The sequence below is a fragment of the Diplodia seriata genome (genome assembly GCF_021436955.1).
Source record: "Diplodia seriata strain FDS-637 chromosome Unknown scaffold_2, whole genome shotgun sequence".
Classification (NCBI taxonomy): domain Eukaryota; kingdom Fungi; phylum Ascomycota; class Dothideomycetes; order Botryosphaeriales; family Botryosphaeriaceae; genus Diplodia; species Diplodia seriata.
Window position 1 is genome coordinate 1502974 of NW_027117309.1, and position 527729 is coordinate 2030702.

A 527729-nucleotide genomic window follows, 5' to 3' on the forward strand; every position below is an offset into this window, starting at 1 on the left:
TTCTGTGCATGCACCATCGCAACGCGCCAGCTGCCGGACTGTTGCTTGACCGGCCGCACTACTGCACAATGGCGAGTCCGAAGCGTCGCTCTGCCACACGAGGCGGCTCACCATGATTGCGCTTTGTCCCTTGCGCGGCTCGGTACTTGGGGTAAACCCCAGACACAGGCCGGGGCCCCGGTGCCTGTGACTGATTCACCCTCACTACCTCACCACTGACGTCGCCCCGCCCGTGCCGCATTGCCAGAGTGTCTTCCGATGCTTCCCCGTCTGCATACTGCTGCTTTCGGCGAACAATGCACAAGCAGCCTTCCATGTGCGCAGCTTGCGGGGTTGTCTCTGCCCCATGTTTCTGCACGCTGGGCAGGCACCATACATTCCCGACGGAAATGAAACCGATAATAGGGCTGTAACATAAATCGCGCACTTGTCTAGTTCTCAGCCTAGCCGCACTAACCTACAAGCGTTTCTATCTTGAGCATGAAGTCGACCATTGAGGTAAGACTTCCTTTCCTAGCGCGCGACGCAAGCACATCGTGGGAAGGGTAATCAGAAAAGCAGTGCCTCGGAACGAAGTCTATATACGTGCGAACAGCTGCTTGACTAGATTAAAAATCAGAGCACGCACCTCGGCTTTATACTTCCTGCAACCCTCTCGGCCCACGGTGATGAGATTACTCATACTTGGCGTCTTTGCGCGATGAGGATTTCGACTTGTCTGCAAACGAGGTAGAAGTCCTCAGACATTGGAGATGAGTAAACTGGAGCAGGCATACTGCTATAAGAGCATGGGTGGTCGGCAGCATCTGTTTCTCGACAGCGCCTTCAGGGTGAGTGAGAAAAATGTCTGGAGAGCTTGTTTTCGTAAGTGAATTGTCTCTCCATTGTCCGTTACCTACAGAGCTAACGTGTTCTAGGTCACCGGTGCTGCCGGATTCCTCGGTGCCAATGTCGTTCTTGAGGCCCTGAAAGCTGGCTATCGCGTGCGTGGCAGCGTCCGCAAGGAATCACAAGTCAAGCAGCTGGAGTCCTACTTCGGCCCTGAATTTGGCTCCCAGGCGGAGTTTGTCATCGTTCCGGACATTACCAAGTCAAGTGCATACGATGGTCTTCTTAGCGGTGTCTCATATGTCTTCCATGTTGCCTCTCCTCTTGCCCCTCCGGTGAGTGTTGTGCTTCCATTGGAGTGAAGACCTACTCATTGATTACAGAGTACGAATTGGAAGGAGGGCCACATCAACCCCGCCGTAAACGGTACAGTCGTCATTTTGGAAGCAGCCAACGAAACCAAGAGCGTCAAGAAGTGTATCCTCACCGGTTCCATTGCTGACCTGATCCCATGGCCTGACTGGCCTGCGCCTGAGGAAGCCGTGACCGGTTTGTGCGATCCAATACCCACATACACTGGCATTCGCTGAAAGTACAATCATAGAGGATCACAACTACGACTTGGATGTTTCTCCGGACCTCGACTTCAAAGTTAGCTTTGCCGCCTATCGCGCATCCAAGCTCTTGGCCGCCAAGGCAGCCCGGCATTTTTTCGCTCAGCAGAAGCCGCACTACGGAATTGTGAGCCTTCATCCTACCTTCATATTCGGCCACCACCTCCTGCAGACCTCCCCGGAAGACATTTCCGGGTCACGGGCGATGCTGTGGGCCTCGTTAAAGGGCCCAGACCAGCGGGTTCCGATGCTCAACCATGTCCATGTTACGGATGTTGCGCAGGCCCATATCAAAGCTCTGGACCCGAGCATTACCGGCTATCAGAAGTTCATTCTCTCGGCGGAGCCCGGTTTCTCGGACTGGGATGAGGCGCTGCGGTTCGTGAAGCAGGAATATCCGAACGAGCAGTGGAGCAATGCGCCTTCCCCAGGCAAAAGGAACATCGACGTCAGTAAGGCGGAGAGGATGCTGGGCATGGACTGGATTGGCTGGAAGCAACAAATTATGGATACAGTTGGGCCTCAGCTGAAGCTGATTGAACAAGGCTCTTCACTTTGAGGATTATTCTAATGTCATGGTCCAAACATTGCAATATAGATCGGCACTCGTGAACAATTAATCAGGAATGTTGATAGTGCTTGTGATTTGCGGGGTTTGGAAGCCTTGCAATTCAGAAATCCTTTCTCTACAAACATACGAAAGCGAGCGCAATCATAACACGTAATCGGCGAGCCCTGAAATTTTTCGTTTCCGGCGTGCGCGAAACCATCTGCTTAGATCTTTTGGGTGCCAGTGGACCCTCCTTCGTCACGTGCTTAGTAATACGTCACCGGTCGCGCTTGCCCTACTAGGCAGCCACGCAGCAAGTAGATCATCTCACTCCTACGTAAACAACCAACTTAAACCGCAACCTACCCCTTCGAACAGATCTTCCTGTAACATCCTCGACAGCCATCTCTGCAATACCGCCGCTATGGCATCGGATTCCGACCCGCCGACCTCGCTGGCCGAGCTGCCACTCGATGTCTTGACGAACTGCATCATTCCTCACCTGGACGCCACGAGCTTCATGGCGCTCTGTCGCACTTGCAAAGCCTTCTACGATCCCTCATTCCGCCAGGACCCATCCTTCTGGAGGATCGCGGCGCAATCGACCTTCAGGATCGCTGAACGTCCCGCCAAGGTTGCCGATGGCGCCCACTGGCAGAAGCTCTACAGGAATCTCATGCACAACACCCGCGCTTACACCTGGGGCGAAAATTCACGTGGTGCCTTGGGACAAGAGGATCCCGACGAAGACCCGCCCGCGCCACCTCGCCGGGGCATGCTGAGGGGCATGAGGGGCCCCATTATGAGGCGCGGTCGCCCCCCGGCTGCCAGGCAGATTGACCAACGCCCGTACCCTTTTGAGATGTTCGAGTCAAAGGATCTTGGTATCATTGCCGACCTTCAATGTGGCGGCTGGTCGACCACCCTGCTTACCTCCAAGGGAGTTCTCTACTCGGTTGGCGCCATTGATGGCCTTACTTTCACCGCGGATCAGGCACGCGTTCTTGCTCCGCTCAAATACCCGGCGGGTTTCCCGCGCTCAATTGATCGCTATGATCCATCGACCGCCATCAAGCAGTTTTCCTCCGGCAGGTCTCATATCCTCGGTCTCTCGGACAGCGGCAAGATCTGGTCGTGGCATTCGATGAACGAGCCTGCCTGGAATATTGCGTTTGCTGAACGTGACATTTCAGAGAAGACCCAAGTATATGGAGAAACGTCCCACCTTCATCGCAACCAGTCCATCTCATTGGGAAGCGGATCCGTGCGCCGGGTCGTTGGTGGATGGAGTGTAAGCTCCGCTTACATCAACGGCACAGGAATTGTACTCTGGAGCCCCGCCAACCGCAAGCACTATGGTTCAGACATCGGCAAAGATACTTTAATCGTTCAGCACACTGTCCCTGTGCCCAAGACGAACTATGTTCGACCTGCTAGAAGCGCTCGCGATGCCGATGACGCTGCACGTGAGCTTGGCCAGACCATCGGCGAAGTTATTAACCACGTCATTCTCGAGCATTTCGTTCTCTTCGTCACAGACCTGGGCAAGTTCTTCACCGCACGTATGAGTTGGAACGAGGGCGATACCACTGGCCATGTCGAAGACATCGTTGAACTTGTAGCTCTACGAGCTGACCAAGACACCGTCCAAAGACGTGCGCAAAAGCTTGATGTTCAGGGAGCGTTCAGATCCTTTGCTGCATTCAAGAATGATGGCGAAGTCATCACTGGCACGCAGGATTACTTGGCGGCCTGCTGGGACCTCCGCCTGTCAAACGAGATTCCCGATGCGGCCAATCTAAAGAGGATTCCAGCGCTCCAGAACTCTGGTGTAATTTCAATTGCCTTTGGAGATTACCACTACCATGCGCTTCACTCTAACGGTACCATTACCTCGTATGGCAGAGAGCCCAAACGTTGCGGAGCACTTGGTCTTGGTGGCCACGGCGAAGCTGAGAGTCGTTTGAGAGGCCTTGTACAAATCGGAGATACCAGAGCACTATGCCAGCATGGCTACACTACCGGCCGTAAGATTTTGTTCAATGATGTCAATCGGCAATGGATTAAGTTCTTGTCATCTGGAGGAGTGGATGTTGCGGAAGCTCAGGAGCGTATCAGGATGACGATACAGAACGCGACTGCTCTCGGGGAACTCAGTGAATGGATTGAGCAGCAAGGCTCTGACTGGGACAAGGAACCTGGGATTGCAGCCGCTGATGAAGACGGACTTGGGACTCACTACGCTTTGAGCGTTGCCGCAGCTGGATGGTACGTTGAAGTTTCTCTATGTGAAAGGGCGCTAACTGGGGAGTTGCGGATAGGCATAGTGGAGCCCTCGTACTTGTCAACGACGAGCTGTCAAAGAAACTGGAGGAATCGTGCCTCTTGAAGGAGGGAGAGAGTGACTTCAGCAAGGTCAGTCGAATACTACCTAACCTCCTAAGATGGGCGCGTGACGCCATTCTTGGTGCAGACTGCACTAACTCGCTCAAGACCTTCGGTCCCAATCCGTCCGAGTTCAATGCCCCCTGGAACCATGGCGCCGCAGCCGAAGAAGGCGTGTGGTACAAGTGGGCACGCGACCGTTTCCCGAGGTTGGAATTGTCCAACGGCGAGCAGATGCCTGGCAGCGACGATGTCCCGTTCGACCAATGGAAGTACCCGAGGCCGAACTTTGTGTTGGACCAGGACTTTGAATAAGGTTCGGTGTGAATCACAAGATGGTCGATTTGAAGAGCTGGTATTCATTTGAAGCTGTCCACGATACCCATGGCATTGAAAGGGAGTTTACGACGAGTGAAAGCTAACGACATGACTCACGGGTTCCGTCGTACTCAAGGCAGTCACGACTGGATCCACTACAATCTTGTACGGCTACATCTGCAACTTGGAGCGAGTGTTTCGTTCCACACTTGATCAGTAAGAAGTGGGCCGTTCTATCCTTCTCGATGGGCACTCGAAGGAGCACTAGCGACGGAATGCAGATTTGGGTAAGATGCAGTAATGCTCTTTGAGCAGTTACTGATTTCCTGAAAGAGCAGGCCGGAGGTTTTGAATACTGAACTGGCGGGTTGATAGAGCGATTGACTAGGATCACTCCAGAAGTTCTATAGTTCATTCAAATCTCATTATTCAACCAGACTCCTAGTAACGGATATATAACACACTCTAACTGCCCAGAGCTTTTCCAAACCAGCCATGAACCCCGATTCATTTATTTGCCGATCGTCAAGAACAACCTATCGCCGACGTCGCCCAAGCCCGGCTTGATCATGCCCTTGTCGTCCATCTCCTTGTCGCAGCCACCGGCAAAGACCTCGACGCCCTCGGGCCAGGTCTCGGCCGCCTTGCGCAAGCCGTCCTCGCTGGCGATGACGGCGCACACGATGACCTTCTTGACGCCCCAATCCCGGAGGGTGTCGATGGCGGCGCAGGCGGTGGCGCCCGTGGCGATGACGGGGTCCACGATGATGGCGAGGTCCGAGGGGCCGGCGGAGACGGACGGGTTGGAGGCGGTCGGCTTGTGGTAGGGCAGGTTGTTGTAGTACTCGACGGGCTGCAGCGTCGTCTTCTCGCGGTACAGGCCCAGGTGGTGGACGGGCACGGCGGCGGGCAGGACGGAGAGGAGGGCGTCGGTCATGCCGAGCCCGGAGCGCAGGATGGGGACGAGCGAGATGCGCGAGGGCGAGATGGTGGTGACGGGGAAGCTGTAGCCGAGGGGGTTTTGGTCCTATATGATGGATGCGTGGGGTAACCTGTCAGTGGGCTTTGCGGCAATCTGCGAGAGGGTGGCCGGGGGGTTGGTTGTGAGAGGGAGCTGAGTGGCTGGCCCGGAGGCTCGCGGAGAGCTGGTCGGGATGTCGTTGTTGCGATGGAGCATGGGGGAAAGGGAAGCTTACGGTTCCTGCGGAGGTGGTGGTCAGGCCTTTTGCGAGCGCCTCGACGCCGACTATGGTCGAAATCTCATGGATCAGCGACTTGACTTCCCGCGTGCTGGCGCTGGCGGAGCGCAGCTGCGAGAGCTTGGCCTGGACACACGGGTGTGTGGAGACGTGGACGTTGGATGGTAATGAAGCCATGGCGGATGGGGGTGTGGACGGAAGAGCTGAGGGCGAGGGCGGAAACGGCGGTGGGCACGGCGGGTATAAGGGACAAGGCGCGGGAGGACAGAGGTCGCTGTTTCTTATGTACTTCTATCAAGGGGAGGAGCGTGCAGCGAGCGCGTGGATTGTGTAGATAGCGGTGCCGCCCGCCGAGCAGCGCGGTCGGTGGCCGACGGCCAGTTGTGGAGGGGCACAGCTTGCTCTCTGGGGATTAGGCCGGGCGACGGCCGAATCCCTGCCGCGGATCCTCGCTGGAAGGCAGGACACACGCACGTTGTCACCAGCCGCCTGACCTGTGGTTGACCCGCCATCCAGGCCTCCCGTACAGCGCAGCAGAGTCGGCACAGGGCCTTCATTCGACAATGGCTGGCCATTGACTGGACGTTCCGCGACTCACTCGGGTCCCTTCTTCTCTCGCACTCCGGAGAATTGCCCTTCGCAGCGCTGATCCACACGCTCGCGCTCGCGCCCGCACCCGCGCCCGCCCGACGGAAGCTTGGCTCCACCGCGCTTGCGCCAGCGTTTCGGAGCCCACGACAAACCGATAAGATTTCTGTCCATGGCAGAGTCGAGCGCGGCTGCCATCGCGCGCGGTGCGCACAAGAGCAGGAGCAGCTGCTTCGACGACCAGCGCGCGTCGCTGCGCTCGTCCAGGCAGTCGTCGCGATCGCGCCCCAATTCGCCCTTGGGAGCCGACAGTCGGGACCGGTTCGCGGAGCGTAACCAACTGTCGGCTGCTGACGCTGCGGTGGCTGGTACGGCTACGGGTCACAGCAGCTCGACGCCGCTGCAGGCAGCCGCTGCACGCCATGACGGCGCCTCCAATGCCGACGCTCGCCGAGCGAAGCACCGCACCGGCACCACCCAGCCGAGCAAGCACCTTCGTGACACCAGCCATGCCGCCCAACTCGGCAAAGAGAGCAAGCAGAGCAGACATCGCAGCAATGTTGGCGGGAAATCCCCCCGCAGCAAGACTTCGTATCAGTCTCGCCAGACGACTCCGGAGAAGCCCCCCAGGACACCAAAACACCAGATCGTGCACAAGTATACGCCTCCAACTAGACACGATGACATGGACGATGCAGCCGCGCCATCGCCAGTAATCGGTAGAGGCGGTCGGCGGAAGCTATGGCAGTCACCATCCTTTGAAGATAAATTCGGACACAACACTCCCCACGGAGTCTTCGAACATGAGGGGAATTTGGCTGAGCTGAGCGCCCTGCCTCCAGTCATACCGCAAAGTCGAGACAGGACACCCAAATCGCGGTCCAGCGGGCCGAGTAGACGCAGACAGGACAGCCAAGGAGGTTCGTACGGCTCAAGCTCGAGTGGAAAGATTGCAAGGCCGACGACCAAGTCAGCGGCGGCACAGCAGCCGATCAGGCGCACGTCGAGGTTTGCGACGCAGCTGTATACTGTGTCGTATCTCATATTGTTCGCTATCCTAGGGACTCTGGCTCGTCTAGGTGTTCAATGGCTTACTTTCTATCCCGGAGCCCCAGTCATCTTCAGCGAGCTCTGGGCTAACGTAGGAGGCTCGTTGATCTTGGGGTTTCTGGCTGAGGACCGCAACCTGTTCCGCGCAGAATGGGGGACACCCGCATTCTTTCCCGCTACGAAATCTCACGGAGGAGATGAAGAAATGGCGAAGCTGTTGAGCGAAGCGAAGGCTGCGCACGGAATGGTGAAGAAAACCATCCCACTGTATATCGGCCTAGCGACGGGATTCTGTGGCTCTTTCACCTCTTACTCATCGTTCATGCGTGACGTTTTCCTTGCTCTTTCCAACGATCTCCCTGCGCCGTTCAACCACCCTTTCCCTTCTGGAGCCACGCGTCCTGGCTACAGCACGACTGTATCCCGCAACGGCGGCTACAGCTTCATGGCCATCATCGCCGTCATCGCGACCACCATCGGCCTCTGCCTCTCCGCCTACACCTTCGGCGCACACCTGGCCCTGGCGCTCGAACCGATCACACCCACCCTCCCCTTCCGCTTCACCCGCCGCTTCCTCGACCGCGCAGTCGTCCCAATTGCCTGGCTCGCGTGGCTAGGCGCCATCTTCATGACCATCTGGCCGCCCGATCGCCCCGGCGGTCCCTCGAGCAGCAGCAACAGCAGCTCATGGGCCAACGAAACGTGGCGCGGCCAGGCGCTGTTCGCGTGCGTCCTCGCGCCGCCGGGCTGCCTGCTGCGCTTCTACGCCAGCCTCAAGCTCAACGGCCTCATCCCGTCCTTCCCGCTCGGCACCTTCGCCGTCAACGTCTTCGGCACCGCCGCGCTGGGCATGGCGTTCGACCTGCAGCACGTGCCGCTCGACGACGGCGGCGGCGGCAACGACGTCGCGAGCGTGCAGAGCATCATGGTCGGCGGCGGCAGGCTGGGCTGCCAGGTGCTGGAGGGCGTCATGGACGGCTTCTGCGGCTGCCTGACGACCGTGTCGACGTGGGTCGCGGAGCTGAGCGGGTTGTCGTCGCGGTTGAGGCACGCGTACGCGTACGGTTTCGCGAGCGTGGCGGTGGGGCTGGCCGTGTTGGTTGTGGTCATGGGGAGCGTGAGGTGGACGATTGGGTTTGACGCGGTGGCGTGCGCGACGACGAGGTGGTCGTGAGGGGTGGTGGCGGTGGAGGTTTGGCGGGGAGCTGGCGTGCCATGGCTGTGGGTAGGAATACGGTCCGAAAGCGGAGGAGGAGGATGAGAGGAGGGATGGCGATCGAGACTTAGCTTTTTCTTCTTTGTGGATATTGCTGGTGTTTAAGGAACGAGATGGAAGTGGGCCTTCGAATGAGTATGTACGATGCGATGCAGGGCAACCGGGCGTTCTGGTAGATGGGCTTTGATATATTCCCTGGGTGGCGTTTTCTATGCAAATGCATATTTGCAGTTCTACTTCTGCTGCTCTTGCAACTCCGCGTTTATACAAGGCCAGAAATTAAGTGGGAGTAACACTGGCACCTAGATGTCCATAGGGTCAGTGCAGGCGGCTGAAATGTTCAATGCGATGTCCTTTGAATACTTAGATGGCCAATTGGCGGATTGGGACGTAAAATGAGCCCTCGGCATAGATACAACCCCAATGACGGAGACTGTTTGAAAGCTCAACCACTCAAGTGCAGTAGTCCAATCTCCAGAACCCTTGCCAGAATCCTACCACAAGCGCTATCTGGAGCGGTGTGAAGAAAGATGTGGCTGATGAACATGATACGATTATCTGGGATGGGGAGGCTTGCGCTCATGACGTAGGTGGAGTGCGGACACAGCCGTTAGGAAACAGGCATATTGCCCGCAGTCGTCGTTGCGCCCGGACCGTGCTTTCCGTTCTAGACGATGGTCGGCGGACGGTGTGGCTTTAGGGGCGCGGATCATCACAATAATGCAGATTGGCAAGATCTGGCCAATCCTGCTTTGGAATGCCATGGCTGGGGATCCACTGCTGCGTCTTCGACAGCTGAACTTCAGAGAATGGTGTGGAGCGTTGTGGCGCGGGAAAACTCCATTGATCGGTTGGCTGTGGAGCTACATTTGCCTTGTGAGGTTTGGTGGTGAAGAGTGTGGTGATTGTGGTTGGGTTATCAAGCTACAATATACGTGCAAAACATGCGGACTAAATAACGATGATTGGAGATAGGGAGGACAATGCACAAAGTAGCCCTCAGCGCGATGCTGCGATTGGACAATCGCGATCATGCGCTGCCCAAGACTCTCCATGGGCATCATCGCCTCGTCATCCTGCTGGGGAAGCGGCTCTTTCCCCATCGACGCAGATCTGAGTATGATGTTGACCTGCATCCTGCTAATCCCTAAGCAGAGAAGGAAAACCAGAGCACGTGGCAGACCATTTATTGCAGGCCGTGGGTCTACGTAGTACGATGGGCCTCGTGAGCCCCATCTAGATTGACGGCTGTATGGGGGGAAACGATAGAACCCGCCGGCACCGGCGAAAACATGTGGCGTCAAGATTGCGTCGGGTACCTGTTATCCTTGAAATGTGCGTCACCTCTAGTTATGACACGCGTGGCACGGAGCGAAACGGAAAATCGGGCGGCTGCGAGGGCGCGTTGTTAGTAAATAATGGCCCAGGGTCCTGTTTACGGAAGCGCGTTTCGTTTTGTTGTTGCTGTCGCGTTCGCCGCCCGTGCGGAGGTGGTGAGCTTTGTTCTGCGGGCCCTGCAGGCATGGTGGCAGGTTTGGCGCCCGCCACCGCCGCCGTGTCAACGCACCCAGAACCCAGACCGTGGCGCGCGCAGCGGCTGTGCACCGCAGTGTGGCCCCTGACTATCGTACGAGCGGCGAGTCTCGTTGCGTCGTCGCAATTTGCGAGCAGAAGCAGCGTAGCAGCAGTGCAGAGAAAATTCGGCGTGGTTCGTGCCAGGTGCCGAATGCCGGGGGAACACGCGTACTGCTGGTTTGGGAAGCTCGCCCAGAGCACCTGTTGGCGTCATCCTGGGCAGGTTGGCGGGAGAATCTTGGATGACGGCAGCGCGGTCCCCCGTCGATGACCAGTGCACGTAGTGCATCGATTCGCCGGCAGACGGCACCGCTGGACATGGGTGTGCGCGAGATCGCCGCCGGGGTAGTGTGGGTCGTGCGCGTCTCCAGTGCGCACCGTACTCTATCATGACGGCCGGCAGAGTCGCAATAATAATGCGCACGAGGGGCGGTGTTTGCTGGCGCCGGGACACAGGCGGACGAGGCACGGCTGCACGCGCGGAAGCGTAGCCGTAGTGGTCGCGGTTGGGACCACAGGCGCGGACCCATGAGAAGCTGAAGCTGGGCTGATAGTGCAGCGCAACCATGACGTTAGCGAGCAGTGGGCCCGTCTGGGGAAAGCGTGCCAGGGATCGCCGTCTAGACAGCGTGCGCAGCGCGTTGATCCGGAAAGCTCGATGGCCAGCCGCGGGCCCCAATGCGGCAGCACCAGCTGTTTCGGCCATAGGCTCACGCCAGCCTTTGCCCAGGTGGCCGAGGGAAGGGGCGCCATCGCGCTGCGATCGCACCAGGGCAGGCGGGAGATTGCGAACCTATGACGTCGCGGTCAGCCACATCAAAGCAGGTCGCACGAGGCGGGAGCTTGTAAATTAATACCCCTTCACCCGCCCGGTGCTTGTCCCCTACCATCTGCTTTCCTTTGCATTTTAAGATACCCCAACACGATACCCACCCGCCCACCTCGCCCCGATACCCCACACAGCCCGCTACGACTCGATAATACACCATGGCGTCCAAGGCTGTCAACCGCCCCGTTGACACGCAGGTCAAGGAGAGGGATGTCAACAACAAGCTCCAGCTGTACGGAATCTACTCCGGTGAGTCCTTCTGTCAACACGCGTCACTCCGCGCGCCCAAATGCGCCAACGCTAACATGCGCCCAGCCTTCACCAACGGCAAGGTGCCCTCCGTATGTTTTCCTGGTTGCGCCAATGTTGCATTCCTGGCCTTTCTGACCTTTCCCACAGAACAAGCAGATCGATGTCGCGCTCAACAGCGCATTGGCATCAAAGCCGCTCTCCTCTGCCTCCAAGAAGCTCTCTTCCGACGGTCAAAAGCTGGTCGGCGACGTAAAAGACGTCATTGAGGCGGCCAAGCTCCTCATCCTCACCAAGAACGACGGCAACCTGCTCCAGGACTTCGTCTGGCAGACCCAGCAGATCCATGGTGGCGATGCGAAGAGCCCCAACGCTCCCGTCGACAAAGACACTGCGCGGCAACACGCCAACGAGGCTCTGGAGGGTCTGAGAACTCTTGGAACCCTCATCATCTCCAACGGCCAGTTCAGGAAGCTCCGTACGTGACCAATTCAACACTCAAAAGTCCACCTGCTGACGTTCTCCCCAGTCAACGATGCCCAGATCATCCTGAGGGACATGGTCGGCGATGCCGCAACCAGGACTGCCAACAGGGTGAACCCTACCGAAGAGCAGCTTTCGCAGCTTGATGAGCCCGCTGCCGACAACACCTGGCATGAGACCCCCGACTTCAAGGGCATGAAGTCTGAGTACCAGGAGAAGCTTAGCAAGAACAAGCTCTTCGCCAAGAAGGAGGCCCAGAGGGCCGCTGACAACAGCGCTCAGGTCGCCCAGAACGAGGGTGGCGAGGTCGGCGCTGATTACGCAGTCGGCGATGCGAAGCAGAGGCTTGACGAGAACATTCCCGACGAGCGTCAGGATCAGGCCAGGCAGTACCGCGAGCGTACTCAAAACTATCTCAAGGACAAGTTGCCCAAGGAACGCCGTGAGCAGACCATCTGGCGCCTCAAGAAGATGGTCGTCGAGGTCCAAGGTCACCAGGATTGTGAGTTCAAATCACCGGGCTCATGTACGGGCTAGACTAACGCGATTTAGACATGCGCGCTGTTGAGACTCTTCTCCGCCTCGCGGAAGAATACACTGGCCATTCAAGGAACCTTGCTGGGCAGGGTTCCGGGGCCGTGAAAGGTGCCCACAAAGACGACGCTTTGCAAGGAGCTGAGACTGACCTTAAGGTGCGTCCATAGGACTACTTAAAAATCAACATGTCGAAACAGCGCTGACCAATCTTAAGACCCTCCTCGAGCGCTTCGCCAACAGCACCTCCCTGGACGATCTCTTCGACTCGATCAACCAGATCTACAAGGATGCCGACCGCGACCCTGATCTCAAGAACTGGTTCAAGAACTTGGACACTTACATCCGCAAGTGCCTCAAGGAGCAGGGCTACATTATGCAGCCGGTCGCCAACGAGGACTGGAACCGCCTCTATGACCAGGGTCGTTTCCTCCTCCGTGAGCGTTACAGGTCTCACACTGATCGCATCGTGGACGAGTTCAAGTTCCTCGGTCACCAGTTTGACTCTGACCCTCAGAACAAGGCCTTCGCCAACGCGTTGAACAAGCTCTTCCTTGACCTTGGTCAGGACGAGTCTGGCGCGGCTGCCTTCAAGCCTCATCTCCTCAAGGACTTCTCCGAGGTTATCATCCCCGCATTCTTCGAGAATGTGCGCTACGTCCCCATCCCTCGCATTGAGTACTCCGACCCGGAGATGGATGCTATTGTTGAGAACCTCGTCATTGAGGGCGACAACTTGGCGCCCAACGTCCTCGAGTTTGCCAGCGACAACCACTGGCGCTGGGGCCGCAAGAAGATCACCAACAAGAACAAGAACAAGGTCATGATCTCCGTGTCTGGCGTCCAGATGGATCTTCGCGATGTCAGCTACTACGTCAACAGGAAGAAGGGCTTCCCCTCTATCAAGGATAAGGGTGTTGCTGATATCTTCCTGGGTGGCGATGGTCTGAGCTTCAAGATTTCTGCCGAGACCGCCGACAAGTCGGATGGTCAACACTTCTTCAAGGTGTCGAAGGTCGACGTTGATGTCAAGAACTTCACTGTCAAGCTCAAGAAGTCCAACCACAAGCTGCTGTTCGGTCTCGTCAAGCCTCTCCTTATCAAGGTCATCCGTCCTGTTCTTCAGAAGGTCCTGGAGAAGCAGATCAGGGACAACTTTGTCATGGCTGATGCCTTCTTGTATGACATTCACCAGGAGGCTGAGAGGGCCAAGGCCGAGCTGAAGAAGAACCCCGACCCGGAGAACGTTCAGAACCTCTACCAGCGCTACGCCTCTGCGGCGCAGAAGAAGCTCATGGAGATGAACCAGAAGAAGGAGAAGGCCAAGGAGGCCGTTGCCGACAAGAAGGTCAACGTGGCCGTCACTCAGCACGACAGCATGTTCAAAGATATCAGCCTCACTGGTGGCATCAGCTCCAAGGCTACCGAATTCAAGGATCTCGCCAGGCAGGGTGAGAAGTGGGAGAGCCCTGTCTTCTCGATCGGTTCGGCCAAGGAGACGTCGAACCTCCCCAAGATCTCGGCTGTCACCCGCAAGCCCCACCGTACGTCGGTCGACAACGCCGGCCCTAAGGGATATGGGTCGGGTGAGTACGCCAATGGCAACCCGAACTTCCAGACGCAGCACTTCCAGAAGGAGGTCAACCAGGCCTTCGACGGTACGACCGAGGGTGCTGACGGGCTGAGGACGGGAATTCCTGCGGCCAACGGCCACCACACGACGCTTGGCACTGCCAACCCTGTTCTCCAGGGTTCTGTGTAAGAAGCTTCGGTCACGACCTAGACGGATGATACCCCAAGCGGTTACGTTCTTTGCTTGAAGAATTTCCTAGCCCGTCACAGCTTAGCAGCTACTCTCCTCAGTGATACCAAAACAAGCGTGCGACATGCAGTTTGGAACCGGAACCGTAATGCGGAGGATTGAAAGGGTTCGGTATTTGGGGCGCGGGGTGACTTTTCATTTGTAATACCCCTTCAATTGCCTTTCTTCTGCCTCTTCTCTCCTAGTTAGCGACGAAAACATGCATTCATCATTAGTTGGTAGATGCACTTCTTGCTTGTGCTCTCGCAGATTTTCTCTGTCAATTATGAATAACAACGGAATGCATGCATTTGAGTATTTTGATTGTTGGCTATGCGAACAAGTGAAGGAGATTGTCGAGGCCGGAGCAGTGGCGACTCCACCTGAAAGCCGGGTAGGAGGCTTGGGACGGGATGGTTAGCACTATTGTTAGGCCTTTGTGCATGCGCCTCGTTCTGCAGCCGTGGAGCAAAAGCATGTATTGTATGGTGTTGTAGGGGGCTAACCTCATGCGGCGCAACCGCCGGGTACCTACTTTCGGCAGCCGAGACACATCGACCCCGCACACACTACTCTTTCTCATCAAGCATCGACAACAGCCGTCCCGTGCAAGCCCATCTCAATGCCGTGATATTTCTGGATGCTGCAACCATGTCGTGTCCCTCGCACGGTTGGGGACACGGCGCACGTGGTCGGGGAGAGGCACATATGCAACAGCGCTGACTGGTCAGCTTCAGTGTCGGTCGACGCCAGCGTCATCCCGCTATCCACATCCATCGTTGGGGCTTGCGCCTGTATTGGAAGCCGGGCTGAGCTTCAGCCGCACAAGGCCTGAGCTGCGCCATAAGCCTCGTACCGCCATCCGCCAAGCCTGCCGTCTCGGGATCCAGACCTCACCCACCCGAATCTTCTTCTCGAGTGTGCGGAGGCGCCAAGAAGACCCACTTCCCGCACGTCACGCTGTTCGCCATGAGCTTGGACGCATGCCGAACCAGATCTCCTCGGGAGATGCTAGGTACGCTAGCTAGGTTAGCCCCGTACATGTGAGTCGGCTAGGTGTAGTAGGAACGACTTCGTCCCTGGCCCGGCCGTGAGGCTCAGCGATCGTCACTTCTCCGCGGTAGTGTACACTGGTTTACCACCGATTGGCGGCCTCGATTAAGGTTCCTGCATCCTGATATGGTTGGACAATCTTGGCTCGCTAGGCCAGCCAGCGTCCACTTTCCCTTTCTGGTCAAGGCCGGCTGGCTAGACACCGGAGCACGCAAGGCTCTCCAGGAACAGGGTCCATGGCATGAGCCGGGAACGAGCCCAACGTCCAGCATAGCTACGGCTTCGCCGCTGTCTTCGCTAAATGTCTTGGCTCTTCCTATGGTCCAGCCACCGTGGCTACGGCTGAAGCCACCGACCTTCAGCTGCACCCCGGGTCTAACTCGCCACGAGTCTAAGGTCCTGATCGTGCGGAGAAAATGGCTCGTAGCGTTCTATTTCGATGGTACAGATCGCTCAGCCTCGCTCATCGAATCAGGCTGTTGATCGGAGACTCCTCCATTCCGTAGGACAATGCATTATGAAATCATTCCTTCACTCCATATGAGAGTTGTATAACACTGAATCAGTACTGTCCATGTGGCACGTTTAAACTTTCAAGCCGAAGCCCTATGAGCATCAGGAAGGGCCACTTCTTACAGGGCGTGGAAGATGCCGGTAAGCTAGTGACCACTCCCGCAGTCGTGAACATCCCGCTCATGCGTACCAGGGATTGGCGTGGCGTCTCGAACACGTCTGGATTACCACAGCCCTGTCACCCCAGGGAACCAGCATGGATTCGCTGCCGGCGAGCAGATGTATAAAAATTCCGGCATGGAAGCTCGAAATGGCTATTGCCCAACAAGCCTCTCCACCACACTCTCGTTTCCAAGTCTCCTTTGCGAAGGCCGTATCAGCCACCATGCGCCTTCTCGTTGCTTCTCTCGCTGCCCTCTCTTGGGCCAGTGTGGCTTATGCCGCCGTCGAGTCTTTTGCACTGGATGGTCTTATGGACTCGTAAGTAACTTCGCATACCGCGGAAATCCTATGCTAATCAAATATCAGAGCGTCGGCTAGTGGAACAGACACAAACTCGGGTGGCTCCATCAGCGTCAATGGCTATGCTGTTACAGTCCCGAAGAACATGATTGTCCAGTTCCCTGCCGCATGGATTCCGTGGAAAGACGTTGCCGGAAATGGCAAGCTGAGTGGTTATGAGGTCGCCGTCACTGGCAACATTGTGAACGGTGTTCCGATTGCGGCCCAAATTCAGATTTCACAGAGTCTGTTGAATGCAGGCACTGGAATCATTGAATCAGTCAATATTGGAAGCAACTCGTTCAAGCTCGTCGGTGGCCCCACTGTCGTCATCAACGACCCCAACGCCGTCTACTCAAACGGATACACCGACAACCCTGCCTTCACAGCCGACGACGAGAACCCAAGCATCACTGCTTTCTCCGGCTTCCCCATGTGCATTCCCAGGTCCAACACCGATAGTCTGTGCCCACTCACCAACCGTCCTGGCTCTACCAATCCTGGTGCATCTACTTTGTAAGTCTACGTCTGATTACAGAGAAGCGCGCGGCTAACATACTTCAGTGCCGCTATTGACCCGCTGGTTATGGCACCTTTCATTCCTGGCGATTACGTGCAATGGTCCGGTATCACTGTCGGCGGTACCGTCTACGCTTATGCCATCGTTGCTGCCAACGTGCAGATCACTACGGATGGCAGCAAGGGCCAGCCTGTCTACATCCGGATGGAGGACGCCATTATTGGTGTAGTCGATCCCACCACCGGCGTTGCCGCGAACAACGAGTTCGGAGACACGAGATTCATCGGGTACACGTCTGATTCCAACAACGCGAACGCAGCGGTGACGATCAATGCCATCGATGTTGATCCCTGTACCGGTGATGAGACCAACCGCCTCGTCGGCAGTGCCAGCCTGAAGGCCGGTGACGTGCGCAACAAGTTCACCTGGCGTGCGGATTCGACTGTCGCCACCACGTACACCAGGGAATACCGCATCATCACCGCAGCAGGCATCAAAAACACTACCAACGGCATCCTCGCCGGCCAATACGTCCAGCCGGTGACGGAGTGGATCTTCCCCGAGCCCCTCGTGCCCGGCATCAAGCCCCCGGCGTACAACTACGCTGTCTTCAACAACCTGGCCAACGGCATCTCCCAAGACAACTTCAAGTTCGGTCAGCTCGACCCTTGGCCGGGCGCAACCGCCCCCAGCCCGGCAGCCTGCGCCGCCCCCAAGCCTTCAACCACCGCCGCGGGCGGCACGGCCCTGACGCCTAAGGTGAACGTCGGCACCGCCGTCACCACCATCCCCGGCGCCCTCGCCACGCTGGCCGCCAAAGACGACTCGGGTAACGCCGCGTCCAACATTGCCTTCAGCTGGACCCAAGTCGAAGGGCCCAGCGTCTCTCTCGCACCTTCCCAGGTCACCGCCGCTTCCCTCAGCTTCACAGCGCCAGCTCAAGCCACGGCCACGCCGCAGGTCAAGCGCGTCTTCCAGTGCACTATCACTACCACCAACAACGGCGGCGGCACCAAGGAGCTTAGCAGCAGCGCCAACGCCACCATCACCACCGACGGCTCGCTCGCCGACACGGTCGTCATCGACGCGTTCACGTGGACGACACAGCAGGGCGGTACCCTCAACGTCGCCGCCCACACCAATGTCCTGTGGGACCAGACCACCACCCCGGCCGGCCCCAAGCTCACTCTGCAGTTTGGCACCGCAGCGGGCACGGGCTTCACGGCAAGCGGCATCACTGGAGTGTATGCTGGTGGTGGTAAGTGGACTTTTGGTGCGCGCAGCACCAAGAAGCCTGCGTCCATCAAGGTCATATCCGATCGGAAGGGCACGGCGCAGTTGACGGCGACAACGGCGAGGAAGAGGAGTTTGGGGGGCAGTGCGATGTTCAGGAGTGGTGAGGTCGAGGAATAAAATAAGTACATGTACATGAAGTTACGTTTCTCTTTTCTCCTGTAAATATTGAGGCGGTTCGAGGCTTGAACCACTCTTTTTCCTTATACCTTTTTGGAGTTTGGGGTTTCTAACGACACTATCACTAAAACGTTCTTATGAAATAGATGGAGAGATCAATGTATATCTTTCACTCGTTAATTTTGTTCAGTTGACCGTCTTACCATCAGTTCGCTTAAACATGCTTATTGTATGTAAAATCGGCTGTTCCCATGGGAAAACAAGCGGTAACAAAGAGTTCGACGAAAAAAGTCGTAAGGCATTGGTCAGGCAAGTTGAATGCCATAGAAGGGAAATGATCTGCAAAGTGGGTCCTTAAGGAGCTCAGTGCAGGTGAAGTTGGCTATTACTTCATCGTCGTCACCACTGTTCGAACCGGGCCTGGTCCACTCATCGTTGTTTTTTCTTCGAAAATGGACATGCAGTTCGAACATGGACAGAAAAACTACGCAGCCTGTCCCCGACCCCATTTGTCATGGGGGAGCGGCTTCACGTAGAAAAAAACCCAAGACTGACCCTGTCCATAAGGAGCTGGCAAGGTTTTTCCCGGTGGAGTGTCTCTTTGAATCTCTTTTGTTTTCGCCTAGATCTTGTGAAGTTAGCCTGTTCTTTTGGGATCAATATTCTTAAGCTTTTTACCACTCTGCCACGAAGACCGTGGTAGTGCCCGTGGGCAAGAGCGAAAATCAACTTGCTGCTTTGTAATCACTTGGCAACAACCGTCACGCTCCTAGTTTTTCATGCCGCTCTCCGCCTGCCACACTGTGTCCACCAAGTCAAGTTTATGGATATCTGCTTCCCGGTGAGCTTTTCATGCTGCATTGGGACGTGCATGTGCATCTGGAAGTTTGAGCATTCCAGGGATGTGTCAAAAAGGGTCAGGGGCATATCCTTTCTCCTTCAGATTCGGAGCCACGGGACCTATGATGATAGAGCGTGGAGACGCCAAGGTTCTCACGCCGGTGATCACCGAGCATGTCGTATCTGGTCTGAACGTGGGGGCCAAATATAAAGGGCCGATACTGGATGATGTTTCTATTAAGTATTCTTCAGGTCTATATTACTGCTGCCTTGGAGGACGGTTACAGAGATACGGGTCCCGGGACAACCGGAAAGTAGGAGGTGGAGCTAGGGAGATGAGCTTGCTGTGCCACAGATGGGGCCTGGGGGCCGTTTGGAGCTTTGACGATGCCCCAAACTCAAAGGAGAAATGTGTTTTGTGTCATGGTGAAACGGGGCAGACGCGACTGCCCGATGCATCGCGGCAACCTTGTTCCTGCCAACGGTCACTAGCCGCTTCCTGCCCTGCATCCGGGGCCCACAATTGGCCGATACATAAAAACCCATTCAGTCTCTCGTCTCCCATCCTCCAATTGCCGGCCTCTCTCTTCACGGCGCTACTTCCCGCCCGAGCCGCCAACCCGGCCGATCCCCCCAGGCAACGACGGCGTGCTCTCGGCTAGCGCTGCTCCGTGCGATCGTCACCAACCTGATATCAGGCCGTTCAAAAGGCCGAGGACAACTTCAACCTCACCCCACTCGTCGCCATGCCTTTCGCCCCTCTCCTGCTTGCCCACGGCGCATTGGCCTTTGGCACCACCGAGATCGCGTTCCTGGCCGTCTACGCAGCCACCGTCTTGCTTGCTCCGAGCCATGCCACCCTCATCCGCCTCGCCGCTGTCATTGCCTTATTCGCCTTGACGTGCCTGCTTCAGGATGCTTTCTTTCAATGGTGCAGCAACCCCCACTGGAGGGGATTCGTTGCTGCTTCCGTTCCCGTCCAACTCATGAGCGCCTCGGACATCATCTTCATCACTCGACTGAGCTCAGCCGCTATTCCGGGAAAGAACATCATCCACCGAGCCTACAAGGCCATCGTGCTTCTTCTCAATCTGCGCCGCATCGGGACAGTGTGGCAGGTGAAGAACGTTCCGGCCACCACGTCACTGACCCGGTCTCAGTTTCTTCAGGAGAGGATATGCACAACATTTGTCGCCTACCTCGCCCTGGATGCCATGATCTCCGGCCCCGCCCCGCCCACATCCATGATAACCGCCCGGAAGCAGACCCTCTTTGACCTCCACACCCTATCGCGGGACGACATCATCTTCCGCGTCGCCGGAAGCCTCTTCTACTGGTTCAGCGGCTTCCTCCTGATCATCATCGTCTCCAACACCGTCGCCATCGCCCTCGTTGCCACCGGCCTCAGCTCGCCACAAGACCGACTGCCGCTCTTCGGCTCCATCAAGGACGCCTACACCATCCGTCGCTGCTGGGGAAATGTCTGGCATCAGTGCCTCCGCCGCGGCCTCACCACCCACGCCGACTTCGTGTCCGACAAAATCTTGCGCATCCCACGCGGCACGCTGCTTTCGCGGTATACGCGCATCTTCATCGTCTTCATCATATCCGGCATCATCCACCACGTCTGCGTCCGCGGCATGGGCGTGCCGAGCGAAGAGTCGGGCGGCCTCGTCTTCTTCCCGCTGCAGGCGCTGGGAATCATGGTCGAGGACGCAGTCCAGGCGGCGCTGGTGGGGAAGACGGGCTTCAGAAATGCGGGGGTGAGGCGGCTCTTCGGGTACGTGTGGGTCGTTGCGTACTTGGGCTGGTCGACGCCGACGTGGTTTTACCCGCAGTCAAGGGTAGGTACGGATGCGGAGATTTTGTTGCCGGTCAGGGTGGCGAGGCCGTTGATTGGGAAGCTCAGAGGATTCGTGAAGGCATGAATCACCGCAAATGGACGTAGGGGGAGCGGTGATAGCTGGCCTCATTAGGTTCTATAGCGTCAGCATATAGATAACAGATGAGTGAGTTTTTGCAAAGGCGTGTACACATAACATCGATTGCCCCAATTGAGTCAAGGCTCACATGGAAAAATAAATATCTGAGATGTTCCGCTAGAAGCCAATGAACACCTATTGTGGCAGCCATGATGCTGGTGTCGGTGCGATGGAGCGCGAAGTCGGGCGGGGTTTGGTTTGGTCGGCGGCGTGCAGGGTTGCCTTATAAAATAATTCTACTATGTAGAATTATTTTATAAGGCAGCTCCGCTCCACCGATATCGTCGACCGAGCTCTCAACCTCTTTGTCCTCGTGAGATTGATGTGAGCAGTATAATGGCTTAGCTAAAATGACCAGAAAGAAACTGGGAAAACACTCCCGGGAACAATGTCGAATCTTCCATGCTTTTCATTTAAAAGCACTTGTATGTATCAAGAACTCCCGATACCTTAACGCATTTGGCATCTCGGTATTTCTCTTGGCGTATTGATCCGCAAAGTCTGTGTCCACTGGGTCTGCACGGAAGGGCGGCGGGCTGCCGTCTGCCGCAGCCATGCAGTCTTTGTATGCGTTGGATATCAATCTACAATTGATACGTCAGCATTGAAGGGAAAAAAAATTGTTAACTAAATCGGCCGCATATCCGCCTCCTGACCGACGGTAGTGATTCGTAAAGATCATGGAACCAGAGTGCAACTTCAGGAGCCTTCCTGACCCAATTTGAGACCAAAGGACCTCAGTAGAGGCTCGATACTAAAGCACTTTCCTTTTTGCACCGAGATCTTGTCCAAAGCGCCAAAATCAATCTGTGAGGCCACAAGAGAAGCCAGGTCGTTGATATAAAGCTAGGGCTTCGACACTGGGACGTCGATAGCTTGCGTGGCGTTCTCATCAGATGGTCCAACCGTGGAGCTGCCTTCCTTGGGAGAGGGTCCAGATGTGCAGCTGCTATCAGCTAACGGGCCGGCATGGCTTGAGCTTGGTGGACCCTCGGGCGACACATGCCGCCTGCTCAGTATTTGAGACTCGCCGGAGCATCCTTCATCCCTAGCCATCTGAATGACTTTATCAGCAATCCACTTCCCGCCCATGTACGGTTTGTCAAAGGGATTATCGAGCTCTGCAGTACAATTTCCCTACCGAGACATCACCACCGGTCGCGGAGAGTGGTACGGGCAGGTTCGGCTAACGCCACGCTTGTAAGAAAGGCCCTGTTACAGGCTTTTCTACCTACGACGTGTTCGCTCTCTTAGATCAGCCGTTAAGTGGCCTGCATACCATTGCGAAAACTCAAAGAACGGCACCCAGTCCCAGACTTTCAGGATCCGATGTGTCGTATTATATGTCGTCGAACCCAATATAGAGCCGCAAAACTCGATCCATATGAACCGACATCACACTATACCGCAGAATCATCGCCAGAGGTTGGGATGTCCTGGTCCGACGACTGCATCCTTTTGAAGAAAGGCATGCGCAAAGATGACGAGCCAAGGGATCTTCGCTTCCTGGTATCCGCCAAAGCGCCGTCTGAGTCCTCTACCGGGGTCGACGAGGCTTTCCTCTTCCGATTCATCCTCACTCCCTGCATCAGGATGCCGGTGACCCTCGGGAACATCTTCGGCCGCTCAAAGTCCAGCCAGCGGATGTTGCGCAGGCGGACCTTGTTGTCTTTGAAGACGTCCGGCAGCTGGCGCGTGAGGTTTCTGATCGTATCCTTGGCCAGCTCCTTCTCGCCGAGGATGAACTGCAAGGACAGCAGCCCGCCCGGTGGGTCGAAAGTCCAAGGCTGCTCCTGAGGCCCTTGCTTCTCCTGTTCCTCCCTCGCCTTGAGCGGCGTGAGCCGGATGTGGCGTCGATTTCCTTTCAGGACCCCCCAAAGCTGACAGGGGGTGGCCGTGCGAACCTGGTTGATGGTCTGGGACAGCTCATGCGTATCGAACGAGCCGTCTCCGTCCGACGGCCGTTCGGCCAGCTCGGTGAGGCAACGGATCAGGGCGCGGGTGAAGGATTTGGCGCCGGGGCTCTCGGTGATCTTGTCGATGGTGCTGGCGGCGAACATCTCGAAGGCTCGGCTGTTGACCTTGCGGCTGCCCCGCGACATGAGGTTGCTCGCGAAGCAGCAGTCCATGATTGCGAGGACATCGCCGACTGTGTGCTCGATGAAGAGGTTCTGCACTTCATTCCAGAACACCTTGGATAGGACGCCCCCCTCGAGGCTGTCGGAACTAATCTCAGGCGGCCAATTAGCGTATCGTACATGGATCAAGAGCTTGTTGCTGAAGGCTCCTTACCCAGCAATCTCCAGCCTCTTACCGTCCTCGTGAAAGATACCATGTCCGGCGTAATAAACGATCAATAGGTTTTGTGGATCGTCGTTTTCGACGATGAAGCCGGAAATGGCATTCATCAACTGCATCTGCGGATTTCGGTGCTGCCTCAGTTCGAAAGTTTTAGTAACAAAGCCGTACTTGTCTTCAAAACAATGTTTGAGGTCAGAGAGCTGCATTATGCGGTCAGTAGGGAGTTTGTGGCTCAAGGCGGTGGTTGGACGAACTTCCGAATCCACTCTGAGCTGGTCGAATTTCTTCTCCCACTTCACCATCAGAACATAGACGTTCTTGTATCCATTCTGCACTCCCATGACTTTCGTGATCGACTCTTGCCACCACCTCTGCATCTGCAATTCTTTGGATTCCTCATCGTTGGATGACACCTTTGTCAGCTCGATCGTCTCTTGCTCTCCGTTTGTTGCGGGTGGATCGGACACCTCGCTCAGACTTGGAGGAGTTGGTGGCATCATCTGTTGCTCAGAAGTCAATGGTGACTCGGAATCCATTTTGGCAGTGTGGTCTCATTGGCGTTGGAGTGCACTAGCTGCGCCATCGTCATATAGACGTCGTGCTGTGCGGCATTGCGCACACTGACCCCTCGCTTGGGGGCCGATCCAGCCTTTCGAGGCGCAGTGCAGGAGCAGTTGATCAGCCATTGGCAAACGTAAGCAGCCCCCAAGGCTGTGAGAATGTGAAGGTGGACTGATTGTTGAGCGGATGTTCGCGCCACCGGATGCGTGGGCTATCGGTGCTTCTGTGAAAGCTATACTGCTTATGATAATGCCATGGCGCCGCAGTGAAGTTAACGGCCAGTGGTTTCCTGCGAGCGTGCGCCCCAACCGACATTGGTTGGTGGGTGATGGAGTCCCGGATCCCTTGCAAACACCGTGACACCTTCCAGATCAGGGATAGCATTTCGGCCCCCCACCTCCCCTCCAAATGCTGCCTTACTCTCGAATTTTTCAGCCGCAGAGCCTCAAAAACCAGCCGCGCTGGTGCGCCACGTAGCGGGTGATGGTGTGCAGGAGCCTTCTTCCGGATTGCCGAGCGGCAGCCGGACCCCGCCCTGCTTACTCTTTCCCACCAGAACAACATTCCAAAGCAGTCAGCTGTTTCACGTGCTTGGAGATGTGGGAGCCTTGTGGTCTGCACAAGGCAAACCTGCAGAGGGGCTGGAGTGTTGCCTTCCGGTGGCTGAGCCGGTGTACCCCATTCGGCGGGTATATATGGCGCCCGGATAGCCTCGCCATACAGGCAGACTTAAGCAGCACTGCAATCATGTCGACAATGGTATGGGCGAGGCTGTCATTGAACCTTGTGGGCATTGAGCTGATACGCGGCGTCTTTTTTGTAGGAAAACGAACAGCCTCATGCCAATGTTCCGCCAGCGGATGCAGACCGGTCGGAAGACGATTATCCTGAGGGAGAGATTCCCGAGTATAGAGGCGATGTTCAGCCAAACGAGAATCCAGGGCAGGTAAGTAATGCGGCATGGCTTCTCGAACGAAAGGACTATGGCTGGACTTACCGGTATTATAGTACCAGCGCGAATACCGGAACGGCCAAACCGTCAGAGTGAGAGAGCGTGCCGGTGGAACCTTGCGAATGATTACGGTCTCGGTGCACGACGGGCGGCTGCGCAGGTATGGCTGGGTGTACCAGTTGAAGACAGCCAAGGGAGCACTTTACGGGGACGGGGCTTGGGTGAAGGAGGACGAACTCCGATCATGAGTGGGGCGGTGGTATTGCCTGTCAGCAAGCTTGCCCAGCTGCATATGCACGACGCCCCCGCACGGTAGTGTTACCGGTCAGCCTGACAGCTTCAAATACTTGACAATGCCGCATTGATTTTGACATCCCATCTTCCTTGTTTGACACAATCGCATCATGGCAGAAGAGATCAAGATGGTCCAAGATGGTCGAAGGCGTTCTTCCGATCTGACGACAGCGTGTGGATCAGAAGGCGAGCTGGAAGGAGAGAAAGAGCGACGCTTATCAGCTTTCAGCTCCAGCGAAAGCGAAGCCGAAAGCCAAGGCTCCGCACACATGAAGCGTACGGTCGCCGTGCAAGGCTATGATAATCGAGAGCTAAGCGATTTTAGGATCCTGGCTGGCACGCATGTTTCGCTCGACTCCATCCAAAGCACCGGTTGAGGATATCACTGATACGGATGTCCGAAAGCGTGAGTCAAGCTCAACTCCTCACAGACCGATACTCTTTACTCACTCGGCTCTGTTAGTGGATGATTGCCGAGAAGGATACCCTCAACTGGCAGCATTTCAAGCCTGCGAGCAAAGCTTCATGCTATATCGAGGATTCAGCTACGTCCACACACGCTTGATTTTGAACTTACAAGCCAAGATTGCTGCACTGGAAAGAGAGCTGGACGACATTGATGATATCGAATTTGGAAACGAAGATACCAGAGTGAGACTGAAGTCGGTGGCTACTGATATTGAAGACGGAAAACGTGCCCAAGACAACGAACGACATAGACAAGAGATTTTGGAGGAGCTTCGGGTGAATGTCATGCATTACGGTAAGAGTAAGCAGTGTCTCTATGGCTTGCAAATGCTAATACACATCAGACGAAATGCTCATCAAGGCAAAGCAGATAGCTGCTTTTCAGCGCCCTACTGACCGGGATTACCGCAGCGTGCGTACCTACTTCCGGAACTCCAGGCCGCTTGTCAAAAAGGAGGAGCAGTACATCAGATGTCGCGAAGACTTAATCAGTCTGAGAAGCGGACGGGAGTGGGCAGGTTTCGACCAATGGGTGGAAACGAGGTTACTGAACCTGTCAAGGAAGCGATCATTTGTGAAAGTAAGTAAAGATGGGTTGCCGACAGACCGTAACTAATTCTTGCAAACGCTCTAGAAGTGGTTTAGCACGCCTGATCTTTTACGCAAGACGAATGATGAGAGCATTCGATACCTGGATCCGTCGCGTATAGAGAGGTTTGTGGGCTTGATCATCACAGCTGTGATTTTCGTCCTTCTCATTATACCGGTGGTTGGGATGTACCGGCTCGCAAGCCTTGGAGATACGAGAGATATCTTCGGGGCGATTGGGGTGATGATTGTCTTCACACTTCTGTTCGCAGCAGCCATGTCACTGCTGACGAAGGCAAGGAGGCACGAGCTGTTTGCTGCGAGTGCGGCTTATTGCGCCATCCTCGTGGTTTTCATAACCAACGTATAACTCAAGGCCTGGTTTGCGGCGAGTCCGTGGATCCGAAAGAATGGCACGGTTGCTAAAATGTCTCCAATGTCAAAATCGAAGCTTTATTGTATGTGGAGATGTATCGGCCGTGCTGAGAAAGCATTGCGAGCGCTTGTTCGTAGTTGCAGCTTACTGTTTTTCGGAAGACTGGTGCTCATCTGGAAGGGACGTCCCCGCCCATCTCCGCCGCTTTCCATGTGAGCAAGATGCTCGTTGGTACAGTGCCGGTGCAGAGGAGTTGTGCATCGATGCTGAAGACGCAAAGCTTCGTTGCGTAGACCACACACAATTTGGAGCTGTTCTGTTGAGGTTTGCACGTGGGATGGCTCGGCCGCGACGGATTTCGGTTGGGTGGTGCCTGACTTGTTTGTTCGGGGCAGCTTCCCTGGAGCACTGATCGGCAAGGGCGACCCACCTATTCCGTACCTACCTCAGCCAACACTTGCTATCCATTCTTCTCCAGCCTTCATCTTCGGGCTCACACGACATTCGAGTGACTGGCAGCATGGCGACAGACGAATTCGGAGAGCCCATCCGCCGGCTTTTTGTGCCCGCGCTCGACTGGTGCACGGCGGCCATCCCGATGTCCGAGCTCATTGTGTACAACGACGAGAAGCAAGTTTCTCAACTGCAGATGACAAACATGCGGCAGCCGCAGCCTTACCGCGACGAAAATACCGTCGTCATCCGCATCGACGGCGCTTGTCGTGGCAACGGCACACCTGCCGCCAAAGCATCGTATGGCATCTACGTCGGACCCAACTCTCGTTACAACACGCATGGACTGCTCCCGGCGTCACTCCCGCAGACCAGCACCCGTGCCGAGGTCGAGGCCCTTCACCACTCCCTGGACGTCATCGACAACATCACCAAGCAAGACTTCAAGCTCTCCCGCATCAAAGTCGCCAGTGACTCCGACTTCCTGGTCAAGGCAATGTCGCAGTGGATTGAGGGCTGGATCGAGAACGGTGGCTACGGATCGAGCGGAAGACGGGTTGCGCACTTCGACAGACTTGAACAATTGCACAAGCGTATCGATGAGATGGAGTACGGCGACGATGGAGGAATCGAGCTTCAGTTTTGGCATATTCCGCGTGAGCTGAATCGTGCTGCGGATTCCCTGGCGAATGCTGCTTTGGACTCGGCGTAGCCATCACTTCCATCAGAACAAAGTCCAAAAGGCCCTAGCTGTGGGTCGATGTTGTTGACGGACCTCCTTATTTGCTCTACAGACACATAGCTCCAACGGACTGTTCTAGACAGATATATTGTCAAAGAGAAATACAGAATCTTCTGATTTATGTGTGATTGCATCACGATTCCTTGTATTGAAAAGGCCGAAAAACCACTCTTCCAGGCAGCAACAAGTTGCAGCGCGTGTGGCGTGGAAAAACAAGGTCTGAACAGTGGTGCACGAAGAAAGTGAGGGGAGCGTCTCAGACCATTTGCGCAACAAAGGACGGGGAAAGGGCGACTTTAGGGGCCGAAATGGCAAGCCGAGCCCAGATCCTTCCGGGGATAACGGACTCGGCCATGGAAATCCCGCGCAGCGTGTCGGTCTTCTTCGCCAGCTCTCGCAACCCTCAGCTACGAAGCTCAGTCCACTGTCACCGACCAGTGTCACCCGATCCTAGTGCTTCCCGTGCGCCATGGACAAAGAGGGCTCCGCGCCGAAGTCCCCCGCCCGAGAGCGCCCAGGCCCAACCCGGCGACGGAGACCGGCCCTCGCTTGCGAAGCCTGCCGCGCCCGCAAGATCAAGTGTGACCGCAACGCTCCTTGCAACAAGTGCATCCGCGGCAAGAGGGCCCGCAATTGCACCTACGTGCCAGAAGACGGCTCGCCCGTCCCCCGGCCCCGCCCGGCCAAGGCCAAAACCTCGGAGCAATTGGTGGCTTCTCAAGCTCGGGTTGAGCCAACTAGAGACGAACACTCCACTTCCGCCCTGCATTCGCCTGCACTTACAGAACCGGCTTCGGTGAGGGCTCTTCCTGTAGAGCTCCAGCCCACGTCGCAGCCCGCCGAACAGTCCCACTTGCCCACCAAGGCCACCCGCGACAAAGGCAAGCTGTTTGGCGCTTCCCATTGGACCAACACCGTTGAGAGTGTGAGCACCCCAACCCAGCTTCGACATTACACCCTAACGTGTCCAGCTGCCCAAACTGCTTCGATTCGACGAGCTGGATCCCACGCGTCACCCGCAGATCAAGTCTCTCCTACAGGTGTGCAAGCAGCATGCCCGTAAGGCCAAGAGGCACCCTACTACTGGCGAGCCCACCATTGCCGATCTGCGAGAAAAGGTCCCTCCACGGCCTGTTGCCGATCAGCTTTTGCAGCAATACCTCGAGACGTTCGAGACGGTCTATCGAATTCACCACGTTCCCTCGTTCAGGCAGGAGTATGAGCAGTACTGGTCGTCGCCGGATTCCGTTCCCGAAGCGTCCGTTGTCAAACTCTTGCTTGTGCTTGCTCTCGGCACTTGTTTCGACGAGGATGACGGCAACACCGAGTCGTGGTACTTTGCCTCGCTGCAATGGGTTCTTGCTGCCCACACGTGGGCCTCGTCGCCGTTTGCCAAAAACAGACGCATCACCCTGATCGGAGTCCAGATCCACTGCCTGCTCATGCTTGCTCGGCAAACCCATGCTGTTGGCGGAGAATTTGTCTGGATATCGGCGGGGCCTCTCCTGCGTACAGCCATGCAGATTGGGCTCCACCGAGACCCCGTCCAACTTCAGCTATCCTCCCCCGTTGAGATTGAGGTCCGGAGGAGGGTGTGGGCCACCACGACCGAGCTTCTTGTCCAGGCGAGCATCGATGCGGGCCAGCCGCCTCTGTTGTCCACCGACGACTTTGACTGCGAGCCCCCATCCGACACGTACGGATTCGACATGCATTCTCGCGACCACATCCCGGCCGTTGGGGAAGGAGACTCTGCGGAAGCACCAATCTCTGCCCAGAACATCCTTTTCGAGAGCTTGCCGGTCCGCTTGCAAATCGCAAAGTATCTGAATCATTTCCGTTCCGACCTGTCCTATTCCACCGCTCTTGAGCTCAGCGCTCAGCTTACCAAGCACATGCGTAGACGGCTCACCTCCTTCAATCCTTCATCACAGCGCGAGCTCTTCCAGTGCAAGTTGGTCGAGTTCTTGACGTACCGCTTTCTAATTGCACTGCACCAGGCATTTGCAGCGAAGGCCAAGGAGTCACCCTCGTACTATTTCTCTCGCAAAATGTGCTTGGATGCTTCTCTGCTCATCCTCAATATCAACCACCCCGTGCTTGGGTCAAGGTTCTATAAAAAGCTTGTGGCTCTAGGCAATGGCATGCTGCATAATACGTTCTTTCAAGCCTCAAGCTTTGTTATCCTCGAGCTCACGTGGCAACAAGACGAATCGTCTGATTTCTCATCTCTCGTTACTGAGTCAAGCATGACCGCACGCAGAGAGCAGCTCGCGGCCATTCGCTTCTACGCCACGCTAGTACGCGAGCGGTTAAGCAGAGGACAGAGTAACTTCAAAGCATATGTATTCCTTGCATCTGCCATTGCGCAGCTTGAGGATGCGGACGGAAAGAAGCCTGATGAGAAAATGTTGATCTCACGCTTGGAGAAACTGCTTCGAGACTGCTCGGAAATCCTGGCTCAGGCGGCAACATGGAGATCAGATCTTGCGAACGGACATAATGACACGCCAAGCGCACATACGAGTGAGCTTGGGGACTTGGGTTTCGATATTGTAAGCGGACAGACTTCCGTTCTTTATACTTGGACAAGTACACTAACGGAGACGTAGGGAAATTATCCATTTGACTGGGAGTTTTCGAATGTGATGCCGCTATCGGACACTATGTTCCCCGAACCAATCTATTGGCCAGTTCAAGAATAAGCCGTCTTCCGACCAAGCTCGGCACACGCTAGGTACAGCGACTTTGTCCAACACCGAGAAATGATGGCCGAGGCCGAAGCTCGGTGTTTCAGTGCTGATCGCCGAACTTACTATACGATATGGTCGACTCTAGCTTGCCTTACTCGGAGATCAGCGTACCAATCACTACTCTCTACGATTACTGTCTTACCTCAGGCACTCCCTCTACCAACTATTCTGTCGTAACCAACACGACTATCGGCACCGGCACAGTCATTCAGGGTCTCCACAATGCAAGCACTCTGATGCTGAGGAGTTTCAGCGCATAAATACTGCAGCGAACCCTGTGGAAAATGAGCCAAGAGCCCATCATTCTCCCCTTTCACCCACGTCCTTCCCGTCAACAAGAGGACCTCTTTCACTATCGTCTACCCCCATTTGATCAACCAAAGAATTTCTACGACCATGCCCTCGTCCACTCCTCGCATAGCTATCATCGGCGCCGGCCCTGCCGGTCTTTGTCTTGCCCGCCTCCTCCAACTGCACTCCATCAGCAGCACCATCTTCGAGAAAGACACGTCGGCCGCACACCGCGCCACTGCTGGTGGATGCCTCGACCTCCATGAGAGCTCGGGACAAGCCGCCCTACGCGAGGCCGGCCTCTGGGACGAGTTCCAACGCCTCGCCCGCTACGATGGCCAGGCGTACATCATCAGTGACGAGACGGGCCAACGCTACGTCGACATGGACGCGGGCGAAGATCTCGGGCGCCCGGAAATCGACCGTCCGCACCTGCGTCGCATGCTGCTCGACTCACTCCAGCCAGGCACGGTGCGCTGGGGACACAAGCTGTCGCGGGCAGAGCTGGATGGCACTCTTTATTTCGACGTCACCACCATCTCTGAAGACAACAGCACCACCAGCACAAGCAGCAGCGTCATCGAACGCAACTTCGACCTGGTCGTCGGCGCCGACGGCGCCTGGTCCAAGATCCGCGCCCTCCTCACCACGGTCCCTCCCTTCTACTCCGGCCTCACCGGCTACGAGCTCTGGCTCCCCAACAACATCGACCAAACCCACCCGGCGGTGTCGCGGCTCGCCGGCAACGGCTCGCACTTCGCCTTCGGCGCGGACGAGCGGTGTCTGGCGCTGCAGCGGCAGACGGACCGCGGCGTGCAGATTTACGCCTTCTTGCGCAAGCACGAGGGGTGGCACGACCGCAACGGGGTCGTCGATCATGCGGATTTGGAGCAGGTCAGGGCGTGTTTGCTGGAGGAGTACGCAGGATGGGCAGAGGAGTTCAAGGATGTTTTGAAGGTGGCGGGCCGGCCGGTCATCCCGCGGAATCTGTACATGGTGCATGTGGGCACGAGGTGGCTGCATCGGAAGGGCATCACGGCGATTGGTGACGCGGCGCATCTCATGACGCCGTTTGCGGGCGAGGGTGTCAACCAGGCGTTGCACGATGCGTTGATGTTGGCGAGGGAGATTGGCAAGGCGGTTGGTGGTGGTGATGGGGTGGATGGGACGGTGGCTGCGGTGGATAAGGCGGCGGAGAGGTATGAGAGGGATATGTTCCCGCGTGCCAGCGCCTTCATGCAGGCGACGTGGGATAGCGTGATGGAGAGGTTCGAGCCGGGAGGCAATGAGAAGTTTGCTGAGGGTTTCCGATCGCTGGCGGAGGAGAGGAAGAAGGGTGGGAATGATGCAGATGGGGGTATGGCGCCAGATGTGTTGTTCAGGAGAAAGTAGGATGTTGGCCGCTGTACATGCTGAGGTCAAGCAGAAGGCTTACTCACTTCATCTCACGAATGGTATCTCGTTGATTTGACGAGCCATACACTCCATTATGCACTCATTTTCCAATTTCATCTACCTGACAGACTTCCAGCTCGAGACACATTAGCTATGGTTTTTACTCCGCGGCCTGCTCCCAAAGCTCGCCGGCCAGATCGTACGCCTCAAACGGGATCTCCTCCTCGCGATCCCAAAACCTCACCGCCACCTTCCCCGACCGCTCAACGCCCTCGACCGTCTCGTACAGTCGCAATATCTCGTGAAAGAAGGGCGGCTCCCTGTCGAAATTCCCCCCTCCTCTCATACCCACACTGCGCGCCCTCGCAGCCATCTCGTCCTTCCACACAAACACCCTCTCCGTAATCGCATCGACCAGATACCCCGGCTTCGTCAGAATGATGACCTCCCTGATCTCCTCCTCCCCCCGCTCCCTGTCCACCTCCTCCGCCAACAGCCCCTCCCCAACCACCTCCAACGCCCGCCGCGCGCCCGCGATCTGCGCCGCCGCCTTCAACGCCCTCTTCCTGTCCCGCCGACCCGCGCACTCGTCGAGGAACCGCGGCCCATCGCCATCCCGCAGCACCTCCCTGACGTTCCGCCGCGACCCCCTCCCGAAGTATATCCCGTACCCCGCCCTGACCCGCTGATCCGTCTTCTCGTCGTTTTCCTTGTCCTCGTCGTCGCCGTCGCCGTCGCCGTCGTCGTCATCGTCGTCGTCGACTTCGCACGTCGTCCCGACGACGCAGACGACGACGCTTTCCTCGTCGTACAGCCAGCGCGGGCGCGACGGCCAGTACGGCTTCTGGGCGACGTATTTGATTTGGGTTAGCTCCCGGCGCGGGTCGTAGTGCAGGGCGCAGTCGAGGCGCGGGCGGGCCGGGTTGTAGCGGTGGGTGGGGACGGGGAGGGGCCCGCAGCGGGGGCAGGCGGGGTTGGTGGTGAGGTGGGGCGGTTGTTTGGGGGGTGGTGGTGAGCGGGGCATTTTGGTTTTGGTTTTTTTTTTCTTTCCTTTCTTTTGGTGGTGGGTGGTGGGTGGTGAGTGGCGGGATGGGATGGAGGAAAGGTTGGTGGTTTTCGGATGGAGAGGGGGTGGAGGAAATGAGACGGCCGGCGGCGGTTTTATATGGGTTGTCAGTGGTTTGTCTGGTTGTTGTCATTTGGTTCGGTGGAAACTGTTTGGATTCTTGCAGCGGGGGTGGATGATTGCCCGGGGAGGTCATGAGAGCAATGGCTGCTTGGTCTTTGCTGGTGACGCTCCTGATTTCACTGACGATGGAGCCAGGTTGCTACCCAATATATGAATGTCGACAGCAAACCCATTCACTATCAATTACGGACGGTTAGTGTGATGGGCAGGCTCCGGCTCTATACATCACCACCGGAACCTTGAAGTGTGAAACCCACAGGTTTGTGATCCGTTGGGTAACCTAATATGGAAGAGGTCACATGGTAACAGCTTACAAGTTCGATACTGGCTTGGCGTCATACTACGGTTCCTGCGCCATTTCGGAAGTTGGGCTTGTTTGTAAAGACTGGTGGTACCTGTGAGGCTCGACCTGAGTTGCTTTTTTGCCCATTTTCTCAACGCCAGTCCGGGAGAAGCTTTTTTTTGGCCTCGCCGTCTTTCAAAGCTCATTACTCTCCGACACTACTTTTGGCACATGCGGCCCAACCAACCTTCCTCTTTCGGCTACTCACCCGCTGCAGGGACACAAGCCACAGCAGTGAACCAACAGCCCCACCACGTCACCCCGCCCACGCCAACTTCACCAACATCACTCCATCACCACTGCCATCATCACCACCACCACCACCACCATCCAAACAAACAGACCGAAAGAGAAAAACAAAAAAAAGGACATACAAACAAAGCATGTCCAAACTCCTCGTCATCATCGGCATCACCGGCAACCAAGGCGGCAGCGTCGCCGCCCGCTTCCTGCGCGATCCCACCGGCACGTACCGCATCCGCGGCGTGACGCGCGACCCGTCGTCGCCGCGCTCGCTCGCGCTCGCCGCGCGGGGCGTGGAGATGGTGCGCGCGGACCTCGACGACGCGGCGTCGCTCGCGGCCGCGCTCGCCGGCGCCGCCCTCGTCTTCAGCGTCACCGACTACTGGGAGCCGTTCTTCCGGCCGGACGACCGCGCGACGGCGGCCGCGCTGGGCATCTCGCGCCGCGAGCACGCGGGAAGGGTCGAGGAAAGGCGCGGCCGGAACGTGGCGGACGCGGCGGCCGCGACGGTGGCGTCGTTGGATGCGAACGGGTTCGTGGCGAGCACGCTGAGCGACGCGGAGGGCTGCAGCGGAGGGGAGATGCGGGAGTTGTATCATTTCGATGCGAAGGCGAGGGTTTTCCCGCGCTACGTGGCCGAGAGGTGGCCGGCGCTGGCGGCCAAGATTAGTTGTGTGCAGACGGGCTTTTTCGTGTCGAGCTACAGGCTCGCGCCGCAGGCGTACTTTTCGAAGGTGAGAGGGGGCTCTAGCGTGAGTGATGGGATGGGGAGTTTGCTGATGTCCGGTGGTCGTTTTAGGCGGCCGATGGGACGTTCGAGATGAGGTTTCCGATGGCGCCGGAGAAGCCTGTGCCGCACTTGGATGTCAATGCGGACATGGGGAGCTTTGTCTATGCCGTGGCGCAGCTGCCGCCGGGCGGGAGCTACATGGCCGAAGGGACCACGTGCAGCTGGAGCGAGTATATGCGGCTGTGGAGTGAGGTCACTGGGAAACCGGCCCGGTATCGACAGGTCTCACTTCAGCAGATGATCGACGAATCGCCGGACAAGGAGTTCGGGAGGGAAGTTGGAGACATGTTCCTCTATTCCTCAGCGCCGGGCTATGATGGTGGCGATCACAGTCTGTTGCGGGCTGAGGATATACGAAAGGTATGGGTCCATTGGCCCCCTCCGAAGACTGTACTCATTCAAATCTGACCAGCTCGGTGTGGACTGCCCTATGACTTCCCTGGAAGATTGGATGAGGAAGGAGGATTGGTCTACTGTTCTGTCAAACTAATGCTTCAGCAAAGATCCCCTGCCAAGGAAAACACCCCACAGACTCATTGGGCTTATGCTCGCAACCAGTCCATATGATAGCAAGTGAAGTCAGTATCAACACGAAAGGCCAACCGTAGGACTCTTCATCTTCGACGTGAGAATATATAGCATTAAAAGAGATTTCTAGAAAGCTGGCCCCCTTTTCTCTAATCCTTTCCCTACTCCCTCTTCACAAACTGGCTCTGCGTCCTCAACCAAGTCTCCAAATCCATCATCCCGGGGTGCTCCTTCCTCAGCGCCGGAATATCTGCCTTATAGCCCTCATCCTTGAAGAAGTCCAGCATAGTGCCAACTTCCTTGACGCCATGCTTCAGCGCCTTCCCCAGCAGTCCAAACGTCGTCCCGACCGGCTTCCCCGTCACGCGCTGAAATAAGCCGTCCAGCTGGTCAAAAGTGACCATATCGCCCGCCAGCCCCACAGCCCTGCCATTCCATTTCTCCGGCTCCTCAAACGCCATGGCCGCAAACACGCCAATGTCCCTCGTCGCGACCCACTGCAGCGGCCTGCTCCCCATGACATCCCTTAGCGACGTCATGAACAGCTTCCCCGCGAACCCGGGCGCCAGGTTGTCCATGAAGATGGCGGGCCGCAGCACCGTCCAGCCCATCTTGCTTTCTTTCCCTTCGCCCGCGCGGTCGCGCAGGTGCCGCTCGATCTCCCACTTGGTGCGGAAGTGCGGCACGTCGGTCGGGTTGTCCCAGCTGCGCGCCTCGCCGCCGCGCTCGACGCTGCTGTACACGAAGTGCGACACGCCCGCCTTGAGCGCCTCGTCGACCAGCCCCTTGCCCTGCCGCACCTCGCCGTCCAGCGTCACCCCCTTGCCCATCGACACCTGCACGCTGTAGACGCCCCAGATCGGCGCGCTGTTGCCGAGCTGGCGCTTGGCGGCGGCGAAGACGGCGGACGGGTCGTCGAGGTCGCCTTCGAGGAGTTTGATCGAGGGCGACTTCGCGGCGAGGCGTTGTGCCGAGGGGGAGCGCGGGTCGCGGGTCAGGGCGAGGATGGTTGTGTTGGGCGGGAGGCGGTTGCGGGAGAGGAGGGCGTCGATGACGGACGCGCCTTGTTTTCCCGTGGCGCCGGTGATGAGGAGGGCGCGGGACATTGTTGCTGGCGTGGTTGGGGTGATGGGTGTCGGTCGCGGTCGCAGTGATGAGGGAGGATCGGGTGTCGTTCGATCGGGGTTGGAAGGTGGAGTTGAGAGACAAAGGGTATTCGTCTCTTGGTAAGGGGGAGGCAATCGGACTGCTGCTCTGACGGATTGCTGTGCGTAGTCTTCAGCGTGAGTTCGATGAAACTTTGCTCTCTGTTGGCCTGCAAGGAAAGTATTTAATCGGGACACGGTCAGCCCTGGGCTTCGACACTTGGCGTATGCCTTCAGCTTGATAATCAAACATTGTCGGCTCATAGCAGATCAGATTACGAGGTTTTTCTTGGCAGTAGGGGCGACTGCAAAGGTGTTGATTTTGCCGTCGGCATGCAGAGCCCCCGTTTGTCAGCATGCGGCTCTCGGGGCTCACTTAGCGCGAAAAGACAGCTGCAACACCATTTCACTGCTTCGCCCTCGTTCTAGCGTCCCAATTTGGCCTCGTAATTCTCAGTCTAGAGAATGAGATTTTCATGGTCTTGAACTTGAAGATTCACAGCGCCGACGGTGGCGAAGTGATTGTAGATCGATGGACAGCTAGGCGCGACCATCGTTCACGAAAGCATAAATGCACAATTCATCTGTGGACGAAGCCACCGCTCTTGCAATTGACTGAAACACCTTCGCTTCTTTCTTACTGCTTCATTATAGCAGTTTAGTGTGTGCGTGCGAGTCGACGAAATGAGAAACGATGGACCCGAGGGTGCTCGGATTGCTATCCGAACCACTACCTCCATGAGAACAGACCACCCAGCGAAAGGCCGAAAGCGGGAGCTTAGTAAATAAGAGCTACTGGCTACTCGTCAAGGCCGAGGGCGACTATAGACAACTAGTGTATTACGACAACTCTCAGAGTAAAGCACATAAAAGGATAGAGTTCACGCAGTAACACTCGACAAACAGCTGAACCAGCACATTCAATCAACACTTCTTCTCCAAGCAACCAATCGACCATCATCACAATGTCGAAGCTCATCACTGTCTTCGGTGCCACTGGCAACCAGGGTGGCTCCGTCATTCAGGCCATCCTCGCCGACCCCGCTCTCTCAAACGAGTTCAAAATCCGCGGCATCACCCGTGACGCGTCCAAGCCCGCAGCCCAGGCTCTGCAAGCCAAGGGCATCGAGATGGTCTCGGTAGGTCCACACACCACCCCACTGCCCAATCAAACACTGTGACACAAGCCTGACAACGGGAACGATGTGCACCAGGCGAGCATGAGCGACCCCTCCACCCTCTCCGCAGCCGTCCAGGGCTCGCACACCGTCTTCCTCGTCACCACGCCCGCCTGGGGCGCGGGCGCCCCCGACGCCGAGCTCACCGACGGCAAGAACGTCGCCGACGCGTGCAAGGCCGCCGGCGTGCAGCACCTCGTCTTCTCGTCGCTGCTGCACGTCACCAAGGAGACGGGCGGCCGCCTCAAGCACGTCCCGCACTTCGACCACAAGGCCGACGTCGAGGCGTACATCCGCGCCAGCGGCGTGCCCGCCACCTTCGTCCTGCCTGGCTACTTCATGTCCAACTACGTCACGCTCGGCATGCTGAGGAAGGGCGAGGACGGCGTGTTCACGCTGGCGTACCCGGTTGGGGCCGACGCGCGGTTCCCGTTGATTGAGATCGGCGAGGATATGGGTGAGTTTTTCTCTTCGTTCTGTTGTGTGTGGCTGAGGACTTGATTGCTGATGGATTTTCTCGCTATCTCCCAGGCAAGTACGTCGTCGCTTCCATCAAGCAGCGCACCAAGGTCCTGGGCGCTCAGGTGCTCGCGGCCGCCGACTACTACACCCCGACCCGCATACTCAAGGAGTTCGAGGAGGTGACGGGCCAGAAGACACGGTTCGTTCAGGTTGACCCGCAGGCCTACAAGGCTGCCCTTCCGATGCCCGACGCGATTGCGCAGGAGCTCCTCGAGAACCATCTGTTCATCGGAGAGCCGGGATACTTTGCTGGGAAGGACTTGAAGGGCAGCTTGGACCTGTTGGCTGAGGTTGGCTTGAAGCCGATTTCGTTCAAGGAGTACTTGGAGAAGAACAAGAGTGCGTTCGCATAGGGCGCAGTGCATAGTTCCTCGCGGACTTGAGTTGCAGTGAGTGGGGCAGAGGCTGCCACGCTTTCTCGAAGTCATGTAACCGCATTTCAAGTAGCTTTGTCAACAAATAAAGAATTGAGAATTGAAATTCTACAAATAACTCCTGAGTGGTATCACATCAACGGCAGCGTCTTGTGAGACCACAGCAAAAAACGTCAGTGGTCGGGCTGCTCTGAAACTCATTGATTTTAACGAGACCCACAAGGAGCTTGCTACCTTGATGACCGCTTACAGAGTCTATCGGAGTCCACTCGATAGCGAGTCCATTGCTAAACGATGCAAAGGTAAGACTCTAATGGCACTTTTATATTCTTCGTATTGTGTCTGCACATTAACGACTCAAGCTGCAAGCGAATAAAAGTAAACTTTATGGTTTTTGCAAAATACTCTCCGATATTTTCTCATCACGGTGTCGCTTTCTCGTATGTTCCTGCAAGATCTTTCGCAGCTAGGATCCAAGTCGTAGCCTCTTCTTCTTTCTTTTTTGTGGTGCAGAAAAAGCCCTCGCCCGGATGTTGGAGCCGAAAATACAGCCTCAAAAGGCAAGGGAACAGTCTGCACTGATTCATCATTGCATCAATTGACCTCATTCCGATATTTGTTCTAATTGGCCAAAATACATAGACAACATGCATCTTCACGACTACGTGCAGCAGCCGGTGTCCAGCGAGAGCGAATCGCACGGGTTACTAAGATCGGCATCTCGGTGTTGACGAAACGCGACGCCGCCGCTTTGGCTGAATGTGGCTACTTTCGGCCTTCGGAACGGACTAGGGTCAATTGTCGTCAAAGAATCAATTTGATTGGTCGGTCACTATTAAAATGGAGCCGGAAGGTGTCAACAACGGATCCGGCTTCAGTTAATGTCCGTAGTTGAACTTCAGAACCACGCGTTCGCCTAAAGTAGAAATACAGACAAGCTATGAGCGCGCATGCCAAGTGGCAAGGTCGCGACTATATATTGAGAGCATGTCCTTCTCACGGAGCTCATCATCAAACTCAGCTCGACGCCGCTTTTCCGATTTTTCAAAAGAGAGAAAGAACATCGACTTCGACATGTCTCGCCCCGTGCAGAAAGTTGCTCTTCTCGGAGTAAGTTACTTCGCTATGCAATACCGTCCTCGATGAAGGAGAGACGTTAACGAAGAACAGGCTACCGGAAAACTTGGCTCTTATATCCTCAAAGCCCTCAAAAGTGAAGGCTTCACCGTGACAGCCGTGCAGCGGAATGGATCCAAGAACAACGCTCCTCCGGAGGCGGATGGTAGCATCAAGATCGATACTAGCAGCAAAGCCGAACTCACCTCCGCTTTCAAAGGCCAGGACGCCGTCGTGAAGTAAGCGCAACTCACTCATGACACTCCCACAAGCACCTCCTGACCCCCCTACAGCGCCATCGGCGACCCGCTCAACGTCGAAGACAACAAGGCCATGATCGACGCCGCCATCGCCGCCGGCGTCAAACGCATCGTGCCCTCGGAATACAGCACCAACCTCGAGAACCCGCTCTCGCGGCAGCTCCCCAACGTGCGCGCCAAGGTCGCCATCCGCGACTACATCACGTCCCTCCTCCCCCCGCGCAGCAGTACGTCCACCGCCACCACGACCTGGACGTCCATCAACAACGGGCCCTTCCTCGAGCTCGTCTACGGCTTCGGCGGCCTCGGGCCCGACCTCGCCGCGCGCAGGGCCGTCTACCACAACGGCGGCGCCCGCACCGTCGGCGCGTCGCGCATGGCCGACATCGGCAAGGCCGTCGCCCGCGTGCTGGCGCCCGAGCACTTCGACGCCGCGGCCAACACGCCCGTCTACATTTACTCGGCCGCCGTGTCGGAGCGCTACCTGACCCGGCTGTCGGCCGAGGTCACGGGCATCGACTTCGGCACCGTCGAGGATGGCCGCATCGCCGACGTCGATACCGAGGACATGTGCCGGAAGGCGGACGAGATGTTGGCCAAGGGGGATGCGTCGGCGATGCGGATGTACTATTTCCAGATGATGTATGGAAAGGGGCATGAGGGCGATACTACCCACATGGCTTGGAATGAGCGGTTGGGCTTGAAGACTATGAGCGAGGGAGAGATCAAGGACTTCATCAGGCAGACTGCGCGGGAGCTGAAGGTGTTGGAGTAAGAGGGCTGTGAGGGCGAGGCATTTGGGACCCGTGCCGCTGCTCTGTACCTATAGCCACGTCAGTTACTACTACGGCACATTTTGAGGTTGGAACCTGTTGTGGTAGTTCAATTGCATTTTCCACTGTGGAACTCGAATACTGGGGGAGAAATTTCACTGGGACGAGTCGGGACGTCATGGAGGATGGAAGATAGCAAACAACAGCCATAATGATATTGGAATAATGGCGAAAAATACGTATTGCACTGCGGATTTACGGTTCGGCTAGTCGCTAAAAGGGCCCCAAAGACGTAGCGTACCCCAATTTTCTTCCTCCTTCCTCCCCAAACGTCTAAAGCAAAAACCCCCATTTTCTGACTAGGTGGAAGAAAGAGGCTTCTGTTGCATCGTCTGCTTGAAGACCTGGAGGGCAAGCTCAGGCTGGTAGTACGGGACCTCGTGTCCGGCCTCGAAAACGCGCAGGAACGAGAAGTTGTCGACCGTCTTGAAGGTGCCGCCCTCGGTGCCGCCGACAGTGTAGGGCTCGAGCGAGGCAGCACGGAACTCGGACTGGCCATCGAATTCGACCACCTGGGCAACGTCGTAGTTGCCCATCCAGTTACAGATCCAGTCGGCGTCGCCGGCCCAGACGACGGTTGTCAGGCCGGACTGGACGACGGAGCTGAGCTCGGGCAGGAAGGAGCGCGGGTTGTCACCGGTGGAAGAGAACTTGTAGTAAGCATCATTCGGGCACTCGGCGTAGGTGGACCGCGCACCGATGGCCTTGACGACGTCATCGCGGGCAAGGTAGTCGGCATATGTCTCCGGCGGGTCGGTGACGCTGGCTCCAATGCGGACGTCATAAACGTTGAAGTCGGCCTCCTCGGTCAGAGGGCCCTCGATGCCGTTGTAGCACTTGTTGTCCGCGTTGACACAGGCCGTGTTGGTGCCCGTGCTCTCGCAGGTCTGGATGGCAGGCAGGCAGGTCTTCTCGTAAGTGTTGTAATAGGAAGTGGCCTCGCTCTGGCTGATGATTTGCTTGTAGCTGTTGTTGACGCTGAAGTCGATGTAGGCTTTCTCCTGCAGCTCGGCGTCGATCCAGCCGTTGTTGACGCCAAGTGCGATCAGGTTGATGTTTTGGCCGTCGACACTGCCATTGGCGACGCCCTTGTTCTGATCCTGGATATAGTGAGCGAATTCAGGGCCGTAGTGACCGCCATACTGGAGAGAGAGTCAGTTGTTGGCCCTGAAACAAGCGGAAATGGACTCACGGATTCAGTGAAGATGCCGAAATCCCTGCTTTCATACTGAGGGAAAGCATCATAGAAGGCCTGGATGAGCTTCCACACGTAAGGAGCAGCAGTCACGGTGGAAGTGACGTCGTCTGTCCCGTAAGAGAAGCCAACGCCGATCGGCTGATCGATGTAGATCACTTTGATAAAATCAGCACCGGGGATATCTATCACGTGAGGGTGTGCATACTGTTGGCGTACGAGTTCCAGCTGTATTCATTCAACGACGGCTCAGTGGCACCGTCGACGAAATGGCAGGGACCGTTCTCCTGGAAGAGACCAATCATGCTGGAGCATCCAGGGCCACCGTTGAACCTGTTGCCGTTTCATTAGCAAATCCTGCGTTTCGAAATACGGAAAACGTTGGTAGTTACCATGCGGCAAGCGGCGCAGTGGTCGGGTTCTCTCTCGCCTCAAACAGCCAGAACCTGCGTGTTTCGTCAGTGTTTCGAGTTTCTTCCAGCGCGGGGGTAGCAGTTACGTACCACATGTTCATGTTGGTGCCAACCGAGAGGTAGCCGGAGTACTGGTTGACGCCAGGAGTAGTCTCACAGATTCCGCTGTTGTTGACAAACTCCAGCTTCGCGCCAGTGGCGGCGTGCTCGAAGACGTTGTAGCGCACTCCATCCTTCTCAACCATGGACCGCTTGTCGACCTTTTCGGCGAAGGGAGCAGCCAGGGCCAGGTTGGCCACCGAGAGAAGCGAAGCCACGAAGGCGAACGAGGACCGCATCTTGCTGAATGGAGAACGAGGACGGACTTGCGGGCTGGGGAAGGAAACTCCTGGGAAACACGGCGTTATTTATGGCGGGACCACGGCCCAGCGGCTAAGTGGGAAACGAGGCATGATCTGCTGTATAGCGACCTAGACCTGACCAAGCAGGTGTCCGGGATGCGACAGGGAAACAGCTTCTAGAAGACAATGTGCCTCGTGATCGCAGCAGTGTTTACATTGAAGCGTTGGCCAAGGAGCGAATGAGAGGCTTTGTTGTGTCAAGCATTGCCAGGAGCGTAGGCGCCGAGACGGAGGTGTCGACCGAGTGCACCAATGGCCGAAGCGTACCGGCCGACGAAGAGTCGATGGCACAGACAGTTCAGGAGACACCAAGGCTCTTGGGCGTTGGCGATAAGCATTGCCACTAACGCGCACACCTTCCCGCTGCGGACTAGCGTGCCTTCCGCCGGACCTACACCTGATCCGCGCTCGTTCTTCCCCTCTCCATCTCTCCCCACCACCAACTTTCTTCACTTGTACCTGCCATTTGCGGGGCACGCGCCTTCCATGCTCGCTTGAGCTCGTAACGGCCGCCTCCGATCTCTTTCTTTCTCTCTGAAATTCTCAGCTCCTCGCTTGCTTCATTTCCAAAGCCCAATTTTGCTGGTTGCACTTGACCTTCAGCCCCACAAAATTCACTGGATCCTCCATCCTCTACGCGCACTTGGAGCCACCATCGAACAGTGCCTTGAAACAGAGGTTGCCTCTCTCTAGCTCCTGATCGAGCATGATGATGCCTCCCTGCAGCTGTTCAACACTTGCCTAGACGCTTGACGAAGCACCATCATTGGCTTTGCCATTCCAACGGTGGGGGTTACGTCAGCCGTCTTTCCACGAGAGTCGCTCACTAACCGGCGCGCAAAGCGATCCGACGGCCGTTGACAATATACCGTATTCATGGCACTCATATTTTGACGATTGCCGTAACACTCTACGCGACTGCACCCGGGCTGCGTCACGTCGAGTTGCCATCATCTGATGCCATGGTCATACTTGACCGATGTGCTGCCTGTACGAGGACACGATGCCCATTTGCGTATGAAGAGCAATGACAGGACTCGGTGTAATGAGCGTCCCGGTGGGAAGTTCGCCGTTGTCATTGTCGATGAGCTACATCACAGTGTCTTGAACGGCGCCGTGATCTGGTTGGAATCGACTTGAAAAATCCAGACCCAAGCGACACGCGAAGGAGGCCGTCGACAGGTCTGGAAGCAGCCTTGCTGCGTCTTGAATGAGATCGAGTCCCGGATGAAACCGGCAGGAAGGACGAGAAGCAAGGCTATTCCAGCGAGGTTCCGGACATAAGCCATTCGCCGGGTGTTCAGGCTTCACGGACACGGAGTCGGATCAGTTCAGCCAAGAAATGAGGGAGTAAGCGCCAATGCGTTGAAGTGAGGAAGTGCTCCATGAGGTGGTCTCTCGTCATCGTCAAAATACCGCACGAGAGGAGCGAGACTTCCTCTAAGTACTTTCGCGCCTGATCCGCTTGTCCGCGGCGTTCCTGAATTCAACTGCCGACGTGGCTCACTGGCATTTGTGGCTGGTCGACCCGAGCGGAAGGAGCCGTTGTCTTAACTTCTGCTCAGCAACTGGCCCTGGATATTCTACAACTTCCCTTTTGCGACATCTGGATATTGACTCTAGGATCGACTGATGGAAGGTCGTCCATGCTCCCTTTCTCAAGAAGGATACACGGCATGCCTCGCTTCGTTGACCGTGTGGAGATTGGCCCACTCTTTCTTCTATTCTTGTTCAGACGTCCATGGCTGCGCCATCTGTGTCGGAAGTCGGAGCCATTTGCGCTTGGCATAAGCACGTGGCGCAGTCATCTTTGTCACCACGTTCCTGCTTGGCCCAACAAACTCTGTGTCAGCGGATACAGAGACCTGTCGGTTCTTCTGGAGACAGCCAAGCGTCAGCACTGCGGCCTGGATTCGGCAGACCTGTTAATGTTTCATGTCGGCTGTCTGACGGGCTGCATGGGTATTCGCGCGTTGAGCAAAAGGTAGGGCGACGGCGACACATGACTGAATGGCTAATCCAGCCGTGTGTAGAGCATCGGGTCAAACGGATTAATTCGCATTCGCTTTTCGTCCGAGTCCCTTCTTAGAGTTACGCTTCATTTCGACACAATTTGCAGACCGTCGGATCGCGCCGATGAGGATAAGGGTCGGCATGCCGAACTGTCACGCTACGGGTGCGGCTTCCCGTGACTGGTTGCACAGCCAGATAACCTTCTCGGGACCGTGACCTGCGCCATCGTTGGATGGGATGACTTGCGTCCTCGAGGCTACACAGAATTTAAGCATGTCGCGTGGGGTGCTTACTGCTGTGCTACAGAATTACTGCTTCGGGCTACCTTTAGCGAACAGCGCACGTAATCGACATTGCTTTCTCTGCCACGCTTCGTGCCTTGAGCTGTCCCGCAGCGGAATCAAAAGCAAAACCTGGTCGTCGGTGTTACCTACCGACGCGGACTTGTCTAATCAGACAGCTGGGCAGGGATGGCCCGAAATAGAAGTGGTATCTGAGTGGATCGCTCGGCATCTCCGGCCGCAACCGGGATGGCTCGGCCTGTGCTCTGACAGCAGGGCTTCACGAGAAGGGCCTGACAGGTGGAGTGATCATAGGCTCTGCAAAGTCAGCCCCAAGTCGAAGAGATCGGCACAGCAGCTAGATCCTTCGGGGCAATGCCGCTCAGCGACAGGCAGCAGACAGCGCTCGGCAATCCCAGCAGTATCGGGAATCCGGTCTGCCGGCTCCTCCCAGGCCGACAGACAAGAGATCTGACGCCGTCTTGGCTCGGCCGAGGTCGTACACACACGTTGTCGGCGTCAGCGCAGAGCCGAATCTGGCGAAGCTGCCGGCCGCCGACGGCTCGTCGTCAAGCCACGGCGCCGCTCACTCAGCTTTCCCCGCGCTGCTTGCCGTTTCGCGTGCTCCCACGCGAGCTGGCTGCACCGATCGTTGCAACAACTGCCGCTTTCACTGGACAGCCTTACCGGGACTTGCAATGCTCGGCGCCGCCAAGTTTGCAAAGAGGATCGCCTCGCCGCTTGACAAATGTGGGTGCCCAGCTCCTCCGGAGAATTCATGAGGGGCGCCGCGCCCTCCTCCCTGCGCCTGTCTCCCCTGTCCTTCTACATGCGCCACACGCTCGACTCGTGCCGCTGAGTGTGATCGCGACCGACTTCAAGTGTAGCACCGCATCGTCGGGCAGCGGCCCTTCCCTGATGCAGATGTCACACGCCGCCCAGCAGTGCTGATCCCCGCTGCCCTGTGCAAATATGCAGGCCAAGCCCGCCACACTGCATCGACAGGGGTACTGCCCACCGACTATGACAGCACTTTCAGGGCTTTTCCAACTGCTTGGCCACTCGTATGCCACCGTGAGGCCACCAAGTATCTACGTACTATCTTCCTTCCGCGAGGCAATGAAGCCTTCCATCGTCGCACTGTGCGGAGCCGAATGCTGTGTCGCCGACTCGCCGACTCGCCGACTCGAGAGGCTCCTAAGCTCGACGATGGTGTTGGATATAAAGTTGACGGGACTCTTGCCTATGGCTTGAATTGTCCTCACTACTCCAGCAAGCCCCTCGCTGCTTTCACCTTCTTTTGCAGTTCCAGGAGTGTCTCTATGTGCTAGGTGTGCTCATCTATCTTGTTCATCTGGTCCTCCCCCGACGCTGTATTCCAAACCCGTCTCTTGTCCTCTTTTTGGCACAATCCCGCCTCTATTAAGCCTAATTGAAGCGCCTACCTTGTAATACCGCAACGACATAATGCACCTTACACAACTGCTCCCGACGTTTGGGCTACTGGCTGTCGCCGCCAACGCTGCTCCCACCGGTCCAGACTATGGCCCACCAACAGGCTTTGACGGTTCTACCGCCGGGCTAGGAGACTGGGCTAAGAATGCCTTCGACGTAGCTAAAGGTGGTCTACTGACTGAGGGGTCTTGTACTCCCGACAAGTTGGTCGTCCGTAAAGAATGGTGAGCATTCATCCATTCTTAAACTTTCTCCACTCTCAAGCCTTGCACATAAATCTTCTTACATGATATCCGCCTCCACCTCATCGAGCTTTGGCTAACGCACACCACAGGGGCGCCCTCAGTGCTGAAGAGCGCATCTCCTACACGAACGCTGTGCAATGCCTACAAAGCAAGCCGGCGCGCACGCCCTCCAGCCTTGCACCCGGAGCCAAATCGCACTTCGACGACTGGGTTGTAGCACACATCAACCAAACCTTCATCCAGCACTATACCGTAAGTCGTATCTCCCCCTCCTTTCAACTTCACCAATCTTCCGTGTGCCTCTATCTCTCTCCATTCTCTCGCTAACAGAAACGCATAGGCCACTTTCCTCAGCTGGCACCGCTGGTACATTTGGGAGTACGAACAAGCCCTTCGCAATGAATGCGGCTACATCGGCCGACAGCCCTACTGGGATTGGACCAAGACCGCCGAGACGGGCCTCGAGAACTCGCCCATCTTCGATGGCTCGGCCACTTCTCTCGGCGGCAACGGCGAGTACGTCCACCAAACCGGCGAAGTCGTGATCGGCAACGTCGGCGAGCACCCGGTGCTCCTCGCGCCCGGCAGCGGCGGCGGCTGCGTCAAGAAAGGGCCGTTTTCCAACTACACGGTCAACCTGGGCCCGCTGAGCCTGTCGCTGGTCAACGGCAGCGCCGTCGGCAGCTCGCTGACCGAGGACAAGAGCGACGACTTTTCGTGGAACCCGCGCTGCCTCAAGCGCGACCTGAGCGACGCCGTCAACAAGCGCCACGCCAACGCGACGGGCGTGCTGAGCCTGCTGCGCAACACCAAGGACGTGTACGACTTCCAGATGACGATGCAGTCCTACCCGGGCCAGGGCGAGCTTGGCGTGCACGGCGGCGGGCATTACAGCATCGGTGGTGACCCGGGTAGGGACTTCTACGTCTCGCCGGGAGAGCCTGCGTAAGTTTTCCCTCTACCGTCTCGAATGGAAACGCGGTTGCTAACAATCGAAACAGGTTCTACTTGCACCACACCATGGTCGACCGCACCTGGTGGCTGTGGCAGATGCAGAACCCGGCGGAGCGCACACAAGGACCCAAGGCTCTCATGGGCACCGGCACCTTCCTGAACAGCCCGGCCAGCCCCAACGTCACCTACGACGACTGGACGGATCTGGGCTTCGTGACCGACAAGAAGCTCCAGATCAAGGACCTGATGAAGACGACTGCGGGGCCGTTCTGTTACGTGTACGAGTAGAGGCGTGGCCGGTTCTGGTCTGATCCTTTCCCCTTTCCTTTGTCTTGGGGGGTTTGGTCTCTTCTAATTCATCGTTCGCTTTGGATGTTCGTTCCTAGCATGACCGTAATGATATCAAGGACACGAGAAATTGCATGGCAATATGCCAACGGAGTGGGCTGTAAAGAAATAGATGGCGAAAAGGAAAGGCAGCACCATTCGTTAAAATCATACTCACTGCATTAATGTCAATAAAACGCAATGTTGTCACGCAGTCTCGATTCAGCTTACGCCCTGGGTATTTTTACACGCAAGGAACGCGCCTGTGATTCGCCCCAGAAACCTACCACTCAACCCACCTTCTCCTTCCTCAGATCGTTCATGACCATATACCTTCCGATCCCGATCCACCCCCACCGGAACCACACCATCTGGCTCTTGTGCGCCTCGACCATGGCCGCCTGCGCCGTCCTCACCTGCCGCACGCCGCTGACAAACATCAGCGGCGACGGGAAGCTCCCCGCCTCCTTCTTGCGCCACTGCAGCAGCACGCTCAGCACCGTCAGCGGCGCGTCCAGCACACTAACATACTTGCGCGCGATGTTGACCGACGTCAGCGTGTACAGCTTGACGGGGCAGTCCCAGCCGGCGTGGCGCCGCATGAGCTCCCTGAGGAAGGCGTGGGCGCCGTGGTAGAGCGAGCGGTGGTTGGGGTGGTTCGACACGCCGCCCGCGTCGAAGGTGACGATGGCGTCGACGGTCGCCTCCGGGGCGCGCGTCGCGGGCGTGGTGCTGATGTTGGGCGCGAAGGCTTTGGCGAGGAGGGCCGAGAGGTGCTTGGGGGACCAGGTTGCGGTCATGGAGTCCGGGAAGTTGCTGTTTGTTGTAGTGGTGGAGATTAGCATGTGTGTGTATGTGTGTGTATACAGGTCATAGGTGGGTGGGTGGGTGAGAAAACACGCACCTGTCTTCAATGACGAGCATGTCGTCTTCGCTCCGCAGACCCAGCAGCATCCCGCTCTTCAGCAGCTCCTGCTTGCGCGTCTCGCCCAGGCCGTCGGCGTCGCCTGCATTGTTTCCCCCCCGTCAGCATTGCCAATGGTTGCTGCCATGTGCGTATAGCTCCACTCACCGCTCGACAGGCACAGTATCTTGAGATGGTTCCCCAGTTCCGGACGCGTCAGGGCCTGGATCGTGGGCGCGAAGAACATGGCCTCGTCGTCCGGGTGCGCGATCAGCAGCGCGATGCGCTTGCCCTCGAGGGTCGGCAGCGAGCGGCTCATCTGCACCGTGTAGATCCACAGCGCGGCGGCGAGGATGGGGAAGGCGGCCCAGGTAAGCCACGACATTCTGGAGAGAGGCTGTTTCTTGCGCGGAAAAGACGGGTGAGCTCAGCGCTCAATGGCTGGAAGGGGAAGGGCGGAGGAGGAGGAGGATGGCGGTGGTGATGACCTTCATGATTATATGTTTTAGCGAGGGGAAGCGGCGCGGAGAATTGGTGTGGACTAGGTCTGGGGAGCTTGTCGTAGCTCCGGCTGAATGGGAACGCTGGTCGTCTGGTTGGACCCTGGAGACGGCATCAGTCGGCGTCCCGATCGTCGGGCGCGTTTCTGGCGGTGGTCTGCACTGGCACTAGTGGCCGCGGGGGAGAGCTCGTGTGAAGCTGCTATTCATAGCTCCAGCTTGGAGAAAAAGCTCACCACCCCATCAATCCCCCTTTAAATCGCCGCCGGTGCCTACGTAACCTTCCACGCCACGCCTCCGAAGCCACCCACCATGGCAGACGACCAACCGCAACCCCGCAACCGCAAGGAACGCCGCGCTGCCGCCAAAGCCTCGGGCACGCCTCTGTCCTCCGCCAAAGCACCCAAGTCCACCACCACCGCCCCGGCCGCATCCAAACTCGACTTCTCCCAATCCTCCCCAGCGCACGACGATGCCGTCACCGAAAACGACCTCGGAATTCCCATGGCGATGCCCGACTTCTCCGGGCCGAAGGGCAAGACGCTCTACGACCTGGCCGAGGAGCGCATGCGCGAGCTGGCCCGGACCGGCCGGGACGTGTCGAGCCTGGAGGGCGAACAGGTCGACTTCCCCGTCGACGGCAAGGGGCAGGCCGTGCGGGTGTCGGGGTCGCCCGACGAGGAGGACTTCGGCCCCGTCGCCGAGGCGCTGCTGTACGCCTTCACGCTGACGTCGCTGCACTTCACGCTCGACGTGCTCGTCCACAACCAGTACCGCGAGCAGACCGACTGGCGCGAGATCTGGGGCCGCGCCGCGCAGGTCATGCCCATCTTGTGGCTGGTCGTGTACATGTCCAAGACGCCGACGGCGATGCGCTTTCCCATGCTGAGGCAGTGGGTCTTCTTCGCGACGGCGGTGGCGGCCGGCTGCTACTGTGTGTATGTGGGGAACATGTTTGGGTATTATGCCGTCATGAAACAGGCGCCACCGGTCGGCGTGCTGTGGATATGGACGGTGGTGGAGCTGCAGTTGGCTTACGCTGCCTCCAGCGTGCTTGCTGTGCTTGGCTATACATGGTGGAACAAATTTGGGCTGTTCTGATTAGGGAATGGTTGAATACTGCATTGCGAAGGCGTTGGATGGGATATGGCATAACTACGGTAGTGGGCCTGAGGCGGCGACCTCGGGAAAATTCACGTCACACCATGACAGAAGTGAGGAAATCCAACTTGTTTTCAGATCTGCTGTCTAGCCTACGACTTGTTCTTCATCTCGCGGAGCACTGCCATAACCTCGACAGGATCGGTCTTGCCGACAGCCTTCTGGACCTCGGGATCCTGCGGAGACATTAGCGTGTGAACTAGGCATCGATTTAACGACGACTTACCGTGACTCTCATGAAAACGTTGTGCTCCTTCTCGTCCCCAATTGTGAACTTGCCCTGGGTCTGCTTGTTCTGTTGCGAAAAGGTGTCTAGCTTCTGGATGGCGGCATTTTGAATGACCTTCTTTCCGAAACCAACATTGCCCTTCGTGTACTCGTGTCCGGGGAACACCTTCGTATCATCGGGCAACGCAGCAAGGGTCTCGTTCAGAGCCTTGTGCATTTCCTCGGCGGTGCCCTCGAAAAAGCGTCCGCATCCGCCAATGAAAAGGGTGTCACCCGTAAAGACGGCTTTGTCACTGCCATCCTCGAAGAAGTAGCAAATGCTGTCCTGAGTGTGGCACGGAGTGTGCAGCGCCGTCACCTTTATGCCATCGCCGATGGTAAAGGTTTCCTTGTGGCCGGGAGTCGTCGTCTTGTGGGCGCAGTCCTTACCGCCGACGATGGGCAGCTTGTAGTGCTTCAGGATCTCGCCGTTGCCGCCAGCATGGTCGTGGTGGTGGTGTGTATTGATGATCTTCGAGAGCTTGATAGCTCCGCTCTCGGTCTGCTGCTGGAGCACGGGAAGCACCCTGGAGGAAAGCCCAATCAGCGACTGCTTATTCGAAGCGTGGGTGGGACCTACTCGGGCGGGTTTGCGGGGTCAATGATCACAGCATCCTTGGTCTTGTCGTCGGAAACGAGGTAGGCGTAGTTGTTGCCAGAGCCCTCCCCTAGCGCGCCGACGGTTAGAAGACCGAGCACCTTGGTGGTGGCGTGGACTTACACATCGGAATCGATTGGATATGCATGGCGCGTGCGGTCGACAGCTATTCCACCGTCAGTAAGAGCTCGAGCGACTGATGTACGGAGCAGCCTACTCTCGAGGTCAATCGGAGGGAAGATTGGTACGGTGCGCGCTTCAGGACAGTTGCGAGAAGACTCATGAGGAGCAGAACAGCAGCAATTGCGTACGAGCGTGCGGAGAGCATCGTCGAGCGCGAAGCTTCCGCCCCGCTTTGGCCATTACTGTGCAAGCTCCATCCGACGTCATCCGGCAATTGCCTTGACTCCGCCTCTCCTCCGCAACACGTGATCCAAAATTTCACCCGTCGCGACACCTTCCCATCCCATTGTTCAACACCAGCTACATCAGCAACCACCGCACAAACAATTCGCCTTCCCCCGCCCTCCGGCTACCGCAATGTCGCTCCTCCCGAACCTCGCCCTCCCCGGCCAACCGCTCGGCGCCGCCAACAAGTACGCGCCAGGCCCCGGCATCCACCTCCAAGACGCGCAGCTGTGCGCGTCGCTGCTCGGGCCCGTCAACGAGACGAAGCCACTGAAGCGTTCCGCCGCCGGAGCCTCCACGACGACCTCGTCCATGCCCGCGCTCTCGGTCGCGCGTCCCCAGACACACGGCGCCTCGGCGGCGGCGGCCGTGTACGCGAGCGTCGGCGCCTCAAACGTCCTGCCCGAGGTCGACTCGGTCGTGCTGGCGCGCGTGACGCGCCTGACGCCGCGCCAGGCGACGGTCGAGATACTGGTCGTCGGCGAGACGGTGTGCAGGGAGGGCTTCCAGGGTGTCATCAGGCGGGAGGACGTGCGGGCGACGGAGAAGGACCGGGTTAAGATTGGGGACATGTTCAGGGTGGGGGACATCGTGAGGGGCGTTGTGGTGAGTTGATACTGTCTCGATGGCAAATTGGGTGGTTTGCGAATGGGAGAAGACTGATTCGGATGGCAGATTTCCCTGGGAGATCAGCAGAATTACTACCTCTCCACGGCGACGAACGAGCTCGGCGTCGTCATGGCGAGAAGTGAGGCTGAAAACCAGATGTACCCGATCAGCTGGAAGGAGTTTAGGGATCCGAAGACGGGCATGACGGAGAGCAGGAAGGTTGCGAAGCCTTTCTGAGCTCATGGGCCGAGTCTACCAACGAGTGATCAGGCATTCTCTACTCGCCTCGGGGCAGGCCAGTTGACATCCCACTTACCCCGTGGATATCCGAGTCTATGATGTGTTCGATGTATCAGGCCTCATGTAACCATGGACGGCAAGCAGTCCAGGATGATGGCTGCCATCTTTGAAGACCTCAGCTACAGGTGGTCATGAGGACAGCGAAGGCGGGCTACAACCTCGAACTATATCCACGCGGCAACAAAACACCAAGCACCTATCGCTCATGCCGACGTGCTGATTGGGGGAAAAGCGCGATGGAACTCGGAGAAGCGTAAACAGCATACCGAAGTTTTATGGTCACAAGATAACTTGCAATGTTACACCATGGAACACAATTCTTAGTCCCAGGTTTTCGAAGTTGAGCTTTGACTTGTGACCTGTTCACCGTACCAAAAAAGGAGGCTCGGGTCACAACGCAGCCGTTTAGCTGACACCTGCGCTGCCACGACCAGAATCATGGCTACCTTCAGCCTTGCCTCAGTCCGTACAACGGTAGCTAGGTCGGGTTACGTGGACACTGTTCAAAAAGACTCAGCTTGCCTCGATTCGACTACTCATTTTCTCTAAATCAGCTACACTAAAACACTTTGGACAGCCTTAGCTCCCCTACGTACATTAAAGTTATCCACAATTGGACCGCGTTTATAAGAATGCATTCCTAACAATCATCGCCGCTGCAGGGGAAGACGCAGATTCGGGTCTTGCTGGGGTAACGACTCGAAATGGTCCCTTGAGTAACGTAACTGCGAGCACCGATTCGGACACTTCGCTATATGAACGGGGTGGTACTTTGTTGTGTAGAGAGCAACACGGGACTTGTATGACACGAACGGGCGTAGGACAATTTGTGCTGGATGGACGGAAGGGAGGTAACTGCCCTTGGGGTTTCTTACTACCTGACTATGGAATGGTATGGGTGGAAATTCATCAACCTCCGCTAAGCTTATCCTACACATCGCTTCCATTTTGCCCGCACCTAAACAATTATTAGTGTATCCCGCCGTTTATCTCCATCACAACCAATCCCCTCGGCCACTTTCTTTCCCTTCACCCATTCCCACAAGCCAAAGATCCAACCCCACCTCGACTACTCCCCACGCATCAACTCCGTCCGTCCGCGCAAACGTTTACCCAAACGGGAAGTGCAAGACGATCGTCCTCCGCGCTCCCATCCGCCCAGCCCCACTACCAGCCAAGGCCAGCCCACCGCCCACATCAACGCTCTTCTTGCGCAAACATTGGCAGCAACAAGCGCCGGGCGGAGCCGGGGCGATTAGGGAAATCGATCTCAAACGCGTGACTCGAAAATGGTCGCACTTAAATAACGCGCGCGCGAAGGATGGGGAAAGGCAAGCGTTCGTCGGGCAGCAACAAGACGGTAAGCGGCTTCCCGTTATCTAGTTCCTAGGTCCGCGTACATGCACGCGTTTCTCCGACATGATAACGCCGACTGTGCGCGCATCGAGGAGCATGGTTAGAAGAGCCGCACTGCCCTGCGATCAACCAAGCACGGCTACAGCCGCCTTCCCGCGCATCACTCACCAAACGTCCCGCGTGCCGTCGGCATGCCTACAAATATAGTTGCATGCCGACGGCCCCAGTAGTAAAAAGTAGTGGCGGGCACAAACGGCCCTTTTTGCCGTCCCGCCAAGAGGCTCGGCGCGGAAGCGGAAGCGGGAGAGGCTCGTGAGACGACAGCCCCCGGCCATCGGATCTTGGCGAAAAGGCAAGACGAGCAACGCGAAACCAAGGAAGCCGAGCGGGCAGGTGGTCGGCATGCTGGCAAGCCCACTTTTGCCGAGCGGCGGCGTGTGATGAGCCAGTCGGGTTGATCTTTGCTCCTGTGATGTGCGCTGCCATTTTTCTTCATGCGTGGATTCGGGACTCTCTTCTCTAGCAGATTCAATGGCTCCGTCGGTCCCCTCTTCGTTCTGTCCCACGTGTCGAGAGCAGCAATGCATGACAAATGCGCCTCGTGAGAGAGGTCGACACTTGTGGCTCGTGGCGGCGCTGGCGTTTGGGCTGGATTCATTTCTGACAAGCGGCGGCGGCGTCGGCATGATCGGCAAACGCTCGGAGCTGAGGGCGCAATTGGGCCCAAAAAGCGGGCTCCCAACAACGAAATGCCCAGTTGATGACTCAGGCATGCGGCTTTCGTCGTCGTCCTTGGAAGGAAGGGGAAAAGGTGCAGGATCCGAATGGAAACGGCGGCGGGGCGGGGGCGGCCGGAGAAGTGCGCGCGCGGCCAGTCTTCCCTTCTAGAAGAGATGACATGTATGCCCGTGTTCTGGCGATGAGTCTTGGGGTTCCTGCCGCGCAAAGCGGGTCTGTGTTGGCTGTTCCAGAGGCCAGATAAATTTTTCCCCCTTCCAATCTTTCGACTCATACCCCGTTGTCAGCTCTTCCCTTCTGACCGTCAGACGATTTTCAACAAAACCGTCTGCCCATTCGAAGTTCAACCTTCCCGAATACGTCACTAGCCGCTCCCGCTCGCCCCTCCCGCCTTCGTCGTCATTCTTGTCTTGGCCCGCCACTACCCCGCCGAGTGTTGAATGCATCCCACAGCTGCGTCGTGCGATCCCTTGCGGATGGGGCCCCCATGGCTGCATCCCGTGCAGGCGTCTACCAAGGAGACCAATGACTCCCAAGCAACGCTATGTCCCAGACCTCCATGGATGAACTCGCCTGGATCCAGCAATCCCAGTATCCATCCCCAGATCGACAGGATCCCCGTGGAGTTGTGCCCACACGGCAACGGCAGCCAAGCCGTGGGACTATTGCAACCTTTCAATGCCATCACGCCCGAGATTTCTGAGAAGCCCTCGGCGGCGTCGTCCGAGTCTGGGGATTCGGTGCTGGAGCAGCCGCACGAGAGCGACGGTCCTTGGTGGATGAGTATGGTGCACAACTTCACTCCTTCATGGGTACGTTCATTCCCCAGCAATTTCTTCCATGCTCTTTCTTCATCACGCCGTGCCTGAAGCTCTTGGATCCTCTGTGAACGCAAAAGTGACTTACGAACTCCGCAGTATTCCATGACCATGGCCACCGGTATGGCCGCCTTAATTTTGCACGCTCTCCCCTATCAGAACCAGACCGTTACTGTGTTGTACACGATAATCTTTGTCCTTGATGTTTTCATGTTCGTTGTCATATCCCTTCTCGCAATTTTGCGGTATACACTGTACCCGCAAACATGGGGAATGATGATACGGCATCCCGTCCAATCGCTTTTCCTGGGCTGCTGTCCCATGGGCTTGACTACAGTCATCAACATGTTTGTCTTCGTGTGTATCGAAAATGCCGGATGGGGCAAATGGGCTTCGGATCTTGCGTGGGCCCTGTGGTGGATTGACGTGGTGATGGCCGTAGCCTGCTCTTGTGGACTGCCTTTCTTGCTGTAAGTTGAACATGACTGTTTTGGGAAGTATCGTGCTGACGCGAAAATCAGTATGCACGTGCATCAGGTGGACCTGCCCTCGATGACGGCGGTGTGGCTGCTTCCCGCGGCTACTCCAATCGTAACAGCATCCAACGGAGCAACCATAGCGTCCATGTTGGCGAGCACCAACCAACAGCATGCCCTGTGGACCCTGATGGTCAGCTACGTGCTGTGGGGTATCGGCCTTCCTATGGCCGTCGTGACGCTGGGCATCTACTTCCATCGCCTGACGATGCACAAACTGCCTCCGCGGGACGTCATCATTACTGTCTTCATGCCCGTCGGTCCGCTCGGCCAGGCCAGCTTTACCATAATGAACTTGGGTAAAATGGCGCTGAAGTTATTTCCGGAGGTAAGAATGCAAAACATGATAAACCGTCCACAGGCAGAAGCTGACGACGGACTAGACCGGATCCATCCACCCGCTGGCAGGTGGCGTCTTCTACATTGTCGGTTTTGGCACAGCGATCATCCTTTGGGGATTCGGACTCGTCTGGTTGATATTCGCTGTTGCTTCAGTGACTCGCTCCAGGTTCCCCTTCAACATGGGGTGGTGGGGATTCACCTTCCCGACTGGTGTTTATGTCCTGGCAACTCTGCAATTGGGAGTCGAGTTTCCATCCGCCTTCTTTGACATCCTCGGGACCGTAAGTACAGGCTCGGTCTGTTGAAATCCGTTGCGCTAACACACAGTGCCAGGTTATGGCGGTGATTGTCGTCCTGATTTGGTTTCTCGTCGCGGTCATAACTTTGCAGAGAAACCTGATCGGAGATATCAACTTTGCACCTTGTTTTCTGAGCTCCAGGAGAGTACGGCGGAATAGAGAGGTATCTGATAGAGTTTAGGGGATATTCCAAATGAGACCAGTTCTTTCACGCGACATGTTCGGTTGGCTGGTGCTTTTCCAGGTCGAATGGCACCCACTCGGAGCCATCAGTCTTGGCCCAGCCATGATCTTTCAGGGCGCCTAAATGCTCATTGTCGTCCAGGGTTTCAATCAGGGCGTCCCACCTGTAGTCCCGACTCTTTACGGACGGACGCAGCTTGTGTCGGCGGTTATGCACGAGGAAGCCGGCCAAGACCCTGTAGGTGCGGTCCAGCTCGACCCAGAGATCGGCGGGCTGGGCTCGCTTCATTCGATGGGGTTCGTGCAGAATGGTGCTGGTCGGCTCTGGAGCCAGCTGGAAGGTAATACAACACTGGGTTGGTAGGAGAGCCAAGTGGCGGGCGAAGCGGAGGACATTTTCGCTTGTGGGAAAGATTGCAACGTAGGTGAGCGAAGTGGCAGCGTTGGAATCCCAGCTCGCTCGCTCGAGAAGGTGCCTCAGGACGCAGGGGGAAATGTAATGCTGATACTCGTACAAGTTGTAAGCGGACAGCGAGGAGCCTTCGTTGTAGCCGATGTGACACCAACGGCGCCTGGCCATGAGATTTTCGGCGGTAGCACAGGACTCGGCACAGGCGTGGTCGGGATTCTGACGTAGCTCGAGGACGTGGTAGCGCTGCTCGAAGGCCCAGCTGTGCTGGAAGTAGCCACCGGAGCCGGCGAGACGGGCCAAGGCGGCAGGAGGGGCGACGATCTTGATCGAGGCAGGCTCGATGCGATGGAAGACGACAGACCAGAAATCAGTGGAGACGGAGGCGATATCGGCCCTTAACGAGCCGTAGATTTCCCCATGGGCGCAGACGACCAAGCTCTTCACATGATGGCGGCGGTCGAACTTGGCCAGAAAGTCGCGGATGCGGGGCAGCTCGGCGGCGAGGCTGGGGACCCATTCGTTGTGCTCGTCGTCAAGGATGTGCAGGTTGAAGACGAGGTAATGGAAGAGCAGGGGCCGGATGATACGGCGCCAGCGGGGCGACACCAGAGACAGGGCCTTGAGGGAGCGGTCCCGGAACGAGGTGAGAGCATGGGGATCGGGCTCGTCGAAGAAGTGGGCGTCGGACGGCGGAGCACGGTCGAGGTAGGAGATGACGTGCAGCTTCAGCTCGTCGGGGAGGGCGTCCATTTTGATGAGGAGAGGAAGAGCCGATGGACCTCGGAGGTGGAGGTGTCGGGAGTGGACCGGCCCGCGCATGACGTCGGGTGTTTGCAACGGCGGCCCCCAGTTGGGTAGCCGCCCCCGCTGCACCTGCCTGCCCTCTGGCTGATTCTGGCTGGCTTCGTCGCTGAAACGCTGAAACGCTCGCCACGCGCCCTTTGCATCGAACATTCCTCGGGGCTTCGCGCGTCAGCCCCCGCCGACTGTGTCACCCTGTAGCCGTCGGCCTGACGCATCATGATCCGTCATGGCCACCATTGTGACCGCCACCCGTCGACCGGCAGCCATCCATCGATTTCAATAGAGACTGGCCATTATTGCAGCCTCGTATCTGGTCGATGGACAGGCGCATGACTGACTGCAACCTCAACGTCTGCTCGGCCCATGCCGGATTGGGCACCCTCGAGAGCTGGCAGCGCAGCGTCTTGCTAATATTAGCAGCAGATCGCTGGGAGCTAAGGGTTTGCGGCAACAGCTTGTCCCGATCATCTTTTCAAGACAGTGGCGTGTGCCACAACCCTGTCGGTTTTTTCGTGGCCGCTGACCCGCCGTGCCACCGCACCGGGAGCTAATGCACCTCCCCTCGTCGTATCCTTCATGATTCTTGCCTCTCAAAGCAACTGCAACCCTCTCACGTTGTCTCTCCCCCGGACGGGCGTTCCGCACCTGGCAGCCTCCTCTGCTACATAAAGACAGCGCGCGATCCCTTGCATCCCTCTGTAGCTTCATCAAGCCGCATTCCAATCGTTACTTCTGCGTCAACTTCGACCACCATGCCTTTCGCTTCGCACATCCTCTTCGCCGCCCTCGGCCTCCTCTCTCCCGCTCTTGCTTTCCCAGCCAAGTCCACCGTCTTGGAAGCTCGCCAGTCTCAGACAAACTACCGCTACACGCTCACCGCGTATGCTCCCAACAACACCACCTTAAACGGTGCCAAATCCCAAAACGGTGGAACCCTCTTCGCCGAGAAAGTCGGTCAATATTGCCCTACCATTGTCGGCTCCTCCTGTCCCAATGGCACTGACACGGTTTACGTGGGTGGCTTGACCCCCGTAAGTCTTGCCCCTTTGAGCTGCGTGTCTCGAGCTAACCAGACTAGTCCTCCATGGTACCCGGCGGCCAGGAGCTTTACGTCGCTGCCGATGGTGCGATCCAGATCACTGTCCAGCACTCGCACGAAATTCCTTCAGGCGCCTATCCCAGCTACAAAGGCTGGTCCTACAACGCTCTGCCGACCGCCAACGATTCTGACGTTACTTCCATGGCCAACTGCCCCCTCGACAGTCCCCGCTACAACTGCGAGACACCCTTAGGTTACTGGACTTTCCAAGCGCCTGACGCCGCAAAGGATGTTGGAGGCGTGGTGGCCTGCCCCAGTCCGTACTCTCCGGACAAAGCGGTTGCTTATGCCGTGACCCCAAAGTTCAATCGCACCGACTGCACTCCCATGCTGGGCTTGGGCACCCATAACTACACGGGTGTGTTCCCGCCCGTGTGGTCGTACTGATTGCAGTCGAAGAATGCTCGATGCGTTACCTACTCTTTTATTCCTGTACTGTAAATAATGCCTTGCTTAACTCCTTGAAAGAAACGTTGGCATAGTTAATGCATAATATCATCATCCTATCAGCCATTGTCCATCTCACGCAGGACTCATCCCATGAAGATTCCGTTGATCCGCTGATAACATATGGCTTGGCACCTTTTATTGATACTAAACTTTCAGAAAGTCTAAAAAGAAAATAAACGGAATGATGGGTGAAATGCACACGAGAACCGACTCTACGAAAACTCGCTCACTTGGCAGGCGAAATTCGCTACCTCATACCCCGGAATCCTCCTCCTCAACCCCATTCGCAGTCGCATACGTATCCCAAGCAGTGCAAGTATCTGTCATAGCCGCAGCGCTGATGACCTCCTCCATCTCGCTTGCGCGCTCGAGGAACTGCATCGCTAGGCCTTCGGACGTGTGCCAGCCGATGTGGCAATGCATGAGCCTGATGAATCAAGACAAGTCAGCAAGAATTAGTCGGGGGAAACTGAAGCAGGAGAAAGAGGGGAGATAAATAGGAAGAAAGAAAAGAAGGGCTACTAACCAAGCACCGGGATTGTCGGTGTAGAATGCGATGACCACATAGCCACTGGCCGGCAAGGTCGCAACGTCCCTACGCGGAGGGTTGGCCGTGTTGAGCGTCACCGCGTCTGAGTACGTGCCCGTGCCCGACGCCAGGATCCAGAAGTCGTGACCTGCGCAAACAGAAGAATATCAGTCAAACCGCTTCGTCAGAGCCCCCCGGATCAATGCCCAAGTGAGAGTTTTTGATTCTTACCGTGCAGGTGGAACGGATGCGGCACGCCCTGCGCCGTCTCGATGACAAAGTACACCCACTCATCCGCCGACGCCAGCTCGACGACATGGTCGTCGTCGGTCCAATCCGTCTTGCCGTTGTAGACGCTCATGGTCGTCGGGCTGCCCCACTCGACGGCCATGGTCTTGGCGCTGATGTACCACTTGAACAGGTTGCCCAGCACGCCGATGGTGACGGGCATGTCGGTGCTGTCGGACGCGACCATGGCCGACGTGGGGTTCTGCACCAGCGCCGGCACGAGCGACGCGTACGGCTCGTCGACGCACTCGTTGTCGAAGTCGGTGTAGGCCGCGGTCGTGGGGTCTGCTGCGCTGCTGCCGTCGTAGCGGAGGATGGCCCGGATGTTGTCGACGTTCTCGTTGGACGAGCAGGCCGTCTGCGGGACCGCGCGGATCCAGTAGTCCCGCTCCTCCTGGTCGGCCGTGATGACGACGTCGTAGCGCTGGCCCATGTTGATGTCGAGGTACTCGGTCTGGTACGGCTCGATGGGGACGAAGTCCATGGCGATGACGGTGAGTGTGTGGTTGTCGATCATGAACTTGAAGTGCGTGTCGATGGCCGTGTTGACGAGCCGCAGACGGTAGGAGCTTCCAGATGCCACGGTTGTTTCCCACCGGGAGCCGGTGATGCTTCCGGAATCATTGTAGACATTGAGTCCGTTGATCAGAGCGTTATTGAGGTCTGGAGGGCCTTGGGTTTGTGCGTAGTTGTACAGCTGGTCGGCAGTCTGGTGAGACCAGTCACTGAGCATGACCGGGCCGATGTCCTCGTCATAGTTGCCGGAAGCCGGCCCATGAATGACAATGGGACCAAAGACGCCGTTCCATGCTTGCAGTGAAAAGTGAGAGTGGTACCCTGGAACAGTCAGCTGTTGTCTCGGTAGTGCTCATGACCGGTGCGGCTTACAGCTAGAACCATACTGCGTTGCGCGCCAAGTATAAGTCATAGACTCTCCCGGCTAAGGACATGGTCAGCATTGGCCTCTTCATCTGGTTCGGGTGGACATACCGCAATCGGGCACTGAGTGATACTTGGAACGCCGTCCATCCAGTTGGTCCAGTTTTGGCGAATACCGTGCCAATGGATACCCGTTCCATTGTTCTGCATGCTGTTCATGACATGCACAACTGGGTAGCGTCAGAGACCATTCATTTGGCTCCCTCTCCATCAAGCGATCAACCACTGGGCTAAAGAAATGATTGAGGCTTACCAACTGTGTCTCCCCAATTTGCCTCAATGGTAGGGCCAGGAACAGACCCATTGACCGCCAAAGCCATGCGCTCAATGCCATCGGGTGACACAGTCGTGTTGGTGACATCAAACCAGTACTGCGGATTTTAGCTCGTGGAATGGAACTTCACAGCTGGTAGAAGTTCTTACCTCGACAGTGACCCCCGTGTCCGGGATTTCAGAGTACCAGTCGGTTTGAAGATCATACTCACACCAGGTAGATCTGTCACTGGCAGTATTGCCAGTGCATACAGATGCCGCTGCAGAGGAAGTTGACGAGGCAGCTTGCGGCGCCGCGAGCGCTCCGGCGAAGAGAAGGCTCCAAAGGGAGAGTGATCGCATCTTCGCGGTATGGCGTGGGAGCAGGGAAGACGTCAAGTGAGGGACGAATGAATCCTAACGAAAGACTTCGATCTCCGGGGCTCTCCTTGCGCGATGGGTAAAGGGGGGAGAAGGGAGGAAAGCCTTGATCGGGTACGTTCTTCAGCAGACTGCGGATGAAGTTAAATACCAGCGTTGCAAGCGGCGGAGGGAAGCGTCAAGGCAAGCTGATGGTACAGAAATGGAGAAGCGATGCTACACCACCATCGTCAAACTCCAAGGCTTCTCGACGCGTACTTTGCTGCCTGACGGGGCGCCTGCAGTACTTAGCCGAGAAAGGATGTGTCTCCACTGTACTAGAGTCCTCGTGCAGGCTCAAACAGACGAGCGTAGGCTGGTGAAGCAGACCAAGCGGACAGGCTATTGCTTGACCATGTGCCTCGGCGTCTGGATAACAGAAAGCTTACGGCCCACAGCTGTGCCGGGGATCCATGGGGAAGGTCGGAGCATCGCCAATGCATGTAAGAACAGTGGCCCCGTGGGATTCCCCCCACGCAAATATTTCCAGTACGATAATAGCACATGAGAAGGCGAGGAACTAACCTCTCGCGATGTTGGAGCTGTCTGAGGCTCGGCTAGAGCCCATGGGGGCCACGACTCATCGAAGACATTTGGCCGCGAGTCAGCCGGTTCAGGGCTTAGTTTCATCGGGATCCGCCTGTCGCCATGTTTCAATAACCTTCTGCATATTTGCCTCAGGGCGCAAGAGGCTGGCAGGAGCAGCCACGATGGCGCATGGCCGTGTAAGCCACAAATTAATTTCCGGCTCGGGAACAAGGTAAACAGGCCACCTGCGAGGGTTGCTGACAGCATATATGGCCGGGATGAAGTGTGCCGCACAGAAACAATACTCTTTGAAGCATGCTACCGATCATTTGACTCGGACAGGAGGACTGAGCTGACGAGTCCATTTCCTGATGCAGCGAGTTGAGCCTTCAATACGAACTCCAAGTGCCAGAATCGCGTCCCATTGGCCGAAAGTCCAGAATACGTATAACCAAGTTGATCTGATGGCGCATCTAAGCGCTGTCTCGAGCATGTAGCCAAGTAAGCTGCTGCCTCTAGATAGGACTGCAAGTGCCCATGCGGTTGCTTAGTCGGGCCATTGTGCATCCAGCCGACTGGAACGACACCACCTCCAGATAACCCTCCAGAAATCCGGAGCTCGCACCGGGACCGCTAGAGGTCTCAATAGGTCTGCGTCCAGACTTGATCAGCCGCTGCATTTACCCAAATGACCGACCGTTGACTGAAGCTTTCCAGCGAGCAGTCACACCCGGCAACCCTTTGCATAGCACATATTAAAAGAGCTCGTGCAAACAGTTTGAGTACGTGGACTCGACCCAAAGGGAGCAGTCGAGCAGAAAGCGGGAACGGGACAAAATCATTGTGATGGTAGCAGGGTATAGTGCCTCGTTGGGCGCCTCACCCGCTCATCATCCATATGAAACGGCCAATCAACCTTGAAGGCATGTTCGCTTCCAAAGATAAACAAACGGTTGTCGGTATGGGTGCGAACACATCCGGTCTCGGGTGCATGTGGCTGATCTCGCGGGATCCACGGCGGAGGGTCCTGCTGACGTGGGAGGCAAAGTTGGGTTGCTGGGAGAGGCGAGAAAGCGCTTTTCTCTCCTGATTCGGCCTGGCTGAGAGGCGGAGACGCGTCCCCAGCCCAGACTTGAGGAAGCGAACACCACCTGTTGGGGCGCATATTCACCTTAAGCCACCCTCGGGCTTAAGGTCGGCCTTTTGTCATAGGGTGCTCAATACCACCACACCGCTCGCATCTAAGCGGTCGAACGGCGAGATAGCCGAGTCAACGCTCCCGCGCGGGTGCGGATGCTGCAAGGCTGACCTTGCCTATATTGTGGTCAGACCAAAAGCTATATTTCTCCGATGCTGTCCAAGGTACGGCCCGGCTGCAGTGACTGTCCCGGCCTCTGCTCCGCATGGAGCCTCAGCGGCGGAGAGAAATGCCCCTGTGAGACGGGAGACATGCGTCTTGGCACATGGCGGCGGCTTGTTCGTTGGATGCGGAACCTTAACAGCTCGAGCTTGTTGGCCGAAAGTTGCCGTTTTGGGAATCGTGTACGGTGTACGCGCGTCATCTTCATTAACGCCGGTTGGCTCACCGCGGGAACCTCAGCTGAATCCACCCACCGCCACTTGCTCGCCTAACGGTTTCGATTCCCTGCATGCGACTATAACTCTTGGTCCGGCGGTTGTGGCGATCAAGATAGTGTTGATTCGAACAGCAAAGCTGTGCAACCGCCGTGCAACCCGTTTTTGGCCCGCGAAATGAAACGAAGGCCACGTCGGCCCTGTCATGAGACCACCCTCGCGTAGCTCGTGCTATCGAGACCATGCCGGCGAAGCTGCTGCGCCGTAGATTGTGCCCTTCTGCCTGATGATCCTAGCCGACTTGACCGGGGCGTCAGTCTGTGGCATATGGATAAAGGCACCTCAGGAAAAGCTCGCAAAAGGGCCATTACAAATATTCGATGCCACCGCGAGGTAGTTGAAGCTGCGAATCCGCCTGGTCTCTCCTGGAAGCCCAACGTGGTAACCGTCATTCACCCACCTGGGACCGACGATCATGTTTTCCCTCTTTTTGGCAGCCACGGTGCTGTTCCTTGTCCGCTTTTCGACCGCCGCCGCCATCAAGCCGAGAGCCGATTCCTTCAAGCTCTATGCGTATGGTTCTGACATTCCCGATGGCCTGGGTGTCTTCATTGCAGACGGTCCGCATCCTGAAACCGGGCTTGGAAGACTCACTGACAGTATGCACAGGCATAGCCTATGCGGGCGTAGAAGTTCCTGCGGACGTCTCAGGCATCACGAACATCACTTGTAAGTCCAGTGCTGCTACCCGACGTAGACAGATCTCTGACTGCTCAGTGTCGACGGAGGACAGCCAAAGCGGAACCTGGACTGTGACTACTGACAGTGGCCAATCCTACGCCTGGGGCATCACCAACTCCGGCGACGATCTGGAGACGGTCGGTATTGCGAACTCGACCACGACCATGACTACAACGGGATTTGGCCTATACGGAGCATGGGCATATCATCTCTCGGATGCCGGCGAGATCCAAATGAACTATCGGGCTGTTCCTACCGAAACCGAAGATGTTTATGTCATCAAATGGGCGGCAGCTTCTACCACGGTCGATGATGGTGCTCTGTTGATCAACCTAAGAACTGCGTCGCCGGTGCCCATCACCGACAAGAATTAGGCCCGGATGAGAAGCTGGCCTTGAGACTTGTTGCAGTGGCTGGATGATGGATTTGCAGTTTTTTAGTTGGTATCTTGGCTTGTGATATGCCAGACTGTTGCTATTCAGATTGCGTTAGTGCAATACTCCCTTTGTCGAAAAATGGATGATTGGTGGTTTGCTTAAGTAATCCAAGTGCTTTCCACAAGCCTGTCGTCCCAGGTAGCCTGAAGAAAGATTACAGAGGCGTACCCAATCCGTATAGCTCCAGCCAAGGTTAACCTCGTCGCCACTTCTTTCCGCAAATTTTCAATTGGTGCAACTTGCTGCCGTCAGGGTCATGTCAAATTCTGATCTGTGCCAAGTTGAGTTTGGAAATATCGGAACAAGAGATATTACGTTCACAGCGCGGCGGTCAGGGAAAATGTGAGGGGCAACAAGGATGACTTTTCCAGCTATCTTTTACAGACGAAATCCCGGGTATCAATCCTAATTTACTCCTCGTCCTCGTCGGCCTCGTCGTTGACGACGTTGAAGAAGCGGAGCTCGTAGACACCCTTGGAGGTGGAGACGACGCGGAGCCAGTCACGGAGCTGCTGCTTCTTGAGGAACTTCTTGGTCCTGCGACGCGATCCCGTCAGCCATTGTTCCTGCGCGCACCTCTCCGGCATGACTTACAGGTACTTGAGGTAGCGACCAGAGAACTCCTGGTGGGCAATGACCTCGATCTTGCCGTCACCCTGCTGGGAGATCTGGACGGTGTCGCCGAGGTTGCCGGTGCGGCCATCGACCTTGATGCGGTCGTGGAGGAACTTCTCGAAGGCGGCGATGTCGAAGATCTTGTCGCTCACGGGCTGCGAGGCGTTGATGATGAACTGCGGCGGGCGTTAGACTGCGCGCTGGGAAAGGAGCGGGTGAGGGCGGTCGTACCTTCTTGGTGACCTTGGCCTTCTTGGGGCCGGCACGCTTCTGTAATGCACACTTAGCCTACTGCTCTCAAAAGCCGAGCCTCGCTCAGGAGATCGGCGGGCAGCAAAGCAGTGAACGTACGACGGGGGCCATTTTTGACGAGGTGTGTGGGGTGGTTGCGAAGTGCGCAAAGAAATGGGTATCCTGCGCTACGGCGGTGGTTGAAGATGTCGCGAGGTGAAGAAGAAACTTCGCGCTTGCCGTTTGGTGGAGGGAATTCGCGAAGTGCCGGAGCTCGGTTGGCGCGACTGTTTGGGACTAGCGCTCCCTTGATTCAACAAATGCGCATCATCTTCGCTCGGCGAGTCATTCAGCCTCAAAACACTTCCCTTTGAATGACGCAACGTAAGCCCGCTCGTCTCGTCGCTCGCGGCGGCATTTGCTGCACAATGCATTCGTGCGAAGTCACGCATTGCCACCGACTACGCCCAAACTCCCGGCGTCCACATCAGAGCGAAGTGCCATTTTGGGGGCCTTGAATTGGCTCAATTTACACTGAAAGATCGGTTTAGGGAGTGATGGGAACATCCCAGGCCTCGGAGAGAGCCTTGATTGCCTTCGCGTTGAACTGCTGTGCGCCTTCAAGGATACCATCCAAGTGGACAACAGTATGGGGAACACCCGGTATCCGCCAAATGTCGGCCTTGGAGCCAGCCTCGTTCATTTTCCTACCATACGCTTCGCCTTCGTCTCTCAGCGGGTCCATTTCCGCAGTAACAATCAGTGCTGGAGCAAGATTGGACAGATCTGGGTTCTTGATGGGCGAGACTTCCCAGTCCTACGTTTCGTCAGCTTTCTACTCCCCAGGTTTTCTCGTGAACCACTTACATGGTCATACTTGGCTGGCCGAGGATTCCCTAGCCAAGCTTTCTGGAAGTAGCTCATGCGCTCTCCCGGAAGAACCACAACATCCCACATCTCTCTGTAACTCTCGTACGGACACGTCGGATCAAGCTCGGCTGTCGGCGTGAATGCAGCGACCAGGTCGGTGACGGGCACTTGCAGCAGCTGGAATGCCAAAGGAACGCCTCCATCGCGGCACCTGAATGCTACGACAGCGGCAAGGTGGCCGCCCGCAGACGCCCCGCCCACAGCAAGCTTTTCCAGATCCAGCCCGAACTCATCGGCCTTCGCCCTCATCCACCGGAACGCGTCCCAGCAGTCCTCCAACTGGGTCGGATGCGGATACTCGGGTGCCAGCCTGTAGTCGACGTCGAAAGCGACGCAACCCAGGTTGTGCACAAGCCGCTTGCAAAACTCGTGGTCCTTCGCAAGCCCGCCGCCAAAAACCCAGCCGCCGCCATGGAAGTTCATGTAAGCCGGCTTCTTGGGTTTGCCGTCCACGGGCTCGAAGATGCGGATGGTGATCTCGCCGTCCTTTACTGGGCATTTCTGCTCGGAGATCTTGACACGCGTTGTGGGGAAGTGCGCGCGGCCGTAGGAAATGGCGTATTTGGCCGGGTTCGCCCGGACCCACTCGATCGGAATCTGGTGCGTGTGCAGCCTCCCGAGTTGGTATTTATTGTGCTGTTGAACAAAGGCCGGGTCGAAACGGTCCACCAGATGGGCCGGGATGGCGTTCAACATTGGAAGCTCGACATCTTGCGGTGGCGGGTAAGTATCGACGCTGGCCATGATGACGGACAAACGAGTAAATGCCTTTCACTTGCAGCTGAAGTTGCGGAAGCAGAAGTTCACCCGCGTATTTATGCCTGGAGCCGATAGGCACGTCGGAGGGTGGGGGTGAAGCTCCGATATCGTTACCCCAGCTAGTTGCGCATCTCCCTCTGCCCCACCATCGTCATTCCGCATCTACGAGTGCTAACTTAAGCACGAGAGGAGCGATTTGTGCCAGGCAACTTCTATCCTTGATTGCAACCCCCGAGTCTTTATTGTCGCTGCCGCACGCTCTTATGGATCTCCGCATGCCGAGAACCGTGCATCGGCTCAGTACGGTAACCTTGGCTTCGGGAAAACAAGCGCTCGACCCGAGAAGGCTGTCCTCTATCAGTACCACGGCACATTCTCAAACCCACCGAGGTCGTACCACAGTGCACCTACAGCTGGAGTCGATCTTGCGTAATTGCGAGACCTTTCCGTTCCCCCACGTTAACGTCTTCATGCGGCGGATCATCTTAGCTTTGAGAAGTTGCGGCAGAGAGATATTCGCATCTTGTAGCCTTTTCCGGACCTTATCCTTGGATTGGCGCGACGATTCGGCGTCATATGCAACCTTCTGGAACTCCATGAGTGCTTGAGTGTGGTTTAAAGCCGCAGTCTCAATTTTTTCTAAATCTTTTCTCGTCCTCTTCCTACGCTTTGCGGCCCAAATGTCCCGAATTCGTCTGCAGCAACTGAGGGAACACCATTTGACATTGCCCCTCTCGTTTCCGTAGGGCGTTCCGGAGAGTAGAAGTAGTGCTCTAAGATCCAAATGAGTAGGTTGGCTGGGATAGTTGTGTCAGGCGGGTGGGGATGTCGGCGAAGCTGGAGTACTTCTGCGCTGAAGGACTGCGAAAACTGACTATGATATACCTTAAACAGCCACCAACTGATCAGTGCCACAACCCCAGCACAGCGCGCCTTCTTAAACGTCGCTGCGCGAACCTGACAAGGTTAGTGCGCGCCTTCTTAAATATTTTGTGAATTGTATTTTTGGGTAGTTGAATCCAAGATCCGGACGTCAATGTAAGCTTTAAATGCGCACATTTACGTCCGGATTTTGGATTCAACTACTACCCATAGAAAAGTAGTGGAACATTTAACATTTCTACTAGGCAGATGCGGGACGGCCAATTTCTTTTGTCATCCGCAGTGCAAGCAATAAGTGGTGATCAAGGATGTTTTGAGCAGTCCAAAAGTAATATTTCACTACAGAAAAGAAGTTGAAAAGGTTTTTACAGGTTTCAAGTCAAAAAAGCTCTGCTCGAACAACCATGGGGTTTTCAGAAACCAATCCCCCTCGCGTTCAAGAGGGCTCGCGGGCTGTGTTTTGCAAGAAGCAATGCCGGAAATGTTTCCACACTCCGAGCTCTACCTCGAGCGAAGCGCTTAGCAGGAAGCGCCGTCGGGGATACCCGAGCACTCGGTCGAGGCCTCGCCACCGGTGATGTCGGCGGACCAGGACCAGTCGCTGCAAGCACCGTCGGCGCAGAGGATGTAGATGGGGGTGGCGTCGTCCTCAACGGAGCCGGTGACGCCGTCGATGGTGAGGCCGGTGATCGGGACGCCGTCGGTGGGCTCGCCGGTGGGGGAGCCGTTCTCGTAGTCCTGCTCGATGACGATACCGTACTTGGTGATGCCGGAGAGGGTGATGTCCGAGTAAGTGATGTCCGAGACGGAACCCGTGGCGTCGTAGACGGTCTTGATGCGGACACCGTTCTGCGAGTTCTTGACGGTCATGCCGGAGACGGTGACGTTCTTGACGTCGTTGTCGGAGCGGCCGCCGACGGAGCCGATGGAGAGACCGTGACCGCCGGAGCAGGTGCCGTCCATCATGGAGATGTTCTCGCTGTAGAGCAGTCAGTATCTTTCAGTGGTGGAGGAGGTTCAATATTCAAACTCACCCAGAGTTGATGGCCATGCAGTCATCCTGGTTCTGGACGTTGGCTCCAGAGATGTACACGCCAGTGCTGCTGCCGATGTCGAAAGCATCAGTGTTGTGGCCAAGAGCGTCGCCATCGTCGTTGGTGGCGTCACCATCGGTGTTGTCAATGGTAATGTCCTGGACGTAGAGCTCCTCAGCGCCGTTGATGGACATGCACTGGACGGGAGTGTTCTTGATGTTCAGGCCCTTGATGGTGGACGACTTGAGCGAGTGGGCGTAGAAGAACTTGGGCTTGGTGACACCACCGTTGGAGCCCTCGCCATCCCACCACTTGGCACCGTTGCCGTCGAGGACGTGGCCCGAGGCACCGGTGATGGTGATGCCAGTGCCCGAGAAGGAGACGAGCGGGCCCTCCCACTCGTCGTACTCGAAGGTGGTGGTGCCCTGGAACTCGACGTAGGTGTTGTCCTCGAGGTCGGTCATGTCGAGCGTCTCACCGGCAGGGACGGTGATGTCGCTGAGGATGATGGTGGAGCAGGAGGCCTTGGACGCGCTGGCGGCCGAGGCGTCGGTGAAGGTGCAGGCATCGGCACGCTTGCCAATCTGAGCGTCCTTGAGGTTGGGAGCAGCAGTGGGAGCGGGGGCGGGAGCCGCAGCAACAAGGGCGCCAGCGCCGACAATCATGCCCGCGAGGGCGTTGTTGATTTGAACCATTTTGGCGGAAAAGAGGGAGTTGGTAGTTTGAAGTTTGTTGTTTCGAGGGCGAGCAAAGAACGAAGGACTCGGCAGTCAATGCCTGAAGAGAGCGGTAGTGAAGAATGAGAGGAGCTGATGGTTGCTGGCTAAGAAAACCAAGCTTTGTTGGCGTCTTGGGACTTATATACGTCTTGGGCATGCCTGCGTCGTCATGGCTGGGCGGACAAGCAGCTGGATGTTTCCGACCATCGGGCAGGGTGAAACGAGCAGCGGAAGAACGGGCGGTGGTGCGGCGGCATTGCTCGCCGGTCGAAGCCTGAGTCGCAGCGATGCAACAGCGGAGGAGGGGCGACTATACTGGGGGACGCGGCTGGTGATTGGTGCTTGGGGACGCACTGGCCGGAGCTTGTCTGTCTTGGCCAGGTGCCGAGATGAGAGGGCGTTTCGAATACAGCAGGCGAGCCCCCGCCGCCTATACGCACCGACTTTGCCGCGTATGTAAAATGGCCGCTGCTCCCATGCGGTAGCTGACGCGTCTATCATCCTCCACCAACCTCGACCCCATGTAAGACACACCATGCGCCCATCCTTGCCGCCTGCATGGCGCGCCTGAACGGGACAAGACGTGCCCAGAAGTCTTGTGTCGGCCTCAGGCTGCTTCATTCGCGCAGCCATGGCTGTGACAGCTTGGCTGCGGCAAGAACGGCACCGGGATGCTTGCGTCAATCGAGGCCTCTCTGGAAAAAACGGCAACAGACAGTCTGCTCCTCGAGAACCGCAGCACGACGCGGCCGACCACACCGCTCCACGCCCGCCGCCCGCCGCCCCCTTTGATCCGTCTCGAGGCACCATCCATGCTTGACACCGCAATCAATACTCAACCCATGCCGGCGTCGGAGAGCGGCTGTTCAACGGGAGGATCTATTTCCGTCCAATCGGCGCGGTGCGTTTCCCAGATGGAGCGGGAGAGAGCGGGGCCGGTTTCTGGAACATGTTTCTCTTGCGCCATCCCTGGTCCAATATCCAGGCAGGGGAAGCACCACTGACCAGCTGGGAATGCAAGACGTACAGTTTCTCCCCACCACCGGCGGCCCCTTTGCCTATTTTCCTCGCAAGTGTTGGCATCAAGGGAAAAGGCCGGCCTCTCCTGAGCTGTTGTCGCCGAGCTTGTGTCCGATCGTCGGAGAAGCCGCGGCCTTTGTCTGACGGCTGCAACGATAAGAACCGCACCTCCCTCTCTGGGACCATTCCAACCGCATCCGCTCCTTTTCTTTTCCTGCCGTCAACCATTTTTGTGCGGCCCGGGGGCCCTCTTGATAACGCCGGAACACGTTCGGAACGGCCATTGGCGGAATTACTCCGTCTTCTCTTTTTCCCACGCAAAGGCGCCAATCAACACACTGTAGAGGTGAGGTGACGGTATAAAGTTAGCTTCTGGCAATACGAACCCCGGACGCCACAGCCTCGTGTCGCCAAGACCATGCAACACCACTGATCGTCGCACCGCAAAGCTTGGGGCTCTCTGCAGAAAGCTTGGTGTCAATGCGCCAATTCGTATCACCTTCCCCAACTAGACCACATGGCGAGCGCTTCCTGATGTACGATCGAACCATTGTACAACCCCCAAAAGTAGCCCTTTGGTATTCACCTGGCCTTTGCTTTTACTTGAATGAGTTTGGACATGTTTCGCACGTGCTCACCGATTGGCCCCCACGTAAACGTTACACCAATCGTGGCTTGCGTCGTGTCGCGTCAGCGCTTACCAGCCTGCCACGACTGCCTTGACATGTAACTGTTCTTTCTGCTTTGCCTCGTCGTCTGCACACCAACTCGATGGAAAATCCACTCACACTTGTCGAGTATCCAAAAGAGGATCTATGCCCGGCATGCAGAGACCTACCGCCCGTCAATCATCTCCAATCCTACGAACACGTGCTTCATGACAACTTCGAGTCGTTTCTCTCATGCCCTTGCCCTTTCTGCGTCTGGCTCCACGACGCCCAAAAGGCCGATCTGACCCCTAGCGACCGCGACCTTCTGATCAAGAACAATGAGGCTGTGGGCTTGCTCGGAAACCTCCGCACCACTCCGCAGACGATCAACTTGGGCGATCAGATGTCTCACCTGTCCAGCGTATACTTTCGCCTCTTTGCCGATCCGCGTAGGTTATCCGGGGAAGACGAGCGCCATTGGTCCACCATGTACAAGTCCAGCTGACAAACGGCCCAGGCGATCCATGCGCAAAGTCCATCCAAGGCAGGGATCCTTTCCCCAATCCCCGCTCGGATCAAGCATTCGAGAAAATCAACAGCTGGCTCCAAGACTGTGTCTGTAAGCATGAATCGTGCAAAACACCCGATGATGCATTTCTGCCCTCGTACATCGTTGATGTCGGTGTGTCTGGACAAGGCTGCCGCCTCCTTCTGACAGACGGCCAACAGAGAGGACGGTATGCAGCTCTGAGCTACGTCTGGGGCGTGTCGCTCCAGGAGCAGCCTGTCCACCTGAGTAAAGAGAGCCAGGAAAGGCTCACGCACGGAATCCCTGAGGACAAGTTGCCGCCGACCATCAAGGACGCCGTTTTCGTCACGCGGAAGCTCGAGATCCGATATCTCTGGGTAGATGCGCTTTGCATTGTCCAGGACGACGACGCTGTCAAGACGGCCGAGATCGCCAAGATGCATCATATCTTTGGCGATGCCTTTGTGACCATACAAGCGGCTCGTGCCAAATCCATCAAGGAAGGCTTCTTGCACGAAAGACCACCGTCAGGCCTCGCTCACCAAAAACTTCGCTACAACGATGTCGATGACCAGGATCCAGGGTTTGTGTACATGAGAGCAGAGCCGGTTTCAACCCAGGAGGGACCAGTCGGGACGCGAGCCTGGTGCTTCGAAGAAGGCGTGCTGTCGAGACGCGTCTTACAGTACGCTAAAGGAAGGATCACCTACGAATGCCTCGCGGGGAGAAGGTCGGATGATGGCAGTTGGAACCAGAAAGGGACCTACAACACTTCTGGCCCTGGCTTCTTCAACCCGGCATCTTGGCATCGTGGATCTCCCATTTCCAACGACAAAAAGATCAAAGACCCTAGATTGGATGTTCTCAGGACGTGGTACATGTCGCTAGACAACTGGTACACGCCCAGGTTTCTCACCAAGAAACGTGACCGTCTGCTTGCCATCGCTGGCGTCGCTCGCCGTATCCAAGACCGCGTCGGTGGTGAGTTCCTTGCGGGATTGTGGAAATCGGACATGATCTGGGGTCTCCTGTGGTCTTCGCGCCGCCTGATCGGGGTGAAGTTCCTGAACAAGGATATCGAGAAGGAGTGGAAGGAGAAATGGGGCCCTCAAACTCTCATGGTGCGGCCGGAAGGCGATGCTCGCGCACCGTCGTGGTCGTGGGCTTCTTTGGACGGGCCAACGTTCCATCCGACCCCTAGACGATGGACTGGGAAGCACTGGCCTGTTGCAGAGATATTGCAGTATCCAATCGCAACGGTTGGAAACACCCTCGGCAAATTGCAGGACGACAGGCTTCTACTATCTGCACCTGTCCGCCAGGGACGTCTTGTGTTGGATGAACAGCGGAACAGAGAGCTGTACCTTCAAGTCAAGTCATCTCTGGAGCATGGAAACAGGGCGGTGCTGGATGAAAAGGGGGAATCAACCATCGCTCTTGGGAAATTCGACATTGAAAAGAGTTTGCCGAAGACCGTCTGGTGCATCCTCATCCTCAACTCCATGGGTCTCCTCCTCGTGCCAAATGAGGGCGATGAAGAAGAATTTCGGCGGGTTGGCACTTTCTATCCGATAACCTCTTGGGAATCGGAAGACAAGATTAAAATATGCGTTCGATGAGCATACTCGCTAGGTTCGTCTAGCCCCTTAAGTCGTCTCTTCCATCTGCGGCAAGTTCACAAAGTAAAGTTGACAAACACCAAAGATATATTTTGTCAAACTTGAGAGTCGAGTACTCATATTGTTCGTCCGGTTCATGTCTTGCCTTCAGCTGGAAGACTGCTGAAATTCAGGATGGTCGATTGCACTCTACCGGGGGCGGCTGTCTGGGGATACGCACTCTTATTCTTTTTGTTGTGCCCTTCCTCTTACGATGGAGTCGAATAGACCTCGTTGTCGCCACTGAAGTCTAATTGAGCAGAGCCGACGGACTTCTTGCCATCGCCTTCGTAGCTGTCCTTCTCATTGTCCACGTCACATCCTCTGGTGGATTCTTCAAGCGTCCGTGCAGAGAGTGTAGTGTCTTCTGCGGGACATGATGGGACAGCAAAATCCTGACACTATAGCCCACTGTGCACGCGGCACCGATCTGTCACCAAAAGAGCGGGTCTGCAACCAGGAAAGGAGACAGCCTGGGTATGCGTTGAATGCTTTGTTGGGAAAGCAAAAGGTCCGGGAGAAGTTCTTTGAGGAAGATATGCCTGCCGGTTAGCCACATATACCACTTTGTCTCTGTCGTGCACCTGTCAACAGCCTTGGAGAACGAAATAAAGTTCGGGCGTGCTCAGGGTCGGCTCTCGCGTCGTCCAAATCGCGCAGAGGCATGTGTCCGGGCGCTCGGCCGCCCGCCGGGAGAGATCCGGGCGGCTCGACCACGCTCTTTGCGGCCGGTGAATCGACGGAAGCATCAGGTGATCGCCATCCGTGCGTCGCGAGCCTTGTTCGCTGCCCGGCCACGGCACTCGGGGCGTGAGTTGTGCGATGGTCGGTGGCCAGCAGTGCTCGGCCGATCGGACCCTGGGCGTGAGCGAATTAACATGGTGGATTCACGCTATGCACGCTCGGTCCGTACATTGAGCTGCAGGGTAATAAGCGCTTGAGGTAGCACCTGACCAGGCCAGTCGTGGGCAGCTGTAGATTATCGTGAAGAGCTACTAGGCAATAACCACTAACCGTATCCGGTATGTGCAACTAGTCATTCGCAACAACAACTCTCTTCAAATACGTAAAAGACCGTTGCCGTGATATGAAGACGTGCTGCATCTTATGAACACGGACAAATCATCCCCAACACGGTCAGATCGCCGTCCAGGCTGAACAATGGCAAGGTATTTGCCTCTACCTTAGCAAGGACGTGATCTCTGCAATGTCGCCTACCTCGTGCAGCTTCCACAAGGCCTGCGAAGCTTCTTTGGCCTTTGTATCCCCCAGGACCGGGGTACATTGGTCCAGAAACTTGTCTTCGAGCTGGGCGTCTGTCATTTTCACCTCGACACTTCCGACAGCATGCTCAACATGCTTCTCCTGCACAGAGCCGTCCTTAAACTCAACCCTCACGTGAGCCTCGTCGGGACGGAGGCCCTCATCGATTGTTGCGTTTACCTTGTCCCGCAGCTCTACCACAATCGGATCCTGCACGACAGCATCTTCGTACTGAGCTGGAGTCGCTTTCCCATAGAGCAGTCCCACAGAAGCGCCATGGAAGACGCTGAACTTGCCTTCGAGACCAGTCCTTGGCGATTTCTTTCCAGTAAGCTCCAACACGAGGGGATGGACTGAAACGTCGACGCTAACAATGTCGGAGGCATCCTTTGCAGCGGTGGAAAATGCCTGCTTCACTTGAATGCAGCCATCAATGATGGGATGGATAACAATGCCTGATCAGCAGTCAGTGGCTGCAACCGGCAAGGCTTGGCGCACCATCATCATGCAAATAGATGAAGTAAAACGAGGACTCACCACAGGGAAAGGGCTTGAACGAGTTCTTCTCGATCTCCCACGTCTTGCCCAAGCCCTGCATCAGTGCGCCAACATCGTTGGAGGCGCTCACTACATTGGCCCAGCCGCGCTTGGCCTCCAGGGACTGCAGCGAGCTGTCGTATCCATTAGACGCAAGAACAGCGGCGAGGAGGCCGTTCTGAGCAGCGCGTCCGGGATGGAAGGATTTGGTCATGCTGCCAAACTGCTCCCGCAGGCCAGTGACCTGGGTGGCAGCAATGCCTATCGCCCACTGCATCTGCTCGATGCTGAGGTCCAGCAGCTTCCCGACGGCCACGGCGGCGCCAATCGAACCCGCCGTGCTCGTGATGTGCCAGCCGATGTTGTAGTGGTCCGGCCACACGGCGAGCCCGGCTTTGCATTCAGCCTCGATGCCGGCCACCAGGGCCAGGATGAAGTCGCTGCCCGCCACGGGCCTCCTCCACTCGGCGGCAGCTAGCAGAGCGGACGCCACGGGCCCGGACGGATGTATGATGGTGTCGAGGTGGGTGTCATCGTAGTCATGCACGTGGCTGCTGACGCCGTTGAAGAGGGCGGCTGACTGGGCATCGGCACGCTCTTGGCAGCCAAGGACCGACGATGTAGGCGCGCCGGCGAAAGGCGCGAGCGAGCGACGGGCGATGGCTGCGGCTGGGTGGTGGGCGCCGCCAATGGCGCACCCGGCCCAGTTGTGAAAGCTTCGCACCGCAGCGTCGACGACGTGCGGCGGCAGCTGGTCGTACCGCAAGGCCTGGGCCCAGGCAGCCAGCTGGTTGGTGGCCATGTTGGCTAATGAACTCGGAAACGAGATTGATTGTTCGAGAGCAGGGCCGGGCTGGGCGGCTCCCGGTGACGCCAGGCGCTCCCGGCTGGCCAAGACCAGGCCGGTTGCGACCACTGCGCGCGTGGTGATGATGTCGGCGGGCTGCTGGCCGCGGAGCCGCGAGCAATAACAACGTGTAATGACGCAGTGGCAACGAGGCCGTGGTGGCAGCGTGGCACCTGGCAGGCTGGTGTCGAGGTCGCCGTGCCCCTGACCGCAGCCCGACCGGCGACGGCACATCGCGCATGCCGGCTGCTGCAATTTGCCCGCCGCCGCCGCTCTTTTTCTACCCAAGCAACCACCACGAGAGCCCCGACAAGCAGCTTCAGTCCGGCTGTCCGCACCCCCCGCCCGCATCCAATTGACGCCGGAGCGGTTGCGCAGCCAGCGCCAGCGCCAGCCCAGCAGCGCCCCCGCCCAGCAAGCAGCAAGCAGCACGCAGCAAGCAGCCTCCCGCGGAACAGGGCTGTCGAGCGTTGCGCAGACGCCCACCCAAGCCCTCGGCCGCACCTCTCCCGCGCTTCCGCAGCCCTCCTGCACGGTTGCTGCACCAGCACTGCGAAGGTGAGTCGACGTGCCTTCCCTGTGCTACCCGCTTGTTCTCCGGCGCATCCGGCCGAAGCGCGTTTTGTGCCGCCCGCCCCTTCGCCGCAGCCGTCCCGCATTCCCTCGCGCCGAAGCCCTGCTGACCGTACCCTCTCCTCCCCCAGACTCTCCGCCGCAACCCTCTCTCGCACCGCTCTGTCCGACTGCCTGCGCGACACGACCACGGCCACCGGCGCAGAGCTCCAACGACCCCTCCCATCACCTACTGGTCGCCGATAGATTGGAATCATTTGCAATGCCTGCTCGATCGATAAACCCTTTCGCCAACAACTCCTCCATCTCCACCTCGCTTGACGAGAAGGCCTCGCGCCGCTCCTCCTTCTCCAAGGCAAACAGCAAGTTCTCCTCGCTCTTCTCCACCTCGCCCAAGCCGTCCGCTCCCGACGCCGTCGCCGCTCTCCGCAAGGCCGTCGTTGCCCAGCAGCAGGCTCTTCTGGACAACCCTTCACCGCCCCCCGGCCAGCCGGTCAATTCGCCCTCGCTGTCGCTGCCGACCATCTCGCTGTCGACCGCGACCGGCGAGAAGTACAGCAAGATGGAGGACTCGTCCACCACAACCACGACGCTCTTCCAGCCGCCCTCTCAAGACGAGAAGCGCCGCCTCGCTAAGCAGCACGCCGAGTTCGGTCCTCTGGGCTCCAAGGCGCATCTGTACTCCAGCAAATTCCTGGACGACAAGTTCCCCGACCCCATCGAGGACGAGCCGCCGTACTACTTCCTCCTCACCACCTACATCAGCTACCTCGTCCTTATCATATTCGGCCATGTGCGAGACTTCTTCGGCAAGAGGTTCAAGCAAAACAACTACAAGCATCTGAGAGCGCAGGACGGCTACGCGCCTCTGAACAGCGATTTTGACAATTTCTACGTGAGGCGGCTGAAGATGCGTATCAACGACTGCTTTGCTAGGCCTACCACTGGCGTCCCCGGCCGCTACATCACCCTTCTGGACCGCAAGTCCGACGACTACAACCTGTCCTTCAAGATGACTGGCACGACCTCGGAGACTTTGAACATGAGCTCCTACAACTACCTCGGGTTCGCCCAGTCGGAAGGTCCGTGTGCCGACGCGGTGGAGGAGGGCATCAAGAAGCACGGTATCAGCGTTTGCAGCACCCGCGCCGACGTTGGAACCACCACCTTGCACAACGAAGTGGAGGATCTGGTCGCAAAGTTTGTTGGCAAGCCTGCCTCGATGGTTTTCTCCATGGGTTTCGTTACGAACGCCACCACCTTCCCTGCGCTGGTCGGCAAGGGCTGCTTGCTCATTTCCGACGAACTCAACCACTCCTCGATCCGTTTCGGCGCTCGTCTGTCTGGTGCCATGATTGAAATGTTCAAGCACAACGACATGCGTGATCTGGAACGCGTGCTTCGCGAGGTTATCGCGAACGGCCAGCCTCGAACCCACCGCCCGTGGAAGAAGATCCTCATCGCTGTTGAGGGTCTCTACTCGATGGAGGGCACTATTTGCAACCTGCCGGCTCTTCTTGCGCTCAAGAGAAAGTACAAGTTCCATCTGTTTATTGACGAAGCGCACTCGGTTGGCGCGCTGGGTCCCAATGGTCGTGGCGTTTGCGATTACTTCGGTGTCGACCCTGCTGAGGTCGATATCCTCATGGGCACTCTCACTAAGTCTTTTGGGGCCAATGGTGGCTACGTTGCGGCCGACAAGGCAATTATTGATAAGTTGCGCGTTACCAACGCTTGCAACATTTTCGGCGAGGCACCCGCTCCCCCGGTCCTGATTCAGATTCAGAGCTCTCTCAAGTTGATTATCGGAGAGCTTTCGCCGGGTCAAGGTGAAGAGCGTCTCCAGCGTCTTGCGTTCAACTCCCGGTATCTCCGTCTCGGTCTTAAGCGCCTGGGATTCATTGTCTACGGTCACGACGATTCGCCCATCATCCCGGTCCTGCTCTACAACCCTGCCAAGATGCCTGCCTTTTCCCACGAGATGCTGAAGCGCAAGATTTCCGTCGTCGTCGTCGGGTACCCCGCGACGCCGCTCGTCTCGTCCCGCGCTCGTTTCTGTGTCTCAGCTGCTCACACCAAGGACGATCTTGACCGTTTGCTTGCTGCCTGCGACGAGATTGGCGAGATTCTGCAGCTTAAGTTCTCGAGCGGCATCGCGGGCGGTGCCGAGCCCCTGCCGGAGGGCCTCACCAATCACATGGAGCAGGAGTACAGGAAAGAAATGGAGACCACCGGAAAGATGCCCCAGGTCACTCCGCCCAGGTGGAAGCTTGCGGACGTCCTTAAGTGCGGCGCGCAAGACGTCAAGGCGCCTCTGAGATAAGGCATGGACGCCCGGCTTCGCTGGGTTACGCCAGCCTCGTCAGCCCGCCATCGGCGCCATCCACTCGTGGCCTCCTTCATGATTAGATCACGCAGCGGTTCGCATCCCTCCGCCCCGCTTCGAGACCATGAACCTGGGACACACCAAACACAGCATCGCGCGCGTTTTCGCACTCAATGTAACGATATCATCACCTCGAATGAAGCCTAGCGGGTCGATCAGCACTTTCGGCCATCGATTCCCTGCTTCACATTTCGCTGTTCCTTTCATGATGGTGCAGCCTAGTCGCATGGACTGCGCTATGATAATTACTAATATTTTAATGAACCTTGGGTGGATTCCAATGTACATTGAGACGGAGGTTGGAGAGACTATTATTTAAGCCGCCCCACATTGGGCGGCGGTGAATGAAGACAACCATTACATAGCTCGATGAGAATGTGGAGCAATGAATCAATCGAGAAAACCATTTGTTATCAGTTAGAACCAAGATCTTTTCCATGATTCTCCTTGCTTCAATTCCTCGTATACCCCCCTACTTGGCCCCTATCCCTGCACGACATTTTGGAGTTGTCTGAGACATGCGGTACGGCAATGCAGATCCTTTATCTCACGTGGGATCTTCCACGTACTACGGGATACGCATTTGCGTGCTTATTTTGAAACATCACCACCAAAGCAACCCTAGCCTCAGTATTTTCGGGATCAGAGCCATCCATGCAACACATGGTCTGTTTTCCTTTCCTCTCCTCTCCACCAAACTGTTCGGATCTTTTTCTCGCTATCGACGATGAAGGTCAGCAGTGCATGCGCATATCTGCAGACAGCCTCACCGGTGAAGCAAAGCCACAACAGCCCCCATGGCCTCCTTTCCTTTTTCAGCCGACTATCGCAACTCCCATACGCTGGGTCGTGATCCTTTAGCCTTGCCCGGCATCCCCCTGTCGACGCACACCAGGCAACCGTGCCAGCGCATACCTCCCTTACTGCATCTCGCCCGCATCTGGAAGACCAGATCGGCAAGGTGGCATGCTGGCTTACGCCGGGGTTTTGCTCTTCTCTTGCAGCGGAGAAGGATCGGACTACTCCCCTCGGCCGCCTCGCTCGCAATCGCGCGTTTCGCTTAGCGTGCCGGCGCGAGGGAGTATGTACTTTTCTCGGTCCGGCGCCGAGCGGCAGGTACGTACTTAGTACTTGCATAGCGAACGCGTGGAGCTTTGAGGCTCTGCTGCGGGGCTTGCACCGTCTCCATCCGTGCTTGGTCTCTTTGACATACATATGCGTACTTCTCGACCGGTGAGAGATGATGTGGGCAACAGGGGTGTTATCAAGGAAATAGGTCGGTCTTATGGCGTAGAGGACAAGGCTGAGGCTGAAGAAGAGGGGTCGAGGACGAAGGAGAAGGAAGATCGGTTGCCGAGTGAGCATCACCACGCTCGCTCTGTTCCCGCACCTCGTCAGGCGACATCCATCTCGACTGCGGCTCCAGTACAGTCTACTGATTTGTCCCAACGTTGTTTTTCTTTTTTTTCTCTTTTGTTCTGCATCGAGCCCATCCATGCCCACGACCACCGGCCGACGGCTGTGAAGTTCCCCAGCCAGTCAGCAGAAGGCCGGCTCCAACTGCATCATCTTCCTTCCCCAGCCTTTCCGCCACACTCCACTTTTTAGCCGTTACCCACACGTGCCGTGCCGCTGCCGATTTGTCTGCATACATATCAGCGGGGGGCCTTGGAATGTCTCAGCTCGCTCGGCAAACGGCACGCCGCGGATGAGGAAGGATGTGCGAACGGGGTGGTCGTCGTGGTCATGTCAATCCCGTCCCATTTTCACCTCCTCCCATTCCGATAGGCTGCTGGTAGTGAAAGAAGGCAAATGGCGCTAAGTTGGGGCCACTGCCTCTTTTCCCCCGTTGATCCAACGGGCTGAGACAAAGACTCACGCGTCGGTGGCGCTTCGTGTATTTCCTTTTCTTTCTCCGTTGTACACGTTCAGAGTACAAAACTTAGTTTGTAGGCGAATAGGACAGTCCGTGCAACAGCATATACAGCAGGTAGTACACAGGCAGAAGCGTTATTTATACGTCCCTCGAGGCGCAGTCATGGTCGAAAATCTGCCTTTCCATTGCACGAAAGCTTACATCCCCCGTTATTTCGCTCATGTCTCGCAGCTGTTTGCAATAAAAGCGCTATACGAGGCGAGAAGGGCGACTTTGCAGAAAAGACGCCGTCTGGGAACAGGGCGGCAGAAGCAGGAGTAGAGAGGGTGGGCCAAGCAACTGCTGCCTAAATCCTCACCACTTGTTCCTTCTCTGCCTCACCGAGCTACCCTGGTCCCTGCCGAGGTCGATTCGCCAGCGCGTTGATTTTGCCGCCCCTCTACGCGCGATCGCGAGCATGCGCGCGGCGTTCGGTAGCGCGCAATCGCGATATTGCGTTGGCAGCCTGCTCCTTCGCCCCGTTTACCTTGCTTCCTACCCTGTCCATCCCTCCATACCTGCTATTGGGAGAAAGGGGCGCAATGTCTTGCCGCGTGGCTGTCTCGTGCTCAAATGCGTGCGTCTGTGTCGGATGCTCGGAGGCGATTCTTGCTGCGCCTACGCCCTTTGTTATCGTCATCCTTCTCGCCTAGGGAGAGCAGTGGGGAAATCCCGCGCGGCTGGGGGCGTTCCCAGGCAGAATTGGCATGGCCTCAGCTTGCAGCAAGGCTGAGTCCTCACAGTTGGACCTGTGACCACGCAGACTCCTGCTTTCCCCCCAGTTGCTTTGAAATCCCCGGTTCGCTGGCCTGTAGTATCGCCGCCCTGGTTACTATATCTGGGCCTTGCATTTTGTCAGTAGCAGTGGCGATAATCCCAGCCGCCAGCCGAAGCGGAGGGCCACCGGTCAGTATTTGCGGCTCTTGACCGGCTTGGTTACAGGCCGGTCTGTCTGGGACAAGGAGAGATTCGCCACCGTTCTATGCTGGACAAAGCCGAGACCTCATTCGTCGTGGGAACCGCTTCCCGAACGGTCAGGCAACCGTTTTGTGCTCACCGGTGCCAGCCCCATTCCGCCCCAGTATCACGGCAGATTAACGCGCCGAAGCGTACGTTTCCTAGATCGAGGTTGTGGTGGACGCCGAGTGGTTGGCTGTTCGGCTGGTTGGCAATTGATTGGCCAGAAGGAGCTGGGCCGGCCGCGCGCAGATGCGGAGAGCATTTTGGTTCCGGAAGGCGAAGAGAGTGTTGCAGTGTGCGACTGGAGACGGCAATGGGGGAGTGAGCCGCGGAAGGAACGACTATTTAGCTCGATTGTTGCCTACCTCTGGAACCAGCCCCCCCAATCTTCGGTGTGAGGCGAAGCACACATCATCCTTGACTTCCCGCTTCTTATCACACTCGCCCTTCACCTCTCCATCCTCATACGCCGCCTCCCCCTGGGACCGACCCTCGAAATCCGCCTTGCAATCCACCTGACATTCCACTTCCAGTTTTCTGGTTATCTTTTTTGCCTCCATCTTCTCACCGGTGTGCCTCCTCTTCCGCCCCGTTTCATCTTCGCCCAACTGTGCCGCCTCATCTGTCTCGTTTGCCCCGGCCAGGCACCACGGCGTGAAGCACATCCATTGGTTGAGTCTACAGCATCACATCCTTCGTCATGGCAGCCGTCTTTGACATGCCACCGCCGCCGCCGCCTCCACCCCCCGTTCCTGGCGCAGGTGGACCCGTGCCCGGTTTCGGGGCCCGCCCACCACAAGCAGGAGGCGGAGGAGCAGCAGGCATGCATGGTGGTCCTGGTGGCCCCGGCGGCCCCGGCGGGGGTCGTCCATTCGGAGCAGGTGGCATGGCACCAGGGGGTGCAGGAGGGCCAGGGGGCCCAGGAGGGCCAGGAGGTCCAGGAGGACTCGGGGGACTGGGAGCGGGAGGCCGGGCGGGCGCCAACACCCACCGGCCGCTCGACCACCAGGCGCTGGGCAACGCGACGGGCCCCGTCAACCGCAGCTTCCACGGCTGGTCGTTCCGCAAGGACCGCGAGCCGGGCCTCGAGGCGTCGTGGGCGCGCGCGCGCAAGACGCCGCTGCCCTACGACGCCAGCGAGCTGCTGCGCATCGTGAACCGGAACACCACCACCTCCCCCTCGGCCCCGTCGTCGAGCAGGAAGGGCGGAAAGGGCACCGTGTCGGAGCAGTACAACTCGCTGCGGTCGCCGCATCAACGGGCGCTCATCGACGGCCTGCTCGAGGCCGTGAAGGGCGAGGAGCGGAATCCGAACGCCGAGTGGAGCCTGGCCTGCATCGAGCAGGAGGTGGCCGAGTACATCCGCAAGGGTTACGGCAAGGTGAGGGAGGTGCGCGAGATGCGCGTCGTGCTGAGGAGGGGGCCCCGGAGAGACGTGCCCGCCGCTGCGGCGCCCACTGGAGACGGCTTGCCCGGCGAAATCGTCGACTTGATCAACGGACACGGGCAGGGACCTCATCGGCCCTCGCAGCCTTTGCAGCAGCAGCAGCAGCAGCAGCCGATGGGAATGGCAATGGGAATGGGCCGCGGTGCTGCTCCTGGAGGCGGGCCTCCATTCGGCGGTGCTGGTGGCGGCGGAGGAGCTGCTGGTCCTGGTCCTGGTGCTTTTGCAGCTGGGGGTGCGCCGGGAGGGTTTGCAGGAGGCCAGGGTGGCGGTGGATTTGGACGCGGAGCCGCCATGAACCATGGTGGTGGCGGTGGGCCTTTCGGTGGGGGTGGTGGTGGAGGAGGTGGAGGTAATTTTGGTGGTGGGGGAGGTGGAGGCGGACTTCATGGGATGGGAGGCGGTGTTCCAAACATCAGCATGGTGCCGCCACCTCCGCCACCACCGCCTCCAGTGGGCCCTCCCAAAGGCGGGTTCGGTGGACACGGTCCTGCTGGCCACGGTCCCCATGGAGGGCAGAAAGCAGGGAAGATATCCAAGTCGCCGCGAGTGATGCCCGAAAGCGACTTCGACGACTTGGACGACGACGACATGGACTCGCTTCCTGAGCCCGTCTACAGCAAGCCGCACAAGCCCCCCAAGGGTAAGAAAGGTGTCAGCATCCCTCGTCCTCCCTTTCCCCCGAGCCGCAGCCACTCAAGAGAGAAAGGAGGAAAGTCGCCCAAATCCCGCGAGCCCGAGCTTCACCGGGTCCCAACCATCATCAACAACATCAAGATCCCGCGGGAGAAGAAGGGGGGCCACTCACGCAAAACCCACAGCCAGCCGAAGTACTACCCTAGCAGTAGCGACGACGACCACTACACGCTCACTCCTCGCAGCAGCGATGATGAGACGTGGTCAACGTCGCCGTCCTCCATGTCGGGCTCGTCGCCTGGGCGATACCGCCAATCTCGCAGCAGGGAAAGGTACGACTACCGTCCCATCAGGACGACTCGGGACCACAAGAAGCCGGCCCCACAGCCGAGGCCTATCCTGCGCGACCCGCGCCCGCCGGTAGGCTACCCGGTGGATGCTGAAGGGTACTATGAGAATGGTGGGTACGATGCGCTGGAGCGGCGTGGCTATGATCGTCATGAGGAGCCGTGGCGGCACCATGGCGCGCACCGCGCTCTGCCGGAGAAAGACTACATGGCATACAGCTCGCCGAGGAGAGGTTACCACGAGAGGTCTCGTGAGAGAGAGAGGGCGAGACTGCCGCCAGCACCGGAGGTGAGCACGTATGATGCTCCGTGGAGGAGGGCAGCCGCAGCGAGAAGAATGGAGGAAGAGGAGTTGGTTGAGAGGGAGCAGGCGGCGCAAGCAGAATTGGAGATGCACATGCGACGGGAGAGGGTACGAAACCTGGAGGCGGCGACGGATGAGGCGAGAGGAAGGAGGTACGGGCGAAGAGGCGATTGGTGGTAGGAAGTGACGGGATGGGAGCAAATTGACGTGAGGGAAGTAGAATTTCTTAGCGGTTCTTTTCCGAATGCGATTCGCTATACAGTAAATGATGTTGTCCCATTCGAGCCGGCAATTGAGTGCGACGATGCAGAGGCGGAGCTCGTGCACAAGATATATCTGCTGGCAGTCGGGAAAGGATTCATCACACCGGGCAGCAGTCCACACGAGGCGTGCCAGCTCATGCGTACATGCCGTTGGCTAGCGGACGCGGTGCAGGTGAGGCTGCAGGGCCGGCCAGATGAGGCAGCATTAGCAGCGAATGAGCGGTCCGGGCCACGCGGATAGGCGCGAATGCTGGGCGGCCCAGCGGAATGCCGAGGTGGTCGAGGCCGGAGTTCACAGCGAGGTGAGTTGGTCGGAGGCAGAGGAATCGGGAGCTCCTAAAAGGCCCGACACTTTGCCCCTCCTGTGCCCCGCCATGACGCCAAACCCTCAGGCCCAGCTGATCTCACATCATAACAAAACCACCCCAGCAGTACCACCCTCTCCCTATCTCATTTCCCTCGAACATTTAAGCTGCATCGCCCGCCAGCCCTCCCACCCCATCTGATACCCCTACTGTTTCCCTAGCAGACCTCACCCACCACAACCGCCAAAATGACTCGCCAATTCTTCGTCGGTGGTAACTTCAAGATGTACGTCGAGTTTTTCCTCGATCCCGCGTCGCCCGGCGCCGGCTGCAGCTGCCACAGGGCCCTGACAATGCTTCTCTCGCAGGAACGGGACCAAGGAGTCCATCAAGAGCCTGGTCAAGAACCTCAACGACGCCAAGCTCGACCCCAACGTCGGTGAGTAGCTCGTGCCACCTCAGCCCACGGCCACCCACGCCCTTTTCCAACCACCTCCATCCCCACAGCCTCGAATGGCAGCTGATTCGCACCACCAGAGGTCGTCATTGCCCCTCCGGCGCTGCACCTGCAGCTGACCCGCGAGCACCTGCGCCAGGGTCTCGAGGTCTCCGCCCAGAACGTCTACGACAAGCCCAACGGCGCCTTCACCGGCGAGATCTCCGTTGAGCAGCTCAAGGACTCCGGCATCACCTGGACCATCCTCGGTCACTCGGAGCGCAGAGTCATCCTGCAGGAGGACGACGCCACCGTCGCCAACAAGACCAAGGCTGCCCTCGACGGCGGTCTCAGCGTCATCCTGTGCTGCGGTGAGAGCTTGGAGCAGCGTGAGGCTGGCAAGACCATCGAGGTCGTTGTCAACCAGCTCAAGGCCGTTGCCGCCCAGGTCAAGGACTGGTCCAAGATCGTCATCGCCTACGAGCCCGTCTGGTGAGTTTGCACCATTGGACCCCCCAAACCGTCCCAATGCTGACTTCTGCAGGGCCATTGGCACCGGTAAGGTCGCTACAACTGAGCAGGCTCAGGAGGTCCACGCTGCCATTCGCGACTGGCTGAAGAAGGAGGTCTCCCAGGAGGCCTCGGACAAGACCCGCATCCTGTACGGCGGCAGTGTCAGCGAGAAGAACTGCAAGGAGCTGGCCAAGCAGGCCGACATTGACGGTTTCCTCGTTGGCGGTGCCAGCTTGAAGCCCGCGTTCGTCGACATCATCAACGCGAACCAGTGAATGTATGGAAGAGGGAATCTGTAATGACTGAACGGAGATGAGCATCATCTTATGATAGCCGAAAATACGAATCAAAACATCTTTTGTCAAATTCTTGATGGTCGTCTTTCTGCTGCCATCTCAGTAGCATGCCGTGAGCCACGAATATGTATATATGTACAAGCCGAAATCCCATTTGATGCGCCGCCCATGCCGTTGCACGAAGTCGTCTTCTGTGCTTCTCAACCCATCACCAATGCCTAGCAGCTCAGCCATTCCTGCGAACCTATTATATCTGGTACTTGGCGCCGTGGAAGGGACTCCAGATACCCCTGACGCTCTCGTTCATACTCTTGACGGGCTTGTTGATGGTGCGGCGGTTGCGCTCGCCGGAGTTGTCACGCAGCAGGTTGGCCTTTTGGAGGATCTGCTCCTTCTCAAGCTTGCGGACACAGATGGCCTTGGTACGGCCGTTGATATAATGACCCTTGATGACTGGTTCCTTGCGCGGGCGGGGCGACACGGTTATCTCGATTGACGGGTTGGCTTTGGCGAAAGACGGGAGCGTCTTCTCGAGGAACGTCTTCATGCCCTTGGATGAACCGGACCAGTCGCAGTAGTGGAAGTCGAGGCGCTTGCACTGCCGAATGAAAGCGCCGACGCCATTCTATGGGCGGAGCGAGGTCAGCTCCGCGGTCTGAAATTATCGTCTTCAGGATAGCCAGAGCATTGAAGTACGGATGGATGCGTGCATCCAACTCCAACATCCCAAGGGAAAAACAAACGTACCTGGCCTTTGGCCACGGTCTTCAGAGCAGCGAGAGGCATGGTGGATGGCGTAGGGCGGTTGGATGCTGCACGGCGTGATGCTAGGCTTGGTGTTTTCGGGCCCAGCGGCGGCTTTCTGCCGGCAGCCACCGCCCTGGGAAGCTCGCGCGTCCTGTTCTCTCGTCTGCCTGTCGCGCCAGCAATCCAAACCAACGTGCACTTCAACCACCTTCATCGCCCCCACAATCCTCGCCGGGCCCCGCGCAACGTCGATGGTCTAGAGAGTCCCTACTCTCAGCACTCAATCGCCAGCGCGCCTCGACCGCAGCCACAATGACGGACAAGCTGCCCCCCAACCTGCTCGCGCTCTTCGCGCCGCGCCCTGCGCTGCGCTACTTGCCGCCGTCCGACCATGCGCCCGAATCACGCAAGACGATGCAAATCGATGGCGTCGGCGGTTACTTGCAGGCCCTCAAGGAGTACGAGGACGACTATGAGCCCACCGAGAGCTGGTTACAGCGCAAGGATCGGCTAAAGCAAGAGAGGAGGGAGAAGGTCGAGAAGACCCTCACGGAGGGCGTCGCCAACTGTTCGCCTCACCTGACATGAGTGTTTGGAATGCGAGCTAACCGATATCTCAACAGTCAAGCCTGCCGACGACCCCAACGTGCGCGGCGACCCTTTTAGAACGCTGTTTGTCGCCCGGCTGTCCTACGACACCGAAACCAAGGATTTGGAGCGTGAGTTTGGTCGCTTTGGTGCAATCGAAAGGGTATGATTCTATCCACACCTCTTGCTTTAAGTCGTTCCTGTATTGACAACACTGGCAGATCCGCATCGTAAACGACACCACCAAGCCTGACGATGCGCCTTCTAAGAAGAAGAACCGAGGCTACGCATTTATAGTGTTTGAGCGCGAGAAGGATATGAAGGGTAAATCATCCCCCACTGCATTCCCCCTTACCTTCCAGACAATGCTCCGAATTTCAAGGTAAAACAAGTGATTGTTCGACTGACACAGTGGCCACTTGGTCGTCTCATCATGCAGCTGCCTACAAGGAGACCGATGGAATCCGCATCAAAGATCGTAGAGTCCTGGTCGACGTCGAGCGTGGCCGTACCGTTTCTGGCTGGCGCCCCCGCCGCCTTGGTGGAGGACTCGGTGGACGCGGATACACCAAGGCGGCGCCCGCCCGCCCTTCGGGTCCCGGTGGGTTTGGCCCTCCCTCAGGCCCCGGCGGTGGCTTCAGAGGTGGATTTGGCGGTGGCTTCCGTGGCGGCCGCGGCGGCTTCCGTGGAGGCGGCGGCTTCGGCGGAGGTGATAGAGGAGGTGGTGGATTCCGTGGCGGTGATCGCGGATACGGGGGCAGGTCGGGTATCGGCTACCAGTCGAACGGTTGGGGCGGTCAAGCGCCTCCGGAGGGAGCGCCAGCAGGCCCTCGCGGCGGCGGGAGATCTGGCGGGTATGGTGGCCGTGATGGCGGCCCTGGCGGTGGCGGTGGCGGTGGATACGGCGGTAGCCGCTACGGCGGCGACAGGTACGGCGACAGGGACCGCGGGGCCAGCGGTAGCAACCGCGAACCAGTGGGATCGAGGCGCGAGTACCGCGACCGCGATCGCGACGGTGGGTATGGCCGCGACGATTACTCATCCCGCAAGCGCGGCTACGAGGGCGACAGTTACGAAGATTCCAGGAGCAAGCGGAGGTACTGAGCGCGGCCTCACGTCCGTCCCAGCTCGGCTTCTCGTGCCATGGGTTTGTGCGAACAAAAGGTTATCATTTCCTTCTTCGAAGCTCTGTCGCCTCCATCCAACATCTACACCCCTTCGTCACCAAGGGTAAGGCATCATTACTTGGAGACTCATGCGCACTGCCTCAAGGAGCAGCCATTTCCTACGGACCATCAATCGCGTTTGCATTCTGTCAGTCATTCAGGGTAAGGCGTCACAAGGTATTGCTACGTCTGAACATCAAGCTACAGAGGCGCTCAATGCTTTCTGCTGCCGAAAAATTCCTTCGACGCTGGCAAGGATCGAGAAGAAACCTGGAAAGTCCGGGAAAATGACCCTGCTTGGATATTCTGGCTGCCAGCTCTCAAGCGCTGTGCCCGGCCCCCAAACCCCTCCCTATTTTTCTCTCGGCCACCTCAGTAGCATTCTGTCCATCAGCCGCGGAGTCTCAGCACATGGCCTACCTCTTCGTCGCCCAAATCACGGTTCCTCAAAAGCTAGTTTCAACTTTTCATTCTTCTGGACTTACTGCCTCCGTCCCTTTTCTCAATGCAGAGAGTGGTAGGTATGGTGCCGGTTGGCCGTCTACGTGCCTAGTTGGGTAGGTAGTCGATGCGGTAGTGATTTCCCAAGGGCACTGCTTCTGTTCATATCGTGCACAATGGAGAAGGTAAGATCATTAAAGTAAGTGAAGTATGCATCTAGCAGATCTTTCTTGCGCTCTAGATGTGTCGATTTCTTGCTAGGACGATCTTACCTACCGCCGGGAGACTTGCCTCCTTGCTATCCTGTGCTTTGTCCATTGGCTCGAGAGCTGGCTTTTCCTTACGTGGCATCGAACTCGATCACAATCCCGCCTTGACGAAGAGGTCACCGCTGGCTTGTGTCGTAGGGAAATGCAAACAAATGTAGAATAGCTCGGGCACGGACTTGTTAGGTAGCGCGAATGATATCGAGTTTGCTTTCGGCTGCTCCTTTTTACCACCATGGTCTTCGGGATTTTGCCTCCCAAGAGTGGCAGGGATGTAATCTTTTCCGTTCTCTTCCACGTCTCATTTTCGCTTCGTCTGGCAACTGCAAAGACCTGGGAGGGACCTGATTCATCATTCATGAAGTGCGCACGGAGAAATGAGGACCACAACGCTTTCCAGAGAAACATTATCTTCTTACATCTACGCTTTTCCATCATCGACACTATTCTTTCCCCTTCGTCTGAAGGATCCAGACGCCCTGATCATACAAATTTCCTTTCCCTTCGTCCCCTTCATTCGGTGCCAACCTTTTTTCCCCCGCGCATTTCTCTAATAGCTGCACCTCACGCTGCTCGCCCTCTTCTTCTGGCCGAACTCGTCGGTGTTGCGCGAGCCGGGATGCCGGATGGGGAATTTGGGCTCGGCGCCGCCGCAGTTGGGCTGGCTGTGCAGGACGCAGTAGTGCGGGCCGGGGTCCGGCCCGAACGACTCGATGTGGTTGTCCCAGCCGCCGGGGAAGTTCATGCACTGCCCGATCTTGAGCCAGGTGTGCGCGCAGGGCCCCTGCCAGTTGGTGTTGCGGCAGTAGTAGATGCCCGCCCAGCCCGTGTTGCGCTTCGAGCCGGCCAGTGCCGTTGCCGTTGCTGCTGGGAGCGCGGAGACGGCTGTGCTGTTGTCGGCCGGGATGAGGGCTACTTCTTCGAACACGGTGACGGGGATGGTGGGGATGGCGGTGGTGAGGGTGGCGAGGAGGGGAAGGATGGCGGCTGTGGTAAGCTTCATGGTTTTGGTTTTGGTGGGTTGTTTCTCGTGAAGGATAGACTTTGGTAAGATGACAGGTGTATTCGAAGAGGAGACTGGGAACTCCGGGGATGGGGATGGAAATATACGTATTCGAACATACAAAGAGGAAATGGTCAAAGGAATACGCTCAAGGATACCAGATGTAGTGGTAGTGGCAACAATGAACTGTCACCGCCACCGTACAGAACAATACGAAGAGGACAATAGCAAGAAGGCTTTGATAGATTACCGTCATATGACTACGCCCCCGACAGAGAAGAATGAGAGGAGGCTAGCGAAGGATCCGCTCCAGACCAGTCCAGCGTCGCTGAAGACCGTCGTTCGGAACCGCAAGAATCTAGTGTTTCCATGACCACAGCTGCCATTCTATCTGCTGATAGCTATGTCATAGTTATCTAGAACAATTAACCAATGCAGTCTTTTCCTAAATCATCATCAGAAGCTTCATCGCTGCTGGCCAGCAGTGCTTTCCATCTTTCATCGGTCCAGCCCATCAAGTTCAACCAGTTTCCTGACGATGCCAACAACATCACTGCCCGCCAAGTCCGTGGTTGGGTCGTCGATCTTCCTTGCCAATGCTTCATCTAGCATCATGCGTAGTCTCGAAACCAAAACACCGATGCGAGCCCATCCACGTAGACGCAACCACCCGTCGACCACGATTCCTCGGCCCATCGTATCAAGTGTGATTGGCCCAGAGAACAGCAGCAAGGAGTAGGCATTGAATGCTACGGTAATTTGATTAGTGGACTGAACCGTGCATGTGGGGGGAGCACCTGGGACCAAGACTTACGTGTCAAATCCCTCATGAAAACCTTGCTCGTCGCCATCTTCGTGAAATAGCTCATGAAAGTCGCACCACCCGGGAATCCTTGGGCATCAAACACGGTCGAGCTTGGGTGAACGAACACCCTGCCATTCTCCTGGTTGAAGTACTTGATCGTTTTGGCTTCTGGATCGAGCTCTACAGCACCGGAAACAGATGCTGCGAACTTCTTATCCGGAAAGTCAATGCGCGCGATCTGGGGGTTGAAAGCGCCAGCGACGAGGGCGCGTAGCAGAGCGTCATTCGCGCCGTGGCGGTTGAGCGAGGCAACTTCCTGTGCGCCAAAGTCGCTGTAGGATGAGTACCGCAGAGGGATAAAGCCCGTCTCTTGTAGGGAGGAGAGGTATTGTCGACGGGTAGAGGTGATATCGTTGAGGGTCTGGAGACTGAGAAAGTTCTGCTCGCAAAAAGCACGCAGGTCGCGGAACGAAATGCCCTTTTCTTTGAAACCGCTCCACTGCTCGTAGGCGCGAAGGTCGGCAATGAGATCACCTTGGCCCTTCGCGAACGCTGAACGAGCTGCCTTTGATTCTTCTCGCTTGGCCTGGGGCGAGACAAAAGGACTGCGGACGGTGAGAATGGATGCGATGGTGAGGCAAGACTCGAGGCAGCCGAATGTCGCTCCGTACACCATGAGCTTGGCGCATCGAAGGTCAGCAGGAACCACAGCAAGATGTCTGCCCAAAGCAGTCATTTCATCGCCATCAATAGCTCCCATCCGTCCGAGAAGTTCCAGAGCACCCTCCACCGCGATGCTGTCAGGTGGTGTTAGAGCACCCGCGAGGAAGCTCGTTACATCCTGAACGCCCATTGCCTTGACGGACAGACAGAGCTGCTCGAGTGGGACTCGTCGGATCTCAGGTTCAGGTCTCTCCATCATCTTGTCCCTCTCGACATTGCGCGTGTAGAGTTTGTAGCAAGTTCCAGCTCTGACACGGCCAGCACGGCCGCGGCGTTGCTTGCAAGCGGCACGAGACGCCCATGTCTCCGCAAGCTTGACCATGTTGTTTGCCGGGTCAAAGCTCGTCTCTTTGACTCTCCCGGTATCAATGACGGCCACGACGTCTTCAATGGTAATTGAAGTCTCAGCGACATTGGTAGATGCAATCACCTTTCTCTTGCCTTTGGGCGGCGGAGGGAACACTCGGCGTTGCTCCGCTGGAAGCAGAGACGCATGGAGCGGGAGCGCATGCACGTTTGGCATGGAACGGAGAGCCTAGCATACATTGTCAGTGTCAGAAATCCTACATAGGCCAGGCACACCCAGCTTACCTGTATTGTCCTATCGATCTCCATTGTTCCAGGAAGAAAGATAAGGATGGCACCGTCTTGGGCTCCCAGCTCCGCGTCGATGTGGTGCACCGTCTGCGCGATCAAGTCATAATTGATCCGCATGCCAATGCTCCTCAGCGTGCCACCGATGTTCTTCTGAGACTCCTCGTCCTCCCAGTCTTCATCGGCCGAGTGGCCATTGAAGCCAGACATCCGAATAACATCATCGACGTAGTAGTCCGTCACAGGGTGCGTGCGGCCCGCTATTTCCACCATCCCAACCTGGCCCACGGCAGGCTTGAAGAAAGATGCAAACACATCCGCGTCGAGAGTGGCACTCATGAGAATGACTCGGAGATCGTTGCGTTTCTTCAAGACATCCCTCAGTAGAACGAGCAGGAAGTCCGTGTCCAAGCTCCGCTCGTGGACCTCATCAACAACAACATGGGTGATGTCAGCCAAAGAAGCCACCACATCATCAGGGCGGCCGCCCGACGTTTGAAGCCGGCGAAGGAGAACACCGGTGGTCATAAATGTCAACTTGGTGACCCCGGGCTTCTGTCTAGACTCGCCACGGATTGAGTAACCGACCTCATCACCCACGGCAGTGCAACGCTCATCGGCGACTCGGTCCGCCAATCCAAGCGCGGATATTCGCCGGGGCTGCGTGCAGACAATGTTTGCTGCTTCACCAAGCTGACGTTGAATCATGTCATCAAGGATGAACTGGACTGACTGTGTTGACTTTCCAGATCCGGTCTCTCCAGAGATGATGACGACTTGGTAATTTTTGACTGCCTCAACGATATCCGGTAGCAACTTCCAAGCAGGCAGGTTTTGCCTCGCGCGGAGCATGCGTTGCTGGTCCGGAGAAGCTTGCTTGGTACGCCATTGCTCGAGCATGCGTTGACTAATCTGAGATCCTGGCCGTAAGTTCACTGGCTTAGGTCGACGCTGTCTCTTTTCCTTCTGTTTGATTGCTTCAGCATGAACACCAGTATCCGCCGCAGATATGGCAGAGGAAACATCCGTAAGTCTTCCTGGGTTATCAATAATGGAGGGGATCTCATGTTCCAGCCAGTCCACAATATTGAAAATCATTTGCTCGCCGAGAAAGTTTTCCCTGGCGTGGCTCAGAGCTTGCCTGATGATGCTCAACCGGATGTAAGCCGGTATTTTTGCGTTAATCGAGATGATGGGTAGGACGTTCGGATACAGTCCTGCAGGTTTGCGCACATTCAGCAAAAACTCGGTCTTTGTCCCATCGACGATTTCGAGTCGAATTTGGCATTGATCCTGTCCAGTTGTGGAATATTTCTCGTCGTAAATCGAAGCCAGAATGACCTGTTCTTCAGCCCAAACGTCCTCCTGCGGTTCGGTCTCATCGCCGATGGTTGCGCCAGACAGTTGCTCTGCAAGCTCGTCATCACCTAGAAGTCGAGCTTGTAGCAGGCCTGCCGCTTTCGCCTCATCACCGTCAAATGTATCAAGAGCCTCTTCGCAGAGTTCCATGGCATAACCAGTGGCCGCAAGCCGCTTGATGGCTGCCTCTCGCTTCAGATTGCCGCTGGCCATGCTGATGCCAGCGGTATAGCCCTCGGGCAGACTCCAAGGTGGAAGGTCGTCTTCTGGGACATGGATGAGAAGCCATTCGAGGATTTCTTCCCGGTCCTTGCAAACTTCCGCGGCTTCTTCGACGTGGCTTTTGCGGAAGCCCAACTTGACAATCTCAACAATAAGGGCGGAGCGTTCAGCGGGCGATATCTTGACGCTGTGGGGGTTCCAAACGGCATCTCGCCGAATCAGGCCCTCAATTTCTGCTCGGATCCTCTTGCCCATGTCGAGCTTCGGGACACGAGTCCAGCCGCGCATGATGTTGCTCGAACTACCAGCGGGCTGGTTCTTCGCATTCTCCCGCTGTTTCGCAGCCTCTTCCCGCTTCTTCTCAGCCTCGGCCTTAGCCTGCTCCCTTTCCTTGTGGGCGACGAAAGGATCAGCTTCGTACATCCAGCCTCTGCCACTCTTGACATCCTCTTTCTTCATATCTGCGAACGCGCCTTTCCACAGGTCCTTGTACGTCGGAGGCATCATCATGTGGATGTTCTTCATGGAAGCGATGCGGAACAGCGTATACGTAGCAGCAAAGTGGCGGGCTTCAAGAGCGGTCGGTTGCACGGCAAGGTCTTGCTTCTCGATCGGGAGTCTGATGGGAGGTAGAGTGGTAGTTTCGCGGGTTTTGGGGTTGGTAGCCTTGAGGATTACATGGGAGACGAAGCCATCTTTGACCTTGGTCTGCAGAATTGTCAGCGATCCAAAGCAGTCGGCCATGTAGAAGGGCTGATATCTACCATTGTATATTCGGGTTTCGCCCACTTCTGTTTCTGGCAATGCTCCGAGAGCATGTTGACGGGCAGCTTCCCGGTCCACGACGCGCCGCCAATCACGGTGCGCACGTCGGGTTTCTTGGGCGCATCCTCAGGCTGCTCAGGTGCACCTTTGGACTTCCCCTTGCCCTTGTCAGCGGTGTCATTCTTGGCGACAGGGTCCGCCTTTTTGCTCTTCTTTGAGTCGCTCTTCGAGTTGGAGAAGACGATGAAGCTGGTATCTTCGGCGCCCAGCGGCGCAGGGGCAGATTTCTTGGAGCCGCCGCCTCCGCGCGGGGGATGAGGATTCTTGGGCATCCTCGCGAGTGTACTGCGGGCCGGGGTGACGGAGGTGCGGTGGTGAAGCCATCTTGATGCATCGGCGTGGGGAAAAGCTCAAGATCGGCAACCCCGTCGACGAAATTCACGGCGCGCACGCCCCTGCGTCAGGTTGCCGCTCCCGCCTCGCTTTCTTCGCCTCGGCCCCGGCCACGCCTGCCGCACACACCCCTCCGGCAACCACTTCTGGTGCTCGTAGGGCTGAGTCTGGTCTAGACAACAGCCCATGACGCAAGGTCCTTTGCTCACACCATTTGCCTTCACGACAACAGACACCTCCCCATGTGACCCTGGAAACACAAACTCTAGCGCGAGCGTTCCACACCTTCCAATCATGGCCGCAATTGACAAAGAACGAGAGCACCCCGCCACCGGCGAAGAAGTGAAGGGGGAGGCGGTGGTCGACACGTCCAGCTCCACAGGCGACAAGCGCCCTAATGCTTGTAAGTGTGCTGGAATGCTGTAGAGTCTGCATGCTGAGTGTTGACAGTCACAGAGCTCATGTCTCGCAAGCAGCCCAAGTCGTCGGACAAGACGGCGAAGGAAAGCCGCAAGTCAACAACCGTCGGCACCAAGGTATTTCCCGGCATGTATGGGCTGGGAGCATACATCGACCACCCTGAGCAGTTTGCAAAAGACCGCGTGATCGACTACAATGACGAATTCGTCATCATTAACGACCTGTTCCCCAAGTCTGTAATCCATTGTCTGATTCTACCACGGGACAAGGCAAAAACGCTCGTGCACCCGTTTGAGGCGTTCGAGGATGCGGAATTCCTCGAGGCTTGCAAGACCGAGGCGGAAAGAGTCAAGAAGATGGTGGGCAGTGAGCTCCGCCGCAGGTATGGACAGTTCTCAAAGCAAGAACGGGCGCGCATAGAGGCCATCGAGTCGGAAGATCCGCCAGACGAGGAGAAGCTGCCGCCAGGACGAGACTGGACGGCGGATCTGCTCGTGGGGATCCACTCTGGCCCGTCCATGGCCAACCTCCATGTCCACGTTTTGTCTCCAGACCGGCATTCGCCTAGCCTGAAGCACCGCAAGCACTACAACAGCTTTTCGACGCCTTTCCTAGTTCCGCTAGACGCGTTTCCCCTCGCGCAAGACGACGCGAGAAGGAACCCGCGCGGCGAGGGCTATCTCAACAGGGAGTTCCAGTGCTGGCGGTGCGAGCGCAGCTTCGGCACGAACGTGCAGAAACTCAAGGCACACCTTGCGGAGGAGTTCGAGCAGTGGCGGGGCGAGTAGGTTCGATTACCCCACAAGCTGCGGGGTGGCTTGATTCGGTGACAACAACACGGGCGGGCTCACGATGGGCGGGTGCGGAGAGGAGTGTGGGCGGGCGACCCGGAGGCTACTGCATGGAATGCTTTAGACACATCACGATGGCAAGCATTGCCCAATGGCAGGCGCGGCTAGAGCATCCTGCCATTCCCGTCGCAGTGTGCACCTGCCTCTTGAGCAGTAAGCTTCGCGCATTCCTCCGCTGCCACGCCTTGCCGCTCTGGCCGTCGCGTGCATAAGGCGGGCGGGCGCGGCTCGTGACTCGGCGCTGACCACGGCGCTCGAACACCTCCCCATTTTCTCCCATTCGCGTCCTCACCACCGCTCACAGCACGCAATTGGCAGTGGGTGTGCGGCTGGGGCATTGTCGATGCGCCGTCGAGACCCTCGGGCGACCCACCTGTCGGCACCGGCGATCGCTGCGAACCCCCGCCTTCGCAGCCCTCTCTCTGGAGCTTCAGCCCGCTGTGCCGTCGCAAACCGAGTGCCTGAACCTCGACGCCGACATGTCCAACTCGACGCCCTCGCACAGCGCCCAGCACGACAGCGCCTCGCCGCCTGGCAAGCCGGGCTCCCAGCAAGGCCAGCATACCCGCACCTATCAGGCCTGCATCCCCTGCCGCCGTCGCAAGGTGCGCTGCGACCTGGGGCCCGTCGACAACCCTCACGACCCGCCGTGTGTGCGCTGCCGCCGCGAGAGCAAAGAGTGCTTCTTCTCCGCCACCCGCCGCAAACGCAAGCCCCAGGATGGCGGCGAGGGCTTCGAGGACGAGGAGCCCGCCGACTTCGAGGTCTCCAACGGCCGCAAGCGCCTCCGCGAAGATTCTGAGACGCCGCGCCGCCCCAGCTTCGTCCAGCAGCCACCCATACCACGCCCGCTGACGCCCGGCGGCTCGGTTGGCCGTCTGCAGCCCCTGCGCCGTCCCAACGCCAATCAGCAGTCCTCACACGATGATCAGCAGCAGGTGAACAATGAGACCACTGCCATCCTGCAGTCGAAAGAGGTCTTCAGTGGCCATGACGCCCTCAACCTGCTCTTTGAGGCTGCAGGCCGCACCGGCGACATCGAGCACCACAGGTCCGACAGCAACATGCACCAGCGCAACATGAGCACCACCTCGTTCACCGCCACCACTCCGGGCTCTCAGCCTAATTTGACCAGCCCGGGCGTCAACAGCTCTCAGCCTTATCCCAGCCCGGGCACCCATTCCACCGTCGAACCTGCGATAGACCCAGCCATCGCCCAAGGTCAGGTACAAAGCGAAGCGAATAACCAGAGTGGCTTTGAGCAGGCCATCAAGGCGTGGTCACGGTTCCGCTTTGTCCGTGCAGGCTGGTTCACCGCCCGAGAAGGCATCGCATACTTGGACTACTTCTACAGGTATCTGTCGCCGCTGACCCCCATTGTCGTGCCCAACTTCGAGAAATACGAGTCCCATAGCACTCTGCTCACTGAGGAGCCCATGCTCGTTGTCACCCTCCTGACCGTAGCCTCCCGTTACATGTCCTTGACTGGCCCAGGCTCCAGCTCCCGCCCATATGCGATTCACGAGAAGCTGTGGAGCTATCTGCAGGGCATGATAGACCGCATGATATGGGGCCAGGAACAGTTTGGCGGCGGATTCTGCGGAGCCGGTGCCCAACAAAGCTGCGACGTCAACCCGCTGTCTCGAAAGGGTCTCCGCACTTTAGGCACCGTGGAAAGCCTTATGCTCCTCACCGAGTGGCACCCCCGCGCTCTACACTTCCCTCCGGGAGACGATGACGACGAGCTCATGGCTCCTGACGAGGAGATGATGGCCAACATGGTCAACGGCTGTTTGTCTGAGGCGGCGAACGACCAATACAGAGGGCTAGGCGGTCAGAGGATCGATAGCTGGCTAGAGCCTTGTTGGCGGAGCGACAGGATGTGCTGGATGCTGCTGGGAAACGCTCTAGCTTTGGCCTATGAGATCGGTGTCTTCGACGATAAGAGCGAGACCGACTTCCACGAAGAGAACAAACACCTTCCGCCTGCGAAAGTCGAGGCTTACTATCGGCGGAAGAACCATCTCCGCGAACTCCTGCTGATCTACATTACTCAAACCAGTGGTCGAGTCGGGCTTACTTCAATGCTTCCGCGATCGCAACGAGACAAAACGTTCCTCAAGAGCCCTGATGACCGCTTGCAGGATCGCTTCTCGATGCTGAAGAGAACCGGGAAGATCATCCGCGAGGAGGCTGGTAGCTCGCCGGGCGCGGAGAGGAGGATTAATAGCCAGGAAATGGTCTTGTATTTCTGGATGGAGATTGCCGTCATCATGGAGAAAGGCAACCAGGACATGTTCTCCAACCGCCGTCGCACGCGAGAGCTGATCAGAACACAAGAGTACAAGAAGCTCTTGTCCGAGTTTCAGCCAATTCTTCGAGAATTCCGCTCGCACCTGGACAGATATAAGAACATCAGTGAGTAGGGCCTTTCTGCAGACTTCGTGCGTGCTGCTGATCAGACAGTTCCCAAACTCATGCACGACGTCCTGGCAATCGAGTATGAGTACAGCAGAGTTTACATCAACTCATTGGCCCTGCAGGCCGTGGTAGAGAGATGTGTCACGAACACACATGCTGCTGCTGCCGCCGCCAATGGGGCCAATGGCTTAGGCTCCGTGCCGACCGGCACGATTCCTCCCCACATGCTTGTGCGGTGGTACGGCGATGACCGGCACTTCATTCGGGAAGTCATTGATGGGTGTCGAAACGTGCTGCAAATCGTCACCAAGGGCCTTGAGCCCGGCGGTTATCTGAAACACGCGCCGGTACGGACGTTCTTCCGCATCATCTCTGTCACCATTATACTGCTCAAGACCTTTGCGCTCGGCGCCACAGAAGACGATGTTGCGCTCTCTCTTGGCCTGATGGAGGAAGCCGTCTCAGCATTACGGAACTGCATCGTCGACGATGTGCACGTGGGCAATCGTTTCGCAGGCATGCTGATTACACTCATCACCCGTATCAAGTCCCGCTTTGTGCGCATGGCGGGATCGGGCTCCGGGAGAAATTCACTGCAGGCTAGCCGCGCCACAAGCCAAAGCCCAAGCCTGCCAACTGCGGGCATCACGTCCAATCAGCAAAACTACAATAACCCCATGATGCCACCTCCTCACCCTGGCCAAGGATACAACCACAACGGTAACAATCCCCAGTGGCCCAACTACAGCTCCAGTGGCCTGAGTGGCCCCGCCAGCCCTGTTGCTTCCAATGGTCGTGCAACGCCAAACTCCAGCCACCCACTTTGGGGCATCAGCACTGAGACATATGATCCAGGATCGAACAACATTTCAATCATGCCGCCGCCGACGTTTGGCTCGCCTTACAACTCGCACAACCAGCTGTCAAACAGCAATGGCGGGAGCGCGGATAGCAGCAGCGGTAGCAACAATAACAACAATCAGTTTCCTGGGTTTGGTAGCGACAACGGCGACTACGGCGGCTTCGGGAATGGCGGAGCCGACTGGTTGGCGCTTCCTCTGGACCCACTTCTGAACTCGTATGGCGCAGACGTGAACAGCAACGCCTATGGACCCGATGTCGGGGGGTACGACTTGTTAGACGTGCTATTGAACGGGACGGAGAACATGGGTTGAAACGCCCAGGATACGGTACTGTCATGATGAGAACGACCAGCCAATGAAAAACACGGAATGGGCGTTTGATGGCGAGCTGTACGACACGACCTCAACGGGATGAATCGCATGCATGGGATATGGTATGAACTTCAACAGAAAATGGGACACTTGCACGGATTGCTTGTTTGGTTTTTGGCTCAATGGCTGGTAACTATTTGCATTCATTACTGATACCCCAGGGTGGCTTTACTCCTTTGCCTTAGAAGACTACCCTTGGATTGTTTGGCGGAACAAGTGCTTTTTACTTTGAGGTATTCTTTCGACGTTTTGTTATGCCTGGCTTATTCTCCAATTTTTTCTCCTGCGTACGGACGGGCCACTTTTCTTCCTACGAGTGTTAAGAGTTCAATGGTATGTTATGCCTGCTAGAAAAGATCTCTTTGTGTTTTAAGTGGCTGCGAGGCCTTCAATGGGATCACTACGGCTTGACGCATCGTGTGTGACTTTGACATTGCTTCTTGAAACATGATCTCATATCCGCTCAACAAGGGAGAACAGAGGACCCTGTGGCCTGATTCACACGCCTGACCAGAAAGAAGCAGCACGTTTACATCAGAACTCGCTTAATCAACAGGTGTCTGCAAAGAAAAGCAACTTCGCAGGATCCGGACCACGAAAAGCACTAACAATTGGCACCGTCTCAAAAGGGATTCTATTGTTTTCTTCTGCTGCTTGCTTTTAACCCTTTCTATATTTCCCTCTGACTTGCTTTTGATATTTGCTTGGTAGCTGCAGATTATCAACTCTCTGCTTCTTCCTGGTCATTGCTTTTTCTGCGAAGGGAAATTGAGACAGTGCCGAGCATTTTCTTCTTATCACTTCAAAGTAGACACAGCAAGTATGACATTTGCTTTTGCGTCTAGGTACACGTCGTGCATGCAGTCAATTGCATTACAATCCTTTTCATTTGTTGTAGACATTTCTTCTTCTCGAACGCGAACGGCGATATCTTGTTTGGTCTACTAACCTCTCGTATGTCGTATCACCCTACATGACCCCTGTATTAGAGGATGCATCAAGGCAATGCAGTTGAACAGGCTATCGAAAAGAACAAAAGCAGTTGCAGGGTGCACAAGTCGTTGTCCAACCATTCGTCGGAAAGGCTTGCCAGCTACACCTCAATGCCCATCACGACCTATCTTCCGTACGTGCCATGCTCGCTATTCGGCCCCATCAGGCTTGTTCGTGCGCTACAACGCCTGCAAAAGTCGGGTCAAATCAAACAGCTCCATAATAGCATGACTGACACGCAGTTCAATAGCGGCGATTGGCGTAGTCGACCCCAGTGAACAACAAATTTTAGTACGTCCTGCTGCCAGTTGCCCTCGTCCGCATGGCTCTGGCCCCACCCCCATCCCCGGCATCCGCAACCCTCCCGATCCGCTCCACCGCCTTCATACCGTCGGTATCACCGCCCACATCACCCGCTTCCGCCACTTTCCCGCCCAGCCGCCTGATCACCTCCACGCGCTCCGCTTCATCCCCGCAGTCGCCCCACGCGAGTGTCTGACTAGCCACCGGTGCCTCGTTCGTCCAAGGTGGGGCAGCGGCCGTCTCCTCGTCTTCGGCAACAGTGGGCGCTTTCGCCGCGGCCGAGAAGGAGTTCTGTGCGGAGAGCGAAGATGGCGCGGACCCGTTGGATGTCACACTGGGGGCGCGGCCGAGTTGGTGGCGGCGCTGCTGGCGGTTAGTGCGGACCATGCCGGCAGCGGCATTGTCGGAACCGGCGGAAGCGGGGCGGACGAATTCCTTTTGCTTCTTCTGAGCGAGCAGTGCGGCAATGGTGTTGTTGAGGTCGGTGTTCGAGCGGTTGTCGGCTTGTGGCGGAGCGGCAGCAGCTGGAGGGGCGTTGGCCAAATTGTCAGGATGCTGCGGCTGCTTCTGCTGATCTGCAGGTGATGCGTCTGTCGGCAAGGGTTTTCGGAGTGCGTTAGCGTCCGACTGCGACAGTTCCTGCAGGTGTTTTGGCTGCGAGGTAGTGTCATCATCGGGATAGGGAGGTGCCGGGTCGTCCGGGACAGCCGCTCCAGCGGCGCCGGCGCCTCCAGTCTCGTCCTCGCTTCCCGATTCGTACAACGGCAAAGCGGGTCTGCTCGCACGAGCTCGTTTCCGCTCACCGGGATTCTGAACCTCTAGTCCCAACCGGCTTTCTTGTCGTTCGAAGCCGTGGCGATCCGGAGACACGGGTTTCGGTAGTGTGAGTTTATTGTGACGACTGTGCTCTCGTGAAGCCCTGGACGCTCTGGCGTCAGCAACACTTCGTTCGTTGATGACGTATATGCGGATGCACAACGGACAATTAGATGACCACGAGACGCATTTGCCTTCTTACAATCCCGTCTCTGCCGCAGAGACGGGAAATTTCTAGCTGAAAGTAGCTTACCGTTCTTTGATGGAGACGTCCGCGCCTATTGCAGAGTTCTTTCGTGTCTGTGGCTGCTGCGAGGAATCCCTAGATCTTTCGGAAGACAGATGCATCGCATGCGCTTCAAACGGTTGCCGCTCCCACGTAGAGATGCAACTCCACAGCCAGGACGGGGCAACAACGGCAATGGAACGCTTTAGACAGTATTTGACTTTAGGGTTCGGGGGTGAATCAGAGTTGCAGATCAAGACCGAGACGCCTTCGTTCAACACTTCGTCATAAGTGGCACCTAGTCGGGAGCGGGTCAGTGCATCTGACGTATACCACAAGCAGCGTGGGACTGACCCATCAGTTTGACAGCCTTCGATATATGCAGGCGGTCATAGTCAGTAAATGAAGTCGAAGAGATGATCAGGTTTTCAAAACCTGCTAGACGTCAACAATCGTCATATTGAAGTAGCAGAATGCTTACCTTGCATTGGAAGTCGGGGAAAAGGCTTGCAAATCACTTCTTCAGCAGGATCGACGATCTTCTTCTGATACAGACACTTCTCCACCCACCACTCGTTGACGCGCGTGAGGCCCTCAGCGACAATCGGCAGGTCTTCAAGCTCGCCACAAGCAATATTTGAAGGGGTGATCAAAAAGCCGCTCTCTAACTCCGAGTCTTCGTGTGAACAGAGCTGCTCTGGCGTTACAGCAAGCCGAGCTCCATTTTGATGAAGATGTTCCTGAAGAATCCCGGTCTGTATCTTGGTGAGCATAACATCCTCGAGCCTGCCCACCTGCGCATCGACGAACCTTGGTGCGATCAAAGCCATACACATATATGATTCTGCCATCGAAACAGCCTGCATTCCGCTTGAACAGTGGCTGGTCGTGCGCACCATCTGGTTGATCCCTACTTGCGCTTCCGTGGTCATCGGCCTTGCTCATAGCAGGAACCACCTCGTTACAGCCCGCACCGTTGTTTGCAAGGTCCTGCCAGAGGTTGTCTTCTTCTTGTTGCCTCACACCAAAACTTCCACTTGTGATGTCGTTCCAGATGGCCGAGCTCTGACTTCCCAGCTTAGTGCTTGCGGTCCGCCTCAATTTTCGTTTGCCCTCTACTTCTTCAGCAGCAGGCGTGCGCAAGCGCTTGCCCAATGGCGTTGTTTCAGCTGGCAATTTCTTGAATGCGCCCTTTCCGCGCATTTCTTTCGGTAGAAAAGGGTCGTACAATGCCTCGTCGAGAGTCATTCGACGCTCAACACTGTCCGTGAGCCACTCTAGTGAAACAGTCTTGAGGCTCCACTGCCGAGCAAAATCGAACTTTTTGCCAGAAGGGGCTGCTGCGATAAGGTGGGTGATGGCCCTTGTCAAATCACCCTGGTATGTCGCGCCGTGGGCGGTGACGGTCTCCTCGAGATATTTCCGCTGCTGTACTGTGTACCGTCAGCACCTACATCTCCATGGTAGTGATGGCGGCTCACAATCCTCGAAACCCGTTATGCATATGCGCAGGCCATGGAAAGTAGGCACGCGATACTCCTCTTCCAGCTTTTCCACATCGGTTTCCCCGCCTTGCAGCCAGGACTCCCGCACAGCTGCGATCCAGGCAGGCAGGACGGCCTTGACATCGGGGCGCTCCTTGGCAACGTATTTGTACTTCTGGGTATCTATGTGGCCGACGACAAGATGGGTTACGTCGGAGGTAAGGTCGTACTTGTGGACGGCGCCCATATCGGTCGCCCATTTTGCGAGTTCGTTCTGTCAAAAGTTCAGGCTTGAGCGGTCACGATTGGCGGGATACGGCGTACTCTCAGTTCGGGGCCAATGGAGGTGCAGCAGAGGATAACACGCTGGAGAGGCGATTGCGCCCGGGCTAGCAGCTATTAGCACCCCTACGACAGGGGCATCGTGTGAAGACAGAGGAACCGCAGGGGCTTACCCTGATCTGCTTGGTCCGGCATGCTGGCGCCTGTGGACGAGCTTCAGCGTTGGCGTTGCGGGCGGGTTGGAGTCGGCTGCGACGCGACTTGAGCCTCGACGCGTTCGCGCCGCGGGCACGTGAGAAAGTCTCACCGGACACGCGCTGGCCGTTCGCCGCACAGCGCCGGTGCGGCGCGTAACACCGCGCTGTCTTTCCCAGACGGGCTGCAGCCAATCAGCGCCAGCACGGGCTTGCTTGCCATTATCAAAGCGCAGCCCGGATTGGCCATCATGCGGGCTGGGGAACCCCTCAGACTGCCTCTTTTGCGGAGAGCGGAGCAGGAGGGCACGCTGCCAAGCTTCTGCCGTCGCAGCCAATGTCGTCAGACGCAGGAGATCAGTCACGGTGGCTAACGTTCCCCACACCATGTGCTTTTTCATCCTTCGTCCCGAAAGGAACAAAGGGTCCACGGGCGACGTCAAGCCCACGCGCGCTACAGAGGGTGGCGGTCAGGGGACAATTGTCAGGGCGCGCAGAGAAGGGCGAGGCGGATGCTGCGCAGGTCGGCGGCGTGCGCCCCGATGCTCGTCATACACTATGGGGCCCAGGTCGAGTTTTTGCATCATGCAGGCAGGCGTCGCGACACCTTCTGCTATTGAAAAAGCGTTCCGATCTCCGGAGCTGCTTTGAGGGCGGCCTGCTGAGCACGCGGTCCTGTCGGGTTAATAAGCGCAGATCTGGGCGTGTTTTGGATGGTGGAGGGCTGGCGGGCAGCACATGGGGACTGGCGCGCCAAAGATCGCGGCATGGGCGACAGGGGCCGACTGGTGCCTCGGCCGCACTCCGCACTTCACTCTGTCGCATCATGCTGCATGACGTGGGCCACTATGGACGCCGCCAGGGCTGCTGGTCGGGATAGCCTGGGCTGCTGGCAGCGCGCAGAGCAGCGCCTGGCGGCCCCTCGAGCTTCCAGCCTTGGGCCGTAGCGTCGCCAGCGTGGCTCCTGCGCAGCACGCCTCGTCGCGCCGCGGAGCGTGTGCATCCAAGACATGGCAGCGTCGTGGCCAGAATGCAGCACCCGGAAGACTCGGATGGGCGGCCGCGGCACTGGAGGGCGCGCGTTGATCCTGTGGTGAGGTCACCGTCCTAGGCCGCTCTGGGCTGGCCGCAGAGCAAGAAGGAAGCATCGGTCTTATTAGGGAGCGCGCTGCCGGGGGATTGGCCATCAGAGCCCTCTCTCACATCTTGCGACGGTGCACTGGCACTACTGACGCCGCCCGCCCTCCACTCGAGATCTGCCGCCGACTTGCCTGTTCGGCGCCGCAAAAGCTTCGCTACCCTGCGTCGTCACTATCCTGTTTCCCGCCGCCAGTCGCCCCAGTCGTTTTAAGCAGGGAGCAGCGGTCTCAGTAGTCGTTTTTGCGTGGACCCGCGCATGACATTCCACGCCGAACCAGCAAACCCTTGACCGCCCGCGCAAAAGGCACTCTGAGCTCACCGGCATGCTGCATGCCTGTCTCCGCAGCACCGTTAGTCGTTTCCCATATCGTCTCCCCAGATCTGTAAGTTCTCATCAGCCCCGGCCCCGACTCTCAGCCGCTGTCCTCCCACTCTTCCTTTGTCCGCTCTCGTCATCTCGCTCCCCTCCAGCCGCGTCGTGTCCGCTCTCACGCGTCGCCTGCGAGCTTACCTTCTCCGGCGCTCCTCTTATTTGTCCTGAAACCCACTGTCCTTGCCATTCGCCTCCTTGTCCCTGCTTGCCGCGCTCTTGGATGCCTGCACGCGCCGTCCTCGCGCACGATTGACGCTCACGCCAATTGCCATCATGACAGAGTATCTCCGAGTCCACACCGAACGCGGTCGCCTCAGCTATCTGCCCGACGAGCCCCAGCGAAGTAACCGGCACTCCGTGTGCACTTCGACTCCTTCGGCCTACCTCCAGACCCGCGGTCCCATCTTCAACCCTCGCAGCCGCCGGCCCCAGCGCATCCACATTGCTCGTGTGCCGCCCGATTTTTCCGTCCTCCGCCGCAAATCAAGAAGAAGCCGGCCAGTGGTCATAGAAAAACTGGCAGGCCCACGGGAGAACGCAAAGCGTTTCCTACGCTCTTTCATCGCCTCTCACGGCGACAAGGACAAGACCTCGCCCTCTCCCACCCGCGCCCCCAGCTTCGGCAGCGGAATCAACGAGCCCTCTTCGGCCGAGGGCCAACGCGCTGTGAGCTGTGAGACCATGCGCACAATGCCCCATCCTGCCGTTGGGGGTCCAGTAAGCGGCATGGTTTCGAGGCCGGTGCTCGCGGAAACCGTGCGTTCGGCGTCTGGTCGATCCACTGTCAGCAGGAAGAGCGTAGTGTCCTCCATCACCCAGACCATTCCCGATGACAAGCCCCTTGCGTCGGGCAACGGAATCAGCGTCGGGATCGCGTTGGCCGAGCCTGTCCTCTTCCTGCAAGGTTTCGAGCAAAGTGAGCATTCAGAGAGAAGTACTGCCATGCTGCGCGGCAGCCTGCATTTGAGGGTCACGAAGAGTGCCAAAATCAAGGCGGTGACGCTCAAATTCAAGGGCAAGGCCACTACAAAGTGGCCCGAAGGTACTTCCACTCCGTACAAGCAGCTGGCAGACTCGCGTGACTGACACACGGCAGGCATTCCTCCGAAGAAGACTGACTTTGAGGAGACGGACCATATCATGAGCCACACTTGGCCCTTCTTCAATGCTCAGTTTCCCACTGCCGAGCACGGCAGCTGCGCTGATCACGTGGAACTTCATGAGCGGAAAGAGAGCACCCTTCAGGTGCCAATAAGTGGCAAGGATGGAAAGCTGTCCTTTGATTTCTCCCGCTCGCCCATGAACTCAAGTACAAATCTCAGCTCGAAGGACGCGAAGCGGCTCTCACTGCAGGTCAATCAGTCCAGAAGTTTCGGAAAGGGAGAGTCATCATCGGGCGGTCCGTCCGTAGCCCAAAAAGGCTACCGAACATTTCAACCTGGCGACTACATCTACAACTTCGAATTGCCGCTGGACAGCCACTTGCCAGAGACCATTGATGTTGATCTCGGCTCCGTGAAGTACGAACTCGAAGCGGTAGTCGAACGGTCCGGCGCATTCAGAGCCAACCTCGTCGGAACCAAGGAAGTGGTGCTCATTAGAGCGCCCTCGGAAGGCTCTCTCGAGCAAGTCGAACCTATTGCAATCAGCCGGAATTGGGAGGACCAATTGCACTACGATATTGTCATTTCCGGCAAATCTTTTCCACTCGGCTCGCATGTGCCAATTGCCTTCAAACTCACGCCGTTGGCGAAAGTGCAATGCCACCGAATCAAGGTCTTCGTCACCGAAAACGTTGAATACTATTGCAACAACAAGCGCGTGCACCGGATAGAGCCTACGCGAAAGGTTCAGCTATTTGAAAAGCGAGCCGACGGCCCGGCAAACAGCACATATCCTGGAAGTAGCATGAGGATCATCACCGGGGGTGGTGTGCCTTACGATCAGCGGGCCGCCGCCGCACGAGGGGACATGGACAACATTACCCTGCAAGATTCCACAAACCTGCTAGGCAACCTCGACGGCGAGAGTAACATAGGGCCAACTGAGATGGAATTCAATGTGCAACTACCGAGTTGCCACAATCAGCGCGAGAAGGATCAGAAGCTACACAAACTACACTTCGACACGACCTATCAGAACATCCAGGTGCACCACTGGATTAAGGTACGTTGACTTTTCACAGCAGAGCAAGACGAGCGGTTACTAACGTGTGCCCCAGATCGTCATGCGCCTGTCGCGACCTGATCAAAACGACCCGGGCAAAAGACGACACTTTGAAATTTCCATCGATTCGCCATTCCATATTCTCTCATGCAGAGCAACGCAGGCAAACACGGCGCTGCCCGCGTACTCATCCCCTGAAGCGGGCGAGGACATCCACACCATGCCGGAGTGCGGGTGTCCTGGGGCGCCAGTTCGGCGCGGGTCGCCTGCATCATTCATCCCGACGATCAACGCGCTCAACAGTGCGCGCACGCACAATAGTGTGCCTGAAGTGCCTAGTCCCCAGCTGGCTCGACCGCAACAGGCCCACATCGGTGGACCAACAGACCCACGTCTCCAGCGACCCATTCACCTCCTGCGCCAGCCGTCGTTCAATCCGCCGGCGTTCGACGAGGAGCAGCCGCCACCGGCCCTCCAGACCCCGCCGCCGCAATACGAGAGCATTGCCAGCCCGACGTCCGGGCTTGCTGACTACTTCTCACGATTGTCAGACGCGTACGACGAGGACAGCGACGGTGAAGGGGAAAGCGCACGGACGCCGGGGCGGGTGGACGTGCCGCTGACACCAGGCAGCCGAATCAATCGTAGCATGGACGAGCGGCGCACTTGGCTGCCGCTCGACAGGTAGTGACGCACGGAAGGGGATGTTGTACAGCACGATTTACGATTTTCTTGACGACCAGTAGACGATTTTGGAAACGACATAATTTGGTTGGGGCCGTCCGGGACGGGAGGCGGGGATTCTGTTTGGCTTAGAAGGGGGCGAGAACGAGCCGGACACAGCATGGTCCAGCCGACGACAGCTCGGTTGGTTAGGTTCTCTGTGTTATATTTGCACGACTGCACAGCTGCATCTTGGGCGTTGTTGGATTGCTTCTAGACTTTGTCATTCCCACGAAAACGAGCGTGAGCGCCGGCAGTTGAGCTGGCCTTAGTTTTGTTCCTTCTACGTATCGCAGCCGGCGTGCTTGGCAGACAACGTCCACACCGCATGGTGGTCGGGCGGGAATAAGGTAGTTCCAAGAATGAATGGCGTGATTGGCTAGCAGTGCTGGAGCTCACATGGGTTGTGGCCTTGGATTTTGGGCCTTCGCTTGCAGACGCCTTGCCCAAGACGCGGCGTCCAGCACACCCCGCGCGGCGCGCATCAGATCCCGATGTCAAGAAAGATGGGCGGTCATCTGGAGGCGGCTGCAGCAGACATGCAGCGATCAGCACGACTTCTTATCTGAGGCGGTCTGCCGCGGTGGCGACAACCACGGTAGCCGTCGACGATTGCCCGCGGTCCGCGAGTCACCAGACGCCGGCACCCAAAAGGCACCAGCAGTCCGCATCCGCAACAGCCGTCTCGGCGTTCGAACCGAGGCAGCCCGGTGGAGCACAGGTCCGGAGCAAGATAGTTGGTTTTGCGGACGGCGAGCAAGGCAGCGGGGGAGGAGTCGGCAGGCGTGGGCTGCGATTTGCTGCGGCGCTGCAGCCAAGGCTTCGCAGGCTCGGGCTAAGAGCTCCGCCAAGCGGGCGCGGAGACAGCGGTGGAAGAGCCATGGCTGCGGCAGCGAATACAAGTATGGACCGCGGCCGGGCAGGTCCACCGCAGCCGTGGCAGCGGTCGCGTATCTCACCAAGCCGGCTTACCTCTTCTTTGCTTCGCTTTGCTTCGCTTTGCTCCAGGTCCGCGGCGTTGGCAGCTTGGCGCATTCCGGTTGACGAGCCGGAAAAGCACTGAGAGCGCGGCGGCGTGCCGTTTAATCCGTGGAGGAGGCTCTGCACCCCGCGCACAGAACAGCAGGCGGCGGGGCGCGCATCCGTCATCGCCCAGCGAGTAAGGCCGAGCGGTGGGCTCCATCCACTCAGCAACGCTGCGTCACCCGAAGCGGCAAATCCATGTAAGTACGGCTTGAGTCCCGATCCTAGTTAAACATTGAGCGCCCGCCGCCAGAGTGCTCCCGTTCGCTGCTGCTCTCCTGCGTCTGCGCGACCACCAGCCCGCCTTCCTGTTCCCCGTCGTGCCGTCAAGCTGGGCTCACCACTGCCGCGCGCCCTGCAGACACGCTCCGCTCCCAACGCTCGGAGCTGCCCGCGCCCCTCCAGCACGCTCGCTGCCCTACAACACGACTCTACCATTGACTTCGCCGTCACCGCCGCTCGCACCGTCGATACCTTCCTCTCCCTGCCACACCGCCCACGCGGCTGAACGGAGCGGCGACTGGGCGCGACCAGTGGCTACATGCAGTCATCCCCGGCACACCAACCCAGACCGCGCGAAGGCGTCCTCCATACGGCGCCCTCCGTTTTCGTTGGCACATAACCGCCCTGTACTCGCGCACCACCTACCGGCCGCCTGTCGTTACCGCTACACACCGCAGGGCTGCACTAGCCACGAACAGTCAACATGGCCTGGGAACACCTCTCCATCACCAAGCCGCACTTGGTGTACATCATCCTGGGCGGCTTTACCTCGCTGTTCATGCTTTGCTCCTCCGTCATCAAGGAGCGCTTGTACATTGGTGAGGCTACCGTCGCTACTATATGCGGCATCATCTTCGGCCCTCACGCCGCCAACCTAATCAATCCGCTGGAATGGGGCAACACCGATCTGATCACCCTGGAATTCTCCCGCATTGTCCTGGTCGTCCAGTGCTTTGCCGTCGGCGTCGAACTGCCCAAGGCCTACATGGAGCGTCACTGGAGATCCGTCACCGCCCTGCTGATCCCTGTCATGACCTTTGGCTGGCTGATCACGAGCTTGTTTATCTGGGCCTTCATGCACGACCAACTCAATTGGCTGGACAGCCTCTGCGTTGCTGCCTGCGTCACCGCCACTGATCCCGTCCTGGCCTCTTCGGTCGTTGGTAAGGGCAAGTTTGCCAAGCGTGTGCCCAAGCATCTGCGTGATCTTCTGTCCGCCGAATCCGGTTGCAACGACGGCATGGCCTTTCCCTTCATTTACCTGGCCGTCTACATTATCCGTTACAAGCACCACCCCAACGAGGTTGCTCTCCACTGGTTCTGCTACACTATCTTGTACGAGTGCATCTTCGGCGCCGTTTATGGCGTGGCAGTCGGATACATCGCCAGGCGCCTGATCAGATACTCTCACGAAAAGGATCTCATTGACCGTGAGAGTTTCTTGGTCTTCTACTTCGTTCTGGCGCTCTTTTGCGCTGGATCCGGAAGCTTGCTCGGTATGGATGACTTGCTGATAGGCTTCGCCTGCGGCGTCGGCTTCAGTAACGATGGCTGGTTTTTGGAGAAGACAGAGGAAGCTCACGTATCCAACGTCATCGATCTACTCATCAACTTGACCTTCTTCGTCTACTTCGGAACCATCATTCCTTGGGAGCAGTTTAACTCGGACATCATTGGAACCAGCCCCTGGAAGCTCGTCGTCATCGCAATTCTGGTCCTTCTATTCCGCCGCATTCCCATCATGATGCTCATGAAACCCCTAATCCCAGATATCAAAACGTATCGAGAGGCGCTTTTTGCTGGTCACTTTGGGCCCATCGGGGTCGGTGCTATCTTCGTCGCCATTCTTGCACGTGCCGAGATGGAGACGGAAGAGACGACACCACTGGCCGAACTACCGGAACCTGACTTCCCGCATATGAACATCATCGAGCTGATCTGGCCTATCACGTGTTTCCTGGTCATCTGCTCGATCATCGTCCATGGCTCCTCCATCGCTGTTTTCACGCTCGGCAAGCACATTAATACCTTAACACTAACCTTGTCTTACACTCAAGCAAACGAGGACGGACCGAGCTGGATGGATCGTCTGCCTCGCATTCAGTCTCGTTCCAAGAGCTCCATGTCTCTGCGCCGACCTGGAGAAGCCGAAACGGACTCATCGTGGGAGGAGAAGGGTGAGAAGGGCGAATACGGATCCGAGGGCTTCCTTAGCGTACCACGCGGTTTCCTCGGTAGGAAGAAGGACGACGATGCTCAGAGCCGGTCATCTAGCCGCCGGCCAACCAGACGGAGGAGAAGCATGGGTCCAGGTGGACCTATCAGCCAGTCTGCAATTACTCCTGCGCGCCGCGAGCACGATCCCGCTGATGCACCTGCCAACGCCCGTGAAGATTCGGATACTACTGCTCTGAACAGCGACGAGTCTCCCGACATCGACAAGATCAGGTCTCCCGAACAGGAAGTCTACCAGGAGGGTGATAAGATGATCTTCGAGGACGAGGAGGGCAATGTGCTTGACGTTCGCGATATCCCGGACAAGTCTGAGAACGAAATCAAGCGAGAGGCCAAAGAAGACGGCCGCAAGCTCATGAAGGAGAAGAATGTAGTTGGTGGCGTTGCACAAACCGAGGACGATCAGCGCGTCAACGAGGGCCAAAAAATGGCCCACGATCTCAAAGATACCGCCGAGCATCCGAAGAAGCACTGGCGTGAAATGCTTCACCGTCGCCACACGGGCGCTGAGGGTGAAGAGGGACATAAGAAAAAGCGCGGCCCAGCCTTGGCTTACCAGTTCGGCAACACGATTATCGTGGAGGACGAAGATGGTGAGGTCATCAAGAAGTACGATATCCCGCAAGACGCAACGAAACAAGGCGAGAAGGCCCCTGTCACCGACAAAACCCGTCAACGCTTGGCGCGCATGGGTACTTACCTTGGCATGTCCCATGGCGAGGCGCAAGCCGCTGCCAGTCAAGCAGATGTCACCGGCGAAAGCAGTCAGGGTGGCGCCAAGCCGCGGGAGGAAAAGAAGAAGAAGCGGATACAGGAGGAGCAAAGCGATGATGAGCGCATCCGCTTCACCGTCAATGCTGGTGGCCGCCGCATGAGCAAGGCCGAGTTCATCAAGCAGATCCAGCAGATGGACCCGAAGGCTCGTACCAAGTTTGTCGAGAACAGCGATGTTCCCGAACCCGTCAAAGAGGAGGCCCGCAACGATGCTAAGGACCACCTCCGCCTGCAGCAACAACAGAAGGAGGCAGCTATTGAGAGCGCCCGCAAGGAGCGCGCCAGTGACTCGGACGAAGAGGAGGAAATTCCTTTCCACGACATGCGCGACGCGCTAGGCGGCCGCGAGACGGCAGCAGAAGCCCGCCGTCGTCAGATGGCGACTTCCTCGAAAAATACCGCATCTTCCTCACGCTCGCCGGGCGTCTCGCCTGGCGCCACGGCCAGTCCACTAAGCCGCCCCAGCACCGAAGGCTCGACATCATCCAGCCGTCGAGGCGCTGTCGCCAAGGCCGCGGGCCGCACCGAGACAGGTGAGAAGTCGCGCGCGCAACCGACGCACCTGGACGAGGGCGAGACTGCGGCGGAGCGCCGAAGACGCGAGGGCGCGCTGGGTTTGGGCGGAGGCGACGAGTCGTCAGACAGCGAGAGCGACGAGGAGGACGGCAAGGGTATCAGGAGAAACATGCCGGTAGAGAAGAAGGCCGAGCGCGAGAAGGCGAAGGCTGCTGCCGCCGCTGCCGCCGCCGTTGCCGAGGTAGATGAAGAAGAAGTAGCGGCTAAGGAGCGGGAGCAGGAACTTGAGCAGGAGCAGGAGCAGGAACGAAAACAGGAGCAAGAGCAAGAGCAAGAGCAAGAGTCAGAGCCGGAACAGCAACAGCAGCAGAAGACTCCTGGCATCAGGTTCGCGGAACCGAGGCGGCCGACGTTGCAGGAAGACGGCGATGGAGAAGGCGGAGAAACTGGCGAAGGGGACGCCGGTGAGAGTGGAAACGGTGGGAAAGGACACCACAAGAGGAGTTCGAGCGGGTTGAGATGGTTCAAGAAGTAAGAGAAGCAAAAGGGGGAAAACAACGAAATGGTAATACGATGGGTATGAAGATGAGAATTGTATGGCAATGACGAGGGATGATGGGAAACTTGATCAACCAGGCATAGTGGGGATCATTTGATGATGCCGGGCCAGGCTGGGAAGGAAACTTTCAAGAGCTTCTTGTATCTTAATTTTTTGTTACTTCTTTATTTTTCACCATCGGTATGGTTGGTATGGGAACCGTACAGGTAATGCGCAAGCTCTTCACATGCGTTTCATGGGAGCATTGGACTCGTCGATGGATAGTAGAAGGGGGGAAATCAGGAAAAGGGGCCCGCAGTTAGCATTCGTTGTTTGCTGACGGGAAGAGATTGATAGTGGAACGACAAAAGTAGAATTGAGAGTTGCAAAGTACAGGACTTCTGGCTGGTCTACATAGAGGATAGATTTGATAATACGATGCTTTAGCCTTCCAACAATACTTGCACAATGGGTGATCTCACAGTGATGTGACCAGAGATGCGGAAGCAAAGCGTGGGCCCGAAGCTGTACACCAGCAGTGACCTCCGCCTCCCTGTAACACAAACCCTGTTTTGGTCATTCCTATTTGTACAGTACGACCTTCCGAAATGAGGAACAGATCAAGTAGGCGGGAACAAAACCAGAGTGAGGGGTTCATTCAATTGCTGATTGGACATCGAAGCCAGCTATTCGGCTCTGTGCTTAGAAACCTTCTCTTTCCTACCGGATTTCCCCCAATTTCTCGCTGGCTTGCCATGTCAGTACTGTTCATCGCTACTCATGAGGACGTTTGGGCGCCCCAATTTTTGAACGCCGTCTTCCTCCCTCGGGTCCCTATTTCATGATTGACCTTTTCTTCACCCCCGCGCTATGCGTCACCCTGCGCCTCCACGATGCCCCTGTTCAGGTTGATCTTCTCCAAGATGGCGGCCGCGCCCCTCTCGATCAGCGCCGCGGCAACGGTCCTGCCGAACTCGTCGGCGGCCTCTCTAGTATCGATCTTGGCGGTCAGCTCGACCTCGGCGGCCTCGGTGCCGTCGAGGCTCGCGACGATGGCGCGCATGACGAGGTCGTCCCCGTCCTCGGCGACCCAGTCGGTCTCGACGCCGATGGGCACGCTGCAGCCGCCCTCGAGGGTGCGCATGAGGCTGCGCTCGGCGAGGCAGGCGCGGGCGGTGCGCTCGCAGCCGACGCGCGACAGCAGCCGCACCGTCTCGGCGTCGTCGGCGCGCACCTCGATGGCCAGCGCGCCCTGGCCGACGGCGTACAGCATGCCGCCGTCCTTCTTGCTCAGCAGCGCCGTGATGCGGTCGTCCAGGCCGAGCCGCTTCAGCCCCGCGGCCGCCAGGATCAGCGCCGTGTACTGCACCGCGGCCGGGTCGGTGCTGTCGAGCTTGGCCAGCCGCGTGCCCACGTTGCCGCGCACGTCGGCGAAGCGCAGGTGCGGGTACAGCCGCTTCAGCTGCGCGGACCGCCGCACCGACGACGTGCCGATGACGGAGCCCGCGGGCAGCGAGCCGATGCTCGCGTGCGTCGAGGCCGTGGCCGGGTCGGCGGCCAGCGAGGCCTTGAGGACGAAGGCGTCGCGCGGATCCTCGCGCGGGAGGATGGCGCCTAGGGACATGCCGGGCGGTAGCTGGGTGGGCATGTCTGCGGGCGGTTGGTGTCAGCTATGTGCGATTGAAGAGCCCAATGGCTTTCTCCTCCCAGTCTGATGCCTCTTTCCTTCAAGTTGAAGGCAGGCGAGGGCGTGCCCAACCAGTGCCAGAAATTCCAGACGGGAGGAAGCGTGCGTGCTCGGGAGGGACAAAAGAGAAACACCAGTGTGACCCACCCTTCAAGCAATGCACAATCATATCCAGTTCCCCCTTTGCCAGCAGCGCCTCCAGCTCGTGCGTCCACAGGCTCTTGGCCCCGAAGCTGTGCAGGGCCGTCGTTTGGTTCTTGTCGCCCATGGTCGCCATGGCGTGGATCGCATATTTCCTGCCCGGCCACGCCTCCTTCAGCATCGCCTCGACGAGGTCCGTCTGCACCCGCGCCAGCGCCGATCGCCGCGTACCAATGTTAACCACGGGGAGCTCTGAGGCGGCGGAGGACGAAGTTTGGGTCGCGGGCGCCGGCGCCGCGGCCAGTTCGGTGCCTTCGGTGGCCATTATCGAGCGTGGAGTTGGGCGAAACTTGCAGAGCCTGTGGCAGGAGGAAGCAGAGTCGGCAGTAGGCGGCACCAAGGTGTACTGGTAGCGGTAGACGTGGGTGTGGGCAAGTTTAAGTGTGGAAAGTTGGGGCGGCGAGCAAGGTGGGATGTGCAGTTCGGATGGACCGCGGGGCACAGCCCGGTTGTTCTTCGCCGCAGGACATGCAAGCGTTGGCGTCGGGCTTCACCAGACCGTACGATGACACCTTGTGCTACCCGACTCTACATGTCTAATACTCTACGAATACAGCTGCGTTGCGCAGAAAGTGGCGCCTTGAAAGTTTTCATTTGAGTTGTGTCGCGACATATACGCCGCTCAAGTGCCTCGCGCAGCCCCCTTAGCTAAGCACATGTTTGATATGGATCCTTGATCACTACCGGTTTTTCTGCTTTTCTCCGTCGACTAACCCGTTTCCCCTCTCAGTGGTAGGCCTCCCTGCTCCGGCATGCTTTGGCGGTGGAGCGCGGTCAAGCGATTACATCGATGGCCCTGATACCCTCCCCCTCCACCTTATGTATTATGCATCCTGCGCTTTGTCGCTTTGAGCAAGCCCAGCAAATTCGTAACCGCCTTGATTCCAGCAGCTCACTTCCCTGTTCAACATGCCAGCAATCCGCATACCGAGATTACGTGCCTAAGGAAGGGCTCCTCAGCGTCTAGGTGCAAGCCATTTGTTGACCTCGTCCCAAGCAGCTCCATCTCTCACCAGACCGGCATCGCTTGCCTTTTTGATACCGGCGTACACGGCATCCCAGAGCTTGAAGGCAATGTCGAGATCGCCGATGAAATCAATGCTCTCAGGGAACCAATCACGCGCCGCGCGAGTCTTGGTGCTGGCCTTTGCCTCAGGAGTCGTCGGGTCGGGCTGAATGTGAAGTTCATCGAGGTACGACTTGACCGCAATGCCCATAGCACAGTCGTTGGGGATGCCAAAGGGTAGCTTGATACCAAGGTCGATGTAATCGCTGCGGTCACGCTCAGCATCACCATTGAGAAGGAGCGTTGCAAGGCTGACTTCAGCAAGATCACGAAGGCTGCTGCGCACGGAAGAGATGACAGAGTGGTAGCCAAGCAAGTGCCTGCTCAGCGGGCCGGTGAAGCCGATAGGCCTGTGGCGGAGTTTGCCTAAGCAGGCGACGCGAGATACGAGCAGGTTGTTGCGCTTGTCGGTCTCGGAACCACGGATGGGCGGACCGCCGTACGAGGGGAACATGTTCTTAGAGGTGAGGATGTTGAGGCGGGCAAGCTCCATGGCGATGAAAACAGCCTCCTCCAGCTCCGGGCGCCCATTGAGCGCCGTAATGGCGGCGTTGAGAGCCTCGCCCCACTGCGTGAGCTCGTGCTTAGCGTCAATGAAGTCGCGCAGCTGCAAGAACCGCCAGACGGAGTTGTAAAGAAGCTCGTCACTAGCGCTCAGAAGCTTCGAAGGATCCTTCTTGGTCAGTGTCTTCGCGGCAAAGTCGGCATCCTTCAGAGACTGGATCGCGAAGCCAATCGTCTCCGCTCCCTCCAACGACTTGACCTTCTCTTGGATTAGCGCTGCCTTCACGTTCCATTGACTGAGAATGGGCCGGAAGTCCGACGTATCCCTCGGAGTGATGGTCTTAGCATTGTGGCGGTCGAACCATGTGTAGAGAAAGACGTTCTTGTGCTGGTAGAAGCGGTGCAGAGACGACGCCAGAAGGGAGATAGTAGTGTTGCGCAGGGGAACAAGCTGGTCGCGCACGAGCTCACGGTATTCCTGAGATTCACCGCCGTCCAGCGGGGCAATCTCGATGATCTCCGCGGACGTGCGTGCAGTGAGAACCCTTGAGCCAATAGCGCCCCTGGAGAGGTAGAAGTAGACTTCATCGGGAAGACGCTGGCTCATGAATTCGTGGACGTCGGCGGGTGCGCGGTCATTGTTGAGGACTTCGACCTTGCCATCAAGGGTGAGGATGATATGATGCTGAATGGACATCTTGGCGCGCATGAACTTGTCGGTGTAGTTCATAGAGCGGAGCTTCGGGTCGTCCTGATAGTTCTGGCAGACGGACATGCCGGTGCGACCTAGCGACATCATCATCTCGACAGCACTCCTAATCTTGGGCTTGTTCCTGCGAGTTTCAAGCATGGGCAGGGGAGGCAGCAGCTCAGAGCCTGCCAACAGGCACGCGTCGATGAATTGGTCGGGCCCCAGGTTGCCCAGATCGCTCATGCATTGCCGCCTGCCCATCCATGTGAACTCGCCGCGCTCCCAATCCCACGCCGTGATCGCCCTCTCGATGTCGAAGAAGAGCAGCTCAGACGGACCAGCAATGGCTTGGTAGAGGTGCTTGGCATTCTTCTCGAGGTATGCAAGCTGCAGCACTATCAGCCGAGGGCCCTTTCTCCGCCAACTGATGCACATACCTGGGCCCACGCAGTGTAGGGCGCGACAATGAACTCGGCGCCAGCCTCGTTCAAAAGGAACTGGAAGTTGCGTAGGTAGTCATCGGTCCTGGTTGAGGCTGTGGCAGGAAGCGCACGTCAGAACGCATCCATTGCGGTAGGGGTGCAAGACAACGTACGAGCCTCTCCGAATGTCTGCACAGCGCGCTCGGCCTCACTCTGGTTGTAGAGCTCCCAAGCTTCGGCGGTGACGCGCGAGGCGTCGTCTGAGGTGCGGAACGATCTGTCGCGCTTGCCGAAATCCAGACCATTGAAGACGAAGAACGGTGTGATGTTGTGGCTCTTCCAGCGCTGCAGGTCGTCGAGCACAAGGCGCTTCATGGAGAAGGGCAGACCGCCCAGGGCGGGGAGCAGCGGCTCCTTCCATTGCGGGTCGTTGAGCAGGCGGGTGAGGTGGTCGGCGGCATCGATAGCGACAGAACAGCCGGAGAGCTCCTCGAGCTTGGAGTGCTCGGCCAGGTTGGCGGCCCAATCGTCCTGGGTAGAGATCATGCTGTGAGGCCAGGCGGTCGGGAAGGAGGAAAGGGCGGCTGGCAATTAAAGACAAGGCAAATTGAAGGAAAGGAAGCGCAGAGAGGGGACGCACTCCGCCGAGGGGAACAGGGCGGCTGGGCAGCGGGGTGGGGAGGGCGGCGCCTTGAGGCTGCTGCTTGGGGTGGTTGTCGAGGAGCTGGGGCAAGCTGCGTGGTCAGTGTCGCACCGCCGAATCGACGCCCGCAACAGCGACGCGCTACGAAGTAGTGACCGCCCGCCCGCACCAACGAGGCCCCTGCGCTCAGCCCTACGGCCGCCGCCGCTCTCAACACCACTCATCCTGCCTATCACCCCGCTTCACAATGCCGTCCGCCACCGATTCCGTTGCCGTGATTCCCGTTATCGACGTCGCGTCGCCCACGCCCGAGATCGCCAGGCAGCTGCTCGACGCCGCATCCACTCATGGCTTCGTCTTTGTGAGCAACTACGGCGCAATCCTACCGCCTGAGCATGTCCGGTCTATCTTCGAACTGGTAGCGCCGAAACCCACCTTTTGCGCAGGCCGCCATCTGACGTCTCAAGTCCCGTAGTTTTTTCAAGGCACCCACCGAGGTGAAGGCCGAATGCTCTTATCAGAAAGGCAAAAACCAAGGCTGGGTTGGCATGCACACCGAGACGCTCGACCCCAAAAGCCAAAAGGTAGCTACTTCCACCGGCAAACCCAGATGGGCGTGTGCCCGCACTTTGTTTTTCTGTTCTGACCGATGGGAGTCCATCTGTCGGGAAGTGACTTTGCTTTGACCTGCGTTTTCCCGCCACCCCACCTTCGAGAGTTATCCTAACAATCTTGCAGCGCGGTGATTTCAAGGAGTGCGTCTCTCTCCCTCAAAGTGATACCTGAGCTGGCTCTCATGCCCTTACCAGAGCTTTCAACATCGGTGAATACACACTCTCCAACCAGGCCCCGCAGCCGCTGCCGGCGCCCCTGGCACCGCATGAATCTCAACTTGGCGAATTCCAAGCGCGGTGCCACGCCCTTTGCAACCACCTACTCCGCCTTTTCGGCCTCGCTCTACGCATTCCAGCTTCTGATGGCGGTGACTCCTGGTTCGCAACGCGACACGATCGATCTGCAGGCACGTCCGGATCGATCCTCCGCCTCTTGTACTACCCGGCGCTACCGCCCATAGACAGCACCGACATCCGCGCCGGCGCCCACTCCGATTATGGTAGCGTCACGCTGTTGTTCCAGCAGCCGCGGGGCCAACCCGGGCTCGAGATCCTGACGCCCGAGGGAGCATGGGCACCCGTTCCTGTGAACCCAACAGGTGACGAGGCGCAGCCGCCCGTGCTCGTGAACATCGGGGACTTGCTGAGTTACTGGACGGACGGTTTGCTGAAGAGCACAGTGCACCGGGTTGTGTTCCCGCGGCAGGAGGCAGGTGGGGTGGGAGAGGACAGGTACAGCATTGCGTATTTCTGCCACCCTGTAGATGATGCGAGACTGGTCCCCGTGCCGAGCGATGTGGTGAAGGAGCAGGGTGGAAAGGAGGGAGCGGGGGAAAGGACTACGGTGCTCACCGCCAAGGATCACCTGTTGGAGCGTCTGGCGGCGACGTATTGATTGCTAGGGAAGCACAGTTGCTCAACATCATCCTGTCACCCATTTCGGAGCAGTTGAGGCCGTCATTCCTGCTTACATGCATTTGGAGCGCTGCAGACCGCGTGGTCGCTGCTTTTCCCTCTGCAAGGAAGCCGTTCCATTCACTCAACATCCTCGCCACCTTCTAGTGGTCTTCCGCAACCCTCATTCGCTCATTTCTCGGATTTCCAAGAGGCTCCGAGACCGAGGGTTTTCATTCGCCGTAGCACTTGTGTGCCGTTGCCGAATGAGGATTGCCGCATCTTATGCCGTCTCGGCATGCTGCCGGTTAATGTGCACCACCCAACAGCAGCGGGACAGCCGGTAAGAACCGGGCCGGATCGAAGCGGGCCCAAGCCTTCAAATAGCCTGCACAGACAAATCTCACGAGATCATGAGAGGATAATAGCCCTTTTCATCAGGGGAATACTTAATGCTCCAGATGCCTGCCGCTGAGCCCCGATTGTCCTCCTTCCCTGTTCTTTTGCCCTCGACGTTCCATCCCCTCACACCGGCAACCCTTCACGCTTGCAGTTGAATAGGCCGTGTTACTGACCGCCCCACTGGGGCTATATCTGGCCCAGGAAGCTTGCGGTCTTAATAGGTAAGGTAGCAAAAGGGCTTGAGTAATTCTAACTTCACATGAAAGACTTGTAAATAGCCGGAAGCGTATCAGCCACTATCTTGATAACGTCCAACCACCGTTTCGACATCTGACAAATCGCCAAAAGCCGTACGGCCTGCATCATCGACCTGTGCAACTGCAGCCTCCGAGGCTCCGTATACGTACCGCTCGTCCTGAACCTGTCGTGCCAATCGGTCCGCCACCATGCCTCTGGACTTTAAACCTATCATACAACCTAGCCGTGTCACCGGGATTGTTGCAGAACCGGATGCACCGGAGACATCCCTGGGATATCACGTCAGCGGATCGTCACCTCGAGCTTGACTGGACTTTGATGTTGCACAGAGGCCCGAACCTCGGTGTCGAATCTTGTCATGCTGGTATGGCAAGTCGCACTCATCGCTCTGGTGTATTGGCCAGGCATAGGATCTGTGGTCACCAACTGAACGAAGTGGGATTCATGGAGCCAAGGAATCCAACGGCCGCGGAGGACGGGTCCATGCTTTGTCAAGCTGCCGACGATTCAGCGAAATGTTCCATTCTGGCCTAAGGTCCCGAGACATTTTCCAATTTTGTCATCCCGGAATCTTGCACGGACTGGACTCTGAGGTCATCGCAGGAATGACCGTAGACATGGCCCCAAAATCTCCTTGAATACGACATCCATACCGAATGGTGGAGGATTGGCCAGCTGACAGTGTGGCAGAAGTTGAGCATTGCTTTCCTCCAGGGACGAACACGGAGACCAACTTTTTTTTTTTTTGGCAATTTCCTGGATTCACAGGAGATTAGCTGGGTTGGGACACCTTTCAAGGGCCAGGCTTGTGAGCATCATCATCACACACCCGACAAATGCCGATTTCCGCGAGGAGCAAGATCATGAATCTGGCGCTCGGTCCTCAACAGCGACGAAAATCAACCGGCGAGAGCATCCGCTGAAAGGGGCGCCCTCTGGATCTTCATCATCCGTTCGTTTAACCCGATAAGGGCCGGGCGATCTCCCGGGCGCTCACGGTTCTCCACAAACCCTGCCTGGGCTCAGCGCGGCGACATCGGCGCCGAACTAGGATCCTGTGCCTGACAAGCACATTATTCTCTGAGGATGACGTGGACTCAGTGGATGGGCAGAGAACTCTGCTTCGCGGACCCGGCCATCTCGATCCCTCCTGGTTTCCGATGCAGTAGAAGCGATAGCTGGTCCCGAAAAAAATAAATAAAGGAAAGCGCTTCGGCAGGATGAAGGTAGGGATACAGCGAAACCCTGGCGCCGTGAGACTGGCGCGTTAACAGCGGTGATTTGAAGAATCACTGATCAAGCTGATATCTGTGAGCGGTAAGTAGGGATGCAAGGCCAGTGTGGGAGGAGGCAGTGATTTCTCCGCGATTCGTGGACGGAGGGCAGGGCGCGTCCGCTCGAGCTCTGAGACGGGGTGTCGGTGAGGAATCGCAAAGTTGGGCTCGTATCTCGACAGCTCGTTGGACTCAGACGTGGCGCGGCCAGACCAGAGAGTTGCAGGCATGGACAGAGCCGGTCAGCAGAGGATTGTGGCACAGTGCGGCGAGGACAAAGGGATCGACGAATGGACATGGCCTGGAAGCGGGCCGGCAAACGGGCGCTAGAACAAGGAACAGCAATGGGCGAAAGGTCGGAGGGCCTCGGCGCTGGCAGCTGGCAGGCTGCGAAGGGGGCTCCGTGGCTCTGCTGGGGGCAAGGGATGGGTCGATCGCATGAGGCAGCATCACTCCACCTCCTACAGGCACGACACGAAGCCTGCGACGGGTGATTGGCCGGGCGCGCGAGATACAGTGGTGAGGTGACCTGGAAGTGGCCGTGCACGCAGGATCACCCTACTTTCTCGCGGCCCCGAGGCTCCTCCGACGGCTGCGACGCGCTCCCGATTCCTCCCGCCCTCGTACACCTGCGTCGCACATCCCGATTTCAAGCTTCTGTGACTCTACCAGAAAACCACTCACGCGATAAGCCAACAGCCTCCGAACACGCCACGGCCGTGCGAGACGCATGCGAGGCGGCCCGCAGCCCTTGCTCGCTCCTATTATCGGCCGCCTTAGCAGCACCGCAAGCCACCATGCCCTACATATATACACCCGCCCAATGCGGCTGCCACTGGCCCATCTGCTCACCAGCAAACAACATCACTGAACATCACTGCAATCAATTGGCAATCAATCACCACCGACAGCCTCAGTCCACCAACACAACACCTGAGAGCAAACAACAATGGCTACGACCACCACCACCATCTCGGCCAATCAACAGCCGGCCACCATGACCCTCCGCGGCGCCTCACCACCACCGCAACCCCAGCAACAACAACAAATCTCGCCCTTCCTCCGCCTGCCGGGCGAGCTCCGCAACGAGATCTACGAGATGCTCCTCACGCCGCCGGATCTGACCCAGCAACAACGCCGCGCCGCCAGCTACCACTCGTCGGCGTGTCGCGACCTGCCCAAGGCCGACATCCACCCGGCCATCCTCAGCACCTGCAAGCAGATCCACGACGAGGCGACGCTCATCCTGTACGCCCGCAACACGTTCTCCGCCCACGGCAGCCTCCTCACCAAGATGCCCTTCCTCATCGAGCCGTCCAAGCCCATCCTGCGCAACTCCGTCTCGTCGCAGATCCGCAACTGGCGCGTCAGCATCCGCCTCGACACCGACCCCTTCTTCACCGCCCAGGACGTCGCCGCCGCCTTCTCCGGCGCCGACTCGCTCGAGGTCGACTGCTGGCAGGCCCAGTTCGAGGCCTGCGACTACAGCGTCCTGCGTCTCTTCGAGGAGGTCCGCGGCGTCGGCAGCGTCAGGGTCACCGGCAGCGTCGAGCCCGGCTTCGCCCACTGGCTGGAGCTGGTCATGGAGAGCCCCATCGAGACCGAGGAGGAGCGGATGAGCGGCAGCTCCACCCCCGCCTACGTCGAGATGGAGGGCGAGGACGGCAGGAGAGCCGCCAGAGGCCCCGGCGGCTTGCCGCTTTGGGTGCTCCACTAGAGAAAATGCATGGAGAGAGGAAAAAGAAAAAGGGGATGCATGTCTTTTGGCGCTTTTTAGAGCAAGACGGGTTGATTTTCCCTTCCACGCGAGATACCACGGATTTTTTTTTGGCGTACTGGTTTTAATTTTGAAAGCATGGAATAAAAGGCGTTGGATGAACAGGGCAATACTCATGGAGCGAGCTCAAATAGAGAAGGATAATACGATAGACGAGCCGCAAAGAAATCAAGATTTCTGATCAATTCTGAACCATCTCCAGTGATATAAATGACCCTCTTGCCTGGCTGATCAAGAGCCCATCGTGAAAACAGCAGCGTCATAGCGGCCGTGCTCGGTTAAATAGAATAGTTCGCACGGTCCAGAAAGGAAAGGAAATATTTGAGATTAGAGCGCGCCAAGAACATCGTTCGAACATCTTTTGATTGCATATGAGCTACCATACGGTAGCTGCTATGTCTGGTCGGACAACCGTGTCTTCCATCTGATTGACACAGAATTAACCCGCTACCAACTTTTTTTTTCGTTCGCTGATTGTCGAAGCCCGAGGAGCAACTGTACACAAAAGAAGCCCGTTACCCGACCATCCAACGCCGCATGCGCCGTATCATTCCCATGATTTGTTGTGAGCAGCAGGGAGATCCTCATTCATTCTCCAGCTGGCACCTTGTGGCCGGCAAAGCGGCACATATATGACAACGCTGCTCATTTTCCAACCCCCTCATGAAGACACGAAGAAATTACTTCAGAGTGCGTCCTCGGTTCAGCGCCTCAGGCCCTTGGAGGCCTTGAGCACGGCCTTGACGGCGCCCTCGTAGGCTTCCTTGTACTCGGCCTCGTCGCCAGGCTTCTCGTCGGCACCGCCCTTCTTGGAGCCGCGGTCCTTGCAGATCATGACAACGGAGGTGGGGCGCTTGGTGTTGCCGGCGGCGCCGAGCTCGGCGCGCGAGGTGACGAAGATGTAGGGGATGTTGTGCTCCTCGCAGAGTACGGGGATGTGCGAGATGACGTCCATGGGGCTGATGTCGGCGGCAATGACGACGACGGCGGACGGATCCTCGATCAGCGACGAGGCGGGCTGGTTCGTCGGCGACTTGCGCACCGCCTTGACAACCTCCTTGACGCCACGCTTGAGCGTCTTGTGCTTGGCGGCTGTGTGTGTGCAAGAGAGCGAGTTAGGCGTGCTTCTACTCGGATGTGTGCGCCGTGGCCGCGCGCCAATGGCGCAGCGCACGGATGCAGCAGGTGGACGTACCCTTCTTCACGGTCTTGAAGACCTTCTTGGTGGTCTTGTCGTCGGCCAGCGGCACGGCAAAGGGGACCAGGTTGGCGGCATTGACGGCCGGGTGGGCGGTCTCGTCATCGCTCTCGTCGGCGGCGGCGGACCTGATGGCGACGGTGGTCTTGACGTCGGCGCCAGAGCTGGCATCGCTCACGCTGGCGAGGAGAGCATCGGCGACGTGCTCGGCCTTCTTCTCCTTCTTGTCCTTCTTGCTCTTCTTGATGCCGTCGGACTCGGAGCGCTTCTCCTTCTTCTCCTTCTTGTCCTTGACCTTGTCCTTGGCCATTGTGCTGCGACTGACTGTCCGGTTGGAAGCGGTGAGAAAAGAAGGGAAGGCAGCGGAGGTGGGGGGGTGGCAGTGGTGGAGCTGGATGCGAAGGGCCGTCGCGGTCGTGAGGAGCTTCAGAGCCGGTGCGGGCCTCCAAAAATTTCGAGCAACTTTGCGGTCGTCCCGACGTTGAGCCGTGTCTCTCCACCCGACCTCACCGCCCGCCCGCTAGGTTCTGCCACTCATCATCGTTGCTGCTACAGCTACCTTTTGACTTTGCCCTCCCGGCTGTTTCCTCAATCTCAAGCACCTCGCGAGCCCCGGCCAGCGTCTTGTTTGCCTCAGAAACCATGCTGGATCGGAACACGGCCAGCGAGGCTGACTTCCACGCGGGCGCTACTTGATTCCCGTCGGTTCTGCATCATCGTTGCGACCAGGTAGACAAGAGTCAGCGCCTGAAGGACCCCTGGGAAGAACAGCCGCCACCACCAGCGCACGCGCACGCGCGTCTCTTGAATCAGCATGCTGCCGAGCGCCGCGTCGCCGTCCTCCATTGTCCGCACATCGTTCGACAGACTCAATGCAATGTTTCGCACGAATAGCTCCACCTTGGCTGGCAAGTCCGACAGCGATCCGGCTTGCCCGAACGCTTTCGCTGCATCCTACCGCACTTGATTTGCGGCCAGATAGACGTCCGATGCCCAGCTCGTCGGCCTTTTGCCAAACTACACGGCTGATGGACTATTCCTATCATACCATGTACAGGGCTGTGCCATTATTTACTCTATGCTGCGATGTGGCGTAGATCGGCACTTCGTCCCGCACTTGTTCAACCCGCCTGGTCCATGGACGTTGATGTTGATGTTGCTGGTGCGAACTTTCGTCCGTACAAAGATAGGCTATGTAACCCCTTGGATGGGGTACTCCGGGCCACGCAAATTCTCTTCAGCCATCACAAGTATGCTCAAGTGATCGGAACAAGCAATGGCATTCTGCTCCTTGGAAAGCACCTCCAATCTCCGTTTCACCCTCAATGCAAGAAATGCTCCCATAGAAAGCCACCCAAGCCGGCCAGCCACCCACAAAAAAAAAAGAAAAAATAAACAGTAGGGAAAAAATACATGTACCATATCCATCCCCTGCACATATTCGACACGGCACTTTACCATGCTGGGATTTTCCGACCGCAATCCAGCACTTCAGCTCAACAGCTCCTTGATATCTTCAATCCTCTGCACCTTCTTCTCCTCATCACTCATCATGCCCAGGCTGCTCGCGATAAACTTCTTCCTCTCCTGAATCTTCAGCATCTTCTCCTCGATGCTGCCCCGGACCACGAACCGCTTGACGACGACCTCGCTGGGCTGGCCCATGCGGTGGACGCGGTCGATGGCCTGTGCCTCGACCGCGAAGCTCCACCACGGGTCCATCATGAAGACGCGCTTCGCCGCCGTGAGATTCAGACCCACGCCGCCGGCACGCAGCGACAGCAGGAGCACCAAGCCCTTGGGCCGGCTGGTGAAGTCCTGGAGCACGGCCGCACGCGCCTTCTGCGTCATGCTGCCGTCGAAGCGGACAAAAGGAATGTTGTCGCGGGCAAGCACGGGCTCGATGAGGTCGAGGAAACTGGTGAACTGCGAGAAGACCACCGATTTGGTGCCGGCCTCCTCGCGGCGACCCTTTTTGAGATGGAAGAGGAGGCTTTCGATCTTTGCGGAGGCGGCGCATTTGACCCGTCTGAGCGAGATGCGCGGGGTGTGATTGCCAGAGCTGCCAGGAGAGGAGTATAGCGCTTCATCCTCCTCGTAGCTGTCGTGACGCACGACAAAAAAAACGTCACGAGAGTTGATGGGCTCGCGACAGTTGAAACAACGTGGAATCTCCCCTTTATCCCGCTGGTGCTCAATGAAGTCGAGTAGACACTGCTTGCAGGCGGAATGCCAGCAGCCTGTCACGGCTTGCTCCTCCATCGGCTCTTCGGCACAGATGGGGCATTCAGAGTGTTGTTCGGCTTGAATCTGCTTCAAGACATGCGCGCCGAATCTGTTAACATCCTGCTCGCCATTCTCGTCTTCAGCCTCGAATTGCTGGATCAACGTGTCAAGATCCATGTCGTCAGCCAAGCCCTTGGAGAGGTCCTCGGCGTTAGCAGCATCCTCTTCCTCAGCAACTATATCCTTGCTGCGGGTCAGTAGAGGATGACAACAGCTCTGCCGAAGACGCAAGATCTGCGCGAAGATAGTGGTGTACGATTTCATGAGTGTTCCAGCCTCCACGTTGGCCGCAAATGTCCGTTTCGCCCTGGTGTAGATCCAGTCATAAACCTCCTTTTCAGCCTTCGAAAGCTCGATCGACTCCACTTCTATCGTCCGAGGCGGGAGTGGGACCAACGCTTTCCCATCCGGAGTCTTCATCTCCTTTGTGCGGCGCATGACGAGAGGTTCAAGCACCGTCTGAACGACGTCAAGAGCCCGAATGAAGTCTCCTGACTCGAATGGAACAGTGATGAATGTTTTCCAGAATGAGAAGTTGGACCACGGCTCCACTCTAAGGAAATGCACAAGAGAGAAGAGATCCTCGAGGCGGTTGACGATAGGGGTCCCGGTCAAGACCCAGCGGTGCTGCGCCGAAAGCTCGTAACAGGCTTTCGCAGTTTTTGATTGTCTGTTCTTGATAAAATGAGCCTCGTCGAGAATGATGCGGAAGTATTCTACTGAAAAAAGACCACCGTGGGAGCCACGATTACCGTCCATGCCTGCAACCTGGTTGAATTCAGAAAGGACGACCCCGTATGAGGTGATGATGACGTTCGGAGCATTCGCCGCATTTCCCTCGCAGCAGAGCTTCTGGAGATTGACAGTCTTCTCTGAACCGTAATACACCAAAGTTTTGAGAGTCCCAGGATTTGAGGCCTTCTCGGATTCACTTTGCCATTGCGCGAGCAGTGACATCGGCGCTACCACCAGTGTTGTTCGGGGTGCCCTTTCCACCGATGATGAATGAGCGGACAAGCGCGGAAGGTTGTTTACTGTTGCCAAGGCCCCGTCTGGTGCGGAAGAAAGGTCGGTGGTGTGAGAATGAATTAAACTCAACATCTCGATGGTCTTGCCTAAGCCCATCTCGTCGGCCAGAATTCCACCCAGGCAGTTCTGTTCTTGCATCGGGAAGTCCAAAGATAGTTCTCCGGAATAAGGGTTCACGTAGAACGCCGGTTGACCGGTGACTTCAGGCACAGGATTGTCATCCACATCCTTGGTAGGCCAGGTGTACTCCTCCCAGAGCGGGTGCATCGACATTTCCTTGTGGTCAGACTTCTGGTCCTTTTCCTTGCTTATCATCCAGTGCAGTGCCTGCTTTTGGTACTTCCGGAGGTCCATGGCGAAAGTAGGTGCAGGTTCTGCTTCGGGCGTGTTGAAGTCGAAAGACTGCGCTTTCTTATACAGGGAATCCAGTTGGTCCTGCTCGAGTTCTTGGCCTTCTTCAGTCTCGTCTGAGGGAGGGGTTCCCGGCTCGTTGACTAGAGATCTTTGAGACTTTGAACCTGAACTTCCCGGTTGCTCGTCCTTCTCCGCAATCTCGGCGGCCTTCAGCAGACCCTGTCGCTTGTGCTTCTCCGCCTGGGCGTTCCCGCGGGTAGGATGAAGGTTGATTTCGTCGAACAGCTTCACCATGGCCACCTGGCGTAGGCGCAGGTTTCGCTCCTCTTGGGATTCCTTGGCCTCAAAGAATGCAGATTCACGATTTGTTTCGGCAGGCCTCACGAAGCCCCCCGCATCAAAAACCTTTTTCAACAGATAGACACGGAGCTGGAGGTATATGGTATCGTTGGTGCGTATCCTGTCGGGGGTGTATACGCATGAGCCTTCAAAGGTACACACTCTCTGGTCAATCAAGGAAGAGATCCAGGCGGCGGAGTGGTTCTCCAAGCGGCCAACCTCCTCCCCGCGCTCATTCGTAAACCGTACAACAATGTCCTGGCGTTTGTTTGGGATTTTCTTGCCGTTGCGCCCAAGCTTCGTTACTGGCTGCGTTCTTGTGCGTTCAATGCTCACATTCTCGCCGAACTTGATCAAGCCGGTCCCGCTCCTAGTTGCCCAGCCAGCGACACCAAAAGCGCCAATGTACCGCTTTTCGGGCATGATTGTTTTTGGTCGAGGTCGCTGAGGCGCGACAGATGCGGGATCATCTGCGACAGTGCTCTCCTGAGGGGGCGACTTCTGGGATTGAGCAAAGAAGCCCAGGGTGCCGTTGGAGTGAGGAGCTTCGGAGGCGGGTGCGGAGTCCAACGATCCATCGAAATACATGTTGATGGCTGCACGAGATTCAATCAGCATTGTGGCGCTAGGCTGGGCTTTTGAGCCTACCGCGCTGGATGTCACCGCTGCTGGCTTCTTGCAGCCTCTTCAGCCTTTCTGGCGGCACATGCTCGCCCACAAATGACGCGAACAGGTCGGCGTCGAAGCCCGGGGTGCTTGCATCCGGGGCATTGTCTTTCTCGTCGACGGCAGAAGCGGGGAGCGAGGGGTCCTGGGCAGGCTCGTCCTCGACGAAAAAACGCCGCTTCTTGGCCGGGCGCTCGTCGAAGTCTCCAAAGCTCATGCTTCGCAAAGGGGCGCGTGGTGGCGGCGTTGTTGGTCGAGCAGAGGTGACGGCGCGCGGCGTTCGGACAAGCGTGTCGACGCGCCTTGACGCGCAGTAAGCAATATCGAGCGGGTCCATGCGCGGCCCCACGTCATGGTCGCGCAGTCCAATCGCCGCCGCGACAAAGCCATTACAGGCGCACTGCTCTTCTTCTCTTCTTCCGCTCCCCGCACGCCCTCCTCCTCTTCTTATGACGCCCCTTCGCTCGTCCTGCCGGACAGGATGGCGCCCTGCGCGCTCCACGCTCTGCCGGAGCTGCCGCAGAGCATATGCTGCCTCAGCAACCTCGCAACCTGAGGTAGACAAGGCCCGCGCCTACTGCGCCAATCTTCTGCGGTAGCTGCCCGTCCACCTGCTCTCCTCCGTCAATTGCATGCTGACTGCTTGCTTGCAACCAGCCACTACGATTCCCCATCCTTCACCCTGCAGACCTTCATCCCGCCCCACGCCCGCGACGCCTACCTTGCCATCCGCGCTTTCAACGTCGATGTCGCCCGCGTGGCCGACCAGACCTCGAACACCACCGTTGGCCGCATGCGCATGCAGTTTTGGCGCGATGCTGTGACTCGCGCTTTGCAAGGCTCCCCGCCCAAGGAGCCTGTTGCTGTGATGCTTGCTCACGCTGCAGAGGCTCTGGACGCTCGCACCCAGGGCCATTCCCGTCTCGGAAAGTCGTGGTTTTTGCGCATCATCTCGGAGCGTGAGAAAGCGCTGGGCAATCCTCCTTTCGCCACCCTTGCCGCTCTCGAGTCGTATGCAGAAAACACATACTCGACACTGCTGTACCTGACCCTGCAGGCGCTTCCGCTTGCTTCTGTCACGGCTGACCACCTTGCCTCGCACATTGGCAAAGCAACTGGCATCGCCACCGTCCTGCGTGGTCTGCCCTTAATCGCTTTCCCTCCCCCGCCCAATCACCACTCGAACCAGGCTGCATTCGGGGGCGCTTTGCCCGGCGGCCGACAAGGCGCCGTGCTGCTACCTTTGGATGTAATGGCTGAAGCTGGTGTTAAAGAAGAAGAGGTCCTGCGCCATGGAGCCGATGCGGATGGTGTCCGTGATGCCGTATTTGCTGTAGCTACGCGGGCCAATGACCACCTCATCACCGCACGGTCAATGCTTGCCAGCTTGCGTTCCGGCAGCGAGGTCGACCATGACTTTGAGCATGCCCATGAAGAAGAGCACCGGTACAGCCCTCAACAGCTCAGTGCAGGTACTCAAGCACAGTTGCAGGACGTTGAGAGGGGCTTTGGCGCCTTGATACCCGCGGTGGCAACCGGACTTTGGCTGGAAAAGTTGCAGAAGATGGACTTTGACGTCTTCAATCCCAAGCTGAGGACTACCGATTGGAAACTACCATGGAAGGCGTACTGGTCGTTCAGTCAGAAAAAGATTTAATTGCCTCGGAGACAAATTTGTCCGCATGAAAGGAACGGCATGGCTATGAAGCGTTTGACCGTTTGTTTCCCGGCCTAGTGTAGGGTCAAGACCGCACAATGGTCCAGGTCATTTGTCCGCCTGGAGGGGACTGACTCTCCGGACGCTTCTGCAGTTGAAGCTGTGTACGTGTGAAGGCTTCTACGGCGCAAAGCGGGTTGAAAAGTTGCTTGTAAGAAACAACAGTACGGCTTGATAACGCAACCGACGATCGGCGCAGACTTGCATCCCCGGAAGCAGAATGATGCGGGGTAGGATCTCTAGTCTGATGGTGAATATCTTGCCATCTAGCTGTCTCAGAGGGTTCCATTTTCGCATGAGAGAGACTTGAACCCATCTGTGGCGCACTGGCGGCCGGCTATTCACCTATATATACACTGTATTATAATGTATCAAAGAGAAGAAAGAGAAGGTTGCGCCTAGCTCTAATAACACCAGGATTAAACGGGGGCTCTGAGTGATTTGAATATGAGATCAGCACTCTAGATTCTATCGGCAAAAAGCAGACTGGCACAGTTGGTTACGAATGGTCTCACCTCATGAACAAGCAAACTCCGGAAAGTGTATGTTGATTAGATTATATACAAAAACGTCGAAATAGATTCACGCCAGTAGCCACCCACGTTGGGTGTATATGATCTTCCTTATAATTCAAGCTATCGAATAGCAGAGGCTTCTATCACTGAAATGCTGTCGTAGCTGAAGTAAATCTATGTCACATTCCATTAGTCGACCAGCGTCGAGTCTCATTAGTTAGCACAGCAGGTACGGTCTCGAAGCACACTATTACGTCTGGGCATTTACTCTGACTTCGTAAGTGGGAGGGCTCAGTAAGCTCTCCTCTAGTTCTGAACATTTGCTTTCTCTACCAACATAAGAGTGTTCAGATTCTCTGTAACCCACTGTGATTTGCTTCCCATAAGCGTACAGTATATAAGGCCGCTCCACAGTGCTTTCGCCAGACATGATCCCAGGATGTGCCAATTCCCATCTCCTCACTCAGGATAAACTCAATACTTTCTGATTAACGCACAGGCGTACACACAATCCTGCTCCGAGCCTTTGTTCTAGCCACATCCACACATACTTCGCTTTGACACACCGGTGGCACGTACTTGAAAGATCCTAGCAACCGAAGCAACGGGTGTCCGGCAGTACCAATAGCCGTTCTCCATTGGCATGGTGAGACTTAGCCTGCACACGTGGCAAACGGAAGCACCGAGTTCAACCTTGTATTTATCAGAACAACCCGGAAAGTAAAAAATAGGTAGGAACTCCCGACTCGTTCACTCATTTCCACGGCGAAATTGGCAATTCCACGACGTTGCCTTTCCTCACGAACTGATAATGCCCCATGCGGTCTCCAACCCAACTTTGCAGATCCCTCGCCTCGTTTCTCCCCCTTCGCCTTCGTACACGCACAGTCGCTTTCCTGAAGCTGGGCGTCGGTAATAACGGCTGTAGTGAATCGTAACTTGGTTATCATCCATTGTTCTACCTTAGGCTCAACTTAGGGAGGTGGGTTCAATGGACAGTGGTATGTTGACGAAATGGTGTAACGAAGCTGCTTCCGTGTGCCCGCCGCGTTTCCCTCTTTAGCACAATGCCATGGGGCAAGCCTTCTTTCAATGGTCATTTCATTTCATCCCACCCTCATGTACCTACGCTAGACCATCACTTTAACCTCTATGCTTGGAAAGAGGGTAGACAGCCCCGTCAGCCACTGTTGCGACTGAACCCTATCATCCAGTGGAACCTGGCATCCTGGCGAAGAGTAAGGCCACATAGAATCGCGTTGGTCGTCTGAGGTCGATCTGTGAGAACAGTCTTCATGATGGAGGCCGAGGAAGCACCCATGTGCTTAATCTGGCCAAACCCACCTGGAATCGTCAATCCACGTAGCCGCAAGAGTGGAAGAGTGGACTGATAGGAGACTTGCCAGGCTACAAGCATTGATCTTGGCTTCCAAAGGTTTCGATGACAGTTGTCCCATTTTTCAAAGGGTTCAGATAAACAGGGAAACTGCAGGGAGTGAAAGGACGCGTCCAGAGAAATTGAGGTTACGCAAAGAGCACTACGGTGTCTCGATTATACTAGTGCTCGTTGACATTGCGTCACCAGGTCGCTTCTAGCCGGGAGTGGACATGAAGAACTTGTCATAGCCGTGTCGACCGCCAATCCCTTTCGCTGACAACAGCCATACGATATCTTGTTGCTCCTAAGCCGCCGTAACCCACCCAATGACATGCATGGCCTCGAGCAGGAGTTAACCAAGCTTCCCGATTGGATACGCATTCTCGTGCCATGTGTGAAGTGTGAACCGATGTTTGAATACGCAGGTGTGCTTTCGATACCGTGAGGTTTCATGCAAGCAGAACTTTGGTTCAATGAAATGCACGATTGAAAGAAAGGACTAGGACAATGGCGAGTGGCGATATGAAAACGCAAGTGGACCCAATGTGACTCAAGGTAAGAAGAGAAAAACTAACACACTTACTTCCAGCGTTGCTGTCGGCTACGCGTGGCGGTTAAGTGAGGGGAAAGAAGAGGGAAAAGGTATAACAGAAGTAGTACTCCTGCCAAAACAAGGCTTACCAAAATCAGGTACGAATCCTAAAGGCTGGGCGGAGCCTCGTAGGTCATGTACGATAAGGGTGAGCTATGTACTCTCTCCCGGCTGGTCTGACCAAGCCTGAGAGTGCCCGTGTCACCCGTGGCCAGGCTTCAGGCTGGAGGACGGGCTGCAGCACGCAGGCAGCGGAGAAGCGCTGCATTACAGTGGTACACGTTCCCGTGTGGGCAGGGATGCCCGTCTATGCTTGGTAAACGATCGGAGATGTGTCAAGTAGGCTGAGATACCACGGTGGCGAGTCCGACTGGGGCGTTCTGTTGAGCTGCTCAAGTGAGCGGGCGACACGTTGACCATAGGGCGGTGGTGTAGGCAGTAGTCCGAGGCGCTTTCAAGGGGCCGGGACGTAGCACGATGGTCGATGTGCTTCGGTTGTTCAGAGGTGGAACCCCGAATAGGAAAGAGTCAAGCTGACAACAGCGTCGTGTTCAACACCTCACGCGCGTACTGCCAGTAACGTAGTGGATGTGATGAGCTGCAAGTTAGCGCGAGCAGCTGCACCTTCGGATGCAGCAGCAAGGCCATGACGTGAAGCGCAGGCAGCACTCAGACGGACTAACATTGCATGTGCGGCTGAGGCGCAGGCTAACAGGACGATCATCTGGCAGACGCAACCGGACAAATGGGCACAGGAGCAAGTGCGGGCCGTCTTGCCACCGGCGAAGCAGCGGGCCAGACTTGTCGTGCATGTCGGAGCTGAGCTGGATCGCAAGCAGCGGTGCTGAGAGGATGGTGACGAGGAGAAACCGGCGGCGCGGAGGCATTCCTGAGGTAAATAGCCGGGAATGCGTGAGGGTGCGCTCGTTAGTGCGCAGCTGCGGGCGGGGTAGGCTAGGAGACGGCAGCATGATGATCTCTGCGAAGGCGTCGACCGGGATGGGCTCGCAGGGCCGCGTGACGGGCGCGGGCGTGAGAGCGGCCGTCGGTGAGTGGGCGCCGGGCAGCCATCTTCACCTGCACACTGCATGTCGAGCGTTTTCGTCCCATGGGTGGCAGGCGGGCACACGGGGCCGCAGGCGGCCAGTGGCGGTGAAGCTTGGTAAAGCGCCGTACGATGAGTCAGGACCGAAAAAGAATTAAACGAACAGCCGACGGGCAGCCGGCTGGTGCGCGATTGGCGGTGGCCCGTCTCGAATCCTGCGGACGGTACGGAGGACGCCCACGGTTGTCAGCACCTCCGCGTACGCGCGCTACGACGGGCAGCCGGGCAGCCCCTCCTCCTGTACTTACACCCCGTGGGCCCAGCATGCATTGCCTTCGGAACGCCGGCCGTCCCACGACGTGCGAGATGAGAGGGCGTCAACCGCCCGCCCGCAGCAGACAAGGTCAATCGCCGTGGTGCAGCATGACCAAGTCTCCGCCGCTGTGCCGCGTGGCTTCACGGTCTGCGATCGGCCGCCACCCCTTGCCCGCCTCTCCTGGCGGTTTGCTATGTTCCATCAAGGGGCAAAACCTCGGCTGTGCCCGGTCGTCAATGTCGAACGCGTGCGGCAGCTGATATTGTGTTGTATGCCTCGCTGTTGGGTGCCCTCGGCGGCTGCTGCGCCCTGTCAGATCAATGGCGCCCTCGTCGGCCGCCAGCAGATACGACGTCGGCTCCGTTTAGGCTTGCAACATGGAGGGGCGCTTGAAGCGCTGACGCGCGAAGCAGAGGCCCAACAAAGCCGCTTCGACCGTGTCGCAGGCGCGAATCGGCCTCTCGCCGCAGCGAATCAGGCCGTGTGATGGCCGGCTGCACGTCGCCGGGCAAAAAGGAACGACGACTTGCACCGTCGCTGTCATTCTCGGCCGCGCGCAGCGAGCCATACGAGACGAGCGACGGCGGACCCGCACCAATATTGCCAGCGAGCGTCAGCCGTGCGTGACACAGCCAGCGCTCTCAAGTCTGCGTGCGACTGCTCCGGCGGCGGCGGCTTGAGCGGCGGAAATTTCTTGCAGCCGTCGCACGCTGGAAGATCAGCGCTTCTGCGGGATGCGAGCCGTGTGTCTGGCCACCATGCAACCTCTCAACCAAGTGGGTACGGCGTCACGGCAGTCGGGCGTCCTTCGCCATGCCTTGCGCCAGCACGCACAAGACGTCGCCGGTGGATTAGGTGGGAAAAGTCCACAAAGGATGTGCTCCGGCAAGGCGACAGGCGAAGGATCTGGGATTGGCATGCTGCTCGGCGGCTGCTCGCCGCGCCCTGATGGGTCTCGCGTGTGCCGGTGTACGCGTACGCTGCTGCTGCGATGCTTTGCCAAATAATGACCGCCCGCCCGGCAGGCAGCGAGTTGCGGCGCGCGTGGGCGAGGGTGGGTTATTGGTGGCCGGCGCAGCCACGGCTCCGGCCTTGCGACGCGCTTCGTGACGCAGGGAGCGAGCGAATGGCGGCGGCCGGGGGCACGGCCAGTGAGAGGCGGAGGGGAGTCGAGCGCCGGCAAGTCGAAGGTTCGAGGCGGAAGATGAGGATCAACGGGCTGCGCAGGCATGGCATGGCATGGCACTTGTTGAAGAAGAGCCCTGTTGGAGCCACAGGAGGAAGCGACTTCTTTCTTCGGTGAATGACTCGCGCCACTGCCTGCCCTCTTACATGACGCTAGCCATGGGACGGGCTGCTCCCTTGGGCGAGGTCTGGACCTACGACTGCCGCATTGAGGCTTAAGGCCTTTCGTGGCTGCGGCATGGGCCACGCCCGGGATGTGCCGCGGAAGGCAAGCACAGGCCGCCCCCAGTGCACCGCCAAACCGATCCATCTTCTGCGCAGCACAGCACGGAAGAGGGCGGAGACGTTCGGGTGGATTGCCTGTTGCGGCGGCCGCGGCGAGCTTCATCGCCCTCACAGCCACGTTGCTTGCCGTTCGGTCATATGCCGCCGCCGGTACGTCATCTTCCCTGCCCACCTGCGGTGCGACTACAACCAGCGGCCGCCGACACGCTGCGCAGGTGCTGGTGCTGCCTCGCCGCCTGCTGCCCGCCCGGCGTGCGTGCCGGGCTGCTGTCGAGGGCGGCCTCGCGCCTCCTGAGGTGGAGCAGCAGCGTTTCACTGAAACCGCCGCCCGCTGTCCCACTCGTCGGGGCATGATGCCATGACGCTGGATCGTCGCTGCGGACGGAGATGGCATATCGGGCAGAGTCAGTCCTCCGCCGTGGCCGCGCTGAGCCCTGGGTTTTTGAGTGAGTTGTGGCCGCCGACCCTGCAGATCTCAATGGTCGCAGCACGCTCCGGAAACCTTGCCAGTGCGGTGCGGGCATGGGTCGCGCGAGCCCCAGAATAAGCGTCTTCTCTAGCTTCTCGTACCACGCTACGGTGGAATGCGCTGGACGCGGCGGGTCGGGCGCCTTGCGTCAGCCTGTCAGCCAGCGCACACAGGAGCAAGCCAAGCGAGCAGCCTTCCAGTGGAGCCCCAGATCGCACGTCCATGCAGCTTGTCGCTGCACAGCCGATCGACGGCCGGGTGCGCGCCAGGGGAAGCCCTTCGGCGCTTCGACGGCTCACGTCCACCAGGAGTACATATGTATGTACGAGAGTCATCAGCAAGCCACCCGTGAGACGGCACCGCGCTGCGCTCGGCGGCATTGGCCGTCGCCGGCAGCCATGTCGACGTGCCAGTGCCAGTGAAACGCCGTACCTGGGCTCCCGCTGCGCGCTGCTGCTGATGCACGCCGCCTGATCCGGCCGGCGCGGACTTGCGGCCGGCGCGCGCGTCGAGGCTCGTGGGCGTGGGCGTGGGCGTGGGCGCGGGCATGGGCGCCCTCCGCAGTGGCAGCGCTGCCCCTCACCGCTCGGCGGAGTGACATGACGGCGGCTGATCCGGCTGACAGTGCGGCTTTCAATCAATCAGCATTTTCGCCGTTTCAGACTCCACTCGCAGCGACGAAGGCGCCTGGGCCGCCGTGCAGCCGAGCAGCGGCGGGCTCGCACGCAGCGGCTGAGCGCCGGCAAGGGCCGTCTCAATCTCCGTCGAGCGTGTGGCACGGCCGTTGCAACCCCAAGCCAAGGATGCGATCCTGCACCACACGCCCGACAAGGACCGCGCTCGGTTTAAGGCCCGGTGCAGAAGCCTGGCGCGCAGGCAAGATCCCTGCCGCGCAGGCTTCCAGAATTATCATAGGCCCAATGGCAACGCTTACTGCTAGCGTCGTAGCCCCGGATCCTAGCCGGCGTCCCAGCCAACCTCCATCACCACCACCAATACCGCGCGCCCCGAGACCCAGCAGCCAAAGACCCCTTGGCGCCCTGCCGGCCGCCGGACAGATCTTTAGGGCTCATCGTGCGCGCGCCATTGGCTCGCGCCCCCGGCCCTGGCCCTCCACACCACCCACCGGCCACCATGCTCGCTTTCGCAGCACCGGCGCGGCTAAAGCGTGGGCAGTCGGCCTGCCGAGCCTCATGCGCGATCGTCCTTGCTCGAACATCGCCCATGCCTAGTGCCACCGCGCCGCGATTGACCGCTCCCTCCAGCCACGGCCCCCATCGTCATGCGTCGAATGCGGTAGGTCGGTAGCTGACTGCGCGGCGTGCAGCCGTCGGCTCTCTCGTCACCCTACCCAGTTCCGTCGCACATCCCTACCCGCAGCGCGGGTGGTGTTTTCGCGCCTCCTGCCTAGCGTCCAGGTTCCAACCAGCGCGTGCGGCAAGGAGCTCCGTTGCGCCATGATACATACCCGCGCAATCAAGCCGCCTCCGTCGCTTGCCCGCCTTAGCACTGTTCCCCGGCTGGCCCTCTGATTCGGCTGTCGTTAGTTTTTCGTCGGCTGCATCCACGATCATGATTAAAGATCAGCTTGCCCTGTCCAAGCCCCCAGCCCGTGCCACACCGGCTACCTGCGCCCAGCTAGTCGGTTTGACGATGCGCACGTCTGCTGCCATCCCCGTAAATGGGATTTCCGCTAAGAACGGGCGACCTGCGCAGGCCTGGCCCCAGCTGTGAACCGGGAGTTCCACCGAGGGTACATGACCCTAGTACAGCCCACGAGCCGCCGTATACTACCCACCGAACCTTGACACATGGAGTAATACTCGTCTGTCTGAGCGGGCTCCCGACCTAACGATCCTTTTAGCTGCCTCAGCCCCTTGTCCCGCCGAACACGTATGTTGGCATCAATCCCATATAACTATATCCATGGTCAGCCTCCTCCTACGAAGTCCTTTTGGACACACACCCAACCAACACAAACACACCAAGCATGGACAACTCCTCGCCAATCTCCATCACCTCCACCTCGCCCCTCTCCTCCCACCGGGACTCGAGGAGCTCTTATGGCCACAGCACCTCCTCCAAGCGGTCGTCTCGCGTTGAGAAGCCGCGCAGCGTCCACAGCAGCCCCACCGGCCTTGAGAGACGGAAGACTACCTCGGCCGCGAAGCGCTACGTCACGTTGGAGGACCGCTGGAACATGATGTTCGGGTCGGGCGACGAGGAGATGCAAGACAGCACCACTACCAGCGGCTTCTCGTCATCGAACCGTCCCGTTAGCTGGCACCCGTCATCCTCGAACTACTTCAACTCGAGCCCAGCCAATGACCTTGCCAGCCAAGACGGTGGCTACGGTTTCCCGGATCAGACGTCAGCGTACCCTAGTCCCGCTTCTGGCTACGCCTCAAACTCCGCACTGGCCTACCTCTCGGCCTTGGCACAACGCAAACGAGAGACCTTTCCCCTTGCAACCCTCGACAACGATACGTCGATGGACACGTCCCCCTTCCCGGACTACCATGAGCCCTCTGCTCAATCATTTCCGGACATGACCTCCCAACAAGACTGGATTTCCACCGAAGCTCCCACCTCTCACCCTCAACCCCAGGCCGGCTCATCAGAAGACCCGGAAGCCGATGCCGACTGCATGGAGGACGATTCGCCAAAGGAGTCTGGAAACGTGCTCGTTGGCATGGGTCTCTACGACCCGCCCACCTATGAGTCGATGTTGACGTCAGGGCTGGGCAAGGGGCTCAAGCTCGAAGAGACGTGGCAGCCTCCGTCGGAGATGGAAGACGACGACGACGACGCGGACGACGACAGCTCGGATGAGGAGAGCATCGAGGAGGCGCCCGAGCCGCCCAAGGCGGCCGAAGAGGCGGACAAGCAATGCTGGACGCTGCAGGCAGCAGCGCCGGCAGCTGATCTCTCTGGACAGAGCTTTCTGCTGGAGGACGAAGAAACGTACACGAATGAATGGTGGTACCAGCAGCTGAAGCGCCCCACGGCACCGGTTGCTGGACTGGGTTATGGCTGGCTGCAACCTCAGTACTAGGAATGATGACCATATAGCATAGCATAGCGATTGGCGTTTTGTGTATCCGCTGGTTTCAGAGCCGCGTTTTCGGGACTTTCGTCCGCGCGCTCGCCTCCGCCAGCCCTTGGCGGCTTGATGGACGGCATTATTTAGAGATACCCCACCAGCGGCACCATGTGCACTTTGGTAGATAGCGAAAAATCAAAATTACAATACGATAGTCCAAAAGTAACGGTGCGGCCAGCGGTGTCTGGGATTGACGTGGGCGCTCGTGTCGCGCACGGCTCGGGAATGTTTTCTGCGGCACGGGGTGGAGCGACGAACGCTGCGATCGGTAGGGGTGGCTAGGTCATGCAGGGCAGGGCTCCTCAGAGCGAGCCAAAAAAAAAAAAAATGATAGTTTGCTGCAAGGGTGGGTCTGGTTGCGGCAGCGGGACGGGCTTTGGCCATGTGCAACGCCCGCGGCTTGAGGCTTGGCTGATGTCTCCAGCCGGTCGGATTTGCGTCTGATGTGGAAAAGGCGGGCTGCGTATGGCGGGGGCCGGGCGGACAGGGGTGGCCACGGTCGTGTGCCTGCGCAGGAAATGTCGTACAACGCGAAACAGTATCCATTGTGGCGGGGCTTGCTTGGGGCCACAGGCGGGCAGAGCAGCATGGGCCCGGCCGCGCAACTGATGAGATTGCCAGGAGCCCACTCGCTGGAGGATGCCGCCGCGCACACCAACCCCTCCCTGGCTGCAGTCCCGGCCTAGTCGGCTAGCGCCTTCTTTAATTCACACTGCCTGACGACCGCCCGGCCCGCCTGCTAGCCGCCAACGCCTGTCTTGAGCGTGAACCCGAACCACGCAAATTTGGTCACATCCTCCTACCGCCTTGTGCGCGCGCACGCTCGACAATCCCCCTCGCAGCGGCCATGCCGCGCTTCCAAATCACCCCCTGGCGCCATCACGCCGAGCTGCTCGCCCTCCGCGACCGCCTGTACCATGCCGGCCCCGAGCACCGCCAGAACGCCGTCTTCCTGGTGCGCGGCCCCTGCTTGGCCCCCGCTGCATGATGACGGCGCCGTGCTCACCCCAAAGCAGATCTCCGCGTGGAAGAGACGAGCGCCGTTGCCGCATGCTCTTGACTCGACCGCCCAGCTCGTCGATGCCACGCTCCATGACGATCCCCAACGCGCCTCGGTCCTGGCCATCCGCAATGCCTACTGCGCCGCCTTCAACCGGTACGCGCTTAGCCCTCCTCCTTGAATCCCGCCCTCGTGCCCGGCCGTGACTCGCCGTGGGCGTGTTTCCCGTTCCGTCCTGCAGCTTATCCCTTCCGCCCCGTAGGTTCGTCACCGGCTTCTGCGACACGGTGCAGAACAGCTTCAAGAAGATGTCCATGTACGACATGGCCGCCGAGCTGGACATGCCCACCAGCTTCGTCGAGCTGCGCCATGAGGCCACGCACGAGGACCTGCCCTCGCTGCGCAGGCTGCAGATGGCCACCGAGCAGGCGCTGCAGTGGCTGTGGCACCACTACTGGTCGAAGCTCGATGCTTCTCCGCCGCCGCCGCCTGAAGACAGGGACCACGCCACGGGCCCTGAGATCCGCGCCGCCCTGCACCGCATCCTCAGAAGCTTCGTCGGTGGGAGGCGCGAGGAAATCAAAAGAGACGGCCCGAAGTCGGGCGTAGAGTCCCGCTCGAGTGGAAGAGCCAGCGAGCAGATTGTGGCACTAGGGGCCGCGAAGAGACCAGAGATGCTCCGTGATGAGGTAATCTCGCTTCTCCTTGCTGGTCGAATGATTGTGCCTTCAGATGCCAGGTGGGTACCGCGGCTTCTCTGCATGCTCCCGGCCTGCGAAGCTGACCACCAACGACAGGGTTGGCGGCTCCCTGGACGGCGCGCACCTAATCTGGGACAGTCTGCTGTGTCGGCTGAACTCCGAGTTGCAATATGTTGAGACTCTGGTCGAGCACATGTTCCGGTACATGCTTCAGCCATCCAAGGCCGATGCCAAGTCCGATGCGTTCAAGGCGGCCATGTACAACTGGATCCTCCATGTCTTGACTAGCGAGGCGTGGTCGTCGTCTTGCTCAGGCGACGTGCGACAGCATTTGTGGTCGACCACCATGACGGCGTGCATGACCCAGCCGAGCTACTGGTCGAAGAAGCTTGCTAAGGAGTTGCTTTTGGAAGGCGACGATGACTTCCAGGATGAGTGGTTACCGATTCTTGAGGCGAGCCTTCCCGAAGCTCAATCCGACAGTGAGGGGAACCCAAGCGAGCCCCCCTGCAACCCCGAAGCTGTGCCTGAGTCCCAATCAGACGAAGAGATGCGCGATGTCATGTACGGGCACCCAACCTCCTTTCCTGCGTTCCTAGACGAAGCGAGGCAACCGTTGACATTTTTAGCAACAGTACGGCATTCTCGGCGCACCCGTCCGCTGACGCAAAGATTCAGCCACGCCGAGGTGGCTGGCGGAAATGGGAAGGAGAGTGGCGATCGACTCCCATCGGCCTCGTTCCTACATAACGCTCCTCGTCATCCTGCTCGGGATCTACCGAACACACAAGGCGAGGGGTGAACAGGACGTTCTGTGACAACGGCATGTCTTAGACCCTTCAGACAATCTACAAGTGAAGGCTCACAGTAGCACACTTTACTAGGCGCATTTTTTCCAGTGTGCCTCAGGCGTGGACGCTCGGGTCGTGAAACCCACGCCTCAGTCGGTCTGACGGCACCCTCGGATTCAACCTGCCGGCTGTCGTATCGGAGCGCACCAGCATGTTAGTGGGAGAGCGTGGGATTGGGCTTATGGACGGTGTGCGTTCGGCTCACCGTTTCCCGCTACTCACATGCCGGTCGTGTTACAGGAATAAAGAAATGCAGCGGAGAATGTGGGTGGCGCTCATGCATGTCACCTTTGCATCGCAGGACGTCCACTCGACAGCAAGTCAGTTTACATAGCTCCACCCTCTGCAGATTCGACGCTTTCGAACTCTCCCGCACGCTAATCGTTTTGTATGCAATCAAGCTGAAGCAAACAAAAGCAATATCTGGAACAGCACGCCCATGTGCCCTTGATCGCCCCGCTCCTAAGCACTTTGTTCAGTGCTTATTGCGCATCTGTGATGCAGGAGTTATGCGGGTTTGTGCCTGCGCAGAAGCAAAATAAAAATAAAATTGATATGCCTCAGCTGTGCTACCCAGGTAGGTCTCGGCGCCACCCTTACACGCTCGAAAATCATAAGCAAAGTGGCACTGTCCAGAAGCATGTGGAAAGACTTTCCGTGCGCCATCAAATGCAGAGAAGCCACAATCCCACGATTTTCACCGGTCTTCCTAGTACAAAGTCCGCCATAGTCATCCTGCTACCCGGCCCTCCCACGTTCGACCTTTGATCTCTCGTCACGGATGTACAATTGGAGCTCCGACCGGAGGGTTCCACCAGTCTCTACTTCCGTTCCTCCTCGACCTTTTACTTTCACCACAACCTTTGCGTCACACTTGAGTGGCGTTGTCTTTGCGGGAGTCTTTCCGTTCTCCATTCCACGTTGGACTTTGGTTGCGCTTTACGTCTGCGACCCCTGTCGCTGGCATTATGCCACGTAGCTTTTCGTCGAGGTTCAAAGTCCTCTTTTTCTTTGGCAGCCGGGTAACATCCGTTTGCGGCCCCTTCTGTCGACACTTCAGACATCGTGGTTTCTGCATCAGCTGCCAGGTCGCCGGGCCGAGGCACGCTGTCTTCGCATCCTGATTGGGACTGCGGTCGCGCCTCCTGGTGTGGCCACTCGGATGGCTGGGTGGCTGCATAGTACTGGAAGAGAGGAGGAGCGGGGTATGGCGACAGTGAAAAAGGATATGAATGCGGGTAGGGATACAAATGATTCTGGGCATTCCACCAGCCTGGGAAATGGGGAGCGTATCCATTGGGTTGCACCGGAGGCGATTGTGGACCGAACCCTTGTTTCTGCTTCGTAGCGTAGTTGAACTGGCCATATGGCCACTTCGCGGACGCGAAGCAGTCGTCCCCATGAGAGCTCTCGCTGGTCGAGGCGGACGAAGCGTCGGAGCTCCCAGCCGCCGGATCTTGAGTGTACCAAGGCCCCTGTCCCCGACTGTAGCCTACATATCGCATGCCTTGGGCCTCCCGCTGTCGTCTCCCCCGCTGCTGTTTTCCCGCTACATCCTGCATGTCCACCGCTCTCACGTCCTCAAGCAGGGACTGTCCTTGTTTGCCATCCCTGGCTAGAAGCGCACGCCACCGCTTCCTCCATTGACTGCACTTCTGTAACTTGGTCATGTTCGAGACCATGCTCGACCCATCCTCACGACGAGACAAGAAAGCTCTGGCCCAACCGCGCAATTGCTGGGATAATTGCACCTCCTTGCCATCGTCGTGAAAATAGATATTTTCGAGCAGCTCGATCGGATCCTCGTCCGGCAATAAAGTTCGATGGGCGTGCAAGCGCCGAATCGCGTAGGTGGCGAGCTCTGAGAAGCCCATGGCGCTCGCCAGGCGATGGACGCGGATGTCGTGGAGGTGGTGGGCGCGTGCTTCATGCCCACGACCATCGCCACCATCTTTTTCTCCGCCGCGGCTCTGGAAGGAGCCCACGCCACGAGCATTCGTTCGGGACCCTAGAGCTTTGCGGTAGTGGCGGCGAGTGCTGGCATCGACGTCGATCACAGGCGCGTCAGTACAGCCGCTCAACCACGCCCCCTCTTTTGTTCCTTCACACCTTCCTTGATCTCCTCCTCCTCCGCCCGCGCGCAGCCTTACCGCTGGACGGTATGTGTCTCTCTTCAAATAATCCATCAGCGCGCCCAGTTCCTCTTTCCGGACCCCCGTGCGTGGCAACTCGACCCAACGCCTGCCGCTCGCAAACACATTCACTCGCAGACTCGCGAATCGCTCAACGGTGGCCCGGAGCACACCGATCGGCTTATCGCCATCGTACACGAAAGTAACGTGTGCAGAAGACGAGCAGCTCATCGCGTGGCGGGAAACGGGGTAGAGACGGCCCTTCCTCGAAGAGTAGGCGTACAGATCGTTGCCACGCATGCAGGTGGGTGCGGTGAGGAACGGCGCGCATTCGGTCGCGTACCAGTTGGAGACGGAGTCGAGGGTGATGACGGGCACGGAGACAGGGCAGTGGGTGCTGTCGCGGGGATGACGATCGGGAGCGGGAGAGGCGATGCTACTAAGCTCGCTGCTCCTCGTGGAGTTTGTGCTGCACTTGTTGGCGTGCATAGTACTGTGAAAACGCCGGGGGGATTTGTGAGATGGATACCCCGGGCATTGCGGGAGAGCGCTTGGGAGCCTGTGGCCGAAGCCGATGGGCAGTGGTCTTTCGCGGTCCACTTCACACTTCGCGGCTTGGGCCCGTATCTCCCACAAGATGGCAGCGAAGGCGTTGCCATGGGCAAGACAATCCTCATCTTTGCCACAATTGTCGTCCTGCCTCCCTCCGTCGGACCCCACTCCTTCGCCTTCCCTATAGTCACTGTCGTGACCGCGTGAGCATGTTTCAACACTACCACAAACAACCACCAAATACGCATGAATCATGTGATGCAGCAGCGTTCCCACAATCTCATCCCTGTTCGCACCCTGCAGAGACATGGCGTTTAGCTCAATCTTCACCTTGACCTTCACATTCCCTTCTTTCCTACCCCCTACAGCTCTACCGTTTCCCGCGCTTGTCTTCTCTAGCCCTCCTATCACCACCGTTCGCCCGCTGACCTGCATATCCAAGTTCGCCCACGCCAGTTCAACGACGCGCCCGTCCAGCATGCCATCGAAGACGGAGGTGCCGAGAGACGCGAAAATGAGTGACGGGTATGAGCGCCATGCATGCGGCGAGACAGGAAAGGCGCGGGCGGCAGCGATTGCTTCTCCGGGTAAAGGGGTGGGAGAGGATGTGGTGATGACAGTCCACTTTGGAGAGGATAAGGGTGCTGGCAACGTACGAAGGTGGTCGAGCAGGTGGGCCACAGCGTAGTGGATGTTCCAGGTGCCGGGCTCTGGGTGGGGGCTGGTGCGGCAAAGATGGTCAGTCTCAGCGGCTAGAGATCTTGCTGGTGACATTGAAGCTGCTGAAGAGGATGATGAATGAGCTTTCGATCTGGCCTCATTCCGGTATCGGAGGCGTGTGGGGTGGTGTTCACAGCTTTCATCGGATGATGATGTGGACGACGCGAGAGAGGAATCGAAGTCGTCTAGCGAGGAACTGGGGTATAAGTATGGTTTCATTATCGTGCTGAATGACTCCGTGATGACTGGATATTGTGAGCAACCGGGCATAGCGATGTGTGCAGAACGCCAACTGGCAGGCATGTGCCCATTCCTTATATCAGTATACCTCGCAGCAATGGCCTAAGCGTATAGCACCAAGTTGCCGGGTTCACCAGAGGATCCGGGTGCGTTGCTCCATAGTTTGGACGTGTCGTGGAGACATTCGTTTGTAAACAAACCCGTGTAACGTCGAGTGCTTGCCAGCTTCGCAGGGCTTCGATTGTGAGGGCAAACGCCCGACAACCAGCACCTAGAGATACGATAAGCCACGTTGGAGAGAGATGTGGACGTTTACAACATCTACCGCGAGATCATCCTGGTTCGGAGGACATGAAAGCATGGGGACATGTTGCATCTCGCGATAACAAGTTATAACGAGGCGGATCACCGGAGAACGGAGTAAAGCTCCAATTGGAATGACCAGACAGCCGTGCGACAAGCAACACCGAAAACGACTATTGAGAGATGAGGAGAGAGTGCAGCAAACATGGGTCTTTTTGCTGTCCAAGAGCAGTCTTTCTGAATCCAGGCGAAAAGAGAAACGCAGTGGGGATATATCATTTAGCCTGCTCATAACTGATGTAGCTCCAGCCAAGGAGGAGTAAATAGGAAAGTCATGAAGATTTACAACATCATCCGCCATGTCATGTCAAAAATGGGGGGCCGAACACGTGCGATTGGTCAATTGGCGGACTTCCTCCACCCCCGGTCGTTACCGAGCGGTTGCCAACCGCCGAGATCGCCCAGCTCGAAAGGGATGAGGTTCAAAGCGCAAGACGCAACCCACTTCTATTTTGGCCATTAGAGACGCCTTGCTGCCGAAACGTACGCAGGAAAGTGGTCTGTGGCCGCTTAGTACCGGGGCCTGCCGTATTCGTCGCGGTCGCCAACGGTGCTGCGGCTGTCGCCGTAGTGCTTTCTCCTCAGAGCAGCGAGCCTCTTCTTCTTGGTGTGGGCATTGACGTAGGTGCCAATGATGAAGCCAATAATGTTGAAGAAAGGTACCCACGTCTCCTGGGGCAGGAACTTCTGGGCGAAAGCAAGGGCAACGGGCGACGTGATCCAGCTGACCTTCATGACGGGCATGAAGCCAGCCTTGACGGTGGCACGCACCTGGTGGAAGGTGCGCGCGCCAGCAATAACGGCCATGGAAGTCAGGTAGACGGCGTTTTGGATGGGCGAAATCTAAAGATGGAGCGATCAGCGAGATGAGCGCGCAGCAACAACGCAGGGTCCAGCGGGCACACGCACGACCAGATTGCTGACTAGAATCTGCAGGATCTTGGCCTTCAGGCTCGTCCGTCCCTGGAACAGCTTCTGGAGGACGTGAATGAGGACATGGCCAAGCGGGGCGCTGATAAAGGCGCCGTAGATGGCCATCTTGGGGACGCGCGAGGTGAAGTAGCCACCGTCTTTGTTGCGGTCGTGAGCAATCCACGAGGCAAGAAACTCCTGCAGGCCGGACAGGGTGCCCGAGGTGAGCATCTTGGTGCGCAGCGGGTTGCTCTGGAGCTGCTTGAGGTAGGCCTACGTGGGGCAGCATCAGCGGAGAGTGCAACGAGCGAGGCGCGAGAGGGCCAGCGCACCTGGAGGTAACCATTGGCGCCGCCGCCGCGGGTCAGGGCCTCGCCGACATCGTGGACCAGGTCGTCGTGCTTGCCGCCCTTCGGGACGGGCGCGGAGGTGCCGGTCGTGGTCTTGACGGACTCCTTCTCGAACTTGACCGACATGGCGGGAATCAGCGGGCAGCGATGGGCGGCCGCGGGGGAAGGGTGCGAGGCGACGGCGGGCGGGGGGCTGGGAGCGGCGTGGGATCGAGAGGGCGGGCCTGGAGGTGTTGGTGTTTGTTGTCGGGGCGCGCAGCTGTCGGCGGCGGCCGAGGCAGGCAGGAGCCCCCAGCCCTCGGGATTTGGCGCGATGCGACGGCAAATCGAACGGGGCACGGTGACGGCTCGCTGGCGCCAATGCGGGGAAGACGCGCCTCGCCAACAAACCACGCATCTCTACAAATACTCGCACCTCACTCTTCGACCTCTGTCGCCGTGCTGCCCCTTCGACGCCCTGCCCGAGGCTTCCGCCCGCCGTGCCGAGGGCGCTCCAGCCACGCTGCTCCCCTCCCGTCAGTTGTCAGTTCTTCCGCACGGCTGATGATCGGCGTGCGCTCTCGTGAGACACAGCAGGCAGCGCGCGGCCTGCAACGAACGGCCGGCGAGGAGGCGCCGAACGGACCGGCTGGTGTCGCGAGGTCGAGCGGCGCCGGCGGCGGCCGATGCGAGCGAGGGGCGCCGGCGCGTTGGGGCATCTGGTTGCGCTGGCGCTGTCGTCAATGCTCGCGGGACTGGAATGCCGGATTGCGATAAGAAATGCGCAGTTGGATAAGACAAAAAAGAATTGCTTGCTGCCTCACTTCATTTCCTCCCACCCCCCTGCGAACTCAACCAGTCGGTGAGAGCGGCGCGCGCTGTTGCTGCTGCTGCTGCTCCTGCCGTCGCGCATTCAACTGCGCCGGCCGCCAGTCGCTCCTGCCCACCACGACCATCAGACAATCACAACACCAGCCCACTCACCCTCTCCACCCGCGCCTCCGCCGCCTGCTCACTGTCATTCCTTTGCAATCCCCAGAATGAACAGGCCCATTGTTTGACTCCGCGAAACTCTCCCACGCACGCCCTTATTTTCCGCCTCGCCGACTCCGCCTGCCGCCGCGCTTCAACACCACGCTGCGCCAGACCTTCTGACCCGATTGCTTCGATCGCGCCCCCTTCGCCCACTCATGCCTGCCATGCATGACAGCCAGCCTTTTCCGGGCAGCGACCCGCCCGGTCCTGAGCAAGTGCGTGTCACGCGACCTCAGTTGAGAGCAATTTACTTACTGCACCACCAGAAGACGCCTGTGACCAACAAGGCTCCGGACGCGTCGCAGTTTCCCAGGCCGCCGCGCGCTCCCTACACGCCGCATTGCACTCATGTTACCATGACCCGCGCCTATGGCGCCACTTGCCAGAACTGCAACCGCAAGTCTCCCTTGGGTTGGGTCTGGCAATGCACCTACGACGAGGCCGACGACCCGTGGGCTGTCGTCAAGGACCGCCAGCCTGCTGTTGATGCTTGCGATCCCTCTGACCGCATTGCCGTAATGAAGGCCCTCAAGTTCCATCAGTCCGTCATCGACCAGGCCGAGAACGGCCACTACACGCCTGAGCAAATTGACCGCCTCATCGTCCAAAAGCAGAAGGTGCTTGATACCATCAACAGCCAGAGCCCTGACAAGTCTGCCGAAGGTAATGTCGAGCAGTCTGAAGATGCGGACATACGCTCTTTAATTGCTAACTTGGTGCGCCAAGAAATCCGCGCCCAGCTCTCTTCTGCCAGTGCCACCACCGTGGCCAAGGAGCGTGCCAAGCATGCCAGAACTGTCCACCCGCGGTGCAGGTACAAGTGCTGTCAGTCTTGCCGCACTGACTACAGGGTAAGCAAGCTCTCCCGGGGTCGCAAGGGATCCACCGCTCACAATTGTCTTCAGGGACGTGCTTTTGAGTCCTTCGATGCTGTGCTCAATGGAGAGGTGAAGCCTCTGCGGGTAGCCGAGCTTTCTAGCTTGCCTGTCCGCGATGCCCAAGTCATGCGTAACATAGGCATGACACCCCTTCCCCTTTTGGTTGAAAGTTCAATTCCTACCGACTCTGAAAACAGCGAGCCTGAAGACATGGAGCCCGCAGACAGCGATCCTGCCGACAGCATCCGTACCTGGAGGACCACCGACTCCACCCATGAGCACCGCAACCGCGAGTCTGCCCAAGCCAGGGCCTTCTACAGCGTCGAGCCAGTGAACGACTTGGCCATGTACGAAAGTATGCACTTCAACGACTTTTCTTTCCGCCGCAGTGTTCGCAACAGCGTATCGCTCGCAGTCAAACACGTCTTCGGCAAGCGCCGCGATTCCTCGTCTGATGGTTCTGCAGTCACCCTTCCTGTAGCTCGTTCCACAATGTTCTCCAAGAATCCGCAAGATTCCGGTCTCAGTCTTCCGAGGTCCTTCTTTTCTCCCCGCAACCCCTCAATAATGGCCGTTGCTCCCAGCACCATCATGCGTGAAGGCATTCCCACGCCTGCGCCCACCTGCTCTTCAAGCATCAATAGCAGTGTTGTCGACGACGATGGCGGCGTCAGTCTGAGTGAAGAGCCTACTCAGTTTTCCAAGCCCGGCCCTCTACCCCAGGCTTGCATTACTCAGGCCTGAACGGCATTCGCGAGGATATTCAGGCTTCGTACTCAGCGGTTACGGCATATCAGAGCTTCCGGCACTCACGGTTTTATCATCAGCGACGAGCATGCTTCAGTGTATCACTATAAGCTTTTCTTTTCGGTCCAGGTTCCTCACAGGTTTCTGCTTTTCGAACATCATCAGGAATTTCTTAATTGGGTTCGGGGCAGGTGCAAAGCACCGTGGGGATTTTCAATTGTTTCCTTCAGTCCAGTTTTTTTTTTTTCTCCTCAGGATTTTTACTTCTGCTCACCGAGCTGAACTAGGGACAGAGCAATTTTGGTCTGGGCATTACAGAATCATCAAACGGGGAGCTATTGCACAAGTGTACTTTTAGATGATGAGATATCCGGGACGAGATATCCACAAGAGGTAACAATTCAGGGGATGCAATAGGCAATGGAAACTGCATTGATTTACAACAGCGTCAAAGCACGAATACTTGGCCGTGATGAGTGTATTAAATCTTTATCAAGGAAACTTCAGCCTCTTCGTTGTGAAGTGTGAAATTCTAAATACATCCGGATATCGTATCTATGCTAACTCCCACTACGCCCTCTTACTACCTGATTCGAGGCATGCTCCCAAAAATGAATCGAAGTCTGTTGAACATCATCTGGGAATTTCTCAAACCCATTGATGTGTTCGTTCAAGAAACACGTCGCCTCCGTTCACTCTACTGTTCGTCCCCACCTTTACCACCCTTCCTCGAGAACATGCCGGTCACTTTCTTCATCGCCTTACTCAATCCACCAAACAACAAACCGAAGCCAAACTTCCATCCCTTGATACGCACCGAGTACACAAAGAAGTACACGAGCGCCCAGTTGGTCACGACGAATGCCAGGAAGATGCCGAAGTCGCGCCACTTGTCGCCGGCGCTGATGTTGAGAGTGGACAAGTAGTCGTCGCCGGTCGTGTAAGGGCAGTACTGGCAGTCGCTCGTGGCGTCCGGGTTGAGCAGGTGGCCGGGGGAGGCGTCGGCGAAGGCTCCGGCGTAGGATCGACAGGTCTGGTTGGGCGGCGGATCGAAGCGCGCGGATTCCTGGCTCGTGCATTGCACGGGCTGGTTGTGCAGAGTTGCCGCCAGCACACCACCGATCCACCAGGTGGAGGGGTTGACGTAGTACCTGTCGAATCGTTTGTCAGTGGTTTGTTTTGGAAGAAGGAAGATTTCCACGTGGAGAGGGTAGCTCTTGTAAGAAAGCGACGGGTTGTCAGAGTACTTACATCCAGTATTTCCAGAAGACAGGGAGCATGGAGTACGGTCGGACGACACCGTTGAAGAGCGAGAACATGACGAAGAAGAACGGTAGCACATTCGAGATGACTGTGAAGGATGGCGCGAAGGCGGTGATCCATTGGCCCCAACTGGCCTGGAAAAAGAAGAACAGAAGGGTCATGAGGAAGACGTATCCAGACGTGGATGAATCTGTAGGAAGGCCGGTGGCAAAGTACCAGAGCACATAGTAGACAACAGCCCCGACGATTGCCGGCGGGATTTCGCCAACCACTTGTGCTGTTGTGAAGGCAACCCAACCATAGATACGGGAAGGGTGCTCGCGGGCCTGCCACAGCGCCATGTTCTGGAAGAATTTGGGGACCACGGAGTTGACGATGGCCGGGGGGAAGACGATGATCAGGAAAGCCGTGAACATGCGGTTTTGCATATCCTGCGCCGAGTTTCCAAGCTGCCAGAAGGTGAAGCCGTTGAAGACGCCAATGATGACAGACACAAACAGCTTGCCGTAGAGATAACTGGGATCTCTCCAGAATTGGATGAACAGCCGTTTGGTGAGCATGGTGGTCTGGAGCCAGACTGGAGCAGCGAACTCTCGCGCTTGGCCTGCTTGGCGGGGAACCCTGTCCTCCTTCCTCTCGCTGTTGATACGGTCGATCTCCTCAAGCATCCGCTTGTTGTTCTCTGACTCTTTCCATTCCCTGTTCCAGTCGATCCTCGTACCATCAGCCTTTCTGCCGCCCTTGGCTGCCGTTTCGAGAATGAATTCCGCAACGTTTTTCTGGGGTGGACATTGCACACCACGCTCTGCGAAGTAATCGATGACGTCTTTCCCATTCTCGCCCACGGGACCGAAGTAGAAGGTATTGCCACCTGGGTTCAGAGCGAGGATCATGTCGAACTGCTGGATGAGGATTGACGATGGCTGGTGGATTGTGGCAGTGATGCTCTGCCCAGCCTGGGAGAGTTTCTTCAAAAACCTCACTATAGAATAGGCAGAGTTGCTATCCAGACCACTGGTCGGCTCGTCAAGAAACAAGAGCAGAGAAGGTTTGGCGGCCAGCTCAACGCCAATCGTCAGTCGCTTCTTCTGCTCCACACCAAGTGAGCTGATGATCGCGTCTTCCAAATCGCCAAGTTCAAGCAAGTCAATGACCTTATCGACATAGTCGATCTTCTCTTTGCGAGGGATCTCCTTGTCCTGGCGAAGGATTGCGGAGAATTCCAGCGCTTCCCTGATGGTAGCCGTCTGATCGTGGATGTCCATTTGTTCGCAGAAACCAGTGCCGCGCTGAAAGTCGAGGTCAAGCGGTCTCCCGTCCACAAGCATGTCGCCAGTGATGACACCGACCTTCTGCCGTTGGGCAAGGGTGTTGAGAAGGGTCGTTTTCCCGGCTCCCGAAGCCCCCATTAGGGCGACCATGACACCCGGTTTGGCAAAACCGGAGACGTCATTGAGAAGCTTCTTCTCTCCGCCGAGATAGGGTACGGTGTAGGAAACATTCTTCCAGGTGAAAATGCTGTCACTGTTGGTGATCGATTCGAGGGCTTCGTCCGCCTTGGACTTTGTCCTCGCCACCGCCAGTTCGGCGTCCTCGTTGCTTGAAGCATGTGTCGCCGACCCAGCAGCCTTTTCCTCGTCGTCAGGCTTTGCCTGCTCCTTCAGTGCCTGTTTCGCCCGCTTGCTTCTCTTGAAAACAAGCGCGCCGCCGCCGCTTTGCGCAAAGTTGAAGAGTTCCGTTGCTGCCGCGGTGATGAGGATGTAGAGAACGGTGAAGGCAATCACCACCCCAAAGTTGCGCCAGAGGTGAGATCGCGTGTATGTGTACGTAGTGCCAATATAATCAGATCCTGGAACCACCCTCGAATTGGGCGACGCACCAGAGATGGCGCAACCCTGATATGCAGGATCGACGCCTGGTCCCTGCGGAACCAGTTGTTCGGGAGCACAATCCATTGTTCTCCCCGAGAACTCGTTCGACAGGACTGCCTCGAAGGAATACGAGATTGGATTGACGTAGTACAACCAGCCAAACCAGATGTAATTGCTCGTCAGCTGGGGCTTGACGATCACGTAGCCGGTGAAGATAACCAGCAGGTTCAAGGCAATACCGCTGAAGCGCACCGCATCATCGATCGATGGAGACAGTGCGGCAAACATACGGTAAAGTGCCGTAATGCAGATCGTTGTCGTGTAGATGAACAGCATGTAGATGAAGAACTTTCCCGCATCGACGTCCAGGTTGGTCATGAAGTACATGATTATGGCGAAGACTATGACCTGAACCAGTATCATGGGGAAGTCGGTCACCACCCGAGCGATACTGACTGCAGAAGGGCGATAGAAGGCGTATTCCTTGTGGCGGGCGACAACAAGGCGTCCGCTTACCGCCTTCATCAGTTCACTAAGCTGGAGCCAGCCTAGGAAGAGTATGGAGAAGAAGAGAGCACCTCCTCTACTGAACGCACCTTCGGTGCTTAGCGGTTGCCCGTAGAAAAGGCTGCCGACGATGAGCGCGTTGCTAATGATGATGAAGGCTTTGGTGATCAAGGTCTGCCGGTCGCCGAAGATCAACCAAAGCTCACGAAGCGTACAGGCGTACACCTGGCGAATGAAGCTGACGGTGTAGCTTGAGTCCTTCATGACCGTCTTGCTCTTTTGCTCTCGGGTAGTCGCTTCAAACTCCCTGGCGTCGGCGTAGTCATTGTGCTCCAATTCCCGCTCGTACTCCTCAATGTCGCGCAGAACCCGCCTGTAAACGTCCGAGGACCTATACGCCTTCTCCAGCTCTTCGGGCGTTCTCGGTGCTCTATCCTTGAAGCCTTCCCGGAAACGGCGCTCGTTGGGATCAGTGATCGCGGTCAGGAAGTCGGGAGTGGTCTGTCGCTCGGGGCAGAAGTACCCAAGGTCAATGAAGTACTGCTTTGCATCTTCTGCGGGGCCGTTGTAGATGCACCTCCCAGCATCGATGACCACTACCTTATCCATTTGCTCGTAGATCTGTTCACCAGCCTGATATAGAGTCACAAAGGTCGTCCTGTCGCTAACGTCGGTCATGATCCGAAGAGATTTGGCGTAGTCCAAAGCTGTGGAACTGTCCAGGCCGCGGGTGGAGTTGTCCCAGGTGACGACGGCCGACTTCGCTGCCAACGTCTCGGCGATGGATACACGCTTCCGCTCCCCGCCAGAAACACCGCGGACAAACTCGTCGCCGACAAGGGTGTGCTTTGTGTGGCTTATGCCAAACATTTTGAGGAGAGCTTCGACGATGATGGGAATCTCGCCCCCCTCGCGTTTCTTGGTTTTGTTCATGAGTGAGAACTTCAGGGTCTGCCAAACAGTCAAGGAAGCAAAGTGCTTGTCGTCCTCGGGGTTGTATGTAACCTCGCCCCGGTATTGCTTCCTTTGCTTGTCTGCGCTGATACCGCCGTAGTTGACTTCACCGGTGACGCCGGCGTAATCGTCCCGCTTATTCGAAATAGCCTTCAGGAAGGTGGAGCAGCCAGAGCCCGGGCGACCAAGCACAAGCATCATTTCTCCGTTGCGTACAACGCCCGAGAAGTCGTGTATGAGGTCGCGCGTCTTTGCATGTTGGTTCAGACGGAGGGCCGGAACAAAACGACTTATGATGCGGTAGAGATCGGGGCCAAAGGTTCCCATGATGGCATCCGGAAGTGTCTTGACAAACGTTGCCGTAGAGCCAGTGCCTTTGACGGTGAGGTTCTTCCAGACAACGCCAACCCGCTTGGCGGAGCGGCCGTCTGTCCGCTTCTCAAAGTGGCCTTCACGCATGAACTCTTCCAGCTGGAAATCCTCCTCTGACGAGGAGTCGAGGTGGGCGTCCCCGGCGGTTTCTTTGGTCGCCTGGGATTCCAGAGCGTCTCCATCAGTGTCTGCGAGCTCCGACTTGGTGGACGGCGGGGCATCAGCAGGAGCGTGCCCGCTGATGGTACGGAACAAGGTCTCGCCGTCGGCTGCTCTCGATCGTGGCACGGATTTCTGAGAGGTTCTGGAGCGGGTTTGGGACAGGGCGGAGAGATCGCGGCGGAGAGTCTCATACTCTTGGATGGCACGCCGCTGATCCCGGATGCCGGTGTCTCGCTCGCCCCAGGTACCCTCAACGCTCGCGTCCGAGGTGCGCGCGGTGCCAGCAGCATTGCCATCGTCGTTTGAGCGGGCCACGGCGTCGTCACGTGTGTCCGGAGGGGCGTTGTGCCACGGGTTGTCCGTCGGATGCCGCGAGACGCGGTCTTCGGCAATGGAGGTCGCCCACATGGTGTTGCGGACAACGGGGAGGGCGGGCTGGTGCTTTGTGGACAAGCAAAGGGAGCCTCAGATGGCTCCCTGCTTTAAGCACGTTGATTGATTACCAACAGGGCTGGTCCGGGGAGCTGGGAGCGCAAGAAAGGCAGCGGTGTCCGGGCAGGTCAAAAGTGTCAACGGTGTAGCGGGCATAAGGCTAACGCCGCCGTGGAGCGCAACTGGCTAGCGGTGAGCCTAAGCTCTCCCGAAGGGGCAGTGAGGTCATCGTGGAGATAGCACTGGCACCCCGATTTCTAAGCCGCCCCGCTACACCCGCCGCCCATTGTCCGGCGCACGGGCTGCCTGCATTCCGCGTCTTCGCACGCAAAATTTGCAACGCAACCTGCCTGAGCGAGGGCAATCGTCCGGGGACAGGCGTGCTGGGAGAAGCGGACCGGGGTGCAGGGGCGGGTCGCGTAGTACCGCAGCGCCCATCAGAGGAGTAGGAGCGGCCATTAGCCGGGAGTCGTTTGCAGCTGATCAGTCGTCCGCGCCTTCACGTCCATGGTGTTGCCTCATTGGCGCAATGCTGACGAAGCGGACGCGATCCCGGGCGAATGCTCCCAAAACCACACCGCACGATGCTGACTGCGTCGGCGAGGGGGCAGCGGCTGCGTCCGCGGCGTGCAGACGGCAGATGAATCATTCTGACGGACGGCAGGCTGGCTTCCTAGCGCAGGCTAGCGGACGCGGCCGGCCGCTCGGATCGGCGAGGTGGTGATGCATGTCAGCGGCGTGCAGCGAGGGGCACGCGGCGGAGGAGGGCAATCACGGCACATGGCAGCGCGTGTGCGTGCGGCGGCGTCAGCTCCGTGTCTCGCGCCGGTTCTGGTGTTGGGCGATGACGGGCGGTGGGCCAGCATGAGCCAGTGCCAGTGGCGGCGGCACAGCGGCTCTTGCGCACCACACACTGCAGCCCGTCGATCGCCTGGCGCCCGGGCCTCAGCGCGTCGCCCAACTTTATCGCAACGCCAGCTGCACGCTTCGACAACGCCCCCGCCTCCCCGCCATGCCCAAGCCCACTGCCGACTGGGAGCGCGTCGGCGACCGCTTCTACCGCAAGCTGCAGCTCTACACCGACGTCTTTGATCAGGACCTCGAGCTCGAGAACTTCCACGTCGTCGCCGCTCCCTACTCTGGCGCTGTAGGTATGCTCCCGCCCTCTGCCTGCCCCAACGCCCGCGCTGACCCCGCCAGCCATCTACCGCGACGAGGACAAGCTCCAGACCTACCGCGCCTCGCAGCAGGCCAAGACCTCCATCGACATCTACAGCTGCGCCGGCAAGCTCATCCGCCGCATCAATTGGGACAAGGGCTCTGTCAAGGGCATTGGCTGGTCGCTGGACGAGAAGCTGCTCGTTGTGACCGACGATGGTACCGTACGCTGCTACCAGCATCTGCACGGTGACTTTGTGCCCTTCACCCTCGGCCACGGCGCCGACGAGATTGGCGTGAAGGCTTGCCGCTTCTGGGGCTCTGGCTTTGTCGCCCTGCTCAACAACAATCGCCTCGTCTCCGTTGCCCGCTACGATGAGCCGCGCCCCAAGCTACTGGCCCTTGCTCCTGAGGACCCCGTTGAGTCTTGGGCCTTGATCCCGCCCACCGAGACTCTCTCGCGCTCCGTCGAGGTGCTCCTCGCCATCGGCGAGACGATTTATCTTGTCGACGCTACCGACTGCGAGGACCGCATGCTGCAGCGCGGCCCTTTCAGATACACAAGCGTCTCGCCCAATGGCAAGTACGTCGCCCTGTACACGGAGGACAGCAAGGTCTGGGTTGTCAGCAGCGATTTCCAGAACAAACTCAGCGAGTATGACTCCAGGGCGAGGACGGTGCCCAAGGACATGCAGTGGTGCGGTAACAGCTCCGTGGTCCTGGCGTGGGAGGACGAGATCCATCTCGTCGGGCCCAATGGCTCTGCCACCAAATTCTTCTACGACAGCTTCGTTCACCTCCTGCCCGACGTGGACGGCATCCGAGTGCTTACGAATGACGTTTGTGAATTCATCCAGCGTGTCCCCGACGTGAGCGAGGAGACGTTCCGGCTGGGCTCCACCTCTCCGGCTGCCGTGCTCCTGGACGCGGTTGATCATCTGGAAAAGAAATCGCCAAAGGCTGACGACCTGATCCAGATGATCCGGCCCAATCTCGCCGAAGCTGTTGATACGTGCGTGAAGGCTGCAGGTCATGAGTACAGCATTCACTGGCAGAAGCAACTGCTCAAGGCTGCGTCATTTGGCAAGTCGGTGCTTGACCTCTACAACAGTGACGACTTTGTCGATATGTGCGAAACTCTCCGCGTGCTCAATGCGGTCCGCTTCTACGAGATTGGCCTGCCTCTTTCCTACGACCAGTACATGCGCTTGACGCCCGAGAAACTTGTTGAGCGACTGATCAACCGTCACGAATACCAACTCGCCCTTAAGATTTCTGATTATCTGCGCCTTCCGACGGATCGCATCTATGTACATTGGGCCAGCCAGAAAGTCCGCATTTCCAACGACGATGAGGAGAGCATATGCCGTATGATTGTGCAGAAGCTCGAAGGTAAGCAAGGTGTGTCCTTCGAGGAGATTGCCAGGGCAGCATATGATGAAGGCCGTGCACGCCTTGCAACCGAACTGTTGAACTATGAGCCCCGTGCTGGAAAACAGGTTCCCCTGTTGCTTGACATGAAGGAAGACACGATAGCATTGGACAAGGCAATAGAGAGCGGAGACACGGATCTCGTATTCCACGTCCTCTTGCACTTGAAGAAACAGCTCACGTTGGCGAGCTTCTTCAGAACCGTCACCAGCCGCCCGGTTGCCACAGCACTGGTGGAGTCTTCTGCGCTCGAGCAGGACAGAGAGTTGCTCAAGGACCTTTACTACCAAGACGATCGCCGCCTTGACGGCTCTAATCTCCTTATCGCCGAGGCGCTCGAGCAGCCTAGCACGAGCCTTTGTACTGACAAGCTCAAGCTTGCCAGCAAGTTGCTCCAGGACTCGCGTGAGCACAGCTTCAATGTGAAGGCGCTCGATGAAGCACAACGCTTGCTAAAGCTGCAAGAGGCATTCGAGAAGGATCTAGCGGTGACGGGGTTCGTGGGTCTTTCCATCAATGAGACGGTGTTCCGGCTCGTGCGCGCGGGCCACATGAAACGTGCGCAGAAGGTGCAATCCGAGTTCAAGGTGCCAGAAAAGACATTCTGGTGGCTCAGGTTGCGTGGACTTGTGACCAAGAGGGACTGGAATGAGTTGGAGGAGATCAGCAAAACCCGGAAGAGCCCCATCGGCTGGGAGGTGAGTCTTGGCTCCGCTGACATTTTTATCTCCGTATCTAGTGCTGACGTCCGCCCGTTTAGCCCTTCTTCAACGAGATACTCTCAGCCGGAAATACGCGAACTGCAGCACTCTTCATCCCGAAGTGCACCACGCTGCCGGTCACTGACCGCATAGAAATGTGGGTCAAGTGCGGCCTAGTGGTGCGGGCGGGCGAGGAGGCGCTCAAGGCGAAGGACATGAACAGCCTGGCCGAACTGAAGGCCAAGGCGACGGGCAACGCGGTTCATGAGATTGAGCGGATGATTGGGCAGTTGGCGGGTGGAAGGAGGTAGTATGCGATCCATGCGGGGTTGGCGGAGTCCTGCTACGGTATGCCCGCCTATCGCCGATCGCCCAGCTGTTCGTTTCCATTCGCCCATCGGCCGAGGGAAAACTGCGGCTGAAACTGGATAGTAGTCGATGTTACTGATGATTGTACGAATCAAGTCTTCTGTCTGATTCTGTACCCGTCGCTGACGTGTCGTTGCATTGATTTCGCTCTTCTGCTGACTAGATGACTTCAGGGGCAGCAAGTGACAGAAAAATTGAGCTACCACTCTTCCTACGTAGGTATTCGAATCCAATATCTGGACATAGACGCGGGTCTTGAACGCACGCAGACGTGTCCTCATATTGGATCCAGCTACCGGCACAAGAATGGTGCAAATCTCCAAGGCAGAGGCGGGTAGGCTCAATCATTTTTGTCAACTGCTGTGTAGTTCTTGCGACTTTGCCCGAGAGTACGATCCTGAACCTGCAATTATTGAACATCCGCTCAGCGCTATGTGGGGTTGAGCAACGGGCTCGTTCGCCGAGTAATAGACACGATGCGGCGCCTATATACAAATTCTGCATCGTATTTATACAGGCAGTTGAGTACAAGATCCGAACGTAAGTATACGCATCTAAAATATAGTCAGCTACCTATCCCATGTAGAATTTTCTACCCATGACAGACGTGAAGAAACCTGTCAAGGTGACGCCGGCTGATGTAAATGTTGTGCTAAAACAAAAGCACAGCGCTGCGATAAATCACAGTCCTGTAGACATGTTAGGTAGCGACAGCTTGTGCACGGATCCCGATCCCTCCGTGCCTCCTGGATTGGAAGTCACGCACTACGTCTTCGCATTTGGATAAGGAAGCGGCGGCCGCCATCCCCCTGGGAAGCGCCAACCGCTGTCATTCATCCTAAATCAATGACTGCGCGCTCAGAGTGTCCTACGCTACGCGTTTACTCTATGTAAGCCGCCACCCTTCCACTCTTCGCCGTCGACTGTCCTGTAGGCACGAGCATACGAATGTATTTCTGGAAAGGTCTTTCGTATATCCGAATACTGGCGCATCCGCTTCAAATCGTTGCATCCTCTTCACCTCTGAATATCCTATACGGCGAGGGTCGCGCGTTTTGTTGCTGCTGCACAAGGAGCTTTCTCTACATGACTCGAGCTGGTGCGGGGGCCCATATATTTTTGCGTGCTCGCTGCCCGGCTATCGGGAACCGGCAACAGGTAAACAACTGCCGCTGTTCGACGGGGCCTCCGCCGTAAAAGTACCAAGACCAGCCAACTCAGCCAAGTCTACAATCAAAAAGATGAGACACCAATCACCATCGGATCCCCTTCGGCTTATCGGAGCTGGGTGGTTCCAAGTTCCGAAATTTCCACATCATAAACGGACATGAACGTCGAAATGTCTTCTCCTCACCCCTTTTCGACCCGGCCTTTCTCTACAGCTCCAACACACGATGGCCTCCGAATCCAAACACCAAGTCATCATTGTTGGTGGCGGCATCACCGGGCTCACTCTGGCGTTGATGCTTCAGCATCTTCAAATCGACTACGTCCTTCTTGAAGCATACAAAAGCGTGACGCCCAATGTCGGCGCCAGCATCGGTCTCTATGCCAACGGTCTCCGAATCCTCGACCAGCTCGGAGTCTACGAAGATGTCTGCAAAGTCGCACAGTCTGCCAAGCTTCACATCGTCCGGGATGGTGAAACCGGGCAAAGACTATCCAAGATGCCTTGTGGACCTATCTTGAAGACAAGGCATGGCTACGCGCCTATGTTCATGGAGCGCTACCAACTTTTGCGTGTGCTGTACAAACACATCACCGAGAAAGAAAGAGTCTTCGTCGACAAGAAGGTCCAGAAAATCGAGGATTATGAGGGCAGAGTTCTGGTACATACGGAAGATGGTACAACATTCGAAGGCCAGATCACCGTTGGTGCGGACGGAGTTCACAGTACTGTGAGAAAGGAGATGTGGAGGAACGCGGACGAGAAAGACCCAGGAGCCATCCCAACCGAGGACAGACAAGGTGCGTTCAGCAGATTCATTTTTCCCACTTTCCCACACCGAACTCACAGAAACCGCAGACATCAAATGTGAATATGCATGCGTGTTTGGCCTTGCCAAGCCAACCCCGGGGATTGCACCTGGCGATGTAATCGCGGCGTCCAAGCCCCAATCAACGGTAGGCTGCATGGGCGGCAAGGACCATGAGATCTTTCTCTTTTGGTTCTGGAAGCTGCCTCCATCCCTACACTCCTGCGCTGTCGACAAAATTCCGCGCTTCACCAAAGAGGATGAGATCAGGGAACTTGAACGTGGAGGAGATGTTATCGTGGCAGACAACGGCCTACGATTGCGAGAAGTAGCAAAGAATCTCGAGCGGAGTGCGGTAACGGCATTGCCTCACTATGTCATGAGGAAATGGCACTTCGGACGTATCATCATCATTGGGGATGCCAGCCACAAGTTCAACCCACTCGTCGGACAGGGCGGCAATAGCTGCATCGAATCATGCGCTGGGCTCGTCAATGCGCTGGCCGGCACCCTGTCGAGGTCTTCCAGCATAGCCGCACCCGTTTGGCCTCTTGATGTTTTACACAGTGTCTTTACTACGGTCGAATCAGAGAGTCCCCAGGCTTGTGGATATGGTCGAGCGCTGCCAGCAGGCTCAGTATGCGGCAGCCTGGGATACAAGGGGAATCAAACTCCTTGCCAAGTACATTATCCCCCTCCAGTCGGATTCCAAGGCCACGGATTTCTACAGCTCCTTCATCACGAGCGGGTTGAGCCTGAAAACACTTGGCTTGCCTCAGGTGGAGCATCAATGGGCATATGATGATGAGAAGGAGAGTGGCACTGCGGCAGGTAACAACACGATGGTAGTGGTCGGAGCATCTCTTGCTCTTTTTGCTGGCATCCTTGCGGTACGGGTGGCGCGGTATGGCAGGGTAAGCGTTTGAAGCATGCTTGAGATACGTTGAACTTTCCCGATTTTTTTTTTTTTTTTTTTGGAATGTAGGAGCTATAGACGTGGGGTATGGGTCTATTAACTTTCATTGGAAGCCATCTCTTTCTCTCAAAAGACAGCTTAAGAGCACTCCTGAACGGAGTCATCATCGTAGAGGTAGTCCTTGGCAAACTTGATGGAGTCAATGTGCCAAGTCTTTCCGCTGTCGGAGGTGGTGGCGCCAGATGAGGTCGCGTTGGACAGGGAAAAGGTGTTGCCGTAATTCTCATCGGCGGCACTGAGGTGTACAGTGATGTTGGACCAGGCTAAATAGCTTTAGAAGACTGCTGCATTTAAAGTCTGGGAAGGCTTACTGTATCCCTTGAGAGTTCCGCAAGAATAACCAACGCATTCGTTAGCGCCGTAGAAGACAGCAGGTTTCATGCCCGCGCCTGCAAGACTTTAGCTGCGTTCAAATAGTTTCAAATGGCGGAAGCCATACTGTCAGATTGAGAAGAGACAAGCTCGCCAGCGATCCAGACCTTCTGGTCGATCTTGGTGGTCTCCGAATTGACCGAAACTACGATTTAATCAGCATCGATAAATAAAGATAGAAGTCCAAGGTAGGAACGGACTTTCAAAGTCAACCTGGGAACCAGTGGGAACAACCTGGTAGGTCTGGCCCGTTTGACCCGCTACTCAATCATCAGCACAGTCTTGGAAAAAGTAGGTTGCCGCGGAGGCTTACAAGGGGCGTATGTGCTTGCTGCAACACACCAGTGTTCATTATCGGTATCACAGCCGCTGTAATGCATAAGCATGTGTCCCACTCCGTGTTTCATGGGTTTGCTGACCTAAGACTCTGATTGGGAGCCCAGTTGAGTAGAGGCTGCACAAGGTTCATGTCCATGACATCTTCGTTGGTAGGGTCGGCCTGCACACCAACCCAAAGCGAAAGCTCCTCCTGGGGAACTCCGGTGTGATAGTTGCAAGGTGCATCGGGAGGGACGACGGAGTAGGTCGCCTTCGTGATGTAGGCATTACTGGTGGGACCCGAGTAAAACATGTTGCCGTACTTAGACCCATCGCTCCACGGCTCGGCAGTGGCCCCCAGCACCAGGGAAAGAGAAGCGAAGGAGAGCGAGGAACGCATGGTGAATGAATGACAGGGATGTTAGCGAACGAGTGCTTGTTGGTTTACAAGCTTTCCGAGCGACGCTCCAATGCCATAAGTACCTCTCAGCACGAGATCGTATGTCCTTTTCTGGTTTCGAATAGATTGTCCAAAACAACCCGCACGGTGGCCTGTCAAGAGTGGGTTCCAATTTCCGGTCAGTGCGCGGCTCCACCATAATCTAGATGGGCATGTCCGGCCTCCGCCGGTCGTTCTTCCACCAATATCGTCGAGAAAACGGGAAGGAAAGAGATGCCGATGGTTATAGGCGGATTTTACCGCCGTAGCTGCTTTAGGAAATTATGGTTACGACGACCTCGAGCACGGCGGCAAGCTTCGACCCAGGCGACAACAGTAAGATGAGCGTTGAACGCCTCGGACCACCTGGTTTCAAATACACGCTAAACACCAGTTCAAAATGCTCACAGTCAATGTGGAAACCACTGTGCTGCTACCATCCTGGGAGGATGCGCCACATAATTATGCCACTCCTGAGGCTATCTACAGCTCCTTCGCGCAGCTGATGGCTAGCGTGTATCTGTTTTTTGCTCATGTCATGGGTAGTTGAAGCTATCGTCCGGACGAGAATGTCGAATTAAAATACATACACGTCCAGACGATAGCTTCAACTACCTACGTATTTTTTTCTCTCTAAGAATGAGCTAAGGCATAGTTATGCCATGTTCTGCTATTCTTCGCGCTAGCCATCGGCTGCGAGAGGGGGCTGTACATGCTATTACCCACCAATGCCCAAAACACCAGGTCGTAACTAGTCGTTATCGTTTGACGCCCATCCAATCATTCGTTGGGTAAATCGCCTTACGTACCGGGATCTCCCTGCATGTGGGCGAGAGACCGAGCTTGGACTTCTTTCCTGTTCTCTCGATGCATGCATGGACAATGCTACGGAATTTTGACGTCTAAGAAGACTGAATCTTCTGCCTTCTTTACTTTGCTATCGCTACGTAAAGTATCTGCTGGTCAAATGGGTAGTCCGAACATTTGATTATTTCATTTAGGTTGGTTCATTTGCTATCATATTCCGCATGCGCAAGTACTTAGAGAACGCTCTTGCCGCCAAAAACAACCGCCTCGACCCACTGCTTGATGATGTCGTTGAGCTCGGCCGGCTTCTCCCATTGACCAAAGTGGTGCGTGTCGATGGCAGCTCTGCTGAGGTTGGGGATGAGCTTCTCCATGCCGGCCGACATCTCCGGTTTCAGGACGGTGTCCTTGTTCGTGGCAATGTACAGGATGGGTTGCTTGATGGTGCCGTCGCCCGAAAGGTTGAGCTCCTCCTCATAGTTGACCTTGCGGGTGCGGTACCAGTTGCAAGGGCCGTGCAAGCCGTTGCGGGCATATTGCTCGGCGTAGAAGTCGAGCTCCTGTGTTTTCGCATGGAGTCAGCAGGATAATGAAGTTGAGCAGTTCAGTCACTTACTTCTTCGGTCATCCACGGACCTCTGGGGACCTTGCCCAGATTCTCCAGCTTGATGCCGTCGTAAGGGTTGAAGAGAAGCTCGCCGTTCGGCCCCTTACCACCCGTAATGAAAACGAGCAGCTTCTTGAAATCTTCCTTGGTCTTGACGCCCTCCTCGGGCTCGCCGCTGGCCAAGTTCAGCTGATACTTGAACTGCGGGAGCGGACCGGCAACCAGCTGCTCGACGGAGTAGTACTCCTTCGAGGGAGGCGCATAGGGCGTGCTGATGGCGAAGACGTGGGAGATGAGGTCGGGCTTCCAGAGGGCAACACGGTAGACGACGGCTCCACCCCTGGTCGGCGCATGTCAGCTTTTCCGCCCTTCCTGCTACTCTAGGAGAGTCATACCAGTCGTGGCCACCCAGCACAATCTTCGGCGCACCCAGCTGGTGAGCCAGCTCCTCGATGTCGTCGGCGGCGCGTTTGAAGCCGTACAGCGAGATGGACTCGGGCGGCACTCTCGGCGCGTCCTGCACGGTGAATTGTAAGTCACAACGCATCGTCTCCACGCTCGTCCGAGATGCGCGGCGTATTGTCCGGGAGGGAGAGCACTTACAGTTCCGCCGTAGCCCATCATGTCAGGCGCCACGACGCGGAAGCCCATGTCGATGAGCGCGGGGATCTGGTAGCGCCATCCGAATGCCAGATCGGGCCATCCGTGGACCTACAGGTTCGACGGTTAGGGAGTGCTGCTCTTCACATGAGAGGTGGGGACGACGGACGAGGACAATGGTGGCCTTGAACTGGCCGTCCTTGGGCACGCCGAGAATATAGCCTGCACCGCTCCAGATCAGCTGTCATGGTCGTGACTTGCAGCATTGGGAATGGTCCTACGGTAGGTGCGGCCGTTGAGCACGGCGGTCTCGTACGAGACCCGGGAGTCGGAGCCGGGGCTGAGCTTGGTGACGGTGTCGGCCATGTTGGATGCGGAGAAGAACTTCGTCGGGCGCATTGTTGCGGGGCGCCCTTCTGCCACTTTTTATATCCCCTGGGTCGCTGTCCTTGGCCGTGATGCGGAGCAACTGCGTGATCGCGAGGCAATTTACGGACGTACGTACGATGTCATGGCTGTTTGCTGCGACGGTTGCTCCACTTTCCTGGGCCGAGGTACGTTGGTTAGGCTCAGTGGCATGGACTTCTTGTCACTCTAATCAGTATACACTCCGCCGGGGAACCACGAAACAGTATAGGAAGAACGACAAGCTCAAAAGCGTATCAACAGCAGCCCAACACCCCACACTTATCGCTACCTTATCGCCTGGGCGACTGCGCGCTCTAGCTACCCGGCAGATCTCGCACGCCAGGTACGCCCGTATTGTTGTACGCTTCCGGGTCCTTGCCCACTGGAACGTGCTCTACCAGCTCGGAGCTATCGCCGGTTAGGGATGACCATCCAACGTCGCCCGAAAACCTAAAGCCGCATCTTTTGTAATCACTACCTGCGACAATTGATACTTTGCACGCGTCCGGATGGCACGGAAGTCGCGCTTCCGAGACTACAATCCGAGGACGGGCACTTCCCATCGTATCGAACCTTGACATCACAGCAGAAGAAGCACCTGAAGTGAACCCGACACTTACTTGACACTCGTACTCTGGACACTCCATTTGATTCATTGCCTAGCTGTAACCGTCTTTACTGAAGTACTGCTGGCTGCATCCAATGTCCAGGGTTGTTGTCCTATCGTGAGCCAGAAGCACGCGGAAGCTATGTTGCAAAACCCAGCCCAAACCCCCAATTGCACCATATCCGCCGCTTTTCAATGATTACTGTGGGAATGGTATCATCAACATGAAGCAATTTCTCCAAAACGCTCATAAAGTAGCGCTGCCAGAGAGCGCTGCGTCGTTAGGGTTAGTATATTACAGTATCCTCCTCTGCTTCAAGCACCTCTTCTCCATGGTCGTCGTGGTGTTCCTTGGCCTTGCTGTCGTGGTCCTTCGTCGCATGTCCGTTTCCCTGGGCTTCCGGAGGGGAGACGGGGTTGACCTGGTCATCACTAGTAGTAGCGTTATCTTGCTCTCGACGAGATTTGGGAGGTTCATTGGCTTGCTCTGAACCCACCATGTCCTCATTCTCGTGAGCCTCTGCATCAGCTTTCGTTTCAGGCGTTCCATTCCTGTCGTGCTGACCCTGTTCCTGTTCTTGTTCCTGCTCGGCTTGCTTCTGTTTCTCAAACTCCGAGAGCTCCCTCTCAATGGTGGCTTCTACCTCTCCAACTTGAGCCTTGATGGTATCCTCGTCCTCCTGGCGCAGCTCCCACGGCTTGAAAAACTGGGCTGGTCAGCAACCCCGTGCAATCAAGCAGATGGATCGGTGCACGTACCAGCTTGGGCTCGGTCCTGGTCTGGAGGAAGTGCGCCTGGGCGAGCATGTTAGAGTGGCGGATCCGCATCTAGCCAATTGATTAGCGGCAGGGCGGCATCGCGGCGGGGCCATGGATGCGAACCGTTTGCTCGTCGAACTTCTTTTGCTCGCGCCGCCTGACAACCATGAGCTCCTCTAGACGCTGCTTCTTTCTCTGGTCAAACTCTTGTGCTTGCAGCTTCAGTTTCTCCTGCTGCTTCTTGTCGATGTCAGCACGACGGCGCTGGGCGGCGGATGACGAGCTCTGCGAGAGGGTGCCGAGCAGTGCGCCGAACAGACGCTGGCCGCGCTTGCGCTCCTCGACAGCACCGCTCCGGCGGCGGTCGACGCGACGGTCCGTGGGCGAGTCATTCTGGTGGCGTGGGCCGTTCCGAGAGTCGCTGTTGGTGTCGTCTATGCTCAGGCGGGGGCGCTTGCTGCCGGCGTCGGAAACGAAGGATTGCCTGCGCTTCTGCGGGTTCTCGCGCGGCGAGGCTGGCTCGGAGCTCTCTGGCACGACGACGGCCGAGGCGACGACTCTGCGGCGGCGAAGTTAGCGGGCGCAGGGTGGGGAGCCAGGCCGACGTACGGTTCATCGTCCGCCATAGCTGGTAACGAGAGCAAGGCCCGGGTCAAGGGTGCGGGTGCGGGAGCGGGTGCGGGCGTTGGAGCAGTGGGATGTCGTGTGAACGGCGATGATGGAGCAGCGATTGGCGGGCGCGTCGGCGATTGCGATGGAAGCTGTTGCTCGCGACTCGCGGTCCGGCCCGAAACGGCGTCATCTAATCTTATCTAATCGCGTCGCGTCGCGCTGCCCTCGAAATCCGTCGAAGCTGTCGCCGCACCCTTGGTCAGCACAACAACCGCCACTCGCCCGCCATATAGCTCTGCCGCACCCTCTCCATACGTGCAAACCCTCCTAGGCACTCCGCAACCACCACCGGCCACACCTCTCAGCTACAGGCAACATGTCGCGCCATCACCCGTGAGTTTTCCATGCCCCGCACCAACGGCAGCAGCAGCGTTGCTAACGCGCCTCAGCGATTTGGTTATGTGCCGGAAGCAGCCCGGAATTGCCATCGGTCGCCTCTGCGACAAGTGCGATGGAAAGTGCCCCGTCTGCGACAGTTACGTCCGCCCGACCACTCTGGTCCGTATCTGCGACGAATGCTCCTTCGGCAACTACCAGAACAAGTGTGTTGTGTGTGGTGGGGAGGTAAGTCTTCATAGACGCGGGGCTTCGGGAAGCGCATGCTAACAGACTGTGGCAGGGCATTTCCGACGCCTTCTACTGCTTTGAGTGCACCCGCCTGGAGAAAGACCGCGATGGATGCCCCAAGATCATCAACCTAGGAAGTTCGAGGACTGATCTCTTCTACCAGAAGAAGAACTTCCGCAATCATTGATGCTGCCGGATTCTCTGCATTACCGGCGCTATCGGAGTTCAGGCTTGAAAAAATGGGTGGCCAAGTGGGATTTAGCATGTTTGGGAAGATGAAGCAGGCCGTTGGCGCCTTGTTATGGTAGGCCTTGGAAAGCAGATTAATGCATGGCCTTGATTGACGCCTCTCAGAAGCCCTTCCACCGTACGCCGTGATGTCTGAGTTCAACGCTTCAAGGAGACGCGGGTATTCACCAAGCAACAAGTCCCAGTAATCTCACAGAAGACAGACAGCCATCATCCAAAATTTCGATTGATAACCAGGCCGTAGAACTATGCAGGGCAGCAAGACTAACTCCACTCTAATGCATCTGGAACTCCTCCTTCGCGTACACCTTCTTCACCGCCGGGCGCTCAGCGAGCCGCTCGTTCCAAGCGGCGAAGCTGGGGTGCTCAGTCTTCCAGTCCCAGTCGTCGAAGCCGAACATGGGGTAGAAGCTCTGCCACGGCACCCAGACGAGGTCGGCGTAGGAAATGTTGTCGCCGAGCAGGTAGGGGGTGCCCTGCTTCTTGAGGTGGGCGTCGATGACGCCGGTGACGCGCTTGATCTCGTTGCCGTAGCGCTCGACGGCCGAGGGGACTTTCTGTTTTTGTTTCGTCAGTGGGATCTGCCCGAGAAGGGGAGGGTTGGTGGTTCGACCTACCTCGGGGTGGTACTTCATGAACCAGACGCGCTGGCCGAAGTACGGGCCCTGGCCGGACATCTGGAAGTGGAGCCAGGACTTCTCCAGCCACTGCTCGGGCGAGGTGGTGTGGTGCAGCTTGTTCTCCTTGTCGTAGGTGGCGACCAGGTACTCGATGATGGCGCCGGACTTGGATCCGTGTTAGCCAATTGTCAAGACAAAGACTGGAGGGCTTCCAACCTCGAACAACTTGACGCCAGTGTTCGGATCCTCGAGGGCGGGAAGGCGGCCGTTGGGGTTGACGGAGATGAAAGGCTCAGCCTTCAGCTCCGTCTTCATGTCGATGATCTTGCATTCGTAAGGGAGCTCGAGCTCCTCCAGGATGATGGCGACCTTGATCGGGTTCGGCGTAATGCCGTGAGAGTAGAGGACGAGAGGCTGCATCTTGGTATGGATTGGGTGTTGTGTTGGAAGTGGGTGTGTGAGTTGGAAGTGGAAGGGGAGTCGATGAGAGAAGGCGTGACTCGAGGCTTCCTTTTGAATGTTTCCTGCTGTTGCTCTGCATGCTCGAGACACTGTCCTAATGCGGAAGTCCACGATTGCAAAGCTGGACCCTGCTGACGTAGTGTAACTGGCTTAGCAATCTGGCCGTGAGAATATAGCGTGGGGTTTCACTGGGCAAGCTGGGCTGACTGTGAGCTTAGCCAGCTCGGCCTCTTGAAAGCCGACGTATGGACCAATGCGGACTAGTGGTCCGATTTATTACCAATCCAAGAATCCTTTGTGCGGGCCGCTCCCCTGAAGTGCGCATAGTGCGAGCAACGCCGAAGATTTGCTTGCTTAAGCGGCTTGTACCACGCCGGAATGGACCCTCCTTTTCCACGGCCCGGACGGATGCCCCGCAGTCCGACATCCGCTTACTCAGGCAACGGCACCACCACCCCCCTGCAATCCCCAAACCCGAACAGCCTCTCCCCCGTCCGTGCATCATGTACCCAGCCCTGAACGTTGACCTCGTCTCCGTCCTCCAGCCACGTCCTCGTCTGTCCGTTTCCTATGTCGAATGGCTTCGTCCCGTTGTACGACCGTTCGGCCAGGCAGCAGCGCCCAAAGTCATCACTCTGCGGATACACCATTAGTTTTCTACCAAAAAAAAAAAAAAAAGGAGACAGGACCCCAACTCACCTCAAACATACTCATCGTCCCCGTCCCGATCAAATCCCCCGTCCCCACCGCACTCCCGTTACGCGTCTGATGCGCAACCAGCTGCGCGTACGTCCAATACGTCTGCCCGTACTCCGTCCCGCACACCTCGACCCCCTTCTTCCCTTCCTCCTCACCCGATCTCCTTCCCCCACCCGCTTTCAACCTCACTGAACACCTGATGTCGACGCACGGCTTGTAATGATCGCTGTTGTCGCTCCCTTCGGCCAGGTAGTCGACAAACGCCACCCGCGGCGCCATCTGCCGCGGCAGCCGCGCCGGCGCCAGAGCGTCGAGCGTGACGACCCACGGCGAGACGGTGACGCAGCCGGATTTGCCGAGGAAGGGGCCGGTCGGGCCGGCGGATTCGGAGGATTGGATGTCGCGAGCTATATTTGTGGTGTTGGATGTCAACTAGATTTGGCCAATAGGTAGAGGAGGGGAGGGGTGTGTGTTTTCCCAGCGGATAGCTGGATTAGTCTGACATGGGTACGGAATAAGGGGAGAGGTGGAGGAGAGGAAGAAGAAGAAGGATATAAGATGTTTGTTGCCTGAAGGTTCAGTAAAGGGGAGGGAAAGCTTTCGCCAGCCACTTCAAGCAACAACAACTCACCACTCCAGTCATTCAGCAGCACGAAACCGAAAACGTACTCGTCCGCCTCCTCCAGCTTGATACGGCGGCCGATTTCTGTCGATCGCGCGAGGTACACGCCCAACTCGAGCTCGAAGTCGAATTTTCGGGACGCGCCGGCGGCGGCGGGGCCGTCGAGTTGGAATTGGCCGGCCGTGACGCCGGCGAAGCGGTGGACAGGCGTGTCCGACACGACGATGTTGCGCGAGTTGCCGTAGTAGCCCAGCGGCGAGTGGTAGAAGGGCGCGCGGAAGGCGGGCGGGTGGTCAAGGACGTCGGCCATCTATGATCAATCGAGGATACTTAGCTTTATGGTCTGGAGAGATTCTTTTTTTCTCTCATGCTTGTAGTCTTTTTTCTACAAGTCATAACATAACACGAGTCGTCCACCTCCTGAGGAGAGTTGCGGAATGGATCGAGAGCGAGAGAGGTCCACTCACATTCTCCGCATGCCCCCGGCTGGACACATAGTCCGCATAATTCACCGTCTCCATGGGCAGATGGTTGGTCGCAGTGGCGGCAGGCACGAACGCGCTCTCGAAATCCGCTCGCAGTCCTTCCTCCTTCCAGATATCTTGGATGCGGCTGCGGACAGCTTTTCGCACGCCGAAAGATAGAGTGGCAAATGCGTTCAGAGACTTTGCACTTTCAAAGACCGAACTAGGGAATCCGTGGATGGTCGAGAAAGCGCCGAGGGCTGAGAGGGCGGAGAGGTCGATGACGGTGTTCTGGATTCGTGTCGCGGGACGCAGGCGGAAGGGCCGTTGAGGGTTTAGCATTTGCACCTCAATAACACAGAAGATGATTTTGAATGAAGAAAATGGGGGAGAACTCACCTCGTCGGGTGTCGAGATGATCCCAAATGGGATGTTCTCAACAGGGAATTGATTCGCACTCATCTTTGCGAGTTGCGAAGATTGGATGTTGGAATTATCGCCCAGGCGACCTCTTTGTGATATCTCAAGTCAGTTATAGAAACGCCCTCTCAAGCTCTTTCTGGTCTTCCGCAAGATCTCTTAGCAGAATGGGAGTTATCTTTCCTTCTACTTTCTGTGATGAAAGATGTCAGAAATTCAAGCAATAGACAGCCAGCACAGGATTCTCTGTTATAAAGTATTTCGTATACGAGTAGCGTCAAGAGGAGGTTCCTCCATCCCCGCATCCGATAATCCCGGGATGTGGGCCGCCACATGGGCCGGCCTCCCGCATGGGGCGCACGGTCTTTCCAACCCCCAATCTTCTCCGACTCGGAATCGCAAGGAAAGGAAGGAAGGAAAGATTACGATAGAGAATCAGTGGATCGAGGATGACCGAAAGCTACGAGTGATAAAGTATACAGTGCATCTATTTGAGCAATTTGTTCCGAGAATATGTGAGGAAGGTTAATTGATGTAAGCCAACGTTCCCTGATTTCCACGGTGTTTCGAGGACTGTGAAAAGGAACGGTGGTGAGGTGCGGAGTCGCTACTTCTCCTTTGGCTTGATTGCTTAGCGCGTTCCAATGACGACATCCCGTCGCAACCACCTAACTCGACACCTAAGTAAGCTCCCACTAGCAACGCTAAGCATTCCTCTGACTGTCTCCGTCTTCGCGTCTTCCGGCATTGCCATCCTACGATCCCATCATAACGACCATCCCACCTGACGATATTGCACAGGATGGCCCGCAAGCAGCCCACTGAAATGCAGTCGCTGCGCCTCATCCTTCGTTCCCCTACTCCACCACAGGCGCTGCAGCCTTCACACTTCGGCCATTGAAATGGCCACGCGACTTGGCGTGTGCACGGCACAACAAATGACACTCTGGAATCGCAGTATAGCTGGCAAGAGTCTGGGAGCCTGGCTGGACCGATCCATTGTAGGCAGCAGCCGCTATTTATGGGGTGGGGTGGAGCTACTTCATTCGGCTACACAAGACGCCACCGACACATCGATCGCTTAATCGGGATCTTCTTGCGAGTACTTGCGAGCACTTTTCTCCCATCCATATCCCTCCCTTCTTCCATTCAGACTTTCCCATCAAGAGTCCAACACCTTCATCACGTTCACGTCCACATTGAAGCTTGCCATGCGCGTTCTGATCAGTGGAGCCGGTGTCGCTGGGCCCGCCCTCGCCTGGTGGCTGGCAAAGGCCGGCGCACGCATCACCATCGTCGAGAAGAGTCACGCTCTCCTCCCGATTGGCCAGAACATTGATGTCAACGGCAGTGCACTCACTGTGATCAAGAAGATGGGGCTCCTGGAGGAACTTCGACGGTTAAACACGACGGAAAAGGGCACAACATTCATCGGCCCAAACGGACGACCATTTGCACCCTTTCCTGTCAAGGAGGGGTCCGCCGCTAGCCCTACCTCCGAATTCGAAATCCTTCGTGGAGACCTGGCAGCGGTTCTGCACCGCGCCACCAAGAATCATCCAAATGTCGACTACTTGCTCGGTACTACCATCAAAAGGATCCTTTCGAACGACGAAAAAACCGTCAAGGTCGAATTGAGCAGTGGGGAGGTGCAAGAGTATGCTCTCTTGGTCGCAGCAGACGGCCAGTGGTCCCGAGTGCGAAAGCAGTGCTTCCCCCCAGAGTCAGTAAAAGTCATCGACAAGGGCATGTACGCCATCTACTGGACCCTTCCGCGCGTGTCCAGCGACACTGACTGGTGGAAAATCTACCATGCCCTCCGATCGCGGGTGCTGAGCATCAGGCCTGACCCGCACGGCACCATGCGGACATGTCTCACCTGCATGCCCTGCAACGACGCCCAGAAAAAGGCGTGGGAAGAGGCATCCAGGAGTGACAGAAAGACTCAGCACGAGCTCATGAGGAAGGAGTTTGCGGATGCTGGGTGGCAGGCGCAGCGCTTCTTGGATTCCATGGATCCGGCGTCCGACTTCTACTTCCAGGCCGTCCAGCAGATCAAACTGGCCAAGTGGTCCAGCTCTCGCGTCATCTGCCTGGGAGACGCCGCATACGCCCCGTCTCCACTCACCGGGGCGGGCGCTTCGCTGGCTATCACGGGAGCCTATGTCCTCGCCGGAGAGCTGAGCAAGCTCAATGCCGGTGAACATCCCTCGAAGGCGCTCGACGCTTACGAACGCACCTTTCGCCCATTTGTTGAAGAGACCCAGAAGCTTCCCTCCTTCCTTCCCGCCATTGCGCATCCAGAGACAGCATGGAAGAGATGGCTTTTGCAATCTTTCATAGTGGCACTGTCCAGGGTGGCGGCAATTCCGTGGATCGTGAATAGATTTGGTCACAAGACCGACGACGAAGATTTTCCGTTGCCACAGTACTCAAAATTCGGTGACGAGGGCCCTAAAGCCACTACTCCATAGGTACAGTTTCACAGAGAATCTATCATGAACTCATACTGATCCGATATTCACAACAGTTAATCCCAGGCTTGGAACTCATCATTAAGACTCGCTACTCATGCCATCGAGATAGGGCGGAATTGTGAGCCTGACTTGTACCGGGCGCCGCCGGTGGTGTACGACAAAGATACCCCTCAACTCTGATAATATACTACGATTCACTGACTGAACCATTGTCCCGAATTTGTCTTGATGGTTTAATCGCCCAGACTAATTCACGTGTTACCTGTACATACCAGTGATAACGAAGACTACTTCCCAGCTCGTCAAGTTGTTTTCGTCTTGAATAGTCGTCCCGGCGTATGGTTCAATCCGAGGACTGGCGGATAACGAATACATCTCGGGCTAATGCATGCGAATACAGCTCCTGCCATCTTCATATGCGGCCATCTACAGTTGAAAACCAAGGAGTAGGTACGAAATCCAAGAAGCGAGAGTGTGGACGGTGTCGCAGTCTCCAACTCTCGTCCTTTCCTTTGGATGGAGTCCACGCGTTCAACGAAATCCTTCCACCCACCATAATCTCCCTAAGCGCGGAAGGGAAGGCTCTCCTTTCATACCCAACTCAAATGCATCCTCGGCAAACGGCAAGAACCCATACAGCTTCTGTGTTGTCTGCTTAAACAACACGCGTGGTGTCTCGCTAAGCAGATCTCTAACCGGTTTCGGCAATGCTCTGTCGCTCCCCGTGTTGCATCGGCCCCAAACCGTCCACGTCTCGCGTGCCGCTACCCGAACGACTGGCCATGTCGCAACCTGTGGATCCGCACCAAGGCGTCCCGCGTCGATCCATGACTGGAAACGGTCGAGGCCCGCTCTTGCCGTCGCTTCCGCTCGATGACGGTGATTGTGGAGAGCCAAGCGGTTTTAAGGTCCTGCTGGCCAAGAGAACCCAATCTTGGCTGGGTTTGAAGGAGGAACCCAATGATGCGCTCGCCTGCCGGGCCCTACGTCTGCTGATTGGCTCGTGGCTGCTACTTTCCGCCTTTGCTCGATGCGATCGCCGTCTTGGTCCACTTCATGCGCGCTCTCCTTTCTCGACGAAGATCCGGACTGATCCCCATCCGAACGCACCACTGTGTGTGCATCGCCACGCAAGATGTGGGGGAGCCAGCAACCTTCCTCCGACCGGAAGAGTCGCGTCCACCACCAGTCTGCGTCCATGAGCCCCATACCCCGGGGAAAGCTTGGTTTAACAGTCAAGACCAGAGAACACTTATAAGAATGCCGTCTTTCTCTCTCTCAAACGATTCATCAAACCAGAAAACTAAAGGAACGTCTGAGACGGCAAAGTTTTCCTAATTAATTCATTCTCTTCTTCTACTCCCCCCTCTCTCGCTCTCCCCGCCTTAATTCACTCTCTCAACCACCACAACAACAACATGCGTTTCTCCACCGCCTCCGGCTTTTTCCTCGCCGCCACGCTCGCTTCCGGCGCGGCCATCCCGCAGCAGGCCGACGCCGCTGCGGCTGGTGCTGTGGCCACGCCCGCTACCCCGGATGCCGCCGCCGCCGCCGCTGCCACTCCTGCAGGTGCAGCGGAGGCCCAGCAGGCCGCGATAGACACGCAGAAGCAGATCGAGGAGGAACACGCCGCTTCCGACGCAAAGGTATGTTGTAGCCACTTCCAGCCGGCCGGCCATACGGGAACCATCGCTGACATCCTATTACACAGGCCCAAGCAGCAGCCGTGGCGCAACAAGACGCCGCCATCGCCCAACAGCAAGCGGCTGCCGCCACACCCGCTGCCGCTGCAGCTGCTACACCTGCTGCCGCTGCCGCTGCTACACCTGATGCTGCCGCGGCAGCTACGCCGGCCGCTGCTAGGCTTAGAGCCAGGTCGCCTTTGGAGATGATGATGGCCGAAGATCCTACTACCGGCGACGACGCCAAGGCAGCGGCGGACCCCGCTGCTGGCGATGCTGAGGCAGACCCTGCTGCGGCGAAGGATGACCCCAAGGCCGCCGCCGAAGACCCCGCTGCTGGCGATGATGCTAAGGCAGAGGCGGACCCTGCTGCTGGTGATGCTAAGGCAGAGGCAGACCCCGCTGCTGGCGATGCTGAGGCAGACCCCGCTGCGGCGAAGGACGATCCCAAGGCCGCCGACGCTGGAGCCGACGACGCTGAAGCTGCTGAGGCTGATCCCAAGGCCGCCGCCGACCCTGCTGCTGCCGACGCTGAAGCTGCCGATCCCAAGGCCGAAGAGGACCCTGCTGCTGCCGATGCTGAAGCTGCCGATCCCATGGCCGCCGCTGATGCGGACCCTATGGCCGCCGAGGACCCCATGGCTGCTGCCGACCCCGCCGCCGAAGAAGCCGACCCCGCTGCTGCCGCGGACCCCATGGCCGCGGACGCTGGTGCTGCTGGCGACGATGCCGCAGCCGCTGACCCCATGGCTGCGGCTGCTGACGACGCTGGTGCCGCCGACGCTGGTGCCGCTGACGATGCTGGCGCTGGTGCTGCTGATGATGCCGGTGCCGCCGATGCCGCCGCGCAGACGGCCGACTTGCAGAAGCAGGTCGATGACCTGAAGGCGCAGGTTGATGACTTGGCCAAGCAGCAGGCGGCTGGCGCTGCTGATGCCGGTGCTGCTGATGCCGGTGCGGCGGACGCTGGTGCTGCTGACGCTGGTGCTGCTGAGGATGCTGGTGCGGCGGACGCTGGTGCGGCGGATGCTGACCCGGTTGCGGCAAAGGGAGGTGACGATGCCGCGGCTGGTCAGGACGCCGGCGCTGCTGATGCCGGCGCCGCTGATGCTGAGGGCGCTGATGCCGGTGCTGCCGACGCGGACCCTGCTGCCGCTGACGCTGGTGCTGCCAAGGGTGAAGACGCAAAGGGCGAGGACGCTGCCGCTGCCGATGCCGACCCTGCCGCCGCCGACGCTGGCAAAGAGGACGGAGAAGCGGCCGCCGCTGATCAGGACGCCGGCGCTGCGAAGGACGCCGGTGCTGAGGACGCTGGTGCCGCGAAGGATGCCGGTGCTGAGGATGCCGGTGCCGCGAAGGGTGAGGACGCTGGTGCCGCCGCCGACGACGGCGCCGCCGCTGCTGCTGGAAAGGAGGGAGCCGATGCTTCTGGAGCTGCTGCTGAGGAGGACCCCAAGACCGCCGAGGACCCCAAGGCCGCCGAGGACCCCAAGGCCGCTGAGGACCCCAAGGCCGCTGAGGACGCTGGCAAGGCTGCTGCTGGTGACGACGCTGCCGGTGCCGCCGAGGGCAAGGGTGAGGACGCTGCCGCTGCCGGAGATGAGGCGGCCAAGGATCCCGCCGCCGGTGATGAAGCCGCTGCCAAGCCCTCGAAGATGGCGATGCTCAAGCGCTTCCTGGGCTTCTAAAGTAATGGGACAGCAGATATCTCTCCCAGATCTTCTATCTGGAGCCGGCAATTAACGTGAGGAGGCGGAGAGGCTCTCCGGGGAAAAGTTAAGGGACAGGTATCCCTTGTTCAAGCTGGGCTTGCTTTATGATGTGGCGGATAATAGTTTCGAGTACACAATTATGAGTATGAATAATACATGATCACAATAAATAAAATTGTCCGGGTAAACTTACGGTTTCAACACTAAACTTCTCCTTTAAACGTACTCTCTCCCTTGCATAGAAAATAACGACAACGATATTTCCATCCAATTTTCTTCAGCTCGTCTGTTGTTGCCGGAACCTCGCCGTAGTTGCTGGGGCAGTTATTATTCCGTAAAGGGAGACACGGTTTTGAACGGTCATTTAGCGAAAGAGAGCTTAGCGCGACAACAAAATATTTTTAAAGTGAAGGCTTGTGATACCTCCCAGAGCGGCGTGCCTTAATGTGGCGTAAACGAGATCATGGAGCTCAATTTTTTTTTGACCCCAAGTCGCGCTTTAATCCCCGCAAGCGAGTTAGAACTGAATTGCAATACATTATAGCTCATGAAGCGGACTTGTCCATCATTGTGGAGGGAGAGCAGATGGGTTGTTCCTCGGAAACGGTGTCCGAAGTTTTCGACAAGAGAGAGAGGGCAAATGATATCATTGCAGCAGGGGTTACCTACGCCACTTCTCTTCGGATTTATCAGAGTAGATGGCGAGGGAATTTCAAACTTTTCCAAGAGTCGTATTATCGGGGAGAGCAGTCCATCTTGTTTCAAAGTGAAAAAATGCATCAGAATTGGAAGAATCTACTGATACGTAGCCATGAGAAGAAGAAATGCCACAAAACGCCAATGTAAACAACCCATAGCGAAAAAAAAAAAAAAAACCGGCTGAAGATCAACGCTGCTGCTCCATCCAAGCAGGCACACGACAGAAAACTTATACCACACACACACTCCCCAATGCCGTAGAAAACTCCCCGCGGAACACCACATGCAGAAAGAAAAGCCCCCGAAGCACCGAAGCGGAACACCCCCAACTGAAAAAAAAAAAAAAAAAACAGCATCCCAGATTTCCAACGCCTTGATTACTGTCACAAAGAATAGAGAAGAAGAAGAAGAAGAAAAAAAGAAAGCTTCCCGGTAACATAAACCTTCACATCACACCGACTATGACGACGACAACACCGCAGGCGTCACCGTCGCGATCGTCTGAAACGTGCCGTCCGGCCCGTACGTGCCGACGACCTGCTTGTAGCCCGGCACGCAGGCCGCGGAGTCGGGGACGAGCGAAGTGATGAGACCGGCCGGCCGGCTGGCGGTAATGAGGGTGGTCGGGACGGTGGTGGGTTGCAGGGAAAGGAGTGATGGGGTCGAGGCCGTGGGAACGGAGGAGGCGCTGATCGGCGCGGAGGAGGAGGGGGTTGGCACGAGGATGATGGGGCCGTTAATGCGGATTCTCCCCGTGGCCTGGGATGCTGCTGCTGCTGTCGCCGCCGAGCCGGAGAAGGAAATGGCGGACATGGAGAGAGTGGGGGTGCTGGCGGCGGCGCCGACTGGGGGCGTGGCCGGGGTCGGGAACACCATGTCGGTCGGGTAGTTCACGACGACGATGGTGGTGGGGACCAGCTGGCTGACCACGGTGCCGAAGAGGGAGGTGAAAAGCACGGATCCGGAGGTTTGGAACAGCGTGAGAACGCTTGGAGCTTCGCTTGTAGCTGGCGACGTCACGAGCGGCGTGGCCAAAGGCGAGGAAGCCGTGCCGCCAAGCACGGCCGATGTCACGAGTGGTGAGCCCCCAGACGCAGAAGAAGAAGCCCCACCCAGCACTGCCGACGGGACGAGCGGCGGGGCTCCGGACGATGAAGATGCGCCGCCCAGGACTGCCGGAGTCCCAGTAGCGGCGTTTGAGCCCGAAGAAGGCGTGATCGAATCCAGCGGGTTCTGAGCAGGTGTTCCCAGAATCACTGTAGGCTGGCTGTTGCGCGATGGAAAGATGGTGAAAATAGAAGTGGTTGACCCGTCGATCGGAGCAGTCCTTGTTACCAAGGATGTAGTGACGGGTGCGGTTAAGCTAGTTGGAGTCAAGAAAAAGATGGTGGGCACCTCAACATCCTCCCTGCGTCTCAGCGGGAGAGCCTTGTCCAGAGTGACGAAGATTGCGCGCGATCCAGGCGTGTAACCTGCAGTCTGGATGAGATCGCCCCCAGGGAATGCCGTTATCGTGGGGAGATCGGCGGCCACGCTGACGCCTAGACCAACTGAAGCGTCGAGAGTTGCTGTAAAGCTGACATCCACTCTAACTGGAGGCGATGTAGCAAGAGGAGGAAGTCCACTAAGTCCTGTGACGACACCAGTGGTGAGCGGGCGCTCCGTGGACAAGCTGACTGGAGGGATGGAAGGACTCGGGATGGACGGACTCGGGATTGAAGGCAAGCTCACATCCGGGGTGGTGATCGGAGGCACCGAAATGCTCGGGGCTGACAATGAAGGTAGAGACACTGTGGGGAGAGAGATTGCGGTTGGTACGCTGAGACTGATGCTCGGGGCTGATAATGAAGGTAGAGATACTGTGGGGAGAGAGATGGCAGTTGGTACGCTGAGACTGATGCTCGGAATGGTTGGAAGGCCCGTAGGAACGGTGACGAGGGTCGTTGGGAGTACCAAGCTGGGAGCACTCAGGCTGGGAGCACTCAAGCTGGGAGCACTCAAGCTGAGGCTGGGTACGTTGGGGCTGGGTATGCTGAGACTTGATACGCTGAGGTTCGGTACGGCGGGAACACTTAAGCTGGGAATGCTCAAGCTGAAGCTAGGGATGCTGAAGCTTGGAATGCTTAGACTTGGCAGCTCCAAAGTAGGCGCTGATACGGTTGGAATCGACACTGTCGGGGCTGATAGACTCGGAATCGGCGGAGTTGAAAGCGAAAAGCTCGGAACTGAAAGGCTCGGTACTGATAGACTCGAGACGGTCGGAATCGAGATGCTTGGAATCGAGACGCTTGGAATTGAGGCGCTTGGAATCGAGACGCTTGGAAGTGAGATGCTTGGAATTGAGGCGCTTGGAAGTGAGATGCTTGGGAGCGAGGCGCTCGGTAATGAGAGGGTGGGGACCGAAAAGCTTGGTGCCTCGAGACTTGGAGCCGACAGACTAGGAACCGAAAGGCTTGGCGATGACAGCGAAAGACTCGGGCCAACAATTGTCGGCACGGAGATAGAAGGTACTTCTATAGTGGTGGGAATTGAAATACTCGGAAGCTCGATACTGGGCAAAGAAAAGCTCGGGGCGGAAAGAGTCGGGATCGACAGAGCGGTGATCGACGGAATAGACAGCTGGATTGTCGGGACCGAGGGTGACGGAAGGCCCGTCGGAAGGAACGTGGAGACCAGGGTGGTAAGTGTTGGAATCGCGATGCTCGGATTCGTCAAACTTGGGATATCCAAGTTCGGAGAGGAGAATGATGGAAGGCCGATGCTGGGAAGGCTGACCCCAGACGGGAGGGTGAAGGACGGCGTTTCAACGGAGGGTGCCGACAGTGAAGACACACCGAGTGTAGGGAGTCCAGGTACACTAATAGAAGGCAGTTCCGGTACAACAGGCGTAGGGAGTCCAAGTGCACTGAAGAGTTGAAGTACATTAAGAGAAGGTTCAGGCACACTCAGTGTAGGAAGCTCGGGTACAATGGGTGTAGGGAGTCCAAGTGCACTGAAGAGTTCAGGTACATCAAGAGAAGGTTCAGGCACACTCGGTGTAGGGAGTCCAAGTGCACTGAAGAGTTCAGGTACATCAAGAGAAGGTTGAGGCACACTCGGTGTAGGAAGCTCAGGTACAATGGGTGTAGGGAGTCCAAGCGCACTAAACAGGTCAGGTAAGTTAAGAGTAGGCAAACCGAATGTAGGGAGACCTGGCACGCTGAGAGATGGTATCGGTGGCGACGCAAGTCCTGTGATGACGCCTGTATTCGAGTCGCTCAAAATTGGTGCAGGTGCACTTTGTACATGAGAACCAAAAGGATCCCTGATTAAGGTGGTTGCTGGAAGGGAAGGTTGATCGATCGATCCGATGCTGACGGAAGGAATACTGATCGGCGGCACGGAAAAGTCGATCGATGGCAACAAGACCGATGGAATGGCCAGGGTGGGCAACGACAGCGATGAAACACCAAGAGACGGAATGCTCGGGATGGGCACGTTCAGAGTTGGTGCGCTCAGGGTAGGTGCGCTGAAAGTGGGTGCACTCAAAGTTGGCACACTCGGTGTTGGTACGTTCAGAGGCGGCACATTTAACGATGGCACACTGAGAGACGGCTCGCCGACCGAGGGAACGCTCATAGACGGTAAGCCAACACCTGGTAGTGAAAGCGAAGGCAAGCCAGTCGGCAGTGAAAGCGGAGGCAACTCAATCGGCAACGAAAGGGTAGGTAATCCAGTCGGCAGGGAGAGTATAGGCAACTCAGTCGGCACAGAAAATGAAGGCAACTCAGTCGGCACCGAGATCGAAGGCAGCTCAATCGGCAGTGAGATCGAAGGCAACCCGGTAGGCACCAAAAGCGAAGGAAGCCCAGTCGGCAGTGCAAGCGAAGGCAGCTCAAGGGGTAGAGACAGACCGGGGATGCTGAGAAGCGGAACGATCAACGAAGGCAAGCCAGCACTTGGCGATGAAAGTGCAGGCGGCTCATTCGGGAATCCAGAAGGGCTCGAAATACTCGGGATCGGAGCGCTCAACGACGGCAAGCTAGCACTTGGCAGTGAGAACGACGGGAGTTCGGTCGGCAAAGGCAAGCTTGGAACTGCAAGGGTCGGCACATTTATTGATGGCAAACTGACGCTTGGTAATGAAAGCGTCGGGAGCTCGGTGGGTAGAGACGGGCTCGAAATGCTGAAGCTCGGGACGCTCAAAGAGGGCAAGTTGACAGATGGCAACTGCACCGAAGGCAAAGATAATGCTGTTGGAAGCGAGAGGTTTGGCACGCTCAGAGTAGGTGTGCTCAGCGTAGGTCCACTCAGAGAAGGAAGGCCGGCCGACGGAAGAGAGAGCGTTGGGAACTCTGTTTGGAGAGATAGGCTCGGGCCGCTCAATGAAGGAAGCGAAAGACTCGGCGGAGACACACTCGGTATCCCCAGAGATGGGACAGAGATACTGGGCAAACCCAATGAAGGAATCGAGAGACTCGGCGGAGATACACTCGGTATCCCTAGAGACGGGAGAGAGATACTGGGCAAGCCCAATGAAGGGACCGAAAGACTCGGCGGAGATACACTCGGTATTCCCTGAGACGGGACAGAGATACTGGGCAAGCCCAATGACGGCAGCGCAAGACTCGGCACAGAAGCGCTCGGGAGGATCAATGACGGGATTGACACACTTGGCAGGCTTAACGTAGGGAAATCTGTAGGTAGAGAGATGATCGGCAGACTCGGGCCAGGAACGCTCAAAGAAGGTAGCACGGTCGGAACCGACAGTCCAGAGGGTAGCGCGATTGCCGGGAGGCTGGATGGTAGGACCAAGCTCACCGACGGCAGTGAAAGGGACCCTAGTGAAAGCGGCGGCAACAGAGTTGGCATGGATCCCGCGCCAGATCCAATCTGACTGCCAGTGCCGCTGTTTGCAGGGAGACCCGTTGGGAGGGGCAAACTAAGCGTCACACCCAAGCCCAATGACGGGACTGCGACGCTAGGGATGAGGACAGCGGCAACGGCGCTGGGGTCGACAACCAGATCTGTCGATTCAGTGTAACACTGGCAATTGTTCTGGTTGGTAAGGTCGAGATTGAGACCTGCACCGCCGTAGCCGAGCAGCACGCAAGAGCCCAAGCAGGCGCCGATGTCATTGCCATTGCTGCTGAGGAGGCGAGGAATGGCGAGGCGAAGACCGATGCTGATACCGCAGCGAATCTGGAACGTCTGGCCAGCCACCGTGACAGTTTTGCCATTGCCATCAGGACATTGGAAAGCTGGAGTGGAGGCCCCGGGGGCGCTTGGGACTGTCGATGATGGTCCGGCGGTGGGAACGGAAATAATGGCTGGAGCCGAGGTTCCAGGGGTCTGAACTAAAGCCGAAGGCAACGCTGAGGTGGCGCCCAACCCTCCAGCCGTTGATGATCCTCCAATTGACGAGGGGATCAGATTCGCCGATGATGCTCCTGCAACAGACAAGGAGATTGGGTTTGCTGATGATGCTCCTGCAATGGACGAGGAGATGGGAGATGATCCTGCAACAGACGACGAGATCAGATTCGCCGATGAGACAGATGTGGAAACACGCGAGAGTGATGCGACGGAGACACTGATAGAAGCACTAGCAGAGGCTTGGACGGCCACAGTAGCCGAAACACTGACAGCTACCGGGGCCGCAGGAACCGAAAGACTTGTAGTACTGAGGGTCGAACTGGATGAAGCAGGTGCAAGAACAATCGGTGGAACGGAAAGAAATTGTCTCTTGTCGAGCAGTCCAAAAGACGGAAGGGCGGTTGGCAGGCTGATGGACGCAGCCGAAAGAATCGAAGCCGCATTACCTAAGACACTAGAGACAGACGGAGCATTTCCGCACTTGTCCGTGACGCCTTGCGCACTCGCAGCGCAATCGCTGACTTGAGCAACCGTCCAGGCGCTGTTCGTGAGGCATCCTTGGAAAGCATTCAAGCTGTCATTTGGTCAGTGATTACTGACGACTGAGCCCAAGGACGTGGAGTATACGTACGTGGAAGAATAGCATAGATTGAGAGACGTCTTGGCTGGGTCGCATGCGGTCAGGTTGAGTGGATCGCTCGAGGCCTGACATGTTTGGAGAGTCGTGTATCTCTGCTCGCATGTTGCTGTGAGGACACACTGAAAGGCAGCGCCAAGCTCGGCAGCACAGTTGCTGTCAGAGCTGGAGCAAGTTGAAGCGACCGCCTTGGATTGGAACTTTGTCAGCTTCTCTCCCATTACACACGGAACCGGAAGGGGTGCTCACTGCTAACGCACGGCCAATCCCATCGACGAGATCGGTCGCTCGTTGTTCGACCTCCTTGTTTGTTCTTCGCTCGACGAGGAACTCTCCCGGCAGCAAGGCGCCATACACAGGCGAGAGGGAAAGAAAACAAAGAGCCGTGAAGAACGTTGAGCAATACATCTTGTCCAAGCAACGAGCCACGAAGAATCTCAGTGGAGGTTGAGATATGAAGAAGTCACTGCAGCAACTTGGTGTCCGAGCAACGGCGATGAAATGCTACAGTTATATGCTCTCTGAAGCCATGCGATGGCTCCGAAAGAATGCTACTAATATTGGTGTTTTCGACTTGGCGGTCTCTTGAATTGAAGAACTGGTGACTGCTGTGTTAGGAGTGCCAATGCGGGAAACACTTCGCGGGTCTGGGCATCTCCAGAAGTGGTGAAGAATGAATAGACGACCAACATTCTCACAACCAGACCACAACAGATCAAACAAACATCAGGCGATGAGACTTCAACAAGAATGAGGTCGGGATGAACTGTGATAACAGCATGATCCAGAGCGGAGGTCGAACCTCTGAAATTTGTGCGGAACCAAGCACTCACAGAAGGTGATTTGTGTGGATTTCTCAGAGTTCAGCCGGCTCTTGGTTTCAAAATCGCAACGATACCATAGGCCGGTGGCGCATGTAAAAGCTGACAACCGCTAGCTGGGGTATGACTTTGCCGTTCGGTAAAGACTCCGAAATAATTAGCAACACTGACATGAAGAATGTCTTCCCATGCAAAGGTGCTGTGATTGGGAGCACGAATTGCTCGGCGCTGAAAGGACATCTTTGTCCGAAAAAGACAAGATATGTTTCGAAGAGAGGGCTGACGATCGAGATCTAAGCAAGATCATAGAGCGGTATTAAGGGATGAAGGACATTACAATGACCGGCCTAAAAGTCAGTAGGAGTGTTTCGATCGCCAACGGCAGTCATCCTACCTGATGGATTAACCATGCTACATAAAAGGTTGTGAACACGCATACTGCGACGTATGATCAAGCAAGAAAATGCTTCCTCTTTGGGCTTAGGGTTAAAAATCCCGGGGAACCAACGGGCAAGCAAGTAGAGGGCAGTGAGCGACGAGGGCGGCGGCGGGCCCCCACTCAGTGCCACGCTTGTTGATCTGCGTATGGGGAAAGAATGCGGGCTGAAGATGGTATGTCGTACGAGGTTGGTATTGGTGGACGCGGAAGTGAGGGCGGACATCAAAACCAGGGGGTGGTACACAACAACGGGCTGGACCTTTGTGGCCGTAGACACCTCCGCTCTGCCGGTCCCTTGCAGTAGAAAGGGTCGCTTCCAGCCAGCTGCTTAGGTCATCAGACTGCAAACACTCTGCTTACTAAGTCCGGGAGAACAATCGAGGTCCCGCGTGTGAAAGTGGTTGACGATGCAAGCACGCGTTCAGGCAGATGGATGATCCTGTCATTCGGCAGCGACGCGGCACTCCGATGCGCTCCGAGTGGTCCAGCACCGACGGCGAGATGCTCGGGCAGCACGTGCTAGCCAGCCGGGCACAGCTGATAGCGAGTCATGGACGCAATGCGGAACGATGGGGACCCCGTGGGCGACGTGGCGGTGGCGTACGGGCGTGACTGGTGAGGAAGAGTGACGGTGAATCAATTGGCGTCGGTGCGCGGCTCTCGGCGGCGGGAGAAATAGTGATCCCGCCGCAGCCGAGGTACTTTCCCGATCCATGCCATCATCGAGCCGATACGCGCTTTAAACTGCCAGGCCGCTCCACGATGCGCTTTCCGCTCTCCCCCCCAGACCCTCCCCTCACTCACCCTTCCCCACAGAAATGGCCCCCATAGTACCGACTCCAGACTGGGTGAAGGCCCTCACCCCCTCAGGGCCGCAGGGCTCCGAGCTCCTTGCCAAGGAACGCGCCCAGAGCAGCGTCCCTGTCGAGAAGCTTTCCGAGTTCATGTTCTCCAAGGAAGCCTTAGAGCGCAAGCGGAGAGTCCTGAAGGTCCTCGAGGCCGAGAAAGTCTTCGACAAGTCTCAGAACTACTTCCAAGGCCGCATTGACCGCATCGAGACGTCTTTGGCCAGAGCGAAGCGGCTGCGTCAGTTGACTGTCCAGCACGGCTGGGACGAAGACGAGTTCCGCAGCGCCGTCGACTTGATCAGCGAGCCTACTCCCTACGGCCTGCACGAGAGCATGTTCCTGGTACGTGTTCCCTTTTCCATGGCCCCCAACTCGGACTGACCCCGGCACAGGTCACCCTTCGCGACCAGAGCACCCCCGAGCAGCAGAAGCTCTTCTACGAGAAGGCGGCAAACTATGAATACATGGGCTGCTATGCCCAGACCGAGCTCGGCCACGGTTCCAACGTGCGTGGCCTCGAAACCCTTGCCATCTGGAACCCCGACGATAAGACCTTCATCATCCACTCCCCACACTTGACGGCTGCGAAATGGTGGATCGGCTCCTTGGGACGCACCGCGAACCACGCCGTGGTCATGGCCCAGCTCGTCATCAACAACAAGCCCTACGGGCCTCACCCCTTCATTGTGCCCATCAGGGACCTCAAGACGCACCAGCCGCTGCCGAACATCCACATCGGCGATATCGGACCCAAGTTCGGTTACAAGTGAGCACCCCTGCAGATATCCTTGCCCTTTCCCCATATGGCAATCCGCTGACATGCATCACCGACAGCACCATGGACAACGGTTTCCTGCTCTTCAACAAGGTCAAGGTCCCCCACGTCAACATGCTCGCCAGGTTCTCCAAGGTCGACCCCAACACTGGCAAATACATCCGTCCCGAGAGACCCGCCCTCGTCTACGGCACCCTGACCTGGGTCCGCAGCAACATTGTCATGCAAGCTGGCGGTACCCTCGCGCGTGGTGTCACAATTGCGACGAGGTACTGCGCCGTGCGGAGACAGTTCCAGGATAAGGACTCGACAGACAAGAAGGCCGGTGAGAGCCAGGTTCTGGACTACACCATGGTGCAAGTCCGTCTCTTGACGCTCTTGGCTGCCACATATGCTCTCCACTTCACCGGTAAGAGCATGATGGCATTGTACTCGGAGAACCAGAAGAGGATGAGCCAGGACGTGGGCAAGGTTGGCAGCACTGAACGGGGCGCAGGCCCCGAGGAGACGCAAGCGGGTAGCGACCTTCTTGCAGACTTGCACGCCACTTCTTGTGGCCTGAAGTCTCTTGCGAGTTCGACTGCTGCCGAGGGTCTCGAGGTGTGCCGTCGTGCATGCGGCGGCCACGGATACAGCAGTTTCTCTGGCATCGGAACGTGGTACGCAGACTACCTTCCGACGGTAACCTGGGAGGGTGACAACTACATGATCACCCAGCAGGTTGCCCGCTACCTCCTGAAGTCTGCCCGCAGCGTGCTCAAGGGCGAGAAGCCCACAAACGACACAACCACGATCCTCAAGACGTTCCTCGACAAGTCGGACATGGGCGCGGCATTCGATGTGCTGGGCAAGGACGAAGACATTGTGGCCGCCTTCGCATGGCGCGCGGCGTTCCTCACGTTCGAGGCGCTGAAGCACCGCGACGAGCAGAAGCGGGCGTGGAACGACCTCCTCGTCGACTTCTACCGGCTCAGCAAGGCCCACTCGCAGTACTTGATCGTCAAGAACTTCTACGAATCGCTGCAGGCGACCGAGTTCAACCGCGAGCTCGACGCGGAGACGCAGACGCTCATGTACAAGCTGTTCCGCCTGTACGCACTCCACACGCTTGAAAGCGAGGCGTCCGAGTTCTACACGTCCAGCGCCGTCACAGTGCGGCAGATTCAGCTCGCGCGCACCAACGCCGTCATGAAGCTGCTCGCCGAGATCCGGCCGCACGCGGTGCGCCTCGTCGACGCGTGGGACTTCCCCGACTGGCAGCTCGACAGCTCGCTCGGCCGCGCCGACGGCAAGGTGTACGAAGACATGTTCCACCGCGCTAGCGAGCTCAACCCGCTGAACAGCATCACATTCGATCCGTACCCGGATTCGCCCGTGCTGTTCAAGGAGAACAAGAGTCAGGAGTACAAGAGCAAGTTGTAAGATGGGTTTTTTGAGAGCTAGCGGTTTATATTCTGTCATGACATTTGTACAAACTTTTAGTACATATTCTCTGCAAAGTCGGGGGACATTTGGTTGTTGGTTATTTGCACGTATACACGGCCAAGAATAGACCAAAGAATGATTAGAGCGTCCACAATTACTTATCTCCGATTTGCATGTGCTTGCACGCCGGTGTTTGACCCTTTTTCTTTCTTTTTCTTTTTCTTGATCTGGACGATGGAAGGAACAAGAAAAGTCAATCCTACATACACGTGTTGAACGCCGTTGAACATGTGAAAATGACATAGCACTTGTCTACCGGGGCCGATGGGTTTTAGTTCAACCACCGTGTTGTCCGCGTGGTCATCTTATCTGATGGTTTTGGGGCTCTCCCCTTTCCCTGGTCGCTGGTTGGGTGGCGGCCGCTTGCTTGTTTCGCAATTCCCGAGATCGGACCTTCTTTCCTTTTCTTTTTTTTTTTCTGGAGACCCGACGGACCGCGCTTGCTGCGCACGTACGGCGTTCCTTCTTCTTCTTCTTCTTGGCATGGGCTTGCTGATGGGCATGTGAAAATGTCTGAGCGCTGAGGCTAGGTAAAATGGCGACGACGACGACGACTGTTGTGATGACGGCGATATCGATGATGATGACGGCTGGATTTTCTTTGGACGCGTGATCATGGCCGTGGTTTCAGCCTTAGGTGAGAGCCTTTGGACGGCGCTTGATCACAGGACAGCAATCTTGCGTCGCAAGACTGTCGATTATTCACACTACAGTTCCTTCTGCGGTCAGCGGCTGGCGCGTTGAGGCCGAGGCCTTTGGACTGAGAAATGCTGCGCCCATCCGCATGGTATACGGTCAGCCACGACCACGCGCACAACGCGCTAGCCATCAGCTGCAAGGCTGTCGGATAGACCGGGAAGCTGATGCAGTCCGAGGGAATGCAGGCGCTATGAGAAGGCTGATATTTTGATAACTAAGGTCGCAGGATACGAGGCGAGAGCGCCTGCCTGCCTACCGTTTGCGCGGTTCCTACTCTACCAACCATGAGCGTCGAGAACGTGATGATCGAATTCGAACCAGCTCTCGGAATTGTGGATTCGATACAGTCTGCGCAATTTTTGGTGAGTTCGCAACTATGTCAAGCAAGGCAATGAGACGCAGGCGCAGGCGCAGACACATCCTTCATGCAAGGGCCTATGTCATCGTTGCCTTGGTCAGCATTTCAGCCTTGCCACAGATTTTCATGAGGTCTGCTCTTTCCCCGCCGAAGCCTGCATTCTTCGACATCAATCAGGGACGGCCACTTCTTCCCTTCGGGAGCTTGCGGAATGGGAGGTATATGTGACTGTCACTAGGTCGACGCGATTGATGGCCGCGAATACTGTGGAAGCTGTGGAAGCTTCGTCTCCCACAGCCGAACAGTAGACGACCTCTGTCAATGTCAAACATGTCACTTCTCAGTCATTCAAGGTTAGCCGTATTGCGACGGTTGCGGAAGACTTGTTTCCGACTACGAAGCGGCATCAGCTGCATTGGTCAACAAGTATCCCTACAAATATTCCCCGGCGACCCATCCGTCAGAGCCACTTGGAACCAACCCCATCTACCGCTATTCGCCACTTTCCGAAGCAGAGATCCGTCTAATCGTCCTGAACCCTGGGAGGTATCACGATGAACTTCAGTGCACTCCGGTTAAGGCACGCTTCGATAGCCTTCCCCCGTTCGATGCGGCTTCCTACACTTGGGCAGATGATAATGGCTGCAAGGAGAAGAGTTCGTGGATACTTTGTAGGAATAAGAAGCAGGCTATACCAATCACCCGGAACTGTGAGGCACTTCTCAGGCGAATACGGCTTCCACACGTCAAACGTTTAGTCTAGGTCGACGCCATCTGCATCAACCAGGTCTCCATGGAAGAGCGAAATCACCAGGTGCTCGGGGTGATCTCCCGAAGGCCCTGGGAAATTTGGCTGCGGTTCATTTCAATTGGAAAAAACCAATGCATCCAAAACTGCATGTCTATGGAACTTGTATTGGTTCAATCAAGCACATTGGAACTACTACACTATCACGCACAACCCCGTTGCCTCTTTCAGGCTGGTCGTATTTACTGCTGCCTATGAGCCTTGCTGAGATAGTCGATAGCTTCGATTTGTTCGTCTGCCTGCAACGAAAATACGGTTCGCATTTCCATTATCAGCTACAATATTTCATTCAGGCTGCCCGTACAAATGGTTCCGTTCAGCAAGATTCGCTATTGGCCGCTCTCGCTTGGTGCCTGCCCTGGAAGGGTAAATGTCCCGGTTGGATCCTTCTCGGAATACATCTTCCCTCCTCCCTCGGATCTTGGACCATTTATGGAAACGGAGAGAGACGACAGCTATTTGGAGATACTCCAAATGCTCAAGAGTGGTTTTGTCCATCGCATTCCACATAGCAAGCGTATTGTGTACACAGGCAGGTGTCAAAACGGACGTCTACGAACATCATCATGTGCGTGTTGTGGTCTCAGTCATCTGCCTTGCAGCTTACATGTTGGCACATAGCCGGATAATATGTTTGCCCCACGACATTGAATCTCGGCGGTTAATTTGTCAGCCTCGTGGTCGAGTGTCAGCCCAATATCCAAGTTGTTGTCTTAGGCGAAGTGGGGGCCGAAGCTGAACGATATCGCGCTGCATGCGGGGGCGAAAACTCGGTATAAAGTGCTTACCTCGTCAGCATTTCGTAGGCAACCTTTGGATTCCTCGATACACGCCTCACAATGCTGTCGAATGGGGAGCCGAACCACATTTCCAGCCTTGATGCTGTTGACCAAGAGAAGGAGTCCACAGCAACTGAGGCGCCGAACCACGTATCTCAGCACGATGCTGCCGATCGAGAGAAAGATCCATGGGCTGCCAAGGTGGCTACAGCGAATTCACATCGAAATAGGAACCCGACAAAACAAGAAATCAAAGTAAGCCAGACCCAAACCCAACAGTGTCATTGTAGCGGCTCACATGTAGTGGATATGCCCAATATGCTTGAAACTGGGCCTTTCCAAGGACAGATTCTCCATCAACGGCACACACAGCGCGGAGCGGAGCCAATACTATACCAACGGCTCATCGACCACTTTCTCACCGAAACTGGCCAATAGGAAGCATCATCTTGGTAGCTACGAAAAGATTGCGAGCCGAAGGAGCCAATGCAATTTCTGCGACCTTGTCATGAAATCTGTCGGGGATGCCGAAGGGAAGGGAGAGAGCAGAAGCGAGGAGGAAAAACGCGCCAACTGTTTTGTGACTTGGGAGATCGATGGCCGCAGTTCTGGCACCGATCGCAAGCTAGTCCAAGCTCGCACGCGGCGGCTCCGCCTTCAATGGGATAACGGGCTGTTCGAAGACGCCTACTTGGTGTTGGTGTCGCCGGACCGCCATAACCCGATCAACTCGGATGAAAGGCACATGTGGCATGAGAACTTCCATTTCCTGGCACGGAAGGTCGCGCCCGAGGCCAGCCGAGCAACGTTGATCAAAAGCTGGCTGGATGAATGCCTCAAAACCCACAGGACCGGTTGTCCGCATCTCCCAAGAGAGAAAGAAGCGTTTGAAGCGATTGCCGACCAATCCTACTTCGGTGTCATCGATGTTGAGCAGATGTGCCTGGCCACCCTTCCACGAAAACGGTTCCAAGAGAACGACTACGATAGACGCTCGCGCATCGAAGGCGGCCACCACCCCTACGTTGCTTTGAGCTACGTGTGGGGCGGCAACAATGCCGAAAAGACGACCCACGGCAACGTGCTTCATCGGCTGCGGCACGGTGGGTTGGAGGAGTCGATGAGGAAGATGCCCAAAGTCATCCAGGACGCAGTCGAGCTTGTACGTCGTTTGGGGTACCGCTACCTCTGGATCGACGCATTGTGCATCGTTCAGAACAGCTCTCGGTCATGGAAGCTCAACGCTGAGGTCATGAACATGATCTACGGCAATGCTGACCTGACAATATGCGCGGCGGATGGGAAGGATGCTACGACCGGCCTGCAAGCATTGACTGAGCCTACACACTCGCAGATCATTGTCGAGTGCGTCCCCGGGCTCCGGCTCATGGTCTCCCGCCTTACCGAAGCCAGCATCAAGAAATCCAAATGGAACACCAGAGGATGGACGTTCCAGGAGCGGCTCCTGTCCCGAAGATGCCTGATATTCACCGAAGGACGGGTCATGTTTCAGTGTCGGTCGGCAGCCATGTCCGAAGACATCGTCACAGCTTCCACCAGCGCCGACAGCAACTCCAAATGGTCTCTGGACTTGCTGCAATCGCCACTCAAACTCCTGGATTTCCTGGACTTGCGGCCTATGTGGTTCTACATGAACTGCGTCCAGCTGTACTCGGCCAGAGACCTTACCAAGCCGGAAGACATCCTGGCAGCCTTCAACGGCGTGTCGAACCACATTGAAGAAGCTCTGAGTTCCGTCTTGACCTTTGGCCTCCCCACTTCCCACTTCGACCTCGCCCTTCTCTGGATCCCGCTCGGGCGCTCCAGGCGGCGCATGGGCGACGAGAAAACCAAAGGCGTACGCTTCGACGACGAGCCCGCCAGCAGGCACAAGCAGCACACCAGCGAGACGAGCTTCCCCAGCTGGTCCTGGTGCGGCTGGCAGGGGTGCAGCATGGACTACCTGACGAACGGCATGATCGACGACTGTCTGGAGGACGTCAACGAGTGGCTGACGGACCACACGTGGATACAGTGGCACATCCGCGACGGCCGCGGTCGACTTCGGCCGCTGTGGGACGCCGCGTCAGCGCACGAGTCGAGGTTCTCCGAGCAAAGGTGGCGCGGGTACAGCGCTGAGGCGCGGGAATTCGATCGGGGACAATCCGCCGACCAGCAGTCCAGCCTCTTCGACGACTTCCGAAGCAACGACGCTCGATACGATATGCAAGAGCTGGACGTTCGTCATAGAAACTGGCAACCCGCCAGAGTCGAGCACGACGAGGCCGAGAGGGCGGGAATGGTGATACATATAGAAAATCGTCTTGCACCATCGGAGGAATCCAGCACGTTTCCCCCCAGGTATATCCGCGACCAGTACGGCCGTCTCATCGATGCCATCCGCCACCCTCGCGCGGGAGATGTCGTCGAATTCTGCCGGACGATCCCGGAGAGCCCGTTCCAGGTCAACATGACGAACTACTCGTCCTACAGGGACGGGGAGTACCCTGACTCGCCCATCCTGCAGTTCCGGACGCACTCGGCCATCCTCGGCCTCTACCCGCCCAACGAAGAGAAGCCCGCGGACCGCAGGAAGGACGGGCTCGTCAGGTTCAGCATCACGGACGCGTCGGACGACTGGTGCGGCTCGATCCTGCTCTCGGAGGCGTGGGTGAGGGAGCAGGAGGAGCGGGAGGGCTTCGGCTGGGACAACGCGCAGTACCAGTTCCTCGCGCTGTCCGACGCGAAGCGCTTCACCGACGAGGAGTGCGAGACGTGGACGTACTACCTGCCGGTCGAGCGCAAGCAGTCGGAGTGGGAGCTGTACTACGTCTTGCTGACCGAGAAGGCGAACGGCACGTGGAGCCGGGTCGCGCTCGGCAAGGTGTTTCAGACGGCGTTCGATAACGGACTGGGCGGCCTGTCGGAGTGGGAGGAGATCGTGTTGGTGTGAGGGCAGGACGGACTGCATAAGCGCGCGGCTGTTGCGCGCTACTTATAGGGTACATACTTGACGCGACCAAGCATTCTTGGGCATCTCGGGAGCATTCCCCCGCCACAATCATATCCCTTGCTCACTCCCACTTCCCATCCCTTCCACGGCATCCACCCCTCTCGTCCCTTCATTGCCCTCCTTCATGTCGATATTTTGAGCAAGTATGGCGCAAGGTATCGGCGCTCGGCAGTCCTGCGGTCTGTAACGTTGCCGGCGTATCGTGCTGGTACAGGATCACTTGATTACCGTGAACGGTACGCTCGTGGAGCGGGGACTCAGGGTATTCATACGGATGACACACAGCTCAAAGTCTACGTCTATTCTCGTATGATTTCTCCCGCATATACTCAAACGATGCGAATAGTATGTTTTCCGAATTCGCCTGCACCAGGCCGTCCCAAGGAACGCACGGCATACTGTCTTCGTCCCCCGAGGTCTCTCGCACGTAGTCTCTGCCACCGTTTCCTATGATCTCTATTAGTCCGACTCGCCTGAACGTATCCTGCACGGACCCAAGCGCTTGCAACAAGAAGCAGGTGTAGCGTGATTCTCCGCTAGTCTTGGTGGCCGGCGGCGTAGCGGAGAGATCATCCATACATCTCCGCCCAGACATACTCCTTGCGAATCCGAGGAGCCAGTTCTGCACGATACTTCTCAAGCGACGGATACCATTGTGGTCCTGGGCCGTCATACGACCCGCAGCTGGCCGGAACGCTCTCAAATCTCGACTGCAAGGATCGAGGACTGCTCTTCTCTGAGTAGTCTCCTGCCGATAGGCCAGCTGACGTACGATTCGAGGTTCTGGAGTTGCTCAGCCATCTCCGTTCCTTGTCTTGCAATCGATGCCCTGAATCTGTCTTCTTCTTTGCTGGAATGGGGCTTCTTGATGATGGCGGTGATTCGGTAGAGATGGGTAATGGTGTGGTTGACTTTTTCCAGGACGGGGTTCTTCGGTATCGGGTCACCAATCCATTCTTGTTCCTGGGAGCTTGCATCGTCGCTGATTTCCAGAGATGAGTCCGTTGAATAGATGGAGTCTGAGTCCTCTTCGGGCTGTTCCACGTGGGCCGGATACGGCTTCTTGACGATAATGTCTTTGATGTCAGGCCCGTAACGAAGGCGGTAGTCTGCAGAACAATGTCCATCGGCGAAAACGCCGAGGTTCCCTGCCCAAATCTTGAAGCGGCCCACTTGATCCTGCAGGCTCTTCAAGATCAGCTTCTCTTCTCCTTCAGGGTGATGTGTCTATCGTTCGGAAGCCTTGAGATGACGTAGGAACGATTTGGCGCAACGGCGAGCGCAAGCGCTGATTTCAGGGAGTATCAAGGCTTCTTACCCTCGACATCCTGCTCGTCGAAATCTTCAACGAGAATGCCCATCGAGAGGTGGCGCACGCCGCGGGAACGGAGGGAGGCGGCGGCAGCGGCGACAACGACGACGGCGTGGATGGTGGCGGATAGGGTGGTCAAGAAGATGGATCGCTCGCTCGCCGTCGCGCGAGGACCATCGAGGCGTGCTTGGACCTGGAGTGGATGCCCGCGGGATGGGGCGGCGGCGGGGGCTGGGCGAGCGCGAGCTGACGAGGAGGGGGTTGGTGGATCAGAAACTGATTGAGCCGTTGGAGCGGGAGATGCGGTGGTTAATTGGCTGAACAGTAGGGCGCGTCTTACCAGTATCGGCATCTCCTACGGAGCATTTCCCGGTTATCTTGGCCCTTGCGCGGCACTGGGGGCGGTTGAGGGGCGAGTGATGGATGGTGGAGACGCTCCGTGCAATCTGATTGGGAAGGGCTGGTGTCGAAGACGGGTATATATAGGAGCTTACCGATCAGCCAAGCTAGCGCAGTGCTTGATAACTCAATTTCGACTTCCCTCAGGCCATGGCTGATGTTACTTGGTCGCATGCAAGGATTCGGCGTATCGTCCTTGTTGGGAAGAAGCCAAGTATTCTCCGGGAGGCCCATGCCAAATCGGCGGTGAGGATCAGAGATGGGGCGATCTCGCAAGCCCAAACCGCTGCCTGTACACGAGAAGCGGCTCAGCAATCACTAACTCCCCACGTCGTCACTTTCTGTCCATTACTGCATTTCTATTGGGGAAATGTCTGACCTGCCAATCTTCGAGTACTCGGTAAACAGAACTATAGAGCAACCGCACTTATATTCCGTTGGCTTACTGAGCATGGCGCGATAGGTGGGCGATATCATGCCGCACGAGGGCTTGAAGAAAGCGGAAGTGCGTGAATGGAGAGAGCTCCGATCTGATTGAGTGGCTCCAGATATCTCGGTAGAGTTTCAAATGTCTCGGAACAATGTGGGGTTCGGGCAGTAGATAGTTCAAGCCGAGCAACAGCGTGATGTGGAGCTGCAACACTAAGAAAGTCAAAGCATAGAGGCACGGGACCCGGTTGTCGGGGTTTAAATGCTTCTCTCCAACTGATCTTCTCTCCAATTCCGTTCTGGACAAGCACTCGGGCATTCTGCTTCGAGAAGGGAACAGTATTAGCTGTGTCCCGTACTTGCACATTGTGAGTACGTACGCGTTTATCCTTGTTTGGATCTGATTGCCGCTCGCGATTCAGTAAGATCCGCCAATCATGAGTCCGGACTCCTCCTCCACCCTTGACCACGGTGTCGACCACAAACATGGCACCACAACCAAAGGAGGGAAAACCACGTCCAAATGGCGCAATCTGGAGTCCTGGTTCGGCAAGGTCCTCAAATGGCCCAGACACGGGAAAGATGTACGACAATGCTCTCCCCTCTACACTTGCGTTCCGTAACTGAAACAACCCAGGTCATGGAAGAGGATCTCCGACGCACGCTGATCCTCATGATCCCCGAAGTCAGGATTGATCCCAGGACCGGACAAAGTTACGAGAGCGACACGCAAAGGCAGGCGCGCGCCAGGTTTGACAAGTGCTGGGAAGGCGACGACGACGCCGTCTTCATCCACCCAAGCCTCCTCGACGACCTGGAGCTGCCAGTCGGCTACTACCAGCAGTACGAGCCGGACGACCCGCGATCGCAGTGGGAAAACGCCGACGGCACCACCACAAACGTCATCGGCGAGGTCACCAGGACCATGCGATGGTGTGGTGAGACGAATGTGAGGCGCATCCACCAGGAGATCTTCGTACCGGACTCGATCGCCATCAGGTCTAAGGCCTTCGTCCTTTCGCCTTCGTCGCATCTGGAAGTTCTGGTGCCGCTCGAAGTGATCCGGAAGAACAGGCTTGATAGACGGCCACGACGGCTTGCCTTGGCGGGCGGCAAACGTCGCCCGGATCCTGATGTCTCGGATGGTAATATCTTTGATCGCCCGCTCCGCTAATCATGTTTCCTTCCGGCTAAACTAGTGACAGAGGCTCGAGAGAAGAAGAAGGCTGATCTGGAGGCCCAGCGAAAGGCGGCTCAGGAGGAAGAGAGAAGGGTAAGGGAGAGCGAAAGGAAGGCCAGGGCCAATGAGAGAAGGAGCGAGAGCAGCAGAATGAGCCAAGGCTCCTAGGTAGACCAGCCAGTCAGAGTGCCCCATATCTGTCTACACTTCTCCTTTCCATTTCGACATCCTTTCCTATCCCACTTGCGCAGAACCCCTTAAGTAGGAATGGACATATATATATCGTATATCTCGAGACCCGACCTTACCGGGTTCAGTATAAAAAACAAAAGTCACCTCCCCCCGAGCCCCCCAAAAACCCGATTGACTATTGAGAGACGCCCCCGTCCATCGCCGCCGCCGCCGTCGTCACCGTCGTCGTTCCCACCTGCACAAACACGACCTGCACGGCCGCAAACGCGGCCGACACGGCAAACACATCGACCTGCCTCGCCGACGTGAACGTCGCCATTGCCGCCGACAGCAGCACGCTGAAGACGGCGATCAGCCCCAGCCGCGCCGCGACCGACGGCACGCAGTACAGGATGGCGATCGCGACGACGGGCAGCGCCGACGCCAGTGCGCTCGCCACGAAGAAGGTCCAGCGCAGCACGCTGCCGTCCTCGTACCCCTTCAGCCGCCGATGATCATCATCGTCATCACCATCGTCGTCGCGTCGGACGTCGTCTTTTGCTTTTGCTTTTGCACCACCGCCGTGCCGCCGCCACCGCATCAGCCGGGCGACTAATGTCTCCGTCGCCCACTTCGAGAAGGCGTCGTCGGCGCCGCGGCGCGGGAGGAGGGCGACGAGGTCGCCGGCGTGGGCGCGGGGCGCGTCGATGGTGCCCCAGAGGAGCGCGTCGGCGCCGGTAAGGGCGCCGTGATCCATGGCGCGCGACTCGAGGAACTTCTGGAGGTAGCGCTGGTCGTGGGCGCCGGGCGGGGCGAGCGGGAGGAGCTGGGTTTGCAGGAGGAGGGCTTCGTCTGTGTGTTTTTTTCGGGATTGTCAGCGTTGATTGTATGTATATATGTACGCATCGCCGGGAGGAGGAGAAGAAGAGAAGAAGGATAAGGGGATTTTTTTAATCCTTACTTACTGTACTCCTTCAGCTTCCCGCGCATCTCCCTCGCAAGGTTCCACTGCTCGTCGCTGCCGTCGCCATCTGCCGCCGTCGTCGCCCTGCTGAGCGAGAACCAGTTGACGGCGTATTTCGCTCGTGCCTCGGAGCCCGTCGCGGCGTCCTCGACCTGCAGCCGGCGCAGCTCGTTCTCCAGGCTCTGCAGCTCCGCCTGCATGTAGAGCAGATTCAGCGCGTTGAGGTAGTCGAACCGCCGGAAGATAGCCGTCTCCGAGATGCGCTCCATCTGCTCCGCGAGCTTGGGGTAGCCCGCCGGTAGCTGTTGCTGCTGGTCATCGTGGCTTGTGGATGAGGTCTGCGAGGAGTCCGGATTTGAGTGTTGGGTCGGTGGGATGGCCGGAGCGCCAGAAGGACTTGTCGAGGGTGATGCACTCAGGTGTGAAAGGATTGTTGGAGTAGTTGCAGGTGGGTTAAAAGAAGCAACGGCTGGTGTGGCTGTCTCCTCAAGTGGCATGGTTGTTACTGATATCAAAGGATGAGCCTTTTCGGGATCGAAAGCGGTACTGTTGTGGAATGGTAGAAGTGGCGACTGGCGGTTGGGCATATTGTCGATCGTATCGAAGTCAATGGGGTGTGTTGATAACTTACAAAGCTACTTCGGATACATATTCAATTGTATATGAACTCTGTTCCTTCAGCCTCGTCCCCTGGAATCCGGGCCTGAGAACGACATCCAGTCGAGCCTGACATGGATTCCACGTGCACGTTTAGGGCCTGCAAAGACGCCCTCCCAGTATCCATCACAGCAAGGGTATTGTCCTCAGAGCATCGTTTCTCCGAAGAGCTTTGGCAACTCAGGATGCGAATACCAACGACCAGTTACGTCACAGCTCGCTGCGCTGGACTACTTTACTGCCAATACCTTTCGACGACTGGGGCCGTGGTGTACTGTCAGTGTGATAGCTATTGGTTTGAGATACATCACATACGAGGTTGATCTGCGCTGACTGGTGGTTGGCAGCCTCGAACAATGGTGCAATCAGGAAGTCCACGGCTTTCACGGCCACAACCATGCCCAACACTGCATCTCACATGCCACACTCCCCTTGCTGTGGCAGGAACCCCAGTGCTTTCGTGGTTCGAGTGAACGGCCATGTAAAGCCGGCGATATGCGCCACGATTATAAGCTGACGGCATAGCCGGCTGCCTATTCCTGGGCAAAATCATCCCGACACGAAGGGAGAACCTCCGCGATCTCGTTAGCCATGTTCACGGCAATAGGCGTCATGCTTGGAATCCCAACGGCTCGATCTTGACCATGACTGGGTCTGCTGTATTCGGGTGCGGTTATCCAAGGTAGTACAAATCCAATGCAGCTTTTGGATCGCATACCTGTTTTGTGAACGCAGGCGGCACAGGAAGACACCTCACGGCCCGCCCCGGAAATTATGCGATCACATTGCGTTGCAGCGCTGATCTTTGACGCATCGACGGAAGCCTTGCGTTATCTTGTACATTCGCCAAGAACAGCGGATACAATGGGTTCAATCTATCACATTTCCCCTACCTATGAGCATAGCCATCCCTTGTCCTGAAGCCAGTTGTTCTTCGCGCTGGCCATCGGTTACAACGCCCCCCTGTGCCCTACCGGTCGGCGATCAGGAAGCCTTCGATGGCTTGTCACTCACCAGCGTCGTCGCCCAATCTCGAAAGGGATTGTCAAGACCATTGAACACCCATGCCTCTGCACGTCAACACATGTGGCAGATGATCACACCAATCAGATCGCAGCCTTTTCCGAGGCGCGCCGATAAATCACGGCCACGGCGCCGCATAGGCAATTCGATGCATGATCACCTGCATACGTGCATCTGCAGCCGGAAACATGGGACGGGGTGGGGAAGCAATCCCTGTTTGCGCGCAAGCCACTCCGGATATGACCGCGACAGCCTCAAGTGTTTACACACCCCCCATTTTGCCGGAATGTCTCTCGATGGCGTGTTTGATTTGCAATGACCCGCCTTCCTATTGGATGAACACATGGCAAACCATATACTTGACCGGTAAGAACCTTGTGAGTCGAGGTCCACCAAAGCAAGATGTTCAACACTGCAAGATGGCCACGTATTGCGACGACCTATCATGCGGTGGCTGACATGTGGCTATGTTTGATCCTGAAGCCAATGCATAATGCGCGCTGATCGAAAACCGTTCGTCAGGAAATGCCTAGCTGCAAGTCTGCGCAGAGACTTGAACGCACGCCATCACAGGTGGTATCAACTTCCAACGTCCCTGTCAAATTACTGTGCGAGGCTGTATTTCTATTTAGTTTCTATGCTGCAGGACAAGCTAAAAGAACGCTCCAACCCCAAGGCCTCAAGCGCGGGTAACATGTAATCATCACCACATGAACCTCTGCACCATCCCCGGCTCCTGCGGCCACACAAACCCCCAGTTCAAGAAAATGTACCCCGTCACCACATTCACAACCAAGAACCATGCCGTCTCCGCCCACAACGCCTTGTTATGCACCTCGCCCTCCTCTTCCCTGCTCTCATCCTTCCCCCCCTCCTTCTTCTTTGCCGCCGCTCCCAGCACCACATTCTTACCCACCGAGTTGATCGGGAAATGCAACCGCCACATGATCCACGGCACGATGAAGTACCGCGGCTCCACCAACGGCGCCGTCACCAAATTCAACGACGTCGTCGCCAACCACACCAGCACGAAGCTCGCCTGACACCCCTCCTCAACCAGATCTTCGCTCCTCACGTCCTCGGGAAGCTGCAGCTTCTTCCCTTTCCCCTCATCCGTCTCCTCCTTCTTATTCGCCTCCCCCTCTTTCTCCTCCTCCTTCCCCTCCTCCTCCGCAGCAGCGGGCACAGCCTTGATCCTCTCCGCAACCGCCAAACGGCCGCCGGACCCCAGCGCCTGCATGCACGCCCACGCACCCAGGACATACACGGGCGCGGCCGCGTACCACAGCGCCGGATGCAGGCGCAGGATGCGGAAGATGTAGAAGACGTAGTGGCGGTTGTCGGCGAGGGTGAAGGGGTGGACGACGGTGTTGAGGTGGACGGCCGCGCCGGCGACGAGCGTCCACGCGGCCAGGACCCGCGCGCGGGGAAGGAGCCGCCTCTGGCCGGGCTGGACGAAGGCGGCGAGCGGGGAGGCGGGCGGCACGAAGGACGGCGGGAGGACGGCGAGGAGGGCGGAGAGGATGGAGGGGAGGAGGATGGGGAAGGAGAAGAAGAGGGTGTAGGGCCAGATGTAGAGCATTTGCGGCGTGTGTAGGGTGGCGACGTGGTTGGATTTGTCGCCTGCGTGGATGGGATGTTAGTGGAAGGGGGGGTTCTTCAGCAGAAGGTAAGGCGTACGTACCGAGGACGACGCCGCCGTTCCAGGCTACGAAGCCGCCGAAGAGGGCGATGAGGGCCGTGTAGGGGGCGATGGAGTAGATGACGGTGACTGGATTTCGCAACGCGGCTACGGCGAGGGAGATGACCATCTTGAGGTAGTCTGGAGGACTCGAATCAGTGTCTCATCCGTGGCCTTGGAAAGATACAGGGCTTCTTACCCTCGATGAATGCGTAGCGCACCGGCTTGTCATAGACAGACATGTACAGCAAGCTGTTTTTGAGTACGTCTCCAACCGTGTCTTCCCTCGCGTCCTCGGGCGTAGGACGTGCCGACTTCTTGAGCGCCTGCACGACGGCCAGGCCAGCAGGGAAAACGGCGACCCAGAAGATGTTCGTTTGCCTGAAGAACAGTGCGGCAACGCCGAGGACGACGGTGTTGACTACTGATGGGAATTTCATGAATTTGCCGCGCTCTTGCTGCGTCCGGAGCGCAAAGAAGTAGCTCAGCAGCACAAAGAATGTTGACGGAACGTCGGTGTAGTACAGGCCGAAAAAGAAGAAGAGCGGCGGAAAGAGACAGATGTTGAGAGCTGTGTGCACCGCATTGGTGAAAAGAACCGTCTTCTTTCTGTCGGACGGAGCAGTGAGTTCTGCAGTGCTCTTCTGCTTGAGAAGACCATAGAGTCTAGCGAGAATGGAGAAGGAGACTTGAGCGATGAAGAGGGCAAGAGAGCAATTCAGCGCGCGGAGGACGTAGATGTCGCAGCGGCCAGTGACGCGGAAGACGAGGTAGGAGAGAAGATACAGTCCGGGGGGAGTGGTGATCTTGGGGTCCCAGTGGCCGAAATTGCCGCCACAGTAGACCTGTGCTTGACCAACATGAAAGACCTCATCCTGATCACATCAGTATGCGGATAGTCGGTCAATTCCATTTCGACTCACAAGATACGCTTCCGGAACCGCGTCAGAAACTCTCGACAGCCATTCCCAAGACGGAATGAGAAGCAAGGTGAAGCCCAGCGCCAGGACTTTGAAGCTGGCGGACGGGTCCATTCTTGCTGCCGGGAGTTCAATCAATTGACAACACCGCTGGACCACGTGCGAAGAGATGAGCCAAGAGCATGGGAGGGTGGACGCCGACGAGCATTGGCGCAGACCACGAAGCCCGTTCTGCCGGCTGAATCTCGGGCCCGTTTTCCAGTCCGTCGCGTCGCCCTTGACGTACTGCGCGCAACGAACGCGCCGCACATCCCACCGCTCTGCACTACAGCCTGCACACACCATGGCACTCCCTTTACCACCAGGCCTGACGCCGCCCGAAGTCACATTCCTGTGCGAAATGGAGCTCGTGACCGTGATACCGCGCCAACGCCTCGAGAGCCTCGACCTGCTAGGAGTGAGTAGCTAACCCCGCCGAAAAGAAAAAAACGCAGCTTCATATTCCACCCAAAACTCCAACCTGCAGTACGTCCTTCTTTCCCCTCCCCACGAACCCCGCCTCGGAAAGAAAAAAAACCCCCCCTCCAAAATAAAGAGACATCGCTGACCAATTGTTCCCTCTCTCTCCCCCAACAGGGTCCCACACCCGCCCTCACCCCGCCCCACCGCGCCGACCTCCCCCTCTGGCTCGCCCTCCTCCTCAAGCGCCAACGCCGCGCCAACATCGTGCCGCCGCCCTGGCTCTCCCCGGCCTCTCTCGCCGCCATCCTCGAGTTCGAAACCGAGCACTCGCCCGACGCCTTCTCGCCACCACCACCCCTCCCTCCCCCAACAACAACGACGACAGCAACACTCGCAAAATCCCCGCCCTTCCTCCCCAGCGCGACATCCACCTCCCCCGCCACGGCCCTGCCCTACCACTGGCTCGAGCTCGGCGAGATCCTGCTCGACGCCGCGGCCGACGACTTCGGCGGCGGAAGCGGCGGCGGGAGCAGCGGAAGCGAGGCGGACACGGTGCGCCGGCTGATGCGCGACCTGCGCGAGGTGCGCCTGGCCAAGCTGCGGGCGGGCGTCGACGTGCTGGACGCGGGCGGCGGCGTCAAGATGAACGGGGTCGGTGGCATGGAGGTGGCCGAGGGCCGCGGGTTCATCGCCGGCGTCGTGGACGGCATGAGGCGGCTGGGGGTGAGCAGGGAGATGGCCCGGCGGGAGAGGGAGAGGGAGGAGGTGGAGAATGGTGGTGATGGTGGTGGTGGCAGTGGCGGGGGAAGTGGTGGGGGGAGTGGGAGAGGGGGCACCGGTGGTGGGGGGTATTACGATGACGATGACGATGATGAAATGGATTTGTGAGAGCGTCAAAGAAAATGGGGTGTCGTGCTGAGGCGCTTTTGGCGTTGTGGATATGGAGATGGGCTGGTTTTTAGCACTTGACATACCTCCAAGGCATCGGATCGACTGGAGATGCGCGGAAGGGGTCTATTTTGCATCTAGCGATTGAAGAAAAGCATGAGACATGAATGAACAGCCCAGTATGTGAGAATTGCATTGCCAATTGGCGCGCTATTTGGAACAATATGCCAAAATCCCTCCCAGCAAATCGGCCTTCTGGGCTGAACTCCAGCTTCTTGGGAATGCTTCAAGACTGGATGGACGAGACGAGACAAAGCTTGTCCGGGAGACATGCAAACCGAGCGTCAATGCTGTATTCATAATTTTCAAGTCGTCACCAGTGAGCTCTTCATACCAAGTTCCCAGTATCACACGACACGACATCACGACAGCACAACACCCATGCGAAAGGCGTCAAAGAAGCGGGAGCGCCAAACACACGACCTTCGGACGGTCTCTTCATTCACCCTCGTGCTAGCGAAAGAAAAATGAGGTCCAAGCAAAAAATCCCAGCCCAGTCCTCTAGCCAGTCCATTTGACGCCTCCCATGTCGTCCCAGGAAACTTTCTTTCAACGACGCTCGTTCGTTATTGGTATAAAAAAAGATTCCCATTTTTTTTAATTCCCCGAGACTTTAGAACCACCACGCCGGGCCTCCACCGTTTAGTTCCACTCGGAAGTGATTTCCGACATCTAAGCGTCCTCGACGACGGTGGTGTTGAGGCCCTTGGGGTTCTTGACGTTGACGGCCTGGACGTACGAGTAGAGCTTCTCCTTGGCGCCCTCCTCGTCGTTACGCTTGCGGCTGATGCGCACGCGCAGGCGGAACGGCACGCCCTTGATGCCGCACTCCCACACCTTCTTGTTCAGCTGGGGGTCGAGGCGGACGTCCGTGGTGCCCATGGCCTTGGTGGCGAAGGCGCGGATCTCCTTGATGGCGCGGGGAGCCCTCTTCTTGAAGGAGACACCGTGGACCTAATGATTTTCCAATGTATCCGAATCAGTCTTCCGCCCAATGCCACAGGTAGGTGTGTGACCATGATAAGGACTTCACCAAACTGATTTTATGATGTAGGTGTTTTTCAAGAACGTACACGCTTGTGGAGGTGGATGGTGTACTCGCGCGCGACAACGTCGGAGATGGCGCTGCGCTGCTTGCCAGCGGACTTGGTCTTGGTGGACATTTTCTGTCGGTGAGGCGAGACTGTCAGCACTCGAACGATAGTATCGAGGTGTCCTGCGTTGCGAAACGTGGCAAAACGCAGCGGGGACAGAGGCAAGCTTACTGCGAGGAGGAGAGGGTGCTGGTCTGGGGAGGGTTGTCGAGGTTGGTCGTCGCGGAGGTCGAAAAGTTCGCTCTTGGGTATGCGCAGAATTGAGGTGGTGTGGGCGCCTCGCTTACCGAACAACGGCTAAACGTCGCGTAAACTATCCTTGCAACACTTCGCTCTGGTGTCTGCCGGCGCAGTACACGGCACGGCTTGTACCTCTCTCGCTTTATATGCTACTTTTGATTGCGATCCCGCAGTAGCACGATAGGGGCGCCTAAATGAGCACGGAAGACGGTCATGCGCTCCTATACTTCCCATCACGGTTCACCGGCACCTCAGCAGGCCCCCGCACTTGCAACAACGTCACGCTCTCAGTTCACAGAAGCATCTTTGCATCGTTCAAAACAAGAATACGGCTAATTAAAGATAAAGTACGCATTTATGCGTCCATCCCCCGAAACATCCCGCGAAAGACCATCCTAGGTACGCCTGCGAGCCGAAAAAGAATGCCAGAATTCCCCCGGACTCCCCACGTCTCCAATCCAAAGTGTACAATCCTCAGGACCCTGAATGCGTGCTACGAATTGCCCAACTCCCCCAAGTCCCAGTCCAATGCCTCATGGAGTACACCATATCAGTACATCGTAAATTCAAAGCGCCTGAAATCATAATCCCCGTTTGACGCAACCCGTCCGTCAAGCCGTTCGCGTATCGTAATGAACATCGCAAGGGGACGTGCTGATGAATCCCTTCCCCTCCTTCGCCGAGTGATGCTGATTGCAGTATTATTTTAACGATGCCCAATAAGGTCAATGCCGTCCAGAATGTCGTCTCCGTCGGCGTCTTCGAGCTCCTCATCCTCGTCCTCTTCGTCTTCATCCATGCTATCGTCACTGTCTTCTTCTCCGTCATCGTCGTCGTCGTCGTCGTCGTCAGCATCGTCCATCTCGTCGTCTGATGCGCCCAACAACCGGCGAACGGGCGATAAAGACCGTACCCGTTGTAGCATCTCAAACGGCGAAAACGATGATCCGTCTGCGGACGAGGGCCGCATTGCTGCCACCCTCTCTCGTGCCTCGCGTTCCTCACGTTCCGCGAGCAGGAAGTAAGACCCGGAAGTCCTGCGCTCAATGGTATTTGTTGGTGGTGAGAGACAGGGGCGAGGAGAAGACGGCGCAGTCGCAGGGTCAGTGGCGCCAAGGTCCCGCTCGGGCTCGTTGCGGGAAAGCAGACGTAGCTCGTTGGTGTTGAAGGACTCGCAATGGGCGCATTGGTTACCGAGCCAGTGATACTGTGCGGTAGACTTCACGGAGCAATCGTTGCAATGCACGACGACTTTGGTGTCGGCAAACTGTGCAGGCATCGGTTGACTGTCGACCGCATCGCGGACTTTGCGCCACTGCAATTCCATGTTGACGGCGCTTTTCTTGCACATCGGGCACTTGTAGTCAGTCTGCATGTAAGCATCGTAGCAGTTACGATGCATGTAGTGGCCGCATTTCATCGAGACAACGTCGGTAGACGAGGTGAACATGTAGTCCTTGCATATGGGACAGTCGGCGTCTGTGGCCCGTTCAATACACCGATGGTCTTCGGCGAACTTGATACTGATGCAGACGTTGCATTTCTGACCCCTGGTTAGCCTGACCTCCACGTGCTTCGAAAATTTTCACCTACCTTGCAATGAATAAAGTCCTTCCCAAGACCTTCTCCGCGTCTGCAAATGCCACAGTCGGCGCAGTGATAGATGCTCTTGGAGCTGTCGTTGTCCCAGAGCTTGCAAATATCACAGTAATACCAGGCCGACCGCACCTGACATGACCGGCAAAACTCTGCCGCTGGTTGCGGGGTTGCACAAAGCATGCAGAGCATGTTCCTTGTCTTCTGCCGGTTGAGATGGTGGTCTTCTTGTTCGTCGTGACAATGGCGGCAAGTGTACCAGCGGCTGCAGTCGAAGCACTGGATTTTGACATTCCTCTTGTAGTGTTTGCACCCGTAGGTAGGCCCATCGTCCTCCACCTCGTCCTCATCCATGCGAGCATGAACGTCTACCCCGTGTTCTGTTTCGTCTTCGGGATAGAATGTAGGCTTCAGATCCTCCAGCGTGAGGTTCCAAGGATTGTCACCATCGTACAAGGAGTACACGGAGTTCGGGGACGAAACATGCATGTCGGACCGCGTTGAGCTCGGGGTGTATGGCCTCTCATGCGACATGATACTTGACGGCGACGGCGGGCGCGCAGCATGGCCATGGCGAGCATGGTATCCCTCCGTCATCAGGGAGTGCATGCGCCGAGCCTTCTCGTCGCTCGAGACGCCGAGCTTGCGGATCTCATGGATGCGCAGGCGCAGCAGGCGCATGCCGTCGTCGGCAGGCAAGGATTCGGACATTTTGACCTCAGCAGAGGCGACGCCCGCCGGAGGGTAGCTCATTGCGGGGGCAGGATCTCGGCCGGTCTGTGTTATAGTGGTTGCGCTACTGCCCCACGGAGGGCGGGCGGCGTCGGGGGATTCCGCAGCTACTGGGCGAAAGGCTGCGGGGACGCCGTGGGCGGGGTTGCTGGAGCGCTCGTCCTCGAGGGGGAGGCTTGCGGTTCGAGAGGAGGGAGCGGTGGTGCTCGCTGGCAATTGCGTGAGCCGAGCATGACCAGCGGCAGCGGTGGACCTAGGAGGATCCTCGGGCGACTCGTGGGCGGGTTCGGGGGTTTGGCCAGTGGCGAAGTCGGAGGGCTGCGACAGCGCGGTCGCAGGCGGCGGGGGTGCGGCTTGGGCGCAGGCGGGCGCGCCTGCTACAGGCAGCGGAGTTGAGTCTTGGGCGGAGCCATCACCGGCGGAGAAGCTCGTCGTCTCGCGGCGCGGTGCTGGTTTGCGCGGTGATGGGTAGCTCCCGCCCACACGTGATGGGCGGCGGGATTCGTCAGGGATCGCCGTTGATTCGCCATGGCTGCCTGGCCATTGGGAGGCCGTGGCTTCGGAGAATCGGCGAGCGTGACGGACGACGGGCTCGATGAGGAAGGACGAGATGAGGTTGGTCATTAGGAGTCGCAGGGCCCGGACGAGGTCGGCGAGGCATGCGGCGGGCTGGAAACTGGGAACAGAGGGGGGCGCGGTGCGTGGAAAAGCAGCACTGGCTCTCCAACGTGACACGCCTCCGGCCACCAGCACTACTCCCAGGAGGCGCAGGTCCACACATTTTGCCGGTGGCGCTGCGGCCTGCTTGCGCTCTGGCGGGCCTTGGCGGGAGCCGTTTGTCGCCGCCCCACGGCCCATGGTTTGTTCTGAGTTAGAGAGGTCTTCGTACGTGGCCGTGCCGCTTGCAGCTCGAGCTGAGCCCGGCCGTCCGCGCCAGAAGTAAGAGAAGCCTCCATGCAGGGCACCCTACTTTGGGGCAGCTGCATGTTGCTTATCTTGCGGCGGCAACGCCAACAGGCCCAATTTTCCGTGTGCATGACGAAGGCGATCTTCGTGTAGGCGCCCCTGGCATGGTGGAGTTGTTGGGCGCGTCAGCCAGCCCCCGGCCTCGCACAGGGCTGATCAAAGAAGAAGCCGTCAACACCATTGCTGAAACAAAGGGTGGGCGCCGGGAAACGGCATGACCGGGATGGATCCTGCCTGGTCTCAGACGGGCAAGTAGATCAGCGTCTTCTCTGCATCGACTTTCCCAAACGGGCTGTTGGGGCGTATTTGCGGAACCATTGCCGCCACTTTGACACACCGACCTTCGCACCGCAATTGCTTTCCAAGGCCATCGTTAACTCGCGTGGAACTAGATGATTCGTACATTGTGGTACAGTCTTGCTTGTCGAGCGTTGGATTATGCTTTGATGACAGTCATGTTGGACGTAAGCTGACGGGCCCACCCGACTGCAAGAGCGACGTAGGCCTAAGACAACTTTACCATGGGAGAGTGTGAAATAGCTTCTGGGATTGTAGACAGTAATCCGAATTGCCATGCTGATTAATATGACGCAGCCGTCTCGCTGCTCGTCTAAATTTTCCCAACGACCTCCGGGCCGCGGTCAGGCAGCCCTGCAACGTGGGGCAAACATTTCGCCATTCGACAGGCGCCCACCCGCACCCATCCGCCATTCACGTCCGTCCATCATTGAACCAGAGAAAAGAGGACAGCACACATCCACACAAGCCTGCACGCAGCTCCTGCTCGTCAAAACAAAGAGAGAGAGAGAAAAAAAAACATTCGAAGAAGCACCTCAAAACATGGACCCCACCACCGCCACCGATCTCGACCTGCAGGACCTCGATCCCTTCGACTCCGTCCTCTCCCTCGAGGACTCCTACTACACCGAAGGCCACGCCCTCGGCGTCGCCGACGGCTCGCGCGCCGGCCGCATCGAGGGCCGCGTCTTCGGGCTCGAAAAGGGTTTCGAGAAGTTCGTCGCCATGGGCGCCCTGCACGGCAAGGCCGCCGTCTGGGCGTCCAGATTACCACCACCCCAGGAACAGACCCCGGAACAGACAACCACCGCCGGCACAAACAGTCTCCCCCCGCTGCTTCCTTCTTCCGGCGGCAGCGGCAATCCCCGCCTGGCCAAGCACATCACCACCCTGCACGCGCTGTCCGAGCCGGCCAGCCTGTCGACGCAGAACGACGAGGACGCCGTGGCCGACTTTGACGACCGCTTCAAGCGCGCGCAGGCCAAGGTCAAGATTGTCGAGAAGCTCGTCGGCGAAGGTCGGGATGTGGGGGAGCTAAGCGGTGCGGATGTTGATGCTGCGGTGGCGGCTGCTGCTGCTGCTGCCGGTAGTAGTAGTAATTCGGGCGCAGCAAATGCGGCGGAAGCAGCTCCTCCCAAGGGCCCTAAGCGGATTGGGGTGAAGATGGTTCAGAAGAAGGAAGGGAAGCGGGGGGAGGAGAGGAGCATGGAGGACTTTGGGGGGCCGATGAAAGGCCTGAGATCTTGAAAGAAAGAGGAGAGGGGGAACATTGCTTCTAAGATCTCATGTCATGGGCACGCAAAGAACGAGCGAAGCCCAACACGTCGAGGTCGAACTCTCTCATGCGGACTCCCCGCACCAACCAACAGATCCCGCAACTGCAAGACATGACTTGCAGGAACCCGCTTCGCTCACAAACACAACACCGAGAAGCCAATGCGGCTATGGATGCTAGGGTCATGATCTGAGCAGCATCCAATCTTGTGGAGGTTTAAAAGCGGCACAAGCGACGAATCTCCACAACGTCGACACGCCACGGGCAGAGCCACTTCAAGACTGCGAAAGACGGAGCAACATCACAAAGGCATATGCATCACGTCAGGCAAAGAAGTAAGCATATGCATCATTGTGGGGTATAAAGGGCAGGCTATGAGTAGAGCCTGCCGGGGGGCAGACAACCATCGCTGTAGTCCATCCAATGTACAAATGCTCTCTCGCGAGTTATGAAAAGGTTGAAAAAGAAAGAATGAGTCGAAGAGGCCTATCCCCATCTAGAACGCAGGCGTTTCCGGGCCGTACTGGCGCATCCTCCTGGGACTGACGAACCGCAACGTCCAGGGATCCATGCAAAGCCTACATTGCCGTAGTCAAAGGGCTTCTCAAGAGGAATGGGAAAACTACGAGCGCGCCAGATCGGGTGGCCTCCTCCCCTCTCCAGGCAGCAGGAAGCTGAGATCTTACAGGAGGGCGACGGCGCCGATGCCGAAGAGACCGGCACCGAGGGCGATGAAGCCGACGTTCTGGATCTTGTCCGCAGCACCGTTGGTGGGGGCCGGGGTCGAGGTCGCGCTGGCGCCGGAGGAGCCGCTGCCGGAGCCCGAGGCGGCGCCCGGGGTGCTGTTCGACGAGCCGGGGGTGGTGACGGAACCGGTAGCAGAGGCGCTGGCGCTGGCGGAGCCGGACTTGGTAGCGGAGGCCGAAGCGGAGGCGGAGGTCGCTGGTAGCGATCGGATGGGTTAGCGCACCTTTTCTTTTGAAAGAGGAAACACGGGGCCAAGCGAGGCGCAAAACGAGGTGGTGTGAAACTCACAAACAGTGACGCCGGCTTCCTTGCAAACGGAGGCGTAGGCGGACATGGCGTCGGCCTTCTCAGAGCCGCAGCTGGAACCGATGTCGGACGCGACGCTGTCCTTCTTGCAGATGGTCGCGACGTCGTTGGGGTTGGGCTGCGAGCCAATGACGCTGATCAGGCAGGCCGGCGGGGTCGCGGCGGCGGCGATGTTGACGAAGCCCAGGAGGGCGACGACGAGGAAGGTGAGGAGCTTGGCCGAGAACATGATGATGCCGGGTATCTTGCAGATGCAGTGTGTAGGGAACGACTGGAGTGAGGCGCGGGCGAAGAAGCCGGTAAGGAATAAGGTCGGTGGAGTGGGCGATCGACGGAACCAAAGGAGTGTGGTGTGGTGAAGACTGGGACAGGCACGAAGGGAGAGGCACGACAGGTCTGGTGTTTCGGCTGGGGGCTTCCATGCAACCGCGGGCGCGCGAGCCCTGCAGCCGCCCGCTCGGCCAATCAAGACTAGTGCTACATGGCAGGCCTTGGCGGGGGCGGGTCTTCGTTTGATCAGCGCAACAGCGGAGGATCTCCATGCGCTGCTCGCCCAATCGTTCACTCTCTACGCTTCGCGGCCCTGTCCACACCTTGAGCCGTCGTCGCCGTCTTCGGGGTTTTCGGAACACGTTTTGTGCGTACAGCTGCGCCGGATGCAATGCGTTTCTCTCTGGCAGGTCTTGGCAGCTGCTCGTATTTAGATGCCCCCATTTCCCGTCGGCGATCACGGTTAAATATACGCTTCTCCGTAATCCTTATTTGCTAGTATAGGAGTAACCCACCCACCACTCACGACTCAACACCGAAGAGCTCGCTGCTTAGATCTAATCCACAGCCAACAGACCCCATCACTCTCTCACGTCTTATGGTAGTATGAACATACTCGAGCCCGCAACAAGCGACAGAGTCTCGAAGAAGTGTCCGTGCATAGGTCTAGAGGGAATGCGCCACTTGTGGAAATTATGCTTGCTTCCACCATGGGAGAGACGTTAGTTGAGATTCAAAGCCACAGTGATTGGATGTAGCTAACTTATCGTCTTTGAGAAAACCGGCTGAAACTGCCTTTTTGTGCACTGATTGGTTTCCAACTCTCTTCTAATCCACGTTGCGGTAGTCTTCGGCTAGCGCCTGCTTGCAAGGATCCCAAAGCCAAACTTCACCACCGTTCTCCACACTTCTCACATACTGACGCTCACGCACGGAAACCATCGGTAAGACAGGAATGATACGTCACTCTCCTAATCGTACGAAGTCAGTGCTACATCAACATACTACAGTGACATGACACGCCACCTTCACAATTGTACTCACTAGACTTTCAAAGCAATCTTCATAAGGAGGCAAAGGGCTCTATGCGGGAAGCAGCAATAAGTTGTGTCTTAATATCTAACCAGTCTAAGCCAACAGCAGTTCTATGACGCCGCGGCCCTCTTAATCTTGAGTCTCGCTCTTCGATCTCATCTTTCGGTCTTCGCAACTAATGGACAGCAACAAGAAAACGACGAGACCTCCACCGCCGCAAATCTTCAACGCCCCTCAAACCAGAGGAGAGGGAAAAAAAAGGAGCCATCTAATCAAAGCTGCTCTTGAACGTAAACCTCGCCTCCTCGCCCGTCGAAAACGGCACGCCCAGCTCGAACAACCTCATAACGGCGTCGGAAAAGTCCTTGAAGAACGCATCCTGATCCTTCGCGTACCGCTCGACGAACGGGCGGAACTTCTTGTCCTTGATCAGCGCGTAGTCCGTCGGCAGCATCATCAGGCTCTTCGTGCCCGCGTCCTCCAGCTGCTTCGGGCCGTTCCAGCGGCGCCACTGCCAGCGCTCCTCCAGCAGCAGGCGGTAGTAGTCGTTGGTCAGCGTGGTCGGCGAGAAGGTCCAAGGCCCGTCGAAGCCGGAGCGGTCGACGTGGCAGCGGCCGAGCGCGTGCGCGCCCGACAGCGCCACGATCTCGCGGTCGTCCCAGCCCATGCGGCCGAAGATGGCGCGCAGGTGGTTTTGTTCTTTGGACGCGTCCGGCAGCCGGCCGTCGGGCGTGCAGAACGAGACGTCACGGTCGGCGCGCCCCGGCCGCCACGCCACCTTAGGCCCCTGCATCTCCTGGATCGCGCACACGCCCGCCAGCGTCCACAGGTCCGAGTACGAGATCCACGGGAACTGCTGCTTGATCGGCTCGAGGAAGTCGCGGGCGGCCTTCAGGCCGGCGTTGGCGCCGTGGTCGGCTTCCGGGTCGAAGCGCATGGTTGCGCCGTTGGAGCCGCCGGTGCCGGTTTCCTTGTCGTAGCTGCAAAAGGTGTTAGTTGGTGGGGGTGTTCAATGGGAAGAAGTGTTGGTTGGTTGGTTGGTGGTGTTCAACTCACGTTCCGCTGGCGTGCCACGCCAACCTTAGCAGCACGGGGCCGTAGCTGCCATCGTCGTAGTCGTCCTTCTCCTCCAGCGTCTTGGCGATGACATCGTACACCTTCTGGTAGTCCTCGAACTTGGGGGCGAAAGGGCCCTTCTTGGACTCGGTCTGCGCGCCGCCCTGGCTCAGGCCGTAGGCGTAGTATCCCGCGCCGCCGAGGACTGCAAGGGCGCCGACCCAGACGGCGGGGTGGGGCCCGCTCGACTTGCCGCCGGCCTCGGAAGAGTAGCCGCGGCGGGACTGCTGCTGGCGGGCCGCCAGTGCCGGGACGGCGAAGCGGGAAGAGCGGGCGGCGGCGGTTGACCGGACGGACGCGGGTGCGGAGCGCAGGAGCGCGTTGCGGGCGAAAACGGACCTGGCGGCGGAGGCCATTGTGTGAGGGATATGGCGGGAAGTGGTGTGACAGCGGGCGATAAGCAGCTGCTGTGGGAGCAACGAGCTCAGAGATAAGAGCTGCAAGTGAAGGAGGGATGTGGGTATATGGACCGGATAACGAAAGGAAACGAGACAGAAAGCGGTAGACTTGAGGGGACGGCGAGGGGCGGCGGGCGGGCGGCGAGCTTATATCTGGGGGAGAGCTCGCCGATTAGCAAGCTCAGGGCAAGCTTCCTTCGAACGGGCGGGAACGCGTCGCGAGATACCCTCGGGCTGTCGTCAGATCGCCCGCGTGGTGGGTCCTCCGGCTTCGTCTGGGCACCAATCGCCGCGCCGCCATTATGAACACACGTGCCGGATGATGCGATGAGGCCCGATTCCAGCCCCTGCCAGCTTACTCAAGCGCAGCTGTCTCCTGCCGGGCCCGGGCAACGTCCTCTGCCCGTCGTCATGGCCGAAGCCTGTGGCAGTTCGGCGAACAGAAATTTTGACAGGGGCAGCGCGGGCTTAGCGTCAGCGGCCGCCTCCTCTGGGTGCCACGCGCGCAGAGCCGCATTATTACGCAGCAGCAGCGTGGCAGCCGTTGCCGTGCCAGACGAAGAGGGGTCCGAGGGGTCTGAGGCCCCGCCTGGTTGGTCAGACGCGGAGAAGGGGAGGGCCGAGACGGAGGCTGGGTCGCGTCCGGTTGCCAGAGCCGGACGCAGCAGCAGGAGGACCCTTAGCTGCCGCACTTCATCCCGTCTCGCCGCATTTTCTTCCCGCGCTTGGTTCCTGCATCCGCCCGGTGACTCGCGGTTTCTTTCATTATTGTTGCAACGTGGTGAGGTGTCTGAGACAAGAGAGCGTGGCCGCGGGACCCTTGCGACGCGCCCCGCTCCGTAACTCCGTAAGCGGCTGGCTGGACTCTCGCTGCACCGTCCTCCCTGACAAACCAGACTCAGAAACAGCAGTGACAAAGAAAAAAGGAAATCAAACAATCCCATTTCTAATCTTCTGCCCCGAGCGTGCAACAGTGCATTCATTACGCACGCTCAAAAGCAATTGACCGCAGTGCTCGCTGTCTCGCCAAGCTACATGTGCGGAGAAGCTGCAGGGGTCATGACGGATGACGATGTGGATGTTCGTCGACCCGACGTTCCCGGCCCACTCTTTGCCGGCGAGAACGGCCAATGGACGAAGCGTTTTTCGTAAGCAGCGAGCCCAACGACTCGCACACAGACGAGCATGCGCGCAGTCCGTTTATGTCTCCGTGGCATCCCAGCGCGAAAAAAAGAATCGAGCCCATTTAATCCATCCCGCAGAGACGTGTTTACGAGGGCAGTTGAAGCCAAGTGTCAGGACGTAGATCTGACTGAGTTTGAACGCGGACAAATCCATCCATCCGTACGAGAATATTAGCATTATTCTCCAACAGGTCGCAGAGGCTCAAATCTCCTACACCTGCCCTGCTAATGCCATCATGCCATCAACAAGCCGCCCGTCATCACAGTCGTCGCGCGGTCTCACAAACCGAATGGACGACATGCCAGCCTGAATCATCAAACCGACACCTTGCTCAATGCTTTACAAAGACTTTTTCTCCTAAATATATTGCGCCTGAAATGAGAGACCCAGAAGTCCCGTCCATGCATTTACATATTCTCGCATCGTCTCTTTCTGTGTGTGTGTACTCGTCCAAGCTTAAGATATCACAGTGAATTTCCCCCCCTTCTTTCCTTGATCGGACTACCACCGCCACCGCCGCCGCCAACACAACAACTCCTCAGGTTCTTTTCTTTTTTCCACGTCAGATCGGTTCGCTCAATCCGACAGCTCCGCCTGCCTCGTGACCTCCTCCTGGCTCTCCCTGCCCTTCCTCGCCAGCAAGTTCAGCGCGCTGCCGGCCAGGATGAAGCCGCACTGGTCGTGGCTCAGGGTGTGCCTGGTGGCGATGAGCTTCTCCTCGCCCGTGCTCCGCTTCTTCAGCCGCAGCTTGACCTCGCCCTTGCCGCCGGCCTTGAGCACGTCGTACAGGCCCTCGGTGCTGATCTCGTCGCACGCCTCGATCGCGTCGTAGTCGGCCTCGTTGGCGAACGTCAGCGGCACCACGCCCTGCTTCTTGAGGTTGGTCTCGTGGATGCGCGCGAACGACTTGGACAGGATGACGCGCCCGCCGAGGTAGCGCGGCTGCAGCGCCGCGTGCTCGCGCGCGCTGCCCTCGCCGTAGTTGTGCTCGGCCACGACGATCCACTCCTTGCCCTCGTCCTTCCACCGCTTGGCCAGCTCCGGGATGCCGCACGAGCTGCCGTCCGTGTCGTACGCGACGTTGGTCTCGTTGGTCGCGGCGTTGACGGCGCCGATCAGCGTGTTCTCGGCGATGTTGGGCAGGTGGCCCTTGTACTTGAGCCAGGGGCCGGCCGCGCTGATGGTGTCGGTAGTGCACTGGCCCTTGACCTTGTAGAGCACGCGGAGGCCGGAGAGCTCCGAGTCGGGGAAGGGAGCGAAGGGCTCCAGGAGAGCGAGACGCGAGGACTTGGGGTCAACCTTGACCTCGACGCTGGCGTCAGGCTTGCCGGGGGTGGGCAGGAACTCGGGGTTGCCGATCTCGAAACCGGCCGAGGGCAGGTCCTGGCCCTTCGGGGGAGCGAACCTGAAGGGGGTACCAGAGGCAGTAGGGATCGAGTCGGTCATGGGGTTGAACGTGGTGCTGCCTGCATAGCTGAGAGCGGTGACCAGCTCAGGGGAGGCCAGAAAGTTCATCGTTCGTCTGTTGCCGTCGTTTCGGGCGGGGAAGTTCCGGTTGTAGCTGGTGAAGATGGCATTATCCTCGCCCTTCTTGACATTGTCATTACGCGACCACTGCCCGATACAAGGGCATAGTAAAAGTCAGCAGAGAGCGTATGAGAGTAAGGGATCAGAACATACCACAGGCGTTCGCAAGCACGGTACCTCCAGCAGAAGAGAAGGTGTCCAGGGTCTCGTCTCTCTCGAGCGTGGCTCTGATCTGCTCGCTGCCGGGGGTGATGAAGAAGTCGGCCTTGGGCTTCAAGCCGGCAGCGTTGGCTTGCTTGACGAGCTCCTCGGCACGGGTCATGTCCTGGTAGCTGGAGTTGGTGCAGCTGCCGATGAGGCCGGCGCCGAAGGTCGTGGGCCAGCCTCTCTCCTCGACCGTGTCCTTGAACTTGCTGAGAGGGGTCGAGAGATCCGGGGTGAAGGGTCCGTTGATGTGGGGCTCCAGTTCCGAGAGGTTGATGGTGATGACCTGGTCGTACTGCGCGCCGGAGTCGGCACGGAGGAGGTTCTGCTGCTCGGGGGAAGACGCGATGGCGCTGGCAGCGTTGGCGATCGACTCGCGGTAGGTGGCGCCGAGGTAGGGGACGTGTCCGGAGGAGAAGGGGAACAGCGACGTGGTGGCACCGACTTCGGCGCCCATGTTGCAGATGGTGGCCATACCGGTGCAGCTCAGAGAGTCAACGCCCGGCCCGAAGTACTCGATGATGTGGTTAGTACCACCACGCACGGTGAGCTTGCCAGCAAGGTTCAGGATAACGTCCTTGGGGCTAGCCCAGCCGCTGAGCTTGCCCTCGAGCTTGACACCCAGAATCTTGGGAGCCTTCAACTCCCACGGCGCATCGACAAGGGCGTCAACCGCATCCGCACCGCCGACACCAATGGCAATGGCACCAAGACCACCCGCGTTAGGCGTGTGGCTGTCCGTTCCAAGCATCATGAGACCCGGTGCACTGTAGTTCTCCAGGACGGTCTGGTGGATGATACCGGCGCCGGGCGGCCAGAACTCGATACCGTACTTCTTCGCGGCGCTCTCCAGGAAGTCGAAGACCTCCTTGTTGCCTTGGATGGACCGGGGAAGATCGGTGTCCGCGCCCTTCTCGCCGACGATCATGTGGTCGCAGTGGATGCTGGCGGGCACGGCGGTGGTGGGGAGACCGCACGACATGAACTGCAGCAGAGCCATCTGCGCCGACGCGTCCTGCATGGCAACCCGGTCGGGCTTGAGCTTGAGGTTGGCAGCGCCCCGGACATCCTTTCCATTGTTCGTTCCCGTCAGGAGCGACTCCTCGGGGTTGTCGAGATGGGAGTAGAGGATCTTCTCGGCGAGCGTGAGCTTGCGCTCGGAGCCCAGCACGCTGCGGACCTCGGACAGCCTCTTGAGCAGCTTGGGGTAGGGCGGAGTGCGAGAGGCGACGTCAAAGTTCGGCGGCGGCGTGGGAGACTGGGCGGTTGCCAGATGCCGTCTGCTTTGCAGCAGCGGGCGAAGTGGCGCGCTGGCCGATGACTGGTGATGCGTCAGATCTAGATAGCAGCGATGCGTGGGAGCGCGGGTCAGATTCACCTTGGCTTGTGCGATACGGGCTGCCCTGAGGGCATGTGCCCGCATAGTAATTGCCTGGCCTGCCATTGGGAGCTGGTGGCGCGAGCAAGAGTGCAGGTTACGGCGGCCAAAAATTCACGATGGGGCGAGCGAAAGCGGAGGGCGACGGACAAATTGCGACATCGCCATTGGCAGATCTCCACAACCCCCGGCCGAAATCCGGGGCCACGCGACACCACAGTGCACACTTGCAGCTCAAGGGTATCAATTGGCATCTCTATGTTGATCTGCCACCGTATCGTTTCGTCTCTTCTTAAATACTCATCACACATGTCTTTTCTCTCTGTCAACGCCCCAACCAAGAAAAATTCTACGAAGTGTGCACGTCCGCCTTCTCCATGGCCTCGGTAACCTTCTCGATGGCGGGATCAGCCTCCTGCTTCTTCTCCGCCGCTTCAACGCCACCTGCCGCCGCGGCCGCTGCCTTCTTAGCTGCCTTCTTGGCCTTATCCTTTTCCTTCTGTGCCTTCTTTGCCGCCCTCTTTTCAGCCTCCAGCTTCTTGGCTTTTTGGGCCTCTTCACCACCATATGCCTCTCTCCACTCTTGCTCCTTCTCGGGCTTGATCTGGTTGAACAAGTACCCTGCCTTGCCGATCTTGTGACCGGGCTTGATGGTACCAGTAGACCAATGCTCGGGAATGTAAGGCACCGGGTCCACGCCAAGCTGCTGGAAAATACCAGCGATGGGCTCGCCCTTGTCAGTAACGCCACCGCGCGCAGTCGCAGGCATGTAAGGCTCCGTGACACTGGAGAGGAGGTAGATGTGGTTCAACGCCATACCAACGACAGCGGCGCAACGTTCCGGTTCCTCGGAGAACAGTCTGTTGTCCAGCTTGTTGTCCTGCAGCAGCTTGTTGCCGAGGGCCGAGATATGAAGTACTGTCGAAAGACCAGCCTTCAGCTTGACATTCTCGAGGTGGCCGATGTAAGTCTTCAGCAGCTCGTTCACAGCCTCTTCGTGCTTCTTCAGGTACTGGTCTTCGTCCTTGTACTTGGTGTAGTCGGGAACAACTACCAAGGTTCAGTCAGCATTTGACTTTGTAAACAAGTGTATTGGGATAACTTACCAGAGTCGTACTTGGCAGCCACGAACTTGATCACACGGTTAACGAAGTTGCCAAGGTTCTTCAGTAGGTCGTTGTTGTTGGCGTCAATGAAGTCCTTCCACTTAAACTCGGAATCGCTGGTCTCTGGCCGTCTCGAGAGCAGGTAGTATCTCCACACGTCGGAAGGAATCCCGGTATCCTTGGCGTTGTTGCCGAAGACACCAACGCCCTTGGACTTGGAGAACTTGGTATCCTCATAGTTCAAGTACTCGGTAGTGGACAGATGGTGGATCTTAGTCCACTTGTCGCCCGTACCAAGCTGCGAACCGGGGAAGATAATGGTGTGGAATTGGACATTGTCCTTGCCCATGAACTGGTAGAGCTGGACATTCTCCGGGTTCCTCCACCACTTCTCCCACTCGTCGGTGTAGGTGGCCGTGATGGAGACGTAACCGATACAAGCATCGAACCACACGTACATGACCTTCTCCTCGTAGCCGGGAAGAGGAACAGCGGTACCCCATTTCAGATCGCGGGTAATACCACGGGGCTTCAAGCCCTTGTCGATCCACGACTGGGTGATCTGAATGCAATTGGACGACCATTTGCCATCAACACTGGCCTCCTTGAACCACTCCACGATCCGATCCTTCAATTCGTCTAGCCGGATGTACACATGCTTTGTCTCCCTCTTGACGGGGGCAGCGCCGTCCAGCTTGCAGCGAGGGTTGATAAGGTAACCGGTGGCCTTCGCCTCGCCAACCGGCTCGGGCTCGTCGGAGGAGGCGGGGGCTTTTGCCTCGGGCTCGGGCTCGAGCGGGTCGAGAAGGTTACCACACTTGTCGCACTGGTCGCCACGGGCACCAGGGTCGCCGCAGATGCTGCACTCGCCCTCGACAAAGCGATCGGCCAGGAAAGAGCCGTGCTGCTCGCAGTAAGGCTGGACGGTAGTCTTCTCCTCCAGGTATCCGTTCTTGTGGAGCTTCATGAAAATGTCCTGAGCGATATCGGTCTGCTGCTGGGTGGGGGTGCGGCCGAACTTGTCGAAGCCGATGTTGAACCACTTGTAGACATCGGCGTGGATCTTGTGGTACTTGTCGCACAGCTCCTGCGGGGTGAGGCCCTCGTCAATGGCCTTGGTCTCGGTGGCGGTGCCATACTCGTCGGAGCCGCAGACGTAGAGGGTCGGGTAGCCGCGTGCCTTGCAGTAACGCGAAAAGACATCGGCGGAGAGAACGGAGCCGATGATGTTGCCCAGATGGGGGATGTTGTTGACGTAGGGCAGAGCGCTGGTGATCAGGATATTTCGCTTGCCATCCTGCGGCAGGATGGGCTGGGAGGTGGCCATGGTGGAGTGTGGAGAATGAATGAATGGTGGTGTCAAAGATGGGCTCAAAAGTCGCCGACAGAAACCTAGGTGACTCAGCTCCAAATTCCCCGCCGCTCTGACGCGAGCCCGCCCCGCACTAGTCCGAAAGCGCTCTAGCATCTCGAGCTCCCAGACTCCGACTCCCGTCCGACTCCGACTCGATTCTCTCCCTTCATCAAGGAAAAAGAGTGTCGTCGCACCACTCGCAAATGAAACCCGAGAGCTCAGCGTCAATCACATACTCAACCCTCCGATGGTAGTACGAGCCAAAGCAACCTCCACGATTCACACTCTAGTTGCTATCTCCCAGTTCACGCCACCCGTGACCTGGCATCTCCGATGAATATACAACGGTCTCATCGCGACATCGCAAGCACCTTGTCCGGTGTTCGAGGCTGGGGCACAACCGCTGGATGCCCTAGGTATGCCAGAAGATCGGCACCAAGATGCGGGCAGCCCAAGGAATGAGGCAGCCGACAAAGAAGCCGACTGTGAGCCCGAGCGCAACAAGACCAGTCCACCTCCGGACCATTGTACGTGCCTTTCGGCGTTCCTGTCCGAACTCTTCCTGACACTGCAGAGCGGTGCTTTTGTAGCGATCACTGCGCCATCAGACGTTAGTGTGGAGTGATGGTAGCCATTGTTTGAGACTCACATGATGTAGTTGCTGGCAGGGAAGCCACCGAGAGGCAAGAATGCGGACCCGACTATCAACCCAGGCCAGGTGCCACTGATGATCAGAGCGATGGATTCCAGGATGCCCATACCGCACCCGACAGCGAATGACATGACAAGGGCATCAGCAAAGAGCCGGGTGACCTGTGGTGGGACGCCGATATTGGTTCTACGTCGCAACGCGTTGGGAGTAGGCTCTGCTCTGATTGCGTATTTCTCGGGGTCGTCGACATCGCTTGAATACCTGACGAGGAGATTTTTGTAGCCTTGAGTGTGTATTTCAGCATGATAGGTTTGCCATGCACGTTTCAAGTAGACTCACCCAAGGTCTTCCGAGCAGCGCAGATCGGACGCATAACGGACAGGCCCGGGTGAGTTGACTTGGTTGCGGCTGGCTGTACCGTCCTGCCATCGACTTGCTTGCCAGAGGCGTAGCTTGTGGTCATGTTGAAGTTGAGTAGATGATGAATCAATTAACGAATACTCTTGCGGCTGGCTAATGTGGAAAGCCAGCAGATTTGCTACGAGAAATGAAGGCTTTTGGCCTTTGGACTAGACGAGACGTCGCTTCCGGGAGTCGTTGCGCCGCTGCCTTCAACCAAATGTGACGTAGCACTTGCTATGTCGAGCGTGCAGTACAAGAGGGCAGTCGGCCTGTGCGCGCTCTTTCCTATCCCAAAGACCACAGCACGATACGAAAGCAGCCAACGAACATTAATGTGTTCCACGAACGGCTCTAGCTGCCATGGAGCTGCGCCAATGTGCCTTCCTTGATGCACTCCATCAACAGGCAGGGCAGTAGTTCTGTTCTGACCCTCAGCCTACAGCAAACGAGTAATGATCCTAATCCACCACACCCGAAAACGCCCCATATGATAATCTGTGTCATCTGCCTTGTGCTGTATCGAGTGGAGTCCAAGCATGTTGATTCACGTCTGAGCACTGACCAGGAAGCGGAGGCAGCAGATTCGCGGTTCCTCGTTTGCTTTGCAGATCGTCCACCGTCTCTTCCGTCTGCTGACCAGTACACACAACATACGGCATGGATCACCGCAACAAACACGCAAATCCAAGGTCGAAGCACTTATCGGACGCGTGAGGGCTGCGTACGCATGATATCGAAAGCTCACCCGGCACATCCTCCCCGATCACACGCAAACGGTAAAAGGGGGAACAAACTCCACAAACCATCTGTTACGGTGGGCCCGGCGAGCGCGTGCTAAATCGAGGTCATACGCACTGCCCACTCCGACGGTCCAGACTCCGAGAAGTTGGTGGAGAAGTCGAAACGCCTATCTCCTTTGCGCGAGGCACGAGTAGAATCCCCAGTGACATTTTTATCATCGTCGAATGAGCGACCGCGCTCGATTCAGAGGGCATGTGCCCATCCAATCGGCTGACCATGGTAGACGCGGGCTCCGCGTCGATCAACCGCCGGCAACGGTGCGTGCCGCCGGCTGAGGCTCCACCGTGATCATCACGCTGCGCGGCGCTTAGACTCGACGGCGTCAGGCACCACCATCAGTATAAGTTTTCGCAATGGAATTGGATACGTCTCAAATCACCAGCCAGCATCTTTTGCTCAGTTTCATCATCTGTCCCCGTCAGTTGCGAAACATTTCGTTCTTCACGCCATGCTTTGCGACACTTGTCACCGGATGCTGCGGCATCAAGCGGGCTTGCGGGAGAATCGCAGGGTCGAGTTACGTTTCGACCACCACGAACGGACCACAGCTCTCCGCCAGGCAGCCGATCTTGGCTGCTCGATATGCTCGGCACTGGCGAGGCAACTGGAGCGGGAACACGTCGATCTGGAAGATGACCGATATATCGATCTGCAAGCCGCTCTGGCCTCGATCTGCGGAAGCGGGTGGAAGAGCGGCTACTACTCGTTGGATTTCCTGCTGGATGGGCGGTGGATGCGGACGTTTGCTCTGAGGCCGCGAGGTGAGTGGATGCTTGGGCTTGCATGTCGTCGTTGTGCACTGGCTGATTTGCGCAACAACAGCGAGGCGGTGGAGCTTCAGGAGAAGGAAGCAGCATCCGGCGCACACCCATTCCACAGAGGTTTTCCGGCTCGCACAGCGCTGGGTCTCGGTCTGCAAATGCGCCGACGCGCAACAAGATTGGTACCCGGACCGGCTACTGGATCTGGACGCGATCAAGCGCGCCGTCGCATCTGGAGATGAGGCCAGCCCGAAGACCCGGATCCACCTGCTGGAGAACTCGCCGGACTGGAAAGTCGCGGAGGCGCAGAAGACCGAGAACAATCGGTATGTGACGTTGAGCCATTGCTGGGGCGGAGAGGCGCCCCTTCGGCTCGTCGCCAGCAACCGGAAAGAGATGATGACGCGCGGAATCGCGCTCGAGGATATGCCGCCGACGTTTCGCGACGCCGTCGTGTTTGCGAGTCGCCTGGAAGGCGTTCGGTACATCTGGATCGACGCGTTGTGCATCGTCCAGACAAGCAAGAAGAACGACGATCGTCTTCATGCCGACGACTGGCGCACGCAAGCGGCCCTCATGGACAAGGTGTACCGCAAATCCTACCTTAACATCTCTGCCACTGCCGCATCGGACAGCTCCGGGGGCTTGTTCCGATCCAGGAACCCGGAATTGTTGCGCGAGGATGAGGTCGACCTCAACGTGCAAGACTTGCTGGAACTCGACGATGAAGAGGACGAAGGGAGAGGGCGGTCGCTGAAAGATTGCGTAAAGGCCAGCGTGCGGACCGTCTTCGGTTGCTTGCAACAGGCTCGACGGAAGAAGTACATGAAGAGATGTTCAGTTGTGGACGTCTCTTTATGGGATGACCTGGTCGAGGACGCCGCGATCAACAAACGGGCTTGGGTCTACCAGGAAAGGCTGCTGGCGCCAAGAGTCGTGCATTTCTGCTGCGACCAGGTTGCATGGGAGTGCTCCGAGCGTTGTTGCACCGAACGCTATCCAGAAGGTGTCCCTGGGCTTCAGCTCAAATCCGGCGTCATCGTGAGTGAGGACAGACTGAAGGACCTCGACCCCGAAGGAGATGGAGATCTCCTGCAAGATACCAGCGTGGAAGAGTTCAGCGACCTGGAAAAGGATGTGCCCAGGTTCCACGCCTACGAGCTTTGGAAGCGGATTGTCGAGCTGTATTCGCAGAAGGAACTTTCCCGGAAGGGAGACAAGTTGATGGCACTTGCGGGCTTGGCGAAGTTCTTCTTCGACACGAAGCTGGCCCAAGGGTGGCCGACTGCGCAACAGAAACAACATCCGTATGTCGCTGGGATGTGGCGAGAACAGTTGGAGGGCCAACTCCTATGGCGCGTCGAGCCGCGCTTCGAGGACGGCTGGATCTACAACAACACTCGACGCCACCCGCTGCGTGCACCTTCCTTCTCATGGGCTGCGCTCGATGTACCAAACGGTGTTGCGTGCGGCGAATACAAGGACCAGAATCTGCTCTTCCGGGTCGAGGACGTTCACATGAGATATGTGGACAACCGGAACAAGTTTGGGCTGGTCGAGGGTACCGGGTGCCGCCTCTTGCTCGATGCTCGCGTCATCCAGATCGAGTTGCGGGAAATCGAGCCGGACTTCATCACACCGTACGGATGGTGGATCAGTGGCAGCGTCACGCCGTCGTTCCGGGACATGTATACGGATGTTTATCTGGACAGCCCTGCGGACGACGGCGATGTCTTTGAGCCTGGCGCGATGATATTTTGCATGCCTGCTGCGACCGGTGAGAGGGGAATCGAGCAAGCTCAAGCTCATTGCATCTGCCTCTTGCTGCAGCTTACAGGGAAGGATCAGGGTCGTCGGGCTTTCAAGAGGATTGGGCTGGCGAGGCTGACGGACTATGAGGGCAGAAAGCTTCAGCAAGAGCTGAGAAGCGTGCAGCCGGAGAAGATGTATCTCTATTGATAATTTGTACACTTGTAATCTCATGCAATGACGAAGTACACGGCAGTAGTAGTAAATTGTTCATCGAAGACATCGAGTTTCAGATCAACGTAGCTTCTTCCTGCTGTCACGGATCGTGGTCGTGGGTGATTGGTTCTTTAAGTTGTACCCCGTCAGAAGTGAGGGATTGGCTAGAATGAGATGAAACCGCTACGTGGGTGAAGATGCTCAACGATGAGTAGGAATAGCGACGTGATGGACGGTTACCCAAAGAGTGAAATCGTGTTCCAAAGGAAAGGCCGGGGTGAAGAAAGGTCGGCCGGGGTCCGTGCAGCAGCGGGCCGAGTTGTGGGGAGAGCTCTCTGCACGCTCCTCTCCCACTGCTCATCCCTCCGCACATCATCTGGCCAAGGCTGGCTGCAACTCGCGGTGCCTGGGCGATTGAGACACCAGGCCGCCGCATGCATGGCAGCCGGCCCGTAAGCGGGGTCGAGGAAAGCGAGGCTGACCGCCTCGCCGTTGACAAGGCCCAGCCTCGTCATTAAAATCAGGAAATGGTCGATGCGCTGTCGCCAGCCATCCTGACATCACCCGCAGATGTTCTTCAGTAGCTCTCGCCGCTTCCGCTCCGTTGCATGCCCGTTGCCTTTCTTGTACCATATTTTGCCCTTACCGCTGGTGCTCTCCCGATCGCTTATCGCAACCCGCATACCTGGCTCCAACCCCTCCTCCCTCATGCCGGGCTCTTTTTTCTCTCTGCCGTCGTCGCTCCTCTTGCTTTCCCTTTCAAATTACTTGGCCACAGCTGAGCCTTGGCCCTACAACCTACCAAAGCATGAGAAATACTGGCCCGAGCACGAGGAGTTTGTCAAACGGGATGCATCCATACACGAACGTGTCGCACGGGGACCTCCCGCGGGAGTGCAAAAGATGAGCCATGATCCCGGCGAGAAGTTCTTTCTCCACTACTGGCAATTCGACGAGGCCACCGGGGGGACAGAACAGGAGTCAGACAAATTCAGAGGGAGGGCGCAAACGGCAGACGCGGACCGCAACGAACATTACTCCAATTCTTCGCTGGCGGAGAACCTGCTACCACCGCTTCTTCTGCATTCCGAAACCCCCGATCCTGGGCGGAGTCTCCTGCGATTCTTCCAGCGCAACTTGTTCGAGAAGCGCGACTACCAGTGTCCAACTGGAACCAACAGCTGCGCGAGCATCAGCCGACCCAACAGCTGCTGCCCTTCCGACGAGACCTGCGTCATTGTCGAGGATACTGGATTGGGCGATGTGGGCTGCTGTCCAGCGGGAGGCTCCTGCTCGGGAGGGGTTTCGAATTGCAACACCGATGCCGGCTATACCAGTTGCCCAGAAAGCGACAACGGCGGGTGCTGTATTCCCGGATACAGCTGCCAGGACGTAGGCTGTGAGTGCCCGACTGGAGCCATTGGCACTTTGTGTAGCACCGCTGACTCGATCCAGGCATCATTAGCAATACCGTCACCATGACTACGACCCTTTCCCCGGCTACCTCTACCGCGAGTAGCACACGAACGACATCGACTTCGCCCGCAAACCCGACTACCACAAGTAACGAAGCGACGGCGACAACAACGACGACCACTGAGTCGTCGAGCTCGGCAGCTTCCACAAGCTCCGAGGACAGCAGCAGCAGCAGCATCATCACTAGCAAAATAAGCGCCAGCACAATCCCGCAGGGTACGCTTACTTGCAGCACAGGCTTCAGGTCCTGCCCTGCAACCTTGGGCGGAGGATGCTGTCCGACAGACAGGGCATGCGGATCAGCGGAATGCCCAGCACTGTCAACTGCTTCCGCCACGTCTAGCAGTGGAAGCGGCGCTCTGCCTCCCGTCCGTCCAACCGGCACCGAAGACAGCGTCACAACCGCGCCATCATCGACGTCCATTGACGGCTGCCCCACCGGCTTCTACGCGTGTTCCGCCTATTATCAGGGAGGGTGCTGCCGCCATGGCCGCGACTGCCAGGCGACGTCGTGCCCCACGGTTTCGACAACGGGCCTGGTGAGCAACGGCGTCACAATCGTCGCACAGACGGGAGCTTCGTTTGCCACCGAGAGCGGCTCGTGTGCGACGGGTTGGTCGAGCTGCGCCGCCAGCTTGGGCGGCGGATGCTGTCCCAGCGGGTACGGCTGCGGGAGCAGCTGCACGTACACGGCGACCGGCACTGCGTCGGCGAGTGCGGTCGCGAAGGTCGCGCCTAGCGCCGCCGCTCCGGATGTGCGCGTCTGGGGATGGCTGCTCGCGTTTGTGGCGCTGGGGAGCGGCATAGCCATGGTAATGCTGTGAGGAGGATGAAAACGAGTTACGAACGATAATGAGCATATAGACGGTGTGTACCACTGAGGAATGTAATATTACTTTTGCGCGTGAGCCAATTGATGCAGCTCGAGAGATCTGCGAGGAATCGGGGCGAAGTTCGGCCTGGCGTCACACAGCGGCAGGGATGTCAGGCTGAGATCTGGTGATGCGCGGCCGGCATGGCAGTGGAGCTGCGCGGTTTAGGACGATCTGGCTGGAGGTCAATCGCGGCGTGCAGCGTTGAGATATAGCCGTCGGCACGCTGGGGCGATGGAACGAGGGTGAGCTGATGGGCACATGCTGGATGAAGAGAAGCGCAGATCAGCGGTTAGCCGACCCAGGCGCCCCCCACATCATCGTCCATGCTTAAACAACCCGACGTCAACCACGCCCGGGCATCTGCTCAGGTCACATCTGACTCCGCTCCGCCAACCACGCGCCGCCCTGCCCTCCGCCGCGCCCCTCCTGCAAGCTCCTGTCACCTCGCCACCCCGACCCCGCAACACCAGTCGCGCGAGCTCAACCACCACCAATTCTCCATCTCGTGCACCCAGCACTGCCCGGCCTCCCCACCCACTGGCACACGGCTTGATGGATCACAAGTGGCTGCTGGCCTTATCGCGATTGCCTTGAAGACCTGCAACAGGTCTTCAAAAGCTAGCGATAGCCAGCATGCCTTCCACTCCGCAGGACGACCGCAGCGCACCCATAGCCGCTCCGCGCTCGGTCTCCCAGGCTCTACTCGCCAGCCATGAGTACCGCCGCTGGTGCAGGCGCTACCGCACCGAGATCGCCGCGAGCTCCAGCAGTCTGCTTTCCACCATCACGGCTGTGAGTAGCAGCGCCTCCGCCCAGCCGCCTCGGCCCGGCTTCGCCTTTGCTGACGACCGCAGTATCCTCTCGACTCTGTGAAGACGCGCATGCAAACGTAAGATCGTCCACCCTGTGCCGGCATCCTGCAATTGGCCGCTGACCGCCGCACAGGTACAGCAACAGGTTCACCGGCGTCGTCGACTGCGTCCAGCAAACCTACAGGAGCGAGGGCACCAAGGGCTTCTGGCGCGGTAAGTCTCCGCCCGCCCGCCTCTGCGATTGGTGCTGTGGCCCGCTAACGGCTGAGCTGCAGGCGTTCTCTCCCCGCTGGCCAGCATCACTTTAGTCCGCACCGTCTCGTTCTCCGTCTACCAACGCGCCAAGTACACATATGACACATGGATCACCCACGCGACGGGCATCTCTCCGCTGGAGAGGGCGAACACGAGGGGCGCGCGGCCCAACTTCAACACCATGTCGTGTTTCTTCACGGCCGGCGCCACGGCTGGTGCGGTCATCACGTTCATTGCTTGTACGCAATCCTCGCTGGAACGATATTTTCGTGGGAACAGCAAATGATAACCGGCAGCTTTCTAGGTCCGTTCGAGTTGACGAAGATGAGCGCTCAAATTTCAGTCCTTGCCCAGTGTAAGGAGGGCGGCGCAAAGCCCAACCCTATCGTCCAGAGCTACGCCGAGCTTGGCACTTTCCGCACCGCTCAGATGGTCGTCAAGCACCGTGGTTTGGGAGGCCTTTACGCCGGAGTTCACTATCACTTGCGTAAGTGCGATTGGACATTGTTTATGCTGTGGTTCAATGCTGACCGTGCTACAGTCCGTGACACGATCGGCACCGGCATCTACTTCATGACGTACGAGAGCTCCAAGCAGCTTCTCGCTAACGCTCGCGGAAACTCTCCGACCTCTCCACTCGCAGTCGTCGTCGCCGGAGGCCTCTGCGGTCTCGTCAGCTGGGCCTGCGTAAGTTTAGGATGCATTTGCACCCTACCACGAGCTTTTGATCTAACCGGTTATGTGCAGATTTATCCCATCGACACGGCGAAGAGCATCTATCAGCGCAACTGCTTCACCCAACACAGGGACCGCACCACGAAGCAGAAGATCCAGTTCTTCAACCCTCGCATGTACAAGGGCAAGTCATGCACGAAGTGGATCGGAAGCAGAGGACCTCTTGAGCTAACAGCAGCTGGCAGGTCTCGGAGTTTCCATGAGCCGTTCCTGCGTCGTCAACGCCATCTTCTTTTCAGCATTCGAGCTCATCAAGAAGCGCATCAACCGCCTCGACTACGATGAGGAGCTTCTTCGCGCCCACGGAAAGTAAACCGAGCTCGACCATGCGTATCAGCACATTGTTTAACCGTAGAGACGGCACTACACAAGATCTGGATGCCGCACGCAGAGGCTATCAAAAAGCTCTTATCACGGGTTTTTATTGAAGCTTTCTCCTCGTTTTGCAGAGGAAGAAGGCTACTACTGGGCAGATCAACCAAGTATTGACGATTACGGGTGGTCCGGTCTTCTCTTACTTTTTCCTTTTTCTTTTCTCCAAACTCTCGGAACGGTTCAGCGGGTTCTAGTCATGCGGTAAGGGGGGTTTTATCTTCGAAAGGGTCTGACTAGGCGTGGTTTTCAAAGGAAGGTGGTGGAGTGAAGGGGAAACATTTTCAAATCGGAAAGTTTCCGTGGATGTACATTCGAAACAGCTCTTCCCATTTTCCACCACCCTCTTGACCAGAGATTGGAAGAGGAGCGTCTTTACGGCAGCGAGAGAGGTTATCATTGCACATTGCACAAACGGGGGTTATTGGGAAAATGCAGAGTATTCATGCAAAACTTGCGTGTGTGATTGCGTGTGATATCTTAGTCACAGGGTTTCTCATTGGAGGCCTTCTCCAGACAAGGGTGAATGACTCTCTCTCTCTCTCTCTCTCATTCTTCCTCGCACTTGATCCCCGATTCGAACAGAGAGCGGGGTAACGAGTTGCCTCTTTCATCCTCCTTGTCCGGCCCCGGATCTGGATCGTTATGCAATGCGAAGTAACGTAACGCTGCACTGCGCGACGGTCCGAGCCGCTGCTGCTGCCGCTGCTGCTGAACCATGCATGTATGTATGTACATATATACCTGATGACAAAGGATACGATAAGAGGCGGGGAAAATAAGGGAGTTATGGGTGTAGAGACTGATTTCTTTGCCTTCTGTCTATCTTTGTCTGTCCTACCTTTCCGTTGCATGCGCGGCGGTTTGAGAGCAGTGATCAGTGGTAGTGGTATTGGACACGTTTTGTCTATCGTCACCATCGTTACTAATGCTGTTCCTGCTGCTGCCGCCGCCGCTGCTGCCACCGTGAAATGATTTAAGGACTTTGTTCTGACCAGCCGGCGTGATATCTGGACATTTTTTTGAAGATAAAAAAAAAAAAAAAAAAAAAAACTCCCCTGTAGATTAGGATGTGTGTGTATGTGTGTGTGGGATGGAAGATGGGAGATGGGTTGTGTGTGTTTGCGGGGGGGAGGAGAAGTGGGAGGTCACAAGGGCGAGAAATTTTGTTGGTGTTGTTTATTGCTTTCGCTGAATTTCTGAGACGCCATCCACCTCTTTCTCTCTCTCGCTTTATTTTTCTCCCAACGGAAGGTTCAGGTTTGGCATGCATAGAGCAACCCGGGTTGCGGGTGGGAGAAGACTATCGCTTGTTCGCTCTACGGACTGCTGCTGGCGCCGCTGCCTCAGGCATGCTATCGCATTGAAAGTTGTCAATAGCGTGCCAAAGCGCGGTGGCGTGGGACAATCGAATTGCTGGATTCGGCAGTAGAGTCATGCAATCAATGCACGAGCGAGTTGGCTTTGTGATCAGGCACATGGCCCGCTTCGACCTCCGCATCGATTTGGGACGGCGATAAAGACCGGGTCCATTCCGTCGCCCCTTGTGCATGTTGCAGCTTGTCAATGCTAACAGTGAACCATGGTTCGGCTCGTCGATGCATATTACAAGCGAAGGGATGATGATAAAGTAGCAGCAGAGGTATGTAACTGTAACAACGCTATCATGCTTATCTATGAAGGAGTAAAAGGCAAGCGCTTCTTCGGCGGCGCCCTAAGCTATACTACGATCCGTTAGCGAGTCGTCGTTGGTCTCCTACTGGTTTGATACAAGCGAACCGGGCGTGGCTAGTTGACTCGCCGCTCCAAGGCGACCCGGCGAGGCGCCCCGAGTATTTTGACCTAGCTTGCTTCGCAGGCAACGGATATCTCGGCCGCCAAATGCTCGCGGGGCGGAGAAATTGGCCACGCGAGCCTTATCTGCCCGGCACCTTGCAGGCTCTGGCATGGAGAGGGCTGCGATCAATTTCCACGACGTTTTGGTGGGATTGCGTCGAGCCGTTGTGCTTCCTGCTTTGGTGCTCACCTGCAGCGCATTGGCGGTGAAGACGCACGCTGCAGGCGGCACGGATCAAGTAATATAAGCATTGCTTGCTGAGAGTAGTATGCAGGCGCTTTGCTGCAGGCGCAAGCAAAAAGTAAAGCAAGAGCAGCAGCCTTTCTCACACCGTTTCTGTGTAGTGCCCGGAGCAACGGAAGATGTGCTTGGAGCTTTCGGGGACTCGGGCGATGGCTGATGACCGCTGATGACTCCTTCATTGAGAAAGTTTGTTTGTCAAAGGCCGAGCATGCGGACGGCCAGGACGCGGGCCGATGTCGGACCAGCCTTGGTGGAAGCCTCACGCTGAGCAATAGGCAGTGCAATCGAATGACCAGAGGGATGGAACGGACGGGCTCGGAGGTAGCGGCAGAAAAAAAAAAAGGAAAAAGGCTGCGCTGAGATGGGGTGATGGTTGTTGTGTGCGTCTTGCCTTAACGCACGCGCAATCGCATCGCCGGCGCCGATAAGCGGAGTCGCTCGAGAGTTGCTGTCAGTTCGAAACGATGGCTGTTGACCGGTCGATTCGAAACCAGCGCCCCCAAAACTCACACACAGACGCGCTTCGCTTGCGACTGACGGCGACTAGCCTATCACGATGCACCCCGCAACCTGCGGAAACGGGAAAGGGGAGATGGGACGCGGATGTCGGTGTGCATGGCTGGGCGCGCGCACGGCCGCCATCGTCGCTCTCATTGCCGCGCTGCCGCCGTGCGTCGTGCCGCCACCACCGCTTTCCACGTCTCCACCAGCACCACCGGCACCACCACCTGTGAGCACGCAACTTTCTCGGCCGAAACGAGCTAGCGATTGGCGGTCCCTGCATTCGTCCGGCCGGCCTTGCCACGCGGCGGCACGGAGCGTACACCACCACCAAGGGCATTCCGGAAGCTGCTGTCGAGGCGAGCGAGCGCGGAGACGGGAAGCTGCATGGGAAGGAGCACATGCACGCGCCGCGAAATGATGGATTGTTCCCTTTGTGGTCAAAGAATGCAGGGGCACAGATGGCTGGGCGCTGATTTGCTGCCTCGAAAGGGTTGGGGTTTGTTCGTATGCTGGGGATGCATGGCATGGGCTGGGAGCCGACGCCCACTAACGGCGAAGGGAAAGATTTGGCTGCATTGCTGCTGCCCGTTCGCGCTTCTCCCCGCGCGCTTGCGACACAGAGGCTAGCTGAGGGCTTGATAGATGGAGCTGTGCTTATAGTTCGGGCCGGACCAAGGCTGCCTGTTGGCCATGTGTCTCGTGTTGTCTCCTGCTTCTGATGAGGCTGAGGGCTGGCCGGGGCGGATGGCGCAAATCAGCTGCGCTGTGCTTTGGTAAGCCTTTCTCGCTCGGGCGAAGAGGAGGTGTGAGTAAGATAAGGGTCCAGCGCCTCAAATGCCGTCGAGGAAGGGAATGCTAGTGCGGCCGCCGGGCTGCCAGTCGGGACCCGTCCACGTTGCCCTCGCCTGTCCACCGAATGTGATATGCACCGAGCCTGTTGCCGTTGTTATCTCGTCCGCCGCTAATGGCGGATCGTCGGAGGCCTAAAAACGACACCCAGGCGGATCCGACAGAGAAGCCAGCGAAGCTGCAGCCTCCGCTCGGGCCCCTGAGCAGCCGACCAACCGGGGCGCGCGGCTGCTGAGCCTTGCCCTTTCGCGCTTTTGGACCCTGCATGAAGCGTGGGTCACAGCTTCAGCACTGTTCCTCGACGGAGTCACGCCGCGTGGTGAGCATTCCGAAGCCCACCGGACGGGCTCGGCGTGCTCTGCTCTCTGCCAGTGCATGCTATAAATACGCCCTCGCGGCGTCCGCGTGGGTTCCAGCAATCCCCTTTATCATTCCTCCATCGCACAAAGGAAGCACGAGCTCGCCGGAAAGGGAAGTCCACGAGGTCGAGGCTGCGGGTCCAGAACACACACACCGGTGTATCCATCCTGTCGGTTCACACGCAACAAGGGGACAACACGCATATATTTGGAACACGCCCTGCCGCCTCCTCGCCACTGCATACACCAGCCTTTTTCCATTACTGTCGTTGCCTGTCGCTTCTTCGTCCGAAGAGTGAGTACTGCATCCAACACCTTTAACATATTCGTGACTAACAGCAATCCTCGCAGCCTTCTCTCCCTAAAGTCAATCGCTTTCGCTGAAACCGTCGCTTCCGACAACCAACCGCAACCATGTGCTCCTACACATACAGCTGGTACTACTGCAACCACGACTACTACATCTGGGCCAACAGCATCGAGGTCTGCCCCAACCGCCTGCTCAGCGGCTACTCGTGCGACGCCTGGAGCATCGACATGTGCAAGAACATGACCGTCAAGTGCGGCGGCTTCTCCAACTACTACTGCTCCGACTGCTCCGAGGACGTCGCCCTCGAGTACGAGCTGGACGAGATGTAAAATTCTTGGGTCGTCGACTACTCCTGATCTTTCCCCCGACCGACCAATCGACATATTCTGCCAGATTCCAACGAAGAAATAGACCAACGAGAAACGAGCAAAAGACTTAGACAAGACAAACATGATTCCGAAGAAGAATTAGAAAAAGAAAAAAAAAACCAACACCGCCAGCGATAATCCAAGAGAATGGATGGAGAATGGGGGCAAGAAGAAGAAAAACCGAGGGGAATTGCCGACGATCCTTTCCTTGGAGACAAGCGACGCGACCGACCGACCCGACGGCGACCGGACGGGACACGCATGCCGCTTATCTCTCCCAATCGGCGTGCACCGGAGCCGACCCGCCGCCCTGCCACCTAGGTACATTCCTCCGACCCCATTGTTCGGCCTCCTTCCCCACTCGCTCCCCTTTGTTCGGATAGACCCTGAATATTCCTTGGCACCGGCGGGCGGCGAAAAAACCCGGCGGCGCTCTAGGTTCTTTCCCATTACTCATTATCTTTCCATTTCGGTCTTCTCTCCTATGGGCGGCGGCCCCTTTGTTCGCCATTCTATTGTTCTACCTAGCGAAGTCATCACGCGCACGCCATCAGCGTTTGGTTGTTCCCCCATTGCCATTCTATTCGCGTGGCTGCTCCATTATTAGCGTCTGCGCAAACCTGGCGTTTATGTTTGTGTTTTTGGCCAGGTTAGGTGTCAATGGCTGTCGGTTTGATTCGTTTTCTCTCAGCTGAGAGGTTTATCACTTCTCAGCTTCGCGCTTTTGTTTTTACTTTCCAGCTTTTGCATATTGCTGCTCTCGAATATCCACAGATCGATGCTTTTTTCTTCTTTTTTTAGAACCATTGGAATTCAAATGCGAGACAAGACAAAGATTCATTATCGAAACACGGTTTTTCGCAACGTTGAAAAGTGAGAGCAGTCCGCATTCTCCTTGGCGCTCCCAAAGCTACTGCTACTTACATACTACTCGGTCACTCTCGCCGTCTCCCCCGGGTCGACGTATTCGCCGCCCTTCACACTACTACTAGTGACGCCGCCGCCTGAATCACCATCGGCGAAGCTGGCTTCCACCTGCTTGACGCGACGGCGCGCGTCGACGTACATCATGAACTCGGTGTACGTCTCGGGCATGACCTTGACGTCCTTGTTGACGGTGAAGGTGTAGTTGAATTGGCCCGTCGGCTTGGCCACGCCGTGCTCGACGTCGCGCACCTTGGAGTCGACGCGGACCTGGACGCGCGTGTACTTGTTGTTGTTCGGTTGTTCCTGCTCGTCCGGCGCGGGCACGATCGGCGGGTCCGTGTACACGACCGTGGCCGTCAGGTACAGGACGCTGCCGACCGGGACCGGGTTGAGGAAGGTGCTCGGGTCGAGGGAGACGAACGTCGGGCGGGCGTGCGCAAACGAGGCGGCGCAGCAGAAGGCGAGCTCGAATGTCTGCTTCAGCAGGAAGCCGCCGAAGATCATGAAGTGGTGCCGGTTGCGGTATTGCGGTTGCATGATGTTGGCCGTCTGGAGTTTCGTGTCCTTCATGAAGTACACGTTCGACGGTCTCCGCAATGGGTCCATGGGATCTGACATATCAATCAGCTACATGGATATGGGGGAAGTTGATGGTGGAAAGCATGGGAGAGTATGTTGGATGACACTAGGGCAAGACTGGTGACGAATCGATGGTGATATGGGCAGAATGGGTACAGGCGTCTCTTTCTTGGAAAGAGGAGTGCGCCACACTGGACCCAAGAATCTTTTCTCATCAATGTACCTGGACATGGACAGTACAGGATGGATCGATCAAAAAGCGGTGAATTAGGGAGTTGTGTGAGGTCAAAGGTGCGGTTGTTGAGACATAAAGTCTGAATGAGAGTTGCATGCGGTTTCGGGGACCTTACCGTGGTACTGCAGCTGTTTCTGCCAAAGCGCATGGATGAGGTCACTCTCGAGATCATTGGGAGTATGTTTGATCAGAGAATTCGTTTTTAGCTCCTTGCGGTGCTTGGAGTTCTGCTCTCCCAGGGCAAAGAGTTGCTTTTCCTCTTCCGTTTCGGGAACGATGGCGTTAACGTTGACCGGCCTGGTCCGTTTTAGCACCAAATCAGTGGAGCAAACCTTGGCACGAACCTCTTAGTACCAGGGTCCAACGAAACCATAGTGAAGCTACAGTGCAACAGAACGTCTTCGTCCTTGACCTTCTCGCCCTCTTTAGGCGCCTTGGCGACCTGCAGGGTGATCTCCATACTACTGCGTCCTGTGGCATACGTGACTCGGCCGCTGTATTCGAGATCGCAAATCTCGGTGAGAGGGTTGCGAATTGTGATTCGGTCACAGGCCGCGGTCACCGTCGTGACTTCATCGCCAGTATGCTTGTAGGCCACAACCCCAGATAAGGCATCAAGGTCCATAAAGAGGGTGCCAAGTCTTGTGCGCGTCAGCTGCTGTGCCACGAGCGACGTGATATCTATACCTGATATGCCCGGAAGAATTCAAATAAGTATCCAGTAGCCATGGGTCCTGAGCAAGGGGAAGAATCTAGCGCCGAGTCAGCCAGCCTGGCCGTGAGCTGTGGCCGGGTGGTTCACTGACAACTCGATGATAACTGTCAGACATCTTTTTGGGCTCGAGCTTGCGGTCGGCAGAGACTTGGGGCTTTCCTGAGGGCTGCGATGGGTCCTCGCCCTTGCGCTCCTTGTTGCGCAATGCCTCTATCCATGGCGTGTGGACCCGTGATTCGGTTAAGGCGCGGAAGACACCATCGGTGGCCTTGTGAGAGGTAAGGCTGAATTTGCGGCAATTGGGAATTTTAGGGCAGAGTCTCAGCCCCCGCAGGGCTGATCGTGATACGGCAGACATGCTCGGCGATGGTGTTGATGCATGGTGTTTGGAGCAGGGGAGCTGACGGAACGATGACAGTGCTCGGCCCGCGCTGACCCGTCTTCACCCGCTCAGTGTGCCGCCCTGCCCCTTCCCCATGTCAGCGCCGATCGTTCCTCCCTCATTCGCCGCGCCGGAGACTTCCATCTCATCTTTGCCCGACGGCTCCACCACCCCGGACATCTACCTCAGATGATCTCTACCACCGCAACAAGGCGCGCTTTGCATGTGGCGGCGCCCGCTCGCCCCCACGCACCACACCAATGGCCGCCACCGCGGAGCTCGGGCGCCTTTGCTTGAGCCATTCCCGCGCTGACCTGCAGCTGATCGCTGATGTTGCATTGACTGCATCTTCGCCTTCGACGTACACCGGGGAGGCTTCCAGGACCGATCTGTCAGCAGCTCTCACCGCTCCCTTTTCGTGGCTCTGTCGTGGCCGAGGCTTCCACCTGGCACTGCACATCTCTCTGAATGGACGCCAGCTACACGACCATCTTCAGCGCTATCTGGCTCACAGCATATGCAATGCAGATGCAAGTAGCTTCCCGTGGGGATCAGCCAAATGCTAACAAAATCTTCAGTTCTGGCGGCAGCTCAATCTCCAAGCCGCCATAACACAAGAGCCTCTACTCGATAGAGACCCCTCATCCATAGCACCAGGCATCCTGATCCATCTCACATACCTCAACCAGGATGTTCCCCTCAATCCACGCCACCGTCTGCCAGTTGCAGTTTCCGCACAAGATGTGCAGCCTCCGCTCGGAGTGGACATCGTACGCTTGACATCAGTCATGTTGACTTTGGATCTCTCGTCAGGCAAAATGCAAAAGAATAAGGTAATGCGGAACGAGAGAGACATGGACTTGCAGTCTTCACCATACGTGCTTGATCAACCAGAGGATATAGGGTTTCTTGTGGCTGGTGACTCCCAGTCGACGACTGCGCAAGAACAGGCTATGCTACTAGACGACATACAAGGAATGATGGCTGACGCACCCTTCCCAACTGGGGATGAGTTGCTGCATCTGAATCCTTCCACGGCAATTCCCCAGCGTATCGACAGTGGCACGGCATTCGCAGATGACCAAATAAGCAAGGGAGGCGCAGAGCACGAGCTCGGGCAGCCCATATTGGAACTGATTGACTCTGCACTTCGGCTAGCAATATGCGAGAAGCCGCCCAAGCTCCCGTCCGGCGTCAAAATCACCCGCGACGGCGTTATCAGGCTTGCCACCGTTTCTCCCGCCTTGTGGCGGCCTAACCATCTTAAAGTAACGTTCACTTGCTATCGTGATCTGCGACCTACTAACCGCCTCGTCACAGCCAGTTTCGGAAAGGGCGCCATTCCTCCCAACCATTGCACATGCTCTCTCTCGCTCGCTTCTCTCCAATGCAAGGTCAGCTTCCCTTAAACGGAAAGCCACAGAGTTGCTAAGCCGCTACCCTTCTGCTACATCCCACCCCGGCCCGTCTTCCCCGACAGATGCACAACAGTGCAAGGGTCCAAACTCTGTTTACGAGGCTGCCTCGATTGGGCTGTGGAACCTTCTACAGCGAAGCCATTTCGACTCAGAAACCAACCGCCGCCTCAAGCCCCTTACGATGCGCTCAAGCAATACTGCCGCTAAAGGATTGGGCGATTCGGACGATATGCTGTTCGAAATATCTGATGCGTGGCAAGGTGACTCACCTCCATTTGCAGATCCAGGCAACTCTCAGCACTCATGTTCAGACCAGCTGCCTGGGAATGAGTTGCTCTGGGAATGCGATGGTGAGTACGTTGAAGGAGACAGGTCCTCGCCTTTCGAACCTATGGGAATCCCTCCAGGAAACAACGAGCCAGTCCCCATATTCGACGAGAGCGACACCGAAGAACAAATTCTTCTGGTTGCGGGAGATTTGGTAGAGTTTGTCAGTGGTATTGCATATGGAACCGTGCCTGAGGCGCATAATTTGCCTGCAAGGTCAAGACATCAAGTTTCAACGGCGTGTGAGGGCGATACGACGGGAGAACCCTTACTGTTTGAAACCTCAGAGCAAACTGAAACACCTATACCAGCAGATGCGTACTACTGCGTACTTGCAGAGTCGGAAATGCTCTTCGACGCAGGCCTTTGAGGGAAACGGAATTGGGTCTAGGCTGTAAACGACGTCGCCGTGCATCGTATCTGGACCGACTGACTCCTGATACAACAGCCTCATGTCTCATACTTCTCGGTTAGTTGTCCTACCTCGGCTACTACTGAAGCCAGGCTACCGTTGTGGTACTTGACTCACCGAGGGGAGATCGTGACAAAGTGTGGCGCTGGATGTGGCAATAATGAAGACAGCACAGTAATAGCACCAAAAAAAAAGAGGGGAGAAGAGAGGAACCATGCTTCGAGAAGCAGGCGACATGGGACCAACGCCGGTAGCCGCGAGGACAGAATTTGCATTCGTTGCGGCAACTCTTGGTACACGAACAAACGAGCAAAAGCATTACCTGCCCCCCGGTGATGGCAACACAGAGCAACAGAAGTGAGTTTCTGAAGAGCGGCACGCACAAGAGCAAAATGCGCAGCATTTAGGCGAGGTGTTGATTGTTGGGGCCGGATTTCTCCATCGGATCTTGAGCGGCCAAAGGCCGCAGGGCCGTCGGATGGAATTAGAGACGGGAGATCCACAGTTCATCTGGCAGCTTGGACGGCTGAGAGCCACATCTCGCCAGGGCCAATAGCCGGACACGCATGGAGTGCCGAGAGACGGGAAATACCAGCCAGTGGAACAGCGTAACATTCGAGCAGGGTTGTGCGGAGGAGCTGCGCGTTGGGCCAGCAGTCGCCAGTGCGCTCGCTTGGGCTGCACGTCAGATTGATGGCTGCCGGATCGGCGGGATCGCTGGCAGAGTTCCCGGTCGCGCGTCGTGCCGGCCGGGTCGGCGCCAGGGCCTCAGCCCAGCGAGCATCCACAATCGACCTGATGATGGCGCCGCGCGCTCCTCCACCCAACCGGTCGCCAGGAGCAAGCCCACTCGAGCGTACCGTCGACATTCCTGGCGATGCCCTGCAGCCGTGTCTGGCCGTCTCAGGCAGGGCTCTGCTAGCCGTGTGCGACGTTGTGCAACGCACGCCTCTGCGGCCGCCCCTTCGCGCAGGCCGAGATGCGCGGAAGCACTTCCCTTTCCAACGCGCCTGCAGCCCGCGCCAGCCAGCCGCCGGGCGAAGCGTCGACGGCGCGCGCCGCTGAGCCAGCTGAGCGCCGTTCCCCAGCCGCTGATCCGTCGCTGCATTGCCAGGCACGCAAGCAGTGGAGGACCGGCGCTGCAACGGACCAGTACAGCCGTGTCCATGGAAGTATGTACCTCAATTTCGCAGCGAGCCCTGCGGTACCACTTACCCCATGCCCAGCACGACGGTGGCTCAGATGCAATGCAAGGACGAACCAGCTGCGCACTGCCCGAGTTATGGACTGCTCGCCCATCACGCGCGGCCTGCCTTTTCCTCTCGCCTCTCCATGTAGCACCTCTCTGTACGGCGCATCCGCTGCTGTGAGCATTTATTTCCCTGCTGTGCAAGGGCGCAAAGAGGAGCGCGCTGGCTGAGTGGGCTGCACCCACCCTGCTCCACCCACACATCCCGCTGTGTGACCAACAGTCCCCGCCTGTTTTAATTCGCATCACCTCGCCGCTCGCTCACTTCGCTTTCCCTTCGGCTCCGCCCTACAGCAAGTGACTCTCCGTCATTGCCGCCTGCAAACGCCCGGACTTACCTGCGCGATCCGCCGCCACCGCACTCACTCTCTATCACAACCCTCTGCCAGCCGTCGGATCCACTATAGACGTATTCTGGTCTCGCCCGCCGCTCTCAACCGCATCTGCGCATCGGCGAATCTCTAGCATCCCTGGCCCCGACGGTGAAGCAACAGCACGTGCGTAGTACAGGCGGGGGCTGAACAACGGATATCACCACCTTCCGTCACCCATCTCACGCTCGACTGCGCTGCTCCGTGCCAACCTTCGCCGTAGCAAGAGAGTGCTGCCTGCACAGTCAGTCCTTCGGGATTACATCAACCCAAGTCCTCGGACGAAAGTGGGTCTCGGACTGTCCTCTCACTTCACTTCACTTTCCGGTTTCACCTACACCTTATCCTCGCTGAATCCATCAGCGGAGGCGCGGACTGTGAGCGTCATCATAGGAACACGCAGGCCGGGTCTATCTGAAGCTCACCTTATGGACGCCCTCTGAGTTCACTAAACATCAACTTTCCTCAACGTCCGCTATCCTTGCCCGTATCGCTACGCCCCGGATACAGGTCCCCGCGGATACGCCATGGATAAGAATATGGATCCCCATACCAGCTACATGCTTGGGGACATGGTCCCGTTCCATGTCGATCCATGGATCATCGTGGCGTCCTGGTTCGTCAGTTTTGTAGGCTCGACTGCCACTGTTGAGCTGCTTCATCGCCGTGGCTCCGGCCAAGGCTGGCGCAACTGGTATGTGCCGCGTTCCTCCTTTCGTCACAATAAAAATAATCCCGAATTGAATAGCTACTAATGTGGAGTGTAGGTTACAGCTCGGTGCCTGTTCCGTCTCATTTGGTGTGGTCGGCATCTGGTGCATGCACTTCGTCGGTAACCGTGCAATTGAGTTAGGGGACGGTTCGAAAGAGATACAGCTTTACTACAGCCCAGGCTTCACTACCCTGTCTGTATTCCTTCCTGTCATCTTCCTCTTCCTTGGCTTTACTGTCGCCGAACGCTTCAACCGCACCGCACGCAGTCTGTACCTTTCACTCGGCATAACCGGAATCTTCGCCGGCCTTGCCATTGTGGGCATGCACTATATCGGAAACCTCGGAACCACCACATACAGCTTGCAAAATGACTACCGCCACATTATTGGAGCTGCGCTCATCGCAACCTTTTCCTGCTATGTCGCTATCACCCTGTTCTTCCATCAAAAGGAACAATGGATCAACACCTGGGTACGGCGTATTCCAGTTGCCGCGATCCTCGCTACTGCCGTCTGCGGCATGCACTGGACGGCTGCTGCCGGTACCTCGTACAGGTTGAAGCGGTTCTACCATGGAAATGAGCGCGCCAGGAACAACAACATGATCGTGGCTATCTTCTTGGTGAGTACCAGCATCAGATGATGAAATGCTTTCTTTGCTGACGGGACTTAGTGTGTCGCGGCCTTGTGTGTTTGCTTCCTTCTTCTTTGGTTGACTTCTCGTCGCCGCAGACAACTGGCCGATCGTGCTCAGCATGTTGTCCTCGCCTCGGCTACATTCGATATGGACGGTAGAATCCTTGTAACGCAGGAGGGTCTTCTCCCGTGCCAGAAGATTACCAGGAAGTATAACCAACGGGTAAGTGTCTCCCGGTATTCGCTCTGTCAAAGAAGAATGCCCTCGATTGTTAACAGCTTTTCCAGTCTTTCAACGACGAGTTCAACGTGGCACATCCCGTATTCCAGTGGATCTTCCGTGTGACACACAACTGGGACAGCGTAGCGGAGCTTATCGGGATTATGAGACAACATCTTCGCGCTGTGGGGAGCTTGAGGGATCCTTCAACCCCGGCCAGCCGTGGAAAGGCTTCGCCCCAGGAGAAGGACGGACCACAGCCCGAAGTTGACTATTCGGTCATTTTCCGTGAGCATTTCTGCGTTGCTGCAGCGGAGCTGGCGTCCAACATGGGAACCAACCTCCAGAACCTCGGCACTCTCTGGGAGGACATTTTGATGACCGGGACTACGGTTGCTGAAGTGAAGACAAAGACGGTTCGTCGATCTTCCAAGGCACCATCTGAAGATGTTGAGGCGGCCGCGGCCCTGACAATTCCTGCTCCTGCGTTGTTCGGACGAGGCCAACTGATGTTTGTCGTCCGTCAAATGCAAAAGAAGGAAGAGTGTGCGGATCTCATCGCGAGCGGCTACAGATGGGCTACAATCGACCAGGTTGGCGATTTGCTCTCCCGCAGCATGCAGGTTTCGCGCTTGGAGTTGAGCAGGACGGTCGAGCGGCTCCGAAAGTTTAACTCCCGCAAGGATGGATTGGCGAGCCCGGGTACCTGGCTGGCCTTCTTTGCAATGAGGCCGGCACTCAAACCGTCGACCGGCAGTTGGGACGTCCTTGTACCGAAGGATGAGCCTTATCATCTTCCCAAGGTCAACATCTCAGATGACCCGCCCCAGGATTTCATGCTTTCGTTCCTTGCTCGCATGGATAACTTCTCAATCGCCGACTGCTCACGCTTCCTCAACAGCGGTCTCAATACGCAGAAGACGGAAAAGATCTGGTCCGAGGAGGAGGCTGCCTTTGCCGAAAAGATGCGCGATGGAATCAACCAACTACAGCGAGTCGTGGCAGAGCAGTTCTTCCGGTCAGCGTTGTTTTCGGCACGTCCCCTACGAGACTACGCAGCCGGCACTCCCCGCCCTGGCACCATCTTCTCCTTCTGCATCATTCCGGATGTGCACATATCATCGATAAAGTCTGCCCATCTCATGTACACTCCACTCACCTTCTTCCGCTGCCGTCAGCACATTCACCGCGGCTCACCTGATCACGCCGTCCTTGCGCACTGCATACACCGCGAATTCAACGAGATCCGCGCCCAGCAGCAGAAGGACACGGGACAGAAGACCAGCAAAATGGGGTCAATCAGCTCGTCGCTCCCTCTGTCCCGCCAGAGTAGCGGAATGCCCCGCTTCGGTAGTCGGAGCGGCCGCAGCAGCCCCAAGCCCAAGTCAGGCGGATTGAAATCGTGGCTTGGTGGTATGTCTGGCCACAACTCACGTCGGGACAGCGGCCTTCAGCCTGACAGCGCGTCAGAGCGCGAGCTGGTGTCGATGGACGACATGCTCAAGCGTGTGTCTGCAGAGACGTGCGATCGAGACCGCAATCGCAACCACAGCCTCAGCGTTCCTTACGGTGGAGGTGGTGGCGGCGGCGGGGGCGGTGGTGGTCTCGGCGGCATCATGGTCAGCCAGGACATTCGCATCGATGACGGCGGTAAAGAAGACTCCGTCATGGAACTGACGGAACTGGGCGTCCGGTCCGAAGCTGGCCAGGGAGGCAAGGAGGAGGAGACGTTTGCGGATGAGCTGTTCGAGATCACAAGTGCCAGGTGGAGGCGCTCGTAGCATCGGTCTTGCTCTGCATCCTCGATGGGTTTTCATCGCTGGGTTATCTACTGACTTTCAAGTCAGCTCATCCGGAGCTTTTCCGCTGGATCTATGTCCGGAGTGACATAGGCATATGCCCTTTGATTTTCTTCTGCTTTCGAGACTATACCTGCTTGCTCATTGCTGCGTTTGCACCTCGATAGAGCTGCCACGGAATTTCCCCTCTTCTACGTCCTCAAATTTAGGTCTGCGGCATTCAGCAGCCTCCTGCTCCATTCTCGGCCACCAGATATGATGTGGCCGTTTCTGCTTCTTGCGCATAGTAAGGATCGGTTCGGTCCAAATTTCTCTTCTATCGAAGCTTCGTTTTCGCGTCTTTCTCCTGGTCGTTTCCTCCCTTTCTGCGATTCTAATACCACGACATGCAAAGAAAAACTGGCCGGGGGTGGCAGGCGTATGGGCGTGCAGGCTTCGTTCGGGACGGAAGCGGGCCCTATTACTCTTTTTTTTTTCCTTCCTCAGAACAGCAGGATGACTGGAGGAAAGAAAATTCTCGGCCTTCATCGACGAAACGGATACCCATCATTGCATGCATAAAGATAGTAGTTGCTCCTTCGGCTTCGGAGGACACAAAATCGATATTCTAAGAAATCGCAATGCTGTGGTGTATACCTCTTTTTTGCTATTGTCGATGTTGAAGTTCATGCCTAATCGATCTGGACACTGTCGAAACCTTAGATACACGTCCTGATAATTGCTTTGAATACCGATAAAGGAAGTGTGCAGTATCTTTCACGGGACACTAGATTGATGATTTGGACAGGAACAAGGCGATGATGAAGTACGAATTGACTTTGTTTTAGCCTTGTCCGGCTAGTTGGTGGACGTTGGTGGTAGGTAGATGAGAATACGAGTAGGCGGCGCGCAATGGGCGCCGCGAAGCCGATGCTTTTCCGAGGGACGGGCGATGACGCTAGGGCAATCAATTTATCTTTCTTTCCTCACGTTCCATCTTCTTGTCTGCCCCGCGTCATACCCTACTCTTCAACACCGACGTCGAGGCACAACGTCCCCGCCCCACCCCCACCTCATTCGCGACCGCAGCAGCAGACCCTTCTCCCATCTGCACGAAGGGCAATTGACAGGACCATCTTGTCGGCTAACTTTCCGCACGACTTCGACGACGACGGCGACCGCGGTTTTTTCTTTTCTCCCCGAAGGGCGCGTGTTCGAACGAACCGACCGGGACACCACCTACCACCGACGACGAGCGAACGAACGAACGACCAACTGACCGACCGACCGACCGTTCCAGGTCCCTCTCTCTCTCTCACCCACCCACCCAGCCATCCCTCCATCCACAACCAACCAACCATGCCGTCCTCCACCACGAACACGGACGACCAGCAGCAGCCACCCCTCCTCCACGCGCTCGCGACGCTCACGCCGGCCAGCGCGGCGCGCACGTGGATGAGCGCGCCGCACCCGACGCTGCCCGTCGTCGCGACGGCGTCGTCGGACCGGACGGTGCGGGTGTACAGCCTAACGTCGTTCGCGCTGGCGTCGACGGTGGCGGGCGGGCACAAGCGGTCGGTGCGGGCGTGCGCGTGGAAGCCGAACACCGGAGGAGGAGGAGGGAGCGGGATGAACGAGAGCGTGTTGGCGACGGGGAGCTTCGACGCGAGCGCGGGGATCTGGCGGAAGTGGGAGGGTGGGACGAATCGGTCGGGAGTTATGAAGGCGGAGATTGATGTTGGGGCTGGGGAGGGTCGGGATGACGACGAGGGAGAGGAGGAGGATGACGAGGAGTGGCGGTTCAGCGTCATCCTGGACGGGCACGAGAGCGAGATCAAGAGCGTGGCGTGGTCGGCGAGCGGGCAGTTCCTGGCGACGTGCAGCCGCGACAAGAGCGTGTGGGTGTGGGAGGAGGTCGAGGACGACAACTTCGAGACGATCGCGGTGCTGCAGGAGCACGAGGCCGACGTCAAGTGCGTCGCGTGGCACCCGGCCGAGGACGTGCTGGCGAGCGCGAGCTACGACGACACCATCCGGCTGTACCGCGAGGACGTGGACGACTGGACGGCCGTGGCGTGCATCGCCGGGCACGAGGCGACGGTGTGGTGCGTGGATTTCGAGGCGGTCGAGGTGTCCGGGCTGCGGGTTGAAGAGGGGGAGCTACTATCAGAAGAGGTGAAGGCGGAGAGGGCGCGGCTGCTGCGGGAGAGGGTCGCGTCCGGGAGCAGGCTGGTGTCTTGCTCGGACGACTTGACGGTCAGGGTGTGGAAGATGGTGCCCAAGGACGACGGGGCGCAGGCGGCAGGCCGGAACGGAATGCCGAGCATCCTGCGCACGAGCAGCATCGAGGAGGAGTGGGTTCAGGAGGCGGTCCTGCCCAAGAGGCACGGCCGCGCCATCTACTCGGTCAGCTGGAGCAAGAAGTCGGGCCTCATCGCCAGCACGGGCAGCGACGGGAAGATCGTCGTGTACAGGGAGCAGTGGAGGACGGACAATGGCGGCGATGCGGCCGAGGGGGAGGAGCAGAAGAAGGAAACCCAGCAGTCCCTGACCGAATGGGTCGTCATCGCCGAGGTGGAAGGCGCACACGACGTCTTCGAGATCAACCACGTCGCGTGGGCGCCGCGGAGAGACAAGGGACGGAAGTCGGAGGACGAAGAGGTCATAATCAGCACGGGTGACGACGGCGAGGCCAAGCTCTGGACCCTGCCTTGAAATGATTGTTGGTTGGCATGAAGGCGGAGCATATATGAGGAGACTCAAACGAACTTGGTGGGGAGAGAGGCTGGCGGCGGCCTGGCTTGGCCCGGCCCGGCCTTTTTGGATTTATACGTTTTTTTCCGGTTGTATCATAGGTGCCGGCTCCGATGGTGCAAAGATACTTCTTCCGAGGAGAACGTTTTCACAGATTATGATGGTTTGAATGGCATAGAGGAGCATGGAGGGCTCAGGAGAAAAGAGGGGGGCATTCAGAGTATACTACTTAGCATCTGGTCACAACTGGGGGCAGGGGAGATGCTAAGGATTGCGCGGCAATGGAGGCCAATTGCATTGATGTGTGTAGAAAGCTTCGTTTAGAGCAAGAGCATGACATGGGATCTATTAATGCAGCACTACATATCTATCAAGCCTTCGTACTCTTTGCGCATCTGTCACTGGAATGGGACGGCAAGCCAAGTCGTAATGTTTTTTTCCCAAAGAAGCAAGTCGCGGAGCAGGGGTTACCACATATGAAAAAGACCGCCTTTTTGTTTCCGTAGACGCAATGTCCAAGGGTTGATGTGGGGAGGGGCGTTCCTCGGTCACGTCAAGCTTTCGCTAGCGCGTTTATCTTCCGAGGGGCTATGATATCACTCGCCTCCGCGGCCTATCCGGCACCGTTTCCCGCGCGCATGCATTTATTTGTCAGGGTCGGGTCGCTGCAACGGGACGGCTCGGAGATAGGGGCGGTGGGAGAGTAATGTCACTAGCGGAGATCAATGATGGATGCTTTACGCAAGAGAGAGTGACGACTGATACGTTCTTAAATTGGCTCGGGCAGAACCACATCACCACCCATTATTGCGGCCTGTCGACTGCGGAACTTGATTGATTAGTTATATTTTTAGACTTGCTCTCTGTGCGTGCAACCATGGACGCCAACGGCCCGAACAAGGACGCGAGAAGCACGCCACAATGGGCACTGTACCAACGCGAGAACTTTTGGACGAGCAACGACGGCAAAGTCCCCGTCTTCGACACCGGTACCGTGTTGCATCTCTCTCTCCCTGCAAGCCTTCGCCGTGTCTCCGCTAACGCGAACGCACAAGACCCGGGGAAGCTCGAGGAGCTGGCCAAGGAGAAGCTGACGCAGAACGGGTGGTACTACGCCTCGTCCAACGCCGGGCAGTCGTACACGCACACGGCGAACCGCCAGGCCTTCTACCGGCACCGCATCATCCCGCGCATGCTGGTCGACACCAACGCGCGCGACACGGCGGCCGAGATCTTCGGGCGCAGCGTGTCGGCGCCCATCGGCTTCGCGCCCATCGGCATCAACAAAATCTACAACCCGGCCGGCGAGCTGCCCGTCGCGAAGGTCGCCCGGGAGCTCAACCTGCCCTACTGCCTCAGCACCGCCGGCTCGCAGCCCATCGAGGCCGTGGCCGCCGCCAACGGCGATGGCCCGCGCTTCTTCCAGCTGTACATGCCGCACGACGACGAGCTGACCGTGTCGCTGCTGACGCGGGCGCACGAGTCCGGCTTCTCCGCGTGCATCTTGACCGTCGATACGTGGTAAGCCGAGGAATAAAAAGTCACCTTTTCCGGGACATCTTTGAAGAACTGAGAACGACCAGGCAACTCGGCTGGCGGCACGATGACGTCGCTACCAGCAACTACGCCTTCTACCATGGCATCGGCGCGGACCTGGGGCTCAGCGACCCCGTCTTCCAGAAGCGGCTGGCCGAGGCCGGCATCGACCCGGCCAAGCAGCCCAACGAGGCGGGCGCCAAGTGGATCGACAACGTGTGGCATGGGCGGGCGCACTCGTGGGAGAAGATGCCGTGGCTGATCAAGACGTGGAAGGACATCTCGGGCGGGCGGCCGTTCTGCATCAAGGGCATCCAGGACGTCAATGATGCGCGGAGGGCGGTGGAGCTCGGCGTCGACGGCATCGTGGTCAGCAACCACGCTGGCCGGCAGGTTGACGGGGCGTGCGCGAGCCTGGATGCCCTGGAGAGGATCGTGGACGGTGAGTTGGTGCCTCGTTTATATTTTATTTTTTTTCTCCTTTCGTCCTAGAGTGGGAGGGACGCCAAGCTGACGCATCTGCCATTCGACCAGCCGTCGGAGACAGGACTTATATAATGTTTGACTCCGGGGTCCGCGGCGCCTCGGACGTGTTCAAGGCGCTAGCGCTCGGGGCAAAGTTCGTCTTTGTTGGGAGGCTGTGGGTGTGGGGTCTTTCCATCATGGGCGAACACGGCGTGCGCCATGTCATGAAGAGCCTGCTGGCCGACTTCGACATCCTGCTGAACGTCGCCGGGTTCCAGAACATACAACAGATTGCCAGGAGCGGATTAGGTGAGTCCGACGCGCCCTGGGCCCGGCGGGCTCGCGTGGCTGACGGCCGACAGAGAGCTTCCAGGCGGGATATCCGCTGCTCCCGCAGAAGTCCAAGCTGTAGAAACAGACGTGAGATGCATAGATAGGGCGTGTGCGAGTACGGAAGTCAGGCGGATAGCAGGGGGTGGGTGCTGCTTTAAGTGAGGATGTGCGTGACAGACAGAGGCAGCAGCCTTACAGCGTAGCGAAGTGACTCCGCCACAACGCGCAGAATGAAGACGGCCAGCGGGAAATTGGGCAGCGAAATTGGAGCAGGCGCGCGTGCTAAGAATAGTCGGCTCGTGAAGTAGGGGCTTGCGCGGGCCTGGAGCTCTGGGAGCTGGCTGGAGCTGGCTGGAGCTCGCGCGAGCCGGGTCGCGTGGTGGTGTGCTGGCCCTGACCCCTAGGCCGACGAGAAAAGCCAGATCGGCCTTGGGCTGGCGCAGCGCAGCAGAGAGTGAGGAACCGGCAAGGGCGCGTGTCGGCAGCGCGCAAATCTCTGCACTGCGGACGGCGGCTAGCAAGAAGGCGCTGAGTGGCTCTCGGCCCAGAGCAGCAACACCTGGGCTGACTCTTCGTCATCCAGCAACCGAGCCAGCCCAGCGCAACCTGCACTCCACGCCAGCACCTCGCACAGGTTCCCGCACCTATTTCGCGGACTCTGCGCCCGACCCGCCCTGCACGCTCCGCCGCGCCCCAACCAGCAGACCGCGCTGTTCTTTCACTGCCTTTTGTTTAGCCCACTCCACCTTCCGCTTCCAACCCCGCCCCGCAGCGACTTTTCAACCTTTATGCTCACTCAATAGCCTCCGAACACGCTGTCTCCGCTGCCCACCGCCCCAAGACGCCTCCCTTTTCCGCACACCACCCCCATTCCCCAACCCGATGGGTCAGACATTGTCAGAGCCGGTCGTCGATAAGGTGTGTTCCTGCGCAACCTGCGAGTCCCGCGCGACCCGCTCCACCAGCCGTCGTTCCCACCAAGACCCGCCGCGACTGCCTTGCCTCCATTCTGCCTGCCGCCCGCCCGTGCTAACCGCTCGCTCGCTGCCAACAGAAATCGGCCTCCGGCCAGGATGACCGCGTCCTCTTCGGCGTCTCGTCCATGCAAGGATGGCGCATCAGCATGGAGGATGCGCACGCCTGCGTGCTCGATCTCAAGCCCGAGGGCGCCGACAGCGACTCCGACAAGCCCACTGCTGCCGACCTTCGCCTGAGCTTCTTCGGCGTCTACGACGGACACGGCGGCGACAAGGTGGCCATCTACGCCGGCGAGAACCTCCACAAGATCATAGCAAAGCAGGACGCGTTCAAGGAGGGCAACATTGAGCAGGCTCTGAAGGATGGCTTCCTCGCCACCGACCGGGCCATTCTCAGCGGTGAATATTCCCCGGTGTGGGCCGACTGCGCCGCAGACGCGAGGCTGACGACAATTGGCAGATCCCAAGTACGAAGAGGAAGTCTCCGGCTGCACCGCCTCTGTCGGCGTCATCTCTGGCGACAAGATCTATGTGGTATGTGCCGCAATGGTGCCTGTGCCTGTGCCGGCGTTTGGCTGACAAGAACAGGCCAACTCTGGTGACTCCAGAAGCGTTCTTGGCATCAAGGGCAGGGCGAAGCCGCTCTCCTTTGACCACAAGCCGCAGAATGAAGGTACAGCAGCGTCGAACGATTGATGTCACCTCAGCACCCCTACTGATACTGTGCGTAGGCGAGAAGGCAAGAATCACGGCGGCGGGTGGCTTCGTCGATTTCGGCCGCGTGAACGGCAACCTTGCGCTCTCCAGAGCCATTGGTGACTTTGAGTTCAAGAAGAGCGCCGACCTTCCCCCGGAGCAGCAGATTGTGACTGCATTCCCCGACGTCACCGTGCACGAGATCACTGACGATGACGAATTCCTGGTCATTGCTTGCGACGGTACGTGCGTGCCGGATCTAGATTGCGAGCCGGCTCACTGACGTTTCCGCAACAGGCATCTGGGACTGCCAGTCCTCGCAGGCTGTCATTGAGTTCGTGAGACGCGGCATCGCCGCCAAGCAGGAGCTGCAGGACATCTGTGAGAACATGATGGACAACTGCCTGGCGTCCAACAGCGACACGGGCGGTGTTGGCTGCGACAACATGACCATCACCATCATTGCTCTGCTCAAGGGCAGGACCAAGGACGAGTGGTACAAGGCGATTGCCGAGAGGGTCGCGAACGGCGATGGACCGTGTGCCCCCCCAGAGTATGGCAAGTCTTAAGTCTCCACCCTCATAGATACCTTAGTCGTGGAATTCGATCCTGACTTTCTCCTCTGCGTAGCCGAGTTCCGGGGACCGGGCATCCATCACCGCTATGATGACAGCCCCGACGACTACGACATGGACATGGGCCGTGGCACGAGGATCGGCCAGGGACTGGGAGGACGCATTATTTTGCTCGGTGACGGTACGGAGCTTTCCAGTGACTCAGCCGAGAGCGAAATGTTTGACCATGATGAAGAGGACAAGGACCTCGAGTCGCAAGTCAACAAGAACCAGCGGGAGGAGACGCCCGCCCCGACCGCTGCCTCGGAGGCAGGCACGCCCTCGAAGGGCTCGGCGCCCTCGGCCGCGCAGGACTCGCCTGCCTCGGACAAGACGGAGAAGTCGGAAAGCGCGTCGAATGTCACGATCAAGCAGGCGGCGGACAGCAAACCGGCCGATGCTGAGAAGAGCAAGTAAAGAGCAGGACCATGTTGAAGAAACGGAAGCTGCGGTCTAGTCATGGTCACGTCTTTTGATATCCAACGGTTAGAAACGGCTTCAGCGAGGAGCGCGCGGCCTGGGGCACGGAGAGATGTAGGCTCATGCGCCGGCCGCCGGGCTCTTCTGGCACCACTTGCGAGGAGGACGGAACGGGGGCTCACTGAGAAAGCGGGCAAGCGGGCTTCTTCCTTTGTGTGGGATTTGCATCAGACTCGATACCTCGCATTCAAGCACACGGCTTCTCTTTTTCGGCCCCTCTGTCTGCTGTTTCTCGAATTTCCCCCCTTCTTCCATAGGTGCCAACTTCCACTACGATTCAGTACTTTTTCCCCGCAAGTGCGCGTTGATTGGCGACTCCTGAGCAGACGGCATCGCGACGCCGGTCAGAATGACGTGCGGTCAGTGTGGTATCAGGTTCTGGACGCCTTGCGGCTCTGCAGCCAGCACGGACTGAAACAGGGCCGGGGAGAGCTTGGCGCGCCCTGCACGTGATGCAATGAGTGGCCTGTGACGTCTGGGCTTCCCGGGTGGAGCACGTCCCTCGATTTCGACTTGCGCCCGGCCGCAGGGAGCTCGGGCTCAACCAGACTTCCACTTGCACGCTCCGCACCTTATCCTGCACGCCTTTTCATCCCCTACCTCTTCCCCAACTTCCTCCGCAGTCTTTCATCTGCGATTGCGCGTGGTCCGTCCTGTGAGTTCCAGTGTCCGCTCCACCACCCCGCATGCGCGGTTTTTCCTAATGCCTGCTGCTCCACGCCGAACGGACCACGGACTGACCGCCTGATGCCCGCAGTCACTTTGAATCGACGTTGTGTCAGCAAGCTTCCTCCCGACTCCCTAGACTCAACCTGCCCGCAAACCACCTGAAGCGAGGTCTGCCAGTCCCCCCCACATCATCACAATGGCTCCGAAGCGCAAGCGCACCAACACCGTGTCTTCGTCATCCGCAGCCACAGGCGCCGCCGCGCCCGTCGACGTCGCCCAGCCCTCGTCCCGCGATGCCTCCGGCGAAGACACCGAGGACCCGGTCCTCCAGGAGCTGAAGCAGCGCCAGCAAACGGAGACGAGCAACGCGGCCGCCTCTTCGTCGACGAAGCGCGGCCGCTCGAGCAGCAGGCCGGACGCCGCCGGTGACAACGAAGACGGCGAGGACGACGACGACGATGCCCCGGCCGCCAAGGCCGCCCGCACCGAGAAGAAGGAGCGGACCAACGAAGAGAAGGCCGCTGAGGGCGAGAACGGCGAGAAGGGCAAGATGAGGATGCCCGACCCGCCGCGTGCCGGGCTGGTCGATCCGGTGGGCTACAAAACCAACCCGCCGCCCGAGGGCCGTGCGGTGCGTGTGTATGCGGACGGTGTTTTCGACCTGTTCCATCTCGGGTATGTTCACACTGGTTCCGGACCTGGCGCTCTTTGCCCGTTCTTTGTTCAATGGTGCGTGACGATGTGACTGAGTGCTGATTGCGGACGGTATGATGTAGACACATGCGCCAGCTCCAGCAAGCCAAGATGGCCTTCCCCAACACGTATCTGCTCGTGGGCGTCACAGGCGACAAGGAAACCCACAAGAGAAAAGGACTCACGGTTATGTCGGCGCGCGAGCGGGCGGATAGCGTCAGGCACTGCAAGTGGGTGGACGAGGTGGTTGAAGACTGCCCGTGGGTGGTGTCGCCTGAGTTCCTCGCGCAGCACAAGATCGACTACGTTGCACACGACGACATCCCGTACGGAGCGGACGAGGGCGACGATATCTATTCTTCCATCAAGAAGGAGGGTAAGTTCCTCGTTACGCAGCGGACCGAGGGTCTGAGCACGACTGGCATCATCACGAAGTAAGTTTTTCTCTCGAAATTCCGATGGAGCGGGGAGGGAGAGGAAAGAGCATGATTCTCATACCACGGCCTCTGGCAGGATCGTCCGCGACTACGACCAGTACATCCAGCGGCAATTCAAGCGGGGCGCGTCGCGCCAGGAGCTGAACGTGTCGTGGCTGAAGAAGAACGAGCTGGACATCAAGCGCAACATGACGGAGCTGCGGGACAACATCAAGAGCAACTGGACGACGACGGGGCAGGAGCTGGGCAAAGAACTGCGCCAGTTCTGGCAAACCAACATCAGCGGGAGCAGGCCCGCCAGCCCCGCCCGCAGCCCGGCCGCTACGCCCAGTCGGGAGACGCCGCCGGCGCTGAAGCGGCACCTCAGCCACCTGGACACCACGGGCGGCTTGAGAGGCTCGAACAACGACCGGGCGAGCGACTTTGCGGCCGGATACAACTTGGGCGTGATCAGCAGCGTCAGAGGATGGGTACGTGCACCGTTTTTATCGTCTTCTTTTGTTCATTCCCAACCCGCCGTCCGTTGAGAAAGTTTCGCCACTGACATGCAATAATCCAGATGGCACGTAACCGACGTAATCTGCGCGAAAGCGATCCCACCAGCCCGGGCGACAGCGAGCCGGAGAGCTCCGGCGAAAGGAGTCCCAGGAGCCCCGTCGGGAGGAACGGGAAAGCTAGCACTGAAGTGGGGACGGCGCGGCATTAAAACAAAAAAAAACAATTATCAAGAAGCTGTTGGGAAAGGCGGGAAGAGAGTTATAAGTGGGACACACAGCTTCTTTCCTAATGACTCCCGCCGCCGCCGCCGCCGCCGCCACCACCACCACCGCGCTGCTGCTCTGTGTGTGGGTGGATACGAGCTTCTGATTTGACGTTTTTGCTTTTACACTACTCCTGTTTTTAACTTCTTTTCCTTACATAGACTGGACAAACGAAAAGAAAACGAAAGACTTTTTTTTCCCTCTTGGGCTCTTGGTTGTTGTTGTTACGGTTTGTCTGTTAATGAGTGTGGTGGTGGTTTTGTCTGCCTTTATTTATTATCATTATTATTTTTGGATGCCCATGAGGAATTAATTGGTTTCCATCTCTCTCTCTCTTTCTAGTCTGTGATGCTGTGCGGTTTGTTTTATGGTATGGCAAGAAACATATATGTGCAGTTTTTCTGTTTCTCTTGTCTCCGCGACTGTATGTCCCATTTCCCCACAATCTCTCTCTCTCTCTCTCTCTCTCTCTCTCTCTCTCACGGTGGGTGGTTGGTTGGTTGGTTGGTTAGTTAGTTGTGTGGGTATGTATTTCTTCTGAGGGAGAACAGGAGAAGAATACTCAAAATGATTTTTTTTTTTCAAAACGTTGCTTATACCTACCAGTATATGTCTGTCTGTCGTCTTTGCTTGTAAGATCCGCAGCGGCTGGAGCATGCATCTCTGTCTGGGCTTTGTGTTTCCCCGTTTATGCGGTGGATGTTGTATGTGCGTGTGCGTGTGCGCCGCGGCGGCTTCTTGCGTTTATTATTGCATGCACGCGTTGCGTGCGGTGCATGGTCCGAATTTTTTTTTCCTGCCCGCTTCTTGGACCTTTGCGCTTGATCTTTCGGTTCTGCAAATGCGAGAGCATGGGAAGGAGGAGGAAAGGAAAGGAGTGAAGAGTGAGGTTGATCTTTCCCTGGAGGGAGAGGAGCAGGATGATCGAGAGGCTTTTGCTGATGCTGCTGATGCTTTGCGTACCGGTGCTTGGTGCTTGGTGCTTGGTGCTTGGTGCTTGGTGCTTGGTGCTTTTGCTGCTGCACGTTTCCGCCTGTTGCCATCCCTTCTTTGCTGCCGGCAGCCGAGACTTGCAGGTAAGTTGTCGCATTTGCCTGGTAGTGTGTGTGCGTGCGCGCGTGTTGTCGATTGCGCAAAAGGGAACTGGCCGTATGTGAGCATGTTGCTATTGCGTAGACTACGACCAAAACAACATCTCTGGATGGTCTGCTTTCTGTGATCTCCAGAGTCTTCAGTTTTTTCCTTTTTTTTTTCCCCCCTTCCCCATCTCAGCGCAACAAAGGCGGCGGAATTCGTCCCTGGACGGACGGACGACGGACACTTGAAAGATCCATCTTTTTTTCGCACACGGGCATTGCCTATCCCCATCCCGAAACGAAACGGGCTACCACCACCTACCCATCGCGACTACTGCAAACGGATCCTTCCCAATCAACCAACCAAACACTTGATCAACACTGTCGCTGTAGCCCATCATCATCCTCATTACCACCACCACCACCACCACAAAAGCAAGGCAGAAGCAAACAAGCAAAGGGCGGGAGAGAAGAAAAAAAGAAGGCAAAAAAAGTAGACCATGTGCCACATCACCTTCGCCCACTGCCTCTGTGGCTGCCCGCCTTACCCATGCGACCCGTACTACGTGCTTTGCGAGCAGGCGAAGACGTTGCCGTCGTCATCATCATCATCGTCGTCCCCGGTACGCCCGTCGCTGTTGTTGTTGCCCAAAGCTTGTCCGCAGGGCTCGAGGGGCGTGTTAGTCGCGCCGACTGGGGCGGCGTGTGGGATGTGTTTGAGGGGTGGTGGTGGGTCTGTTGGTGGGTTTGGTGGTCGGGGAGGCGGGAAGATGAAGGGGAAGAGGGGGAAGAGCGTTGGGTTGTTGAAATGATGAGGGTGTGTGGTTGAGGGATGGGGGGTGGTGGTGGTTCTGGTGCGGACTGTGGAAATGTGAAATAGGACTGGTGGTAGGCCCTTGTCCTTGCGAAAGTTGGATTTTTTTTTTTTTTTGCGCGTGAGGAAGGGCGTGTCTTCCTTGGATAGTTTCGAATTGGGCATAGGGCTAATACTGTCCTTTAGTGTAAATATTGGCGTTGAAGGTAAGAATTTTTCTCCACATTCCTCTAATATATAGTCTTCACAACGGTGTCTGTTCGAGAAACACTAGGGTCACCAACTGGATTATGCTGATTTTCAAGAGTGCTTCTTGTGGCGTTTCGGGTCGTCCATGTTGATAAGTTCAAGGAATGTGGTTGGCTGGCAAAAAGAGTGGTTGCTTCGAGGGAATGGAGTTGTCATTGGTGACAGTTGAGGTTATTGCCAAGGACTACCTTATCGAATATGACGTGAGCCGAGCAGAAAACTGTTAGAGATTCGGTGGAACAGGGTCGAGCTTGACAAGACGACAACGAGGATGGGGGATAGTAAGGTCAGAGGTGCCCTGGTTGAAGCGGGACACAGCCTCCCGGGTATGGTCGTGACTGCCGGACAGGTAGCGTCCGAGACGACAGCCGCATGCAGTACAACTCTCGCCAAGTCTTACCAGTTTCAGATCCTACTACGCGGAGATTGGCTGCAGCTATGTATAGAGAATGGCTGTTTGTGTGGTACTCTACAGGGTAAATCCTCATCCTTTTACTTTTGAAGTAATACTGGAGATGATCACGGATGCGGCCGCCGGTCTCCATTCCTTCGGCGAGCTGGACAAGCCGAACGAGCAGGTGCAAGGGCAGCCGGTAGCCGCCGACGACTCGCGATCGCCCGACAATTTCCACAAACGCAGAGCAACAACGCCGCATGCGCCGCAAAGGACGAGGTGAAATATGTTTCGAATTCCTCGGCTCGGCCGCAGCCGCGCGCGAGAGCTCAACTGCCTTCCTTTTCTTCACACACACCCACAATAGCTGCGCAGCCGTATCGAGAGACAAGCTAGTTTGCGCCGCAGCTCGCCTCCGCCGGGCGCTACGTTTCCTTTTCCGGAAACGGCAATGCAGCCAGTGCCCATACGGCGGAACGCTTAGCACACGTGGGGCAACGCCTCGCGCTCATCGCAGCCGCGCCCGCCACGGGGGTTCTGGAACGCGCATGCTTCGTATATGAACAGCCCATGGCGCTGCATTTCTCGACATTAAATCTCGCCCCCATTGACGCCTCCTCCTCCTTCTTTTTTTGAGCGTTGTTCCTGACGTTTGTTGCATAACCGTTTTCCGCCTGCTCTTTTTCCAAGATGAAGCCGTCGGGTTTGTTGTCAGCAGCGCTCGTCCTCGTCGCTACCAACTCGTCTGCGAAGACGCTCGCTGCCCCGGTGCCGAGCACATCGCAGGACATGTCTCGCGATGCACTGCATCGGCTCGTCGCCGCGCCGGCCCGTCGTTCGGGCCAGGCGCCCATCGTCGACCATGCTTCGAAACCTTCCACAGCCACCGTCTCGTTCGGCACAAAGGAAGCCGCAAGCACTTCGACACGGCCGGACGCAGAACCGGAAGAGGATCTCGTCGAGACCATCATCGACGATGCCGAGGCCAGGCGTCGAGAAATCGAGGATCTGGTGCTCTCCATAAAATGTATGTACACACATACAACCTGCCAGGTCAGCGCCAACGTGTATTAACAACCACTCAGCATCGCGCGTTCGGGAGACTCTCATGATGGAAGAGGACTTCGACTTCGAGGTCCGGTATGAGGATTTGCCCGATCGACCGATCGATGATCCGACGCGATGGATGGCTGCAAAGGAGTTGGGCAAGTCATGAAGTCCAGGAATGCGAAGAACGATCGGCAGAGATGGGATGTGTCGCCATTCCCTTCGTTCATCCCACCGAAAGCTGGAATGTCTTGTGCTTCTTGGCAGCAATCCTTGACAAGTACTCTGGACATCTGCGAATGTCACGCGTGGTCGTCCGGACTAGGAGATCGCATTCTTAAAGGTCGACGTCGCTCACGGCCTATGTTCACCTTACCCAATAGACGCGCGCTACCTTAGCCAGGCGTAGAGTTTGGCGCTATTCATCGCCGTGGACGACAAGCTCCCTCGTACGGATCCGCAGGCCTATCGGCAATTACCAACTGCAGCTTTACTTCGTGTGTCAGCGCACATATCACGCACCGATCTTCGGAATGGTTGACTCACCTGAGGATGACATGGCAGGGTGAAGCCAGGTGGGGCAGGGGCCGCAGTGGTCATGTCATATCGGTGGACATGCGCTCGTGTCTGAGCTTGGGCATGTGGCCCACGAGAGAGCAAGGATGCACGAGAGGCGTCTCTGCAGAAATTCGATTTGGTTCACTGGTTAGGAGGTCGATGTCTCTCGTCGAGAATATCCGCAGTTGGATCGTGTAGGCTTACAACGTTGCTTAGAGGATCTGTATCGATGAACGAAAAGCTATTACCCTATGGGGCAAAATTGTAAGCCTACTATTCGATGCCAATAATTGATGGAAATTGATTGATGTAAACCATTGCAAACTGCCAAAATTATTCATTAGAAGGAAATTTCTTCGTAAGATATTGAAACGTGTAATATGAGGCCGTGATTAGAGCAAAGCAAAATGGAGCCTATGCAAATTAGGCAATGCTTTTGCAGACGAACATCAACAATGAAATATTTTAGTCAAAAACATTCGTCCATCTCTTCAACGCTTCATCAGCCGTACTGGGAACGTCACAAGCTCGAAGAGGGTCTAAGACAGATTCCTCGGTGTCGGAACTGCTGCAGCTCCCGGTGTGTACATCGGAATACAAGCTATCCGGTGAAAGCACTCGCACTTCAGTCATATCATCGTCGACATTGATGGCGGCTGGCGGCGGCGGCGGAGGCGGCGGCGGAGGTGGTACCGGAGACATACTACGCCGAGCTCTGTCCAGGCCTCTGTCTGTCTCTTTACCCCTTGTACGTGGCCTCGGAGATACATCGATCAAAATCGGTAGAGTGGGGATCTCCGGGTATCTTTCCGTGGTTCCGACTGGGTGGGGAGCGCTTATGGCAGTCCGGCGGGACTGAAGGATCGGTTCCGAGTTGGGTCTCATTGACAGTGACGGGCGAGGGCCAGCTTCGCCGGGCTTGACAACCTCAACGCCCGTTGGACCTTCCACGACGTCAATAATAATTGGAGAAAGACTGCGTCGACGAGTCAAGGAACGGCCTCGACCGATATCGGCACCGGTCCAGGGATCGCGAAAGGGTGGTACCCGTTGACGAGGGGACGGTGTTTTGTCAGGAGCATGGAAGTCGAAGCGCGGAATTTGCATGGTGACCATCCAACCGGGCTGAACAGTAGTCGCCCAGAGAATGGGTAGGATGATCGCTCCGTCAGGCCCGATAAGGTGATATTGACCCCTGTACACGTACCGGCAGGCGGAAGGATCCAAGGCAAAAGCTTGTTTGATAAGATCCTCCATGCCCTTCTGAACGTTAGTGCGTCCGAATGGGGGAGATATATCATCTCTTAACATACCTTCCACGAGCAGCAGGACTTCCAAGGAAAGTTGAATCTTCGGCCAAGGACATCCACAAACTTGATAGGAAGCTTTTCGGGCCTTTGAAAGCTGAGAGGAGTACGCATGCGTTGCTGGAGACGGACGCGGACCCAACTCACGGATAGATCAATCCGTGAGTTCATTCCCCTAACCTCCTCCGTGAATTTTCGCTCGATTCTTGCCCACCGCTTTCTCATTCCTTTATGACACGGGGGACAATAGCTGCCAAACCCAGTACTTGCAATAAGTGAGCCTTGGTGAGACTCTTGTCTGGACGATCGAGCTGGCTGTCTCTTGCCGGCGATGAATTCTTCGAGAATTACTGAAGTGCGGGCGAACGCATGCACAAGATCCCAAGCTTCGGTGGAATTTAAGGCTGCAGTGTCGCTACCAGAAGCCTTTGCCTCTTCGATGTGGTGCAATACTCCCCTCACGTGCTCGATGCAATTCTTGAGGTCATGCGTCAGACCCGATGTCTCGTGAATTGGATCCTCTGTACACAATGCTTCGACATGTACGTCCTCCGGAACCGCGTTGTCTGAGTCAGAAAACGCAGAAAACAGCGCTGCTGGTTGGACAGGAGACGGTGGACTGTCGTCAATATATGTGAACTCGGTACTACCCATCGGATCGGGCATGCCGATGGCCCCTTCAGACGATGCACTTGAGCGTTGTGTTAACTGACTATATGCCGAATATTTGGAACCACGACTTACGTCAACGAAATCTCATCTACGGAAATTACATTGGCACGAATTGCGTCGAACCTCCTCGCGGATGCTTCAATGGCAGAGATCAGCTTCGCCATTCTTTGCAGTTGATCATCGTCGCTCGGGTCGGGAGAGTCCACAGGCATCCCGTGACAAGCAAGCTGAAGCGTCAACAGAAGAAGCCGTATCGTATCGTTCTTCATGTCGAGGTCGGCATTGAACATTTCGAATCTGTGCGGCTCGAAGGGCCAAGGCTGTTCGCTCCGTCGTCCATGTTCCAGGATGGCGTCAAGGTCTCCGAATATGCCACGGCAGGCCTCGAGAACAGTCCGCACCGTGGTCTCGGCGTTCTTATTTAGTACAGCCTTGATGTCTGCGTCATCCAGGACTGTGCTCGCGCCTTGGAACACTTCTGCAGTCAACTCGACGTCTTTCGCAAGGTCTTTGATTCGGCTGTCCGCGTCGGGGATGGCTTCAGAATAGCCATTGGCCTCATTGGCAAGCCGGAACCCCAGATGGGCGACTTGAGCACACGACGCCGCAAGACGGTCCATTTTGGTCAGTTTCGGCACATGGGATAGCTGTGGAAGAGCGCTGGTCCGAATTGGGTGGATTCTTGTTACTGGCGAGGAATATCATGGACTATAGAGGGCCGCAGAACAGGCCAGGCAGGAGGGAAAGCGGCCTCTGTTCTGGCGCGCCCGTAGAAATTTTCTCTGCTGAACGCTCGCGTTCCACAAGGTGGTAACGCAGGCGCTTGCGGGCTGCAGCATGCTGTGTAGGTTTTAGACAGAATTGCTGCGGCTTGGCGCCCTGTCGCACTCTCGTGGTCCCAATAGAAGCCAAGCGGCACAGGGCACCAGATGCGGGTGGAACAAGTCAGGGTCGAGTCCTGAGGAGGCGTGAGGCAGACCAAGGCGAGGAGAAACGCGTCGCTGCGAGTGGACCGAGAGAGCGCGTCTGCACAGACCGCCCGGAAATAGCGCGATGAGCTATCAGATCGCCGAAACATCGGCGCAATTAACGCGCTAACGCGCAAACGCGTCTCTCCAACAACATCATCACTGGCGCGTCTTTCCATTCATCCTCCACGCCCACAACCCCTCCACACCCTCCACACTCTCCACACCCACCACCTCCCTTCCCCCATACACGACGCGCAACCCCAAAGCTGCCGCACAACCACTATGCTCGCCTGGATACCTTCAGCACCGCAGACTTCGCACGCCTACATGCCGTCGCGTTCTTCACCCCTCGCCCCCCGCCACTCCAATGTTGTGCGCCGCCAGCCGCTCGCTCCCACTACGAACACCAGCCACAACGTCTTCACCTTCTCCATGGATTCAGCATCGAAACCCTCTACCCCGGCTCCCCCGCAGCGCTCCGTGAAGCCCAACCCGTTGATCCAGAAGACGGCCGGCGACGCGGGCAGGGAAAGGCGGCGCGACATGTTCCTGAAGAAGGTTGCCAACGACCGGGACGAACGGCGATGGGCCGGTAGAGCTGAGCAGGTAAGATATTGCAACCCCCGTTCGCGCGACGTCGCGGGAAGACGCGTCGAAGACCTCTCCGCTGATGCCTTCCTACCAGATCGAGCGACTGGACCACATGAAGCAGCAGAGGCGGTGGCAGCAGCGCCTCGAGCAATCAGCGCCCAGGATTCCGGAGCCGTCGGACGATGATGAAGAGCAGGACGAGGATGCGGAGAACCGCGATCCGATGCTCGGCAGCAGCCAGATGTCGGCGGTCGGTGTGCCGAGCGTGTTCGACAACTATGTGCGCTCCTCGCCGCTACAGACGGTCTGGAGCCAGAACCCGGAAGCCGAGGTCGAGGCGGTTGCGCAGCAAGAGGACGAGGAGCTGCGCGCTCTGTTGGCGATGATGGAGGAGGACGAGCGGCTCGCGAATGCCAACGGTGATGATGCCGCGAGCCAGCACTATGCCAGCGACGACGATGAGTATGACAACATCTTCTCGGAGTACTTGGCTGCCGAGCAGACGTCGCATATGACGCAGAACGACATGGTCGATAATCATGACTGCGACGCCATGGATATGACCGGCTGAGAAGATCATGTTGATGACGCAGTTGTTCATACTTTTGCTTGGGACCTTTGCATTTTTGTCGGCGCACAACAAGCGGCTCTGTATGTTTGTAGCATTTGCTTCTCCATCAGCTTGGAGTTCGGCGCATTGGGGATCGAAAGGACTCGTGTGATTCGCGGAGTCAAAAGATACAGAAGCATAGCTCGCGAACGCGTAATTATTATTGTGTCGCGCATCCCTGATCCAACTCGCCCAGAGCTTCTTGTGCTGAGCTCATGTCTCCAACCAAGTCCTGCGGCGGCGATCCCGCTGCTTGCATCTACGCCCATGTCAGTCAACGTTCCCGCTGGGACAACACAGGTAAGTAGACATACCTTCTGCATCCTCTCGACAATGAACTCCCTATCCGCCGTGCTATCGTCCGTGTAGCCAGGCCTCTCGAACCTCTCCACGATGTCCTTGACGCATCTGTGCTGCTCCTCGTACCTCTCCAGGTCGGCCTTGGCCGTCGTCTCCCTGTTCTTGGCCAGCCAGCCGGGGAACTTGTCGTACAGCTCCTTCATCGGCTCGTACAAGATCTCCTTGTTCGTCAGCTGCTCCATCATGCCCATCAGCATCTTGCTGAAGTCCTCGTCCGACCCGAAGTCAGCACCGCCGCCGGCGCCGCCGCCCTTCTCCATCTCGGCCAGCATCTGCGCGAGGATGTCGTCGGGGTTGTTGCTCGACGACGACGCCGCGGCCGCGCTGGCCTGCTCGCCCGACGCCTGCATCCGCTCCATCGTGCGCCGGATCTGCTCTTGGAACCTGTCCTCGCCCGCCTTGTTCTCCCCGGCTGCCGCCGCCGGTGCCGCCGGTGCCGCCTTCGCACCACCACTCCCGACGCCGCTGCCGCTGCCACTACTACCAGTGGTCGCTCCTCCTCCTCCTCCTCCGCCGCCGCCGGCAGCGCCCAGCTCCTTCACCAGGCTCTCCAACTGCTGCGTCATCTCCGGCGAGTCGCCCAGCCCGCCCAGCAGCTCCGCCATGCCCGCCTGAAGCTGCCGGGCGAACTCATCCTCGTCGATCTCGTCGTCGTTGTCGTCGTTGCCGCCATCCTCGGCTGATGCTGCTGCTGCTGCTGCTGGTGCGCCCGGCGGGGATTTCGCTGTCGCTGTCGCTGTTGCTGTTGCTGCTGCGGGGGGGACTTTGTCGTCGTCGAGTTTGGTGGCGGAGAATTCGTCGAGGACGTCTGCGGCGGGGGTGAGTGAGTGAGGTGTTGATATCAATGTAGAGTATGTGGTAGTGCGATTTGCGATTTGCTATTTCTTTTTCTTTCCTTCTTCTTTTCTTTGCGGGAAGATGTGAGGTGAAGAGGGAGAGTGTGCGCTACGGACCATCGAGATCGTCCAGGTCGTCTTCGTCTGGGTCTGGAATGTCTTCGACGCGCTGTTGCGCCGGAGGCTGCGCGGGCGCGGACGCCGCCGCACCGGTTTGTTTCGCGGGGTCCTTTTGATCCGCCATGATGGGTGGAGGTGGGGGTGGTGGTGCGACAGATTGTTCGGGTGTTTTTGCGATGGGGACAAGCAAGAGATGCCGAGGGACCTTTGCGTCGATGCCGGCGGGGACCGAGACCGGTTCGTTTGGCGCGCCCGCACGCGCTCACAGGCGGTTGGTGGGGCACGGCACGCAGGCTTGTGTGCGCGGGCCAAGTCCCAAGGCGGTGTGTGGGGAAGAGGCGTTGGGCGAGCGAGGGGGAGGAGCTGAATCGCACGTCGACACGTCAACTCCACCAACGACTGCTGGGGTCATGTCTCACGTTAGCGAGAAGCCTGCCGCATCCCAGCTCTCTAACGTGGCTATTGTTCCGTCGGATTCCAACTCTTGCTTTTTCTTCTCTCTATCTCGACCTTGAAATATGTCTGCCAATTTACGGTATATTTTACAGAGAGTCAGCTCTTTCGCGCCTGCCTGAATGCTACAGCTCTGTCGTACGGGCGTCTTCTGACACGAAATCAATCTCTGACGAATGGATTGAAATGACAGTGGCTACATCATGTCGGAAGTCGCTAATAATATCCTCAAAAGTACCACGGTTCAGAACCCATGCATGGTATATCACACTCAGCTTGTTACTTGATGTCGACATAAGAGAGCTTTGTGCAAGAAAGCTTTGCAATATGTCCTGGCAGAACATGGTGTACTGTGAAGCCTCACTGGCACAAGGATTTGGACGGGTATGGGGTGTCTCGCCAGACTGGATGGAGACACGGCAACAAGATGCCGGTCCTTAGAGCTGTGTCTCGGGCTGAAGACGCGTGTCTCATATAATAGAGAGACCAGGGCTCGGCAGTGATTGAGCGAGGGAGATGATGCATGATTTGGCTGTAAATCAGAGCAAGCAAGGGCATGTCGTTTGAGCATCTTCATGGAGGAAGACGATCAAGCTGTTAGTTCGTGAGTTGCGGGCCCCGAGGGCTTCTCTTTGGTTGATTTCCGTTGGTGTCAGATATAAATACCCATGAGCATGGGGTCTGATCGGCAAAGGGTTGGTGCAGCAGTGTTTCTAAGTTTACATCCACTCGATCTAATTGTTGCTTGCGACGTTTGAAGAAAGACTCGGGAAGAGCCGTCTCGGACTCGCCGCAGGGCACGGGCCCTCGTTAAGGCTGGCTTGCTGTGGCCGCCTTCCTGGCCCGCTGCGTCGTCTTTTGACCCTCACCACCGCAAGCCAACACGCGCCGACCTCACCCTCCCTTTTCCGCCGCCACTCAGACTGCGAGTGTCCGCGCTTAGTAAGTCACTCCGCGAAGCAATGCCCGCCTTTCGCCTGTCGACCGCCCACTAACGCCGTTCGCAGACGCACCTCAACTTCCGCGCACTCGGAACTTCACACAGCCTTGCCGACACAGCGCGTCGACAGCCAACACCGCCGCCATGTCGCTCGCAACCACCCGCCTCGCAGAGGAACGGTAAGCGCCTCACCGCTCCGCTGCCACAGCTCCAGCACGATGCGCCTCCTGCCTCCACTTGTCCCGCCCGCCGCCCGAGCTGCTCTCCGCCATTCTTTACAATCCTGATCTCATTGATAACAACAGTAAGCAGTGGCGGAAGGACCACCCCTTCGGCTTCGTCGCCCGTCCCATGAAGAACTCCCAAGGCGTGCTCGACCTGAGGAAGTGGGAATGCGCCATTCCCGGCAAGGACCGCACCATTTGGGAGGGCGGCGTCTTCAAGCTGGAAGTGACTTTCCCGGAGGGTAAGACATTGCGCGCCCCCTCGGCCTCGCCGTCGCCGTCTGCCATGCTAACCACGTCACCGCCGTCGCAGAGTACCCCACCAAGCCGCCGAAGTGTAAGCCACCGCCCGCTCGAATCCACCAACGGGCGATTCCATCCCGCACACACCCCGCAAGACTTTAGCTGACCCTGGGGTTTGCTTTCCGCAGGCAAATTTGTGCCGCCGCTCTTCCACCCCAACGTCTACCCGTCCGGCACCGTCTGCCTGTCGATCCTGAACGAGGAGGAGGGCTGGCGCCCGGCCATCACTGTCAAGGAGATCCTGCTGGGCATCCAGTCGCTGCTCGACGAGCCGAACCCCGAGTCGCCAGCCCAGGCCGACGCGTTCAACCTGTTCAAGAAGGACCGCACTGCCTACGAGAAGAAGGTCAAGCAGATCGTCAAGGAGAACTCCGGCCACTAGCGTGCCGCCCGCTTGCTTTTGCGACGACGGGCGGCGTTGGTTGTTGCAAACGGCCTGGCCCCGATGGCGTACCGCACGTCGACAGCGCTCTGGGCGAAGGGGATGGATCTGTGTGGGACAGCGTCACCGCCGCTGCTGGGCTTCTACGGCAGCTGGGGTGATCGATCAATGATTTGCTCTTCGGTCTGTTTTTCTCGTGAGGAGAAATGACCAAAAAGGACGGCGGGACGCAGTTAGAATTGAGGCGGGGTCACGTGCAGTTCAAACGGTTTCCGGCGCTCTTCGGCGTCAGAGAGACACTCTGGTTTTCGAGTTTCGGTCTGGGAGTCAGTTTCGGGGGTTGCAATGGGGAATTGGTGCTTTGCTTTTACATAAGGGAATGATGGGTGGTCTGCTACTTGGGGACAAGGAATGGAGCGAGGACCCTGTGCATTCCTCATCCCATCAGTGCAGCCACCGATTTTATTCAAGACGTAGGGCGATAAAATCACAAAGAGATTATGACACTGCAACAGCAGGGAGGGCTACCCAATGTGATATCATTAACGTTCTGCCTGAGAATTGGAAAATCTTAACAGCAGTCTACCTACTTAGCGCGCTGGAGCCATCCATCTCCCCCTCCATTATTTCTACCGTCAGTCAGGTCACCGACAAGGATATCCATCCCCCACCCCAAAAACGCCCAAAGAAATGCCCAAATCACCCCCGCTTTTCGCCCTGTCTGTCTGCCTACATACCTCATCTCTCTCTCATCACATCACAATCACAATCACTCCCACGCATCCCCCCACCCCTCATCCTCCATCTCCTCCTCTTCTGCCTCCTTCTTCTTCCTCTTCGCCTCCTCCTCCGCCTTCCTCTTCCTCTCCTCCTCGGCCTTTGCCGCCGCCCCCGTCGTTTTCCTCACCGCCTGCCCCGTAACGACCGACTTCCTCGCACCAGCACTCGTCGTCGTCGTCGGCGTCGAGCTCGCCCGCGGCCCGGCACCCGGTCTACCGGATCCAGCCAAGCCCTTCGGCAGCGGCTTCTTTTTGCCCGCCGCCTTGGCCTTGGTTTGCGCGGTGAGCCAGCCGGCGAAGTCGGGCTCGCCGTTGTCGTCGAAGGGGACGCCGGGGGCCTTTGCTGCTGTAGTGGTGGTGGTGGGAGTGGAGAAGGGGTCGTTGTCGTCGTCGTCGTTAGGGTTGTTGCCCCAGGCATCGGCGGGGTCGTCGACGTCGTCGGCTTCGATTTCTTGGTCGTTGCTGTTGTTGAAGGCGTCGTCGTCGTCATCGCCCCATGCGGCGCCGAAGTCTTCGGCTTCGGCTTCGGGGGAGAGGGCGAGCGTGGCGGCGGCGGAGGTTGTTGTTATTGTGTGTGATTTGTTGAGGGTTTGGCGGTGGAGGGTGGAAGCGGTTCCGGTCGAGGAGGTGGGGCGGGTGGTGGTGGAGATGGTTGTTGGTGGGGTGGAGGAGGAGCGCGGCGCTGTTGCGTCGGGTTTGAGACCGCCGCCGCCGTTGGCCGTGGCTTGGATGTCGCCGGTCGCGGCGGTGAGCTTGTTCGTGAAGGACGAGATGGCCCAGCCGGCCCAGGAGTTGTCTTGTTGCGGGGTCGACATGCGCGGGATAGCGGCACCGCCGGTGGAGGTGGCGGCCGAGGTCGGGGGCAGGACGGTGTCGGGCATGGTCGTTTGGTGCTTGCGGACGCGGGCGACGTAGATGTCCATGGTTTTGTTCGCTTGGTCGCGGATAAGTCTGGAGTGGGGAGTCAGTATGGAGAAGGATGATGCTGAGGATGGGGGAGACTGACTTTTCCTTGTCAACCAGTGACGGGCAGATGCCTGGAAGGAGCTTCGCTGCGCAGTCTTCCTCAGTATAAAGATCGACTGTCGCGGCCAGGGCCAGCAGGGCAGCGTTTCTTGCATGGACGAACGGGTCGCGCAGAGCGCGGCCAAAAGCAGCAGTCAGGACCTTGGTGCGGGAGCTTGCTCCAAGATTCCTAGCAATCTTTCCCAAACAGATTGTGGTGTTGGTTCTAATGCCCGGCTGTTCGTCGTTGGCTGTTTTGGCGAGATGTCTCAGAAGTTCTCCATTGACGATCCGGTCAGAGAGTTTAGGCGTAACCGTGAGGACTGCTTTGACTGTCTGCTCTCGGAGCACTGGTGCGGTATCTGAGAAGCCCGTGACCTGTGTATATATTAGTCAAGCACGGTGCCACTTTGGAGCACTCAGCGTACCATCTGGGGGAAGATCTTGTCGTTGACGATCTTGTTGGACAAGTGGTCGATCATCAATGGAAGATTGTCAAGAAGGCAGACGCGTATTGCTCGATCTGGGCTCTGGAAGAGCCTGACAATGACAGGAGTAATTTGAGCGTCATATTCTTCATCCGCCAGCTTCGAGGCAATCTTCATGACTAGACCAAAAACCTTGGGTCCACCACCGCCAAACTCGACTGACTTCAGCAGTTCTGGGAGAACCTTCATCCTAAAGAACTCCTCGGGAAAGTCGTCTGAGACATCTTCGAGCTGGCTGAGCAGCTCATCTCTCTCAACCTCGCCCTTCAAGCCGAGGTTTTCAATGCCCTCTGTCAAGGAGATCAAGGGCGTCTGGAAGAACCCACCCGCACGCTGACCCTGATCCAGGAACTGGCCAACACTCGATCGAGCTTTGGGGCTTGGGTTGATTAGTCGCCTGTAACTCTGCTGCATCGTAGGTGGGATGCTCTTGATCTGGCCCAGCTGATCTGTTCCCTGGAAGCTGCCATTGAAGGTTTCGAACACCACTGTGCCAAACCCGTATGCATCTATGGCGGTAATCGGGTTGTTCTTAATCACGTCCCAGCCTCCCTTTGATATTTCCGGTGGCGCGTAGCGGTTCGCATCTGGCACCAGGCCCCCAAAGCTGTAGATGACAGCATCGTCCTCCTTCATGGAGCTCAGGATGTCGAAACCACCAAGCTTCCATTCGCCGCTCTCGCCCGTGAATATGGACGAGACGCGGACGCAACCATGTACCGAGCTAGCTTCTCCATTCAGGAACTTGAGTGTTTTGGCAACATTGTGCAGGCCCCACTTGATCGTCTCCTGGGCGAGCGCTCTGCGACGCGTGTGCCAACTTAGGGGCACGAGGCGCTCAGTTGCGATGTAGATATATGTCTCCGTCTCCACCGTGTCCAGTACCTTTATAACGCCCGGATGCCTGATGGTGCGCAGTTTGCGAAGCGCGTTCTTCGCAAGAGGCAAGCAAGACTTGTTCGCGGCAATGTCGAAGGAGAAGATGCTACATTTCGAGCCGTCATCCTGCGCGCCGCGTGTTAGCATCCCATGTGCGCAAGGGGTCTCTGTGTCGTACGCGCTTCGTGCCATTGTAGAGCGTCCATATTGACTGATCGACGTCGACTCTGTCGCCGAAAGAATAGCCGAACGCGGGGCCCTTGGAGATGGCGGAGGCGACCGCAGACTTGAGGAAGTCCATCGCGGTGCTTGGCGAGCGGATTGAGGGAGGCGATCGTCAGGCAAGGGGACGGCAGTGGGCATGACGGAGCCCCACGACGCGGACACGAGTTGCGATGCTGCCCTTATCGATAGCCGCGGCACGCCTTCCCGCTTCGGGGGTAGCGCCTAGCGGTCCGCTCGCGCCTTCTCGTGCACGTCGACTCGACGCCCGCCGGCGCCCGCGTCCTCTTCTCACCACCCGCCCACTTCCAGCTGACCAAATCGACTTGCCGCCCGCTTTCTCCGGGCGCTGCCGTCCCAACAACAGTAGACGCCGCCGCTGCTTCAATTGTTCGGTTCGGAGCATCTCTGTCCCCCGTTGCACCTTTTTCGGCCAAACGTCGCGCTAGTCAGTGCTCGCAACCGCGCGTGTCCTCGTGTGGCCCCATGACGCTTTCTTCGAGGTTCTCGTCACTTACTCGTCCACGCGCCTCGCTGCATGCTTGTGACCGCTTCTACCAAGCTCTTTGATTCGGTCGCCGGAAGGGTTCTGTCTTGGACGACCTTTACTGTCGACACTTCACAGTTCTACTGGCGGCCGAACGAACATTAGGTATGGCAACGCTTTCTCTGTTTCCTTATTCTCCCCCTGCTCTGCGAGGCTTTTCGAGAAGCTACGCGGTCAGCTCGCCACCGTCAATGATGTCTAGGTAAAAGGTCCGATCGCACACACTCCTAACGATGGTTCCGGCTGGACTCGTTTGTACGACAGTTGGTTGCTTAGGACGCTCTCATCGCGATTCGGCAGCTCAGATGGCCCTAGATTGGACTCTTTACCCGACTTCGTATGCCTTCATTGGCATTCGGATTCCAACCTAGAAGAGGATATCAAGCCAAGCAGATTGAGCGACTTATTGGAGTTCTGGCCCTTGAGTAGCCTCAATGGGTCCGAACTAATGGCAGTCGCAAACACCTAGGAACCGCCAGCACCTTGCTTTCAGGTTCTAGGAGACCAAAACCAATCCTGGGTATCATGGGCTAGCTTGTTCGCTTGAGTAGCCGAGGTGCCTATTGTCTTCAGGCGACGAAAGCGCGGAACCTCGTGGGACGCGACATGATCATCAAATCAAACTGAAAAGATCTGAGACGGCATACACACGTTCTTCCTTTTCGACAGAGAAAACAGCTTGCAGAAAACCTGCTAACTTTGGTGCTTCTTAGGAAAAGCTATCACCTTGCTGAACGAACTGCAACAGGCGCTAGCGGGCCTTCTCGGCCGAGTAAGCACGACTTGTTAGTTCTGCCGATACTCGAAGTAGGCATTCATGAGTCGGCCTGCTGAAAGAACTCTTCTTGCTCTCGACAACACAGGCCCGTACTGGATTATCCACCGCTATCGTGATAACGCCGCGTCAATACTCGTCGTCAATAAGACCGGGCCGAACGTCAACGTAGAGGAGCTTCTCGGCACACAGTGTGATATTCTGCATAGTGAGATACTTCAAGAGCTTGATGCAAGGCGATTTGAAGGGGCTTGGTACATCAAAGATTTTGAAGTTTTCAAAACGGCCTGTGACATTGCCCGCGACCACAGACTTCGTTGGGACCAAGAAGACTCCGACAAGGCAGACTGGATAGTTGCAGATATCGAGGTTGCCAGCACGATTCTTAACACGAAGAGTCTGCTTAAATCTTCGAAAAAGTTGGCCTCGATGTCGAAAAGGCCAAGAGACGACCAAGACGACTTGTCGCTTCGGTCGGAAAGGCATCAACTGGATAAAAATGCGCCGGCGCTAGGGCGAGGAGATACGTACAGGCCCAACTATGACGACCGTCGGCCCAGTGTTTTGTCCTCGGCTAAAACAAAGCAAAGCGCCGAGTATTCAGCTGCCAGAAGGCCATCCATATCTCCAGGTCAAGACCTGCACAATGGCGTAAATACATCAAAGTATGATGGCCGTCTGGACAAGGCTAGGCGGCCGATGCAGCAGCTGCGGCAGATGAATTCGGTAGCAGGTGTATTCCCACCTAGGCCACACGAGGTCTCTAGTGCTGCGCCCAAAAGGCCCAGTGGAGATCACGAATCCACACACCACGCAGGCTCCGTGGGTCAGAAGAAAGACTTCCCAGGGGTTCCTCGTGGTCCAAAACTTCAATCTCGACCCCGTCCACCACAAGCGCCCGCTGCCCAGCGGATATTATATGACAAAGCTGTGGAGGACAAAATTCCCGATGTCATACCACACGAGGATCTCGCCCGTCTGAAGGAGAGGCCCCATATCTTCATCTCAAGCTCATATCTGCCGTTCGTGCCGGCAACCATCCCGCACTTACGGAAATTTTGTTCTAAGAAAGACATCCATAACGTCTCTGTCAAGGCGGAGGCGAACGGATATTACCTGTTCTTTCCTGACGACGTCTTTGGACGAAAAGATCTGCAACAATGCTATGAGCGCGCCAACGACTCAACGCTATTTGGCGAGTATACATTGCACATGGAGCTCCGCACTGACGGAGAAGTGTCATCCAAGCGCCTGTCGATTAACGACGAAAACGGCGTTCAGAAGCTGGGAGAATCGCTCGAAGGATTTGAAAGCAGATTCAAGAGCTTGCCATTACCTTTCGATGGCCTCTCTGCATCGCATCTGCGTACAAAGGCTGATGATGAGATCTCCATACCACCGTCTGAAATCTCTTCTGCAACGACCAGAGCGAGGTCTTACTGTGCCGAGTGTAAGGGTAGCCACTTCGCAAGTTACGATCCAGCGTGCGACTGCAAAACGTGTCCTCGACGTTACCATGCACGATGCAGAAAACCGCAGCCTCGTCTGAGCGAGGACAAGTGAGACAAAGGAGAGACCCCAAAATATGAACACTGCTGACATGCTATCAGGGCTCCATGGCAATGCAATTACTGCATCAAGAAAGGAAGGACGATATCAAACCCGGCCCAGCAAAAGGTGCAAACAAAAAACTCAGGGCAAACGATATTTCGGTCTGTGAGTCCGCAGAATGGCACCCGAAAGGTGGGGAGCCAGCCAACTGGGCAGATCCGAATGGGGGCCTCGGCTCGAAATTTCGACGAAGCTGCACAGGCGACCCAGAGCGGAGCGCGAGAAGCATACACAGGCAGAAGTTCGAGCTGGCAGGGTAAAATCTCAGATCCACGGCTGCGAAACAGGCCCGGCGGAACTGTATGTACACCCTTCTTTATTCCTGCAATTCAAAGACTGATTTGTGTTCCAGCATGGTTTTGCCGCGCCTCCAGAGGCGCACAAGCATTCCTCAGGCACGCATCCAACAAAGGAGCACGACGGCAACATTAACACATCAAGAGCCACTGAACCTACGCGCAACATGCAATCTCATGCCGACACTCTTGTGGATCTAGAGGAACTAAATACGAAACAATATCTTACGGCAAATGCGGAAGCAGCGATACCAATGTCTGGGTCCCATGTTGGTGTACCAGTTTCTCAAGCTTCAGCATCCGAGAAAACCAGAACCACGATAGCCTCTTCAGAAGGTGATGCGAATCGCGCAGCACCTTGGGACATGAACCAAGCGGACCTTTCACCGGAGATACCAGACCTTTCCCTCGACATCGATGAGGCATCTCTAGGGGAGAAGACGGAAATACGGGGGGATCAAACGGTCCCGGTCGCGAGCAACGTCTCCCACGAGCTTGCCAAATGCGGTCCAGAGGTACCAGGGTCTCCGCCGGAGAAGAAGCTCAGCTCTCGACCACGGTGCAGCATGTGTGGGAAGCCACTGTTCTCAGCGCTAGGGAAGGCGGCGGATGCAACCTGGTTAGTTGGCGCACTCGCATGATTTCAAGGCCAAGGATAGCTGACATGTTCAAGCGCCCGGTGCAAAAAGGAACAAGTCGGCAGAGAGGACGGCTCCGTCGTTAGTAGATCGGCTGGGACAGCGGAAGAAATCTGGCGGCTGAGATTGCAGCGGGAAAAAGCCCAAGAGAACGGGCTTGCTGCACCAACGAACCCAACTCCTCAGCCTCACCACGAGCCCTCACTTGGCAAGCAACCACCCAAAAAGCCCACGGCCGAGATTGGCAAGCAGCCCGAGCGGGCTGACCGTTCACCGTCGTCGCAATCAGAAACGGAAGATCAGCACGGTGGTAAGGAGACGTCTGGTGAGTCTGAAGGGAGGATGGGGAGGATGGGGAAGATGACATCAGCCGCAACGGTCGACGAAGAGGGAGATGTAGAGGTGACACACGGCGAAGAGGCGGCGGAGACGAGGCGGTTGACGCCTAGCCGAGGCCCGAGCGTCGAGGCGAACGAGCTAGAGCGCCGACCGGGTTCTCCTGTCAACAAAAACATCAACAATGACGACGCCGCGGGCATGGAATCCGACAATGCACTTTCAGACTCGAGACGTAGTCGCAGCAGTGCCGGGTCAGGTGTGCGGCCCAACGTCGGCCGCAAAGTCGCCAATGCCGCTGAGCCGCCCGTCAAACTGCCCGGCAGTTTCAGCTGGCCAGACCTGATAGGCTTTGCCCTCGCTGAAGCGCGCGATCATCGCATGACTGCCGCCCAAGTCCACCAGTGGATCGCCGACAACGTCGAGAATTACAGCGTCCACAACACTACCCAGAGAAGCAGCATAGCCGCCACCCTGAGCCAGCAGAAGGTGAAGTTTCCCAAAACCGAGCCCATTACCGAAGGCTCCAGGCAGCTCTCCCGCTGGATGCTTGCACCCGACTGGGTACCAAATTTCAGACAGGGCCTCGACGACGTGCGAGAGAGCCTGAGTAAGACGTCGTCGCAGCCCGGCTTGTCGCAGCGCCGTAAAGAGCTCAATGATGCCCCTAAACCTGCTCGTGGCGCTCCCAGCACGTCCGCCGCAAAACCAGCGCCGCCACTGAAGGAGAGCTCAAAGACGTCCATGCACACGGAAGACCCGCCCATGTTCATTAAGCGACACAGAGTTGCGTACGATGCCGATGGGCGTGATATTGTTGCTGGGTTCAAAGACATCCCCATCGAGAAGTGGACACAGCTCGCTGAAGTCGAGTCCTTCCGGAAGCACGGCTTGAGATTGTTTGTTGGCGACTATATCAAGGCTCCTCTTCCAAATCGCTTCAGATTCGCTGATTACACTCACAAACCGTTGGTGCAGACCATCGCCCAGATCGAGGAAATAAGGCAGCGACGCGACGGTCCTGGCTATGCTGTCCTCGTGCAGTGGTTCCTCACAAAAGAGGCAGCAGAGTGGTGGAAGTGCCGGCTGGTCAAGTCACTATGGCCAAAGGACGAGAAAGCCGGCGTCTATGTGCCGGCTACCATTTGGGACATCCTTACTTCGGAATTTGTTGCTGAGCAAGAAAAACTTGACGCTGAAGAGGCGAAGCGTCAGATCGTCCCGAACTTGTTCTTTGACCTGGACACTGACAAATTGCGGCTCTACCTAAAGGAGGGTCGCGGGCCTAAAATTGGCATTGCATTCGGGCCTCGCACTTCGGATGAGAGTAACGGAGCCGGGGATACGGCATGTGGCTTGAACCGGCCAGAAGAGCGCTTCTCCGGCCTGTCGCGCCATATTGAGCATCTTCCAAAACGGCCCAAGGTCCCCGTCGAAACGAGCGAGGCGTCAGAGCAAACGTCGCCCCCAAAGCCTTTGAGTCCCTCAAATCATGTGTCTCCGCGCAAGACTGGACCAAGTGCATTGGCAGAGGAGCAACCCACAGAGTCTTCCCCTCGAACCTCACCCGTCCAAACTGAGCAGGATTCAGTTGAACAGGATTCAGTTGAACAGGATTCAACTGAACATGATTCGGCTGAACAGGATTCGGCTAAACAGGATTCGGCTGAAACCCTCGACCTAGAAAGGCAGCTTTTCACACCGTCACCCGCACATGGACCAGCCGTGGAGGCAGCAGATATACCGGGACCCGCGTCGGCAACCCTAAGCGCTCCCACACCCACCACCGAACGGTCGGCGAAGAGGCAAAAGACAGGAGTTACACCCGAAGAGCAAGAGGCTATCCGTGCTTTCATCCGAAAGGAACAGGAAAACGCAAAGTACGAATCTAAATCTCTCTGGACTGCGGCACCAGATTACGACCCGGCCAACGAGCTTTGGGACCGCGAAGCGAAGATTGCGGAGATCAAAGCCCGTCCGAGCCGCAAGGCGCGCTTCGGGCAGAATCTGGCATACGCGCGGCTGGACCGGTCGCCTAACGCCCTATACATCGAGGTGGAGCGCCCTCTCCCAAAGACATACAAGGCACCTCCTTCTGACCGTCCCGGCAGCGGATATAGCAACTCCAGTCGCGGCGGCGGCAAGGCGGGGTCGAGAGCGGACAGCGCCCGGTCCAACCTGGACGCGGCCGACTACTACTACATGCGGCGGCCCAACTCGGAGCAGCAGCCGAACGACGACACGGACATGCCGGACGCGCCGCAGACGCAGGCGTCGTCGACGGATGAGACGGGGAGGGAGGGGTGGGTGACGCCGTCGAACGACGAGGCGGACATGATGGAGGAGAGGCCGGAGACGTTCGAGACGCTGGAGGAGCTCTTGGGCTTGCCGACGAACTTCGTGCCGACCATCTACGAGGGCCGGCTGGCGTTCCGGGACGGCACGGTGGGGCTGGACGGGCGGAGGCCCCGGGCGAAGAAGATCTTCAAGGTGGGGAGGAACGTTCCGGGAGAGTTGAAGTGATGAAAAGCGGTCATTTGGGGAGGAGGTGAAAAGGGCATTAATTCCTACGAAGGGGAGAGTCGTAGGGCGGCGGCATGAACAAATACCGGTGGAGGCTGACTGACTGATACATGGCTTTGGGTCCCCCTTCTCTCTCTCTCTCTCTTTTCACGGCGTTTTCCTAGAGGGTGCCGGTTTTTACTTGTTTCTTTTTCATTTATGGAGCCACAAAACGGTTTATTGCGGCATAGCGTGGCACCGCGTGGTATGACATGGGCATCTGGCACTTTGGAGGGAAAGGCTCGTGTTCTCACGAGTGGTACATTTTTTTCACTTACATGCTTTTCTTTTTCTTTCTTGCCGTACGTACGGCAGGGTACAACTGGGTTCTCGACAGAGATGCGGGAGGAGGGGCCAATTCTTTTGCTTTTGGCAAGTGATATACCTTTTTTGCTGCTTCTTTTCGGTTGTTTCTTCCTTTTTTCCCCCCTCTCGCTATATACCTTGTATGGAACTTTGAGTCGAAAGCAGATTGCCTCCCACCCTTTTTTTTTATTGGAAGTAGGCATAGCGGTCGGTAGGAGGAGTTGGTGGATTGAGGTTGGGCGCCCAGGGAGAATGATATGGAGTTTTTTTTTTCGTTTTTTTTTTCGGGCATGTGCTTGGTCTCCAGTGGATGGTGGTGCCTTTGCGTATATATTTGTACATATGGGGGTTGCTTTCGTGATGTGGGAGCGGCTTGCTCCTGTTTGAAGTCGAAAGCTGGTGGGAAGTGCATGGCGCGCAAGAAGGATGGCATGTGGTCTGTGGACTTGGCGGTTGGTCGGCTGATACGGTAGACTTGGGCTGGGCCGGGCTTGGGGGCGGCGGGTGTGGAATCTTATAAAAGTAGGCTTTTTTGTGCCTGCAAGTGCTTGTCTGCCTCCCCCATAGTGGCATCTGTATGGGAAACGGCAGCTCAATTCCGGTTCTGTACTCTGTCGACCACACGAATGACAGCAGCGAGTGCGGTCGTCTTCTCGCCCCCTGTTTGGAAACGTCGTTACACTCCTTTCTCCGGGATATGCACTCACGCTTGCGGCCTGGGTCCGGCCGGAGTTCTGCGGACTTGAAGACTCATGCAGCTCGTCATCAAGAACTCATGATACTGATGCTGAGGAGCAGGCGATGATGCCGATGCTTAGCAATCGTGGTTTTGATTTCTTTTCTCCACTATGTCTCGGGGATGGCAACAGAGGAGAGGACCGGAAAAGGGAGTCACCGCAGTTCCAGAGCGAAGAAGGAGCACCCAGAAGTAACATTTATCCCTTGGTGTTTGCGATCCTTTCGCCTCTATCGCCAGATCGTTGCTGATAGAGTATATGTGCAGATTAAGGGCCGTCTCTTATACTCGTCGGTGCGGGTCGTCCAACGCGGCTGCATCGGGCTCACGTGGCTCATCATCTGCCGCCCTCACTTGTTCACTTGACTCAATCGAACAATTGGGCATCATGTCGGAAGCGCCTTTGCGCTGCTGCATGTGCATGCGGTTCTCATGTGGCTGCGAGACTACTTCTGAAAATATAAATGAGAATGCTTGGATCATCGCCTACCTACGAACCACAGCACTATGTGTGTTGCAGGTGTGTGTCAGAAAAATCTGTCTCAGAATGTCTAGAAGTACTTTCTTCCCCTGTTGGTTCCTTATTCTATTGCACTCTTGGAGTTTTCGTCCTCGGCCACCCAGCGCGTTCTCCACCAATACTCCTTCATGCTGGTGCTCAGCATAATCACTCTACGATGTTGTTCTCTATCGCTTGACCAATAGTGCTGGGTCTGGGGGGTATCAAGACGATCTGATACTGTAGCTGCGTCGGGGAAAGGGGAAATGGGATAGTGGGTTGTTGCTGATCTAGTGCTGGGACATCAGTGAAACGGCGGGTCTCGAAGGATGACTGACCTTGTTGCTCTGAGACCGTCCGTGCTGTATCGAGTGACTGGGTTTAAGCTCTTGTGTTTATAGCGAAATCGTCCCGCATTCTTTTTACCGCCCGCAAATCTCATCCAGACAGCTTCTCCGGTCGTGGCACGCCAGGTGATTACAGTCTGTGTACAACCCCTACTCAGGTGAGCTAACGGAAATCGGCAGTTAATGGACCACTACATTTAAGAGATGTTGAGCTCCCAGTACTTTCTGCCCGGTACCACCCCAATGGCGCTTCCAGTGTTGGACGTTACGCATCCAATGCACACTTCTCCGTCAGCGGACCTGCCCCTCACTTTTTCTCTTCACGCAAGATGCTACACGTTATTGTGTTGCCTCGCATGAGTGAGGTTCGGTAACGTCTGAGCAAATATGCAATTCAACAGCAACATCTAATGGTGCTGATAGTATTCGTTAATGATATCGATGCTCTATTCTCCATTTAACTTCACACTAATATGGGAGTTCTAACGTGTAGAAACCAAACTGTCGCAGAGAACACAGTGAAGTAGCATTTCTGGATTTTAGAGATAGTACAAGAGTGCCCTTTCAGGTTTCTGGAATGCTCATCGTGATCGTGGAGTTAAGTGGGTGCAAGGATGTAATACTACCTCTATGCGATCAGTCCAGTTTCCTGCGGATTAGTTGGGGCGCTCAGCTGCAAAGAAGCCACATAAGCATTATTTTCCCGGCTTTATTTTATGTTGGCTTCACACATAGCCCGGCTGGCCTTGTTATTTAAGACTCCAAAGTCTCAAGCTTAATCAACTCTTGCGACAGTGCTATTGCCTCTACTTATTAGCTGTATGCACAGAATGAGACGAAAATCGTTTACTTCACTACTGTTGTGGGCGGGGCAGGTGTTTTCTGTCTTGGAAGTTTATGTAAGTTGGTGTTGCATCCAAATAGCCATCATCAGCACTATAGAGTGTTGACGACCTACATCCTTTATCACGTAATGACCAGAAACGTTACCTAAAACTGGAACGGAATAGATGTGATGAGCCGGCGGAATATCCATCTAAGGACGGGAAAACCTCCCAGGAAAAGTGCGCCGGAAGCTGCGGATATTATATATGCCGAAGGCACTGCTCCTCCGCGGCAATTTCTTCACACCTTGCACCACATAAAGGTAGAGCGCGGACGTTCTTTTGTACTGCCTTCTTCGGGGGAGACACTCCGAAATGTCATATGCACGGATGAAACATCCCTAAAGTCGGCTAGACCAATCAGACCTCCATAAACCTGAAGTCGACTCAAAAGGGGACGCTGGCTTTCTCTGGAGCCGTCATCTGATTTCCAATAAGGTGCCGACGGTGATCACCTAAGTGTTACACTGACCCGAGCGCAGAAGCCCATAAATAACACCTCTCCTATGTTTCAAGATCCTACGACAACTTGTTACTTACATATGGCTATGAGAAAAGCTGCAAAAGACAGAAGAATATAGAGAACTCCCCCGGCTCCTTTTCTGAACATCCTCTTGTGTTCTCCGCTCTCCTTTACTGAAGCACACTGATCTGTGATGGTGCGCACCAAGCTTGCTCAAACATACTGCACTCCGGCACCATCCAACAAAACCGCACATTGGCACGCCACGCGAGCGAGTGCTATCTCAATAAAACGCAGAGAAGATAGAAGTCGCGCCTTGGAACAGTCTTTTAGCTCCCAAGTGTTGCTGTTTTGAACCTCTGGCGCCTCATCATCCTCACACGCCATCCTGGCACCACAACCGAAAAGCACAGTTCTACAAACACTCTAACGGCCTAGCAAGATTTTATAACAAAACTTCCCGCGGCACAGCTTCGGGCAGTAACCAAAGTACAACCAGCAGACCACCGGGCCACGCGCGCGGCGCACGACCGCCTCCAAACAGAACCGCCTCGACCAACCATCCAGCTGACAGACCATTGTGCACCCTGAGTCTTCCAGCCGAACTCGTGCAGCAGCAGCAGCAGCAGCAGCAGCAGCAGGAGAAGCGCCGCCGCAGATAACCAACCCGGCCCTTTATAAAAAACCTCACCACGCTCCTTATACTTCCAAAGTAAGCAACAACGTGCGCCTTTCGCCGCAGCACAATGTGACGAAGGCACCAAGTACTGACTCCGTTCTGCGTGCCGGCTTGTTCCCGAGTAAACAAGCAGATGTACTTGTCGTTGCCGCGTAAGGCTGCGGGAAATGCAAAAGGCTCTGCAGAACGAAGCTGATATTCTTCACCAACAACCGGCTACGCTGCTGATCAGGCGCGCCGCGCGATGGCATTGATTGAGTGTGGGTAATAATGCCGCTGCTGTGCATCATTTGCTGGTGAAGAGGTATGAGTGTGTATATACCTTGTGTTCTTGGCGAAAGAGAAAAGGGAGGACAGCGGGAAAGAAGTAGAAAACATCTTCGATCGGTTTCGCAACAATCACTGTTTCATTGCATACACATAGGGGAAAAAAGTAAACAGAACGTGCGCGAATTGGTCGCCCTTTTTATACAAGCCAGCCACCATTCAATTCCTCACATGACATTGCGCGCATCACACACGTGCAAGTGTTCCTGCTCCATCTACAACTCGAAAAGCCATCACCGATTTCAACCATCCCCCTCCCAAAACTTTCAAAAAAGGACAAAAGACAAAAGCCCATCATCCCATCACAAACGCCAACGCTATGAATGAAAAACCCCCACGACAGCCTAACTAGCCTTTCCCCTTCCTTCCTTATTTCCATTCGGCCCCCTTCCTAACTCATCCACCCACGCACTCACTTCCTATTCCTCTTCCCCACCCCACCACTCCCCTGACTAGCCACACTCGCACTCCTACCACCACCACCACCAGCAATAGCCGGACTAGCAACCTCCTCCTTGACGCCATTCGCAACCCCCTCGTCATCGTCGCCATTCGCATCCTCTTCTCCTTCTCCTTCCTCATCATCATCTTCTCCCTCGCCATCATCATCATCATCTTCTTCTTCGTCGTCGTCGTCGGCGGGAGGAGCATCCATCATCTCCGTATCAGCCTCCTCTTCCATCTTCGTCGTCGCGGCGCCCAAGCCAGCATCCGATTGTTGTCGTTGTTGTCCTTGCTGCTGGTGCCGATGATGATGGTGGAGGAGTTGTTGATGGGAAGAATCGTCCACCACCTCGCCATCAGCGTCGTCTTCTTCCGCCTCGCCATCGGCGTCGGCATCGGCGTCGGCGTCATCAGCGTTGCCGTCCATGTCAACGTCGTCGTCCTTCTTCTGACCACCACCACCACCACCCTCACCCCTCTTCGCCCCTCCACCACCACGCCGCCGCTCGCCGGCTTTCTTCCCATCATCATCCCCCTCACCACCACCCTCCCCGTCATCTGACCTCTCCTCGGGCTCCTCTGGCTCCTCTGGCTCCCCCCTCTCCGCCCTCTCCCTCCTCTCCCTCTCCCTCCTCACCCCCTCGGCCACCGCCACCTCCGCCTCTTCTTTGTCCAGCAGCTTACGCAGCTCCAGTAGCCGGTGGATCTTGCCGACCAGCACCTCGAACCCGTCGCACACGGCCGCCGTCGGCAGCGCGATCATGTCCGGGATGCGTAGCTCCGCCAGCGCCTGGCCCACCTTGGCCGTCTGCACCGTCGACTTGGCCGTGCGCAGCTTGTGCAGCCGGTCGCTCTTGAACGACACCCCGCTCGGCAGCCGCTGCTCGTGCTGCGTGACCCCCAGCCGCTGCTGCGCCCGCGGCGTCAGCGTGCGCGGCGGTTGCGAGGGGTGGTGTTGGGTCGTCGCCGAGTTCGGGGCGGTGCCGCCGCCTTGGTTGTTGTTGCTGCCGCTGGCGCCGGGCGTGTGGATGGATTGCCGGCTGCCCCGGCTCAGGCTGTTGGCCGACGGGAGGCCGGCGTCGAGGGCGCTGCCGCGGTGGTTGCCGCCGGCCGTCATGGGCGTCTGCTGGCCCGACGGCGTCGAGAGCTGGTCGGCCGTGTTGAGCGACAGGCGGCCGTTGCGCTTCTTACTGCGGTCCTGCTGCAGCAGCTGGTTGAAGAGCTGCGACAGCGCGTGGCTGCTCTGGAACTGCGAGGCGGTGCTGCTGCTGCCCGTCGTCGACGGCGCGAACAGCCGCTGCCGCACCTCCTCGCGCTCCGTCGATAGCTTCTCGTAGTTGGTGTTGATGCGCTGCAGCTCGCCCAGCAGGTACTGCTCCTCCTTGATCTCGTCCGCCGTGCGCTCCAGCAGCGCCGCCGCCACCTTCTTCCGCTGCTTCTCCCGGTCCGGGTCGAAGCGCGTCAGCACCTCGTGCAGCCCGAACTCGGCGTTCGTCATGGACGCGATCGGCGTCTTGAGCTCCATCAGCTTCGCGCTGATCTGGTAGTACCGCGCCTTCAGGTCCTCCATCGTCCGCGGTTTCGGCATGATCGCCGGCGCCGCAACCGCCCCGCCCTCGGCCGCGTCCTCCGGATCCACCTTCGGCTGCGTTGGCTGCCAGTCGTAGCGATCCGCCACAATTGACCAGCGGTGATAATAGTCCTTCACCGTCTCAACCAGATAGTCCGTCTCCTCCTTGCTCCAATCCTCGCTGCGTAGGTGCGCTTCGTACGTCTCGTCATCATATTCGGGGCCCTCAGGCTGGACGTTGAACTTCGCGTACTCGTAGTTCGTCTCGAGTCGGGCGTCCGCCGCGGCGTCGGCAGTAGCAGTAGCAGCAGCAGCAGCAGCGCCGCCGTCTTGGCTCTCGACATCGCCCATTGCGACGTCTCCGTTGGTATCGTTCGGTTGCAAGCGCTTCCAATGCCTGAGCACCAGGTCGTCCGTCCGCGCGGGGTTCGTGAAAGGCGTCAGGGCCCTGCCGCAAAATAGTCAGCCTTCAGTCTTCCCGTATCCTCTCAAGAAGAAGAGAGAGAGAGAAAAAAAAAAGGGAACCAAGCATATACGCACCACTTCGCCGCCGGTCCCTTGTTCGCGCCCCACCTCCGCTTCGGCTGGTAGCTCTTGCCCGCCTCGACGACCGCGACGGGCGGCGCGCGCTCGCCGTACAGCGCCTGCACTTCGCGATTTATGCCGGCTTGAACACCACCACCCCGCAAATGTCAGCCTTTACAGTCCCCACCGGGGAGAAAAATGAGAAAGTCCGTCGAGTTGTGGGGGTTGGGGGAGGAGGACTAAAACAGAACAAAAAAAACATACTCATGCGCGGCTTGGGTTGACCCGTCTTCTGCTTCTTCGCGGGCGGCGGTTTGGGCAACGCCTCGCCGGGCTGCAGGCCCATGATGTCGCGGGCGTCGTTCATGGACGCCATGGTGGCTCGGCGGCGGTGGTGGTGGTGATGGTGGGAGGCGGAATGTTGGTTGAGGGCGACGCGCGCGTTCGTTTCACTCGGCCTCGGTTTCCTCGGCGAGCATGCGGTTTGCGTGAATATATGGCCGATGCGAGGGTGATTCGAAGACGCGTGTATCCCGGTTCGAAGAACGCGTTTGCGTTGTTGGGCGGAGTGGCCAACGAGGTGCAGTCGTCGTGGTCGTCGTCGCGCCGGCGGTGGGTGTCGGTGGATTGAAGGTCGAAAGGTGTCGGGGAACGAATGTCAGGTCCCGCGGCGACTCACATAATCACTCACCGCCTTCGCACGCTCCAACTACAACATCACACCCCACGTATTTGTTCCATTATCCACGCAGTCTCCCAAGGTATAGATTGACTGACTGTTGAAAGTCATGATTCACACCTTAATACCTCGGAGAGACCACTTGTTCTTCTAGCTTCTCCGTGATATATAAAAGGAAACTTGGTACGCCCACTTAGAGAGTAGCTGATATAAAACGTGCAGTACGCAAAACAAGACGTAGAGGTTGGTAGACAAAATGTAACGGACGGCGGCAACCCCCCATGCGCCATGGAAAAGCGGTAGGCAAGAAAAGACTTGTTCTGAAGGGTAAATGCGAAAACAATCCTCAACTCATGCAGGTAAGTCGTGCTACACGGGGGCAAACATCCCGTGCGCTCCACAAAACGGCTTTGGAAAAAAGAAAAGAAAAAGAAAACCCATTCAATCAGCCCTTCACAATCCCAGCGCCGCCGATAATGGCCCTCAATAAGGATACAGTCCGTCCAACCATACTACTGATGACGCGTCGATCCTACACTAAATGCCATGAAATCAGACATTCCCAGCTCGACAAAAGACGGTCGACGCATTCCGCAGCATGCAAGAGCTGCGACCATTATGTGACCTTGCATCCATTATGCCGTGTCAATTGATATCATCCCCCTACGCATTTCCAGGCTTTTCTTCGGTATCGATATGCCAGACGACGTAGTTCGGAAGCCCGTAGACCTTGTAGCCGGCACGCTTGGCCATCTTCGCGAATCCTTCCGTCTCGGCCTGGTTCTCGAAAGCGTAGCAGGGGAAGTTAATGCCTGCATTCCTGTTAGATCCTCTACATGAAGCGCATCCACTTGAGGCAACGTACCTGAGCGATGGACATCCGCTTTGACCATGATGTTAACTCCGCCGATACCGTCAAGCTCAATCTCTTCGTCCTTGTTTTCGCGCCAATCGCCCATTTTTGCCATATAAGTACGATCGGTCTTGTACTCCTTGTAACCTGGGGACTCGGTCAGAACGGCAGACGTTAATTAAAGGGTAAATGCCAACGCACCTTCAGCCAAGACAACATCCTTATCCAGGGAAGCCGCGAGCTTCCTGCCAGTGTCCGACTCGACCCACGAGTTATAATCGAACCTCCCCTCAATGTCGACCATCTTCCCGTCCCTCTCCTGGTAGCGGTGGAACCAGATGTTGGGGACCAAAACATCTCTGTCGTGAGCCACGAAATCCTCGATGATTTTCTTTGGGCTGTCCACAATGTCCACATCGCGCCAGTACACCCAGGAGTGTTCCGGCTTCAAGGCGGCGGACAGCAGGTAGTTTCTGGCACGGCCCATGACCTTGCGGCGAGGTCCCTGCGCTTCAAAGCTATGCCTGTATTCGACATCCTGGCTGGTCTCGACGCCGAAATCTTTCTCTACAATCATAGTACTGCGGAAAGCATTGTTCTCATCGCTCTGGACACGCTCGAGCTCCTTGGCCAGCACCGCCAACGTGTCGTCGCTGGTATCAGAAACAAGGAAGGCGAGATCGATGAGGTGGTGCGGGTAGGTAAGCTGCGACAGAAGATCGAAGTGCTGATTGATGTAGAAAGAAGCGTCGCGGAGCGGAGTCAGGATGAGGACACGCTCCTCGTTCTGGAGAGCCTTGGGACCCGACTTGATGGGGTTGAGGTCGACGCGCTCTATCGTCGTGGAATTGACCTCGACGGGGGTGTGGTGATTGAAGATGACGGGTGTGGTTAGGTGGGCCATCCATTTCTCGCGCTCGTTGGTCGACATATCCATGGGAGATTTCGAGGGGCCCCAGCAGACGAATCTGGAAAGTTAGCCACGGCTGCACGCGAGCTCAGTTGTTGCCTGCTTACCTTTGCATCTCGCCCGCGGTGTCGCTCAAGCCCCGCCATAGTAATAATATGATGCCGGCGACGGCGACGAAAAGAAGGAAGCGCGTGCGGGTGAGAAAGTGCCAGACAGCTCGCGACGGCGGCAATCGAGCTTTGGCCGCCTTCCAATTCACGCCGCCCTTGGGGAGAAGCATGATTACGACTCAAGTAGCCCGTGGCGCTCGCAGAGGCTGGGGAGGAGAAAGCAATCGCCCGCGCCGGTCAGAGCGATGCGAAGAGAAGCGAAGGTAACGAGCGTGGGCGCGCGGTGCGTTGTGGTGCGAGAGGGGGTTGGAGATCGCGGATCTGACGCTGCGGGTCGCCTGGCGCTTCGAGGCAACGTTGGCAATGGTCAGGGACTCGGCGGGTGGAATTGCGATCGACGGCAGGCCGGAGACAGTGTGTGGGGGCAGAGCGAAGAAGCGCTGGGTCGTGGTTACTGGAGGTGAGCACCGCCGGGCCAGCGCAGCATCATCGGGGTCGGTTATCGCTAGGACGCGGGAACGTTGCGATGCGCTGCAAGAGCGACGGAGTGCTGCGCGCCGCCGCTGGCGAAGGAGGTCCGAGCGATCACGTGCGGCCCGCCGACGCCTCCTTTTCTCTGCCGCATTGCCGTTGCCGTCAGCACTTGCTGCGCTCACTTTGTCATGCGTCTGCGCTGGAGCTGCCTGCGATTCACGACTGAGATCCCTAGCACGTCCCCTCCTCCCCACAGCGGATGCGTGTCCAACGGTCCGGTAGTGCGCGCAGATCATGGTGTCAAGCCCATGCTCTCTCGTATCCCTCAGCAGAGCCTCCTACTTCCGACCCGCCATCGCGAGTCGCGGTGCGTGCGGGCGGGAGAGCATCTGCCACGCTCGCGCGCCTGGGTCTTCAGCATGCCGCTTCCTGCCGTGGCCGCGCCCTCTGCCGGGTGTGACGCCGCCGGGCACCTGCGTGGTGCGATGTACATATTGTGCACCCGTTCTTCAAGCCCGTATGGCGCCGCTAGCTTGCACCATTCCACGGCCCAGCCCTCGCGGCTCAAGCCCGTGCATCATCTCGTCTCCGCGTGGGAGGATTGCGGTCCGCTGCACATCCATCGTCCATCGTATCGTACCATGCTCCCACCACCGCGCGCTCAATGCCGTCGTCACTCCGTCTGTATGGCCCTCTTGAGTATGGTGGACTCCATCATAAGGTCGACAAGTGATTCGGCCGTGCAGTGTAGCGCTCCGCACACGTAGTCGAAATGCGTCCAGCACGTAGACATCTTGAGCGAAGCGCGTACTATCAGTCGGTCCTCAATTTGATTTCGCAGCGAGGCCACTACTTGGCTCGCCCAACGCTATCGCTCACAGAATCCCTCCCCGAAAACAAGATAAAAATTACCGCCATTAAGCGCCACTCTTGCTAGCGCAGATCCTTTCAGACGACCACGCCACACCACATACAACAAACCCGAAATTCACCAAGGCCGTCCCAGGCGTTACCGAACACTAGGAAAATCCGAGCAAGGAGAAAACAGCCATCGTTCGTCCCGGACCTTTCGGTCTCTTTATCTTTTCCAATGCTTTCAACGTGTGCCTTGACAAGCGAGAGATGACGTGAGATGTGTTAAACGGAGGAAACGGGAGCAAGAGCACAACGCGCTGCTGCTTCTCCCTTGTGTGAAGTAAGAAACCATTCCCGGAAAGATGATGCTCATGCTCGCTGATGCCGCCGTGGTGGATGAAACACTGGACAGGGAAGATGCATCCCAGAAGAGACAGGAAGAAACCCATGCGAACCCGCTCCAAGCACGCGAAATGCCAAATGAAACAAAACAACGTATCCAAGGCGCAATGCGTAGTGGGGATATGATATACTACATGAAAGCAAAAACACCTCCCGAACTTTTCCGATGCCAGTGGGTGACCGTTCCCATTTTAAGCTGTGCCGAAAGTGCGCCGTTGCATGATGATGATTCAAGAAAAGTTAAGACACGTGGGTGTCTCTTGGGATGGTTCGGATTAAGCACGCCCAGGTGACCAGCAGGGAGGGTCCAGGTGGTGGAGTTGTAAGACATCGTGGGCGAAGAAGAAGCGAAGTCGGAAGGCCGAACATCCAAGGTATCTAGGGGTGGGAGAGAAAGACTGGAGCCGCAGTCTAGAGGTGGGAGCATATGCTTAGGGAAGGTAGGGACGCTGTTTTGTTGCGACCAGACAGTGGAAACCCGCCGCACGCTCAGTAGGGGGGATAAGTGGGAGTTGGGCTTGGCGAGGTTGACGAAGACAACGGAGTAGGATACCGACCATTCTTCCGCTCCTTAGCCAAAGAGTCCGCCTCTTTCTGCGACTCGTTCTCGAAATACTTCTCGATCGCCATGTCCTCCGCTTCCAAAGCCTTGATCAGCTTCCTCGAGTTCAAGTCAATCTCATGCTCGAGATCCCTTATCCACGCAACGTTGTCCGCGGTCATTTGCGACTGGCCCTGCAGGATCTGTAGCATGCGCCGTTGGTTGCTGTACTGCTGCAACAGCATGACATCCTTGTTGCGCGCATCCTTGTTCGTCTGCTGCAGTATCTCGAGCTTCTTGCCATCCAGGCCTGAGTTCTTCTTGTTGTTGGTGTTGAGATCAGTGGTGGCAAACCATCCCCGCGCCTGCTGCCGAATCTCCATCTTCTTGTGCTCATGGCGGAGGGCTCGGCGGGAGCACTTCTCCCGGTCAGCCTTGTTTTTCTGCTGAAGCTCCTGTTGGAACGACGTCTTCCTTGACACGACTACCACCGACTTCCGGCGAGAGGCGGGCTTGGTTACGCCAGGATAAGCCACACATGAGCCACGACGGGAAGGTGGGTTAGATCCGCAGGAGAAGGAGTCGAAGGAGCTCCGAGCGCCGCTCCCACGCCGAGACATGGAGCCAACTTGGAAAGTCTCGTCATAACCGGCGCCGAGGTGTCTTGCGTGAGGCTGGAATGGATGGATGAACCGAAAGTGACCACATGATGAGCACTCGGCCTGCGCCGAGCTCAGGGGGGCGCCACAGCGGGTGCACTCGTCCTTGAGCTGCGCCGAGGGGAAGGATGGTGTTGCCGGCGTGTGGAGGGCGCCCTGGGTGGGGGATGGCGCGGCTGACTCAACAGCACCACGGTCTCTCTGCTCAAACGAGTCCGAGGGCAGGCGGGGGTGGCCCCCAAAGGTCTGAGAGTGCGGGAGGTGAGGGAGGGCGGGGCGGGAGGGCGGAGCATTGGAGAGGTGGGTGGCGAAGCCTCTGGCGGCGAATGAAGGCTGAGCGGCAGCGGCCCGGGCCATCTCAGCGCCCAGATTCAAGTCTTGAATGGACGGCAGGTTGACGGCGGACAGGCGGGGCGGCATCTGCTGGCCGCCGTCTGCAGGAGGAGCAGTGGCACGAGTCACCATGATCGGTGGGTGTGGTGGCAGGCGAGCACAAGAGTAGACAAACAACGCTAGTTGAAGAGAGCGGAGGAGCAGCGCGGGTGCAACGAGCGCGGCAACGATTAGACGACGACCCGGAACGCGTGAGAGGATCGATGGAAAGATTCAGACTGGACTGCGGGCTACCAGGAAGGCGCTGCTTGGTCTTTTAAACGCCGGTGCGCGCGGTCTGGGGGTGCTTGGACATGGATGCCGCTGGACAGCAAGACGAAGCGAAGGCCCGGCTGCATCATCTGGCCGCGTTGAGATGCGCCATTCAGCAGATCGAGGTTGCAGTGGGGAAAGGCAGGCGGCCAGATCAGACGCGGGCGGGCGGACAGCTTCTGCCAGGCGGGCTGTATACGGCACCGGGGTGTCACTGGGCAGGCAGCTGTGCAGCTCCAGCGAGCTCCAGCGTGGTGGGGGCGCGGCAAATCGATTGGCAGCTCTCTCGCAGTCTGCGCGCCCTTGCGTGAGGCAGGCCTCTGGCGCCCTTTGGTCAGACATGAGACAGCGCGGTGGATGACACCAGCTCTCATGCAAGTCACTGGCCGCCCGTCTCCCCGGAGGCCGTGACGAATCGCAGGCGCTCCGCGGCCCATAGCGCGACGCAGGCACACATCGCCGCTGGCCGATCTGCCGCGCGCGCGAGAGCAGCAGCTCACCGCTCGGTGTGCGACCCCCGCGCGCGCTGCAGCAGCTTAACGGCGACGGGGGCGCACAGCAGCCGGGGCCAACGGTCGAGCAGAAGGCCATGAACGTGCAGCCGGCAAGCGGAGCCTGAAGTCCAGAATACGAGCGATCCCATCTCGCATCCCCAGCTCGACCGCCAGCCGGGCTTGGGCGAGCGCGCGCAAGCCGGCGCCGCCCAAACTGGACGAGATGCCGTCTCGGGTATCGGATCGTGCTGCACGTCACCCCAGAAGCGATGGAACAGGTAGCTTCAGAGCCCGCCGGGCGATGCGGCGCCGTGCTCCTGATCGATGCTGAGGGCCAGATGCGGGCGAGCCACCGCGCAGCCGCCCGATAATGACAGGTTCCACTGGCAGCGGACGTCGCACAGCGAGCCTGATATGACCGCCGGCAGCTGCTCCGCCCAGGTCCCCGCCGGCCTCCAGATGCGCGCCGGCATGTGCAGACCCTGGTCGCCACCCTACCGTCAGCAGGCATCGCATGTCAGGGAGAAATGATGCGAAAGATCCCGTACGCGGACGAACCGCCCTCTGCCGGGCGTACGTGGCGTGTGGGCTCGAGGTACTGCGCCAATTTGGCAGCGGAAAAAAGAAAAAGAAAAAAAAAAGACAGGTAGATGAGCAAAGATACCTGGGCCGTGGGGCACGAGTCAGCCGAACCAGCGGTTGCGTGGTCCCCGTACGCGCCCGCTTGGTGTTGTAGGTGGTCGTCGTGCTCCCGTCCGCAGATATTGCGGACCGGCCTCGCCAAACCCCCACCATTTTTAGCCGAGGCCTATTGGGCCCCCCAGAGATCAGCAGCCGTCACGTCAGGCCGCGAACGATGCTTTTCCACGCCGTCACATACACGAAACAAGCCATCCATGAAGAGCGGAGAAGCATTAAAGACTTGATTGTGAATAACGACACCCGACGTCAATGCGAAAGAACGAAATCCCGTATGCACCTAAACAGCGACAAAATCAGACAAGCAAATCCCCCGAGGGCTTTTGTGTACGGCGGCTTGGACGTTCCAAACAAGTAAAATTTTGCTAAAGCACCATATTACTTCAAGCTCGCACCCCCACTTCCCCACGTCCCCTGCAACTCGGCTAGACCCATGCGCGTACGCATGCTCTTCATCGAACCAATTTCCCGAACAGACGTTGTGCGCGACCAGGGGTCTCGTGAGTAAGAAATGCCCAACATAGACTGTTGAAGGGAATTGCACCTTCCCTGAATTAAGTGTAGTCTATTCAATCGAGAACATGAAAGAGAAAAACGCCAGCACCCGCTTCACCCGGTCACCTTTAGAAGAAGCCAAGCATGGCAGCGAGGACACCAGCGGCACCGAGACCGGCGGCGTTGGTGACGTCGAGGTGACCAGCAGCGCCGCTGCTGGTGGACTTGGAGCTAGAGCTAGAGCCAGTGGGGGTGGTGTCGGCACCACCGGGGTTGGACTGCTTGCCAGCGCACTGGTACTTGCCCTTGATGACGTTGCTGTTGCCGGACAGGGACTTGAAGTGGGTGCAGGCATCGTCGATGTCGCTCTCAGACTGGATGTTGAAGGCACCACGGACGTCCTTGAGGCTGTCAAGGGAGACGCTGTAATTCGTGGGTTAGCACCGATCTCATCTTCCCAGTCGAAAAGAAGAACTTACTCAGTCAGGTTGCCGGAGAAGTCGAGGGCACCACCGACGGTCTCGAGAGCAGGGAAGGAAGCGTTGTGGAGCTTCGGGTTGTCGGCGATCTGGAAACCACCGCTGACCTTCTCGAGAGCGTCGAGGGTGATGTTGGCAAGGTTGCCGTTGCCGACGAAGGAGAGCGAGCCACCGACGGTGGTGAGGTTGGCAGCCTCGTAGCTCTTGATGCTGTCGCCGTAGAAGCCCAGGGAACCGTTCAGGGAAGCCAGCGAAGGAGTGGAGATGCTGCTGACGTTGCGGAAGGTCATGTTGTAGGCCCACTCAAGGTTGGGGAAAGAGGCCTCGAGGTCATCGGAGTTGGCAGACAGGGTAAGAGCGTCCTTGATGCTCGTGAACTGGACGGTGATATCCTTCAGGTACTTGTTGTTGGCAATGAAGAAGGACGAGACCTCCTTGAGGTTGATGCCGTCCAGGGTGCTCAGGAAGGTGTTCTGGATGTTGACATTGTCGGCCTCCTTGACACCGTTGGTGAAGGACAGCTCAGACAGGGCAGGCAGACTGCTCCACTCGATGCTCTCAACCTTGTTGAGCTGGGGGAAGTTGAGCGAGTTCAGGACGGTCAGCTCGTCGAGGTGGAAGGTGCCGACCTCGGTCAGGCTGTCGGCGCTGAGGCTGGTCAACTGGGTAGCGTTGGTGGCAATCAGGTCGCCGTCGATCTTCTGGACGTTGCTGATGCTGACGGTGGTCGCATCGGTGGCAATGGCGACGGAACCGGTGAAGGTCTTGCAGGAGGAGAGGCCGGTGGCCTCGCTGCCAATGGTGGTGGTTCCCGAAACACTGCAAGAGGCGGCTGTTGGTCGCAATGCCGTTAGCACAGAGCGCGACAGAGATACGACGGAGCGAAAAGGGGAGGGTGGGAGTGTGGAGGCTCCTGTCGAGGGAGGACGTACCCTTGGCACCGGCGGCCGCCGCGACGACGGGGAGAGCGTACTTCGCGAACATTGTCGTTGATGGAATTGCGAAGATCTGGAAAGCGGCGTGGAGTCAGCAGCTGCGACGGCGACGCGTTGTATATGTAGCGGTCGGGGGCGCGGGTGGAGTACGCACGGAAGTCAATTGGGGTGGCTGACGACGCCTCGGGGATAAATGGGATGACGAGAGTGAAGATGTACTGGTGAGCGAGTGTCAAGAAGTTGGAAGAGGAAACGAGGGAGAAATAGGCGCAGCTGGCTACCGACGAGGATGGAAGGCTCGCTGGAGACGTGGCTGAGCGAAACGAGGAGGTGGGAAGGGTGGTGTTTTGTTGAAAGGAAGGCGAAGGAGGGCGGGAAAATAGGGAGGTTCGCGCTGCTGCGCGCTCAGGAGCGACGGCCGCGCTAGGGCGCCGGACGCTGGCCCGAGCTCGTGCGGCCTGGCGTGGCTTGATTCGAGGTTGATTCATTAGCGCGGCCAGTGCCCGCCTCTGGCGATCGCGCGTGCATGGAGCATTCGAGATGGTGCGGCTAGTCCAGGGCAGCGAATTCGCGTGCAATCGGCGCCGGCAAGCGCATCGGCGGTCTGCCAGCACGATGGTTGACGTCGCGCTGGAGACTTTCCCAGCCTCCGCCCCGCGCGATGTGGGCGAGGAGGCGGGTGTGGACGAGTTATTACGAGGCCTCCACCATTCCCGCGAACCATGCGCGCCGGTTGTGGCACTCGCAGTAGCCCGTCAGCTCGCGCGCGGCCGCTATCTTGCCGTCGCCTCACCGATTGCCCCTCGCTCAGCTCTGTCTCTCTGCGCGACAGACGGCTGGTCCGGGCAGCGGCAGCACCATTGGCCAATTCAAACGAGTTGACTGGCGAATGGAGGCGCGTCCGCGAATCAGTGCGGGCCGCGCTAGATGCGCGGTCATGGGTCTCCGCCAACCTGGACGGCCAGCGGCTCTCGCAGCAAGTTTCATGCCCAGCCGTCGCCGTTGCAAGCTGCAAATGGCGCCCGGCTTCCCCCCATGGCCCCATGGCCCCAAACAGCAATGCCGCGTGTGCCGTCGGCGAGACAACGCCCACCTGAACGCCCACCTGCTCGCCCCTCTGCGACCGCGATGACGCTGGCCACCGCCGCCAATGCTTGCGGCCAGGCGCCAGGCGGTGTTGTCAATGCGCAGAGCTATTTTATCGTTTATGAACACGGATCACGGACCCCGGGGGGCGCCTGGCAACCGCTAATTTCGGCTGCTGGCCCATCACGGCGAGCGCCAGGCCGACGCACCACAGCCGGTGTTGATTTTTCTATCTGGCGCAAGCTACAAGGGCAGGCGCGAGCCTCTTCATCTCCGCCATTCTGCGCGGACGACAATCATGCAAGCATCCGCGCTCACCGTTGCCGGCGGGCAAGGGTGCCCATATCATGATCTCCATCGCTTGGCGCCAGCGTCGGTCGAGCGCGAGACGGCGTCGCAATTTGCAAGAGATCAAAGCATTGTTGCGTGCCCTGGCTCCGCGGGCTCGCCATCCGCACCCTGTCGAGCCTCCTCGCCGCAACCGGTGCGTCACGCTTTCTCGATCGGGTCACCACGCCTCCGAACGTGGGTGGCACGGTCAGCGCGGAGGAGCAGTGGGAGTATTCGCTCGTGTGCGTTGATGAGAGCGGTTGTCGCGCGGCGGCGCGGTACGGGGCCGCGGATGCCGGCCGCAAGCGTTCGGTTCTCCCCTCCGCCGCCAGGTGCAACGACGACGGCAACGGCGACGGCGACGGCGACGACGACACCAACAACACCGCTGGGATGCGTTGCCAGCGAGCCGCACGGCGCCCCACTCCTATTTCCGCTGTCGTGATGGGCCTCGGTCTCAGCTGCACCATCGCCCCCGCCGGCCAATCACAGCGGCGCACGCGAACGGGGGTTCCCAAGATGACCAAGACGGGCGCCGTCGATCAGCTCCCGGCTCCGGGCAGATGCATGGCGCGATACTCGAACAGGCAAGCAGTTGCACGGGGAAGCAGTCGACGGACAACCGCGGCGAGGGGCTGCGCGGCCACTCCACGCCATCACCCATCGCATGCCTCCTCTCGCTGCGCCGGGCCTCACGTGCGCTGCAGCCGGAGCGAACCTTCGCGGCGACTCGAGGCATGATGAATCTGTAACCAGGTTTCGGCCGTCCGTTTCACGTCCAGTCATGCAAGGCGGCAAAAAGCAAGAGAAAAGAGGCGGCCAAGCCTTCTCGTCACCGGCAGTCTCAGAGTCGACCCGGGCTCCACAGGGCTGGCGAAGGTCGCCACAGGTGCCCCTCGCTCCCTGCGCCCCGTATGGCGCCCGGTGCTTGCGGCTGAGCACTCGACGCGATATGAAGATAGCAAGCCGACAAGCTCTGGACGGCGACTCCTGTTCCCGCGATGGGCAAGTCGATGGACTCCTTTGGGCTCCACCCGTAGGGCGACGGCCAGCAGGACCAGTTGCTCGCCAAGCGCTGGAGGACGCTGTTCCCTTCAGCCAATCCTCCGCGCACGACCTCCAGACGCCCATTGCTGCCTGCCCCGGCGTCATAGGGCCTCCCTACTGCGTTTGGCCCGCCGTCTGAAGGCGCGAAACAGCGGCAAAAAGGTGGAGCCCCAGCGCCGATGTGCAAGTGGCGTCGACAAGCCCACGGGTGGCACAGAGAGGAAGTGAGGAGCTGCACTTGATCTCCGCAAGCGTCCGCACCAATTCCACCAGCAGACGTCAGAAGCTCTTGCATCAACATCACAAGGCCGGCACACGTGCATCTGGTCGAATTGCAAAGTGGTCGACCCTCACGTGGCTGTCCAGACAATCTTCTCGATCCGGCATCGCTCAGGTCCGGGAGAAGTACACCGCACTTCCTCTCATCGGTGTGCACTCCAGGGGCTGTCATGCAATGTCAACCAGCACCCCATCATCAGCTGGATTCTTGCCTCGCCGTCTCCCTCGCTCGCCAGCACGAACTCCCCGGCGCCGCTGCCCCATGTCGCCGCAGCCTCCACACGCATCTTGCAAGGCAACGCGACACACCGATATGTGCGACATGGCTGCGCCGGATGAGATGCGTGTCAGAACCTTAAACCCGCCGACCCGGACAGTGGAGAGCAGCCGGATGAGACGCAAAGACCGCAAGGCGTTGACTTGGACCCTTGTCCGCACCACCTTGCAATCCCACAAACCATTCGGCGGCTCAGTAGCGCTGCGCTTTGGCCTGGAAGGATGATCGACTGCAAGTCCGAATTTGCGGGCGGCGTTGTTGTGCGATGTGCGGTTAGAGGACTTCATTGGGCTGCGTTGAGCCTCTCGCTCATTGTCCAGGACGTTGATTGCCGCTGCTCGGTTCATGAGACGGCCGATCCACAGGCTTGCCAGCGCAGCGGTAAGTTGGAACATCTCCAGAAGACGGCTCTCCGGTTTCACCGCCAGAGCAAGACGTCCGTAACTCGCGACATTCCTTGCCGCTGCAGACCTTTCTCCTGCTCCGCTCGCTGCAAGATGTCGGGATTGCAAGAGCATGACACGCAGCAATCGTCGGCGGAGCTCGCTCCCATCATCCATGTATCATCCTTGTTGCAGCCGCATTAGCAGACAATGCTCTGCCGATGATGATAGCATGCGCGACTGTCCGACTTGACCTCATCAGACTCCGGATTCGCCCGCGGCTACATACATGTTCACCATTAAGGTGCTGACGGCAGTCGCACCACGCGCAAGAGAGAAAAAAGCAGGGAAAACGCTGCTGTGGAAGGTCAGTCGGGACGGTCAGGAAGAGGGGTCGATGGACACCAGGTAGGTGTAGTAGACGAGGGGTGGCACGCATACTCTCGTACGCCTGCGAAGTTACAGATCCGACGTGAGCCGCATCGACGCTAGGCGGCTAAGGACGACGTGCGCACCACTGCTGCGCCAAGCACGCGCAGAACGGGTGTAGCGTCTGGCTTGCAGCTCTCTCGACAACCGCTTTCGCCTTTGTCCTTTCCTCGTCTGTCCTGCCCTGCTTGCTCATCGCATGGTTACCCTTTCCTCTCTTCCCTTGAAGTCCCCAGCCAGCCCTGCAGTAGTTCAGATCTGCACGCCATCCGCAAAGACTGCGGAAACGGCACCCGCTGTTCCCCGCAAGCCCGGGCTCATCGTTAACGGAGGCAAGCTAAGGCATGTCATGAAGTGCTGCCCCGCCTGCGAGATGGAGAGGGCAAAAAGCGGTGTCCAATCATTTCATCCCCCGCTGACGGCGATGTGCCGCATGGGTGACACGCTCGAGGTGCTAAGTTTAGAGTAATCTGGAAAGAGACAGCTGCGCAAGGTTGAAAGCCGCCGGCGGCGTTGCTCACGATGCGCCCATCGACCGGTTTTAGGAAGTCGAGATGCCCGTTTGGAGAGCAGCTTGGGCAGCAGTGGCGTGAGATGACCGAGGGCGCTTGGGGGAAGACCTATTAACTTTCAGATGGAGAGGTCGGGGAAGCCAGCCATCCACTCCTCACGTAGAGATGCTTGCAACTCTCACGGCCCTGAGGCAACACACTCGGCCCATGCCAGTAAGTGATACCGAGACCCTCAACATGAACCCAAAGGACGACATGCCCCAGGAGCGAAGGAGGCGAGTAGGAAATTTCTGTCTATGCGGCAAGTCTGTGCCGTGTTATCGTTGCACGAAACTGCCGCCATCCTCCCTCCCCCCTCTCTCCCGCCTTCACATCCATGTCCCGCGCCTCCCCTCCCTTCCTTCCTTCCCGCTTTACCCCCCTTCCCTCCCCTCATCCCGCTCCGCCGCTCTGCACTACCTACCTACATACATATGTACATCAATGGATTCTTGTGTTCGATAAGAGATGCAAGTTGGCACGGGCCCGTTTGCATAGATGAAAGGTACCCTGCTCGCTCCCCAAGTACCTGCCTGACAATTGCACGACATCGAGTCGCCCGGTTACTGTTTCCCTCTGTTACTGCTGCTGCTACTGCTGCCGCCGTTGCTGCTGCTACAGCGTTTCTTCCCGGCAGCGGGCTGCATCTCCAAAGGATGTTTCCGTCGAATCCTTGCCCTGGGCGGGATCATCATCATCATCAACAACAACCCGCGCATGCAATCAGCCAGCAGCCCAAGAATGTAACACCAACCCCCAAGAACACAAGCCACCGGCTAACGTTGCTAGCCAGTCATTCCTTTCATATCGTATCAATTGGTAGAAGGCGTGCGCGCGAAAAAAAAAAAAAAACACCCATGGTGATGACGATGAAGATGTGACACTTCTTTCCCTTTCCTTTTCCTTTTCCCCCGGCCAAATCGATAGTCCTCCGCGCCACCCTCCCCCCCCCCCCCCCCCCCCCCCCCCCCCAAAAAAAAAAAAAGAAAAAAAAAAGCGAACGAGCAAACGCAATAATCCGCGATGCCCAGCTGCTGCCAAGTCAAGCAGCAAGCAGTCGCCACCACCTCCTCAACCACTTCCTTGTCTAGCCACAGACAGTCTCATCGAACTTCGTCAATTAATCGAGACCACTGACTCGTAAACAAGCAGAAAAAAACAATATATCGACGACAGAGTAGCGGTGAGAACACACATACACATACAGAGAGAGAGAAGGAGAACAAGCATGAGCACCACACAAGCGCATATTAAAACAAACCCCCCAAAAAAAAACATCCCTACGAACGGCTGATCGGCCCTATGCCTATGCCACGATTGCCACGCCACTCGGAGGAGGGGGGCGTGGAAAGATCCCGGTGCCGCGCGCGTATATATATTGATTTATGTATGTACGTACTATGTGAACTCGTGGCCGGGGGCTTACCTGCGTACGTAACGCATCGGACGCTTTTCTGTTGGATTTTTCCTGCCTAACTCTCCGGCTCGGAGATATGTGTAAAGGAGAGAAGAAAAAAAAAGTAGGAGGAGGAGGAGGGGAGAAGAAAAAAAAACAAATAGATGAGCCGGGATGGTCTTAAGCTCTCTCTTTTTGCAATTGGGGGGTGTTTCGTTCCTCCCCGTCGCGGCAAGAAAAACGGTCGATCTCGAGTAGAGGATTTCTCATGCAAGCGATTCTATTGATCGAGCTATGTATGTGGCAAACAGAAAGAAAGGGAGAGTGGGGGGGAAGGAAAGCCGGTTGACGACGGGGCATGATGGGGCAAGGATGGCCCCCGGTTGTGATGAGAGAGCAGCTGAGTGAGTCTGGGTCTGGTCATTGACGGGGGTGTTCATCATCCCGGGCTCTTGCCGTTGGGGCGGAGACGCAGGTCGCAGGTGGGATGATTTTTTTTTCTTTCTCTTTCCAAGCAGGCAGGCAGGGGTGGCGGGGAAAGGGGAGGGGAGGGAGTGGAGGAAGCCAGGGTTGTTGTGTATGTATGTTGTGCATGCGTGGGTTCATTCCGCACGGCAAGAATAAACGAAGGGGGAGAGGGAAGATAAACGGGCGAGCAGGGATGTTACGGGGTGGGTGATGTGAAATGGGGAAGATGGGACGTTGTTGCAAAACAATTGGCGATGACGTTTCTTGCGTGATGATCAGACAACTTCTCCCGGTGGTCACATTAGAGATTGGCATTGTAAGGAGGGGACAGCCAGTCGTGTCAGCAGCAGCAGACCCACGGGCGCGTGCGCGCGGGCGGGGGCAGCGGGATGCTTGCTTTTTGTTTTCTTCTTTTGTTCCTCGGAGGAGGAGAAAATGGGATCTATGCTACGTGTATCATTTCTGTCCAGATCTGCTCCGGCTCCGGGATGTGGGGCACCGTTGTCTCGAGCTCCAAACACGATCTGTGATCTACTTTGTTTTTTCGCCTTCGCTCGTAGTCCCACATTTCACGAGGCGTCTAGTCTGTGTCTGGCTTGATTTTGCAATCTAGATTTGGTGCAAGGCTCATGTTGTGAGGGCGTCAATATCGACGTCTTCGACCCTCCACATGTACCACATGAAAAGGCTCCTGTTTTGGAAATTTCCTAGTCAGTGAAAACCGATCTTCTGATGTCTCGCCTTGTCCGCTGTTCGAGCAAGACAATGCCTCACTTGTGATCTTCGCCTCGTGACAAGCAGTCGCCTCGAATACGCACGAAAAGAAAGCAAGACAGGAAAAGAATGAGGTACGATCTAGTCAGGGCGAAAGTAGGGCGACGAGCAATGGAGGGCCGGCTCAGTGGCCACGGAGGAAGTGCAAGCCACTGACGAAGTCAAGTTGGTCTTGGCCAATGTTCCAACCCCTCTGAAATGAGACTTCAGGGCAGTACTTCATGCGTTCATATGGTAGGAAATAGGAAAATGAAAGAGGAAATGTACTCACCTATAAGGCGCAAACTTTGCAGAATGTTCCAGCATCTCCTTTTCGCTCAGATATTTCCATTTCCCTCCCTTGCCACTGGACTTCAGTTTCGCGACATCCTTACCCAACCACGCAGCCATGCCTCTCTGAACACCGAGATCTCCAGTGCTGAACACATCCATGCGCTTCAGGGCGAAGCAAGCAAACATCTCGACGCTCCAGCGACCGAGTCCGCGCACGGCGATTAGCCGTTCGAGAACCTCGGCGTCGGACGCTTCTATGAGCATCTGCGCGGATAGCTCTCCAGACGCGAACTTCTCGGCCAAGCCCTTGACATACTCGGCTTTGCGGCCGGAGAGGCCCGCGGTACGCAGAAGGGCAAGGTCTGCGGCGGCAACCGAACTGGGATCGGGAAAGAAAGAAGGGGAGTCATTTGGGTTAGAGAAGAGGGCGACAAACTTGTTTCTGATGGATCTGGCTGCCGCACCTGTTACCTGTTCACCACCATTAGCTTCCATTTTTTTGCTTCAGCATCACATACAAGCACCATGTCCAGTCCGCTCAAGTCAAACATGATGGTGCTCAGTGATGACGAAAGATGATAAAGCAATACCAAACACTCACCTGTTGGGCCAGAATCCCGCTCACCAAGGATTTAAACGGATCCACATCCTCCTGCAGCCCCTCAGGCGAGAAGATCTTGCACGGATGCTTCTCGATCACCACCTTCAGCCTCGGATCCACGCTGATCAAATGGGCGCACGCCCTCTCGAGCAGGTTCTCCGTCGTCGTGTCAGGAAGCACCGTCGCGCCAACCGCCTCTGCCGGCGCGACTTCGCTGGCCGCAGGCACGTCGGCTGTGTAGGCGATCACGCGCGACCCGCCCGGGGTCGATAGCGGGGCGTTGGTGGCGTGCGGCTCCGCGAGGCGCGGCTTCCTGCTGTTGCGCTTGGTGGGGGGAGCTGCGTCCGCACCGGCGCTGAGCGGCGAGGACGACGCCATCAGTCCAACAGCCGAAGGCGTGGGTGTCAAGGGTGGGGGTTTGGTTGGAGATGGGTCACCCTTGCGCCGCTTGGTGGTGGGCGTGAGGGGAGTGACGAAGACGTTGGTCTCATCGTTGATGGCTGCGGGTGGCTCAGCAGATGAGGTGTTGTTGGCGGGCTGTGCAGCTGAGTCGGCGCTCTTTGAGGGACGGCCGCGCTTCTTGCTTGGCGGTTGGGCTACGGGAGCGAGTCCGTTGGCTTTTTTTGTTGTTTTGGGCTTTGCAATAGGGGCCTGGACATCAGGAACAGCCGGGCTGGCAGGCTGACTGGCCTGGATGCGAGCTGATCTTCTGGTGGATGCCATAGTGGCAAAACGAGCCGAGCGATTGTGTGGGCTGAAACAAAGAAACGCGGCTATCTTTAATGGGCGAGTCAACTTGAGGGATAAGGAAAGCAAGTGGTTGGCTGCGGCAAAGGGTATGAGGCGTGACATGGAAGGTGGGTGACGCGGCAAGGTTCAAGTCGCGACAAGAATGACGTTGTTGCGGGGAGCGGGCTCTCGCGAAGTCACATGGCCTGCTTCTGCCTGAATTCAGTTCCGTAAGCTGCCTCATCCTTGGCGCATTATTAATTGCCGTCTCCGCGCTGGTTGGTTGGATGGCCCTGCGTCCCTGCGGGCGTACGGAAGATGATGGGATAGGAGGCAGCTACAATCCTTCAAATTTCATGCACACCGACATCGAAACGCGGTTCCAAATGTGCCGGCGTGCTCAGAGATGGCTTGAGAGCATTCATATCTGGCTACTGCATCCGTCGGCGTTCCTCAATTCGGCGTTTTTGGACTTGGTGCGACGACACTTGCCTGACCATGTGCTCTTCCTTCCCGAGAATTGGCTCGGCTTGCACCTCGCGTAGCAGCGCAAATCCACGCAGGCACCTGAGAGGCGAAGAAAAAACCCTTCCAATCATCGTTTCTCTTTGGTAGTGTACAGTCTAAAGCACAAGGGACTGCGGCGACACCTGTTCTGGATAGCACCTTCTGTCTATACAAATGTGCTTTTCTTCGTCCCCCCTGATCTGCGCTTGGTATTTACGACCGCTTCGACGGCTTCTTGATGACCATAGCCTCCAGATCCTCGCGCTCCTTGAGCTCGGCCTCGATCTCCTCGATGATGGGGGTCAGGTAGGGGGTGTCCTGCGAGAAGTCAGCATCTCCCCCCCCCCCAATGGCAGCTCAGATCCATCGCATACCTCCTCGGGCTTGGTCTGCTGCTCCTTGGGCAGGAGCTGATGCGCGAGCGAGCACTTTGTTTCCATTAGCCAATCATCTTCACCCATTGTCCCGGCCATGCTCGTCGTACCTGGAAAGCGCGGCGCATGCGGAAGACACGGTCGTAGGCCTCCTTGGGCGGAAGGCGCTTGAGAGCCAGCTGGACGGTCTCGGACTCCTCGGGGATCAAGTCATCGGCCCTGCGGATCGGAGGCGTTAGAGACGGCCGGGCATTTCGGGAATTGGGCTTCCGTGGCGGGACGACGAGCGCCAGCAGCGGGCCATTGAGTGCTAGCGAGGGAGGCATACCTCAGACCGAGCTTGCGGTGGCCGGCGAGCTGCAATGCGAGATGGGTCAGCGGTGCAGGCGGCGCTGGGGCTTAGCCAGGACGCACGTCGGTGTACCAGTTGGACAGCGGCTGGATCCAGCCGCGCAACCAGGGGCGCTTGACGATGAAGCTGGCGACGGACGGGGTGCTCATTGTGGCGATGTGCGGCGGGCGGGCGTGGGAGTGGAGATGCGGGCGTGCTCGAGGCTCTGCGGCTGGTAACAATGCCCATCAGAAGTTCGACGTCGACGCCGGGCGAAGAAGGGCTTGGCGTCAGGGCTTCACGCTCGTGCTCATTGGACAGGCCGCCGACCGGTTTCGCCGGTTCTAAGCGTGGGCTGCGGGCACATGACTGGCTGCCCGTAGGTGAATTTCCTAGCTCCAATTCCACCCCCACCCACCCACCGAACCCAGGCGCTTCTGACGTCCGCCGCCCGCGCGCTCATTGTCCGCAACACACAACAGGACGCGACATCCCGCCAACCCGCCTCCTTCTCCGTCGCCCGTCCGCAGTGTGCCCCGCGCTGCCAGCACCGCCCGCCGACGCCATCTCCCCCGCCCCGCCGACCTCGCTATCCACGAACCTCCGAGATTGTCAATGGATACCACCGTCAACCGCTGACCCTCAAGTGCCGCGGGGCCGCACACTGCGGAGGCGCCTACACCGGGAGGTGCGGCTCCATCTACTTGAGAGTGCGAGTGCGTGCGACCGAGACCGCCGACGACTTACCAAATCCCAGGCGCGCTTGCCAGAATGACGACTCCAACCTCCACCGCGCCAGCGCCCACCACCGCCGCCGGCCACAATGGCCGCATAATGCCGGCAAGCGTGGCCGTCCATTTCGCCCGCCTGCCGCCCTCCTCCATCAACAGTTTCTGCGGCGCCATGGCTGGCGTAGCCTCGGGCATTGTAACCTGCCCGCTCGACGTCATCAAGACGAAACTGCAAGCACAGGGGGCTTTTCGTCGCCCCAACAACGGCGCAAAGCTCTCTCCCTCGAAAGCACTGTACCACGGCCTTTTCGGAACAGCGAGGGTGATCTGGCGCGAGGATGGCGTGCGGGGCATGTATCGAGGTCTCGGCCCCATGCTGCTCGGATACCTCCCAACCTGGGCGGTGTACATGAGCGTGTACGAAGGGTCCAAAGACCTCTACTACAACAACATAGGTGCGTCATTGGCTGTTCTCTGTGGCTGTGGATATGACTGACACCCGTCGAGACAACAAGTGGCTGGCCCGCGTCTGCGCATCCATCACGGCCGGCGCCTGCTCCACCATAACAACAAACCCCATATGGGTCATCAAGACCCGCCTGATGTCGCAGGTCAGCTCACGCGCTTCTGAAGATGCGCGGCCTCCGTGGCACTACAAAGGGACTCTGGATGCCGCCCGCAAGATGTACCGTACCGAGGGGATTTTGGCTTTCTACTCTGGTCTCGGCCCCGCGCTACTTGGATTGACACACGTTGCGATCCAATTTCCCCTATACGAATACTTCAAGACAAAGTTCACGGGACTGGAGATGGGCCAAAATACGGCCGGCGAGAGTGACACCCACACGATCGGCATTCTGGCAGCCACTTTCCTCAGTAAGATCTGTGCGACATCGGCAACATACCCACACGAGGTCCTCAGAACGCGCCTGCAAACACAGCAGCGCACTCTACCATCACACTCGCACGAGGACATTTCTTTCAGGGGCGCGCTAGATGGGCACAGTGCCAAGAGGCACCCGCAAGGCGCTGCGTCGTCGGACGGCATGGTCAACCTGCCCCGGTACCGCGGCTTGATAAGAACGTGCAAAACAATTCTTCGGGAAGAGGGTTGGCAGGCGTTTTACAACGGCATGGGAACGAACATGGTTCGTGCTGTCCCAGCAGCGATGACCACAATGTTGACGTTCGAGATGTTGAAGAAAGCATGCTATGAGGTACAGAAAGCAGGATCGGCGTCGTTAGACGAGGATTGAGCAACAGATTACCAAGCAGTGAAGACTTGCAATGCGGATACCCACACAATGTGGTTTCATTCAAGCGCGTGGCATCTGGCAGGCCCCGCATGTTTGGTTGTTCGTATGTTTGTATATACGCTGCATCGCGAATGTGCCTGCCCTTCCACGTAGTTGTCTGCGGTCATTGGAGTTTCGGGCGTTTCAGAGACTCGAAAGTCGTAGGACAGCTCTATGCGCCTTCTTTGGCAGCTCTTTCTCTTTTCCTTCTCGATTTCCCTTCCCGATTCCCTTCCGGAATGGGACAAGTTGGACCTCCCTCAGGAGCAACTCTTCAAATATTCATTTCAGGACGGCGGCAAGTCTGAACATTGGCACACGAGCGGTCTCGTTTAAAGCAAGCAATCAACGCGTTTCAATCTTCAACCTTGCGTTTCTGTTGGTGTCTGCTAAAGATGGCTCGTCGTTTTCCTCAACTATGTTATGCTGGCACTGAAAAACCTGAACTAACATGATAGGTGCGATGCCCGCCCGCAATGTTTTTTCCAAAATCCACGGACTTCCGGACGCCTCGATGGATGCTTTTGTCAGTGTTGACTAAGAAACTCTAGGCGATGAGGATACTGACTTCAACTTCACCAACTCTTGATAACAGAACGTGCGAACTTTCGGCGATCACCAGCGCTCATATACATGAATTGCGAATTTCAGGCTCTCGAAAGTTATCTGATGCGGAAGTCTAGCTGCATGATGGGTCACGCTCGAACGGGTGCTGCATGAGCTAAAAGCACTGAACGAACGGCCTACAGCATGAAGGCGCATGTTGCTTGTTCTTTCTTTCTTCAACCCCTGTCCACTCTGCTGACTAGAAGAAGTACCAGAGGGCTCCAAAATAATTGTGCTCACGTATGACGTACATGGATTTGCCCGCGGATTTGCCCAAAACCAGTTGCCATCAGCGACGTGGCTCGGCTCTGCCACCTCTCCTCTTCAACATTGCTTCACTTCGCAGTCTATTGACAGTGAACGATAACGCGCTCCTGACCGCCCACCGCCGACTCGCGCCGAACAACCTCTACTATCATACGGAGCAGTGGATCACCCACATTCCTTTCTTGCGAGCCGCCCATTCGAAACACTCATCCAGTTGCGCCACAAACGCTATAATCTCGGTACGACCATAACCATGCCCGAACGCGGTAGTAACAGCCCTACATCCGACACGGCGAAGCGGCGACCACGCTCCCCCAGCACGTCGGGAGTGATCGTGAAGGACTTCGCCGCGACGACGACGACGACGACGGCGGCGGCGGCACCACCACCGCCGCCACCCCTGTTGCAGCTGAAGCCGAAGAGTGAGTTGTGGAACAAGTACAGGTTCCGCGACAGCGACGAGGAAGATGAGGAGGAGAACCACGACGACGGCGAGATACAGCAAACCCTCTCAGCTGCTGCACCGCAGCCCAACAACGACAACGACGAACAACCACCTCTACCACCACCACAATGCCCCCTCGCCGCCGCTACTGACCCCGAAAGTCGCCTCCGTACTCACCAACCTAACGATGCTTGGCCCTCACCGTCGCCATCGCGTGAGCGTAATGATGGCGATGATGGAATGGTCACAACCGCAGACATACCTGACAAACAGAGGTCTCGAGCAAGGTGGTCAGCAACAGCAGCAACTGGCTTCGGTGCCGGGACTGTCGCGCGTTTGCGTCGTCGCTTTTTCTCGAAGAGGGCTGCTGCTGCTGCTAGGGCGAAGGTAGAGGCGGAGGTGGAGGCGGAGGTGGAGGCGGGTGGAAGCAGGAGGTGGAGGGAGGAAAGGGCTGATGAGGAGGGAATCGGGGAGGTAATTGGGGGTTCGGTGGGGAGAAGGTCAAGTGATGATGGCGATGGTTCCTGGGGATCGACCGGTGCAGAGAGCGGCAGCACCGACAACATCAGCATCGCGGAGATGACGGACCGCGGCAGCAGCCTGATCGCCGAAGTGAGCAGCGGGATGGCAGCAGCGGGCAGGGGTACAGAGGAGATGATGAGCGAGGAAGGGAGGGAAAGTGCCTTGGTACTGCCACCAGCACCACGACCGAGGACGACGACGACGACGCCATACACTTCCGAGCCACCACGGCAGCGGCGGCGGGACCAACACCACCACCTCATCATTCCACACCCTCCTTCTCACCACCGCCGCCCATCACCACTACCACCGCCGCCTTCACAGAAACGAAACAACATCCCCGATCATCGCACCGGCACCGGCACCCGCGCCCCTCCCGACTCCCTCCTCACCGGCACCGGCCTCCGCCTCCTCACCCGCACCGGCACCCTGCGCCTCCACCAACCCGGCGGCAAACACTCGGCCCTCCTCGCCGCCGCCGCCGCCGCCGCATCCTCCGCGCATCGCCTCGCCAACAGCGAACCCGACCTCTCGCGCACCGAGGGCCCGCCCGTGCGCGCCATCGCCCGCCTGTGGGCCCTGAGGAGGAAAGTGATCAACAACAACATCAAGCCGTGCGGGCCGAGTCCGTTGGCGTTGAGGGTGCTGCAGTGGGTTGTGGAGAATGGGGATGAGGATGTGGATGAGGACGTGGACGTGGACGAAGTGAGCGGTGGCGGACGGCGGGGGAGGAGGTGGCGGACGTGGGAGGGCGAGTTTGTGGAGGATCTGCCGCCGGTGAAGGAGGGCGGGGATGGTGGGGTTGGTGGCGCGGCGGCGCTGACGACGGGAGAGCAGTGGAGGTTGTTGGCGGTGAAGGGGCAGATGTTGGGGGAGTGGGGGAGGGGGGTTTGGAGGGAGACGATGGCGGCGGCGGCGGGAGGAGGGGTTGAGGGTGGTGGCGAGACTAGGAGTCTGTGGGGCGCGGAGGAGGTTGAGGAGGGGGTGTTGGCGGCGATGAGGGGGGGAAGCAATGGGTCGAGGCAGGGCGTCTTTTTGCGGGGGTACGACGATCCGGCGATGGAGGGGAAGATTGAGGAGTATCGGGCGCGGATCGAGGCGCTGAGGGCGGAGAGGGAACGCGGTGAGGTGTGCACTGGTCAGGATGCCGGGCGGTAAGGACGGTGAGATAAGGAAGGGCTGAGGCATGAGGATTGTGCATGCACCCGTGGCTAATATAGTCAATGGGTGGTCGGTTTTAGAGCTACCGAGAGGATCAGCTTGGCGGAATCTGAAGGAAGATTGGGGGTAATTTTGAGGCATGAACCGAAGTGAGCAAGGATAGAAAGTATTGATTGCATTGACTTTGAAAATGCAAAGCAAAGACCAAGGTATATAGAGTTAAATGATGCCGCTGATTTTCAGCAAATAAATGGTTGCAAACAGATACGGCGTAGTCCGAAGTGCATTTATAGATCATCATACCCGGTCAACTGTCAAGTTGCTGTCAAGTATTAGAGTTTGTGAATAGCACTACGCATTTGGTAAGGTATGTGCAGGAACAGGGACCCCTTGCACACCCCTGCGGCCGCCTTTAGCTGATTGGCGAAGCGGCCCGATCCGACAGGGGTGTTACTTATCGCTATCTACGAAATACTCCATCGACCGGCAGCGATAGCGTTTGCCAACAATTACGATGGACAGTCGCCTCACAACGTCGCCCTCGCTGCCCTCTCGGTGAGCGACAGCAGTCTGCTTCCCGAATGGACGTGACACGGTCGCTCGTTCCCTCGGCCGGAGGTGTTCTGGAACGCTGTCGGAAGCGTCGCGAAAAAAAAAAAAACAGTAGCGCCGAATGATGGCATACTATTTAAAGGGTGTTGGACGGGTCGGCGTCACTCCCGTCTGCACCGACCTCACTCCTCTCCCGCACGTCCCCCACCATGACCATCGACGACGGCTTCCTCGCCAGCTTCTCCGAAGACTTCGTCGAGCTCCCCAAGTATAAGGCCGCGAGCACCTCGAGCATCGACTTCGACGGCCTGCTCGCCCGCCCGCTCAAGCTGCATGAGGACCTGAAAGGGGGATGCGGCGGCCAGCTGTGGCCTGCCGGCATGGTGCTGTCGCGCTACCTGCTGCGCCAGCACAAGCACGACCTAAAAGGCCGCTCAATGTTTGTACGCCTCAGGGCTCTCTTCCGCCCCGCGCCGCCGGCTGACAGCCCCCCAGACTTGAGCTCGGCTCCGGAGGCGGCCTCGTCGGCCTGGCCGTCGCCCTCGGCTGCGACGTCTCCGCCAGCGAGAAGCACCCGCTGTACATCACCGACCAGGAGCCCATGTTCGCCCTCATGCAGCAGAACACGGCCCTCAACGGGCTCGCCGCCCGCGTCAAGCCGCTTATCTACGACTGGGGCACCGCCCCGCCCGCCGACATCGCCGTGCCGCCCGACGTGATACTGGCTGCCGATTGCGTGTACTTCGAGCCCGCCTTTCCGCTGCTGCAGAAGACGTTGGAGGATCTGATTGGCCCCAATACCGTTTGCTACTTCTGCTTCAAGAAGAGGAGGAGGGCCGACTTGCACTTTGTCAAGGCGATAAAGAAGACGTTCGACGTGCAGCGCGTCGAGGACGACGCCGACAAGGACGTTTACGCGAGGGAAAACATCTTCTTGTGAGGATTGCTGGCTATGTCCCTGGTCTGAGCGTATGCTGACGGAAATACAGGTTCAAGATCACCCAGCGCAAGAATTGAACGAACTAACGATCTATGAGCTCACTCAGAGGCCCGGCGCATGGGGTTGTCTTTTCATTTTATGGTGACCCGAAAGTCCAAAAAAAAAGAAAGAAAAAAGAGCAAAGAAACAGGAAGACCAAATCTAGAAGCAGGACAATGATATGACGAACCATAGAGATAACAAGAGAAGACTTGAGATGCCAGATTCTTATCAGTGAAATTGCCTTAGCATCTCAGACGAACGGTACCCGAGCTGGCTCTAGATGTTCAAAGACTGACCAACGAACAAGAACTGTTCTAACCATAGACTAAAGTCGGGAACGCTCCCTGGGGTTTGACCCACTGTACATGGGAGGATACTCAACGGGCGCATGGATTATGGACCGCCTAAGACGGATTCACCAACTCTTCGATCACCTGCGCAGCTAAGTATATGGGTCGAACGACGGAAGAATACCACACGGTAGGTTCGCGGGATACCGTCTAGGATCGACTGAAAGTTAGGCAAAATGGATGGACACACTCATGCAGACTATTCTCTGCGCCGAGATGTGAGAGAAAGAGAGAGAGATGCTGCTTGGCCTGCCCTGATGTAAGAGACTAACTGCGGCGCATTCACCTCCCGCGCTCGTTTTCCTACAGCCTTCGGCTTTCGCGCCTCACATTCTCTCCTCTACCCTAACCCTCTCTTTCACGCGTTGTCCTTGAGCTCTAGGCCCACAAACCTTGCGCTCTTCATCCACCAGAAGACGCTCCTGTCACTCCGTCCTACTCGGCATCGTTCTTCCATTCTCTGCGCGCGACCATAATCTTCTACGCAGCAGCGCAGCCATGCCGGACACACCCGCCGGCCGCAAACTGCGGTCTTCTGCGCGCAACACCGGCGACTTAAACAGCATGGAGTCGGCATCCACACCCGCAAGGTCTGAGAGCGATTCGCCTGCGCCACCGCGCGCCTTGCGCTCCTCCATGCGCAACAGCAGCGATAACACTGCTTCATCCACCCCCGCCGCGACCGCAACCAGCGGCTCAGCTTCTGCGCCAGCGACAGTGACGGTGACCCGCGCGCTCCACTCATCGAGCCGCAAGGTGGAACAGCTCAAGACGCCAACTGCCAGTGGTACGAAGAAGAGCAAGGCTGCCGTCACCCCGGCCAACTCCAAGACTAGCGGCCAGTCTCCGTCACCGTCTGGTAGTAGTGCTAAAGCTACATCCGCCGCCACCGCTTCTTCTGGCCAGCGCACGTCTAGCCGGCTGGCTGCTATGCAGTCCGCCGCGGTGGAGGAGGAGCCCGACACGCCCGTCGCCGCCACCAAAGACAACAAAGCAGGCAAGAGAAGCAAACATGCGTCGGCCACCAAAACGACGGCCGCCGCCGCTTTTCCTGCGCAGCGCACGTCCAGCCGCTTGGCTACCATGCAGTCGGCTACGGAGCCCAACACGCCCACCGTCGATGGCAACGCAGACAAGAAGAAAAAGGCTACGCCGACCACCAGCAACGCTAGAGCAACACCTGCGACCTTTCCGCTGCGCACCTCGAGCCGTATCGCTGGTTTCCCTGCGGATGGCGGCGAACTGTCCACGCCCACTGCGAGCGGCGCGGGCAAGAAGGAGGCTACGGTTGCTACGTCACCCGCTGGCATAGAGGCTACTCCCGCCGCACCTAGCAGTAGCAATCTGGGCACCTCGAGCCGCATTGCTGATCTCACCGCGGAGACTAACAACGAGCCCGCCGCGGATGACGCCGAACAATCCACGCCCACTTTGAGCGGCGCGGGCGACAAGGAGGATGAGATCGCTGCGCCATCCAGTCATGCCCAAGCCTCGCTCGCCGCACCCAGCGGCAACCTACGTGCTTCGAGCCGCCGCACCAAGGAGCTCACCACCGCTGCCGCTATTGTGCCTGAGAAGAAGAGTGCGGATCCACTTACCGCCAGCGCCAAGTCGACACCAACCACCAGCGGCGCGGGCGAGACAGACGACAAGATTCCTAAGCCATTTGTTGACACTCAGGCCACGCCCGCCGGTCCCAACGGCAATCGTCGTGCCTCGGATCGCATCAGAAAGCTCGCTTCCGCCGTCGAGTCCGGGGAGAAGGGTGCCGATGTGCCCGCCGCTGCCGCTATCGAGTCAACCGGCACGGAAGAGACGGGCGTGGAGGCCACCGCCGCCGCCGCCGGCAACACTTCCACGAACGCGCCCAACAGCAACGAGAATGCGCTTCACCCGGCCAAAGGCACGACGGCCACGACGACCGCGACAACCAGGAGAAGCAACAACTACGACAATGACGACCAGCCATCCGCACCCCGGAGATCGTCCAACCGTCTCCACCACCCGACGACGACCACAACCCCTGCCAAAAACAACAAGGGCAACAACGACGACACGCATGCCCCCGCCGTCGTCGTCGAGGACTCGCCCCAGCCCCGAAAGCGCCGTCGCCGCCGCAGCAGTGCCGCCACCACACCATCCACTTCCAGCACCAAGAAGGCCAAACCCGACAAGGCCAAACCCGCATCCGCAACCGCCGCCGCCGCCGCCGTCGAACCAGACACTACGACTACGACTAAGGCGGCGACGACGAACACCACCACTATCGACGATGACGACGATACCGACAGCAAAACCCCCTTCGCCCCGCCCTCTTGGCCTCGCCCCGCCTTCCGCCACAACGACCTGCACAAGTGGCTCATCATCGGCGATCAGCATGACGATATCGCGCAGGCTACGTCTGCTGCCGTGAAGAGGTATGTTGATGGTGGAGGTGGTGCTGGCGATGATCATGTAGTGCTCGTACCGAGGAGTGAGCGGTTCTTGCATGCGTTCAGCAAGATGCAGATGCGCCGGGCGGCGGAGAGTTTGCGGAAGATGTGCGAGGCTGCGGCGGGGGTGAGGGGGGTGTTAGTTGGGGAGTTGGAGGAGATGATAGGCGAGGAGGGCGGGGAAGAGGATGAGGAGGAGGATGATGCCGATGGGGATGTTGTCGTGCGGGAAGAGGGGAACAACGCCGGTGGTGCCGGTGCCGATGAGATGGCATGGGAGGGCGGAGAGGAGGAAGAGGAGGTCGCGGACGACGACGTGGCAATGTCCGACGCCGACGCTGTTGATGACGACGGCTCTGGAGACGGCGTTGGGGATGCTGGACTGGATGCTACGGGTGGAGAGGCAAAGGCCACCATGACCAATGCTGATGGATCAGGCGGTGGTGGTGCACGCCACATCAGCGCTTCAATCCACGGGTAAGTCCTTCCCCCTTCCCTTCCCTTCACGGCTAAAGCCTTCAGCAGTGTCACGTACAGTTTCAAGCACCCCTCCCAGCTCAAGGCCGCCCGCACCGCCTACTTCGCCGCCAAAGCCGTCCCCGGCACGACGGAGGACCAGGCGCACGCCGCGGCAAAGGAGGCGGCGAATGCGATCCTGACGCGCGTAGCCACGGGCGTCAAGGTGCGCGACAAGGCGACCGGTGGTGGTGGTGGTGGTGGTGGGGTCAGCGTCGTCAGACTGGGCCCTTCCCCTGCTTCCTCCTCTGCTGCTTTCTCGCCAGCGGCGACTGCGGCTGGAGAGAGTGGTCCGTCAACCACCAAGGGTCCCCGCCGTCGCAGGTCGTCGTCGTCCCAGATGATCGCGCAACGGTCCGGCTCATCATCATCTCCCAGAGCCATCGCCGGCGGAAAGGATAAGCAGCAGCAACAGCCGCGGCATGCAGATGGCGACGGTGACGTGGACATGACCAACCCTTTCATTGTTGACAAGCACCACGACGACGTCGACGACGACGGCGGTGACGGAAAGGTGGACGAGACGGACCGTCATCATAACGCCAACGATGACGCTGGCGACGATGACAACAACAACAACAGTGGCAACGACAACACTACCGTCGGAAACGCTGTTGACATGGTGGCTCCTGGCGGCGGCGCCGCCGCCGTACTAACCCGCCGGTGGTGGCAGCGCGGGCTCCCCCCGTCCGCCGCGGCGCTGAGGAAGGTACATCAGATGCGGCCGATCCCGAAGATGGGCGCAGCGCAGCTGCGCGGCGAGGTCATGCGCAAGTGCGCGTTGAGGGAGCGGTTGGTTGCGGATGGGGAGAGGCTGAGGGCGTTGGTGGTGGAGGCGAGGAGGAAGAAGGAGGAGACTCGGGCTGGTGAAGTGGAGGAGATGGTCGAGGGTGATGCTGATGGCCCTTCGTCGCAGCTGAGGAGTGAAATGGTGACGAGGGAGGAGGGACACACGGATAGGGAGTTGTTGACGGAGAGTGTGGTTGCCGGGGAGGGTGTCGGCGGTGCCCAAAGTGACGGTGATGAGGACGGGATGGATGTCGACTGAAGGGTTGAGATCATGGCTTGACTGTGTCGAGTCTATTGCCGGCAATTAGGGGGAAATGCGTGGTCTCGACTGCGGCATGGCTCGGCTCGGATCTCGAAGAATCTGGCACTGGATACCCTGGAAGGAGCTTACTGGATTGTTACTGTGCACCCGTGTTGGTGCTCATCGGCCTGTTTAGATCATCTGCGTGTGCAGATCAAGTATGGAAAATGAGGGTTATCCTTGGATTTGTTCTTGAATTTGCGGCTTTCATACTATCATGAATGAAGCGGCATGGCAAATCCTGAAACAAGTTAGCGTAAAAGGGCGTAGTCCGTAGTAGTCGTATATCATTGTCTATGGCCTGCCTGAACGCTTGATCTATACTACAGGAAGGAGGCCCTGCCGTGTCACTTTGCCGTCATATGTCAACATGTACATGAAGTTTGGTGAGCGAGAACATGGTTAATCTTCTTTCAGCTTTCTCACTTCCTCCCTTAGATTGGCATTCTCCTCCTGAAGCGCCTCAATCTGCTGTTTCAGGACTTCCATTTGGTCTTTTGCACCAGCGGTGAGTTCTTCAATGATCTTGAAGACACGCCACAGACGAAGGACGATGACAAGAGTGGCGACTTCCTCAAGCGGACCGCGCAGCAGTAGGTCGACCACGAACGAGGCGACGATGACAATAGCATCGAGGCAGTGGAACTTGGAGTTGAAATAGCTGTTGCGAAATGGATGTAAGCAGTGGCGAACGAACAAGTCAAGAAAGTAACGACGCACGCGAGACCGAAGGCCCAGACGGAAGCAAGCAATTCGGCCATGAAGAGACAAGAGAAGACCAGGCTAACGATGCCAAGAGCCTCGAGAGTATCGTTCCAGCCGGTGTTCGACTTGTGGCTTTCGCATACAAAAAGCTGGATGACGAAGTCTGGTACGGGTGAGTTGTTGAGCTGTCCAAGAGAGCAAGTGGGGACGAGGCCTACCTATGAAGATACAGGTCACGTCGGCAGCAACCAGCGCCAAGACAGCATAGTGTCCGGTTTTGGAAGTCAAGAAGCGCTGGGTCTGGCGACGGCTCTTATCGATGGAAGAGTCGGACGATGGCGAAATCAAGCCGTACAGGTTCTCGTGGGTAAATGAGGACAAGGTCCGCCTGCTTCCAAGAAGCGGCTGCGTTTGGCCTTCTTCGTCCATCTATATTGCCCACCAAGTGAGGTCTTGGTGCTGGGATGTGCGGCGATGGGCGGTACAGGATTGTTGGGAGCAAGAGGTAAATGCGAAGGAAGAGAGTGATGATAAAGAGCGGTGGCCCGGGTTGGTGTTGAGGCGGACCAGCTGTTCGCACGCGCTAACACGGCTAGCGCCCAGACGAGCGGGTCGGGCCCGGCTGGCCCAAGCTTTCGACGCGACTTCCCAATTCCACCCCAGACGCCGCGCCCGTCCCCAGAGCTGCCTGCCTGCCTCCAACGCTCTCTCTCCTCGCACACCTCAGCCCTCGCACCCGCCCACCCCGCGCGCCCACTTCCGTTTGGACGCTTGTTTTCGCCCGCTCGCTTGACGTGAGTGCCTCTGCCCCACTCGCAACCACCACTCCACCAACATCAACTTACGCCTCACGCCTGCTCGCGCTAACAATGACGCCAGAACAGGTCGCCACATACCTTGCGAATCAAGCCGCATTCCGTGCGAACCAAGCCATAGCCATCTACGACCCTCCTACACCTACCATGGCCGACAACGAGCCCATCCGTGAGGAGGAGCCTCGCCCTGACATCCCGGATGACGATAACAACGATGAGGTTAGCTCTTTCTGCTTGCGCGCCACCGCGCCGTCTTCCCCTACCCTTGACCTTGCTCTTCGAAACAATCGGACCTTGCGCATGCGCTCACTGCTGCTCCCACTTGATGCACCAATGCTAACCTCACTTACAGGAAGAAATCACCGCCATGAAGAAGCGTGTCCAGGAAATGGAGGCTGAGGCCGCCAAGCTTCGCGAGATGCAGGCTTCCCTCGACTCTCAGACCGAGACTCTCCGCGAGAACAAGGAGGACATCGACGCGCGTAGCGTCTTCGTCGGAAACGTCGATTACGGCGCCTCACCTGAGGAGATTCAGGCCCACTTCCAGAGCTGCGGCTCCATCAACCGCGTCACCATCCTTCTCGACAAGTTCACGGGACATCCGAAGGGGTCAGTCATACCAAGAGATGGATTTTCTTGAATTGCCCACACCGCGCTGGAATTGGCCGTGGACACTGAGTGCGAAGGCCTTGCGCCATGCAACAATGCGTTTCCGAGTCTGCTCGCCTCAGGTCTTCCGGTTCATCACAGCTCCCCCCACTGTTACTTCTTTCTTCCTCAAGATACCTTCGCTACCTGGCAAGAGCTGCGCAGCAAGATGCGGACGCTGACGGGCGTATGCAGGTATGCGTATGTCGAATTCACTGAGCCCAGTCTCGTTGGTCAGGCCCTCGTCCTTAACGAGAGCGTTTTCCGCGGCAGGAATATCAAGGCAAGTCGCCATCATCTCCATTTCACTGGACTAGCCTGACTTGACTTAGGTCGTCCCTAAGCGCACCAACCTTCCTGGTCTTGCGCGTGGTCGCGGCCGCGGTGGTGGCCCTCCCCGTGGCCGTGGCGGCTGGGGTGGACGTGGTGGCTACGGCCCTCCTCCCCCTCGTGGCGGGTGAGTGAACAGCATCTTTGACCCTCCCAGGGAAGGCGTGGTTATATACTGATAAAGTCGTCGCTACTAGTTACCGAGGTGGTTACCGTGGTCGCGGGAGAGGGTACTCACCCTACTGAGTTGTTTCTTGCAGAAGCCGTTTCCAGCGTCCACGCAGGCCGGCTTTTTTTGGTTACTTTAAACGAACAGCTTCTCCGAGATGCAACCCAGGGAGGGTGCACAAATCGGCTCACTCAAACGACGCGCGGACGACACGCACATTCGGTACATGGGTAGCAAACACAGATCACACTAGGATTGGGATGGGTTGCATTAAATCGAAGAAGAAACATCAGAGAGGGCCGATCATTTTGGTCTTCATTACGGTACCAAAAGTCTTGGGGACATATAGTCTGCTTGAACTTCTTGAGATTGGCTGAAAAGATCAAGGAGGCGCAAGGCTGTTCGGCTACGCGATCAATCTTGCAGTGAAAAAGAAAGGAATTATGCAGGAGGTAGTCTCTCTTCGGGTGCTCTTGGCCCTTGTTCGAAGTTTTGGGAGGTGCTTGCTTCCATCGAAGCTTCCACCCCTTTTTCGTTTTATTTTCTTTCCTTTTATCCACTGCTTTGGGTTTTGTTTCTTTTTTTCCCTCTTTTTGGGGATATTAATACCCCTTGTCGTTTCCCTCGAAAACAAGAAAAAAAAAAGAAGGCACTATCACACATCATCTCACATCACCCTCCACAAGAGAGAAGAGGAGAAAAATGCAGTGGAGCAAGAAAGATTGGCTCAAGGTGCAAGAAGAGAACATTTAACACGAAAGACGCAGCCGGCTGAAGGAAGAATACTCAATCAGGTAAGCTCAAGGGTACTCTATCGGCATCACCACCTCCTGGATATATCGTGAGGTAAATCCGTCGTCACCAGAAAACAGACGGACATCGTTAGGGAGAGATATTTTCATCCGAAAACGCCGCTTCCACCACCGCCGATCGGATACTCTTCTGCGGCCCCACATCTACTAGGCAATTATACCCGGGCCGTGGGCCACTAATGCGTAGATGTCACGCAGCCGATGCCCCGAGAGAAAAGGCCCTTTCACGTCTCGTTGAAAAGGACCACTGGGCAGTAATAATAATGATGCTGATGATGGAAGAGGCGAGGGTGCACGAGCACACGTAGTGGCGGCTTAGGGGTTCGTTCTGCTAACGGAGGCTTCCATGCGCCGCCGCTGCATGGCTCCTTTGCCATATATTACTTGCATCATCATTGCACTACTACTGGAACCCGATCTTTTTTCTTCTCTTTTTTTGGAGACGTATACACACACCGCTTTGATGTAAAAAGAGTAAAAAAAAAAAAGTCTTGAAAAGATGAGATATAAAGAAAAGAAGGGAGGGGGGTGGGTGTGTCAATGGGACTGGACGAAGACGAGGCTTGCGTCTTTTTTTTTTTTTTTTTTTTGGCCACCACCACCACCACCACCCCTTCCATGCGTGTGTGTGCCCTCCTCTTGCCCGTCGCTTCTTCGACAATAACGATAAAAAAGAGCGCCGCGTATCTTATCGTTGACGGGAGGAGGGAGGGGGAAGGGGGGCACCGGCGACCCGTCATCATCCATCTAGAGGGGGGGCCGAGTCGGTTTGTTGGTTGGTAGTAGTCAAGATTAGGTGCAGGCCTGTATTTGGGCGCCGGGTTTCTGGAGGAGGCAACATTACTTACTTCCCGAGACTACCTAGGCGGACAAGGTTCCTTCGTTTCCGGCTCGGAATGACGGGGCGGGTGGGGGAAGAGGGGAGGAAGCGCGGGCTAGGCAGCCCCGGTTAATTACCATTTGAGCTCTCTCTGCTTTTTGTAGTGGTAGTTGTTGTATAGGGCACGAATCGGATCACCTTTTCTTCTTGCAAGTGTTTGATGACATCGACGCAAGTAGCACAGGCGAGATATGCAGGAAAGTATATGTAAATTGCGCGCATCATGATCCACAACATGCGCATGCATTGCATTGCATTGCATTCTTCGCTCGGAGTATCTTCTTCTTTCCTGTAGTACAAAAGCAGAAAAGCAAAGGGGAGGGGGAAAAAAAAGCGGAACAATGGGGAATGGAGGGGGGAAAACGCCGTGTGTGTGGGAAGATGTTTATCGCAAAAAGGGAAAAAGGAAAAAGAAAACCAACATGTCTCCCTCTTCCGAACTCCGGGTATACATGACAGAACGTGAGGTAGGCAGCAGCAGTTGCTGTTATTGCTGCTGTGGGTAAAGGAAAGGACGATGGGATAGACGTAGGGAGAACCAAAGCTCTCACCGAAAGTGGACCGCCCGGCTCCCTAGACGATGATGCTACAGTTTGAACTTTGTTACAGCACGCAAGGTTAAGGAAAGGTGGGACGCTGGAGAGAGAGAGAGAGAGGGAGGGGGAGAGAGAAAGAGATGCATGAGAGTGCCAAGAGAACAGAGAAGAGGAGCAGAGTTCTCTCTCTAGCCCAAAACGACGGCCAGGATGACAATGGTGAGGACGACGGCGAGGATGAGCAGCAGGCAGCAGGCCTTGTTGCGGGCGGCCTTTTGGTGGCGGCTGGCGGTCGTCAGCTCGACGTGGGCGCCGCGCGTGTCGGTGCGCACGCCCTCGACGTTCTCACTGATGATGTCGAGCTGCTCGCCCTGCTCGTGCACCATGTGGGCGACGTCGCGGAAGAGCTCGTTGAGCTCGCCGACGGACTGCTCGATGTTGCGGATCTCGGACTCGCGCTCGATGATGAGCGATTCCTGGAAGTCGACCTCGTCCTGCGACGCGAGCCGCAGCTGCTCCTGCTCCTGCAGCTGCTGCTGTTGCTGGTGCGACGGCGCTTGCCCACCCGGACTGGTCAGGCCGCCGCTGCCGTCGTCGAGGGCGGCGCGGGCGGCGGCCGCGGAGCTGCGCTCTTTTTCGATGGCGCGGCGTTGGAGGACTTGGAATTCGGTGAGAGAGGCTTTGAACTCGCGGTTGAGTTTGCCTTGGGTGAATTTTTGGGATGGCTAAGGAAGGGACATGTTAGTACGTGATCTACGCAAAACATCTCGCGTCGGAGAATTCAGATAAAGACATATCGGGGCGTCGATGTCTCCCCTCATTGATGTAGATAGGGGAGGGACCACGCGGGTTGGCTCACGTACCCCGAGATCGTGCCATTGTTGGACCCTCTTCAAACCCTCGCCGACTTCTTTGAACCCAGAGCTCGTCTCTTCAATCAGGTCGCGGACCCGCTCGCGGACGCGTTCCGTCTCGCGCTTGGTACCGAGGAGTGCAATCTGGTTGGAAAGGCGAGTGACGTTCGAGGTCAGGCTGAACAGCTGGTCGGAGAGCTGGGTGGTGAAGCGCTTGAACTCTGGATCGTCGGCATACTCGGGATCATCCTGCCGCCGCCAGGTGGTTGGTTGGGACTCTAGCCGGGAGTGGTCGTCGAAAGACATGGTCGAGGAGGACGTGGGACGAGAAGGACGGTGGTCGGACGGGCCAAACGGGCGACAGGCGGGGATATTTGCAGGAGCGGAAAGCGGGTGCCTGGCGGTGGTTGCGAGTTGTTGGTTATCGGCGGTGATGCGGCGGCGGTCGGAGGATGCAGCTCCCGGTCGGCAGATGACATCGTGCTGGGGGCCCCTGCGCTGGCGCGGCTTCGCTCTTGGCATGTGTTTTGCTTTCCCGCGCGAAAGTCAACACCAGCCAGCCCGAGCCCGAGCTTCTGCACGCGCTCATCGGGAGCTGCCACCTGCCACAATCCACCCCGCCGCGCTCCCTCCGCCTCCACCACGCTCGCGCCGTGTCATGGACTGATCCCGGCCGCGCTCCTCCCGATCACTTACTTCGCCCCGCGCAACCCCGAATCCGTCGAATCGCACGCGACAACACACCGGCATCATGGCGGCGAAGGCGCGTCCCTACCGGGGGTTCATGTCACCCTTCATGCATCGCCAGTTTGGCTATGTGATGGGATTGACGCTGGCCATATGCTACACCTATGCGCTATGGCAAGGCCAATTCAATAGCTGTGCGTCGCAACCCGGCAACCGGAGGAGGCTCAGCTAATGACTTGTTTCACAGGGTTCTGGGTGTGGTTTTCCGCGAGCATTCGTGCCCTGCTTCTTTTCATTGGCTTCTTGTTCACCCTGTGCCTGACCATGGCGCACGCCCATTGTGAGTCCGGCCCGTTGTCGAGCTCTCGCCCAAGGCTAACGAATGCACAGCTGGCGAGCGAACCAACCCCTCCGAACTGCAGACCTTCACACAATACCTCTGCAGCATCTCCACAGCCAGCACATTCGTCTGCTATGGTGCGTCTGCGTTCTGGTTCGCCATGGTCTACATCATCTCGCAACCGGAGAAATCGAACTTGGGCATAGTCGACCCGGGGAAGACGTATGAGAGATCGAGGCTGAACGAGCGCCCACTCTACCTCTATACCATGTTCCTGCAGCTCGCCATGGTCCAGGCTGTTTTCCACATATACAGAGACTACGGCCGCCTCCGCCTTCCGTTCAACAATCCGGCCTCGGCAGAAGGCGTGCCGTCCCGCTCGCGCCAGGCCGCTCTCAAGCAGAGTCTCCTTCCCTTACTCCACGATTCCATTTCCCGCGTCGGCCTGTTCCTTATCTTCGCCAATGTGACGTACTTCCTCCTCTTCAGACGTGTGGTTTGGATCCTCGGCTTTCCCCTGGCAAAGGTTCGCGACAGCACCATTTATGGCACCAAGCCGCGCCCTGGATTCAACCCATTCGAGCTTACCGGACGTCTGGCTGTCGAAGGGTTCATGTTGACCTACCTCTGGGAGTTCACCCACGCGGCCATGACCATCTACCTGTCCAAGGAGCCCGTGAAGAAGGACAAGGAACACAAACCTATGCCCATCACCAACGACTCGAAGGATCCCAACGGCAGCTTGCTTTCTGGCCTGAAGGCCAAGAAGGACTTGCTTAAGGTAAGTCCCACTGACTTGCAGACTTGCACGCCATTTCTGACCGTCGTCTGCAGACATATGCATTCTGGGAGCTTGCCATAATATCGCAGCGCTTCCCGGATCGCCGCGCGACCATCTACAAGGAGATCGATACCAAAACCTTCAAAGCCGTGCTCGAGGCCTGCTTGATGGAGATCACAGCAGTCAAAGACCGCATCGAAGCCGTCAGCGCCCCTCCGCCTCCGCCGCCGCCGACAGAGGTGGAGATGGCCCAGCAGCGCCTCCAGCTCGGCTACGCCCACAAGCCCCTCATCAGCGAACCGCTCAAGTCCGACGACATCTTCGCGCCCGTCGACGCGCCCGTCGGCCGCGCAGCCACCCAGTTCCGCCGCGCGAAGGACTTTGCCCGCGCCCAGGGCAAGCACGCCGGCCCGCACCCATTCGCGCCCATCGTGCAGGAAGAAATCCCGCGGCTCATCGAGCACACGACGCAGAAGCTGCCGCCCGTCAGCGCCATCCACGCGTCCCTGCAACAGCTCCTGCGGTCCCCCGTCTTCGGCCCGCCGTTCCGCCAGACGTTCGCGCGGCGCGCCGCCGCCATCGCGCTCGGCTCGCCGCACAGCCACGCCGCGACCGTCATCAACGCGACGACGGCGCTCACGCAGCTCGCGCTGCGCAGCATCAAGGAAGACGTGTACGGCGTCGTCAACCGCGACGTCGTGGCCATCATCCGCGCGTTCGCGGCGGTGCTGGCGTCGCTGCATAATTTCGTCGGTGCCGGCCTGGACGTGCATTGGACCGACGTCGCGTTCGACTCGGACGCGGGTCGCCGCTGGGAGAACCTGGGCGAGGTTGGCGACGTGGCCCGCGCGCTGAGGACCGGCCTGAAGGAGGTGTTGGACGTGTTCGAGACGTACCTTCGTGGCATGGAGATGAGCGAGAAGGAGCTGAGGGAGGCGAGGGAGCTGTTGGCGGCGGTGAGGGTGGGGGATTTGTAGGAAGGGGGAGGGTAGGGTAGGGTGGGTGGTGGGAAGGGAAGATGGCGGGGTTTGCTGAGAGAGAAAGCGAGAGAGGGAGATAGATGGTGGTGGTGGTGATGGTGGTGAAAAGCGGAGAGGAGAGGAGGAGGGAGAGGGAGAGGAGTGGAGGAGGGCGTTTGTGGTGGGCTTGCGCACCTTCCCCCCTTCCCCTTTCCCTTCCTCTTCCTTCGTCTGAGCGCTTTTTTTTTTTTTTTTGCTGTTTTTTTTTCTAAATGCATTAACCGGGATTGGGACCCGTGGAGTTGACAAAATTTATATTTTATACTGACTGCTTACTGTTGAGCATTTGTGGGGTGTTGATGAAAGTCGTTGGCTTTGGATGGTGGTGATGATCATGATCATGATGGGGTGTTGTGGTAATCATCGGTTTTGGTTTGTTGCTGATGTGATGGGTTTGTTTCTTCCTTGGGGAAGCAAGAGGTGGGTGTATGGTTCGAGAGCGGGAAGGAGTAAGGGTGGATGGATCCACGGCCGCGCCAATGCTCAAAGGTTTTATCGTCTTGCTGCACTCCTCTGCAGTGCATCGGAGAGCTGTTTGAGTTGATGGTCGAAAAGAAAGAAGGGCCGAGTAACAGGGTTTTGTTTTATAGATCTTGGTGTTTGGTTTAGATGGGCGACGCGGCGGGTGATCAACCCCGCTGTTGGTGATGATGCCGCTGAGGAAGAGACGGCACGAGAATCATGACAAGCGTGTGATCCGTGATCTTGGCTGGCTGGTGCGGTGCGGTGCTGGCCTTTGAAAGAGAGGCGTTGTGGGCGTCGTGGGCTAATTCGTTCGTTCAACAGGCTTTTTCGTCTTTGGTCGTGGCCGTGTCGGTCGTTGACCGATGTCGTCAGAGCTTTTCTATACCCTATCCGAAGACGTTTACTTCCTAATACTTCCTCGCGCTTTCTTGCGGTATATTTAAACGACTGTGAGTGTGCTCTCGTTGCTGTGGTGCGGTTTCTGGGAAGGCGATGGTGAATGAGAGCATCAATGCGAGATGCTGGAGATCAGCATCAGTGGCCTATTGATGAAGCTTTGTGGCTTTCGAGTCTGTCTGGGGTCGGAGGCGGCGTGGCGGGGTGGGAAGGAGGCGAAGAAGGAGGCAAGTGAGGTCCGAGCCACGGTCACGTAGAGAAACCCCGCGAAGTATACTGAGTCACGTTGTCGTTGTCGCTTTCAGACTTTAAGCGGCGAAGTCGAGAGGGATAGTCCGCTGTCGAGGAGCAGTATATGTATGCGTTGGGCTGGTGGTGGTGGTGCGAGTGAGCATTGCGTGTCGCCCGCGCACACTTGACCTAAGCTCCAGCCACGTTCTTCGCGGTTAATCTCTCTCCTCGGGGGTATATAAGGACACCATCTCTTCTGTCTCTTCTGGCAATCCATGAGAGCCTACCCACATTTGTAGCACTAAGAGCGGTGTTGAAGTCTCACCCGCCTTTGCGGCACACAAAACTGCGAAAACTTCCACTTGCTCTTCTCTCCTCCTTCATTTGGCACGCATTTCCCTCGCAGCTTGGAACCGGAGGCAGTTTCCCGGCCTCTGTATCATCATAAGACGATGATGGGGATGTTACACATGTACTCATGATGATCGCCTCAGCCTTGAGCCGCCTTGATGAATCAATGGACCAACGAAGATCTTTCCGGAGCCAAGAACAGTTGGACCTCAAAAAATATAGCGACACGACAGTGTCTTCGGTCAGTTCGTCCAGAATTGTAACCCTCTAGGCATGGTTGCAGTCAGGAAAGACCTTGGTGGTTATTCGGCGTGCATTATAAGCCAGCGGGGATTCCGGGGAGCATGCGGGTCGTACATGCTCAAGGTCTGGCTCACATGTCGCCCTTGCGGTGTTTCCTCGCGCCTGCCTTTAAAGGCTGCCGTCCTCTGCAAATTTGATTGCACAAGATCTAGTCTACAGACCTGAGAAGGACTGAAGTCCCCGGGACAACTGTACACATTGACGCATCCCCGATTTGTCCTTGTCTGCCTCGGCTCCGGCGCAACATTCTTCAATGAGATGCGGCACCACTAACTCAGCAGCGGAGGTCTAGAATGCTGATGATCATCTGAGGCGGATGGTGATGCTACGAACGAGCGGCAATAGTAGTTGGTGGGGATGTCTGTTAGCGCTTCGCAGTACGAGAGCCCCACCGGGAAGAGTACGAGCAAGAGACAACGACGGGCCAGTAGCTCATGTCATGACCAGCTCTGGTCTAACGCCTCATGGGTTCACCGGAGTACGCAATGAGCGGTTGACTGAAATTGGAGGATGTGTGCAGCGAGATGGGAGAATTTAACAGTTCCAACCAACCTGCAGCCCGAATCCCAGAGCACATGGTCTGACCACAATCATCTGCATGCTGATGTTATGGGGCTGTTGATACAATGCATACCTGCAGGAGTCCTTCGCACTGTACCAAGCCAACACCGATGACTGAAATTGGCATGAGGTCTAAGTATCTTTGAACTTCATTGACACCAGAGCAGGTTGACTGAGCGTTATCGTTGCAATCTACTCCTATGCTTCTGCTGTCAGTCGTTTTCCGAGCTATGTACGTTCTAAAGAGAATGGAAGAGACAGCTACCAGATAAAGAAGATCGGCATCAATTGATTATGATGAAAATCGATAGTGAGGCTCATGGATGAGAAGCTGTCGGCGGCAGAAATGCGGCGACTCCAGCGCCATTAGGAAGATTCCTGATCAAGTATCCGGATCTTTACGTTCTAATCGGGGGCTCTCATGCGTTGGATCATGCACCTGCGGCATTTTCGTTGCGTCCGAGCGCCCCTGCATGCACACCATGATCCAGAGTCAGCTGCTTGGTTGCGGCTGATTATTCGCCCATGATTGGGGTTTCCATATATATTCCAATGACCCCCGCACCACGTATTGATCCTACCCAGCACATAGGAAACAAAGCAAGTGATGCTACAAAGCATCACACTACCAGTGCCACTTGGGCTTGTCCCACACTGCCACAAATCCTGTACCGATTCCCAATACAAGGGCGAGTATCAAGAGTCGGCCTTGATGCTGCAGCGCAGTAAAGTCTATCGTTGATACAGGGCTCCACCGTGTGTATGTTGGATGCCACTTGCCCCGATTCTCAAGCGCACGGAATATCAGTGGCCAAGACAAGAGGGAAGAAAGAAGTGAGCATTCAACCGTAGGATCTATGCACGAGGCAAGTGATAGTTCAGCTTAACAATGGTTGTCTCGTGCAGAGTCGCAGAGCGTTCGAATGTGAACAATGGATTTAACGCTTGGTTCGGATGCGGGCAGTAGATACTGAAGAGATTGAAAGGACTCCTCCGACTCATGGGAGGGCTCGTGCTGCCACGGCATGGGCCTCTCACGTGAGTGTAGTCCAACGCGGGCTGGCCATGCAAAGCGGCAGATAAAGAGGCTACAGTGCTACGTTGTGTTCCGGTCTCCGACTATAGCATAGCGAAAGCCTGACCAATTCAGCCTGACGGCACATCGGCGGCCCAGATAAATTTAACACTGTCCGCTGCTTGCTCCGGCTGACATGCGACCTATCGCAGCGTTCCCGACAAAGCAGTGATCCTTCGTTGCTTTGTGCGGCCCAACATCGCATCTTAATGCTTCGGGTCATCCTCCATTAGTATTGCTGATCCTCAGACGAAGCTAAAATGCAAATACCTGTCACTAACTGGTATGAATGCAAGGAGCCCACGATGCTTGTTGGGACCACGATTTGAATAGACCCGAGCGCAAGTAAGTTGGGGGTTGCTCTTTATGTAGCAGTAGGGGCAAGTGACTCGAAAACTTCCCATTGCTAATGGAACAGATCTCTACCATTGTTCTGGCGAAGAGAAGAAGGCTGTATGTGAGGCCGAGCCTTCATGTATTGGCTTGAAATGGTCCAAGCGTGAGCGACGGGCGGTTGGTCACACGGAGCAGGGCACTCTGAGCACGCACGAGACACATTTCGGGGATGTCAAAGCTCATGGAAAGGCTTATATATCTCACAGGCTTCTTATTACCAGAATCTTACGCTGCAACTCCCACGTGTTGTTGAAGTGAGATGCGCCAGGAATTTACCATACTGCCTTTCTTGCCTTCCGCGTTCCTTTCCATTAAGCAATTGAAGCTTTCCCCCTCATCACAACACTATTCATTCATATCACAGCTTCAGCCACTATAACCTGTGCGGCAAATCAGCATCATCAGGTCTTGATGATCACCGCTACTATCACATGCGCCGGCCAAAGGAACGCTGCGGATATTGCATACCCGCTTCACAACGCGTCGGAGAATCTCCACGCAGCCAAGCGCACCGAGAAAGTATCACCGTCTATTCGCTCTACTCGAGTAGACTGAATAAGTCCCACACCGCGTTTGCTGACAAGATCAAGTCGCAAGTCAGCCAAGGAAAACCAGCTTGAGCCATCACGTTTCAAGCGTAACGGAGCCATGTTTTATACACGTCCTGCACCACTGGTCGTGCGCCTGATCGCAGGGACCGCTCGCCCTACTGCACGTGGGAGCGGCAATACGCGTCAGACGCCCCCGATCGCGGGGCTGGCCGAGGAACCCGGCGACAACCAGCTGATCCGAAAAGGATGCGCCCAACTATCGCGGGCGCGCTCTCCCCTCTGGCGTCAGACTGAAGCGCTGCTGCTGCTTAAAAGTATGGGTTATTCTTGTTTTGCCTACCGAGACTCTCAATTGATGATACGTATCTATTGTGTTCTGAAATTAGGGCCACGTACTGGTCTGGGTGGAGCTGGCTCGCTGTCCATGCATGCAGGAGCCGGTACATTGTTAGAGCGGTTGTTCGTGAGAGCTGTGACATCGCATCTTTATGACGCACATCATCAGCAAAAGCAGTTGTTGACGAACAGGGTCATCAGCATGTAGTGGTCTGTGGAAGGAGCCGTTCGGGACGAATGGCCTTACGGATGTAAAGAAGAAGAAACAAAAGAACCGGCAAGCAGTCAGGCCGTTGAACATCGCGATATCGCAACCTATGCGGATGGCTACAGCCACTCTTGTTGCCACTTCCATGGACAAACGAGCGTTGGAGCGCTTTAAGAGGAAGCCCCATGCAAGCAGATTGTCAGCTCCTGGTGGATATATAGAGCATGCCTTGAAGTGGCTCTCGCAACTTGCCATGGAAATGTGCCTTGGATATTGCTAGGAAAGAGTCACCTCCGACTGTGTGGAGCTGGCTGTTCGATCGGCTCGACGCCTCTGCAGTCAACCATCCGTGCTGCTTTACTGAGAAGCATCAACAGCAAGAAACGGCGGGGGAGATCAGTTTGCCTGTTTAATGTAGAAAGCACTCGTGGAATGAAATTGCTTCCGAGAGAATGAGGTTACTTCAAGGATCCAAAAAATAGCGGGGCAAGTGAAGCGGGCTTCATGGTGGGTGAAACACGCATCCAGGATAGGATGAAATGGCCTGTGCTGTTACTGAAAGCCCTCTTGAGTGGGTTGGTCAGCATCCAGGTACGAGTACGAAGGTATTTATTGCAATGGAGAGGAGGGGCAGTTGCAAGCGTCCAGCCGAATGCGGATCTGTTACAAGCTCAGGAAGAAGGTTCAAGCCTCATGAACCCTGCCCAGCTGAGGGATCGGGGATGAAGCAAATCTGACGCAACGGCGGAGCCGGCTCAACAACTGGACCCTTTTCCCTCCCGACCCCACCGGCACACGACAGCAAAGGCTAGCAGCGGAACGTGCACACGTCGAAGGCAAGAAACAGCGTGCGGACTGATGCCGATCCCGATCCCAGACGTTCGAAGTTGCTCTCGACGACGATTGCGGCCTATCCTGATTGAGCTAGGAGCGTGGTGCCCGGGAGATGGTGGCGCTGGTCTAGAGCCCGGGTCCCTATACGTCCGCCGTGAAGCCATGCTCTTTCGCCCCGTCTACGTTATCGTCTCGTCGAGTCTCGAAGAGCTGTTTCTGTTCTCTCGTGCTTTCGTGCTCTCATGCTCCCGTGGGCGCTGCAAAAAGGCAAAGCGAAGCCGTCCGAGTTGGCAGTGCACTATTGCCTGCGCCCGAAGAGGCAGTCAGATGGCTCAGCTGCAAGGGGATGGATGGCGCATGCGTCGTGGTTGTTGGGTGTTTCCTGCCCTGCTTTCCCCGCAATTTACCATCGCTCAGCCCACTTCAGGTGCCGAGGTCCGCCTCTCACCCTCAACAACAGCGGGGAATTCGAGATGTGCGCGTGTCGAGGCTCGCTGTCCCGCATGCCCGCCGTCGGATATCGCCGACGTGCTGGCCGCTGGCAGAGATTGAGGTCGGAATCGACTCCGGGGCAGGTCAGGGCGTCCAATAATCGGCGATTGAGGCTCGATGGAGAGTGGATGCAAGGAGAGAGGGCCAACTGGAGAGCGGACTGGGATGATTAGAGAGAGAGGCGGGCGCAGCAGATGCAGGCCAGCCCCGCCCAGTCCAGCCCAGAACCAGGACGTCCAAACAGGAACTCGCCACCCGCTCTCGCTTCCGCCACACCCTTTTTGCCCACACCCTCCACCTTCATCACGACGGAGATGGCTGCCCGCTGATCTCCACCCGCCCAACGGTCCGCTTCTTCCGCCCGCCCTCCCATTCGCCAGTCCCATCCACCGTCGCTCGGGAACGAACGCTTTCCGTCCGGCCCGGCCCTAAGCTGTTCGTCTCCGCCTGCTTAGTCACCCCCATCTTCGCATTCACCCCGTCGCATCATGGCTTTCTTTTCTCACTTACGCCCTGTCGTGATTGCTGTGTGCATTCTCGATCAAAATGCAGACCGGTGACTACATCGTGGTGGTGAGTTTCCACTTCAAATCCTGAGTGCACCCCCGCTCACGTGCCCACAAAGGACGACACCAGAGATGACGATGCATACGGCGACGGCGACGTGGAGTCGTGAGTTCACCAGAGCATGCCCAGCAGCACGAGCATCCTGACTGAACCCCCCAGCGCCACCACGTCGCTCAAGTCGTCCATCATGAACTTCCACTACGAGAACGGCAGGAGATACAGCGCCTACAAGCAAGGCCAATACTGGTAAACACACCGTCTTCTGCACAGCCTTCGCGCTGAACCGCCAAGGGGCCCCAACGACGAGCAGCAAGCCGACCAGCTCGACATCTGCCACCACATCTGCAACCTGACCATGGACGGCCGCCTGCACCTCGCCCCCATCAACAGCCAAGGCCCCCAGAAGCTGCATGTCCTCGACGTCGGCACCGGCACCGGCCTGTGGGCCGTGGACTTTGCCGACCAGAACCCTTCCGCAGACGTCGTCGGCACCGACCTGTCGCCCGTCCAGCTGCCGCACGCCGTGCCGCCCAACCTCCGCTTCGAGCTCGACGACTGCACCCAACCGTGGACCTTTGCCCCGGAGACGTTCGACTTCATCCACATCCGCTCGCTATACGGCAGCGTTGCCGACTGGCCCGCCTTTTACGGCGAGTGTTTGAAGTGCGTCGTGTGCCTTTTCCCCCCACCCCCAACCGTCATCATCCCCCATCCCCCGTTTTCAACGAAACCAACTCTAGAAAACCTCCAACCCCACACCGCCCCGCTGCAAAAAGATAAAAGCCTCAACTAACCCCTGTCCCTCCAACCACCCAACAGAGCCCTCAAGCCAAACGGCTACATCGAGCAGGTCGAAATGTCCGTCGTCCCCAAATCCGACGACGGCAGCGTCGCCCCCGACAGCGTCTTCGCCCGCTGGGGCGACGTCTCGCTGGCGGCGGGCGACGCCTTCGGCAAGAGCTTGAGGACGGTCGACGAGTCCAAGCAGGGGCTCGTCGACGCCGGGTTCGTCGACGTGGTCGAACGGAGGTTCAAGTGGCCGATTGGGGGGTGGGCGAAGGAGGAGAGGCTGAGGGAGATTGGGGAGTTCAATCGGTGTGTTGCTCGCTTTCTCTTTCCTTTTTTCTTTCCTTTTTAACAAATGTGGTTTTCCATTATTTTCCCCTTGGTTGTGAGAGATGTGCTTTTTGTTACCTTGTTCGTACATGGGGATGGATGGGCGTGTGTGAGCGAGCTAATGCAAAGGGCGGTACGTAGGCTGAATTGGGAACAGGGGATCGAGGGCTGGTGCATGTTCCTGTTGACGAATTACTTGGGCTGGACCAGGGATGAGGTCGTGGAGTACCTGCGGAGCATGCGGTCGATGCTGAGGGATAGGAAGGTGCATGCGTATCAGGACCTGTGAGTGCCGCCGTCTACCACTGTAGGTTGGGAAAGGAATTCTGCTGACGGACGACTCTTGTTTAGGTCGGTCGTATATGGGCGCAAGCCACTGGATGCGAGTTCGTCATGAAGATGATTCCATGCTCGTAGCAGGGGGAGCTCTCGCAGTTGGCTGGAGAGAAGGGTGGGTGAATAGATATATTTGCCCTGGTTTGGTCTACGGGCTTGTAGGCAGAAATGCATGACACCTGTGCCGAGCTGGATCATTAAGCCTAGCAGCATTGCCATTTTTACAAGCGATTCAGGTAGTACTAGTATCGAAATACACACCTCGCCTTCTTGCTTAGCTGCACCTTTGCCGCCCGCCAAGCGGAGTTTGTCGGCTCTGCTCCACTGCGCAAAGATAACCACGGGTCGCCTTACCTTTGAGCGACAGCCAACGTTACCAAGAAAAGGTGTGCTGTGATGTTTCTCTGGTTAAGCGCTGGGAAGGCCGGGGTCGGTCTGGCTAAGCGACCAATCAGCACGCCGCACGAGCCGCTGGTCGGGCGTCAAGTCTGCGGCGCGGTTAGCATCACCCACCGCAAATCTTGCTCCTAATGGTTCATCGTTCACTCTCGGCCCGTAGCGACAAGCAGATATGCTTGACTCGCTCTTGCATGCGGCGCAGTAGTCACAATCAGAGAACAAAAGAGAGGAGAAGACGCATAAACCGGCGTGTTTTCTTTCCCTGCCAGACCACCAATTCCGACTACGCCGCACGCAGACCTTTTCGCCCCGCAAATCTGTGTCTCGCCTGCCTTATTCAGTCCTATTCCCTTCCCCTTCACTCTCGCTTAAAGCAGATCAGAGAGGAGCAATAAAATAACTCAAGCCCTCCCCGCGCCTCTTCGAATGTCACCGCACCTTTTCTTCATTATTTCTGCCACTCTCGCTGTCTTTCCCTTTTGGGTTAGTCCGGTTTCTACCTTTGCGCTATCTTCTCTGAAGAACGAATCCATATCAGCAGCTGCACACATCGACATACCAGTCTCTTCCGCATCACCAGCGACAATAGCAAGCAGCACGTCTTCAATCCTCTCCACTGCAACCGCAACACCCACACCTCCCACAAACACCACCCAATATGATGCCGCCGACGCCGCCGCCCTCTCCCGCAACAGCGAGTGCGAATCCCTCATCCAATCCTGGAACGCGGCTTCCGCCTCCTTCGCCGCCGCCGTAGCCGACGACCCGTCCGCATTACGCTCCATCCCGCACTCCCTCGTCACCACCACCTACCCGGGAGGCTACACCATCAGCACCTCCTTCAACCCCCGCCTCCTCCCCTCCTTAACCCCGTCGTCATCATCAACCTCCAGCAACAACAACCTCACCACCACCACCACCACCACTCCGCTCGCCGCCCTCCCCCCCGTATCCACGCTCCCCGCCGACAGCATCCCCCGCGCCCCAGGCTCCGCCTACGCCCTCATCACCGTCACCACCGCGCCCGCGACGACCGTCGTCTCGACGAGCGTGCTGTACGCATCCGTCGAGCCGGCGCCGACGTGCGCGTACGACTGGCGCGGCTGCGAGCTGGAGGTCCAAAAGGGCGCCAAGACGCTGCCGGTGTGCGCGCAGGCGGGGGTGGGGTTCGTGAACGAGCGGTGCGTGCTCCCGCGCGGGGTTGAGTGCCGGTTGAACGCGGGGGGCGTGGAGGTGTTTTATTGGCCGAAGGAGAAGGATGATGAGATGGTGGTGGCGACGAAGACGGCGGTGGTGGGCACGAATACGTTTACGAGCCCGACGGTCTATGTCAGCTTCAGCGAGATCGACCCGGCGCCGTTTTGCATGCCGACGTTTAGGGAGGTGGTGGTGGGGTTTCCGCCCGAGTCGGTGGGCTGGGTGAGCATGAGTCGGGGGTATCCGTGAGTTTGTTTTGCTTTTTCCTTTCTTTACCCTTGTGTGTGTGTGTGTGTGTGTGTGTGTGTGTGAGAGAGAGAGAGAGAGGGAGCATCAACTTACCTGTTTGTTTTCCCTTCTAGCATCACCAAGTCGATGAACTGGAATGACCTGAACTACCCGGTAAGCAACTCTCCCCCACCACCACCACCAACCCCTTAGTCAAACCTCCCAACTGACAAAGAAGAAACAAGGTCCCATCGTCCGCCTACCACGGCATGGAAGCCTGCCAAGTCGACACGGCCGCCCTCCGCCCGGACGGCTGCGCCACCATCTACGACGACGACTACCACCCTTACCTGGCGCTGCCCACCGACCCGGCCCTCTACCGGACCGCCCTCGACGCCCCGGCCTTCGCCAACTGCTCCGGCCTCGTCTGGCAAAAGTACGTGACCGACCCGCCCATCCCGTTGACCACGGCCGACGCCCTGATCCCCGGCCAATCTTCGCAGGCGGCGGCGCCTGAAGCCACCACCACGACGACCGCCGATGCGGAGGAGGATCCCGGACCGACGACCACCACTGCAGCAGCAGCACCGCCCGTGACGACCGCGCCCGCGTCCACGGCTACGGCCACTGCCAGCGGCAGCAACGATCCTCAAGCAACCAGTAGCAGCGCCGGCTCGTCGTCGAATGCTGCTGGCAACAGCGACCCCCCAGACGCGACGAGCTCGGTCGTGGACACCAACACCAACCCCTGGGACAACCTAGGCTCGATGATCTCCGAGGCGTGGAGCAGCAGCAGCAGCAGCAGCACGCAGACCACCACCGCCGTGGAGCAGGATGGTAACGGGGCAAGCCTGCCGGTCGTAGAGACCACTAGCACCTCATCATCATCATCATCCGCACCACCTCCTCCTCCCTCCTCCATCGCCGTCATAGTGACTATCGGGACCATCGTCGCATCACCTGCTCCTGCTCCTGCCGCCGCCACGGATCCATCGGGACAGGACGCAAACGGCGGCGGCGGTGCCGTGGTGATAGGCGGCAGCCAAACCCTCGCGGCGGGCCACACCACCACCCTCGAGGCCGCCGCCCCCTCGCAAACCCCGATCGTCGTCGTCGCGGCTCCCAGTAGCGGCGGCGCTATCGTCGTTGTCGACGGCACGGCACGCCCTCTCTACACGCCCGCCGGCGGCGCCGGCGGCGCCGCCTCTTCAGCTTATTCTCCGTCGTCGCCTTCTCCCATCGCCACCTTGGGCGGCAGCGACGGCGGCAGCGACGGCGGCAGCAGCAGCGACGACGGCTCCCGCGTCATCGTCGCCGCAGATCCGTCCGACCCCACCGCCGGCGTCATCGTCGTTGGTGGTGATGAACAGACGACGCAGGCCATCGCGGCCGGCGCTACGGCGACGATTGACGGCACCCAGATCATCGTCAGTCCCTCGCCCGATGATGATGATGATGATAGCGATGACGACGACGACGACGACGACGACAGCGTACCGCCGATGGTGGTGGTGGTGGGAGGCTCGCAGACTTACACGCTTCCCGGCGGCAGCAGCAGCAGCAGCGTCGCCACCGTGCCTTTTTCGAGCATGTCGGCGGAAGAAGTACCGCTGGCGACGACGACGACAGCAACAGACGATGGCGGCTCTTCGACGTCGAGAGGACCGTCCACTGCGTCGAAAACGAGCGCGAACGCGGCGACGGTGACGTCGACGACAACGACTTCTTCTTCGCCTACGCCTACGCCTACGCCTGACGACGACGATGCGCAGTCCACGGAGACGACTGGGGCGGCGGCGACAACGACCACGGTTCCCGGAACTGCGAATGGCATCGTTGTGCCGCCGCTGTTGGGAATTGTGTCCTCTTTCTTTTTGACGTCTTTGATACCCGGTGTCCTACCCTTGTTTGCGTAGGAGATGTATGACAAGCAGAGAGAGAGAGAGAGAGAGAGAGAGAGAGAGAGAGAGCGTGTAAAAATACAAGGGAGAAGTTTCAGCTTGCGTCAGTAAGTGTAAAAACATATCAGCGCTGTGTCTTTTTTTTTTTTTCCTCTTCTCTTTTTTCTCTTACCGCCCATTACTTCTGTTCTCCCCCTTTTACTGTTTAATCGCCATGCATGCTACTATCATGGCGCTACACGACAAAGCGAGTAAGACCGAAGGCGACTACTTACTTCTGTACTGTAAATTATCTTTTTTTTTTTTGGGGACAGAGACTTCTCATCTACTGTCAAGTCAGTAGCCAGTTAATATTATTAAGTCTGCATCGTTTCCCTTTCTCTTCGTCTTCATCTTCCGGATTTCCTTCTTCGAATTGAGCACATGAGGTACGATAAGGAAGGGGAAAAAGTATGAAAGAGCTAGGAAGTTGGGAGCGAAGTGAGGCAACACTTCATGCAGAGGCTGTTCAGAGAAAGGTACAAAGGCGAAAGAGTAAGGGAATAAAGATGACCAGCCGGAGACTACTGGACCGCTCGGATTCCGAAATGGACGTCATTGTACCATTGGACTACGTGGGATACCCGGATCTGGACCAATGCGATTTCTTCACTGGGCCCCAGATGCACCTGGATAGCAGCGAACAGACCTGGTAGCGTCCTGCCATCCGGTTATGGTATAGATTGGGCGGTTTCATCCGGGCGTACTTCGGTCAGCGAGAAGAAAAAAAATGCTGGCCAAGTCTCCACCACTGCCAGGCAAAAAACAAAACGTACAACAGCCGGGATTCCCCAATGGTCACCCACTTGAGTACTAATCGGCCGGTTCGCAGCTTGAGTACGGCTGAGCGGACGGGAAGCCCTATATTCTGCGACCTATGGTCGTACGTGGTGGTTGGTGTTGCTGGTAGGGTTTATGAGAAAAGGGTTGGGGAGCAGCACCTGACCCGCGACCATCACGACAAAACCTGACACAATGCCGAAAAGAGGCAAGAATACCGAAGGACGGAAAAGCTGCGCGCATTCTTGTTGTGCGGAATGGTCCGAAAGCCATTCGTCGGGTGTCCACAAGCCGGTCGGAAGGAAGGAAAAAAGGACTCAAGGCCACAACGGGAGCGACACCGTTTTGCTCCGATCCGCCGGAGCGGAATGCCGTCACCTTCTGCTGCTCTCCTACCTTCAGCTGGGAAAAGGTAGACTAGGCGTTTGGGCTTTCAAGGCAAAACAGCGAGTTGTTGTTGCCCCGTTTGCCGACGCTGGTTCCGATCGCGGCTGGCGGCGAGAAACCCAGGCCGGATTTCCGCTTTCGACCAACTTCCACGATTTCGCCGTCTGGGACCGACCGTTGGTTAACGCACCGTTCTCCTGCCCTCCGTGATCGCAACACCTTTCAGAAAATCATGACTCGGCAATGACATACGTGAACCGTCGTCGAACTCGCGAGAGAAGACGGGCTCGACCAGAGGAACGCATTTCTTTCAGCAGCCGACGTTTGCGCCACGGCCGCTCATCAGCAACACGCGGCGGGAGATCTCGAGAAACGTTTTTCTCTGCCACCGGTACCGCGTCGGCGTCGTCTCCGCCGGACGGGATTCCCGACCTGGATAGCGAGCAAAGAGCGAGGAAGATGGTGCAAAGCGCCGTGGGCTGTTCGTGCCGGGGAGCAGCACCCCGCAAAACGTGTGGACTGTCGTTGTTGCCCTTGGAGACACCGATCTGGCAACCCTCGCCGTCTCTGGACCCCAAAACCTGACTTCGCCGGACAGCAGGATCAGGAAGCGGTGCTTTGGTCGAGGTGCTGGACATCATTCCGAAGGACTCTCGAGGGCAGATGACGCGGGTGGTTGGGAGTTATCTTTTTCCGTGATCTGGTCCAAATGCGCCGTCCAGAGAAGCCGGTCCCAGTGTAGAGTGTCGATGCCCAAACCTGAGGGTGTGAAAGCGATTGTGGCCATTTCCAGCGTGGTGTCGTTCTACTGCGAGGCGGAGGGCGGCAATTGAAACGGAGGATAATTGGATGAAGTGAGAGTAGAGGAGGGGGCAGAGGAACGAACGGTTACACTACTTACTTCCCTGTCGATTGTGAGCAGTCCGCCACCACTTCACGCAACCCCCAGAGCCATGGCTCTCAACCCTCAACAAATGGGCCGAGTCATGGGGACGAAGAGATTTCGCGCAGTTGGACAACAGCAACAACCTGGAGGGGATAGATCTCGCCGGCTTGGCTGCATCTCATCTTTAGCTGGAATCCTTGCCATTAATGCTGTTGTACCCTGGCGGTTGGGGGAGCGGGGCAGTCAAGGATCACGTCGACGCACCCGCATCTGGGACAGACTCGAGCGGTGGACGTGGCTGGAATGTCGACACGCAGATGTTGCCAGAGCTTGAACGAGGGAGATCCAATGGTTTTTCTGCAATGCCGGACCGCGTGATCTCCGCAAACAAAAGCAACAACGCAACCTACACACATGAAACGGCCAAATCTGGATATTCCCAGAACAATGGCTCACCTGTCGTGCAACGACTTCAGTGTTGGCAAGCGGCATGAGAGGGGCTGGAGAGAATGGGATGTCTCTCAATCCAACCTCCCCGGTTGGCCTAATGTCGACTACGCTGTAGTGCTCTCCAGTGGATATCAGGCCGTGCTCGGGTGATTCCCCGCAGGAAGTACGTCCGTCTGGAGTAACCAGGAAGCCCGTTGTTCGATTGACCTCGCCTCTGTCCGACCCTTCTCCCGCAGAGATCAACAAGCCCCGGCCGTTAGCCCGGAGTGGTTCAAGGATGGCATGAGACAGCCCTGGGCTCTAGAACACTGTGTAGCTCGACGCTCCTCCGGCAGGGCCACGCAGCTCGACGCCGTCCGGCGGAAATAAGCCGAGTCCCGCATTGCGGTCATCGACAGCCATCGGCCGAATAGCCGGAGGAACCGATCCTCGACGCCGCCGATGGAGCAGTGGAGCAAGGCGAAGAGAGTGTCAAGGTGACGTCCCGGTGGGCTGGCTGACAAGATGCTCGGCATGCTGCGTGGTCCAGTAAGCAGTCAGACCGCATCTGGAATAAGCTGCATGTCTGCTCAACGCCCTGCACAAAGAAAAAAAAGTCTTCAAAGTTTCTGCACCAACCCCGCACGTGAGGAGTCGACGTAAGAGCGGGCGGTGGCTTGCAGAGTTTTAGGTGATTACTCCACGAGGCGCGTGGCGGCTAGCACGACTCTGATACAGGCGATTCTCCGACCGGTCAGGCCAGTTTACCGTGGGCGGAGTCCAGGCACTGGCGGGACTGGCGGCGGAGGGCGTCCGGGACGGGAGCTTGAGTGCCGGCAGTTTTGGCGGGCAGCTCAACAGCGGGCGACAGCACGTCAGCGCCGGCACGACGAGAGGATTCTGACAAGCGCGATCCACGGATTGGGATGCTAGCCAGGCACATCCAGCGTTCCAGAAAGGCCTGCAGAGCAAAAGCAGCACGTTGTGGGGTATCGATAACCCAACGGATAACCTTAGTGGGCGCTCGGGTTGCCGTTCCCGCTCGCATCCATGAAAAAGTCTCGTAGGGCGGGCTCGAAGGCCGCCACTCACAGCTCCGCGCGCGCTGCAGCGGCTCCACCAGTCCTCATTTCGTGCTGCACAGTCTCGTCATGGCAGAAGAGCTGCTGCATGGGGGCTGCTGCAAGCCTGGCACCCGGTCGACAAATCGCGCAGCGGAGAGTCGCGGCGGCGGCGAAGGACGCCAAGTGGGTGTGTCGCACGCTTCAGGCACCGCGATTCGCCATTGTCGCCGGCAGCGCATCCAATGGAACACAGCCTGGCAGTTCCGCGGTGGGTCGCACGGTCCGCGAGATCGCGACAGTCGAGCATGGCGGTCCAGAATACCAAGTGGAACGGGTGACAAACGCCGTTGCGGGTCGATGGCCGCAGGAACAACCGCCCACGCGTCCACGCCGTCGCCGTCAGTCACGCAGCCCTCACCCCGTGAAATTGCCCGTCTTAGAGCGCGACCTATACTCCAATACGGCCGCTTCAGCCACCGCCGGCGGGCTGTGTGCCGCGCACTGAGGTCTCGGTGAACACCGCAGGTACGGGCCATGGAGCCAGCCATGCCGGGACGAGGGCAGATTTTCAGGTACGGTCGGAGCGCATCCGTCGATCCACCCCCCTGTGGCGCACGCTTCCACATGGACCCCCGCCTGTGCGCGGCGCGCAATTGGCCAAGCTGTCTCTCCGAGTCAGCCATCCAGCTGCAGGCCACGGCAGCAGGTACACCGGAATAGCAAGGCGTGAAACAGCGTAAGCTCGCAGCCGTTGCTCACTGCAGATGGCCCGAAGCGCAGCGGGGGCGCCGCGTCAGGCACGCAGTGGCTGCACCTGCGCTTGGTCGAGCATCACGCAGCAAGCGCCAGGAAGCAGGAAGCGGGCAGGAAGGGCGGTGGGCGAGCGGGCGGTAGGCGGTACCAGGCCAGCGAATGGGTGACGTGCCGGCAGTTGCTTGGGCCTGACGTGGCCCATGGCCGCACCGGGCTGGGCAGCAGGTCGATGGCGACGGCGACGGCGGATACGAAGCGTGGACGAAGGGTGGCCAGCTCGTCCCCGGTGGGGCTCGTGCGCCTGTTTCCCCGAACCGGCCGGCGCTGGGCTGACAAGCCGCGCTGCCTAGTGCTGTAGCCCGCAGGCTGAGGCCTAACGCCTAGCTCACCTCAATGAAAACCCCCGGCGCCCTCGTGTCTGCGGAAACCTTCAAATACCCCCCGAGTCCTCACCCTGTTCGCTCATTATCCAGGCAAGGTCTTGTGTTTGCAATCAGCTCCTCGTTCTCTCTTTGAACAGTCTCTCCTTCGAGATCCCCATCTCACCACTGTCCTTTTTTGGCGCTCCAGCAGCAGCCTCGACTCCAGTCGTCCAATTTCCCCTGCTCGGGTCCAATATCAGAACTGCCAGCCAGTTCATCCCGCCCTACGGCACTCCGCTGAACGCAGACATCTGTCTCTACAAGCTTCTACAGCACTACCAAATACCGCAAAAATGAAGGCTACCGGAATTGTTGCCCTCTCACTCCTCGGCTTCGCCGCCGCTGCTCCCTACAAGCACTTCGAGCAGAAGGCCAAGCGTGACCTCGTCTGGGTCACCCACACCGCCGAGGTTGTCGAGACCGTCGTCCAGACCACCACTGTCTGGGTTGACCCCACCGAGGAGGCCCAGGAGTACACTCCCACTCCCACCCCGGAGCTCACGACCGAGACGAGCACCAAGAACACCTCCGTCTACACTCCTACTCCGGAGCCCACGAGCACCGAGGCTCCTGCTACCACTGAGGAGCCCTCTACCTCGTCTACCTCCTCGGTCTACACTCCTCCTGCCCCCACCACGACGGAGACTCCCACTTCGACCTACACTCCTCCGGCTACGACCGAGGCTCCCTCTTCCACTTCCACCTACGTTGCCCCGACTTCTTCGGCCACTTCCGAGACTTCTTCCTCGGCCGCTCCCGCCGCCTCCTCGGCTGTTGTCGCCGCTGAGTCCTCTTCCAGCGAGACCTTCTCTCCCTCCAGGATCACCTACTACAGCCCCAGCGTCGGTCTCGGCTCTTGCGGTCAGGTCTACAGCGACGACAGCAACGTTGTTGCCCTCGCTGCCGGCAACATGAAGTCCGACCTCTGCAACAAGAAGCTTACCATTGAGGTCAACGGCAAGACCTTCGGCGCCTTCATTGGTGACACTTGCCCCGGCTGCCCCAGCGACGGCTCGCTCGACATCACCCCCACCCTCTTCACCAAGATGATGGGCTCGACCGACGCTGGTGTCATCACCGACGCCAAGTGGTGGTGGGACTAAGCGTCTCGCACCGCGGCAACAACGCCGCTGCCCAGCACTTTCATTTTTCCCCTCTGGGCAATGGCACCTTCGGATATATAGCGCGGCTAGTCCAGCGCTGCTTACGAGTTACGATACACTTACAAAACACGATGGGATATACCTCGGCTTTGGGCGCACGCAAGGCATTTTCATTGGGTCCTCTTGGGAGAGGAAACAGTGCATTTTGTCCAAAACCCAGGTGGTCTTCTGCTTCTTGATTTTATCTTCTTCTTCCTCTTCTTCAGGCGGGCTGTTGTCGGATGCGAGACATTCACCCTCGAGGGCAATGCGGACCTGCCTGCGTACATAACCACACGTTGCGCATCGCTAGCATTCTACCCATCCCTCGGCAAGCCAAGCCTTGCTGCTTCATTCGTTGTAGATATTGTAACCTTTTTTCCCTTCGGTTTACCGGGGACCAAAAATTTAAAAGACTGTTTGAAAACATGTTTGCTTATTGACAAGTGCTTTGTGATTCCCATTGGCATGTAGTCAACATTGACTGTTGCTGTGCCGCACGCCCAGCGCGACGGGTCGCGGTGTTTGCCATTGTGCCAATGCTTGCGGGCCCCTCCCCCCCTTGTCAACGATCATACGTCACTCTCACACAACAAACGGTAACAGTACGCAAAGAATGAAGTCATGCTTCCATTCGAGATTTAAACCGCTACCACGTCGAAGCCTCCTGGATTTTTGCACGGGAGCCGCGAGTCAAGCGCAGTCGCACAAACATCGAACGCATCGTATTATTCAATGATCACCAACTTCAACAGGCGAGCGAACCGAGAATTTTCCCGAGAGATCGACGAGTCCCGAGCGCGCTTCGACACCACCACCATGGCAGCCGAGCGACAGCAGCAGCCGGGCAAGTCGAAGGAGGGCCAGCCCATCGAGGAGGGCGACCACGTTTACACCAGGATCAGAGGCGGTCGCCATGAAGGCGATGTGAGTACTCTCATTTGCCCAAAGGCGTTGTTTTCGATAATCCCTCGCCCACATATTTCTCTTCTTTTCTTTTTCTTTTTCCTTTTGCTTCTTTTGCGATATCGCTCTCAAGAAGCCTTTCTCTGGTTACCTACTGGTTCACGTGCGTTTCTCCTGTGTTTCGTGCACCGGCGCCGCGACCCCACGCCAACCGGGCGGTTACATACCTGAGGATTTGGGCGCGCCCCGTTCCGTCACGTCCGCGAAGAAGACATAACTCCCCAGACAACCATGCGGCGAACTTCAGGGTAAGCGCCTGTGGCACCCTAACCTTTCCGTTCTTTTACTTTTCTTGGGACGAACGCATGCAAACCCCCGTCACACCAACGCACGTTTCGGCCCATTCCTGTCCATACAATCGAACTCCCCCGCCTCTCAGCCCACCTGGCCTGTTCTGTTCTCCTTTTTCTTCATTTGTGAAACCGAAATCTCGCGCGCGCCGGGACCGGCTGAAACACAAGAGGCGGAGGGGAGGGAGGGGGGCTGACATGCCGGGAAGTTGGTGGCGCTGAGGCTGACGAGCAGAATAGGTCGAGGCCGTAGTGACAACGCAGAAAGAGGCTGAGGATGCTGACGTGAAGAATCCGCCCAAGGTGAGTTTTTGCTGTTGGTAAAAGGCGCGTGGTTGGTGTGGTACAGATGCGAAGGGGGCGCTGTTGCTCTCCCGTTTCTTTGCTTTGCTTTTTTGGCTTTTCCCTCATCGGCCCCCCGCAACGGCTGTTTGGGACGAGGCCGCCATGCTGTCCCCAAGGGGATCGTCTCTGATGGGACGTGTGAGGCTCCAAGACGATGGTCATGCGGCTCTTCCTTTTCATCGGTGCTGAGAGGCTTTCTGCATGACGGGTATATTACCTGGGCTTCTGGACGCAAGGGCTGATGCGGATATGCGAAGGTTCTCTTCACCGATCAAAAGGGCAAGCCCGTCGCACACAACCCCGGGACGCTGAACAATCTGACTAAGGAGTAAAGCTGGACTGTGGCTGTCCGCTCTCTACTCTGACCCGATCTGGCCAGACAATCGTTGGCGCGAAACTCAAAGGTGGGCTGGGCTGTTCAATCTCCATTCTTTGGCTTGATCCGGCAAGCAATCGTTTGCGGAGAACTCATGGCATTGGAATGGCTATACGACGACATGAAACTACAATAAATTAAGAAGCGGTTCTTCAAGGTTATTGGTTATAGTAGGCGCTCTACTATACGCTTAGGCGTAGCCGTTGAGCCACAACGCCACAACCAAACGCGGAGCCTAAAGCTTGTTGAGCACACGACATTGCGTAGGCAATTTCGACAAACCTAAAAAGTTTAATGAAGTGGAGCCTGACGACAGATAGTATTGGCACTCGCTTCTCACATGATGCTGCTCATGCTTAACATTGAGACCGCTGGACCCTCTATTCCCCCTCTATTGCATCCGTCTGGAAAGGAATGGAAGGATACCGCCGGAACGATACTCTGCATATTCGGTACGGCTTTGAGGATCCCAACGCATAACTGGCCACCGGCAGCCTCCGCCAGCTCAGCCACGCGAGCCGTTTGCCCACAGCATGGATATGGAAGGGCCAGACTCCCACCAAAGGCCAATGACCAGATGCCTGGGCAAGGGTGGGTGAGATTTTGTTGGCCGCGCAGCAGTTGCATGGGCGACAAACGGGAAGGCCTTAGCCGTGATAAGATCGGCCCAGTCGATTCCCAGATCTGGACATCCCCAGGAGCTAGTTGCAGTTCACCGTCGCACAGAGAGTTATCCAGCGCGCGCAAGCCCGTGACGATTGCTTGCCCGCTCGCCGTCAACAGGGCGGCACGCGGCTCCAGATGCGGTGACTTGGGTGTGGAGAGCAAGCGCACCGACCTGGCCTTTCCAATAGGAACGATCTTCTAGGGCTGGCGGCGATTGTTGCCGCGGACGGATAAGCTGATCCCACCTCTCCCCACCCAGCGTGGCCGACCAGCCGGGCGCAGAGGCCAGCCGGGCCTCAGTGATGGATACGGCGCACGTCAGCGGCGGCCACAACCTCGGTCGTGATGGAAGGGCGCACTCCGGCGAGCTGGGCCAGCATTGCGATCGCGCACGGCTCCAGCGCGAACTCAGGCGTCGTCGCGCATGCCACGCCGGGGCGGTGGGCGGCAGCACGGGAGCGGTGTCGCAGAGGCGCTGGTGCGGGGGCGCGCTCGTCATCAGGGCCGTCACGGGCGAGGATGACTGGCGGAGAAGGGTTTTTTACGAAGTTTCCAGTGTCGCAGTGTCGCAGTGTGCGCAGAGTCGCATCCGCTCCGGGCTTTCGTGTCCGTTTTTAGAGTGGCTAATCACGGCGCCCGCCAAGCTAGCGCGCCTGCCGGGCGCTCAACTCTCAACCGCGTCGCTCAGCCTGCGCAGCCTGCCTCACGTGCGGAGAAGCGAGATTGCGACCGCGGCGACGCGCACGATACAACACGCAGCTCGCGTTGTCAGCAGTACGACTTGAATACCACGGCCACGTCCCCAGCGCGGCCGGCGACGGTGGGCAGCGATTGCGCAGGGCGGGCGCTGATCGCAGTTTGCCGGGCGGGCCTCAGCCTCCAGCGGCGCGCTAGGCCAGGAGATCTATCGCCGGCGAATCAAGGGCCCCTTGGGCTGCGGCGGGCTCTGTCGGCGGCTGACGGCGTGCTAAAAGCGACGAGAGGCAGCGCTGAGGAAACGGGCGACGCTGTACTTATCTGGCAGCTGTCTCGCGTCTGCTCGCACACCAGCTCCCCGCTTGGTCAACGCCGCCAGGACCCCCGTCGGCGCATATCGTTTAGCAGCACGCAAAATTGCCGGCATCCCGATCCAGTATAACGCCGTCGTCACGAAACAGGACGGCGCTTCTGGCCGACTTCCAAGCAACGCGCCCAGCCTGCCTGCTCCTCCCGCTCCCACGCTCCTCAGGCCCAAAGCCGCTCGCCTGCGGACCTGCAGCGACCACCACTCAACCACCCGACCGAGCGCAGCATACCGAATCCCCTTTCTTCGTGTACATACATTGCTGCCACCTGATTCTCGCGCCCCTTCATTCCATTCCACATGCACATGCGACTCCACCGGCCGTGAGCTGCACCGACTTCTACCCCCGTCGCCGGCCCCGATCCGTCTCTCTCCACGCACTCACCCGGCCTGAGTGTCGTCCATAATCATGACCACCCGTAACGTGCCCCGCTCCTCTGGCCTGCTGCACTCGCTGATCACCCCTCCCAGCTAACATCGCGACGCCCGCCACGTCGGCGGCAAGCGACCCCGTCTCGTCGGCCGTGCAGTCGGTCACGTCGGACGTCTCCTCCATCGTTTCCTCCGTCACGTCGTCCGTTGTTCCGTCGTCGTCGTCGGCGGTTAGTAGCACCTCTCCTTCGTTGTCCTCTTCGGCTGCAGCTGCGACCAGTAGTGCTACAAGCAGTGCTCCCAGCAGTGCTGTAAGTAGTGCTGCAAGCAGTGCTACCAGCAGCGCACCCTCCTCCTCCGTAGAACCATCCTCATCAGAGGCGCAGACTTCATCCGCTGCCCCGAGCTCGTCTGAGGCCCCAACGAGCTCCACGGCCCCTACTACCACAACCCAACCCTCCACCTCTACTTCCGCTCCCGCTTCGTCCACCGCAGCTGCAGAGACGACGAGCGCCACTTCCGAAGCAGCTGCCACCACCCAATCATCCGAATCCTCCGAGTCGTCCTCTTCGCCAACCACGACGAGAACCCCAAGCACCACTGTATACACCTCCGTCGTTACACAGTCGGCCAGTGGCACTGGCACTAATACTGGCCCCGTCATCGTTACCGTCACCGCCACAAGCGTTTCCGACCCCACTGGCACGTCCGGCAGCGACTCGGCTTCTGCGTCTAGCTCCGAAGGTGCATCACTCCAATCCAACGGCGGCAGCTCCGACGACAACAGCGGTGGCCTCTCGACGGGTGGAAAGACTGCGGTCGCCGTCGTCGTTCCGGTCGTTGTCGTTGCTCTGCTCGTTGCGGCCGGTATATTTTTCTGGAGGAAGCGCAAGCAAAGGAAGATGGCCGAGGAGGACCGGAGGAAGGAGGTTGAGGAGTATGGCTTCAACCCGAACCACGACCCCACGCTTCCGGCTGTCGGAGGCTATGGAGGCTCGGAAATGGCGGAGGATTCCAGCGGCTACCGCGGCTGGGGCAACACCACCACGGCATCCACCAACCGCAAAGCGTCCACGACCATTTCCGGTGGACTGACTGCCTTCTCGGACACAGGCAGCCAGCCTGGCGGTTATCAGCACAGCCCCGGCTCGCCCACGAACCCCAGCAACGCAGACTCTGGAGATCCATTGATGCATCGCCGGGAGACGATGGATTCGGAAGGCATTGGCGCATTGGGCGCAGCACCCGTCACCAACAAACGCGCCTCGGACATCCACCGTGGGCCCTCGAACGCTTCGTCGTCGTACTCGGCCACGGGTCGGTCGGACAGCTCGGACAACGGTCACATGCAGATGAACAATCCGCAGGACTACTACGCCGACAACGGCTACTACCAAGCATACAACCCGGGATATGATGGCCAACCGGTTGTGCAGAATGTGGCGGCCAGACGGAACACGCGGATCGAGAACCCAGCGCACTACCCGCCGGCTGGCAACTCGGGCATTGCGCAAAACTTCTGATCTGGGATACCCTTTTTGTGTGATTTCTGTTCGTTCGTTGGTTCGTTTGCAGCCATCTGTTACTACTACCCAACCCCGTCGCGGGTTCACGGCGTTAAATCTCTCTCACCATCTTGTTCGTGGGCTGGGGTTGTTCTAGCAACTCCCGGCGTCGCTCGCCGTTGTGCATGATCCCGAACCATCCTAAAAAGGCGCCTACCACAGTCGTACATCGCCCTTCCACTTTGCTTGTTTAGTTTGCAGGCGGAAACCTCGATCTGATATCGATTGTATTTTGCTATTCTTTGTTGGGCTTGTTCTCCATTTTCAATTGCTCGTTACCCACCACATCTCGTTTTTTAAAACTACTACTACTTACATCTTACCTAATGCTGCTACCGACATACGCCACACACCCATCCATACTTCTTCCTCACTTTACAATCACTACACTACACTATCGACAACACAATCCACGCGCCCAGTTGGATTGGCATCTAGGCTGCTGGCCGTTTGTACGAAACCACTCTTCTACTGTCCTGACCGGAACGGGTCGAGAGAGAAAGCTACGCGCGAGCAGGGAACGCGGGGAGGAGGGAAGGGGGGGACCAGTTGTAAAGGAAGGCCGATTTTTTGTTTTTTGAACGATTGGGAAGGAGGGCGGGGGAAATGTGAACGACGGGATCCAAGAATGGTCACCACATAGAAGAGCGAAAGCAAACATGAACAAGATCTCTTATTTTTTTCTGGCACAAACCCCGGAGTCTTTTACGATTTCGATTGTACCTTTTTTTTTTTTCTGCTTTCGATTGGCGTCTCTGACGGGTTCCTTACCGCGTCTCGAGTTTGCTCTTTCTCGCTCGCTCGTCTTTCGAATTTTCGGAAAACGAGCGACCACGACGCGTTTTTTTCGTGCAGAATTGGCGGTGGTGGTTGTAGTGACCACGTATCTCCACAATCGATGTCATCGACACGGCGATTGACGCAAAACGCCCGGGGTTTGGTCCCCTCTCTTTTCCCCGTCGTCCTGACGATCCCCGTGCAACCGGTCAACATAGTTCAGAACGCACGCGGTAAGGACTTTCTCTCTCCCTCTCTCTCGCTTCGACCCGAGCAGAAGAAAAACCAGGGTATTCGCGTAGGTTACGGGTGGGGATCATCATCATCATCATCAATCATCAATCATCCATCCATCCCGCTGTTGTGCCGGCCCGACATCCACCCTCCACATCCATGCATCCATCACGTTCTAGGTCTCGACTCTCTTCCGGGGGATTGACGTCACCGCAAGGTGGCGAAGTCAACGTACGCAACGGGAAAGAGACGATGATTCGTGTGTCTCGAACAAAATAATAACGGCAAAGTCCCTGCTTTTCCGGCTTCGGATGTTTGCCTCGTTTTGGGATTGAATTGACATGGATATCGCCGCGCGACGTTTGTGGGGGGCCTAGGTCGGTGGGGGCAGCGTCATCGTTTGTCGGAGGTTTGTATTGTACTGTCGTCGTCGGGGCGGAGGTGGTGGTGGCACCGGTGCTGTCCTCTCCCTCACCCCCCCCCCCCCCTCTCTCTTTTCTTTTCTTTTTCTTTTTTTGCAGATGATGGGCGATGGGGCGATGGACTTTTTTCTCATCGGCATGGGTTGCGCGGGTATGGATGTATATATGTATATACGTCCGTACGCTGGCGATGTTCCATGGATGAACCCTCCCCGGAGAGGGCTGCAGGTGCCGTGATGCCACCGAAGCTTTTCGACTTGGGCAAGAGAAAAGAAAAACGGTCCGCTGGGTGGTTGATGTCCCTCAAGAGCCCAAACAAACAATGATCAAGCATGCGCAAACATCGCAGTACAATATGCACATAGTATCTTCGCTTAAGGTACTCTCTATTTGTCTTTCTCCTTTTCTCCTGCCCCTTCCTGGTAGACTATGGTGAATCGATGCGGAAGAAGGTACTCAGACCTCACCCTCGATAAGATCCATCTCCGCTGCGAGACAGTCCTGAGGCATTCGCACACTTCGACTGCTCGAGATCCCGTTGTTTTGGTCTGCGCGCAAGAGCATCTGAGCGATGTGAGTTCCATCTAATTGTTTGAAAGAGCGGGACTGTTTTCCTTCCAGGTCTTTTTTTCCCTCCCCCTTCAGGGTCGTGTCGACAACCATGGTTGGAAGAAGAAGCAACATTTCCACCTGTGCCTGACCAGATACCATGAAAACTTCCCCAATAAACGCCGCAGCAACTTCTTCTCTTTTCTTCTCTTACCTCACGCCCTTCTCTTGTTCTAGACTTTATCTTGCTTCAAGCTCTTTCCGACCCCACCTCCCTCGTTCGAACCAACCACACGACACAACCAACCACATAACCCAGCGATAACAGAGATGGAGCCAGCAATGCCCACCACGAAAGAAATGCTCCACCGCCACCGCCACATGGACAGCCCCCCTCCCTACAGCCCCTTCCCGATCTTGTCGTCTTCCCTCCCCACCCCGCCATCCGCGACGACGACGACGACGACGACGCGGCGCCGCAAGCTCACCGCGGAAGAAGTGCTCCACCGCATGGCCATCGCCCCTCCCCACGTCCCCCACTCTTCCTCCTCCCCGCTCCTCTCCCTCCCCACCGCGCCCTTCGTCCAGATCCTCGGCCACGTCCCGCCCGAGTCCGTCGCGGCGCTGGCGCTGACGTGCCGTGCGCTCCACACCTCGACGCTGCTGCGCCAGGGGACCGTGTCGAAGATCGGGACGGACAAGGCGGCGCGGCTGCGACTGATGCAGTTGCTCGAGAGGGACGACGACGGTCACGGTCGCCATGACGTCTCGAAGGGGAAGAAGGGGAAGAGGTATCGCTATCTCTGCCATGGCTGCGCGGCGTACCATCCGTACGACCCCATGGACATGCCGAAGAACTACGGCGAGAGCGTCGAGCGGGAGCAGAAAAAGAGGAACAAGGCCGAAGGGGGGAAGTGCAGGATTGCCGACGACGAGGCCGTGTGTCTCTACAACCAGTACATGATCCGCTCGTACCACGTGCAGCTGGCGCTGCGGTCGAGGGTGGGTGGTGGGGGCAACATCATCCCGCCGTCCGCGTTCGAGTCCAGGAAGTGGTTCAAGCTGGGCAGGGGCCCGGACGAGGTCGTGCGGCAGATCCTCAGAGCGCGCGTGCTCGACGGCGAGCTGCTCCTGTGGGGCTACTACGCCTACCAAAAGTGGGAGTATCCACGGGCTGGAGCGACTTACTACCGCGGCGGAGCAGCGGCGATACCGGGAGGCGTGACGACGAACCTCGAGCGGCAGGAGTGGCGCATCTGCCCGCATCACCGCGTCTGCGCCGAGCTGCCCTTCGCGCAGCCGCCGGCCAGAGACGCCCGGAAGATGAAGACGACGACGGCGGGGGGAGGAGGCGCCGGCGTCGAGACGCTCGACGGCTTGCTGCTGCGCAACCTGCCGCGCGCCGCCATGGTGGGCAAGAATCGCCAGCTCGACCTGGGCTCGAGCTGCTGCGAGCATTGCGACACCGACTACACCGCGTCGCTGCAATGCCTCAACCCACTCGACTTCGCCGGGGGCACGTGGCTGTGCGTCAATTTCTTCCGCAACCTGGGCTCCGGTCGCGCCCCGGACGACCCCAAGTGGCGACTCGCCGTCGAAGACGCGTCGGGCACGCCGCCGAAACTGAGGAAGGCGGCTGGGAAGTGCAGTGTTCAAAACGCTTACCATGCGGCGCATACAGCGGAGAAGACGGCCGCCAAGGAGGCGGCGCTGACGACGGGGTTGAGAAGAAAAGCGGAGCGGACCTTGGATCGCGCGCGCCAAAAGATCGCTGGCATCCTTCGGTCGTCTGATGGAGACGACGAGTCGAAGAAGGCCAACGCTTCGTGGGCGTTTCCAGATAAAACTTTGTTGAAGATATAATGCGCATAAGAATTATTCCATGCAATGCTTTTTGATTTAACAGGCTTGATGAGGTCGGCTTTGTTGTGCACGCATGTATGTAGCAAGGAAACACTGGACAGCATTAGAGCCATGGTTGTTATAATGAATGTAGTACTTCTCGCATTCGTTCAGTTTGACATCATGATATCTACTGAGAGCCATCCAACAACCTTCCCAGTGCCTGTCCTCTTTCACCGCAAGTTGTCCAAGCCCTCTCACTTGTCCCTGATGAAGCAGAAGTATGGCTGAGTGTCTTGGCGAATGTTGTGGTTTGGTGGCGCTGGTCGACAACGAAGGACTTCGTCAGAGGCGTGGAGGGGAGATCGAAGGTGAGTGAGCGTTCCGTTCTCGAGTATAAGGCCGCTGGGCGCTCAGCCGGACACTGAAGGATAGCACACGCAGTGCGGAGATGAGAAGTCAGCCTTCTGCTCAAGGTGTGATGAAAAGGACGGAGAGGAAGAACTTGCCTTGAGGACTCGCAGAGATCGGACCGGCGCTCCTCTTAGCTTCCCCAGTGGCAGAGCCAGCCGGGTACTAGACCTCAGCACTGCGTTGAAGTGGGAGCGCCCGGTTCGCTGAGGCGCCACCCGTAGGTGACGCCGCCCTCCGTGCCGCGGCAGGGAGGACGGTGGCGATCAGAGATCACCCTGAAGGGCTCGAGGACCCCTGGACGGCTGAGCCGCCTGCCGCTCCGTTCTGGCTTGACCGGTCTTTGTCAGAGGCCTCTTGATCCGCAGCTGCGCTGTGATCATTATCTGTACCAGTAGGTGGGGGATTGTCCGGATCTGGGGGGTTTTCCGGATCGGGGAGAGCTTGCTGAGGGCGGAATATGGTGTAAATCTTGATACACGTACCTAAGAGCAGGGGCGCCACTCGGAGCCACACGCCAATGACAAAGAGTAGTTCAAGGACGAGGCTCATGGTGGCGGTTAAGGAGAAGAAGAAGAGTGGAAGCGGACAGGCAGCGGACGCTTTTAACCCCAGCGCACCCGTCCAGCTGTCGCTTCCTGTCGACTGCGCGGCAGTCGCGGGCCATAGGCTGCTTTATGCCGAAAGAGTATTTCTACCCAGAAAGCCAGCTGCCGGCCAGCAGCAGCAGTAGTAGCAGGTAGCAGAGACGGGCAAATACGTATGTGCCATTGCTCCTGCTCATTCACATGGCGGAAAGCAGCCAGCAATCAAACGAGTAAACTTAATATCCAATGTATTACTCGAAAACGTCCAATCTAATGCGCTCTTTGGGGGGGAATATGGGAGACAGCCGACCGCCTATCGCCAATGCTATTTCTTGCCTCGTCACAAATGCATAAATCATAACCAAATCTAGGAGAGAATAGAGAGGAGAGAGAGGAGAATGGGGGGAAGAGGGCAAAGAAAACCAAATCGATAAATAGAACCAGAACGATCCTCTATCCCTGAAAAGTACTGAATAGCTACGGAATGCACACTGTCTAAAGCACGCCTCTCTCCAGCCTCTTGGACCGGATTTTGGAAAGGTTCCCCATTCAGATGTCGATGGTTTCGTTGAAGTGAAGAACACCTTCGCGGTCAAAGTACCCATCGATGCGATCGGATGAAGGCTGATCCGGCAACGTCGATTGCTGCGTCGAAAGATCCGTGATGAGAACGAGACCGGCCGTCTTGACCGACTCGATGAGCGCGGGCGCAAGATTCTGTTGTTCGACGTGTAAGTACTGGCTAAAAAACCGCTGGCGAGGGGTAAGCAAAAATCCATGAGACATACCAACAAGCGTGAACTGCAAATGAGACCCATCAAGTTGTTGTTCTGCGCCACCTGCACAGCCTCCTTCACCGAGATTGTCGTGCGACCGCTGCTGTGCACCTTCTGTGAATCCGCTGCGGCTTCGATCGGATCTGCGCCAAGCTCGTTTCCGAGAAGGACGGGGTCTGTCGACACATTAGCATTGGTCGGCCTTTCATGAGGGAGCGTCACCGACAGTTGGGTTGCTTCCAGTTCAATGCCGTACACATGTCTGCGTTGAAACTGGAGAAAACAATCGACCTTGCCGCCGTCCCTGCTTGCACTCGCAGATGACGAGCATCATCGAACACAATGTTCAAAAGCGTGTCTGCGAAAGTGTTGATGTTCGGGGTTGGCCCAAGCCTCAGGGTTTCTTCCTCGACACGGTTAGGATACAGTATGTGAAGTTCGATGCGGACTTCGACGGGTAAGCGGTTGATGGCCTCCTTTAGGCTGACGTATGAGCTTGCGAGAATCTTGTGGATGTTCGAAACTACAAGCTGTTAGATGACCGTATTGTGCATGGAATACCGAGTACTTACTGTCATGGGCTGGCGTATTCGCCAAAGCGGCCAGCGCAGACTCTCCACCGCCATTCTCCACGCCGATATAAAGGAATTCCTCGGACGTCAAGCGTGAGACGGGTATGCCAAGCCTGCCGTACTTCACCTTCCATTGCGGGCACAACACTGGCACGCCATCGCAAGTCATCTGCACGAACAGCCTCACGTAGCTGCCTGACAAACTCGAGCCGGTGATCAGAGCACTTGGCGACTCGTCGAGCTGGCTGGTAGCTTTCCAGTAAGTGGCAAAGTGAGTGATCTCGAGCGGGGGCCCTGGGAACGGAGTGACGATGTTGAACTGGAACTTGATGCGGCCGATTGTTCGCAATCTTGGGTCGAACAGACCGAGGTTACAGAATCCTGAGCTGGACTCTCTGTTCCTAAACACCGTCGACGAAGCTTCCGTTCTAGCGATGACCTTTGCTCCGAAGGTTGGGTAGACGTCGAAGTCAATGCTAAAGGTTTCGAGGTTGTCAACCTGGAAGGAGATGACCTTGTTTTCTTCCGACATGGGGAGTGTAATGTTTCGCGGGATCAAGTCCGACGATTTTGATGCAATGGTCAAGCGTGCAGCAGGATACTTGCTGTCCTCGTAGAAACGTATGGGCTCTGAATCCAACGCGCCGAAGTTGATGACAACAAAGGTCTTGTTCTCCAGGAAGTTGTGGCCGTATCTCCTGATGGGGATGATGGGAGGAGGCAGAGATAGATCGGGGATCCCATCCACTTCCATTGCCATAGGCTGTGGAGTGCTGGATGGCGGCGGGCCAGCCGAAAGCATCGGAGGCGCCGGTGCCGCTGGGGGCTGCATTGGATTATCCTGGGAGACCGATGCCAACAGCTTCATGCATTCCAGATGGCCTTCCCACGTAGCGTAGTACATTGCCGTGAGGCCCTTTTCATCCTTGACATGCACGCTAACGCTGCAGTCCAAAAGCGTTTTCAAGCAAACCACATGCCCTTCGCTTGCTGCGTGGAACAGCGGCGTCCACTGGTAAAGCTTGTCAGGCTGGTCCAGGTTTACGCCGTAATCTCTAAGTAGCAAGCATATGCGCGGGTTTTTGCCGGACCGCGCCACCAGGTGTTGGGGATACAAGCCCTCGGCATCCGGCAGGATCTGCGGATTTGCGTGCAACAGAAGCTCGACTATGGGCTGCAGCCCATGTTGGCAGGCAAGATTGAGGGGGATGTGATCTGACTCTCCGGTGGGATCGATGCGGGCATTGTGTTGGAGTAAGCTCTGGACGCAGGAGAGGTGGTTATGGACAATGCTGTGGATTAGGGGTGTGAAGCCGTCGTGGTCTTTGAAATCGACTGTATCTGGGGCCGTGGTGACAAGGTCTTGAATCATGCCGACATGGCCATGCATGCAGGCGTAGTGGAGAGGAATCCTGCCGTACACGTCTGATGCCCGGACGTCGGCATTTCCTTCAAGTCCGATTTTCAGGACTAGCGACCGACCAGAGATGGCCGCCTTATGCAGGCAATTTCTCGCGTTGACATCATCGCCTTGATCAAGATCAACGAAATTGGTGTCGAGCATGACCTTCAAAGCACTCTCTGGCGCATCGTAGGCGGTGGCCAGGAATGCCTTGGTGATGCGATCTCTTGCATCGGGCAGGACAACAACACGGCTAATCCACTCCTCGACGCCCGAGATGTTGCCAGACGTGATGGTCTGCAGGATCTGAGGATCGGCATCCGTGTCGGCATCATGTAACCTGTTGGGGAATTCGGATGGCACCGATGTGGTGTACTGCATCTGCTCGCCCTCGGCCCACGCAGCAAAGTCCAGGAGGCTGGTGGTCGCCTGGTCCGAGAGATCGCTGATGACCTCTCTGTTGAAACATGGTTGCACCTCGACAGCGCGCGAGATATAAAGCTCTTTTGTACGAGACTTGGCTACGTTAGTCTAGTGAGAAGGGAGGAGGGCATGAAAGCGAACCTTTGATGTTTTGTCCCACTAGAAAGCCGTCAGTAATGTCTGGAGACTGGTGACGCGGCCCATGGAAAACGCATCAGCTGGAGGCAGGAGGGAGGGCGCACCTTCTTGAGGATTTTGGAGAAGGCAGTGGCATTGATTTCGACGAATTGCTGCAGCTTGTTGAGGTCATTGCTGAACAGACGGAAGGCTTCCTCCAGGATGACGTATTTGGAGGAGAGCTTGGAGACGGGGATGGGCTGTGACTGGAGTGACCTCTTCTTCTCCAGCAGGGTGCTCAGACGCAGCTTCAGCTCGGCCTCCTTCTGCAGATAGAGCTTGTTGACCTTTTCGAGCTCTCGCTCAAGGCGGAAGAAGAAAGTGGCTTTGTTCGCCTGGAGGGAGGTCTGCGGATCGCCCAGACTAGGCTCGTTTTGGGCATAGATCACAGGGGTGGCGCTCAATTTCTTGATGAGCTGGGGAGCAGGTTAGGACGAATGGGCGGACGGGCGGGCGGAATCAAACCTTCTTGAGGGCCTTGTAGTCGACAAAGCTTGCGGCATACTCGGGGAAGTCGAGCTGCCGCTTCTGGATGTGCTTGCCGAACTTCCTGGACAGGGCAGCGAATCAGCGCCAGTCTGCATCGGGCCAGGGACGGGATCGATGGTGGTGGGCGGCGGTCGTGCGTGGGCGGAGAGGACGACGACTCACATGGTGCACGAAGATCAAGCTGGAATGTGCGTGCTCGTCAGGTGCGAGTCGGAGACGGCGCCGAGCCTCACGGGCGGGCTGGGCAGGCCACGGGGGCGGGAGTGCTGGCGGGGCTCTCTCACAGCAGCGAGCGGGAGCGTGGTGTCCGGCAGGCCAGTTCCGTGGTCAAGAGGGAGCTGGCGGCTGCAGAGTCAAATTCGGAAGACGTTTGGTCGACGTCTTGTGTTGGGCTACGGCGCCGCGGGGCTGCACAGCAATTGGACCGAGACGGCGCGGCGCATGTGAGAGTCACGCGGCGGAGGCAAAAATCAAATTGCGGTGGTATGCAGCAGGAGCGTTGGAGCACCTGTCGGCCTGTCGCCCGGCGTTCTGAGGGCAGAGAGGCCTCGCGCCGGTGTTGCAGTCAGCCAATGAAGGCCGCCGCCCGAGAACGTGGCCAAGTCGGCGCCGCGCTATGCCCAAACCGTCGCCCCTACGGCTGCCCAGAGGCGCCCGTTGGACAAACACCAGACCCGCCCTCTCGCGAAGCGCCCACCTCTCGCGTCGCTGCCGAGAAAATCGACGCCGCCGGGCGCCATGACGTCATGTCACATGCGTCCCTGCCCGGCCCGCGCTGCTGGGACCGCCTTCACGCCGCACAACGCACATCGTATATGAGAGTCTGAACTGCGACAAGCTATTCTATCGTCTCGAGCCCTCTCATCTGTTGTTTTTATGGGACTGTTCCCCCACATGCTCTTCCACAACCAACCCAGCCGGCCGCCTCGCCCAACCGCTGCCTGCTTCCGCTGTGTTCTGCTTGAAGACAACAAATGAGAGCTGGTATCCTTCCTTCGCTTAAATTATCCTGGACGCCAAACGCTGCACTCAGGCGTCGAGAAGATGCTCGCTCATAGCCCGTAAGCGTCCCAACCATCAAGGTCCACACTGCCCCGACGGACCTTGGTTCCACGCGACGTGCCCTCTGATCGGTCAAACTGTGTTCGGGCGGCCGCGCCCGTTCCCAGCTCCTGGTCAAGTCACAGCTCGTCGTCCTCCAGCTCCGACGGCTTCAGCAGACCACCCACCTTCATCGCACGCTCGCGCTCCTGGTCCTTGGCCGCCTTGGCCGCTTGCTCGCGCTCTTCCGCGAACAGCTCCGCGTTGTCGCCCGAGAACTCCTTCAACGAGATGAGGAAGTCACGGAGGATGAGCTTGAACCGGTTAAGGTCCGAGTTGGTCGCGAGCAGCCCATCAATAAAGTTCGAGATTTGCAGCCTGGCCACCGGTTAGCGTCACTGCACCATCGAGCATTGGGCCTCACTTACGTCTGCAGGTTGGGGAAGGCGTTCGCCAGAAGGTTCCCGGTGAAGTTCTTGAGGAAGTCCCTGTTCGAAGTGCCGGCAGGAGCCATCTCTGGAGTGTAGATAGGTCCGCTGATCTTGCCCGACTCAACGAGCCAGAACATCTTGGCAAGCAGCATCGACTGGTGCTTGAAGCCGGCCTTGTGGTCGTTGTCCGTGAGCACGAAGAACACGTCTTGCAGGATCGTTGTGTAGAAGCTCTGGAAGAAGGTGTTGCAGGTTCCTGGATCCGTCTCCGACATGTTGGAGATGAGCTCGAAGCACATCATGAGACCAGCGCCCTCGACCTCACGGTTGTCGTGCTTACTCGCCCACATGCACGAATCGATGACGAACTTGAAGGAGCGTGCATCGAGCTTCAGGAGGGCGGGGAAGCAGCGGAGGTTGATGGTGCGGAGAAGCTTGAAGAACTCGACACGGTGATCCGGGTACTCGGAGAAGTCCTTGTTGATCATGTCCAGGGTGCACTCGAAGACCGCGTCCATGATGTTCATGATTTGATCCTCCATCAAGCTCTGTTCACTGTCAGCAGGGTATTCTCTACGTGCAAGAGGAATGCAAATACAAATGTTTGCATAAATCGGCTGAGATTGGGTCTCCAACGTACATGTAGCTTGTTGATAATGGTTGTCATTACGTTTAGCACCTCGGCTTCACGGGCATCAGGCACGTTGCGCTTGTAGTCGAGCAGCACAGCCTCCAACAAGCCAGGGACCAACGTATTGTGGACCATATCCAGATCATCCGCTCTCTCGACGTACGTGTTGATGAGCTTCAAGATTTCCTTCTTGATGGTGCGAAGACCGCGGACCTTGGGCATCTTGGTTGCAATGTTGCCGTCACGCTGCACACCCTCGTCGATCAAGCCACTGGCTGCACGGAACATGGTGAGCATATCCAAGTAGATCCGGCCAATCTGAGGGTAAAAGTAGCTGCCAATTGAACTGCAAGCAGCGACGTTCGTCTTCATGATGTTGCCGATGATTTTGATGGTCTCGCCGTCCTGGAGAATGCTTGGATCGGTGTTTGCTGATTGGATGATCGAGTCCCATGCAGCGTTGGGGAGGGACATGAGCTCTTGGATGAGACGCTCCTGGATGCTCTTCTGGCCTTGTGCACTGATCATGTAACCGCAGGCCTCGTAGAAGGTGTGGATCTGTTGAGGCGAGAGATCCATGGTGATCTTGCGGAGGTTTCGGACAATTTCGTCAATGAAGGGCTCCGTCTCCCCAGGCTGCAAGGCCACGAAATGCCGCCTACACTTGTTGGCAATTTTGATGAAAGTATCGCAAGCCATGTCCTGGACACCTGTGACAAGTTAGCTACAGCATTCAAAGGAGGAAATTTTCCGGACTTGCCCTCGTGAGTCTCGTGCATGAACTCGAACAGCTTGTTGACGACAGTCTTCAGGAATTTCCAGTGCGCCTTCAAGAACCTGGGGTATTGGCCGACAATATACATGATGTTGGATGCGACAACAGCCTTGTTGTCCTTGCCGCGCTTCATTTCCGTCAGACCGAGCAGATCCTTGATGACAGTAACCAAGAATCTCTTCTCGGTCTCCTCGTTCATCGCACCGGAAATCGATCCAATGGCCCAGCAGAGAGTGTTGCAGTTAGGCCAAGACCACTCTGAGCCATCGACTTGTCTGGCGAGCTTCTCAGACATGATCTGCTCGGTATCATTGACGTCCAAATGCGTCAAGAACACCAAGCACTCCCTTGTGGACTTGTAGAGCTGGATAGTATCGCTCTCCTTGACGAATTCGCGGACAATTTCGCCCTCGTCGTTCTCCACAATCAAGACTTCCTCAGGCCTGACCATCTTCTCGATCATGACCTGGCGCAAGTTGGAGAGCACCTCGGCGTACTTGTGCTTACGGAGGGGGTAGTTAGCAAGAAGGGCAGGGTCCCGCGCACCGCCGTTCGCCATGCCGCCGATGCCCATGTTGATGAGCGGGTTGATATCGCCAATCGGGAGCTGCTGCATCTCATCGTACAGTTCCGAAACAAGCTTCGTCCAGTACTCCAAGCAGATCTTGAAAATTTCGCGATCATCAATCTGGCTGATACGGATGAGGTAAAAGTGGCCGTGGATTAGGAAATCGCGGTTCGGCAGGTTTTCAATGATGCTCAGGTGCATCGAGAAGTAGTTGCACAGGAACAAGGCCAGATTCTGAACAAATTCCTGGTCCCTGCTGTTGCTCTGGGCATAAGTGCTCTTCAGGTCCATGGAAAGCGGGATAATCTTGGAAATTTCCGTGAGTGTCTCGGTGAACATCTGGACTAGCTTCTCGTTGTATGCCGGCTCAGTGTGCAGGCCCGCAATTTCGGTCAAGCATTTAAGCGTGATGTTGCGGAACTCCGGTACCTCCAAAAACCGGCTGCGAAGAGTCTCGATGAGGCTGATGCCACTGGGCGGGGTCTCGAAAATGTAGCCAAGCGGAATCCAGTTGAGGAAGCGCAACAGCGTCTCCAGGGTAGCTTTGATCAGGGAGGCCTGCTCGGCGGTCCTCAAGACTTCGGAGCAGAGCTGGTAGATGGAGGTGAACTCGTCGCACATGCTCTGCTTGAGCTCCTTCGTTTTGGATGAGGTCATCTGGTCCGCCGAGTAATCGAAAACCTCTTCCGACAGTAGCCTGAGAATGACCATGTTGTTTTCGCAGATGGGAAGGCTGCTGTGGCATGAAGAGATGATCTCGTTGATGAAGGTGGGCCAGTTGTGAGGCCACTCCTGCTTCAGGATGGAGACGAGGACGAGGTTCAGTTTGTTGAGGAGCGTGCGCTGGTTCCTAAGGCTTTCCTCGGTGCTGGAGGTTTGGATGATGAAGTTGACAACAAAGTTGCGGATACCTGCACATCGTTAGGGAGTTGAATCGCGGCCGCAGGCCACGGCGTTCATACCTTGACATTGGTCCCTGGGAAGAACCTTCCACCTCGTCATGATCACATTGTCCAGGACCTGCAGGCCCAGGTCTACCCAACAGTCAGCTTCGCTATTGTTCCAACACGACACCGGAATACTTGCACTTCGTCTGCGGGTACTGGGCATCTTGTAATATCTTATCAACCAGCAGCCATGCGTCGGGGTTCTCTTTGAACTACGGCCCAATCAGTCAGCGCCATCGAGGCTGAGGTGAGGGGTATGCGGGCGTACCTGGTTCAGCGAGGCTTGCGCTTGCTTTTGCTGTAGAGCAGGGTGAATTAGCACAAGCGTGTCGGAGGCAGAGTTGCACGCGTAGAAGCACGTACGGTGTCGCCTCGACCCTCATAAAAGGCGCGGACGGTCGCGTCCAGCTCCTCGATTGACATGGACATCTTGAGAGCTGGACTGAGAAGATGCGGCTCGATTTAGAGCGGGGTCGACGGGGTGTGTGTGTGGAAGGGCGCGCGCTCAATGCCGAGGCGTGGTGGTCATGCGCGGAGGTGAGGTTGAGGTAGGTTTGCTGGCGCGGGACGTAACGCGATGGGATGGCGGGGCAGGGTTGGACGCGCGGGCGCAGGCTGCCTGGACGGACCGCGAAGCGCGTGGGAAATTGGGGCAGCGAAGGGCGCGGGCGGTGCTCGGGAGAGGGAGAGGGAGAGAAGCCTCGACGTGGCAAGGTAGAGAGGCAGATGCACGCGAAAAGGTGACGGCGGATAAGAAGGACGTGCAGCAGAGGCGCCTCTGCTTCACGCGGCGGGACAGCAACCCCGGTTTGAGGATTATCCGGGTGCCGGCGGCTGCCAGCTGAGCTACAGGATTTGCTGGTAAGCTCCACCCCCCATCGCCAGTCCTCACTTGCTTCATGTCTCCGCCTTTGCTCCCACAGAAACCCCGAGCGCTGTCCGCCCGCCCGTCCGCCCGTTCCAGCCCCGGGGCTTCTTGATATACCTCGACCTGCGGCGGATGCGACACGTCCCTTCCAGAGCCGCCCCGCGCGGAATGCAAGTCTGGCGGTGGCACGTTGGCAGCGCGGGGTATGCTCCATTCAAGCGCTGGCAGGCTGGGCCGTTCTACTGATTGTATGCTCCTTTGTCCTCTGTAGTTTCCATCACGGCAACCGACTCAGGCCACCGTCACTGTGCCACACTCGGAACAATCATGAGACTTCGGAAGCAGCCGCATCGCACCCGTCCGCAGCTCCCGATCTCTATGCCCCTTTGCCCGAGGGTCAGTCAGCTCAAGCCGCGCAGTGACAGTTTCGTGATGATACCATGGTGTTGTCCTCTCAGGATTCCGCGGGGTACGACGTGGCTTGCGCTTGCATCGGATGCGGCAAAGAACTCCCTCGAATGCTGAGTTTATCATCTGCAGGCCCATTGACGTGGCGCCGAGTAGTCCGGATGAGCTTCATTGGCGGGTACATGCATGTGCATAAACCTCAGCTTTGCCCTGCACAACTCCCGTCGTACACCAATCTCTTTCCCTTTGTACTACTTTCAGAGACGGCACATGCTGATGGACTTGAGCTTCTGCATTGTCAGGAATTGACTCCGATATCACCGACTGCGCTCGAATTCCAGCATCGATTGCAACGACCGATGTGGAAGCGTGCAGGAGCGTCCGTGGGTGTTTCAGATCGACCGATGCATCAGAAAGCTTGCTTCAGCAGCCAACGAAGCGCACGATAGTGTAGGAATGGGCGCTACCGCGGCAAGGACTTCCGTGGCGTCCCCGCGCTTGGTAATAGCGGGCCGCCACCGCCTTGCTTGGAGTCAATTATAGCTGAAGAACCCATGGCACGTGGGCATGGTGAAAGGCCTGCTGGCGACCAAAAGGGCTGCCAGCTGTTCTAGCGGGTTCGGGGGCGCTGTCTAGCAGATTAGTTAGCAGGCCGTCGGGCAGATGCAGGGAGAGAGTATCCAAGCGCGATCGCTTGTGCTTGAGAGATCGGGGACGTGCGGGCTCGTCCAGCTCCAATTCCAGGGTCTTCACGCGCAAAAGCCGGCACCCGTGCCTGCAATGAGGAGACGGAATGAATCGCTCGTCGTTTCGCGCGCCGCTGCTTGGCGGCAGGCAGGCGGCAGGCCGTTGATGCAGCGCATATCAACCTACTAGGAAAGGCGGTATGACGTCGGCAGCCGCAGTTGGGCAGAGATGGAGAAGCTTCCCTTAGCCAAGCGCGCTAAAGCAGCGCAGCGCCCGTCACCTCACTTCTGCCCGGACAAGCAAATCATCACGGGACAACGAAGCCGTACATATACAACGCGTGCCCTCGCCAACGCCCTCCAATAGCAGGCGCGTTTCTGTCGCATCCACGCTCCGCCCACCACTCGCGGAATCCCACGCCCTCCTGTCTTTTCGCCTCCAGCGCCTCTTTCACACGCCGCAACCGCCTCCTGTACGCACCCGTTCATCGCCCACCTTTCCACACCACCCACCATGGCCAACACCCCTGTCCCGTCCGCGCTGCGCACCGCCGAGGCTTCAGCCTCAAACGGCTCCATCGTCACCACCGAATCCGGAGACTCGCCGTTGAACCTCCCGTCAGGCACCCTGCGCCTGCGCGCCGAGCCCGTGCAGCGCCGCCACATCCAATGGGCCGAGGACGTCGTTGACAACGAAGGAATGGGCAAGAAGTCGTCGAAAGGTTCGCGCGAGCACTCCCCGGCTTTTGGCGCCGCTATCGCCACGTGTGCGATCACAGGGCTGACAATGCTTACACAGTGTGCTGCATCTACCACAAGCAGCGCGAGTTCGGCGAATCCTCCGACGAGTCTTCGTCCGACGACTCGTCTTCCGACGAAGACTCGGACAGCGAGCCCGACAACAGCTCCGCGCGCCCCACCAACAGCCGCGGTCGCGCTCACAACCACCACGGCAAGGGCGGCAGTGGTCCGAAGAAGGCACGGAAGAGGAGCCCGAACGCCTACGAGAAGATGCCCAACTACACCAAGAACAAGGGCGGCGATGACAAATAGATCCGGTAGAGACGGTGTTTGGGGTTCATGATTGAATGATCTTGCATTTCTTTGCGGGGCGTTGGGGCTACCACATTCGCATCAAGCGACGGTGTTCGGATCTTACTATCTTTCAGGTCTTTGTTCGGGGCAAAAGCAAGAAATTGGGCCACAGGCTGGCATTCCGGCGGCTCCTGTATCTCACATGGTTATGGCTCATCGTTGTCTAGGATAGACTAGACGCAATTGAACGGCTCGCTTGGGCGCCATTTCTCCCTAGTACTTCCTCGGTCTTGTCGAACGTTGTTGTCCTGGGTATCTTTTCGGTCTCCAGTCAGAAGTGGTTGGGATTCAACCAGTCCCCTTTCTACTACCTCGCAGAATCGCCAAGCCTTGTTCGGTATCGGGTGCACCCTACACACAGAACTTGCGGGCCTTTTTGAACCACCGGTTACAGCGTTCTATGATTCATTATGTGCTAACCGTGCACTGTCAACTTATCACGGGCCCAATGTAGAGCCAACTGGTCTGCAGAACTGGAGGGCACGTTTATTGGGTCGGGATAGCAAAAATTTCCTCGGCGTGTGTATAAAATATGCGCTGACAGACTTCTGTATGCGAAACAGATTCCGTCTTCCCATTTCGAAGGAGTGCCGCGCGGTACGTTATGAAGACGTTGAGTTTGGGTGCTCTCTCTAATGTCTCGGTAGAACAAAATGGTAGACAAGGTCAATTCACCCAAACATACCTACAATTTCGACTCTCATCCATCCTCAGCCGGATTAGACGAACGTACGCAGCCGCAATACCAGTCAGAACAATCTATAACAACTCTCGAGAGAAGCTTAGTTGTTGACTGGCCTACATAGGGCACTGTGCGACAAATCCCGCGTGGAATCGCTCAAAAAAGAGATACTGAGTAGGCACGAGCATGGAAACTCCGAAGCAACATCTCCTGACATAATTCGAGATGCGCAAGCTCTCGTGAATTTCGAGTATCCTGGCGGCCGGAAACGACTACTCTTCGAGAACTGTGGCGACTCTGCTTCGTGCCTACTTGGGCTTCAGCACGAGAACTCAGCCTTTGATCCTCGGCGGCCCACGAACGAAATCAGCCCATGTCATACTGTCCGCACTGGTTATATATGAGGGTGATGATGATTTATCGGAACTCAGCCCATGCTCGATTTGCCTCTACGGAGTCTCGGTGAAGGCGCATTCGGAGTGGCTGACATTCGGGAGGATGGACGAGCAAGCGGGTCAGCCGCCATGGCGAATTCAGGCACTCCTTCTCGAGCTGCTCCATCGGAAAATTTTCGATAACCTTCAAAAGCAGCGAGGGGAGAGGATCCAGGACGTATTGATGAAGACGCTGGCGAAGAAGTCCAGACACTTGGAGGATGGGTTTACACTTTGAGTGGTGGTGGCGTTGTTTGGGCTTCCTCCGTAGGGCCGGTGCGCTATAATTTCTTGGAAGAGAGCTTTAAGACACGGTACCTGGGCATGTTGCAGCTAGTCTCCCCCAAAAATTTTCGGCCTGGTACGTTCCGCCGGCACCTAGTTTATGTGTGCTTCGCCAGGAGAGGCCAACCCACTCCACTAACCCCCACTACTAGCGTGACTTGGCTGGTACGGAACAGACTCATGAGGTCAGGGTTGGGGAGACCCTTGGTTTGGATCGCACAACATTTGAGCGTTGAGAGAAGCTCTATAAGTTTGTGGGTTATCTACTTCGCTTCCAACCATCTTCCCTCCAGGCCAACGCAAACATCCACAATGGGCGAAAAACTGCCGCCTCGCCGGGAGTTTCCCCTGAAGAGAGTTAAAAAGATATGCTCGCAGCTCCGCGGAGTCGGCTTCGCGTAGGTGTCTTGTCATATCATCTGAGCAATGCACTGATAACGAATAGACTCTTCACCCGCCGTGGACCGTATGCCAAGCTCTTCACGAGTCCTGACACTGAAGACTCAGAACAGTGCGCCAGCACTTGGGAACAAAGCATTCTCGGTAAGCCCGTGCCATTACAGATTCGTCGTTTGCTCGACTCTCTCTGGTAACACTCAACAGCCGAAGCTCAGACTCTATGGCCTACTGGTAGACTGGAGATGGAGTACACTACGATTTTCGATGGGCGGCACTCCACACCAGCCCACCCGGCCACATACTGGGCCCGTCTCGTGTGGAAGATGCAACTTGATGCACCTCATGACGCTTACACTACGGTACTGCATGTGCATCTCAGCATCCCGAAAGAGTACGCCAACGATCAGTGGCGTTATAGGATTCGGTGCGCTCTCCTGCAAAGTCTGCACAAATTGGTGGAGAAAAAGCTCCAGAAAAAGTTTCCATCTAGTGATCTTGCGGGTTGTATGATCAAGGAGTGGAGCAACATGGCGGACAGAAAGGCGCCACCGGCATACCATCCCAGCGACTGAGGACCTGACCTTGAGAGGGGACCGCTATGTCTTCACCAATGAGAGCTCAATGAATGCCAAAGCCTGGCAGCAGACAATCACAGCCTCTTCGAGTGATATGATGCAAGCGTGGTATTCTCCTGACCTTGGTGAACGCGGACGAAAGGAGTAAATGATAGCCTGGGTATCAACATGGCCAAGTGGGTCGGACAAGGAGTCATGGCTTCGAACGGCCAGAGGCTTGAGGCTGCACGAGACGATCTGAAGCTTGCCTTCCTCGTGCTCGGGAGGGACAACGCATGCAAGAGGCGCGGCCAATGGGCAGGCGCGCTGGCATCGCGGCGACAAGTCAGCAGGGGCGATCAAACGCAGGGAATCCCAACAGAAAGGCGCGGGGAGCGCAGCCGGGCTGTTCACCGCGAGGAGCCAGTGCGCGCAGGAGGGCGTGGGCACGTGGCGCGCCGAATTGCTCCGCGACGGGTTGCCGACGCGGGCGAGGGCCGGGCGACCCCAAGCTCTGGCTCCTCTCTTTTGTTTTCGCGACTCGGCTTCTCCCCAGCGCAACCCTCTCCCCCAAGCACATCATCGGTACGCCCGCATCGCCCCGTCTATCTCATCGCGCCTGCCAGCTGACCGCTCCACCCAGTTCTATCCTCTCCTCTTCCGCATCACCACCATCATGTCCGTCCCGGCCTTCAGCGACATCCCCAAGTCGGCCAACGACGTACGTTTGCATTGCGCCGCACCACAGCGCAATTGCTCACGCCCGACCGCCCTGTCAATGCTAACCCTGCCTGCCGCAGCTCCTGAACAAGGACTTCTACCACGCCGCCGCCGGTGAGCTTCGCTGCGCGCACCTCTTGCCGAGACCCCGTCACTGACGCCCCCGATAGCGGTCCTTGAGGTCAAGCTCAAGTCCCCCAACGGCGTCGCCGTCACCACCAAGGGCACCTCCGCCCACGATGGCCCCATCAACGGCTCCGTAAGTCTTGCCGCACTCCCGCGCGCGTTGGAGCGGCGGCTGATCGCGTCTGCGCGCACAAACAGGTCGAGGGCAAGAAGGCTCTCTCTAACGGTATATCTATCCGACACCTATCTCTGATGGCACCGTTCAAAAAGAAAAACGGCTTCAACGGCAGCTTCGTGATTTCGGGGGTGCCGGGCCCTCCCGGGGCCCATAGCTTAGGACTATCGGGGCTAATACGTATCTCGACAAAAACAGGCATCACCGTTACCGAGTCCTGGAACACCGCCAACGTCCTGAACACCAAGGTTGAGCTGGACAACACCTTCACCAAGGGCCTGAAGGCCGAGCTCTCCTCGGTCTTCGCCCCCAGCTCGGGCAACAAGGGCCAGAAGCTCAACCTCACCTTCAAGCAGCCCGCCTTCCAGACCCGCGCCTTCTTCGACTACTCGGCCGCCGGAAACCTGACCGCCGTCGTCGACGGTGTCGTCGGCCACGAGGGCTTCCTCGTCGGTGGTGAGGCTGGCTACGACGTCCAGAAGGCGGCCATCACCCGCTACTCGGCCGCCGTTGGCTACCAGACCCCGCTCTACAGCGCCGCCGTCACTGCCACCAACAACCTGAACGTCTTCACCGCCTCGTACTACCAGAAGGTCAACGCCGCCGTCGAGACCGGCGCCAAGGCTTCCTGGGACGCCAAGTCCGGCTCCGCCGTCGGCATTGAGCTTGCCAGCAAGTACAAGCTCGACCCCCTGTCCTTCGCCAAGGTGAGTACTCCGCCGGAGCGCAGTCGCAATAGTGGGGGAGAAGAATACTATCTGATACACCTTTTCTCCGAAAACAGGCCAAGATCAACGACCGCGGCATTGCTTCCCTTGCCTACAACACCAAGATCAACCAGGGCTTCACCTTCGGTATCGGCGCTTCCCTCGACGCCCAGAAGCTCAACGAGGCCGGCCACAAGGTAAGTTATTCATTTGCCTCGAAATGGGGGTCTAGCATGCGCTGACTGAAGTACTTTAGGTTGGTGCTTCCTTCACCTTCGAGGGTTAAACGAACCAAAAGCATTTGCGGATGGAAACATAGAATTGGAGGGTTGGGCGGAGGAAAGATGGGATTCTTTGACCTTCCCTGTAGCTTTAGCTTTTTTTTCCTCTCTTCGTCGGTGAGGTTCTGTAACGCTAGAGCATCTTGAGTAGTACTCAAAAGAGGATATACAATCGAGAAAACATGCAAGTTTCAACGATGATTTTTCGTTTGCAGTACTCTCGTCTCAGCAGTGATCAATGTACGTACAACAACGCAAGCCCCGCAGAGCCAAAGGAAGAAAGTACAAACGCCCGCAATCTATGACACCCAAATCTTCGCCGCCCATTCCCAATGCCCTGTAAAACCCGAGTATCAAACATTCGAATATCCCGCCATCACTCAGCCGCTTCACAGCTCTCTCTTTCTCTCTCTCTCTCTCTCTAAAGTTCAAGCTCACTTCCCCGCCACCACCACCTTCTCCCTCCTCTGCTTATTATTAAACCAACTCGGTATGCTCGCCACGAAGGCAATCGCGCCGCCCACGACGAAGAAGTTGATCAGCAGGCTCCAGGGCCCGCCGCCGTTCTTCATCTCGTCCGTCGACTCGCCCCTCGCGCGCGCGCGCCGGCTCAGCCGCGCGGATATCCCTTCCTGCGTCCGCCGGTGCGCGACCCGGTCCCAGTGCGGCAGCGCCGTGTCCCACCCGCGTTCGGCTTGGCCGGGGCCGAAGCCACCTCCTCCCGAGTTATAGAACGCGCCCGTGTAGGTGTTGTTGTCGCCCGGGTCGTTGTGGTGGTCGCTCGTGGTTTCCGCGTACGGGTTCGTGTTTGAGTAACCGTCGTACCCGCCCGCCGCGGATCGCTTGGCCGACTGCGCGCCCCACGCCCCGTTGCGGTAGAAGGACGGCGGGGGCCCGCGGAATTGCGTGCGCCGCCGGCTCAGGCCCGAGGGCGGGCGGGAGCCGGCCGGGCCGGCGTAGGAGGGGTGGGAATGGTGGTGGGAGTGGGAGTGGTGCGGATGGTGTTGCGGGTGCAGGCGCGCTTGGTCGCGGTCGTAGCGGCTGCGCTTCTCCGGCGAGCCCAGGACGTGGTAGGCTTCGCTGATGCGGACGAAGCGCGAGGACGCGGCCGGGTCGCCCTTGTTGCGGTCCGGGTGGTGGCGTTTGGAGAGGGAGTAGAATTGGCTGGTGGTGGTTAGTTTCTTGGTTGATTGGGGGGGGGGGGGGGGGGGGAGGTATGGAAGTGGCGGAGGGATTGCGATTTCGATTGATTTGGCGGGTGGTCTCTTCATTCCTTTTTCTTTTTTTGGGGGGTTTCTTACCGTTTGATGTCTGCTGCGCTTGCGCTAAAGGGGAGCTCGAGCGCTTCGTAATGGTTCTGCGCCTCAGCGTTACCGTGCCGGGCTGAGGCGTGGAACTGGCGCGTGCCGCTGCTGCATTGTTGTCGCCGGCGCGCTGCGAGCAGCTGATGGGGGTTTCGCGGAGAGAGTGCAAGGCGTGGCATTCCTCATTCTTGGCTCATGTGTGCGGGGAGACTCTGGCGGAAAAATGATTGCGGTGGTAAAGGCTCAAGGTGGGCGGGAAGAGGGTAGGAGTAGTTGTGTGTCCATGATGACGTCTCCGACAGCGGAAGTGCACAGGGTATTGCGGGCGCGGTCCCGCCAAGCAAAGCGGGCCCGGAGCATTGGTAAAATAGGCCATCTTATCTTGATGTGGCCGCTGAAGTTATCTGATGAATGTGCTCGGAGTTCACCAACACCACTCAACAACACTATATCATATCCTCGATGCTAGAAAAACGTTCTATAGCCATACTAAAAGATATAAAAATTACTTGAAGTCTTATAGCAGCGATGGATGCCGCAGTCTTCCCGCAGTCGGTGGTTCACCGCGGAGTGGGCCGGCAACAACTTATTTGACCGTGGCGGCCGTGTCTCGCCATGACCCATTCGAGTCAATGAAGATAGACAGTCCGTTGTCGGCTACCAGGCAGACGCGTCCTTATCCTCTCAGAGCCGCCTGTCCGATTTCCGGCAGGATATAAGAAGGTCGAGCGCGGGCATTCACAGCCTTAGAGCTCAGGCGGACGCCGGAAGTCCGTTCGAACGCCGCGCCGCACGGGCCATTATCAAGATGTGCTGCTCGCCTCTTAAGCCGCTGCCCCACCAATTCCAGAGCCGACAACCCTCTCACACCAGACAAAATGGCAGCAGCAGCAGCAACAGAGGGGATCAAAGACCTCAAGTGTAGGATATTCCGCGCCCGCTTTTCCAGTCTGAGAAAGGTACAATGTGCTGATATGACGTAGTGGAGGAGGCCAACGGCAAGCCCGCCGAGGGCGCCCCAGCCAACGGCGCGCCTGTGAATGGCGACGCCGAGAGCGACGATGAGGAAGGAGACGACGCTCCTGCCGACGGCGCTCCCACTGGAGGTTTGCGCTTCCCGACATCCGCCCTCTTCCAGCTCCCCGTTCGATCCGCGCATGTCTGACAATAAATAGAAGCGAAGAAGAAGAAGAAGAAGCCGAGAAAGAAGAAGAAGAAGGGTGGTGCTGGCGGTGGCGCGTCCAAGCAGTCAGACCCGCCGCGTGTGCCCGTGTCGCAGCTGTTCCCCAACGGCCAGTACCCCGAGGGCCAGATCGAAGAGTACCGCGACGAGAACCTGTACCGCACCACCAACGAAGAGAAGCGCCATCTCGACCGCATGAACAATGACTTCCTCAACGAGTACCGTCAGGGTGCCGAGGTCCATCGCCAAGTGCGCCAGTGGGCCCAGAAGACCATCAAGCCGGGCATGACCCTCACCGAGATTGCCGAGGGCATCGAGGACGGTGTGCGCCACCTGACCGGCCACCAGGGTCTTGAGGAGGGTGATAACTTGAAGGGTGGAATGGGCTTCCCTACCGGTCTCAGCTTGAACCACTGTGCTGCGCACTACACGCCCAATGCCGGCAACAAGATGGTGTTGCAGCAAGAGGATGTCATGAAGGTCGATTTTGGTGCCCAGATCAACGGCAGAATCGTCGACAGCGCCTTCACTCTGGCATTCGACCACAAGTACGACCCGCTGCTGCAGGCTGTGAAGGAGGCAACCAACACTGGCATCAAGGCAAGCATTGACGACAGTATGGGCAGGGCGTGTTGGCTGACTGTGGACTAGGAAGCTGGTATTGACGTCCGCATGTCTGACATCGGCGCTGCCATCCAGGAGGTCATGGAGAGTTACGAAGTGGAGCTCGACGGCCAGACACACCAGGTCAAGTGCATTCGCAACCTCAACGGCCATAACATCAACCAATTCGAGATCCATGGCGGAAAGAGCGTGCCCATCGTCAAGGGCTCCGACCAGACCAAGATGGAGGAGGGCGAAACATTTGCCATCGAGACATTCGGAAGTACCGGAAAGGGTTACGTCCGGGACGACGTGCGTGCTCCCCGTTTTCTACGCGAAGATGGCTGAAACTGACTACTCCGCAGATGGAAACGTCGCACTATGCCAGGCGCGTCGACGCTCCCAAGGTGGCGTTGCGCGTCTCGTCGGCCAAGTCGCTTCTCACGTCCATCAACAAGAACTTCGGCACCCTGCCTTTCTGCCGCAGGTACCTTGACCGTCTGGGTCATGACAAGTACCTCCTTGGTCTTAACAACCTTGTCCAGAGTGGCATCGTCGAGGCATACCCTCCGCTCTGCGATGTCAAGGGCTCCTACACTGCCCAGTTCGAGCACGTGAGTATCTCTCAGTCAGAGATCTTTCACCCGGCTTTAGCTAACCGTCTCTGTAGACCATCCTCCTCCGTCCCAACGTCAAGGAGGTCATCAGCCGGGGCGATGACTACTGAGGAATCATGCACCATCGTTAAAATTTCTGCATTTGTTTTGGGGTTTCACAGGATATGCCAGATGATTGACTTGACGAAAAGTACATCAAGTGCATGCGAAGACGAACGGATAAGCAAAAATGAAAACTTCAAGCGACACACATGCGCTACAGCTTCTCGTTTCTTCTCTTATCATTATGTTTTCCTTTGCTGATATCGCTGCCACTGACTAGTTCGTCGGCACTCACACCATCGGACATGCGCAGCAGATAGCCTTGATAGATGGGCGCCAATCCTCGTTGCATGCCCCGTTCTGACGCCTCGGCATTGTACGCCGCAATCAAGCTGCGGAGAAGGGGCTGACTTCCGGATGACGACGATGACGCAGCTCTAGCCTCGACGGCTCGGAGGAAGGCAGCATCTTCGCGGTTCAGCGGCGGCAGGGGCAGCTGGAAGTCGGCGCTGTACTCGTCACTGGTGTCGGCACGAATACCATGGTCAGGGAAGAAGTCGTCGTTATCGCCGGCCATTATAGCTCGAGTGCTTGGCCTTTCGAGTTGGTTGGCGGGATAATATTTTTTCCTCCTGTTCCTGTCTGCCTCTGCGATCGTAGATGTATGTCGTGATGATGCTGAAACAGAGCGGATGGTGTTGTTTCAGGTTATGCACGCGGGGGAGAGTGGGATGCTGTGGCGGGGTGTGATTGTTGCGGGTGAGACCAAGGCTTGAAAGAGGTGATGGAGGCGGAAGTAGCCGTTGACGGAGCAAGCCGACCTGTTCAAGGCCGAAGGGCGTGGTGGAGGAAAGGGCGGCATGAGGGCGACCCCGCCGAGGGGCGTTTGCGCCGAGGGTCGGGCTTGCATGTGGTGGGGCACGTCGGATGCACGCCGCCTCGCTTTCCCACCATCCACAATCCGCGCCCTACGCACTGCATTAACCGGAGACACGCGGGAATATTCTTCCGCCGACTCTTTCCTCAATTGGCCTATCCCAAGAAGGATCCACGCGACTTGCCCCATTTCGCATTCCTTCCTGACTCGGCTCACCTTGATCATCCTGCCTCGTCTATCTTGGGAATCACGTCTTCTATCTACCAGATATATAAACCTTCCCTCAGTCCTCGCCCTCTCTCCCCTCACCCCTCCTTCCTCTTCCACCTTCCACTTCCACCTCAAGGAAGACGAAGACCCAGGCTCTACCCTTCCCCGCAGCTTCCACCAAGTCTCTATGATCGTTGCCGCTGCCGTCCGCCGATTCTCACCCTCGACCGCCGCACGCCCTACTACCGCCGCCATCTCCCGAGCTCGTCGTCCGTTGGCTTCTTCTTTGCCTCCTCTTTCATCTACCTTCACCGGTACCCAACGCAACCGCTTCAACCAGACCACCATCAGAACCATGTCGTCCGAGCCCCAGAAGTTCGAATGGCTCATCATTCTGCCCGACCAGGACGGCGCCCTCCCCCGCCGTATGGAAGTTAGGCAGTAAGTTCCCAACAACACATTTCCCCCAAGCAGCCCCTCCCCCACTTTCGACCACAAAAAAACTCTTCCTTTCCACACCGTCAACCCCGAACACAAGGAGAAAAGGAAAACAGAAAAAAAAAAAAAAGGGAGATGAGAAGATAGAAAGCTCCCCAGGCTAACCTTATCCTCTCTCCCTTTCCGCGCGACGAACAGACAGCACCTCAGCAACCTGCAGACGTACCCGCCCGACTTCTGGCTGTGGGGCGGCGGCTTCCTCGAGGACGTGCCCAAGGAGGGCGAGCCGATGAAGATGCTGGGCAGCGCGATGCTGGCCTGGGCCGCCTCCAAGGAAGAGGTGCTGGAGAAGCTGAAGAAGGACGTCTACACGGAGAATCAGGTGTGGGATTGGAATAAGGTATGTGTGTGTGTGTGTGTTTTCCCCCCTTTTTTTGCTTTTTCTTTTTCGTCGATCTATCTCTCTCTCGCTCTCTCTTCCTTCGTCTTCGTTATGGTTCTGGATTTTGGTTTTGGGGGAGGGAGGTGTCTTCTGGCGTCGTGAGGTGGCATTGTTGGAGGCGGCGGCGGCGGCGGGCGAGGAGGAGGAGGCGTCGTCGTCGTCGTTTCGTTGGAAGTTGGCGACGCGGCTGGCTGGCTGGCTCGCTCGGGGGGTTGATGTTGGACGAGCGGCGGAGGGCAGCGCGGGATTCCCATCTTATACTGTTTCTTTCTTTCTTTCCCTTTTTTTTTTTTTTTGGCCGTTTATGTATACCTTGGCACCTCCATTCCATTTACACCTTGCTGCCCGGTCGTCGTTCAATCGAACACGAACACGAACGAAACAAAATAAATGCTAACTAACCGGTTCCAAAACCGCCGCGCACACACAGGTCCAGATCTACCCGTTCAAGAGCGCCATCAGGAAGCCTTTGTGACTTGCTTAGTAGTAGCAGTCCCGCCACAACTACTACAGGGGGGCAGCATGCTGTCTTCGGATAACAGGTTGAGAATATAGGATCTTTTTGCTCTCTTTTTTTTAGATTTGGTCATTCTGCCCTCTCTCTCCTGCTCCCTCTTCTCGGAGGGCTGGCTGCCTATATATATGACCCTTTCCCACCATGACGCAATTAAAGCTAACGAATGCAACTGCAATACTTACTTCTCGTCGCATGTCTTTGTGTGTATATGAGGACGAACGACTATGAAAGTGATGATATACATGACTTGTGGAGCTCGCTCGCTCGCTTGTCTCGCCCGTCTCTCGCGTCCATTCGGCTGTCCATTCAAAACCCCCCTCCTTCTTACTTTCGCCCACAATTGCCAACTTTTATAACGCCATGTAGAGAGAGAGAGAGAGAGAGAGAGAGAGAGAGAGTATCATGACCACTTGTTGTTTCCCATTCCTTTGATATCTATCATATGTACATACATCATCACACTTTGGGGGTGGGGGGTTTGTTCTATTTGCCCTAGGATCATAACCGTACGTATTCGTTAACCTCCCATTCGATTCCCTCAAAGCTTTACGAGGCGGGGGAGAAGGGGATCCCCACTCCCAACCATTGAAAAAAAAAAAAGAAAAGGAAAACATCTCATTTCACCCCCGGAATCGAAGACGCCTCGTTCGCGCCCAACTCCTCCTCCTTCCATCCAGCCGACTGCGCCGCCACACCACCACCACCACCACCGTTCACTGACGCCGGCCCCCCGTTCCCACCACCAACCTTCCTGCCGCCCTCGGCGCGCTTGACGCGGCACCACATGCCGACGTCCTTGTCCCAGATGAAGTGCCAGACGACGCCGACCCAGCTGCGGTGGCGGGGCAGGGGGTCGTAGAACTCGCGCGCGATGCGGTTGAGCTCCCATAGCCGGCTCCACGGCACGGCGGGGAAGTCGTGGTGCTCGTTGTGCAGGCCGACGTTGTACGTGAAGAAGTTGAGGGGGCCGTAGTACGAGAAGGTCTCGGGGGGAGGCGCGTCGACGGGCGTCTTCTTGTTGTGGGCATCTTGCTCGTTGTTGTTGTGGTTGTTGAAGACGTAGTGCTCGGCGATGAAGTGGCCGGCGCAGGGGTGCAGGGAGCCCGCGAGGAACGACGACGCGAGCAGGTAGACGAAGGGGTGCCAGGAGCCGGCCAGCTTGACGAGGGCGACGTCGAAGGCGACCTGGAAGGCGATGTTGAAGAGGTGGATGCGCGACACGGGCAGCTGGTAGACGAACATGGGGCGCAGCGCGTAGAAGAAGATTTGGAAGGTCGCGAAGAAGGCCTTGCCGAGGACCGAGTCGAGGACTACGGCCTCGAAGGCGGTGGGCAGGTCCGTGTCGAGGCCGTCGACGCCGAGCGATTTGTGGTGCGTGAGGTGGTAGGGCTGTGTTTTTGTTAGCCAAGAACTCGTTCTGTATTTTCCTCGCAGTTCTTGGGGTATTGGGGGTGTTTGTTTTACGCACCCTGAACGAGGCACTGTACGGGATGCCGATGGGTATGTTCGCGAAGCAGGCAAACAGGCGGTTCGCCATGGGCGACCGGAAGGCCAGGTTGTGCGAGATCTCATGGATGGCAAGGAAGATGTTCTGGTTCGCCGTGGCACCGATGATGTAGGCGGTGAGGAAGAAGGGCCAGGATAGGATGGGCGTGTCGCGGAGGAGGTAGGCGCAGGCCACCTGCAGCGAGACGACGCCGAGGACGATGTACTTGGTCAATGGCTCGGGACCGCAGAGCTTCGTGACCTGCAGGAGTGCATGTGTTAGCTCTGAACGTTGCCTGCGTAGGGGGGGCGAGCTTGCCTCTGGGTGCGCCTTGATAATGGCCATGCGCCGTGTCCGGTGCGGCTCCTCGGTATAGGTCCAGAAGAAGTCGGGCTCGGCATTCTTCGTCTTGGGCTCGACGGTCGTCGTGGTCGTGACCGACGCTGACATGGTGGGCAAAGGGAATGCAGAAACGAAAAAACAGAAATCGCACTGAGCGAGTGGAGGGGACGAGGTTGCGGAGGTACGACGTGGAGATGAAATTCGCGGCCGGGGCACGTATCGATAGGCGTAGGGTGACTCTGGCCTGAGCTGCTGAATTATCCGAGCCGCCACCGCCTGCTCCACGTGTGACCCACATGGCCCTGCATCAGCCCCATCCCGATCCGGATCGAGCGCTTCCGGCTGGCCTGATGGACAGATGATACACACGCTTTGTAGCTTCAGCATCTTGATTGGTCATTTTTCCACGTCTCTCCCAACTTTTCGATTGCACTCGGTACACTGGTCGATGCAACACATCGAATTCCTTTCTGTTGCCCCATTATGTGGAGCACTCGCTCTGGATCATTTTGGATCCCATCGATAGAAATCGTACCAATACAATTCAGACGCCAGCCCTTCCCTGCCTGTGGAAATGCCCGTGATAACGCCAAGATCATCATCCGTCGCTTGCCTGACATCACAACCCATCTGCTGCGCGGAAATTAAAGGCTGTAGTCGCCCTGCTCGAACTTGTCGACATCGAAATAGCGGGCCTGGATGGCGTTGCCGTTGAACACCCTACCATCCATGGCGCTGACGGCGCGCAATGCCGACAGCTCGTTCGTGAACTTCGCAAAAACCGGGACATCACCGCTTCCGGCGTAGCGATCAATGTAGATGCGCTCAATGCGACCACCCTGCGCGAGCTATTAACCATCATAGGGAATCGTTGATGCGGGGCTAGAATGCGAGAACTTACAGCCTTGTCGAGCTCCTCGCCGATTTCCTGCATCAGACTTCCGTCATCGAGTTCCTGCTGCAAGTCCAAACCGACCAGCATGTTGCTCATGACGACAACGGGACTCATCTTGCCATACTTGCCCTCCTCCTCGCTGCCCTTCGCCTTCTTACCACCGGTGATCTTGCCCATGCCAGCGGGGGTTGCCCAACCACCACCTTTGGCGTCAGCAAGCTTCTTGCGCTTCTCGGCCTTCATCGCAAGCGGTGTGATGATTCCGTTCTCATTGGCGCCCAGACCCTTGCCCTTCTCCCAGCCGTACTTCTCCATCATGCGCTGAGCGAAACCCCTCTGGCCAGGCGCTTTCGAGCGGGATCCATCTTCAGCGTCCCTGGCTGCCTCCTCCTCGGCTGCAATCTCCTCGGACAGCTTATCAGGCAATTGATCGGGCGGCGGGACGTTGTAGCGCACAGGTGCACGAGAGATGGATCCATCGGGAGGAGGGGGTGGCGGTGCTTCCGTCGGAGGTGGCGGCGGGGCACCAGTAGGCTCCTCAGGCAGAGGCGGAGCGCCCAGGCCACTCAGGCGCATGCGGCGGGCATAGGCATCTTCGCCACTGGGGTCGTCGGGTGCTTCAGCAGGAGCCGAAGGAACGGGAGGTGTGGGTGTGTTGAGGTCGGCGGGCGGAGCGAAGTTGTAGCTCTTAGGCGGAGCAAATTGAGCTAAGTCTGTGTCAGCTACGGAAAGTCTCAGGCGCGGGTGCGACCTACGCTTGATGCGCGAGCGCTGGTCGGCCTCCTCATCGCTCTCCGGGTATTCCTTGGAGAGCTCCCTCAGCGACCTGTGGCGATAGAGGAGGTCTTTCCACTCTCCAATCTCGCGCATCTGCTCCTCGCTGCCCTTGTACTGATTGTAGTCATTGGGGCGCGTGGGATCGTAGATGTCGTCCCAGTTCTGCTCCTGCACCTCGTAATTCTTCTTCTTTTTCTTCTTGTTCTTGCGGCCGCCGCGCTCTCTGGGCTGGGATGCGGCGTAGAAGCCGTTGTCGACAGGATCGCCAAGGAAGTCGGCGAGCGAGGCCTTGGAGGGTGGGTTTGCAGCCAGCGCAACAGCGGCGGAAGACTTGTTCGCTGCAGCCTGCGGGTCGGGCGAGCTTGAGCCCTGGGCCGGCGCAACGGGCTTGGGGAAGGCAGGCTTGGTCTTCTTCTGGGCCTGTACCTGGGGGCGCTTGGTGGGCTGGAAGCGGAGCGCTGCTGCTCGGGTTAACACGACGCTGCATAAGTCACTATTCTACATCTTTTCGAAAGCAGACGCGAGAGGCGCGCAATAGGTACCTGAGTTGATCTGCTGCTTCTTGGCGGGCGTGGCGTCCTGCTGGTCGTCGGCGCCAGGCTGCTGGTTGTACATGACGGGCGCGCTGGAGATTGTGCCGGCATTGGAGCCGAGCAGGTTGGCGAATGAGGACAAGCCCCGCGCAGGGGCGTTGTCGGCGTTGTCCTGAGCCATGGCGGCTGAGCGGGCCCGAGCAGACGCAGCGGGTGGGTGGTGGTGAGCAGAGTTGTGGGTGCGGAGCGGGAGTTGTCGCAGCTGATGGACGCGCGCAACCTGGGCACGCACGCGCGGGCTCCAGAAAGCCGGCACACGGGCGCGGAGGGCCTTGGTCTGTGCTCGGAGCACGACCCGCATGGCAATGGCGTAATCGGCCGCAACACGCTCACGGCTCGCTATCCCGACTTCTCCCTCCCAGGTCTGCCGACTCCCGTCCGATCAACCGTTCCGTTCGTGCACCGTGTAAATACTTAATACCCGTGCCCCCGGTCCGTTTCCTGTGGTGGAATCCAATTTACGGTCTCTCTCCCGTTCGGCGCGTCCCCCACCTATCGCCATGGCCACCACTCTTGCCAATGCCTTTTCGCCTCAGTCTCGGTCGACTGCAGTCATAATCCCCGGCAGCCCAGCCTTGACCGTCTCCTACCAGCAGCTGAGCGCCGAGGTCATCTCATTCCAGAAGAAGCTTGCCGCCCTCGGGATTTCCCCCGCCTCGGCCGTGTCCATTGCCCTGCCGAACAGCTATGAGTTCATCGTTTCCTTCCTGGCCGCCTCATGGCAGAGAGCCATTGCCGCCCCTCTGAACCCCGCCTACAAGCAGAGCGAGTTCGAGTTCTACATCGACGACCTCAGCTCTGCCGTCGCTCTCGTGCCCCGCGGCCAGTTCTCCCAAGACGCCCCTGCTGTCAGGGCTGCCAGGAAATACCAGGCGGCTATTGCCGAGTGCTACTGGAACGGAAAGGAGGTGGTGCTGGACGTTAAGGACCAGGGAAAACTGAAGGGAAAGGGGAACCAGAAGGTCGAGCAGGCCCAGCCCGACGATGTTGCCCTTGTGCTCCACACCAGTGGCACCACTGGCAGGCCTAAGGCAGTGCCCTTGACCCACCGCAACCTCACCAGGACTATGAGTACGTCACTTCCTTATCGAGTTGTAGAAGACCCGCATATTGGGCGACAGCCACGCTCATGTCTGAGGCATGCGGAGAGATGGCTCACTGAGGGGTTGCTCCCAGTGTATCGTTGACTGCATGCTTTAGACACGCATGTGTGACTGTACCTCTTGCCGGTGCTTCTGGCTTCTCAACTATATGCTAACAGGTGCACAGAGAACATCCAGAAGACCTATCAGCTCTCCTCTCAAGATCGCACTATGCTGGTCATGCCGCTGTTCCACGTGCATGGCCTGCTAGCAGGTTTCCTTGCCCCACTCCACTCCGCTGGCTCTGTCATTGTTCCCCCCAAATTCTCTGCCTCTGAGTTTTGGCATGACTTCAACGAGCACAAGGCCAACTGGTACACTGCTGTGCCCACCATCCACCAAATCCTGCTCAAGAACCCACCTCCCAACCCCAAGCCCAACATTCGCTTCATCCGTTCTTGCTCCTCCCCGCTCTCGCCCAAGATTTTCCATGAGCTCGAGAAGACATTCGACGCACCGGTCCTCGAAGCCTACGCCATGACCGAAGCAGCCCACCAGATGACATCCAACCCGCTGCCACAGAACGGCCCGCGCAAGCCGGGCAGTGTCGGCATCGGCCAGGGCGTCGAGGTCAAGATCCTCGACCAGGAGAGCAAAGAGGTGCCGCAGGGCAAGGAGGCCGAGATCTGCATCCGCGGCGAGAACGTGACCAAGGGCTACCTCAACAACCCCGATGCCAACAAGTCTAGCTTCACCAAGGAGGGCTTCTTCCGCACCGGCGACCAGGGCCTGCTCGACGAGGAGGGCTACGTCATCATCACCGGCCGCATCAAGGAGCTCATCAACAAGGGCGGCGAGAAGATCTCCCCCATCGAGCTCGACAACGTCTTGGCGCAGCACCCGGCCGTGTCCGAGGCCGTCAGCTTCGCCATCGCCGACGAGATGTACGGCCAAGACGTCGGCATTGCCGTCGTGCTGAAGGAGGGCCAGCAGCTCACCGCGAGCGAGCTGAAGGATTGGCTCAAGGACCGCGTGGCCAAGTTCAAGCTGCCCAAGAGGGTCTTCTTCACGGATATCATGCCGAAGACGGCGACTGGCAAGATTCAGAGGAGGAATGTCGCCGATGCCATGCTCAAGCAGGCAAAGGCGAAGCTGTAAAAAAAGAAAAACAAGGCGATATCGCATATATCCTGCACAACACTTGGAAGAATTTCAGAGTTTGTCGAAAGACCCTTTTGTTCATCTTTGCTTGTTAGATCGGTTTTTGTATATCCCTGTCGTTTTTAAGAGCACACAGAAGGGGGTGCACAGTAGATAGATCAGTGCACCTTACTGTACGCCTCAAGCCTCGCTTGTTTCCCACAATTGCCATGGCGTGTACAATGACTCATACACTGCGTCGTCATCTACGTGGTTCGTTTTCGTGAGCCAAAGCTTAGCTTCCCCGCACGTTTGATGTTTTCGTCGGCGGGCTGACCCGATGACCATGAGGCAGTCGCTCCGACAGCACCCGGCTGAAGGACAAGCACTTCCTTTTCGCCGTGGGACCATGCAGTTGCGGGTCCTCTGTCTTATCCGTTCGGTATTCTCGTGCTGATATGTGCGAGCGAATAGCCTGACAAGGGCGTTGTCACCTCCCGTAGAAGGCACCCCGACCGCGAGTATCCGAGCAGCATCCCTAAACAAATAAGACTTCGTCTTTGTATCGCTGTGTGCATGGCACTGGGTTGCACTACCCCCGCCGGCGCCGCGTCGAAGCTCTCATATCTACGGTGCGAGCCACCAGTGAGTGAAATTTCCCTCATCCTCGACTCAGACTTTTCGTTGGAGGAAAAGAAGCTTACTATCGAGCGTGGCAATCCGCGCGCATCCCTCTAGCGCCACGACAAGTCCTTTCTGGAGCCGGTAGTGGCGGGGTAGCTCTCCTTGGAAAAATCCTAGTCAATGCCCGAAACGTAGATAGTGGAGACTTGCGTTTCGGTACTGCGTCAATCCAATAAAAGGGGATGGCTTGGTCGCCAAACGCACGTTGCCTTCCCCGGTTCTCTACTAACTAGTGCTAGCATGCGTAGCATTTCCTATACCATCCATTTCTCCACAGTGGCTCACACTGGAATTCGTGTCTCGCCGCATGCCGTGGAGGATACTACGTCCTCTTTACGTGAGCAGTTGGAAGAAATGATGTGGACGCAGATGCATAGTTCGAATAATACACACAAAAAACCTCTTAGACGGAGAGCTCAACCGCCCACGCGGGTAAAATGCAGTGGTACCTGGGACACGATATCACATTAGCGCCTTATACGGGAAGATAGTCCGCATCTCAAGTTTTCTCCACCCCACGTCATCCTTTTGAGACCCTCCTCCCCGGGTCCACATCAAGCCAAAGAGCTCCACAGCGCAACACAAGCGCCCCTGAAAACTGCGGGGTCTCCGCATATTCCAAGGGCATCAGGCTAAAATTAGTTCTCGTTCCCATGCTTGAGGTTCCCCCCTCCCTTTCTGGGGAAGAAGTTGGTGTCAGCCTGTGTCAAGGCATCCACCCATTGGTGGTTCGGCTTTTGATTGCCAGCTGATATCAAATGCCTTCTCCCGCATCTCGAAAACAGTGAAGACAAAAAAAAAAAAAAGGATATCACCCAGAAGCCAGAAGAACCGACGTGTACATGCCCTGTCGAAGGAACGGCTTAGCTTGGGCACTACTGTACGTAACTGCCATACGGCTCCCCATCAGCCCCACCCAATTCTAGGCGCTGCATCTACTGCGAACTACTATAAACCTTCGAATCCTATGGCTCAAACAGAATAAAATTTCACAAAAGACTCAACTTTCGCCTCCCCGTCACAACGATTCAAACACTTGTTCTACACTTGCCCGGGCCATTCCCATCGCTGGTTCTCGTGAACTTCACATATGGTGGACCGCTCTTCCTCTACCAACATAACGAGCTGCTTTTCCTTACCACTCTCTAGTACGTTGGCAAGAAAGTAAATGTCCATGACGCAATGGCAATCACAGCGGTCGGCGCGGTCCGAAGCGGCCATTCGCGATGTCATCAGCGCCAGCGGCGAAGTCAAAGAAAAAAAAAAGCCTTACTCTTCCAGCTTATTCTTGAATTTTGTATTGTCGATGAAATTTGGCGATGGGCCGCCACACGAACTTGCTCGGGATCTGGTGATACTGGTAGATCGGCGACATGCCAGAGGTCCTAGGATCCAGTTCCGGATGTAAATGTGCGTATTTAAAGCGGACATTTGCATCCGAATCTTGTCTTCATCTGCCCATATGAGTATATATCTCTATGAGGCAGATGCGGGTGAACCTGGTTCTTTGTCATCTGCTGTGGCATGGGCAGTCCCTCCGGTTCGGCAGGCTCTACCCCGAAATCGAACCGCGGGTCATATACGGCGAAAGGTAAAGGTCTCCTGATCAGGGACGTTGAAGTCCAATCAGCCTCGCATGTGGCTAGCGACGGAAGAATTGCACGAGGCTCTGTTCGGTTGTCCGGTTGTTGGGACGTCAGCGTCCGTACGCCAATCGGCAATGTTGCCCTGTGCGGCGCGTGCGCTTGAACGCCAAAGACCACCAAAAAAAAAAAAATCTCGCGACCATCGACTGGCCAGGATTCGCGATGTGAACGACCACAACGGACTTGTTACAGACGGGCAAAAGAGAAGTGACCACGGCAGGGATCGATCGAGCCTGCAGTCTCTCGATTCGTAGTTAAGCGCCTGGCCATTGGGCCACGCGGCCAGTAAACTTCAGAAGCTGACTTGTTGAATCGACCAAGCTGTGCTGCTCGGTGATTGTTAGAACGACAATGGCGATTTCTGTTTATGAACCGTTAATTTCGCTTGCCGCAGGAAAAGGGATTCTGTTCAGGGGCAAGTTCAATTCTTGATATAGCAATCTTGAACCGTAGAGGGCTCCGAGGCAGCAGCACAGCGGACGACAAAAGAAGTGAGCCATCCTACATCTGCCTTATGGAGATAACGCACCATACCTATGTAGGCAGTCGAATCCAATATCTAGACGTATTTGAGACTCACTCGGTGGTCAAGATTTGCGATCACAAGGCGTCGGATTTTCTGGGGAAGACACATCGGAAAGTCGAGTGGCAAGGCGGTTTTGCTAGCGGTCGGTCAGATTCGGGATCGTCTCCACTCGGATCGTCGACAAATTCCAGCTTCTCCAGGATGGTGGGTTGCCTTGTGCGCTGCCTGTGGGGAGGGCGATGCACGTCATTCTTGTGTCTGCTCTCTGCGGTACCACTTGTGCCACCTTGTCCTGCGCATGTGATTGGACAACGCGGTCGATTGAGGCTCAACCGCTGGCATGCATATCTGGTCGACGTCCGGTGTCAGAGATCCGATGAACGGGAGATGAGGCGGACTTCATATCACGATCGTTGCGCGTAGCACCAGGGATAATACGACGAAGCAGTCGGACCGGATCGGGTGCTGGCAGCGATTTCACGATGTGTGACGTTGGAGGGCGTAATGTCGAGCTGGAGCGGGTCTCTGCTGTTCTCCAGGCATGGGAATCTTGGAAAGAAATGGAGACCTGTCCTCCAGCTGTCTGGAGGGACCCCGGCGCCGATCCCGGCACGACGCTCCGGCCAGCGGGGAGCTGCGTGGAGCTCCGTGGAGCTCCGTGGAGCGCGATGGCCCAACACGGGGTTGTTGGGCGGAGTCAGGCTCCGTGAAGGCGATGGGGATGCGCGCGACCCCGTATCGGCTCAGGGGCTTCTGCATTGGGCCTGTTCTGGGCTCGGCTGGCCGTCGTTCAGGAGCCGCGAGACATTGGAAGCTGCGCGGACGGAGTCACATGGGGGCGGCGGCGGGCGGAGCGCAGGCGGGAGGCAGGTTTGGCGAGCGGGGCCTGACCAAGACGGAAGGATCTCGACGGCGGATTGAGCTCCTTTGGCGGACCCCAAGGGGCAGCCGGCGCCTGAGCTCATAAGTGTGGAGTCGAGTGTGCTTGGCTGGCTCTCGGGTGGCGCTCGGCCTTCTTGCCGGGCGCTGCCTGCGTCATTGCGACCATGGAATTGTTGCCAGCTTGGAGCAGCTTCCGCCGCCGCAGCGCGCGCAGAAGCATCGGGAAAATTTCGTGGGCCCCTGTTGCCTCGCCCGCCCCAGCGCCGGGCGGTCGTGACGTGCGCCCGCGCCCAAGCTCCCTGACGCGTGCGCCCGCCAACAACCATCACCCACAGCTCCAGCGCGCACCCAATATCTACCCGCCCGCCCCGGGCTGCTCTCCCTTCCCCTCTCCTCTCTCCCCACCCCTCACTCTCCGCCCCCCGCGCAACAATGGCTTCCAAAGGCGCCCGGCGCTTTTTGAAGCCGGCTCTCTACTCCCTGGGAGCTGCCACCGTTGGTGGTGGTGTCCTCTACGCCTCTCTGCGGCCCCGCGAAATCCCCGGCAACGAAGCTGCTGCGGTGCCCCCGCCCACCTACGGCGCCGGCGGCGTCTTCAATCCCCCGAACTTCCCCAAGGTCAAGTCGCGCGAGGAGCAGATTGCCGACCTCAAGAGCAGCTGCGCCCGCAACGTGACCCAGGCCCTGGACAAGGCGAAGAAGGGCATCTCTAGTGTTATTGGCTCCAACGACTCGGCTTCTACTCGCGACGCGAACGGCGACGACCCCTACGACCTCCTGGTCGTGGGCGGCGGCGCCACTGGTACTGGTATTGCGCTTGACGCCGCTACCCGCGGTCTGAAGGTTGCATTGGTTGAACGTGATGATTTCTCTTCCGGCACGAGCAGCAAGAGCACCAAGCTCGTGCACGGTGGTGTCAGGTATCTGGAAAAGGCTGTTTGGGAACTGGACTACTCGCAGTAAGTTTTGCGCCCTCCGCCGCGGTCCGGCGCCCCTTCAATTAACCCCAGGCGCCAGGTACAAGCTCGTCGTCGAGGCTCTGCGCGAAAGACGCTACTTTTTGGACACGGCCCCGCATCTGTCTCAATGGCTCCCCATCATGATCCCTATCGACAAGTGGTGGAAGGCCCCGTACTTCTGGGCCGGAACCAAGTTCTACGACTTCCTGGCTGGCTCTGAGAACATCGAGACCTCGTACTTCCTCACCAAGAGCAAGGCGCTCGACGCCTTCCCCATGCTGAAGAAGTCGGATCTCGTTGGTGCTCTGGTTTACTACGGTATGTGCCCCGCGCCTCCAGCCCACGGCCCGCCGCTAACGCCCCGCAGATGGTGCTCACAATGACTCTCGCATGAACGTTTCGCTCGCAATGACGGCTACCCTGTACGGCGCCACCGTTGTCAACCACATTGAGGTCACGGGCCTGGAAAAGGACGCCAATGGCAGACTGAACGGCGCTCGCGTCAAGGACTGCATTGACGAGGCAAACGGCAAGACTCCCCAGGAGTTCACCATTCGCGCCAAGGGCATCATCAACGCTACTGGTCCTTTCACCGACTCGATCCGCAAGATGGACGATCAGCAGACCAAGGAAATCGTCGCCCCCAGCTCTGGTGTTCACGTCATCCTCCCCGGTTACTTCAGTCCTTCGAACATGGGTCTGATCGATCCCTCTACCTCTGACGGCCGCGTTATCTTCTTCCTGCCCTGGCACGGTAACACGATTGCCGGAACCACCGACGCTCCCACCGAAGTCAAGCAGAACCCTGTCGCTGGCGAGGAGGAGATCAACTGGATTCTCAACGAGATTAGTGGCTACCTCGCTCCCGATATCAACGTGCGCCGCGGCGATGTTCTCGCTGCTTGGTCTGGCATCCGTCCTCTGGTCCGCGACCCCAAGGCTCAGAAGACCGAGGGACTCGTTCGCAACCATCTGATTACCGTTTCCGACTCTGGCCTGTTGACTTGCGCTGGTGGCAAGTGGACTACGTACCGTGAAATGTCCGAGCAGACTGTCGACGAGGCTATCAAGGAGTTCGGCCTGCAGACCAAGGCCATCACCAACCCCCCGCGCGTTTCTGGCACCGACGTCATTGACGAGATGGCTGTTCTTGATGGAAGCTGCCAGACTCACAGGGTCCGTCTGATCGGTGCCCACGGCTTCAGCAAGACTTTGTTCATCAACCTGATCCAGCACTTCGGTGTTGAGACGGAGGTTGCCAAGCACCTCTGCACTGCTTACGGTGATCGCGCCTGGACTGTCTGCGCTCTCGCTGATCCCACTGAGCAGCGCTACCCCGTTCGCGGCAAGCGCATCTCCCCGCTCTACCCCTTCATTGACGGCGAGGTCCGCTACGCCGTCCGCCACGAGTATGCCCAAAACGCCGTTGATGTCATCGCAAGACGCACCCGTCTCGCCTTCCTGAACGCCCAGGCTGCCCTTGAGGCCCTGCCCAATGTCATTGACATCATGGCGGGTGAGCTGGGCTGGGACAATAGGAGGAAGGAGCGCGAATGGAAGGATGCCATCGCTTTCCTCGGCAGCATGGGTTTGCCCAAGGGAAAGCTCAGCTTGACCCGCAAGGAAGTTGAGCAGGGCAAGGTTGGCAAGTACATTGACGAGGAGTTCGGTCTTTATGCTAGGCATGGTGAGTACTTCCCGCCCCTTTCCCCTCCACTTGGCCTTTTCACAATCTGGAACGTGTCTGCCCCGCTTCTCCCTGTCTTGTACGACGATTGCTGGCGGTGCCGGGTGCACTGCGTTGGTGGCATGTACACGCGGTAGCAGTCACTGCTTTGTGGTGCTACCGTTACACGAACCGCCGGTGTGCTGCTCCTCGCAACGCTACTGCAATGCACTACGCACTCGAACCACCGTCGTGCAAGGAAGGACAGAGATACCCTGGACGCAAAAAGAGTGCCCCACAAACCGGCAGGACTATACTGCCCCATATCTCACATCATCACGGAGAGACAAAAGATCAACCAAGCTAACGCAAGACGTAGACAAACCCGGCGAGACCCTGACCTCGGACTCGAAGTTCCCCTCTGGTCACAACCCGGTCCAGGGCGCCGAGTCGCCAGCCAACAAATAAACGAAGTAGACGGACCGGCACTCGATCCCTCGCGCTCCAAACGCCACCATCGTCCTGGTGCCCTGTCGGACTACACCGTCTCTGCCGCATTAGCGCGCGCCTGTGCCGGCCAGCCGACCCGCTGCTACTAGCGGAGCTGCCCCGCGGGCCGTGCGTGCGTGCATGTGCTCTGACGTTCCGACCCCTCTTTTTTTCCTCTTCGGCATGCACGTCGCCCGATTTGGAAGGAGGGCGAGACGGGGTGGAGTTTCGTTAGCACCGCCGTTTTTGGCCGGCAGGCACCACGGCCACGTGGATGAGCGTCGTACGTGTGTCGCCGGTCCTTGTTTGGTTTTGGTTTTTTTTTTTTTTTGGGCTTGCTTCCTCGCGTTTCCGTTTGCGTTCTGGATCTTCGTGTCGCGTCGCGTCGCTGCTGTCGTGTCACCGGCAAGACAGACAGACAGACAGACATAAAAATTTTCCTTGTTGGAGAAGTGGGGAGGTGTGTGCGATGGTGGTGGCGCGTAGGTGGTGCGCACGACTGACTGACTGACTGACTGGAGATGGGAGGTTGTTGGATGATGATCCATGCCTTTTTTTTTTCTCTTGTCGCGCCTCGGGGACGGACGTTTTCGCTCACGAGACGAGCGAAGAGCGCATGTTTACCGTTCTTCGGGATCTTTACGTACGGGCGGAGGTTGCTTTGCTCTGTTGTTGTTTAGCAATGCGGATGCGGGGAGGGGGAATTGGCTTGGCAATCTTTGGGATTGTTGCCTTTTTTTTGCGCGCCCCCTTGACTTCGTTCAATCGGTGTTGCTCACCAAGCTACGTTTTTGAGAGCAAAGATCTCTCTCTCTCTCTTTTTGCGTATCTTGTTGGGTGGGTGGTTTTTTCCACTCCATCGATGTTGTATCATACCTCTTCCGTCTTCCTTTTTCTTTTTTTTTCTTCATCATTTCCCTCATACTTTGTAATAGAGATGCTAGAACGGCATCGGAGGGAGAGAGGGCGCACCGCGAAGAGAAAGCGTTTGTGAAAGTACAGTCAGTCACTGTTGCTGGTGGTGTTGGTGTTGGTGTGTTGATCCATACGGACAATTGGTTAGTATGGAGTATGTAGTAAGCGTAGTCGAAGTAGGCAGTAGTGACTTGAGAGAAAGAAGAATGACAACACTATGAAACAAATGGTTCAGGAGGCATCTCCTCCCCTATCCAGTGCTTGTGATTGGACATGGAGGAGGAGTCATCGACGGAGCATGCGGTTACTACTACTAATGCTGGGACGAACTCCTTGCTCCTCCTTCAAAAGAAGTATGCGAGAAGAGGTGATCGTCTGGGGTAAAACAAACCCCCATCCACCTGAGACTGTTTTTTATTCGATCGATAAGTTGATTTTCACATCTCCGATCCCAATCATGTCTCTTTTTAAGCGAAAGCTTGGGTCTTCTCTTAGGGTTGCTCATCAGCGATGGTGTGCAACCACCATCGGGAGCGGGGATCTGCGGCTTTTTTTTTTCTTTTCGAAGAGTAAGGACACAGGAGAATGAGGAGTGGGAGTCGAGGGGGGCGATCGATCTTCGATCTTTACGTATGTACCCCGGTCTTCTTGTTTATATACACAGCACAATTAATATCATGTTTTTTGCCGGCCTTCCTAAAACGTCGTGCTATGGGGGATTATCCATCTTCTTCTGCTCTAGACTGTTTGTGCTGTTTTCTTGTCACGCGCAAGGTGTAGGGATTATCGGGCTTTGCGGGGGGGCGTTCGTTTCATCATCATCGTCATCGTCGGATCCACCGCCAGTCAATCATCTTTTGTATGTGGGGGAGGTTTTTATACCCGCTTTTAGCCGATTGGGCGTGGGGTATGGGTGTGTGGTGAGTGGATGGCTGTTGTTGATGGAGGAGTTCGGATGCTGGATGGGATGAATAAGCGCGGGGAGTTGATGTGGTTGCATTGCATGCCCTTGGTTCTTCTGTAGTAGGGGTACCTACGCAGCGAAAGGAAAAGCGAGCAGGCCCAGTATCCATCCGAGACAGGGCACAGTGTAGTAGTGTGAAGAAAAGAAAGAGTAAAACATGAACTACGCCTTTTTCTACTTCTCCCTCTTCTTCTCTGCTCGTCCGTTGTCGTTGTAGCGGGGTTTTCCCCCTCTCTCGCCTGATTCACGAACGTTTGTCGTTCGACTGGGACTTTTTAGACTTTCGTTGAGAGGCAGCAGGGGTGAGGACGCGCCTTGCGGAGGGTGGTATGTCGTGCATTCGTGTCTGCTGCTGCATGTCTTAGTGGGGAACTTGAATCAGGGGTGGGATGTTGCCGATGGAGTGCCGCGGATATAATGGTCGGTTGCACTAGTGGGTGCTTGGTCGTTTGAAGCAGGGACGCTGATGTGGAGAGCTTGTGACGACTGCTCGTAGACAGATGTGGTTGTGCTTCTTCTTTACAGCAACGTCGTGACAAAGTCAACGGCTATTCTACTATGAACCCTCTTACAATTCCTACGATTCCATAAAAGCCAAGCATCAAAGGCAAATTCCGTAGCATGTGATGTTTTGACGCAATAATGCTTAGAAGCAACGGCACCCGCAGCTGTGCCGAAACCTAAAAGCAGAAGGAAGCAAAAAAAGAACAATAAGGTGTAGCCACGGCCGGATATCCCGAAACCCACAAAGCCGGCACTAAAGGTGTGTAAAGCCGGAGGAAGCAAAACGTCTAGACCACACCTTCCTTCTCTCTTCCACCTCGGCCCCGACGAAGGAAGAAAAAAGCCACCACTTGAACCGACTCGCCCGTGCGCTTTTAATTTAGCGGAAGTGGCTTGCGAACAAAGGCGCATCGTCTCCGCTTTCGCTTGTCACTCTCCCGAGAACGACCGCCACAACCACGCGATTGTTGACGACCACGCATACATGCACGCGAGCGAGTCGAGACGAGCGAGAGCACGAATACGAAAAAAAAAAAAAAGAGAGAGAGAGAGAGAGAGAGACACGAAGGACACATGGACCCTGCCCTCGGGTCGATCACCGTCATCGTACGTTTCTCTTCCTTCTCTTCTTCTCCCTCGCCTTCCTTGGCTCGAGCTCTTCCTTCCCACCGTTTGCGCTCCTTCCCCCTCTTCGGTGGTCATCTTTTTCACACACCTTCCTCCTTTACCCCGCCACAATCCCGAAAGAAGGGACCACCAGTACCGCGGTTCGGGTGCGTTTATTCCCGTAGTTCGGGCCGTTTTCGTCGTTAGTGGAACCAACCAGCGCCATATACCCATCACCCTCCCCCCCTCCCCCCAAAAACCAAAGGCAAATCATTTGCGCCAATACTATTTCATTGGGATGGAGAAGAGTGAGAGAGAGACAGGCATTGTTCCCGAAGTTTGAGTGACCGGTGACGTTTACGACTTTTTTTTGTTTGTTTCGCCCTAGGGTTTTCCGGCCTCGGGCGTCCAACAACCGTGCACTACTACTACTACTACTACTACTACTAGGTATGCTATGCTATGCTATGCAGCAAGAATCATTCGCATGGTATGTGGCGTTCGGTAGCTACCAAACGAAGAAACAAAGCCTTTGCCTGTTCGACACGATACGGCCGTTGGCGGCGGCGGCGGCGACGACGACGACGTCCAATACGGGAACGATGGCCTTGTTGCTTTTGTCCGTGTTGCGATGAGGCGGTTTGATACTTGGGATTTCTCTCTCTTTCTGTTCTCCCTCACATTCTTCGCTCTCTCTCTCTCTCTCTCTCTCGCTACCTAGGCGAGAGCGAATGGCGGCGGCGGTGGCTAGCTAGTAGTTAGCTGCGCCATCATCTCTCATGCTACCTACTTGCTCAGCCTTGTCTCTTCTCCCTTATTCTGCCTTATGCAAATAATAGCAATAATAATACAATACGCTACCTACTAGGTACTGAGGCGCAGCAGCAACGACAGGCAGGCGCAGCAAGTTGCCTGAGCCACCACCACCACCACCACCACCACCGTCGTCGTCGTCGCCGTCGCCGTCGCCGCCACCATCTCCGGCTTTTCCGGCCGCAACGACGCAACGAACGCGGCTCGGATAACTCGGCCGGAGCGTGTGTGTGTGTGACAAAGTGGCGTTAGCCCACGTCGATCGGCCCGTTGCCGTTTCCTCTTCCTTTTTCGCTGTGCAAAAGTAGACGCCGGTCGGTGGTTAGAGTAGTGAAGGGAAGGAAGAGAAAAAAAAAAAAAAGAGACTTCACGGGAAGGAGCGGGCGTGCGCGTGCGCGCAACGTTGTCCGCTTGGGTCGGTGATGGAAGGATCAACACCCACCAACGACCCAGCAGCCCGAAGGCGGGCCGCAGGGAAAGAAAAGAAAAAAAAAGGGGTCTCTACTACTTACTTGTGTCATGGATGGCTTGTTTTTAGCCCCGTTGCTCTTAGGGCTGCTAGCTTTTCAAACTAATTGCGCGACAGGCAAAGCAGTATGCAGTAGTGGACTATCTCCCCGTGTCCCCGACGATCTTCTTCAGCCTTGTGGTGGCGAAATGGAGGAGAAGATGATAACGGGCCGGTAAACCAAACTACCTGTTGCTGCTGCTAAAATATCGCAATGAGTAGCGAGCAGGTATTACGAATGGCAGGTGTCGCGCGAGCGATAACTAAAAAGACAGGAAACAGACAGGGTCTTTCCCTCCCGCCGGCGAAACAGTAATGGATGGATTGGATTTCTAAGCACAAGTAAGGGGATCAAATTGCTAAGCTGGCGCCCCCCATCATCATCATCATCATCATCATCATCATCATCAACGTCAATTCCCCATCATTCTATCCTGCTTCCGTCGCTCGCGCGCTAAAGAAAAAAGAAAAGGGACAGGGACAGGGCGTTCATTAGAGCATAAAAAAACGCGGGGCAAAACCCTTTAGTGCGAGGCAGGCACACGGGCATGCTGCAGCAATAGTAGTAGTTGTAGTAGTAGTAGCAATAGCATTATTAGTATTAGTAGCAGTACTACTACTAATCAAGAAAGAAAAAAGCATAAGCAAACCTTCCCACCACGGGTCCAACTCCGTCATCATTTATGCTTAGTTCGCTAGCACCATCTCGGCACGCACACACACACATCTCCGTGGCTGACCAATCTCCTGTTTCCTCTCTCTATTCTCTCTCTTCCTCTTCGCGTATCTCCGAAATTTCAGAAAAGGGAAAGGAGGAAGGCGACGTGGTCTATTCTCATCCCACCACGTCCCCTCCCTCCCTTCGGTGCTTCCGAACGGTCAGATCCAAAGGCAAAAGAATGGGGAACTGAGGAGCTAGGCCATGCGGGAAGCGCGCCTTGGCAAAACGCGGCGTTAACACAATGGTGTGTGGCCACGTAGGGTGGTGACATTGCCAAGGGCTGTGATTGGCCACTGCGTCGAAATTATCCTTCACGTAGCTGATGGGTCGGGAAAAGGCAGGTGGTAAGCAGGTGAGATTGACTGGTTCGAGCGGACCCAATCTTATTTCAGATTTGTCTAATAATCAGAGCCTCCCTCCGGAAATACCAATGAAGCGAACAAGTGTGTGTACCACGAAAGCTGGTGTTACCCCGAACCATGCAGCCATGCTCGCTCTTGATATGAGAACAAAGTAGGAGAAGAGAACCAAGGAAGCTCTATCTATGCATGAATAGGACATAAGGAAAAAGAGTACTTTCGTTTCGTACAGGTAACGGCAATAGGATTACGAGAAAGGAAAAAAGGCCAGGTTTTCACACCTTCTGCTTCATCTCCTCGCTTCCTACACCTCTCCTCGGCTGACTTGGGTAACAAGAAAGCAAAACCGTGGCCGGCCGAGTCCAAGCTCGTGCCGTTCCTCCCAATACGCCCTCGGCCGTAGGATGAAATAACAAGCAAGAGTATCCATAAGTCGTGAGAAAAAAACTGTGACACCCCAATCAATCCGAGTGCCGAAAACAACCCGTGTCGGTCATGTCAAGCCATGACTTGTTTTGAGTTCCAACGCCAGTGCAATGAATGGGGAGGCCATGTTACTGTCCCTCCCCACAAGGTCGTGTCGTGGTGCAGAAATGAACAAGCAAAAGAAACGACGATTCTGTGTCATGATAGACTCGGAGAGAGGAAATGCGCTGTGATGACAATGATGACGACGATAAGTGATGATCGTGATGCGATGGCGATGATGTTGATGAACCGAGACCCCATTTGGTCCATGAATACTCCAGCTGCTGTCGTGGCCAGGACACCGCTGTCTAACGCCGGTGCAAATGCTAAGTGATGCTGGTCGTGTTTCGCAATTTGAAGGTCGTTAAGGGTGGTGCGGGCGTGGGAGGCCATCAAGGCCCGTCCCAATGCCTACGGCGGGAGCAGCGTATAGGTCAAGAATGGTGTAAGGTGACGAGAGGTTGAGATGCCCGAGTCGTGTCGTAATGGTAAGTAATGGCGAGTGAGTCGCCCGGCGTATCCGGTCTTATCCGGACGTGCGCTGCGGGGTTGTGCTGGGCCCAAATAGACTTTGAGCCCGTGGGGCACAGGACCCTGGTTCCCGGCGAGATTGACGAAGCCGATGAGGGTCCGACCGACTCCATCGTCCGAGGGAAAAGAAGGGGTCTGGGACGAAGACCGTGAGGGATGCGAACGGGGCTCATCACCCCTTCGGCCTGTCTCCTCAGAACATGCCTCCCTCCATCTGCTGCTGGTGCTGCGCGTGCTCTTCCCGGATCTGTCCGCTGCTCCTCTTTTTCCAGCCCAGCTTGCTGCTCATCCTCTTCCAGCCACTGCCCTCACGCTCGTGTCGGCTGTTCCTCGGACTCGGAGTACCGTTAGCGCTTGGCGGATAACCGTAGTCGCTCATGGGTGGCGTCGTAGGTGGAGTCATAGGATCGCCGAGGGCGCTAGGGCTGCTAGCGCTACCCGAGTCGTCTGTGAGGCCATCGCGATCCGATGGCGATTGAGCGAGGGACGAGGCCACCGAGTGCGGGTGACGGTGGTGCGAGGAGCTGGCGAAACGGGCGTGCGCCGCGGCGCCAAAGTTACGCGTCACCGTGGTGAAGCTGGTCGTCAGGGATGAAGGAGCTGACGCGCGGTGCTTGTGGGGGATCTCGGCATTGGCCTGCGTGACCTCACGGCGGAGGGTACGCTCGTCGTAGGACCGCGTGTGCGAGTGTGACAGGTTTTCTTCGCTCGTGTTGTACCCAGCAGCGCTGTGCGGGGACAGGCTGTTCAGAAATGGAACCAGAACCGACTCCTCCATCAGCTCGTAGATTTTAGCGACGGCCGTGTCTAATGTCGACGGGTGAGGGGGAGAATAAGGGTTGGAGAGAGCCAGGAGGCTGTCCCGCACGTCCGACGGCAGGTTGACTTCCCTGGGGCCGTTCGGAGCGATGTAGGCATCCAACAAGCGCTGCCAGAGCATCTTGACGTAATTGCACTCTTCGCTGTCTGGCGAGACGGGCGAATCGGGCTTCTGGCCCACCATCTTGTTGTAATGCTTCCTGTAGCGGGAGGCATCCATGGTGAACTCAAGCGTCTCCAAACAGTGGTTCTGCGAGAGATAGGCCATGAAGGCGCTCAGGGTCCATGGCGGAGAAGCCGTGTTTGCTAGGATTTCGGAGAGGTTCGGGCGCCTGGGACAGTAGGGACCTTGAGCATATCCCCTTGGTATTGCGACGGAAAGGGGCCGTGAGGCGGTTGTTGTGGTTGATACATACTCATGAGCTGACATTTTGAATCCTCCTTTTGCTTCCTTTTCGTCTTCGGAGGGCGACGAGGATCGGGTCGACGAGCGGGTCGAGGGGGCGGTAAAAGAAGGGGTCTTGAGACGGAGAGTAGGCGGGACCGTTTTGCGGTGCATCACATTCCACCACGGCTCTTTGCAATTCGGATCCGGGCTGCACTCAGCACCCGGGGAGTCGATGGCAGGGCCGGTGCCGGGGCAGACGACGCAGAGTTGGGCGGACCGCACGGAGCGGAGTCGGGACGCCAGCTTGAGGGACGGCGGGGCGTGCTGGCGGTGGGAATGCTGCTGTTATTGCGATGGTCGACTGCGCGCCGGAAACATGTAGGCTGCGGACGTCGTTGGCGGGCTTGCAGCGTCGTACACGGGCGGTGGTGGTCAGGCCGGGGCGGGTAGCTGCTTTGGTGCTGTGCTCGCTGTGTCGCGCGGGGGCTTCTGGAACGGGGACACAAGAGGTATGCGACACGGAGGAGATGAGTAGTAGCAGGCGGAGAAGGCGAACGGTGGAATTGAGCGAGGTGACTAATGGCGCTGGTAGCGCAGCGCGGTCGGCTAGAGGGCTGGTGGTAGCGTCGCCTCAGGCGTGTCGACGGAGCGGGTAGCGCTGTCGCAAGAGTCGGCCTGAAACGAGCGGCAGCGGATTGGGGGTTCGCTGGAGAGGGAGTGGCAGGGGGGTGGGCCGCTGACAGAGGCGGGAGGAGTGGAGAGGGCAGCGGTGATGCGGCAAGGAGCAATGCGTCTGGCACGCGGGCGGTCTGGTGCACTTGCTTGGGAAGCGGAGGACAAGGGACGCGGCGAGCGGTGCCGGGGCGGAGGTTTAGTAGCAGCGCGCGAGACAGGCGTGGAGAGACAGGCGGCGCTGGAAGGGACCGGGCAGCAAATCTCTTGGACGATGCACACGGTGCGCGGAGAGGTATGATCTGGATAGTGAAGCGGAGTGGCATCAGCGTCCGAGGCGCCCTTCTCGAAAAGGCGCTAGGAGGGCGCCGGCCAATGGCAATCCCTGCGCGCATGCAGCACGCCCCCGCTGATGAGCACAAAGAGAAGCCAGAGAAGGCCGCGTCGAAGCGCGCCCGAAGCAGGCAGGAGGAGGCTGTGGGACGGCAGCTGCGCGGCGGGCTAGCGCTGCTGCAATACGGCATCGCCACCAGGGCCAGAGCAGCACGCGCGTCTGCCGGGCGCTCGTGGCTCTCTGCACTCATGGGTGCAGGCGGCAGCTCCATGCTTGCATCTCACAGCCAGCCGCCGATCATCGCAGCCCCCGGCGTGGCAGTGGCCAGCGCGCGCAGCAGAGCAGCAGCGCAGCAGCGCCGCGGCGTGCAACCGCGACCGCGACCGCAAGCAGCCGCGCACGGCCAGCACGGTGCGCCGCCTCAGACTGCTCTTTGTGCAGATGATGCCATCGTGTAGCTGATAGGGCGGCTGCCCGGCGCTGACTCCTAGGTTTCGCGCGCGCGGGCCACGGCACCCGCCTGCCACCGCGTCCTTTGTCCGCCTTTGCCACGAGCCAGAAGGCCGGGTTCTCAACGCTGCACCGGCGCCAACGGGCCTGAACTGACCGTGAAAGGAGAAGGGGCGCGGCTCCACTCGTCCCCTTGTTGTTCCATGCGGCTCGTAACCACGAACTGCAGCACCGCGCCCAGCAGCGAGCCAGGGTCCGCGGCCTGCCTGCGTGCCCAAGACGCCGGCCGGTGGAGGGCGCTGGGCACTGGCCAAGCCCGCCCGGTGGCCCAGAGCGCGAAACGTGTGACGCTGCACCTTGCACCTTGCACCACCGCCGCCCGCCGCCCTCTGCCTGCGACCCGTTTTCCGCCGACCTTCTAGAAGGCTGGTGGAAGCCTTCCGCTTCGGGCGTTGCTGCAGCCCAGCTGCACGCCAGGGCAGATCATGACACTATCGTATGACGGCCGCCCGCCCGCCGAACGCCTGGCCGCTGATGCGCCGCCTGCCTGGCACGCCTTTGCTAATATTATGGCCGTTGCTATGCCCACCACGGACGGTCATCCACCCGAGAAGCGAGCCGAGAGCCTCCACCGTGACGTCTGCCCTTCAAAGCACCGGCCTTGCGCAATTTTTGGCACCCGCAGCACAAGCAGCAAAGCCGGAAGCGGCCCCAGACGCGGCGGTGCCTCGCGGTGCCTGATGAGCAGGCAGCCCCCGTCCGTCCCCCGTGTTGCTCCGCCGATGGATGCGGTGAGTCCCGAGCCGTGAGCCCGTCCTGTTTTAGCCGCGACGTCGTGTTGAAAGAAAACTCCACGCCGCATCATCATCGTCGCAGCTCCTTGCCTCGCGGCTTGTTTGGCGTGCCCGCCGCCGCGCGCAACAATGTTCTGCTCTGACCGGCGGCGCCGCCCCCCAGCGCTCGTCCGCGACCATCTTTCCCCACCGGCCCGGGTCCAGACATGTCGCCCACAGCAAACTGTTTAATTACACGCCTATGGACCTATCCGCGGACTGATCCTGCCTCCACCCCCAGCAAGCCAGCCGTGCCAGCCGCAGCCTCTCTGCGGCTTGATGAGGCTCCTGTAGCGAGCCGAGCGCCCCTGCCACGGCGCAAGTCACATTCACCTCTTTTCTGACCACCGGGATGCCCGCACGCCCGCGCGTGTGCCCGAGTGGGTCTCCAGCGCTGCAATGCTCAGGTCCCAGCCCGCCGCCTCCAGCCGTGTTTTGGCTGTGCCGCTGCCACCGCCGCCGCCGCCGCCGCCGCCAAACATGCGGCGTGTTTGCTCCAACGTCAGCCGCAGCTCCGACGACTCAACACCCTCAGCATTGACGCAGCTGCGGCTGTCGTCGGCCGCCGCACGGGGCCCGGGCCCGGGCTGCTGTTCTGCAGCTTGTCCCAGGCCCTGCCGCTGCTCGGACGCCGCTGACTGTGGCCCCGACGTCTGAGGACGAGGAGGAGTCGTCGCTTCCCGGCGACCCCCGGCTCCCGCTCCCGCTCCATGACGGGATGCGAGCAGCAGCGCCTGCGTCCAGGCCTGGAGCTGGGCGGCCGGCTCGCAGTTTTGCTTGAGCACGATGAGCGCCTCGGACCGGGCGGCGTCGAACCAGAGCAGGTACGACTCGTGCTCGAAAACCTTGAGCAGCGCCGCCAGCGACATGGTCTTGGCCGAGGCATCGTCGCGCACAACCGCCCCGGTTTTCCGCGCTGCCCCTGGGGCCCCGGCATCCGCTGCTGCTGCCGCTGCGCCTGGAAGCCTTGCCACGACGTCCGCCAGACGAACCCCAATCCTGCAACGTCCGATGACCTGATCGTCCGCCCAGCGCAGCGCGCCGTCCCGAAGCTCGAAGATCCGCTCGCGTTGCGAGACCCGCTGCGGCGAGAGCACCTTGTCGTACGCGAGCAGGTGCGCCATGACGATGTTGGCCCGCTGCCGGTTCAGCGAGCGCATGCTGACCGCCCGGACGGCGGCGTAGTTGGTCGCCAGGTGCGTGGTCAGCAGCAGCAGCATCGCCATCCACGTCGCGAGCGGGGACGAGATCCATGACACGACAACGCTGCCAGCCTTATGAGAGAGTATCGCACTAAGAGTCAGCACTTGCGCTTTTTGCTTCTCGAAGGCCCCCCCCCCTCCCGTGTTTCCACGCCCGCCTTCTCAGCTGACTTGCAGGGATTGTGGAGCGCCGGGCAATAGGAATCGCACGCGATCTCTGAATGTGCAACAGCAAGCGAGATGTCATGCCGGTCGACCGTCTTCCGGGTAGGGAGCGGTAGGGACACATGAGTCGTCAACCGGCACCAACACAGTAGCCGGCGATCTTATTACTCGCGGCTGAAGGAGGGGGCGGCGCAGTGGATGTTGGCTCGACTCTGTTCACCGGGCAGCACTTACCAGCATTCCCATGAGAGATATGATTGTCTCCTGCGATGAATCTTTCTATAAAAACAGCAAATATCCGTCAGTGAAACCGGTCAGTGTTCGGAAAGGAGCGGATCAGCATAGCGGTGGGAGACGTAAAACGGAACCAGGCGGCAGTGCCAGACTAGCTTTCCCCGGATGCGTTTCAGTGCTTTGAAATGAGAACAGAACTGCCGATCCCGGTTACAGTGTCTGGCGGATGATGCTCCGTGCGAGTGCACAGTGGGTTTGTAGAGAAATTGAGCCCCCGCTCCCGTGGACAGTTGAAGCAGATGCCTAGACGTAGGTGTGGGTTTGGTGAGCCTTCCTACGTGGCCAGCTGAATCAAATGTCCGGACGTAGATGTGGGTTTTGTGGGTCCTCCTACGTGGGCAGTTGCAGCAAATGCCCGGACATAGATGCAAGTTTTATGAGCCCTTTTACATAGGCAGTTGAAGGAGATATCCGGATGTAGATGCACAGCATTAAAACGGACATCTACGCCCAAGCATCAACTGCCTACAGAAGGGGGCTCAAATCTCCTGCAACCCAATGTGGCTCCGTGCGAGTGCGTGTATGGGACTTCGGGCTGTGACCGAGTAAACGTGAAGGTAGCTCACCGCGTTCAATTCTCCAAGGTTCTGCATCCGAGCGAAATGAGCACTCAAGCTCGCCTTGCTGGACCCCGCAGCAACGCCGCAAAGAGCGCGGAGGATGCTGCTGAAGCTGAGAACCAGCACGCGCGGCAGACGTGGCAAGGCCGGCGACACGCAATCCAGGATCATGGCGGCGTCGTTGAAAAAGTCGGCCGCCAGTCTCCACGCCTTACATTCGGGCTCCAGACTGGTTCCGAGCCTTGCCGCGAAGAGGATGGTGGCGATGCGGCCGGTCGAGTCCTGGAGCACCGACAGCAGCAGAGCAGCAGTTGGCGAGGCGCTGGCATCACCGACGCCGACGCCTGCGTCCGCACAGTGTTAGTTACTAGGATCAGGCACGTGGGCTCGCGGAACGCAACGGAAGGGGCACGGTGTGGGGTGCGGCGGGGGTGGTCACGCCAAGATGAGGCGATGATGAGGGGGTTTTGGATGGGAGAAGAGTGAGGCTACTCAACACGTGCGCGGATCGCTGCAGTCTGGCTACCTGAAGGATCGCGATCCATGATCGCCCCGACGTTGCATATGTGGGGAAGGGAAATGGTTGGCTGCGCTGGCGATCTACGTACCTTCGAGAACGGCCCGAGAAGAGAGTAGGCCGGCAATGGAGCTAGAGAAGGCTTGAAGGGAGTCCTGTGCGTTGGGGATGACGTCTATTCAGCAATTTGCGGACCGAATTATACGACACAGCCTAGGTGAATGACGCAGGGAAGGGAGATAGGCTGCGTACATAGATTTGGTACCTGGTGGGGCGGAGACGAGCGTCAGCGTGCCGATAGTGAAATGGTTACTCGATAGGGAAATTGGTCGCGCAATCGGAACAGGTGTTGTTTAGAAGGAAAATCACGCACGGCAGGTAGTCCTCGGTCACGCTGGTCGGGTAGCCGGCGGGCAGGAAAACGTCGAGAAGCCGGAGCAAAAGAGATTTCCGCTGGTCGGGTAGCTGTCGAAGAGCAGTTAGCTCGGCGTGCAGCCCGATCGCGATGCTCTTGCGGTGAGGGCGCGGATTGCTCGCAGCCTTACTTACGATAACGTCAATGCGCGGGCCGGTCTCGACGTAGGTTGCGGTGGTGTTTCCCGCGTCATCGTATTCGGCGAGCTCGAGCTGAGGGGGGCTGGTTTCCATGGTGTGTGGTCGCTGTGGTCAAGCGAGGTGTTGGTGTTGGTAGGTGGGGGATGTTGTCGAGTGGAGCAACGCCTCGACCCGAACCACCGGGTCGTCTTCTCTTCGTTATTCGTGGGCCGAGTCAACGACATCTTCGTGAAGAATCAAGGTTAATTCTCGGCCGCCTCTTCTTTGTCCTCTTCTCACGAGTGTCGGATTGGCTTCGCTCTACAGACAATCCTACACAATGAACAAGCAGGCGAGATTGCGCCGTCCAGCGCTCCACCGTTGTAAAATTGCTGACGTGCGTTGCAACGGTAATAAATCAGCATGTGGAGTCGGGGCGCAGCTCCGAGACAGGTGGGGAAAGAAGCAAGCCGAGAACGTTGGCTACTCCACCCCAATTTCTCTATCAATGCCGCTGCTTCAGCTGCGCTGCGTCATTCACCATCCTGTGCATGCAACCGCTGATCCATCGAGCTCATTTCCGTTCCGATGGGCCTCCTCCACCTCTCCTTTCGGCTAGCAGCACGTTCCTCATGGCCTGGTATCGCAAGAAAGAAAGCCGTCTATTGTTAAGTAGCGCCTAGGGATCCTCTTCTAATAACCGGAGGGGTATCGCGGGGTTGAAACGCCGAAGCACTGCCTACAGTCTCTGTATGTGCCTGTCCGTTTACATTCTACCAGTCGCATCCTACTCTCTTCGACTCATTCAATTTCTGTGCGCGACTCGCCTTCCCTTTCACGTCTACCTCTCGCAACACCATCATCCAGCTTTCTCTGGGTCGCCGACTTCCAGAGTGCCGAGGAGAGCACGGAAACCGGCGGTAGGACCTGGGCGAGAGTTAGCCGCGAAAGCTGCAGAGGAAGAATATCATACCAAGCTGCAAAGGGCCGTCGCACAAACAATAAGCCATCTGGCCCCGTCCATTGCTCTCATACATTTCTTGCGCGCTTATGCCGAGTTCTTCCGGATATTGAATGCGGCTCATTGTGTCGCACCGATACAGCCAGGCATCGGGCGGAGCTGACCAGCCACAGGCTTCGAGGACGTCTTTCAACTTGTTCTTCAAGAAGGGCTCGTCAAGGTCCATCGCCGAAGCATCCGAGGGGTGCTTGAGCGTAGCAGGAGGAACGCAATCGACGAATTTGACGGCAGCAAGCGGCTGCGCTGTTTGATAGTCGACGAGAAACACGTCGGCAGAGGCAATTGCTAGCTTGGCTTCCGCGGCGTCTGTGATTGGCTGTAGTGGCTGGAGGATCGAACTGGAGCGCGTCTGGCGGGCATGGACAAGCTGTTCCTCCAAAGCTGTTGTCTGCTGGAGAGAAGCGGTCCTGTGCCTTCTGAGTTCGGACTCAAGAGTCTCGGTCCGGTCCAGGAGGGCAGTGAGCTTGGCGTCCCGGTCTCTGCCCATCATCTCGGCCTCCTTTAGCTTCTTTTCCAAGACCTGGAGCCTTGACTCCATCTCCTGCTGGTGGCGGTTGCCGAAGATGTAACTGTACAGGCGACTCATGGTGAGGCACTGACAGGAGCGACGGCGAAGAAGGGCGTGAGATGCTGCTAGATAAGAGCAGTCCGCTAACGCAGAGCAAACGGGCCGGGCTGCACGATAGAAGCTGCGCTTGATTGCTGGCGGGCACAAAACCGGTAGCGGGTGTGCGGGCGTCACCCCGATGCAGGGTGGAACGGGCGGAGGCTTGGTGATAGAGGACGGAGCATAGCGGAACGATAGCAGCGGGACAGGATGGCGACGGGAGCAGGCCTGTGGAATCACGTGTGTGACGTGGCTGTCGATTGTGGACGATGGAGTTTCGCGCTGATACATGTGCTTCTTGCTGTCCGGGCTCCACCACTCACCTCTGCCATATGCAATCAGGCACCGGGGCAGCGGCTCGGCAACGCCAACCCGTCAGACGCGCCAGGAACCACGCTGATAGCGGGTGATTCGCCATGGCGCGCGTATCGGACGCGCTTGATAATCGAAGCACGAAGCCGCGCGAGCACGAGCAAATACGAGGGCGGACCGCGCCGCGGAAACGGGCGGAGCGGCGCCGCTAGCTGTGGGCGAATCTTCCGGGCGGCGTGCAGGGAAACGGGGTTGGACGTCGGCGGAGAGAGTGTCGTGGAGCGTTCTGCTTTGTGCCTCCCCTCGGCCCCTTGCCGCCCGTAACGGATCGCCGACCGGCCTCGCGCCTAGCCCGGTACCTGCAGCACACCTCACCCGCGTCCGCCATGCTTCCCCATCATGCCCCTCGGAGAATGCCTTGACTACGCCCGCCGGCTCCGAACATGCCACCACCATGAGCGAAGACCGCCCTCCTCTCTCGGACGACGAGGTGGTCGCGCTCGTCCGCAAGACCATCGAGCAGGTCCGCGAGGACACCACCCGCCGCACCGAGCCCGACGTCGTCAAGGACCTCGCCCAGCCCGGCATCACAATTGACCTGGGCCACCATGGCATCCGCCGCCTGCCCGAGGACGTCATCGACATCATCAAGGCCGACATCGAGAGGTGCGTCGCCGCAAAGCTGCTGCGCCAGGAGCCAGCCTCGGGAGAAGCCGACGACTGGTGCGCCGCGACGGGAGCTTGCACCGCTCTGATTAAACCTCAGACCGGACCCGTGGCGCATACCGTCGTCTCGGGCGGCTCTCTACGCGCCCTGGAGCGCCTCCGCTGTGGCACGCCCGCGCTGCAGCGCTCGTGAAGCTAACGCTGTGTCGCAGGCTCGCGCTTTCGCATAATTCGTTCAGCACCTTGCCCCTCCGCATGTCAGAATGCGCCCGCCTACGATACCTGAATGTCCGCTACAATGCTCTCCGCGAGTTTCCGCCGGCGGTACGTCGACTTGAAGCCATGTTTAGGGTCAGCTGCTGAGTCTGGGTCTAGATTCTACAATTGCCGACGTTGGAGATCCTCGATGTCAGCAAGAACAAGATTAGGGAGATCCCCGAGGAAATCTCGAACCTCACGTCGCTGAAGGTTCTCGCCATCCAACGGAACAGGATCGAGCGGCTCCCCGTATGCCTTGGCGATATCAGCAGTCTGCACATGCTGAAGCTTGACGGCAATCCCATTGCGTTTCCTCCGCCAGAAATATGCACCATCAAAGATAAGACGCCGGCCCCGTCGGGCGATAACGAGCGGGACGCCCTTATCACGACTCAGGTCAAGAGATACCTTCGCCAAGTCGCCACACGAGAACGTCTCAAAGTCGAGTCCGAGGGAGACTCGAGGTATGCGCCACTCCTGTCCGCCCCTAGGCCGTCGTACACCAGCTTACACCGTGTTCAGTGAGAGCAATGTGGAGACACCTCGTCCACCCCGGTCGAAAGTAGGAGGAGGAGGCGGCGGCGGCGGACGATTTCCAGTCAAACCCAGCATCAGCAGCTTGGACTCGTTCGGAGACAAGCCCAGGTCCGACTCGCCCAACGGTACCCCGGCGCCTCCCATCCCGGCTCGCTCTCATTATCGCGTCCAGTCACAACAAAATGCGAGTATGCGGCGTCCTCCCGTTGGCCCTCTCACATCCAACGGCAACGAGCGCAACCGCAGCCACAGTGAGGGTGCTGGGGCAGGAACCATGCGCTCAAAACGGATGGGAATGGTGACACGAAAGGCAACAACCGATCTTGCGCCGGTGAATGAAGGGCGGCCCAATGGCCCGTCCCACTCTCGCGGTTTCAGCCACGGCTCAGCTCTTTCTGACTTCCCCGGAAGTGGCTTCCCTAGCTCTTCAGCAAACGGCGATCCGTCGAGGTCCCGACTCAGTTCCATCCGTCCATTGTCAGACCTTGTGGAGCACAAGCCATGGTCCAACGAGTACGACGATGCCGTGCAGGCCTGCCGTCTGTCCGCCGAATCTGCCCTTGACTTCCTCGCTCCCACCGAAAGATTGTTGCGACGTGTCAATCTGCCAAGTCAGCATGCCCTGATGACCCAGTTTCAGAAAACACGAGCAAGCGCCTATGCTTTGTCCGAGCTGGTCAACCGCTACAACGCCTTGACAGAAGATCAGGAGGACGAGGCGGATTATCTATTCAGCAAATTGCTGGACGAGAGCGAAGCCTGCATGGATCTTCTAATCGAATTGGAAATTCAGATGCATGACTCGGAAGACGAAGTGGGCAGAGCAGTCAACGACCCCGGTGTTCGGAGCGCTTGGCGAGCGCAGATCAATGCGCAGTACATGGGTGCGGTGGAGGCTCGCAATGCGTGCGAGGTACTCGGCGTCGAGTTCGCAGAACCCACCAAGGCCGATGCCCGCTATGCAAGGTCGTCTACTACGCCAACTCAGACAATGCCGCACCCAGACCAGCGGCTGCAGGCAGCACAAGGGATGGGATTTGACACGAACGGCAACGCGAATGGGGTTTACGGTCTTACACCGCCAATGCATCCGAACGGCCGCACCAACACGCTGACTAGCATCGCGTCGGCTGCCACCCCCCGCTCGGGCGAGTCCTTTGTCACCCTGGGCTCTGTCGCCATTTCGCGCACCAGTACCATGAGAAGCGTGGACGAAGCAGACGAAGAGCAGATCTTCGAACGCATCTGGCAGAAGCTCAGGCATGCCTGTGCATTCACCCTGCAGAACCTGCCGGTGTGCCACGAAAGATTCGAGCAAGCATGCATCTCAGCGCGGGATGACGGTGAGCGCGGCCACATGGCATACCCCAGATGGATGCGGGTCTTGGAGCGATCCACAGAAGCCCATCAAGCGGCAACGTCGCTGAACGAGGTCCTCAAGACGATCAAACTGAGGGATGCAGAGTTCCGCAACTCGCAGCGATTCTGGGAGCTGTGCACAGCATGGGTCAAAGCGTGGAGCGATCTGGCTGTGGCGGTCAAGCAACTCGGACAGATGGGCCAATTGCCCGAAGACGTCAAGCAAGTCATGAAGCCTGTTCAGAAGGCTGTCAAGGAGGCGGGCGGTGCCATCACCGCCTCACCATGGAGCCACCTTGCCGTGCGCAACGACTCTTCGGCAGTGTTCCCACCCCAATCGGCCCTGTCGATGCGTTCATCCGACACCCGTCACTTGGGTCACGGCTTCAACGGCCTCAGCACATCTTCCATGCCCGGCCCGATCAACACAGCTATACCTCTCCATGCCAACTATAACCACTCGGCCACTCCCTCGTCTTCCATGGGTCTGGTCACGCCTGTGCCCGCCACCCCTCTGAGCGCCGCGCTTGGGGCTGCGGCACAGGCCACGGTGCCGAGTACACCTGGCCATGCACCGACATCTACGCCTGTGGATCCCCCTATGACGGGTCGTTTTGCTGGCAACGTCTTCGAGAGAGCTGACCGCCTCCTTCAGCAAACCCAGCGACGCATCTGACCCAAGTCCCGAGGAGCCGCTGAATGGCTACTGCGCAAAATATCCACCTCCTCTGTTTGCTTGAACATGCGCACTTACCTTGATTCAAGACAGCACCGAACACGAGAGGTGGGCACGGCATTTCCCTGCTCTCCGATTTTTCTTCTACGAACGAGTGAGTTTCCACACACAAGAAAATGATTTGCTTCCTCGAAATAAGCACACGTCGCCGTTGTTTGCTTGGTAGGAGATGATGATGATTGCAATGGGGCGTTAGTGTGTCTGTGTCTGTGTGTGTGTTTATGAGCACTTGAGCTTTTGCTGCGATTCCAACATGACAATTTTTTTCTGCGGGTTTTCTTTCAATCTTTGCATCAGCGAAAGGAGTTTTCGTCCGGGAGGGGGAAATCATCGTCAGCAGTGGGCGGCGTAAACACTATCCTTGTTTTCTCTGGGGGTTTTTTTTTCGATGTATTGTTTGTTCTTGTACTCTTTCTTGCTTTGATCTTTCGGAAAGGGGTTTGCTACATTATTGTCTCTCACTCTCTGTAACAGCTAAGAGAGAATTTTTTATTCCTCGATGGTTTGGTTTTTCTGTTGCTTTCTTTCTTTCTTTTTTTCTTGCTTCTTTTTAAGCCGTGATAGAGCATTAGCATATCGGAATCGAGATAAAGTGTATCCTAGCCATCTCGTCTTTGCATCATTTGTGTAGTTTCGTGTTAGGTGTTTACCGTGAATGACTTCCGCCGCTCTCTGTTGTAGGTGATGTTGCGCGCGCTGCGTGAGGTTGTCCGAAGTGATAGTGGCTCACGATTGATGCATTCCACTTGCATGGGTAGCTCAAGTCACATATTCAAATGGTGTGATATATTTCTGATCGGCAGGGGCGGGTTGTTTGCTTCATAGATCGATTAGGTTTGGCGTAGTTTGCTACCAGGTGGTATATAGCACCACCAGCAGCCTTCACTGATCGATCATTCTACTTCACCATCAATTTCCAAGAATATGGAAGGCTATGTAAGATGTGTTATACTACACGGCGCTAATGGGTGGCAAAATGAGTAAGCTTTCCAAGGTCCGGTGAGAGAGATAGATATTGCACTCTCGCTATGACGGTACGTCAAGGCGGTACTAACTTGAAGACATGCATGTATAGTAGGATATAGCGGGTGACGAAAGAAATTGCCCGCCCGTATCTGCCTTACAGAGATACCGCATCGTCATCTATTATATCTATATCGGCAGTAGAGTATAAGATCCGCACGCAAGTATGCGCATTTGAAACTTACATTAACGTCTAGATATTTTCAGCAGTCCAAACACTTTTATTATTCTGGTGGCTTTCTTAGACTTAGGGCACTGCCGGAGTTGAGAGATTCTTCGTTTCACCTCCTGAGAGTGTAAATCATCCACGCGTTGATGTTTTAGAGCGAGGGTCCACGCCGGTCCTCCCGACAACCAAAACTCATGTGATCAGCTGAGATTTTCTCATCACTTCTGTCTGTCTCAAAGCTATATCTTGCCCTTCCGCACCTCCAGCCGTGCGACTCTTCCTCTTACCACACCAACCCCATCGAACACGGCGGAGCGTCACCCCGTCGCCACGAGGGACACAATCACGATGACGGCGCCAAAGGCCAATGCCAGGCCGGACCTTGGGTAAGAATCCGCGAAGACTTTTGGTTTTTCCAAGTTCACCCTAACTAATGTACCAGAAGCACTACGTGTTCGGAACAAGGAGTCGTCACTCTTAAGGTCGGACCTGATGAGAAGGCCTTTCTGATCCATAAGAGCATCCTCTGCGCGCAGTCACCCTACTTCCGGGCCGCTTTGGCGGAGGGACGATGGAAGGAAGGCCAGGACAACGCTATCGCACTGGACGAGACCGATCCGGCCATGTTCAGCCAGTTGGTTGTCAATTGGCTCTACACGGGGGAAGTTCCGGATAACATCAGAGACAGTGTCGAAGCTGGATATATCTTCGCCGACCGCTACGACTTTCCGGAATTGCGGTCTAAAGTCCTCGGAGAGGTCTACTCCTATTACGTCGCGCGCAATTACCTACTTCCGTCCTACAAAGTCATCATCCAGGCATTCGAGAACCTTCCTCCCACTTGCAAGCTCTGCGAGCTCTATGTCGATCTATATGGCAGCCGCTGGTACACTGAACTGGACAATGAGGAGGATGCAGCACTAAGAGAACAATTACCTACATCCTTCATCCTTCCATTGATGGAGCGGCTAGGGGAGCGCAAGATGGGTGGCGAAGGATGCGAACACGACCTTGCCTACTATTCTGAGCAGAAGTGATAGAGGCTCATATATCTGAGTGAGGCGATTTCTTACTCACGTCCCGGAACCAATCACAAGGATCATTCCGGGCGAAAGTAAATGAAGTCTCCAGAGAAGTTTTTGGAAAGGGACTGTTCTGCAATGTAGTGGTACCTGGTATCGGTAAACTACTTTCTTGGAATTGATGACTTTGAGCTTGAGAAGAAAAAATTTATAATGGCTTTACGAGTGATTCAGAAACAATCGCCACCGGTTCGGCTCCAAGAGTCAGTGTTGTTAACTTGGGGTTTGCTGTACTTACGTGTGTAGCTGAATCCAACCTCCGGATGCGATAGTCTGCATTCAAGACTTCCACCTATGTCCGGAGATTGGAACCAATTACCCACGTATGGGAGCCTTAACGAAGATACTCAAAGTTCGGACGAGTCTGTCCGTTCGAGACCCACCTCTACGTCCTGACATTGGATTCAACTGCATACGCAAGGATTCTTTTGTCACCCGCCACACGACCGGGACCAAGACACATCCACCCTGCCGGCCCGGTTGCCTAGCCAAAGTCCCTCCAGCACGAGTTCACGTGCGCGTGTCGGTTGCATGGCACTGTCATATCTATATAACCCCCCCATCCATGCCCTCCCGCTTCATCCAACCCCACCACAAGCACTACCATCGTACCAACCTCGCTCATTCTCGCTGCGACAAACTGCCACCCCCGCCCCGCCTCCCGCGGCGCTTCTGCCGCTCCCAGCAAAAAAAGAAAAAAGAAAAAACCATGACGGCCCCAGTCAGCAGCACCGGCAGCAGGTCCGCGCAGCCCAACCAGTAAAGACCACAGCCGACGCTCACATCCAACAAGATGGTCGCAAGCCATGGGTGAGTGGCCCTCCCTCCACGTCGGCCTTGCAGCTCCGCCCCGCCGCCGCCAACACAACAAACAAACAAACAAACAAACAAAGACGCTTTCTCCGCCATCCACGAACGCCGGTCGGGCCTGCTGTTTTGCTCACCGCGGCAATCTCCCCTACCTATCTACCTATCTACCTACCTACCCCCATCATTCCATCTTTCGAGAGGCCAGACAGGCCTTCTGTGCTCGAACTGGCTGGCTGGCTGGCTAACTGTACACGAACGGGCTGCGGGATGCTGGTGCCGAGATTCTGTCACCTACCTAGCATCGATCGCCGCGGCGACGCCGTAGTACTCCAAATCCATCTAGCTCCTCGGCCCGGTCACACCTCGCAATCGGACACCTTTTCCCAATGGACGCTCGCTTCCCTGGTAATGGTGATCGGGACTCGTCGGTGTCGTTTCGCTCATCCAGACTGCCTGCCTGTGTATCATGATCGACGACGACGTGGGTGTATGGGAGGGACTGCGCCTGGTACGGCGCCGGGCTGGTGGCCCTCATGCGCCGAGTCCGGGACGTGTACTCGAAGTGTTATCTGCCGGGAGGCAGGCAGCGCCTTGGTGAAATTGATTCTGACCGGGGGGTAATGGCACGAGGTGGGAGGAGAGTGTCCCGAACCGAACCACCCTTGCTTTCATGTTCCGGCCACCAACCAACCAACCAGCCCGACTGACCTGCTGCTGCTGCTGCTGCTGCTGCTGCCGGGTGGCGTATCCCGATCGTGAGGTCCCGTCCCGCCCGCCGCGACGTTACGTTCGAGGAGACGCTGCTGGTTGTCTGTCGCCGGGATGTGTGCGGGGGTCCGTCTGTCTGTGCCCGGCGGCTGGCTGGCTCTCTTCCTAGCTGGAGCTGTATGATGCCGCCCGGTTGGTTGGTTGGTTGGTCGCTCGCCCCGGTGCGGACGACGGCGACGAGGAGGAGGCTGAGATGATGGAGTGGGGGGAGAAAGAGAGAGAGGCTGCCGGAGGGAGTCGTTTGTGTCAGGGAGCTGGTGGTGGTGGTTCGGCTGGGTCGTCGGGTTACTTCTCCGAGTTCGTTGAGGGGGTGTACGAGTAGAGAGAGAGAGAGAACTGCGGGAGCGGATGGCCTGCATGGATTCGTCGCGATGAAGGAAGGCTTCAACGACACGAAGTAGCTCCGAGGCCCCATCAATGATATATCCTGTCAACGGGCCGGGTTGTTTGGCTCCATGAAAGAGTAGAAGGGGGAAAAAAACGTGATGACAAAATCATTTGCTCGCAACACTGGCCGTATCGACACTCTCCGCATCGCCCCAAATCTCCTTGCTCTCCTGCTCCACGCCCTTCATCGCCTTGGCCACCTCCTCCAGCTTGGCCACCACATCCAGCACCCCGGCGTTCACCCGCTGGAAGTACCGGTCGTTCGCCTCCCGCCGCTTGCGCGCCAGCTGGATGTCGTTCTCCGTGTCCCGCTCCAGCTGGCTCTTCACGCTCGTCTCTGTCCCGCTCCGCGGCCGCGCCGCCGCCGCCATCCCAGCCGCCCCCGCCGCACCGCCCGCCCCCAGCGCTGCCGCGACCGCCGCCGCCGGTCCCACGCCCGCCACCTTCTGCTCGCGGTCCATCTGCAGGACGTTCGCGGCGCTCAGCGGCCTGGTCTTCCCGCCCAAGAGCGGATCGTTGTTGCCGCGGACGTTGTTGTTGTTGTTGTTGCTGCCGCCGCCTCGGCGCCCCCCGAGCAAATCGTCCCGCTGCTGCTGCTGCTGCTGATTATTCTCCGTCGTGGGAGTCGACCGCTCCTCCTCGTCGGCCGCCTCGGAGCGCGCCCACGCCTGCGCCAGCGCGATCTGGGCCGTGCGCAGCTCGTCCAGGGCCTGCGAGTGGCCCGGGCGGAAGACGTGCGTGCCCGTCGTCGCGCTCAGCTCGACCTCCTCCAGCGTGTTTTGCATCTCGGCCCAGATGGCGTCGGTGCTGGGCTGGTCGGGTTGCTGCTGATGGGATTGGTGGTGGTGGTGAGAGTGGGAGTGGTGGGGGGCCGGGGGCGGGGCATGGTGGTGGTGGTGGTCTGCTCCCCCGGTGGAGGTGTTGGTGATGGATTGGTTTAGGGGTGGGAACTGCAGTGGAGGGGTTTGCGACGAGTCTTTCCAGGATACGCCCGGGGTTGCGCTGCCGGTGGGATGCATGGGAGTGGTGACGGCGCTGCTATCGGTGGGCGGTTCGATGCGCTGGGAGCGCTGCCGCGATAGGGGATTGCCGCGTGCGCCGGCCGCTGAGGAGGGCGGCATGATGGAGGTGTCGGAGGCATTCCGCGAGGGTGGGCCGATGAAGAGGGAGGGCGCAGGGAGGCGCTGGCTGGAGTTCCGGTTGACTGACGGTTTTGAAGCCATGATTTCCGGGTTGCGGGTTATTAAGTAGAGTTCCCTTCAAAATACAGAATCCCCAGCTCTTTACGGAAGCACTTTATTGCGGCTTCTATAGCTTAGTCAAGGCGGTGGAGGTAGTTGAAAGATTGTCCGGAAATTTCATGTAAGTTTAGGTTGGCAGATCAAGGCGGCAGGAAGGGTGTATGCGGATTCAACCAAGTCATTTTGCAGTCATGTTTGGGCGGGGTTGCAGCAGAATTAATTGCGAGCCTGACGTTGTTGGGCGCGCGGGCAGCGGCGGAGGCTTGAAAGGAGACGGATGGAAGCTGGCGCCGGCGGGCGAGTTGTTCCGGAAAGCGAGTGCACGTGATCGCACAACTGCGGACGCCCGCGAACTTCAATTTTGGCCGACCCACTGCTCTTGCCGACGACAACGACGACCACCACCCAACCACCACCACCCATCCGCGATACACCACATAAGTCGGTGCGTACGCCCTCTGCAGGCCCCATTGCACGCCAGCGATACCATTTTCACTGCCGCACGCCGCCTGCGTCTCCCGGAAGAAGCTCTTGTACTGACATTTCCCGCCGCGTAGCAACCATGGGCAAGGGCAAGCCGAGAGGTCTCAACGCCGCGCGCAAGCTGCGCAACCACCGTCGTGAGGGTCGTTGGGCCGACCTTCACTACAAGAAGCGCCTTCTCGGTACCGCCTACAAGTCGTCGCCGTTCGGTGGCTCCTCTCACGCCAAGGGCATCGTTCTTGAGAAGGTCGGTGTTGAGGCCAAGCAGCCCAACTCCGCCATTCGCAAGTGCGTTCGTGTCCAGCTCATCAAGAACGGCAAGAAGGTCACTGCTTTCGGTACGTCACCACCAATTCGCTCGAGTTTGAGATGGAGCAGGATGGAAACAGCAGCTTCTCGGGAGCTGGGTGGCAATGGTCTGAATACGGGCTGACAGTTTCTCTTCACAGTCCCCAACGACGGTTGCTTGAACTTCGTTGACGAGAACGACGAGGTCCTCCTTGCTGGTTTCGGTCGTAAGGGCAAGGCCAAGGGTGATATTCCCGGTGTCCGTTTCAAGGTCGTCAAGGTCTCTGGTGTCGGTCTTTCCGCTCTGTGGAAGGAGAAGAAGGAGAAGCCCAGGTCATAAACGTGTGCGTCACCACTACTACCAAAATCGAAGGGACGGGCCGTTTGTGTACTGCAGATCTGGGCGGGGCGGGGAGAAGCATTCGACGAAAGACAACCGGCGTGGATTTATTCGGATGGGTTTCTTTGCTTCTCACGGCGTGAGCTTGGAATGAACGGTTAGGCAGAAATTCCAACCGTCTTGCAAGCATGAAAAGCTGCGTCCAAAAAACGAAATCAAGAGATATCAATGACCTGCGCTTACTCTGTCCGTCTTTGCGATTTTCACGAAGAACTAGGCCATTTCTTTCCGGCATAAGTGTTGCTGACCGTTACAAGACAAGATGCAACAGCTGGCACATCACAACACCCCACTACGACCGATTTCATCCATTGTGGTGTTAGGAACATCATACCACCGAGCTTCAGACCCGGAAATATACTCTTCCGCACTGCAATGAAACCATCCTGAATTAATTGATTTTGCAAGCTTGGCACCCCGTTGCTGCCAGTAGGATGTCAGTAATCAAGCAACACAATTGCACCTCACAATGCACTCGGTGCGGTAGACCAGTTGCGTGATGTGAGGATCCTTGTGCGGATCAGCTCAGTCCGCCTGATATTTTATTTCCTCAACAGGAATATTTCAACATGCACTGACACCGCAACACGTGCATCAAAGATGTCGCTTTAAACATGTTATACACCGAGTCCATTGACGTATGTTACAGACTCTCCAACTCGTAAGATGGGACTCTAGAAGCACAAATATTTTTCCACATGACAGAACATGACCGATTATCATGCCTGGGCCGTTGCTGCCTGCTTGGATTTGTTCTTCGATGTCTTCTTCGATGCCTTGTGCGCTGCAACCATCTCGCCAATCCTGGCCAGTGCCTCGTCGGGCAGCGGTTGCCTGCCCTTGGCCCTGTCCTCCCGCCTCTGTCTCGCGTGCATCTCCTTGAGCGGGGTCATCATCTTCTTCGACAGCAGCTCCTTCTGCTTCTCCGCCTCGTCTTCCGCCAGCTTCCTCTCGACATACTCGGGGTCATGCCTGTCGCGGAAGTAGCTGTACTTGTTACGTAGCTCGTCCATGACGGACTCAGGCATAGGCGGGCGCAGCAACGTGGGGACGAAGGTCACCTCCTCGCTCAAGATACGGAGCGTGTCCGCGGGCTTGTCTTCGGCCGGAGGAGTTCCAATCTCGGGGAAGGGAATGGCGAGATTGGTGCCGGGGACGTAACGAGTGTAGGTGTCAAAGCCGAAAATGTTGGTGCCCGTCCTCTTCCGCACAACCTCGTTGAGGACGACGTCCCGTTTCACTCCCGTCTTCGTGTCGCGGAGAGCCCACACCAAGCGCACCTCTTCGAACGGCAGCTTGAGCTCGATGGTGCGAATGGGGGACTTATCGCCCTCATTCTGGCGCATGTACTCGGGAACGTGGATGTCGGCCTATGGCAGAATCAATTAGCCCTCGCGCCTAGGCAGTGCGTAGATGAACCTCTGCAACATACCAAGTTCAAGTCCTTGACGCGCACCGTCCGGGTTTCCTCGTCGACCTCGCGGAGTTCACCAATCTTTCCCTTGTCTTTACCCTTGATGATGACGACACGGTCGCCTTCGGCAAAGGGCGCGAGCTGCGTCTTGACGACGTCCGGGTCGGCGTCGGGCAGGTTGGTCCGCTTGGAGTCGACGGTGGCATACTTCTCCCTCCACTCGCCAACGTCTCTGCGCGGGGCCAGCGGCCCCAGCAGCCAGTCCTCGCGGCGGCGCCCCTTGGCGTCGACAATGGCCCTGGTCGCCTCCCTCTTGATCTGCTGCAGCTCTTTCCGGTTCGCGCTCTTGTCAACGGCCTTCCGCATCTCCGTGGCCTTTTGCGTCTTGCGGGCGGCCTGGCGCTTGGCCATTGCCGTCCGCTGGATGACCTTCTGCATGGTTGCGACGGCGCGGAAGGCGAGGGCGGTGTGGTGCGGGCGGCGGTGGTGCGGAGTGCAGTGGTGAAGGCCGGGGCGTTCGAAAATGCGGCGGACTGCGGCGCGCGCACGTGGGCGGAACGAGGGCGGCGCGCAGGTGAATGGAGCTCAATGGGGGGCCCGGTCAATTGTGCGCGTAGCTGGGCGGACGGCGCGGGGGCTCTTTCGCTCGACACACGGCGGTTGTCGTTGCAACGGGCGATGGGCGGCCGGGCCTCGAATTTCTCGCGGGCGGGTGAGGACAAGCGGCCCGTCACTTCCACCTCCGAGCTCGAGCTCCCGCCCACCACCTACCAGCATCATGCCCATGCTACTCCGCCGCAACCTGACCTGCTTCTACTGCGGCGCCAAGTCCGAGCTGAAGCGGAGTCCCACGATACGCCAGTTCGACTGTAAGGAGTGCGAGGCCACAAACTTCCTGGATGAGGTCAGTCCCGCAGCTCCCCCGCCCACGCCTCTGTTTGGACCCGACCACCAGCTGACACGCGGCTCCAGAATGGCGAGATAACAGACCCGCCCGTCGCCGAGTCCGCCCAGCCCGCCAGATACGCCCACTATGTGCCCGCCCGCTCGCCGTCGCCAAACCTCGCCGCGCCGGACCACAGCCTCTTCTGCGCGACCTGCCTGAAGAACCAGCATCTCCTCACCCAGACCCTGGCCGCCTACCTCCCGCCACCCTCGGATCCCAACTACAAGGCCTTTGAGCGCTCCTACCCCGAGTACCGCCGCAACCTCGAGCGCCGCTATCCCCAGGTCTGCGTCGACTGCGCCCCGCGTGTGCGCGAGCGCATCGAGGCCGCCGGCTATGCCGCCAAGACGGACTATTTGAAGCGTCTGCTGCAGCGCCCGCACCGAGAGATGGACAGGCGGTACTGGACCGGCCCTACGTGGCAGAGCACTATCGTGTACTGGGCCGGCTGGTTTTGGTGGATCAGCATCGTCATCCATTTCTGCTGGAGCCTTCTGGGAGCGTATGCCGTGAAGGGGAGGCTCGGCGCCGGGAGAGACGCGCTTTTTGCGCAGAACATTGTGGTTTGCTCCGAGCAGGCTTGGAACTATGGCATGGTTCAGTCGGACTGCATGACGGCTTTCCCCGGGGAAATGAGGTTCTCTCTGATATCCATGGTTGCGACTTTCTGGTGGAACAACAAGTTGCATGCGAAGGTGAAGGGATGGACCGGCGGTAGGCTTTTGGGGCTGAGAGATCATTTCTTGGTGCAGGTGTTGGTGGTGTGCCTGAGAGTGGGGAGCTACTGGCTTCTGCGTGATCCTATCGCCAGTCGACTTAACATGCCGGCTTACAGGGGTGCACACATGTTCATCGCCTGCGTCCTCTTTGCTGTAAGTTCCTCCAGGCTGTGACGCCCTGGTCAATGCTGACACTGAATTAGTCGACGATATACTCTTCTGTTGTTGTGAAGGTGGACAGGACGCCGCTATTTCCAAAGAAGAAAGAAGAAGAGATCCCTCTGGTCGAGGAGCCGCTGGATGAGAGCCCCCAGAAACCCAATCCTCTCTACAACTCTGCTAGGAAGCAGTCTTTCCAGACCCAATCACCAGCATACGTCAAGCCGTTTCCCATCAACAATCTCGCACAACCCCTTAGGATGCCTGAAGAGCCTCCTTCTCCTACCCCTTCAGCCTCGACACGCTACACAGCTTTCACTACTGAAGCCACGACACGCCCTTATGACGACGACGAAGATACCATGGAGTGGACACCCACACGGCCCTCTCAAACAACCTACTATGACCTCCGCCCCCGCAACAACCCCATTGCTCAGCGTCAAACGCAACAACTGCAACGACTTGTCAACGCTTCCAAAAACGAGCCCTCCCCCTTCCGCGGCACCCTCCCTCCAGCACCCATCGGCCCCGCCCACAAGCTGCGCAACCCGCCAAACCAGCCCACGTTCAAGAAGACGCCTCTCACCAAGCAAAAGGACTTTTTCTCCAAGATCATGGGCTCCACCGCCAACGCCGCAACCCACAACGCCAGCCCCATCAAACGCCGGGGCGGCGGCAGCCAATTCTATGACGATGCCGCCACTACGGCCCCCTCCATGGCCGAAACCGAAATCATCGACCCACGCTTCGCCAACATGACGCCCCAACAACTGCAACGGCACCGCATCGACATGGAATTCGGCGAGCCCAAGCTGCACCTGCCGCCGCCCAACGCCGTCGACACGGGGCTCGAGGCCCTGTTCGACACCGTCTTCAGCATCCGCGACGAGCCCGAGGAGGTGCAGCGCCAGCGCGCCGAGGACCGCGAGCAGCGCAAGGGCGGAAGTCTCGTCGAAGAGCTGTGGGACCAACCCACCCCGCCATGGGTCGCGGGCGTGCTGTCGGTCGCGTTCGCGGCGCCGTTCGCGTGGGTCGGCGTCGGGTGGGCGGTGGGGTGGGTCAAGGGGTTGGTGTTTGGTGCTGCTGCTGCGGGTGCTGCTGCTGCTGGTGCTGGTGGGGATGGGGTCGTTGTCGGTGTTTGAGTGGGGAGGGGGAGAACACGGCGGATGTATGTGTGTGCGAGTTTTCTTTCTTTCTTCGTTTCTTTCTGTTTTTTGTTTTTGTATGGTGTATCAACAAAAATTGGGGTTTGCGGGGTTTGAGGGGTTTGGGGGTTCGCGGAGGGGAAAAAATTGGCGCTACTGCTACTAGGGAAACTGACTTTGTCTTTCGTCACTTTCACCTTTTTTTTTGGGCTCACCTCACTTTAGGCTTTTGCTTCGATTCTGGTTATGGACTGATGGGATAGGGATTGGGACGGTGGTTGAGGGCGGTCTTGTAATGTCTGTCTGTCCTTTTCCCTGCCCCTCCCTCTATTTACTTTGCTTTACTTTACCTTTTTGGTTTTGCTAGAATACCCTCAGCGTCCGTCCGTCTTCTTGATTAGTTAGGAGTAGCTGCTGCTACTGCTGCTGCTGCTCACTTACCGGTAAAAATGGATTAGTAGGCAGGCATACAAATACAGCACACCGTTCCAATGGCAGTCAGTTCCTGCGTATGCATGCATAAAGCATGCCCACCCCTCCCCTCCTCTTCCCCACTATAAATGCAATACGGGACCGTCGACACCGCCATCAGGGCTAGAAGAAGGGTGATAGTTGGCAGGCAGGTCGCACGCATATCTATCTATTCGGTCTGCCGGGCGCTTATGGCTCCTCGCGGGTCTGTCTCTCTACACACTAATAGTTGTAGGCGGGCTGCGGTAGTAGCAGCTTCTATGTTGCATTTCCATAGTTAGCCGTTGATCACGGTGCCTGCGCCCGGGAGTAGTAAGCAAGTGGCCAGTGGGTCAGTGGGGGCGGGGGCGGGGGCGCATGTGGTAGGATCGTTGAACTCGTGCGTGTGTCTTTCCAAAGCTTTTTTTCCGCGGAAACATGAATGATACGACAACGTGTCGCGTCTGGGTAAGAAGAGTAGCTTCGCTTGCTAGGTTGTGTAGCTTCTTCCGCCTTTCGAGTATACATATGTTTACATAGGGGGGGGGTTCCTCTCCCTGATTTCCCGATTACAACAACAGCAGTAGTTGTTCCTCCATGTCTTCCTGGTTTACAACATGAAAACAAAAATCTACTTACTTTTTTTCTTCTTCTTCTTTTCTCTTTCTCTTCCTTCTCTAATACCAGGCAGGGCAGCGCAGGGCAGCGCAGAAAAGAAAAAAAAAAAAAGAGCAACCACAACCACAACCACCACAAATCCCAACTCTTCCATCCATACATTCCCATCCTCAATCAATCAAACCAACACGCCTAAGAACTCGCCCCTCCCGCCCGTCTTCGCGACGAGCCCCTCCCACTGCACGACGAAGCGGTCGACGACGGGCAGCAGCAGCCGGCCGCTTAGGCTCAGTCGCGTGACGCGGGCCCAGCTCTCGACGTAGACGGCGCGCACGCGGCTGGTGCGGCGCGCGTCGCCGACGTCGGCGAAGCGGAGCAGCAGCGCGGCGAGGACGACGACGACGGCGGTGCCGGGCCCGTTGGCGAGGATGAGGTCGGGTGGGGTGATTGTTTGGGTTGTGGTTGTGGTTTTGGTGGTGGAGGAGGAGGAGGAGGAGGAGGAAGAAGAAGGGTCGGGGTAGAGGATGATGGAGAGGCAGGCGTGCAGGCAGCGCAGGGCGGAGAGGGGGGTTGTGAGGAGGGATTGGTGGATGGCGCGGGCGCGGGGGACGGTGTGGAGGGTGTAGGTGCCGGGGTCGAGGGGAGGAGTGTCGTTGTCGGTGGCTTGTTTCTTCTGTCGAGCGGCGGCGGCGTCGCTGCTGCTGCTGCTGCTGGGCGGCGTATGACCCTCATCGTCCTTCTGCTCCTCCTCCTCCTCCTCCTTCCCCGTCGCCTCGCTGCCGCCATCTCTCCCCTCCCCACCACCACCACCACCACCACCACCACCACTGCCCGCCTTCCCACCTCCTCCTCCCTCATCCGTCTTCCCCCTTCTCCGCCTATCAACCGCCCGCAGCAACCCCTCCTCAAACTCCCGCGCCCGCTCCGCGCTAAACCCGTCCCCCTCGGACACGACGTACGTGCGCTGCGACCAGCTGCGCAGAAACGTCCGCGCGTCCAGCTTGCCCAGCATCGCCAGCATCTCCGCCGTGTGGCCGCCGCTACCGAGCACCACGAGGAGGCGCGTGGGTTCCCGTTGCCATTGCCCACCCTCCTCGTTGCCGCCGTCACTTCCTTCGCCATCGTCGCCATCGTCGTTGTCCTGCTGCTCGCCGGCTTGGAGGAGGAGCGATTCGGCCGCGGTCGCTGTGGTGCTGCTGCCTCCCGGTCGCCGGCGAGGGCGCGGCGGCGGGCGCAGCGGCGGGAGGAGGAAGAGGATGCGCAGCGCGATGAAGGGGATGGAGAGGAAGGCGAGGATGACGAGCCCGTTGAAGAAGAGGAGGGACGCCGGCGGCGGTGGGGAAGATGCGCTTGAGACGACTGCCATGATCTCTTTTTTTGCGGCGGCGGCGGGAGAGGGAGAGGGAAGGGAAAGGTTTTGTTGGGACCGATGCGCAAGGCTTCTTTTCAATGCATTGTTCGGGAGTGGCGGGACGAGCAGAGCTGTTTTTTGTTGTTTGAGTGAGAGCGTGCGTGTAGGTCGGTCGTGGAGCTCGGGGCGGATGGGGATGTAAAAGTGTCCGGAGTTTGGGCGCGCGAGTCATGCAAAGTCCGCTGTTGGTTTGCGTATGGTATGCCTCAGACTTCATTTTCTTGGCCTTGTTCTTTTCTCTTCGAAGGAAAAGCAAAAAAGAAGGGACCGGTGTTCGAAATGTTTGGCAGTTATTAGAAACGGTCGCTAGCTATGGGCTTATGAAGTGAGCTTGTATCAGTACGAATGCGGACAACTGGCTTTGAAGTGAATACAGCTAGAAGGAATGACTTCGCTGTTTCAACTGATTAATCAGTCAATCGATCCCATTCCAAACTATAGTCTTCGGATATTAATATTAGTCTCTTGTCAAACTTAATGATTCATCATTCTGCCCTACATAATAAAGGTTTAGTCTACGATACGTCTTCTCTTATGACTCTTGGTTGGTCTATTAAGAGTTTCGTCGAATCCCCTGGTCCACCATGACTTATACCCGGGGGGACACACACCATCAACCTATTTTTCGGGGACCGAAACGGAGGTAGAATCGGCCAATCGCATCATCGCATGAGACTGGAGAAAACAGTGCGGCCCAACCGGTCGGTGGCCGGGAAGGATGCGTTCTAGAGGGTGGGAGGGGGATAGGCTGAACGGCCCCCGTCCCATGGTGGTTTGCCGATGACTGCACCTGAACAATCGTTCGAGACCCTGGTACGAGCCTCTTCTCTTCCAAGCACCACATGCTACGTTATCCCTACATAGGTGGTCGAAGCAGGTATCCGGACATGATTGCGAGGTTGGAAAGTAGCAATATCTCTGAGACAGATACAAATGGGACCATCGCCATCTCGATCTTAGCTATGGTGATTAGGTATACAATCCGTCTTGGGAAGTAGAATGGCGGAGAAATGGTTGTTTAATCAGTCCAAACAATCGCTACATTGTCCCATGTGCCGTTAGCGCATTACAAAAGGTGCAACACCGTTTCAAGCCGTTCGAAATTTGCTGGACGAATGCAATGGAATTTTAAGTACTAGTGAGCCTCTCGACAAAAGCTCACGACTCCACATCAACATGGGAGTATCTCGACGAAGAATCAGGGCCTTGATTGTTGATTAGCATGTCGCCAGATTGTTTTACCCGACTGACCGTCTACAATCGCGTTTCTGCCGTCACCGTCTAAGGATAACAGAGCAGCGGCCTAGTGTACTACGCCCCGAATGAAACCACTTTACGCCATCAGTTGCCGACTGTCCAAAAGTGACTGTTCTTTTTGAGCACCTGCTTGTTTCAGCATCTCCCATGTCGAATGATAATCAATCAGTTCCTCGCTGCTGCCCCTGTCAGTTTACGCCTTCCTGGACCAAAGTGCAAAAACCGCTGTGGAATGAGTGAGCTATGTACTACCATCGAGGACTTGCGGCTACCAGGAACATCCTGCTAGCTTACAAGCCGGGAGGAGGCGGAACCTGCGTTTCTCGTCAATACCAACTCTCATGTAGCAGCTTTACGATCACTTACCGCGCTGTAGCCACCCGGGGGCGAGCCCGAGGGCGGGGGAGGCGGAGCATCGCCGGGCGGTGGAGGGGGAGCAGAGCCAGGCGGCGGCGGCGGGGCCTCAGATCCAGGCGGAGCAGATGCTGCTTGTTGCTGTTGTTGCTGTGCGTACTGGTAGTACAGGTTTACGTAGTTCTGGTAGCCACCGTACGCAGCGTAAGGGTCTGTGCCATTGGCGGCGTAGTACTGAGCATAGGCAGTGTACGCGTCGCTGGAAGCCGCGGCAGGAGTGACCGGCGTGGTCTGAGACGTGGGGCTCATGGCTGAACCATAGCCGGCGGGAGACTGCGCGTTCCCATAGCTGCTGGCGCCTCCATAGCTGCTGTTACCGCCATAGCCACCGCCGTAACTATCCGAACGTCCTCCGTTTCTGCCGCCGCCGCCCGAGTACCGATCGCCGTCTCCGTAAGCGCGACGGCTCGGACCGCGCTCCTTGAACTGTTCATACTGTTGACGCACATTGCCAAGGAGATCTTCACAAAGCTCCCTGGCTTTCTGGACATCATCGGCATTGGGGCCCCTGAATCAGGTCAGCACTGGATTTGAAAAGAAAACCGAGGAAACTTACGCAACGTGAAGATACATGGGCTCGTCGCTTTCCTGGCCGGTGTTATGCTCGATGAAGCCGGAGCCGCGGCCCTTGATCTGGACACGGCAGCGAGTTTCCTGTTGGATGTGTTTGACGTAGGCACCGCCGTGGCCGACAACCTGGGCACGGAGGTTGAAGCCAGGAATGGGCTCGAGATCGACGGGGATCTTCTCCTCGGGCCATTTGCGCTAACATACTGGTCAGTGTATTCGTACACAAAAGAGATACATCACCTTGAGCATCATTACCCTTCCATACTCATCACGCTCGACCTGCTCGGGCTCTCTGCGGCGGAAGCGCCTCTCGTCAACAAGATTGGGCAGTTCCTGCTTCATAAGCTCGTCGATTTTGGCAATAGCCTTCTCGAGGCCTTCCTTGGTGGTACTCGTGACATGGAGGTAGAGCGGAGGAACCTTGCACTTTGTTAGGTAAGGGGGGAGTAAAAGGCTCCGAGGGAAGAGAAACTCACACCGGGGCGGACCAGACTCTTGTCGGGATAGTACTCGCCGCGGGTTGTGACATCTTCACACCACTTAGTAAATACCCTGCAATCAATAGGTTCAGTGGTAGAGCGTACCGGCGCCAGTCTCTTCTTTAATCTAGATGTCACACGGGTGAGGTCAGCAGATGCCAAACGGGAGATGCTGGGAACAGCAGCTATATGGTGGCAGTTAAGTGAGCTTCTGCGCGCAGTCCACAAATAGTTCGCGACGAAGCCGAGTGTCAAAGAAAACAGGAAGCCTGCAAGAGAAAGTTGTGCTGGGGGGCATGTGGGGGCATGTTCCTGGGAGTATCAGTAGGTTATGATCTGAAGTATTTACCATCTTTTGAGTAGAGCCCTTGGTGAGCGTGTAACGGTTCCTAAGGTCGTTCACTTCGATGTCCTTGATGTAGTCCCCATCCTGCTGGTAGACCTCGCCGGGGTTGCCGGGATCATTGGAGGGGGATTTGGCGGTAACGGGGCTGGCGGTAGAGCGGATGGGCGGGACATCGACGTGCTGGATGCCCTTCCTGGCCTGGATCTGGGCGTTGATGCGGGCGGCAGCAGCTGCGGCGGCGGCAGCGGGGTCCTTCTTCTCAGCCGTGGCGGGGCTGTTGCTGTCCTGGCGGCTCAGCGGGCTGCGGCTACGGAGAGCCTCGCTCTGGCGTGAAGAGGGCGAGCGCGAGCGACGATCGAAGCGGGACGGGCGCTTGGGTTCGGGCTCGGTCTGATCGAAGCGCGAGCGCTTGCGGCCTTCTTCGGGCATGGTGACGGTCGGCGCAGTTGATGTGAAGACCGGGGGGAGTTGAGGATACGATCTTGGGCGCAGGAGGAAGATCTGGACAGAGCTGCGCGCGCACAAGGCGACAGAAGGCGACGAAATGCCCGGCGGTCGGCGCGGGAACTTCCGCCCCGGCCCGCGACCGCGGCGCCGCAACCATGTAGGTCCGCCTGGCCAACCGCACAACCCCCACTCCAACACAGTCACTCTTGGGGATGCATGCGAGAGATCCGCCCACGATAGGGAATCATTGTATCTCGGGAAGAAAAATGCCTTTGGGCTCTGCAAAGAAGCAGGAATGGACGCGAGGCGGCTAATTGGTACTTGGGCACTGCAGCGACAATCGAAGTAACAACAGAGCATCTGTAGAAGCGCTGAAAAGGTGAGATTGGGTCGACAATAGTAGAGGACTGGGCTGCAGCTCCCCCGTATCTTGCCATGCTAAGCGAGCCGACTTCGTAGGCGGTCAAAGCAAGCTGCGAGGCCGGCGGCGGGCGGCAACCACTAATGGCGGCCGCGATGCCGAAATCGCTCGCTTTCCATTGGAAAATGGCTTGCCCTGTGATTCACATTCCTCCGCACTCAACCACCTCGCGCCTCCTCCCGCTCTCCTCCCCAGCGCTCTCCGCACCACCCCAGGACCCCAGCCGAGGGGCCGATCCAGAGCCACAATGGCCTCCCGGCGAGCATTGAATGCTCTGCCTCTGCGCACCGCGCTGCGCAAGCCCCAGCCCGCGCCTGCCGTCGCCCGCCCGCGGCACCAGCCGAGCAGCTCGTCGTCGACCCAGGCCCTGGCATACAAGGCGCTGCATCGCCGCATCCAACCGCTGCCGACCAGCGACGCCCCTCCGTCGTGGTCCGCCCCGGCCGCCGTCAGCAGCATCCTGTACGAGACGCCGCTGCCGTCGCAGGCGCCGCCGAAGCGCCACGTCCTGAACTGCCTGGTCCAGAACGAGCCCGGCGTGCTGTCGCGCGTGTCGGGCATCCTCGCTGCGCGCGGTTTCAACATCGACAGCCTGGTCGTCTGCAACACCGAGGTGCCCGACCTGTCGCGCATGACCATCGTGCTGCAGGGTCAGGACGGCGTCGTTGAGCAGGCCCGCCGCCAGCTCGAGGACCTCGTGCCCGTCTGGGCCGTGCTCGACTACACGCAGGCCCCGCTTGTCCAGCGCGAGCTGCTGCTCGCCAAAGTGTCCATCCTCGGCCCTGAGTACTTCGAGGAGCTCATGCAGCACCACCGCGAGATGGTCGATCAGCCCGGCTACATCCAGGACGGCGCCAGCGGTGCCGACGACGTGGCCTCCCAGCTCGACCGCGAGACCGCCGCCCAGCGCGCCGCCACCGACGCGCTCAAGCGCGACTTCCACCCCAGCAAGCTCGCCGCCAGCCAGGCTCTGAGGCACAAGCACGAGCACTTGGAGGCCATCACCCACCTGACGCACCAGTTCGGCGGCAAGGTGCTCGACATCAGCACCAACAACTGCATTGTCGAGGTCTCGGCCAAGCCCGTCAGGATTGACTCATTCATGAAGCTCGTTGCTCCTTTCGGTATCCTGGAGTCCGCGAGAACGGGTGAGTGTCCAGTTATGACTCACAGGTGTGATTCACTACTAACAGTCTGCCAGGTCTCATGGCGTTGCCCCGCTCGCCCCTTGCTGGACCTGAAGACGCGCAAGAGAAGGAGATTGAAGACGTTGTTGACCAGAGCATGCTTCCTCCCGGATAAGCTAGAAAATCGGGTCCTAATGAAAATTCAAAAGAGTTGGTCGCGCTTATTTCTGTTGCCTCGAATTTGTACAAAGTTTTCTGTGATATTACGATCTATAAAACGATTATCGTGCCTTCATTCACTTCAAAATGAATCAGTTGAGAATTTTTTTTTTTGGCCGAGAACTCCAAAAAAAAAAGCCCCATTTTCAACGCTACGCTTGTCGCCCACATTCCAAGTCACACAAACATTTATAACATCCGTTTATGCGGACTTGATGTTTCCCTTGTTCACGACGAAAGCTTCAAGAGCAGAGATGGCGGCCCACAGCCTGTTCTCGGCCTCGGGGAAGACCAGCGACCTGGGGCCGTAAAAGACGTCGTCGCTGACCTCCTCAGGGTGCCTTGGCAGGCAGTGCATGAACTTCCAGCCGTCATTGGCGCCGCCCCGCTTGGCGAGCTCGTCGGTGATCTGGAAGCCCTCGAAGGCCTTCAGCCTCTTAACCTTCTCCTCCTCCTGGCCCATGGAGATCCACGTGTCGGTGACGAGGATGTCGGCGCCCTTGACCGCCTCCTCGGGCACCGTCGTCTCGATCAGCTTGCCGCCCTTTGGCGCGCCCGCAGCGGCGTCGGCAATGACCTTGCGCATGGGCGCGGGGATGCCGTAGCCCTCGGGGGTCGCGACGGCGACGTCGACGCCCAGCTTGGCGGCGCCGATGGCCAGGTCGAAGAGCACGTTGTTGGCGTCGCCGACCCAGGCGATCCTCTTTCCCTCGAGGCCGAGCGAGGGTGCCGCCGACGGGAAGGCCTCGTGGATGGTGAGGAAGTCGGCGATGGTCTGCAGCGGGTGGGCGAGGTCGCAGAGGGCGTTGATGACGGGCACGGAGCTGTGCTTGGCCAGCTCGGTGACGTCCGAGTTCCGGTTCACGCGCGCGACGATGCACGAGACCATGCTGGAGATGACGACCGAGGTGTCGTAGAGCGATTCGTTGACCTGGGGGACTGCGTGAGCGAGAGAGAGGTCGGGCTTGAGCGAGGGGACGGCAGGAAGCTGCGTACGCCCAATTGGATGTCGTCCTTGCCCAGGAACATGGGTTGGCCGCCCAGAGCAGTGACGGCGCCCTCGGTGGACACTCTGGTGCGGGTGCTGCGCTTGCTGAAGGTCATGGCGACGGTCTTGCCGGACAGGGTGCCCAGCAGCTTGTTGGAGCCCGACTTGATGGCTTGCTTGTGCGAGTGTGCATTGCGGACAAGCGTCGCAAGCTCCTGGGGAGTCAGGTCGGCGATAGACAGCAGGTGTCGCGGTGCGGCGGCGGAGGTGGGGGAGGAGTAGCAGCGGACGGGAGCTCTAGCCAAGCTCCGCAGAGCAGAAGGCGAGGGGCGGAAAAGAGGCATTGCGCAAGGAAAACAAAGAACGGACTCGATTGGGTGCGAGAGAAGATTGGGGCGGTCGTAGCAAAGCAGCGAGAGGAATAAAAGAGAGAGCAATGGGTGACTCTTGCGAGCTGTGCGCTCGGACGCCGGTTTTTAGCGGCAGCTAAGCTCCAAGGGTGCTAAGGTACCCCAGCTCCGGCGCGGCGCTTCTGATTGGTACATGGCGGGGTAGGCGCTGTCCATGCACTGCCATCCTCGCGTCACTACCTCGACACGCCTCTCCTGTTTCACGCAACCTGTGCTCCCTGAGCTCCAGAAGATGCGTTAGACGAAACACCACATTCCACTGCAAACCCATCCACAACCACCAGTCATGGCCGACACTCCGTGGGGCTCAACCGCCACCCCGAGCCCGCGCCCCGGTTCAACCAAGTCCGCCCAGTCCGCCGCCCGCTCCTCCCGCGAGCTTCCCCCCGACGACCATGACGATGACGACGTCGACGAGTTCCCCGAGGACGCGCCGCTGCTGGCGGGCGAGGACAACAACAACGTCGACGACGATGATTCCGACAGCCGCACCTCGCGTTCCCAGGCCGCCTTCTCGTTGTTGAGCTGTCTCCGTCGCCCCTCCAACTCGCCCCCCGAGGCTCGCAAGACCGGCCATCGCTGGCCTAGCATGGTGGCGCTGTTGGTTCTATGCGTTACTGTCACCATCATCATGATCCTGGGCTTCGTTGTCCCTGCCGCTGTCGAGGAATACGCAAACGAGGCCGTTGATTTCAAGCCTACTGGTCTGAGCTTTCAGTCGGTCAAGTCGGACGGCGTTTCCGTCAGGGTCCAGGCGGATTTTACCATGGATGCGTCTCGCGTACACAAGAAGTCAGTCCGCGACTTGGGTCGCTTCAGCACCTGGGTTGCAAGAGAAATCGAGAGTGGAGAGACTCACGTGGAGGTGGTCCTGCCGGACTATAGCGACAAGGTCGTGGGCAGTGCCGTCATCCCGCCTATCAAGGTCAGCCTGCGCAACGGTCACACCACTCACATCGACTTTATCGCCGATCTCCAGCCCGGCCAGTTCTCGAGCATCAGAGATGTCGCGAACGACTGGATGAGGGGCCGCTTGGGGAAATTGAAAGTCAAGGGCAAGGCAAACGTGCCTCTCAAATCTGGCATCTTCCCGCTGGGCACCCAGATCGTCGAGGAGATCATGGAATTTGAAGGTAAGGCCCTCCCCTGATTCCTGGCACTTGCGCGGTGGGAGGCTGATGACAGGACACCCGGCTAACAGTGTCGCTGACACAGGCAATTCGCTCCCTTCTGTCCCCGCTTATAGGATAGCCAAGCTTAACGTCCATGAGGTGGATCTGCCTCACGGCCACCGGGGTCTCGAGGCCAACACTAGCATTGTAGTCAATAACGAATATCCCCTCAGACTCACCGTTCCGCCCCTGGGTTTTGGCATCTTGGTTGGAGGCTGCTCGCCCTCAGACCCTCAAATCATGGTCGCCGACGCGAGGACCCAGGAGCTTCCTATCGAGCCTTTCGAGGACATTGAAGTCCACGCTGCCGGTTGGGTTAGGAAGCTGCCTGATGCTCTGATGGCCGCATGTCCTGATTCCAAGCGAACCCCGTTAGACATTCTCCTCGGCGACTTCATCCACGGGCGTGATGCCTACGTCTACGTCCGTGGATCCGATTCTCCATCGGTCGACACGCCAAAATGGTTAACTGATCTCATGTCCGACATCACTGTACCCGTGCCGTTCCCCGGCCGCCTGCCCGAGAACCTGCTGAAGAACTTTTCCCTGACCGATGTCAATTTCCACCTTCCTGGCTTCTTTGCCCAACCTGACTCTCCCGAAGGCCAGCCCAGGATCGACGCCAAGATCAAGGCCCTCGTCGGACTTCCTGATGAAATCAACTTCCCCGTCGATGTCGACAAAGTGCGCGCAGATGCAGACATCTTCTACCACGGGAAGAAGCTCGGCAACCTTGACCTCAGCAGATGGCAGCCCGCCAACGCCACCCGTATCGATTCGAAAGATGAGGACAAATCAGGCCTGCTGGTCGAGGCTGCCGTCAGAGATGCCCCTGTGAATATCACCGACCAAGCTGTTTTCTCCGAAGTCGTTTCAGCGTTGTTGTTTGGTAGCAAGAGTGTGAATTTAAGCGTGAAGGCGGAGGTGGACGTTGAAATGGTCACGTCGTTGGGCACATTCAAAGTGCGCAAGATCCCCGCCGAGGGCGTCGTGCCAGTCAAACGTGGGTAGCCTTCTGTTTTCTTTCTTCTTTTTCTCGACATGATATCACAATAGCCCTTGTGTAATGCCACTTCTTTCTTGTATTTTTCCAACGAGCAACATCTGCCAACGGGAAGAAGAGAGAGCATGCTAACTCGTTCTTTTTCCGCGGTGAAGCAATCGGATCCGGCGACGGAAGTGGCGGCGGCGGCGGGAAGGGCGACATGTTCAAGCGCGTCGCGCCCCAGTTTGGAAACCTGAAGATCCTGGACACGGGTCCCAGCTCGATCAGGTTCCAGGCCGAAGTCAACTTCACGAACCCGACCAACTACTCGGCCACGGTGCCGTACACGAACATCAACATCCTCACCAACGGCACCGCCATGGGCCAGGTCACGGCGCAGAACCTGACCGTCGTGCCGGGGAACAACACGGGGGTGCTGGTGGAGGCGGTGTGGGACCCGTTGAGGATGAGCGGGGAAAAGGGAAGGGTTGTGGGCGTGGATTTCCTCTCGCGGTGGCTTTCTGGTAGGTTGATGGTGCTGCTGGTAGCGTGAGAGATGACACTAACTCGTGGCTGGGCTTGCAGGATTCAACACCACGCTGGCATTGAAGACGCACAAGAACACCATCCCGGCGCAGCCAGCGCTCGGCGAGGTGCTCTCGAGATTGGAACTGAAGCTGCCAACGCCAAAGTTAAGACACGGAGACGACGACGACAACGATGACGATAAGAAAGATGGCAACGACAAGCCAAGATTCATCAAAGAAGCAACAGTACGTCCCTCCCTTCGGAAGCACGCACAATCAACCAATCTCCCCCTTCTTCTTCTTCTTCTCCCCCGACCCGTCGCCGAAACACACACACACACACAACAGACAACAGTGAGCTGACCCAACCCGGGGCCGCTCCCCCCTTCCCCCCATTCCAGATGCACATCCTCTCATCCACCGCCATCTTCACGCTCTCCTCGCCACTGCGCGAGTCGACCATCTACATCACGCACCTCAACGCGACGGCGCGCTACCACGGCGAGCCCGCGGGCCGCATCGTGCACGAGCTGCCGTTCGCCGTGCCGCCCGGCCTGTCGCAGACGCCGCGCCTGCCCGTCGACTGGTCGCTCGGCAGCGTCGGCTACGACGCCATCCGCAAGGCGCTCGGCGGCCAGCTGAAGCTGAACGCCACCGCGACGGTCGGCATCAAGCTGGGACGGTGGGAGGAGAGGGTTTGGTTCGTTGGGGGCGGGATCGGGGCGCATGTGAGGTTGTGAGGTATGAAAAGGGGTTTTTTTTTTCTGGGATTGGGTCTTTTGTGGAGTTTTACACCTGTTGATCGTGTATTCTTTTGGGTTGGACGGACGGATGGGCGGAACGGTCGAGATTGCAAACACACGCGGTGACGAGTTATGTATATATCTGGGTTTTCCATGTTTCTTCGTTCGACCGGGAATAGAGAAGAGAGCAGCTCGCTGGAAAGAACTCCTGCCAAAACGGTGCCTTTGAGGTTTTGAGCAGCACACCACCTCAAAGCAACTTTTCTTTCCCTTCGCACATTTCTTGGAATTTGGCCTCTGCTTGGGTGCTTTCATGAACACTTCACAGCCCCGATTAGTTGGTTAGCCTAGAACAGGATCAACATGTTTAGGAGGTATATCAGAGTAGGCAATAGATCTGAAGCTTAGTCATTACCAGCTTTTGAGGTTGCTACACATTATTCGCATGTGGTCCCAGACGTTGATCGGAGAGTAGCATCAACTCGATGGGTGCCGATTCAGGTGGCAATGCGTAACCATGTATTTTTCTTGGTCTACGTCAGTTGCCAGGGACCAGGCGCAGTATAATGCAAAATGCTGGCTGATCTCCCACCCCAAGTGACCCCCAACGCGGAGGGAAAGCGTCCGCGATTTGCAGATCGGCGCCTCAAGTGACATCAAATCTGCCCACGTCCCCAAGCATTTCTTCAGGTCTTGTCTTTCAGCACGCATGAGGGCTACTGCTCGGTCTGCGCGAAAATGAGCCCAACGACAAACCCCCCTGTCGGTGCATGCAAGCTTGATGGGAAGTGACAGTCGGTGGGACGGATGGCTGCAGCACGGCGCGACGGTACGGTAAGGCGGGCAACGGCAGCGCGGAAACGGAAGCTGCCTAAAGTGGTCGGTTGATAGGAAAACGGGAAACGCCGGTGGCATATCATCAGCCCATTATGCGTTGCGCCGTCCCATGGGTTGGGCATGGGGCCTGACACTGAGCAACCAACCGTGTATGACGGAGCTGTCCAAGCTGCAGGAGCCTTTGCGCGACTCTATGTGTTAGTGTCCTGTCAAGGCTCGGGGCCGAGGAAGCTGTCGGCCCAATAGCAAATTGTCCCCCGCTGAGACAGTCGAGCAGCGCTAGATCCAACAAGCAACCGGGAGGACCTGAGGGACAGCAGATCTGCCTGCTCAGCCATCGTCTCGACTGGGATCATCCTTCCTCCAATCCCTGGCCGTCCCTCGCGCTTCCCCAACCTTGTTCCAACTCGAACGCTCCACGCATGTGTGCGGGTTGCAGCAGGGTTGCGTCTGCGGTGCAACGATTGACGACCCTGCGGCAAGATCAACGGTCGGGGCCCCCCACTTTTCCAACCACCTCACTTGCTCGCGTTCCCTTGGGAATTCCACGCCCAGCACGCCAGGAAGCCTGTTCCTGCTTTCTTTCCCCCTGTTCAGTAGCAGTAGTGCCCGCCGCCTCGCAATCAGGCACGCAGCCGTCATCCTTTGCCGTGCCCCCGCCCGCCCGACCATCGCTCCTCCTTTAGCCTCGGCCGACGAACATCTATGTACCCTTCCTTCCTCACCGCCGCTCGACACACACACAAGAAACGAGGATGAAGGTGATCCGCACACCCCCCGTCCCCGCGCTATTCCGTCAAATTGAACCATCATGTTCCCCTCTGTGCGCGCTAAACCTTTCAAAGTAAACGCATGACAACAAACAACAACAGCAACAGCAACGGCAACACCCTTTCCCCCACATGGCCAACCTGCAAACTTGCTCTATTCCGTCTCGTTTCGCCTTAAAATTCCCCTCCATCATGGTTCTTCTGTTTCCCTCCCTCCCTCCCCCCCGGAGCTAAGTGCAACGCTAGCTAGCCTCTTCTTACCCTTCCTAACAACCCCTCCCCCAAAGGCCATGCTTCACGCAGACACAGCTGTCGGGGCTGGCCCAAAGCTCCCACCACCACCACCCCCCACATGGACCAGAAAGCGCCAGACTAAGTCGCAACCTAGCAAATAACCCGATGTGGGGATCTTTTGGAGCCGGCGCCAGCGCCGCCGGACGCCGCCATCAAAAGCCTAAGATGCCCGCGCTAACGCAACCTTACCTCATATCCTACCTCTAGCTGCGATAGGTAGGTAAGAGAGAGAGAGAGTGTCCTGTAAGGCGGCGCGGCGCGGCGGTTGGAGAAAAATCGCTCAATCACTCCACAGTGGCGGCGATAGTATAGGCGGGGGACCCACACGACGAAGAAAAAGTGAAGCAAAAAGGCAGTTGGTAGGTGGGTGGGTGGGTGAGGGGGTTGTGGCCAGACGAGGACGAAACGATGGGTTTTCATTGGGTGCGAAGCGTCTTGGGGGGAACCTCTTTTTTACCCCTCCCTCCCTCCTCCTTCCTCCTCCCATCCCCTCCCCTCCCCACCCACTCCTCTAGCCTTCTTCGCCTTACTATACTGGACTAGACTACGATGATGAACTGCGCGCTATGGTAGCACGCGAGAGCGCACGTGTGTGTGGGCAGATCGGTAAGGTAAGTCATAATCGCTAAGAGCACTAAAGCCTCCCGCAGCTCAGCTGGGCCGAGAGGAGGAGGGGGAGGAGGAGGGATAAACCCAACCGGGCGGTACGGTAGATGTTACAATAAGCACTTAATCGATCGGGATTTTTTGCTGTTAATGATAACTGCAAATCCCTTTTTCGTAGTTAGACGCAAAGGAAGAAAAGGATCTTGTCGCGCGATTGGTCCTTATTATTAGCCCCATGCCATCATCCCATCCGGGCGCCAGCTATACATCCAACTGAGCGTTGCGTATGCGCATTTAGTACGTAGTAGCAGTGGTAGCAGTAATAGCTTACCATCCTGTAGTCTTATCTCATCAGCCCGCAGCACAACCCCGCGGAGATCCAATCGTGGGGATCGTCCCTGCATTAAGCTTCTTTAAGTCGCGGCGCTTATCTTATAGCGCCGTTCCGTCTCTTCAACCTCGACCCGCTCTCTCAGCCATCCTATAGCCAGTTCCCTTTAGGGTGGTTTCATCTATGCCCATCACTCACTCCTTCACCACTTTCCGTCGCGTGTCTCTTCTCTTGGCTTTCGGACGTTTGGACTATCGTTAGCGCAGCTTTCCCATCTCGGTACTTTAGCCGTGAGATCGGCCCAGCCACACGAATGGAGGATTTCATGGACGAATGAAACACGATAAAGACTTGTAGCAATTGAAGGGAACATGTCCTTCTCGAGCCGCCTTGATAGAGAGACTGCACGCTACTTGTGTAGATGAATCATGTCTAAGTTGGACAGATTTGCTAACTCTTAGCTTATCTATGTCTGGTTGTCTACTTTTTCTGACAGTGTGGCAAGCGTACATATATCGGGGGACGACCGACGGACCGAGCTTCTGAAGCATGAGTCGGGGTGGCGCTGGATCCCTCTGGACTAAGAAGTTTTGGGCGCGGAGCAAGAAGATGCGTGAGATTGGTTGTCTTGGTCTAATCAGTGACGCCGAGATGGTGGCTGGTCCAACACACGGCGAGACCTGTTGTGTCAAAGAGGCGGGCACTGCACGGTTTGCTGTGGATGGATTGTGGGTGGTATCAAGTTATGAAGGAGTAGGTGAAGGCATGTTGTGGAGAGAAAGCGAGAGTTGAAGATGGATCATGGCTGGGCAAACGAATTGGCCATGGGGGGAAAGTTAGTGAACCTAGTCGAAGAGCAGCCAATCACTCACTATAATGCTCGACGGAACCACTGAAGTCCAGCACAGTCTCGAGCCAATTGCCTACCAGCTCAGTCGTAGCGGTTTCTTCGAGTCTTGTGGCTCACTCGCGCGCAGCGAAGGCTGAGGTGAAGATCTCTCTGGCTGGAGGGCGTGTGACTTGCATGCACATGGAACGTGTACGCAATGACCCGTACATGAGTTACCGATCTTCCTTCTCCACTTGCTTCTTTCTCCTGTGATCTTCGTGCGCGGGCCGCCGATGTAGGTATCCAGATGTAGATGCAGGATTCAGACACAACTTCAACCAACGTATCTGATGAGATAGGACGAGGAAGGAGGAATCATGCGTCCCGGGCCGACATTGGACTTCCGCTGAGGGTCGTGGCTCTGGGTTAATCTATCTGCGACGCCAACCCTTCGCGGACCAGACGGGGTTTCCTGTCCGGTTCTCGGCTTCCATCCGCCCTAAGGTTACGGCGGGCGTCGAGTGGAAGCATAGGAAGTCGTTTGCCTCTCGGAAAGGATCGACGGGTTGGCGGGCAGACAAGACAAAGTGGCAGGATGCCAATGCCCAAGCTTCAGCAGTGGAGTTGACCGCAGATGGGCCGAGACAGCCATGTTTGCTGTGCCCGCGCAAAGGGCCGATCAAGATGCAGAGGTCGAGGGCACCAGAGAAGAGCGTCAGATAAATCCGAGGCAAAGACGAGGCTGCCGGCTCTACTGCTAGTGCCCGCGCCGCGTCATGGTGTCCGTCGTCCTACAAATTGATGGCAAGAGGCCGAGATCCGCGAGCGGTCAAAGGATGATGAAACCGGGACCAGGCTGGCTCATGGCGTGGTAATAGCTGAGCAGCGACTGGGGCCGGAGTTAAGGCACGAGCGCTGCCGCCGCGGCGAGTCAGGGCTGGCTGCGAGTCTAGGCAGCGCAGGGGCCTGGAGTGTCCGGAGCCCCGGCGCCGACAATTGAGGCGCGTTTGATCGTCCCTTTTCGGCTTTGGCGAGCGAGAGCAGCGAGTCTGGACAGCTCGGGCGCCCATCGTCATCAGCGGCTGCTGCTGCGCCTCCCCCCAGGGCACGGAGATTGATGTTGGAGCCATGACGGCGCCGCGTGGATGTTGACCGAGCGCCGGCCGCGCCCTAAAGACAGGAGAAACAGGCCGGGGAAGCGGCTGCTGCTGTTGGCCAGGAACCGCATACCGCACGCAAGCCACCGGCGCCAACGGCTGCTCCAGAATGGCCCATGACTATTGCCGCGTAGCGTCTCTCTTTTTCTCGCGGCCTCCGGTTCATGCGGCATGTGAGACTTCCTGTCCTGTGCGCTTCCCGTGAAGGTTGGCTGGTGCATGGCGCGAACCAGGGCCCGCCCTCTGCCGTCCTCAGCACGCGTGCACGCCCTCCAAATACTCTCCGCCATCTCCACGCGTGCCGCCCGACGCTCCAGCGGTTGTTTTTTGACCTGCCCGTCTCGCAAGGGGCCGGTGCCGCTTTGGGCCGGGCCTGCATGCTGCATTCCGCCAAGCCTGAGCCCTTAATTGCATCCGCAGGGCCGGGTGGTGCTCGTGGAACCCAGCCCTCGTATCCAGCCCTGCGAGGCCAGGCGGGGAAGACCTTCGCTTTTCTTTTTGTTGCACCAGTGCTTGCCTGTACCGCTCTTGATCACCGCATACACGTTGACGCACCATGCCGGCCTGTCCCGTCCGCCCACATCACGCCAAAGAAACCATCTTTTTACCTCCGTCCGTGATGCCGCACCTATGTACCGCGAGACCAAATCGGAAGCAGACACCGGCCGGCCGGGGCCAGAAGTCACCTGTTACACGACCGTCTTGTAGCCAGAGCATGTGGAGAATAATGGCCGCCTGGCATGCACTTTTGTCAGAAGGACCCCCCGCCTTTCGGCGTCATACCTGCGCACTTTCTGCCCGTGCGGTTGCGAACGGTCTGCCGGTTGTCGTCATTGCGGGCGCGTGTGCGCCTGGCGGGTACCCAGGCTGTCGGTCGTGGATGCTCCCTTGCGCACTCTAGGCGGGCAGCCGCCGACAGGCGCGTCGGCCCATGGCACTGGCGAGTATAGCCCGGACGGAGATGAACGGAGGAGTGGGAAAAGAAGCATGAAGCAATAGATGGAGGATACGACGGTGTAGCAATAGCGGCGCCCGCTATCGAGGGGCCTTGCGTCGGCTGCCGTGGCAGGCTCGTACCTCGGAATCTCCTGCGCAGCTGGCTCCGACGGTCGAGGGCAGCGAGCGTGAAACGTGCTGCTGCTGCCGTTGTCGTGTGGTTGCGGGCCGATGATGGTTGGGACGAGTGATGAAAACGCCTAAGATTCGCGACACAGGCGCACGGCCGATCTGCGTAGCTTAGGCCAGGCCCTGCCTACCACAGTAGCGCCTGCCCTGTCGTATTACCTGGCCGCGCCCTGCCGGCCGGCCGCTGCCACTCCGTCGCGTCGCACGCCAGCCCTGCGCGCTCACTTCACCCACTGCTAGCTGCTAGGCGCGCGCCACACTCGTCTCTCCACCACCACCGCGAAGCACGGGGTCCATCCTCCCGCGCCCACGACTCAACCTTCTCCGAGCCTACGGGCCCAACAAGGGCCCCCGAGCGCTCGAAGCAACGCGCGCCCGCCCCTCGCTCTCCTCTGTGGTCGGGACATCCGACGCCCCCCGCTGCTCGCCGAAATATCCCTCCACTTTCCACGTCTTGGTGCCCGCCCGCCGCTATACTACCGTGACTTCTTGCTAAACCGATCTGCCCGACGTTTCCCGCCGCTGTCGTATCGCAAGCGCCCTCGCCCCCTCTTCCCTCGCTCCTCCCCTCGGCCCTCCCCGGCCTAGCCCTGCCCAACTACTCCACTCTCCCTACCACACCACTTCCCGATTCCCGCCTTGCCCGTTTCGACCGCTTTCCCACACACGCCCCCTCCACGAAATTACTCATGATGCCGCAGCCCATGGTGCAATCGCCGGGCAGCCAACTAGCGAATGCCCTGTAAATCCGATCCGAAAGGGAAGCCGAACCTAAGCAATAATAGTTGCGAAGTACGGAGTACGCAGTAGCTTTGCTCCGTAATCCTTTCGATCAGCGGCCGCGCCCCGCTCGTCTCTCTCTACTCTGTTTGTTTCTCTCGCTTTTGCCCGCTTTCAGTGCCGTACTGACCCACGGCTCCGTCCGAAGGGCAAGTGAAGAAAGAAATACAACAAACACTGACCCTCTCCACTAATGCAAGCCCTGCCTGGATCTGACCAACTACACAGTATGTACCCGCGTGTCTGTTTCCTTATTCGTACTCAATAATTCTTCATGAAGGAAAAACGGCTCTTTCCCTCTGACAAATCTCCCACTCTGTAGCTTGCGCCACCACTATCAAACAAGGAAAGCAACGGCGCCGCTGCCAAGACTTGTTCTTCCACTAAGGTACGCCCAATAATGACCAACGGATGGCTGTTCTTGTTTGTGTTTTGCATAATCCACCACCGTTGAGCAAACCCACAATGGGGGCCAAACAACAACAACAACAACAACAACAACGAAAGACTGACAGAATGATGCTCATTGCTTTTTGCATGTCTGCCTGCCTGCCCTACGCACGCTCCTGGGCACCAAGTGGGTACCCGTAGCATCCCTACTACATACATAGCCCTATCGTATTCTTTCCACCGTGCCCCCTCTCTCCACCTCTCTCTTCTTTCCCCACTCCACAAACCAACACAACCCTCCCCTCCGCGGACCCTCCGCCGCCCGCCGACCGCCGCCCGCCGCCCATCTTGACGTAATGCAGCGTGAGCAGCCAGCTCTGTGCGCGCGGGCGCGGGCGGGGCGCGCACCGAACCCATCTGCCGAAGACGAAGACGAAGACGAAGACGACCGATGAGGCTGATGCCGATGCCTTTCATTCCTCCGTCATCAAAAAGAGAGGGAGAGAGCGCTTGAGGCGCTTGCGTCTCTTTTTTTTCTTTTTGTTCTTCTATGAAACAAGCGAGTTGTAAGATAATCAATATACGGCCGCCCGCCCATCCGCTCGCCGGCCGGCGGGAGGGGGGCCGGGGAGAGGGAGCTGGGAAAAAAACGTAAAACGCGCGCGGGTGGCGTGTGCAAAGCCCGCTACGTGATCCAAGATTATTTTTTTTTTCTTCCTTCTCTTCCTTTTCGTGTTCACAGTGCGCGTATGGGCTCTACCGAGGATGAAAGGAAGGGGGGAGATGTGGGGAGGGGGGAGGGGAGAGAGATTGGTTGTTTGTTGTTGTTGTCGTTGTTGGTTTCGAGGGGAGGGAGGGAGAGAAGGAAGATAGGAACATCCCGGCGGACTAAGATGTACAATAGATACAATATAGGTACTTAGAGAACGGTTCTTAAAGAACGCAACAGGGGTGTGGCCGGTGGTTTGGTGTGTGTACAACAAATGGGATACGGGGTGTTCGCGGACGCGATTCAGTTGCGCAATATAATAGGCTTTCGGGCCGACTAACGGCTGGCTGGGGATGGAATGGGGCGGGTGAGCTTGTGTCGTCGTGCTTCCCTTCTGTCTGTGATGATGGTGAATGCCGCGTGTGAAAGTATATGTGGTGCTCTGGTGGTGGAAGGCTGGGCGGTTACGGTGCAGCCGACCTACGTACCTGCCGCATGCCTTGATGCCTTCGCGACCACCGTGCAGCGCTATGCCGTTCTTTTCCCACTCTTTCCGCGCATGTGGATGAATACGATGGCTTCGATCATGTTGGCCGAACAGTCAGAGCTCTATGGTTCTTTATGTGGAGCACGGCTCGTATGGGACTGTGTTGGGTGGTCATGCGCGGCTCAGCTGGCTGGCCGTGGTTATGCCAGCCAGCCGGCCAGCAGCATTGCCCGGCTATGCTAATGTTTGTCTTCCACACCCACCACCGCCGCTCGGACCGGTGGACATTGCGTGCTTCTGATCGATCTGCATGGGCAATCGTGGCACTGTATACAGAGCACGGTAGGGCTCCGCATGTTGTAGCCCGTTGCATATTGGCTGGGCTTGCTGCTTTGCATGTTCTGTTTTTGCTTTTTGCGGTTGAGTCTGCCAGGGCGGTGCGGAGCAGGCGCCGCGCGTTGACGTGGGTGTGATTGGATCTTCCCCCTCTCCCCGCAAGGATGTCGTCGGATGAGGGTGTGTGTGAATAAATAACAACCAACAGCCGGCGGGCGATGGCGATGGCGATGGCGCGTGAAGCGGTGGTTGACAGGAGATGCAGCTAGCCATGCTGGGTTTCGAGCTTATGCGCCTGGGCATGCAGAGTGTTCCAATTTTTTTTTCGAACCCCCCTCCCCTCGCAACCAACCTCAGCACGAGAGAGGTCTGCCTGTGGGAGGGAGGGGCCTGGTTGCCAGCACAGATGGCCTGCTCTTGTCGCCGTTAAACTATCTAAGCGATCTTGTCCCTACCAAGCCGCATCCCGTCGATCGCCTGCTGACGGGCAGACGTCAGTAGTTAGTTCCACGCCCGCATCCGGAGAGGCAATGCGCGGCTATCGTCGCCCCCAATATTGTAAATTGCTCGGCGCGCACCGCAGCGTTTCCATTCTTGTCCGCGCGATGCAGTCGTCATAATTGTCCTGCCGACGTCCCAAGTTGCTACAGATTGCCCATCCCAGGAGCCCTACCTGCGCCTGCCCCAGGGCCTATCGGACCGCCGCCGCCGCCGCCGCCTCCTCCTACGACGCCAGGTGGTCTCCTGATGCTCGACAACGCTTCCGCGTTCCCCGCGCGCTTGCGCACCTCGTCGATGCGTCCTTTGGCCAGGCTAATGGCGGGGACGACCCAGTCGCCGCAGTTGCACCGCATGCCCTGCCAGGCGTACTTGCCCACGTTAGTCTTGCATTTGGGGCACTCGAACCGCCCATCAAGCTTTCCCTGCTCGAGCTCGGGCCTCATCCACGACAGGGGGTCGATGAAGTAGTGCGAGCAATTCGAGGCGTCCAACTTCTGCTGACCGGCCTCGCTCGTTGACGCAGGGTGGCTGTTGATGAACGCCGATGTTGCCAGCGGACGTCTAAAACAAAGATCAGCGTCAGTCACCCGTCAACAAACGCCCTGTGAGCCCGACTGCGCCTCCTCCTCCACTTGCCGCAGCAAGCCCTGGACATGAAGATGGTCTACGTTGAGCCCGCCCAGTTGGGTGATGATGAAGCATATCTCCAGGATGCACCTCTGCCCGTGGCACGCATGGGCGAATCGGAACCGTCTGCCTGCTCCGTCCGTGCGGAGATGCTTTGGATCAGTGCTTTGGGGCTGTACCGAAGCGGATCCATCTCGCTTGCTGATGCATGCGGTCTGCTGGTGGAGAGGCGAGCCCGGCCGATGCGACGCTCCTTCCAAGATGCGGAAAATGGAGGATGACGGTGAGGAGAAGCGAACGTCGGGGCCAAGGGCGTCGGAAACACACCCGTTGGGGATCGGCAGCACGAGCAGTGCCTACCCCCGGGCCGCCGTCAATCTCTTCAAAGGGATGATGCGTACCTGCATTTGCGGCATCTCAGCTCCAGCTCTGCCTGGGCCTCCTGGACATGCTCGTCCTCGAATCGGATCTTCTCAGCCTCCGGTGCCTGGCCACAAGCGCGGCTCAGCTCGACCTCGCGCTGGTAGAGCCAGCGCTGATAGGCCGGCGCCTCGTCGATGTTGTCGGACGTTTCCATGTCGTGGTAAATCTCCAGCTGCTTCATGAAGCCCTCGTTTGGCTCGCAAATCGGGCGGGCCAAGCGGATTTGCTCGAGGGCCTCAGCTGGCGACAGGTGGTACTTGTGCATCAGGTAAGCTATGACCACTGTGGCCGATCGGGACTTGCCCATAGCACTGCAGCATGTTGGTATGATGAATGAAAACGGTCGAGGTCACGTGCAGAGCAGCAACGGCCCGGCGTGAGCGGCCATTGGCCCGGGAAGCGCGACGGTTGCAAGCAGCCCTGCAAAAAGGAAAATGGTGGGAGAGGCCGCCACGCGGAGCGCAGACCGTTTCGTCGCCTCCTGTATGACGGCGCGGCGACCGGTCTGTTGCTTTTTGACGGTGGAGGCAAACGCGCCAAGCTACAGATCCGAGCAGGGAAAATGTGGGAGATGTGCATAATTCAGCTTGACTTACCAGTGCACGAGGACGCCACCGCCGCTGTCAAGGCCGTCCTGGATGAAGCGGTTGGTCTGCGGGAAGTGCTCCAGCAGATTCTCGTCGTCGACGTCGTCGACCTGGACGACATGGTGCGCGTAGGGGCTGAACAGCTCGCTGTTGAGCGGCAGGCGCAGCACCGAGAGGACATGGGTGACGTTGGCCTGGGCCAGCGCCTCGCGGCGGTGCAGGGTGAAGAGGCTGCACGCGGCTCTGTCAGCTTGGCGGGGCGGGCGTGCCGTCGGGTTACGTACCCGCCAATGTAGAGGTTCAGGTCGCCGGGCACCTTGTCGAGCAGCGACATGACACCGGTGGAGAGGGTTTGCAGGAGGGAGGGTGGTGCTACCTCGGGTAGCGGGCGGAATTGGCAGTGCTGGCGGCGAGCAAGCGAGGCGGGTGCGTCTGACAAAGCTGAAACCTTGCAGGGCTAGCTAGGGCTGGCGGTGGACTGGAGCTGGAGGCTGGAAGCTGGGGAGAGATGCTACAATCCGCCGGCGGCGATCCGCAAAGTGGAACGGTCACGCTGGCGATGAGGCAGGCTCGGCAAGGCGTGCATAGCCACAGCCCTATCCGTTGCGCCTGCGAGGCCAGGAAAATCCCTCCAGCTTACAGCCGCATGGGGGCCGGGCGCGGAGCCGTCTGGAATGCCGCAACGAACAGCATTCTGCAAGCTGCGCTGGACATCGGCGATCGGCGCTGGATGCAACACGGCGCAGATTGGGCCTAGGGGATGATCAAAGAGCTCCCTCTCACCAACGCTTGAGACATCGGAAGCAGTCGCGCGTGGCCTGAGAGTGGAGTATCGCGGTACGAGTGATTGGCAGCAGCTGTGCAGCAGCACCTGCGCCGGTCAGGGACCGTCGCCGTCAGCTCCGCGGGCTGCAGGCCGCCCTGCAGTTTCTACCAGGCGGGTGGGAGCTGCACCTACTGCCGACTGCGCGATGATATGATGAGGTGCCCCTTTCGTGGCGGGCAGGCGTAGGGCCGAGGCGCGTTTGCGGCCTGGCGCGTTTTGCTGGCGGGGACGGCATGTGCCCGCGGGCCATAAGGCTGAGGCTGGCTGGCTGGCTGGCTCGCGGCTGGCAGTTAGGGGCAGGCCCGAGTCCGCCCTACGAAGCGCTGGGACTCGGCGCTGAGCAAAGCAAGCCGCTGCGCCTCCGCGTAAGGCAGACGGGCAGTGGGTAAGTGGCAGGGAGCGTGCCCAAGGCCCACTCTCAGGCTCGCTCTCCATCCATGTCGTCTCTTCGCACAGTCCAGCTTTGCACCTCGCCGCACCTCGCTGTGAAGCAGCTCCCCCAGCCCAGCTGTACCGGACGCCCAATCACCCGCCCAGGTCCTGCACGCTCCTTCACACGCCCGCGCATGCTGGTGCAACCGCTTGCAATGCAATGATCGCCGCCCAGCTCACTGACGGCTAAGCTCCTGGACTCAGCAGCGGTGGTGCGCCCAAGGTCAGTCCGCATCTCAGCGCTGGCTCGCCGCTGCCGCCGGCGCACCCTCGTCTTCAGCCTGGCCCAACCACTTACCGCATGCTGTAGGGCTGAGCGTTCCCGGCCGGCACCCGTGCTCCAGTATCACGACACGATACGCCGCCCAAGCAGCGCAGCCCCTCGCTCGCCGCCTGCCCAGACAAACCACCTCCACCTCCGCTCCTCTGCCTCTTCTCCACCATCCCTCCCCGACAGCAGCTCCTTGCCTCCCGCTCCCCTTCCTTCCCTCCCTTGGCAGCCCTGCCTGTGGCGTCCGCACGCCGGCCACTCAGCGCCGAAAAGCCCTCAGCAGCTGCCCGCCACTAATCCCCCGACTCAGCTGGTGGCGGCTCCCGCGTCGTCACCCCTAATGGATATGTCGCACGCAACGACGACGCCGGCGATACGAATATATGACTCCGGCACGCACCACTCCCACTTCGCCATCCCGCGCCGGTCGTCCTCGTATGCCTCCCCGACCGCTATTCCCATGGCCATTCCCAATGCTCGAGACTCTCCGCCGCCGCCCTTGCCTCCGCCGCGTTACATCAGCGAATTGAGCGATGGACAGGATCCCGGGTGGCAGTGGGGCAATGGCCCGAATAGCTCGTCCTTCGGGAAGAATGCCTTTGGCTCGGTGAAGCCGGGCTCCAGCCTCCTGGGCGCCCAGGTGAAACGGGACCAGGCCGTAGAAGAGAGCGAGCGTGGCAGCTGGGCTCGCAGAGGTAGCTCGCTCTCGACGGTGAAGCCTCAGGACACAGACATGGCCGCCGACAGCCTGAGTCACCATAGCGACGAAGATCGCCCAGATCTCCCACGCCCGTCCATGGCAAACCACCGGTACGTACCTTCTCTTGCGCATGCGGGTCTCGCTCCCTGCGCTTCGTGTCCCCTGCGCTCGCTGCTAACCGCTTGACACAGGCTCCAGAGCGAGAGACAACTCGGCCAGCGTTCGCTTGAAGATTCGTCGCAGGCGTACGACAAGCAGCTACTATCCAAGATCGGCGGCCCCAACACGCCGAGTCGCGGTCCTGGCACCGGCTTCCTCTCGACGAGCGCCCAAGAAACATCGACCAGCCCGCACAACACGCTCAGCAAGCTGAATGGCCAACTCAAGCCGCTTTCCATGCCGGACCGCCGCTTGAGCTCGGTCGACCTCTCTGCATCGAACTGGCCGCCAAGTTCGGGGGCCATCTCGCCGGGGCAGACGGGTTTTCGGAGTCCCATCTACGGACCGGGGTCAGGCGAGAACCCTGCGCAACGCCCCTACGGCAGTGTTTCAGGCCCCAGCGGATACGAAGACCCTCACTCTCACAGGGGCAGCTACGACCACACCGTTTTCTTGGAGCCCGATTTCGCCATGGAGGAAAACGGCATGCGGGATCTCAACCTGAACGATCGCAGTCCTGCCGGGTCGGACGAGTATCAGCTCAGCACCCACGGCGGCCTGAAGAGGCGGGCGTCTTCGCCTCCCACCGAGGCCAACCGTGAAGACCGCCCCAGCGGCGGCAACGACCTCTACCATCGCAGATCGGCTCAGATGTTGGTCAATCGCAACTCGCCCATCTCGAGATTCCATGCCAATCACGGCTCGGTATCTTCTACCTCTTCCCTGGGACAACGAAACGGATCGCTTGGGTCTTCGTATGGCCTGTCAATCGCCAGCAGCGCAACGAGCTACAACACGGACCGCCTCTCGCCCGGCGCACTTTCACCTTCAATCGACGAATTTGGACCGACTTCACCATACTCAACGGCAAGGTCGCTGAATCCAAGTCCACGTGGCTCTTTGTCGAAACCGTCGCACCACCATCGCGGGTTGTCGGGCGAAGATGCACTGCAAGCCCGCAAATTGTCGGCGGACAGCTTAGCACATTCGCGGCAGAACAGCGTGTCGAGGATCCAAGGCCTCTACATTTGCGAGTGCTGCCCGAAAAAGCCGAAGAAATTCGACAGCGAAGAAGAACTAAGGTACGTATCACGCGATTCCCGGCCAGGCCATCTGCTGACACAAGGCAGAATGCACGAGATGGAGAAGCAGTACACATGCGCATATTGCCCGAACCGGTTCAAGAACAAGAACGAGGCAGAGCGGCACCAAAACTCGCTGCACCTTCGGCGCCATTCGTGGTCTTGCGCAGCGCTCTCGGGGGTGCAAGCAGCATTCCACCCGTCAACGGTGCACCCGACAGTGGCTGACGTATGCGGATACTGCGGCGACGAGTTCCCCAACCCCGCGGACTGGGACGTACGAGCAGAGCACCTGAATCACGTGCACAAGTTCGGTGAATGCAACCAGGCCAAGAAATTCTTCCGCGCCGATCATTTCCGGCAGCATCTCAAACACAGCCACGCTGGCACGAGCGGAAAGTGGACCAACATGCTGGAGAACGCATGTATGAAGGACGAACCTCCGCCAAAGGAGCGACTGGGATCGGTGGGGTCGCTTCCGGGATCGACCATGGGTCCAGGCGGCACGCTGACTGCAGTAGCCACCCCCAAGCCTGGCGTCATCAGTGAAGCGCGTGATGAGTCGTGAGCAGGCGTTACAAGGCGAGTTTGACTAGCGATTGCTGAGCGAGCATGATTGTCATCCAGCATTTTGGTCGCGGCGTCATTAGAACCATTCACATACCACACGGAGGGGGCGTGGGTCGAAGGGCAGCCTTCGGCCATGTCGGCACGCGGATTTGGGTCGTCGGTTTGCAGCACATGTCTGTTTGGCATTGGTGGATAAAAGTACTTATTTCTCATTGTCAGTCCTCCTCTCGGCATCTCGCACACGGGAGCAGGAGTCTATCTCGTACTTGGTGGTCTTCACGATGTCACGACGGCGTACGTGGGCGGCTTTCGGACTGTTGGGGTCTTTTTTTCCTTTTCGTTTTGTTCTGCTTGCGTTGCATCTCCGACTCACACTTGGGCAGTGTCACACGGTACGCAGAACAGTCATCATTTGTATTGCACATTCGGGTGTCATTCGGGGGGTTTGGGCGGGAAGGAAGCACAGTAATTGTCGGGACGGAGTCGCAAGACGCAGAGCAGGGTCATCATGTCGACGAGCTGCAGGCTGGGCACAGCAGGAGATGGCGCGGTAATTAGCGCCAGATCAAGGGCGCCGGCCGTTTCGCCGTCGAGGAAAAAGCACAACAGACGCACACGCACACAACGAAGGTTTCTGGGTTCTCAGCCATGCGTCCGCCTGCTTGCCGTGACTCGTGACTGCCATGGCGCGGAGAGAGGTGGCGGCTAGGGGACGTGCGGACGCGCAACACTACGGCTAGTGATCTGCCTGGGCTATCCGGAAGCATATTTCAACTCCGCCGGCGGATGAAATGAAGGCTTCCGGCGGCCACGAGGCATTCGAGGGGCTCTGGCGCGCTTCAGCAACGGTTGATGCCGTTCTTCGAGGCCGCATGCGGGAGCGCGGCCGGGCAGCTTAGGCACAAGTGCGGCTCTCCACCCGTTTGATGCTGCCGCGCGCTTCTGAGCACGTTTTGTGTTTGCAGCCCCTTGATGATGATAAAGGTGCCTCTCCACATCGGGATGGATTCCTTCCCTCTTTCCGCCCTAATCCGCCGAGGGCCGGGGGGCAGCTGCGGTGGGCGCTGCAAGCGAGACCACTTCCAAAACTCGTGCTGACCCACGTATAGTGCGGCCTCCGTCCGATCAGCGCCTGCCCCTCGCCCAGGTACTACTTTCTGTCGACCATCACAGCCCTGTCGCCCGCGCCGTCGATTGCGCGTGATGGCCGGACGGCCTCGTCATGCGTTTGATGCGCAGCTGGAGAGGAGCCTCACATCACCACGACCGGTCCGTGCTTACGTCAGTCTACCTACCTTTTCGGCCGCCTTTCCATGCCCTGCAACGCCCTGCAACGCCCATCGGCCAGCCCTGCCGCGTGGTTCCTCAGCATCGTCGCCATGTTGCCCGTCCGTGCCATGTCGTAGGCAGTCTCCACCTTGCTTGTTTCTACCGACATGCTGCGCCTCGAATCTCCCGCTGCCTGGGCCCCTTTTGGGACAGTCCATTCAGAAGTTTGCCACAGCTTCTGGTTCTCAGACGTCGAGAGCCGGCCACACACATTCCCTGCCACCATGTCTTGGCAAGCCATGTCAGAACTCAGGCCGGCACGGTGGCGGCGCTACAGTAGCTCGTCGAGGCACGCTCACAGGCACGGCAGCAGGGCAGCATGGCGCAGCATGGCTCAGATCCGCGACTTGTCCTCATTGCTGCTCGTCCCGCAGCTCCCGCAGCTGGCGCTACTGCCGCCGCGCGCAGCTTTCTTGTTGATACCTACCACATGCTGACCGCTCAACTCCGTCGCCTTCTCACGCCCTACCTATCACCAAAGAGTCTGAACAAGGTCCGATATGGGGATACGCGCAAAGATGGCGGGCACGCGTCCTACATCCTCACCCACTGACCTTCCTGGCAGCCTCGGCATCTGAATCATGCATCGTATCTGGGCTAATGGTCCAACGCAAGTGCTGAGGCCTACACCCTCGCCGCTCCTGACCGGGCCGACAGCCGGCTCCTTGGAGCATCCACACCACTCGTGGCTTGCACTTCTACGCCGAGTCCGTCACACGTGAAACACAAGGCACAATTAGGCTAGGGATTAAGCTTTAAGCACCTCAGACTTCACTCCTGTACTGTCACGTGTGGCTACTGTGCGCTTTCTTGTCCCAAAGCCTTTCCGTCTGACTGCGTACCCGCTGACGCCGGTGGAGATGACCTGTGAATGACAACAACTTCCAGGAATGGGCCGTCACAGATAGAAGACACGCGGATGCGCCTTTGGCTTGTGCGACGGCGGATCGGGCGCTGTGCATGTTCTTACCCCGTGAGGTAGGGAAACCGTCCACAGCATGATATTGATGCGCCGTGCTCAGGTCCAACCGGCCCAGTGGCTGGGTAGTCACCTCACGCGCTTCATGTACGGAGGTGCTAAAAGCAGAGGCTTGACTCCCGTCCCTTCTTGGCAAGATGGTACGATGTCCTTTTCGACAGCAGCAAACAAGACAGGCCGTCTGGATCAGCGCCTCCAAACCTGGAGAAGCAAGTCGTTTGATCGACAGCTAGTGATGACTGCTGTCAAGACGTCAGAACCAACCATCAGACCCTCTCTCATGGCTCTGGGCCAGAACGTCTGGCCTAGCATCCAGCGCTAAGGCGCCGTAAGCCGGTCGGGATGCAACCTCTTTCCCTGCGGCCCTGCTGTTGATCGCCATCACTCATTCGTCGACAAGTCTTTAGGCCGGATGCCTTCCGTCGGTCCCCGCCCGGATCTCCATATCACATTTGACCGTTGCTCCCTCACTCCCATAGAAAGAAAAGTAAGTGGTCAAGATGATGCTGACAGTACCGCATCATCGTCCCGCATATGTACAGCTCCGTCCCGCACACAGTCATACTTCTAAAGCGCCCCGCAACGGCATGTGCCTTGCGTTTAGCTCTGATCCCACAGCACCCCGGCTAAACATGGAACCCTGTCCGCCTGGCATCAGCAGCAAAGGCGTGTGAAGCATGCGCCACAGCTTATGCTTCGATGTCATCATGCCCTCCTCGTCGGCCGGCTCTGGATGACCTCCACTCGTGGCCCGGTCTCCACGCCCGGCCGGGCACGCCCATATGTCGGGCTCACTGCAGACGGGGGGAAACCAGCGGGTGGGCGAGCCGCGGCGGGAAGGAAGGACGATGAGCAGCCGGGTCCGGGGTCCGCCGTTCGAGGTTACACTGCGGGTGAAGAACAGAAACCGGCTTCGTGCAGAAACGCGGCGTCCAGAGTGGCCCATTGCTCTCACGCTTCCGATTTGCAACGGCCCCAAGGTCGACTTTGACGCAGGGACGGTACCGTGGCGTTATTCCGGCCCCCATTCAGCCTTGCCTCCCGGCGATTCAACCCTCTCCAACCGCTTCGATTTTCCCTTGAAGATCCGGGTTTGGGCCACGGCTCCTTCCCGATCGACTCGGGACTTGGAGTTGACCGGAATTCAAGAGGGCGGCGATCGATGCTAGCGTGGGATGTGGTTTGGGCGGCGCAGAGTCGTTAGGGCGGGGAAAGGGCTGAACCGGCGGGCATTGGTCATGCCGGTTCTATCTTTAAGACCATGTAGTAAGCCCTCACCGCCAGACCCTACCCCTACCGACCGAAGAGCAATCCGCGCAGATTGGCAACGCCCAGTGTTCTCTTCGCCTCTGCGCTAAACAATTACCTGCTTCTGCACCACTAACAAATCTCGTATGTATGTCATTCCCAATGACGAGAGAAGCTTGGCGCTCCGTGCGGCTGCCTGACTTTACCTTCACCACCCGCGTAGTCGGCGAGTAGCGTTTAAAGCGCGTATTCTCGTGTCTGCAAGTTGCTGGCCGGCCCTGCCTCCGCTTTTCTTTTTCTTTCTCTTTTCTCACCCCCTCCTCCATGCTACTTTTCTAGAGGACCCACACGGACTCACTCCCGCGTCGTCGATTACGCGTTCAAGCAGCACATGCCTGGCTTCTCCTCCTCTCAGCATACGTCCAATCCTCCGGAAGAAAAAAAATGAGGCTGCGGGAACGAAGGAGTTGCCAAGCCGGGGTCTCCGTTTGCATGGTGGGGCTTATACATATGTACATACGTACTCCCACCCCGTTGCAAAGTCTACATCGAGAGAGAGCAAAAATCCTTCCGCTCCCAACAACGCATACCCGCAAATGCATGCACCGATCAAAACCCAACCACTCCCGCCAGTGTGGTATCCCGCTGCCGATCAATCCCGTCGTCTCCCTCGCATAAATCCGCATCCCTCCTGTTTTCCTTGGCAGACGACGGGAATACCTTTTTGCTCCTCGTCGTCATCATCATCATCATCACTTATCTACAAAGCCCTATTCCCCCCGTGACTTATGTACTCTTGCTACATTGAGACATAGCGCGCCCTCCACGTTGTCCGCCCTGGTACGTATACACACAGCAACGCCAAGAAGGATTGAGGGAGGGAGTGGGAGGGAAAAACGGGACCAGCCGCGCTGGTCAGAAACGAGAGAAAAAAAAGCCATCACTACGTCCGTACGTACATACATACGTACATACGTACATACGTAGCCTCCTTCCGTAGTAGTAGTAGCAGTAGTAGTGGGGGCGGCGGGAAGGAAAAACCCACCTTGTCTCAGCCCTGCAGCAAATCTTTGGTGGGGGGGAGGGGAGGGGCCGGTTCCAGCCAACCGGGCCACAGGATGACGGACGACGACGATGATGATTATAGGGCAGGGCAGGGCAGGGCAGGGGATGGATGATGATGCATGAAGTATGTGTGTATGTATGTATATGTACGTAACCATTCTCGGCGGATGGGGGTGGGGGAGTGGGTGGCCCCCAAACCCCTACCAGCCAATAATACTTTTCCTTATCTCCGATATCTCCCCTTTATTTTCCTCCTCGCTTTCTCTCGGCCAATCAGCAATTACGATTTTGTTTTATTTTTGTTTCCTCGGGCGCCGTCAGCTCTGAACCCGCCCGCCCGTCCGTCCCGTCATTCCTTCCTTCCTTCCTTCCTTCATTCCTTCCGTATGTACGTACGTACGTGCGTACGTATGTTCTCCTTCATGCGGCTCTCCCACCCAACCCAACTCCTTCCTGATATGCTGCTACTGTTGCTGTTGCTACTACGCCCGCTACGATCTGTGGAGGGATATTTTTTTCCGTCACTTTGGTCCCGATCTGACGAGCCCTACTGATAATGAACATGGTGGCATGCATGGCGCATTAGTGTAGTTGGGGGTGGGCGTGGGCGTGGGCGTTCGTCCGGCGGAGGGAGGGTTGTTTGTTTGCGTGTGAGTGGTTGGTTGGTCTTTGCCTCTCTTCCAGAGGGAAGACGCGACGCCCATGTTGTCTTTCGCTTCTGCTTATTTGCTTCAGTCAAGAGATAGAGAGAGAGAGCTGGAAACATGTCCCGTTTGCCTGCCTACGAATCGAAACGAACAAGAAAAGGCGTTTTATTGCCGCCAGCATGGATCTTCCAAATTAGACTTCTCAGACTTGTTTACAAAAAATTCATCTTTCCTAAATCGAGAACGTTCCTCGCCACTGTTTGTGTGATACTCCGGTAAAGCTTTGGTGCATTCGCAAAGAAACATGTCGGACCTCCTCATTTTAACGGTAGTGGTTCCTTTTCCTCTCTCCTTCACACCCACTTCATGGTGCTGTGCAATTGAAAGCGTTCGACTCCGAAAGCAGGAAGAAGGGAGAAAAAGATCGTTCCAAACCAGATTGAATCGATCTCTGTATGTGACCTGCCTTCCGAACAACAACGGCCTCCGCGTATCTTTTATATCTATTCCCTTGCAATCGAGAAGCCCACCCCTTCCCCAACTCCGCCCTTTTTGGATGCGGACGCAAAGTGGAATCAGGAACACGTTCAAAAAATGTCTCGCTCAGCCTTTCGCGAGCGGAAAGCGTCTGTTGCTGAGAGAGAACGCTTTTTTCAATTGGAAGGATAATAACGACTCACTAACGACTTTTTCCGAGTCCGGTACTTGGTGCCTATCCTTACCTTTGTAGTGGTTGCGCTCTGTACCTTATTACCTCCATATCACGTCGAACTCGATATGCACTTTGTAGAAGGTTGAAAGTATATAACAAGAAAGGAATGCCTCTTGGAGTATACCAGTGTGCTTGTTATCAAGAGACTAGTCCGACGACCGGAACAGAAAAAATGGTACCAAAACTCCGATCTCCAGCCAATCGCTTGAAGAGAGAGACGCGTCCTCCTTCCAAAACAGGAACGTAGTACAAAGTAGACTCACCCAAAAAGCAACGAGCAAGAGAGGTTAGAAATGACGATTTCCAACAACGAACACATCCAAGACACGAAATGAAGAAACACGGTTGTCACGCCCACATCATCATCACCACCGCCGCCTCAGCAACACCCCATCTTCTCCGCCTCGGATAGTGCGCGGGTGGCCCTGACTGTCAAATGATCTGCCTGCAAAGCCAAAAGACGCATAATACAGCAGCAAGTAGTACGGACGCAGCAAATCACACACACGCACACCATCACTGACTACTACTGCGATGTCACACGCCTCCGCCCCTCCCCCCCGGTACCCCTCCCTCCCTCCCTGTCGCCCCCGTTCTCGCACCATGACGTCGTACATACATACACACATACATGGCATTTCTGCTGCTGCTGCCACTGCAACTAAGGGAAACCCCCCGGTGTTCCCGTCATTTCACGCAAATAACGCTGTGTTTCCCACATATTGCGTAAGGAGCAGAAGGAGATGCAAACAAGGATAAAAAAAAAAGGCCACAAGTATTGTGGTGCATGCACAAGATCTACGCAAAAGCCGTGGTCGAGGAGGCAGGGGGAAAAGGGCAACAGAGTTTAAAGAGAAAGAGGGAGGGAGGGGGGCGGGTGGGTGGTGAAAAAAAAGTCCAAATGATGACGAGCATGGGTTGTTGTTGTTTTCCATGAGGGCCGAAAGTAGATTTACGTCCGAGAAGACGCGTGGTTGGCTGCCTAAGGGTTGGTGGTGGTGGTGGAAGTACGTATGTACAACGCGTGCATATGCGCGCGCTCCTCCCTTTTACCGTGTATCCGGATAGGAAAATGGTGGAGACGTGGGATGTATGGGGAGAGGGAAGTAGTCCGCCTTAGGTGTGGGACAGGGATTACACGGTTATGTCGCCCGGCCGGCCGGCATGCGCGAGAGGGTACACAAAAGGGGAAAAAGGTTGAGGTATCCCACCGCCCAGGGAACCAATCGGAGTTATATTGCGAGCTTCCTCCTCGTCGAAAAGCATCTGCCGACCGGGAAAAGATGTCCGCTGCGGGGAGGAGGCTGCGGGATTCAAAAAGCTCCTGTTTGCGAGTACAAAGGGCGTACAATGCGGCAGGTAATTCCAAAAGGTCCGGCCTGCTACCGTGTCCATGGGAAATCACCATGCACGAGAGATCAATACGAGACGCGGAACCGGTCCCAAATCGTCGAGTTACAGCAACAAGTGGAGCCATCCAGCATGGTAAGCACAGGAAGACGAGGGGTGTGCATGCCGAGGGATCATCAAGAAGTCTTCGGTGGCTGCCAAGAGCTGTGTGATGCTGGTCTATACCAGAAAGCGTGCAAGGCGCGTGGCAGGATGCTTGGGGAGTGGAAAAAGCAAAACTGGTGTTCACTGACAGAGGCCAATGACGACGACAATGGCAAAGAGTGGTAGCAGTTCGGAAGGACGGGAGCGATTCATGCCTTCTAGTGCGTGATCCAGGCTTGCAATATCTGCGGGGCTGGGCCAGCGTGGATTCGTGGGACAGATCCGCGGGCTAGCACAGGGCTGAAGATCTCCATGTCGTGAGTAAGCAGAAGTGGAGCATTGGTGATCATAGGTCGAATTCGCTACGGCCGTGGGATCCCTCATCCTTGCGGCTGCCTCGTCTCCGGCGGCACTGGCCTTCTTCAATCCTTCGGGCGGGACAGTGCACTGGCTGGCAAGTTGGCGAGATGGCAGGCGGAGCAGGCGCCACAGAGGTGTTGTGCACCCTGCCGTCAGCAGCGCGCCTCGTGTCACTCGCTAAGTGCTGACTGCATCTTACACCTCACTAGAACGTCCTAGGGCTTAGCGGCATCGGGCAGGATGTGCGCCAGAAATCCGCTAGCGCCCAGCCCGCAATGGATTTGGATGTTTGCGACGAGTCAGCCGGGGATCATGATGGAGCTGGGCGATGCTGCAACATGGACGCTGTGCGGCTGGCTGAGATCTGCGCTGCCCTCACAGATCGCCCTTGGGAACCGACGGGAACGTCGACGGGTTTGCAAGCCGGTCTTTGTTTCTCCGGGCAGCCTCTGCGTCGCGAATCCGCCTAATGCGCATTTGGTAGAAGTTCCTGTAAGGTGTCGTTAGTCACCCTCTGTGCTGACAACAGCCTTATCGAAACGACTCCTCCACCACTGACGAGCAAGAAGAGACACATGGGGCAGTGATGTGCATGTTTGCCATGACTCGAGGGTGGTGAAGAGGACATTTCGCATGCGAAACCGAGCGGAAGAGGGTCCCGGACGGGCAGCCAAGAATGCGACGGACGGATGTTCCAGCGCGGTAAAGATGCGCGTCGTCCTTTCCGGTGGATTGGTGGATCGGTTAAGTGACGGAGCATGTACGTACTTGTGGAGGGTAAAGATGCGCGGGCCGTCATCAGCTTTGGTCTGATCTGGGTTGGAAATGGCTTGGATCTGGTGGAGGTTAGCCGTCACGCAGGCTGCGAAGTGGCCGCGCAGGCTGACCTTGTCGTCTCGCTCTTTCTCGTCCTTTTTGTCCTCGTTGTCTTCGTCTTTCTTGTCCTCCTTGTCCTTCTCCTTGTCCTTGCCCTTGTCTGCTTCCTTTTCCTTGCGGCGCTCCTTCTTCCGACGCTGCTTCTCCTCGTACTCCTCCTTGATCTTCTTAATCTCAAGGTCCATCTCGTCCTTCTTCTTCTTCTCGGCCAAGGCAGCGGCCTCATCGGCATCGGGTTCGCAGAAACCACGATCCTTCAAGTGGCCGGGGCATATGTAGAAGAAGTCCTTGCAAGCTTCAGCGTCTGCTGGGCGGGAAGTGGATTGGCGGCGTGCTGACCTTGTTATCCGGGGTGATCAGCACGCTGGACGAAGGCTTGAAGCAGATCCAGCAGGCCTTTGCCTGAGCATCAGCCACACGGCGGTGGTACCAGTGATTCTGCAGGGCGGCCATGGTGCTTGCGAGGCTCGGGCGCTAGAGATGCGATCGGAAGGGGGAGCCCAAGGGTCGAGGAGACGTGCGTCACCGGGGAAGCTTGAGCTCGGGGCGCTCGGCTTAAAAGCGGAGGGTCTTATCGATAAGACAATTTCATTGCGAAGTCGGTGATTCGCACAGAGCCTGTGCGCAACCCAACCCACGCCCCGCCAACAACCGCATTGACTCACAGTACGCTGCTTTTTCCCCAGCTGCCGCCTTGAAACCCCTCGGGTTCTTTCCAATTGCACCTTTGAATCCATCTGCCCGCCATGACCGACAACAAGCCCAGCAAGACGATGCTCTGGGGCGGTCGCTTCACAGGTAACCCGCCGTTGGCAATAAAGCTTCCGTTCACGTCCTGATCACCCCAAACAGGCGGCCTTGACCCGTTGATGGTCGCCTACAACGAGTCCATCTACTACGACCGCAACTTCTACGCCCAGGACATTGCCGGCTCCATCGCCTACGCCCGCCAGAACACCAAGCTGGGCATCTTGACCGAAGACGAGTTCCAGGCCATTGAGAAGGGCTTCCAGCAGGTCAAGCAGGAGTGGGAGAGCGGCTCCTTTGACATCAAGCCCGGCGTCGACGAGGACATCCACACTGCCAACGAGCGCCGCCTGGGCGAGATCATCGGCACCAACATTGCCGGCAAGCTCCACACTGGCCGCAGCCGCAACGACCAGGTCGCTACCGACATCCGCATGTGGCTGCGTGACAAGCTGCGCGAGATTGAGGGCTACCTCATTGACTTCCTCAATGTCGTCTCTGCCCGTGCCGAGAAGGAGCTCGACCCCGTCATGCCTGGCTACACCCACCTGCAGCGTGCCCAGCCCATCCGCTGGAGCCACTGGATGCTGAGCTACGGCCTCGCTTTCGCTACCGACCTCCAGCGCCTGCGTGAAACCATCCGCCGCGTCAACCGCTGCCCGCTTGGCTGCGGTGCCCTGGCCGGCAACCCCTTTGGAATCGACCGCGAGGCTTTGGCCAAGGAGCTCGGTTTCGACGAGGTCCTGTACAACAGCATGGCCGGCGTTGCCGACCGAGACTTTGCTCTCGAGGCCATGCAGTGGGGCAGCACTCTGATGCTGCACATGAGCCGTTGGGCCGAGGACCTGATCATCTACAGCAGCGCCGAGTTCGGCTTCGTCAAGCTGGCCGACGCCTACAGCACCGGCAGCTCGCTGATGCCGCAGAAGAAGAACCCCGACAGCCTCGAACTCCTGCGCGGCAAGTCGGGCCGCGCCTTTGGCCAGATGGCCGGCCTCATGATGACCATCAAGGGCATCCCCTCGACCTACAACAAGGACCTTCAGGAAAGCGTCGAGCCGCTGCTCGACCACGTCAAGACCGTCGCCGACAGCATCCAGATCGCCACCGGTGTAATCTCCACCCTCGACATCGTGCCCGAGAAGATGCGCGCCGCCTTGACCCCCGACATGCTGGCCACCGATCTTGCCGATTACCTCGTCCGTAAGGGCGTTCCCTTCCGCGAGACCCACCACATCTCCGGCCGTGTCGTCGCCCTCGCCGAGAAGGAGGGCACTCCAATGGACCAGCTCTCTTTTGAGCAGCTTCAGGCCGTCGACGCCCGCTTTGAGCGTGACATTGTTGAGTCTTTTGACTATGAGAAGAGTGTTGAGATGCGTGCCACCAAGGGTGGTACCAGCAGGTCCGCGGTTTTGGACCAGATCTCCAACATCAGGAAGATGATTGAGGGTAACTAAACAATTTTTCTTCTTTTATTTTCTTACGACAGCCTTCGGGAGGAGTTGATGTATTCATGTGTTTCACGTTGGGTTTCTTTCACGATTGGCAGCCCATATTCTTTGTGCAAGTTTAGCAGCGTGGGATAAACCGAAAAAAGACGAAGGATCTAGCCGGAGGCAAAAGAGCAAGCCAGGCATTGGATAGAATTTATATGGACGACGTTCAAAAAAAAAAAAAAAAACCGCTCGAGTAACGCGTCGTCTACCACTTGAAACCTTTATCATTGGCCCGCCAAAAGCGAAAGTCCTCATCGTCTCCGAAAACATACAGTCACATGGATATTACGCCGTACGAAACGCCCTCATTTAGTATTGGACAAGCCTCCTCAGCGCTGTCGCTGAGTTGGGTGAATCATCCGTACACATCCCATCGCCCGTAGCCGCAAACATCAATGCCATCGAAAGTCGGCGTCGTCGGAACCTCGTCCGGGTGCATGAGTCCGGGCGCGGCGGCCAGTACGGAAGCTGAAGGAGCGGTGCTGGCTAGTCGAAGGATCCTAGATATACTAGCATCAGTAATCTTCTTTCTTTTTCGCCCGTTGAATATATATACCATCTGATGGCTCCGGGGAGGAAAGTTGATGATGAGGGTTTGGTGGTATTCATCTTCGGATCCGTTGTCTTATTCGTATCTATTCTATTCGTGGTGAGGGAGAGATGGGGCTGGAGGACGGTGGAGAGTAGACAGGATTGCTGTTGAAGCTGCTGCTTTGAACAGAGGGAAAGAAGTCTGCATCTTTTAAAGCAGTGAGTGAAGGTTTGGTACGCTCAGCCTTGGTTGAATTGACCCTATTTTCAGGCCAAGGGTTCAGCATATATCAGCCAGCGCAGGTGGTTTTGCTACTGATACAGTAAGCGCGCAGGGTGTGGCGTCGGGGCTGCGCCTCGAGCTGAAGATTGGCGGTGGTGGCTGGGCTTTCTCTTGGCACCATCCTCGTGGACCTGGTACTTTCCAGATCCAGCAGTCGTACGGGCACATGCAAGGTTTGACTGTTTGACTCACGTGCTTGACCTGGCAACCAAACCGCCATGTGCCGCCCATGCGACAACTGCCAAGAGCCAGCTTAAATTTCGCCTCTGCTCCGATATCCTTCCATCTTCCTCACACTGCTCAACAACAACTCGAGCTTGGCTTGGCTTGGCCAGCTCAGGCTCACTCACCTTCCCTCACTGGAACTCACAGGTATGTACACCCGACCCGTCACCCACGATCGTTTAGCACTTACTACGCTGGAGACACGCCAGCCCACCATGCCGGATCTTCCAGCCGCGACCATGTTCCTACACATCGACATACTGCGCCTCTCTTTGCTAACCACGGCGCCAGGCCCGAGAGTCCCTCAACAAAACCAAAACACAACGGCCACCACCACGCTCCGGTCCACAAACATGGCATCATCATCATCCTCCCAGCAAGCCCTCTCCCCATCCTCCGCCCTCCGCCTGATCCTCCGCCCAGAAGTCATGGCGCTCGACATGAACAACCTTTTCGGCACGACATGGCTGTCGAAGACGATCCACGGGCTCCTCGAAGTGTGGGCGACGACGCCGAGCTTCAAGCAGGAATGGGCGGCGTGGCTGCATGAGACGCTCGCCACCGACGCCATGCGCCGCGACGTCGCCGCGCGCATCGTCGCCGCGCTCAGGCGCTACCGCCCGGTCTTCGACGTGCTCAGGGACGGCCACGCCAGCCTCACTGCCGTCCGGAACGCCGGCAACAGCAAAGCCGGACATGTCGGTTGCTTGTACCTCGCCTTCCATGACTTTTACGATCCGGATGGCATCCATGCGTGGCGCAAGGTGTATGCTGGTGTCACGATGGACTTTCGCCGCCGTCGCAGGCAGCATCGCGTTATCAGGAAGCGTAGTAGGGAAGCTGCTGCTGCTGCTGCTGCTGCGAAGAACGGCGGGGATGCTGGTACGCAGACGCAGCAGATCTTTGGTCGCAAGCTGTTCCCGATCGCCCGCGTCAACGGCAACGGCGTGGATGACGCCAGGTTGCGCCTCTTGATGGGCCAGTGGGCCATTGGCATGTTCGACTTGTACGCCTACCAGCCTCAGGAGTTCCCGGTTGAACTGTGAGCGAGCAGGCAGGGAAGAACCAACAAACCAACCAGCATGAGCATCGCGCTGCCCGCTCGCCTCCGCTGGGCGTGTTCGTCGTCGTCGGTGGCTTGCTTCTTCTTCTGGACGGACGGGATTACCACAGGGTGTTCATCGCTCGTGTCCTTCGACGCAGACAAAGGGGCTTTTCCGGGAGCGGTTTTCTTTGTGCAATGGGAGGTCATTCATTCATTCATTCTTCGGCAAAACTATTCTCTGGTAGAATAATTGGGAAGTTCGTAGAATAATGGAAATGGAATGAATTGGAAACACTCACGTTTGGGAGAGGGCAGTTGAAGTGATGATTGTCCAGACGTAAAAGCAGGCGTGTGGAATTGTGACGATCGTGTCCGGGATGACATTTCGGCTACCCTATGGCGATTGAAAAGTACGACGCCACGGCGGTGACAAAGAAAATTGCCTACCCGGATCTGCCTCATAGAATTACTCTACGTGGGACGGGTGGTTGAATACAAGATCCAGACGTAAATGTAAGTTTTAAATTTGTGCATTTACGTCCGGATCTTATATTCAACTACCCACCTAAATCATTTGTTTCGGAATCTGTACGTAAGGCATATGCGGGTAGGCAATCTCTTTTTCGGTCTAGGCGGCAAAGAACATGTTTCGCAACGGCTTATCGGACATGTGACGCACTATAAAAAGAGGAATATCTTCGTGCTATACAATGTTTATTCGTCACTATAGCTTAGCTCTTTCCTCCTCCTCCTCCTCCTCACCATCACCACCACCACCACTATCACTGTCGTCGTCGTCGCTCTCGGGGATAACGCCCCGCTTCCTCTTCACGCCCCAGTATGTTGGTGAGGGTAGAGTTAGACTTACGGCGCTGCGGAGGGATTTCCTCCTTGTCGTCATCGTCGTCGTCGTCATCGTCGGCGGCGGGAGCGGCGGCAGCGGCGCGGCGACGGCAAAGCGGGGCGCACCAGGCGCGGCGCAGAAGCAGACGAGGCGGTGATGGTGTGCGGGTCGTTGTAGAAATTTGTGGTCTGAACAAAATAGTCTAGAAGGACTCATACCCTAGAGTGACCTGTTGGCGGCCGTGCGAGGCTGTCAGTTGTTAACAACCGATCCCTGCAAGGGTTTTTACTGGTACGGGCTGGTGGAATCTCCCAAGCTTGAGCAGGAACAGTCTGATTCGTGGGACTGCCTTAATTAACCAGGCACAAGCTGGCTGGAGCACTGCGGTTCGCGGCACCGCCTCACGTTGCCCGCGCTGCGTAGGTGACCGGAAGCTCATAAGATGGCACAGGAGCATATTCTCGAGATGCTCGTTAAGCGCAGCAAGAACATTCTCCTCGGCCTCGTCGGCGTAGTCGTCGCTGTCGCTGTCGCGATTGGTGAGCTCATCCAGGACGCTCTGGATCTTGTCGGTGATGGGCTCAGGTGCCAGCCTTGCCAAGAAGTGCGCGGCAGTCTCGTCCTCGTCCACGTACGCTGGGTACTTGTGGAGGATCTTATGGTCGACTCGGGTGAGCGGACGGTTGGCGATAAAGTCTGTAGCGTCGTGGCCTGGAAAGCGTTCGCATCGCTTTTGTAGCACTCCGACGGCGTCGTCGGGGTCTACAACCGGGCAGTAGTAGTGGTTTCCGTCACCCAGCCCGTCTAATCATGCTATCTACAACAAATCTTCTTCCTCCTCCTCCTCCTCCTCCTATCTCACAGCCGCCGTAGAACTCAAAAAAGTCCTAGGATTTTTCCGAGTCTCGCGCACGCGTGCGCGCGTACACACACACACACACACGACACGACACGGCACGACACGACAATGCGACGCTGAGCAGGGCTCGTACGGATTATAACCCGTATTTAACGCGGGAAAAAAGGCATGTCAGGGCAAGGCAGGGAAGGGCAAGCAGCAGTGGCGGCGGCATACAAGGGGTGGTAGGATGGATGGGGGGACTGACTGACTGACTGACTGACTGACGGACGGACGGACTGACTCCCTCGCGAGCGCAGGACGGGACGGGACAGCACAGCCGCTCGTTCGCCCGCCCGCGCTTGTCATTTCCGTGTCGGCGCGGCAGTGTTGCGGGGTGGGGGGTGGGGGGTGGAAAAGGGTTGGGGGCGCACACCGTACGCCCACATCTCTGTCGGTCTGTCTGTCTGGCTTTCTTACAGAGGAGGACGCCGTTGTTGCGCGCTGTACTCACATACACGCGTGTATGTGTGTTGTGGGCGACAGTAGTTTTTTTGGACCTTGACTGTCTGGTGGGCAAGCGCGGGATTGTTGTCTGCGCTTTCGACGCACTACTCGCGCGCGCATCTTACAGTCTGGACCGTTGGGCGGGGATGCAACAACATAGTCTCGCGTAGCAAGGGTGGGTGGGTGTAACGGTGTAGCAAAAGCGCCCGCATGGTGGGGACAGGCGGGCGGAGAGAGCCGGATCATCTGTGCCCTACCTGGTATGTGTGTGTTCGTCGGTGCTTTTGCAAGGTATCTTTTTGTTGGTGTACTATGTGTGAGCGAGATGGGGGAGGAAGGCCCAATCAAAGAAATCTCCGGGAGACGACCAGGGGTTGGCGATTGGCCGGCTGGGTCCCGTTTATTGCGTCCTATCTCTTGTACGCGCTCTCTCACTTTCTCGTATCTGAGCCCATGGAAGGAATGTTCCGAAGAGAAAAAGAGAGGGAGGGAAGGAGAGAGACTCGTGGCGATCTCCTGACGAAGAACGGATTGTACAATTGCAGGCGTGTTCATGGTGTCACCTGAGTAGTCAAGAACGACGAAGGGGACCAGGCCGCAAAGTTTCTCGGGGTTCAGGCGGGCCGTTCTGGAAGCGAACGATACGAGTGCCACATACCGTGGCGCTGGTTAGGCATTCTTCCTCGCATGGTGCCACCAGGGTTCACTGAAGTTCTTCTGGAAAAGGGGGAATTGATGAAAAGAAGTGGACTACCGACCGACCAGCGAGTCGTGGTGGCGGTGTCGGTGATGGGTCGACGTAGGGTGGATGGGAAAGTGATATGGAGAAAATGCAGTGGTGCCCGGGTAATCCGATCGAGATGGGGCGGGTCCATTCGGAAGTATGCGAAGGAAGCAGAAAGTGAGATACCCACAAGTTTTCATCAACAGCTGGGAGAAGAGGCGGAATGTTCCCTCGGCGAGCGCGGAGCGGGTAGGTGGTGGCGAGCACTCACCAGAAGCGGCGAAATGCCACGGCAGAGAGAAGGGGATCCGATATGGCCATGAATCAGGCTGGTCCTGAGGAATAGGCTGTATAGTGGTTTTTTAGCGAGCGGCCGGGCCGAGGCTGGTGGCGACCATCAGCCTCATCAACAAGCAATCTCCACGGCTTGGCACGGCGAGGCTTGGGCGGACTAGCGGGACGCTGACGGAGGAGGCGGCGGCGGTGTGGGTGGTGATGATGGCAGAGCTCTGGTGTGCATGCAGCCCTGAACCGTCTTCTTCGGCCGAAGAGGATGGCGGGGCACTGCTGCGCTGGCGTTGTGGCGGGGCTTCTGGAAAGGTTCGGCGAAGGCAGCAGGGCGGCGGCCGGGGCGTGATGGTGGATGGCCGCTAGGGTGTGGTTTCAGCTAGAAGCGATGCTCGCTTAACGCCCCACTTTGGGCAGGCGATGGTCCGGGATCACCCCGGCGGTCAAGCCAGGAGGTCGCCGCGACCACTCCACCACCACTTCTCGGCTCCCTCCGTAAGGCTGCATGTTCTGTGTCCAGACATGGTGCCGCTCTACCGCCATACACTGGCGAGACCCCCGATTGCCAAGCCCGGCACTGTCGCAGCTGACGCCCCCGTGTGTTTCTTTTGCCGTGACGTTTGTTTCTTTTGCCGTGCCGTTTGTTTGGCGCTTATCTCGCGAGACCCAACGTCGCCATGCTTCCTGCCGAAAGGTAAGGAGCGTGGATCCGTCGGTTCCTACCGCCCTCCTCCAACGGTTGGGGATATTTCCGAGACTGGTCCAGCAGTGCTGTGAGTGGTGGATTCGGCGCGAAAGGGGGACGGCAGTCCAGCAGACGGCGCCGTCTATTGGTGGAAACACGCTAGAAGGATGCCCCACCCACGTCAAACATATCCAAAGCCCATCATGCGATGGAGTCGCTATTGCAAAGGGCTGCCAAGACGGCTGGGTGGGCCAGAACGGCGCTTCTCCCGTGGTCGGCTGCGCGATCGGCAGCCCTGCGCTGCTCTGGGACATGCGCTTGCGGCTGACGCCCGGAGATTGATGTGCCCATTCCCCGGGAGCTCTCGTCCAAGCTTCACTGCCGAAGCTTGACTGCTCCAACAACCGACGAGCCATGTTTCGCACCACCATACGGCCGGGTGCCATGTCTTCACAGCGCTATATAAGATCTGGACGCCTTGCACATCAACTACCATTCCAGTCCATCAATCCCTTCCATTCTTTTGCATTGCAACCCACTTTCGTTCATCACTTGCCAACATGAAGTTCACTCTTTTCGCCACGGCCGTCGCCATGGCCCACCAAGCCGCTGCTGTCGGCGTCGTCGGTGCCGCCGAGGGTTTCGCCAAGGGCGTCACCGGTGGTGGCTCCGCGACCCCCGTCTACCCCTCGACCGTCGCCGAGCTGACCAGCTACCTGACCGACTCGTCCGCCCGCGTCATTGTCCTCAACAAGGAGTTCAACTACATTGGCTCCGAGGGCACCACCACCGAGACCGGCTGCCGCCCCGCCTCCAACAAGTGCCCCGGCAACGGTGGCCAGGACGCCATCAACCACGCCAGCTGGTGCGACAACGGCAACGCCGGTACCGGCTCCACCTCCATCTCCGTCACCTACGACACCGCCGGTGTTGAGGGCATCAAGGTCGGCAACAACAAGTCCATCATTGGTGTTGGCTCCAAGGGTGTCATCCGCGGCAAGGGTCTGCGCATGGCCGGCGTCAAGAACGTCATCATCCAGAACATCCACATCACCGACCTCAACCCCCAGTACATCTTCGGTGGTGATGCTATCACGCTTGATGGCACTGACATGGTTTGGGTAAGTTCATAATTCCTGGTGGTTGTTGGGAGTGAAGTGATTGGGACCATTTCGGGAAGTGCGCTAGTCCCAATCTGGAAATTCGGCCACCTGGTGGGCATGTCGGGCAACATCATGGATTCTCAGTGCTTCTGATTGCTTCCTGCTGTTCCCCATGCTTTCCTGGGGGGTTCTGAGTCCCTCTATTGCTGGAATAGCGATTTCCCGTGCTGGATGGTCCCAGAATCTTCACTGAAGCTTCCCAAAACTCCACCTCTTCACTTCCACTTTCTGAACGCTGTATTAACGCGTTGAACGCAGATAGACCATGTCAAGGTGAGCAGCATCGGCCGCCAGTTCGTGGTGCTCGGAAACGGCGCAAACAGCCGCGTTACGATCAGCTCGAGTGAGTTCGATGGCCACACCGACTACTCCGCCACCTGCGACGCGCACCACTACTGGGCGCTGTACTTCACCGGCGCGTCCGACATGGTCACCTTCAAGGGCAACTACATCCACCACACCTCCGGCCGTTCCCCCAAGGTTGGTGGCAGCACCCTCCTCCACGCCGTCAACAACTACTGGTACGCCAACTCCGGCCACGCCTTCGACATGGGCTCCTCCAACTCCAACGCCGTCATCGAGGGCAACGTCTTCCAGAACGTCGTCACCCCTCTCCTCGAGAACAAGGGCAAGGTCTACGCTCCCACCTCGGTCCAGAGCAGCTGCTCCAGCTACCTCGGCCACTCTTGCCAGGCCAACGCCTTCGGCAGCTCCGGCACCCTCACCGGCACCGACAGCTCCGTCCTCTCCAGCTTCTCCGGCAAGAACGTTGCCACTGCTGGCGCCGCTAGCAACGTCGCCTCCGCCAAGTACGGTGTCGGCATCGTTGCTTAAAGTGCTTGCACTCCTTCAGCAACTGGTCCGCTTGGTTGACCCAGCAATTTGTGACTCTCATGTTTGGCACATGTCACTCTTTACAACAACAACATCCACTGCGACTCCTTGGCTTCCTGTGGAAGCCTATGGTGAGGAACGCGTACAAAACTTTTGAATCTTCTTGTATATAAACCTTCTTTGATAGAATGTTGGGATTGATGCTCTTTCCGTAAATATTTGAATGCATGTTTACGAACCACACCTCTCTCTCCGCCTTTTGAACAGTGACGACGTTTTCTCGCAACCAACTCTGCAGGCCATTTACATAGGCAGTTGAAGACATTGTCTGGATACCTTTGTTCGACTTCTTAATCAAAACTTACGTCCGGATCTCTTCTTCGACTACCCACGTGCCAGCAATCATTCCCCGACTCTCGCGCCTAGGTGCCTACTCAACCACCCATGTGTAATCGTGCGTTTCCTCAACACCGTCTCAATTCCCCTTATCATTTACCATCATATTTATGTAGGTAGTCGAATACAAGATCCGGACGGAGATCCCACTTTTAAAAACGCACAGATGCGTCCAGATCTCGGATTCAACTACCCATGAGTAATATGCACATATGTACCCGCCTGCCATCGATTTAAGCATCAAAACAAGCATACTACCCCCCTGCAGCGCACCGCCGAGCGCAGATTGGCTGGGTTTCTGTTGTTGCTGTTGTACGCGTAAGCCACCAAGCGGGCGGGGGTGGGGTGCGCGCAAAAACCGACAGGGGCATGTATCGGAGACATACACAACCCACACGTTCGGACTTAAAAGGTGCGGGACGGGACGGGACGCGACGCGCGGACTTTGTTTCCTTTTTCGAAATTCTTATATTCACTCTTCTACAAGGGGAGGCCTGATAGAAAGACTGTCTGTTTTGATTGATACGAGCTACCGAATGACCGTTGATCTACCAAAGTGACCGTTGAAGAAGTTTCTCCCGGCTCATGAAACGTATCCACCTGTGACTCGAACAAGTCCCCCATCCCGTCTCAAAGAAAGAAATCATCCGCGCATACATCCTCAAGGATCGAGACCGTTCCTCTAGTTCACAAGTGTGCACAGTAGACGACCATCGCGTGAGCAGAAGCAGCTAATAGAGCAATGCACCAAGACACAAGATTGCTTGGTTGTTGGCGCACCTTGCCGATATCGGCGTCGATGTCGCTGCCGTCTTCTGCTTCAAGTGCAGTTGCTTGGGCCGTGAGAAAACGCAGGTACCCACGACGACGGCACTTCCGGTCACCTTCGCAGCGCGGGCAACGTGGGGCGGTGCCGCGAACCGCAGTGCTCCGAACCAGCTTGTGCCTAGTTAAGGCAGGCCCACGAATCAGACTGTTCCTGCTCAAGCTTGGGAGATTCCACCAGCCCGTACTCTTGCCGACAGCTTTGACATCCTTATGCCGCGCGATCCGATCCACGCGACAAATCGGATGGCCGTACTGGTCCAGGAACGTGTACCCGAGAACCTCGATGTGGACAGGCGTCTCGCTGACGGGGTCATGTTTGACCGAGTCGTCTTTTGCTGCTGGTGATGGTGTTTGGTCGGGGATTCTTTTTGCCATGGCGAAAGCTTTGGCTCGGCGTCTCCTTGTCCGTTTTCGTCGGGCGGTATTGCTTTCGGGGGCGAAAACATCGGTGGCCTCTAAAGCGAGGTCAAACGTACTCGTTGGAGGAACCGGCCAGCCATCAACCAGTCCACTCGTTGTCGACACACTAGTTGTCAACACACTAGTTGTCAACACAGTCGTTGAAGGAATCGGCCAGCCAGTCGGCTCAACAAGGACCGTCACATTAATAGGATCGCCGCCATTCATCTCACTGAGTGCTTCGCCTAGGCGTATTACACCCCATATGGTGAAGGCGGTCATGACCATCAGGATCATTGTTAGGAACGGTCTGTACCACCATGAATGTCTTCTTCTCCACGATGGCCGGAGAGTCGGTTGTTGAACGCCCTCACCCGCAGTTCGCTGGGTGTACGTTTCCTCGGGGTTCTGGTGGTGTGCAGTCGAAGCATTCGTCCCGTCTGCATTCTCGGGGTTCTGGTGTGCAGTCGAAGCATTCGTCCCGTCCGCACTCTCGGGGTTCTGGCGTGCAGTCGAAGCATTCGTCCCGCCGTGTCCAGCTAAATTAACCATAGGGATCGCGTCCGGGCCCGGGTCAGGATTTTGTGATGCAGCGTACGTAGTGTCCGTGTTCGCAGTCGTGCCCGAGGCAGGGTTGTGCGACGCAGGTTGCGAAGCATAGGCAGCGTGCGTGTTTGACCCAGATGCTTGCGGGGGTACTGACGGTGTCGTAATGCTCAGTGGAGGAGTCGTTGTGTTGGTAGAATGGACACTACACGGCGATCTGCATCGGTGTCTGGGGCCAGAGTTGTTCCGCTCCATGTTTTCCACTGGAGGAGGTGTTAACTCATTGGAATACAAGCCTGTTTCGAAAAAATGGGAGCGCCTTGGGCCCATGTCTTTGTGCTGGGGCGACTGGGTGAACGAGGACGGCACGAACCTTTGTGGTGACAGTGATCGAAGTGGTAGTGATGATGATGATGATGACAGAATGCAGATGAAGATACAAGCAAGTTGAAGCTGCGTCGGTGCTGATGCTTGATGAAGCGCTGCGGTTGGATGTAGAGAGAAGGGAGGGAGGGATGGAAGCACAGGGCGAAAGACGAGGGAGGGCTGCTGCTGTTGCGTTGCTCTTCCCTCTTGCGGCGAGGAAGGCACGTTGCTGGCCAGTTACCCACCAATACAGCAACGGCAGCTTTTGCAGGCATCCAGAATGCAAGAAGGCACATCTGCCCGACAGAAGAGTCGACCCTACGTTCTTCCAGAAAGAGTGGTGCAATATTCCTGCTAGCCTGCCATCACCTGCGATGCGCGACAAGTCTGTTCAAGACGCACCATCAGCTTCCCAAACAGCCCCCCTCAACCTTCCCCCGCTCAGCTCACGCCTCAACCTCCCTCCACCACTTCGCCACAAACTCGACAATCAACCCATTCACCACGGCGAAGCTATCCGCACTCAAGAAATGCGCACCCCCTTCCACCACCACCAACGTATTCTTCCCATCCCCCTCCCCAAACGCCTTGATGCCCTCCTCAGCATTCCTCACGCTATACACCTCATCCCGATCCCCCTGCAGCCACAGCACCGGACACCTCACCCCCTCGCCCACCCGTCCCTCTAACCCGTCCCTCTCCGCCAAGCACACGGCCGCCGTGCGCAACCGCCGCCGCCCCGCGTCGCCCGCGTAGTTGGCCTTGATCCTTTCGCGCCAGAACGCGGTCGCCACGGGAGAGAGCCGGCCAGGCGCGAAGCCGACGGCGACCAGGTAGTCGCAGTACTGGTCGGGCGGCGCGAAGGTGGGTGTGGGCGTGTGGGCCGAGGTCGTGGTGAAGGCAATGGGCCCGTTGGCGGCGACGGCCCGGCCGTCCCAGCAGCCGAGGGAGATGGAGCGCGCGGATTCGTGGAAGATGGATGTGCCCATGGGGATTATACCGAGGACCTGGTTTTTTGCGGTGTGTGAGTTGGCGAGAGAAAGAGAGAGAGATTGTAGGAACGGTGGTGGTTTGGGTGGGAATGGAAAGGAGTGAGGAGCGGAAGAAGAAAACATGAGGATTTGGAATAATCGGAAGAAAAAAAAAAAAAAAGAGAGAGAGAGAGAGAGAGAGAGAGAGAGAGAGAGAGAGAGAGAACAAGAAGTAGATTTCCACCGCTGTCGGAAACAAATGCGTTTCCGCACCCCAACCACCACCACCACCACCACCACCAAAACGAACAAAAACGAAGACGCAAGCAAGAAAAAAAGGAACAGAAGAAGACAAAACCCACCATCTCCGGCGCCACCAACGCCATCCTCACCGCCACCCACCCCCCCTGGCTCGTCCCCTGCACAAAACACCTCTCGACCCCCAACCCGCGCCTCACCACCCCCACCGCCATGGCCGCACTGTCCCAATACGTCCACCCCATGTCCCTCTGCAGCTCCTCCCTCTCCCCTTCCTCCTCCTTCTCATCGGCTCCGCGATAAATCCTCGTCCCCCCGTGCCCCAGCAGGTCGATCGCCACCAAATTGCACGTCTCCGCCAGCCGACCATCGGCGAACTGCGGCGCGAAGAGCGACGCGTCGGTGCTGAAGGAGTGGAGGAAGACGATGGTGGGCTTGCCCGGGGTCGGGGTGGCGCCGCCGCCCGGGAAGGAGGTCGCGTAGCTGGCGGTGATGGTGGTGTTGGTGGTGGGATTGGGGAGGTGGAGGGTGTGGCGGGTGAGGGGGGTGAAGATGGGTTGTTGTTGTTGCTCGGGGGCGGTGGTGCTTGACGCCATTGGTGCGATTTGGTCGATGCGAAGGTTTGTTGTTGTTGTTAAGTTGTTTGGTCGTTGGAAGGGACGGTAGGAAAACAAACAGTGAACAACGGGAAGAAGATGTTTCTTTATATAGGTGGTAGTAGCGGCTAGTAGTGTGGGGTAAAGTGGTACGCAGTAGTAGGTAGGATTGACGTTGCATTAAGAATGCCGAATGGAGAGTCAAGACCCGGAGCTAACAAGTCAGGAAGGGCAAACCGACTCACGCACAACAAACTCTCTTTTGAACACGACATCAACGCTAATTAAGCGCGGAAGCAACACGATGAGTTTATCTGTACCTCCATTACTACGGATACTGTCGCCGGCCGGGCTTGACCGCCTTCTCTCCTACAACCATTGACCACCAACATCATCAACTAAACAATCGCGAAAAATGCGGCCCAACTCGATCTTCCATCCTTCATCCTCCATCCTACATTCATCATTTAGCCAACCTTCTTTTCCCCTCTTTGCTTGCGATTGGAGTGCCACGGCGAACGCCGACGGCGACGTCGCCATTGTGCCATGGCCCCCCAACCCACATGAGAAACGAAGATCCAAAACTCCAATCGGGAAAATGCTCCGAGGATCTACACCATGATGCGCTAAACATCCATCATCGTTAACGTGTTTGACGGTGTACTGGGTTATCCAATCATAAGGCTACATTGAGTCGCCTCTTGTTGATGACCGAAGAAATTCCACGAGTGCCGTACACCGTCAAACACATTATCAAGTTGGTGTAGGCAGTTGAATACAAGATCCGGACGTGAACATATGCATTTAAAACGTACATTTACGTCCGCATCTTGTATTCAACTACCCACCCGGTGAGAGATTTTTTTATGAAGCAGATGCGGGTAGGCAATTTCTTTTGTACCGACGTGTCAGTGCTCTCTTCCCTTCCACATGTCTCCCACTCTCGTCGTAGGTACATATCTCGAGGCTCGTGGGGTGTGTATGTATTTTGGGGGAGGAGGGGCCGCCAACAACCAACCAACCAACCAAAGAAAAAAAAAGGAATGGTGACGTTCAGGGGGGTTTTTTTTTTGCCAGGCGGGGAACAACGACTAACTGTGAGAAATTTCCCCTGCACCCATGTTTTTCGTCTTCCGGCACATATTGGACTATGTACTACTTACTGCTGTTGTGCTGCTGCTGCTGCTGCTGCTGCTGCTGCTGTTGTGTCACGCGTTGCCAGGGCGAACTTCGAGACCCCCCAGATCCTGGGAACGAACTTATGCGCTGCTATGTATGCACGTTTCTACATGCAGGTCTTTTTGTCATACATACATACTTCAAAGATCGAACATTTCAATCATGACGTTTTAGGAAAAAAAAAAAAAAGGTCGAAGTCAAATCTAATACTATACACACACACGTACAGATGATGCTTCATCAAAAGGCATCCCCGATCTACAAATCATCAACACAAAAGGACCCTATAATTGCCAAGAAGAAAGCCCAAATTTTTCAGCAGCAGCAGCAGCAGCAGCAGCAAATCCCGCGCTTTGATTTTTTTACTCCTTGTATGCCTGCTCGTGAGTCTTGATGGCACGGCCGCTGGGATCCGTCTGTTTCGACCAGGTGGGAACCCATCTCTGCACGGTACCGGCGCAGTACGGCGGGAAGTGCTCGTCGAACATGCAGCGGTACCAGTATGCCTCCTTGGTGTCGGGAATGTCATCCCAGTGGGGCTTGGGGTTCTTCATGTCCTCGTCGCTGACGTGCAGCTCGGCGTTGTCCTTGAGAGCGTCGATCCACCCGTACCCGACACCGTCCGAGAACTGCTCCTTCTGCCTCCACAGAATCTTGTCGGGCAGGTATGCCTTGGTCTCGGGCTCGTCGGTGGTGTCGAAAGCCTTGCGGAGGATGTACTTTTCAATCTTCTCCTTCGTGATCATCTTGTCCTGAGGATCGATGTTCATGCACAGCTGCAGGAATTCCCTATCCAGGAAAGGAACACGCGCCTCAACACCCCAAGCCATCGTCGACTTGTTGGCACGCAGGCAGTCAGCCAAGTGCAGGTTCTTGACACGGCGAACAGTCTCCTCGTGGAACTCCTTCTTGTCCGGCGCAGCGTGGAAGTAGAGGTAACCGCCGAAAATCTCATCGGAACCCTCACCACTCAGCACCATCTTCACACCCATGGCCTTGATCTTACGGCTGAGCAAGAACATTGGTGTCGAGGCACGAATGGTGGTGACATCGTACGTCTCGAGGTGGTGGATGACGTCCGAGAGAGCGTTAAGACCGTCCTCTAGGGTGAAAGTAAGACTGTGATGCCTGGTTCCTAGGAACTTGGCAACCTCCTCGGCGGCCTTGGTGTCGGGAGCGCCGGGAAGACCGATGGAGAACGAGTGAAGCTCAGGCAGCATCTGAACGGTCGTCAGGCGGTTGTCGTCGTCGATACCCACCAGATCACCAGTGGTGTTGTCGTCCCTCTGGATCTTGGCAACCTCGTTGACCCTCTGAATTTCCCTCTGGGCAATCGAGGCAACCAGACTCGAGTCAAGACCACCAGACAGAAGAACACCGAAAGGCACCTCAGCCATCAGCCTCTTCCTCACAGCCTTCTCCAGCGAGTGTCTCACGGCCTTGAGGTCGACCGGGGTCGAGGGGACGTTGCTGGGCTCCACGAGCCACTGGGGAGTGTAGTATTGAGTGAGCTTGTCGGTCTCGGAGTCGTAGACGTGACCGGGAGGGAAGGTGGTAATCTCGTCGCACACGGGGTGCAGGCACTTCATCTCCGAGGCGAAGAAGACGGCGCCGGGAATGGTGCTGGACCTGCCCATGTACATGGAAGTGACACCGATGGGGTCGCGGGCGGCAATGACCCTGTCCTTGGCCTTGTCGTGCAGGACCCACGAGAACATGCCGTCCAGGTGCTTGGGGGCGTCGATGTCATGCTCCAGGTACTACTCAAAGTCAGCAAGCGCAGCACCAGCAGAGCGAGCGAAAGCGCGTACCAGAGGAATGATGACCTCGCAGTCGGAGTGGGTCTTGAAGTTGTAGGGCTGCTTCAGCTGTTTCCTCAGCACCCTGTGGTTGTAAATCTCTCCGTTGACAGCGAGCGAAATGGTGGCGTCCTCGTTGACGAGCGGCTGGGCGCCGGACTCTGGGCCAGTGTCAGCAAAAAGACGGTCGTGGACGGGCAGTTGGATCGCGTACCAACACCGACGATGGAGAGACGCTCATGGACAAGAACTGCGAACAGGTCAGTAAACGGTCGATTGCCAGTTGGCTTGCGAAACTCACTGGTGTGGTTGGCGATAACGTTGCCACCTGCGAATGTTCAGTACTCTGCCATTGTTCGGACTCGGTGGTGTTGCTCACTCCAATCGGGGCCACGGTGACGCATGCTACACAAGGGTCAGCGCAAAATCAATTGGAGCCAATGGCAGGAATACGCACGCCTTGCCCATCTTCAGGGCGGTCGGCTTGAACTTCTGGACATCGGGATGGCTGATTGCGCGTTAGCAGCTTATCGCAGCGCCGGACAGGCGGACATACCGGTGGCAGGCGAAAATTCCACACATTGTGACGACGGGGGGCGCGCAGCGCTGCTGGACGGGGACTTTGGGAGGGATTGGGGAGGGTGAAGGAGCAGAGTACGCAGCAGAAGCCCGCGAGTAGAAATAACAACGGGGTTTTGGCCGGAGCGTAGTTGAGTCACTGGGGAAGAGGGCGCGCACGGAGCAGAAATGTCATGTCCCATTCCACGAAATGCAGGCCCGAGAGCGGCGGGCTGATAGCAGAGCCCCGCGCTAAGCCGCGCCGCTCCCCTGCAGGCCCGCCGTCCACGCCCGCGAGATCGGCACGATTATTAAGGCCATCGCCCATTCGCGCCGCAAGCCCACTCGGCCTTGCATTTTTCCGCCGTCCACCCGCGCTGCAAGCCCACCGCGAATTGAAGCGCGCCAGCTGGCCGGGAGCATGCGTGCATTGCCCGGGCAGCACCGAGCAGGACACCGCTCTGCAATCGTCCACGGAAAAGACTCGGCCAATTGGGTTGCCGTTGGAGTCATACTACGGCCACGTTCCCGTGCGGTCCGCAGTTTACGAGACATTCATTTATGACACAAACTCCCTGATAAAGCAAGCGCCCCAACTCCACTTTGCCGGAAAAAGGAAGATGCTCGCTTGGCTCCAAGAAAAACAGGCGGAAGAAGACCGAGGAATTGCATTATTTTAACCCAAAGAAAGAGCCTGTGCTAGTGCGCGGTATGGTAGTAGAATCGGAATAAGAAACAGAAGCAAGTGAATGCACCGAGCCAGGCCCGACCAACGTCCGTTGCCCAGATCTATAAATCCTCCCCCCGTGGTATCTGAGACGGTCCGCCCTCTTAGAAGAAGAAGTAAGCCAGCAGGAAGCTGAACAGGCACAAGCCCGCCACCACCTGGACCGGAACCCCTCCTGCCGGCGCCTGCTGGACCGACAAGTTCGATGCCGCCTTCTCGTCCTTGCTGCCGACGGCATCGCCCTTGCGCTGCCTCAGTCCCGCGGACGCCTGCTGCTCCAGCCTCGCGATCGTGGCCCGCGCCTCCTGGAGCTGCGTCTTGAGTTCTTCCGTGGACGTGGGGATCGCGCTAGTCACGCTCGAGACAGCGTTGCCGATCATCGACGAGTTGGCGGGGTTGAAGGCCGAACCGGCAGCTTCGCCCGTGTGCTTGGCCGAAGACGGACGAGACTCCGGACGGGAAACGGAGCCAGAGGTGGCACGCTGCGGGGTGACGGCCTCGGGAGAGGGAGAGCGCTGCGACGAGACATCGTTCGAGGTTGCACCGTTGACGGACGGGGCTCCGTCGGCCGGCAGGAAGAGGACACGGATCTTTCTCTCCTGGATCGTGTGCTTGGCCGTCTGCTCAATGTGGCTCCACTGCGTCTCAATTAGCCATATCCCTGTGTCATATGCGCCGAATGTTTTTCATACGATGGTGCCAACGTTGCTGAATTCCATGTCGGCGGTCACGGCGACGGACTGGACAAGGAACTTGTCACGGCAGCGGGCATCGGGAGGCGGGTCCTCCTTCATGGCCTGGAGTAGGACTGCAACACTGTCAACTCCGCATAATCGGCAAATGTAGACTTGGTGTACTCACCCTGAACCTCCACCTCCTTGCCAGCCTCAATGCGACCAGAGTTGGGACGGACGCAGTACCTGCAAGTCGTGGTGAGCGTTTGACGGGAGATCCGGGGCTAGAGAGAGCGCATACTGTTTCGGAGCCGTGGTTTTGACCTGAGCATGTTAGATTGCGTTCGGAGTGGCGCCTGTGGAAGTCGATGACGACGTACCTTGAATGCGACAGGGTCACTGTTAGGATTGCGCAGGCGCAGGCTCTGCGAGACCTCGGTGGTGAAGGGCCCTATCGCGTACTCAGTATCGTGCAACCCTTGACAGCTCGCTAAGACGTCATACTCTTGAAGCCCAGCTCGGGCGGCGTCAGTTCGACCGACATGGTGTCTCGTGGGCGCCAGGTGGCAGGGGCTTGCGCGCAAGATCGGGGGAGGGGGCGGCGTCGAGGCGCGGAGAGTGATGCGGCTACCGAGTGGAAGTGAAGACGCGGCGAGGTGTGTAGAGGCCGGCGAAGAGCGGGTGTGGAGAGAGTGGGTTGGAAGTACCGCGGGAAAGACTGCCGTATGCCGTGGTGGTTGCGGGCTGTGTGATTCTGGGCCAGCTGGGGGGCTAGTCCTAATCCGGTTAGCCGCTATTTGTACGTCACTTTGGAATCGCTTGCCTTAACGCCGATCCGCCGCTGCTGCTCCCCGCCAGCTTGCACTTCTACCTGGCGTACCGCGCATTTGCTCAACAGTCTCTTCTCGAAGCTCTCTCTGCACCTGTGTTCATTTCGATCCGGATAATCTCCACCTTCGCAGCCATGGCATCCCCCGACCTCGACATGCTCGTTGACATGGGCTTCGACCGGGAGCGCGCTGAGATCGCTCTCAAGAAGTCCGGCTCACGTACGTTTGCCTTTGAGCCATGGATTAGCTATCGATCCGTCAGCAGCACCAATGCGCTGACGAACCTCTAGTCCAAAACGCCATCGACTGGCTCGAAAAGAACCAGGACAAGTCTCTCGACGACATCAAGGCCGAAGATGCCACCGCACCTCCGGATCCGGGTCCGGGTGAGCAGGCCCAGAGCCTCAAGTGCAACGACTGCGGCAAGATGTTCCGCACCCATGCCCAGGCCGAGTTCCACGCTAGCAAGTCAGGCCACGTCGACTTCGAGGAGTCGACCGAGGAGATCAAGCCATTGACCGAGGAGGAGAAGAAGGCGAGGCTGGAGGAGTTGCGCGCGAAGCTCGCTGAGAAGCGTGCGGGACTGTCGGAACAGGACAAGATTGACAAGAAAAAGAACGACGTTAGTTATTGCATTTCTTCTGCCTTCTCAATCCGCGCTGACGTTTGCGACGCTTAGGAAATCCGCCGCAAGGCAACCAAAGAGGGTCAGGACGCCAAGGAGGCCCTACAGGCCAAGGAGCGCATGAAGGAAGCAGAACAGAAACGCCGTGAGAAGCAGGCCGACATAGACGCCCGCAAGCGTGTCCAGGCCCAGATCGAGGCGCAGAAGATCGAGCGCAAGCGAAAGGCCGAGGCGGAGAAGGCAGCGAGACTGGGACAAGCCCCGGCCGAAGCTCCTGCGCCAGCACCTGTCCCGACTTCGTCAGGCCCCACGACGTCGAAGCCTGCGAGCGCATACACGGAGACGAGATTGAGGCTGACGCTTCCCTCTGGCACCGTGCAGAAGACGCTACCTGTGGAGACTACGCTGTTCGAGCTGGCACATCAGCTGGCTCAGGAGAACGGTATAACCGTAAACACTTTCTCTCAGAACTTTCCCAGAAAGGTCTTCGACCAGACCGACTTTGGCCAGACGCTCAAGGAAGCTGGCATGGTCCCCAGTGCCGCGCTCATTGTCGGATAAGCTTGGATTGATTGCATACCCGTAGGGCGAGGCGAGGCGAGGCGGGGCGTGCTGGTGTTTACTCTATGTGATTCGATGGGTATTTCGGAGATCAGACTTGCATGATGGATCACAAGAAGGGTTGGAGACATTTGTGGCTGTTAGGAAGAAAAGCCTCATAATATTTGCTCGAAAAAAATAAAGACCAGGACTCTAGGGTCTCGAACTCCTTTTATTCCCCCAGTTTTTTGTTCTACCGAGCCAATCCTCCATGTCCATCTCAGTAACCAAGTATGATTCCTGGTAAACGCATCATAGTTCCCTCGGCCGGAAGTCGCCAGCCAGATGCTGTCAGGAGTGGCACGTAAAGTCTCCATCAGCATGCAGGTGCAACCTCCAGTCTGATCAGAAGGTCCGTATGGAACAGTGTGGTGGGTATATCTACTTCAGCTCATGCTGAGATTTCCGATCGTCTGACAGGTGAATTTCTTCTGACTTTGATGCAGTCGCTCAAGCAGAAGTCTTGGCCTTCTTTGTCTTGGGCTTGGTGGCCTTCTTGTCGGCCTTTTCGGTCTTCTTCTCCTTGGTCGTCTTGACCTTCACGGGCTCTTTCTCCTCCTCTTCGACTGCGCCAGTGCTTTCCCTCTTCTTCGACTTCTTGGATTTCTTGACGGTCTTCATGGCCTCGGCAACCTCCTGGTCTTCCTCGTCGTGGGGCTTCTCCGTTATGGTCTTGGGGGCTTCGGCTTCCTCAGCCTCAGCGGCGGCCTCGCTCCTCTTGGGGACCTTGCTCGTGCTCTTGATGGCCGGAGCGTCAAACTCGTAGCCCATCTCCTTGAGCTTGCCCTCCTTGCTCTTCCTCCTCTTCTCCTCGCGCTCAATCCTCTTGTCCCAGTCTTCACGGACCATGCCCAGGCGCAGGTGGCGACCCTGCATCTTGTTGCGCGGGGCGGCCTTGAAGCGCTTGTTGGAACCCTTGAAGAGTTCCGGGTGGACCTGCTCGGCGGGGATGTAGCGCACCTGCAAGATGTGGCCGAACATGAGGTACTTGTCCATGGTCTCGGCAACGATCTTGGCGACATCGTTGTTGGCGAACTCGACGAAGGCGTAGTGCTTGCTGCGGCCGGTCTTCTTGTTGCGCGCCACGCGCACGCGGTTGACCTGGCCGAATTGCGTAAAGTAGGCCTTCATCTGATGCTCGTAGAAACCGTGGGGCACGCGACTGGGACATATAATTAGCATGGCAGAACAAGCGGTGATTCGAGAGTGATGAAACGAACCCAATGTAAATCACACCAGGGCTGTCGTCCGCCTTGACCTTCTTCAGCTTCTTAGCCAGGCTCTTCGAGTCGGGTAGAGCGGGAAGCTTGGACAGATCGCCCTCATCCTCGCCGTCCTCTTCGTCGTCGTCGCTTTCGAAGCCCTGGAGCAGAGCCTTGGTCTGGTCGTCCTCATCCTCACTCTCAACATCGCTTCCATCAACAGCAATCTCCTCCTCTTCGACGGACTCCTCGACCGCGGCGGGCTCCTCGGCAGCCTTGCGCTTCTTGCCCTTCACAGCCTTGGCAGCAGGGGCAGGCTCTTCGATGGGCTCCTCAACCTTCTCCTTCTTCGCCTTCTTGCCCTTCGCAGCCTTTACAACAGGGGTAGATTCCTCGGCGGGCTCCTCATCCTTCTCCTTCTTTGCCTTCTTGGACTTCTTGGGGGTGGACTTCTCGGCGGCCTCGGCTTCCTCCTCGAAGAAATCGGTGGCGCGCTTACGGGAGGACTTGGACCTCGTGGTGGGGGCTTCTTCTTCCTGCTTGGGACCGTCCTTCTTGGACTTCTTGCTGATCTTGGCCGGCGCGGGCTGCTCCTCGGGAGAGGGAGCCTCGGACTTTCTGAGCTTCTTCGTGCTAGGCGAAGTAACAGCGCCGCCGCCTGTAGAGAGTCAATTAGCCGAATGTAGACAATGGAACGGATTCTCTTACTCTTGCGCTTCTTGGACTTGGTCTCGGGAGCCATTTTGAGGGAAAGGTGGAATTGCGGGTGCGCGGAGGTGGTGTTGCTGAGCAGGCGTTTCTTGCCCGAACTTTTTTCTGCGACGTGCGCCGTCCGCCGAAGAAGCGCCGGGCTGTTACTTATCGCCGCGGCGGCTGCCTACCACCCCGGTCGCCGCGCGCGCCTCACCACCACTACTCTCCACAAACATCAATCAGATTCCACAACATCTGAAGTTTCACCAAAGACGCTGCTCTGCACTCTTCAAAGTCTCGACCCACTTCCGTCAAGATGACTGGCATCGACTTGTTCGAGCAGGGCGCCTGGGACGATCGCGCCTTGGTCAAGGGCTGGAATGCTCAGGTGAACGAGTACACAGTAAGCTCCCCACACGCGCTTTAGTGAAAAGTCCTACTTATTAACCAAACATGCTCTGTTGCAGAAGTACCACAGCCTGCAGAAGACGGACAAGAAGGTTCCCCTCAGCGAGAAGCTCACCCCAGCCGAGATCTTTGATCTAGCTGAGTAAGTAACACCAGACTCCCGCACCGTGCACTATCCTATGATGGTAACAGTCTTCTCAGCCTTGCCGAGCCCGAGGATCTTGTCGAAATGGGCATCAGCCTTGAGGCGCAGTCTCGCGCCAAGCCGAACGACGAGCCCCAGGACGCCCACATGGGAGACGATGGCACCACCTACGAGCCTCAGGTCGCCAACCACGCCTATGGCGCTGCGGCTTCCGACGAGTTTGACGCCGCTGCCCTCCAGCTCATGCGCGAGGCGGACAAGCAGCAGGCTGCGCAGACGTCGTCGGCCCCTCCCGTTCCGGGCGCTGCCTTCGCCACCGCGCCTGGTTAGTGTCCTCCCTCTTTCATGCGGAACTCGCACTGTCCGCGTTTCCCGTCTGTTCCGAACGTTCCGCTAACCTTGTTTTCAGGCCAGGAAGGCGCGTTGAAGAACATGCAGATGGCTTGGTACTACGCCGGCTACTATCAGCACCAGTACGAGACTCAGCAGCAGTCTGCCCAGCAGTCCGGCTGAGAGTCACTTTCACTTTCTGATGGTAGGTGTCTCCTTGCGAGTCTCGTGGGCCACGGTCAGTCTAAACGATTGTTAGATACCCATGGTCATAACAATACTACTTATCAGACATGCAGATTCCTTCCGTTTCGGCACCGCTGGATTGGATGTGCAAATTGGTCTAGTTGGAACTCTCGAGTACTTTGTATGCATCGGGCCATCCGACCTTGCCGAGAGCCTGGGCTACTGATTCGTTCCCATAGGATCTTGCAATCTGCTGTGGCGCATGCCAAGGCAGACTGGTACCTGCAGCTGGTCAAGGCAGGTTTTTACGCGCACAAGATATCGGCACGTCACATTTCCAGTTGCAGGTCGCTGATCGACACCCATCCCTGCAGATTAAAGACAGGATGGACACGAGGTCTATAATGCACGGTACATTTGGCTACCACTCAGTCTTCTAGGCAATTCGACAGAATTAAAGAGACATTTGCACTGAAGAAATGCGACGTGAAGCTGCGGATGGCAGCTATCCGGCTGGTTGATTGAAGATGGCGGTGCAAAGTTCTTATCACGACGAAGCCGCCGGTTATCCGTCTTGTCCAATCTCACACAGGCAATGTAAGGATGATCGGCAAAAGCTTGGAGAAGCTTGATCCTCGGTTGGTGTTGGGCATTGCGGAGATAGTCGCGGGGAGCGGAGGCTGACACAGACCTGCGACGCGATCCGAGACACCACCAACACACGACGTGTACGGCCTCGTGCAGAGCCTTCGCCCCGCAACGTCGAAAATCGGCGTGAAGGACTAGGCTCCGGCGCAGATCCAGGCAAAGACAGACCACTTTCTGCGGTTCCTGTGATGCCGAGAGGCTGTGGCGTCTCGTCTTGCGACACGCGCAGCCTCCGCCACCAGCGGCTGCAATCTGGACCCGTCCCTTATTAAAGACGGCTGCCCGTCCCCCCAGCTCTGCACGCACTCTTTCGACCACCGTTGTAATAATCACACTTTCATTGGGCCTCTTCCAGTCCAGTTCCTCTCTCTCGTTTTCCAATTCCAAGCCGACACGTTTGATACCCCACCGCAGCGCGGTCTTCTTTTGCAGCTTTCCCATCTCCACGAAACCACCGACATAATGAAGATCACGACGTTCCTCCCCCTCCTCTCCGTCAGCGGCCTCGCCTTCGCCGCCACCCACACCGTCATGGTCGGCGGCGTCAAGCCCCCGACCGACCCCACGGGCGAGCCCACGCCCATGCTGCAGTACTCGCCCGAGAACATCATGGCCGAGCCCGGCGACATGGTCGAGTTCCACTTCATGGAGATGAACCACACCGTCACCCAGAGCTCGTTCGAAGCGCCGTGCAAGGCCATGGAGGGCGGCTTCGACTCGGGCTTCATGCCGAACCCCGACGGCGCCGAGGGCGTGACGTGGAGCATGATGGTCAACGACACCAAGCCGATCTGTAAGTAAAAAAGGAGCAGCCCGCGGGGAGCAAGCAAAAAAGGAAAGATGTCTAACTCGGGAGAACAACAGGGGCCTACTGCAAGCAGAAAAAGGGAACCCACTGCGGCAAGGGCATGGTCTTCTCCGTCAACGCCGTCGACAGCTCCGACAAGTCCTTCACCGCGTACAAGCAGCTCGCGATCCAGCAGAACGGCACCGACCTGGACACGGCCGACATCGCTGCCACCCCGGCCGCCGCCGTCTCGAGCACCGTCACCCTCGCTGCCGGCCAGGCCGAGGATACCGCTGCCGCTGCTTCTGCTACCGTTGCTGCGGGCGACGGCACGTGCGCGGACGGCTCCGCTTGCACGTGCTCGTGCCTGTGCGGCTCCAACAGCTTCCCCGACGGCGCGGCCATGAACAACTTTGGCGGTTTCGCTGGTGTGTAGACCTTTTTTCTCCTTCTCTCATCCGGAGAATCGACACCTCCTGGAAGGCCCGAGGCTAACGTTCTTCCGTAACAGGCATGCTCCCTGCCCAATAAGTGCTCGATCACCACGACGATGACGACGACTGTTGGTTCGAAGTGATGGGGAGAGGGTAATACTACTCCGTCCGAGACTCTCTGGCTGGGGGCTCACGAAGCGACAACAACACTTCTGACTCTTTTTTTCCCCCCTCCCTCACATGAACGACGAGGGCCTCTGCTGCGCAAGGGGCGCATGGAAATGTTTGTTTTTAGATATCCTTGACGGATTTTCGGTCGGCTTGGTTGGGTTGGGGTTGGGGTTGGTTGGTTGGTTACCCGGGACGAGAGGTGTTTGCCTGCCTGCCTGCCTGCTTGCCTTCAACCTGATTTAGAATTAATTTTATTCTGGAAATATGGAGAGGAAAATCTTTCTGCTACTACTACATTATTATGCTGCTGCTGCGAATCTTGTTCTTGTTCTTAGTCTTCTTCTTACTGCGTTTCCTCAACTTTCGAACTCACAACCACAGAAGGAGGGAGGAAAAATGAAATGTGAAGATGAACTTCAAAACCACCAACACGCAAAAGAAACAAGAAGGGGGAGGGACACGTAGGGCCGACAAAAAGTCCACAGGGGCCGATGGCTTTTACATCAACGGACCGCAAGTGTATAAAACCCCCTTTCGGGAATTTTCCCCCTATTCTCATGTGACGGGATTAAGATGGTGGAGGGCGAACCCTCCGTACCATAGGTCCGAAGACCCCTAGGTGGAAGACGGGATCTTGCCGGTGGAGTTTATAAAGGAGCGCTGGGATTCGAACAACAACAAAAAAGAAAGAAGGAAAAGAAAAGAAACATGGTCGGTAAAAGCGGAGGATGGACATACCACGCAAAAAGTCAAGGACCAGGCTCAGCGGCACTATGGTACCGCGAGTCCGTTCGCTCTACAAAAGCCCTTTTCAGAGTTTTTCCCCCTCTACCCCGGCGGGGAAGGTGGTGGAGCGTGGTCATGGGATCTTCATCACCATGCCAGATGACACTCCGCACCATAGGCCCCGTAGGAACCCTTAGGTGGAAGTTCAAAGCTCGCGGGCTAAGCTGATAAACAACAGCAAGAACTGCAGCAAACTCAACGGGTAGATAATAAGATACGTTGCGTCACTCAATACTGCTGTTTCCGTCCATCCCAAAAAGGGGGGAACAAAAAGGAAAATGTTTCAAAGAATCGAGAGCTCAAAAAGTTGAGACCCCCGAAACAGCGGCGATGGCCGCCGTAATGGGGTTTTGTCCCTAAAAAACCCCCTTTCGGCGATTTTCCCCCTCTGCCCCAGCTGGGAAGGTGGTGGTGAACGGGTCGAATCGATAGATCCGGCCCGCGCCCCGCACCATAGGCCCCGCTCGGCGGGATACCCTTAGGTGATGGAATGAGTTCGCGGGAAGTGTTGATATGCTTCGGCCTCTTGAGAAGAAGGAGTCGGTATCCGCAGACTAAAGCGAAAGAGAAAAGCGACAGCCGTCTTAAGCGAAGATACGGGTGTTCGTCGCGGTATGTTTCAGCATCTTTTTGCAACACCAAGTATCTATCCGTAGCCCTTGTCTACTCACCCCACTGTCGCCCGCCATCCTAGCCTTCCGACTGTATCTATGTAAGCGTTAGTAGACGTACTTGGGTTGAGATGGACAGCATTGATTCCCCGCACTGTTCAAACAAAAAAGAAAAAAGAGAGAGAAAGAAAAAAACGAGGCAACAAAAAATCCAGGCAGACTGCGCGGGTCCAGGCACCGCTAGTCTTGTTGCCCGTACAAAACCCCCTTTCGGCGATTTTCCCCCTCTACCCCAGCTGGGAAGGTGGTGGCAGCGATCAACACCAAAGGTGCTCTTGCGAGCTCCAATGGCAGTTCTGCAGATCCGCACCATAGGCCACACCGCTAAGCGGGGAACCCTTAGGTGGCAGAACGAGTTTGCAGGGGATGTTTATATAAAATCCAATGGCCGGTGGTTGAACTAAGGAAGAAAATGACAAATACAATGTATGATTTCTAGTCTTCGTCGTCGTGGTTTTACTTGCTTTTTGCATCACCCCAGCACTTATTCCAGCAGCCATTGTTTGATTACACTACTGCCGCGCCGTCCTCGCATTTCGACGGCAGTAGATGGATGTCTCTTTAAGTGTTTACAAGCATCGATCTATGAACGTGTGATGAGACAGACAAGTCGTACAAGCTCGCAAGGATTGGTAATTATAAGCCATTGTCACATCATGTGCATGCTCAGAAGCAGTTGTTGTTGTTGCTTCGATCGATATGCTCTCTTTCCCATTTTTTTTTGGCTCTATCATGTAGTGAAAAGCTGCTGGTGCTAGTAGTAATGCAGCCACCCACCCACCACCAACCACCGCATGGGCAGATCTCGAACCCTCTTCGGCTTCTTCCTCCTCCCCTGCTCAGATCAGACGACGACGCGCTCTTTTCCGCCTTCTACGCAGGAGGAGTAGTAACTGGGAAAAAAACAGAAAAATAGAAAGGAAAGAAAGCACAAGGACAAAAAAAAGAATAACCAATCCACCATCCATCCCCCAAGCCCGGCAACCCGCGTAGCACACTCCCGTCCCTTTCCCGCGGCTTCTATCTACATCAAGGCTCAACGCGCGACTCGACTCTCAATAAGCCGTCTTCCTCGGCCTCCCCCTGCCCCTGCCCGTGCCCCTGGGCCTACCTCTCCCCCTCCCAGCAGCAGCCACCCCCCTCACCACCGGCGGCGTCTGCGTCTGCGTTGCTCTGGCCGGAATCACCCCGCCATCGTCGCTGTCTTCCGTGTCGCTGAGTTGCACTTCCTCCGTCGTGTACCGGCGCCTGCTGTTGTTGACCGGCGTGAAGCCTGAAGCCACCACAACCGGGGTTGTTGTCGCCTTTGTCGTGGTTGTGGTCGTCGTAGTTGCGGCGTCGGCGTCGGCGGCGGAAAAAGTGCCGTTGGTTGTTGTTGCTCCACTACTACCACGAGCATCACCACCGGCAGGAGCGGTAGTAGCCGGCGACGCTGAAGAAGAAGCCGAAGCGGGAGGAGGGGGTTGACGACGCTTGCTGGCGGCCGAGACAATCTTGATCTTCTTGCCGCGGCCGCGGCCGGGTCCGAAGCGAGACATGATGCTGGGCCTGTTGGGCGGCTGCGGCGGCTGTGGAGGAGCGGAAGGAGCAGGAGGAGGAGCGGTGCTGACTGGGGGGTTGTTGTTAGGCTGCATCGGCGCGATATCCGGACGTTTGGGAGGGGAAGCAGATGGGGTGTAGGAGACCGGCGCGGGATCGCTGGTGCCGTCGAGCTGGTGTCCGACGTCGTTGTTCTCGACATCCTCGTCACTGTCATCGTCGTCGTCGTCGCCTCGTGCCCAACGCGCGGCTTGGAGTTTGGCCAGGCGGTTCTCTTCCTCCTCGCGAGCGCGGCGGGCCTCCGCTTCGGCATTCTCGCGTTCCATCTGTTCCTCGGCCTGCTTGTCGGCCTTCTCGTCGGCCTGCTTGGTCGTCGGCTCGCGGTTCATCGGTGCAGTCGGCTGGGGATGCTGTGACTGCTGTTGACCTTGGCCTCCTTCTTCGGCGGAATCGGAATCGTGGTCGTCAGATATCACTTCGATGGCTCCCGTCGACGCGCGGGCTGGCTTTGACCCCAGAGGACGTATTTGCGCGCCGTTGGAGCGGGCAGGCATCGACTGGCGTTGTCTGCCTGTGCGTGGGTTCGCCCGACCATCCTTCCAATCTTCTGGCAGCTCCACTAAATCCTCGCTGTCATTGCGCCTTCGGCGTTGGCGATGGCGAGGAGCATGGTACGCTTCCTCCTCGTCGGATCCTTCTTCCTCGTCGGAGTCGACATCAATCTCTTCATACCTCTTCTTGGCGTATCCTTTTCTTTTACCGCCTTCGCCCTTCTTGATGTCGAAGTCGTCGTCGTCCTCGAGCGCTATCCTCGCCTTGGTAGACTTCTTCTTTGTGCCGTTGGAAGCAGCGGATGCAGTCTTCGGTGCAGCAACGTCCGACTGGATGATTGCTACATCATGCAACGTTGAGTCTTGGACATTGGGATTTGAGCTGAGCTGCGCTCGTTTGCGCTTCTCCAATTCCTGTTGCCTGAATTCCGCAAGCTTCTCACTTGGGAGGTGGAGTCTTGCCATAACGCTGCGCCCCCTCATTGCGCCCCACACCTGGATATACCTCCCGTCCTTCTTTGCTTGTTCAAGCTGGGCCTTCTCTTTCTTCTTGAGGAACTGCCTGGTAGCATCACTCTTCGCCTGTGTTTTAGACTTTTCCGTTCTCTGTCTTTTCGAGACGAGCTTAATGTGGTTGTCAGTCTCGTCAAAGCCCCTCTTCGAAGCACTTCGGAAGACCTGAACGCCATTCGGTTCGGGGTACAGAGAGTTGTCGTCTGCATCCATTTCATCAACGGGCAGCGCAGTTGCCTGGTCATTCTCCTCGTCCTGAGCGACGAAGAGCGGGGTATCATGGTCACGCGACACTGCGCTGTCACGCATTGCTGACGAGCCGGTCAGAGCTGCATCGTTGGAACGGAGCGCGGGATCCAAAAGGCTCTCGTCGTTGCCTACAGGTGAGTATTCGATTTGATCTTGCGGATCATCATCTTCCCCGTCGAACCTCTCATCTTCGGCAGGATTCATCTGCTTTGCCCGTTCGGCTTCTTCACGGCGCCTCCGTAGCCGTGCAGACTCGGCCGGGGTTGTGTCTTCATCCCTTAGCCAGTTGAGGTTCGACACACTGAAGTCAACCAACGCCTCGACGCTCCGGGCATCGGCAACCTTCCTCGTATCGTGTCCCAGAAGGGTCCCCTTTGGCTCGTAGGGGCGCTGGCGAGGATCACGGCGACAGGCACCGGTGTTGCAGACGCGACGGCAATGGGGACATTGCCATCTGGGGTTCTCCATGATTGTCTGTGGCTGGAGGTCGTGCGCTCGGAAGAGCGAACCGTAACAATACCAGAGATCGCATGTGGTACATTTGGCCATCTTCCATTTTGGATGCTTGTGTATACAGGTGTGACAGCTGGCGTGACTCGCAAGCCACGCCTTTGACCGTTTTTTGGCAGTCCGGCGTACGGTGCCGTCGTCGTTGACTATGATTTCCTCGTCGGACTTTTCCTCATCTTCGTTCGCATTTGGATTTTGGTAGTCTTTGAAAGGCCTGGCCTTGAGCTGTTCCTGGCAAATCTGTGCGAGAGTCTTCTTTTGAAGGCTTCGTTTCTCTTCCTGAAGGGGCATGGGCGTCTTTTCGTGTAGGCGACCATTGTCGATGTCGATTACTTGCTTCCGCCACTCCTCGTACTTGTATAACAAATCCTTCCACCTCCATTGCTCGACCCAGTGCATCCCCGAGACGCAGGCACAGCTTCTTCCCATGGCATAACAGTCCATGCAAATGTCATAAGGTTCCTCGGCTTCGGTGCCCAGCGCATGAACGCAGGCTTTGCAGGTCAAAAACCGGTTGAAGATGTTACCTCTGCAGTACGCACAGGTGACATAGCTCTCGAAAGGCATGAACTCGGGGTGCTCCTTCGGCATGTCTTGCGAAAACATTTCAGAGAGTATGATACGCTTGAACAGTTCGAATAAACGCTTGAAATCCTTTTGAACCTGGCGAACCTTGGGGCTAGAGCGTAAAAGGGCTGCTTGTTCAGAGCTCGCTTCGCTCTGCATTTTGGCCTGCTTAAGAAGAGTCGAATACTTCAAGAGAGTGTAGTAGACGATGGCTTTGTTCTTGTATTGCTCGTCCCTGCAGACCATTCGAGCGTTGGGGAGTGCTTCGTCGAAGGCCATCTCCAGTGTTTCGACCGTGGTTCTGTTCCAAGCCACTTTCATTGTTCTTGTGCCGCGATTCCAGACCTGGTGTGGCGCCATAGGAGGAATCAGGATGAAATCGCCTGGACGTTGTTCTACGACGTATTTCTGGAAATCCGCCCTTTTCCAGGCCGCGACCTGCGCAAAGTGATTTTCGACTTCAATGTCGTGACCAAGGACAGAAAGCCAGTACTCCGACACCCTATGGCGATCTTTGGTCTCGGTCATGAACCATATCGAACTGCCGGGCTTCTCAGGTTTGCCGTCTTCCCCCACAGTCGTTGACGCATGCACCATAATGTTTTGACCCAACGATGCGCACATTTCCCTGTGCGAAGGCGTGTAGGTCCCTTCGTGCCCGATGTAGCACATCATGTTTTCTGCTCTCATTTCTGGGGGGAGACTGCTCATCAGGTCTCCGGCGCGCGCAATTCCGCGGCCTTTCTTACGGCCGCCGGGAGCATTGGGGGTGGGCTCATCCACAGATCCTGGGCCGTTGATCTCGCCGGTGCTCTCGTTGAGGTAAAAGAGGCTGTTTGGAATTTGGTCTCTCAACTTATCGTGCCAAACCTGCGGGCAATCGATGTCTTTGAGATAGATGCGTTGGCGGTTCTTGTCCTTGTAGTTGGAAGACGTTTCGAAGTACTGGTTGGTCAGCAACCCCATGTTCTTGAGATAGTGAGCTATTGTAAGGGCTATGTTGTTTTTGGCGGTCAGGTTGCGCGCCTGCTCGACTAAAGTGAAGTGAGCTAGGGACTTGGAAGCGGTCGGGGCGACAGCTTACCCTTGTCACCACAATTGGCGGCAAGCCACTCGGGCGTGAAGGTCCATGGATCCAAGAGATCCTCGAAGCCATCGATGACGAGTGGCTTTCCGCCTATGACCACATGCAGCAAAACAAGCTTCTCGAATTTCTCGATGCCTTGTTCCTGGATAACGTCAACCGAGATGCGATCGACATATTGAAAATTCTCGGTGTTCTCCACGAGTGCTTGGACGTCGAAGTCGGGCGGAATGGGCTCGAAGGAGGCGCGCGGGCGTTGGGCGGGCATTTTTTCCAGCGAAGTTGCGGGCGGCGCAGCTATGGTTGGGCGGGTAAAGCGGGCGGGGATTGAGGTTGGGTTCGGAACGCGTCACTTGGGCGCGACGGTATTCTCATACTCGCGCAGTGACCCGGAGAGCGGCGGGCGCGTGGGTCGCGTCGAGACGGAGGGCCAGGAACTGCGGAAGGTTGCGGGGTGAAGTGCAAAGGGCGGCGGCGGGTGAAGAGGAAGCGCGGGAGCTTCAGTTGGTGGAGGCGTCGAGCTTCGCGCGACTCGCGCACAGACCATCAACCACAAGAAAGTCAGCGCCCTCGACCTCAGCCTCGTTCCTCTCCCCTCACCGAAAAAGCGACGGTGCTCGGCCAAGCGGCCTGACCCAGTGAGCCTATTAACCGGGTTTGATGCAATTGACCCAGTAGTCGGCGTCGATTGTCTCCACCGCTCACTACAACGATTAGACAACCCCGGATGCCGTCGACGCATTTTTCCAGGAAAGAGCTATTCTAATTTATTCTTCTGATTCCCACTCGGCATCGACATGCTGTTGCTACACACCTTACAACGCCACAGTCGGCATGGATTGCACAAGGCCTCCGGGAGCCTCACCCTCCGCACATCAACATCTCATTTCCGGACAACGCCGGCAAGACCACTATTCTCCGCAAATGCTCAGCGTCTGCAGTTGACACGAGCAAATGGCCAGCCCCAAGACCCTGGCCGCATATCAACCCGCATACTCCACACCTCCAGCGCGCCCACCCAGCAAGCGCAGACAGCGACTCCAATCCAAACAAATGGCGACAGATTCCCCGCCTACCACCCGCCCACCACAGGCCTGCTCTCCTATCTCCCCGCCCCCGTCGTCCCCTACGCAGAACTAGTCCGTCTCGACAAGCCAGTGGGGACCTACTACCTCTTCTTCCCCTGCCTCTTCAGCACGCTCCTCGCGGCGCCGCTCGCCACGCCCATGGCCGCCCCGTCCGCTGTCGCCGGCACCTCGCTGCTCTTCCTCACCGGCGCCCTCGTCATGCGCGGCGCCGGCTGCACCATCAACGACCTGTGGGACCGCAACCTCGACCCGCACGTCGCGCGCACGCGGCTGCGGCCCATCGCGCGCGGCGCCGTCACGCCGGGCGCCGCCGTCGTCTTCACCGGCGCCCAGCTGCTCGCGGGGCTGGCGGTGCTCCTGCAGTTCCCGCAGCCCGCGTGCTTCCTGCACGGCGCGCCCAGCCTGCTGCTCGTCGCGACGTACCCGCTCGCCAAGCGCGTCACCTACTACCCGCAGGCCGTCCTCGGCCTGACGTTTTCGTGGGGCGCCGCCATGGGCTTCCCAGCGCTGCACGTCGACCTGCTGAGCGACCCCGTCGCCGCGACGGCCGCGGGCTGCCTGTACGCGAGCTGCGTCGCGTGGACGGTGCTGTACGACATGATCTACGCGCACATGGACATCCGCGACGACGTCAGGGCCGGCATCAAGAGCATCGCCCTCGCCCACGAGAACAACACCAAGGCCGTCCTGTGCGGGCTGGCCGCCGTCCAAGTCTCGCTGCTGGCGGCCGCCGGCGCGGCCGTCGGTGCCGGTCCCGTCTTCTTCGTCGGGAGCGTGGGCGGCGCCGTGGCGACGCTGGGGACCATGATCTGGAGGGTCAGGCTGAAGAGCGTGGCGGATTGCTGGTGGTGGTTTAGGAATGGATGCTGGATGACCGGAGGCGCCATCTCGGCGGGGTTGCTGGGCGAGTATTTGGCGAGGCTGTTTGGGTGGTATGGGGATGATGTGGAGGAGGGGAAGGAGGTGTTGTTGGCGTAGGGAACGGGCATTTGGGAAATGTCACGACTTTGTAAAATAGCTGTCTTTAACATCAAGAGTCAATCTCGACATCCAATCACGCAGAGATGAAGAATTGCAACTGAAAAATACACACTTCGCTGGGAGCTTTCTAACTAAATTCAAAGCACAAGATGCGAGCAGATGTTGTGTTGCGGATTCGATATGCTATGCGTGAAAGTTTCGGCGGCACGCACGAACGACGAGGTTGAAGGTCTCCATGGCCCGTCTTAACGAGGAACAAGTGGAAAAAGAAAACTCAGCTGCGAAGTTTGCGGGCGAAAACAGGCCTGAGCAACAAAATGTACATATAAGCGGCGCGCGTGAGACGGGAAGTCCCCCGGCCATCCCGCAACTGCCCCGCTCCAGGTGCACAAAAGTAGGTACCCCAACCCCTCACATAGGGCTGAAAACCAATGCACTCTTATCCCGCAGCTCACCCACCTTTTCGCACAAAGGCTGCAACACCTGACCTACCCAAGCGCTTTCGCGGCTCCGCCCACGATAATGACGACCCGCGGCGCGGAAGTGGGGTAGAGAGAAGAAGACGCAATTCGCCTGCTCGCATTTCCCCGCTCGACTTGTTGATAACAGCAGCAACGCTCATAAACGTCCTCACCCACCTACCCACCCACCTACCTACCCACCTATCAACAATCCGAGTCCCCTCAACACAAGACACTCGTCTCCCCACCAAATCCAAACGACTAGAAACGCACACACACAGACACAATGCCTTCGACCCCGACCCCCTCCTCCCTCCACCTCACCCCCCACACCATCCCCACCACCCACGGCACCATCCACGTCCTCGACACCGGCACACCATCCCCATCCCCCTCCCCGCTCCCAACCCTCCTCCTCCTCCACGGCAACAGCTCGCACTCGCACATCTTCCTCCCCCTCATCGCGCTCTCTCGATCTTCCCCTTCCCTCCAGCGCCACCGCATCCTCGCCCTCGACCTGCCCGGCCACGGCGCCAGCAGCGACGCGCCGGACGAAAAGTCGTACACGCAGCCGGCGTACGGCGACGCCGCGCTGCAGGTGCTGGAGGCGTTGGGGGTGGGGGATGTGGTTGTGCTGGGGTGGAGTCTGGGCGGGCACAATGCGATTGAGATGGTGGCGCAGCTGGAAGAGGCGGCATCGGAAGGTGGAGGAGGGAAAAGGAGTGGGAGTGGGGTGCGCGTCAGGGGCATCATGATCACGGGCACGCCGCCGTCGCTGGGGCTGGAGCAGACGCAGAGGGGCTTCTTCCTCGGCGGAGGGGCAGAGGGGGAGAAGAAAAATGAAAAGGGAGGCGAAGGGAAAGAAGGAGGAGATGAAGAAGGAGAAGGAGGAGAACACGCCCACCAGCACGACCAGCACGTCAACCTCGCCGGCACCGAGCACTGGTCCGCCCGCGACTTCGACACCTTCCCCTTCGAGGCCGCGCGCGGCGAGCGCGCGCCCTGGATCCGCGCCGCCGCCGTACGCACCGACGGCCGCGCCCGCCGCGTCATGTTCGACGCCTTCGAGGCCGGCCGCGGCGCCGACCAGGTCCGCGTCGTGGCCGAGACCGCTGTGCCGTGCGCCGTCGTCAACGGCGCCGACGAGCCGTTTGTCAACCTGGATTACCTGGATGAGCTGGCGTACGGGAACCTGTGGGAGGGCAGGTGCCACAGGCTTCCCGGCTTGGGGCACGCGCCATTTTGGGAGCAGCCAGAGGCGTTTTTGCCGTATTGGGAGAGGTTTGTTAGGGATTGTTCTGGTGGTAGTAGTGGTGAGGCGTGAGAAATTGGTTGGTCTGGGTCCGGGGGAGATCGTCGGCGATGGGGGACGATCAGCCGTCGCCTTACCGAAGGCGCAAGATATCGGATGGGAGACAAATCTGACGGAAGCAATGGCGAGACAGAAAAGGAAAAAACAAAGATTGATATACAAAGGCGTTTGTGATTCCCTCGCCCGCTAAAGACTGCTGTTGATCCAATCGAAAGGGGGGCCGTTTTTTGTGCTTTCCGGGGTAAATCCCTGTATCCTGTAGCCAGTCTCAATACCAACAGACGCCGCACACAGATTGGGGGCGCGTCTCTTTTTTTTTTCCTGTGCCGAGAGTGATGTGAAAAAAATAAATGCCACAATAGAGAAAATACGAAGCGAAAAACCCTGGTGTCCCCTTTCCCAGAAACCAACAAGTTTGAGGTACTCCAGGCTCCCAACCGGATGCTCAAAAGCGCTAGCTGCACAACATATACCTGTGAAGATCCACGTGCTTGCTCCTCCCACACCATCCTCCCTCCTGGTCCTCCTCCCCTATTTCCGTTCCCCTCTTCTTCCTCCCCCCTTTCCCCAGCACTACACTCCTACGGAGCCGTGAAGTTGGACGACGGAGTTTAGAGCGCAATCCACATGACGTTGATGACAACATCGAGGCCCTTCTTCTCGCCGCCGTCGTACTTGAACGACCACATGCCGTCCTTCTCGCTGTTCCAGTAGGCGCCGGCGGCGCTGTGCATGCCGCGGCGGCCGACCTTGGCAAGGCTGGCGGCCTGGTCCTCGGAGGCGGGGGCGGAGTCGTCGGCGGTGCGCGAAAAGGTCGGGGCGTGCTGGATGATGGTGCTGTTGACGGCGTACTTGAACGGCGGCTGGTTGTTGGGGCCGGTGCTCGTCTCGCTGATCAACGACTTGAGGATGGTGTTCTGTGTTTGCGACAAGCACATGTGACTGCGGTTACTACATGGTCCTTTCTTCTTTCTCTCTTCCTGCTGCGGGTGGATGCGTGCATGCTAGTGCAGACTGCTGCTGGTGCTTCTTGTGGAGGTTGGTGGGAGCCCACGCACGATGATGGTGTTATTCCACTCGGCGGTCGAGGAGTGGATGTAGCTCTCGGCGGTTCCGACGGCAGCGTCGCAGGCCTGTGGGGAAACGATTGTTTTAGCGGTCATGGATCCGGAGAGGGTCTGGAGAAGCTCTGGAGGAGGCGTACATCGGTGGCGATCTGCTTCAAGCGGGTTTCCGAGACGGGCTGCTTGGGGTGGTCAGCCGGGTTAGGAGCAATAGGAGAGAGGGAGAACACGTGGATCGTACGGGAGCGGCCATGGCGACGGTGTGTTGCGGTGCGCAGGTGGTTGGATCAAAGGATGCGGCGGATTGTGGAGGGCGGGCGGCGTTCGGGGATGTTTAGGGCGGGACGGCGAGGAGCGTTGGGGCAGGGAGCTGTCGTGTGTGTTGTTGTCGGCGGCGGACCTAGCGAGAGTAGAGAGCAGGCCTCGGGGCCGTTGCGGAGCGACCGGGCGACGTCAATTATTGGGTCGAGCGGGGACGAATCAGAAAGCTTGTCCGCTCCCTCGTGCGCTGCGCCGCTCCAAAGCTCCATCGTCCGTCTCTCGCTGCCGCAAACCTGCTCCGTCCTATCTCGCGACACGACTTTTTCTCCCGCCGCTGCTCTCTCCCGCGTCTGCTTTTCTCCCCGTTGTGCTGTTGTGACCCCATTGGCACCGCCGCCCTCCCTTCAACCTCATCTTAGAGCACGTCCGCCCCCGCCGATCCGTAATGTCGAGCCAACCTCTCCTCCAGACTGCCCCGGGTAGGCGACCTCCGCACCTCATGAGGCTCTCTGCTCTCTGCGCTCTCGGGAGACGATCGCTAACCCTCTTCCATGCACAGGCAAGCGCATCGCGCTGCCCACGCGCGTCGAGCCCAAGGTCTTCTTCGCCAACGAGCGCACCTTCCTCTCGTGGCTCAACTTCACCGTCATCCTTGGCGGTCTGGCCGTCGGGTTGCTCAACTTCGGCGACAAGGTCGGCCAGATCAGCGCCGGCCTCTTCACCCTCGTCGCCATGGCCGCCATGATTTACGCCCTCGTCACCTTCCACTGGCGCGCCAAGAGCATCCGCCAGCGCGGCCAGGGCGGCTTCGACGACCGCTTCGGCCCCACCGTGCTGGCCCTCGCCCTGCTGGCCGCCGTCATCGTCAACTTCGTCCTCCGCGTCACGAACTAGCGGATGGTTGAGGATATTGCTACGGAAGGAAAGATGTTGCGCTGGTAGACTGGGCTGAGGCCCAACATATTGTACGGCATATTTTTTTTTTGGTACTTCGGGAACTACCCATCGAGGTATGTATGGTTTGGAGTTAATACGGGACTTGTCCGTTCTTATATCAAAAGCGGGACTGGAAGACTAGCAACTTGTGTATGTATTGAACAGCTCACGCGGTTATGTAGATGCCGTAGTCACGGTTAAAACACGCTAGAATTTCTCTTTGCTTCTGCCAGTCTTGTCGGGCTTTGCATTTCATACTGAAAGACTGATTGGATAGCGAATCGAATGCCTCATCAAAGTGCTGTATCTGTGAGCCTATTTGGGGAATTCGCGGAGGACGGCTGTCATTGGTGGGGAGCGATCACCTCAGACGGAAGGAGCGACTACAACGTGCCTACCTACCTAGGTACCTCTTAGCCCAGCCGAGCAGTGGGACCGCGTCATCTCTAGTCTCAGCACCATTCATCGTCTCAACAGAGGTTCTCAAACCTGGATGAGCCCCGCTCGTGCCGTCGCATCCTCCCGTCTCCCCACGCACCAGGATAGCGCATCCGCTCCACTCTTCGTTAAACAAAGGCAAATGCCTCTCTCGGACATGCTGAATCGTTCAATGGGTAATACGCCATCTCCGACTCTTGCGGGTTCGTCGAGCGTGGGAGGTACCGCTGAGTCCTCACCACCAACAGCTCAGAAGTCGCCTACCCAAACGCCATTGAGGTTCAGTTTCCGTACCCAGCGAAGCGCCTCGCCGGCCTCTTTCGCTCGCGGCACAGTGGGAGATCATGGACCTGGAATGATGTCACAAGGGTTTGGTTTCGCGCGAAAAGCTTCCCAGGAAATGACATCAGCCTCGAGAGCGAAGAGGGTGAGACTCGACACTTCACAAGAGATCATCCCCTCTGAATATCGCCGCCTCTCCTATGGGTAAGTTTCGGACCATGGAGCACCACAAGACATGCACTTACCCCCGAGCAGTAGTGACATGGCTACTACGGTGGAAGTCCGTGTCGGCACCAACAGCAAGCTATTCGTTCTACATCAATCGGCCCTGTGCGATGTTTCTCCCTTCTTCCGAAACACCTTCCTCGGAGACTTCAGGGAGGCCAGGGAGAAGAAGATGGAGCTTCCTGTGACGGATGCTAACACGTTCCAAATGTTCGTCGAGTGGCTCTACTCACGGAAGCTGCTCCTGGACCCCATGGAGGAGGAGCTTGCGCGCATGCGCATGCTGCCAGACCTCGCATTTCTCTACATATTCGCGGACAACTATGACGTGCCGCTGCTGGAGAGGGACACCATGGACGCAATCATCTCGTGCGCGCAGAAAGACTACGCGCTCCCCGACTCCGAGGTCATCAGTCATGTGTACGACAACTTGCCAGAGGACTCGCCGCTCTGCAGGCTCCTCGCCCACGAGTACGCGCGCACTGGTCAAGCGCTGGCCGGCAGCCCTGATGACTGGCCTGACAGGTTTGTGTTTGAGGCGTTCAACGCCACAATGCGAGCGAAGGAACGGCGCAGCGCACTCGTTAGGCCAGCACACGACTGCACGTATCACCAACACACCACCGAGGCGCAGAAGCGGGCCTGCATCAATCGATGAACAAGATGCCTCGAAACCTGGCAAAGTCTTCGTTTGTCGCGCCACGGGACGTGCGTTTGCTGTGGCGTCTTCCTGCATGCTTCAGCTTGGAACATGTTTACATCAGTTTTGATGATTGCGCAACAATCGAGCGGAGGAAGGATACATGCTGGCGATGTATTGATGCGTTCTCGACCAAACAAGGCGGTTGATTCGGAAAGTGGAATCTCAATAAGGTTGAGGCGATGGCGATTCCTTCAAAGGCGCGAAGCAGGGTTCAGGGATCCGACTGCTGAGGGTTTGCTTTTGTCGTTTCATTTCCTCAAGGTGCACGGGCGCGTAGTCGGAGAGAGTAAGACAGACGCGCTCGGCGGTTGGCGAGGCGGCCGAGGGTCAATTATATGGTTGAATCACAAAGGGTGGCTTGAACCCTGGCGCTGAACGCAGGAAGAAAGAAACGCTTAATCAATGGAAAACACCTAATCTACATCGACTTCCCGAAGTAAACGCCAGCCCAACGGTCGCGGCAGCAAACACGTCGGCGCTTAAGGACGGCAGGGCTAGGCTATTTCTTGCCTTCACCAGCCTTCTTGGCCTCGGCTGCGCGGGGGGAGGTGGTCAGCAAGCGCGCGGTGGTGGAAAAAGGTGGCCGGATGGAGATGCAGCCGCCGACAAGGTGGAGACGGGCGGGACAACGCACCTGCAGCCTGCTTCGCGCGCATGATGGCGGCCTGGTCTTCCTTGGTGCGAGCGAACTCGGTGCCAGACATCTAAGGGGAGAGAGCAGGGTTAGTGCTACTGGGGTGACGCTGCTGGTGGGGGGCGTTCGCAGCCAGAGCGACGTACGCTGTTCTTGTTTTTCTACGGGGGGGCGGAGTCAGCACTGCTTTCGGTCGTCTTTCTTCCTCATGCTCTCACCTGGCCAGCCTGCTGCTTCAGGTTCTTTTCGCGGGCCTTCTCGCGCTGGTTGCCACGGGCCATGGTTCCGGTTGCTAGGTTGCTTAAGTTGTGCTTGAGTCGCGTTGGGGTCTGACGAGTGGACGACGAGCGAGCGGCGATCCTGAGGCTCTCCCGAGCTTGGGATTTTTGTGGGCGCTAGTTCGGGGGTGGAGGCAGGCAGGGGGTGTGTGCACAAGGGAGCAGAAGAAAGAGCACGGCACGGGGGAGGGAGAGGTTGAAAAACGCAGCAGGCAGAGGGCGGCCACGGGTTTAAATTTAGCTAGCGCGCCCTCTGCTCTGCGGATTCTGGAAGCTCAGCGACGCGCCGTCGGCCGCTCAAAAAGGCCGCCGCTCCAGCTCATCGTCCACCACCTCACCAGCTCACCGACTGCTCTGCGCAGCTCGGCCCTCAGCTCGGCGGCCGTCGTGTGCGGACTCGGCCAGCACGGCGACGCCCGCGGCGCGGAGGGCTATGGCGGCCGGGTCGAGGAGCTTGCGGGAGCGTTGCTGATAAGCTTGGTTTGGGTCGGGCGGGCGCTTAGGCTTGGGTGGTGGGCGCGTGCCGGGGGCGAGTTGGGGAGGCTCGTCGCCCCATCTGAAACACGGCATCGGCACAACGACAGCCAATCCCTCGGCGCTCCCCTGCGGCAACCTAGACGTGCACTGTTGCTTTGCTGGCGGCGCCCAACCCGGGGTTGCTGTGCGCGGAAACACCTTGGTGCTTCATCGCCCGCCTGCGTCCCGCCCGCCCTCGCCGTTTCATAGGCTCTCAGCGCATCTGCGTCCCGCCGGCGATGGATTGGTCCTTGGACGGGGGAAATGACGAGCCGGGAAGGTTGGCAGTGTCACTCCATAACTAACTCCAGTCCCGGGCCGTCGCGTGCTCTCGCTTTCCTCCTCATGTTCAATTGCTATTGTCGCCGTCTTTCCTATTGTTAGCTTCACCTCCCCGTGAGCAGGAAGAAGACCTTTGCCCCAGCGGCTTGGGACTGCTCTTCTTCTCTTCTTCTTCAATCCTCAATCCTTTGGCTCTGGACGCCCAACTTTCCTTGTCTCCACCACGTCTGCCCGCAGATTTCGACCTCGCGCGCGCCTACTCTGCACGCCCTCGACCGCTGCCATCGAACCAGCCTGCAGGCCAGCTGCGCAGCTTGCATCCGCGACACCATGTCCATCCTCATTTCGAAGAACCTGGCTGGTCCAGCGTACATCATCCTTAATGTCGTCCGCGCTCTGAACATCGTCGGCCTGCTCATGGTCGCCACGGCCAGCTTCCTCATGCTGGTCAAGACCATTGTCGTCTCGCGCTTCTTCTTCTTCGACGGCTGCAGCCACGTTATCACCGCCTGCATCAGCTGTGAGTTCTCCCACTCCCCGTCCGCCAGCACATCGCACGTCTCGGCACGCATCCCCCCAATCACCTCTCAACCATCCACCCAATCGCGGTCGCGACATGTACTGACGCCCGCAGTGTTCCTCATCGCGTCCGAGGCTTGCCTCTTCCGCAGCTACTTCCGCAAGAACTGGCCTCTCTTCAGCCCCGAGCATGGCTTCGTCGCGCTGGGATTGGCCATGATCCTGCTCGGCGTCAACACCCTGGGCAACCTCAACAAGGACGCCACGAGCGCCGCCAATCTCGGCATGCCCTTCTGGAGCGTGGTCATCAGCTCGGGCGTCATCATCCTGGTGCTCGGCTTCGTCAACATCGTCGCCAGCTACGTCTTCCGCGACACGCGGCTGCGCATCACGGCCCGCAAGGTGCGCTCCAAGGGCGCCGTGTCCATCCAGGACGCCGAGGCCCAGCTGGAGGCTGAGAAGACGCTCAGCATCAAGTCGTCGATGCAGAGCATGACGCTCAACCAGTCGCCGTGGAGCACCCCGTCGCGCAAGTCGCCCGCCCAGTCGTCCGCCCACCAGCCGGCGTCGCTTCACTCCCCCCAGCCGACCTACTCGCCCACCCGCACCATCTTCCAGCAGGCCCGCGCCTCGCTGCTGCCCTCGCACTTCCGCACCTCGCGCTACACGGCCTCCAACTACAGCCGCTCCTTCTTCGGCGGCCGCGCCGACGACGACGAGAAGCCGCCGGTCCCCGCCCTCCCGCCGTACTACCCTGCGGCTTCGGAGACGCCTTCGTTCCGCGAGAAGACGGGCCGGTCCACGCACAAGAAGAGCGCGAGCGAGGGCAGCGTTCGCAGCACCAGCACCAAGCGCCACAGCAAGCGCAGCAGCCTCGGCCGCTTCCCCATCAACATCTCGTCGCCGCTCTCCACCAACCCGCGCTTCGCCTCGCTCGTCAACGGCGTCAAGAAGCCCGACCTGGCCCACCACCCCAGCCAGCGCCAGCGCCGCCTCACTGCTTCCGAGAACAACAACGGCAACAGCGGCAATGACAAGGAAGACAACCCGTACGAGCTTCCTCATGACTTCTGAGCGAAGAGAGAGGGGCTTCAAACCGATACCCCCCGACGAAAGATGAAAGGCGGCAAACGTCGTCAACCAAAAGCGAGTAATTCGGCGGCGGCGGTAAAATACTTTGACGACTGAGGGAGGAGAGACGGACCTCAAGGCCGGTGCTTCTTGTTCTGCGACTTTTGCGACTTTTCCCCCCACCTCCCTAACGACCGATCGGATATACCCTTTCTCTCTCTCTTTCTTTCTCCCTTCGTTACGTGGCTTGATTGCTTGATTTGGATTTTTTGCTTGCTTCACGTGCTTTTTTCTTGCATAAGAGCTAGGCTGCAATAAAAATCTAGCTAGTCCCGTCACTCCTTCTGTTTCAACTTGTACTACTTAGCAACTTTTGGGGTGGATGACATTTGCTTTACTCCCCGTCTTTCACTTTTCGAAAGAGGGGAGGGGAAGATCTGGCTTTGGCTGGATACTCATTTGGCGTAACGATATCAAAGGGGCGACCGGTGGTACGTGGGCGGGGAAATCCTGGGGGGCGGCTGGGCGGCTCTCACTTCTTTTTTTTTTGCATGGAAGGGAGGGAACGGGAGATACGATTCTACGAACAAATGATCCCCCATTCCCTTTATTATTACTTCCCCCGCAAAGCGAAGAGGAAGAAGACGAAGAAGAAGCATCGAATGGCATGGAGAAGGAGGAGAGAGGAATTGTAGTAGCTTTTCCGAAATGATTTCCAACAGCTTCTACTCTCTACCCCTCTCTTTCTCCTACTCGTGTGCACTGGTGGGTGGTCGCGAGTCTTACGGATGGAACTTTTTGTTTTTTTTACTACTTCCCCTCTTTTCCAATAGTTCCCGTCTAATGCCGTAACGAATGCGAAGATCTTACTTACACATACGCACACGATTGTCGAAGCGAAGAAGCGTGATGATGGGTGGTGGTAGTGGTGCTCATGTGCACGTGTTTCTCTGATGGCAGCGCCGGGCTGGTTCGCCATGCATAGTGCAAGCATGGCGTTATTCGGCTTTGTGGTCAGCTTGCTTGGTAACATACATACCTACCATCTCACCTCGGCGTCTGAAGCGCCAATCCGTCAGGTATGCCGCGAGAACTCGGCGTTGGAGACATCCGTCCTGGGCTCAACTACTGCTACTGACCAGGTGCCCGTCCCGTCGCTTTTCGCGTGACGAATTCGTAGGTGGCGATGATCACGCAGCGACAGCCACAGCGGCAGCAGCGGCGGCGGTGGGGCAAGGCATGATCGACGTATGTACATACAAGGGGTGCGTGATAAGAAGCGGCAATTCGGCTGCTTTCTCTCACTCTCTCCCGAAAGTCGTCGACATGGAACCCCCCCCCAAATCCAGCGAGTTGCTTTCAAACCGTGTTTCAGGACATGCGGGTACTTCGTGCGTCTTGGGCCTTTTTGCGTGTCATACCGCGGACACCGAATGTGATGGAGAGATCGTGAGTGGCCAGGCGCAATCAAGGTCGAAGCAGTTGCTGTGCTTGACCTGGCTTTTTTGCGCCATTCATTGTCGTGGCTTATCGACATTCATGCGGCAGGCATCGGACGGACGGGATGTTGCGATGGATCAGTCTCTGCCGAGGCGAGGCTCAGCATTGAGGAGATTGTAAAAAGGGACGGGAAGAAGAATGCGATGGGCGAATGCGTATGGTACACGTAGCTTACGGCTATGCCAGGCCGGGGAAATGGGACGGACAAGGAGGCGGGCCGTCCCGCCACCGAAAAGGGACGCCACACTGGACTACTCGAGGAACAAGGTGTAAGAAGAGTGCAGAAGGAGTGGCTACCCTGCGCGAGGGAGATAGGGCAGTCCGGCCAGTCAAGCGGCGAAGTCGCGGTTTTTGAGAGGTGGCAGAGACATGGGTTGGCGGGTCGTCGAAATAAGATTTGCTGATGATTGCAGGGCATTGCATCCGCTAAAACATTTCTGAAGCATCACGGATTTGTCCCGGGGACCCCCCGGCGGGCGATCCCTCGACTTGTTTTTTGCTGAATCTGGTCGCTCTAGTAGATGAGGGGAGGAATGGAAATTGGGGGACACCGACACGCCGACCCCCGCGCCCGACCCCTAACGCCCGCTGATGCATATATGATACACTTCGGCCCCTTAGGCACATGCTTCTCTTTTTGCCAACGCATATTTTCTTCAGGCTGCCTCTTGACTGATTGGGAACACTTGGTTACCATTTCGTGGATCGTTGCTCTTTTTTGCTTTTTTCTTGTTCATGCTGAACCCCGATGCCTTTCCGGTTTTTAGTCTTCGTCGTCCTCTGCGGTCCGTCTGAACGGGTCGGGCCCGTTGACGTCAAGGAGTTGGATGGTCTTGCCATCTTGGGTTGTCAGACTCCACTCCAGGGTCTCGAACTGTAGGTTTGGTTGCGTTAGCGTAAGGTCCATGATAGTCATGCTGTGTGAATAATGCATCTTCGGCAACTCGAATGCCGTCTTCAAGCTGTTGAACAGAGGCTGTCTGGCGGAATCTCGAACATGCTCCGGCTTTTCAGCTTCATCATGCGGCGACAGCCGTTCCAGCGCCTCTCCCAACCTCTTCCATGCCAGGCAGAACTTCAATGGGCCGAGATACGGGCAGAGCGTGCTCAGCTGGGGGTATCCAACTCCAACATCGTTGCCCGTCCGCCCACCCGCTTGCCCGTCTTCTTGCTTGTCTGCCCTGCATCCACACCGACCTGCATCCAACCCCCCACCATCATTCAGCGGCCACCAGTTCACCAGCCTTTTCAATCCTCCAACCGCCGAAACCCCCCACCCCAGCCCCAGCCCCAGCCCCCTTCCCCAAATCTCTCAAGACCAAACGACGGAGTGAAGAAAAAAAAAGAAAATCGAAAAATAAAAACTCACATAACCCATCCTCTTCCTCCTCTCGCTCCGAAACCTCATCACCCCCCTCCCATTCCTCCCCTTGACGCCGTAACTCACATCGATCCGCCCGTGCAGCTGATCGATCGTCCCGCTGATCCACGGAATGCTTGACGCGAACTGGATCTCGCCGCCCAAGTGTTCCCGCGCCTCCGGGTGCGTCCGCAGCGCGTACAGCGTCGACTCCACGACTGAGGATGACTGCTTCTGGTAGTTGAAGATGGCGAGCGTCGCCCCCGCGATGATGGCGCCGAAGAACGGCAGCGAGATCGCCCAGCGCAGCGACGACGGGTTGCGCACCGACGGCAGCGCCCGGTCGGCGCGCCGCGTCATGAGGGGCCCCGAGTTCGGCTTGGGCGCGGCGATGAGCGTGCGGCGGAGGAGCAGCGGCGAAGGCGGCGTGGCGGGGCCATTGGCGCGGAGGAGTGGGCGGAGGGCTGCGCCTGGTGTGAGGGGGCGGAGCGCCATTGTGTGCGTGTGTGGGTGCGGTGGTTGTGGTGGTCGGTCTGTGTTGGTGGAGTCGGTGGAGGTAGGTAGGTGTAGGTAGGTCGGCTCGAATGATCATCGGAGGTTTGTCGCTCCTCCGCAAATTTAGTGCTGGCCGCTGCGGTGCGGGCGCGGGAGTGAGCAGCAAGCTGTGCTGTAGGTCAACGGAATTGTATGAAGCCTTTCTAGTGCTGAGGAGATAGGCACAGCTTCTGGATAGTCTATACAGTCTTCTACATATTAATTACGCCGATGATTGGCTGTTGGGCTGTTCGAAGTGCACGCGAACTTTCATGCCTCAGGCAACACGCGATTCGGCGTTTGCGTCATGCACCACCCGCGACAGCTCCGCCAAAGCTTCCCGCGCATCTCAGCTTCTTTCCACACCACCGCACCGCAACATGGCCACCACCCGCCTACGAAAAGCTTTCCGCTACCCCGACGACTCCGAAGAAGAGCCCGCCGAGGGCATCGACGAAGAAGGTTCGCGCGCGCCACACAGTCCTAGGACACCAGCATATTGTCGCCGTGCCCCGCTGACACCTGCCTGCAGAGCAAGAGAAGCTCATCGCCCAACTCCAGACCGAGGATGTCGCCAGAACGGACTTCTACAAGGTATCTCACCTATTTCACAACACCCTTCTGCCCTACGAAACCGATCAACAGAGAACTGACCACGCCCTCCCTCCAGAAAGCCTTCCTCGCCCTCCCCGCCCTCTCCCTCGCTCTCTACCTCCGCCCCCTCCTCCGCCCCTCCTCCTTCGCCGAATTCCTCACCGCAGTCCTCGCCATCACGTCCCTCGCCGCCTCCGCGTACACCCTGTACTTCATACCGCTTGGAAACCCACGGTCGTCGTCGTCGTTTTTGCCCGGCCGCGCCGTGCAAGTTGGCGCGGGTTCGTCCGTCAAGCGTGGCTATGAACAGGTGCTGAGAGCTCTTGGCACGAGCGGCGTAGATGATGGGCCGGTGGAGAAGTTCCTGCCGTTGCTGAATCTGGCGCTGTGTGCGGTTGTGTGGGTCAAGTCGCGGACGGCGCCAAGGGAGGAGGTGGCGGGGTGGGAGGGAGGGTTGCCGGCTCGTGAGTTGCTCCACTTTTGAGTGTGGCTCCGAAAGGCTAACTTTCTTGTTTAGTTGTATTTGGACTCGTGTTTTTGGTCAGGTCGCAGCTGGCGCCGGTTGATGTGGAGGGCTTGGAGCGGCTGAGGTATGGGTATAAGGGTGCGTGAAGAGGGAGGGGGAGTCTGGTGATTGGAGGGTTTGGGGTTACACTGCAGAGTGCGCAATGAAGGTATTGTTTGAGACCCCGCTTTCTCACCAACTTTTTCAACGTCAGCGAGCGAAAATATCTTTCCGGCCAAACCGCCGATGATGGCTTTGTGTCCTGCTTGTTTAGGCATTCCAGCACCTGGATTGGCAAGACCGCTGCAAATTGAAGCGCTTCGTTCATCTCCATGGGAAGTGCATTGGTATGATCACCTGGCACAAGCATCCCAGCTCTTAATCTCTGCCAGTCGCTGCCCCCTATGCGCCATGATCGTTCATGGAGCGACCTCTCTACGATGTAATAAGTGTTCCATTGTCCGCTTCTTCAAGCGCCGTTCACCAAGCAAATGCTGGATCACTTCCGAAGCGACACCTGAAAAAAGTGTCTTTTAAGCCCTCGGCCCTTTGGAAAATCGCGCCTGGATCACACAAGAATGGATCCTTTCTCCGCGTGTAGTCCATTATACGAGAGAGCAGATGGTATGGTCGTGCGTTCTTTGACCCAGTCGGAAACGGGCCATAAGAATGAAAATCGCCGGTTCCGAGGCGCACGAGGAGTACCGGCCGATATCACAAGAACCACATGGTCTGCAGTCAGCATTTACGATAACTGGAATTTCGTGATACAAGCTTATTCCTCGAGGCAGCTGACGGTTTTCACTGATAAGCTCGTTGCCATCCAAGGTCTTGTGAACGAGATTGAGCACAGTCTGAAGCTACTTTCACATTCGCACAAGGCCGATGGCGTCGATTACGGCATCGAGGAGGACACTTGCTGCTACGGGGTTTGGTCGGCCAATGCCTCTCGACAGCTACTATGGCACTCTATCGGAACCGCGCTTACTCGTCCAGAAGCGCTGTGCAACATCGACATTCCATCTTGGTCCTGGGCCTCTGTGCACGGTCCCATCTGGCTTGCAAGTGAGCTGCCCAGATTTGGTGAGAGATGGATTATAGCCTACAAGAGCTTGACCATCGAGGTATCAGGTAAAGTTGAACTGATTGGGCCCTGCGAGGAAGTACTCGAAGGCTTGATGGGAGCGAACGAGGAGAAAATTCGGAAAGCGTCATCCAATGAGCGCTGGCCCCTGGTTGCTCTGGACGGAAGGGTCATCGCGCATGCTCGAACAGACAACGGTGAACGCCCTGTTGATCCTTTGTGCATAGTGCCGCTGCGCAAAGAGACCAAGTCCGGGTGGGTCGACTCGCTTCTTTTGGAGCCTTCGGAGAAATTCGGACACTACAGAAGGACTGGAATCGCCTGGGGTAGAATAGGAAATCAGCTCTAGAATGCTCAGACAAAGCATATCTTCATCGTCTAATCCTGATATTTTTTTCTCGGAGCACTATTGGAGGACGAAGTCGCAAACCTGGGTCTGATTGTACGAGGCCAGTGCAAGGAATGAGGTAGAATATCACGCGGGACAAATGAAATCATTAAAGAGCCAATTCGTCTATCGCAACCGGTAGTATTTATACAGACAACTAGCTATAGAAGTCTTTCTCCTTCGGTTCTTCAACATTATGGCTAGTGATGGAGCGATGCCGAGCAGAAGAACGGCGAAATCTGACAACTCCCCACTGCACCGGCTCCCTCGGTGCGTTACGGTAATCATTCGGTGGGTGACAAGCAGCGCTGACGGCGAAGCTATTACTTGCATCGAGCTGCAGGCCAGTGCGACATCGACTTTTTGAGCTCGCGTTCTTTGAAACAGTTTCCTTCCCCCACCCCCCTCTTTGGGATGGACGGAAACAGCAGTATTGAGTGACGCAACGAAATCTCATTGTCTGTGCCCGCTGAATTGCTGCAGTGCTTGCTAGTTTATCAGCTTAGCCCGCGAGCTCTGAACTTCCACCTAAGGGTCCTACGGGGCCTATGGGGCGGGGGGCGGATCGGATCTACCGATTCGATTCGTCCACCACCACCTTCCCAGCTGGGGCAGAGGGGGAAAATCGCCGAAAGGGGGTTTTATAAAGGCAAGACCACTAGAGCAAATTGCTCTTTACTAGGGTGTGAGCCAGACTTTTTGGCTCCTCTCTTACCCTTTGTCTCTGTTTTTTTTTTTTTTATTCAAACAGCTAAAGAAGAACCACAAAAGCCGTACTCAAACCCTCATTTTGTTTTTTTCATCTCCACCGTTCCGACGCCGTTTATAAAACCCCAACCAGCAATCGCCCATCTTCCCACCTAAGGGTTCCTCCCGGGGGCCTATGGTGGGTGCTGCGGAGCGTCGTCGTCATCTGACATGGCGACGAAGACGGGATCCCCATGACCACGCTCCACCCACCACCTTCCTCCACCGGGGGGTAGAGAGCAGGGGAAAACCCTCTGAAAAAGGGATTTTGTAGGGGATGGATGTATGGGTTCGCGGCAACGAGCGTGTGCCGCCGCTGCCGCCGAACCGCCCTTACTTGTTTTTTTTTTGCCTGTTGTCGTGTGTGATTCCTCCCTCTTTCAGCAGCCGGCCGGTGTGACACGCTCACATCCCACCCCGCATTCAGTTGCGCGCTAAGTAATGGGTGGTGGTGGTGGTGGCATTGAAAATCACGCAAGTTGAGCTCGCTCGCCCTCACAATAGCAACACACATCACACATCCCACATCATCTCCATCATCATCACCCAACCCAAGTGACCAAGATATTAATATCAATACCATTATCATTATCAATCAAAATTCAACGACAGACTCGCCGAGCAAAGCCGATCCCTCAGCCTCTCCTCGACGTCACGCAGCTCGTCGCGCATGTGCTCACGCAGCTCGTCCCTGACCGCCAGCATCTGGTCGTCGATGCGCGCGTCCGTCGCCTCGTCCGTCTCGTGGCGCAGGTTGTCCATGTCGTCGCCGGCCTCGCGGCGCAGCTCCTCAGCCGTCGCGTCGATGCGCGCCTCGAGCTTCTCTTCCAGTTGCGTCAGGCGCTCTCGCATCTCTTGCCGCAGCTCGTGGCGGAAGGTGTCGAGGGCTTTGTGTACGAGTTGCGCGACTTGGGCTTCTAGAGCTGTTGGCGGCGGCTGCTGCTGTTGCTGTTCGCTTACATCCTTCGCTGTTGATGACGGGGTGAGTTTGGGCATTTTCGCGTTAGGGTTGGGAGTGGATGAGGTGGTGCGCATCCGGCTCTTTACGGCGGCTTTCCGAGGAACGGGCGGGCGGGAAGGAGACCGGGCGAGTTCATCATACGACGGCGGGCTTTCGGCGCCTGATTCTACTTGATCTTCCAGAACCTTCCGCTGCTGCTGCTGCTGTTGCGCGTCTACATCCTTAGCCGACGATGCGGCGAGCTTAGGCTTCTTCGCGACTGGGCGCGGGGTGGGTGAATCAGGCGCTCTGCCCTTCGCATTTTTGCCGGAAATGGGCGGAGGAGGAGGTGAAGGGAGGGCGAGTTCGTCGTATGATGGCGGGCTCTCAACACCGGGCGTGGGGATGTGCATATCGGCGCCTTCAATCATCTCGCCGCCATGGCCTCTGTACAAGCCGGTGAGGTCCAGCTGACGGGCTATGGGCTTCAGACCAGCATCATGGGCGAGGGTGCAGAGGGATTTCAGAAGTTCCTGGGGTAATTGTTTGCGGGCGAAGTACACGGTGAACTCAGTGGCTTGGGCGAAAGATTTCAGCGCGTTCAGGATGTCGCCCGAAGCCGTGGTTGCAGGGGCGAGCGACGTTGCTGCTGGGATGACGATTACGGGTGGCTTGGAGAGGGTGAAGCGGAGGCTACAGATGGGGTCGGATGGAAAGCATGCTTTCGCGTGCGTCAGGCCTCGCCGGACGGTCGCCGGGACGATGGTGGTATCGAGATCGGGATCGGCCTCGCCATGCAGGCTGAGGATGCGGTCTGGGAGGATGAAGGCGAGGACATTCGTCTTCTTGGCGCATGCTTTGAGGGCGACAGGGGTGCGGAGCTTGAAGAAGGCGGCGCTTTCGGTCTCGCCGAAGCGGATCTCGAGGGTTAGCTGGCAAGGCGGGCGTGGGTGCCGGTGGCCGAGGTAGGCGGTGGCATTTTGCTCGGGACAGTGCCACTCAACGAAGGCCGGGGCGAAGGGCAGGAGCGGGGTCGAGGCGGGCATGTATGTACATCTGCGAAAGAATAGTCAGCAATTGGGCCGACGAAATGAAATCCCCTGCGCATCAGTAATGCGCAGGAATTCCCGCCCACCCAGGCTTTGAGGGGCATGTTCCAGCCCCCGGAGCAGCCTTGGCTCCCCCAAGCGTTCCATGCTGCTAGACGCCGACGACGCGAAGTGAGAGAGATGCAGTCGATGACGTTTCCGTCTCTACAGGCCCCAAGCTTTTCGACAGGAGAGAGCCGCCGTGTTCCAGGCGGATTGTCCGGCGAGTGGAGCTTGGCTAGATGGTCTGCCTGCATGATCCGACACCTGCGCCGACGAGTGAAGCAGCGCGACTGACCCGGTGACGGGCCGCCGGCTATGGAACAGCTCGATACCCACCCCACCACCCTCCGGGCTCTTGATGGCGAGCAGCCCTGGCTCGAAGTTGAGGTCGAGGAGTTGTATATACCACATGGAGTCGATTCTGCGTGTGGAGAAGCGAGTGTGTGCGCGCGCGGCGTGCGACAGGGTGACGCGACGGTGTCGATGGTCGGATGAGGATGATGATGTAAAGGTGCGGAGGAGGTTGGTTGGAGGATGAGCGGATGAGCGTAGACGTGGCCTGTGCGCGCGCGCGTCTTGGCCTGTGCGTCCGTGCGCCCGACGCGTTTTCGTGTTTGGTGCCGACGCGCCGCCAAGCCTTTTCCATCACCACTACCACCACCGCCTGATTCTGATTTCAACTCTGCATTCGTAACACCAGCAAGACATCTCCAACGTCCATTTTTCATCGGTGTTGTGACTCTGCGCCGAGACTGCCCACTGCCGTATCCGGAGTTTTCGACCAACCTTTCATGCTCCGAGGCCCAGCTTCGGCGGTTCCAGACTGCATCTGAGGGGCAGATCAAGGGAGGAGATGAGATACGGCCAGAGCCGATCTCATCATCGAGAGCAGGGGTGGCCCCTCACTCTGGGTGCCATGATCCCGTATCCTTACAGTCATCCGGTATTTTAAGGTAAGCGATGAAAGGCTTTAGACGTCTGTTATATTTATCCTGGTGCCCTGCCTTTTCCTGTGTAGCCTTCCCTGACGCGTATCATATAAGAAACGGTGAGAGCGAGTAGATGACTTGGCACTGCGTGCGACTACCAGCATGGGCATGTCCCCTGCAAGTTCCAATAGTTCATCGTCGCGGTCGGAAGCGGCCAGAGGCGGTACAAAGATCTTGCGCGGTATTTCGACCTTAGAGTATATCTTTGTGTCAACCAGGATCCCCTTGTTTTTTTTGTTTTTTTTTTAAGTACCAAAGTACCACTTGTCGCACAGTTCATCAGTTACTACAACCTCTGGAAAAGCAGAAATCTAAATATTTCTTCTAATCTTAATATAACCTTATGTAGGCGCATGGATTGGAACCAATAGACCTGATGTCATCCATGCGAACCCCCCTCAGCGAAGCGAAGCGTAGGCGGTAATTACTGCTGCTAATATTCGCTCGCCGCCGCTGCTAGTACTAGTATTTACTCGCTGCTGGTGCTAGTATTCGCTCGCCGCCGCTGCTGGCATTCGCTCGCCGCCGCTGCTAGCATTCGCTCGCCGCCGCTGCTGGTATTCGCTCACCTGACCTCTGAAATGGATTTGGCCAATCAATGGTTAAGGATCCTGCCAAGGCCTCTGCCATCCGACCAATAGAATCTAAAAGCGATCCCGAGGTTCTACCGACGTCCCTAATCTTCACCGTAATCCCCAGCTACGCTACGGTCGGCGCACCTGCCGCGTCGCTACGGACCTTCGGCCCTCCGCTCGAGCGGCGACGGCGCTCCTCCCTTCGCTTCGCTGAGGATGAATGGACCAAGAGGTCCACCTAACCTTTGGTAGAAAGTTTTCGTGAAGTTAATCAGCATCTATAGTGAGACTGAGGGAAAAAGTGTTCGAGGATGAAGGCCCGGTCAGCTTCTTCGATAAATGGCTGTGCTTGTGAAGCGGGTAGGCAGAATCCTGTGGCTGCTGACATACGAATCAATGTGTTCAAGCGCGATTGGTCTGCCGTACTCTTAAAACTCCGCCCCGCTATCAAAACCGTAGCTTCTTCATTAAAGGACGGCTACAGATGTAAGAGCTAGTAAAGCTGAGCGCCAATTTACACCCAGCTCGTCATTTCTTTTTCACTCTTGTTGAGCTTTTGATAAGTAGAGAATGAATTGACAATGTTACTGAAGATTGTAACGAGTGGTGGTAATCCTGCAGCGCTTGATGTTTGACATACCCTCCCACGAAACGACTGAATAGAAAGTTTGTGATGACACGTTAGTGTTGAGGAGAGAAGGTCGCCTTAGACTGGTTAAGAAAAGTGGTAAAAAGTGACGGGTCAAATGTCTGCTGATAGAAAGAGGGGCTACATATACGAGAAGTTGTTCCTTGATCAGCTGTTGATAGCGTGATGCATCTTTGAAGTTCATTGTCGTGTAAAACACAGCCATTTCCAAGTCGACGGAAACGGTAACGGTGCCGGCTATTTTTGAATTTTCCATCTCTTCCGTTTGGTGTTGCGGAGAATACATTTTCATCCCCGGAACACAATCAACACTTTGGCAAAGCTTTGGATTGCATTTTCAAAGTCAGACTTCGTGCGGATAACCCGAACTCTGGAAGAACCAGTCCAACCTTCGTACATGCTGGCCATGCATAGGAGAGCGTTCGATGATCCAGAAACGTTTATCATGAGCGGCGTGAAGATATATCCTGGCGGGTCTGTAGCATTGTCTGCCATGTCGGCCAACCGCTCCTCCGGGTCTATGACGATGCTTCCGTGAAACTCGTCAAAAGGAACCAGACAGTACTTGGTGGGAGCATGGTAAGGCGGATCTTCGCCTGAAGAGGAGTCTGACCTCTGTGTGTCGGTGTCATCCTTTGCTGCAGCTTGAAACCAGCCAGGTCCAGCCACAGCTGCAACAAGCTGCTGGCGTGCAAGAGCAAGATCCACTTGACGGGGATTGAGACGGTGGATGATTCGTCCTTTGAACCTGTAGACCACCAAGCACGTGTTCGCGTCATAGTCCCAGTCTGGCTCAATGTGCACTGTGAAATCCTTGTTGGAAACCAGAGGCAGGCCGTTCATATTGAATGTTTGAATCTCGCTTTGGTTGGCAGATGTTGGTTGACTCCTCCGAACGGCTCGGGTTTGACCTGGAAAGACGATTCCGGATGAGGAGCTGGGAACGCAGGTTGGGTCAACGTCAAGCAACGTGAACTTCCCAAAATTCCCCACGGAACCTCTGATCAAGCTGGAATAAACAGTAGGTAGCTTCCCCAGGACTCCAATGGCGCCTAACTTGGTCGACTGTACTTGAGACAGTTCAGCACCGCCGAATAGGTATCCAACCATCTTCAGTATTTCGTGTCGGTACATTGAGTATATCTTTCTGCTCTTGGCTCTCCGATGGACGCGCGTGCGGATGCACTGTCGAAGAAAATTTAGACAGTGAATATCTGACCACGTCCAAGACCCAAAGCACTCCCTGGTTTTCATTTGGGAAGTTTCCAGTAGTGGGTGCAAGAGCTTGTACCAGTACCCCAGGAATAGGGCTTGAATGCTGGCCAAGGCCTCTCCGTAGTTGAAATGCGATCTTAGATCATGGAATCGATTCTCTTGCTGGAGCTGGTTGTCAAGGGTGAGCGCTATCATCTGTAGGTTATGAGTCTCATCTGGAGAGGCTCCCAGGTCCCTGAAGAGCCGCAACAGCGCCTCTGAGATCGCGGGTGTAGGCTGCAGGAGCAACCAGTCCGCAAGACGATAAACGTCGCTTTCCATCCGAGGGACAGAGTTGGCTGGACTGAACTCCAAAGTATAGATCAAGTCTTGTTGGTCTTCTTGGAAGGGTGACCCTTGGACATAGGGAGGATTGTCTTCAGCGAACCCTGCGCTTAGCCGAACTTTGTCATGGCTAACAGCCTCCATGCCCCGCTCAAATATCGACCGCAACTTGTTTCGGTCGAGAGGGAATAGAGATGCAACTTCCTCCATATGATCCAAAGGGATCCGCATGCCGTACCGGGGTTGCTGCTTCAAGTTCGCGACCGCGGTGTGATAAGGACAGGAACTATCCCACAATACCACAAGGCTGCTTTCATCGAACTGGTGGTCTGGATCCTCGGTGGTGGTGATGTTCAACCCAATTCTTTCCAGAACAGCTGCAAGGCTGAAGATGTCTGTTGATGCTGTTCGATATTGCTTCTCTTCATTCGGACCACCGACAAGCCAGGACAAAAACTGGAAGACGTCGCTGATCTCGGTCCTAGGGATGCAACCCGGTTGATGCTTTCCTTGTTTGCCCAACTGTTCCCAGATATGGCGTGTTTGTAGCAGGATGCCCCGAACAGCCGCTGCTGAGAGCCATCCGCCGAAATGATCACTTGCTGACTGCCGCACGAATTCTAGTCCAGCCTCGTTCTCTTCAAGAATCTTCAGAAGTAGCTTTGTCATGACGCTGAGCATGTCCGTAACGCTCATTGCTGCGTCCAGGGCCGCGGTGAATAGCGTCATCATCCAGGTGAAGCGATCCATTTCTTGCAACACGGGGGCTCCACTACTGGCCGAGTCGGTAGTGAATGATGTAACGGTGCCATTTTGGAGCAGGTCAACCTTCTGATCCCACCGTTTTTGAAGATCCCGGGTGTTGATCAGGCCTTTGCGACTACAAACCGCATCCACGTCCACTTTCATCCATTCGAAGAGTGTCCTGTCTTTGAGATTTGCCATGACCCATGTTGAAATCGTGCGGCCAGCCCCAGCTATAGTGGCGATGTCACCGGCGGAGAATCCCCAGTTTGCCAGTTGCAAAGTTCCCGATGCAAAAGTAAGAGCCATCGTGGGTCCGAGCTGTATCGCGTCCGAATCAGAAGTAATGGAGAATAGCCCAAGAGAGTCAAGGCAGGATTCAGATGAGAAATTGTTACGAGGACTTGAAAGCGACCCAGGAAAGGCTTTTATCCACGCGCATGAACGCCCGAGATGTTCAAGGCTGAACACTGCTGATCTTGTCTGCAAGCCATCCTGGTAAATACCTATGAGACCTCCAGCATGTGCGGGGTAGCAGCTCACGGTGAACCCGTTTCATCTGACCGGCCAATCCATCGACATGACCTTGACGCACGGTCAGCAGAGGATTATGCGCGTCGTGTTCTAGGGTCACATTTTGGACAACCAATGGCAGGAATTCGTGTTATCCTTCGTACTGCACCAATGAACGCTCGAAGCAGAAAACGACAGGTAAGTGAAGTGTCTTTCGTTTATTATGTAGGAAAATCAAAAAAAAAAAAAATCCCTCCCGACAGCAGGAGAAATTCCATAAGTAAACATTGGGTGTACGAAGCGGCCGGAGCTATGAGCGATATCGTTCGGTGGTTTATAGACCTGGCATTGTCCGAAGACCTCGAACAAAACCAGAAAGAGGAGGTTGGAAAAATAGCATACGGCGCAAAAGATATCGCCGACCTATTCACTCCTGCCTCACTCTTCATGGCGCGAGAGTGGTTGTTCGGTTCCAAGTTACTCCCTCAAAACTACTTTTGGTGGCTTCAAGCCTATCGCTCATTGGTAGGTTTCCCACCATTGGAACTCTCAGGATTCACCTGATACTGACTGCACTTATCCTAAGACCAAGGATCCGAGAAAACATCAAAAAGAGTCACATTGTTTATGTCATGACTGCATCATCCTTGCAAATACCTGACACCGAGCAATGGGCAAGAAACAAGCTCGATTTATCTGCGCCCGATTCGTCCTATGCTCTGCGCCTGACAAAAACATATTCCATCCTTCAACATCATCAAAAGGCAGTGGAGCTGTGCAAACATGGTCTCACTGCCAATCCTGAAAATTGGGAGCTCTCGTGGTGTCTAGTATGGTCACTTGAGCGGACCGGAGCCACTCAGTCCGCTATCAAAGAGCTAAGGCACCTTCTCAAGAATTTCGAAGCGAGGACCGCGAAGCAGGAGAATAGGGATGCCTGGTACGAGATGCTTTACGAAATGGGGACGTTACTGAGCGCGAACAATCAAACGGACGACGCGATTGCCCTCTATAAGCGACTCTTGCACGAATTCCCGAACGATGGCTACGCTATGGCTCAGCTGATATCGCACATGAAGCAGAAAAAGGACTACTGCGGTATTATCTCACTTCTCCAGCATACAGAAACAGACGGACAACCAGCACTTCAACGCCTACTTCATGTCATGTTTCATGACGCTTCTGTTCACCGCAACTTATCGGTTTCATTTCATCGAGGTGGTAGCCTTGATCTCCTCTGGCATTCCTACAGTGCAGCATCCAATCATCTTACCGGAGATTATGTAGGTGTCAGAAGACGATCTACACTACGGTACTTCCACGGACTTACTCTATTCTACAATGGAACAAGTGAGCTGGACACTTTGAAGGCGATGGAACTCTGGAAACATAATGTTTTCGATGCTGGAAAAGAAAATTTAGTTTCACAGGACTGTGCCAATTACCTGGCTGGAACATATGTCGAGTTGGGAAGGAAAGCTGCGACCGAAAATGACGGCAAAGCACTCGAGAAGTACGTTTCGGAGCTTCAGGAGTTGCATGATGCAATTATCAAGTTGGGCCGCATAACAGTAAACAAGAAGGTAATTCTCCTTCTTGGCCGCCTTTACCATCTGCAAGCTCGAAAAGAAGAGGCGAAAAAGTGCTTCCGAGACCATGTCGGCACATGCTTGGAGCTCCTCTCGGACGAGGATCCAAGCAACGATTACCAGGCGTATATGGGGCTTGGAGAGTCCCTCGGCAGGTTGTACGACGACGAAAACGCTTTGGCGGCATGGTCTATGATTGGTCCGCGGAATCGATCCACAGACGATCCTAGAGATAGGTATGAAGGGATGACATCAAAGCCCTCAGGCCCTTTGTACTATCGGTGCGCCAACGGTGAATGCGACCACATATGGAGGTTTGCAAATGACATCTACGTATGTCGAGATTGCATTGACTGCATGTTCTGTGAGAAATGCCACACGGAATTGAAGACGGGAAGGATGGAGTGGAGGGTTTGCGGCAAAGATCACGAGTTTCTGTACGTGCCCAAGTGGGACTCTGAAGCTGCTGAGAAGGTCGAGAAAGGTCATGTGAAGGTGGGCAATGATCCGGCCATGAAGATTGCGGATTGGGTGGACAAGCTCAGACGTGAGTATGGGATCGAGGTACCCGAGGACGGGGCTGGAAGCACATAGTCCTGCTTGTTCTGATTTGTGTATTTTTTCTTTTTTTCAAACGGCGAGATAACGATAACATCAAATTCATGTTCATTTTACGGTATATGTACTCTCTCAAAAACTCTTCTACTCGCTACGGAAACAGGCAGACGATTACTTTACCTCCAGCCTCAAGGCGTCGTACTGAACATAAACCTGCTGAGGCAGCACGGCAGACTCGTAGTCCATAGCGTCCGCAGGCAGGCGGAGCACAATCTCATTATCCTTCTCCTTTAGCCAACCGACCTCAAAGACGAACTTGTTCGCAACGTTGTAGCAACTGATGGCCGAACGCACGGCGCACGAGCTGGAATGTTGGTACCTGCAGCACACACAACGTCAACACTTGGACTCTCCTCCAAACCGCAGGGGAAGAAGAAACTCACGGAATGACCCACGGCTCCAACTCATGCCCATTCACCGTCACGACGAACGGAAGGTTCGCATACGGCTCCGTCGCATTGAACACGTCCGTGTTCCCCGCCGCCGTCTTTGCGCCGGCCAGCTGCACCGTCAACGTCGCCGTCTCGCTGCCCTCCACCACCACCTTCCTCTCCTCCTCCACGTCAAACACGACCGTCCAATTGCTAATCGTCGGCGAGTACAGCGTCTCCGTCCTCACCGCGTTCCCCCTGCCCCCGACGGAGCTCCAATGCACGTAGTTCCAGTCCTCCGCCTCGTCGCTCTCCCCCACCTTGAACCGCACGCCGTCGGGGAACTCGGTGGGGAAGTCGTACTTGGCCCAGTAGACGCGGTACTGCTCGGGCTGCAGCGGCTTGCTCGTGTCGCGGGCGACGCCGTGGCGGAACTCGCCCGCGGACCGGTCGGGGGTGCCGATGCGCCACAGCTCCGTCCCCGCGCTGTCCTCGACGAAGGTGGCGCGGGTGGTGGATGACTCGCCGGCGGCGACGACGATGCCGTCTTGGACGTGCTGCCCGAAGAGGCCGTCGGCTAGGACGGTCAGCCGGTACGTGCCCGCCTTGACGCGGGGTATCTCGACGGTGGCGACGGTGCCGTTGGCGCCGGTGGAGACGATGGCGAGGTCGGACCAGTACTGGTACGCCGTCGTGTCGGCGGCGTTGTCTTGGAAGTCGAGGCCGGAGGTGGTGAGGATGGCGATGGGCCGGCTCCAGCTGGAGGAGGAAGAAGTGTTCTTTTGGGCGGGGAGGGTGACGACGCCTTTCCACGTTCCACGGCCCGAGGTGGGGACGTAGTTGGGGACGTGGGGGGCGATGTCGTCGTAGAAGGCGGCGTTCCAGGACGGGTCGGCGTATTGCAGGGCGTCGGCGCGGAGTTCCTGGAGGGTGGTGCCGGGTTTGCCGCTGTTGAAGTGGTAGTAGAACTGGATGGGTTTAGCACGTGTTCCAAGAGAAAGATGACTGCAGAAGACTTACGGGACCGAAGGTGCGGTCGAAGCCGTTGGTGATGTTGGGGGTGCCGTTGCCGTGGTGGTTGGAAGCTGGTCTGCGGTGAGTATGTTGACAGGGTACAGATGAAGAGAGGGACGGATACCAATGTAGTTGTAGACGATGCCATCCACGGTCAGGTCGGAGTTCTTGGGGCCGTTGAAGTACGTGTCAACCGTGTTCATGACCGTCCAAGCCCCGAAAGTGGCGTTGCTGTCGCTCGTCGAGCCGTCGGAAAACAGCCCGTGCACGCGGTGGTCCCTCCATTGGGCCTGGAACGTGTACTTGGTGAAGTAATCCGCCCACTGCTGCACATAGGGATCTTCTGGCGTGTTCAGCAGCGACCAGGTGGCATCCTGGACGACAACCTCGTTCTCGACCGCCTCCTTGGACGGCAGCGGCGCGTACGTCTTCTCGTTGGTCGAGAGGTGGGTCCACAGCTCGGTGTTGGGCCGGAACAGGGTGCGGAACTCCTGCAGATTACGGAGGAAAGGCGTGGTTTCGTTGTGGTACACAAGCCGGCTGAAGGTGTGCAACCCCGTCTCGCGTTCGCGCAGGAAGTAGTAGAATTCCAGCACCTGGCCCGTCGCCGGATAGGTTTCGCCCATGACGACACCGGCGTACGGAACACCTGAGGAGTCGTTGCCCTGAAAGATTTGGAAATCTGGGGCTATGGAGCCGGGCGTGTAGAAGCCACTAGGCGTGCAGTAGCAGTCGAGATAGGGACCGATGCCGGTTGATCCGCTGACGGGGCCGAGGAGATCCTGCTTGTCCAGGGCCAGGTCGGTAATGACGCCCTGCGATTTGTCCAGGGACAGGTAGAGCCTGTCATTTTCGAGGACGATGTTTGACGACGTCTCGTTGACAGTCAGGATGGCGCGGACCTCGGCGCTCAGTGCCATCAGCCCAAGGAGGGGCCTAAGCACCCGACGGAGGCCTGAGTTTGCCATTGTGGAGGGTGGACGTCCAGGGGGAAGGCTGGCTTGCACCCATCTTATACCCCATGAAACAAAACCCGAGCGCGTGGTTCCTGCAGATGCCTGTGCGTGTGCCAATACGGGGGACCGGGGTAGCGCGTGGAGAAGTCTGGGGGAAGCGGACCTGCATCTCTCGGTCACAGATTGCCCGAGACGGGCACGACTCATTTCTCCGCCAGCCACCAATCCCTTCACCATCTCCGAGCCTCCGGTTCTTGGCTGAATCCTTGGCCTCTTCCCAAGCGAAGTGTGAGGCTGATGTCAACGGCGCAAAAGACCCTTGCACCAAAACATTTGAGATTGCCTTTTCGGTCTAGCTACTATCTACTTCACGTAAAAGACCTCCTCCATCACCTTCCACCACGGACCAGCAGCGCTACCCTTTGCACCCGGATGCGGACTTTCCTGCATCTTGTCCGTCATGCTCCACCACTCCTGCACCTTTTTATTCGCAGACATGCGGGCCATGTCGGCGTCCCAATCCTCGCCAACCCACTTCATGGATGCAACGAGCATCGGCCGGGGTTCATCCACGAAGAAGATGGAATCTGCCCGATTATCAGTTGGCCACTTGCCGGATGTGAAGAGAATCAGATATTGATGACGTACAGTCGACGATGTTGGAATCCTTGATCTGTTCCAGCACCTCGGGCCAGACGGCGGCGTGGCATTTCTTGTATTCGTCCAGGTATTCGGGCCTCAGGTACACCAGCTGGCCGATCCGACGAGGCTCTTTCGTGGACGATGATGACATGATGGCGTGCGATATTTCTGAGAGAGCTTGGGGAGAGGGGGAGAGAGAGAGCTATGGCAAGATGAGGGAGGGGCTTCTTTAGCCTGTAGCCAATTCGGTTGCTCGGCGGGACGTAGTCCGAATTCGGGAAAGCTTTCCCCGCCCGCAACCGAGCTTCACTTCAACTGTGAATAATGGGACATCGAACTCCTCCAAAAACACTTTTGTATTCCTCCAACCATCGGTCCTACATATGCTAACTAACTACCTAACCTACACGCTCAAACCAACCCAACCATCCCAAATCCCCATCTCAGTCCGAACCAACCTCGGTCTTTTCCCCCACCAGCACCTACCCCCCCTCGCAACTCTTTTCCCCTGTGAACACCGCGCCCCAGCATTCACTGGCGGCGGCCACCCCTGTGCCTCCTCCTCCTCCCACCGCCGAAGCGGCGCCCACCACCGCTGCCGGGCTCGCCGCGCCAGTACCTCCCGGTCGGCTGGCTGGTCGGATACGTCGTAACGTAAGTAATCGTAGTAGTGACCACGGTATTGGACGGCTGGACGCCAGCACTACCATCAATACCACCGCCGTTGCCGTTGCCGCCGTTACCACCACCGCCATTGAACATACCCGGACCCCCCTTGGCGGCGTAGCACCGGCCCAGCGGCTGGTCGGCGATCTCGCGGTACGACTCGAGCAGCACGCACGGCGCGGCCGCGCCCGCGTCCCACATGGCGGCGCTGCACCGGTCGCCCAAGGTGTCGCAGTACGCGATGCACGTGCCGTAGTCGTCGATGGAGGCGGCCGCGTCGGCGATTTCGCTGGGGGACATGTCGTCGTCGCTGTCGGTGCCGTTGCCGTCGCCGTCGCCGTCCGTCGTGTAGCCTTGCTCGCAGGCGACGTAGTATGTCGCGGATCCGATCTGGTACGAGCCCGGGGGGTAGGCGAATGGGCTCGTGGTGGCGGTGGCGGTGGTGGTGGGCGATGATGTGACATCGAAGGCGGTTGCTATTCCGCCGTCGTCGGTGGTGGTGGGGCTGCTGCTGGGACCTACGGCGAAGATGGTGGCTGTTCCGTCGTCGGTGCTGCTGCTGGTGTCGGTGTCGGTGGCGACCGAGCCGAACATGTTGGGCGTGAACACTTGGGGGGTTGCTGTCACACCGCTGCCGTCGTCGGTGGTGCTGCTGGGGTCGGTCGGCACCGGGTCCGACTGGAACAGGTCCGTCGTCGTCGTGACGTCCGTCGTCGTCGTGGTGTCTAGCCCTTGCCCGTGGCAGATGTTGGCGAGCATGAGGGCGGCGCCCAGCGTGAGGCGGATGGGACTGAGGACGGCCATTGTGTGGTCGGAGTGGAAGTGGATGTGGCGGACGGAGGAGTGTGGTGGTTGCTGCTGGGGAGAGAAGTCCAAATGCCGCGTCTATCGGGCTGTTATATATCGCTGTTCCTGCCTCTTTCCGGACCAAGTCATTTGCCGTGGGGATTCCTTCGATCCGTGGCGACGGGATGAGTTGGTCGATGGCACGCAGATTGTGGTTTTTCCCCCCATGCGGACGCATTCCAAAACGGGAATTTCTTCAAATTTGCGTGCTTGGAACGCGGCAGTTCGGCATGAGCGACGGATTCCCGGCCGAGTCTACTCTCCAATGCGCGCTAACGCTCTTTGTCGGTTGTGCCTGGAGATCAGTACACTTCCCCGCGGCGGGTCACTGTCAATATGTTGAAGCTTTAGAAGTTCAACGATGGCTAGTATTAATTAGGAAATAGTCAGAAGTGAAACCTGTCTCCCCAGGGACAACAACGTTCTCTGATGAGATGCCACGTTGCGCATGAACATGCCAACATTCCACCAGACCCCCAAATGAGCAGGATGCGCGCTGTGCAAACCGAAAACATACAGAACTCCCCGCTTCATCAAGTTTGAATGCGGTCCTGCTGCCGCATCTCCGTTGCGCCGAACTCTCTTCCCGCCTCCTCCAGCCTCGTCGAGCTGGATTCTTGATATCCGCTGTAATCCGCTCTGGGAAACTCGACGTCAGCCTCCTCCGAACCCAGCGAGTCTTGGGAAAAATGCTTCGCCGCTTTCTTCGCCGCCTTTCGTTCCTTCTTTGCCGCTTTCTTCTCCTTGCGCGACATTTTGGGGAACTCGCTCTCGGGGCCGACGAGCGAGCGACCGGGATGGAAGATGGCGAGCAGTAGCAGGGCAACCATCATCGGAAAGGCGTCGAGAGCATAAGAATACTCCTCGTGAAAAGGGATCGGGTTCGATGGCTTGACCCCGCCGGCGAACTCGCAGATGCGGTATATGATGCGTACCTGGACATCAAAGTGTAAGTGATTTGTCTGACGCAGAGGCTCACTTGACAGGTATGCTTACGGTGATGGCTGTCAGCGTTCCGTAGAGAGCGTAAAGCAGCGGACGCCAGCTGTACTGCCGATGAGCCATGCCAGCGGCCTCAAGCGCCAGCGACTGCCGGTGGAACATGACCATCAACCCGAGAAAGAACAGGATGAAGGCCTCCTGCAACCCCATGCCGCCCATGTAGACGTCGATGCCGGTTTTGATGATGTCGGCCGAGGCGCCCGGGCTCGCCATCAGACCGCCGACGGCCTGGACGATGAACGAGACCACGTCCGCCCAGACAAAATACTTGGCCAGCGATTGGCCCCGGATGCGCCAGACGGCCCGCTCCGGCAGGAAGTAGTGCACCATCCGCGCGAACGTCATGTAGACGAAGGCGTTTATCCACAGCGGTGAGAGCAGGTAGAGTAGTTGGTGGGCGGTGGCATAACCGGCATTTTGCTGGTCGTGCGAGCCCAGTGCGTGCATGATGAAGGCCACGAGCTCCCACGTGGCGCCCATGACGATGACCCAGCAGTAGGTCTGTTGGTCGTGTTACTCGAGGCGACTTGGCCGAGGCTTGTCGAGAGTCTTGGACTTACCTTTTTGAAAACTATCGCCAGCACGAGATGTGCGATTGTGAGGATGCCGAATATGACGGCAACAGCAACGGCAGGTGCAAACTGCGGGTCGAAATTGTAGTAGGAGTTGCAGGCATCGAAAGGGACGTTGCCGTATTTGCCGGGTATGGCGGTTGTGCAGCTCGGCGTTGACGTCGAAGTGGTTGCCGAAGCGGTCTGGCTGGTCGTAGCGGATGCCATTATTGCGAACCGTTACCGATGATCTGCTCTCCAAAGGGCGACATCGCGTCGGTTTATGAAGTTCGCCACTTGCATTGCGCCTGGAAAGTCTGCCCTGCTAAAGTTGGGCAATGGTGTTGTTGCTGCGCAAAGTGGATTCAAATTGCGACGTGTTTTGTGGCGGCTCAGAGGCATACGTCGACAACACAGCCCTTGGCGGCTTGGAAACAGTGCAGGAAACTAACCTCTGGGTGCTGGAGGAAGATAAATTACCAGCTTGAAAGGGCTAAGTAGTAAGCAAGCAGGATGCGGAGGATGCACATCCCTGGCCCAAAACGTGTTTTCAGTTGACACTTCGTCGCACGAGCAACCGCCTCGAAGGGGGCGCAGTCGGCCACGGTTACAACACTGCCACTTTTCCAACGCTGCTGCCTACCGTTGCGGGGCAGACTTTTGAACATTGCAGCTTCTCGAATGTAGCTTGATCCGGCGTACACGAGGTCAATTAGGTACATCTCTCACGCGTTTCTCGACCGACAATCCCTTTCTTTTTTTCATTGTCATCACTTCAGGTAAGGGGTCGCAAATGGTCTCATGTTGCAACGTGTTAAACAACAATGGAATGTTTTGCAGGAATGCACGAGGTGAAGCAATACAGAAGTAATGGACAAATTTCCACAGCACGACAACCTAACGAGGCTAAGATATGATCAGAAACAAGTACGCTGATGCATATGCATAATGCATGTCAGCATGCCCTACTCTACGATGCCACAACTTCGTTCAATCGTAGACCCAGAAGCGCCGCTGCGTGGCCTTGTTCAATCAGATAGCCTTGTCTTGGATAGCCTTGCCAATGGGACTGCGACATGATGCTTGTGGAGATACAAGGCTGAGACCTTGATAGGCCAAGAAGCACTTTCACGTTAACTATATCAATGGCGAATACCCGTGGACTTGATTTCGATGGTTCCCCTCACAAGTGGCTTTTTCCAACCGCTGAAAAACTCAGTCTGACCTGCACACAGTTGTATAGCAGCCATATCGTCTTCCACAAAGAGTCGCTTCGCTGGTTATAAACCCCATATGGCAGAGTAAGGCCATGAATAGATGCCGGCGAATTACCAGCTGATATCGACGCAGCGCATCGACCTTTTCCAAGTCTTCAGTGGACGCAATACGAAACACACTTTCGAAAAACATTCGCAAACCACAAGGAGATGATTGCCGACGTCAAGTTAAAAGTGCTCGAGTACGAGAACAAGAGTAGACTGGTGGCTTGTTCTCGGAACATTGCCTCTTTTGCCCATCGATTTGCCCCGTACTTCGAGGTCGTCAACATGTTTATCCAGTTCAAGCCGGAGTGGATAGCTTGGTCGTGAGGGTCCATTCGAAGCTGCAATTCCTTTCCGGGTCCCAGAATCTATTCCGAGGATCGTTTGCGCACTGGTCGAGATTGCAGAAGATGGCAATCTAGCCTACCTCCACCTGTCGTTCCAGGAGTACCTATGCCAGAAGGGTGGTGCTTTCTCCCTTCGAGATCCATTCGCGGTCCACATGCGCTTGACCACAAGTTGTTTGTCCTATCTGACGCACGATATCCCCTCTAGGCCTTTGCAACCCTTGGAGACTTCTGCCAGCGCTGACCGCATGCCGATTTCCGCCAGGCAAATACGGAAGACCAAGCGCATCTTGTCGAACCAAGCGCGCCAAGAACACTATACATAAGTGTCTAAGTTTCACGTTACTCGCTACGAAAACTATTCCATAAAGTGTTACGCGGGAATAGCCTATGAAATCTTTATATATAACAGTAGTCAACAACTAAAAGGTAGCGATTGTCGAATTTCAATCGGCACTGTATCTAGTGAGGATTTTGCTTCGCTGTTATCATTTCTTTTGCCATTAACGCTCCACCCGTTATACTACATATTAAACAACTCGAGGCGAGCCCATAGCTCTCACACACACTCTCTGTATCAGCAACACCTTCAACCTGCCGCACGCAACCAAGACCCCGCCAAACCTAACCGCCACCACCACTTAATTCGCCCTCGCCATCCTCCTCTCTGCGAACCCCCTCACCTTCCTCCCAACCGCCCTCCTCGCCTTCCCCATCATCGACAAACTCTCCTCATAATCGTCTGTCCCGTGCTCGGGATCCGCATCGGCCGCCACGCACGTCGGCCCGCTCTTGCCGTCCCCCCTCGCGCCGTCGACGCGGGCGAACTCGCGCTTGTCCTTGGCGTAGTCGAACATGTTCTGCGCCGCGTCCTCGAACCAGCCGTTGATGAAGTCGCCGTGCATGCTGTAGCTGGGGCCGCTGGACAGCTCGAGCGGCGGCGCGCCCGACCAGCCGTCGGGCAGGATCTTGCGGAGGTCGTAGCGGATGGAGAAGCGCAGCCGCGGGATGCGGTTCCAGCCGGCGGGGCAGTAGTTGGTCGTGCGGAACGACGACGCGCTGTACGTCGCGTTCAGGCTGCTCGGCTCGACGCAGTCGGGGAACATGAGGATCGTCTGCAGGTGCGTCGAGCAGGTGGACGTCGGGAAGGCGGCGGCTTCCTTGTCGGCGGGCGCGTCGTCGCCCTCGCAGAACCAAGAGAGGCCGACGGTCTTGGAGTTGAGTTCGGCCTGGGAGGACGCGAGGGCGGAGCCGGCGATGGCGGAGAAGTCTTGCGGGATGGGCGCGTCGGCGTACAGGATGTTTTCGTAGTAGGTCGAGAAGCGCTGGGGGACGATTTCGGTGCGGGAGGAGCCGGAGACGTGGTAGAGGGTGGGGACCCCTGTTTGGAAGTCTCGTTAGATGGTGGTGGTGGTGGCGACAGGGGCATGGGTGGATGCATGGATGGATGGGGTGGGGAGTGCTTTTGCTTACAGTAGACGGACAGGTCGTTGGGGTTCTCGCCCGAGGCGCAGCCCTGCTGCAGCTGGGCGGACGTCGGCTTGTCCTTGGTGATGGCGTCGGATCCGAAGAAGGAGTGCATGTGCGACTTGTACTGGCCCGGCATGACGAGCGCGTCGATGTTCTTGCGCATGAACTGGTCGTGCACGATGACGGTGTAGGCGTTGGCGGCGCTCACGGCCGAGAGGAGGGAAATGGTGACGCCCAGCATCGTGAAGGTAAGAAGAAGTGAATGAATGACGGAAAGTTCAACGATAGACGGAAAGAAGAAGAGACAGGGAATGAATGCGCTGCTGGATGGAAAGGTTGGCCCATGTTGGATGTTTATATCTCAACCGTGAGTAGATAGGGGAATCCCGATGGATGCCGACGACTACTTGCTTGGCTTGTTCGATGTTCATAGACGACAATGTCTGAAACAAACGATCCACAGGGTTGCTGCAACGCGGATGTAGCTAAAAGGTTGCCAAGGCTGCGGGTTTCGAGGTGGCTTCCCCTATGCGGTAAGTGCTTGAGGTTGATGGCCAATGACGGTCGGTGCTTATCCAGACCCGGTAAGCGCTCCGCTGTCCATCAATCTCGGGATACGGCGGATCCACATGTCAACGGCAGCGCTAAGGTTCAGAGCCTCCTTTGCCGCTGGAGAAGCGCCCGCACCATTGTCATTGAAGCCATCTCGGTAGAACGACGTCGCGCAATTCGCTATGCCTTCCGAGAATCCAGAGGACACAGTGACTGTTACCTACATTGAAACCGCACACACTTTTACACCCCAAACCCGAATACGAAAGGTTTCAATAGAGCTACGCAGATCATATTGACGCTTTCGGAGAGGCGTCAAAGAAATCTCCACCAAGATCCGCATCGGATCTTGAATATGTTTCAGGTCTCCCCAAAAGACCCACTCCCGCGTGAAGTGCCGCAGCCGCTCCTCGTCTTTTCGGCAACGTTCAACCGAAGCACGGCTACACTTTATTCAGGGACATCAACTCCAACAAAGATAACAATCACACACCTGGACGGAACCTTTGACGAAGATCAATCCCGTTCCCATTTAACGATCCATTTGGTCTGCCGGCGCGGGCACCTGCTGCACTTGCGCCACTTCGCCGCTCTCCGCGAACAAGCCGAGCAACGAAGCCGCTTCAACCGCGCCCGCCTCGCACCAGAAGCTGGGCGACTCCGCCTGCCGCATGGCGAGACGGAAGCAGTTGTCGAGCAGGGAATCATCACTGTCCGTCGTCGTCGACATCCGGGTACGGCCGCCACCGCCACAACAATCGCTCCTCCGCCGCAACCGCACGCCCACCGCCATGGTCATGAAGACGTAGAAGCGGGCCATGCGCAGCGAGTAGCAGTAGTGGTAGGGCGGGATGAGACAACACCACCGGACGACATCATCGGCGCCTTCCCGATCCGCGTCATCATCATCCGCGGACTCGTAGACCATATCCAGGCACGTGCGGTAGAACGTCTGTCCCACCGGTCGCCGGCCGGGCGCGATGCTGTCGAAGAAGATGTCCGAGAGCGTTTCGGCCTCGGACTTGGTCGGTGTCGTCTTCGTGGTTTCGGGGGATCGCGCTCCTCTCGCCGGCGGCGTTGTGGAGTGATCGGAGTGGCGCCATCGAAACCGATCCACCGTCCCAAACCCGCCCGGCGATGGCGGGGGCTGCTGCTGCTCGTCGTCAAATGCCGAGAAGCGCAGGCTGATGGAGTTGAAATCCTTATCTAGGCCGAGCGAAGAGATGGAAGAGCGCCGCGAAAGCGACGATGGCTTCTTCCCGTTGTCCGGCGGGCTCAGGTAACCACCACCACCACCACCACCACCGCCGCCGCCGCCGCCGCCGCCTTCGTTACTACCACTACCGTCGTACTGGTGAGAAGAGAAATCCCACGGACTGCGGCGTTGGCAGGCGGACACGGGCGGAGAGACGGGAGACGCCAACACGGGCGGCGCGAGGGCCGAGCCGCAGCCGCCCATGATGGGAGGAGTGGTGATGGCGTACGGCTGGTCCGGCGTCGAGCAGCGCGAGTTGTTGGCCGAAAGCAGCGACGGCGCGGGCGAGAGCAAGGCTGCCGGGGACGACGGTGCGCCGCCGCAATACTCGGAGATCTCGATGGTCGGGATGTCCGTCGGCTGGTGGTGTTGGAAGGCCGTGCTGTTGCTGCTGCCGCCGCCGCTTCCCTCGGTGGAGTAGTAGTGATTGGGTGAGGCGGAGAAGTCCGAGGAGAACGAACGCTGCTGCTGCGGCGGCGGACCGAAAGTCGTGTCGACATGGAGAAGTGGCTGCGCGGGCCGAAGTGTGCTCGGAGTGCAGCTCCTCCACAGATGCTCGCCCGGCAGCGGACTGCATTGGGCGTCTCCCATCTCAGCCAGCTGGGCCTCGAGCTGCTGGATCCGGCTGGCCAGAGCCCGATGCGCACCGCTGCGTTTTGCCCCATCTCGATCAGCAGCACTTCCTCGGTGAAGGAGAAAGGGCGGCAATGTCTGTACTTACAGCCCCATCCGGTCTTTCAGCTTGGGCGGCCGGACGCAGGCCACACAGAAGCGCACGCAGGTCGAGCAGGGCCCGGCCTCGCCGTCGCAGCGAATCTTCCGCCGCCGGCACCGCTCGCACGCATTCGAGACGGACTTGGTTCGCGGTCGCCAGCGGTGCGGCTGGTGGCACGTCGACGATTCGCCCACGGTCGCGCGGCTGATGCTGGCGGTGGCGTCCTCGTGAGATGCTGCACCGCCCGGCTCATTGACGTCGATATTATTGTTGAGCGGCGAATCCATCATGGTTGCTTCTTCCATCGATCACGCTTCGACTACTCGACTCGACGCAACAAAGCGATGACGTCGCGCGCCCATTCAGCCTCGCTCCAGCAGGTCGCGTGCGTTGTATACCGAGGACTGCGCCACAGTTGAGGCGGCGGCACCGTGGCACCGTAGGTCGGATAGGGCGATTCAGAGGCGCAGCGGGGTACCGGATCGCACTACTCACACGCGCTCGCTCCAGGCAACACACAGTGGATTGAATGCCTCATCGCCTGAGACTGATATGTTGAGGGCTGCTGGAGCATAAGAGAGGAGAGCGTCGCCAAGAGCAATGCCACACTGCGCCCAGCCGCCTCGACCCCTCTTAGTCGCATCTCATCCGCCCTCTCAGAAGCCATCGACTCGGGTTCGGGAAACGAAGACTGAAGGCAAAGCGCTTTGGGCCGTCGCCGATGGCAAAGTAGGTACCGTAGCGACGACTCGACTGCTGCGCCCTCAACGAGATGGGCTGGGTACGAAAGGGGGCGACATGAGCGTCAGTGCTCTGTGTTCAGAGCTCAGACAGAACGGCGGCCATGGTGTGCATGGATGCTGCACCGTGAATCGCTCACGGGTGGTGGATGAGTGAGATGAGTGAGGGGAAGTAGTGGCCGTTGAAGAAAATCGGCAGTGAAAAACCCCGCAAGGACCCGACGCCCTGGACGTCATTCTCCGGGACTTGCTGCTTCGCCCACCACCACTGCCGCCTCAGACAGGGCAGCGGTAAATCACGCAGGCAGACAAGCGGCCGCAGTGGCCCGCTGATGAAACGGCCGGGGTAGACCTGCCTCCGCGTTCCTGGGCGCTTTGCGACGGCGGCTGGGCCTTGGGCGCGGCTCCACACCCTCCCCCATGCCAGCGGACCTCAGCCCAGATGGCCAAGAAGGCTGACTTTGGGCCTTCTGCGACGAAGACTGCCTCGCAGAGGCGAGATCAAACACAGGAGCCAGAGATGCCCGAACGGCGTCTGCTCCCGCGCTCCATTCTCGCCTGTGTCTGTGGCCGCCGCCCGGGCCTGCAGAGGCGGGCTTGGCCTCCG

General features: G+C 57.5%; 172 protein-coding genes and 1 non-coding gene across 173 annotated transcripts; 94 read left to right on the forward strand and 79 right to left on the reverse strand.

Moving 5' to 3' along the window:
• Positions 1–843: 843 nt before the first annotated feature.
• SLS55_001824 (uncharacterized protein) lies at positions 844–2001 on the forward strand (the record flags this gene model as incomplete). Its single annotated transcript, XM_066773312.1, has 4 exons — positions 844–864; positions 918–1163; positions 1212–1377; positions 1433–2001. The coding sequence occupies 4 exons, from the start codon at positions 844–846 to the stop codon at positions 1999–2001; spliced, it is 1002 nt and encodes a 333-aa protein (XP_066635879.1).
• Positions 2002–2416: 415 nt separating this feature from the next.
• Positions 2417–4692, forward strand: SLS55_001825 (uncharacterized protein; the record flags this gene model as incomplete). The annotated part of the gene is made up of 3 exons (XM_066773313.1): positions 2417–4260; positions 4314–4407; positions 4486–4692. The coding sequence occupies 3 exons, from the start codon at positions 2417–2419 to the stop codon at positions 4690–4692; spliced, it is 2145 nt and encodes a 714-aa protein (XP_066635880.1).
• Positions 4693–5206: 514 nt separating this feature from the next.
• SLS55_001826 (uncharacterized protein) lies at positions 5207–6071 on the reverse strand (the record flags this gene model as incomplete). Its single annotated transcript, XM_066773314.1, has 2 exons — positions 5207–5722; positions 5892–6071. The coding sequence occupies 2 exons, from the start codon at positions 6069–6071 to the stop codon at positions 5207–5209; spliced, it is 696 nt and encodes a 231-aa protein (XP_066635881.1).
• A 1152-nt stretch (positions 6072–7223) lies between these two features.
• SLS55_001827 (uncharacterized protein) lies at positions 7224–8706 on the forward strand (the record flags this gene model as incomplete). The annotated part of the gene is made up of 2 exons (XM_066773315.1): positions 7224–7229; positions 7390–8706. The coding sequence occupies 2 exons, from the start codon at positions 7224–7226 to the stop codon at positions 8704–8706; spliced, it is 1323 nt and encodes a 440-aa protein (XP_066635882.1).
• A 2604-nt stretch (positions 8707–11310) lies between these two features.
• On the forward strand, positions 11311–14180 carry SLS55_001828 (uncharacterized protein; the record flags this gene model as incomplete). The annotated part of the gene is made up of 6 exons (XM_066773316.1): positions 11311–11401; positions 11468–11493; positions 11552–11879; positions 11931–12386; positions 12437–12576; positions 12636–14180. 6 exons carry the CDS (start codon positions 11311–11313, stop codon positions 14178–14180), a joined length of 2586 nt encoding a protein of 861 aa, XP_066635883.1.
• A 1990-nt stretch (positions 14181–16170) lies between these two features.
• Positions 16171–18219, forward strand: SLS55_001829 (uncharacterized protein; the record flags this gene model as incomplete). Its single annotated transcript, XM_066773317.1, has 3 exons — positions 16171–16265; positions 16314–16802; positions 16851–18219. 3 exons carry the CDS (start codon positions 16171–16173, stop codon positions 18217–18219), a joined length of 1953 nt encoding a protein of 650 aa, XP_066635884.1.
• A 1249-nt stretch (positions 18220–19468) lies between these two features.
• On the forward strand, positions 19469–20987 carry SLS55_001830 (uncharacterized protein; the record flags this gene model as incomplete). Its single annotated transcript, XM_066773318.1, has 2 exons — positions 19469–19477; positions 19758–20987. 2 exons carry the CDS (start codon positions 19469–19471, stop codon positions 20985–20987), a joined length of 1239 nt encoding a protein of 412 aa, XP_066635885.1.
• A 1454-nt stretch (positions 20988–22441) lies between these two features.
• SLS55_001831 (uncharacterized protein) lies at positions 22442–23878 on the reverse strand (the record flags this gene model as incomplete). Its single annotated transcript, XM_066773319.1, has 2 exons — positions 22442–23267; positions 23334–23878. The coding sequence occupies 2 exons, from the start codon at positions 23876–23878 to the stop codon at positions 22442–22444; spliced, it is 1371 nt and encodes a 456-aa protein (XP_066635886.1).
• A 1796-nt stretch (positions 23879–25674) lies between these two features.
• Positions 25675–27746, forward strand: SLS55_001832 (uncharacterized protein; the record flags this gene model as incomplete). The annotated part of the gene is made up of 3 exons (XM_066773320.1): positions 25675–25912; positions 25962–26197; positions 27060–27746. 3 exons carry the CDS (start codon positions 25675–25677, stop codon positions 27744–27746), a joined length of 1161 nt encoding a protein of 386 aa, XP_066635887.1.
• Positions 27747–28245: 499 nt separating this feature from the next.
• Positions 28246–30789, forward strand: SLS55_001833 (uncharacterized protein; the record flags this gene model as incomplete). The annotated part of the gene is made up of 3 exons (XM_066773321.1): positions 28246–28485; positions 28748–30302; positions 30677–30789. The coding sequence occupies 3 exons, from the start codon at positions 28246–28248 to the stop codon at positions 30787–30789; spliced, it is 1908 nt and encodes a 635-aa protein (XP_066635888.1).
• A 136-nt stretch (positions 30790–30925) lies between these two features.
• On the forward strand, positions 30926–32212 carry SLS55_001834 (uncharacterized protein; the record flags this gene model as incomplete). Its single annotated transcript, XM_066773322.1, has 1 exon — positions 30926–32212. One exon carries the CDS (start codon positions 30926–30928, stop codon positions 32210–32212), a length of 1287 nt encoding a protein of 428 aa, XP_066635889.1.
• A 163-nt stretch (positions 32213–32375) lies between these two features.
• SLS55_001835 (uncharacterized protein) lies at positions 32376–33239 on the reverse strand (the record flags this gene model as incomplete). The annotated part of the gene is made up of 1 exon (XM_066773323.1): positions 32376–33239. One exon carries the CDS (start codon positions 33237–33239, stop codon positions 32376–32378), a length of 864 nt encoding a protein of 287 aa, XP_066635890.1.
• A 2230-nt stretch (positions 33240–35469) lies between these two features.
• On the reverse strand, positions 35470–36414 carry SLS55_001836 (uncharacterized protein; the record flags this gene model as incomplete). Its single annotated transcript, XM_066773324.1, has 1 exon — positions 35470–36414. One exon carries the CDS (start codon positions 36412–36414, stop codon positions 35470–35472), a length of 945 nt encoding a protein of 314 aa, XP_066635891.1.
• A 1004-nt stretch (positions 36415–37418) lies between these two features.
• Positions 37419–38506, forward strand: SLS55_001837 (uncharacterized protein; the record flags this gene model as incomplete). Its single annotated transcript, XM_066773325.1, has 3 exons — positions 37419–37592; positions 37668–38088; positions 38163–38506. 3 exons carry the CDS (start codon positions 37419–37421, stop codon positions 38504–38506), a joined length of 939 nt encoding a protein of 312 aa, XP_066635892.1.
• Positions 38507–39601: 1095 nt separating this feature from the next.
• On the forward strand, positions 39602–40678 carry SLS55_001838 (uncharacterized protein; the record flags this gene model as incomplete). Its single annotated transcript, XM_066773326.1, has 3 exons — positions 39602–39637; positions 39698–39882; positions 39937–40678. The coding sequence occupies 3 exons, from the start codon at positions 39602–39604 to the stop codon at positions 40676–40678; spliced, it is 963 nt and encodes a 320-aa protein (XP_066635893.1).
• A 357-nt stretch (positions 40679–41035) lies between these two features.
• Positions 41036–42682, reverse strand: SLS55_001839 (uncharacterized protein; the record flags this gene model as incomplete). Its single annotated transcript, XM_066773327.1, has 4 exons — positions 41036–41878; positions 41929–42089; positions 42140–42264; positions 42324–42682. 4 exons carry the CDS (start codon positions 42680–42682, stop codon positions 41036–41038), a joined length of 1488 nt encoding a protein of 495 aa, XP_066635894.1.
• Positions 42683–46506: 3824 nt separating this feature from the next.
• Positions 46507–47981, forward strand: SLS55_001840 (uncharacterized protein; the record flags this gene model as incomplete). The annotated part of the gene is made up of 4 exons (XM_066773328.1): positions 46507–46718; positions 46829–46991; positions 47080–47684; positions 47741–47981. 4 exons carry the CDS (start codon positions 46507–46509, stop codon positions 47979–47981), a joined length of 1221 nt encoding a protein of 406 aa, XP_066635895.1.
• A 329-nt stretch (positions 47982–48310) lies between these two features.
• On the reverse strand, positions 48311–49309 carry GPI12 (N-acetylglucosaminyl-phosphatidylinositol de-N-acetylase; the record flags this gene model as incomplete). Its single annotated transcript, XM_066773329.1, has 3 exons — positions 48311–48836; positions 48925–49027; positions 49093–49309. The coding sequence occupies 3 exons, from the start codon at positions 49307–49309 to the stop codon at positions 48311–48313; spliced, it is 846 nt and encodes a 281-aa protein (XP_066635896.1).
• Positions 49310–49736: 427 nt separating this feature from the next.
• SLS55_001842 (uncharacterized protein) lies at positions 49737–50525 on the forward strand (the record flags this gene model as incomplete). The annotated part of the gene is made up of 1 exon (XM_066773330.1): positions 49737–50525. The coding sequence occupies one exon, from the start codon at positions 49737–49739 to the stop codon at positions 50523–50525; it is 789 nt and encodes a 262-aa protein (XP_066635897.1).
• A 152-nt stretch (positions 50526–50677) lies between these two features.
• On the reverse strand, positions 50678–51598 carry GLO2 (Cytoplasmic glyoxalase II; the record flags this gene model as incomplete). The annotated part of the gene is made up of 4 exons (XM_066773331.1): positions 50678–50761; positions 50812–51379; positions 51433–51520; positions 51574–51598. The coding sequence occupies 4 exons, from the start codon at positions 51596–51598 to the stop codon at positions 50678–50680; spliced, it is 765 nt and encodes a 254-aa protein (XP_066635898.1).
• A 392-nt stretch (positions 51599–51990) lies between these two features.
• Positions 51991–52704, forward strand: CSL4 (exosome 3'->5 exonuclease subunit ski4 (Csl4); the record flags this gene model as incomplete). The annotated part of the gene is made up of 2 exons (XM_066773332.1): positions 51991–52464; positions 52534–52704. The coding sequence occupies 2 exons, from the start codon at positions 51991–51993 to the stop codon at positions 52702–52704; spliced, it is 645 nt and encodes a 214-aa protein (XP_066635899.1).
• Positions 52705–55424: 2720 nt separating this feature from the next.
• On the forward strand, positions 55425–57015 carry SSU1_1 (Plasma membrane sulfite pump involved in sulfite metabolism; the record flags this gene model as incomplete). The annotated part of the gene is made up of 4 exons (XM_066773333.1): positions 55425–55673; positions 56217–56543; positions 56599–56838; positions 56950–57015. The coding sequence occupies 4 exons, from the start codon at positions 55425–55427 to the stop codon at positions 57013–57015; spliced, it is 882 nt and encodes a 293-aa protein (XP_066635900.1).
• A 49-nt stretch (positions 57016–57064) lies between these two features.
• Positions 57065–58201, reverse strand: SLS55_001846 (uncharacterized protein; the record flags this gene model as incomplete). Its single annotated transcript, XM_066773334.1, has 1 exon — positions 57065–58201. The coding sequence occupies one exon, from the start codon at positions 58199–58201 to the stop codon at positions 57065–57067; it is 1137 nt and encodes a 378-aa protein (XP_066635901.1).
• An 806-nt stretch (positions 58202–59007) lies between these two features.
• Positions 59008–59741, forward strand: SLS55_001847 (uncharacterized protein; the record flags this gene model as incomplete). The annotated part of the gene is made up of 2 exons (XM_066773335.1): positions 59008–59286; positions 59334–59741. 2 exons carry the CDS (start codon positions 59008–59010, stop codon positions 59739–59741), a joined length of 687 nt encoding a protein of 228 aa, XP_066635902.1.
• Positions 59742–60056: 315 nt separating this feature from the next.
• SLS55_001848 (uncharacterized protein) lies at positions 60057–62175 on the reverse strand (the record flags this gene model as incomplete). The annotated part of the gene is made up of 7 exons (XM_066773336.1): positions 60057–60231; positions 60331–60481; positions 60565–61458; positions 61510–61561; positions 61612–61730; positions 61814–61931; positions 61984–62175. 7 exons carry the CDS (start codon positions 62173–62175, stop codon positions 60057–60059), a joined length of 1701 nt encoding a protein of 566 aa, XP_066635903.1.
• Positions 62176–64810: 2635 nt separating this feature from the next.
• On the forward strand, positions 64811–65450 carry SLS55_001849 (uncharacterized protein; the record flags this gene model as incomplete). The annotated part of the gene is made up of 3 exons (XM_066773337.1): positions 64811–64955; positions 65005–65064; positions 65113–65450. 3 exons carry the CDS (start codon positions 64811–64813, stop codon positions 65448–65450), a joined length of 543 nt encoding a protein of 180 aa, XP_066635904.1.
• Positions 65451–65923: 473 nt separating this feature from the next.
• rpl22 (60S ribosomal protein eL22) lies at positions 65924–66491 on the reverse strand (the record flags this gene model as incomplete). Its single annotated transcript, XM_066773338.1, has 4 exons — positions 65924–66050; positions 66108–66304; positions 66360–66398; positions 66480–66491. The coding sequence occupies 4 exons, from the start codon at positions 66489–66491 to the stop codon at positions 65924–65926; spliced, it is 375 nt and encodes a 124-aa protein (XP_066635905.1).
• A 415-nt stretch (positions 66492–66906) lies between these two features.
• SLS55_001851 (uncharacterized protein) lies at positions 66907–68646 on the reverse strand (the record flags this gene model as incomplete). Its single annotated transcript, XM_066773339.1, has 3 exons — positions 66907–67176; positions 67227–67999; positions 68460–68646. 3 exons carry the CDS (start codon positions 68644–68646, stop codon positions 66907–66909), a joined length of 1230 nt encoding a protein of 409 aa, XP_066635906.1.
• Positions 68647–69449: 803 nt separating this feature from the next.
• Positions 69450–70659, reverse strand: SLS55_001852 (uncharacterized protein; the record flags this gene model as incomplete). The annotated part of the gene is made up of 2 exons (XM_066773340.1): positions 69450–69909; positions 69965–70659. The coding sequence occupies 2 exons, from the start codon at positions 70657–70659 to the stop codon at positions 69450–69452; spliced, it is 1155 nt and encodes a 384-aa protein (XP_066635907.1).
• A 1815-nt stretch (positions 70660–72474) lies between these two features.
• Positions 72475–74501, forward strand: SLS55_001853 (uncharacterized protein; the record flags this gene model as incomplete). The annotated part of the gene is made up of 3 exons (XM_066773341.1): positions 72475–72802; positions 72871–72968; positions 73083–74501. The coding sequence occupies 3 exons, from the start codon at positions 72475–72477 to the stop codon at positions 74499–74501; spliced, it is 1845 nt and encodes a 614-aa protein (XP_066635908.1).
• Positions 74502–74749: 248 nt separating this feature from the next.
• SLS55_001854 (uncharacterized protein) lies at positions 74750–77142 on the reverse strand (the record flags this gene model as incomplete). The annotated part of the gene is made up of 4 exons (XM_066773342.1): positions 74750–74834; positions 75724–76258; positions 76341–76920; positions 77065–77142. The coding sequence occupies 4 exons, from the start codon at positions 77140–77142 to the stop codon at positions 74750–74752; spliced, it is 1278 nt and encodes a 425-aa protein (XP_066635909.1).
• Positions 77143–78022: 880 nt separating this feature from the next.
• On the forward strand, positions 78023–80083 carry LCB2 (serine palmitoyltransferase component; the record flags this gene model as incomplete). The annotated part of the gene is made up of 1 exon (XM_066773343.1): positions 78023–80083. One exon carries the CDS (start codon positions 78023–78025, stop codon positions 80081–80083), a length of 2061 nt encoding a protein of 686 aa, XP_066635910.1.
• Positions 80084–83844: 3761 nt separating this feature from the next.
• Positions 83845–85932, forward strand: SLS55_001856 (uncharacterized protein; the record flags this gene model as incomplete). The annotated part of the gene is made up of 2 exons (XM_066773344.1): positions 83845–83851; positions 83963–85932. The coding sequence occupies 2 exons, from the start codon at positions 83845–83847 to the stop codon at positions 85930–85932; spliced, it is 1977 nt and encodes a 658-aa protein (XP_066635911.1).
• A 636-nt stretch (positions 85933–86568) lies between these two features.
• TPI1 (triosephosphate isomerase) lies at positions 86569–87544 on the forward strand (the record flags this gene model as incomplete). Its single annotated transcript, XM_066773345.1, has 4 exons — positions 86569–86633; positions 86689–86759; positions 86858–87248; positions 87301–87544. The coding sequence occupies 4 exons, from the start codon at positions 86569–86571 to the stop codon at positions 87542–87544; spliced, it is 771 nt and encodes a 256-aa protein (XP_066635912.1).
• A 268-nt stretch (positions 87545–87812) lies between these two features.
• Positions 87813–88351, reverse strand: MRPL51 (mitochondrial 54S ribosomal protein mL43; the record flags this gene model as incomplete). Its single annotated transcript, XM_066773346.1, has 2 exons — positions 87813–88190; positions 88313–88351. The coding sequence occupies 2 exons, from the start codon at positions 88349–88351 to the stop codon at positions 87813–87815; spliced, it is 417 nt and encodes a 138-aa protein (XP_066635913.1).
• A 273-nt stretch (positions 88352–88624) lies between these two features.
• Positions 88625–90004, forward strand: SLS55_001859 (uncharacterized protein; the record flags this gene model as incomplete). Its single annotated transcript, XM_066773347.1, has 4 exons — positions 88625–88880; positions 88936–89063; positions 89122–89224; positions 89340–90004. 4 exons carry the CDS (start codon positions 88625–88627, stop codon positions 90002–90004), a joined length of 1152 nt encoding a protein of 383 aa, XP_066635914.1.
• A 1319-nt stretch (positions 90005–91323) lies between these two features.
• On the reverse strand, positions 91324–96576 carry ucp12 (putative ATP-dependent RNA helicase ucp12; the record flags this gene model as incomplete). Its single annotated transcript, XM_066773348.1, has 4 exons — positions 91324–91760; positions 92591–93839; positions 93896–96187; positions 96244–96576. The coding sequence occupies 4 exons, from the start codon at positions 96574–96576 to the stop codon at positions 91324–91326; spliced, it is 4311 nt and encodes a 1436-aa protein (XP_066635915.1).
• Positions 96577–97034: 458 nt separating this feature from the next.
• Positions 97035–97845, forward strand: HNT3 (aprataxin-like protein; the record flags this gene model as incomplete). Its single annotated transcript, XM_066773349.1, has 2 exons — positions 97035–97040; positions 97114–97845. The coding sequence occupies 2 exons, from the start codon at positions 97035–97037 to the stop codon at positions 97843–97845; spliced, it is 738 nt and encodes a 245-aa protein (XP_066635916.1).
• A 406-nt stretch (positions 97846–98251) lies between these two features.
• Positions 98252–100334, forward strand: ARO80_1 (zinc finger transcriptional activator; the record flags this gene model as incomplete). The annotated part of the gene is made up of 2 exons (XM_066773350.1): positions 98252–98258; positions 98323–100334. 2 exons carry the CDS (start codon positions 98252–98254, stop codon positions 100332–100334), a joined length of 2019 nt encoding a protein of 672 aa, XP_066635917.1.
• Positions 100335–100385: 51 nt separating this feature from the next.
• Positions 100386–101504, forward strand: ARO80_2 (zinc finger transcriptional activator; the record flags this gene model as incomplete). The annotated part of the gene is made up of 2 exons (XM_066773351.1): positions 100386–100394; positions 100452–101504. 2 exons carry the CDS (start codon positions 100386–100388, stop codon positions 101502–101504), a joined length of 1062 nt encoding a protein of 353 aa, XP_066635918.1.
• Positions 101505–102845: 1341 nt separating this feature from the next.
• On the reverse strand, positions 102846–105633 carry DPB11 (protein kinase activating protein dpb11; the record flags this gene model as incomplete). Its single annotated transcript, XM_066773352.1, has 5 exons — positions 102846–103635; positions 103664–103670; positions 104384–104657; positions 104713–105335; positions 105384–105633. 5 exons carry the CDS (start codon positions 105631–105633, stop codon positions 102846–102848), a joined length of 1944 nt encoding a protein of 647 aa, XP_066635919.1.
• Positions 105634–107648: 2015 nt separating this feature from the next.
• On the forward strand, positions 107649–109550 carry SLS55_001865 (uncharacterized protein; the record flags this gene model as incomplete). The annotated part of the gene is given in 2 exon segments (XM_066773353.1): positions 107649–108453; positions 108472–109550. 2 exon segments carry the CDS (start codon positions 107649–107651, stop codon positions 109548–109550), a joined length of 1884 nt encoding a protein of 627 aa, XP_066635920.1.
• A 2443-nt stretch (positions 109551–111993) lies between these two features.
• CNH1 (Na+/H+ antiporter) lies at positions 111994–115350 on the forward strand (the record flags this gene model as incomplete). The annotated part of the gene is made up of 1 exon (XM_066773354.1): positions 111994–115350. One exon carries the CDS (start codon positions 111994–111996, stop codon positions 115348–115350), a length of 3357 nt encoding a protein of 1118 aa, XP_066635921.1.
• Positions 115351–116221: 871 nt separating this feature from the next.
• Positions 116222–117506, reverse strand: HEM3 (porphobilinogen deaminase; the record flags this gene model as incomplete). Its single annotated transcript, XM_066773355.1, has 2 exons — positions 116222–117003; positions 117188–117506. 2 exons carry the CDS (start codon positions 117504–117506, stop codon positions 116222–116224), a joined length of 1101 nt encoding a protein of 366 aa, XP_066635922.1.
• Positions 117507–118197: 691 nt separating this feature from the next.
• On the reverse strand, positions 118198–120470 carry SLS55_001868 (uncharacterized protein; the record flags this gene model as incomplete). The annotated part of the gene is made up of 3 exons (XM_066773356.1): positions 118198–119889; positions 119940–120037; positions 120098–120470. 3 exons carry the CDS (start codon positions 120468–120470, stop codon positions 118198–118200), a joined length of 2163 nt encoding a protein of 720 aa, XP_066635923.1.
• Positions 120471–120814: 344 nt separating this feature from the next.
• SLS55_001869 (uncharacterized protein) lies at positions 120815–122076 on the forward strand (the record flags this gene model as incomplete). Its single annotated transcript, XM_066773357.1, has 4 exons — positions 120815–120964; positions 121035–121151; positions 121306–121322; positions 121377–122076. 4 exons carry the CDS (start codon positions 120815–120817, stop codon positions 122074–122076), a joined length of 984 nt encoding a protein of 327 aa, XP_066635924.1.
• A 2930-nt stretch (positions 122077–125006) lies between these two features.
• On the forward strand, positions 125007–125726 carry SLS55_001870 (uncharacterized protein; the record flags this gene model as incomplete). The annotated part of the gene is made up of 1 exon (XM_066773358.1): positions 125007–125726. One exon carries the CDS (start codon positions 125007–125009, stop codon positions 125724–125726), a length of 720 nt encoding a protein of 239 aa, XP_066635925.1.
• Positions 125727–126489: 763 nt separating this feature from the next.
• Positions 126490–127294, reverse strand: SLS55_001871 (40S ribosomal eS12 domain-containing protein; the record flags this gene model as incomplete). Its single annotated transcript, XM_066773359.1, has 2 exons — positions 126490–126878; positions 126982–127294. 2 exons carry the CDS (start codon positions 127292–127294, stop codon positions 126490–126492), a joined length of 702 nt encoding a protein of 233 aa, XP_066635926.1.
• Positions 127295–128475: 1181 nt separating this feature from the next.
• RAD5 (DNA helicase rad5) lies at positions 128476–131875 on the reverse strand (the record flags this gene model as incomplete). The annotated part of the gene is made up of 2 exons (XM_066773360.1): positions 128476–131588; positions 131641–131875. The coding sequence occupies 2 exons, from the start codon at positions 131873–131875 to the stop codon at positions 128476–128478; spliced, it is 3348 nt and encodes a 1115-aa protein (XP_066635927.1).
• A 311-nt stretch (positions 131876–132186) lies between these two features.
• SLS55_001873 (uncharacterized protein) lies at positions 132187–133315 on the forward strand (the record flags this gene model as incomplete). The annotated part of the gene is made up of 2 exons (XM_066773361.1): positions 132187–132215; positions 132316–133315. The coding sequence occupies 2 exons, from the start codon at positions 132187–132189 to the stop codon at positions 133313–133315; spliced, it is 1029 nt and encodes a 342-aa protein (XP_066635928.1).
• Positions 133316–141150: 7835 nt separating this feature from the next.
• SLS55_001874 (uncharacterized protein) lies at positions 141151–142215 on the forward strand (the record flags this gene model as incomplete). The annotated part of the gene is made up of 1 exon (XM_066773362.1): positions 141151–142215. One exon carries the CDS (start codon positions 141151–141153, stop codon positions 142213–142215), a length of 1065 nt encoding a protein of 354 aa, XP_066635929.1.
• An 895-nt stretch (positions 142216–143110) lies between these two features.
• LAS1 (rRNA-processing protein las1) lies at positions 143111–144714 on the forward strand (the record flags this gene model as incomplete). Its single annotated transcript, XM_066773363.1, has 5 exons — positions 143111–143218; positions 143337–143419; positions 143526–144002; positions 144061–144528; positions 144594–144714. 5 exons carry the CDS (start codon positions 143111–143113, stop codon positions 144712–144714), a joined length of 1257 nt encoding a protein of 418 aa, XP_066635930.1.
• A 4618-nt stretch (positions 144715–149332) lies between these two features.
• On the reverse strand, positions 149333–150210 carry SLS55_001876 (uncharacterized protein; the record flags this gene model as incomplete). Its single annotated transcript, XM_066773364.1, has 3 exons — positions 149333–149665; positions 149732–150007; positions 150067–150210. The coding sequence occupies 3 exons, from the start codon at positions 150208–150210 to the stop codon at positions 149333–149335; spliced, it is 753 nt and encodes a 250-aa protein (XP_066635931.1).
• Positions 150211–151253: 1043 nt separating this feature from the next.
• SLS55_001877 (uncharacterized protein) lies at positions 151254–152720 on the forward strand (the record flags this gene model as incomplete). Its single annotated transcript, XM_066773365.1, has 4 exons — positions 151254–151313; positions 151365–151761; positions 151825–151949; positions 152004–152720. 4 exons carry the CDS (start codon positions 151254–151256, stop codon positions 152718–152720), a joined length of 1299 nt encoding a protein of 432 aa, XP_066635932.1.
• Positions 152721–153420: 700 nt separating this feature from the next.
• SNQ2_3 (ATP-binding cassette transporter snq2) lies at positions 153421–158260 on the reverse strand (the record flags this gene model as incomplete). The annotated part of the gene is made up of 2 exons (XM_066773366.1): positions 153421–153874; positions 153975–158260. The coding sequence occupies 2 exons, from the start codon at positions 158258–158260 to the stop codon at positions 153421–153423; spliced, it is 4740 nt and encodes a 1579-aa protein (XP_066635933.1).
• Positions 158261–159296: 1036 nt separating this feature from the next.
• Positions 159297–161885, forward strand: vps16 (Vacuolar protein sorting-associated protein 16; the record flags this gene model as incomplete). The annotated part of the gene is made up of 3 exons (XM_066773367.1): positions 159297–159435; positions 159485–161571; positions 161634–161885. The coding sequence occupies 3 exons, from the start codon at positions 159297–159299 to the stop codon at positions 161883–161885; spliced, it is 2478 nt and encodes an 825-aa protein (XP_066635934.1).
• A 1452-nt stretch (positions 161886–163337) lies between these two features.
• SLS55_001880 (uncharacterized protein) lies at positions 163338–164845 on the forward strand (the record flags this gene model as incomplete). The annotated part of the gene is made up of 3 exons (XM_066773368.1): positions 163338–163911; positions 163970–164067; positions 164510–164845. The coding sequence occupies 3 exons, from the start codon at positions 163338–163340 to the stop codon at positions 164843–164845; spliced, it is 1008 nt and encodes a 335-aa protein (XP_066635935.1).
• Positions 164846–164973: 128 nt separating this feature from the next.
• SLS55_001881 (uncharacterized protein) lies at positions 164974–165985 on the reverse strand (the record flags this gene model as incomplete). Its single annotated transcript, XM_066773369.1, has 6 exons — positions 164974–165158; positions 165207–165284; positions 165335–165412; positions 165468–165527; positions 165581–165636; positions 165687–165985. The coding sequence occupies 6 exons, from the start codon at positions 165983–165985 to the stop codon at positions 164974–164976; spliced, it is 756 nt and encodes a 251-aa protein (XP_066635936.1).
• Positions 165986–167064: 1079 nt separating this feature from the next.
• Positions 167065–168437, reverse strand: SLS55_001882 (uncharacterized protein; the record flags this gene model as incomplete). The annotated part of the gene is made up of 6 exons (XM_066773370.1): positions 167065–167391; positions 167448–167778; positions 167834–167955; positions 168042–168149; positions 168208–168260; positions 168320–168437. 6 exons carry the CDS (start codon positions 168435–168437, stop codon positions 167065–167067), a joined length of 1059 nt encoding a protein of 352 aa, XP_066635937.1.
• A 903-nt stretch (positions 168438–169340) lies between these two features.
• Positions 169341–170438, reverse strand: SLS55_001883 (uncharacterized protein; the record flags this gene model as incomplete). Its single annotated transcript, XM_066773371.1, has 4 exons — positions 169341–169760; positions 169813–169881; positions 169936–170371; positions 170422–170438. The coding sequence occupies 4 exons, from the start codon at positions 170436–170438 to the stop codon at positions 169341–169343; spliced, it is 942 nt and encodes a 313-aa protein (XP_066635938.1).
• Positions 170439–170800: 362 nt separating this feature from the next.
• Positions 170801–171238, forward strand: ini1 (Pre-mRNA-splicing factor ini1; the record flags this gene model as incomplete). The annotated part of the gene is made up of 3 exons (XM_066773372.1): positions 170801–170817; positions 170874–171048; positions 171104–171238. 3 exons carry the CDS (start codon positions 170801–170803, stop codon positions 171236–171238), a joined length of 327 nt encoding a protein of 108 aa, XP_066635939.1.
• A 337-nt stretch (positions 171239–171575) lies between these two features.
• URE2 (Transcriptional regulator ure2) lies at positions 171576–173090 on the reverse strand (the record flags this gene model as incomplete). The annotated part of the gene is made up of 3 exons (XM_066773373.1): positions 171576–172085; positions 172137–172334; positions 173082–173090. 3 exons carry the CDS (start codon positions 173088–173090, stop codon positions 171576–171578), a joined length of 717 nt encoding a protein of 238 aa, XP_066635940.1.
• A 2708-nt stretch (positions 173091–175798) lies between these two features.
• SLS55_001886 (uncharacterized protein) lies at positions 175799–177061 on the forward strand (the record flags this gene model as incomplete). Its single annotated transcript, XM_066773374.1, has 1 exon — positions 175799–177061. The coding sequence occupies one exon, from the start codon at positions 175799–175801 to the stop codon at positions 177059–177061; it is 1263 nt and encodes a 420-aa protein (XP_066635941.1).
• A 1421-nt stretch (positions 177062–178482) lies between these two features.
• SLS55_001887 (uncharacterized protein) lies at positions 178483–180434 on the forward strand (the record flags this gene model as incomplete). The annotated part of the gene is made up of 2 exons (XM_066773375.1): positions 178483–178486; positions 178789–180434. The coding sequence occupies 2 exons, from the start codon at positions 178483–178485 to the stop codon at positions 180432–180434; spliced, it is 1650 nt and encodes a 549-aa protein (XP_066635942.1).
• Positions 180435–181616: 1182 nt separating this feature from the next.
• SLS55_001888 (uncharacterized protein) lies at positions 181617–182033 on the reverse strand (the record flags this gene model as incomplete). The annotated part of the gene is made up of 1 exon (XM_066773376.1): positions 181617–182033. The coding sequence occupies one exon, from the start codon at positions 182031–182033 to the stop codon at positions 181617–181619; it is 417 nt and encodes a 138-aa protein (XP_066635943.1).
• Positions 182034–189227: 7194 nt separating this feature from the next.
• On the forward strand, positions 189228–190027 carry SLS55_001889 (uncharacterized protein; the record flags this gene model as incomplete). The annotated part of the gene is made up of 2 exons (XM_066773377.1): positions 189228–189599; positions 189650–190027. The coding sequence occupies 2 exons, from the start codon at positions 189228–189230 to the stop codon at positions 190025–190027; spliced, it is 750 nt and encodes a 249-aa protein (XP_066635944.1).
• A 68-nt stretch (positions 190028–190095) lies between these two features.
• SLS55_001890 (uncharacterized protein) lies at positions 190096–191454 on the forward strand (the record flags this gene model as incomplete). Its single annotated transcript, XM_066773378.1, has 1 exon — positions 190096–191454. The coding sequence occupies one exon, from the start codon at positions 190096–190098 to the stop codon at positions 191452–191454; it is 1359 nt and encodes a 452-aa protein (XP_066635945.1).
• Positions 191455–194221: 2767 nt separating this feature from the next.
• Positions 194222–197114, forward strand: SLS55_001891 (uncharacterized protein; the record flags this gene model as incomplete). Its single annotated transcript, XM_066773379.1, has 2 exons — positions 194222–194226; positions 194510–197114. The coding sequence occupies 2 exons, from the start codon at positions 194222–194224 to the stop codon at positions 197112–197114; spliced, it is 2610 nt and encodes an 869-aa protein (XP_066635946.1).
• A 759-nt stretch (positions 197115–197873) lies between these two features.
• Positions 197874–198535, reverse strand: SLS55_001892 (uncharacterized protein; the record flags this gene model as incomplete). Its single annotated transcript, XM_066773380.1, has 2 exons — positions 197874–198385; positions 198493–198535. 2 exons carry the CDS (start codon positions 198533–198535, stop codon positions 197874–197876), a joined length of 555 nt encoding a protein of 184 aa, XP_066635947.1.
• Positions 198536–199751: 1216 nt separating this feature from the next.
• SLS55_001893 (uncharacterized protein) lies at positions 199752–200488 on the forward strand (the record flags this gene model as incomplete). The annotated part of the gene is made up of 2 exons (XM_066773381.1): positions 199752–199898; positions 199952–200488. 2 exons carry the CDS (start codon positions 199752–199754, stop codon positions 200486–200488), a joined length of 684 nt encoding a protein of 227 aa, XP_066635948.1.
• Positions 200489–200861: 373 nt separating this feature from the next.
• SLS55_001894 (uncharacterized protein) lies at positions 200862–201571 on the reverse strand (the record flags this gene model as incomplete). The annotated part of the gene is made up of 2 exons (XM_066773382.1): positions 200862–201517; positions 201568–201571. The coding sequence occupies 2 exons, from the start codon at positions 201569–201571 to the stop codon at positions 200862–200864; spliced, it is 660 nt and encodes a 219-aa protein (XP_066635949.1).
• Positions 201572–201622: 51 nt separating this feature from the next.
• On the reverse strand, positions 201623–202345 carry SLS55_001895 (uncharacterized protein; the record flags this gene model as incomplete). The annotated part of the gene is made up of 2 exons (XM_066773383.1): positions 201623–202025; positions 202341–202345. The coding sequence occupies 2 exons, from the start codon at positions 202343–202345 to the stop codon at positions 201623–201625; spliced, it is 408 nt and encodes a 135-aa protein (XP_066635950.1).
• Positions 202346–204012: 1667 nt separating this feature from the next.
• Positions 204013–206024, reverse strand: ALG10 (glucosyltransferase; the record flags this gene model as incomplete). The annotated part of the gene is made up of 4 exons (XM_066773384.1): positions 204013–204932; positions 204994–205131; positions 205190–205865; positions 205914–206024. The coding sequence occupies 4 exons, from the start codon at positions 206022–206024 to the stop codon at positions 204013–204015; spliced, it is 1845 nt and encodes a 614-aa protein (XP_066635951.1).
• A 286-nt stretch (positions 206025–206310) lies between these two features.
• Positions 206311–207260, forward strand: PSF2 (DNA replication protein psf2; the record flags this gene model as incomplete). Its single annotated transcript, XM_066773385.1, has 2 exons — positions 206311–206319; positions 206547–207260. The coding sequence occupies 2 exons, from the start codon at positions 206311–206313 to the stop codon at positions 207258–207260; spliced, it is 723 nt and encodes a 240-aa protein (XP_066635952.1).
• Positions 207261–207992: 732 nt separating this feature from the next.
• On the reverse strand, positions 207993–208483 carry RPL31B (60S ribosomal protein eL31; the record flags this gene model as incomplete). Its single annotated transcript, XM_066773386.1, has 2 exons — positions 207993–208274; positions 208394–208483. 2 exons carry the CDS (start codon positions 208481–208483, stop codon positions 207993–207995), a joined length of 372 nt encoding a protein of 123 aa, XP_066635953.1.
• Positions 208484–209360: 877 nt separating this feature from the next.
• SLS55_001899 (uncharacterized protein) lies at positions 209361–210389 on the reverse strand (the record flags this gene model as incomplete). The annotated part of the gene is made up of 2 exons (XM_066773387.1): positions 209361–210133; positions 210383–210389. The coding sequence occupies 2 exons, from the start codon at positions 210387–210389 to the stop codon at positions 209361–209363; spliced, it is 780 nt and encodes a 259-aa protein (XP_066635954.1).
• A 2399-nt stretch (positions 210390–212788) lies between these two features.
• On the forward strand, positions 212789–213493 carry SLS55_001900 (uncharacterized protein; the record flags this gene model as incomplete). Its single annotated transcript, XM_066773388.1, has 1 exon — positions 212789–213493. The coding sequence occupies one exon, from the start codon at positions 212789–212791 to the stop codon at positions 213491–213493; it is 705 nt and encodes a 234-aa protein (XP_066635955.1).
• Positions 213494–214203: 710 nt separating this feature from the next.
• On the reverse strand, positions 214204–214803 carry SLS55_001901 (uncharacterized protein; the record flags this gene model as incomplete). The annotated part of the gene is made up of 2 exons (XM_066773389.1): positions 214204–214463; positions 214557–214803. 2 exons carry the CDS (start codon positions 214801–214803, stop codon positions 214204–214206), a joined length of 507 nt encoding a protein of 168 aa, XP_066635956.1.
• A 1344-nt stretch (positions 214804–216147) lies between these two features.
• Positions 216148–217351, reverse strand: CCP1 (heme peroxidase; the record flags this gene model as incomplete). The annotated part of the gene is made up of 2 exons (XM_066773390.1): positions 216148–216859; positions 216936–217351. The coding sequence occupies 2 exons, from the start codon at positions 217349–217351 to the stop codon at positions 216148–216150; spliced, it is 1128 nt and encodes a 375-aa protein (XP_066635957.1).
• A 1803-nt stretch (positions 217352–219154) lies between these two features.
• Positions 219155–220182, reverse strand: ACO2_1 (aconitate hydratase; the record flags this gene model as incomplete). The annotated part of the gene is made up of 2 exons (XM_066773391.1): positions 219155–220139; positions 220175–220182. The coding sequence occupies 2 exons, from the start codon at positions 220180–220182 to the stop codon at positions 219155–219157; spliced, it is 993 nt and encodes a 330-aa protein (XP_066635958.1).
• Positions 220183–220247: 65 nt separating this feature from the next.
• ACO2_2 (aconitate hydratase) lies at positions 220248–221855 on the reverse strand (the record flags this gene model as incomplete). Its single annotated transcript, XM_066773392.1, has 2 exons — positions 220248–221589; positions 221848–221855. 2 exons carry the CDS (start codon positions 221853–221855, stop codon positions 220248–220250), a joined length of 1350 nt encoding a protein of 449 aa, XP_066635959.1.
• Positions 221856–222036: 181 nt separating this feature from the next.
• Positions 222037–224120, reverse strand: SLS55_001905 (uncharacterized protein; the record flags this gene model as incomplete). The annotated part of the gene is made up of 2 exons (XM_066773393.1): positions 222037–222737; positions 222794–224120. The coding sequence occupies 2 exons, from the start codon at positions 224118–224120 to the stop codon at positions 222037–222039; spliced, it is 2028 nt and encodes a 675-aa protein (XP_066635960.1).
• A 672-nt stretch (positions 224121–224792) lies between these two features.
• SLS55_001906 (uncharacterized protein) lies at positions 224793–225262 on the reverse strand (the record flags this gene model as incomplete). The annotated part of the gene is made up of 2 exons (XM_066773394.1): positions 224793–225082; positions 225139–225262. The coding sequence occupies 2 exons, from the start codon at positions 225260–225262 to the stop codon at positions 224793–224795; spliced, it is 414 nt and encodes a 137-aa protein (XP_066635961.1).
• A 1462-nt stretch (positions 225263–226724) lies between these two features.
• SLS55_001907 (uncharacterized protein) lies at positions 226725–228722 on the forward strand (the record flags this gene model as incomplete). The annotated part of the gene is made up of 2 exons (XM_066773395.1): positions 226725–226731; positions 226882–228722. 2 exons carry the CDS (start codon positions 226725–226727, stop codon positions 228720–228722), a joined length of 1848 nt encoding a protein of 615 aa, XP_066635962.1.
• Positions 228723–231791: 3069 nt separating this feature from the next.
• Positions 231792–233194, forward strand: SLS55_001908 (uncharacterized protein; the record flags this gene model as incomplete). The annotated part of the gene is made up of 6 exons (XM_066773396.1): positions 231792–231795; positions 232451–232633; positions 232688–232833; positions 232894–233021; positions 233067–233074; positions 233121–233194. The coding sequence occupies 6 exons, from the start codon at positions 231792–231794 to the stop codon at positions 233192–233194; spliced, it is 543 nt and encodes a 180-aa protein (XP_066635963.1).
• Positions 233195–237459: 4265 nt separating this feature from the next.
• SLS55_001909 (uncharacterized protein) lies at positions 237460–237684 on the forward strand (the record flags this gene model as incomplete). The annotated part of the gene is made up of 1 exon (XM_066773397.1): positions 237460–237684. One exon carries the CDS (start codon positions 237460–237462, stop codon positions 237682–237684), a length of 225 nt encoding a protein of 74 aa, XP_066635964.1.
• A 966-nt stretch (positions 237685–238650) lies between these two features.
• Positions 238651–240537, reverse strand: SLS55_001910 (uncharacterized protein; the record flags this gene model as incomplete). The annotated part of the gene is made up of 4 exons (XM_066773398.1): positions 238651–239261; positions 239580–239761; positions 239809–240034; positions 240267–240537. 4 exons carry the CDS (start codon positions 240535–240537, stop codon positions 238651–238653), a joined length of 1290 nt encoding a protein of 429 aa, XP_066635965.1.
• A 4328-nt stretch (positions 240538–244865) lies between these two features.
• SLS55_001911 (uncharacterized protein) lies at positions 244866–247688 on the forward strand (the record flags this gene model as incomplete). Its single annotated transcript, XM_066773399.1, has 4 exons — positions 244866–245032; positions 245226–245673; positions 245863–245910; positions 245976–247688. 4 exons carry the CDS (start codon positions 244866–244868, stop codon positions 247686–247688), a joined length of 2376 nt encoding a protein of 791 aa, XP_066635966.1.
• A 1356-nt stretch (positions 247689–249044) lies between these two features.
• Positions 249045–250400, forward strand: CIA1 (Cytosolic iron-sulfur protein assembly protein; the record flags this gene model as incomplete). Its single annotated transcript, XM_066773400.1, has 2 exons — positions 249045–249049; positions 249125–250400. The coding sequence occupies 2 exons, from the start codon at positions 249045–249047 to the stop codon at positions 250398–250400; spliced, it is 1281 nt and encodes a 426-aa protein (XP_066635967.1).
• A 916-nt stretch (positions 250401–251316) lies between these two features.
• SLS55_001913 (uncharacterized protein) lies at positions 251317–252852 on the forward strand (the record flags this gene model as incomplete). Its single annotated transcript, XM_066773401.1, has 4 exons — positions 251317–251960; positions 252023–252417; positions 252510–252749; positions 252803–252852. 4 exons carry the CDS (start codon positions 251317–251319, stop codon positions 252850–252852), a joined length of 1329 nt encoding a protein of 442 aa, XP_066635968.1.
• An 803-nt stretch (positions 252853–253655) lies between these two features.
• Positions 253656–255477, forward strand: PTC2 (Protein phosphatase 2C 2; the record flags this gene model as incomplete). Its single annotated transcript, XM_066773402.1, has 7 exons — positions 253656–253691; positions 253828–254149; positions 254211–254284; positions 254339–254423; positions 254482–254688; positions 254744–254986; positions 255077–255477. 7 exons carry the CDS (start codon positions 253656–253658, stop codon positions 255475–255477), a joined length of 1368 nt encoding a protein of 455 aa, XP_066635969.1.
• A 928-nt stretch (positions 255478–256405) lies between these two features.
• On the forward strand, positions 256406–257866 carry PCT1 (choline-phosphate cytidylyltransferase; the record flags this gene model as incomplete). The annotated part of the gene is made up of 3 exons (XM_066773403.1): positions 256406–256884; positions 256986–257336; positions 257416–257866. The coding sequence occupies 3 exons, from the start codon at positions 256406–256408 to the stop codon at positions 257864–257866; spliced, it is 1281 nt and encodes a 426-aa protein (XP_066635970.1).
• Positions 257867–261323: 3457 nt separating this feature from the next.
• Positions 261324–261849, forward strand: SLS55_001916 (uncharacterized protein; the record flags this gene model as incomplete). Its single annotated transcript, XM_066773404.1, has 2 exons — positions 261324–261660; positions 261719–261849. 2 exons carry the CDS (start codon positions 261324–261326, stop codon positions 261847–261849), a joined length of 468 nt encoding a protein of 155 aa, XP_066635971.1.
• A 2436-nt stretch (positions 261850–264285) lies between these two features.
• On the reverse strand, positions 264286–264837 carry SLS55_001917 (uncharacterized protein; the record flags this gene model as incomplete). Its single annotated transcript, XM_066773405.1, has 1 exon — positions 264286–264837. One exon carries the CDS (start codon positions 264835–264837, stop codon positions 264286–264288), a length of 552 nt encoding a protein of 183 aa, XP_066635972.1.
• A 783-nt stretch (positions 264838–265620) lies between these two features.
• Positions 265621–266350, forward strand: SLS55_001918 (uncharacterized protein; the record flags this gene model as incomplete). Its single annotated transcript, XM_066773406.1, has 2 exons — positions 265621–265794; positions 265874–266350. 2 exons carry the CDS (start codon positions 265621–265623, stop codon positions 266348–266350), a joined length of 651 nt encoding a protein of 216 aa, XP_066635973.1.
• Positions 266351–266549: 199 nt separating this feature from the next.
• On the reverse strand, positions 266550–267705 carry PEX19 (Peroxisome chaperone and import receptor; the record flags this gene model as incomplete). The annotated part of the gene is made up of 3 exons (XM_066773407.1): positions 266550–266648; positions 266704–267557; positions 267699–267705. The coding sequence occupies 3 exons, from the start codon at positions 267703–267705 to the stop codon at positions 266550–266552; spliced, it is 960 nt and encodes a 319-aa protein (XP_066635974.1).
• Positions 267706–269242: 1537 nt separating this feature from the next.
• hus5 (SUMO conjugating enzyme Hus5) lies at positions 269243–270007 on the forward strand (the record flags this gene model as incomplete). Its single annotated transcript, XM_066773408.1, has 4 exons — positions 269243–269277; positions 269404–269564; positions 269636–269659; positions 269754–270007. The coding sequence occupies 4 exons, from the start codon at positions 269243–269245 to the stop codon at positions 270005–270007; spliced, it is 474 nt and encodes a 157-aa protein (XP_066635975.1).
• A 769-nt stretch (positions 270008–270776) lies between these two features.
• On the reverse strand, positions 270777–273459 carry CEX1 (Nuclear aminoacylation-dependent tRNA export pathway component; the record flags this gene model as incomplete). Its single annotated transcript, XM_066773409.1, has 4 exons — positions 270777–271737; positions 271793–272169; positions 272220–273284; positions 273337–273459. The coding sequence occupies 4 exons, from the start codon at positions 273457–273459 to the stop codon at positions 270777–270779; spliced, it is 2526 nt and encodes an 841-aa protein (XP_066635976.1).
• Positions 273460–277111: 3652 nt separating this feature from the next.
• On the forward strand, positions 277112–280106 carry SLS55_001922 (uncharacterized protein; the record flags this gene model as incomplete). Its single annotated transcript, XM_066773410.1, has 2 exons — positions 277112–277116; positions 277337–280106. The coding sequence occupies 2 exons, from the start codon at positions 277112–277114 to the stop codon at positions 280104–280106; spliced, it is 2775 nt and encodes a 924-aa protein (XP_066635977.1).
• A 4692-nt stretch (positions 280107–284798) lies between these two features.
• SWC4 (swr complex subunit) lies at positions 284799–287301 on the reverse strand (the record flags this gene model as incomplete). Its single annotated transcript, XM_066773411.1, has 2 exons — positions 284799–286848; positions 287297–287301. The coding sequence occupies 2 exons, from the start codon at positions 287299–287301 to the stop codon at positions 284799–284801; spliced, it is 2055 nt and encodes a 684-aa protein (XP_066635978.1).
• A 966-nt stretch (positions 287302–288267) lies between these two features.
• On the reverse strand, positions 288268–289482 carry SLS55_001924 (uncharacterized protein; the record flags this gene model as incomplete). Its single annotated transcript, XM_066773412.1, has 4 exons — positions 288268–288416; positions 288470–288604; positions 288659–289425; positions 289475–289482. The coding sequence occupies 4 exons, from the start codon at positions 289480–289482 to the stop codon at positions 288268–288270; spliced, it is 1059 nt and encodes a 352-aa protein (XP_066635979.1).
• A 2215-nt stretch (positions 289483–291697) lies between these two features.
• On the reverse strand, positions 291698–292289 carry SLS55_001925 (uncharacterized protein; the record flags this gene model as incomplete). The annotated part of the gene is made up of 2 exons (XM_066773413.1): positions 291698–292233; positions 292286–292289. The coding sequence occupies 2 exons, from the start codon at positions 292287–292289 to the stop codon at positions 291698–291700; spliced, it is 540 nt and encodes a 179-aa protein (XP_066635980.1).
• A 2580-nt stretch (positions 292290–294869) lies between these two features.
• On the reverse strand, positions 294870–296204 carry ecm33_1 (cell wall protein Ecm33; the record flags this gene model as incomplete). The annotated part of the gene is made up of 3 exons (XM_066773414.1): positions 294870–295164; positions 295221–296052; positions 296153–296204. 3 exons carry the CDS (start codon positions 296202–296204, stop codon positions 294870–294872), a joined length of 1179 nt encoding a protein of 392 aa, XP_066635981.1.
• Positions 296205–303442: 7238 nt separating this feature from the next.
• On the reverse strand, positions 303443–304772 carry MAG1 (3-methyladenine DNA glycosylase; the record flags this gene model as incomplete). The annotated part of the gene is made up of 2 exons (XM_066773415.1): positions 303443–303919; positions 304074–304772. 2 exons carry the CDS (start codon positions 304770–304772, stop codon positions 303443–303445), a joined length of 1176 nt encoding a protein of 391 aa, XP_066635982.1.
• A 726-nt stretch (positions 304773–305498) lies between these two features.
• QCR7 (Cytochrome b-c1 complex subunit 7, mitochondrial) lies at positions 305499–306160 on the reverse strand (the record flags this gene model as incomplete). Its single annotated transcript, XM_066773416.1, has 5 exons — positions 305499–305603; positions 305660–305713; positions 305770–305878; positions 305988–306016; positions 306074–306160. The coding sequence occupies 5 exons, from the start codon at positions 306158–306160 to the stop codon at positions 305499–305501; spliced, it is 384 nt and encodes a 127-aa protein (XP_066635983.1).
• Positions 306161–306893: 733 nt separating this feature from the next.
• SLS55_001929 (uncharacterized protein) lies at positions 306894–307977 on the forward strand (the record flags this gene model as incomplete). Its single annotated transcript, XM_066773417.1, has 2 exons — positions 306894–307176; positions 307229–307977. 2 exons carry the CDS (start codon positions 306894–306896, stop codon positions 307975–307977), a joined length of 1032 nt encoding a protein of 343 aa, XP_066635984.1.
• A 3801-nt stretch (positions 307978–311778) lies between these two features.
• On the forward strand, positions 311779–312509 carry EFM6 (Protein-lysine N-methyltransferase efm6; the record flags this gene model as incomplete). Its single annotated transcript, XM_066773418.1, has 2 exons — positions 311779–312008; positions 312065–312509. 2 exons carry the CDS (start codon positions 311779–311781, stop codon positions 312507–312509), a joined length of 675 nt encoding a protein of 224 aa, XP_066635985.1.
• A 956-nt stretch (positions 312510–313465) lies between these two features.
• SLS55_001931 (uncharacterized protein) lies at positions 313466–315814 on the forward strand (the record flags this gene model as incomplete). Its single annotated transcript, XM_066773419.1, has 2 exons — positions 313466–313470; positions 313492–315814. The coding sequence occupies 2 exons, from the start codon at positions 313466–313468 to the stop codon at positions 315812–315814; spliced, it is 2328 nt and encodes a 775-aa protein (XP_066635986.1).
• A 463-nt stretch (positions 315815–316277) lies between these two features.
• SLS55_001932 (uncharacterized protein) lies at positions 316278–316897 on the forward strand (the record flags this gene model as incomplete). Its single annotated transcript, XM_066773420.1, has 2 exons — positions 316278–316286; positions 316325–316897. The coding sequence occupies 2 exons, from the start codon at positions 316278–316280 to the stop codon at positions 316895–316897; spliced, it is 582 nt and encodes a 193-aa protein (XP_066635987.1).
• Positions 316898–317341: 444 nt separating this feature from the next.
• Positions 317342–318073, reverse strand: SLS55_001933 (uncharacterized protein; the record flags this gene model as incomplete). Its single annotated transcript, XM_066773421.1, has 3 exons — positions 317342–317600; positions 317660–317807; positions 317863–318073. 3 exons carry the CDS (start codon positions 318071–318073, stop codon positions 317342–317344), a joined length of 618 nt encoding a protein of 205 aa, XP_066635988.1.
• Positions 318074–318606: 533 nt separating this feature from the next.
• Positions 318607–319429, forward strand: SLS55_001934 (uncharacterized protein; the record flags this gene model as incomplete). Its single annotated transcript, XM_066773422.1, has 3 exons — positions 318607–318678; positions 318812–319068; positions 319303–319429. The coding sequence occupies 3 exons, from the start codon at positions 318607–318609 to the stop codon at positions 319427–319429; spliced, it is 456 nt and encodes a 151-aa protein (XP_066635989.1).
• Positions 319430–322022: 2593 nt separating this feature from the next.
• On the reverse strand, positions 322023–322994 carry PEP12 (SNAP receptor; the record flags this gene model as incomplete). Its single annotated transcript, XM_066773423.1, has 2 exons — positions 322023–322559; positions 322698–322994. 2 exons carry the CDS (start codon positions 322992–322994, stop codon positions 322023–322025), a joined length of 834 nt encoding a protein of 277 aa, XP_066635990.1.
• A 445-nt stretch (positions 322995–323439) lies between these two features.
• On the forward strand, positions 323440–325473 carry SLS55_001936 (uncharacterized protein; the record flags this gene model as incomplete). The annotated part of the gene is made up of 3 exons (XM_066773424.1): positions 323440–323569; positions 323832–324496; positions 324550–325473. 3 exons carry the CDS (start codon positions 323440–323442, stop codon positions 325471–325473), a joined length of 1719 nt encoding a protein of 572 aa, XP_066635991.1.
• Positions 325474–332402: 6929 nt separating this feature from the next.
• Positions 332403–333686, forward strand: SLS55_001937 (uncharacterized protein; the record flags this gene model as incomplete). The annotated part of the gene is made up of 4 exons (XM_066773425.1): positions 332403–332527; positions 332573–332944; positions 333101–333376; positions 333539–333686. 4 exons carry the CDS (start codon positions 332403–332405, stop codon positions 333684–333686), a joined length of 921 nt encoding a protein of 306 aa, XP_066635992.1.
• A 2140-nt stretch (positions 333687–335826) lies between these two features.
• On the forward strand, positions 335827–337473 carry SLS55_001938 (uncharacterized protein; the record flags this gene model as incomplete). The annotated part of the gene is made up of 1 exon (XM_066773426.1): positions 335827–337473. The coding sequence occupies one exon, from the start codon at positions 335827–335829 to the stop codon at positions 337471–337473; it is 1647 nt and encodes a 548-aa protein (XP_066635993.1).
• Positions 337474–342511: 5038 nt separating this feature from the next.
• Positions 342512–343321, forward strand: SLS55_001939 (uncharacterized protein; the record flags this gene model as incomplete). Its single annotated transcript, XM_066773427.1, has 1 exon — positions 342512–343321. One exon carries the CDS (start codon positions 342512–342514, stop codon positions 343319–343321), a length of 810 nt encoding a protein of 269 aa, XP_066635994.1.
• Positions 343322–348340: 5019 nt separating this feature from the next.
• On the forward strand, positions 348341–348961 carry SLS55_001940 (uncharacterized protein; the record flags this gene model as incomplete). Its single annotated transcript, XM_066773428.1, has 1 exon — positions 348341–348961. The coding sequence occupies one exon, from the start codon at positions 348341–348343 to the stop codon at positions 348959–348961; it is 621 nt and encodes a 206-aa protein (XP_066635995.1).
• Positions 348962–351495: 2534 nt separating this feature from the next.
• SLS55_001941 (uncharacterized protein) lies at positions 351496–352848 on the forward strand (the record flags this gene model as incomplete). The annotated part of the gene is made up of 1 exon (XM_066773429.1): positions 351496–352848. The coding sequence occupies one exon, from the start codon at positions 351496–351498 to the stop codon at positions 352846–352848; it is 1353 nt and encodes a 450-aa protein (XP_066635996.1).
• Positions 352849–354374: 1526 nt separating this feature from the next.
• CRM1 (Karyopherin transporter) lies at positions 354375–362486 on the reverse strand (the record flags this gene model as incomplete). The annotated part of the gene is made up of 15 exons (XM_066773430.1): positions 354375–354542; positions 354614–354777; positions 354858–355124; positions 355174–357091; positions 357140–357157; positions 357241–357591; positions 357641–357725; positions 358850–359083; positions 359134–359684; positions 359777–360469; positions 360496–362021; positions 362073–362144; positions 362185–362269; positions 362326–362355; positions 362421–362486. 15 exons carry the CDS (start codon positions 362484–362486, stop codon positions 354375–354377), a joined length of 6228 nt encoding a protein of 2075 aa, XP_066635997.1.
• Positions 362487–364533: 2047 nt separating this feature from the next.
• Positions 364534–365072, forward strand: YPI1 (Type 1 phosphatases regulator ypi1; the record flags this gene model as incomplete). Its single annotated transcript, XM_066773431.1, has 2 exons — positions 364534–364741; positions 364819–365072. The coding sequence occupies 2 exons, from the start codon at positions 364534–364536 to the stop codon at positions 365070–365072; spliced, it is 462 nt and encodes a 153-aa protein (XP_066635998.1).
• A 1755-nt stretch (positions 365073–366827) lies between these two features.
• Positions 366828–367486, forward strand: SLS55_001944 (uncharacterized protein; the record flags this gene model as incomplete). The annotated part of the gene is made up of 3 exons (XM_066773432.1): positions 366828–366913; positions 366961–367058; positions 367119–367486. 3 exons carry the CDS (start codon positions 366828–366830, stop codon positions 367484–367486), a joined length of 552 nt encoding a protein of 183 aa, XP_066635999.1.
• Positions 367487–367657: 171 nt separating this feature from the next.
• Positions 367658–369482, forward strand: POR1 (Mitochondrial porin; the record flags this gene model as incomplete). Its single annotated transcript, XM_066773433.1, has 7 exons — positions 367658–367894; positions 368112–368189; positions 368269–368302; positions 368359–368447; positions 368513–369196; positions 369274–369393; positions 369453–369482. 7 exons carry the CDS (start codon positions 367658–367660, stop codon positions 369480–369482), a joined length of 1272 nt encoding a protein of 423 aa, XP_066636000.1.
• Positions 369483–371659: 2177 nt separating this feature from the next.
• MAP2 (Methionine aminopeptidase 2) lies at positions 371660–373294 on the forward strand (the record flags this gene model as incomplete). Its single annotated transcript, XM_066773434.1, has 6 exons — positions 371660–371702; positions 371765–371887; positions 371957–372606; positions 372664–372879; positions 372933–373181; positions 373238–373294. 6 exons carry the CDS (start codon positions 371660–371662, stop codon positions 373292–373294), a joined length of 1338 nt encoding a protein of 445 aa, XP_066636001.1.
• A 1374-nt stretch (positions 373295–374668) lies between these two features.
• SLS55_001947 (uncharacterized protein) lies at positions 374669–375668 on the forward strand (the record flags this gene model as incomplete). The annotated part of the gene is made up of 3 exons (XM_066773435.1): positions 374669–374754; positions 374950–375151; positions 375624–375668. 3 exons carry the CDS (start codon positions 374669–374671, stop codon positions 375666–375668), a joined length of 333 nt encoding a protein of 110 aa, XP_066636002.1.
• Positions 375669–376325: 657 nt separating this feature from the next.
• DES1 (sphingolipid delta-4 desaturase) lies at positions 376326–377646 on the reverse strand (the record flags this gene model as incomplete). Its single annotated transcript, XM_066773436.1, has 2 exons — positions 376326–377099; positions 377179–377646. The coding sequence occupies 2 exons, from the start codon at positions 377644–377646 to the stop codon at positions 376326–376328; spliced, it is 1242 nt and encodes a 413-aa protein (XP_066636003.1).
• A 536-nt stretch (positions 377647–378182) lies between these two features.
• SLS55_001949 (uncharacterized protein) lies at positions 378183–379924 on the reverse strand (the record flags this gene model as incomplete). Its single annotated transcript, XM_066773437.1, has 4 exons — positions 378183–378386; positions 378440–379140; positions 379189–379671; positions 379753–379924. 4 exons carry the CDS (start codon positions 379922–379924, stop codon positions 378183–378185), a joined length of 1560 nt encoding a protein of 519 aa, XP_066636004.1.
• Positions 379925–380303: 379 nt separating this feature from the next.
• On the forward strand, positions 380304–382043 carry SLS55_001950 (uncharacterized protein; the record flags this gene model as incomplete). Its single annotated transcript, XM_066773438.1, has 2 exons — positions 380304–380874; positions 381073–382043. The coding sequence occupies 2 exons, from the start codon at positions 380304–380306 to the stop codon at positions 382041–382043; spliced, it is 1542 nt and encodes a 513-aa protein (XP_066636005.1).
• A 2520-nt stretch (positions 382044–384563) lies between these two features.
• On the reverse strand, positions 384564–384639 carry SLS55_001951. The gene has a single exon. It is a non-coding gene; the product is annotated as a tRNA-Arg (tRNA).
• Positions 384640–386195: 1556 nt separating this feature from the next.
• GUT2 (mitochondrial glycerol-3-phosphate dehydrogenase) lies at positions 386196–388856 on the forward strand (the record flags this gene model as incomplete). The annotated part of the gene is made up of 4 exons (XM_066773439.1): positions 386196–386722; positions 386781–387040; positions 387090–388409; positions 388768–388856. 4 exons carry the CDS (start codon positions 386196–386198, stop codon positions 388854–388856), a joined length of 2196 nt encoding a protein of 731 aa, XP_066636006.1.
• Positions 388857–395459: 6603 nt separating this feature from the next.
• Positions 395460–396505, reverse strand: SLS55_001953 (uncharacterized protein; the record flags this gene model as incomplete). The annotated part of the gene is made up of 2 exons (XM_066773440.1): positions 395460–396391; positions 396502–396505. 2 exons carry the CDS (start codon positions 396503–396505, stop codon positions 395460–395462), a joined length of 936 nt encoding a protein of 311 aa, XP_066636007.1.
• A 2586-nt stretch (positions 396506–399091) lies between these two features.
• SLS55_001954 (uncharacterized protein) lies at positions 399092–400369 on the reverse strand (the record flags this gene model as incomplete). The annotated part of the gene is made up of 2 exons (XM_066773441.1): positions 399092–400036; positions 400364–400369. The coding sequence occupies 2 exons, from the start codon at positions 400367–400369 to the stop codon at positions 399092–399094; spliced, it is 951 nt and encodes a 316-aa protein (XP_066636008.1).
• A 1440-nt stretch (positions 400370–401809) lies between these two features.
• Positions 401810–402148, reverse strand: SLS55_001955 (uncharacterized protein; the record flags this gene model as incomplete). The annotated part of the gene is made up of 2 exons (XM_066773442.1): positions 401810–401965; positions 402050–402148. The coding sequence occupies 2 exons, from the start codon at positions 402146–402148 to the stop codon at positions 401810–401812; spliced, it is 255 nt and encodes an 84-aa protein (XP_066636009.1).
• Positions 402149–402893: 745 nt separating this feature from the next.
• SLS55_001956 (uncharacterized protein) lies at positions 402894–403641 on the reverse strand (the record flags this gene model as incomplete). The annotated part of the gene is made up of 2 exons (XM_066773443.1): positions 402894–402961; positions 403035–403641. The coding sequence occupies 2 exons, from the start codon at positions 403639–403641 to the stop codon at positions 402894–402896; spliced, it is 675 nt and encodes a 224-aa protein (XP_066636010.1).
• Positions 403642–404428: 787 nt separating this feature from the next.
• SOG2_1 (RAM signaling network component) lies at positions 404429–405423 on the forward strand (the record flags this gene model as incomplete). Its single annotated transcript, XM_066773444.1, has 2 exons — positions 404429–404749; positions 405016–405423. 2 exons carry the CDS (start codon positions 404429–404431, stop codon positions 405421–405423), a joined length of 729 nt encoding a protein of 242 aa, XP_066636011.1.
• A 362-nt stretch (positions 405424–405785) lies between these two features.
• On the forward strand, positions 405786–407470 carry SOG2_2 (RAM signaling network component; the record flags this gene model as incomplete). Its single annotated transcript, XM_066773445.1, has 2 exons — positions 405786–405792; positions 405825–407470. The coding sequence occupies 2 exons, from the start codon at positions 405786–405788 to the stop codon at positions 407468–407470; spliced, it is 1653 nt and encodes a 550-aa protein (XP_066636012.1).
• A 1600-nt stretch (positions 407471–409070) lies between these two features.
• Positions 409071–409759, forward strand: SLS55_001959 (uncharacterized protein; the record flags this gene model as incomplete). The annotated part of the gene is made up of 2 exons (XM_066773446.1): positions 409071–409108; positions 409168–409759. The coding sequence occupies 2 exons, from the start codon at positions 409071–409073 to the stop codon at positions 409757–409759; spliced, it is 630 nt and encodes a 209-aa protein (XP_066636013.1).
• Positions 409760–411876: 2117 nt separating this feature from the next.
• On the reverse strand, positions 411877–412890 carry SLS55_001960 (uncharacterized protein; the record flags this gene model as incomplete). The annotated part of the gene is made up of 2 exons (XM_066773447.1): positions 411877–412596; positions 412759–412890. The coding sequence occupies 2 exons, from the start codon at positions 412888–412890 to the stop codon at positions 411877–411879; spliced, it is 852 nt and encodes a 283-aa protein (XP_066636014.1).
• Positions 412891–413572: 682 nt separating this feature from the next.
• On the forward strand, positions 413573–414121 carry rps23 (40S ribosomal protein uS12; the record flags this gene model as incomplete). The annotated part of the gene is made up of 2 exons (XM_066773448.1): positions 413573–413831; positions 413943–414121. The coding sequence occupies 2 exons, from the start codon at positions 413573–413575 to the stop codon at positions 414119–414121; spliced, it is 438 nt and encodes a 145-aa protein (XP_066636015.1).
• Positions 414122–414900: 779 nt separating this feature from the next.
• SLS55_001962 (mitochondrial 54S ribosomal protein uL24m) lies at positions 414901–416033 on the reverse strand (the record flags this gene model as incomplete). Its single annotated transcript, XM_066773449.1, has 2 exons — positions 414901–415551; positions 415614–416033. The coding sequence occupies 2 exons, from the start codon at positions 416031–416033 to the stop codon at positions 414901–414903; spliced, it is 1071 nt and encodes a 356-aa protein (XP_066636016.1).
• A 340-nt stretch (positions 416034–416373) lies between these two features.
• SLS55_001963 (uncharacterized protein) lies at positions 416374–418561 on the forward strand (the record flags this gene model as incomplete). The annotated part of the gene is made up of 3 exons (XM_066773450.1): positions 416374–416499; positions 416568–417413; positions 417464–418561. The coding sequence occupies 3 exons, from the start codon at positions 416374–416376 to the stop codon at positions 418559–418561; spliced, it is 2070 nt and encodes a 689-aa protein (XP_066636017.1).
• A 1249-nt stretch (positions 418562–419810) lies between these two features.
• ALG14 (UDP-N-acetylglucosamine transferase subunit) lies at positions 419811–420998 on the reverse strand (the record flags this gene model as incomplete). The annotated part of the gene is made up of 1 exon (XM_066773451.1): positions 419811–420998. One exon carries the CDS (start codon positions 420996–420998, stop codon positions 419811–419813), a length of 1188 nt encoding a protein of 395 aa, XP_066636018.1.
• Positions 420999–422590: 1592 nt separating this feature from the next.
• SLS55_001965 (uncharacterized protein) lies at positions 422591–424538 on the reverse strand (the record flags this gene model as incomplete). Its single annotated transcript, XM_066773452.1, has 7 exons — positions 422591–422614; positions 422667–423222; positions 423271–423479; positions 423540–423710; positions 423761–423813; positions 423869–423890; positions 424113–424538. 7 exons carry the CDS (start codon positions 424536–424538, stop codon positions 422591–422593), a joined length of 1461 nt encoding a protein of 486 aa, XP_066636019.1.
• A 686-nt stretch (positions 424539–425224) lies between these two features.
• On the forward strand, positions 425225–426279 carry ILV6 (acetolactate synthase, regulatory subunit; the record flags this gene model as incomplete). The annotated part of the gene is made up of 2 exons (XM_066773453.1): positions 425225–426125; positions 426179–426279. 2 exons carry the CDS (start codon positions 425225–425227, stop codon positions 426277–426279), a joined length of 1002 nt encoding a protein of 333 aa, XP_066636020.1.
• Positions 426280–426525: 246 nt separating this feature from the next.
• ARG3 (ornithine carbamoyltransferase) lies at positions 426526–427655 on the reverse strand (the record flags this gene model as incomplete). The annotated part of the gene is made up of 2 exons (XM_066773454.1): positions 426526–427254; positions 427320–427655. 2 exons carry the CDS (start codon positions 427653–427655, stop codon positions 426526–426528), a joined length of 1065 nt encoding a protein of 354 aa, XP_066636021.1.
• Positions 427656–428007: 352 nt separating this feature from the next.
• Positions 428008–431145, forward strand: SLS55_001968 (uncharacterized protein; the record flags this gene model as incomplete). The annotated part of the gene is made up of 5 exons (XM_066773455.1): positions 428008–428854; positions 428973–429896; positions 429992–430402; positions 430464–430651; positions 430807–431145. 5 exons carry the CDS (start codon positions 428008–428010, stop codon positions 431143–431145), a joined length of 2709 nt encoding a protein of 902 aa, XP_066636022.1.
• A 9298-nt stretch (positions 431146–440443) lies between these two features.
• On the reverse strand, positions 440444–442271 carry YVH1 (tyrosine protein phosphatase yvh1; the record flags this gene model as incomplete). Its single annotated transcript, XM_066773456.1, has 4 exons — positions 440444–440861; positions 441329–441661; positions 441947–442168; positions 442222–442271. The coding sequence occupies 4 exons, from the start codon at positions 442269–442271 to the stop codon at positions 440444–440446; spliced, it is 1023 nt and encodes a 340-aa protein (XP_066636023.1).
• A 1655-nt stretch (positions 442272–443926) lies between these two features.
• SLS55_001970 (uncharacterized protein) lies at positions 443927–445975 on the forward strand (the record flags this gene model as incomplete). The annotated part of the gene is made up of 2 exons (XM_066773457.1): positions 443927–444276; positions 444358–445975. The coding sequence occupies 2 exons, from the start codon at positions 443927–443929 to the stop codon at positions 445973–445975; spliced, it is 1968 nt and encodes a 655-aa protein (XP_066636024.1).
• Positions 445976–454186: 8211 nt separating this feature from the next.
• SLS55_001971 (uncharacterized protein) lies at positions 454187–455140 on the reverse strand (the record flags this gene model as incomplete). The annotated part of the gene is made up of 3 exons (XM_066773458.1): positions 454187–454301; positions 454499–454974; positions 455027–455140. The coding sequence occupies 3 exons, from the start codon at positions 455138–455140 to the stop codon at positions 454187–454189; spliced, it is 705 nt and encodes a 234-aa protein (XP_066636025.1).
• A 293-nt stretch (positions 455141–455433) lies between these two features.
• ARG4 (argininosuccinate lyase) lies at positions 455434–456891 on the forward strand (the record flags this gene model as incomplete). Its single annotated transcript, XM_066773459.1, has 2 exons — positions 455434–455485; positions 455540–456891. The coding sequence occupies 2 exons, from the start codon at positions 455434–455436 to the stop codon at positions 456889–456891; spliced, it is 1404 nt and encodes a 467-aa protein (XP_066636026.1).
• A 1431-nt stretch (positions 456892–458322) lies between these two features.
• SLS55_001973 (uncharacterized protein) lies at positions 458323–459015 on the forward strand (the record flags this gene model as incomplete). The annotated part of the gene is made up of 1 exon (XM_066773460.1): positions 458323–459015. One exon carries the CDS (start codon positions 458323–458325, stop codon positions 459013–459015), a length of 693 nt encoding a protein of 230 aa, XP_066636027.1.
• Positions 459016–463460: 4445 nt separating this feature from the next.
• SLS55_001974 (uncharacterized protein) lies at positions 463461–464897 on the forward strand (the record flags this gene model as incomplete). Its single annotated transcript, XM_066773461.1, has 2 exons — positions 463461–464021; positions 464322–464897. 2 exons carry the CDS (start codon positions 463461–463463, stop codon positions 464895–464897), a joined length of 1137 nt encoding a protein of 378 aa, XP_066636028.1.
• Positions 464898–470798: 5901 nt separating this feature from the next.
• ASN1 (asparagine synthetase) lies at positions 470799–472817 on the reverse strand (the record flags this gene model as incomplete). Its single annotated transcript, XM_066773462.1, has 7 exons — positions 470799–472196; positions 472248–472396; positions 472450–472485; positions 472537–472563; positions 472615–472640; positions 472693–472743; positions 472792–472817. 7 exons carry the CDS (start codon positions 472815–472817, stop codon positions 470799–470801), a joined length of 1713 nt encoding a protein of 570 aa, XP_066636029.1.
• An 807-nt stretch (positions 472818–473624) lies between these two features.
• SCS2 (phosphatidylinositol-binding protein scs2) lies at positions 473625–474738 on the reverse strand (the record flags this gene model as incomplete). The annotated part of the gene is made up of 6 exons (XM_066773463.1): positions 473625–474158; positions 474213–474328; positions 474382–474440; positions 474496–474518; positions 474575–474645; positions 474699–474738. 6 exons carry the CDS (start codon positions 474736–474738, stop codon positions 473625–473627), a joined length of 843 nt encoding a protein of 280 aa, XP_066636030.1.
• Positions 474739–475158: 420 nt separating this feature from the next.
• On the forward strand, positions 475159–476210 carry SLS55_001977 (uncharacterized protein; the record flags this gene model as incomplete). The annotated part of the gene is made up of 3 exons (XM_066773464.1): positions 475159–475243; positions 475315–475646; positions 475704–476210. The coding sequence occupies 3 exons, from the start codon at positions 475159–475161 to the stop codon at positions 476208–476210; spliced, it is 924 nt and encodes a 307-aa protein (XP_066636031.1).
• A 489-nt stretch (positions 476211–476699) lies between these two features.
• Positions 476700–478193, reverse strand: NOP15 (nucleolar protein; the record flags this gene model as incomplete). The annotated part of the gene is made up of 3 exons (XM_066773465.1): positions 476700–477411; positions 477470–478109; positions 478160–478193. 3 exons carry the CDS (start codon positions 478191–478193, stop codon positions 476700–476702), a joined length of 1386 nt encoding a protein of 461 aa, XP_066636032.1.
• Positions 478194–478460: 267 nt separating this feature from the next.
• On the forward strand, positions 478461–479439 carry SLS55_001979 (uncharacterized protein; the record flags this gene model as incomplete). The annotated part of the gene is made up of 6 exons (XM_066773466.1): positions 478461–478547; positions 478612–478694; positions 478745–479022; positions 479107–479200; positions 479237–479265; positions 479327–479439. 6 exons carry the CDS (start codon positions 478461–478463, stop codon positions 479437–479439), a joined length of 684 nt encoding a protein of 227 aa, XP_066636033.1.
• Positions 479440–480323: 884 nt separating this feature from the next.
• SLS55_001980 (uncharacterized protein) lies at positions 480324–481084 on the forward strand (the record flags this gene model as incomplete). Its single annotated transcript, XM_066773467.1, has 2 exons — positions 480324–480654; positions 480726–481084. The coding sequence occupies 2 exons, from the start codon at positions 480324–480326 to the stop codon at positions 481082–481084; spliced, it is 690 nt and encodes a 229-aa protein (XP_066636034.1).
• A 2681-nt stretch (positions 481085–483765) lies between these two features.
• Positions 483766–487991, reverse strand: SLS55_001981 (uncharacterized protein; the record flags this gene model as incomplete). Its single annotated transcript, XM_066773468.1, has 2 exons — positions 483766–487673; positions 487724–487991. The coding sequence occupies 2 exons, from the start codon at positions 487989–487991 to the stop codon at positions 483766–483768; spliced, it is 4176 nt and encodes a 1391-aa protein (XP_066636035.1).
• A 958-nt stretch (positions 487992–488949) lies between these two features.
• COQ2 (Para-hydroxybenzoate--polyprenyltransferase, mitochondrial precursor (PHB:polyprenyltransferase)) lies at positions 488950–491577 on the forward strand (the record flags this gene model as incomplete). Its single annotated transcript, XM_066773469.1, has 2 exons — positions 488950–489642; positions 490747–491577. The coding sequence occupies 2 exons, from the start codon at positions 488950–488952 to the stop codon at positions 491575–491577; spliced, it is 1524 nt and encodes a 507-aa protein (XP_066636036.1).
• Positions 491578–492176: 599 nt separating this feature from the next.
• Positions 492177–492882, reverse strand: SLS55_001983 (uncharacterized protein; the record flags this gene model as incomplete). Its single annotated transcript, XM_066773470.1, has 4 exons — positions 492177–492482; positions 492624–492698; positions 492770–492808; positions 492871–492882. The coding sequence occupies 4 exons, from the start codon at positions 492880–492882 to the stop codon at positions 492177–492179; spliced, it is 432 nt and encodes a 143-aa protein (XP_066636037.1).
• A 453-nt stretch (positions 492883–493335) lies between these two features.
• Positions 493336–493784, forward strand: nrf1 (GTPase regulator Nrf1; the record flags this gene model as incomplete). The annotated part of the gene is made up of 2 exons (XM_066773471.1): positions 493336–493369; positions 493450–493784. The coding sequence occupies 2 exons, from the start codon at positions 493336–493338 to the stop codon at positions 493782–493784; spliced, it is 369 nt and encodes a 122-aa protein (XP_066636038.1).
• An 880-nt stretch (positions 493785–494664) lies between these two features.
• Positions 494665–495429, forward strand: SLS55_001985 (uncharacterized protein; the record flags this gene model as incomplete). The annotated part of the gene is made up of 2 exons (XM_066773472.1): positions 494665–494750; positions 494805–495429. 2 exons carry the CDS (start codon positions 494665–494667, stop codon positions 495427–495429), a joined length of 711 nt encoding a protein of 236 aa, XP_066636039.1.
• Positions 495430–497514: 2085 nt separating this feature from the next.
• Positions 497515–498777, forward strand: SLS55_001986 (uncharacterized protein; the record flags this gene model as incomplete). Its single annotated transcript, XM_066773473.1, has 2 exons — positions 497515–497704; positions 497819–498777. The coding sequence occupies 2 exons, from the start codon at positions 497515–497517 to the stop codon at positions 498775–498777; spliced, it is 1149 nt and encodes a 382-aa protein (XP_066636040.1).
• A 3771-nt stretch (positions 498778–502548) lies between these two features.
• On the forward strand, positions 502549–504700 carry SLS55_001987 (uncharacterized protein; the record flags this gene model as incomplete). Its single annotated transcript, XM_066773474.1, has 3 exons — positions 502549–502630; positions 502701–502762; positions 504059–504700. The coding sequence occupies 3 exons, from the start codon at positions 502549–502551 to the stop codon at positions 504698–504700; spliced, it is 786 nt and encodes a 261-aa protein (XP_066636041.1).
• Positions 504701–506077: 1377 nt separating this feature from the next.
• Positions 506078–507928, reverse strand: SLS55_001988 (uncharacterized protein; the record flags this gene model as incomplete). Its single annotated transcript, XM_066773475.1, has 2 exons — positions 506078–507482; positions 507813–507928. The coding sequence occupies 2 exons, from the start codon at positions 507926–507928 to the stop codon at positions 506078–506080; spliced, it is 1521 nt and encodes a 506-aa protein (XP_066636042.1).
• Positions 507929–510018: 2090 nt separating this feature from the next.
• SLS55_001989 (uncharacterized protein) lies at positions 510019–510573 on the reverse strand (the record flags this gene model as incomplete). Its single annotated transcript, XM_066773476.1, has 1 exon — positions 510019–510573. The coding sequence occupies one exon, from the start codon at positions 510571–510573 to the stop codon at positions 510019–510021; it is 555 nt and encodes a 184-aa protein (XP_066636043.1).
• Positions 510574–513867: 3294 nt separating this feature from the next.
• On the forward strand, positions 513868–514709 carry SLS55_001990 (uncharacterized protein; the record flags this gene model as incomplete). Its single annotated transcript, XM_066773477.1, has 2 exons — positions 513868–513876; positions 513957–514709. The coding sequence occupies 2 exons, from the start codon at positions 513868–513870 to the stop codon at positions 514707–514709; spliced, it is 762 nt and encodes a 253-aa protein (XP_066636044.1).
• Positions 514710–514844: 135 nt separating this feature from the next.
• Positions 514845–517086, reverse strand: SLS55_001991 (uncharacterized protein; the record flags this gene model as incomplete). The annotated part of the gene is made up of 4 exons (XM_066773478.1): positions 514845–515052; positions 515117–516072; positions 516125–516189; positions 516243–517086. The coding sequence occupies 4 exons, from the start codon at positions 517084–517086 to the stop codon at positions 514845–514847; spliced, it is 2073 nt and encodes a 690-aa protein (XP_066636045.1).
• Positions 517087–517437: 351 nt separating this feature from the next.
• SLS55_001992 (uncharacterized protein) lies at positions 517438–517867 on the reverse strand (the record flags this gene model as incomplete). The annotated part of the gene is made up of 2 exons (XM_066773479.1): positions 517438–517661; positions 517723–517867. 2 exons carry the CDS (start codon positions 517865–517867, stop codon positions 517438–517440), a joined length of 369 nt encoding a protein of 122 aa, XP_066636046.1.
• Positions 517868–518247: 380 nt separating this feature from the next.
• SLS55_001993 (uncharacterized protein) lies at positions 518248–519186 on the reverse strand (the record flags this gene model as incomplete). The annotated part of the gene is made up of 2 exons (XM_066773480.1): positions 518248–519060; positions 519181–519186. 2 exons carry the CDS (start codon positions 519184–519186, stop codon positions 518248–518250), a joined length of 819 nt encoding a protein of 272 aa, XP_066636047.1.
• A 575-nt stretch (positions 519187–519761) lies between these two features.
• SLS55_001994 (uncharacterized protein) lies at positions 519762–521009 on the reverse strand (the record flags this gene model as incomplete). The annotated part of the gene is made up of 3 exons (XM_066773481.1): positions 519762–520163; positions 520225–520731; positions 520791–521009. 3 exons carry the CDS (start codon positions 521007–521009, stop codon positions 519762–519764), a joined length of 1128 nt encoding a protein of 375 aa, XP_066636048.1.
• A 2022-nt stretch (positions 521010–523031) lies between these two features.
• SLS55_001995 (uncharacterized protein) lies at positions 523032–524101 on the reverse strand (the record flags this gene model as incomplete). The annotated part of the gene is made up of 2 exons (XM_066773482.1): positions 523032–523771; positions 523864–524101. 2 exons carry the CDS (start codon positions 524099–524101, stop codon positions 523032–523034), a joined length of 978 nt encoding a protein of 325 aa, XP_066636049.1.
• An 843-nt stretch (positions 524102–524944) lies between these two features.
• On the reverse strand, positions 524945–526396 carry SLS55_001996 (uncharacterized protein; the record flags this gene model as incomplete). Its single annotated transcript, XM_066773483.1, has 2 exons — positions 524945–526316; positions 526389–526396. The coding sequence occupies 2 exons, from the start codon at positions 526394–526396 to the stop codon at positions 524945–524947; spliced, it is 1380 nt and encodes a 459-aa protein (XP_066636050.1).
• Positions 526397–527729: the final 1333 nt, after the last annotated feature.